This window comes from Caloenas nicobarica, chromosome 1 (genome assembly GCF_036013445.1).
Source record: "Caloenas nicobarica isolate bCalNic1 chromosome 1, bCalNic1.hap1, whole genome shotgun sequence".
Lineage (NCBI taxonomy): Eukaryota > Metazoa > Chordata > Aves > Columbiformes > Columbidae > Caloenas > Caloenas nicobarica.
This window is the reverse complement of record NC_088245.1, coordinates 103,789,548-104,366,263: the sequence shown is the minus strand read 5'-3', so window position 1 is coordinate 104,366,263 and position 576,716 is coordinate 103,789,548. Positions and strand designations below refer to the sequence as shown.

At 41.2% G+C, this 576,716-nt stretch overlaps 3 protein-coding genes across 6 annotated transcripts; 1 reads left to right on the top strand and 2 right to left on the bottom strand.

Moving 5' to 3' along the window:
• Positions 1–52,465: 52,465 nt before the first annotated feature.
• On the bottom strand, positions 52,466–75,776 carry MSL3 (MSL complex subunit 3). Of its 2 annotated transcripts, XM_065658428.1 has the most exons (14): positions 75,643–75,776; positions 73,312–73,394; positions 72,633–72,728; positions 71,991–72,091; positions 70,963–71,054; positions 70,046–70,168; positions 69,417–69,577; positions 67,266–67,424; positions 66,545–66,807; positions 66,064–66,173; positions 65,774–65,873; positions 65,258–65,342; positions 61,595–61,672; positions 52,466–56,331 (listed from the first exon to the last, which is right to left on the bottom strand). In XM_065658428.1, the coding sequence occupies exons 1-14, from the start codon at positions 75,739–75,741 to the stop codon at positions 56,232–56,234; spliced, it is 1,650 nt and encodes a 549-aa protein (XP_065514500.1). In that variant the 5' UTR covers positions 75,742–75,776; the 3' UTR covers positions 52,466–56,231. The 2 variants fall into 2 exon arrangements, with proteins under 2 accessions (XP_065514500.1, XP_065514501.1); XM_065658429.1 differs by lacking the exon at positions 61,595–61,672.
• A 30,521-nt stretch (positions 75,777–106,297) lies between these two features.
• LOC135992924 (uncharacterized) lies at positions 106,298–111,092 on the bottom strand. Its single transcript, XM_065642407.1, has 3 exons — positions 110,033–111,092; positions 107,421–107,468; positions 106,298–107,334 (listed from the first exon to the last, which is right to left on the bottom strand). Exons 1-2 carry the CDS (start codon positions 111,089–111,091, stop codon positions 107,460–107,462), a joined length of 1,068 nt encoding a protein of 355 aa, XP_065498479.1. The 5' UTR covers position 111,092; the 3' UTR covers positions 106,298–107,334; positions 107,421–107,459.
• Positions 111,093–118,661: 7,569 nt separating this feature from the next.
• Positions 118,662–459,510, top strand: ARHGAP6 (Rho GTPase activating protein 6). 3 transcript variants are annotated; one of them, XM_065639447.1, is made up of 13 exons: positions 118,662–119,190; positions 396,981–397,140; positions 418,196–418,267; positions 427,920–428,176; positions 432,981–433,176; positions 436,373–436,428; positions 440,135–440,285; positions 441,423–441,571; positions 444,607–444,786; positions 449,468–449,565; positions 455,714–455,976; positions 457,520–457,600; positions 458,436–459,510. In XM_065639447.1, the coding sequence occupies exons 1-13, from the start codon at positions 118,690–118,692 to the stop codon at positions 459,134–459,136; spliced, it is 2,865 nt and encodes a 954-aa protein (XP_065495519.1). In that variant the 5' UTR covers positions 118,662–118,689; the 3' UTR covers positions 459,137–459,510. The 3 variants fall into 3 exon arrangements, with proteins under 3 accessions (XP_065495519.1, XP_065495525.1, XP_065495535.1); XM_065639453.1 differs by lacking the exon at positions 118,662–119,190 and adding an exon at positions 291,628–291,859; XM_065639463.1 differs by lacking the exon at positions 118,662–119,190 and adding an exon at positions 349,088–349,136.
• Positions 459,511–576,716: the final 117,206 nt, after the last annotated feature.

Below are 576,716 nucleotides of genomic sequence, written 5' to 3'. Positions count from 1 at the left end.
CACAAAAGAAAAACAACACCTCCTTATTCTTTTGAGAAAGAGCTGTCCCAGCTGCTTTGGAAGCTAACTCCAGGAGAGGACTCACAGGTGTGGAGGCATCTCTACTTACCCCAAAATAACCCTGACTGTGGAGGGAAACGTAGCTAAAGCTCTGTATTTCTCTAGTGCTAGTTGCTTCCCAGGTAACTCTTGTTTTGGCCTTTATGGGTTCTGTTCTTTGGTTTTAATTCTTCTTACACATTGTGGGAAGAGAAGACATACCTCCTAAAGGAAACTCCTATTGGATGAAAGAACACCTTGTACATCCTCCTTGTGAACGTAGACTGAACTATTTAATACTATTCAGGCATATAGAGTACATCCAAATATAGAACTTTAGTGTTCTCCCCTCGCTTCTGCAAAGTCCTAGCAAGATCCCACATTAAACCCACTGATCATGTTTCTTAAGGAAATGACACCTTTGCTAATTTGCAAGTCAATTTTCTACTTTTTTTCCTCTTCCTTCACCTTATGGCCTTAGCAACATTACTAACTTGGAAGAGCGCATGCCTAATATAGCAATTTTGTAAGCTTCCAGTGCAGCTGCTAACTAGAGCGCCACTTCATGTCCACAGTTGAGCATCCCAGAGAGTGGCAGGAACTCGTGAATAATATGAGCATGGGCAGGAAAAGTCAGCCTGAAGCACTGAGGAAGATTTCCCAATCAGAGGAGGAGAGAAAGCTCTGCATGGAGCAGGACGAGGGGAACTTCTCTAGAAGCAGTGGAGCAAAGAAGGAAACCCTTTGGCCCAGGACCAGCCTAGAAGTGAGTAATGGAAAGTTCATTCTAGCTGCACTGCAACACTTGTTAAAAAAAATTTAAATAGCAAGGATCCCTTAAACTCTTCAATCTTTTACTTAGCCCTTCTTCTGTGATCCTAAGGGAAGCAGGACTCGAAAGACCAGCAAATATAAGGCTCAATCTTGCCTTTCTATTGAACTCTCAGCTCCTGTTGACAGCTATTTTGGTCTCCAGGGAATGAGGATTTGGTCAGTTGCTCTTCCATGCTCTCTTTCTTGGAAACTTTAAACAAAAATGAGCAAAAACTCATTAAGAAAGTCTACTAATCAAGGCAAGGCAGAGGAAAAGCTCCATCAAATTGTGCTAGATTGAGGACAGCTGTATTTGCATGAATATTCATAACAAATTCTTCTGCTACCTGAGCCTGACAACCTCTTATTCAAAAGCAAAGTTACAAGCCACTACATAAGCTAATCAAAGTACTTGCTCTATAGCTTTGTCACATATTGTTCATGAACTTGGACATTTACTCTATTCCCTTGAGTCATTTCACACTGAAATGGAGTTCTAGCCTAGCATTTCATTAGGTTCATAAGCAATATAGGCTGAAGTAAATGAATAAAGGCAGAAAGGTATTGAATTTTTTGCAGGAAACTTTCCAATTGGAATGTTTTTCATTTCTGTTGAGAATTCAAATGTTGCTCATGTTTTACCAATCCAAAATGTGAATCTACACACATTTTTATCCATTTCATGGAGTAATGACTCTAGAAAGTTGCCTATATACATAAGATGACATAAGGTAATAAAGGGAAAGTGTCATAGTCACTCTTAATTTCACAGAGATACTCTAGAAGCAGGAAATGCAGTTACCAGCAAATAACACCGTGGCCTGAAGGTGAGCATATGGTATTCGTCATACTACTCAGTTGTGAAACTCGCCAATATGGCCACAGGAGAGGGGGACAAAAAACTCAACAACAACAAAATAAACAAACAAACAGCAAAAAAACCCACACTATTTCATTTCAGTGGAGTGTATTGCTGGTTTGATGTAAGTAAACCCTGTTATCAAAGGCTGGAAGTTAAATTAGAAGACAAGTGCAGAAGATTCTGAAACATTTAAAATTAAAAAATTATCTCACTATATTTCAGGAGACCATGTGACCTCTCACTGTAATAAATTGAAATAATTGAAATTCAGAATGTTTAATTATACCCCATTTCAGCAAATAATAATTTTTACCTCATGGTACTCATATGAAGGATAGTGTGGGCGAGCATATGGATCTTAAAGATGATAAAATTAGTGAATAATTTACTGCAAAAAGAGAAGAAAACAGACATAAATAAAAGTTGGGGAAAAAAGTCTTTTCTCTTACAGATAGCACGTGACTAAAAATAGAGCATACACAAAATTTAATATTTCAGATGAACATAGTAAGGCTCATATTTAAGATATAATATTACCTCACATCTTAGCACAAGTGATACTTGATTAAATAAGGATGGTGGATCTTGGCTCTTATGCTAATGAGGTCTATGGCTAACAGATCAGTGGCTGTGCTTGGAAGTAATTTTTTCAACTTACTGTGAGACTTTGGATGGGTCAGCTGCCCTCTCTGATCTTCAGGGACAATACCATAGATGTAATAATGCACCTTTCTTGCAAGGAAGGAATTTGCCTTTTCAGAACACATAAAAGCTGCTATGACCAAAACACTGAAGATGTGCCAAAAATTAGTGTCCAAAAGCCTTGTTTAGGTGGGTAAACAAAAGATCAAGTTTTCCAAAGTGCTCAGCTGGCACTAATTTCCCTTCCAGAGACAGCAGATGAGACCTCAGCACTTTCATAAACAGGTTACTTATTTAAGTATGCATGTTGGAAAGTTTGCCTCAAGTGCAGGGGATTGCGAAGATGAAGCTGTCTTGTTTCCTTAAACCGAAGTCAGCGTGAAAGTAAAGCTGACTGAAATGATGGTTAGCTGATTAATCTGTATAATTTGCTGCCACAAGACCTTATTTAGGCTAAGAGCCGAGTTATGACGTGCTGTACATGTAAAGTTGTCTTTGTTAAAAAACGCCTAATGATTGTCATAGGTTGATGGGATAATTCAAGCTGTGAGGAATCTCAGGAGGCCTCCAGTTCAACTCCCTGCCCAAAACAGGGCCAGCTCTGGGGACAGACCAGGCTGCTCAGGGTTTGGACCAGTCAGGGCTTGAAGTCCTCCAAGGAAGGAAATGTCATGGCTTCTCAGGAAGACAGTTCCTCCCTTGAATCTCTCTCATTTTGACTTCAGCCCATTGCTTCTTGCCCTCCCACCCTGCAATGCTGTGAGGAGCCCGGGTCCACTTCCTCCCTGACCTCCTTGTAGGTACTGGGAGATGGCTGTTGCGTTTCCCCAAAGCCATCTTCAGTTCTCAAAGTGGGTCTCAAAGTGGCTGTGGCAGAAGTGGTCTGAGAGCCTGCTCAAGCTCCTGACAAGCTGGGAGACAGGGGCCTGCATCCCTGCGGAATGTGAATGTCCCTCTGTCATCCTCTGCCACTTCCTCCTGCTGCTGCCATGGGTCTGGGGTGCCTCCCCAGGCATGGCTTTCTGCCCCTGCCTGCTGTGGGGCACCCATCCTTCTTGCAGGCCTGCAGGTGGAGGGACAGCCCCCTGCCATTGTCAGGAGTCAGAAACTTCCAGCCATCCCTGCCACGGGACACCCCATGTCCCCCACAGCCTCCACCTGGCCTTTGTCTCTGCTGTAGCTCATGGAGGACCCTCTCAACCTCTCCTTCAACTCCCCCTGGGGCCCCTACCCAGTGGCAGGCAGAGCCATCATCCAGGTCATCTCTGCCCCGGGGGACATGTCAGAGGCAATGAGCAGCTGGGCAGAGGTGGCTGGGCCATGACCAGCGGTGTCTCCTCGCCCCCAGCATCGCCCTCCTCCCTGGCGGCCTCACAGCACGACTCGCTTTGTCGGTGCCATCCTCACAGCAAAATTTTAAACTGGTTTGGTTAACCCCACTAATTTTAGGTATGAACTCTAGTAAACTGGTTTAAATTCAGCTTGCGGTGACTCAGCTGGCATTCATAAGCACTAGCATAACAAAACCACTAATTTTAAATCTGTTGTCTTGTATACAGTTGCATCAGTTTAACCAGAGTGGCTTGCAGGCAGTTTTAAGCTAAGTTGTGGCTGCTTGGTTGCAGAAGAGGTCTGTAAAAGCTGACGTGCTGATAGGAGTAAAACCATTGGTTGCAATTATAAAATGCTTCAGCTTGGGTATCTTCCTGCTGCAGGGTATAAACTAATCATCCTCTGCCATACTGAACAGGTCTTTCTTCCTTCAGGTGCTCTTAGTGGAGTGAATGAACATCTCCCACCAAAACACTTGCTGTTGTCTGGGACCTCCAAAAGGCTTGTGAGCTGGACAGTCTGCTACCCACTTCCATAAAATAATTAAAATTGTAGAGTAAAACACAGTGATGTTATCATTAAATTGGGACCAAATCCAAGGTAATAGAGAGCACGGAACAAGCAGTCCCCTTCCGCCGGATCAGATGCCTTTCTTGGCATTAATTGGGAGTGCGTCAGCAGGAGAGGTAACTCTGTTAGCTAAATGAATAACGTTACTGAAGTTTCTCAGGTTGTCTCTGCCAAATCTGTGTTTAATCGGCCTCACTTGGAAAGGCTATAAAGGATCATTTTATTAATCTCTAAGGTCAGGATTTTAGCAAGAATTTTGAATTATTAAAGAAACTGGCTGATAATTGGGGCAGGAGACAGAGTCACGCTCAGCTTTGAAATCACAGCATCAGCAAAACTTTCTTGAGACCTATTACTGGATTCAAAGGGGCTGAGACATGCATTCATACACAAGAACTGAATTTTCTGTTGAATGATTTAAAATATAGCAGTAAAATCCATCTGGATCAAACATGTTTTAGGATTTGCTGAACTAAATTGTCCATGTTACTCTCCTTGCTTAAGAGACTCAGGTACACCACTCTAACCGGAGATTTAATGTTTCCTGACTCCGTTAAATGAAAATCATCAAACATGAAGACGTACCAACTTGAACATTTGTACTGAGCTATAAAACACAACGTTGAGAGTTTGGCCTGAGAACACCTCAGGTGCGCAGGTATAGAAGCAATAGTGGATGTGCTCTCCTGTTGAGACTACCTCTCGGTGGCATGAGTGACCTTCTTTCTGCATTGCTGTGAGCTTCTGCCCTTGAGGATGGACCATCTATCCTGTACTTGGTTCTTCTGGGCAGAAGGCAAGCCACAAGACCCCTTTACCTTTTTTCAGTAGCTGCTAGCCTCATCTCTTTGTGTCTCTTTTGTAAGCTGAATGATTAACAAGAGTCCAGGCAGTCTCTATCCTGAGCAACATAACCACTGTGAGTTTTCACTCTATTTCCACTTCTCTAAGGAGCAGAAGTTGACTCCTCCATCCAACTCTGAACAGATGGGAAGATGTGGATCCTACACCACTGATGCAACAGAGTGATAAAAGGAAGCAACACTCCTAGAAGATCTGATCTAGCACTCAGACTGGTCGGGGTAACATTTCTATGGTTTAAAGCAGATTTTAGTGACATGTTATTGTTGTGAACTAAATTCTGCTGTATGGAAACATAGGTTGGTTTAGCTCAGTGTGTTAATAGGGAAAGGGATTTACTGAAGCTCTGCTCACTGCAGCAGTGCAGCTATGGTTACACTGGACTTCTCTCAGTGTAATAACCCTGGCATTTAACTAAAACATTGTAACATCAGTCACCTATTGTCCCTAAAATCCAGGATCATTTGAGGAGATGAAATGGGTAACAACTGAAGTGGTGTAATATTTCTTTCCTTCCCTCTATTCTGCACCCCCCATAGTTGAAATTGCATCCAATTGTACAGAAGGGGAAAAAAAAAATATATATATATATATATTCCTATAGTACTTGCTGACCTAAGGTCAGTGTTATCTTATTGGAAGTGAAAGTGTGCATCCAGAATTCGTTTTCTTTTAATAAGAGTGTAACACTTGGCTAGCTACTTTATTCTATTCAAGATTTATATTGCACAGAAGGGATATATATACCTTAATAAACTCTTTTTCCATTTTTCCATTGCCTTTACTTTCTCACTATCAGCCTTTGAAAAACACTTTAATAGCTCTCCGAATGAGGATAGTCTTTTTTTTCATTGCTTTGAGCTCTTTCCTGTGTATAATTGAGATGTTTGGAAAGGCAATATGCTTTCAGAGTATTAGAAAATAGTTATGTTATTGTTTTTGCAAAGACTAGCAGCCACAAGATGTTATTAAATGTATTTCTGAATATATTTAATATTCAACTACAATGCAGGAGAGAAGACTCAAAACAAATCTCAGGATGGGCAGACTCCTTTGGGAAATGCCATCTCCAAACTGAAGATTTTTAGCCATGAGGGCAATAAGCCATTGGAATATGATCCCAAAGGACATGAGCAGCCTTCTATTGTCCGGAGACTCTAAATCTAAATTGGAAACAAAACCCTAGCCACTCACTTCAGCAGGGATAGTATTTCACTCTTCATATTTTCTGAACACAGTATCTAACTAATGTGCTTGAACTCGTTGTGGTTTTCATGAAAAGACTGAGTGATGTTTTAGGAACTGTTTTGTGCAGATTGGGGTAGATGTTCCTAATGGATAGAGCAGAGGATTTAAAACCTCTAAAGGGTTCTATGAGTATTTCAATCTAATGTTCTAAAATATTTGTACTTTCTATATGGGGAGCACAGTGTGCTTTCCATCTATTGATGAACTGCATTTTAGCAGTCCTGCGAGATCAGTATCCACATGCTTGCTACAGATGCAGAAATTGAGTCACGCGACATTGAAGTAACTTTCCATGAGCCAAGGAAAGGAAGAAAAATATCATCGTCCTGTGCTCCCTCTGCACCACTTCCAGCCTGACGTGACACCTGCCTCTCAGAAGTGACACCCACCTTTCAGACCACCGGTGAGGTACCCCTCTGTGAGATGATACACATGAGGAAGATCAAGCTATGGCAAGATGCGAGGAAGGGGATACCATGCTTTGGCTGACAAGCAGTCTTCTGCTCACTGCTCTCCAGGTTACCAAGCCATTATTAGGCCAAAAGGTTGCAAAAAAGGATAAAATCACATCAGAAGAAATACTTTGAAAATTAGAGGCTAAGTGAGAATAGGCTGGAAAGGACAATATTTGACAATAGTCTTTGAACAAGATTTCCCACTTCTAGCAAGGCAATAATACAGTAATGTGATTATGTGAGAAAGACCGACATGGTGTCATTTTCCATCCCACGGAGTTGAGAGAAAAAAAAAGACAGCAGGCACTTTGACAAGAAACCGGTGGAAATTATTTTGTTGATTTATGTCTGATGATTTCTGGTCACTAATATTTTAGAATAGCAAAAACATAAGACATGATTAGTCTGATTTTTTTTTTCATCGTCACTTAGATTTCCAGTGAAAAGTAATTTCCTAGCAATACACTTGACCTGAAGTTCAATGATCATAAACAGGGTTTACTCAGCAGCTGACCTGTATAATCTCCTTGCTGAGGAATTACAGGGTGGAATGATATCCTGAGCTGTTGTTTTTCATTACGTCCCTGACCGTGGCTCTGAAAGGTTTTAAAAATTCATTTACAATTCAACAATGAGTCACAGTAGTCCTTCATTATATATGGAGGAAAAAAGTCTAATGACTTCCACTGGGATGATACTGCATTCCAGTAGAAGTACTGTAAAATCTATTTCTCCTTATGGCACTTCTGTTTTTTAACTCCTTCCTCTGACTTTCTTACTTTGAAGAACACAAAAACATCCTGAGAGGCACTTAAGCATTTTTTTTATCTATAACAACCATAGGAAATCCATTTTTTCAAAATACTTTCAGGGAAAAGAATTTTTCAAGCTGTAGGGAGAAAAACAAACAAACAAACAAACAAACAAACAAACAAACAAACACTACGACAACAACAAACTAAAATACAACCCCAAAAAGAGCCAAGCAACATCCAGATTATCTATGAAAATGAAAAAAGCATCAAACAAACATTTCTGCTAAATTCATGTAATAAACACACATAAATCTTAAGCTAATTGTTTGCAGGTATTTGTGGATATGATAGTATGAAACTGACAACCACATATGTTTACACATTCAGCATTACTGTACTGTAATATTCACTGATGTTACCTACAACTTATATAGCAATAGTTAATGTAACCTGTTATTTTATAAGTGATGTTATTTATTGCTAGATATATACTAGTTAGAAATATATCAAAATCTACTCATGGTAACTGTTGGTAACTATTAACTCTATCATCTATATTTGATTTGCATCCTGGTGCTTTTACTTACCTGGTTTCATAAATGTTAACATGTGTTTTCAGTGGTTCCATCACTTTCTTAGTTACTTTACCTATGTACTCGTGTCCTTCTTACACAAATAAATGCGTGCTTTGGAAAAAGGGGACAAAAAAGGTAGAGAAAGAATAAGGCACACAGTTCTTGTTCAGTCTAACTGCTTTCCTTTCAGCATGTATTCAGTTATTATTTAGTACATATTCAGTTGTGCGACAAATCTGGCTTCATCTCTCAGACTTCATTACTGTTTCTGTGCCAGGGTTCTCTGTCCTGGTCTCGGGTATGTAAATGGTAGGTATTTCAGGGACAGAAATCTTTCATGACTAAGGAAGTGGTTGCTGGTGTTCTGATGACCTGCAAGGTATAAGGGCTCATTTGGTAAAGAAACTGAAAATCTGGCATAGTGCTCTCATGAGTTTGCCAGTCCCTGCAGTTAAGGAGGTTGGTCACTCACAAGAACTTTGACATGAAAAGGATGTATGTATTTCCGTGCTAAAACTTATGCATGTATTTCCAGTTATTCTTCATGTAACAGGAATAAAGGAAATTCAAATTCATTTTTAAGTGAGGAGACACAACGTATTACCTGGAAAGAGGTTTTTTATTGATGAAATTATTGCATAGCAGGACATGTATACAAAAGACTAAGAAAAGAAGCAGAGAAGACAATTCTGTTCTTTCAAATTTTGGCATTGGACAAAAAGTACTGTATTTGAAAGAATGGATGAACAGATTGCTCAAAAATTGGTAGCATGCTTCCAGGGACTGGATTCACACATGTGCTTAAAACAACAGGGAATAAGGCCATTATCTCTACATGTAGCCATTTCTCCTGTGTGTAGGGCAGAGCAATGTAACCAGGCCAAGTGCATGTAACCTAGAACTAATTCCCAAGGCAAGAAAGTCTGATATTCAAGCAATCACAATCAGAAGGAATAGCTTGAGCTACTTAATAACAGTGGTTGTACAATACATGTATTTTTTCTACATTTAGCAAGGGGAGGAATAAATTAAATCAATTCAAGAAGGAATTAGACAGTATTTTGCATGAATAATTCAAGCAAACTCTGCCTAAGCCTTGTTAGGTAACTTTAAGTTTCTGGACATCTAAAACTAGGCAGGCAAAGCAGAAAATCTAGCCAGGGAGATGAAACCTTGTTTGAGCTGTATACTTCTACAGGTAATACATAATGCTTCTAGAAACAAGGGAGTATAATGAAGTATGAGGGTTCTAGGGCAGGTGGAAATGGAATAATGAATGTGCCTCTTCCCCTAGAGAGAGGTGATGGGAGAATGGGACTGTTGTCACTAACTGTGTGTCCTCGATGCTGCTGTCATACCCTCTAAAGCAAGAGGAAATCTCTGAAATGATCTATGTTCATTTCACTGAAAGGATATGTCTAATTCTGGACTTCAAACAGCTGTCTCAGAAGGCCCTTTGATTTATTCTGGGACAAACTGAGGAACTTTACTTGGCAAATACTTCTGGTTTCTGTCCAAGTTAGCTTCTGCTTATCCTTCAGTATTTATTACTAGTTAGCGGATCAAGCTCCAGCTGTATCAAATAAGAAACTTCATCTACCCACTACCACAACAGCTACATTTACCTTGTACAGTGGTACAGACAAGAATGGGGACAGAGCAATTTCAGCTGAAGGATTTGGTTATTTAACAACCTCATGGAACAATCAATTTACTGAAATGCTGTAACAGCTTGCCCTTTCAGGAGGCGTTTCTGTCACAGACAACCCTCACAACTGCACATTTCTTTCACTTCCAAATGTTCTTACTGACATTTGGTTCCTTTCTGTCTCTCCCCTCTCTCCAAAACCAAAGCAAAACAAACCAACCTTTAAGCCTTGAAAAGGGTGAAAAACTAATGTTGCTTGAAGGTTGCAGTATATATTCCTACTAATGGCATATGGAGGGTTTAAAGATACTACAGAGAACTGCTGGCCCTAAAACAGACTGTTTTAAAATATATCCTACCTTGATTGCTACCTGTGGTGCAGCAGAAAGCTGCAATCTGACCAATTCAGGTAGGTCTATTCATTTTTCTGTATATAGGCCCAGCAAATTAAGCATCTGCTCACTCACTTCCTAGCCCGGCAGTCTGACCTCAATACCCTGAGCTGTCAGTCTGGTGGCACCCAAAGTCACTCATTGCTTTGACATGTACGGAAGTGTTTATATTGAATAATATGGACTGATCCACTGGGGCTTCAAAGTTCAGTTGGCCAGAGTTTCCCTGCCAGCCTCTCTCCTTCCCCAATGCCATCCCAGGTGTCCCTCACATGACAAAATTAGGAAGGTAAAGGACTGTGTGGTGCTTGGTTTACAGAGAGGGGCTTCTTGTGAAGACAGGCAGACTGTTCGTCACCGAGAGAGAGCTGAATAAGCTAGAGCAGGGAAGGTGAAGGCAGCGCTGGAGTGATTTAGTGGGATAAAAAGTGAACTATGCATCCCCCTGCAAGCTCCCCACTGCCCTCCCCCAGCTCTGGCCAGTGATCCCTCCTGCAGAGCAAAGCACAGCCCCCTTCCTCACGTTACTTCTCTCTCCCCCTCCCAGTGCAAATGGCTTTGCCACCGTGCAAAACTGCCTCCCCCCACCATAGACAAGGACAGGGTAGGGATTTCACTTCTGTTCTTTGACCGTTAAAATTCATTTTGGCTCGTCTGTGTCTCTGCTTTGAGCTGGCTCAGAGTTAAGTCATGGCTTAACAGCACGCATCGCATTAATGTCGGGGGTGGAGAAGTGATCAGCAAAGGGAGAAAAGGCTCACCACTCATTCTTAATGACATTTTACACAATCAACCAAGGTTATGTCAGCCTAGTGATCAGAGCAAGGAAAATTACAACTGGGGCTCCTTAGTTCTGCACTTTACTTTTTTGCTAGTTTTTTGCTTGGGCTTCCTTGTTATAGGCAGGTGTGATAATAATCCTCCAAATAAGCAGCCTTACATCATCCTTTACATGAATGTGCTTTCTTTTGTTAGAGCCAAGTTTCTATTTGCACTGGCTCACTGCTGTCGTTTTAGGCAGCTAAACCCCAGCATATGTGTGAAGGACAACTTCAAGGGGCCCTATGGCACAGGGCTACCGTGTGTCATGGATACGGGCACTGAGATGGGAAGCAGGGAGCTTTGCCTATATTTGCTGTATTTTGGCAACTACCAGCTTGTCTCATGGCACCATGTGCAAATGAAGCAAGACATATTTGAGGCCAGAGGCCAGGGATGGTTGCAAGTGTAAGTAATACCGAAGAGCGTGAGGAGTCTGGGAGAAAGAGAGATAGAGGTACCAAGATGAGAGGAGGGGAGGTTGGTACTAGGTCAGGAACTGGGACAGCAGAATGGGAGAAGGCAAGGGACAAGGATGGCACCTCAGTGGTAGAGGGGAACATCAGTGTGACAGCCAACTGGGAGCAAAGGTGTGAGTGCACTGGGACCAGGGTGCTGGGTATGGGGTGGAATGCATCCTAGCTGGGTGAGGAGGCTAGAATCAGACCAAAGAGCCAGGAGCTGGTGGTGATGGTTGCAGATGAGGAAAAAGAAACAAGAGTGACACAAAGGCAGGAGGGGGATTTTCTTCTCCGCACTGAAAATATTTCCTAACTATATATATACAGTTTCCCGCAGAAAAATTCAGTGTCTCACGAAGTTTTCTATGTTTTGACCAGACTCCAGATCCTACTCAACTGGAGTCCAAGGCCTGAGCATATGATTTCCATCGCCTATTGCTGTTTTCCATCGCTCCAAATCTAGCAAGAAGGTGACACCTGTGTCTGCAGAGTAGGGCAAGGGCTCACAAAATCCCACCTCTGGCTGCCTGTCTGCCACACCTCTGTGATGGAAGAAGCAGGTATCTCCTTTACTTGGTTCTCAGACTTATGTGCTTATCCTGGTTTGTATGAAAGAGATGCCACGACAGTTAAGAGACACAGAACTTTGAGACTCATAGGTAGACAGAGCTTAAAATATTTGATATTAAGGTGTGTGCAAGTATTAGGTACAGTTTGCTTCGGTGAAAGAGTGCCTTCTGAATATAGGATAAATACCCGGGTGGAAAAAAGAAACATCAAATAAACAGACGATGTTTAAAAGGCTGCAATAGGCAGGAGATGGAACAGTAGAAGAATAAATGGGGTTTTTTGACCAGTGCTCTTTTTAGTGATAGGGATCAAAGCCAGATTCCTTTTCAATGCCAAATACATCTGTTGAAGTCCAAGCAACAGACTTAATTGCAGCAGGAAATTGCTGTTTTAAAAACCATGTCTGTAAAGAATGGGAGAATGCATATGGCACATATGTGCCTCGACAGTTTTGCTAAATAAACCATGAATTTTGACAAGTGTGTATCTGTAAGTTTGCCATGGAAATAGGATTGTATAACATCACAGCTGAAACAAAAGTTCAGCCTCTGAAAACTGTAGAGGCGTGCTGCTGAAATGTTTGCTTCGAATGTTAGCTGACTAGTTACGTAACTCCCATGCATCTAGTTAATGCTCTATTAGACAATACATGGAAAGGGTGGATGCCAGGACTGTACAGTAAAAGCATTAAAATTGTTATATCTAATGGTCAGAGCCCAATTCCAGTGTTTCAGAAAGCGACAGTAGTTTCTTGTGTTAGAAAATTTAAGAGATGAGATTTCCCAGCTTGTTTATACAAGTGGAGGTGCAGAAAAATATTTGGTTCTCTGTTTAATGAGGAAATTACACTGTAGGAGTATTAATATCATTTGGGGGAACTGGTTAGTTCAGGAAACCAATGAGGAATGGGCTGTAAAGGCTTTCTCTTTCAGATTGTTAATACAGAGCCATTCCCCTGATGCCAAGAGCAGGAATTACAGTGAAGAGGAGCAGTTACTGTTAATGATCCTGTGATTCTGCTCAGGAGTCTCATGCACATCTCAGCAAACATGTTCTCACTTCATAAACCACTGGCATGTTCGGCAAAGTGTCAGCTGTCCCATCAAGCAAGACCAAGAACTAAGTAGTTGACAAAGCACATCCCCACAAGGCTCCTAGAAGTGGTAATTCTGGCACGGGTTTGGTATGCTGATGGCTTCATGGGAGAAGCAGACTGCCATCAACCATAAGGTAAGCATGGACACCTCTATCTAGAAGATAAACAGTGGGATGAGGGTTCAAGCAGCTTTTGTTGCACTGAACACTCAAAGTCACACTGCACTGGCTTTACAGATCAGTCATTCCTGGTCAGCCCATCTTGGCCTGTGTGCAGGGCATGCAAAACCTAAAGTAACAAAATGAAGTTTTCCAAATTTGACCTGAATTTCAAAATCACTGGGAGCATTCTTAGTCTTCACTGAAGGTCTGTTTTGTAATTCACACAAACCGGCTCATCCTGATTCCCCAAGGGGGAAACCACAAAAGGGGAGCTGACTGGGGTGGGGGAAAGGGAGATGGGGTACATGTGCATGCACCTGTGCATACAGGTATGTGCATGCACACATGTGCACATCTGTTGGGAGACAGGTTCTTTAAAGTGCAGCCCTGGAGGAAACACGTTGCTGAAGTACCCAAGGTGTCCATTTCTCCTATTCAGTAGCCACAAAATGTCCCAGGCACTGTACAAGGCCTGCCTTACCAATTATTTCTAAGGTTGGCATGATTTCCCCAGGCAAAATAGTCCAGCTGTTGCTGTGGCATCTTTTGTTGTTCATAAGCAAATTGGTTTTTAGGACTGGATTAATGCTAGTGTCCCCTATAATAAAAAACAGGAAACACATAAGACACAGGTCTACATCTCAATTCAATCTCTAGACAGTGCACCTTCCAAAATGTTATCCTGGAATTCCTTGGTTTATACAGAGCTGATGACCTGATTCTGCTTTTATTTTGTGCCCAACAGATTTTGTCTGGCATATGCATGTGTCACAAGTCCAGACTAACACGCTACACATGACTGAAGTCAGGCACATGAATGGCCAAGGTATGCACAAAAGCATTTTTGGCAGAGACACAGATCAGTGTTTCATGGCTTTTAGAGGTGTCCTCTCCCTCCATCACATGAAACATCTGTTGGGCCACATGCAGCGTACAGCTGCCAGGCAAGGGCGTGCCACGGAGAGCTGAAACATGGGATGAACTTAACTCCTTCTGCTCTCTGGTCTCATGGACTAGTTGGAGATAAAACTAAATCGGAGTCTCATCGGCACAAAGCTTTGAAAAACCCTTGAAGTTTGTCTCTGACTACACCCCTTACATGGTTGTACTCTCCAGCAAGGTAATGTCATTTGCAAGACCAGGGCAGCAGAGGCATATAGCAAATGTGGAGAATCTTGGTAGGAAATTTTAAATTCGTCAAATGGCAAAGATCCTGTTACAACAGTTTGTCTCCCCCATGGCCAAGACACTTGATCTATTAAATCACAAAAATCACAAACTCTGCAGCTCAGTGCACTGGGAGGATTGTATTAAACCCAGTCAGCAATTATTGGTAATATGGGATAAAAATCTTTACTCTGAAAGTAAGCTTTAAAAGGTCATAATGTAATTGCTGTCACTGATGGTCTCTGCAGTGGCTGTTAGTCTGATTGCAAAGCAACAGAGAAGAAATGCAGATGCATAAGTTGAATGCAAACCCCAAGCTACTATTTCTGTCGCAGCGTTATTGGCAAAATTATAGACACAGAACACATCAGCTTTCTCCACACTTGCTAGCCTTAATAAATTTACCTTTATTCTTCACCAAATTTCCTCTTTATTGTTGTTCTGTGAATGCTCATTATAAGCAAGCAGAGAAATGCCAAATGAGACAGGGAAAGTGGGAACCATGCCAAGGAGTCAGTGGGAGATTCAGACAAGTTTTCCAGGCCCTTTGCATTACTCACTGAAAATATAATACATGAATTAAAGCTGCACTGCCAGACCAGATCTGGATCTGGACATGGTGGCACCTGCCACTGCAATGAGATGTGGAATGAAGATGTTTGAAGCCTCATTTGGGTGTTGGGAATTTGCACCATGGCAGGTGTTACGAGCTTCCAGCTTGCATCAGTGCTGGCAGTCCCCAGCTCCTTCGCACCCACAAGTTCAACAGCGGAGGCATTTCTTGGTGCTACTCCTTCATCTGGAGGGCTCTCCCCGCTTAGTCACATCTGTAATTCCCTTTTCAAGGGGGCCCCACATCCCGTGTGGCATAGCACATCCCTAAGGCAACTGGCAGAACAGATTTCAGCTGTCCCTTGGCTGCTTCCAGAATCCCACTCACATTCCACAGCCTGGTTATGCACAGCAGTCAGCAGAACTAATACAAATCCATTTTTAAGGCAGTGCAGGTAAACTTCATTAAATTATCTCGCAGATGCTCTCTCATACAGAATTAGAAAAAGGTCTTAGAGTGATTTAGTGCTTGGACAAGTTTTGAGGTAACATGTTATTGCATGCCAGCTCCTACATAAGCACTGATGTGTGCTCTCTGCCCTAGCACCACTCTAGCTTGAATGACTTCACATTTGCTATATATTAAGAATCATTGACAATTACTGCAGATCCCTCATACATAATAATTCGCAACCTAATAGCTTGCTGCCTCTACTACACCACTTAGTTTATATCACTTTGAAAATAATTTCTTCTTAATTGAGTTAAGGTCAACTCTTATTGAGAGTGCTGGCACAGTGACTAAATGCAGTTCAGCTTATTTACTCTTAAGTCATATTTCAACATTCCTGAATGTTAATGTACAAGAAGCAGATTTTTCATACAGGAAACAAATAATTAGGAACATCCTGAGCAGCACAGCTGTTTAGCTTCACTGTACGTTGTGATGCTACACCCTTGACTATATTCGATCCTACTGAAACTGAAATAGTCTGCTCTTCCTGGCAAATTGACTTCTTATTGTAAAATCTTTCAGTAAGTTACTTCTAACAGTGGCTTTACAAATGCCTCATGTGCTGCTTGAATGGCTCTAATTTGCTTAATAAAAGGACAATTTTTAGTTAATCAAAAGCTTCTCAGTGGATTCTGAATTAACAGTTGGCTTGCTGACAGGTAAAATTAATTAGAATTTTTTTTCTCCTGCTAAAAGAGTAAAATAATCTCTTTCTCAAACACCTTTGCGATAGAAGCTACCAGAAGGCATCTCAGGCATCTATTTTCTGAAAAGCTAATAATATCCAACTTAGTAAAAAATAATAAGTAATGAATACCAGGGTATGTGTACAGCTATCTTTGCTATTAAACAGATTTTAAACAATACAAGTTTGCAGTCTTAAAGCTGCTTCTCCTTCTCTGTTTCATCTTAGTCCTAACTACCATAGCAACCTACCTGGCCCTAGGAAAGGCTGCCAGGTCCTGTTTCTGCCATCTTTCCACAGCACCCTGCCTGCCTCACACAAACCCACAAGCACTCTCTTCTTTTTTTTTTTCTTAAAAAAAAAAGGTATTACTGCGTGTGACTGAAGTGGGCATCAGCACCAGAACCCAAATGCCACACGTTTCTGAGCAACAGTCATTCCGATGCAGCTTCCAAACCAGGTTCAATATCACTGCAGCACAAGCTGGGGCTTGTAGCGAAGTGCAGCCTCTCAGAAAAAACCTCAGCTGGTTAATGTAACCACCAATGCTCTAAGGAAAGATGAGACAATTCCTGTATTGACCCAAACCTCAAGCAAGCCTGAATCTAAGGTGACCTTCAGCTTCTGAAGAGCAGAAGTTTCAGAGTGACATACTGTGCATCAAACATCCCATACTGCCTCTCAGCCTTCTTCCCTCCTGTCTCAGGCACAGCGGAGCCAAAATTTCTCTCTTTCCTCCATGAGCCCCTGCCTGAGCCCCAGACACCCTTCCTGCCATCACAGAACCAGCCACACAGCCCCTTGGAGGGGCACAGGCCACCTCACCACAAGACCACATCTCTCCCACCCTGCTTTCCAGATCTCTTGTTGCCCATCAGCCCAGGGCACCTGCCCCCCTAATTCAAAGGCCTTACACAATTACACAAGTAACACTGCTTCAACCCAGCTGTGAAGTAGCTAATTAGTGCTGAAAGGTGAGGAACCATTACTGGAAGGGTTCAGGAATGCACGTTCTGCCTCCCCAAATAAAATGGTGCTCATCCTGCAGCTGCAATCGCATGTCCTGTTATATTGTGGTAGAACATCCAAAGGTGAAGCCCTTTTTGCTTTAGGCATTTTATAATATCAGCCCCAAAGTCAGATAGGAAATGGTCAGATGAGCTTTAGAAGATACTTATTGCCAAGTGCAAGTCTGCACATCATATAAAGTACAGCTGGGGTCACTACAGTTCTGAAGTGTTTAATCAAGGAGGGAGCTTGTTTTTTCTCCCTCAGATTAACTTATAATAGCTATGACAGCATCTGCCTCAGTTCTGGAGAAAGTTGCAGATGCAAAACCCTGGCCAGACCCTGAAAGGTGCAGAGTAACACTGAATTTATGTGTAATTTTGTAGGAATTGAAGGTATGTAGCACTTCTTAGAGCATGACCTGGACACACCACACTCCTCCCCTCTGAAAAGTAGCAACGTAAAATGCTGAAACTGAAAGTAATCAGTCTTAGAGATATCTGTACATATCTACTATGGTTTCCTCATAAGTCTTATCTAGCATTGCTATCTAGATGTCTACCTGACATTCCGAACAGCTTGTGAAGCTGCTGGTCAATTTCAAGGAAACTCGACAGAGCAGCAAGAGAATGAAGGATGTTTGATTTGAACATGATTCATGGAAAGAGGAAGCGAGGCAGAGAAATGACAGCCACCCAAGCTGAACCAGTGTCCGCATGGTGGCTCAGCCTCAAGAGACAAATCTTCAGGGAACCAAAACATAAGGCTGGCTCCACTGCTCACTGAACTGCTTCTCCACCATCCTGAAATCCATCAAAAACATTTTTTGGAAGCTTCACTGCAAGTGGAGTAGGAGTCTCAGTGAGCCGCAGGTTTCACAGGTGGCTAACAAATCGTAAATACCTCCTAATGTGAAAGTCATTCAGCTTCTGTGTTTCTATTCACATATGAAATTAATAATAATTACCCCAGAACTGAAAGAGAAAAAACAAGCCATGTCTCTGCCGGAGTTCATCCTACCAGCAGTGAGGGTTAGATAAATTCATTTAAAAATACTAAATTCAGCTAAAAAAAAAAAAAGTGGAACATTAAAGTCACTTCAGCATCTTAAGATGCTTTATTGTGAAAGGTGTAGGCCCTGCAGAACAGGAGTCAAAACCAACTCTATTTGGTGGTATTTCAATGTGATATAAATGTTCATGAAAGAGTTATGAAAATAGTTGGTAAAGCCTACTGAACCCTCTCTACCTTCACCTCCCATGCCTATTCTTCACTGGACTTCAAAACGAAGTGGAGCTGACCTCTTCTGGTAGGATATCCACAACGATTGCAAAAGAAAATTGCATTTGTACCAATAGCTTATTACATATCGTATTAGGGCTTACTCTTTTCAAACACTAGTAACCATTTGAATGGACCTCGCATGTTATGTTACAGAGGAAAGGTGGAAACATGCCATATGTGCAAGTATAAATGCATACTTCAAGATTTATTTTAGCTGAGGCTAAACTGATAACACGAATAAAGACAGACTATTATGATAAGAAATGGACACTGTTAATGGTTACGAAGATTTGTATCCACACTTCTCTTACTTGTTGTCTTTCTTTATATGGTGCCCTTTACAGGTTTTTTTTTTGCTCTTTATGGTGGCAGGAGAAGTGTAATTTTTCTTGCGAGACGTCGATGTTGTTTGTGCTGTCTCATTCCTTTTCCCATTGCTTCCTAAGGTAGATGAAAGAACAGTCTGTATGGCAGCAAAATTAATTTCTTTTTTTTTCTCAAATACGGCTTCTTTGTGTGAAATGGCCAGAAGCAGAGTGCGACCCTCAGTCTGGGGTGGCTGCCGTGGCAGCTGTCCCGCGTGCCCACAGGGAAGCCTGGGCCCTGGCGCCAGCAGGTGCTGCAGCGCAGGCCTCAAGCCTCCCGTTCCCACCAGCCTCACCAGAGGGGCTGGTTAATGGGCCAGTTTATCCTGAATCTAAGCTGGGATGTATCCTGAGATATATGTCTGCCCTGCAGGGCTGCGCGATAGGAAAGGAGGTTGCGACCAGTGCCCTTGCAATGTCCGGGGTACCTGCTCATCTGGAGCCCCTAACAAACTTCTGGTGCAGTTTACAACCCTTGGGCTGGTCTCTGTTACCCCTGGGGGACAAAGACACATTTCATGTCACCCAAACAAAGCAAGCATAGGATGCCTTACAAGCAGAGAGGCAGGGGTCCAAGTGCATCTGCCAAGCCCAAGTATATGATAGTAAAGGTCTTTTCCAACCTAAATGATTCCGTAATTCTGTGATTCTACGATCTTGACTCAGAGGAATACCTTGGATGAGAGAAAAGGATTCAATTCTCCCCATTCCCTTGGTTCCCAGTGAAAAGAGAAACAGTAAAATTGTTTTGCAGTTAATACAGTCATAGCTGAAAGACCAAGGGTTTCACCAGCTGTACAGCAGAGTATCAACACACCGTCCTCTAGAAGCACACAGAGAAGTCCTCCCCGCTTCCCTCCCCAGACACAGAACTTCCTCCCCATAAAATCCTTTTTAACCTACAAAGATGAAGGGAATAAAGAGCAGGTGGAGCCAGCGCAGCTTTGTCTCATACCCCAGCTCCCACCAGGGATGAGGGAAGCCTGGTCAGGCAAAAAGATATTAGAGGTCATTAAGTCTTGTGAGAGACAGGATTTCACCTTACAGCTGCTGCATCAGAAGAACATCCTTTCCACTTAAAAAATCTGATTGTTAATATGCCCATACTATTGATTGCAAAGAACATCTGAATATCCTTGTGTACTGTTAAGCAATTCTAAAGATTTTGCTGGAGTTTGGTGTCTGTACGATGATCAAAAGAGACACACCCAATTAGTATTGAAATTCAGCCAGCACTGCTTATCAAAGATTAAAACTGAAGCAAAATTTGACTTTGTCACTACATTAGCCTAAAACGCTGTCAACATTTTTTTCTTTGTGCCAATCCTTCTCTTACCCCTCCAAACCCATTCTCCTTGCTGCAGTTTTCGCAGCTGCATATTCCTGGTTTTCAACATCAAAAGACAAACTATCTAGGTAGAAACAAGTCCTCTCTGCTCCCTTATACTGGAGGGGACTTCTGACCTTTTAAGAGAAGAAAGAAACAGACTTTCCTACAATCATTTAAAAAATTAAATGTGTACTAGCATAAGAGTTAGCCTGGAGTTGTCTTCTCTATCTGCCCTTTCAGGACTGCTTCTAGCTTGATTTTTCTTTCTCTTTCAATTGCTTGCAAAAACTTCATAGCCCCCTGCAACGCTACATGTGCACAAGGTGTGTCGGCACCACAGTTGTTCTCTGCTGAGGTCACCCTCTGAGGTGGCTGGCTGCTGCGTGGACACCCTAGCACAGTGAGGGACACACGGACCTCACTCTGTCCCCGTGTAATGTGGGGGCAGTTCTCAATGCCGCAGCTCGCCTGCACTGTGAATCCCCTGCCGGCACAGAAAGCAATTACCAAATTAAGTGTTATTACTCACGGGCAAAGCTGCTCCTCTTCCCCTTCATCCGTGATGCTAGTGATGTCCCAGGGAATGCAAAGGGTTTGCTTTTTCCCGTCGCCAAAGTTCCTCTCCATGATGGAGATGGGAATAAATCACCAATCCTGCCCTTGGAAGGCGCAAGGGGCGCATGAAGCCACTCTGTGCCTGCTGCCCCTCAGCTGGAAAAAGCTGGTGCCCGCTGGGCTTACCCTGTCAGAGCAACTTGGGGGAAGGAAAATCGCATGGAGAAGAGGAGAGGGGAGAGTGGTAGCGAGTGCGTGGAGCCCAATCTCCTTTCATCATTTTGTGAGCTGGAAACAAGATACGGTTAAGAGGTCATGTGCCCTGAGTGATTTACAAATGCAATGGCTGCACGGGAAGCCACATGAGGTTTTCTTTTCAACAGAAGCAGGAAGTTTTATTGATATTTTGTCCAATATCAAGGCTTAGAGATTGTCCATCACTCTTAAAAATATATTAAAACAGTTTTAAAACCCACATGGTTGGGGGATGGTGTCTCCTCCAACGACTTAGCAGAAGTGTAGGATTTAGCACTTTCAGTAGCAGACAGAAAACCTCTCCAAGGCAGCAAGTGGAGCCTTGGATGCCAAGCCTAACACTCATATTCGATAAATAGCCTCTTTTTCTGAGCCAGGGCAATTTGCTATGAGGATAAGATGACACCGTGAGCGTGGCTCTGTGTTTATCCACATTCCCCTATAAGTGAAAAAAGAAGAAAACAGCAGCAGTCTTCTACTCAGTATTGAATCAAACCAGGATGCTAAAAGGGGAGTCTTACACAGCACAGTGAATAAACTGCATACTTTTCCTCGTGTATCTCTCTCTGGAAGGGACTAAACATATAATGCTAGTAGAAACAAGGAGAGAGTCTTTGCTTACAGGAGAATATTGTGAACTCACATTCGAAGTGTTTAAAGTCCACCTGAAGGGAACTTTAAATGTAGCATGATGAGAGAGGAAGAGAAAGCTGTCAGGTACTTAGGAGCAAGAAAAGAAAATAAAAAGATGCTGAGCAGAGGGGAGCAGGCTGAATGTCTCTGGAAGTCTTACCTCCATTTATGGAATACACAGAATGATTTAAAGATATACTGTAAATTCAAATTCAATGTTTTAAATAATTTATAGGTAGAATTTAACTCCCTTGCACAGTCTATCCCTACACTGATTTGGTTTCTTTCATCTGCTTAATATATTTCACACCTCTCCTCTAGCACAAACTGAATTTAAAGAGGCTAGGGCTTTTCTTTGGGAAAGCAAGCTCAAGTTTGGTAAAAAATGGGGGAAACATTTTTCACACACACACAAAAAGGTCTCTTTGTCAGAGGAAGCTCTTTTAAAAACTTGCAGTGGGCTGACTATGTGCTGAAGACCATTCCATGGCTTGAGGGACTCTCAGTCATCAGTTGTGCTCTGGTCCAAAAGGGGAAAATGTGCAGAATCTGTGCACACCAGCCCTATCAGGCAGGCAAAATGCTGCTAGACAAACCTGCAGTGATGCAAGAAGAGTTCGTGGCTGGACAATCCCTGTACACTATGCCTAATGAAGTAGGGCTACACGGCATCCTAGGTAGAAAAGGCAGAGCAAGGGGAGCACTGCAGATAGGAAGAAGGCAGAGATCCCAGGAAACGAAGAACATCTGTCTCTTGGCCACAGCCTTGGGGTGCCTGGAGAACTGAAGCCTGAGGTTGGGAGTTCTCTGCTTGCTACTTCTGCAAGGTGACCAGATATTTCGCATATTTTGTAAGTAAGCTGTGCTGGAAATCACTGTCAGCTTCGTCAGGGGCAGCCAGCTCACTGCAGTACCTTTGGGGTTTATACCCAGGAGTGAGGGGCTTCCCACTGCACTCAGACTATGGCAGAACTTACAGTGCTAGCCCAGCTGGGCACTGCCGGCTTCTGCCTGTCCACCTCCTCCTGGCTGTCTCTTGGTGTATATAAAAACTGTAAGCTTGGAAATGGGACTTTCTATTTTGGTTCAATCACCATTCAGTACCGTGAGTCCATGACACAAAGCCAAGGCGCTGAGGTACAACTGCGGCGTGAAGAGCAATTGTAGAATCATAGAATGATAGAATCATAGAATAGTTCGGCTTGGAAGGGACCTTCAAAGGCCATCTAGCCCAACCCCCTGCAATGAGCAGGGACATCTGCAACTAGATCAGGTTGCTCAGAGCCCCGTCCAGCCTGTCCTGGAATGTCTCCAGGGATGAAGAGAGTGAGCAAGGTCTGAACTGGGGCACTGCTGCCCTGCACGAGAGGCATTACAGAAGCTCAGGGACAATACAGTGTTACATGACACAGCGGTCCCTGGACTGCTACAAATTACCTTGGAAGTAGTTCTTATTCCAAGCCCCCAAACCACAGATTTGAACTCATGATATAAAGCTACCTCTTGCTTCTGGCTAGTTCCTCTTTCCTAAGGTTCCTAAGGTACTTCTAGCAGTGTGGAAGATCTTGGACAGCATCATTTTAATCATACACCATTTCTGTTTCCCTCTCTAGCTGGACTGTGCTTGTTGTTCTCTCTTCCTCCCACATCTAAAATAAAGAGACTGCAGACATTTTGACAATTCTCATACTGAAATTCCAAATGATTGTGAGTGCATTGCAGAAAACACTTTAAGGGACTGTGGTTCTTTGATTATTTATGGCAATATTATATATCCAGATTTACTTTAACATAAATAGTATCAAACAGGAGCAGAAAGAAAATAAAACATTCAAGCCTATTTTTGAGACATCTAAGATGCCACGGATCTCCACACCCGCCCTCCAAGATCTGTTCATTCCACTCACTTCTGCAGCAGAGCGTGTGCTGGTAATCCTGCCAGAGAAAACCCTCCCTGCAGCAAATCATACAGTCTGCAAGGTACTTTGAAATTTTTACTGAAGATATCAACTCCTCTGGGTTTTTTTTTTTCACTTAATGAAAGCTCAGGATGTTTTTTAATTCATGTTTAATTTCTTGTCTGAAAATCTTTGCATGGCTGGCATCAGTGCAAATGTCTTTTGTCACACTAGGGCACAGATGAATTTGTAGGTGGCCAGTGGGAGACCAGATGGCTTCTCTGAGCCCTGGGTGTGCAGCCCCCCCCATTCCCAGTTAAGATACTCTTCCAGACTTGTTACTGCTGCTTCATTTTCCATGTATCCAAAAGAGCCATCAGTGGAGATTTAGGAGCTCTTCATTGCATAAAATGCACACTGCATTAGTATTTGGAGCAGATGAGTGGTGAATCCCAGAGTCTGGATAATATACCTATACTTGCCTACATGTATTATGAAGTTAGGAAACCCCAGAATACACTCAAACCTCCTTGGGTGTTGCTGGCACAGCCACCACTCACTCCTCTGCTTAAAGCTCTGTGGCTTTAAGCAACTTCTTGCAGGTAAGACTGCGTAAGACTGCAACAGTGGGGAAACAAACACCAAAATGTTCTCTCTGATACTTATTTTCTAAAAGTAAATGTCAGTCCAGAAGTACACTACTGCCTCTGTCCCAGAAAGCTAGTTTACACTGACACTTACAGGAAATACCTTACCTGCACAGGTGCCCTCCTGGGATGGTTCTACCCAGTCCAGGCACAGCCACGGTCCCTCACTAATTCTATCAGCATCAGAGCTAGCTTTGTTCCTCTGTCACCACCCAGAAACAGAGGTGATATCTTTCGATGGTTTAGGGGAAGATATTCAGAAATGAAAGGAAGAAAATGTACCTTCTTACATCTTAGACATCTGAAAATACGCCTTTCCTTAGGTATATGACTGTGTTGCAGTAATTTTCATAATTTGGTCATGACAATAAAGGAAAATTAAACACAGCTCAAGGAGATGCGTTCGTATTCTTAATTTGAGATCCAAGAGCGATTCCATGGAAACTCATGGGACTACTCATATGAAGAGAGTTACAAAGATATACAAGCTTTTGTGGCAATGGATGCGTCTATATCCCAGTGAATTTTATAGACCTGCATCTTTGCTGGTCAGTGCTCTTTCTTTGGAAATTTCTTCTGCAGCCAGGTTTGCAAAAGGGAGTATGGTGTACAACGGAGTCACACAGGCAGGCTATGTGTGTTGATGAGTCACACGCTGCACAGTCAGTCATCAAAGAATTGTAAGCAAACCTTATTATCTTAAACCCAGTTGATAGTTAAAGAAAGAAAGGATAGTTAAAGGAAGGAAAAGAGAAAAGACAAAGACAGCTTGCCTGTTGTTGAGAGCCTTTAAAAGAACACCTCATAAAAATCCAATTCAGTCTTCACTTTACCATTGAAAAAGAAAAAAACATCCAACCCAAAGGCATTTTAAAAAGCTTCATCTGCCCTCAGCATGCTGTGGTACACTGTCCCCTTCCTAGACCTTGTGAAAATAAAATGCCCTGAAGAATACCTTACAGCAGATTCTCTGTAGCTCTACCACACTGACTGGGGTGCCTCTGCTGGTTGCAAACTCACATGTGCAGTCCAGGGAGGAGAATTACTGGGGAAAAAATTATACTCCTATGCTTTTTGCAGCCTGATCCTACCCTTTTCCAGTGGGAGGCGGGGAGCAGATAGTGTTACACGTTGCTCACCATGCAGTGGTAATCAGTTGTATTTGGGCTCCATTTACAGCCCCACACCTTCAGACTGATACCCATGAACAGACAATTCACTGAGTGGTTAGGGACACCTGCCATACATCCCTTACCCCTGCTATTATATTCAATATAAGCACAGAGAAACCAAAGTGAGGTTTCATTTTCAGCAAATCTAGGACACAACTGAAGGACCAATGTCAATAGATGAAATTCAATGGGATATTGGCCTCAGATCACCCATTAATCACAGGCAACACTAGTCTAAGTGCACTGACTGTGTCAGCCATCGTGTGCTTTCCAACCTCAAAGACACTCTTAAATGAGAGACAGGGGGAGGGATGAGAGAGCCGCGGGGAAGGATACTCACACAAGGAGATAAACATTGCACATTTATTACTAGGAAACATTCAAACATTAAGGAAAGGAGATAGAAATGACAAGCAATAAGTAAACCTAAACGGCATGGAGATTTCCCTTTAATTTTAAGAAAATTAGCATTCGTGCCTGTGCATGCAATCTTCGGAAGAATAAAGCAGAAATTACGTGAGCTACAATATCCATTATCTTCTTTCTCATCTATGTTTCCATTACCTTTCATAGAAAAAGAAAGTTTATGAATGAAGAAGGGAAACAAAAGGTGATGGGTATCAGGTATATCAGAATAACTGTTAATTTTCATACTGTGTAACAAGGTAGAACAAAAACATAGAAAGAAACATTATCTTTTCTCACAGATAAGAAGAAAATGAGATATATATGTAATTATTCAAATTGGCTTTGCACTTCTTTTCAGAACATAAATCGAATTAGAAATATTTTAAAGAAATTATTTGCATGCAGTGCAAGGCTTTTCAGAGGATGTTCAGGATCTAAGGTCACCATGAACTTAACGAGCTTTTCGGTCACAGGTAGCCTTCAAAAATACATTTTAATTGACATAAGGAACTTTAAGAAGTTGTATTGTGTCTGGCTTTTTAAGACAGGAAGATACAATAGCTTCTTGTTCTTTTAAAATTAGATAGAAAAGTACTTTTGAGGTGCTACATGCTAGTGCTCAGCATCAGCCTGTGGTGGTCCCTCGGGCACCAGCAAAGGTGCCGTATGATTTGCAAGTTGAACGCTGGCCATGTCAGGGGTATGAGAGGCGCAGGGTGTCGTGCCTGGAGGTGAGGATTCATGGGCTCAGAGTGCCTCCTGCAGGCCCTGACAGGCTCCTCTGGATGGCACCTTTCTGTGAGGTCCCTGCTGACTATAGGCTGTGTTTTTACCCAAAAAGTGTCACCAGTGCAACAGCAGGTCCTGATGCCGATTCAGAGGACTCCTTTGCAGCTCCTACAGGCTCACAGTTGTAACCCTTGTAACCCAGTCGGTATCAAAGAGGAGAAGATTGGTCACTGCTTATTGAGTTGTCTTTCTGTTTGCGTTTGAACCACAATGCTGGAATTGAGATTCCCCTAAGCTGGACATTGAAGAACAGTAAGAGGTAGTCAATAACCACAAAAGATTGCAATCTGGGTAGATGGCAGACAGAAAGAGAAATAAGACAGGGAGAGACAAATTTTTTCCAAAGCCATACAATAGCAAAGAGCAAGTCAGCATCCTACAGACAGAACTGGATTTTACCTTTCAATCAGAACCGTACCTCATTTTTTTTTTTATCATTTATATCATTTAACTGCCAATATCAACTGAAAACTCCATAAAAGCAAACCAGTTCTCCCACTTGAAACACTTTCTGGGTTCCTCATTATCTCTGGTAAGAGAAACCTAATAGAGAAAAGCCAGGAGTCAAGGACTAAGTCATTAGTATCGTTGCTTTTATTATTAGCATAGCTGCACATCAGCTCTCCACAAATTTTACACACAGCTGTAGTGAAACTGAGCTTTTATTTGTTTCATTGAACTATATAAGTAAAATTATATCAGGTCTCATTACTGCTTTTTAATCCTCCCCGTGTTTTGAGGCTTGTTAGCTGGGGAGGAGGCAAGAGAAAACACAGTTGACTTTAATGATAAAAACCCAACAACTGTCAGTAAAAACCATCAGGCATAACTTGTCTGCACCATGTTTGAACTCAGCCTCAGTGCTGCCAGAACACGTGTGTGCTGGTGAACAGAAGCCGACCGTGCAAATGGTGGGCCAGGGATATCAGCTGCTCCAGGGACAGCCAGCGCCGCGCTGCATCTCCATGCTGCTGTGGTTCTCGTTGGCCCCATGTGGGCTGCCCCTCTCACAGGTTACAGGTTGGGGGAAAGAGCAGCACCAGGAACGTTGCTTTTCTTTTTCCCTCCAAGCAGATTTGTCCTGCAAGTGGGCACTATCTGAATCTATAATAGGGCTGTGCTGTGGAGAGGAGAATTTGCACAGAGAAATTCCCCCTTTTCCAAGCCCCTTGTCCCAAAATAGAGAGAGAGAAACCACATGGACACAACAATGTGCCTCTGTACCCCTTGTAAAGCTGGTGGAAGGAGAATAAATGGGAATGATAAACGCAGGACCTGCAGCATGAGTGCCATCCCACCAGCTCAGTGGCCGGCTTGCCGCCATCCCCTGAGCCCACTATACCTTGTGGACAGAGCAGGGCTCTCCCAAGGTGAGCTCAACCCATGTCTCTTAGAAGTTCCCAACTCAATTCTGTTCTGAAGGATTGCTAGGAAACCTGATTGTGCATATTTTGTAAGCCAGTGGTCTCTTGCCAAGTCATTATCTCATTAGATGGGCTCCTTTATATCTCTGAAAAACAGAGCGAGCCCTCTAAGCTTCCTGGATGGTAACAAGACAGCAATGGGTGAGATTACACTGTGATGTCCATCAACACGCTGAATTTTATGTACCTTTTTGAACCCAAATAATAAATGCAACATTTTCCACAGAACTAGGTGGTTGTTTCAGTGTTTACCAGGCACTCGCTTTTCACATAATACTGCATTTTGCTGCTAGGCAATAATTCTGTCATATATACACAGCTGACTTCAAGTGAGATAACAGAAGATTCCTAAACAACAAAATTATTGTTTTCACAAAAGTATCCTTACAGAGGACAGCCTTGCTTACCTGTGTTTATTTTGAGTAATCTTTTTCCGTTCTCAGCGGATGAGTGAGCAGGAAGGTGGGCAGAATTTGGCAGGTGGAAAGCAGCTCTCCTTTCTCTAAGCCTTCCCCTCCTCCAAGCCAAAGAGATGTATCTGGAGTTGGAGTCCTAAACAAAGTTTAAGAAAGCTGGTTTTATCAGACATCACAGGTTCTTTCAAGCTCTTCATCAGTTCATGATGAAATGAGCTCAAAGATGAGATGAGTTGATCAAGTCAGTCTCATCAACAGAAAATGAAAAGATATAAAAAAGAAGGTAATAAACACATTTCAGCTTCTAATTAATCTATCAAAAGCTTTGCTTTCCTTTTAGTCTAAAATAAAAGAGAGATTACTAAGATTTTTTTCAAAGAACAGTTGTATGATTATTGTACTTTTTTCTTTTATTGACATTGCTTTTAACCTTTCCTTGTAAGAACACATTTTTTGAAAAACCTTTATGTAAGGAACATTATTAAGCAGCTTTTTCTCTTTTTTAACATCTACATGTGTGAATGGCAGACAAATTAGTACTGAAGTGTTGAAGGAACCTCAAAACACATTGCATCTGACAGTGCTAACAACCAATAGATGGAGGATACAATGGTTTAACCCACAATTTCCCAAACTGTTTCTCTCCTCCTCTAAGCATCTGTCTTTCCCGTAGCACAGCAAGAAATATTAAAAGCATATAAAACATATTTTACTCTCCATAAATTATACAAAGAATTAAATTTAAAAAGCAGACCCACCCAGACATGCTAGTTCTCCTGCTCCATCACCTAAGGGCAGAAGAAGGAGACCTCTGGTATAGACTGCTTGCACTCATGTTCCCTCTGTACACACGATGTTTCATTTGTGTAGGCAAGACCACAGCACCAGCCTGGATAGGATTGCTAAATGTTTTGACAGTTTGAGAAAAACCCAATAACGCAGCTCATTCTCATATTGTAAGTCTAACAGGTTGCATAAAAATTCAGAGAGACACTGCTGGGGAATGCTTTAATTAGACTGTAAAATCTCATTGCATTGCAGAAACAGCACAATCAATAAGCCTTTCCTACAGTTGCTTAGAAATGGAAGTCATTTACTAACAATAATAGATGACAAAACCAGTTTAAACCATTGCTGTACTAAAGGCCTTGTTACTACTTTGCATCCTGTGTCGTAAACCTACAGACATAGGGTGGACTTTTTCTTTTTTGGCTCAGATCTGTCAAAGCTGATGAGAATGGGAACAACACTGTGCAGAGGTCTGAAAACCTGAGCACTATACATTAAATATAAGAATTTCAAATAACACGACTCTGTTTTCCAAACTTAACAACAGCAACAGTTACTGTCAGCTGCATAAAGGATCTGAAATGTAATGTGATTTCATAAAAAGGGTAGATGTTATTAAGAAGACAGCTAATCAATCAACTACCAAGACACTCAGCTTCTCACCGAATCTGGTGTCGTGTTTAAAACATGTTGAGATCCTTGACTGGAATGAGATGCAATAGAAAGGCGAGAAGTGATTGTGGGCAATCACACCCCGGTGATGAAGTGCCAAGGAAATGTCAATAGCAGTCAAATGGTAATTTTCCTGATTACAACACGCAATCTAGGCTCCCACTTCCTCAGGGCTGATGCAGAGTTGTAGATCAACTGCTTCAGACAACTGAGTTACAAGCTGTGGCTGGGTTAAAAAAAGCACATATTGAAGTCTAAACATATACCTTGGTAATGTCCTTAGCCCAACATAAGCACATCCTTAGTTTTACAAATGTGTTTAAGTACCCTCTTGATGGGAACGTTCTGTTAACGAGGCTTGTTACAGTAATTGTATTGGAGCCATTACAGACCAGCATCACAGTATGTTTGGCACAGTGCAAAAAATTGAGTATCCAATGTGAATTATAGACTCAAAGTACAAGAGAGAGAAACAACTGGCTGTCAGAAAGAGACGGGAAGCAGCGGGAATGTACAGAGAAATGGGACAGTGGAAAATAACGAGGTAAACAGTGGTCACTGCAGTCAGAGAATGGCATTCATCTCATTGAACTTCAGATTTTACAGTTTAAATTTGTGTATCTGAGTTTGTTGCCCAAAACTCCCTACATCTGATCCATTCAGCTGACTCACTTTTTTTACCTCTTCATCCCTAAGCACTGCAGTGAAGCCCAGAGTGACTAGCTCAGATGCAGCCATTGTATAGAGCCACTGCCCATAAAAAGTAATAAAAGAAAAAGGATGGATAATAATGATGATTATTATTATACAATAATGCCACCCTCAGTAACTTTAGCTGGAGGCTGGACATCAACAGTGTGATATTAAGGAAAAAAATCTAGAATTTCATTTGAGACAGAAGCAACCATGCCAAGAGCAGACATATGTTTGCACAACAGTAGCATGGTGAAGACAGCTACTAGTCACTCTGAATGAATTAACCCAAAGAATGTCTATGGAGGAAGATTAAGAGATTGACACCTATAGATCTTTTCTTGTATTTTCATTCATATTATATATATAAGAGCTTTACAAATCTTTGGGTACCAACTGATGCTGAAGTCTCAACTCTTTCTGTATTCATCCAATTCAATTGTAAGTTAGACAGGAACTCTTGGGAAACCCTGGAGCTAGGTCAGAGAAAGTTTGCTCCTGCACGATCTGTGATGTTTGTCCAAGCAGCCCCCTGCTTGGTGTTTGTAGGGAACCCTTTGCCTGAGTCCTCTGCAGCCCCTGTGGGGTGAATCCTGGTCAGTCAGAAGGTCCCTCTGTCAGAGTTTTGCCCTTTCTGGTGGTGGGTTGCTTGGTAAGACTGATGGGGAGCTGCCATCTGCATCCATTTCTGTGAAAGCCTGTGGGTCTTACAGCTGTACGTTGCTTCCTGCCACACTGACACTTGTCCTTGAGCTTATTTTACCCCACTACAGGCTAGTGGGTGGTTTTACTGCAACCTTATCAACATCTTAGGTGACAGATTTGATCTGGAGTATGTGGTACTGCATGTGCCTACCATCTGACTGTGTACGTGTCTGAGACTGTGCTGAAGTTAGTCCATAAGTGTGCATACGATCCACATCTGAAAGCAACATTTTATTTTATTTATTTTTGACCATCAGATGGCATACCTATCTCCTACCCACATCCTTTCCCATGTAGATCAAACGGGTAGACCTTCTTGCTTCTTGACACCATCTTGGATGGATGAGGGTGCCCAGTTCCAGATTGATTACAGGTATCTTTCAAAAGCACCCAGCATTATGACCCACAGAAGCAGATGAGATGTCTAAGATTTAACTGACCGCAGAGCAAAGCTGCCAGGAACAGCAGTTCTAGGGTTGATACATGAAATATGGAGCCAGGAGCACCCCCTTGTTTTGCTTGTTCTCTGGGTTGTACTCCAAGTGGGTGGCTCTGGACCAGAAACTGCTTTTGCTAGGTACTGCAAAAAAAGAAAAATCATGAAGATGGCCCTTAGATTTGAAAACTTACATGATAAAAGAGAGCAAATGGAAAGATAGACCAGGTGTCACCACTGTGGTCATCTTGCAGTCTCATTATGCTTGTTTCACAGTTTCATTTGCACTCTTGCTCTACCAAGACATTTTGTCTCCTTCTCTGGAGACATTCAAAACCTGCCTGGACGCCTTCCTGTGTAACCTCACCTAGGTGTTCCTGCCCTGGCAGGGGGATTGGACTAGATGATCTTTTGAGGTCCCTTCCAATCCCTAACATTCTGTGATTCTGTGATTCTGTGATTTCTGAAGAAGGCATTAGCTTTGCTATGAAGAATTAATTCCTCCCTAAAGCACACTGCAAATTATGTCACATACTTTTTGAAAAACTTGTGATATTCAGTATGCCATACTACAAATAGATTTTTAAAACATCAATGACTCCTAAATAATTGCCAACGCATCCATGCAAATGAAATGCTAGTAGAAACAACTAAGTTCTATTGTTTTCTAGATGTGTTTGCTGTTTTGGATAATCTTTTATAGTGCTGCAAAAGGGCTTTCATATTCATTAGTTGCCTCTTGTTTGTTGGAAGCAGTTGATTTACTAAATATCTTGCTTATTAGTGTGGAGACATAGAACAGAAGGCAATACTTCATGATTGCATTTTAATAAACAATGTTGAATACTATATTTTTAGTAAGTAGTTGGCAGGAGTTAGGCTACCAGTTTTTGTTTGTGAATGATTCAGCTGATAGAATCTGATGTTTCCTTTAAGTTGACCATGTCATTTTCTGTCATCTTCCTTCTAACACCATTCTGCCAACCATTTGGTCCAAAAATCTTGCCTGTGATAGCTCAATAGATTAAATAGTTGAGGTTGCAACAGATAACAGCACCCATCACTGACTCATTTTGCAACCTTGAGCTAATCATGTCTCCTACTGTTATAGAAAGTGTGTGAAATTGATTCTGCCATGGTTTTACCCCAGCTGGCAGCTCAGCCCCACACAGCCACTCACTGACTCCCACACCATTGGGGATAGGGAGGAGAAGCAGAAGGGTTAATGTGCAAAAACTCATCGGTTGAGAGAAAGACAGTTTAATAGCTAAAGCAAAAGCTGCGTGTACGAGCAAAGCAAAACAGGGAATTCATTCACTAATTCCCATGGACAGGGAGGTGTTCAGCAATCTCCAGGAAAGCTGGGCTCCATCCCATGTAACAGTTACGTGGGAAGACAAATGACATCATGCCAAATGTCACCCCTCCTTCTCCACACAGGTTTTATTGCCGAGCCACGACAACATATGACAGGGGATATCCCCTTGGTCAGCTGGGGTCAGCTGTCCCAGCTGTGTCCCCTCCAGCTTCTTGTGCACCCCCAGACCACTTGTTGGTGGAATGAGAAGTAGAAAAGGCCTTGAGGCTGTGCAAGCACTGCTCAGCAATAATAAAAACATGCCTCTGTTACCAGCACTGTTCTCATCACAAATCCAAAACTTAGCACCACACAAGTTACTATGAAGAGAATTAACTCTATCCCAGTAAAAAAAAAGTGCAGACTCATTGCGTACAGGTACTGCATTTTGAAGATGTAATAACTGGTTAAGTATCACCTGCTGCCATGGGGTAATGACTGGAACAATACCCGTCTTTAGGGTTGATGTACCCATCTATCTCAAGCCCTGACCAGTGTGAGGATCAACATCCTTGGATATCTTTAATGAATCTTGCCTCACTTTGAAGCTTTGGTCATATAAAAATAGAGGTGTTATTTATGAGAAAATTAACCAAAAATCAGTTTGAGGAAATCAAGGAATATATTGAAATGATAAGCAGAACACTCCTCCCAATAACTTTAGCAACAGCTAATTAATGTTATTCTTCATTCATCAGTATAAACATCAAATTACCAGTTGTGTTTTTACTTTGTTTCTTTTCTTTCTTCTTACAATAAAGCCTGTGCCTCATATTGGAGATGCATAATACATATATACGTGTGTGTGTATATATATACATATATGCTATTCCATCCCTACCTTAATGGCCCTGCTGGATTTCAGTATGCTTAGGATTTTGCCCCAGGACATGTTTGTACATCTGTGTATGTGGCAGAAGGCACAGAGAAGGGATTATTTTTCATTCTTGACAGCATGAGGGATTTGAGTACCGATGTTAGATACACTGAATCTCCTCGCCAAAGTGAAATGAAATCTGCTCTAAAGAAGAAGTGGCACGGCAGAGACTGTCTCAGATGAATGCTTTGAGAATATCACTAAAGTCATGCAATAAAAGGTGCTAAACAAAAAGGAACTGTGCCTTCTCTGATTAGTCCAACCAAAGATCACAGAAACCCAGTTACATTCAACCTGAGGCTTTAATCACTAACCTTTTAGTCACCTCTGTATTTTCTGCACACAAAAAATGAAACAGCATGAAGCACGGGCTTATTTGCACTTCTTGTTATTATGCTTATTAAATAGGCAAAGGGGTTTAGGGGAGACTGAGGGAGAATGAGACTTGAGAAAGGTGAAATGGGATTTGGATGTGAGAGAATGTTTTCTATGTGCAGCCAGGCTAATCCAGATCTCCAGTGAGTCCCTAATTCACAGACCCCTGGGACAACAGAAGGACTGCACTGACTCAACAGGCTTTGCAGTCCACCACCTAAATGCCCAAATTACATTAAGATTTTCTGAAATCCAAATAATTTCAGACCAGAAAATGTTACATCACTGTGAGCACTACCAATTCTTTCCTGCCCACACTTGTTCCAGTACGCTTCATTTGATTTTAAATTTATGCTTTTTTTTTTCTTAAGGGATAAAGACTGCTGAGATTTCAACCTTGTTATGATTTTGTGATGCCAAGCATTCCTGGATTACGCCAACTCTTGTTATACTTTGCTAACCGTTACCTTAGTGCATGGGGAACAGAAAATCAAAAGAATTGGTAAGTTTTCCTTGTTCAATCTGGACAAAGCATTAGAAAATATCCTTCTGAAAAAGATGTAACTGGGGTTATTCACCATTTTTACAGTATTCCTGGAAAACAAGTAGTGATAGTTTTCCAATAAGATTTTTGATCTGGAAGTGACCATGTGGTCTACTTGCAGGCATAAGCAAATGAAACACACACACAAAACCTGATCAAACAATATAGTCAAACCATGTGGCACCCCACACTAACTGAAGACATCCCCAGATATGCCTGCATGGTTTTCCAGGGAGAACTCACAGTGTAAACAGTAACTGGGCCAAGAAACTATCTTGGCAGCCCTAATCCTGTCTCCAGACAAAATCAATTGTCAGATGAACTGTAGCAATCCAAAGGTATCCATCCATTCTGCCCAGATTGCTACACACCAGGCAAGTATCACATCCAAAAATTTGTCTCCCCTGATGGCCAGAACACATTCCAAGGATCTTTCCGAAGCACAGAGCATGAAAGCTGTGTGACTAATCTCAATAACATCTACTGCTGGGGAAGCCATTGGTCCAGAATAATCCATGGTAAACCTTGGCACACGGATCGAGTCACCGCAAGGTGCCAACCTCCGTGGCAGTTCTGCTCTGCAGCATCCTTCCAAACGGGTGGTCACAAATTTTGAGGAACATGCTGGTCTTTCCTCCATAACTCTGCATGATCCCAGCCTATTCATAAGCTTTTGAAGTGCATATATTGCCTTCTGAAGGCTGTGATTATTAAATGCTGGTGTTTGCTACTACTTTTCTCTCCAGAGGATGAGTGAGAAACAGAAATTAAATCGCTATATTAACACCGAATCAGGAGAAAGAAGTTACAACAGGTTCCCCAAAAGACAGATGATTCATATATTTCATAAAAATTGTACCACAAGTGTTAGCTATCGTTCTCAGATAACATTATTGTTGTAGGCATTGTTGCACCTAAGTACCTCATTTATCTAAATTGAAGCTTTACACTTCTGCTCACTCTGCAGGTCTCAGCCCTGCTATGATGGAGCTACTGTAGCAATGTATTATAGTGTCAAATTAACTCACACTTTTGTATTTTTAACTAAAGAAGGTCAAAACAACAAATGCAGCCAAGGAACAAACAACTGCTATCATATGCAGCTATGCTTATGTAGCAGTTTAATTCCTCTGCTTCTTTGAGGATGGTTCCAGAGTTCCTGTAGAAGCGTAGAATGATATTATGGAAGGCAAGTTGTGATTTTAAGAACCTGTTTTCAGATGTCCATGCTGATATCCTTTACAAAGGACTGATTTTTGTTAAAAAAAAGTATTCAGCACTTCTGACAAATGGGGCAGTTCTGGTCTCTCATTTAGATACTCTCAAACAATAGTATGAAGAATTGCTTGTTGCTTTTGAAAATGTTGCAAATTAATTAGGAAAAATTTTTCAGGTCCTAAAGCAAAATATTCTACTCCATGAAGTGCGATTTTCCCATTTTCTACTAGAATCAAAACATGAAAGCTGGGGTTTTTTTTGTTTCTAGAAATTAAGAGTTCTTGAATAACAACAATAAAAATGAGAGAATAGGTTATTATTGACAACCTGTAAAGTTTGAAATAAAAGACTTGTCTTTTATTAATGCAAATATTTATTTCTACTAGATGAAACTTCATTAATTTTCTCCTCTACTACTTTTCTGGCCCTAAATGTTCAGTGGCTTCCCAATCACAGCATATGTTTCTGCTTGGTCTTCAAGGGTTTGGGGTTTGCCTCATCCTCTCATTGCAATGCGTACAGCCTATCACTTAACCACCTTCCTTGTGAATAAGGGTGGTTTCTCTCCCACTCTAATGGGTTCCTGCCCACAGCAAGAGTGGTGGGAACATTGCTGGCATTTGTTGGAATTGCCTTACCTTCTCAAACCTCATCTCTTCAATCTGCTCATATGATATTTGTGAAGGTGACACTGGCTTTTTGGTAGATCGAAATTGTAATGTCAACCTGCTTCAGCCCCAAGGTCGAGTCTGTATCATTATCGAGTGCAAATAAGGAGTAGGAACATGGGGGTCAATCATCTCACAGTTCTGATACCAGGCAGGCAAGACAAAACTAGATCGAGGCATATGGAAACCAAACATATTTTTAGTAAACAACCCTGTGCACAAAACTACTTGGCAACTGTAAGAAGTCACCTATTCACCTATTCTGTGAGTAGGAGGGAATCTGCTGGAAGACTGGCACGATGCCAGTTGTAAAATGATCATTGTCACAAACCTGAGTTGACTCTGCTGGCAGGCTTTCACATTTAAGATTTCCAGCTGTAATTAATGAGCCATTGTCCATTGTTCTTTCTGAGGAAGCCAGTCACTGTAACCAGCACAACCTGCCTGTCCTCCAGAAATGAGCTTGCATTTGTTGACTCTTTTTTGCGTTCCCGTAAGTGCTTGGAGAATTGCACCTCTCTTCCAGCCTTGCTGTATTCTGGTAGCATAAGACTGAGTTTCCTCAACTTCTCCCAACATCTAAAGGCAAAACTAAGATGGTACAACTGCCACTATTAAGAATTGGCTGGGAAAATTTTACTTTTACATTATCACTTTCACAAGTTCTACCAAAAGTGGCAATTGCCAGAGCATTCACATTGCTGAAAGTACAGTTTTCTCCTCACTGATACATCGTCCAAATTCAATTCAAGCCCATGCTGGTGATCCAGCTGTAAGAATGCCCGTGACCAGGGTATATGAGACTGCCAGAGCCACACTGCCATAACGGAAAAGTGGGAGGTGGACAGAACACATATGTCAACCGTAGGCTGGCTGAAACTAGGAGGGTTTGGTTTTTGTTGTTTGGGTTGGGTTTTGGTTTGGTTTATTCTCTTGGTTTTGTTTTGTTGTGCTTGGTTTGGGTTTGGTTTGTTCATTTGGTTTGGGGTTTTTTTGCTTAGGATGAAAACAGACAGAGAATTTTTATCAATGGCTCTAAGTCATAAAAAACCCCAAACAAATAAATTCAGAATCCCACCAAAATAAAACCTCAATTTCTTGGTTAGTTAAGAATTTAATTGTAGAGCATCGTCTTTGGAAATGTGGAAAAGAATCAAGTGGAGACTAAAAAGTAAAACCAAAAAAATCCCCTCTCTTCTCCTAAAAATCAGAAGTAGTATCTTAATTTAATGGTGAAGTAGATTTTTAGCTTTTATTTTCCAGTTGTCTGTTTTCTGAGGTACAGGAAATGTAGAAATAGAAAGTGGAATGACAACAAGATGTGAAAGGCATAGGAAGTTACGTAAATATCTCTAAAACAAAGAGCTTCACTTGCCTTGAGACATGTCAAAGTGCATACATTAACTTAATTTCACTTACAAATAAAACTGTCTTTCTTGCAGCTAAGTTAAACTTCAGCCAATGCTTCATTACACTTTGCATAAAGGGGAGGATGCCAAGACAATATTGCAGGCATGCAAATGTGTAAGCCCAGAAATCTCAAGGAGTACTGCTTAGGAATGTCTCCACAGTACCTTATGAAAAACCACGTACATGTAATACTGAGCACTTTTGCAGTGGGAGGAAGGGCACTCCCAAATCCTTTTCAAAGAAAGGGCAAAGAGGGCACTAAATAGCTGCTCTTTCTTTCTCTCACAGTTCTAGTTTTTATTTGTTCTGAGACTTTTCACTGAACAGGCCAATCAATTCCCATTTTTCAAATCAATTTTTTCTTTCCTTGAATATCTTGTGCTGATAAAGCACTTTCAGGTATGACTTTGAGTTTATCTTTTTGTTCTGTATTTATTATTATTGGAAAGTAGAACTCTGTAATTGCTATTAGGGCATTTTTTTTCTCCACAGCATTCTTTGGAATAAAAAATTACTTCAGGAATGATGACCCTTTCTGATGCTCCTCTACATTCAGCAGCATTTCAAAAAGCAAACATTTAAAGATCAGTCCTGCCAGTGCCAGTCTGCTGGTTCTTCTGGTCAGTCTTTTGTAACTCACTCAATAAAGCAACATTTATATTTGTGTACAACTGCAGAGTCCCAGACGGAGTGTCACTGAAGGAAGCACAGACAGTGCTTCCCGGCACATTTAAATTACTGAAAAGTTGGACCACTTCTCCTTTGCAATCTTTGAACTTGTCTTAAACAAATCAACCAAACGAACCCAAAAAAACCCAGCAAACAAAATTGTATTTATATCATTATCTTAGGAACATCTCTGTGGTGGCATTCTAGATCACTCTACTTTACTCAGCTGAGTTAATATATTTGTGATGCTGAGCAAGCATTATAAGCCCCAAATATAGCACTTGATACTGAAAACAAAAGTTGAAAAGACTTAATCTTCGTAACAAACACCTTTGATTTCCAGTGGTAAAATCAGTTATCTTTCACTTATCTGATGCTTCTTAGAGACCATGTCTTTAGAGTTCAGAACTAGAAATATCAAACTACTGTAGCCTATGATGTTTCAGCAGGGCTGGAGATCATCTAGCAGACCAAACAAAAAACCCAAAACCACAAACAAAAAACCAACAAACCAAAAAAAAAAAAAAAAAAAGGAAACAAAAACCCCCCAAAAAACCCCAAACGAACAAAAAACCAAACCAAACAAAAACCCCAAACAAACAAACAAACCCCCACCAAAACACGAAACATTATCTGTAATTTCTAGACTGAAAATAAATGCTTTTGTGAACCTGAGATTTCAGACACTGACACAGCATGAAACCTTTTGAAAATTTTCTCTCAATCCCAACCATCACCAACAGAAAGGGGAAAGCTATCATTGTTTGATGGTGTTTCTGCAGTGGGATGAATTACCATTCCTCAGCCCATCCGACTACATGCTTGCTCTTGGTTCTCAGCAGGCATGAGGTAAGAAATTGTAGGTTGTGTTTCAGTGAATGAGACTTAACAAGAGAAAGTGGAAGATCAATAATTTATGAAGCAGAAAATAGTGGTAATTAACAAGCATGATAATTATAACCATCTAGCTATTTTGACAGGACATCTTGGACTGTACTTAATCCAAAAGAGAAAAGCTAAAAGTATGCTGCAAAGCCTTCATGCTGCTGGAACTTAACCATTAAGCTGAGGAAGGTCAGACCACATTCTCATCTTATATTTTCTTCTGCAAACTATTAATATTTCCATTCTGATAACTCTACACACTTTGCAAGAGATTCCAGCAAGATACTAAGAAAAGAAGACAATTTTTCTGAAACAAGAGGAGCATATGGTCCTATGTCAGGGTGCTTACGGTTGTAACTCTAAAAATATAGACAGCTTTTATATGGAGATCAATTAAAATAGTGATGCACTTAGACTGAAAGGCAGTGACTTCATAAAAACCAGAAAGCCCTATAACAACACAATCCAGTAGTTATGGTGAGATGATAGTGTTGGCAGGAATGCATCATTTCAAAACAAGCACTATGTCTCTGAAGAATACAGATTAACTCAGAGGATGCATCAAATGAAGCATGACTAGCAGGTCAAGGGAGGTGATTCTGCCCCTCTACTCCATACTTACAAGACCCCACTTGGAGTTCTGTGTCCAGCTCTGGGACCTCCAAGATAAGGAGGACACGGACCTGTTAGAGAGGGTCAAGGGGAGGGTCACGAAGATGATCAGAGGGCTGGAACACCTCTCCTATGAAAACAGGCTGAGTTGGGGTTGTTCAGCCTGGAGAAGACTCTGAGAAGACTTTATTGCAGCCTTCCAGTACCTAAAGGAGGCCTACAGGAAAGCTGGAGAGGGACTTCTTACAAGGGCATGTAGTCACAAGACATGGAGTAATGGTTTTGAACTGAAAGAGGGTAGATTTAGATAGAAGGAAGAAATTCTTCACCATGAGGGTGGTGAGGCACTGGAACAGGCTGCCCAGAGAAGCTGTGGGTGCCCCATCCCTGGAAGTGTTCAAGACCAGGTTGGATGGGCCTTTGTGCAACCTGGTCTTGTGGAAGGTGTCCCTGCCTGTGGCAGGGGGGTTGGAACCAGATGATCTTTAATGTTCCTTCCAACCTAAGCTATTATACTACTCGCTGCTCAATACTGCCAAATGCTATTTTATAAAAAGCAGCCAATATACTGAGAAAACATTTCAGTAAGCATAAAATACATTTCAAGTTCCTGTAAAATTATTGAAACCTTCTAGGGTTTGCTTAATTATGCAACACGGTTAACCGCTAAGTCAGTGACTTAAAACTTAGGTTAAATATATGAGAAAAGCTTGTCATTTCATTTGAAATTAATGAGATTTTTTTCAGAGTAAGCATTTGAATTAATATTTTTCATACTGGAAAACTCCTATATGTTATGAAATTATGTTTCCCTGCCAAGATAAGATGCTTTAATTAAATTTAAAGCAGAAAGACTTGCTACAATTGCCAGAGAAAAACAAAATATGAAAAATGAAGGTGCAATGAAGATATCTTCCTTGAATTGTTTTATCAAACTGGTGATTTTGTAGTCTATTAACAGCTACAGGCCCAAAAAGCATGTGAAATCATTCAGGCTGACAGATCCAGAGGTCCTTAATCGCTAGAGGTAAAACTATAATTTCAACAACAGATCAGCCATTATACTGAAAAACTGTACTGCCTACAGCTAACCATTGCTCAAACTCCTTCTATAACACATTATAGAATTAATTTATAGAATTATAGTTATTATAGAATTAAGTACATTTCAAAATGCACAACAAAACATTTATGAGAGGTTTGCAGAAATAAGGTTCATCACGCAGCAGCTCATGCTGTGCAGAAGCAAGCCACACTGAGTACCTACACAAAATCTGTGTTTACGACCTCCTAAAACACTGCGATCAACTGGAGGTCTTACATCAGCCATTTTCAGAAAACATACAAAAGAGTCACATTCATAACCTCTGCCTCAAAAATGCAGGGTGCTGGCTGATGAGAAGTTTTGTCGGGCCACATCCATCCTACCAGCCCCACTCCTCTGCGGCTCTTCTGCAGCCTGTGTTCCATCCCCGCCATCAGGAGGGAGCTGAGCATGGGTGTGCATCCCACATGCAATGTGGCACAGTCCACACAGCACCCAGGTGACGTGGATCAAACCTGGTGTTTGAGGAGTATAAAAAAGTATTTGCGCTGGAAAAGGTGGCACCTCTGGAACGGGGGAACTTTCCATCCCACTCAACAGATGTCACACTGCTACGAAGATAACAAGAAAGAGTAAAATGCAAGTGGATAGAGGTCAGTTATTGTCACCTCCCTTCTGTTACTGTATCACGTGAGTAATTTGCTGATTTTTTACACAATGCTTGTACAGCATTATCTGCTCTGTAAGTCAGAAACTGGAGGGTAAGATATGTTAAGGCACTCAGGTTTTGCAGCAGTGAGCATTGCAGTATCTGCCTTCTTGGTGCCTGGCTGCCAAGTGTCACCTCCACTGGAAGGCGAGGCACCACAACAGCCCAGGCATCGAGAGACTGAGTTTTCAACAGGTATAGCTGGAATGCACCAGGGCTCACCAAGAGATTCTGCAGAGGCACCCACCTGACAGCCAAACCCTCGCATGACCACACCAGCCCAAGGCACAGTTATAACATTAGCCTCAAGTTGTGCCAGAGGAGGTTCAAATTGGATGTTAGGAAAAATTTCTTCACTGAAGGAGTTGTCAGGCGTTGGAACAGGCTGCCCAGGGAAGAGGTGGAGTCACCAGCCCTACAGGTATCCAAAAGACATGTAGATGTGGTGCTTAGGGGCATGGTTTAGTGGTGGACCTGCAAGTGTTAGGCTAGTGGTTGGACTCCATGATCTTAAAGGTTTTTTCCAACCTAAATGATTCTATGATTAGGATGGGATTGGGATTTCTTGCGTGGCATCCTCTCCTGAACTGCAGCTGTACATTGTACTGGGCCCTGTGTAACACAGAGAAAAGTCGTTACATGTGTGATGGGGAAGGGGGATGTTTCCATTTTAACAAAATTAGTTCGTACAGAACTCACCCATTATCCCAACCACCCTGTCTCAGCTTTTATGGTCAGGATGTTCCTCTCCCCTCCTGTTGCAGTCGTTCTCCTGGGCAAAACAAAATTAAAGATTCAGTTGACTAGAGACAACCTGCTACATCTTGTTACTAGTTGTTGCTGTTTAGCCCTGAGCAGCAGCTAAAACAGTAACCAGCTGCACTCTCTCTCTGGCCTTTCCTTCTGCAGGGAGAAGGAAAGGAAAAGGAAAGACTCACTGGTTAAAATGAAACCAGATTTAATAAAACAATAATAAAAGAAGAGTTAATAATAACATCAATATCATAAAATATACTAAGCTGTTCAAATATACAGAGCAGTACTTAGCTGCTGGAACATGAGATCCCAGCGCTGAAAGCCAGAGGGTCAACAGTGCGAGCACAGCAAAAACACAGCAAAAACACAGAGATGGGAACAGGCGTTGGGAACAGGAATAGGAGCAGGAGCTCTCCTGGACAGTGGCCATCAAGGAAAGAGGGCGAATTCCAGCAACTTCCCACTTATATATGGAGCATGATGATCATGGTATGGAATACTCCTGTTGGCCAGCTTATGTCACCTGTCCTGGGTTTGCTCCTTCCCAGTGCTATCTTGCACCTGTAGCTGGACAGTTGAAAAGCCCTTTGTCCTCTTGGCAACAGTTAAGATGCCAGGAAGTTCTTACATTTTATTCATACCAAATACCAAACACTAGAAAGCTACTGGAAGAAAACACTAACTTTATGCCAGAGTACTATCTTATTATTCTCAAATTAAATCCAAAAGACCATGCTAGCTACCAAGAAAAAAAAATCACTTTGATTCAGTCAGAGCAGCACACTACTGACGGGGAAACGTGATCAAAAATGTATAGGCTTGGCTTCAACTGCTGCTCCAGCAGCTGGTTTTAAGTGTGCACAGAAAAAAAATATTAAATACTCAGTGAACGTAAGTAAGAAAACCTGCCTATCTAAAGAATTAGCTTCGGGAGTGGGGAGTAAGGATCAAAATTTCGGTTTTAAGATGCTCCTTCCCATTTAGGAGACCTCAATCCTTTATGAATTTAAGCCAATAATGAACATGACAGGAATGGCAGACTTGAAGCACAGGCTCTCCAGACTCAGCCACCAGACTTGCCTTCCCTTCCACCAGCTGCTCCCACTGCCCTGCAGATAACAGTGATTCATATGCAAAGACATATTCATTCTTGCAACCACATTGCTTTGACTATTTGTCAGTTACAACAAAAATAAGTTCTTCCTAATTAACTGCCCAGCTTCATATAGCAGCTATAAGGACTACCCATAGCCTTAGACATTATCTTGGCACACCCTTACCAGGTAAGATGACAACAATCTCAGACCATGAGCAGCTTCATTTTGCAGCCTGCTTTCTTCTGTATTCCCACCAAAATACTTTCCAAGTTTCTGATACATGCATCTGCCTTTGCAGATACATTGGTTTATTGTTTAATTTTTGAGGGATCCATCAAAAGAGAAGCACAAGAAAAGGACAAAAAAACAACACACCACAAAAAAAACCCTCTTGGCCCTGCAGCGGAGTTAGGTCTGTCTTTCTCTGATAATCAAAGAAAGACTGCTTGTAAAAAAAAAAAGGCTTTTGCCTTGTTACATGTACTGGTCCTCTTCTCTAGGCAATCTCCTTCATTAGCCAGGACTAAGTTGGGTCAGCTACTTCTTGGCTACCTGCTCATCTGGCAGAGTATTATTTGCTTGTCCTTTACCCAGGGATAACAAATTCATACAGATTTGTAGCCCTCTGCTAAATACAACAGCTTTTTCAAGCTGCCATAGGTGTGCCAAATTAAAACAAGGAGGTTATGTTGTACATACAAAAGCAAACAACACACACAGGTGGACAAAGATACATTCAGCCACGTACCAACCTGCCATATCACTGATGGAGCAAAGTCAGTAAGTTTCATAGGTGCACTGCTTTTGTTAAAGCTTTTACTAAAGTCTACTGCTACTGGCAAAATGACAGTCAAACTTTATTACTTTAAAACACAGGCATTGATGAAACTGGGAATAACAGATTCAAAAAGTTTTGCTTGCTTTCCAACAGATCAGGAAAAGGAAAAAAAAATTCCTGAAGTCTCTGTGTGGTGAAACAAAATGTTACAGATGCCTCTCCCTCAGGCACAGAGTGCAAGAGACCGAAGACTGTTGTTAAAAAACAATTTTAAATATTTGCCCCTGGTTACACAATGCGAGGCATGGTTATATAAGATTGTCTGTATCTCCTGATGAAATTGCTGTCCATGGGCTTCTGCAAATACATTTGCATTTTTAGCTTTCTCCCAATCCACAAAAGAACCTTACAAGTATCAAAGTTGCATCTTGTCATTGAATCATAGAATGGTTCAGGTTGGAAGGGACCTTAAAGATCATCTTGTCCAACCCCCCTGACATGGGCAGGGACATCTTCAACTAGACCAGGTTGCTCAAAGCCCCGTCCAGCCTGGCCTTGAACACTTCCAGGGATGGGGCACCCACAGCTTCTCTGGGCAGCCTGTTCCAGTGCCCCACCACCCTCATGGTGAAGAATTTCTTCCTTCTATCTAATCTAAATCTACCCTCTTTCAGTTTAAAGCCATTACCCCTTGTCCTAACTATTGGTTAGCGACTACTTTTTGCTTTCGCTCCTTTGCTGTACTGCTCATCATCTGACTCTGCTGTGCCAGGGAACATTTTGATAACAGCAATGGTGTTGCATCTGGGCAGGCAGATGGCCAGATCATTGCTGCTGTTTCTGTGCTGCTGTACTGGACAGGCTGGAACTCCAGCATGAACTCAAGTGGAAGGTACTGCGACCTATGGATGAGTCCACGCTAGAACAGGACACCCCAAAGCGCCTGTACCATGAATATGTCCATAACAAAGCAGGTATATCTCAAAGTGTCCGTGCCACAGAAGTGACATGTACTGATAAGGATGATGGCTGAAACATTATGGCAAAAACAGTTCATGCAGCCACAGGAGATGATACATTCAGTATAGGGTGAATTGCAGTTTACATATCAACAACAAGCTAACAAGCCACAGACCAGGCCGGCTGGCCAATACAGGAGGTGGGGGATATGCCGGAGGGCACATAACTCCAACTTCTGTAACGCCCAGCATGGCACAAAGGGAAAAGCTGAGACCCTTCAACATGGCCCAAGACTTGTCGATCTTTTGCAATCACCCCCCCTCCCCCCAGACTTTTCTCTCTTTCACAATAACACCCCCACAAAAGACCAGAAGTTATGCAAGCAGGCAACCCAGAGGGCTATAAAGGCCTGCCTTGTGCAAGCACTGGCGGCACCCACCCACCATCCTGAGGACCACTCTGCCCACCAGTCTCACCACATGAGCTGAACAAGACACCAGACAATGCTGCACATCACTGGACCTGAGACTGCGAATTCCATCACACACAAAGCGGAGCCATAAGGATGGTGAAATCTTTCTCTCTCTATTCTTTCTTCCCCATACTTCTACCTTTTTGCTTTCCTTCTTATATCTAACATAGTAACATAAGATTTACAGCCCCGCATATGCTGCAAACTTTTAATGTTTACCAATCAAATCTACAATAACATAAGTCCTTCTGCCACTGAATCATATAGCATTTAGGCCAAGCTACAAAATAAAAGTCTCTTGTTTGCGGACCTTAAGTACTGCATGTACTATTTTCCAACCAAAGGGGACCCACGAACCTGAGTCACTTCTCCCCCCGACTCAAACCTGAGGGCCGGGTGTGACAAGCAGGTATACCTCTGAAGGTATAGTGACCCAAGAATAGGTCCACACTGGAGAAGGTACACCTTGAAGCATCCGTGGCTGTGGAGAAGTCCATGCTGCAACAGGTACAACTTGAAGCATCAGTGCCTGTGCATGAGGTCCTGCTGAAGCACCTCAAAGCATGTGGCCATGGATAAGCCCATGACAGAGCAGGTACACCCCTGGAGGGACTGCAGCCATGGGTAAGGTCGTGTTGGAGCAGGTTCACTCCTGAAAGGACTGTGGCCCATGGAGAAGGCCGCGCTGGAACAGGTGCACTTCAAAGCAACTGTGGCTGTGGGTAAGTCTATGCCACAGGTGGTATGGCCCTGGAGAGACTGTCCTCAAACCCTTTCCTAGAACCATATGGACCACACTCCCACCTCATACACCAGCTGTTCACCCAAATCCACACACGGCCTCACAATAAGCCACCAGCCTGTAGGCAATTCCCTCCAAGCCAGGCAGAGATAGGCAGGGGCAGCCTCACAGCCAGGCAGTTTGTGTGCTGCTACCAAACCCTAAGGTATCACTGACTACTTAAATCCCCATACGCGGCTTCAGCCCACACAGTACAAAAAGCATGGCTGCTTTCTCACTGATGCAACAGGCAAGGTGAGAACAGTGGCAAAACCAGACCTAGGCTGCATCTTCTACTGGTTTTACATCACAGGCTCCTGAACAGAAAAAAAGCGATTGAGGTGAACATTTAAAAAAATGTGATTGGTACAGCACCAGAGAAGAACACAGTCCTACAATGAGAAGGATGCTTGGGCTGGCATTTATTTCTCCCCAAGCAGCATTAGCTTTCTCGGTGCTTTAGCAAGAACTGCTGCAGCGTGTACTGCACAGGATCTCTGCTCTAGGATCCGCAAAAGCACAGGTTTCACTGACTGGCTGTCAGTCATCATGACACCAGCAACCACAGCCTAAATGTTGCAGGAGGGCCAGGCAAACACATAGTGTTGATCCTACCTACTCCATGCTTTTTATTTGCCTGCTTTCAACTGCACATTGTGTACACATTAACCAGTTGCCAGCTCTCTCCCTCCACAGTTAAGTCTTCACATTTTCTGTGTTGGTTTTTTTTTTTTTTTTTTTCCAAGCTTCCACCTTTCCTCTTGTGTCATGGGTTTCTGAACGCTCTTGCAACAATAACCAGGCAGAATAACAACTAACCTCTGCTGGGCTTCGAGCAAGAGTGGTTTATATTTACAAAAATCCCCTAAATAAAAGGGAACAAAACCATTAATTAAGAGCTCTACAATGCCTCGAATCAGTTTGAATTTATACAGATAGTACCAGGAGGGATCATCTCACGTAAATGTATGCACATGCATCTGTGTCAAGCTCTTGATTCTAGATTCTCTCTCTAAGCAACAATGGCATTGTTGTGGTTCAATAGTCTATGTTCTATACCTGCTTCAGGCCAAGATCAGTCACATCATGGAAGTGTTTCTTCTGCTCAAGGAATATAGGGGAAGTTCAGATGTGGATATCTCAGCTGCTATCCTATATATTTGTTGGGCTGAATCCTATCCTACCTGCTTGAGCAGCAACAGAAAGAACAAGGTTTGGGTTTTTTGTGTTCTTCACCAGAAGAAACTGAAAGTTCAGATTTGTAGCTCACAAGCTGGGCCCAGTACTCTGCAGATAAATTACTTCAGTATCTCCTAGCAGAATGATGGCAAGGCTGTTCTCTCTTGTTGAAGGTACAAGGTGTGAAAAAAACAAAAACAAAAACAAGAACTATATGGGGAAATCAGAACAAGCAGGTGGAAATATTACTCTATTACTCTCCAGCTCAAGGAGGAAGAAAATTCTTCTTCCCAGGTCTGTGGCTCTCACTGCCCGTTCTGTGCAGTGAGATGGTGTTATTACACAAGCAACGTAGAAGGTGGCCTCGCACAGCAAGGTCTGTAAAGTGCACGGCAAAACCTCTCAGGTTGAGCAGTCATCAAACCCAGATCTCCCACTTCCTAATCATCAGTTAAAGCAGTGTATCAAAGGGACTTGCCACTGTGTTTTCAGCCTGCTCCTCCTCCCAACTTCTGTTACAGTGGCTACATTTCCTGTAACATGGCTTGCACTGCCATTGGCAAGATCCATGCATCCTCCAGCAGATGCAAGTGCAAAGATCAATTATCAATCTGTACATCTCAAATGGCCTTGCAAACCTGACAGGGGTGCTAAAAGCTCAGCTTACCTTTTAATATTTAAAGAACTTCACTGGAAAACCTTAGGCAACTACAGCCATACATTTGGAAAGAGAAAGGATGTGTGGGTTGCTCCCTTCGGCTCACACAGATCTCACCTCCATCCAGATTCTTCTTTAGACACCTACTGTCTTTGACAGAGTTGGGCCTAAGGCAACAGTGACAACTTGTCGTCTCTCTCATCACAATCAGAGACTAATTTCAACAAACGGGTCTAACACCACAAACAACATATTAGTCTTGCACGCACAGTGTAGAAACAGTGGAGTTGTCATCTTGCTTCCTGTTTTCTTCCAGTGCATGATTTCATCAACTTCATCATCATGCACAGGGTAATTCTGTTACTATGGTAAACAATTTCTCTCTCACTTTATTAATAGTAATTCCAAACGAGTGAAAAAAAATAAATTGAATCTACAAATTTAGATTTATATGCCTTTGGCAAAGGCTGACTGTTTTGTAGATTAGCAGATATAACCGCCCTACTCAGAAAACCTTGCTATCCAAGGCTTGTGTTATGTCCACACAGATGTTCACAAATAAATTCAGCCTCTGATTATTTTCAGATTAATGGCATCCTGCTCTATTAGAGTATTGCCAAATCACCATTTTATTGCCAGTATGGCAAGGTTTTGTACTTTATTTTTTTTTCTGAAGTTCTAAGTCTAAGAGATACGTGATTAGCCAATAAACTCAGTTTTCCTTTCTAAAGTCTCAAGCGAGCCTTGTCGTAAGCTTGACTCATGTTACCCTAGGGCCCCAAAGAACAGGAGTTAGTCTTCACATTTTCTTAATCACTCTCAAGACTTATAAGGGTCTGACTCATGATTTCTAATGCCTACAGTTGGCAATACTGCATATACATTATATGTGTCATATCATCCATCTGCTAGTAAGAAAAATCTTTATGAAATGTCCAATTAGTTACTACTCATACTATTTTAATTGATTATTTAAAAAAAAATAAAGCACAAATCCCTGATGCCAAAGAAGGTATATCACTGCAGTAGTCACTGACAGGAAGAGAAAATAAATTCCTCATTTATCTAATTAAAAACAATTAGTAAAAATCTACCTCCTACTCAGTCATGCATGTGAAACCTAAACAGAGCTATTTTAGATTTCTTAACACTGCAGCCTACAAAACAGAAGGTTGTAAAGCCATGAAAACTTAGTAAACATCAATTATGGAAGCATTCACTGTACTGCTGTCACTAAAACAAGTGTAAGAGGCAGCTTGTGGAGGTTCATTCCATCTGAGGAGTCTCTCATGGAATGCTTGGTGATGGCCCCAGCGCACCATGAGCACCTCCTGTGCAGGCTGAAGGCACTTGGTGAAGAGCTGCAGGTGACCTCCATCGTCCCACCGAGACCGACACCTTGGGCAGGCCAGCTGTGTGGCAGCAAATTTGTCATATACTGTATTTCTAAGAAGCTTCTGCAAAAAGAAGGGCAGAATGTTTCTTTGCTCGTAACACTGGAGGGTAGCAACTCACATGTTTAAATTCAACTTGATGGCAAAATTTGATGTTTTGATTACTCATGTTGACATTTAATTAACTTTACACTTTAGAGAAAGGCCCTAATTTACAATACAAGACAAATCAGAGAGCTACATTTAAAATACAAAACACAGAAATACATACAGCAGAACTCATTTCAGGCATATTTAAATTATCCGATAACTTGGCTAGGTATTTGCACCATGTGATTCACTTGACTCTTTCATTTTGGCTCTATGAATACAATTCTAATTATATTTAACACATATTTCGTGATTATACATCAAAATGAATCTGAAACATCTAAACACTTAAGAAAACTATGTGCAACATGCTTAGTCTGAGTCAGAACCATTCTTCTCCTCTCCATGAATCTAATAAGCACATTTTTGTAATTTTCTAGACTACTAGAAAAGTACAAGCAATAAAAGAAGACAGTCAAGTAAGAAAGTACTTGGGAGATTATATTTGTTTCAAGGACTCTGAAGATTAATAACTTAATAATTACCAATCTAATAATTAATAGTTTATAATTAAAGACTATTAAAAGTTTAATAAATTGAACATCTACTCAACATCCAGAGATATTAGAGGTCCAACCATTACACTACTGCTGTGATGGAAACGTCTGCTGTTCATTTTGCCATGAACTAAACACATTTATCTCTACATTTCTAGCTATATAAACACATTTTGTTTTCTGGCATCGCACTGAAATATCCCCATTAAGATATTGTATGATTCAATGCTTTAACACCTGGGTTGCTTTCCCCAGAAGTCGAGGCAATATCTTGTATTGGTAAGAGAAAAAGTCATTCTCAGTCAAAATCTTCCACAATTTTTAGCAAAGAAATGGCAGAGAAATTACTCCTTTCCTTAGCAAACACTTTCAAAGGTTTGTATTAGTGTCAGGATTTATCAATCTGCATATCAGCAGTTTGTTTATTGTCTTTATGATGACTCTATCTACTTCACATGATGTGAGTGACCACTCCTAAGTGACACAGGAGGAACAAAATCTGCTTTTTCTGCACCACCCCCCCTTCTTTTAACAGATTTCTCCTTTTTATTTTTGAGCACATTTATACTTCACAGATTTTATTCCGCTTGCTATAATCCTTAGCGTTAATGCAAAGAAGTCATCTGCTATATGAATTAGAAAGGGAAAATACATAATGCATGCAACAGGGAGGACGCATTGAGTTAGATCTTAGTAAGCATCTACATCTGCCACTCAGTCATTGCTGATAGCATTTTCCCGAGGCGATATATATTCCAAACTTTGTTTTGGGAGTTGGGGCGGGGGGGGAAGGGTGTAAGGGGGTGCTGGGTTGTTGTTCTTGAAGTAAAAAACACCAAAAAATGAGGCAGAAACATGCATTGGTACCTCTGACTGTCGAAGTATAGTACCTGTATTCACTAATTTCCTACAGAAAACCAAATGCAGCTATACAAAAACTTTACAGTCCCTCCAAATTCTTTGTTTCATAAGCAAGTAAAAAAATTGACTATGTAAACACATCAAGGTTGTACTAATTATGGTCAAACACCTTATGAAAATAATATACCACCCAGAAACTCATTACAGGGAACCTCACTACACCAAGATGTATTTACATAGAAAAATAAATAGGTAACTTGACCTGTTAATGCAATTAAATGTAATCACCTCATACCACAAAGATTCCACAGTACACAGGACAAAAATATATTTCTTGATGCATTTGGCCTAAGTATGCTTGTGTAGCAGCTATTTGGCATATTCTCCTGAATTCAGAGAGTAGAGTTCAAGCGCTCTGAAGCACAAGCTTGCTTTCTAGCTCTGTTAATAGGTCAATGAGTTAAAAGCGATTAAATGTGCACCAGGCCAGAAGTTAAGATGTGGCCATCTGTCCAAGAGCTGCCAGCATTGTCCTTTTGTACAGCTGACTGCCACAATAAAGGCTTGACTTGACACTCAAGTAAGGATCACACATGTTGCCTCCTTCCCCCTCCCTTCCCTGAAAAGCTTATTCCCACCCCAGTATACATACTTTTGGGAGACATGCTTAAGACTGCAGAGTGGAAAATGTATAATTTTCAAGAAGTGAAGGATTTAATATATACATATATATCTTAACTCTAATAACAATCTCCCCAGTGTACTTGCCAAATGTCTTCATAATACTTCTTACGATGCAAACATCAAAAGCAGCAGCTTTTTATTTCCAATCAGCTTTTTATTTCCTCTTTGACTGCAGACATTCCTGCCACCATAATCCGGAGCAAGGTCATCCCACACAACTGTTTAACAAGTTCCCACTAAACATCTCTGACACGGCAGCTGACCACACACACGCTGTTGGCTCACATCAAATGCCACGGGAAACCCTAACACTTGCATAAGCTGGGTTTCAGAACAGGATGTGGAACATACTTTAAGTTAGCACTTGGTCACATCTGCCTCGGTCACCCCAGTGGAAGATGGCACCATGCGAAAGCCTGAGCTTCCAAACAGGAGCTTGAAAAACATAGCAACACAGTAGCAAAACGAAAGGCAATGCAGTAACTCTAGATAGTGCACATGAAAGAACAGTGTGATTTTTTTCGAAGCAGCACAGGTACAAAGTAAAGAGTAAAATTAGGAATAAAACAAAAAAACATTATATTCTGTTAACATATCCTTCTTTGGTAATATTTACAATCTATGTAAAGAACTTTACATACAGTCAGTTTCATACTCCTGTGGCACAGTGTCATGTTACTCAGGTACCTTCACGCTGACAAAGTTGGAGCAGGCACTGAAATCAGTAGTTACTTGTGCAGCCTGAGCATCTCTGGTACTTACGCAGCGGCAGGCTTTATGCACCACATCAGCTGCATTACCCACTTCTAACTCCAGGCTGCAATTGCTCTCCTCTGCCTTCTCCCAGGAATGGGCACATCCAAAACCCTACACCACTCCTCATGTTGGAGCAGCCCGCTCTTGACGGCAAGTGCAAGGACTCTCCTTCGAGAGACTGACAAGTATACACTATAATTACCCTGGTATAATTTCCTTGAATATATAAACAGAAAACTCATAATTTGGAACCAGAGCATATGCAAGTTATGCAAAGAGCTGTGCCAGCGTGAACTGTTACTGCTCGTTCACCTGTTCAGCTCCTCCTCTGCAGGAGGCTGTCTCTGATGTCTGCTGGCAGACTGGCTCAGGTGAGCACTCCCTAGCCTGCTTCAGTCAGCTTTTCACATTACTTCAGCTAACCTAAGCCACTTTGACTGAATCAGGTTGGAAAACATTGGTATGAGTAGCTCTACAAACAATGACCAGGGAAATGAAAAACAGCTAAGTGCAGAAACCTCTCTCATCAGTTCAGAAGGACATAAATTCCATCAAAAAAATCTCACCAGTCAAAAACATGCAAAGAATTACAGATTCACACCAGCAGTACAGCTATACCACTAAGTTTCTGCTAGCCACACCAGTCCTTGAATATTCCATTCAAAGTGAATTTGGGCAACCACACTGGTCTCTAGATATTTTAAGTCTAGTAAAAATTATCCTCATATGCAACCTGGTTCAAGTTTTTGCAAGTTTCTTGCACTGCTTCAGCTTAAAAATAAGGTATAAAAATAGGAAAGCAGTAAAAGAAGAGTGACAGTAGAGAAGGGGGATGTCAAAGATGCACATTACTGTAATTGAATATATAAACCTAAACTTTTAAGATTCAAAGAAATCACATCTGGGGAAGTCATGTCAATTAAACGCTTCAAAAAGCACCAAAGGGTGCTACTTTTGAGGAAGATTTTTTGGTTGTTATGAGAGCAAGATACTTTGTAATACAATATCCAACAGCAGCTTCAATTTTACAAAAAAGTCTGTTCACATAAAGACTACACTAACTGGACCTTCAGAACTTCTCCCCCACCCCCTCCGTCTTTTGAGAATCATCAAAATGTATCAATGGAGCAGTACCAACAGTATGAATAACCCTCACAGGCAGAAATTATCATTTTAACAATTAAACACAGTCACACAATAAGGTTTAAACTCTGTTCATAACTTGCCTTATATTCACAAATACCAACAGTGGAACAAAACCAGATTTGCCATATTATACACACTCTAACACTTCTGAAATAGAAAGGATTAAGGATAGGGTTTCAGGCAGTATTCCAAGATTATATCTCTTGCTACATAGTCATTAGTATTTTGTTGAATTGTCTTTTTTTAGACAGACAGGGTTGAAGCCTAAAATGAAACAAGTTTGCAAAATGGATTTTGAGGTACTTGGATTCTGCTAGCGATTCAAAACTTCTGTGAGGAAGACTAAAGCTTACCTTTCTTTTTTGGTACAACAGAAACAAATTTTAAGAGTACTACCGCATAGCAACCTTTAGAAATGATGATCAGGGAATCTGCCTGCATCCATGCCAAATATTCATTTAACAATCATTATGTTTAACAGACTTTTTATAGACGTTTTCCTAAAAAGCAGAACCTGAATTGCTAAAACCAAGGTAATCCTCATCTTTCCAGTTCAAAAGCTTTAACACACCAGTACACTCTGAAAAGTGAGTGACAATGAATGTCAACAGTGGATTTCAGATTTCCTTTGGCTTCTTAGTCTAAACTTACCATTTACATTTGAAAGATGATTCCTTCTAACTATCAGTTTCTGCAAATCTCGGAGGAATGTGTTGAGTTTTGCATTACAGGTAAGTGTTCTAATGGAAGTTTTCTTAATTAGGAAGGATTACAGAGTGATTAATGCAGTAGTCTATGAGCCTTGAGTCCTGTTTTCTCCCAGTGCTTTCAAAATCTCTGTCTGTCTTGACAGGGCAGAGGATTCTGAAGGCCAGAGTTCTAAGTCACGGATGAGGTTTTGATGACAATCAAGACAATAATTATATTTCAATTAATTTCTACTGAATGTGTTGTCAGATTTCTAGGAACTCAGCTCTCATTGAGTTCCTATTTCCAGAGCTCAAGTGTTTAAAACTGTCTAAAGAGAAATCCTTCAAGTCTGTAGAGGAAAACCTAATGATACAGAAAGGGCTTCCCTCCCTGTGTTGTCAATGGTTCCATCTCTCATTTATGTGTGCACTTAGCAATCTCAAAAATACTAATCAAGCACAAACAAGACATTTTAGACAGTCAAAGCCACACATTTACACAGCATCCACTGTGAACTTTATTAAAAAAATAAGTGTTTGCCAGTTAAACTGCCATCACTTTATTGACTTCTCTGCTTACTTATAGAAAATCAGTTCTTTCATAATGGCCCTGGAAATCATTTCTTGCTAGGTAAATGTTGAATCGCTGGCAACACCTGTTCTCCTTGGAACTCCAGCAGCCTTACCATGAAAAGAGCTGTATGCAACTTTGCAAGACTTAAAGCAAGCAACATGTCTTTCACCCAAGCAACCAAGTCATTCTTGAGGCAGACGTCACGCTAGCCAAACAGCAAAAACACCTTTACTTTAAGCAATCTTTTCTATCATGACAGTTCCACGAAATGAAGTGCAACTTGTGAGGAAAAAAAAAAATCCGCAAGATACTGCTTATGCATTCTCTTCATGCAACTGTGTAGTCAAGTCTTATTTCTCAGGCTGGAGAGGTCGAGCTAAAGTGAAACACACCATGGTGATCTACCTTCAAGAAAATGTCCTGTTGCTAATGCATCTGCTTTTGCCTCCTTTCCTCTTTAACAGGCCTATGCAGTCCTATGCATTAGAAGTCAGAAAATTCATCTGGAGTCGGAGTCATATTCAATCCTTTAAGCAACTCACAATGCAGTCTATACACATCTCTGAAAAGAAGTTCTCCAGTCCTAAGTAATCCGACCATCACAGAAGATATTTCCCTATTTCTTCTACTCCAGAAGTTGTTTTAATACATTTTTCATCTTCATCTTGTAGCCATGTGGCAAAATAGTATTATCATAGGCTATGTACAGTAGGATTTAATGTTTATTAATAGCTTCAGTAGATTGCTCGAGGATTTTTAGTACTGTAGTAGGCTTCACATGCAGCTACGTAAGCAGATTCTGGGAAGAAATCATCATGGTATTCTGCTAAAAACCTGAGAAGAAAGCATACCAAAAAAAGAACAGAACATGAAACATTTAAGAGATAACCTGTTTTCAAATTAATTTTTAAGCTCAGCAAAACCACTGCCTGGAAATTCAGATTACACTTTGAAATTTGGCATACAAGGGGCTTGCCCTATTTTTTACAAGTTTTACATAGTGAGATACAGTCTTCCCCTATCATTCTCAAATCCAAATAGCATTAAAAAAATGCTCAAGATAAATTAAAAAAGAAAAAAAGTTGAAGCTGCACTCAGAACAGAATGCAAAGAACTACCACAGAAGAAAAAAAGAAAAGAGATCTTTCTGCAACTTCTGTCAGTCATCCGCTCCACATACTATTTTGCTTTATGTCAAAACCAGGATTTTCAGCCATCAGTATGTCAGTATCTTACACAAATATCCAGTAACATTAAAGTCAAACCGTATCTTTTAAGGTAAGTAAAGCTAATATTTGTTCTTTCATGCACCTGTGCATTTAGGGTCTACACCCCTCGTGAGTATCTAAGTACAGGTCTCAAAGACAAAAATGCATCTTTTGCAAATCCAGTTCCCTAAATTCAGATTTCTCTGAGTTGGTCTTCAAATATTATTCAAACAGCCAAGCACTCAATATTTTATCATGTCCTCCTGCTCTGCCAACACACAACTCTTTCTTTGGTTTAGGACTGCAAACAAAAATAAGCAGTGCTGCTACTAACATTAGTAACAAATAGCTAAAATGACTATGACAAAACAGTTCTCAAACTCTGAAGTACATGATCAAGTTATACTTCAGAAAAACAAACAACACAACACAACACACAAACACCTAACACAGACATTCAAAAATACCTGGATATTAAAATCAGCATCAATAAACATGGCAAAATGTTAGCTACAAGTTCTCTGTTTGAGTTAGAGTAAGAAGCAATGGAAACAACTGGAAACAACAATGTCATTACCAGAATCCAGTTCCTCTCAAGAACTACTGGCTAGGGAGATGCCCTCACATTGGACACTAAAAATATCAGTTTTGCATAACCAATACTCTGGACACAGAACGTCCAAATTTAAAAAAAAAAAAAAAAGGTACAGGTGAATGCAATTAAAACCATGGTATTTTTCCAACATCACAGCTACACTGCCTCAACAAGGCATGTCCTTTGATCTTAAAAAAGCCGAAGCATCAAATAATATGAACAAGATCTTCCACATAAGGCAATTTAAATTTAATCAGGAATATATTAATTGCTGAGAGCTCACACAGAAAGGTTACAGCACAAAAACACAGGTAAATGAAAAAAGGTTGATTTTTCCCCACACACAATCCTTGTACTTAAACATGGGCATCGAACAAGTGCTAAACTGGAGGAATAACTGGTTAAATCCTACTAATTCCAGGAAAAGCAGTGAGGAATATGAGCTTTTTTAAGAATAAATCAATCCTTCAATGTGTCACCATTTATCTAGAAGGCGCTTTGTAAACTTCCTCCCTACTTGCTTATTTCATAGGAGTTCTGTAATTAACACTATAGAGCGACCTAGGCTGGTTTCTGATGTAAATGATCCAGGGTTAAGACATGCAAGTGGACAGGCTGGACAACCAACACACTTCCAGAAGATCAAATGGCAGCTTGTTTTTGTTTTTAAACATTACCTAATGAACTGAGCAGAAAAGGCTCCGTTAGGTGACCCGTAACAGTGCCTAATCGAGCACATAATTTCTGGCAATATTCAGCCAGGGCAGGTACTGCACAAAGGGAGAAAGATCTCTCTTGTGTTTAAAGCAAGGATCCAACTGGCTCTGCCACAAACTGACACCACATAAGCTATCATAATAAATGTTTACAAGCTAAGGAAATTTAAAGTTCCACACTGTCTTCATTCGCACAATTCTCAGTGCATCAAATACTTTAGTATACTGTTTATAAGTATTCATACTATGCCAGTTTCTCATTAGGTCCAACAGCAGCTTCCAATTTTATTAAATAGCACAAAACAAAAAGGATTAAATAATTGAGATAATTTAAAAAATGAAAACTATTTTGCTAAATCAAAAATATTGCATTTTAAATTATAGCATGTTACAGCTGCGTTATATCAATTTCCTATTCACAGAAATAAAGGCATTTAAGTAGATGAAATAAAAACATTAGTGAAATACAATATTTTTCCCTGAAAGAACAAAATGCAATGAACAGTGAATCCAAATTAGTTAAACTTCGGCAAAACAATGAGAAAAAAAAAGTTGTATTATTTTCTTGAACTAAATAAACAGGATAAATCTAGATTAAAGCCAGCAATATTTGATTAATACACTGTCTGAATCACATGACTTAGTGATTTACTATCCCTTATCATTAAAACCATTCACCACCTACTTATCTAGGCTTACAAAGCCACAAATTGCTCTAATGCCTTACAAAATGCCTTTTTTCCCCGCCATGTGCTAGAGATACCCCTTAGAAAATAATTAAAAGAAACATTAAAAAAAATTCACACAATCAGATCCTCCTAGTCACATGTCATTCATCTGCACTACACACACACACACCTTACTCTAGGGAAACCACTACACATTATAGCAACTGAGAAGCTAATAAAATACCTGAGTCATCAACTGCTATGACCTCTGACTGTAGTTAGCTACAAATCACTTTCTGGGATATGCAGGGTTGGTATGAAGTGAGTGTGGTAAGGCCTAGAACATAAGATACTCAAGTCTAACTTAGTTAGATTGCACAAGATTAAGATGAGCCACAAATGGAATTTTATTAATAATTCTTCATGAACATGCATTAATGACTTCAAGAGATAAACAGTGAGTACAAACTACAGGGGCCAATCAAATGCTTAGTGGCATTGGCTAACATTCCATAAAACACAGTACTGCATGCTAGATCATACAAGGCAGAATGTCTCAAAAAAACCCCCCATCAATGAAACAAAGGAACCTGTAGAGGACATTGGGTAGCTGACAGTTCCAAGAATTTTAAGGGCAAGTAATGGGAAGCATGTCCATTTTCTCTTACAAATTTCCTGAGTTCTGCTTAAGACCAGTCATAAATGTCAGTTCGGTGCAAGCTAAAGTGACAGCTGGTAAAGACGAGAAATTTTAGCTGAGATGCTTGTAGCACAGCTACGACCCCTCCCCCCCACAAAAAAGGTAGGCAGAATGCATGCAGTCAAATGAACATCTCTCTGTTCTTAATGTAAGAGTTATGAAAAACAAAATACCTGAGAGCAAGCAGATACACATTACTTTCTGCAGAGAAGTAGGAGGAAACAGGCAAAAGAACACAAGGTCAGCTTGTGTCCCAATCCCTTGTATATTTGCATACAAAGAGCAGCGGTCCTTCTAAAGCTGCTTTCTATTCAAACTACATCCCAGTGCAGAAAGCAGGCACAGAAACATTAGGAGTCTCATAAGACTCCATGCTACTGGATACTTCACTAATGCTTTGCTCTTAGAAAAGGTGACATAGCACAAAGACCAATATCACTGGCACCTGCAAGTCACAAGCCAAGATTTAAAAACAGAGGGAGCTGTACTTAGCAAGTAGAGCCAATGTTCAGCTATAGATCAGAAAGCACATTGCTATTTAGTTATTCAGAAATTGTTTAAATACTTTAAACTTACAAATCTAATAAATTCAGTCACCTGTTGCATTATTGCCTTTTCATTTTTAGAATTTTTACAGAGTTCATATGCAGACACCTACACAGTGAAACTGCTTACGAGTAACTGAGTTTTGAGTTGCAGTCCACACAAACACCCTGATGTAAGACTGCACACTTTTTTTTCTCATTATGAGCATCGCAAAAAAGAATACCTCTGCTTTATACTCCTGCCCAGAACATAGAGGTAACAGGACACAATGCAGCTATTTCCCTCTCTACCACAGGTTTCTAGAAGAGCAACATTTCAGAAAGGACTAGAGGGGATGGAGACAAGGGAAACAGACACATAGGCAACCTGGCTTGACGAATTCCTAATGTTCTGATCTTCACCTGTAGCAGTCCGTAAGCAAGCTTACCTCAGGTGACTCCAAGCAATAATGTCAAAATATACTACCATCTGGCTGAGAGTTATGCAAGCAGATCTACCAAAAAGAGGCACAGAACTAGCGTTATCCACATTAAAAGGCCACTTGACATATCCACATCAGGAATGTTTTCCAGAGTCACTGAATTAGTATGAGTTTTAAAAGCATCATCTGGTAGCTAAAATGTCCTTGACTCTGCATAAAGAGAAACACTCTTCTAAACATCAGCTACCACCACATGAGTAAAGTCAGGGATGGCCTGAAAAGTGTGAAAACTATGAAGGACAACCTCAGCCATAAAGGTATAAGAATACAGAGTTAAAAGGAAAAGTTTCCAGGAAGGTGACATCTTACACACTCTCGCTACAGCTCTGAGTTCTAGAAGGTAAGCAGATGCTTTGATGAGATTAGTGGCCTGGGCTAGATGCTGTTTGAAAGGCAAATGTAATGATCTATCTAACAGAATCTGTTTAAAGAGCATGATGGGTCTTAACTCTTTGAATTACCTCATCAAAAGACATGTCACTTGCAGATTAATAAGTGAAAAGTTTCAGATGTTTATTCTGATATCCAGTGTCTCAAGAACCACATCAAAAGAATTCACCTAAATGAAGATGTTTTCTGTTCCATTCACCATGTGCAATACTTTATCTTTTAATTCTCAGAAAGCCACTAATAACCTCTCATTAATTGCACATCAGCACAGACTAGTGGTCATAATTCACTACTGCAATTACATATAATAAAATTACTACACTCAAAAAATGTTGTACTATCAAAACCAGAGATCTATTTCTTAAGGTTACTTCAACCAACTCCTCATCTTCCTATATACACGTTTTATTATCACAGCTCTCTAATTTGGTCACATTCTGTTTTGGTTTTCTTCTCATAAAATACTTAACAGTATTAAAATACTTTTCCACTCATGGAGCAGAGGCACAATAGATACAAGCAGGTTGTAAAACATCAAGGGGGGGGAAAAAAAAAGATCTAAAATGAAAGAGACAACTTACAGGATGTGGCAAGTTTGAAATATCAGCAGGTTTAAAAAACAAACAAAAAAACCAAAACCGCACACACAAAAAGGTAAAAAAAAAACCCAAAACAACGAAGCCTTTGACCATTAATAAGTTCTCCAAGATCTGAAATATCACACATCAGCCTCATCTGGAAAAGTGTATTAGAAATTTTAGTAGCATTATTTTAGAAGTATTTCATCACTTACTCATTCTTCTGTATTTCGTGAAAGTCAAAATATGTATGGCTTTCTGAAGAGCTGTACCATTTTGTTTTGCTTTTTTTCCTAAAATGCAAATGACATTTACTGAAAAGATGGGTCTTGCTATTCTAAAACCAGACATGTTATATTCTCTTCATCATTAAGTATCTCATACTGGTCAACAGTCCTAAGAAGTGACCCCTCTGATCCCAAACCAGTTTTCCAAGTCTAAGTTGTGTTCAAATCAATGGCAAAACAAGATACACAAGCAGGTGCCAGTTTATTTCTCATCACTCATGCAGCCTCTGGAGGCACACTAGGCATCTCACAATACAGAGAAGTCATAAAATACAGCACATAGAGCATTTTATTAAAAATACGGCTGAAACGATGGAACTGGTTAAGAGGCAATAAGTTATCTCAAAAACTATTCACAGGCAGGGATTTAATCAGGGGTCCTTTCCTAGTAAGATTACCAGTTAGTAGGCACTAGTTACCATGTTGGCTTCCACTGCTTGCTCCTGAAGACTAAACTCAAACTGTAAGCGAAATTCAGTGAAACCAAGTGGCAAGTTTGTCACATCTACTTCAGAGTGTTATTCTTCTGTAAGTATTATGTATTAGTCTTCACTTTGAACTATTTAGCTCTGAAATAAGAATTTTCTTCTTTATTTGAGAAACTAATTTTCTTCTGCAAATTCTATAATTGAGAAATCAACTTTCATGTTCTCCATGAAGAAATTTTCATTATGCATAGTTGTAGAAAGCTGCACTAAGCACAGAGAGTACAGCTTCTACTTAATGTAAAACTCAAAAAGATGTATTTCATATATCCCTTAAAAATACATGTTGTCTGAGAAACTGAGATCAATCTAGCCTAGCAGCCGCCTGGAGGCATGACCGGAAAATATTACCCATGTAGCATCTCAAAGTGAATTTAATGCATCTATCAAGTAATGGGTAAACTGAATAAAACAAGCTTCTAGACAAAGTGTTATATTAAATAAGTCTCAGTTTCTCAGCCCACATTAGATTAATAATACAAATATTAAATCAAACTCTAAATTTTACCCATAAAATTATAATATAAAATCAAACCAGTATCTATGCCAGAACTAAATCAGTTGTGTACTACATGAAAGTTTTATTTTAAAATACATAAAATACTTATGCTTGGACTACTCCACCAAGAATTCAAAAAAGATTCAGAAACAGCTTCAATTCCTTGTCTGCTATTAGAAAAATAAAGAAAAGGAGAGTGCTTCAGCTTGTCACTCCAGAGCAATTCACTAAAAGAAATTAGGCAGTCTTAAGTAAACTGGTTGCTATCATCTAATGCATACAGACTATGTACGACAGTTCTTACCTTCCAAAAGGTAAGACAGAACAGAACTGACAGAAAATACTTTTATTAAAACATCTATTAATCCTTTTGTTCCCAAAAAGGTAAGGACAGAGTGTGAAAACTGAAGAACTAGTACAAGATGTCACCTCAGCCTCAATTTTCTCGTGTGATGAGAAACAGATAATGCAGAAGTATTTCTGTGATAAAAATCAAGTCTGGACAAGTTTCTAGAAAATGTAATTGTTCGACCACTTTCAATGACATATGGGAAGAGAAATGCCCAAATGAAAGACATCCTTAAGCCCCATGAATATATGTTGAAAACACACCAACCAACCTATAATTTGCATTGAATATGCAGTAGCATATCTGTTAAGGAAACTAGTCTAAGAAGAATATTTATGATGAAGCTACCTAAGATTGAACGCTTCTTACAGCAGTAACTGTAACTTGGAATCCTTTTCAGGAAGGCTCTCAATTTGACCAGTTCTGACAAAACCATAGAAATCATTATTTCAGCATAGAAAAGAAACCTTGAGAACAGCAAAACATACATGATGCTGGCTTAGAAAATTACTTGAAAAAAATACACAGCCCTTGAATATTTGTTGTTCCAGATATGCAATATCCACACTATGCTTCCCTTGGGGGGCTCATTTTGGTTTAGTTGTAGCCCGGTCTTGAGGACTGAATCCCCCCTAGTACTAAAGCACATTTCTGGTTAAGTGTTTTCCAAAAGGAATCCAGGGTGTGTACTCAGAGCACTCTGCAATGCAACACAAAGCATGGCAAGTGGGAACTGACAAATTTGCTTCAAAACCACAGTTCTATCCCACCTAAAAACGCTGATGTGGAAACACCTTCTGCTTTTTAAAAATTTCTATTTATAGATGACTACACATTTCAACAAGATAGTGAGAAGGAAAAATAAGACACATATGGATATCACCACTAGAACTATCAGTTTTATCACCTCCCTGCTTGTATGGGGGGTGGGGGACATGTTTCCTCCTTCCCTCTATTCCACTCCACCACAGCTCATCTGTAGAATAGATATGAAAAAACTGCATCTAAGATGCTAAAGAGTAGAGACCTGTTCTGACCAACACAGAAGAATCTGAGCAGGCAGAGGTCTGGTAAAAACTGATTTGATCCACAGTGAGTTAAGCACCCCAAATACTACTCACTCCAAGCAAATATAGGTTTCCCACAGTAAGCACTAATTCTGTCCTATTTAACTTTGGATGCTAACAAGGATCTGACAAAATAGAGATGTAAATGGAACCAATAAAACTTAAAAATTAAACACTTCTAGAGAAAAATTTTGTATCGTAGAAACTTTGACATTTGAGACATCTTTTATTTTCAACAAACAATTAAAGTAAAAGCATTTTAAAGCTTTTGTCTCCCTGCTCTCTAACAGGTGCCACATTATGTTACTTTTCAGTATGTGGCTACTTAAGAGTCTTTGACCAAAATTAAGAGTTCCACGTTTGTTCCAGATGTTTACCACTTACACCACTTCTCCTATAAGTTTTCCTTGGCAAATTCATTTTCCACTGTATTGGTGCTGCACAATACAGTGCCACACTAGATATCTATCTACCACTACAATGTCATGCAAAGATATTAACTAGAGTACCTGACAAAGAAAGCCAACCATGGCACAGGTATGACCATACTGACACCAGCCAGGGAGCTACCATGGCCAGGAAGCCACTGCACTGCATAACAGAGAAACCTTCCAGTTTAAAGCTCCACTAGGACAGACTTTTCTTAAAAAAAAAACCAGAAAAACCAAAAAAACCCCCACACAAACAAACAAAACCCCAAAAAAACCCACAACAAAACAAAAAACCACAACAAAAACACACACAACCACAAAAAACCACAACAACACGCTACCATAATTAAAAATGTGTTTTAAGTTTCTACCTCTGCTAATACCAATGCAACATCAAAATTCTCAGATTATGCTCTCAAAAACAACAGAGTCTGTATTTCTTCATAAAACATGCTTCTCGACCAAGTCAGACTTGTCATTCTCTACATACTAGCAAATAAACTTTCATACTTCAGTTCCTTAGCACTGTGTTTATCAAAACTTTAAGTAGGGAGTTCAGGTTCCCTTCAATTTGAATTACAGAATCAAAAATCTTGTATTAATCTTCATTCAAATTACTATTAAAATCTTATATTAATTGTTACCATATTCTTGTAATTATAGAAAATTAACATCTTATTTTTAAAACCCTTTATCATTCCAGGACACTTAGATCTATGTAACAATGCAAACAATCCTGTGGTACATTGTGTCACATTACCTCAGAAACATTTCGAAGTGTTTTACTAAAGCCTTTAGGTTTTTGTCAGGAAAGCACATCTTCCCCAGTATTTCTGGTAGCTTTACTGTAAATAAGAGAAATAATGTTTACACCTGTTCTTTTAAAAGCATATTCTAACTATTTTTATCCACTACACAGAAAAAAAAAATAGAATAATGTCTTCTCCCTGCAGCCTCCACTTTTCTTTGCAAGTTACTCAGTGATCTTCCAAAACCTTACTAAAAAGAAACATGCTGAGAAAGTAAATGCTTCGTTTAGTGATGTTTGGTTGTGTATTGGAAGTAATTTTTGTTTATTTTTGTTAAATAAAGGCCTGAAAAGCCAGTAGGAGATAAGCAAGTTTATGAACAGCCTAAGTTTTAAACAGACTAAAATTTACACTTCTCCAGTATAAAACTAAATGAGATAAAGCAAATAGAAAATCACATGGATATGGTCCCAAGGGGGTGAGGGGGAAGAAAAATTTTGATTCAGCACAGTTTTGCATCAGTTTACCAAACATCCGTAGCAGATGTTGAGATCCATAGATATATGAGGGAGGTGGTGGTTGATCACTTGGTGGATAATTCTCTGGCATCAATTTCCAGGACAAAACCTAAACATAAGACATGAAAAAATTGGTTATTAAATTTTTATAACACCATAAATAATTTAGTCTGTGCAGAACTTCAAAATCAAAGACGAAATAAGTAATAAACTAAAACCTTCTCTTACATAGCCCTACTCTGAGGTCAACAAAACCTTTACATCATTGAATCTAGGACAGTAACATAAAAATCTGTTACCTCATTCAATTCATTGTTTCTTCTACCCTCAAAGCCAGTAAAAACTGCACTCCCCTCTTTGCTAGGAGTCAAAGTTATAGGTGAAGATGATCCACTATGGACAGGGGTTTCTTCAAAAGGGAAGGAAAAACAAAAGAAATCCGAAATCAATTTTATTATCTGTTTTATGAAACTATAAGCCATTAAACACAACCAAGGTCTGCTGCCAAAATGTTTCAAGTCTTAAACACTGGAATTCAATAAATGCTATCCGAAAGCAGATGAACAGAAAAGCAACTCCTCCAATTCTGTTGAGAGATACAGTACCAAAGTACTGAGAATATTGCTTTGTATTTCTCCCTTTGGTATAAGCTTCGGAGATAAATAATTGATACCAAAAGTCATGAACTCCTACTTCAATCATTCAGTTCACAGTCCAGATGACTTAAAGAACAAGACTTAAAATCTTGTTTAGAGCAATAATTTAAGGAGTAAAACCTACTTTTTTCCAGGTGCAAGAAGAGCTTTGGCATAGAAGCTGGAGTCTCAAGATGCCGTCGTTTAGGTTGCGGGGAAGCACTGCTTTCCGACAACCTGTCGCAGTTCGAGCTATGGCGTGTAGAACGTCTCAGCGACTGCAGAATTTCAGGTTCAGCCTTCCGTCTCTTTGGTGTGGCTGGCTCCCCTGTTGTGGGCTGGCTGTCGGTTGACTGAGGCGTTGGCGGATTCAACAGAGGAGGACTTGGGGAAAGTTCCTCCTGGTTTCTAGGAAATAAAGGTAGCTTTACAGAAGTGATCAGGACTCTTCCTCCAAAAGAGATCCTTCTCGTTTCACAGACCTTCTTAAATATAATACTTATTCAAGTTAGTCTCCTCCCAATACCTAGCGAAGTGATGAGGCCTTCTTTCAAATACTATTTTCTGGAAGTGTATTTATTTTCAAATTCAAAAGTTAACGAACACAAATTTACATTTCAATGTATTTTTTCCCCCCCACAAAGTTGCAGCATAACTCCACACCAATCAGTACAAACCCCTTTTGAAGTTAACCAGATACAAATTCATAACTCTGAATTCAGGCAACAAATTAACAGAAAAGTTTAACATTTTATCACAACAATCTTAAAGTCTGTGAGAAATCATCCTATTCTGAACACATAACCACATTCTATTGCATTTTCCCCAGGAGATAAGCACTATTGGACTCCATATACCCAACCTACCTGTTAGTATTTGTTGAGTTTTCTTTGATAGGAAGAAAGAATTTTGAGGAAGTCACCTTCTTAAACTGAGCTTGTTCATAAGGATAGAGCAAAATTAATGGAAGTGTGAAGTCAAAGGTTATTCTCAGCCCATCCACCATCTCTTTACATAGCTCAACACTGGAGGAAAAAAGATTATGAATTTCAAAGTTGCAATGTCAAAATTTTTCAGTGTAGTTGTATGAAATTTCCTTTTAATACAGATCATTAATGTCTTAACTATGATATGCTAAGTTTGTCACTAAATAATGATGAATGACTAAAAGCATACTTGAAGACACAGTGACTGCTGTTGGTAACTTCAGACAAATACAAATTTTAAAAGTCTGCTTAATAAGGTTAAACAATATCATACAATTGTTCTGTTGTATGACTGTTCACTGGATTCATAAAATCTACAGTAAATGAAGTTAGTTTGTCACGTAAGCATTATTTTGTTTTCGCAAGTTTACTTGGCTCAAAGGAGACACACCTGCCAGAAAAAGTAAGTACTCAATAGATTGCATCTCTGTCTAAAAGGTATGTGCAGAATTTGATTTATAGCCATGAAGATGCAGTTAAGGCTGTGCTTAAGAGATATCCAGTGAACCAACAACGACAGATATGTCTGCATTGGAGATCAGTTTCCAATGGCCTGCTCCTGATAACCAAAGCACTACACTGAGAGGCTACTAGGAATTTCAGTTTTGGACTTGTGTAAAAGACTCACAGTGCTAGGTGGTGAGTAGACATACAAGGAGAACCATAAAGTCTGAGTTCAGTCCACCTCCAACACCTCTCACCTCTATGAAGGTATTCATCTCTCATGTCTCAAGTGCATATATGTGTACAGTAACAGTAATTCAACTGTGCCACAATGACCCACATTAGAAATTCCATACCTTCTACTACCATTCCATACCACCGGCTAAAACTACTGCCCTTTTTTTTTTTTTTTTTAACACTATATAAATCGAGTCAGGGGACCATCCTGTGCAGAAATTCTATGACATCCCAGAAGGTCAGTTACCTTCTATGTCAGAGTAGTAAAGGCAGTACAAGAAAGTTGCCAGCTGAATCTCTCCTACTTCACGGATCACTGAAGTTACACACATTTTCCATATTAAAGCACCTTCTTTATTGAGGAAGTCACTCAAACATACACCTTTAAAAATAGTAATGTGCATGCAGCCTTCTATTCCTATTTCTCATGTCTCATCTAACTTCTTGTTTGGAAGATTATATTACTAAGAAAGAAAGTATCATTGATCTGTCAAATAATGAATGACATCAGTATAAACCAAGACACTCACATACACCAAAATATTGCAAGGAATAGCAAAACTACACACCATCGAAACAGAACATGGTAACGTAAGTCAAGATTTCTCTTTGATAAAATACAAGATTTCCCCCCAGTGTAGACTTGAATAAATATGCAGTCTCATCTAATATTGAGAATATTTAACATGAGAGGAAAAAAAAAACCACACCACACAACAAACCACACCACAAAAAAACCCCACCATGCTGCAAACATGCAGGGTTGACACACTGCATCTGTAGCATGGTAGAAGAATATACAGATCAGCTGAGAAAACAGCCACTAAGATGCAATCAATTTTAATAAGCAGGACTGGTGTTACTACACACATTGTTTCCCTACATACTGACTCTGATTTAAGATGATATGTCAATTGAAAAAAAAAAAATATCACCTGCACTTGGAGTTCTCTATAGGTGTATAATTTTTTTATCCTTCACAAAATTGAACATGTTCAGTTTTATTTAAGTGGGGAATTCTCATATCAGATACTCTCTCAGTGCTCAAAAAATTCTCACGTAGACAATAGCAACACATTCTTCCAAAATGGGTCACAATATTCACAAGAACTTATGTGATGAAAGGCAATACTGATGCTTTGCATAATGACTTTCCAGATTATAGGGACTCCCTCACTGATAAACAAATCGTCAGTGTTACTACACTACAAGCATCTGTCAAATACTTGAAGCCCCATAAACAGACATACATCACAGTATAAGCTCACAGAAGTGAACAGCCTTGAAACAGAACACGGAACGCAAGGTTATTTTTCTTGTGACAATAGCACTGGACTAAAGATTACTTACTTCTTCTCTGGTGGCACATAATGAAGGTTCATATTAGCATGTGGAGTCATTTGATGGTGGCGAGATCTTTCGTTGGCTGAAAAAGCAGCATTAATAGCAAAATGTTTTACATATGACTCCAGGATGGTTATTATATTTGTCTGACAAGGAAGCTTCACTAGCTGAAAAAGAAACAATAAATTAATGTCTTACAAAAACAATTAGTATACCAAGCTAAAACAGGAGCTTGTAATGTACTGACTAGCTTAATAAGTCTCTATTGCATGAAGTTATTTCAGGAGTGATTAATTTAAACCCTTAAACTGCATTTTTGATCAATCCTTTATAAACATCTGGAGAAATAAAAATACGGTCAGGTTAACAAGCTTACTACATTTCCAGCTTTAAAAAACAATCTGCGCTCTAAACCACAATTGGGTATTGGAATATTACATTCTTAAATATAATGACAAGTCACTGTTTTAGCTATAGAGAAGTCTGCTGCCTACAGTCTTTTTATTCTTCCTTATACTGTCTAAGCTCACCTTTACAATAAAGTTTAAAAAACCAGGAGTTATTCTATGCAAGAACTTTTGGATGCCCTCCCCATCCACTCTGTGCACATTCATTTCATAGCTTTTATTTCATACCCGTTTTCTTCTATTAATATAGTAACAGTCTTCCTCAAGCTTCTTTTTCAAGACTTCAGGAATTTCTATGCTTATTGCTCTTTCTTCCATGTCCCTTTTTGTGTGAGTGTCTTGTTCTTCTTTCTACAACAGACCAGTGCAAGAAACAATATATTGGTTGTGCTTACGAATATTAGCGAAAAAGAACTTCAGTAGTCAAGCTACAGTATAGCCATCAAGTTTTGCCATGTAAAAATAACATATAGTAAATATTTAAGTGGATAGTAGCCTCACTGTAAGCAACTCAACAATACTACTTTGAAGTCACCTGTGTGGTTTTTTTTTTTTTAATTTAGCATTCACTGAAGTATCTAACACAAAAGAATGAACTGAAATTTGTTAGGTTTTGCTGCTTCAGATCACACACACTGCAGCAGTTAGATTCCATAGACCTTCAGAACAACTGTTTACACTGTACTTTCTTTTCAATAATGTAGACAAAATAATTTTTTTTTCTTGAAGCCAGTCTTTTACATTTTAGTTTAAGACCAGAGTTGACATGCCCATTTCACAGTAAAATACAGGAGCCAAGAAGATTCTACTGCAATACCAGGATTTGCCCAACCTGCATAGAACAGTAAAATTTTACAGCTCTCACAAATCTAGGTAATCTAGTTTGCTATGTTTTCTCCACATAAGCCTTACATGTAGGAAGAGAGGAAAAGAAATAAAAGTGTATATGTAGATTAATGAAGAATTCTACAAGAATACGACATCTTCTATAATTTTCAAAAACTCAATGACAGTGAGCACGAGGAGTAAGAAAATTATACTTTTAATTCTAGCTAAATAACCAGTTGTAGCCTATATTTCAACTACTTCAATTTTTCCAGTTTCAAATACACATTTAAATTCTATCAAGGAGCTCATGAATATACCATTTCTGTCCTCTCTTCTATGTCACTTTCTTCACTTTTTATTTCTTCATCTGTTCCTTCATCACTGTCATCAGAAGAAGAACTACTTATAGCTGTGTAAAAGAGATTTCACATATTCATCTCACATTATTACATTGCAGAGGTTAAGAACAATTTCAGGCCTCTATGCAAAAAAAACCCCAACCAAACCCAAAACAAAAAACAACAACACAGCCACAACTAGCTTGTCATATCTAATGAGGATTAATAACTCTAATTTAATTAAACACACAGGTATTATTTATAGCACACTACAAACTTTTTAAGTATGTAAGACAAGAAGTTTACAGGAAGTGTTCTTGCACCCTCTCTAATTGAAAAACACTCACTTTAAAAAGCCCCCTTCGTATCTTAACACTCACAGATCTTTTCAATTTATATTGGACTTCAGTTCTGAACAGGGGATTAACATATTAATCATTCAATCAGATGGTCTGGATCTGTGCAGCAACAGTTGCCAGAACATCAGTTACGTGCCAGACAGTGTTCCTGCTGTTTTTAAAGCTACAAAGAAAAATGCTATTAAAGAGCTGGCTCGAGAGTGAAGTCAGCCAGTGAGCTGACAAGAAACAGACCATGGTGCGAGGTAGACTGGGGAAAAAGAAAATTTTATTGCCCTCAAAAATAGGTGGAAACACAGGCAGGAAAAGTGTCTTGCTCCCTAGCATCAAACAAAGAAAACTGAGGGCTTCTTGCACTATTAACTTTACACTAAATGAAGCAACATTAAGCTCTGAAATAATTGATTAGAACAGTTGAGTGGAAGTGACACAAGCAAAAGTCTCTGGAACACAAGAAGAAAGGAGATAACTTAATAGCTGCCTGGCATGAAACATAGTGCTCACTCTTCATATGACTGCCTCTATATATTTCAAATAGGACTGTGATACTCCCGTGTCACCCCAATAGGAAGTTACAGCATGCACTGTACCCCCAGCTCAAAAAGTTAAAGGCATCATGCCAGTTATGAAGAATGAAAACAAGCTCACAGTTTTCACTACTCTCATCATTTTCTTCAGCAGGAAGGCTTTTTAATACAGAGTCAACACCAGGCAACCTGCAACGTCTCTTCTTTCTTCCCTTTCTTCTCCTACAGAACACAAAATGGTTCACTGAAATTTGGCTAATATTATTTGGTTATTCTACATAATTACATTACATGCAAATGCACAGGAAAGGTATGTTTGAGTTATTTTCATTAACTGATGTTGACATAATTTGGACAATGCTTATTTGAGAGTGGATACCTTCATGTCCATACATTACACCATATTTGTGTTCTCAAGCAGATCCTCAAGCCATGGCAAACCAATATTAGAGTATTGCCTATGGCTGAAAAATACTTCAGGTTTTCCTAAGTTATTTGTCAAGTGCATTTATTTGGGAAGATGTAGATCCAATACACAGGCATTTCATAGCAACAGTTAAGAATGCCTTTAAGTGTTAGTCATGTAGATTGTTGTTTAATAACAATATGTAGGCATCTACCTTAGAATGCACTGACTGTACTGGGTAGATATCTACCACCTACAGCACGAGCTTAGAGGTCAAGCTCACTTGTAGAACCTGGATGTATCTGTTTGAATCTGAAAATTAATCTAATTCATTCTGAGACCAAAAGGATTTCTTACATGCGAGCCACAGCCTTCCGTGCCAATTTACGCTGTAATCTGCGGTTTTCGTCTGTATCACGAAGAACATGATCTTCAGCTGCCCATCTATCCCAGCTAAGAATTGGTCAACAGAAAATTATTAACAGCCGTAAATATATGCCACTCATAAATACTAATGAAGTAATATACATTAAGTCTAAAAAACACTCTCTTAATATCATTCAGAAGCAATATCTATATCAAAAGGTTTGCATCTGTTTGTATTCACATGGCTTCAATTCTTGTGTTGCCGTTTAAAATCTCTCAAACCTTGACATGCAATAAATGTTTGGAAGCACCAACACATGCTGTAGATCACTGTCAGAGACTGCACTCATGTACTGGCCTTGAAAACCAAGCAATCCAGGTCTAGATTTAACAAAGTATAAACTCCTTTTATTAATTGAAACCTAGCAGCCACAAGTATATGGTAAAGACAGATAGCCCATAAAGGTTAAACTCATGGCTGTCAAACTGATCCACTGAAATTTATGTATACATACCAATGTGTCAACATGAGCAAGAATATTAAAGACATTCACAAAACCAAAAATATTCATGCAAACGTCACAGGCCTTTGATATTCTGTGCAATGCTTTTATTTGCAGAATAAAATAGAAGAAATGGAAGAACTGAAACCGTGCATACAGGCTCTCACCTTCTGTTCCAACCGTTAAAATGGATCAGATATTCTGGAATCTTCCTGCCTTTCTCATCTTTTCCAACAACAATATCAACAATCTGAAACAAAATTGAATAGCATGTATTAAAAAGCTTGAGAAAAAGTGAGCTTTAGAGTACTCAGGGAACTTACTCGCAAATTTTTAAAAATATATTTATGTATGGAAATGAAACATACCTATAATTTTGCCAGTGAATATTGATATGAGCAGAAGATATAGATTATTCTAAGTGGTCAGAAAAACTAGCTTTTTTGTTGAGTGCTTTTAAGGTTAGGGACTGCTAACCATCTTAGTCCTGTCCTCAAATGTCCCATGCTTTCAAGACAGACAAGAGGAAATGCAAAACAATGCAGTACCACAATACAGATATCCAGATATACATCTGGACTACTAATGTTTTCTCCAATGTGCTGTCTCTTCATGCCCTCAAAGCAGGAGACAACATAGTTCTAATACAGGGGTGTCAAACTCATTTTCACCAATGAAAATTCACATGAATGTAATTTCAGGACACATAAGTTCTTGTGAATTTTCATCCTATAAATGTAGGAGTAGTTACGTTTATACAGTCCTGAAATTACATTCGGCCCTTTGAAGGCAACCGCAAGGCTGATGTGGCCCCTGGTGAAAATGAGTTTGACACCCCCGTTCTAATATATAAACCTCAGAAATGCTGTTCTATCTTGAACAACACAGAATCTTAGTCACAAAACATTAAAAGGCTTTGTGGATATCTGAGCCTTTGTTTTCTTCCTTTCTTTCACATACATAAAATGGGCCAGTCTGAAAGGGCCTGCACCTCACAACAAAAAGCCATTTCGGGTGGATAATTAAGGAGAGCATCGGGACTAGTAATAACAAAGGAATCATTCTGCCTGCAACTGAATCACTCTGATAGACCATATATGTGCCCAGCAGTTAGGCTACCGTAATGTTTTAATTTGGGAGGCCAGATTTTCAGAACTATTGATGGTGCAAATGACAGTTACGCTGGAGTCTGGGGTATTTGAAAGTAAAGAAGAAAGTACGCTATTATTTTTTGCACTCAAGTTACCTCTAGGGCTGGCAATTAAAGCCATTGGGGTGGTCAGAACATAGGAATACACGTACAAACAAAAAGGCAGGCCAAAATATTACAGGAGGGTGGAGCTCCTGGTTAAAGATGTTTGACAAACACTAGCAAACTACACAACCAGAAAACTTGCAGCAAAAAGTATTGAATTTGGTCAGGAATCCAGCTGCAGCACCCCTTTTCACCCTTCTCTGTAACAAAACAAAACAGAACTCTGTTTCCAAGCTAGGTACAGATAACTCAGCATTAAAAAATTATTTCATGTCCCACTGACACCCCAAAACAATATTAACATCAAGCTCCACAATTACTATCACTATTCTTAAGGCCAGACCCAGGTGAGTCAGTCACCTCCTACTGCAACACCTATGGTCCATCACTCACTGCTTGCTATCATATTTCTCTATATTCTCCTGTACCACTGGTACCATTCAAACCCTTCTGAAAGGCAGAAGGACGGGCTGTAAGGGTTGGAGAGCAGGGAGGGGGAATAAATCACGCTACACTACCAAAATGCAGGGATTAAAATAAGACTTCAGAATTACTTTGCAGGTGTTCAGCCGAGAACGGAAGGCGGGAACCGGCTCCAACCTTTCCAGAGTCCCTCGGCAGCTCCGCTCTCTACCTGAGGTGAGAGCAAGGCCCCGACGGCCTGGGCTGCACCGCCTCTTCAGTCACCCGGGCAGCAGGACGCCTCTGCCCCGCTGGGGGAAGGCCCAGAGGCTCGTACGCAGCTGCTACACGCACCCCCGACTCTCGCAGCGGAGGGGCCGGTGTGTGTAGGGGAAGAGAGCCAAGCCCCGCCGGGGGGCCGGGCTGAAGCGCACGGGTGGGGGCGATGACAGCGGCACAAGGACTGGAGGCGGAGGGAAAAAAGAGGCCCGGCAGCGATAGGCACCGCCTCGCTTTGTCTCCCAGCGCCGCGGTCTCTTCGCTTGCCCCGCCGTGGTCCGGCACGCCCCTTTCCCAAAACAAGTGCCCGTAGCGGAGCTGCCCCCGCCTCTTCAGCTGGGCCCGCGGCCGCCCCACCGCGCGCGCGCAGTGCCCAGCGGTGAGCGTTAACGGCAGCAACGGCGGCGGGCCGGGCTCCGCGCCGGCCCCGCCCCTCCGCGCTCCCTCCTGCCCGGTCGGCGGGGCGAAGTTGGGGGGGGGGGGGGGTGAAGGGGGGTGTGAGTGGGAGGGAGCGCAGGGTCGCGCGAGGGTGGGGGGGGGAAGAAGGGGTGGGGTGTGTCACCTTGGCATCATAGAGCACTTTGGCCTTGGTGGGGTCGGGCTCGAAGCAGAGAACTCTCTCCCCCCGGTGGAACTTAAATTTCATTCCCCGCGAGGTCATTTGTTCATCATGGCGCAAAGGAGAGGAGCCCCGCCCCCTCCCGCGGGGGGGAGGTGCCGCGCCCGGCCCCGCCCCGCCCCCTCGCGGCCCGCGGCTCTTCGGGCGGAGGCGGGCGGGCAGGAGGGAGGGAGACGGGGCGGTGAGCTGGGCTTCCCGTCCCCGGGTGTGCGGCGTCCGGCTGCGGCCGCTGCGGAGCCGGGCTGCCCTCCTGCGCCCGCCCCGCCGCTGGTCACGCGGGGTGCGTGGCACGGGTGCTGGGAACCGGCGGCGGGAGGAGCGGTGGCGAGGGGACACGTTCCTCCAGGCGGGCGGGTGCCTGCCCTGGGCTAGGGGAGCCTGGGCTGCGCAAGGCTGAGAGCTCTGAGCCTTGCCGAGTCACCTGGCTTTGCTGCCCGTGCTGGCGGTGCCCCACCGCCCCGTGAGTGTGGGGCTGCACCGGTGTGTGCCCACCTGCAGAGCGGTGTGCTGGAGAGCCTAAGCACGGCCTGAGAACAACAGCCGTGCTCTCCCTTAATGCTTGCCCTAAACATCACAGGATCACAGAATGGTTGGGGTTGGAAGGGACCTCTGGAGATCATCTAGTCCAACCCACCTGCTAAAGCAGGTTCACCCAGAGTAGATTGTACAGGAATGTGTCCAGGTGGGTTTGAATGTCTCCAGAGAAGGAGACTCCACAACCTCTCTGGGCAGCCTGTTCCAGGCTCTGGAACCCTCAGAGTAAAGAAGTTTCTCCTCATGTTTAGATGGAACCTCCTGTGCTTCAGTCTGTGCCCGTTGCCCCTCATCTTGTCCTTGGGCATCACTGAAAGGAGTCTGGTCCCATCCTCTTGACACCCACCCTTGAGATATTTATAAACATTGATGAGATCCCCTGTGAGCCTTCTCTGCTCCAGGCTGAACAGACCCAGCTCTCCCAGTCTCTCCTCATAAGATGCTCCAGACCCTAAACATCACCATACAGTTCCCATTTGTTACCCTGTTTCTTGTGTTCACTGCTAAGCAAAGAACCCCTTGTACTCCCAAGATGGCTATTTATACATTGTAACCTTGCTCAAGGTTTGATTTCCTCTCTATTGTTCTTTCAGCCTTCCTGCAAGAAAATAAACTAGAAATAAAGAGGGTGTTGGACTAGAAACTCAATTACCTAGAGTTTGATTTATCTTTTTGATGTTCAATTTCAAATTCTTCAAGGCTCAAATAGGATGCAAATAGTGGAAATAATAAAAATCAATTCATATTTTTCTTGCCCATGTACTTGATGTACTTGACTGATGCTTGGAAGGGCCTGGGCTTCAGTCAGTGGAATACTGCAATTTCCCACACAATGTTATTAGATGCTCCTTCAGGCCACCACAGTTTTGATGCCAGTTCTGCGTTTCTGATTTACATGAGACTATGACAGAGCCAGGAGGCTTGGGCTTAGCCAGCCTTGTAGAAAGACCAGTTAATTTGTGATTATTTAACATTTCTGAAGTTGGACAACTCTAAACAGAGAAAGGCAACTGTAGAACTGAGCATACACTAGTCCAGTGCTAATGGGAAGAGAGGTTTAAATCCTCCTTTCTTCCAGTGTTGCAGGGGAGTAATTCAGGGTTCTGCTTACTGCAGAACAATGTTTAGATCTCTCAAAGAGAAGTGTGACTTAAAAGAGTTTGGTGGTGGGTTTACTCTATTATTTACTGCACGGGGGAGATATGCCAAGCTGAATGGTGCTTACCTTCTCTCCCGGTGCCTGTACCCGTTCACAAAGCAAACTTTCAGGATTCTTCTCCCCCTGATAACCGTTCGCTCTGGAATCTGTATTTAGAGCTCCAAAGGCAAACTTTCAGGGGAGGCCTATACCCATCCGCAAAAGCAAACTTTCAGGCATTCCATCCCTGATAACCATTCACTCTGGAGTCTATATTTTAGAACTCCAGAGGCAAACTTTCAGGCAAGACCTGATAACCATATGCAGCGCAGACTTTCAGGAAACAAATTCTCAGGAAAAAAAGAAAAAAAAATAATGGAGTAGAATAGCAGGAGGGCTGGCTCAAGCTGAGTACCTGCACAGAGGTTCCACCTGACCAGAGAAAACGGTAGACTTTTATATCTCTACAGACCATTTATACCATGATTCAGTCCAATAGCAATATTTTACTTTGGCGTCTTCTTGCTTCTCATTGGATCCTTTTCACTGATCTCATGTGCCTTGTGCCTTTGTTTTGTTCAGTTGTAGGCATTGTTTATAGTCCATAGCCTTGTAGGTGCTGTTTTGTCTGAATAAATCCTTTTCTTCTCAGCGAAGTGCAAAACAGGCCTTATCTTGCAAGTGTTCAGTGTAGTTCGTAGTTGCTTTTGGTAAATATGAGCAGAACTTTACAGCTTAAGATTTCAGCAAACCTAGCTTACTAAGTAACATGAAGCAGAGAGTATATTAAAAATCACACAACTTTATACATCTAGATGATTCATTATATTCAGTATGCATTTACTTCAGCTAAATTATTGATATGAAACTTAAATTGGACTCATCCTGTGAGTAGTAAAACCATTGCCATGCAACCAGCTTATTTAGCAGAGAGACCTCAAAGTGGGCTCACGCAGGCTGTCATGTTTATAGAATAAAGTGGTTGACTCGTAGTCAAATTGCATACAGTGGGAAGGGTCTGCCTGAGACTCCCTGCACCCACAACTCATCAGCATTCAGTGTGATGTTCTGCTTCCTTGTGGGTTTCCCAAAAGGAGTTCTTGGTCTGGCTACAGCTCAGGCCTTTACCTCCTCTAGAACCTGGACCAAACTGTTGCTGCTTTGGCTGGGGGTTGAGCGCACCCACCACATCCAGTCTCTGGGGCTGATAGCAGAACTGGAAACTGGCAGGAATGCCATGGGGAAGAACAGGGAGCTGCTAGTGTATTACCGGAAGGTTTCTGAAGGGAAAAAGTGATAGGGGATACCCAGAAAACAAGATTCTGAGAGGATGACTGCTCCGTGGGATAGGATGGACCAAGTGCTCTTTTTTTTAATACAAAACTTACTGATTTTTTACAGTAGAGTGGTAGGGAAAATATGCGAATGTGCTCCTAAGATAAGGTGAAGTAAGAGAAGCCAATTGATGGAAGAGAAAGTGTGTGAAAAACTAAGGAAGAGCTCCTGAAATTGTTCAGAGCTCACTGCTGCTTAAGAAACAGGCTCCAAAAATGTACAGATGCAATGTCAATTGCACAAGGCGTTACTAAAGTTCCTCTTTTTTTTAACAAAAATGAAATGGTGCTGGACACTTGGAGAACAAAGCTGTTTCCACAGGACTACCATGCTTTAAAAATGGAGAAAAAAAAAAAAAAGGCAGGGGAATGAGAACAACAAACTTGTGCTTGTGTCCCTGCCTCCAACCTGGTGTTAAGAGTACTCACACAAGAGGAGCCTCCCACCATTTCTGCACAAACAGCCTTATGTATTTCCACACTGTCTCCCAGATTCTCCCTTTCCCCCTCACCTCACTGTTCCTCACTTGCAAACTCTGCTTCTCGTTCACCTTGTCCCAGCCTGCGCTACTTTATTCCAGCCCACTTTCATGGCTCCCACCCAAGCTACTCCTCAAGCCTTTTTGGCTCAAATTTCTTCTCACTTGCATTTCCTAACACATATATACAGCTCTCTGCCATAGCATTTGAGGTACAGTTGTTGCCCTGTCTCCCCTCTCCCTGCTCCCACACTCAGATACATGCATATGAGCATCTGCCCTTATCTCCCTGAGCCACCTTGCTGTATCTGATCCTTGCCAGCAGAACCCTGGCCTTGCCAGATCTCCCATCAAGGCTCCTGCTCTAGCAGGTTTTTTAAAAACCTGTATGTGGGCTGTGCTTAACTGAGATCCACCCAGAGGGAGCCCCGAGAGCGGAAAGGCTGGCACGTTTATGAAAAACCGGCCCTGTGATAGTGCTACCCAGGCAATGCCTAGGTCTACCAGGAGATTAAATGCAGAAAACAGATTTTTCAAAGGTACTGAGTTCTCTATAGGGAGGACTGCCAAATGGCAATGTAAAATAAAAAAAAATAATACAAAAAAGGGGCAATGGCCACTTCAAAAATGGTGGTTGTGTGTATGCATGTACATACTGCCTGTGCAATGCCTGTGATGAGTAGTACCTTCCATGCATAGCACATAAAAAAGCTCTAGCAAAGCTTGAAATATAAATCCTCACTTGTATCTAGCAAGTCCATTACAAACATAAACCAAAGGCAGCAGGGCTCTGTCAGGCGGAGCGTCTTTGGGGTTCAACATCCCAAATGCCGAGGAACGGGGAGAGGGGATGAGGGGGTGGGAGTGACCAGCAGCAGGGCTTGCTCAGCATCACTGAACCGGGGAGCAAGCTGACCCGATGCATATTTTGAAGAGATTCCCAGGACACTGTGTCGCTTCCAGAAATGAAAAGCGTTTTTACAGTTCCCTTGGGAGACAGAGCCACCCTGGAGAGGAGACCCCAGCGTGCTGTCAAGCACGCCCTGCCAAAACACACCCCCACCAGACCATGAGGGCTAAGGGTTTCTCTAGGAAGTATTTCAACTGCCTGCCTTACTGCAGGCTCAGAAAACACACTGCAGACAGCCCCGCCATCACGCACTTTTTATTTAAACAACGCCAACCCCCGGCCTTTGTTGTGGGGGGAAAAGAGCGGGCCGCCTCCGCCGCCACAAGATGGAGACGCCGCGGGGCACGCTGGGAGTTGTAGTTCGGCGGCGGGGCCGCCCGGGCCGGGGGGCGGCCCTGTCCCGCGGGGCGGCCCTGTCCCGCGGGGCAGAGCTGCGAGGTCCTGGCAAAGAGGAGTGTTTGGGGAGGGGTTCCTGCCCCGTCCCTTTCCGCGCAGCGGTTTGCCTACAAACTGCTCTGTGCGGAGCTTTTGCTGCCACAGTGCCGGTAACCTTCGTTTTACCCCCGTGTATGCTGGTATTAGGCGTCCAGTTATACCAGTAACTTCTTGTTTTCCACAGCAGCAGGCAAAAAGGGGAAAAAAAAAAAAAAAAAAAAAGTGCCAGCACCTTAAAATACATCTTAATATCTGGATACATTTGTGGTGTGAAAACCACACAGATTGATTTTCAATCGGTCAATATTAAAAGATGAAAAGAGTCAATCCAGTTTGTTCCTGTTGCCACTGAAGAGTTTCCAAGGTGGTGCCGTTCAAGTTGACTATTAAGGATGTAGTGAAAGTCTTGTACATCTAGAGCATAAATAGCAAAAGTGAATTTCCATAAGCAACATTCCATAGCGCACACATTGCTTACAGTTACAGTAAATTATGCGGTAACTATCGGTTGGTCTAAATCACATTAAACCATAGGATGTAGCTGTATCTCTGAGAAAATTATAAAGGTGCTTCTCAAACACTAGCAGGTCACCAGCCAAAATAAACATATTTGCAAGACACATTGGCTGAGGGGTTCACTAGCTATTTAATCAATGTTTTCTTTTTGTCTGGAGGAAAGAGCACTACGTAAGACATGAGTGAGCCTTATGAATATGATTACATCACAAATGAAGAAGTCTAGAGGGAGCCTCTCCAGCAAAGTCCTGGCTGAAACGACACCTAAAGCAGTGATCAAAGATGAAATCTTCTGCCGTGTTTGAAATGTGGTATTTAATTAAAAGAAACAGCTTTGCCTCCAAGCAAGACCAGTTTCTCCTAAAGTGAACAAATGGCATTATCCTAAATACTGACTAACTGCTTGGATCAAAAAGAGGCAGGACACTTAGTGGAAGTCTGTTATATATGGATATTTTTAATTGTTGAACTTGTAATATCCTAAAGACATACCCAGTTACTTTGACAAGATGTAATATACATAGCTGTGTTAGTTGCTATTGTTTGAATCTTCCTCAATTTTCATTATTTTGCCTGTGGTCCATGTTAGGATGGCAGGTATGTAGTCACCTGGGTCATCTGAATTGGTCCAGTACTTAGCCCACACACATTGAGTGCAAAGACACATCAGCTGAGGGCAGTAGAGGCAAGTGGTGTTTGTATAAACATCCACGGTGTTAGTATGCTTTTATAAATGCTGGTGGAACTTCAATTATACTTGAGCAATCAATATTTTTTTATCCCTGCAATGAGGTTTTCTTTAAAATTCCTCCTTCATTCTTTCAGGCTGGAAACTGCAAGCAGAAATGTTTAAGCATTCTGAGGGTATTTTGGCTTAATGAGGCTCTCATCACATTGCCCAGATTGGAATCCCTTAAGATCGTGTAGCTTTCTTCCTAAACATTTGTTTAACAGCCGTCACCTGCACAGGTCCTCTTGTATGTTTTGTTTGTTAGAAAACAAAATTATTTGTTTTGGAGTTAATTAGGGGAAGAAAATACATTATTTTTGGCAGAGGGACATTCTTCCTTTCTGCCCACTCATTTTTCACAAGTAATTATAGCCAGTAGTTTTAGTATTAGCATCATGAAAATTTTTCCATTAATATTACAGGACACTCAGAGGAAGCAGAGGACATCTACAGTGAGTGGAGGAGGCAGTTAGAATCAAAGTACAGCTCACAAGAAATAGACAATAATCCTTTGAGGATATTTTACTGTATAACAATCTTATTGGATTGCAGTGCAGAGAATACAATTTCAATGTGTGTCTGCACATTTAATGAAGTAATAGCCCCATTGTCCTCTCCCTAAATTTAACAAAAATTAGCTTGAACACTGACATAATGCTATCCATGGTTCTTTGAGGTAATCCTCAAAAAGCTCAACTGGTAAACGTTTAATAAGGGGAACATACTTCTCCGGTATCTCTAAACTATATATAGAGATACATGGAAATACTAAACTATTTGCTTCATTTTATTAAGGCAAACCCTGTTCCTTTCAAATGTCATAAAGTTAATCCCTGGTGTTTACACTAATTTCTACTGTTTACATTGGCTTCATAAACCTTCAGCCCGAACAGAGAAAAAGAAGGAAAGATTCTTCCCATGAAACAGCTCAAGAGAGAAATCCTGACATCACTTAAATGAAGTGTACATCCTGCTTCAACGTAATTAAATTCCAAGATCTTAAAAACAAAGCAAAAGAAACCAACCCCATCCTAATTTACTGTACTGCTACAGACATCTCTGGGATAAAAATGGGCTTTGCTTCCATATGCTACAGTTGGGGAGGTTATCTTTACTTATGAAGGACATTCCTCCTGATGTTCTTGTTTGGGTATCTGTTTCAAACTGAGCAGTTTCAGCGAAAGCGGTTGTTGCATCAAAGGACAAAGCTCACATTTATTGTGCACAAGGGAAAAAAAAATCTTTGCTGGTTCTAAGGCCCTCAAGGATTTCAGCAGGATGGTGGCCTTGGTGTCACAAATGTGCCTTCTGCCATCTCTGTGAAGGTAAAACCAGATTCTTGCAACTGGGCTATGTTTATAATGCCAAATAAAACAAGTGAAGGACAGCAATCCAGCCAAGTGCCCAGACCTGGCCACGTCCACCTTACAAAGAAATCACTTCCCTTCTGTGGACCTGAGACACAACCACTAGTACATTTGTGCTTTTGTTCTTGGCTGTTTTCCTGAAAAAAAAAAAAAAAAAAGGCTTATTGGAGTGATGTTTTCATAGTATGAAGCTGAGAACATGTACGCCATGCCCTGGAGAGTCTGAGGGTGGTAAAAAAACGATGATGCTGGGCAGGGGAAGGGGAGAGGAAGGAGGCTGACATGGTGTTTGCTGCCCACTGGAAGGGGCTGCACACATGCATCTCTTGGTCTGGATACTGGCTGGGACCTTTTCCAGGACACATGCTTGCAGTTGAGCATAATGGGCAATTAGCAGTCCAGTGCTTAAGCTCATTTCCAGGCTCAGTTTTTTCTAGGGCTGTAGACATAGCTTGCAAGTTCCTTGGACAAAAAAAACACTATACTGCACGTGATCAGTATAGATGTCTTTAATTTTAGAAGGTCTCAGGCCAGGGTTCCCTGAAGCTGCTTAAGAAGTTTCTGCTGCTGGCTGTTTTCTCCTCCACCACCATCAGCTGTCCTGGCACAGCTGTGTCCATAGCAAGAAGGCTGATCTGAGGATGGGTTGAGACCTTTTATAGCTGTAGCAAATTGAGCTGAAGCTTGGGCTGAAATACAAACAACATATAGTTACAAATATTCTTAAAATTAAAAAAAATCAAGACAAATAACAGGTGGACATCCCGATTACATTTGGCTTCAATGCTTTTGTCTTTGTTTCTGTCTTGTAAAATGGTAAGAATACTTCAAGCCAGCAGGGAACTAAAGCTAAAACTTTCTCTCCCTTCTGGTTTAAATGGACCTTGCAGCAATTAAGGAGTGTGAAATGGTACTGGCATCAAGGCATGAAGCCTGCAGGTGTCCAGGCAGCAGCAGGCTTGGGCCTTCAATTGTATTTGCAGTTTTATTTTCAGATTTGCCCTTTGCTGGCCCAAGGCTCTTACGAGACTCTGAGCACACTTATTCTGAGAGAAGCTTGATTATGGTAGCAGGGTGGGGTCTATGAAACTGCAGAAGTATTTGGGGGAAAAAAAAAAAAAGAAGGGTGAAATATTAATAACCACAGTTAATTCAGTTGTTCATTGAGGCTTTACAATTGCTCAATACTATCCATATAGGATAAATCTAAGGAAAATATACAAAACTTTGCTGTTTTCTTGCAAGGGTCCACCATTATTTTGCATTGCTATTAAAGGGGAAGAAGTAGAAATAATGTATTTCTACACACCACATACTGTGGAAATGAATTGTCTGTGGTATAAAATGCACTCTTTCTGGGCATTAGGATTGTGCATACTTTTCCTGGGAAAAAATGGCTCTCTTGGAATGCAAACCTCCCTTATTTCTGGCCTTAGCACTCTGGCATCATAAATAATGCAGTTAGCTGCTTCCCCAGAGTCAGAAGCTTGGAAAGGAAAAAGCAAATACAGACCCTGTAGCTGCCTTGGTGTCCAGAGACGTGCTGAACAAGGTGGGGTGTCAGAGGGCATGTGCAATTCCAGTGGGGAGGGAACAACTCCCATCGCTGCGAGGTGAATTTTGTGGCTGAGCAGAAGCAGCCTGTGCCAGAGGGAGCAGAGAGGACCCCACGCTCCCAAACGGAGGGCAGAGGCAGCTGTTCCCTGGACACGTGCAGCACGGCTGGGCTGTGCACCAGCACGCCGACCCCGGCTGCGGGAGCAGGTTGCCCAGGGTGTGAGGAGCACTGCCTCAGAAGTCAGCCTTTTCCATTCTGCAGCTCCCACAGCACGGAAGAGCAGGGTTTGGGGTTCCTTCTTTGTAAAGCCGCTTCCAGGGTACTGGTGCTTGCAGGGAGTCAGTCCCATGATGTGGTCTGCAGACAAGTCCTAGAGGTCAGGCACCTGCAAGGACTGAGATGAAATCCTTGACTTTTGGAGGGGACCTTGGGATGCACACGTGGCTCTTGTTTTCCTCCTTACTGTGAGCTCTGCAACCCCAGCAATTCTTTTCTTCCCTACCAACTGAGCACGTGCACGGGGTCAAGATTTTTCCTCATGTAGCTTTAAGAGTATAAATTGGCAATTCATTAAAGTAAATGGTGGCTGATACAAAAAACTTGACCCCGTGAACTTGTTTAAAGAGTCAGAAAAGTCGATGTGAAGTATAGGTAAGCGACTTGCACCTTCCCCTCTTGAACTATGAAATTACCTTTTGCAAAGAGAGGCTTGTACTCATGCCACCAAACATACTGCATGCCTTCAGTTGATATGCTGATACAGTAAAGTCTTTCTTTTTGTATGTCCATTCTTCTGCTAAGCTCTATTTTTCATGGTCATCTTATTCCAAAGTATAAAGGAGAGACTTTAAAAAGAAATACCTAGGATACCACGGTACAATATGGTCTTTTATTCTTTAAGGTCACTCAGGCAGCAGCTTCTGTCCCTCCCTTTCCTTCTGTACCTGTACCTTGAATGAGTCAAAGCAAAGTTTCCAAAGTCATGGTACAGAGTGTCATTGAAATATGATTTAGCATTCTTGAAAGGTTTACCTGTCTCTAGTACAACAGGATCTGGACTATGCAATTTGTGGAACATCAATGTAAAAAGTTACCAAGGTAACCCTTGGAAGACACAAATAACAGTGCCTGCTATAACCAAAATGTATTTCCATGGAGCATTCTTGACAATTTTTCATCTGACACAACCAGAGTACTTCTGAATTATTTCTAAATGAACTGACATGGCAAAATCCATATTGAAGAAATTGTTTCTTAACTTAATCTACTTTTATTCTTTTCATTAAAGAAATAATGTTGGAGGTAAGGCTGATTTTAAAGATTTAAATTCACATTTTCACATTTATTATTTGTCAAGTAGTTTGATATTTTTCATGCCTTTTTTGACCCATATGATTTAAGTAACTCTTTTATCATTCACAAATGTGTTTTAGACATCTCCTGAGTTATTTAGACCCTGAACATAAATTTCTGCAGTTAAAACATTTTGAAGATGTGTATATTCTTGCTTGCTTGGATAACCCCAAAATAACTTCAGCTTGAAACTTGGCATATAGTTACTTTGGAACAGAAAGTCATTTTTCCGAGTGCTCAGAAAGACAATTCTCTCTGAAACAGTGAAGACCTCCACACTCTTCCCCATGTGATGTGTATTTGCAAAGGAGTCCATCAGTTTGGCGTGGCGGTCATGGCTTCATGGGAAATAACGATGAATGGCCTTCGCTATCCTCAGAGCGAGGATCTGGCTAATGGCTGTTGGAAAAATAAAGAGTAAGAAGGGGTGGAGTTCTGGGAGCAGTTGTGTGTCTTCCCACATTCTCTTCCTCTCTTCCCAAGCTGAGACAAATTATTGTGGACAAACAACAGCCCTGGCTACGATTCTGAAGTGAAGGATATTTGGCATGAAGTAGAGGTCAGAGGTGGGCTTATGAGTTTAGGTCTAAGAGTGGTGAACCACAGATGGTGTGGGAAAGAATTTGTGGAGTGGGATCGATCTCTGTGAATTATGCCTGTGCAGTGTGTTACCCCAGCCTCCCAGTCCTTCCTCTGCTTCCAGGCTCTGAGCGACTTGGAAACCAGTTCAGAAATATAATGCACAAGTTCCTCATCCCTTCTGCATACTCAGTCCATCCTAGCTAGTTACAAGGAAGGCTACACAAACCAGTCTGAAAATGGGAGTGAAAAAATAAAGCTTTTTTTTTTCCCCACTCTCTCATTGCCAGAGACTTTCTCCCATTTCTTAGAATACCACACAACGTTCAGTTCACAAAGTAGTCCACAATAAGCTTCCCTCAGACTTCTCTCAATATTGTTTCACTCGGTATAAATATTACTGTAAAAAAAGACTAAGTGATGAGGAATGACTGTGTAGGCTGGTGGCTGCATCCTTCCCCCAGGAGGCAGGACCTGGCTCTACCCCTGCTCCAGTCAATGTTTAATTATTCACAGAGAATGAAAAGTGTCAAGAGGGTAAACTGTCAGTCTAGCCTAGTCTAGCAGCTGGTGACCACAGTAGTTCTTCAGATAGTGGGAGAGCTGGATTCAGATGTCTAAGGTAGAGAAACTACCATAGCCCAGATCTACCCCACCTTAAATGAGTTCTCTTCAATAAACTGGGAATAACAACTCTATTCCTCAAATAGTTCTGTGATTGTTTTTCTCTAATCAAACCTATCTAAAAATCTAATATTTAAATTAATATCGGTACAACTGAAATTATTTTCCCGGTTAATGGGATTTTTTTTTTGCTTTCTTTTCTTTTGTTCAGTTTTAGATATAAGCTTTTTTATTAAAAATCTAATAATATAAATGTTCCCACTATGTTTTATTAGTAAAATTCAGGGAATTGTTTATGCTGAATTAAAGCAATTACTTCCTCTTGTCTATTACTCCAGCTGCTATCACTGGTACACAGAGAACTAAATATGTATTTTCATATTCTTTCAAGCCTTGAGTAATTCCTTTCTTAACAAATTCATTTTGTGCTAAGTGAATCTGTCTTTGTTCTTTCTTGTCTCTTCTGCCTTCTGGTATTAATCAGTGTGCTCTGGACTAATCAGCCTTTCCCAGGAAAGACTGGTTCATTTAAAGTATGCACAGTGCAATGTGTTTCTTTTGCCATTTGCAAATACAACTAAACAGAGGTAGTGTACCCTGAAACGAGAAAGCCGGAAAGCTTCTCAGATGGTGGGCTTGCCTATGTTCTTTGGTTGTTTTGCTGGAGGCTGAAAATTCAGCAAAACACATTATTAGCCCATGTTTGAAATTCTCTGTTTTGTTGGAAATTAAGGACAAACTAAAATCAGTTCCTATTCAGCAAAGAGTATTAACACATGCTGAAATATTAGTACCTACTTCAGTGTTTGGCTTAAACTGTGCCTAAATCTTTAAGGTTAAGACAACTCTTTTAGAAAGAGAAAGCCTATTAGCTGTCCTTCTTGTCATTATATCTGTGTGCATAATTTGGATAAATTTGAGAACAAGCTGGAAAATGGTAAATGCAGATGCCCTGGTTAATTTAGATTTACTGGTACACTTTGATATAGATCCATTTAATGGACTAGTTAGACTAAAGGCAGCAGGGGATCCTCCTGGAACCAAGGGAAAGAATAAAAAACTTGGCTACAGGACAAAACAAAATACAGAGGGGATAAATGGATTTTTGCCTAATATGGAGAAAGACTGAATTATTTTCTGTAAAGCCTCTTGTTATTACCTGTCTTTTAAATAGTGATTAGATCTTGAGAGAGAAAAGTGAGCTACATGCGCTAAAGCTGTAGTGATCTAGAGCCCCCTGTACTTGCAGGCAAGTGAATGGGCCAGTATAAACTGATATTCTGTGAAGTTTTGAGGCAACAGCACTTTAAATCATGTTTTTATCTGCAGGCATGGCTTTTGCATTTGACTTCAAAATGGTGCAGATACCTAAATGCCCAACTCAGCAACATAGTTTGCTGTCATCTGCTTGAAAAATAAGTGAGCTGATAAGATATGGTAAAAGTACTCAAGAAATGACTGCCTGGAGTTGTACTACTAACTGATGGGTGGTAACAATGAAATGCTTAATTTATCTTTAGCAAAAGCAAGATCTTTTCCATCGGTTCTTTGCCGTAAGCCCTGAGTACAGAGCTCTTCGCACCATCCTCTGGGTGATGCCCTTCTGACGAGCAAACAGCCAGTTCCAGCAGCATCTTCCACAGACAGCACACATCACTATGGTTGCTGTAGGAATAACAGGACCTGGCTTTCAAGAGAGGCCAAAACAAAAGCTGAGGGAAATAATGGAAGCCTTGGGACCACCAGCGTGACAACACTGAAGGTGCCTGCTTTATCACATCCGAAGTCAAGAGGTGAACATCATCCCTTAATATTTTGCAGTTTCTTCAGGGAGCCTCTGGGGCTCTTCGGGGCAAGAGAAGAGAAATGAGGATGATGCCTAGACTGTAGGGGACAGGGGAGTGACAGTGCTTTGGGAGGTTCTTGGTATTCTGCTGCTTTCAGCCACAGGCATCTCAAGGCACCCAGGGGTCAGAACAAACAGCCATGCTAACAGGCACAGGAGGCAGATTGGTAGCTCTTCTGCTCATTTTGCTGATTGTTTTTTGAGGTTTTTTTTTGGTGTTGTGGGTTTTTTTTTTTTTCTGTTTGGTTTGTGTTTTGGTAGTGATAGTGGTGGGGGTTTTTTTGTAGATCTTGTGGGCTTTACTGTAAGGAAGGTTGGTGTTACCTGCTCCATCTTGTGCTTGGCCTGCCTGGGGGATTCAGTCCCTCACACTCCTGCCAAGTCCAGGCGCGGGCATGCAAATCTACACCTCCCTCACCTGCCCCATTGTGTCGGCTGTGTCCTGGTGCCCTCAGCAAGCCACCACACACCTCACATGGCAACAATTTTAAGAAGGCACATGCAGGCACAGGTATGACCACTGCTTTTTTATTGGGTAGGTATCCGGGTCTGCACTTGTTTTCGTAATTTCTTATTAAAAAAACAATTTTATGTAGTAAAGTGAACATAGGAAGGGCCATTTTTTTCTCTCTGGCAAGTGCTTATCAGTCCTTCTTTGATCCATAGATAGTGTACTAGAGGCTGTAAAACCAAACAGAAGGTGTTAAAAGTATCCACTGACATCTAATGGTCCTGTATAGGTTGCTGTCTCTTGTCCATAAGTTGAAGTACCCCTGGATACCCTGGAGTTTACCCCTTCAACAAAGCTATATTTAATAGATGCCTTACTAATGAAGGGGGGAAAGGAGAAGTAAAGTCAGTAGCCACTTTGGGGAGCCCAAGGCCAGGATGAAACTTGTCAAAAACGGTAGGCCTAAGCCTGGAGAAATGTGAAAATCTTTGTTGATGATCTTCTTGACAGCCTGCTAGAAAAAAAACCAAACAAACAAACAAAAAACCCCAAAAAAACAAAGAGAAGAGATATCTTGCATATCAGGTGTATAAGATGTGTTATTCCTGTTTTCCTTCCTGTGTCAGTTAAGAGTGTCTAAAGGTTGCCAGCAAACCAGAGGCCTTCAAGTTCCCAGAGGAGGACAGATCCTAACTCCTGATCCAGGTCTGCTCTTATGATGCCCTGAGGGGGCTACAGGATTCTCCTTCATCAAGCATCACTTGGAAGTGTGTGACAAAACCTGCAAATCCAGGAGCGCTGGTGTTGGCCAGAATCTCCTCAGGTCAGGAGTGGGGACTAAGATGAGTTTTGAGGTCTTCTCAGATTGTGAGTGACATAGGAGGAGAGCTGAGAAAGGCTGAATAATGTGTGAAAAAATAATTTCCAACAGCTTAGAAGATTGCTCTTTCCAGTGCTGACACTGGAAAGACAGGATGTTGGGATTATAGAGATGCTCGTTGGAGTAAGTGGCTCATTCCCATCCCATATTAATACATTATTTGGCATCCAAAGGATGACATTTTGCACTTAGATTCCTGTGTAAACTAAATCACTTTACATGACACTGTTGTTTTTATATTTCTACTTAATTTATTTATTGAAGGCAATTGTTTATATCAGACTACTCATGCAACGTTCGAACTTCTTCGATTCGTGTATACTAAGCTGTTAAGCAGAATAGCCTTGGCTACTGAAGGCGGCATAGATTTATATCCTGTACATATCTGAGAATACCAAGGACTAGAAAAAAGTTCCAGAAAAATTTTTAAAGTACCTTTTGAAACAGAGATACATGAAAACTGACTTATACCTGTAGAGCATCCCATAGACAGAGCATAATATATAAGAAACATATGGTTTGTATGTAGAGCATGAACTTAAAAATGAAGACTAAAAAACATTTTACTGATTAAGTTCCAGAAAAACTAACAGATGGGAAAAGACATGGTTATTTAAAGACTGAGAAATGAGCACAAATACTATTAGACTGTCTGTATCTCAGTGAATAAACAAATGTAGTCCTTACTCCACCGTAATATAACGTGCCATTCCAAAGCTAAACACAGTCCAAGGTAAGGAAAATGCGTCATCTGGTTGCTTTACGGTCATCTCCTACATTTTAATGACACATTGAAGTGAAATCGAAGTGCAGGCAAGGAAAAAAAAAGGAAAGTACAGCCTATTTGCAATTTGAAAGAGGCTATGATTTGTTACAGGTTACTTCCAGGGAGGTACTTAAGCCCATTCATCTCCTAACAGGTAAGCTGAGGGTACTCTGGTTTTGGCAGCCCCTGGGGATGCTGTCAGCAGCTGTGGGCACCGTGGCTCTACCCAACCTTCCCAGCAAGAAGCCACCACCGAGCCCTCTCCTCATGCAGGGAAATGGGACCTGATGGGTAACCATAGCTTTCTGGGACTTCTCTGCAGTGCTGTTGATTTTTTTTTTCTCTTGTACAGTACTTAGTTTTCTTCATTACAGGAAAGTTCTGTGTACTATTGACATGAATGTGGCAACGTGTATGAAAATGTCGTCACTCCAGCTGGGCATTGCCTTGCCACAGCTTGGGTGCCAGGAGTTAAACAATGTTCTGCTCTAAGTTGGGTTCATACAGATTATTTCAGGGTAAAGGCACAGCACTAAACTGATTATCAGGTTACATTTTATTTGTTAAATATTTACCGCCAACAGCTTACAGCCTCTCTGGAAACATATAATTGCATTTTCGACCCTATTATGAAAATAAATCTCTCTTCCTCAGGATGCATTTTCTGTTTAAGCAAATTTAAATACACTTTTTTAAAAAGACTTACTGTGGTTAAATCACTGCCATATATTTCCTTTAGTGGTGATCTCAAATGAGTTTGGGAAGATAATAAAGCTTTCTCTAACACAACGATTAGTCCTCTCAATTAATAGGGCTGAAAATAGCCAGAAATACAGTTTCCAAAATACTCAGCCTCAGCCCAACACAGTTCTTTGTTGCTTCAGGTGTCATTTGAGCATGCCGTAATATTCCCAGGAACTCCAATTGCCTTTTCGCAAATGGTGTTGTTATAAATAGGACAGCATCTTCCAAAGAGATGATTTCTGGTGCAAACAATTTGCAAAGGTGTCTTTGATTTTTGTGGAGGCATATGCAGGTATTCTTCCTGGTATTTGACTGCTTCTGTTAAAGAGCCAAGAAAGGGAATGAACAGCACTTCATATTTTAATGTCAGGAAAACACTCTTCTAGGATGTGCCCTTTTCATATTTTCTGGTGCATCTCTGGTACTGCTGAGAATCTCTGGACCTCTTGGTACATGAACCTGTTGAGAAACTCTGCTGCAGGGGTTGCATAAACATGTTACACCACCAGTGTTTGGATCCCACTATGCAGAAAACTTCATCTTGTTTAATATTTCCAGCTAAGGGTGGAAAGATATCCTTCCCACCTTGAATGATTTCTAGGGTATTGGCTAAACATTGCCAGGTTTATGGCCAAAGTAAAATGTGGAAATAAAGGATTAATGCCCCTATTGTGCAACTTCTCAGCTAATTACTCAACTCTGAGCACATAAGGGTTTCCCCTGACCAGGTGTGTGTTTTCAGAGGAGACTTCAGCTGCATGACTGTGCTTGTAAGATTGAGACTTTGTATGGAATAGCTTGTTTCATTACGTGCTTAGGCTGTGGCTTGACAAGATGATTTAGGGTGTCTCCTACCATATCTAACAGGCACAAATTGCAAAGTACTGGACAAACTCACTCTGCTGGTTTCACACACATTCAAAAAATGTAGGTAGGAGGCACGTCTTGTCCTAGAGACTTGCATAGTCTGTCTGAATTGTTATTACATAATACAAGCTATATGTAAGGTATTACATAAAGTATTGGAACACCTTTTGGCTGAGGTTTTGTTTGTCCTCCTGCAGCTGGCACAAAACCAACATACATAACATATTTCGCACTCTGATTCAGCATAAAGCAGAGGTGTTCACATCTGAATCATCAGATTTGTGCTGCCAGGTGATCCAGTAGTACAGCTTCTGTATCTATTACCATGACTTATGTCACTTTTTACAGGAGAATCTAATCCAAAAGTCAGCAAAACTCCCTCTTAAGTTCAGGAGGCTTTGGATCAAGTCAGTCTCTTATTTGCTTTGCTACCTCCCATGCTGAAACAGACTGGGTAACTTAATTGGTTTTATAAGAGTGCTTCATTTCTTAAGAGAATGGTTTTGACTTAATCTCATTCAGTGAAATGTTGTAAAAGTAACTTTCCCACAAAAAAAGGAGCAGTACATTAGCTTTTAAGATAAAGTGGTTTATATTTAACAGCACCATTTTTAAACTATTTTTTAAAATTGATGTGTCTATGGTATTTTTTTTTAAGAAATCTTCAGTGTAGTTACTGGTTTGTTCATGTATTAGCCCTGAGGAGAACAGGGAGGAATGTTTGATGTGATGAGATACCTGTCACGAAATCACCCTGGCTCCAAGATGTACTCAGCCTAAGGCAGATAACTAAAGCATCTAACAGTAGTATCCGCTTAAGATACAAAACTTACACATAGTTTGGGATTTCAAAGGCTTCAAAATATGGGAGTGTTTCAATCTGGTTTTAGTTTTCACCTGGCTTAATTGCAATGCTCTATTAGCACAGTCTGCTGCTGGTTTCTTTATCCTAGCAGCAAATCTGAACGCACTCCTAATTCTCTTCACTATGATCCCTTTCCCAAAGTCAGACCCATGATAAGGCTTGTGACTGAGGAAAAAAATAAAAGCTGCTCACAGAGCTGTCTCTTGGACCTTTTCAGACCTGTAGTTTGATTCCTGAGATATGTTTCTCTGCTTTGTCTTTCAAAAGGTGTGATCCTGCCAGCCAGAGTGGGGCAGCCTTATCAAGATGGTCAGGGAGGCCAGGAGGTTTCACATCAGAGGTGAAACCACATTACCTCATCTTTCCAGGTAATCATTCGCCTGCTTACACACATGCTTCTGGCTACAGACTCACAGCATGAGACATGCTGAAGTCACCAAAAAAAAAGCTGTAGGTTGCTGTGGGAATAGTTAATGTTGGGGAAAAAAAAGTGTCAGCAGCTGTCTGCAGCATTTCATATGGGTTCCTACAGTCTCTGCTTCTCTGGGACTCGATGCAGCCCCAGCACTCTGCATCAGTAGATTGTGAGATTGCAGCGGGGATGAGTTGTTGTTTTGGTTGGATTTTTTTTCTATCCTATATCTGCTCCTGTTATGAGGCCGCAGGATGTACTGGGCTAGAGCATACAGCAGCAACTAAGCAAGAGCCATCATATACTGACTGCAGGAGGACTAATTATGTCAGTCAAGTTAACCTGAAGATGTTTTTTCTCTCTTTACAGGATGTGCTACAACAGCACAGAACTACTTGGAGTTCAGTGTTTGCTCAAGTCAGTCTTAAGCAGTGGTTTTGTTAGCAGTATTTGGGAGCAGACTTGAGAGCAACAGTACATAGTGCCTTTTGCTTGGGGAGAGAGGCTACAGCTAATTGACTTTCAGGTACGTGAAACAAAAAGGCCTGCTTGCAGAGGAAGGGGAATTACAGCTTGTCTAGCAGAAGTTACAATGATTGAGCAAAAGCAATGGGTTCAAAAGAGAGTTTCTAGTTTCATTTCTTGAGCACAGGAGCCAGGGAGATAGAGATCTGAGGGCTGGGAAGTAGAAAGGGAAAAATTAAGCCAGTTTAGGTAGTGTTACAGGCCTATGAGACATGCTGGAAAAGGAGATTATTGAGTGAAGGCACTACCAAACAGCAAAAAAAAATTGGCTGCAAAACTGAGTATCATTTGCTTCAATTGTCCTTACTCCCACAGTGTATCACCTTACCTTTGAGAGTTATATGAGACCAAGAGTATTTCCACCTTTTCTTTCCTGATTAGAGCCACAGAGTGCCTTAAAGATGAGTTTATTTATTTATTGCAAAAACCATACCCTGGTTTTAACCAGGTCCCAAGCTGCTGAGTAAGGAGTGTCAGTGGGTGAGAAGGAAAACAAAACCGCAGCACAAGCGGAAAAATCTCCTAGTTTGAGGGCTAAGTTGGGAGAGGAGCTCTGGAGCAGAGTAGTGGTGGGTGGCAGGGATGCCAGGATGGGGGTTTGGGATGGGGACCTGGGGAGACACCACGGTGGCGACGAGCGTGAGGACCAACTGAGAACAAGAAGCACATTCATGGCACTCAAAGGTGTGGTGAGGTAAGAGCAGGTGGGAGGACACGCAGAACATCGGGCGAAGGGAGAGAGGGGAAGATGCTGCTGTGGGGAGAAGGAGTGTAGAGAGGCTCTGGCACACAACGTGAGGAGACAGTCTGGGAAACCGGGTGCATGGTGAAGGCCCCAGCTGTCAGACAAGGAGAATAAAGTTCACAGGGATGCTTTTAATAAAACTCACAGTAAAAAGAATTTTTAAAAATAAAAGCATGGATTAACAACAGAGGGAGAAAGAAATAAAAAGTGTAGGGACTGCATGTAAAGAATAGAAAGCTCAGAAGAAACTTTAGAAGAGGTATACTTCAGATTCAATAAATAATCCTGCATTGTAGGCCTGTGTTGACAAGGAGCAAATACTGTCCCTGCAAGGCGCCTTCTCAAATGATGTCTGTTCCTTATCAGTAAGAAATAGGGCTAGGTCTAGTAACCACCTCCAGTTTTCTCTAAAAATGTTTTGGTTAATCTGGAAAAAAAAAACAAACACTTTTTTTTTTTTTCTGAAGAACAGAAAGTCAGCTCAAACAGACTGAGAGTGGTCTTTTCTTTTAATCTTTTGCTTTGTCTAAGGAGCTGAAAAATCAGCCCAATGCTCAGCCAGAGCAGCTGCAGGTACTTTGCAAGCTGCACAAGTTCCCCCCTCTCCCAGGGCACGATAAAACACATCTCTCTGCACAGGGCAGAGCAGGAGCTCGCACAGAGTCACTGCCCAGCACCACATTTCCAGCGCTGCACCATTAAGTCACTGACACGGCTTGGCAACGTGCCTTATTCGCATTGCTGGGCTTGGGGTTCCTTCATCACGTCCCAAAGAGAACAACGAAGCAGCTCCTCACCCAGGGGCTGCTGCCAAGCTGGTCCTGAGGGATGGCTCTGAACCGTGCTGCTTTGCAGCAGGGACCCTGATGCCAGCGACAGGCACATTTCAGCGGTGCACTACCCCTGACCTCGGGCTTTCAGTGAGCACGTCTCTGACGTTGGCAGGAGCCCAGGCAAGCCCCAGAGCCAGCTTTGCCCCGCACAGAGCCAGCTTTGCAGACTCACATTAGCCGTACGTCCTCCCGTGCCGGTGAAATCCTCAGCTGGCTCGTGAAAAACGCAAAGGAGGATGGATCCATCCCTAATGCTCTAACTCAGAACTCCTCAGCCTAGTTTTTATGATGTTGTGCTTAGACTTATCAGTTCTTGGTGAGCTGCAGGATGGGTGTATACGGTTAAAAGCAAACAGCAGAGCCTCCGCATTTGTAAGTTTTCAACTTGAAAGCACAGTGAGTATCTAAATGTAAGAAAAGTAAGCATCTAAATGTAAAAAAAAAAATTAGAATTAACAATATATTAAATTATCATTGTATCAAATTAACCATTTCAAGATATTGTCTGTCGGTTGGCCAGGACTCATTACAGTATTCCTGTTTACACTGAAAATGCAAACATTATCTGGATGTGAGCATGCAGGCAGCTAATGGAAAAAAGTGGATGGACTCTCTGTGCTCTTTCTCTTGATTTAAGAGAACAAACTACCCCACATGCATGCGAAGAAATACACTTGAATTCTGCTTTCCCCTTTAGGCAGCTACTAACTCATCATTTCCATTCCAAATGTTTATTTATTTTGTTTATCTCTTCCCATCTTTTTTCCCAGGACACATGGTTCTCTTCAGAATGAATTCTTCCCCTTAAAGCTCCACAATGTGTTAGAACTCATTTCTCCAGCCAGAAGGACAATCTGTGTAATAATTTCTGTGTTATGAAAACATACCATCTACTAAAACTTGGTAAAAATCAAAGTACTCATTTGTTATTTGCTCCGTAGTCTGCTGGGAGATCCAAAAGCAATAAATGAAAAGACTGTCAGTGCCTCAAGTGGATAATGAGAACTTCTATTGCCCAGGAAAGAAAAGTTTATATAGAAGCTTAGTGGATACCCATTCTGTGCACGTGAAGATGCATCCTGGTTTAAAACAAAAATATTTTTCTGATGCTGGGAAATTTTCCTGGCATACAAGAATGATGTGCACCAAGAGAGCAATCAAAAGACATTGTGTCTTACCGACTGTTTGTGATCTGGTTTTCTGTCCTCATCCCATTTACCCACGTTGGTCCAACAAGAGGTCCCTTGAATTTATGTGACAAGGTTTGTGGTGCACTGGTGAGGTAACAGGTGCTCCTGCCCCAAATTTCAGACAGGGGCTGCTGTTGCAGTCAGTGGACACAACATATCCACAGCTACTAGCAGCACAGCACCCGAGGCGGATGGCTTCTGGACAAAAGATACCCTCTCTGTTTGAGAGCTGGGAAAAAGCCTGCTGGCTCCAAGAGACAATTCTGAATTGCAAATGTGGCTTTGAATAAAACAGACACACGCCACCATTTATTCGTTTGTTTGTGCTTAGACCATTGACATTCATTTAAGTCTTGAAAATTAAACTAACTTTATATTTACATATGTGGGGCTTATGTATTTTTATCAACTTAGCTTTGTATTTTGGGAGAAGAAGAATAAGGTAGCCTGGCCTTTGGCATCCTGAACAGCAGCTGTCAGCATCACACGCAGGTCTAATCATTGCCACAATCTGGACTGGTGTGACTTGGAGCCAGTGCTCATGTACGCTTAGACTGCTTTGTGAGTAGAGTCCTGGCTCTGTAGCTCACCCCACAGAGGTGGACATCTGCCTTGTCCAAAAGTGACAGATGAGCAGCAGTTCACCTCCTTCATCTTTCTGGCTCCCTGGAGGCACTGTTTATAGGGAGCAGCCTAGTACCACTCAGAGACTTGGACTCAACAGCCCGACATCACTGGGACGCTGCTGCAGCTCTGCGGTACCCAATGCCAGGACCAGCTCAGCTGCCTCTTCCCTGAGCATCTCCCTTCCTCCCACAGTCACAGGAAAGCTGCAGGGACTCTGCCAGCCTAGTGCCATGGCTTCAGCTTTCTCTCCTTGGCTTCTTGTCTGCAGCCCTGGGGATTTTTCAGGTGTTTCTCTTTGTGTCAGTATTGGGAAGGCTTGGTATTATTTTGCTTAAAAGCCTGGATGAGAGTGCAGCATTACGGAGGCACAGTGTAGTCTAGCTACACCAAATGCCTCTCTAGAGGTGGAGTGCTGCGATTGTGAGATGGCTGGTACCAGTTATGTCTTGAGAAGGGCCAGAACAGTGTCTGAAGGAAAAATCCCACCATCTGGAATCACTTGTATGAGAGCCCATCATTTCTAAATCCCTAAGTGCCAGATCCTACATTCTGTACACACCCAAAAATAAAACTAACATTGACAGGGGAAATGGCTGCATCAAACAAACTTGAAATGAGAGTTTCTTCCTGTTAAATACAGATGAAGTTCCAAGTTCAAAGCAGCAATCAAGCTTTTTAATTGCTCCTTTCAGCTGTGTTTTTTTAAGCAGTAGAAAATAACTACACGAGCATTGGTTAATTTAGAAAAGTCTGCTCTGGAGGGAGATTTTCCACAATGTTAGGAATAATAAAGCAGAGCCATTTTTACATTGTGCCAGAAAAACTCCAAGTTAACAAAAAAAAAAAAAAAAAAAAAAAGTCTGGCTCCAAGCCGGACCACCAAAATAGATACTAAATAGAAACTAAAGATAGTGCTACAAATATAGCCCCAGAAATTGGTTCAAATTGGTTCACATCAATTTGATTATAATCTAAGTAAAAGGAAAAAAAAAAAAAAGAGGAATGACTTAAAATTTCTGATTTAATAATCCTTTTAAAAATCCTATTTGTATTGCAGGCCACCTCCATTAATGTAGAAGACAGGACTAATTTTTTTTGTTAGCACACACACCCTTATGCATTAACAAGTTGCCCAGCAGGACGATTATAGTGTACTTCCAAGGCTTTGCAGTAAATTAAGAGAGATTTCTGTGCAAATTCCTAGATTAATCCATTTTCCTTTCATGGAGTAAAAAGGAGCAAAAATATCTTAAAATAATTAGAGACAGAAAAGGTACTGAAAACCTGTTTAATGGAAATTGCTGACTTTCTGAGAAAACAAAACAGAATGACATTTCTGACATTGCAACTTGTTAAAATAACATCTTCAATGAAAACACTTATTGGAAATACTTTTATAAATAAAATCTAATAATAAATGTACACAGGTGTGCTGCTGAACATGAGGGTTCGACCTACTGAGAAAAATTTGAGTAATTTTTATACAGTTGCAGTAGTAGTGGCTTGACCTCTTTTGTTTAAAGAGGTTTAGAGATATTTTGTTGGCATAATGCTAAATCTAAGGTCAGGTGTCTAAGCTTTGTTTTAGAAACATAAAAAGTAGAATCTTCTACTGTAAAGAACAGCACGATGTCTCAGAGGACAAGGGACCCAACAGGAACAAACTAAACTCGAGGACACAGAAGTTGAGCTTCTTATACCTGCTACCTAGCAGAGAGATGTTGAAAGCACCTGCATCCAGAAGAAATCAGAAGGAATGCTTGGATATCTTAAAATTATGCAGGCTGAGTAGTCCATCTTTAAAGGAAATTGCTGAGAGATTGCAGGGGGGATGGTAACTGTTGGACTACACAGAACAACGGTAGGTAAAATCCAGCATATATAAAAGCAAAGTAGTACACATGTACACCTTTCGAGTATATCTCAGAAGGCTCTTAACAGTTTCTACTCAGGACATCGCCACTGACTGCCCCCTGGGAACTCCTAGTCCAAAAAAAAACAAAAAAGAAGAAAAAAAGTAATTCCAGGACAAAGACTGGAGTAGAAACTGCAACAGGAAATATCACAATGAAGGAATATTCATATGCCACACTCAACAATTTGACTCATATAATGCATCTTTATAGTTTCTGACCTCTCAGTATTGATTTTCAGGATGACATGCAGCAATGCCTGACAGACTTTGCTATTTCCTTACTCCTTGAAAAAGGCTTCCAAGCAAAGAGTATTTCCCATAGTTTACTGTTGACTGTGATTTCTCCAGCCTCCCATAGCTCTGTAGCCACAATTACCAATGCTTATACACGAATTTGTAAAACTCGGCTTTTCTAGAAAACAACTAAATTCCTGTTTCTCCCATTCCAGGTGCCACTGGGGTGGTGAACTGGCCCCCTTCCACCTGCCAAAGCCTCGGCAGCTGGCATGGCAGAGAAGGAAGAAAAGCAGGGAATCTATCATAGAATCATGGAATAGTTTGGGTTGGAAGGGACCTTCAAAGCTCATCTAGTCCACCCTCGGCAATGAGCAGGGACATCTGCAACTAGATCAGGTTGCTCAGAGCCCCGTCCAGCCTGGCCTGGAATGTCTCCAGGGATGGGGCATCCACCACCTCTCTGGGCAACCTGGGCCAGTGTCTCACCACCCTCATTGTGAAAAATTTCTTCCTCATGTCTTGCCTGAATCTCCCCTCCTTAGTTTAAAACCATTACCCCTTGTCCTATCATAACAGGCCCCACTAAAAAGTCTGTCCCCATCTTTCCTATAGGCCCCTTTTAAGTACTGAAAGGCCGCAATAAGGTCTCTCTGGAGTCTTCTCCAGGCTGAACAACCCCAACTCTCTCAGCCAGCCCCAAACTTCACCCCTTTTCTAGAGAACTGTGCAGCTACTAGTGCATAGTGTGTGTGCAGATGTGTTTCCTACTTCCCCTGAATCCTTAAAATGGGTATCGTAGGTGAAGGTCATTAACTGAATATTAAGACAACTCGCCCATTCTTAGCTGTCTCAAATGGCTCCGTTGTCTTCGCCTGCCCACCAGGGTACTGCTGCCCCCTTGACTCTGGTCCTGACTGTTTTCAAAGGGTGCAGCAATAGAGAGGGGAGGATTAGGTACATGGCACTCTCTACAGTTTCCTAAATAACTCTAGCCTTCACTTTGATGTCTGACATTGTTCTCCTTTTCACAATGGCATTTCTCCCAGAAAGAACAGGCCCTTTGCTTGTTGTTCATAAAGTAATTAATCAATAACACCACTGGAAATCTGGTGGAACTTCACAGGCATTAAAGCATCAATACAGAAGTTAATTTAATTGCCAGTAGTTCTGAGCAGAGAAAACTAACAGACAAAGCTATACAACACAACCTATAGCAATAAGCAGGTTTATCTTTTCTGGTCCTCCACTGCTGTGAGATACAAATTAAGCTATAACCAGCATTTCCCAGACTAAGTTTAGTAGCATTTATTGCACATTTCTTACACTCATGAGGACACGCCTCTACCAGTCCTCCTCACCTTTCTGTTGCTTGGCGATTCCCTCTCACAGCAGCTTCACAGAACAAGCCGTCAAGACTAAAGCTGCAGAAACACCAGAAAAAAGACAAAACCCAAGAGTTTCTTTGATTCCATGCTCTGCAGAAACTGTGCATTCAGAGACTGTGGGCTGGAGAGATCAAGAGAAGCAGAAAGGTACCACGTAACTCAGAGGGCAGTTGTTCAGTTGCTGTGAAGTAGTGGGAAAACAGGTGACCCAAGGTCTTGTTCTCAGCTTCTCCACTTTGGGAAGTACTCCACATTAACAGCCTCCTCATACAAGAGGCAGGTAAAGGAAACGCTTGTCCATTCCTCTCCCTTCTGATGGAGAACAATCAAGATGACTTAGACTTCTGCGCGGTACAGGCCCACAAGCAACTTGTGTTGCTCTCCACAGTGTTGTAACATGATGGAAGTTTGTGTTTTCAGTGTTTTGAACAGTGACAAAAAACCCCTATGTTTTTAAGTGCTTGCTAGCAAAGCCACTGAATGTTTTAAGTAATCTTATCACAGTAGTAAATTGTATTGTTCTCTACCTTATGTATATTGAAAGATGCATTTTTATTGCTTTTTGTTCGTATGCAATCAAAATGTTTAAAATAGAAAATGCATGTTTTAGGAAATGGTGCATACCAGATACCACCCACCCTCCTCTCAGAAAGCATTTGCAACTGTTGCTTATGTGTTTTTACAATGTGTTGCACATTCCAGTTATACAATGAAAGTACTTTTTGTGCCCTGCCCCTTTCCTTTTTTTTTTTTTTTTTTTCCCAAAGAATACTAAGGCACAAAAAAAAGGCTGATCTTTCAAGCTCCCTCTTTGAGCTGCACAGTTCTGTAACCAGTTCCAAGAAGTGTCCTCCTGCTTAGTGGGTCAGCATCACCAGCAGCCTGGCCAGCTTCCCCTGCTGGCCAGGGCTCCTTTTTCTGCTCACGTGTTGGTCTACAAAGCCCCTGAAGCAGTAATGATGTGCACGTTGACTTTCTGGTACCAAATCTCACCGAGATACTCTGCCCATAGCTTTTCCACTGGCCAATACCACATTAAGCTGGGTACATGAATCTTCTTTTCCTAAATGGGAAAGCAAAGAACAAATCGGGTCCCCTGAAGTCACTCTTTTTGCCCTTCAACACCACCCAATTTATTGTGCTGCTTCTGGAAAACCTCCATGATCTTGCAGATGTAAACTCACTCATTTCTCCCAACAGTCCAATGTAATGGCAGTAAGATTTCCCCTGTTACCCACCAGTACTTGATCATGAAGTCACATATCTGGCTTGGGGACTGTTGGTAAGGGAGGAAAGACAAAGAAAAATGACGAGAAAAGAAGGAAAATGAAACGCTTCTCCTCCCAACCCACAGCACTTTGCGAAGCCCACTGCTTCAGGTCCATCACTAGCTGCACAGTGACATGAAGCACAGCAAGATACACATCTGCAGGCCCTGAGCAAAAGCACTCCTAGAGGTTTCCTCAGCTCAAAGTGTTCATTATTTTATCCTCAAGAATACGGAGTTGCCAACATTTGCAATCCCGACACCTCTGTTAAGTACTTGTATAAGCTTCATTCCCCAGCTTTAATGGGAGAAAAATACTTTTGCTTAGCACTGCATGGCTCATTCCTGTGAGACATGTATATGGTATGGAATCATCTGCATGCACTGGTGGTTTTTCTTCCTTCCAAACACCGTCATAAATGACATTTGACTGTTATGGAGTGAAAAACACAACAGAGGAGACGAGGGAGATACAGTGGAAGATAAATGCCAGAACAACCAAGTGGAGGGTGGAAAGTTTAGGCAGAGGTGCAACCTCTTGGCCTGTGCTATACATTTCAAGGAGCTGTTGATGCCGGGGACATCTATAGGGGAACATGTGGTCCAGGTCCTCTGCTGCCACCTTGCCTTGCAGCTTTTCAGCTCAGCAGCCCCACCAGCCAAGCCCAGCACACCCAGACCTTCCCCTGCCCACGACAGCCTCTGCACAACTGGCCACATGCAGTCACAGCCTGAGATGTCATATAGCCTCCTAATTTCATATACCCTCGTAATTTGGGATAATATAGGGCATTTATGGACACTGTGAACATCAGCAATGCACATGATGCTTTAAACAGCCACTCCTGACTTCAGATTGTTGGGACTGCCATTTTAACTGGCAAGTGGCATTTTCTGCACCCGCTGGTGTAGGTACAGATGCAATGCTCATATTACATGGTTCAGAAAATAATAATAAAAAAAACCCTAAAGCCTGAATGTGGTCTTAGTTTCAGAGTTTGCACAGAACCAGAAACATTAAGATAAACAGTGACTGAGTTTTGTGGAAATGACTTTATGGACACAAATGTTTGCAATTAAAAAATTCAAAGAAAACACTTTTTTTTTTTTTAATGTAAACATCCCCCTGCTGCCCTTCAAATACTAACACAGCAACGCTGCACTGAGACATTGGGAAGAACAAAGTGTTCTTTAAAGTAAAGAGCAACAACATCAAGAAAAGGTAAAAGCACTTCTTGAAATATTTCAGGTTCACAAATATGTAAGATATTGAAAACATGTATCCTGCTTTTTAAATGCTGGCTGCCATTTAGCTTATGGCCCAGTAAACTGCCAAACTGCAAAGATGCCAACTGGTTTTGACGAGAATTCCCAGGGGAAAAAAAAAAGGCAAATAAAAAAAACCAGAGTGCTGGACCCCGAAGATTATATAGATAAAAATTTAAGTGCTGTATTGGGCTGGACTAATGCACACTGAACTGCATATCAGTCCAGAACATTGAAAAACACACCTGTCTTGCTAGAAATCCCTAACTATAAACTCAACCGAAATTACCCCCGAAGTACACACTACTCAATTCTAGTCAATTGACTGAACAAACTCTTTTTCTGTAAGATGCTGGTCCTCTCAAACAAATCAATTCCCACACATTTTCCAAGTATTCCCAACTGGAAATTCCATTAGTCTTAGTGAAAAGCTTTGCTGCACCTTTGTACAAATGCTCAAGATTTTTTAATTTGAAAAAAAGTGTGTGAAAACACAGCAACACTGAAAAGAGAACACCCCCTCCATACTAAGTAATAGGACTTACAGAAATAGTATAAAAGAAAATTCCTGTGTATCATTGATTTCCTCTGCAGATCATCAGTTACGGAACAAATAACAGCATCATGTTTCATTTCCACACCAAGCCTCTCCCCGACCGTGTGCTCCATCTTCACGCATCACTTAGTTAAAGGGTTATCCTCAATATCTGATTTCAGACAGCAGGCATCGTCAGCATCTCCGTGCTGCCTGCCATACCATGTAAATGACAGCAAGTTTAGCTTATAATTACCAGAACAAATCTACTCATAAACCAGCAATGAACAGAGGATAGGCAATTCTGCACCATCCTTTCAAAACAGCCAGCACGCTGGCTCAACAGGGAAAAGAGGATATCAGGAGCTGTAAAGGTAACATTGACCTGGTGTCAATGACACATGGAAACTGTTGGAATTTGAAGAAACCCATTGAAGTCCTGCACTTTTACTGATAAACTAAAGAACAAGGAAATTTCATGCAGAAGCTTAAAGGTCAGCAATGAGGAGGGAAAGCACATGTGCAACAATAAACCCCAAAGCAAGAATGCACAAGTACCACAGTGAAATTACTGGGTGGCTCAAAGACAGTGCTGAAGGCCAAGTTTATGAAGAACGAAAAGAAAAGCGGGGGAGGGGGGAGGTGTCCCACATGTCATAAAAACATCACTGCTAATAATTTGAAAGGCACGTTTCTTTATGAAAGCAGACAGCAATTTTAAAGCAGCCACAGACAATGGAGAGCAATGCAGAGCTCTGGCAATTGTCTACAGCAGACACAGAAGACAGGGTGGTCCAACCCCAGCATCAGTAGCAACCAGGAAACTGGGAGGTGACAGAATACCAGGAAGGGCACCAGACTGCATGAAGGCTGGAGAGAGTAACAAACAAACCCAACAAATTATTGGCAGAAGGACTCAGCAAAGAACATTAGGAAGCGTTTCAGACTCCAGCTGGGTATGCTGCTCCCAAATAGGGCAAGAAAAACAAAACTGTGGCTGCTTGTCTGCTCTGACTCAGTAGGTTAAGACCCACACTTGTGCATTTCAAGTGTGGCACTTCCTCAGGAGGAGATGCCTGCAGTGGTTCATGGGTAGCAACGATGGTGAAGAAACACAGCATGGACCAGTGAGTAACCAAGTTGTGATTTCTAATGAAAACAGGACAAGGGAAAAATGGCACAGGTGATCTGATCATTGAGCTTAAGCCCCTTCTCAAAAATAAAAGGTATTTTTTTATAACTTGTAATTCCACCTGTAAAAGCACTCTCTATTCTACTGTATTGAATGCAGATATCTCAGCATTCACTAGATTGGAGTCCCAGTTTGGAGGCCATTAAAATCCTGGCATTTCAGTGCAGTGGCTAGTTCATTTTCAGACAGATCAAGGCCTGATACCTATTGTTGTCTCAACAACTGGCAAAGATGAATACACTACGACAACTACAGTTACAACATTATCAAGCCTTTGTGAAACATATTGAAGGCAAATTTCAAAGGCTGATTTGTTTTCTGTCAATAGTTAAGATTCGGTTGTGCTTTAATAACTGAAAACGAGAAATTTTATAAAAGATCAGGTGATGGAAAAAAGTGATTACAAAAGGAGAAGTGGCAACATAAGGACAAGGGAGGAAAAAAAAGGGCTAAAATTAAGAACAGTTTTTTTATATAAAATTTATTTAGGTGAAGTCACAAACAGTTTAATGTCAATTTACAAATACTTCATGTTATGCATATTATTGAAACTATCAAGAAAGGTAAAGGAGAGCAGATAATGGCAGTTTTATCCTGAAACAACTAAAGGCATACCCTTACCATCATGCGCGTTACTGGATCATAGTATTACCTTGATCATACTCCCTAGTATGCAAGGGAAAAGGAAAAGAAAACAAAACACTGAGATGTAGAATAATTAAACAGTGAACCAGTGAACATGATTTTCATGAACACCAGACTACAAAGGTCTAGTCTAATGCTCAGGATCTTCAGTATTCTAAGAGGATAAAAACTGAATAATAATTTAGGTCAATTATTATACTTCATCAAGAATTTTGTAATGCACACTTGGGCTATAACTGGTTTCTGGCAATGACAGCAATGGTTAATGCATTTTTCAGAGAAAAATGAAGAGGCGATATTGAGCCTCACAGAATAATTCTGTTGACAACCTGAGTTATTATACCAAGTGTATGATACTGTTTTAAGTCAAATATACATTTATGTTGCAGATATTCTCAATGAAATGGTAAAAGTAACAGCTGTAACAAGACAAATTATGATTTATTTTTTTTTTTAAACAAATATAGTACATAGATTTTTGAAGTGTCCGGCTGTGATCTGCAAAGATCCAGGATTGCACACAAGTTTGCTCAAATGAGAAGGGTTAATCTGCGCACTAAATTGGTTTATACTTTCAAGTAGTATTTTAGGGCAGGCTTCTCCTCCGGGAGACTGTTCCTGACCTCATTCAACCAATGTTCAATTTGTTCACCTTCCTGAATCTTTGCCCTCTTTGGATAGTCTGTGACAAGTGCTGCGCTGCAGGAATTCCTGTTTTCCAGCAAACTGGCTTGCTTTGCAGGTTTGTAGTCCATTGTTACAATTGCTGGTTGGGTAAAATGAATTTCCTACGTCTTCTCTAGCACAGCTTGCAACGCAACAGAAGCAGAGGTAAAAGAATGCACTAGAATACCAGAGCTCCACTTAAACACCAACGGAGTCAGGCTGTTGGCACCAATAAGAAATTCTGTATTTAACAAATCTGCAAACATTTAAAATCCCAAGTTAGTCAGTTTTATATATAAACTCACCCACTTAGTCTGACTGCCATCCCAACTGGCCTTCTGTTTTCATGGAGTCTGGAAAAAAAAAATTGAGAAGTGTCTGAAGTTAACACAAACATAAATTTGCAGGAATCAATCTCAGCTATCCTACATATGTGCCAGTTATCGCACTCACACTAAAACTAGGGTTTCTTACTTTGTTCTTTCTGTGTAAAGCAAAGTTACAGTTCCCCATTGTTGCCTTAGAAAGGACAGCTAGCCTCAAACACGACACTTTGTTTTCCTTGACTTTGTTTTTACTGGTTAACCTTCTGTGGAACTGCAGAACCAGAGATACAGGCACTACCTCAAGCTGAAATTTAAGGAGCCTGTAACTGAAATAGGAAATGAAATTCAGCCAGGCTGCCTAATGCTATCCCTTGAATTAATGAAAACAAAACCAGTTCAAACAAACAATCTGGAAGAAAGGGTCTTTGTAATAGACCTCTTCCTCTTGACAGCACAAATGTGGATAAGCTTAGGTTCTGGCCAAAGCTGCTGTCTATTCCCTCCCATTTTCATTCTCTGATTCTTTTGCCCAAATGTGAAATCACATCTTATTTCTCTGAAGTAGTTTTAATCAACATAATGTGACCTTGCAAGGAGCTGGGGTAGCCCACAGGTCACCTCCAAGAGAGCAACATTTTCTTGCTGCTACCTTGCCAATTATAAACTCATGCTTAATCTTAGGGCTCATCTATATTAACAGCTGCTCAAACCATTGTTTCAGTTAAGGATATTTTCCCCTTTTAAACAGTTATAAGAGACTATGCACTAACAATTAAAAACTGCTCTAATAATAGAAAGGCAGTTGAACCTAAACTGAACAATTGCACAACTTTCACTTTTGCTTTTCACTGTGCTGCTAAAGCACTATTGTTTTTACAAACACTAACTTACAAGATACCAGAAGTTTATTTAATTAAAATGAACATGTGTCATTTTTCTTTAAACAATTTCGGGGGGATGGAGGGAGAGGAAAGGGAAATATCAATGCCAATGCTAAAAATCAAGTGGGAAATTTCCATGGGATCAAGACCTCTAGTGCCTCAGGAGCCAGCAGTGCAAAGCTCTGCACTGACTGACAGGCTGCTGCTGAAGAAGTTATTATACAAATCTGGTTAACATGACAAGCTGAAAATCCAGTCTCAGATGAGATGATATCTATGACCCATTGCTCATCTGGTGCTCAGATAAGATCCGTAGCAAAACAAGAACTGAGCCGTCACTCTTGAGAATGGAGAAATCTAAACAGAGATACCAGAAAAAGTTGCACAAATCTAGAGGATGAACCACAGAAAACACCAAGCTCACAAGGCCTGCACCAGGACCTGTTCATCTATATTACTGTGTGATGTTTGCTCCCTTTATTTGTCGCAGGTTGGACCAGAGAAGTCACTTCCGAAAGGTACCAAAGTCAGGACCTGGTGTGGCACACCAAAAACTTCCAAATGCCCTGAAAAAGGGTCCTCCCTTTCCAGATCAGACTAACAGAGTCGAACACTTCAGCCACACCTCTGTGCTGGCAGTCCTCAGGAAGCACAGCATCTGATGAGCTAGCAAAAACCCTTCAAGAACGCAAAAGTTCTTCCTATGGTCCTAAAAAAAAATGCTTAGAAATAAATATAGCCAATATAACAGAATCTCCCTACCATCATTCAGCTGGCATCAAACTCAGCATTCAGCATTGCTGGAGATTTGAGAGATGACAGCCGGCAGGACAAGAGAAGCAGCACATCCCTGAATACGGGCGGGCAGCCTTTTGTATCCGTGGAGCTCGCTGTCAGAGCTCAGCCAGTGAAAAAGGAAGATCTGCCCCTGCACATCAGGGGTTATGCCAATTCACTGACAATCAATGCCTATACTGAAGGCAAAACCTTAATGTACACAAAAATCTTCCCTAATTCCCCTAATCACACCCACCATCTTTTCCCACAGAACAGGCCACAACTTGTGGATTAAATCTGCTGAGTTCCAAAACAGCTTAAATCTCCAAATCACAGTGAATTTGCAAGCTGTGCCCATTCATCTTGAAGTATATCTTTATTCACATCAATTTTTCCAGCTTCCCACACAGCCTGCAACTACCACATGCTCCCATAGTAACAGGAGAGTTTGTACTTTTTGTCTTACATGCAGCTAACTGTATTACTGAGAAAGTTAGTTTTTTTAAAGACAACTCAGAGGAAGCAAAACAAAAAAAAAAAAGAAAAAAAAGAAAAAACACCCCCCCACGACAAAGCAGCTTTCTTGTAGAGTCTGAACGAAAATGCCATTATATACCAGGAGAGGAAATCTGTGGGGTTCCTAATTTCTGGTGACTACAGTAATAAATGCTACAATTATTTGCTGAGTGTGCTTTTTTCTCCAGCTATGCCCACACCTCCCACGGTGGCCAGCTGGACACCCATGTGACCCCACACCTCGCCAGCTGACACCATGGCCCTATGGTTAGCGCAAGCAAGGGGTCAGCATTGTGACACGGGAGCTGACAATCAACTCAAGGACACCCCAGCTGCCCCCTTCTCCTCTTCCCCTCTGAGGGGGCACTGTGCCTGGCCAGGGGAGCGGGGAAACGCGTGGCTGCCAGCCCGTCACACCTGGCTTTTCTCCTCCTTCGTGGGGCTCTGGGTCCCAGGCGGTGGCGGCTGTGGTGGGACCAGCGAGGCCTTCTTCTCGCCCTCAGCACGCGGGCGCCTGGTGATGAGCGACTTGAGGGGCGCCATCCACTTCATCCAGAGGTCCAGGTCGACATCACCCCAAGGCAGGGTGGGGTCCTTGGCCGCCCGCCTCCGAAAGTCCTCATCATAGCTCATCCACGACGTGCCCCCGTAGGTGGCATGCAGCTTGCGGATGGTGTCCAGGTACTTGAACATGGCTCCGCAGCGCGCCGGGTGCTTCTCGCACAGCACGCTGGCGTACACCAGGAAGGCCGAGACCCACTGGTCCAGCGTGTCCCCCGGGCGCCGGCCGTGCTCGGTGGCCAGCTCTGTGTGGAGCAAGGAAAAGAGGTCAATGAACTCCCCCCGCCAGATGCGCTCCTTGGTGGCCTTGGCCAGCTGGTAGCCCAGCGGCCGCCGCAGCCCCACGTAGGGGGTGGCCGCCGCCTCCGCCGCCTCGCCCTGCCCCGCCGCCGCGGCCGCCGGGGCCCCGGCCGCTCCGCTCGCCGCCGCCGCCGCCTCGGCGCAGGGGCTGGCCGCCGCCGCCGCCCCCAGCGCGGCCTGCCGCTCCAGCCAGCGCGGGTTCACGTAGACGGTCCGCAGGCGCGGCGCGGCCCCCGCCGCCGCCCGCGCCGAGCCCTCGGCGCCGGGCTGCAGGCGCAGCACGGCCAGGGCGGCCGGTGCGCCGGCGGGCAGGTCGCTGCCCTCCCGCCGCGGGGCCGGCTGGGCCGCCGCCGGCACCTGGAGCAGCGAGGGCGCCGCCCAGGGCGGGGAGCCGCCTCTAGGCCCCGCCGCCGCCGCCAGCGCCTCTAGGCCCGGGAGGCCGAGCCGCGAGCCGGGCGCAACGGCGCCGAGCACCCATCGGGTCTCGGCGATCCCGCTGCGGTCCCGGGGGCTCCGCGACCTCCCCTCCTCTCGCCGCCCGGCGAGGACCGTCTCCAGCGTCAGGGGGGCCGCGGTTCCGGCCCGGCGCCGACGGCGGCGCCTCCCACGTGGCATCGGCGCGGCGGCTGCGGGCGGCGCGCGCGGCGTGGGGCGGGGGCTACGGCCCTGGGGGCGGGGCCTGCCGCCGAGGGGCGGGGCCTGCCGCCGAGGGGCGGGGCTGGCTCTGCGTCCTCCGCCGCGGTCCGGCCCCGGCCGCAGTCCCGGTCCCGGTCCCGGTCCCGGCCTCGCACGGCTCCGCCCCGAGTGGCATGAGCCGGGGTGACAGCCCGCTGCTGTGCCCAGGCGCGCTGTGCCCGCGCATCCCTCCGGGCGGCCCCGCGGCGAGCGAGGGGGTTGAGCGGCGCCCGGGATGTCGCACGGGTTTGTGCTGCTGGGCTTGGAGCATGTAACATACGTACGCTCTCTCTGAAATATATATATGACTACATAGTGTGTATATATGTGTACTATATACACACGCTATATATATATATTTATATATACACACTACGTATCGATAGTTATATATATACTATGTAGTGTACACATACACACACTCTATACAACTATATATGCACTACTGTATAGCAGGTATACACCAGCGGTCACTGTTGTCATCATTATTGTTTCAGCACAGCAAACGGTTGGAGGAGTAATGACATTTCATCACTTCTCCCTTTCAGTATAAATATTTTTATAGATTTCTTCTTTTTTTTTTTTTTTTTTAAGAGTGCTATCACAAAGATGCAGCTGTCTCAGCTAAGCACTGAATAGCCAATTTGGGCAAACACTTGCCAAGACTCCTTGGGGGGTCTCAGTGACTGACCTGCAGAGTCCCTGTTCCAGGTAAGAAGCAGGGGAATGTGATGACTTTATAGGAGATGCCACCCTACAGGCGCCTTCCCTTCTAGTCAAATCAAAACACTTTCTATGGCACAGCCATACACTTCTTACCAAGGTCACTGCCAAACAACACCGTGGCCTCTGCAGAAACAGGACCAGGCCGTCGCAGTCCTTGGTCACCACCAAGGTGAAGGTCAAACACCACGGGAGCCAAGCTTGGGTGCTGGCTCCTTGTATGGGCTTTGGTTATGCACCCCCTCCCCAGCTGCTTCCACAAATGCTTCTGTAGCACTTTCTCCTCTGGAGGAGCAGCTTTGAATGCTGAAAAGGCTGTGGATCACTTCCACTCTAATGTAGGCAAAAGTTCGGTAAAAAACATGACAGCTCTTCCATCTTCACAGAAAAACTTGAAGTGCTAAATATTAGAAATAAGCCTTTTTGTCCAAAAAAAAATCAAAACCCAGGAATTACAACATTAGGAGTTCTTCTGTAAGAAAAATATAAGGTAAAAGAGTGGCTTGCCTTTTATTATTCTTAACAAATTCTAAAGAAATAATAAGACTAGCAAAACGCTCCTATTTTCTAATTCACACTTACTTTCAGAGATTTGTTCAGAAGCCTGAACAAAATAGACCTTGCTTAATTCTCGAGATGAATATACTAATATTTTGATAAACAATTTTTTTTTTAAATGCTACCAAACCAGGTTCAACTGTGATGAGCTTTTAAATGTTTTTATTTTAAATTCTGTCTGGTATCTCCTTCTAATTCCAGATCAATGGGGCATTAATAACATCAGAGATTGTTAAAATAACAATAACAGCATAATTTCTCTAAAACTTGCCCATGCAGCAGGCTTGCTAGTAAGTCAGGTGATATGCATTTATATAAAATCTCTGAAAATTTTCTGAAGGTTGAGTTTTTCTTGACTTTAACCCAAAATCCATAATTGGTTAGAACCACAGAGTCATGCAAGTTGGAGGGAACCTCAAGAGGTCTCTCATCCAACCTCCTGCTCAAAGCAGGGTAAGAACTAAACTAAGAAAATGTTGCTCGGTGCATTGTCCAGTCAGGTCTTGAAAACCACTAATGATGGGGATTCCACAGCCTGTTCCAGTGCTTAATAATCCTCAGTGATTTTTTTTTTCTTGGACACAGTCCCGTTTCAGTTTATGACCACTGTCTGTCTTCTACTCACTTTGTACTTCAGTATAGAGCCTGGATCCACTTTTTGGATAATCCCCTTGCAGGTAGTGGAAGGTTGCTATTAGGTTTCCCTCCCCCAGGCTGAACAACTCCAGCTTTCCTGGCATCTCCTCACAGGGGAAATGTTCCAGCTCCCAACTGTGTTGGTGGCCCTCCAAGGGACTTGCTGAAGTTTATCAAGGTCCTCCTTAATTGGAGGCACCCAAATTAAGCACAGTGTTCCAGACGACGTCTGTTGAATGCTGTGTAAAAGGCAATAATCACTTCCCTTGCTCAATTGAATATGACTCTGTTGATACAGCCCAGGACGCTGACAGCCTTCATCCCTGCCAGGGCTCCCTGCTGGATCATGTTTAGCCTATTGGCCACTGGGGCACCCAGGTCCTTCCCATCAGAGCTGCTCCCCAGCCTCTCCGTGTGTAGCCCATAAAAATGCAGGAGGCTAGTCACACCAAGTGGATTTATCGTTGCTGACTTTCATGAGATCCCTGTTTTCCCATTCATTTGGCCTATTGAGGCCTCTCTGAATGGCCGTCCCGTCCTGGGATGTGTAGCCTTAGTGTGCTATTGTCCACAAACTGGATGAGAGTGCAATCTACGTCCTCCTCCAGGCTACTGATATGGATATTAAAGAGGATAGGTCTCAAGACAGACTTCTGAAGAACTTCACTTGTAACCAGCTTCCAGGTAGAGTATGAACCATCCATCACTATGATCCAATCAATTTTTCTCTCATCTAATTGTCTCAACAAGGAAGGTGTGGAAGACTGTGTCAAAAGCCTCCTATCCACTGGTCTCCCATCATCCATGGATCAAGGCAGGTGATTAGATTGATTAGGCATGATTTACCCTTGGTAAATCCGTGCTGCATATTTCCAGTCACCTTTTTCTCCTCTGCATGCCCAGAAATGGCTTCCAAGAGAACTCGCTTTGGTGATTTTCCCAAAGTGAAGCCCACCAGCCTGTAGCTTCTTGGATTGTCCTTGCTCTTTCTGAAGATAGGTGCAATATTTAGACTTTTTCAGCCATTAAGTACCTCTCCAAATCTCCAAGACCTTTCAAACATAAGAAGTGGCCTTGCAGTGACATCAGCCAGCTCTCTGAGCACCTTCAGATACATCCCAGCTGGTTCCCCAGACTTCCATGTGCTGGGACTCCTCAAGAGAAGATCTCTGACTGTGTCCTTTTCCAGTCAGGACAGATTCTTTTCTCCTTGAGGCAGAAAGGGCTGGGAAACTTTGTGTGTGAAGATTATTGCAAAGGCGGCATTAAGTAGAATTGTAGAATCATTTAGGTTGGGAAAGAGCCTTAAGATCATCAAGTCCAACTGTAAACCTAACGCTGCCAACACCACCACAAAACCATGTCCCTAAGTGCCACATCTCTGTGTCTTTCAAACACCTCCAGGCATGGTGATTCAACAGCTTCCCTAGGCAGCCTGTTCCAATGCCTGACAACCCTTTTCATGAAGAAATTTTTCCCGATATTGAACCTAAACCTCCCCTGGTGCAACTTGAGGCTGTTTCCTCTTGTCCTGTCACTTGTTACTTGGGAGAAGAGGCCAACACCCTCCATGCCACAACCTCCTTTCAGGTAGTTGCAGACAGCGATCAGGTCTCCCCTCAGCCTCCTTTTCTCCAGGCTGAACAGCCCCAGTTCCCTCAGCCACTCCTCATCAGACTTGTGCTCCAGACCCTCAGCCTTGTCTGCGTCTGTTTTCTCTAAGTCACTAAGTCACCTACTGCTTTCAGCAGAGGTCCTATATCTTCCTTGTTTATTCTTTCACATCTGCTGTGGCTGTAGAAGCTGCTTTTGTTGTCCTTGACATCCTTTGCTGGTTTCACCAACAGCTAAGCTTTGGCTTCCCAAGCACCATGACTGTATGCCCAGGGAATGCTTTTATACTCCTGCTCTGTGTGCTAAGACTGAAGATATTTCAGAATAAAACCAATGACTGGAAAGTCATAACTGTCAAATACTCTCATCTCTCCAAATATTTCTGAATTCTTTTTGCATTATAGATCCATATCACTCTTGCTTACTTTCAGAAACAGAGACCTGAAAAGCTGAGGAAGGATCTTTCACTTTGCAGTAAGTCGGCTGACTACTGCATAAGGTGGTGATGAGCAGTCAGACAGAACAAACATCCTCACTGGGTTAAGCTTTCGCTGTAAAAACATGTGACCATGCAAACTTTTAGGAAAGCCTTTCTGGCTCCAGAAGTCAGCACAACCACTGTCTGTATTGCTACTCCCAGCTCCGGGAAGGTTTGCCCAATTCCTTGACTGCTATTGCAACCTTATGGGCAGCAGTTACACAAACAGCTTTGCTTCAGAAGAGAAGGGCTGATGACCAATATCAGATCAACTAGTATTGTCTCACTATTCTTCTGCATATATGGCTGCACAGCTGATATCTTGTGGCTGGGGGTTACTGCTAAGGTTTGGGGGCTAGGATTGTCTTTTTGTTCTGTGCTTGTATGGTGCCCACCAGAGCCCCAGAGCCTAGCTTCATGGATGGTGCTGCCAGGTCTCACAACAATGCAGTTCATAGTGATAATAAGCAGCAACTTAAAAAATAATCAGTGCTTATATTGCTGTTGCCTCTGAAAGATAGCAGACAGCAGCTAAGACAAATAGTGAAGTTGTCTACATAAAGCATTTCTGTATTGACTCACTGAATTGCAGCTGTGATTCTCCAGGTCTCTGTCTCATGAAAGCTATACTCCAGCTTTTCATGAGGGCTCTCATGGAGAAAACCAGCTGGGCAATAGTAATACCTGGATTGAAGCAGGTGGAAATAAGAATGCTTTGCTCCCACTTCATTTAAAGTAGTTACTTGGAAGCTGACATACGCTCCTATCATTGCTCTTATCTGATTGTTTACGTCTCCTTTCACAGGTTGTGTGTGCAGTGTGTAAGAATCTGAGTCTGCACTTGGAGATTTGCCTGCTGGCATCTGGCTGTGCTCTTCAGAGTGGCCAATGCATCTTACTGAGAATGGCAGGATCTGTTTCCAGTGGATTTTGGAAGCAGGTGTGATTGTCCTCTCTGCTCCTCATGTGATGAACTCCTTACAGCTCTGAATTTCCTCTTCTGCCTTTTTACTCATGTCCTCCTGTCCCTTTACGGTCCCACGATATGTTTGCAGAGGACTAAAAAAGTGAATACTTGGAGCCACACATCTGTATAGCTGTATTGCAGATGTGTCTCTCTCAACTGAATTGCACGCTTAGGCACAGAACTGCAGGAACAAATTCAGATAATTGTTTTGTGCTTCAGACCTTCTTTTTAGTTTCCAGCGTGAGACCTTATTGAAGGCATTAATGAGGAGGCAAAATGAAGGTTTAAACAGAAACAGCTGCAACCTTAGCTGTGGAGGAACTAGCAGGCTTTGGAATTAGGCAATAGAACAGTTTATTAAAATAAGGGGGGAAACTAATTTTCAGACAATTAAAAATGGAGGAAAAATCCCATTTGGAAACATTACATAGAACCAAAACACCTTCCTTAGAAGGTGGATGGGCTAGTGTGCTGTTTCTCGTTATGAACCTTAAATAATGCCACAAAGGAAAGAACTGTCTGCTCCCTGTGTTGATTAAACTAGAAAATGCTGCCACAGAGCACTTACCTGCACAGGCTCCAGGACACCTGGGAGGACAACATAACCCTGCACTAGGGTTTGAGAAGAAAATGCAGCATGAAGAGAAAAAAACCCCTTGTGTTGTGCTCGAGCAGGTTTTTTGTTTGTTTCAAAATAGCCAGTCTTTTTCTAAGGAATTTTAAGAGTTTACTGCAATACTTTCAGAGATAGTGTGGACCTGATGGTTTCTCTGGTCAAAAGAAGGATGCTGACATTGACACTCCATGGAATCAGCAGTCTAATGGTGATCTCATCTGAGACAGAAGACTGAAGACTTGCACTGGAGCTCTTAGCTAATCTCTCCTTAGGCGTCATCCACTCCCTCCATAAATAGAAGTATAGGTCTGGAAGCAAACCAGTGTTTTAGTTTGTGTGTTTTGCTTTTCATCTCAAAAAATGCCATGGCTGTATTCTTCACTGACAAAAGCACAACGGATCTGAACTCACCCATGAAGCTAATGGTTAACTGCAGCTTAATAACGTTGAAATACTAAGTAAACGATAGTGTGGGGCTTCCAGAAAGAACCTGACAAGCGTTGCTGTTGAACTGCTTCCAGTGAGGGGAGGACTCTAATGTACTCAGCTGGGAGAGAGGCAGGAGTCAGATCCTGCGGGTGTAGGATTGTTTTCTCCACTTCAGGTGAGGAAGGAACTGGCTGCTGGCTGCTAACCTTTGTAGGGCTGTGCGGTATTCTCCCTCTGCATGCATTCTGTTCCTGCATTTCTTTATAGTTTTGGCTTTCTCAAGTTTGTTGCTTTCTCCTGACAAAGATTTCCCTGCCTCCACTTGGAGCGAGAGCAGACAAAGTCTCTGTGGAGAGTCCTGAGGAGGCTTAGCTTCATCGGCCCTTTTTTTCTGCTGCCGTGATGTACCCAGAAGAACAGTTGCAGGTTTTGGGTGACCCATGCTGACTGTGTGACTCACGTTTATGTGCCTCGGCATGGGGTTGTTCCGCACAAGCTATCAGACAGAAGTGGCAGAGTGTGCCCCCAAAGTAGCTGTTTATTGTGGTTAAGTATTCAAGACCATCTTCTCAAATTGGCACGGGACGGACAGAGAGACTTGGGCCAGAACCTAATTGCTGGTCGAGCTCTATTGAAGACCCGATCGCGGCAGCCTTGCAGACGTGTGCTGTATCCTGTGAGCACCCCTCCTATTGCCGTAAGATTTACCTGAAGACACTAGCTCTCCCTGACATGACCGGGAAGGATCCCGGGGTCCCACAACCAGCAGCTCAGCGTGGCCCCGCCGCTTACCAGCGGACGCCGGCGGGACGTGGATGCGGCGCTGGAAAGAGGCAGGATCAAGCCGGACCTTTCCCCGGCTGCGCCTCCGGAACGATCGCTCCAAAAAACCCCCTGTCCTTCGCTGCTCGATCCCTTCCCAAAACACAGCCGCACAGTGCCCGTGCGGCCGCAGCGCCCCGTCGGAGTCGCCCGGTAGCCGCAGCCCCGTTGCCCACACAGCCCGGCAGGGCTGCCCGTCGCCGCGCCCTCGACGTGGGTGCCCCGGGGTGCGGGCAACACCGGGACCGGCTCTCCTCTCTCGGGAGGGGGGGACAGGCGAGCCCTGCCACCCGGGGACCCGACGGGGTGGAGCGGGCGGCGAGCGGCTCCCCTGTGCATCGCGGCCGAGGGGGGAGTGACTCTGGCAGGCTGCGGCGAGCCGAGATAAAAGCTCCGCTGCTGCCTCCTTCCCTCCCCTTTTCTCTCGTAACTTTTTTTTTTTTTTCTTCCCCTCCCTCTCCTTCCCAGCGAAGTGACCGCGGCGGCGGCAGCCCCGGAGCAGCCCCAACGCCGGACACCGCCATGAGCCCCCCGGTGCCGCCGTCGGGCTGCGCCGCCGGGGCCTGAGCCCCGGCGCGGGGGACACCCCGGGATCCGCGCCGTTCCGCGCCGCGGCGGCGGGACGCGGAGGCACAGGAAGCGAGAGCCCGGGACCCCCGGCCGTCCCCGCTGTGCCCGGGGCAGCGGCCACCGCGATGTCGGCGCAGAGCCTGCTGAACAGCGTCTTCTCCTGCTCCTCCCCGGCCGCCGCCGCCGCCCCCGCCAAGAGCCTCTCCAAGCGGAGGCTCCGCCAGACGCGCAGCCTCGACCCCGCCATCATCGGCGGCGGCCGGGAGCACGGCGAGGGCGGGGGACGGGCACCGCGGGCGCGCACCGCCGGCAGCCCCACGGGGGAGCGCCGCCGTCCTCGGGGGGCTCCGCCGCTCCCCGGCGCCTCCTTCTCCACCCCCAGCACTCCGCTGGAGCGGTCGCCGCCGGGCAGCGCCCTCTTCGACGAGGAGAGCCCCCGCGGGAAGCGGAGCCCCGGCTGGGAGCTGCCTTTCCTAACGCGCACCCCCTCGGCCTCGGCGCTGAGCGGCCCCCCCGGCCCCGCCAACAGTATCTTCTCCTCGCCTCGGCGCTGGCTGCAGCAGAGGAAGGGGCAGCCCTCGCCGTCCGGGCCTCGCCCCGCCGCCTACGTCGTGTGGAAATCCGAGGTAGGCGCGCCCGCCCACCCCCCCCGGACGGGCACCCGCCGCGCCGCCCTCGCTCCCGGTCTGCGCCGCCGGCGGCCGCCCGTTCGCCCTAGCGGGGCGGCCGCTCGGTGAACCGCAGCCGCCGGTCGCTGGGACGGGGCGGCCCCGCTGGGTCGCTGCCTGCGGCACCCCTCGGCGGTGGGCGAGTGTCCGCGGGGAGGCCGGGCATCGTCCCGCGTTGCGGTTGCGGTGCCGTCGAGGCCGCCGTGGGAAACGGGCACGGGTGTTAGCGCCGGGTGCAGGGATCCGCGGCGTTGGAGGAGTGCATGGCGGCATTTGTTGTTCTCTCGACGGGCTCCATGTATAGTTGTCCCGGGCGTGTAAAAACCTTCTCCTCCCAGTTTCACACCTCGTAAACTGAAGTATGCGATGGCTTCTAACAAGATAGACAAATTATTTTTAATGTGCACACCCAGTGAGCTATGATTTATTTGACAACGCACATGTGTCAAAACCACATGAGGAGAGATCGTATTCCAAGACAAATCAAACTTTGCAATGCAAATATTTATTCGTTTAACTTGGATGTCATGGATCTTGGGCTGCAGATATCATACCATGTGGATGAATGTATTCAAAGAATGTGGCATTGTTTCTTGATAGTGATTGCTCTGCAAGCTGGTTATGCACAACCCTTTGTAGTGGGAGAATAAGAAATTTTTTGTTTGAAGAAATTCTCCATTCTGTTTATCGTAATGAGGTTTCCCACTTAACTGTTTAGTAGTGCCTCCTGGAGCTTTTGGGTTGGGGTTAGAGGGCAGCCTTTTCCTTTTCATTTATTATAAATACCCAATACTAACTAGATCTGTCAACAAACCAACCCCATTGTTTCAGTGGGATGCAGAAGTCCTTGAAAAATCATTACCTTACACAGTTATCTGGCATCCAAAGCCAAACTAAGCACCATCGCAGTACAAGATTACCAAAAGTAGTTTTTCAGGGCAAAGGCTGCTTCTCACCTCAAATGAGCCCCTGCATCCTCCTGTTAGTTTGGGATATAAAAGTTGTCAACATCTGCCAGGTGGGATGGAGTGTCAGTGCTTGCTTGGTGGGTTCAGGTGTGATGTTGGCTAACGTTGAAAGAGGCAGTGAAGATTTTTAGCAGTTTTCATAAAAGGATTATTATTAAGTCTTGCAATCGGAAGTTCCTCTTAGCAATATTTCATCTTGATGCTGGAATTTTAAGGTAGTTAAAAATTCATGATTTCAAAGATCTTTGTGGGAGTTGCAGTGTCACTGACAAAAAGCCTCCAGTGAGACAGCGGGTAATGACCTTTAGATGCTCACACTAATTAAGGCTAAGTTGGCTGCTTATCCACTTACAATTTGATAAGGAACATCAAAAAATATAAGATATGTAAGATTTCCTATGCAGAGTTTCCTGATAGAGTCCAAGACTCAGAGCGTGATCTCTGATCTGCAGATCTAAATGGGTTGTCCTGTTTTCACTGAATCCACACAAAGGTGTCAGACACTTGGGGCATTTTTTTCAGATCTATATGTTGTCAAGCCATGTAGCATAGCGCATCTTCAGACTGCAAATTCAAAAGTATGACTTTTTTCCTCATTTGGTGTGTATCTAGCATTTTAAAACAGTCAAACCTTTTTTTTTTGTGGATGGGGAGGTGCATTATATTACTAATAACATGATTGCAGTATAGTGGTGCAATTTATAGTTAAATTTGATTCAGTGCAGTTTAGTGTGATGTTACAGCACTGTACTCTGACAAATTGTTGTTCACTTATTTGAACCTGGATAAGTATCTTTCGTAGATTTAAGAAATGGGCGTTTACACTAATGAAGTGTGGTCTTGTATTTTGGAGGTATCTTTCCTGTTGGTGAGGCCTGATTTTTAGAGTAACTGAGATGTGTGTGAGTGCCGTTAAAAAAAAATCACCTTTGCGTTAGGGGGAAAAAAAAAAAAAGAAAGCAAACCAAACAACCAATGTATGATTTTGCTGTAAGAGAAGAATTTTGGGAATGTCTGATCCCAGTGCTGTCAGGACAAGTATCAGCATCTCTGTGCTGGGTTCCCCTGTCTGGGCTGAGTAAGTGGCTGGGTCACCCCTCTCCATGAGCCCTCAGTTGGGCACAAGTGCTATCACAATCGTCGTCCCAGAAGTCATGGTGGAGCTGCAATGTAGGAGCAGGTTGTGCTGCACCTGAAGTTGTGCTGCTGCAGCAGGTCGGCATCATCACTGTGAAGTGAATTTGTGGCATTTTATGTCAGTTGACATACATCCCGATGCCTGCTGGGTTTAGAGTTTCTCCTTTCAAAGTGTTATACAAATATTAACTTACTTATAACTACCAGCAATGACATGTATAAATGATTTCAATCTATATTTTAAATGAAACTGCACATACACAATTTTAATCATATTCTCCCTCTTTTTGCAAGCATGCATCCTAATGATGGGTGTAATCCAAGGGGAAACGGTAAGTGACCTGCTACACCACTTAGATATGAACAAGTCTATGTGCACCAGATGGGATCCACCCAATGGTTCTGAGAGAGCTGGTGGAAGTGCTCACCAAGCCACTTTCAGTTATTTATCAGCAGTCCTGGCTTTCTGAGGAGGTCTCAGTTGACTGGAAGTTGGCAAATGTGACAACCATCTATAAGAAGGTCCGGAAGGAAGATCCGGGGAATTACAGACCTGTCAGTCTGACCTCAGTGCTGGGGAAGATTATAGAGCATCCTGAGTGCCATCACACAGCACATACAGGGCAACTAAGTGATCAGGCCCAGTCAGCATAGGTTCATGAAAAGCAGGTCCTCTTGACCAACCTGATCTCCTTCTGTGATAAGGTGACCCACTTAGTGGATGAGGCAAAGGCTGTGTATGTTATCTGCCCAGACTTTATCAAAGTCTTTGACACCATTTCCCACAGCATTCCCAACCAGGAGGAACTGGTTGCTCATGACTTGGACAGGTGTGCTCTTTGCTGGGTAAAGAACTGGCTGGATGGCCAGACCCAAAGAGTTGTGGTGAATGGAGTCAAATCCAGTTCGCGGCTGGTCACGAGTGGTGTTCCCCAGGGCTCAGTATTGGGGCCAGTTCTGTTTAATCTCTTTATCAATGAGCCAGCAGTGTGCCCAGGTGGCCACAAAGGCCAACAGCACCCTGGCTTGTATCAGCAATAGTGTGGCCAGCAGGACTAGGGAACTGATCGTCCCCCTGTACTGGGCACTGGTGAGGCCCCACCTCGAATGCTTTGTTCAGTTTTGGGCCCCTCACTACAGGAAAGACATTGAGGTGCTGGAGAGAGTTCAGAGAAGGGCAACGAAGCTGATGAGGGGTCTGGAGCACAAGTATGATGAGGAGCGGCTGAGGGAACTGGGGCTGTTCAGCCTGGAGAAGAGGAGGCTGAGGGGAGACCTGATCGCTGTCTGCAACTACCTGACAGGAGGTTGTAGCATGGAGAGGGTTGGTCTCTTCTCCCAAGTAGCAAGTGACAGGACAAGAGGAAATGGCCTCAAGTTGTGCCAGGGAAGGTTCAGATTGGATATTAGGGAAAATTTCTTTTTTGAAGCATTGTGTTGTGGTTGCGAAGCAACAACATGGGTTGCGAAGCATTGGAACAGGCTGCCCAGGGCAGTGGTGGAGTCACCATCCCTGGAGGTGTTTAAAAGACGCGTAGATGAGATTCTTAGGGACACGGTTTAGTGCCAGTGTTGGGGTTCATGGTTGGACTCAATGATTTTGAGGGTCTCTTCTAACCAAATGATTCTGTGATTCTATGATTCTCTAAATCAGGATTGTTCATAAAGGGTGTAGTTGCTTGCTTCCTATTTATTCTTTACTGAAAAATGACTTGTTCAGTTTTTAGAAAGTGAAGGATTTTTCTGTCTCTGTGGCAAAGCAAGTGTGCTTGAGAAGGTGATAAAAACACAATTTATTGGGTGGAAAAGAAATAACTTTTTATAATATTGTAACTTTAAAAGGTCCCATTATACAAATTATTGCATTCTCAACAGGAAATCTGTAGTTCCGTTTTTTTCGACTTAAAAACGAAATACATCACAATGATGATTTTGCTCAAGTGTAAAAGACGACTGAATAGATGACTGCAAGCTGGCAATAAGCATGGAAGGTTTTGGTGTGAGTATTTAAAAACTCTCATCCTATTATCTGGGGAATAAAGGAAGTGTCCATTACAAAACCTGTTTATTTACCTTCATTCCTGCCTTTTAGCAGCCCAGTGCTGCAGGGCTGCAGGGGTAAGAGCACCTGGCCCAGCTCTATTCAGATTTTAAAGGCTGCACCAAGCACTCCCTTGCCAGCTGATCTGTGATTTCTGTATATGATGCCAAAATATCCATAATAGCTTGGGTATGAGGCCAGGAGAAGGATGGATTGCTTGATTTACCTTTTGTTGTTGTCGTTGTTGTAATTCTTTGACTTCAGCATTTTGTACCACAACCTTGTCTGCTGGCCTAGGGAGGGAAAGGTTGCTGCTCAGTTCACACGGCTGTTCATAAATAATTTTTAATGCAATACCAGAGCACACAGGAGATTTCCAGTTTCAGCAGCAGGTCACACGTAAAGGCTTTATGCAAAGAAAGTGTTAGGCCTATATACTTGGATCCACTGAGTTTTGGATGTGAAGCATAATTTGACAGATGTGTCTCTGGTGAGTGACCTGGCTCTTTTTTTATCGACATGCAATTTTATTCACAAGTATATTTTACAATTTTAAAGATTATTTTTAGTAGAGCTTTACTTTCCTGACAAGCATTCTTTCTCCTTTCTGTTAGCTGCTCATGTATAAGCTGCTTAAATAAAAAACCTGTTCCTGGGTCTGTGGAAATCAGTGACAACGTTTCCAGTGGTTTCAGCAGGGCAAATCCAAGGGGGATTTTTAACAAGGGAAAAAAAGCATTCATCCTCAGTTCCCGTCAGATCTCAGCTATCCCTTTAAGCCATTTTCCTAAAAGAAAATTCACTTTCTCTTACAAAATTAAGGATGTTAAGACTATTATGCTTTCATTAAGTGTTTTCATAAAGTTAAGTGACTCTCTAAGTAAACTAAATATCATGGAAAAAGGTGGTAAAATTGTGTAGGGATACCTTAATGCCTTGATTCTGCCAACATTAAGTCATACATTTATGCTTAAGGATATGAATAGTCCTATACAAGTTAAGGATGAGAAGGTTTTACAGTGACTGACTGGAAAACGTATGCTGGGTGAAAAGTCCAAAATAGCTCAAAATGAATAGATCTGTGTGAAGTCTCAAGTCGTGCTAATTCTTCTGCTTATTTTTCTGTCCTGAAGACGGCAATGTAAAGCTGCAGCATGTATATAACAAATATGAAAAATCATGTGCATGTATCTGAGTAATCGCCCCTAGGGTGAAATCGTTGTACTCGGCTCGCTCCCTGAAATGCCTGTGCACCAACGCACACAGCATGGGGAATAAGCAGGAGGAGTTAGAAACCTGCGTTCGGTCAGGAGATTATGATCTGGTGGCATTAACAGAGACATGGTGGGACAGCTCACATGACTGGAATGTGGTCATGGATGGCTGTGTCCTTTTCAGGAAAGACAGGCCGGCCAGGCGTGGTGGTGGAGTTGCTCTTTACGTGAGAGAGCAACTACAATGTATAGAGTACTGTCCAGGCACGGATGAGGAGCAAGTTGAGAGTCTGTGGGTGAGAACTAAGGGGCAGCTGGCAGGGGTGACACTGTTGTGGGAGTCTATTACAGGCCTCCAGATCAGAGTGAGGATGTTGATGAGGCCTTCTACAGGCAGCTGAGAGCGGCCTCACAGTCACAGGCTCTGGTTGTTATGGGGGATTTTAACTACCCTGATGTTTGCTGGAAGGACCACTCAGCCAGCCAGCCTCAGTCTAGGAGGTTCCTCCAGTGCATTGACGATAACTTTCTGATGCAAATGGTGGAGGAGCCGACTAGGAGAGGTGCGCTGCTGGATCTCGTCCTCGCTAACAAGGAGGGTCTGGTTGAAGCAGTAAAGGTGGAGGGCTGCCTTGGTTGCAGTGACCATGGGATGGTGGAGTTCAGAATCTCCTGTGGTGGGAGCAGAATACCGAGCAGAATTGCAACCCTGGACTTCAGCAGGGCCGACTTTGGCCTTTTCAAACTATTGCTGGAGAAAATCCCATGGGCAAGGCTGCTTGAAGGTAAAGGGGCCCAAGATAGTTGGTTAACATTCAGGGACTGCTTCTACCAAGCTCAAGATCAGAGCATCCCGACACGTAGGAAGTCAAGGAAGGGAGCCAGGAGACCTGCGTGGTTAAACAGGGAACTGCTGGGCAAACTCAAGTGGAAGAGGAGAGTTTACAAATCATGGAAGGAGGGGCTGGCCACTTGGGAAGAATATAAGGCTGTTGTCAGAGGATGTAGGGAGGCAACTAGGAAAGCTAAGGCCTCCTTAGAGTTAAACCTGGCGAGAGGGGTCAAGGACAACAGGAAGAGCTTCTTCAAATACATGGCAGATAAAACTAACACCAGAGGCAATGCAGGCCCACTGATGAATGGGGTGGGTCCCTGGTGACAGAAGATACAGAGAAGGCAGAATTACTGAATGCCTTCTTTGTCTCTGTCTACTCTGCCGGAGGCTCCTGAGGAGCCCCGTACCCCTGAGGCCCCAGAGGAAGGCAGGACAATGGAGGAGTTTGCCTCAGTTGATGAGGACTGGGTTAGGGACCAGTTAAGCAATCTGGACATCCATAAATCCATGGGTCCAGATGGGATGCACCCGCGGGTGCTGAGGGAGCTGGCTGAAGTCATTGCGGGACCGCTCTCCATCATCCTTGCCAAGTCTTGGGAAACGGGAGAGGTGCCTGAGGACTGGAGGAAAGCAAATGTCACTCCGGTCTTCAAAAAGGGCAAGAAGGAGGACCCGGGCAACTATGGACCCGTCAGCCTCACCTCCATCCCTGGAAAGGTGATGGAACACCTTATCCTTGGTGCCATCTTAAGACATATCAAGGATAAGAGGGTCATCAGGGACAGTCAACATGGCTTCACCAAGGGGAAGTCGTGTTTGACCAACCTCATAGCCTTTTATGAAGACGTAACAAGGTGGATTGATGATGGCAGAGCAGTGGATGTGGTCTACCTTGACTTCAGTAAAGCATTTGACACTGTCTCCCACAGCATCCTCACAGCAAAACTGAGGAAGTGTGGACTGGACGATCAGGTAGTGAGGTGGACTGTGAACTGGCTGAAGGAGAGAAGCCAGAGAGTCGTGGTCAATGGGGCGGAGTCTGGCTGGAGGCCTGTATCTAGTGGAGTGCCTCAAGGGTCAGTTCTGGGACCAATACTGTTCAATATATTCATCAATGACTTGGATGAGGGAATTGAGTGTACTATCAGCAAGTTTGCTGATGACACCAAGCTGGGAGGAGTGGCTGACACGCCAGAGGGCTGTGCTGCCATCCAGCGAGATCTGGACAGGCTAGAGAGTTGGGCGGGGAAAAATTTAATGAAATATAACAAGGGAAAATGTAGAGTCTTGCACCTGGGCAGGAACAACCCCAGGTTCCAGTATAGGTTAGGGAATGACCTATTAGAGAGCAGTGTAGGGGAAAGGGACCTGGGGGTCCTGGTGGACAGCAGGATGACCATGAGCCAGCACTGTGCCCTTGCAGCCAAGAAGGCCAATGGCATCCTGGGGTGTATTAGAAGGGGGGTGGTTAGTAGGTCCAGAGAGGTTCTCCTTCCCCTCTACTCTGCCCTGGTGAGACCTCATCTGGAATATTGTGTCCAGTTCTGGGCCCCTCAGTTCAAGAAGGACAGGGAACTGCTGGAGAGAGTCCAGCGCAGGGCCACGAAGATGATGAAGGGAGTGGAGCATCTCCCTTATGAGGAAAGGCTGAGGGAGCTGGGTCTCTTTAGCTTGGAGAAGAGGAGACTGAGGGGTGACCTCATCAATGTTTATAAATATATAAAGGGTGGGTGTCATGAGGATGGAGCCAGGCTCTTCTCGGTGACAACCAACAGTAAGACAAGGGGTAATGGGTTCAAGCTGGAACACAAGAGGTTCCACTTAAATTTGAGAAGAAACTTCTTCTCAGTGAGGGTGACGGAACACTGGAACAGGCTGCCCAGGGAGGTTGTGGATTCTCCTTCTCTGGAGACATTCAAAACCCGCCTGGATGCCTTCCTGTGTAACCTCACCTAGGTGTTCCTGCCCTGGCAGGGGGATTGGACTAGATGATCTTTCGAGGTCCCTTCCAATCCCTAACATTCTGTGATTCTGTGATTCTGTAATCTCTTTGTTATGATAAACCGAATCTACACACTTACTTATGTGGCCTGATTATTTTGCTGTCATTCTCTGTGTGTTGCTGACTAATTAAACTTTAACATCTCCAGCTAATATGCTGTTTTGGGGGAGAGGTGTTCTTAAAATAACGATAGCATCCACAGCCTGCCTGCTGGCGTGCCTAGCTGCTGGGAAGTGGGAGGCACCATCGTGAGTTTGCAACTTGTTGCTCAGCGCCGTGGGGTTGCTGCGGGCGGTAGGAGCAGCCCTTTTTTGCTTCTTCCTCCTGCTGGCACAGCCTGCGATCCACCTGCTCACTTGCCCACGGAGGCTTTTTGTTGAGCACAATGGGGCGAGGGGTTTCCTCTGGTGTGGGAGGGAAGGTTGCCCTGGTTCCTCACCAGGTAGGGGAGGAGCCAGGAGGCATCCTAGTGTCTCCTGTGCTGCCACCTGGCCAAGCTGTGGCAAACCGCAAGGACGTTGGTGTTGCCTGTCTGCAAAATTAGAACAACTTTAGTTTAGCTAAATTAATTTATAACTTCTACTTGAGGCATATGGAATGATAATTTAGGGCATGGCTGTTGGAAGTAGTGAATGCTCACAAAACCAGTTTCAACTGATAGGTGCCTTGGGAGGTTGGCTTTTGTAAATTCACTTGCTTGATACCTTAAGAGTTTAAATCCATTGGGAAGATGATCTCAGATTTCCTCTTTCTGTATCTCCTTGCTTGCCAAAGTTTCCCCCTGAGCATGACTGGGTTTTGAAAATTAATTTTAATCCCATTTTTCCAAGGTATTGTGAGTGTCTAGCTTACTTCTTTTTGCTTTTTTACAGCCTTACTGCTTGCTTCAAAACTATGCTGATGGAAGGACATGCATGAAAAATACTTTCAGAGAAAAAGGGCAATGCAAAATTCTTAGAAACCGGGCAAACCAAGTGGTCACGTTTCCATACAGATATGTATCTTTGGGTGCTTTAAGTGAGTATTTTTCTTTGAGATTAGCGAGACAAGTTGTTCCAGAGAGAGAAAGGAAGGGGTGATCTCATGGTCAAGTTTGTGGGAGCAGAACCTGTTCATTGTAAATTTAGAGGAGGGAGAGCTTTTGTTTATTTTTCCTTCCCCTGTTCAATTTGTAAGCAGTGATGGATGCATATTCTGAAACTTGTAAGTTACCTACAGAAAAGAGAGAAATAAGGCAGTTTTCTCCTATTCATTAGGATGCGTGAAGAAAACGTGAAAGAGAAGTATATGTGCTGCATCACTTTCAAAAGATCTAGGGTGAGATATGTAAGTGAAGACACCCTTTCCCCAGTTTTCACTAGACATTGCACTTAGAGTGGTGTTGATGTGACAGTGGGTTTGTCAGACTAGGGCTTAAGCCGAAGCCTTCCAGGTGTAAAAGCAAAGCTGCTGCATTTGGAACTGGTGCTAAGACTCTACCACTGAAGGTTGCAATAGCTCACATTGTCTAGAGGTCAGTGCTCTCCAATAAACTCATTTAATACTATACATGCAGATATTTTAATGGAACACCTCTTCAACATTTAACTTTTGTGACAATATCATATTAATTATTCTCCAGTTGCCATAGTCTTATGGGCTTTACCTTTGCTGTGCTCATGGCCTCATGTTTTTAAGTTTGTTGCTTCTGCATGTGCCTGTGCCTCTTGTGTGGCTTGTCATGATGAAATGCTCTAAAATGGTTTCCCCATTGGTTGGAAAATTTGTCTGGTTTTGGGAAGGAATGTATTAAATTGCTGTCAGCACTAGATGATCTTTTTGCCATAGTAATCTTTGAAGAGTGATGTGTAGCTGAAGTGTGAGCTCCATGTCTATTATCCTTAAGCACCTTGGTACCTAGTCGAGACATTTCTCTATATGGATGGAAGACAGGTTTAAATAAATTCCTGTGTAGAGCCCCGATTACCTATCCAAGGAGCATATTTAGATGGCTTTTTATCACCTTGGTTTTTTGATCTTTCTCCAAACATTTAAAAAACTGGACACTTCCCTAGCCCCAAAATTGCTACCTTGCATTTTTGCCTTCGAGAGGGACTTTATAATGAGATATGAGAGAACTGTATTTTGGAAGGTTTTTGGTTTTTAAATTAAAAAACTTTGTGTGCTGGTATTTACTGCTGAGCTGTTCTGCTTTATTTTCTTCCAAACAACACCCTAAAGCACTAGATGCACAGATTAGTTTCAGACTAAGTCCGTCCCAGTCAATGCTGTAGGAGTTCTATAAATGCAAGATTTGGTGGGCAGAAATGTTGTGGATCTTGTATGGAGAGGAATGCCATTCAGAGTAACTAAATATATTCAACATTTCTGAATTTGGCAAATGCACTCTTCCCATTCCTAACTAAATTATGTCTGAAGACATTTGGTGGAAATATGGGAGTTGACAGCTAGGACAGATAGAATTCTCCCCAAGTGTGCATTGCTTAAGTAATGGGAAAGGAACTTGTGAAAATAATAGAAATGAGACTGAAAAGTAATTTTGAGCAGCCTTTAAATACCAACAAACCAGACTGCTGTCTTGACTTCATGATGGATCTGTGGCACGTTTAGCTTTGCAGCTTCTCTTTTATGACAAGAACTGCAGCTGAGACAATTTGCAGGTGGAGAACTTCTCAAGAGTTCTGTCTTCACTCTTCTGCGGTGTTGTGGTGGTATAAGCCTGTATGTATTAAGCATTTTGTTGTTGTTGGGTTTTGTTTTGTTTTGTTTTTTCCGGATGTAAACATCATAATGGAAACCAGGAGGAAGTTCTGAGCAAGCAGGACTAGATCTTATCTAGTAGTAACTAGATCTTATCAGTGTCAGAGGTGCAGTTGAAATTTTAATGTAAAAAGGTAATAGAAATTAAGGTTATAATGGCAATATTCTATTAGTCTTCATTAAACATGATATAATGCTGCTCATATTTGCTTTTCTGGCTATGCAGCATAGTATTTGAGAATGTAAGGGTCAATGGAATTAAACTGATGTATTATAACATAGATTTTGTACACCCTAGGTTAAACTGGTTTTTAACAGAACCAGGTGTCTGGAGGGTGGGAGAAGAGGCCAAGTATTCCATTCAGTTTATGGAAACTGGAAGGGGGGCAATAATGAGGTAAGGGCAAAATTCAGACCTCATTGGAATTTAGCATTGTGACTCATCATCCAATTTTACAAGGTATTGAGCTCTCACACTTCAATCTGACAGGGTTCTCAAGTGTGTGGTTTACTTTTGGTGGGTGAATCCTGCTAGTCAAAACAGAGTATCAGGTAGGAAGCAAAACCTTTAGTTATCATTCAGTCCTAGAAATTCTACTTACTTCACCTCTCTTTAAAACTTGGGTGTCTGTTGTTTTGCGCAGATTTTTAAGCAGTATTTATTCAAAATAGTTTCTATTATTTTTTTATCTATTCCTATCCTGGAGCAATAACACATATCAATGGAAACATATGTGCAGGCTTTCTGTTTGAGTTTCAGCTTTTCCTACATGTGTACAGACTTGCTATTTCAAGTTACATGTCTGTTCCACTCTGGTTGTCAGCAAGGAGTTATTAAATCCCTGGGAGAATTAAGAATGTTTTTGAAGGATTTGATGAGCTTCCAGTGTTTCACGCTCACCACATTGTCAGACTGGAACCAGATGTTGGGTCCCACATGTTCTTGTTTTTGGAGCTAAGTCAGTTAGGTACTGTGTCTGTGGCCCGTAAATACAGTTTCCCACCCTAAAGCCCTCATCCCCGGGTCATCATCCTCACAGTCCTGGCTATGGGAACAGCTTGCGTCAGCCTCCCAAATTGTGAAACCAGAACTGTCTTTTCTGGATCTTACTCTTTGCTCTGTCCGTATCCTCTCAGAGCAAAGACCTTCTCATTTACATTATTTCTCCATGAGGATTCTTCAACTTACGCTCAAAAGAGAGATTTTTGAGCATTGCACTTAGAGAGGATGCAGAGGAACCCTCAGTCCCATGCAGAAACTCTCACTGTGGGTACTGACAACCTGCTGGGACATTCGGTAGATCTTGCTTTTCTCTTTTCTCCCTTGTTCATTTATGAGTTCCTGTTCCATGCACTCGAACCTTTTCAGGTTGTGTTTGTCTTTTATCCATTTCTAGTTGTTCTTGTTATGCATGTCTTCAGTTATCCTCTGTGCCAAACATTAAAAAGGAAGATAATGTGTCTTTATCTTGCTTTCATCATCTGAAGTTCATACTAAAAAACCCCTGCTTTACTGTAACTGTAGCCTATTTGAATTGGCTGAGTCAAATGTTAATGAGTCGTTTTGTTCTCATAAATGGACAAAATGATTTTCAAAGTGCAGAGTATGATACAGACTTTAACAACAAATTGAATATGTTTTTTTTTTTTTTTAGAGAGTGATTAAGGTTACTTTTGCACTGCCTCAGAGCCATGCTTCTCCAAAGGGCTAGCTTCCTGGATTTGATTTTCAGTGATGGGACTGTACCTCCGCTGAACATCTATAACTGATTTCATAAGAGGAAGACTAATACAGTTTTTCCATTGCTATTTTCAGGTTTTATTTGTTTTATCCCTTTGTTTTCTGCCATGTTGCAATAGGGCAAGATGTTTTTTGAGAGCTTTTTCTTTTTTTCTCTAAAGGGTAATTTCAGTTGAGTTGCACCCTGCTGAGAGTAATGCGGTGAGAAACCAGTTGGCAGTGCTCTGTTCAGTTTCATTTGCCTCTCTCTCTAAAAGTCTAAAAATATTCCTCCTACAGGAAATGTTTTTCATTCTATTATGTCTCTTGCTTCCCGTAGGAGGTACTTCTTTTAATTTAATGAATAAACCTTTCTGAATTTTATTCCCATAGGAGTTTGGGCACAATAGAGTCTTTGGGCAAACTGTCCAAGAGATCTCACCATCTTCTGTTTTTAGAAGATATGCAATTGTTCCTTTATACAGTGCCATAAAGCTCTGAGACAAACTGACAGCTATGTGAAATGGGAGAATTTGAAGCTAAAGAACGCGGATAAACACATCTGCTATGTCTTCTAAAATTTTGTTATTTTGATCGTACATATCATAGTTATCCTTCTTAAATCATAAAGAAATCCCTCTTTTCCCTGCTCTCGATTTTAAAAGGATTCTGAGCAATATTTTGATCTCAGTCTCATTACCACAATTTCTTTTGTAAGTGTATGTGTACATAGGAAGGCTAAATACTCGTAACATCCTGGTTGGAAGTCAACTATGTTTAGCTGTTAATTTAATGTGGATGACAGGGCAGGCAGTTATTTGAAAGGGGTGGTGGGGAAAGAGAGACTGGGATAGATTACATTTTCATACTCCAAAATAAGACCCTATCTACTCTATCCTAAATTAGAACAATGTGATTGAGTTTTCTTGTGGCTATTTCGTATCATGCCTGCTGACAAAATATGGTGTGCCTTTTGCTCGTCGCTTCACTACCGTTTCTCAAGCATGTGTTCATGTCTCTGCACCTAGTGACAGCTCTGTAGCAGCGCGCCATGGGGACACATCTCAGACATCTTTAGAAGGGGACAGTGTATTTGCAGACGATATACGAAGTAGACTGTGCTAGAGAGCAGGTAGCAAACCATAGCCAGTTGTGAGAATTAGATGGCCAAATTACTTAGATAAACACAATGGCAAGTTTTACTTCTTTTCAGGGATACCGTGCCTTAATTCCATATTCGCTAAAGGCATGTGATGTATTTAGCAGTCAACCTGTGTGGAGGGGTTTAAACCTACTTTTTAGTAGAATGATTAGTAAGATTTATACTGCTACATTTGCATATTTGAAAAATCTCTAGTACAGGGTCCAAAATGCTTCTTGCCCCTTTTCTCTGCTTCAGGTCAGAGTACGTGCCATTTCCACACTCCATCAAGGCTCAGGTAAAGACCTTTCTGTTTCATAAACCTCTTGTCAAGGGAGGCAGAGTGAGTGTAACAGATGAGCGTACTTTTATTTCTTGAACGATGTAACAGAGCTTCCCACCTGTTTTTTAGCCCAAATGCAGCCATATCATGTGGATCAGAGGAAAACCAGTTAGATAAGTTGGTGAGTGGTGGAAGGTATGTAATGTGGAGAACAAGATGCCTGCATACTGCGTTGTACGAGCAAGAAGGTAACTGGCGGGCCAAGGGAAGCAAGCCCTTGTGAGTCCACATCTTTTACAAAGAAGATGACAACATACTGGAGCAAGTGGAGTGGAGGGCCATCAAGACAGGGGATGAGTGTGCTCGATGCGCAAGGAAAGGCTGAGATTTGTTTCAGCATGGAGAAGAATAAGAGGGAATGTAATTCCACTTTTACTACCTAGATAGGGTTTAAGGAGAAGATGGAGCTGGGTGTTCTCAGAGTTGCACAATGACAGTCACAAGTTGCAGCAAGAGGAAATTTGACGAGATCTAAGGAAAAAAAAATCATTCATAGCAGGAGTGGTTAAGTACTAAAATGGGTTGCCCAGAGAGGTTCTGGAATCTCTATCCATGGAAATTTTCAACCCTTGACAGGGCAGGGCCACAAGGAACCCAGTCAGACTTTTAAGCTGTCCCTGCTTTGAGCAGGAATTTGGACCAGATCACCTCCAGAGGTCCCTTCTGACCTATTTTTTTCTGTCGTTCTGTGACTTTTTGAGTATTATTTCTTTCCACATTGGAATGAAAACTCTTATATCTTCCCTTTCCTTCAACATACCTTCGACTAAACAGAAATTGATGGGTTACTGCTGAAAGTATGATGCTCTCCAGTGTCAAGACTGAAGCAGGCTTACAAAAAGATTGATTTCTCTCGTTGCATCATTCTTCAAAGTTCTTGCTGTGCTACTATAGTGTGAGGCATACCCTACCATTACACTGCATCTACATACCTGGTGTCTCACAAATGCAAAGAAAGCCAGGGTGATTTTTTTAAAGATGTCAATAAAATTTCAAAAAAGCCCCCACCAAACACTTCTCAAAACACAAGTGTTTTGCAGAGGCAGCTTGATAGTGCTCTAGCAGAATGTGAGCAGAGATTTGGCAGGGAAGTTTCAGTAACTACTTGCTGGGTAGGTTTCCTACTAGCTCATTTAACCAAGCCTGACTATGTATTCTAGCATTTAGGGAGCCCGGGGCTTACAAGGATGATGTGCTGTTGGGACAGACACGTGCTGAAGTTGAGGTCCGTCTGCTTTTATGGGTTATTTCACTTTAGGTTTAAAAATATTGAACATTTGGGAAAACACCGTTATCTTTTCCTGCCCCATTTCATGGTAGTTCAGTGTGCTCATGATAGGCTTTATGATGTGCTGCCTAAACCACTTAAATTCAATGCCTGAACTAGAATGATAGTACAGAAGCATTCCTTTCGATTTAGCTTTTTTAACTTTCATTTTTGGCCTTTTCCTGAGTATATTATAAAAGTAAAAATAATCTGGAAGAGAAATGGAGAAAGAAAAAAAAAATGAAGAGGTATACAAGAAGGAAAGGAAATCTCCTGCTGGGCTTTGAGCTGGGAATTACATCAGATACAAGCAAAATAGGTGTGGCAGTAGGACAGCTGAGGCTTTGCCTGTATTGTCTTACACAGCAACAGTCTAACCTGCTATTGACCTTATAACTTACGAGCTTAAGGGTGCAGTTATGTAACTGGGATCAGTCAAAGCTAAACTAAACTGGAATAGGCAAATGGGGCCACACGGCCCGGAAAAAGCTGGTACCAAATTGGCTTGCTGAACTAAAGGCTTCCACACTGCTATTTAAGAAGAGCACAGGGCATAATTTGCTGCTGTTTACAATGCAGTGGTGGGTGTTTTTGAGCTTCTGGAGTATGTTGGTCAACATCTGATCTCCTGTGTCTCTTCTCCTTGCTCTTGGGAAATGATTTTGGCAAGTCTGCATTTAGCTGGCAGAGGTTTTGTCAAGCAGGTGTGGCCTCCAGCATCAAGTATGAAATTGGGCTGCCAGAAGGATCTTGTCCACAGTGAAATGAAGCCTTGATGGCTTAGTGTCATAACCTTTTGCTGTCTCAATAAGTACTTTTTTCCTTGAATGAGCAAGAAAATAAAAAGAGAAGAAAGGTGACTGTGGATTACGGCTACTTGGTTCAAGTAAAAGGAGATAAGGAAGAGGAGAAGACTGAAACAACATAAGAAATGAGTAGCAAAGTAAAACATCATTAGGACTGGAAAACAGGGTTGCCACTGAGGTGTCACCACTGCTGGAAGAGGAGAGCTTTGACTCCTGCTTGCACGTCCCTGTCCTGTCCCACTCGTAGTGTGACATCTTGGTTTCCTTCTGGGAGCATCGCACCACACGTGCTGTCCTGGGTCTGCTCTGCGCTTAGGACTGCGCCCGCTGCACCACCTGGCCCTCGGGGGAGCTCCCACCTCTGGTACAGTTCGGTAAGATGAAAGGTCGGTGTTGGACCAGTGGTGAGTGGTCAAAGAATCATAGATTCATAATGACAGAATCATAGAAACCGGGTTGGAAGAGAGCTTGAGGATCATCTGGTCCAGCCTTTCTTGGCAAAAGCACGTCCTTACTGGCTGCTGTGATGTGTTGTGCTCCCTGGATATTTCTCACCATTGTCTCTAGTGATGAGATTTTAAGATGAACCTCGAGTTCCTAGATCGTTTAGATAGTTTTTGAAATCTTATTCTATATCTTTTATATCCTTTTTGTTACAGTTATGAGAACCTCCTTCCTTTTTTCTTCCTTGCCAGAGGAAGTTGTCTGTAATGATGGGATCTTCCACACAACTGAATACCACTTTTTAGTAGTAAAGGAGTCTTATTTCTAGTCTATATGTCTTCTTGAGCTGTTTCTTATTTCAGTAATGGTTTCAAATTGTCTCTGTAAATATTGTTTATGTTTTGTTTGTGCGTGCTTTATGGTGATTACTATGTGCTTTAGCACAATTTGCTGTACTATATTTGCCTTCTACTATCATTTGTTATTTTCAGCTTGTGACAGTGTATCTGCTTCTTTTTTAGAAACATGTCTTGAGACTGTATCAGTGTATTATTAAAATCCAAATATATGCACTTTATTTCTTTAATCCAGTAGCATCCAGTTTATGCAGCCTGATGGTAAATGGAAATTGTGATTGCCGTAGAGTGCAGGATCTGGCATAAGTGCCAGAATTAAAAAGAGAAGATCTGCTGTTCTTTGGCAACTCCTTCTGTCCCTGTGATAGCCAGCTTGGAGGGGTCACTTGGAAGGCTATGTTGCAGAGCTGTATTTTTCAAACAGAGTTTCCTCTCTGGGAGTCTTTTGAAAACAAAGCTCCCTTATGTTTAGATGCTGGGTTTGAGGGCTTGTTTGTTTGGGAATCTCTCTGACAAATGGGCTGGAAGCTGGATATTGTCTTGCTTTCTATGGAGGAAATCCTTCCTGTATCCCTAAGGCTGCTAAAGGCTGCAGCCCCAGCAGAGCCAGCGAGGTGCCACTGCAGGGGAAGTGGGTGGTGATGAAGGAGCTGATACTGCATGTTCCGTGTTGCCCAAGCTCCACAAACACCAGCTTTTACATGTGTCTTCTGAATCTAGATGACTGGTGTAGGGAACAGAGCAGGCACTCATTGCTGGGCAGGTTGAAGAGCTGTTGCACCCTGGAAATAGAGACATTGCAACAGCGATGTAGTATGGCCATACTACAGTTGCGGTGGCTACACACTCTCTTATGGTCTCAAGTGACAGGACACCTTTCCTAAGTGCTTTGAGCTCCTGGAGACCTTTCTTCTGTACCAAGTCCAGCTACTTGGACTTAGCATTCAGAGTGAGATTTAGCCATATACCTTTTTTGGAGCTGAAGACAGCAGACTTAAGATGTCACTTGAATTACAGTTGAAAAGAATGAGATTCTTGTGGTGAATTATTTATTTCTGGCTTCCTTACAGTTTTTTGAAATACGCTCCTTTGGTTGAGATAAAGGCAGTTAATAACCATATTGCTGTGCTAGAGGGTTACTGACCCGTTTAATTAAAACAGGACAAAAGCATTTATAGGAAACCAGGAGCTCTTCTTGTGCTGGATCTAAGTCAGACGGATGGAGTGGAAGCCAAAGGGAAAGGAGAAATATGGTTGGCAACATCTGGGGCAAATCAAAGCAAAGCTGGAAGGGAACAATTAGTTGGGATATTCCCAAGGAGAGTGTGGAAGATTCCTGTAGAAGATAGATAGCATGGGGAGCTACAGAGGGGCTTGCTTGCTGACCTGTCTTTAAAGAAGATCCAAGGCTATGGGAGGCTGAAAGCAGAAAAGCAACGAAAGTGTTTGCTTGTCATGTTCCCTGGAGCCAGAGATAAAGGGCCAGAGAAGCAAGGAAAGGGATCTCCTTCCAGGCTTGAGGGCTGCGGGTGATAGTGCAGCAGAAGCAGCTGTTGCACTGTCGAGGGCACAGAACAAGCAGCATGCGGGGAGCGTAATGGGACCTCCCATCACATCCAAAGGTTACGTTTTTAGTTATTTTAGTTATTGTATGACCTAGCCTTTGCAAGCAGAGAGGCTGAGAAGTTCTGCTGGGAAGGGTAGGAAAGATGTGGGGAGGGAGGACTGGGATGGTTGAACAGAGATCCGGTGACCAGCGAGCACAGATGAAGATGGAAATGGAGTAGCCATTGTGTTGATGTGCTCAAAGTACCACGTATATTTTGGGATAAGTGGTTGAGTTGGTGGGGCTTGTCTTCTTTTGTGCAGTGGTGAAGTGCTCTAATTTGCTTTGCAAACCTTAATGAAGCCTGGAATTTAATGTCTGAGGAGGGAAATTGTGAATTGCATCTCTATATTACCACACATTCTGTGAGGGGTAGTTGCCCAGGAGAGCCAGACTCCAAGCAGTTGATGAGAGGAAAGGGAAGAGTTTAGGAGCACAATAAGGGAAAAGGAAACCAGGGGTGCTTTGGAATGGTTGGTGTTATGAACTGCTGGGGAATTATTTAATTTTTGTGGTGACATCTTTTTGCCTGTAAAAAAATATATGTGTAATACATATATTGGTTCTTTCTTTCTAAACTTGCAAATAATATTTGATTTTTTTTTTTTCATGGAAAATGTTCTTTATTTATACATCTTCCTCTTCCATGAAGCACTACCACATGGAAAAATGTTAGTTTAACCATTTCACAATGATCTAAATATATCTGGACTCCAAGTTACTAAAAGTCTGTATGTTACTTATACAAAATTTCAATGTACAATGCCCAGAGAAAGAAAAATCATGTTAAAATGTATCATTTCTTAGTAAGATATATCTCTCTTAATAGTAAGTTAAGGTTTTATTGTCTTAGTTCTGTGGTTTCCTAGAGATGAGGCACTGCAAAGCAGGCTGGGTGGAGTTTGTAGCGGGTAGAGCTGAGGTTCCTCAGACATGTGTTTGTATGCTCAGTGTGGTGAGTCAGTGGAATATCGCTTTGTATTCCAGCACAGGAACTCCACAGTTGCATATGTCACTGTACCAGGGACCACCATGCTCTATTCAGATGGCATTAGGTGTCCCTACCCAGCTCTCCCAGATGCCTTTTACTGAGGAGCTTTCAGAAGAAGGAGGAATGTAAGCAGTTGTGAGATCAAATAGTTGGAGGTCACTTGTCTTCAGAGAGAACTGGAGGGCTTCTGCCTTTATTTCAGAGTAGGAATTGGTGATTTATGCTCATCTGGCACAACATCAATGTGTAGAAAGGGATCTAACATACTGAATTTGGAAGAAATGAAGAATTATTTTTTTTTTCCATGCTTTTTATTAGGATAACTCTGGAAATACTGTTTCTGGTTTTGCTTTTGTTCTTCCCAGCTTTTTAGGAAATATTTGAACCAAAATAGTTCAGGCAGTGCTCAGTACCATTGAGGCAGAAATTAATTTACCCAACTTGGAAGAAGATCAGCTGCAGATTTTACCGCAGGGATTAAGAAAGTTTTTGCCCTTGCCTTCTTCCTCCCCTCGCACTATGGAGTGGGGCCATATCCACTCTGTAAGAATATGTTTTATTTATAGTGTGCATAGCTTTGATGCTTCTTAGAGTATCTTTTGACTTCCGAAGGGCGGGACAGAAGCAATGAGCAGGTGATCTCTTAGTATTTAGAGGCTGTCTGGGAGTGGCTCATTGAAGCACCGGGAAGGGACAAGCCTTGAAAAAATAGAGCTGCAGATGAGCCTGTGCATTTGGTGCCTAATCCATGCAGGAGCATGGGAAGCGTCTGCTGAGAGGACTAGGTCTCTGTGTCACCTGGCCCTACCGAGTAGGGCAGTGGGGTGGGGTGGGACTTGGCAAGTGCTGCTGGTTGTTTCCCTGATGAGGGGGATGAGGATGCAGCATTAGTTATTTTTGGAAACTACACAGCCTACAGAAATTATATTTAGCTGTTAGATAACTGCTTTAAACTGGGATTATGCCCAAATTAGGGATGAGACAGTAAAGCTGAGTGATAAGAGTATCCGTTGTTTCTTCCCTGACTGTAGAGGGTTGAGAGACAGAAATGGGCATCCAACAGCCTGCAAATCTGCACAGAATCCAAAGGATTCCTGTGGGCATCCCTGCACGATGCTGGCCTTGTGTTGCAGAAGTGATTTTTACATTACCATAGTGTCTTAGTACCGTATTTGTGGGTTAGGACATCACTATAGAAGATGTTATATAAACACAAGAGACCTTTTTTTTTCCTCCTGGAAATGTTACAGAAGAGACAACAGACAGACACAGTTGCAGCAGGAATTTTGCAGAGACTGTTTTGTGATATTTAGTGGCCTCAGCGAACAAATGTTTTGTTCTTGCTAAGTTTTAGAGAGTGTTAAACCATGGAAATAAAGGTTAGTAATACAGATATTTAGAAGTAATTTCATCAAGAATGAGGGGAGGAGGAGTGAAGTTCCCAGTGCACAAAACTGGGTAACAGAGACCTGTCATGGTGGAATGAATGTGGGCAGTAGCTAAGGACGATGGAGAGGATGTGACTCTGGTCCAAGCTGGGAACCAATGTAATGCAGGGCTGGTGTACTGGGCCTGCTTGAGTCCCAAAGTAGTGCATGGTGCCATGGTCTTTACAGTGACTAAGTGAAGAACTCTAATAAAATCTAATAATCTCTTGAGGAGAGGATGCCTGGTACTGGGAAACTATAGTAATAATAAATCAAAAGTAAATGAATTTAAGTGTCAGTCTGCTTGTATCTCTACAATATCTAAGTTTGTTGCATTAGCACATGCTATACATTGCTGGGGTATTGAATCATGCTTGTACTGTAAAAGGAGTTTGACACCTTATATGAGCGAGATGACCTGGAGATGAAGCATAAAACCAAGTTCAGTATTGCCCCTGTAGTGGCATCTCACCACCCAGCTTGTCTCCTGTCCCAGTTGGAACCTGGCTGGCTCTCTGACAGCCCCTTGCCTGGGGCAGTGTTACTCCCCTTCCCAAGAGGCATCTTATGATCTTCCTTTGTGATCCCCATGAGCAGTGTTGTTATTACTCCATTGGTCTTCTGAGAACGTGGAGATGGTGCGCCTTATGAACCAGGTACCAGGAAGCCACGGTAACTGTGATCGTACCAGCCCTTGGGTTGGGTACTGAATCCTGGTGGCTGGACAAGAGCAGGATGCTGCCTTTTCAGCTGGCCAAGGCAGAGGCATCATCATCAGAAAGGAGGAGGTTTTGTGTGTGGTTTTAAGGACACAAATCTAAACTCTAGGCAGAAACACTTGTTGTTGTTTTTAAAGTAGCAAAAGGAAAGGCTTGGTGAACAATACTGATAGGCTAAGCAATTCCTTTTGTTTGAAAGTTATTTAGTTTATTCCAAGGACCTTTTGCAATGTTTTCTTCGCACATTAAATGCCTTAATGAAAAGCTGGCGTCTTGCTGTGAATTATTAACACTTACCTGACACGTGTTTACATATGTTTGCCTTGAAACTTAGCTCTGTAATACTATTTCAAAACACTGAGTTTTCGAGCCTGTGCTTTAATAAAGGTACAGATGAGGTAGGAGAAAGTGGTTGCCAGTTGTTTATACATAACAGTTGTGCTGAGCCTCTGTGTTGCAAACTATGCACATGTGAGTTTCTTACCTGTTTGTTAGGACCACTTAACTATTCCTGAACTGTTACTCTGTCAGCAGAAGTAGTTGTAAGCCTCTTCTCTAAATACCTTTCTTATTATTTCTCTATGAGAAGAGCAAACCAGCCTTCATCCATATGCAGTGCTCTGAGGTGCTTCGTTGCCTGGCACCTCATTCCTGCCCATACCCAGTACTGGACCGCAGCAGCCTGTGGGGCACAGACCAGGGCACAGCTTTTGTCTTCTTTGGCACCTCAGCCCCCTGACGACGGGAGGTGCACCCCAAAGCATGACACTGTTTTTCATTTGGACGTCTTCATGCTCTCTGTTCAATAACTTTTTGGAGACAGACTGTCAAGTTTCCACCTTGTATAGTGGTTAATAACATCTCACAAGGAAGTTGCTGGGTATTATAGCCAAGGTTGCATGGTACAATTCTTGGTCCTGATCCTGGTGACCTCTAGAACTGTGTCATCCTCAGTAATCCAGGGATTACTTCTGTGAGAACTTGCTTTGATGGGAGGGAAACTTACTTCAGTAGAAATTGGTTTTGCGGTGGCCACTTTTGAGTACTGGGAAAAAAAGAGAAAAAGGCACAACAAAACCACCAGAAACCGAAGACCCATTCTCCATTTAAGAGGTCATATATGTTACTTGGAAATGCAAGTTCAAGAATTTGACTTCAATTATTGGTGACCTTGTCACTTGGGAAGATGAATTAATTATCTTTTGTCCTGGAAGTCTTTTTGTGCCTTGATTAGATCTTTGTATGGAAAGTTTAGAGTGGAACAGACAACTTCTGATCCAGGGTTCAATATTTCAGCCTTGTTAGGGAACCTATGGCTGTCACAGAAGTCCTTGCCCTCGTAGTTAGCCATTACCAAGAGGGATCTAATGATTTACCTTTACCTGAACAAACATCTAATAAAACGACAGCGCAAAGGACCAAGCAGCAGATGCAGTGAAGCCTGCCCTGACAGCTCTAAATTTGTTGCGTTAGAGGTAAATACACAGAAATCTTCCTAATGTGGCAGTTGCAGCTCATGGGCCAGTTCTGCAGTCCCAGGCTGAGCCACTACAAGGTTGCTCTGCAGTGTTGAGACAGCTGAACATGCCTAGCTGTCCTAGGGTACGTGTCCCCCTGAGCTTTGGGATGTGACCCATGGGCTCTCTGAAGGGCCTGCATGCACTGCCTGTGATGTCTCACCTAAGGGACCTGTTCAAAGCTTGAAAATCTCTTGATTTGGGGCAGGTATGAGTAAGGTACTTGGTACACTGCTCCTCCACCTTTTTCCCCAGAAGAGTTATCGTAGAATCATAGAATGTCCAGAGTTGGAAGGGACCCACAAGGGTCATCGAGTCCAACTCCTGTTGCTGCACAGGACAACCCCACAGTTCACCATGTGTCTGAGGCCTTGTCCAGTCTCTGCTTGAACACTGCCAGGCTTGGGGCCGTGACACTTCCCTGGGGAGCCTGTTCCAGTGTCCACCACCCTCTGGGGGAAGAACCTTTTCCTCATGTCCAACCTAAACCTCCCCTGGCACATCTTCCTGCCATTCGCTTGGGTCCTGTCATTGGTCACCAGACAGAAGAGATCAGCGCCTGCCCCTCCTCCCCTACTTGTGAGTTGTAAAGGTGAGCTTCAAGGTGTGTTAAAATCAGGAGGAGGTGGCTGAGCTTTGCTTCTTAACCAGCTTGTTTCACTGAAAGTATAAAAGTGATGGAGTTCTTGACATCCAGCAAAATGTTAGGTTTGAAATTATGGAAATGGGAATACACTTTAAGCATTAAGACATGTAAAAGAACTTTTCATTCCTCTTCTCTTAAATACTTATAAATAGAAAAATTATACTCTTCAGTGAATATTTAACACATAAGATTTTCTATCTTTTCTTTTAAAATCTTTTCATGTTAAATGGCAGTTACCAAGGTGAATCTTAGAATTAACTCAAATATGTATTTCATCTTAACTGATGAATCTCTTTAAGCTACTTGAAAGAAACAAGAATTTCAACTTTAAAGGAATAGAGTCATCTCTCCTTAAAGGCTTGTCTATCAGCTTTCAGTTGTTTTCTGATCCTGGGCTTGAAGTCTGCTTATAGACATAGTAGGAGAGAACTGCTCACATGCAGAATTAATATTTATGGTGCCTTTATCATGCTAGAATGTGGTGGACTTCCAAGTGCCATGCTTTGATTCTTTTGCAAAAAAATGCAAGGCACTAGTCTGTAGGAGAAATACTTCTAGCCGGAAAATCAGACACTTTTGTAGTAAGTTCTGCTATTTACTTTTTTTTTAAACTAGGGAGACTGATATGGCCAATGAACATGAAGCTTTATCAAGCAGCATGCTGATTTGAATTGGCATGATTTCTTTATCAGTGGTGGTCTTATTTGAAACATGGCTTAACTTCTTATGGAATCAATTAAATATTACTTTTCAAATGGTATGGTGTTTCAACAGATGTGTAAACACCATGCTCTTCCTAACAGGAAGAGGTCACAAATAAGTCAGCTTTAAAATTAGGGTTGGTCATATAATGGTCATGAAAGAAATGTGGTCTTTTATACTGAAAAAATAGAGGGTATCCTGGTTCCTATTTTGGGACTGAAGCAATACAATTTTTTGTCAGGGAATCACAACACATGGTCCATTTTTAATACATGTGTTTATTTGAATAAAATGAAAACTAATATTCAATCGAAAAAGCTATAGTGTGATGCTGTCAGTCAGGACTCTGTTGTGGTCTCAGCTTGACAGTATTTATTTCTGTCTGTGATTTGGGTTTGTTTTTTCAGTTAATTTGCCTTCCCACAGTAGAGAGACTGTATTTATTAGATCTTACCGTGCCTAATCTAACATGAACACCTGCTGGGAAGCTGTAATACAGTGTCAACTGCAGTGGTGAGATAAGGACCCGATTTGTTTTTACTTGACACTCTTTCATATTTACCGTATTTCTTTAAAAAAACATTTTGGAAATTTGGGCTTGGTATGAATATTTGTTTAAGCTGTCACATCAATCACTGCTATGTTTTACTTCCATAGGCAATGCCGTGTCTGACTCCAGTATGTCCCTGCACGAGTCTCTTGGTAATCTTTTGTGTAAGATGCGATCTGCCTCCTTCCAGACTTCCTACATCCACAGGCTTGTTTAATTTTGAGACTTCTTTCACTTCACTGTTCTTTAGATGACTTAGTACTTAGTGGCTTAGACAGATCTTCTTAGAGAGACTCATTCATCTAGTGAGAGGAGTAAGAGTAAGTGATATTCGTTTAGGCAGTGTATTGCTCCTATGACTTAATCCAATATACTGAATGGGAAAGAAATGATTATTGGCACATCTGTTGTGCTGTTTGCAACTGGTGAATTAGCACATTAATATGTTTATAAGATAGTATTAATGACAAAATATTTTTAGTCATCTTTGTATGGTGTACGGCATTTCTTTGCTTAGATGCCTTACCACACACCTTGGAAGCAGACAGCTGACATTCATGCTAGAAGTAGCATTGAACAGGATATTAATTACTGTCTTTACCTATACAAGCAATATTATATTCTATCCTCCCCTATTCCTGGAAGAAGGATAAAAAAAGGATAAAATTAATATAAAAGGTATATATTCTATACATATCCAGAATGACAGAATGAATTGGTGAGCTGAGGATCTCTAGGGCAACACAAATTGAAGAGTGGATTTTATCTCTAAGTGCTGGGCATTTATATTGATGCTATATAATCAGATTTATGTGGATGTATGTTTTTAAGCATCCCTTGAATTGAAGGACGTCACTCATTTTTATGTTTCCATGTAAATATAATTTCATATGTATATGCTGACATCAGAAAAAAAAATACAAGTGAAAAGATTTAAAAGAACTACCACCATGTCACATTGCAAATATATTTCTTGCACATAAAATCATAGAATAATTTTGGTTGGAAAACACCTTTAAGATCATCAAGTCCAACAAGCATATGTTCCCATATAGTTTCATGCGTGAATAATTTGTGTATGTTCGAAATAAAGGACAAAATGTTTCCCACATTTGGCTTTGGCAGGCTGAATGGTATATGTGAAGACTGGACAAAAACAAAGATTCATTATTTGCCTCACATCTGAGGAGGCTCTAGAGTATAATATTTTCCTCCAAAGTGCTCGTCAAGCTTGTGTTTAGTAAATTAGCTTCAGGTCTTCCTATCCAGTGCTGTTCTAGCAGAGGAGGAGGAGCCTTGCCTCACCAAATACTGACCGGCCAACTGAGACATGCGCATGGTGTGTCTTGACATAAGTGCCACTTTTGGACAGGGATGTGCTGGGGACCTGATCCCCATCTGCGAAGATAAAGGAGCCATGTGAATAAGTTGAATCTCGGTTCCCTTGTGCATATCTCTTTTCTCTTCATGTAGAAGTGGAGAGGCAAGGGAGTGGGAGCACCAGGTCTGGTGCAAACCCAAGTCCTGCCCCTGGGTAGGGACAAGAACCAGCTGGACCCAAGGGTGCAGAGGAGCTCCTGAATCTGTCGCTGAAGAAGTACTCCACAGAGCTGATTTAGCTGAAGATTTAGATTGGCTCTCTGTCTTAAATCCTTAGGCCTCTCCTTTGTATTACAAGGAAAGCTCCAGATAACTGGTTTTATGATGTGACTTTCACAGGTGCTTTTGATTTTTGCATGTGATTGTGTATCCACTGCTTGTTCCAGCAACAACATTAATGTGTTTAGAGTTATAGAAAAAATGGGTAGAGCATCATGCTAGAGAAATTGTGTGACTGTATAATTAGTGACTACTTCCCACTTGACTTTTAGACTCAAAGTTATACAAGCAATTTTATCATCAAAAGTTTCCAGTTTTGAATACTTACATTTGCTAGTTTTGTTTTCTTGTTAGGTGGCCTCTCCTATGGGATTATATTTACCAACTGCCAAAATGCTAAGGCTGAAAGAGAAGGATGGGGTTTTTTTGTTTGCTTTTTTTGCCAGTCCATCTGGATCAGAATTCTGGGAATACTCAAACAATACCAGTTACTTTGTTACATTTCTATACATATGTGGAAATGTGGAGTTGTTGCACTTGCTTTTCTTGTTGTTTTGTTTGGCTTTGTTAATGGTGAGCTGCAAATGAAATGATTAAAATTCCACCCACTTCAGCACAGTCTGTAAAAACACGGGCCTTCAGAAGGCCAGGGCTCTTTTTAGTTTTAATCTGACAAAAATTTCAATCTCTGTTGAATGTCTTTGACACCTTGTTTCCACGCTGCTTGACAGTACGTGGGTCTGCTCCATTACGATGGTTCGAAACGGTTCATGCTTCCCTAGCTCATGATAGTGGTTGGTGAGGTGTCGTCTCCTGTTCCCCATCCTCAGTTTCCCTGAAGTCCCCAGTTGTCTTTCAGAGCTCACTTGAATTTTGGCCCAGCTATTTTTGTGAAAATGCGTTCACTCTTCAAAATGGGTTTCATTTCTTTAGGATAATATAGCTGGGTTGCAAACAGCCTTCAGGAGTAAGGAACAGACTCCCAGAGAAAACGTAGCTAGCTTGAAGTGATTTGGGGGCTCTTAGCAAGAAGGTTTTGCAAAGCTATTTTACCTGTAATCGCTTCATGATGTTGCTAAAATGTACCTAGCTGCAGACATGTGCTATGGGTATTCAAAGAGGAGCAAAATTGCCTTTAACGAAGGTAAAGAGGAGAAAAGAGGTCACTGGGACCAGTATCACCAAGCCTGTAAAATTTATCTGTAAATACAGACAAAGATGTGGATAGCACCCATAATTTCATTAAGAATAAATTACAGTAAATTAGAAATAAATAATACATTCAGTTGTGTTTTGTCCTCAGATACCTTTGGCTTTCTCAAAGTTTGTAGTTTATTTTTTTGGGGGAATTTTCCAGGTGCTAAGGATGACCAATGCTGTCTATAGCTGAGTTGTAACTGCTTGTCTGCTTCTTGTCTGGGTCTTCAATTACATTTTTATTAGTGGTCTTTAAAAGATGTTTAGGTTTGGTTAGCTGAAGTGATTTTAATAATTGGCTTCAAACATGTACTTAATTAGTAAGTGAGGGATTTGATTTAAAACTTTTTGGATTGTATTTCGTAGTTATTTTTCAAAATTGGTTTGTATTGATTGATAGCTGTTTCATGTGTTGAGTGTCAATGGCAATATAATCTGTTTCTTAATTTGGTACTTCTTTTGCTATTCAGACTGACAAACTGCGTACACACTCTTGTTATAAATGGTGAATGATGTATGTAGCATGTGATCATATTTTACTTGTGGTGATGTCTTCTTGGAATTCAGTTCATAAGTCAGAAAATCGGTGTTATAAAGTTGTTTAAATAATACAGAATTCCATACATGAGAAGACCTAAAAAGTGTCTAAACCATGTTTTTCTGTTGAAACTAAGGGAATTATCAGACAATGAGTTAAACAACTCTATATGTGCATTAAAATTGCCACTTTAATTTGGATCAGGAGTGTGTGTTTTGAAACAGCTCTGTTGATCATCTGCACTGGCTGAACTTGGGTTCACATCCTAGAGCAGCCTTGGAGCCTGTGAACGGAATTGCTCTTACATGAAATTAGACTACAAAATGCACTAGTGCGTATTCAGCCTACATCAGGTATGCTGGACATTTGAAAAAGCAATCTGTGCTTTTCCTCTACAGCTAAGGGAATAATTAACTTGTCAGAAATACTGGGCAGTATGTGTAGGCAGGACTACTTAGATGTCTGAATGGACCGTTCTGTTCTTGGTTCCCATTTCTTTCAGATTCTGGAGATCTGAGGTATCAGCCTTTTCTGCCAAATTTTTATAGGTTTGGAGTGGAAAAAAATCCTTTCTTCCAATCAATTCCTCCTTTAAATGAACTAATTCTTGAACTGGGCCGGACTGAAGAAAATGCTCTTTATTATCAGCAAAATAGTTTGTGATTGAGCATACCACTTTGATTTATCACTTAGATGCATCCTACAGGTCCTTAGGCAGTTTATTCTCCAGTTCAGTGGTTTATCTTCTTCGTAAACATCAGCAGCAGATATGTGCTGTTTGAATTTAATCTCAATTATTTTAATACAATGAGAAAACTTAAGATTATAGTGAATAAGATTTTGACATTCTAAAAGTTCGTTGTTTATTCTTTTGGGGAAGTTTTCTGGGTGCTAAGGGTGTCATACATTGTCTGTAGCTGAATTATAACCACTTGTCTTCTTGTCGAAATAGAATCTATTTAGAAAGAAAACAAGTAAAAGCTATAGTTGTCCATCTTGTCAGTCACTTATAACTCCGTTGTTCAGAACTCTTAGATGCAAACCATACCTGGCCCCCATTATTTCTGCTCATTCTCATCTTCAGCTATCAACAGTGTATTTTGGGAAAGACTTAAGTATGGGTGTTATTTTGCAAACATAATTTCACTATAAAGATGAAACGCAAAAGATGCAAATAAATCATGCAACTTTTGTGTATTTTCTTTATCCTTGTGCCCTCCCTTCCACTCCATGTCTTGCTTTCTTTTATTCTAAAATGTGACACAACCATGAGTTTCTCTTTCAGCCCATGGCTAGGATCACCACAGGCTAAGATCTGATCTTGGAGTAAGTGAGCTACTTCTGTGCTCATATCCGAGTCAGCCGTGAAATAAGCAAGGCAGTGGGATGAGAAATCATGCTGTGCTGCATCCTGGGGATCACTGGTGTGAATGTGGGTGTCCTGTATGCTCAGAGTTGTTGGTGTCCCCTAAGTGCTTCTGAGACAGCTGGTATTGGGCTGGGGAGGGCATCACTCTCTCCCATGTCTCAAAAATAAAGCTAAGCAACAGGACATCTGTGTGCTGGGGAGTAAGAAGCATTTCTGTGGCAATGGCTCACTGGTCTGCCCTTAGTGCATTTCTGAAACTGGCCCTGTGGGCTAGTGGGAACTTCAGGGAGAAGTGAGGAGCTCTGTTTTGGGCTCATGACTTAGCACTGTGTGTCGCAGAGTGTGAGCCCCAGGCTGGACCTGGCCAAGCAGGCAGTGTAGATACAACTTTCGTCTAGACGTCCCAGAGACCACAGCCTGTGTGCTCAGGAGGATGTAAGTCGATGAACTCACCATTCTTGTGCTCACCTACCAAGAAGTCACAGTTGTCTGTATATGTAACAACTAAAAAGGAAGGAAAAATTGCACTTGTTGCTTTTGGACTGTCTAGAGCCAAGGTAAGCACTGATACTGAAAATAAAGGAAGGCTTTTCTTTGTTTTAAATGAGGTCTTTGCACAATCTGTGCTTTTGGCTACTAAGGAAAGAGTATTTCATTCTTCTAGATAATGAGTGTACTTGAACAATGTGTTAAGCATCACAGCCCTTCTGAGTAGGGAGTACTCTCAACTCTTGGCTTCTTTTCTCATAGAGGCTGGTCCCCAGTTTGGCTACAGCAGCACAATTTCACAGGATGTGCATGGAGTTTTATATCCATTTTGACAAAGTTTTTCTTTGGCACATTATGTGCTGTCATTCGATACTACAATTTTATATTCTTCCCTTCCCCTCCTCCCCTGCCCCTACTGTGGTTTTGACATCTATCAAAGTTGCTCTATGGCTGTTTGCAGTTATTTACCTTTTTCACAAGTCTCGGTCAGTATGGTTTATGTTTTCTTCCAGATTGTTGTGTTATGCTTTCAGGTCATTAATCTCTACATTCCCTTCCCAGGGAGGTCGTGGAGGATCAGACCTCAGAGGTCTCGTGGAATTTTCTTTAGCAGAGTCCAAGGTCATGAGTTTGAATGCATTGCTTGAATATTCATCCAGCAAGACCTTTGGATATGCAGTGACTGAACTCAGCTGAGCACGGCTGCTTGCAGCAGTTGTGATCAGTCTTTGTTTATTTAACCCAGGCTGTACTTTAAAGAGGTTTTGGTTACAGGCATATTTGGAATCCTGTATAGATTGCAAAGGCTCCGACGTCCTTGTATTATCTCTGAGTATCTTTAGTGCTGCTGAGCAAAAAGGGAGGCTCTTTTCTTTTCACATAGTTATATAATTAATGAGTTATTCTAACAGCTTTTAGATATTATTTGGAGAGATTTTGAGTGAAGTTACACAGGGTCAACATTTCAGAAAGAAGTGAGACTACATTTTATAGCTGAGAGAGTAAGATATATGCATTACCAGTTCTGGTAGAAGTTAAGTTTAGATAAAAACGTCTGTAGTTCTTTTGATTTCAGGAGGAGCTCTCTCCCACATGTGCTGGGCTAAAAACTGTTTTCCAGATTCTGCTGTTAGACAACTCTGGGACTTGCCAGCGCGTGAACTTTGTCAAACTGCAGACAACTGATCCTGATAACGCTGCGGGCGGTTTCCCTGTGGCTATTTTGATCCTTGTGACAGAAAGGAAAATGGTAAAAATCACATATGTTTCCACTTAAATTTCTTCTGGGATGACATGAACAGTTATAAAAGCTAGTTCACAAATATTCATTGGGAAGGAGAAATAGAAACAATAAAAAACTGGACTGGAGGCACAGGGGTAGGATAGGTTCATCCTAAACCCAGTCCCTGCAGAGACCTTGGTGTGGAACGTGGAACCATCTAGCAGAAGAGAGGGAGGCAGATTTTGGATGTCTCCTGGGAGATTTATTGTAGGACATATTGGGAGTGGTCATTCTACTTTTCATACACATTAAAAGTTTGTTTCTTTAAAAACTACACATAAATGGAAGAAATCTGCCAGATCTGCACTGTTCGGCACTGCAGTCTCTCAGGAGCTTTTGAGAGGTAGATGCTCAGAGCTGGCTTGGTGCGTACCTGTAGGTCTGTAGGGTGCAGGGTCTTTGGGTGTAAACGCAGGATGCTTTGGGATATCAGACAAAAAAGTAGAGTTTTGTGGCTCACTTGTGATCACGTTGTCTCTCCAGCTTGCCGTGATGGAGAAGTCCCTGTCCCAGCTGCTCATTGGTCGCTCCCACCAGTGCGGCACCGCTCCAGGCGGCTGGCAGAGCCGCTTCTGGGACCCGCGTTTTGTTAAGTCTCAGCCAGCCAGGTTATCTCCCAGTATTGTGCTCTCTTAATGTGGCTATTTCTGCTGAAAAGGTGCCGGAATACTCCCGGGAGCAGCCGCGCCAGCAGCCCAGGGCAGGCGCTAATCTCCAGTGACAGGGAGATGACAGGCAGCCGGGGCAGGCCAGGGGCAGTAACCTTTGCCGCCAGCACAGCTGGCATTGCAGAGCGACAAATACCTCAGTGTCGGGAAGGCATTTAATATCCACTGTGCTTTTATTTCTCATTATGTGTAACAAATATGTTATCTTTAATTTATGCAGTGAGAAATTTTTGGGCTGGAGATGAAACTCATGTTATTACAGTTCAGTTTTGCAATATCTATAAATTCTACATGGGGTATCTCTCTGCAGTGGGAATACTTGCAATATAATTGTAGACTCCGTTGCAGCCATTTGAGGCATTTTGATAGGTGTGGCAAAAAGTGTTAAGAAATGCAGTATTTGGACGTCACTAGAAGGTAGTGCATGCTGCTCAAGAAGCTCTGCACTAGTCAGACCGTGAGCCGCGGAGTCAGTCATTTTGGCCCTGGCTGTAGCTAATGCTCAGTGCTGTAGAAGAAGATGAAAAATTCATAATGCAAGTGTGTGGGCCTGTGTGAATACAATTACAGAAGGAATTAACACATAGTAACTTCAAAGGGCACTCTCCAGCAAGCAGAAAATTACAGTTTAGCCCATGGAGTCTTTTGTCCCAAGACATTTGTCCATGTTGCCTTACAGATCACAGTCTGTTTTTTCCAGAGTACGCTGTCTAAATGGTGCAACCCCAATTTCAGTTACTCAGCTAGCCGTGACACACAGCCCTGAGAAAGACTCATTATTCTTTGGCTTCACTCTTCTTTTTACTTCTTATTTATTCAAACAGATTACATTCCCATTTGGATGGGATTAGCTGTGGTTTGAAAGTATTGCTGTGGTTTGTCCTGTGAAAATGAGTGTAGTATTTAGCTGAGCGATGTCTGTTTCATGACCTGAAACATCTTGGATAGAGCACACCAGAGTGTCAACATGTGTATCTAACTAGATTTCCTGTCCTATAAAGACATGAGGCACATTTGGGTACTTCTCACGAACTTTCCCATGAGGAGAACACAGAATCTGGGGTTTTCTTTATAGCTTTTCTAGGAAACAGAAGTGGTTTTTTCTCCCTTGCTGTTGAGCTTCTGATTAACATTAATGAATGTATCCAGAACAGTCTAAAACAGTAGTGCTCAACGTTTTGCTGTTATGGGGCACATGAGAGCATCCTGTGGAGTGACCTGCCTGCATGTGCGTGTCCCCAGTGTGCCCCCATCCCGTGCCACTGCTTATGCAGCCCAGTGAAACCCATACACAGCTGTTTTTCCAACGGTCAGCAACGTGACTTTGCCTTCAAACAATTTAACTTTGCATTTTTAGGATTAAAAATAACCAGATAAGTGAAACAGATGTGATTAATATTTAATGCTTATTTGTGCCATTTAGTATGGCAAATCCAAGTTTTCTTAAAGAGACATGATGATGCAGCTTGGCTTCCAAATTCATTTTTCAAAACGCGAAACAGAGCATTTAAGCCGCTGTGAATAGCTCTGTTGCTGCTATGAACATGAACTATTTTTCCTAATTTCATTTAACGGTTTTATTTTGGATACAAGTGATTTTGTTAGTGTTGGAAACCCGTGCACAATAACATAGCTCTGGACATTGAAGGACTGAAACTCTAATTGACTGCCCATGTCTCTCTGAAGACAAAGTGCAATGTAAACAAGAAAACACAAACCGTAAATGGTGAAAAAGTTACTTTTGAATTTTAACCTCCTGAGCTAGACTACTGAAAATTTGTACTGTAACCAACCTCAGCATGAATGCACACCAGTATTTTTGTAGGAAACAAACAAATTTTTATCTTCTGTAGTGGAGGTATTGTTAAAACACTGTGTAACTGCTTTATGCTATGTATATGTTCCTTAGCACAAATTAAATTGTTCCTTGACTCAAATGAAAGTAAAATAAATATCTGCTGATATTCAAATGGACAAAGTTAAAAAATAGGGTGAAAATGACACTAAGCTATTCTTTGCTCATTCACCTTTTGGGAAGCCCCATTCCACCTCCCCAGGGGAAACCCGTGCCCATCTGAGACCACCCCTTTGCTAAGGAGGATTTTAGGAAGAATAGGAGGCCTTGTTGCCACTTCTGTTTCTTGAATACTGAGCAGCAACCATACAACTAGATGGCAGGTTGTAAGCCTGGGTTGCAGGTGTATGTCTTCAGGCATGTGAACTCAGGTAATCTTGGCAATTTGCCAACTCTGTTTCTTTGAGTTAGATATTTAAGGTATGGCTTACACTTAGTTTCATAATACCGAGTATCTACAGCCTTAAATGGTAAATGTCTGTTCCTGTTTACAGTGCTTTATACTGTGCGTTAGAATAATAAAAGGGCTGCCTCTAGTAATCTGTGGTATTTTTGACGTCCCGATTCAGCCTACATCTCTCATCTAAGAGTTTTAATTCACAGATCCTGAAGAAACTTGTGGCTGGGATTGAGTACAATGACCAGTGCAGAATTCAGCAGCAGAAATGTGAAAAACCTTGTTTGGTGTCTCTCTGTATTTCTGTGCATTCTGGCCTTTCTGCCGGGAGCAGAATATCCTTTGCTACCTTCAGGGACTTGCTTGTGACGGAGACTGCTCTCATCGGTTGTATCCCATCAGTTCCTGGAGTTCCTGCTCTGTAGATAGAAGTCATGTTGCATGGTCCTGTGGACCAGACGTAATGCGATCAGTAGTCAGAGAGAAACGTCAGTGAACTTTGTGTCAAACCCTTTCTCAGGAGCTGGACCTACACCAAAGAGCCCTCATTCCCACAAGAAAACAGCACGATCTCAAAACTCTCCATGTTCGCAGCTGACTCCAGCTCCCATGGTATAGTTTATCTCATCCATGGTAAACACTGAGAACCAAAGCTTACTACTTCTTCAAGCTGAACCTAACAGAGGAGAATTTGTTCCTTTTTTCTATTTTGAGGCCTTCTATTTTTATACTGGAATGAAAAGCAGTACCTACTACTTAACAGCAAACCTCTGAATTCTAAATGCAGTTCACTCTCAGGATCAAGGAACTGAGAACTGGTTCTTCATATTGATTTTTCCTAGACTTTTCCAGTCCCTTTGAGCCAGTGAATAAATTGCCCCGGTGTTTTCTTGCCTATAATACGTCCTTATCATACTCCACAGCTGAAGTGGTTTCTCAGAGAGCAGGAAACAGTTTTCCCAAATGTGTATTTGTAGTATTTTCTTGATAAGGATGGACCCACTGGCTTTTTGTGTTTCAAACTGCTGTGTAAAGACATTTAAAGCCTCCTGTAGTTATTAGATTCCTCAGCTGGATCCAGGGATGTCACACAGAGCTGCAAAAACGATTTTATGATTAAGGCTGCTATCTGGTGATGCAGCCTTCAGAAGAACTGTTTGATGCTTTCCAACAACTCTTTACATTTTAAGCTATATCAATGATTTTTAAAAACATTCCGAAGGTCTGGTAGCATTTCAAGAGAGTCCACAGGGCAAGGGGGTGCATAATGAAACAGCCAAACAGAGGCGAGGCTGCTGTGGCCCCGTGTACCCAGGTCCACCATGATATTCCCACTAGACACACAGGTGCACTATATATATGTGTGTGTGTGTATGTGTACATGCTTATATATACACATGGATCAACACAGACAGAGGACACACAGCAGTCACACAAACATGAGTGGCATAGGTGACCTGCTCCTGTTTCTCCTCTCCAGCAGCTTAAGATGAAAGTAAAATATAGACATCTATATAGCACATCTGTATAGACATATATAAGCATATGTATTCACACACATGTTCTCAGTCTAGGCTGTAGCTGCCCCTGGATCCCAGTCTCCCCATTTGGTGGCACCTGGGTGTGTAAGCCCCTGAGGCGCAGCCCCACTGCAGTTGCTGGCACCCCAGCCACATGGACCTCTCTGCCCCTGGTCCAGCTCCAGCTGCTGCACTCACACACATGCAAACAGAAAAGGCTGCCCGTGGGGACGATCCCCTCCCATGATGGCTTGGAGAGTGGTGAATGGGCCTCCCTTGTGCCTGTGGTAATCAGTCCTTAATCAGCCACTCTAACAAGGAGGCTCTGTGCTCAGGCTGCACATCTCAACTGAGATGTTCCCCTCATTTTTCTCTCCAAACTGGTGGGACAGGCACCAAACCACTTCTACACAGGTGAGGTGATACCTGTAGTTTAGGTGTACAGTGTGCTCATTTCCTTAAAAACCCTGTTGAATATTTGTTATAACATTGTTTATCTTTTTTTTTTTTTTTTTTTTTTCCTGGAAAGCTGAGTGTAAATACCATTTCTTTTGATGCTCGAGTGCTGGGATTTTCTCCCACTGTCTTCATGCTGCTCAGAGAGGCTTGGCTGCATAGGCAGATAGCTTTTGAAAAGCTACAGCTAAAACCTCACACCCCTGCAGCAGATTGCTGGAAGGCTTTCAGAAAAGCTTTGAGCTATTCAGTGGGAAACAAAGAGAGTGAGTGACCTGTTGGCCCTGGAAAGATGACCTGGTACCCTGGAAAGAAGGAGGTCTTGGTGTGTGTCATATTACCCTGAGTCAGCTTTATTACTGAGAAGATTTAATGATAAAAGCATGTTTACTCAAAACACAGATTTACAGGAATGGGATGAAATCACTAAAAAAGTTAAAATCACAAAAACATATTACTAAGGGTACACTTAAAGCAAATTCTTCTTTCCTACTTCAGCATTTCAGGTCACTTGTAAGGCTAGTTAGCTCCTTTGCAGCCTGGTCTGCAAAGTAGTCAGAATTAAGTGATGAATTTTAAGTGTCTGGCTTCTGGGTGGTTCCCAGAGAGAGCTGCTTTGGGTGATCCTCTCCGTCGCTGTCTCAAGAGGGAAGGAGCTCCTGCCTCTCTCCTCCTGTGTCGCTGGCCTTGTTCCCTGTGGTGGGCCATCGGTCAGCAGCACATGATGGTGGTGGACCAAAGTCAATCACACCCACCATCTCACCAGCGTGGCTTGATGAGCATTGCACGTACCAGTGTGTTAAGTAGGCATTAAACTGCTTTTGTCAGGTTTTGGTACTCTTAATATAGCGTGAATTAAAAGTTTTGTTTAATGAGAAATAAGAATAATGGACTTTCTTTTTTCTTTCCCCAAATTGTTTGTACTTGCTATATGCTTTGCAGAGAAGCTACCCCAGATATAAACATGAGGAAAGGGGAACAGCATGCCTAGGCACTGTGATCTTTTACTATCTAATAGATGAAGGGTAACATCTCCTAGGACCCTGCCAGAGTCAAGTCTGGTTTCTTACTGAGTTTGTTTTATTTCGCTGCACTGAAAACGATCTCTTATGGAGTGAAAATATTGAAGAGGGAAACCTTAAAGAAAAGCAAGTAAGCTTATTAGAAATTTTGAGCTTAGGATCTGTTTTTAGAACTTGAAGTATTCAACACTTGATTCAAATTAAAGCACAAGCCCCTAGGCTTGACTAAAACTGAAGGAAAGGATAAAAGGTAGACTGACTTTCAGATATTAAAAACCATGGTTCTTTCTGCATTTAGGGGGAAATTAGAAAGGCCTCCTGTCCAAAATTGAGTGAAATTAGTTGATCCAAGGTGACCTGTTCAGTTCATTGCATTGGTTGGGTATCCTGTAGGATGAAACAGCTCTGGGCCAGAATCGTGGGGATAACACCATCAGAAAGATGTATTCATTCATGCTTAGTAAGATTGTCCTGAGTTGTGAGCCATTAAACTGCTAGCGTTTCAAATATCAACGTTTAGTCTGAAACAGTGAGCCAGTCTTAAAATTAGAATAGAATCATAGAATTGTTTCAATTGGAAGAGACCACCAGGATCATCGAGTCCAACCATAACCTAAGTCTGGCACTAAACTATGTTCCTAAGAACCTCATCTAAATGCCTTTTAAACACCTCCAGGGATGGTGACTCCACCACTTCCCTGGGCAGCCTGTTCCAGTGCCTGACAACCCTTTCTGTGAAGAATTTTTTCCTAATATCCAGTCTAAACCTCCCCTGGTGCAACTTGAGGCCATTTCCTCTCATCCTATCACTTGCTACTTGGGAGAAGAGACCAACCCCCTCCATGCGACAGTCTCCTTTCAGGTAGTTGTAGAGAGCGATAAGGTCTCCCCTCAGCCTCCTTTTCTTCAGGCTAAACAGCCCCAGTTCCCTCAGCCGTTCCTCATCAGACTTGTGCTCCAGACCCCTCACCAGCCTCATCACGCTCCTCTGCACTCTCTCCAGCACCTCAGTGTCTTTCTTATGATGAGGGGCCCAAAACTGAACACAGGATTCAAGGTGGGGCCTCACCAGTGCTGAGTACAGTGGCATGATCACTTCTCTGGTCCTGCTGGCCACACTACTGCTGATACAAGCCAGGATGCTGTTGGCCTTTTTGACCACCTGGGCACACTGCTGGCTCATATTCAGCCGGCTGTCAATCAACATCTGCAGATCCCTTTCCACCAGGCAGCTTTCCAGCCACTCTTCCCTGAGCCTGTAGTGCTGCCTGGGGTTGTTGTGACTCAAAATAGTTTTCATTATGTAATGACGGGAGTGCTTGCAGGTATTTGCAATGTCAACCAGCTGCGGCAACATCATCTGTAGTCCTCAGATTTGACCTACCTGAATAATTTCTGCAGCCTACATGTGTGAGGCCAGAATTATAGATACTGAAGACTGGCTGAGTTGTGATAGCTGCTGATGTGCATGGTCTTGCTCCATGGAAGTATAATCATTTAAGTAGTTTGTTCCATCTGCCAGGTCTTGCTGCAGGTGTAGGCTGGAAGCAATGCTGTTAGAGAGAGGAGAATTAGTCTCGAGGCTTCAGTGCTTGCTTGGTTGACTTCTTCTCAACATTTTTTTTCCTTGTCTTTGAGAACCGTCTTATATGAACCTCAGCTGAACTGCTGAAAGCTCTGATGTCCTTTGTAGGACTGTCAGGCCTCTTCAGTTTTTCTTTTAAAATGCAAGGAGGTTTCCCAGTGACTACTATGTTGATAGCATTTTCTGAAAACCCTGTAAGGATTCATTTATTTTTTACCATAGAAAACACTGGATTGAAATGAAGAAGCAGGAACTTGACCTTTATTAAAGGCCAAATAGTGATTTTTTTCCCATATTCATAAATGGGCTTTAGCAGTTGGTAATCAATATTTATGACCTTTTGTATATTTGTGGGATGCTTCACCAGATGCAGAGCAACTAATTGTTTCTAGCAGCACTACTTGCTTAATCAGTTTTGATGGTGACTGGAGAGGAATATGGATGTTCTCCTGGGCAATGATTAGGCTTCATGGATCTTTCAAATCTGGTGCAACTCCAAAAACGTGTAAAAACTCTGTTTTGTAAATTAAGATCAAAAACTATTATTAGCTTTTGTTTGTAGTTCAAGCATGATGTCATATTTGGCACAGTGCTACAGAAAAACTCCCAGCTCATGGCTCTGATCTGTTCTTTCTCAACTCGGTCTCTTCAGTGCCTGCTCTTGAGGCTGCCTGTCTCTCCTAATGAGGAATGGTTCATGTGATACCAGCTTTTAAGGGGCTGATTCTGTGTTATCACCCTCATGGGAAAAGGGACAGGAGGCTTTGCTTGGAGTTGGTCATTACTGACTGATTTCCAGACACCTTATCCTTACATAAAACTGGATTGAACAGCTTTAACTTTTTAAGCTGGCATAAAGTCCTCTGAGGCCATTCCCGCTAGACAGCCCCGGGCTTCGTGAGAGAGGCGCACAGAACTTGCTCCGGCATATTTTAATGTTTTTTCCCATCCTTCTATTTATACTGCTGAATAACTGTAGTAATTTAGGGTTAAAAAATGCTTGAGGAAGCATAATATCACAACAAAAACATATGTTTGGAACTGTGAAGTATTGCAGGAAACAATGTTCTTCCAAGTTTCATGAAGTTGCAATATGTTAATGGCTCTTTTCTAAAGTCTTTTCCAGTTTTGCCTTTTAAGACAGGATGGGGACTGATGAATTTTGGAGTAACTACATTAAGTAAAAGTCACTATAATTGTGGAGAAATAATTTGGTCTTTTGTAAGTCTCTTCAGTTATTTGACATTTTCCTGAATATTTATCTGAATAAATTTTTGACTCTTATCAAAAGCATGAAAGCTTCCTGTATATTGTGACTATTTGAATTTAATTTAGTTTTGCTACAATCAGATATAACCAAAATCTATTCATTGGAAAGGCAAGTATAAGTTAAGGGGAATACTACATACATTTAAAAAAGGATCCTTTCAAACCAGAAACTTCATCAGTTCATGAGGACAATCTTACTAATTTTATTAAATTATTATTTCCCTTGTTTCTGAGTTCTTCGGCCAAGTATGTGTAAGTGCTTGATGAGAATACTATAGGGTTTGCAGTTAAAAGTAAAATAAATCTTTGTCAGATGACCTTTTTTTTTAATATTCTGTTTGCTGGCTGAAACATCCTCCTTACTGTTTGTCCACAGAAATGTTTTCTTCCAAATGTGGAGTTCTATTCTTGTACAAGGTTGAAAAGGATGCAGTAGCTTGGGGGGCAGGCCAGCCAATATACAGTATTGGAATAACAGCAGATTTAAAGCCTGGTAACTTGTGAATTAATATGACTATAAAAGAAAACCTCATAACACTAAAAAACAAGCACTCCCCCATTCCCAAAAGAGTTGTACAATGTGTTTATAGACCTGAATGTATCCTGAGAGAAGGCATTTCACACCATTATTCTATTATGGACAGCAGAAGAAATATTAAAGAAGTTGACATGTAACAGATAAGTAGAAGGGTAAATATTACAGAGGTGTAATTTATATTTACACCTGCCTACTCTCTACATTAAAACCAGATTTTATCAGCAAAGATGCATAGCTTTATAGGTGAATGGATAGAAAAGGCAGCCCAATGAACTGTCCCCTTACCTTCATTAGAGCAATGAGGGGCCAAGACATTGTCCATATGTAGACAATACGGCTGGTGCTATTGTGTCTCAACCTTTGCTCCTGCAAGACCGACCTGCCATCCCTCACGTGTGCTTTGCGAGATTCCCAGCTGGAGAAGCACCACGCCAAGAACTTGGACCAACCCTTGGGGCTGCAGAAGTTATGTGTGGACCTTCATCGTGCTGTTGCCCACTGCAGGTCGGATGTTCTCCTGGCTGGAGATCTGACTGCAGAGATTAATACAAACCTTCCCTGAACAGTATGGCTTACAGAGAACACTTGACAGCCTAGTTTTGTGGAAGGCTTTTATTGACATTCGCTTAAGATAAACAACATAATTCCTTTGTGGTTTTGCAACTCATGAGTAATGACACAATGTTGGACTATTCTGTTTAAAGCCTTTAGACATAATGGCAGTGTGCGTGTTGTGTAAGTAATGTTGTTTTGCGTGGGTTTGTCAAAACTCTAACAGGTGTCTTAAAGGCAGTAACATGTCCAGAGCATTTTCCCCCTTTTTTGGAAATCATTACTGTATTGTAGTGTGCCGTAAATAATGGAAGTGAAGCAAATGTTCATCTCCTGAGTGCCTATAAGAGTACTGCCTAGAATGTTCAGATTAGCCTGGCAAATAGTCCTTACGTGACCTGTCTCTTTTGCGATACTTTTTACTTTTTTGAACTTCAAGTGAAGCTCTTGTTTAACTCTTTCTGTGAAATGTAATCTAATATTACAATGTCCAGTTTTCAGGGCTCTGCAGACTGTAAGTGCACATGAATCTTACTCAACCTCTCAGCATCAGTAGTTCTAGCCTGGATGGTGAGAATCAAAGCAGCAACACAAGACAGCTAACAAATGTCACCACTTCATGTGCACAAATATATTTTATAAATAAATAAGCAGTTTTGAAGGGTACACTAGTTGTTACTTAAACAACCAACCAACTACCCCTCCTCCCAAAAAAACCCTAGCAAAACCCCCCACAACAACAAAAAAACCACAAACAAAACCCCCCACAACTTTTCCTGGGAAAACTTTTAAAGCTAAACGCTCAGAGAGATGTAAAATGTTCTCTGTAGACTTGTGCTCACGCTAACATTATGGTGTTTTAGAGATGGCTTTCCAAATAGAGCATCTGTTTTCTTTTTTTTTGTGTGTGTGTGTGTGTAAATGGTCTTTGTTTTTAAATAATGTAGATACTTCAGTAGAGGAAATGAAATAATAAGACTGTAATGCAGATATTTTTAATCTCAAAAGTATGTTGCTCCTACTATCAAATATACATACATAGATATATATGGATTTCTGAATGTGCTGGCAGGTGCTATAGGCTAATGTTTCCTGGTATAAGAGTGAGACAGAGGAGCTGGCAGCTTTCTGAGCCTGTTCAGTGCTCTACTTCCTGTCCTTCCAGATCAGAAGGCATCAGAATTTATTTTGCTTTGCCTACCCCAGGCATTTGCAACCTCATCAGGCAGCAAAGAAAGGACAGAAAGTGACAACGCTCAAGGACACGCGGGCAGTAGTTCATCTAAATTCCTGCAGTAATTAATTTATCTACAGGGCATTCATCACATTTCTCAGTATTAAATAAACCCAGACATTTACGGTTGACGTTAAGAAACCATTTGTCTTAGGATCCAGAAGTAGTTTTGTTTTGTGGCTCTCCTACCAAATAGCCAGTAAGGCAGGGGCGTCTCCTACACTTATACAGTCCTAAAATTCCATTGGACCCTTTGAAGGTCACCGCGAGGCTGATGTGGCCCCCAGTGAAAATGAATTTGACACCCCTGCAGTAAGAAAATCAAGAAAATGGTTCCTGGATCTTTGCTGACTTTCTATTTAATCGTATTGCTCTTCGTAATAGTTGGGAGCAGCTTTGTGTCTGTTACTGATACATGCTTAGTCCAAAATAATTGTGAAAAACAATAGCCTATGGAGCATATTGCCAGCTTTAAAAGACAACTGCCCCACTCCCAGGTTGAATGTGTACAGAAGGCATTCTGTGAAATTCACTCTTAGCTTCTTCTTAAACTGTCTTCTAAAGGAGCCCCAAATATGCCAAGTTGTTATAGGATGCTTGCCAGTCTGACAAGGCTTTGAATTTTGCCAGCTTCCCAACAGAATACTATACCGGAAATATATCTTTTTTCCTTTCCCTTTTTTTTTTCCCCTTTCTTTCTCCTGAAGTGCAGTGGCTTTATTTGGAGTAGAGGATGCCTAAGACTCTTTCATAGTGCTAAAGGCAAGTAATCGTGTAGTCCAAGTTTCAGCAGTTTATAGTAAATAATTAAAGAAAAAATCTAGAAATGTATTGCCTGTGGGTTAATTTTTCTCCTTAACTGCGCTTCTTACATGCTTATGATGGTGGATTTGTATAATAAAGTACTTCCAAAAAGGACAGTAGCATGTCCTTACCTTACTCCTGGTACATCTGTTCCCAGTAGTATCTGCTGATCTTTGCTATTGAAGGCACTTTATGCTGCCCTCTTTTTTTTGTGTGTGTGTGTGTGTGCGCTTGCCAGCATTGCAGAATCGGCTGGTATAAAACAGGGATTTAAATTTATTTTATGGCTAACACAATGGTGAACTGAAGTTTTTGTAGGTTGCCTTATTTTTCACAGTGTTCAGTCTCTGTTCTCATTTTCTAAAAACTCTTGAATGGCTATACTTCACTGCCATTTCATGAAACATATCATGAGACAGAAGAGGTTCATTTTCCTGCTCCACTGCCTACCAGGGTATTGTTCACAAATCACGAAGAGGAAGGTTGCATATGAAGGGCTGTCCAAGTGCCAGAGATGTCCTCACTGGACTACAGACTCTGTAACTGCATTACCTAAAAAGCACTTTTGACTTTCTAAAATTCAGGATGGATTTAACTGAACTTGAGATTTCTTTGGTTAATTGAATACGTGATAGAGAAAACCTGTAGTAATTATTGCATGGTGGATGCCAGGGAAATTGTTTTTATATTTATGTTAGGTGAGAGTGGTTAATTTGATGAAATGCAATCTTCATTGCCACCCTTCTCTCACCATGTCTGCTAAATCTGAACACATATCCCATTGTTAAGGTTTTGGTTCTCTGAGTCTTTCAGCATTGGAACTAGGGGGTCAGGAAATCCAGCTGAGGCACTGTTATTTTTGTTCATCGTACAGAGTTTATATTTTAAAAAATAAATAAAGGTATTTTTATAAAAAGGGCAATATCATGTGAACATAACATAGAAAAATCACAGAGAACACATTAAATCCTTATATGTTAAATGATCTGCTTTACAAATTAGAAGAGTTACGGCCATTCCCATCCTGTCACCTTTCTACAGTGGGACTTTTGAAGACTAAAATGTGTGTTTCACAGTAGACCAGCAATAGCCAACAGTATATATATATCTGCTTTAGCTTTTTCTTTGAATGTAAATACAGGAAGAGACTTTCGTTGTGTGTTCTTCAGATTCATTTTTGCTCTGTTCCAGAATAATGTATTAGACCTTCAGGAAAGAACAGAACGTGATGATCCAGGCTGACCTCTGGTGAGGCCAACTGTCCCTGTATCTACCCCAGCATCTAGCGGCTGAAAAAACTCCAACTTGTGATTCTTATTACTTTTTTAACTACAAAATTAAAAGGAAATGCATTAAAAGGAAACAAACACCTGCACAATTTTTTATTAGATACATTGGCTCCAGATGTCAGATACATAACCTGTTTGAAAATTTAATTCCTTTTTTTGGCTTCTCTTCCTGTTTTTCATACTGAATAGAAAATGTATTATTGTGGACTGGATGAAACCTTACTAAATGTTTGATTTATTTATAGTAAAAGTAAGAAGGGCCTTATAAAGACAGCTGAAAGCCCGAGAACCTCTGCTCCTCAAAATCCTGTCCTTTGGCTGGCATAGTGGTTTAATTTTGAGGCAGAAGAGGTATTCCTTGTCATCTGATAACCATTCCTGGGATGGCAAGTCAGTATGCTGAAAACATGAGTGGTCAAGGGAGAAGCATTAGGAAACAAGCACAAAATCAGAACAAGCACTAGGAACAAGATCAGTGGAGAAAAAATTGTGGCTGAGGGGTTTTTCAGGCTAAGTGTTGGCAGGATAGGGCTGGGAATTGTTACCAAAGAAACTATCTTTTCTTTGATTGTATTGTGTAGAAGGGAAAAGGATGTTGCATGCTTTTTGTAAGAGGGTTGGGCTTTATCAGGCAAATGCTCGACTCCATTGTAGTTTGTTTTTCTGACAAAAGTAACCTGCAAAAGCAGAGTTTGGACTTCACGGGTCAGAAATACATAAATGCTTATATGCACTATATGCACACCTGTGAGCATGTGTGTAATTTACATTTATGATACAGCAAATTAACTAGACAAAGTAGTGAAGGTCAAAATCTAATAAGGTTATCTGCTTTGGCATAATGTATTTCATTTCAGTACTAAAATGGTAAAGCAGGGCTAGGCATCTAAGCCAACAGACATGAAAAAATAATGAATACATTTTGTACTGATTGGCCAAGTTCATCTTGCTTAAGCTGCCTTGGCTCCTAAAATAAAATCGTTATTGATCTAGTTTTAAAAATATACAGGATCAGGTAATATCTTAATTCCGATTTCTGCTGTTCAGGCTTTGAAACACTATCGCTTGTAGCTGGCAAATACACACTGGTAGGGAACAGTGCCATCATGAAATGCTACAGACTGAAAAAAATCACCTGCTTGTCCTGGGCTGAGGGCCATCGCTGTCTGACGGAAATGTCAGGCTAGTCTCTCAGCCTCCGAGTGGGGTGCAGGTGTTTCCAATGGGAGAAGAATTTACCTATATAGCATAGGGGATGATGCAGCAAGAGGTGACACTTAGTATTTTGCATGTGACTTCTTGTGTCGGAACATAGAAATTTTTTTTTCAGTTTCTTTGAAGGCAGATGCACAATCTGGTAAATATTAGAAGATTGCTCATGTACTGGAAGAGATTCAGGGCAGCTGTTTGTTTTGGCTGATTCAATTTAAAAATAAATATTTTTAACAAAATAATAGAAAAATATATGTATAATATTGTACCTTTCTTTGGCATTTATGGTACAGTGCACTAAGTTCTCATTAAAGTTATCATCATCGTTTTTACATAGTGGTTGGGCATCTAGTCAAAACGATGTATGCTCACAAATAACTAGGTCTGGGCCTGGAATATTCAAGAAATATATGACATTGGCTTTCCTTATTGCCCTTGCTTTGTTCCTTTTTTTTTTTTTTCTTTTCCTCTTCTCACTTAAGTATTAGGTTTGTGAGCTGGGTCCAATGTTTGAATCCAATTATTGGATTACTTCTTTGCCAGTTATTCCCCCCAGTCCTTTCCGCACAACTCTTTGATATCTATATTGAAATGGGGCTATGGTTAATCTTCCAGGGTGGACTTACTGAAAAGGGAAATTGAGCAGATTGATGCCTTCCCATTTTCAGTATTTATGTCTGTTTTGATCCCAGCTTGAAGGTGAGAGAGCAAAAGCAAAGTACACATCTGTTGATAATAAGCATGGTCCTCACGCAATACTGCAACCTGCAGATCAGGGGTAAAGGTGTTAACACCAATTTACTGCCTTTGCCCTGCTTCAGGAAGCTGCTACCAATAGCCAATTTTTTCTGTAGGACATTGCTGGATGCAATGATCTTAAAGGTCTTTTCCAACCTAAATGATTCTGATTTTATGCTTTTTATTCCCTCTGTTGACAATTGGTTTCCATCCTTCATGGATGTGGGAAGGTTTATGGGCCCTGTCACCTGGCCACCCCTTTGAACTTGAATCCTAGGATGAAATCTGGACCTTCTCATAGACATCATTCTTTGCATATTTGTTTAATTTCATGCTGAATTGACTGTGTTCCTGCTCTGGGCTTTGCTTTGATGTCACCACATTTTGTTTCCATTATTTGAAGTTGCAGAAAACCCATTTCCTGTTTCCTTGTGATTCCTTAATTTAGTACATTTTAATGTAACTGTCCATGTTTCTTTCCTGTGTATATAATGTCAAATAGAGAACAAAATCCAGGATGGTATAAAAAAAAAGCTTTATCAGCATTAGCATGGGGATAGCTCTGTTATTTCTGGGCAAAAGCCATAAATGAGTTATTCAAGACATGGTAAATTAAGGGGACACTCTTGTAAGAAACTTCTCTGTCATGCATAACCCACATAAATCACTGGATATGGGCAGAGGAATACTTTTGAGAATTTTTAATTCTTGTGACCAGAATGAATTCAAAATATAAATGCTAGTTTATTAGAACAATCAAACTGATTTACCAAATTGATGGTTTTTAGAGCAGTTTAGGTGTGATGAAGCCTTACCAAAGCAAGGTGAGCTCTGAGAGATGCTTGACTAGATGAGGTTGCTGGCCAACTCCTTTGAGCACCACATCTCCATCTCCGGTACAGTTTCTCTGTAAAGAAACTCCGTAAACTCCAGACTCCTCAGGCCTGAGGCAGGAGGTGGTCTAACCCCTGAAGTCAGGGGTTTCTGGCCCCTTTGTCACCTATCTTTTCATTCTCCACTTTTGTTTTAACACCCTTACTGCAAACAGATAGGCATACTGTCCTTGCATCTATAGTGGCAGTGTTTATTTCTTTGTCTTTTTTGGTCATTGGACCTTACCAGGAGCAGTGTATTTGTTGCATTCCTTTCTGAATATAAGAAGGAGGAACATCCATCCTGTTGCTAATATAGTCCACATCCCATATTAAGCACAAGCTTACCTCTCTCATAATAACCGGCTTTACTGATGCTGTTAGTGAAGGCCTGGGAATGGGATCCCCTGGCCAAGCTGTGCTCCAAGGCTATCCATCCTTGAAATTTTCCCTTTGTAACCTATTAATCTCAGAGAGTTTTCTGCCTCCTGGTGATACTCCATCTTAATTCATTCTATGCAGCTTAACTTGAAGACAGTGTCATAGCTAATTGCCACCATCTGCTTGCAAACCACAGCAGTTTTGTCTACCACGTGTCACAGCAGCAGCTAAACTCTGGCTACTTGAAATCTGTCCAAGAGCAGACACCTAACTCAGATCCTCTGAGTTACTCTCTGGCAGTCCCTACCTCTCTTTGCCAACTCCACATGCTACTTAGAATCACAGAATTGTTTGGGTTGTAAGGGACCTTCAAAGCTCACCTAGTCCATTCCCCCTGCCATGCGCAAGGACATCACTAGACCAGGTTGCTCAAAGCCCCATCCAGCCTGATCTTGAATGTTTCTAATGATGGAGCATCCACAACTTCTCTGGCTGACCTGTTCCAGTGTTTCACAACCCTCATCATAAAAAAATATATTCCTTGTATTCAGCCTATATCTACCTTCTTTCAGGTTGAAACCATTGCCTCTTGTCCTGTCACTACAGGCTCTGATAAGAAGTCTCTCTCCATCTTTCTTATAGGCCCCTTTTAAGTACTGAAAGGCCACAATAAGGTCTCCTTGGAGCCTTCTCCAGGCTGAATAACCCCAACTCTCTCAGCCTGTCCTCACATGACAGGTGGTCCAGCCCTCTGATCATTTTTGTGGCCCCCTCTGGCCCACCTCCAGCAGGTCCATGTCTTTCCTGTGCTGAGGACTCCAGAGCTGGACACAGAATTCCAGGTGGGGTCTCATTAGAGTGGAGTAGACGGGGAATAGTGGAGTAGAGGATGAAACTTAGGCACTTAACTTTTAGTGACCTGTTTATGTGAGTCTCAACTAGCCTGGAGTGGAGGAAGCTTACCCACCTTATATTGTGGGGCCACAACATTTACCTCCTGGGCCACAAACTCATCTGAAGTGCCTGGAGGGCAATCCTTGGGGACAGTTAATAATGGGAGCAGTTAGATTTCTTGATGCCTGACAGCCATTCAGTTGGAGACACCTTTTTGGTGCAATGGCCAAACCACATGCCATGAAGCTGAAGGAAGAGGGTCATTAGCAGCAGGAGATGGGCAGCTGTTTGAAGTAAAGGGAGATAGGTAGAGACACATAGAATATTTGGGTAGCCCTGGTTGCTCCAGTAATCAAATAAGTGGACGTTTTAACACAGGACACTATGCAGAAATAAAGAAAGACTCAAAGAGGACTTAGGCTCCATGCTTCTTACTCAGACAGTCTCTCTTTCTCATCCACGTATCCTAATGAATTGCCTGCAATGGCCCTGTCTCCATGAGCAGTGAAGTTTTTGCAGGTGCCAGTCCTGTTCATCTCAAGGTCATAGACCCTGGTCCACTGGTGCATCAAACTTGGGTTTTTTATGTAAAAGTGTTGGATTTCCAGATGAACACCAATGATTAGCAACTAGCGCGTGTATGTCTGTGTAGAAGGAAGGATGCTGGTTGGGTGGTGAGCTCTCACTTCTCTCCCTCTCTCCCTTCTCTCTCTTCACTTCCCCCCTTTATGTTCAGTCTTTGGCTCTAGTCCCTGGAACCAGCTGTCATCAGAGTGTGGAAGATCTTCTTCTGATGCCAGCAGCAGCATCTGGATGCCTGGCACAGCTCATTGAACAGTTATCTTGATTTTTTTTGCGGTCAGCATGCAGCTGGAATTTTTTATCCTGCCTGGATGCCTTTTCTCTTTGGCTCACCTCGAATTATTTGGAACTTATCTGTTTCCATTCCATGGGGGAAGCAGGGCTCTTTGCAGTTACTTCTCAGTACTTGTGAAGAGGATCCTTGAAGCTGAAATATGGGGAGAATTCCCTTCTGCTGTTGTGTTTGGATGCACTTCTTGTAGGAGAAGCACACTAAAACTTACTCTCATCCTGAAGCTGTTGCACACTTGCAGAGTTAATGCTGGCTGGGACTGTGAGTACAAAAGGAGAAGCTTTTGTAGAGGTGGTTGCAAATTTTTTAAAATTTGTTTTGTATCAGAAAATTCTAATTTATCCAGGCAGAAGCTTTTTGCAAAGTGTATTTTTTTAAATGGAGTTTCAGCAAGGATTTTTCTTGGGTCTAAGGTAGGATTCCTGCCAGCAAATACAGATATGAAAGCAAAAAAAACCCCATGAATTACTAGCAATGGACCTCTCCCTACCCTTCACCTGGGTATGAGTGAGCCAGGTTCAAGTTCCTGCTTTACCTGATGTAGTGCTGTGAGACAAGGAGCTACAACTGAGTCCAGGGCTTCCCTCAACCAAGGGCTGGATTCTGGAGATGGAGGAGAAAGAAGTGTCTGTCCCAAAAGTGTTAGAAAGAACTACATTTTGTCGCTCTGTGGGGCAAAACTAGGTATCACTGCTGTATTTTTTTTGAAGGATCTTGGTTGTGATTTGGGCTGTACCTAACTGCTCGTTCTCTTTTCCTGCTTGCTTACTCTTTTACTGTGTGGGGGTCCAAAACATCTGGGGTGCAGGTTTCATCGTCTTAGGAATACACCTCTGCTGCCTTTTGCTGCGCTGAGACAGCTCCTTGCCTGACAGCGGTTTCCTCGGGCTGTGAGCAAACACGCACCCCACAGAAGGAGAAGCCAGAGGATTGCTACCAAATTAGGAGACGGGGTTGCTGGCTAGGTCAGCAGAGATACTGCAGAAATGTAAAAGACAGCTTTCAGATCCACCAGCTGCTCTGAAGAAGCCTAAAGTAGTTTCTGGAGCAACAGCTATTTTCAGGGATGCAGGGAAAGCGAGGGAATATTTTGGGGTTGGCTGGGGCTTCCTTTACTTAGGGCTAGGTGGTCATCACTTTTTGACCCTTGGACAATTTTCTTTAGGAGGGAAATCTGCATTTCATTGTGTCTGATAATGTGGTCCCAGAACTGCATCAGGAGAGACCTTTACAGGGGAGCAGCGTGTTGGCACATGTGCTGCGGCCACTGACAGGCTTGCAGCTCTGGCTGCAGTGTGTTTGGGGCCTGGCAGCTGCTACCCCTGCCCTGCTGCACCAGATGGAAGGGAGGAAGAAGGGATTTAGGCCTCCTCAGACTCTTGCTTCTTTATGTACGTGGCCAAAAGAGCCAAGTGGAGCTATTCTTGCCCAGGGAAATGGTGGCTTTGTGTTCTCATCACTGTGAGTTGTTTGTGGCAGGAGAAGGAAAGTAGAAGTTGAGAGTGAGCAGCCAGGGACAGCTGATGGTCCTGGCTCCCACTGAGGATGGACAGGTTGGGGACTGCTTTCACTTGTCCCCATCTGTCACCTGATGTCCATCCCAAGCAGCAGTGATCCCCCTGCATCCCCGTGGCTGTGTTCGTGGGGGGCTGGGAGGAAGAAGTAGGGGAGAGCTGGACCCTCCTGGGTGATTTTGGGGTGCAGAGTGAAATAGGGTAGAAGTCTTGTCAGCAGGTATTTGTTATAGCTCTGACCTCTTCAAAATAACAGGCTTTATTTGGCTTTTGAACCAAAAAGATTGTGACACCTTTAGTTTATTTACTGCTAACAGCAAGTCAGCAGCTTTATTCCCAGGACTTCATGTGATCTTTCCTACCTGCGCTAGCTCAGTGTTCTCCTTGCTTGGCAGATACGTTAACTGGAATAACAAGGGAAGATGTGACTGCGGTTACACACGAGGCTTGGCAAGGACTCTTTGTCCTGTACATTAGCCACAGATTTATCCTTCTGCTATGTGTACCGTCAGTTTTTCATTTCCTCCCTTTATTCTGTATTCCAATTTTCCTTCTTTTTTCTTCATCCTCTTTGCCTTTGCCCAGCTTTGTTTCTCCCTATGGTTCAGTGACTGCCATCTTTTACCTTGGATCTTTCCCTTAGTGTCAGCAAGAGAAGGGATCAGACATCTCCTAAACACACACGTGCATTGGAATCCCTGCCTATGTGGGCATGTGCACATGCCCAAGTATGTCTGATTGGTTTTGCACCAGTAATTTAACCTAAGCCAACTATCTTTTATTAAATCCACAACCGTCAAATAGGGCATAGGCAAGAACCGCAAACCATATGTTTCTTGTGTTTCACCACGTGCTGTTCTGACTGCATCTTATAAGTAATATGCATATGCCCCCTAGTGAAGTTACGGCAAGGTGGGGTGTTTACTAGAAGACAGTCTTTGAATTTGTAGTTTGGACTACAAAAAACCATCTGTAAATCTGTTCTATGTATTTCAGTTATCATTACTACAGGTTTTTTCTTTTAGCAGAGGAGGAGTAATTTTTGAATGCTTTGTAATACATTGCTCAAAACTTAAAGGCACGGTATCTGAAACCTGTGTAGCTGTGGTCTAATTCCAGCTCTGTCCTCGAAAATACACATTTAGTCAAAGAGGGGACTTTAGATTCTTGGATGTTATCCAGAGTTCAGTCCAATGATATTTTAAACACAGGCAAGGAATAGAAAAATTTCAGTCCTTCTTCTCTCTTACTGGCAGGCTGAGAAAATATGGAAGGTTCTCTGTTATTTTCATGGACAATTTGCTTTGCACCATACTTAATTGTCTGTGCTGAAGACACATAGCTAATGTAAAAAAACCCTTAATTTATTAACTGTTTACTTTGGAGAATATCCTTCTCCAAAATTGTGCTGCTTTTTTTAGCTCTGTTAGTGTTCATATATGAAGGATGACTAACAAGAACTAAATGTTAGTGGCAACCTTAGGCTGCTGCATTTAATAGTAATTCCCACCTAAAACATCCTTGAAAACAAGACATTTGAGGACTCAGTAACATGTTAAAAATGGTGTGTTAAAGAGCCTTATGCCCCACTCTGACATTTGTTGGAAAGAAAGATCAGACTGGAACAGTTCGCTTTATAGGAAAAGTGGAGGAAACTGTTTTGCCTCCCACAGACCTGAATGAGCACACAAAGAGGGCGAATGGCTGTGGCAAGTCGTCCCCGTTCCTCCCACTTGTTGGTGAAATCTTCATTTCCTTAATTCTGCGTATTTCTAGATTCTAATTTCAGTTTATTTTCTGACTCAGCAGTTCTGATCTCGTGATGTATCTAAAAAGTACAGTCTGGACTAGTTATGGCAAACACAGACAGTATATTGAACACTTCAGTAACTTTTCCAAAGGCAAGAACACTCCTTGTTTAACAAGGTTTTTCTTTTTCTAATTGAGTTGCTGTTGCAAGATTTGTTTTCCTCATACTAAATGCAAAGTCCATCACAAATCCATCTAACTGGTCCTGGTTTTCAGATCAGAAATACTGTGGCCACATGGTGCAAAGCACTCATCCAATGTTGGCTTCTCCTGCTCTTTCAAAATTTGGGGGTTAAACTTGTGCCAACAAGACTTTTGCGAGTTGGGTGTTGTTCTGGCCTTCTGCAACCTGTGTAAACCCTAATGATATGGCTCATTTAACAAAAATATAATTTTGTGTCTCTTCCTGCTCTAGATGAAATTTTTATCGCTGGCTTATCCAGCAGTGAGAAGGATGGGTATCACAGAATATGGAACCACGACTGAAGGCTCTTCCTGGTGTATTGTGCTAGTCTTTTTCGTGACTGGATTAGGAATGACAGGGTCCATATTGAAAAGCAGATCATCACTAGCAAATTTCAGAGTATATCTGTTAAAATCTACGGTATTCATACTTCCATGAGTACTTAGTGTGCAGGCTCAGGCAGGCAACACTGCATCTCTGACACTTCAACGATAAACCCTTTGTATCTGCTTGGCCTAGAAAGACTTGACATTTCACGCCATGTGAGCTGACTGTGTGGTGCACTTCTGTGTTTGACAGATATTTTCAGGTACCACAAACAGAATTTAAGAGAAAATACTGATGATCTCAGCGTATCATCTCACTTTATTGCAAGTGAGAAATGGAAAAGTAATATTGTTTTCATAGTAATTCAGACGTACTTCCTGACCACTGTGTTACTACTTTATTGTGAATGGCGTTGTTTAGGAATTTCAAAGGGAAAATACAATAAAATGAGTACATGAAGAGTTTTTAAAGTATTTATCTTGCTGTATCACTTTAGCCCAGAGTACTGAGCAATGTTGTATTTTAAACTAACGTTTTTGCTTTCAGTGGTGCTATGTAACTGAGCTGCCAGTCTACCTCATTTTACTTCCTTCATACTTTTGTCACTGCTTCTACAGAAGCAGCATAAAATATTCCTTTTCCCTGCTGTGATTAACATTCATTATCTCACAAAGATTTCATTTTTCATTCCTTTCACACTTCTATGGTAAAGCAGTGACCGATCAAAATCAAGTCATTGTATACCAGCTAAAAAGGTTTAAATTGATAAAAAAAGAATCAGTCCTAAAAGAGAAGACAGCTTTGCCATAACATCTGTTTCTTTGAGGGAAGGAATAGTTTCATTTGGGATGGAAAATATGTATTTATGGATATGAAATTGTTCTTTTGCAGTGCTTTGGTGCATTTGCTACATTCCAGCACTTCATTTTATGTTAGTAAAGACAGTTTAATGCCATAAAAGATCTGCTTGTGCTAGCTGGTAGATGATTAACCTTCATAATGTATTTCATACCCCTAAGAATTTCTCACTCTAGTATATTGCCACACTAATCCCTTTTTTGTTACTTGAACACCTGTGTCATGCAAAATGGGTGGACAGAAGGTTGCTTTAAGCATTAAATTCATGGGGAAAAGCTCCGCAAAGGGGAAAGGTCAAATAACTTTTGTCCAGGATCTGGGAAGCTTTGACAAATGGTTTTGGAAAATGCTGATGAAATTGTGGGATTGTTACAGCCACAAAACAATCTTCTCAAGAGGAGAGGTGGCTATGAAAATAGCTGAGGACTGGTTTTGAGAAGATAAGACTATTAGCGGTTGGACCGTCATGGAGGACTTGAGAGGACTGCTAAGTCAAGCATGGCAAGTTTGGTGGGTGTAAGCTCCACAATGCTGATTGACAGTGTTGCTTTGGGTCTAAGCATGTGTTGATGCCCATGGATGAGATACAGTATGGTCAGAACAGGCCAGATGAGAGGACAGAGGCAGAAGATCAGACACAACTGCACTGTTAGTTTGTTGAGCTGGCCAGCGCCCAGGAGAACAGTGAAGCAGAGGAGCCACGTTAGCACCTCCATTGAGACTTTCTTTCAAGTGAAGCATGTAACTTTTCCAGAAATTGTGTATTGCCAGTGGGAGGCTGAAGTACATATGTTTATTTAAAAGACCTGGCTGTGCTCAGTTTTTGATGCATTGATCTTTTTTTCTTCTTTCCACTGTTTCTATTTATCTAAAAATACCTTCCTGGGTGGTAAACTCAAGCAAAAGAGCTCTCAAGTCATATAATTACTGATAATGTGGCAGCTAGAGAAGGATTTACGCTGTTCTTGCTGGAATGATCTTAACTGAAAGGCAGCAAACTCTGAACATAGGCAGATCAACAAAAAAAGGAAAATTTATTACACTTGGCTGCATTTGTTGTTGTAGTGAGTGGGTGTGAGAGAAATATTTTCATGATTAGCCTCAGATTGAGGGCACAGCATTGGATCAGATGGTTAGTAATAATGTCTATCTTGTCTCCAGTTACTATGCTTACAACATCGGTTGACTGCAATTAATAACTTGTTCCAGGGCATAAAACTTCAGTGTTTCCATTTCCATTTTGTTTTGAGTCCTCACTTCATCATGATCAGGTCACTCGTGGCAGAACTCCAACAAGGAGCTGGGACTGCGTGTCTGTGGGTTTTGTGTGCTGGATCGACGGAGAGGGACAACCCGCTCTTCCTGTGGAGAAGTCCCCGTGGACACCAGCAGGATGGTCAGGGCCATCATGGGGAGCAGAAGGGCTATGAAGAAGGGAGGAGGGAGACACCCATCTCCTGTCCTGCTCTGCTGCCATGTCTCAGATACCTGGCGGCACCTGCCAGCTACCTGTTTTCAACACTGTCCCCTCTCCTTGGAAACTCTGGGTCTCCTCTGTGGATATCTTCTTAAGTACTGAAGCCTTCTGGGTGGTGAAAATTGGCACGAAGGCATTAGGTTGCAGGAAGGGCTGTGTTGTGGCTCAGTTTTGCACTCTGGTGATGACATGGGATTAACCAAGAATCCCATCCATTTTCAGGAGGAGAGACTGTCACCTCTTGTAAGTTAAGGAGAAGAATTGTGCTGGAGGGAAAAAAAGTCAGAGGCGATCTCCAGTAGAGTCACTTGCCTTTTTTTTTTTTTCTCTTGTAAAAGATTAGTGAAACAAAAATATATTTGTGAGAAGATACCTCTAGGATTTTGTAGCATACTTCTGTAAAGCTCAGGAAAATGGTTAATGGTATGCAGCACACATACATCATCCACTCTTAAAAAGATTGAAGAAAAATCTCGGTATTATTGTAATGACAGAAACTTAATGTCCTGACTCTATCATGCAAAGATATGTGGAGAAAGCCTATTCAAGAGATTATAGGAATTTGTCAAGCACAAACAACTGTGAAGGCAGGCTTAAATTTTGAGACTGACGGAATTTTTGCAATACAGAACATTCTAATTACCTAATCTAAATGCTGGTGCTTTTCTGTCAGCAAGCCGACTTTTGCACTGGTGTCACAGTGTTTGAAAATACTGCATCATATATGGATGTAGCAATTGCCCATGCACACCCACTGTAAAATGCCCTTGGTGGGCCAGAACATTTCCGTTGTTTATCACATACAACAGCATTATGACAAGCTGGCTAAATACAGTAAAACAGGCAAAGAAGAATGTGGGTCCACAGCCTTCATTTTTCTGAATTGCATAACTGCTTTGTAAAACTAATCTCTTTAAGGACAGAGGATCAAATTCTCATCTCTTAATGTAGCTGGAGTTACCACAGCAAATCTGGAATGGCTCAGGAGACTCTCAATCCCTCAAAGCCTCGATCTTTGCGTAAGATCGGCTTTTCTCATTAATTTTCTTGTCTTTTTATTCTTTCTACCATTTAGCTGGATATGTATTATAAATTATATATATTGCAACATATACGTGGCCCAGCAGTGAACCTCCTTAAACATTTATGTCAAGCTGAACTAGGTAACTATTTCTGATTGGATCTATTTTGACTAAACCACAAGCGAAAATATCTGATAAGGAAATTGTACATACTGATAAGAATCAGTAGCAACAAGAAGATAAAAACAGATAAGGGGAACCATTAACATCAGAGAGGAAAATCTCTCCAACGGAGTCACAGTACCTGCTCTGTCCTTGCCCTCTTTCCACACAAAGGACCAGAGCTTGTCTTGGCTGACAGGAGGCACAAACCCAGCAAGTGGTCTTAATGGTGCTTGCAGACTCTGCAGGACCAAGGTGCTTGTGACTGGGTTTGTGGTCATCATCTCATGCACAAAACCCTTGTCTGAATAGCCTGTGTGTTGCTGGAGCAGGAGGGAGACCTTTGCCCTGGGCCAGGCCCTTCGAGATGCACGCTTGGCTCTAGTCCATGGGATGTGGGACACCAGTAAAGCTGCGGGCATGACTTTTGCCAGGTGCCAGTTAAACATGTGTGCTAATTGACACTCTTTGTCTTGGCTTGAAATGCCATCTAGGATGCCTGACAGCCTGCCTTGTATTTTGCCTATAAATTAGCCTTCATGAATTATGTCCATCCTAAAAATGACCTGTTTCCTTGGACAGAGAGTTCCTGCATAAGCTTGTTAAAGAAGTCATTTTACTAGTCTGCTTCACCCTCTTTTAGTGAAGTCCTTGAAAGTCTATACTTTTCTTTCAAAGGGAGGAAGCAAGCAGTGTTATTCTACATTTTGCCTTAGCTCATGATACATTTTATGAGCAGGTGGGTCATTTGCACTGTAATGACTTTCTTCCAGGAACATTCATTTTATTATGTTCAGATCAATTTTTATAATGGAATTGTTTTTCATGTAGCTTTCAGTAATGCTCATTTATGAAACTTCCACCTGCATGTAAGTCAAATTGTGTAAATGTTATTACAGTATTCCTATAAATGACTTACTAACTGAAGAAAATTTACAATGGAGAAATATTTCACTATTAAAACTTTTCCAAACAGCAAGCTTTGAGTAGTATTTTTCTTGCCCCACAGTGCTGAACACTGATACTTGAGGCTTCATATCTGCGTGTACTAATGCTTAAAATGTATTGAAGGTGATAAAAGCCATTTTTGCTGGCTATTTTTAAATATCTCAAACAAATAGCGATCCATATTTTTTAATGCCAGATTTTTCTTTTCTTCATCTGGTTATTCCAGTGTTGATCTTGCATCTTCCAGTACTACTGAATAAGAAATACAGAATTTTACTGCCAATTTGATAAAAAATCATTGCTTCTGAGATTTGAAAAAAAAAATTCTTGGCTTCCAGTTTCACTGATGTGTGTTACAGCTGCTTGCCTTGTAACTTGCCCTTGATTCAGCACAGCAACTTCGATGTGATTATTAATTAGATAGTAAGACATGACTGAAAAAAAAAAAAGTGTCCTTGAAAGAGAGCTTATAGTAAACAACGTATTTTTCCATTTCTTGTCTACATAATAACAGTGCCTCAAAAAACCACCAGTACTTTCTAGGCTTGTTGTGGCACTTTAGCTTTCATCTATTTTGTGAGTAGAACTAAAGTAGGTTTTAAAGTAGGGTCAGCGGCACACTCTTGGTGGGCTACTGCTATGGTAAAGTGTTTTTGGCCACCTGTGCCCAGCATGGAGCTACGCTCGGTCTCCACTTGGGAGAGCTTTTTGAGAGCTTGTTGGACAGCTTGTTGGCCTGGCCTCGCAGGTTACTGCTATGCACGCTAACTGCAGTGGCATTTTTTGAAAAACAAATAATTCAGTTGGTAAGGAGACAATCATAAGATTATAAAATCATGGACTGGTTGTCGCGGCTGAGATGGACAAACGACATAGACCAAGTTCTTCCAGGATGAAAGTAGTAGATGCCATTTATTGCCACAAGTGCATTTTTATACAGTTTTACCAATTCATGTGTCTCTTCACTATTGGTTACAAGTTACAGCAGTAACATCTCATTGGCTAATTTTGCTATCATCAGTATTACTCTTCTACTCCTTTCTCTCTCATGGGTACATCACTCCTCTCTCATGGGTACACCTTAATATCTCCGGATACTCCTTTACTCCCGTCTTTCTCATGAGTAGGCCTTAATATCTTCAAGGCTGATCTCTGTTCCCATGCTCTCTGTCAGGGAATCCACGGACCCACTGTAGTCCCCCACAAATGGTTTGGGTTGGAAGGGAGCTTGAAAGATCATCTAGTCCAAGCCCCCTGCCATGGACAGGGACATCAAGGATCCACTGCCAAGATACTAGTCAAGGTTGAATCATATGTTTGAGGACTGCACCACTAACCTGCTGAAGTGCATAAAAAACCCAGTAAATTTTTATGTCAGCCAGACCTGTGGAGGCCTTTGATGGCCCTTGTAGTGTTGCTGTGATGTTGTCTTTTCACCCTTTGGTTTTTGATATTTGCTTCTCGTTCCCCAGTTGCAGCTTAGCAGCCTGCATTTCAGTTGCAGCTGGAGAATCCAACATATCAAATTTTGTCTATTGCTTCTGTTCCTCAAGGTGTGATCTAGCCACTCCCCCTACTCCCCGAAATACTGGTATGTGAAGTGGTTTTTTCCCATATGTCATTTTTAGCTCTTTCCCATTTATTAATGACTGAAATAGTGGAAAAGGCAATCGTCACCACCATTTCTCTTGATTCTGATTTTTCTTTCTCTTCATAATGTCCTTTTCAGATTTTTTTTTTTTGAGCAATAATGTTTTATTAGACCTGGAAACGATCCCAGGGACCTCGTGGGCATGGAGGTTCCTACTGCTGTTTATGTGGCGTGTGTTTTTGCCTTTGCCTTCAACATAACCCTCATCTCTGAGCTGGTATGCACTGTGTAGCCCACACTCCCCTCCAGGCTGTCTTTGCTCCAGACAAACTACAGGGGATAGTCTGGAGGAGCCTGGTATCTCAGCATGGTGATTGAAGACGGTGAAGCTACTTCGATTTAAAATATGCTTTTTGTGCATGAATGGGAGGAATAAATAACCAAAACAATATTCCATGGCTTGGAACATCAGTTCTAGGGCTGTCTGAGGTCATGTGAACCATTTATAACCTGAGGAGGTTTAGGTCCTTTGGCGTCTTTCCTATACATTTCTGTAGCAATGCTCGATATTTTGCTTTTGAGTTTACACTTGAATTTGATTTTTTTATGGGCAATAGTACTTGTTTCAGAGGAAACTAAAATGTGCTGCTTATGTTTCTAGTCACAACTTACTTATAATGAATAAATTGTCTTGATTAGTATCTTAACATAATCTAAATTCTATTTTAATGTAGCATTTAGCTAGAAAATTTACTGTGGTATTTTCCAGGAATAGTTCAGATTTAAGCAATTCAGAAATATGAATAGCTTCTATTGTGCCATGGGAAAAGAAAAAGAAAGCAACAAATATTAATGTGCCTGAGTCAGACTGTCTTCTCTATCATATATAGAATATATGATATCATATAAAAGGAATATCCTTTTAATGGAAAAAGAAAAATAATAAACCCCTAGCCCCTGTGAAGCAACTCTTTTTCTTTCAAGCTTCCTGTCTAGACTTGTAGTCAGAAAAAAGCTCTAGGAACATCCGTCGCTGTCTCTAGTTCAGGATCCCGCTTGCTCGGGCTGGGCGATACGCAGCTCCAGTCAGTCTGTTCAGCAGCATCTCCTGCCTCCATGTGAAGACTCCCAGGAAAATATCACAATTTTTAATCAGATGTCCACAGGATCCCTGGGGAAAAGATATGTTTCCTGTCTCTGGAGATGTCCCTATAGTGTTTACATGGCTGAAGAAGAAAAGCGGGAGGTGACAGTTGGTCGTAACGAAGACGTTGCAATGGTATGTGGGCATCTGATGACCCCTACATGAAGATCCCCAAAGGGCTTCTCATTATGTTGTTTGGTGGCTATGTTTTTTTCATTTTATTTATGTGGATTGTTGGGGTTTTTTTGCTTAAAATATCAAGGGTGAAATCCTGGCACCCTGCTGCAATCGGTGGGAAGTTTGCCAATGAGTTCAGTGGAATTCTGTAAATTTAAAAAGGTTTTCTTCCAAAATGTCACGCTTTATGTTTGCTTTTAAAAGAAGACCTCCTGCTAGTGAAGCTTTGTTCAGTGGCTCAGGCTTTGGCAATGACCCCCAGACCGCCAGGGCTGCCCGAGGGGCGTGCCAGCCAACTCCATTCCTGTTCTGCTCAGCCCTGGCTTTCCAGGCCAGCTGGGCTGGGCTGGGCTGGGCTGGGCTGGGCTGGCTTCTGCACTAGCTGCTGGCCAGATCTGGTGTAAGGGAGGGTGGTTCTGGCAAGAGTCATATTGTGCCACTAGCTAGAGAGCTGGATGGGTTCTACAGCTTGGTGACAACTCTGTGAGCAAGCAGGGCCACTGGCTGACAAATGTAAGTAAGAGCTGGGAAAGCCAAAGAGGTTGGCATAGCTCCTGCCGGCGCTTCCAGGTTGTTTGGCTCCCCAGTATCCAGTAATCACTGCTTAAACAGCAAGGGTCAGAGTAACATAGCGGCTAAACCCATAAATAACTCAGGTTTTTGCCTTAAGAAGAACTCGACCATTCATTTTACGTCCCAATTTCCTTCACATATGTACTTCAGGAAACAGCAGAAGGTACTGCTGTTATTCCCTGCGTCATAGAGACCATTACTGTGACTGAGTCTAACCCTGTGGGTCATTACTTGTTTGAGCTCAGCTGCCGATCTTTGGCCCCAGACATAATTAGGAAACACTGCCCTCCTCCCTTTGCAGCTCCTGATGGAGGCTGAGGTGTTGGCTGCTCTCAGGGAGGTGTGGATGCTCCCCCAGCTCTCTCCTGGACAGACTGAAGTGCACTGCTGTCTTGAGGAGAGGATGTTGGGATTTGCAGGCAATGGTAATGCTTAGGGAGGCAGAGCTTTTAAGTTCTCATTTTTGTGGCATGCGGCTGATGGAATGGATTTTGGTAAGTTGTTTTGATGTCATAGCAGAGCAAGGAAGCAAGTAGCTGATTTTCTTTTCCCCTTTCCAAAGCCCTGGAAAGAAAATATCAGAAGTTTGTAGTGGAATAGGGCAGGCTTTTATCTGCTTCAGATGGGCAAGTGAGACACCATGTCAGGTGTTAAAGTGCAGTGAGTGGGGTTTAATCCAGATATAAGTCCATTGGGACTGGAAATACCCCAGCAAACTGGGCTTCTGCTATACAGCCCAGTTAGTTTCTTGCATCCCAAATCTGATTTGATGGTATATTAGCCTGTGTTGTAATAGTTTGGTATTTCTCTAATTCTTTGCAGAGACAACATGAAGAAACACGGTGCTTCTGTAATATTCAAGTGCTCAGTGTCAGGGGGTGCAGTATTTTTGAAGGCCATACCCCAGCAGCATCCCTAGGGAGAAGCCGTAACACATGAGACAATGATTGGAGTTAATCTGTAAAAAGAAATCTGAGATAGCATAGGCAGGCAAAAGAGACAGGAAAAAGTGTTCGTGAGCTCCTTGGGATAACAACAAAACAAAAGAAAGGAGAAAAAGAGAGCTTAAAAAAAAAAAAAAGGTGATTAGAGTACAGTGAGGCAATGCAAGAGCTCAATGGGAAGAAAGTGAGTTTGTGTCCAAATGTGCATATGCAGTGATTTTTCTTCCTTCATGTGTTTTGCTTCAGAGCTTTTATTTGTGTGCCATGTACTTGTCTCTAATAGCCTATCCTGCTTTTGGAAGGAGATGAAGGAGGATTTGATCAGCAACAGCTGATAGTTGTTACTAAACTATTGTTGAGCTTACATGAGAGAGGGCACACTGGAAATTAGAGGCTATTGTGAAGGGGAGAATTATAGCCATGTCTTTGTGTAGTGCATTAATGCTGACACAGATGACTATGAAGTTCACAGATTTGGTGTTTATGGTAGTAAGGGTATGAAAATATTTCATGCCTGAATTTCCCATCAAGGCCAACTGGGGAAGATAATTCTTCCACATGTCTTGTAAATGCAGATTTGTTACTTTTCATAATAATACTGTTACAATGTGATCACAGAAAATCAAGGCAAAGCTACAGTTCCTGGTAAAAAGAGATTTAAAGCAGACTTCTGAGAAAAACTGATTGCATACTCTCTGTAGCTTTCGCGTGTGGCTTCCATCATTGCAGTTGCTTGCCTAAGTCTTGCACACACTTGTTTTGGTTTTTTTTACTACAATGTTTATTTCCCCAAAAATTCCTTTTGGCTTTTTTCACATCAGGCTTTGCTTCTGACCCAAGGCTGTCACAGACTGACTCCTTATAGCCCAAGTCCTGTTTTGGTGGTATTTGCTATGGGGAAATATTTCTGGGAACCTGGAGAGCTCTTGACTCCTGCAAGCTGCAGGATACAGGGAAAGCAAAGTGTTCAATCCATCCTAATATGATAGTAGTGTATTCGGAACATCTGTTTTGGGCTCAGCATCCCGTTTCACACACAGTTTCCTTTCTTTACTCTTCTGAGGAGGAAAGCAGCGGGGTTGTCTGCTGGCATTCCTGGGAGCTGGCCAAATCAGGAGGCATGGCCACAGGCAGGATGGAGGCAGGGGAGATACCTGCCTTGGGTAAGGCCAGGAAACCAACACGATTCAATTTTTTTAAAATAGAGAGAAGGCTAATAGGAAGAAGGCTGAGGTGAATTTATAGGAAAAGGGCTAAATCGTAAACTCTCCCCCTCTGGAAAGCTACAGGATATTGAGGTTGCAACCTGACACATGATCCCGGAGAGGATTTAACTCAAGATGTGTGGGGTTTTTTGTGTTGTGTTTGTTGTTTGTTTCTCTCCTCCTTGTGAGGTCCTGAACGCTTATTATGAAGAGCAAACATAGATTTCTTGACTAAGAAATCACGTGGTCATTCTGGGGCTTCCCAAGAAGTTGGTCTTATTTAATTTGGTCCTAGTTGAAAATGTTGGAGATGCTGTGCAGAAGGTCTAAGAGCTCTTGTAGCTGCTGAAAGCCTGATTGTGTTGTTCCCAGACTGAAGTGGGATGAATTTTGGCTATTATTTCCAGTGTCCTCTTGACTTCCTGAGTGAGAAGGGGGCTTGGAGCAGTGCCCTGATTTTGCTTAGGGTTGGGAAGCCTTGTCTGCCTACATGGTAGACACCATGGTGTCAGCCTGTCCTTCCAGCAGTGATTCCTGCCTGGGTAGCTGGGACATATTCCCTGAGCATTAATGGTGCAGATGGTAATAATGGCAGAGCGCCTATGGCTGTACTATGCTCGTGTGGCTTTCTATGGGGAATGTGAGGGGCAACGGGATTTGCACCAGCTGATGTTTGGCTGAGGGATGTTGCGCAGTTGCTAGGTGCCCTGTGGAAACTGGTGCCCCTTGCTGCCAAGACATACATGCTGCTGGGATGTATGTGATGCTCTCAGTGCATCCCGGTGGGGCTGGACCCGGCCACCACCGTGGCAGCTCCCAGAGGGGCAGGCTGTATGGTTATGGATGAGCATCATGGAGCTATTGATGTCTGGTCTCTGCTTGCCTGTCTCTGGTGCTTTCTCCTTCCTGTCTCTTGTAGGTAAAAATCAACCACAGCTGCTGAACGGTGCCCTAGTAGGCTTTTTCTCAGACTTTCCACTTTTCAGATGCATGATTATGTTTTTCAAATGGTGGAGGTGTGTTCCGCTCTTTCCTCCTTTGTGCAGCCTAGCTGCTTTCTTGGTCTTCATGGAAGGTGTGGATTTCAGGCAAGGCAGCAGAGTTCGTGATTTCCCTTCTCCCATGGCTTTTCTTTCATGTCAGGCATTTTATCTTATAGGACATTGAGGTCAGCATTACTATTATTAGAACATTTTCCAAGATCTTGTTTAACAAATCTTCAAAATTGGACAAATAAAGGATATGTAATAGGTCAATCAGGCCATCGTGAAAAGCTTGGTAAATGGGCAATAGCCCAGTACGATCAAGCAGGAGCTCAAGGAAATGCTGTTTCTCTGCACAGACATATTTCCAGATGATGTTTCAAAAAGAGGTGTGTTTTTTCCCTTGGAATTTTTTTTTTTTTTATTTTTTAGTGTGAGGACCAGGAGGATCCTGAGCTGAAATCTGTTCAAACCCCATAAAAATACTTGTCTGTACACGTAATGAATTTGTCTCTGCTTTCAGCCTTCCATTTTGTTTATATTTCGTAATTATTTGTGGTCCAGCTGTTATTGCTCTGTATAAATAAGAAACTAGTGAAATATAATGGAGTTTCTCATCGGATACCCTCCAGAATGTGTTTGGTTATTATTGCATGTGCCATCTGTTTTTAACAAGAAGAGCTTGGATTAATCAACCATAACAACTGGTTTAGCAATATTATACTTTCTAAATAGATCAGTATGATTATATTTGGCTTGAAAAACTGGTAGATCTTATTCCTGTATATGTAGCTGCTGCCTTTTTTTTTTTTTTTCCCCCAAAGAGGGGCAATATTTTTTCCTTTGTAGAATGTCACTAGCACTGCAGAAACATACTAAGGGGTTGAATCATGTTTTGTCAGGCATCCTAAAAATCTCAGACTCCCTGTCAAGGTGACTCCATGCCATTTCTGAAAGAGTTTTTAGAGCTGTCCTGTCTCATAATTAATATACAAATTATCACACAATTGTTTCCATATCTTTAGAGTTTCTAGTTGTAAGTTGCTCTTTTCCAGTATTTCGTGTTTTATTATAGCTCCTCTTTAGCTTTCAAAGATTATGTTAATTTATTTATGCTCTTCCTAAACGCAGCTTGAAGCAGATGAGACCCATATGTGAGCTAATATAGCTAGATATAGGCCGTGGAAGAGGTCTGAACACTTGTTTCCCTTGTCTCATTCTCCTGCAAACCCACATTGAATATCTTTGCAGGATTCACCATATTAGATAAAATAACCAATTCACTAAGAAGCAGTTAATTTGTGCTAGAGAATTTGGTTGAACATGAAATAAAAATGAGGTACACCTTCAGTGAATTATGCCAGCTGGAAAAACAAGGAGACACGTTATTAAAAAGTCTAAGCATTTGGCATCTTAGAAATAAAACATCCTCTTATTCATTTCAGAACATACACACAAAAAAACCCCCACTTGACACTGAATATAAATATGCTTTTGTTTTAAAAACGGTTAAATGTAGCCCCTAACCTCCTACATGAAGGAAAGGGGACGTATAAGTTGATGAACTGTTTAATTTATAGTGATATTGATGCTGGGCAGTCCTCTCAGGAAGAAAACTGAAAGTTTCTGTACAAGAAAATTGTCTTTTCTGCATTTTTTTAGTTTTCACATTGATATGGTATGATATAACAACATACCTTGTCTCTCAGTTCCATCAGGTATCAGAATCATATTGTTCTTATCACTTTAAGTATATATGTATAATAATAACTAATATATATGTAGACAGAAACTGTTTAATGTGCTGAATACTTGTGCTTTTTTATTGTTCAGTGTAAGACAGTGTCTATCTCTTCCCTAAGCTAGGACACGGGGCACAGCCTCTCAGAGGCTTGCTTGCCTTTACACACAGACACAGTTACATTTTGCGGGCACATTTCCACCTGCAATATGTGATGGTAACGGAATATGCAATTTTTTAATACATCTGCTATGCATTCATGATAATTACATTGCTGTTCCTGCCTGTGATTTCTGAGGACTGATGAAGGGTTTTGTGAGATCGTTCTGATTTGTTAAACACTGTTGAAAGTTTAAAAATAATGTTACAGCAGGTATTGACATAATTATGGAAACCAATGTGTTTAAAGTTGGCTGAATACATCTATGTTAAAAGATATTTCAATTTAGCAGTATTTTGTTCTATAATAGCATTTCATTATTATGGCTTCTAATTGTCTCCTTTTGGAAGTGAATTGTAGCACAAATACTTAAGTCAGCTGTGAATGTTCTGGAGTTTGAGGTCCTGTTTAAATCTAGGCAGAGTTTAGTAGTTTTACTGTACAGGTGAAATGAAAAGCACGTGGTTTCAGACTTCAGTGATCTGCGTATCCGCAGTCAGTATGGCTTCATGGATGTGCTGTTTGCAGGATACACTCCACATACTGAAATATGGAAGTGCTGGGAAAAATGGTGTTTATACAGAACAGAAATAGAAAAGGAGCGTATTCATAGCTTCTGCTGGAGAAAGAAAACAAACCATTTGTGTACTGGTAAAAGGACTAGATTGTATGAGTCACATTTTGGAGGGGAAAAAAATCAGGTAACAAACAGTAATTTCTGTTTTAAATCTCATTGCACCCAAAATGTACACTGGTTAATTTTCTCTTAACGTGTAACGTATGATTATTTTTTTTAAAGGATGGAAAAACATTACCCTAGTCTTACCACAGCAAATCAGCATACTGTATATATATATGCTCCCCATATATAAATACATATATACACACACTCAACCTTACAAAATATTTGAAATCCTATTGAAGTTAATGCTTCTGACTACTAAGGTAGCCTAGAAACAGCATTATTCTGATACTTCATTATTAGAGAAGCAGTATGGGATCATTCAAAACCCATCTGCAGACTTCTACTGCAATTGAGAAAGGGATTACAGTTAGGAGTGTGTAAGTAATTCGTTCTCACTTTATGATTTCCATATTGTTGATTGCTTTCTTTTGCAACCTTAAATTTCGCTTCTTAGGGTTTTTTCAAAGAGAAATAAAAGCAAGTATTAAAACAAAATCTTTAATCCATGTGGTAAGATTTAAATCCAAATGATAAAATTCAGAGCCTCTGTACCATATTCATTTTAATGCTTCAGCATTTCTGACAAGCTATGATGAAATTAACCTTTGCAGGTTACCGGTTGTTATTAAAAGCTATTCTGTATTAGAAGTGCATGGTCAGTATTTTAAAAACTACAAATCATATGCAGTATGAAAAGCAAGATTTTTCACCTTTATCCTTTTCTCATACTTGCTAGGGCTTTTCAGAGATACAGCAGCCAAAAATCAATTTGTGAGAGGGGAAAATTTATCTTCTCATCGGCTACTTCTGAAACATGACTAATTGTTCCCCCTCTAAAAAGATCCAGCAGCAGCCCTAGAGGGAGGGGGACTGAACTGTATGTCAGAAGCTGTGCTGCTCGCTGAAACAAGGAGTTCACATCAGAAGCCTCGGGGCCAGGACGTGCAGCTGTTTCTCAGATGGAGGTTCACTTTTTGCTGGCAACAGCTCAGCGCGGGGTGATGCCGTATGCCGGTGTCGTTTCCATCCCAGCCCCAGGGCCACCTGCCTGTGCCTGGAGTGGTGTGGCTTTTGGATGGAAGAAGTGAAGATTTATGATGCTCGCTTGGTCATCTTTTTGTGTGCATCATTATACTGAGCTCCCATTAACAGATCTGGTTTGTCCCACTCCGGGTCTGAGGTGGGTATGTGTCTTCCAGATGGGTTTAAAGGTGAATCTTCACTCCAGTGCGTCTTCTGGTTCTTTTTCTGTATTTCCTAGGAGCCAGTACATGCTGCCTGTTACACTTGTTTGCCTGTTTTGGTGGAGCTAATGCCCTTCTGTTATGGCCTCTGCGGTGCTTCGGGCAAGGCAGAGTTGAAGTGATTTCTCCCTCAGGCCTCGCTGGCAGAGGGCATTTAGGTGTGTATGAAGGGGCTGCAAGCCCCTCTTGCTCCCCTCCCTGCCGGCCAAGGGGCAAATCAGGGGGACTCTCTATCACAGGCTGCTTACACCTGCATTTTGACTCTGAGCCTTATAGAGTTTGAAGCAAGATTTTCTAAAGTCAGTCACCTGAGTGTTTTGATGATGCTCATCTCTATTGCATTCAGTTTAACGTCACGAGGATGGTATAAAGTGGGTGAGATGACTTCTTCCAATATGTACAAGGGAAGCTAGTAAAGAAACAAAAACACCACTTGTGTTTCTCTCGAGGAGCCAGCATGCTGACAGAAAAGGAGCATTTCATAGTCTGCTTGGCATTCATTACTTCTGTATTCCTAAACACTTGCTTTTATTAATTTACATGTTAATGTTTTACTTTGCTACTGATTATGCTCTATTTTTGGTTCCTACTTCTCTTTTTAAAGTCAGTTCTTGCCCTTAAATATGTTTGACAGATGATTATCTTTTTTCAAATAAAAGTTCCCATTGCTGTCCCAAAAGGAAATGTGTTGGCCGTGTAGTTCAGGGAGACTCATGGGTGAATAACTGAAGATCAAAGATCCTCACATATCTGGCGATTTTTACAGCAAATTAAGTGTTTCTTGGAGATTATGCTATTTTAGGTTAGTGTCAGGCATCAGCCTGTTAATATCATGCTCTATTTACAGAGACTCGTCTTTCCTTCTCTGTACAAAAGCAACTTCCTTCCTGTCGCATCTGTTTCCACCATCACTGTCTCTGGGATGGAAATGAATTTCAGTGAGACTGAATAATGAGGAGATGAGTAAGTAAACCACTGAGAGAAAATACAGAGAAGAGCACCAAGCAGCCTCATCCTTCTGCTCTGGTGGGGTTGGGTGGTGGAGGAGAAGGGCTGGGGAGAAAGTGACAGCAGATGTGGCACCATGAGGTACCACTACTAATGGAGCAGCCCTTTCCACCTCCACAGGCACCAAACTCAGCTGCTAATAGGGCATGTGTTCATTTCTCGCCGTGTCATTTATGGGGCTGTAACAGGAGTTAATGTATGGGTACAGGCACGGGCGATGTGGCTGTGAGATGTTAATGTGGGCAGCAGGCTCCCTGTCCAAATGTAAAACATGACCCTCAGGGCTCTCCAGCCCACGCTTAGCACCAGCAGGTCCTTTGCCATCATCCGAGGGCTTCCCCTCCCAGTGGGACATTTGTGACCTACTTTAGAGGAAAAAAAATGAAAATATCTAGACTCTCACACCTTTTGCAGTAACATATTTAAACCTCTGAAGCTGTTCTTTGCATAAATTAGAAAACATTCAGTTAGAGGCCATGTGAGCTGGTCCCACAAGTTGCAATGGTTTATAAATCGCCATTTGAGGAGATGAGCTTTTCTCAGCCAAAACAAAATTGTCTGTTCCCCAGGAAGAGTGCAGCTCAGGGGACACTTGCTCTTCTTGATGTGCCTCTCAGTTCAGCTTCCAAAGAAGAGCCAGCACAGGCAGGGCCAGTATCTGTGAACAACAGGGCAGCAACGCATATTCTAGGCTTCCAAAATTTGCCTAGCTTCCTGGGTAGAAAAGTGTTCATGACTGGTCTTGCACACTGACTGGTATCTTGAACTGAGTAGCTTCACAGAAGCCAGTGGCAAGTCAAAAAAACCCTGATGCTTCTCTGCTCAGTCTTCGAAGGATTTAGGGCTGCCACTGGACTGCTGCTTTTTTGCTCAGACACACATGCACTGCACATGTCCTCCTGGTTTGCTGGGCAGTCCCATGTGATGAAAAATGGAGTATTAGCAGCCTGGATTAGTACTGTTCTTCTACAAGAACTGGCTGCCTTGAAATTAGGGACTGTAGTTGAGTACAGACACACTCACTTTGTGATGCTCAGTCTCCAGATGTGCTGTCTTGTAATGACGCTCTAAACGGCAATAATTTACACTGGAAGAAGGATGCAGAAAAATGTTTTCTAAAGAGTGTTTCAAATTTTGGAGGCAGTGCTCCCACAGGACGAATTTTAAATAATTACAGTGGTGGCATATATCAAGTTTTAAATAGAAATCAGTGGGGCTCCTTAGGCTGTCATGAGATCTAAGAGCCTGGCTTTTGGTCTCCCATGTGCACAGCCAGCCCACCAGCCTAGGAGCTGTCAAGGAGGTAAGAAGGGCTTGGGAAAACAGGCTGATTTCTTCTGAAATGGAATAGGTCTGCCAATTTCTGGTGGAATTTTTCATGCTCAAATAATTGTTGTGGTCCAAGAGGAAGACGTTTTGCCCAATTAAGTTTTTAGCAATGGTGGTGGTGGTGTTTTTGAGTTTGTTTTATTGTTTGTTTTTTACTACATGTGGGTTAGCAAAACATAGGTGAAAAGATAGCTAAGAATACGAGGTACCATTGCTTTATTGTGCTATTTTTTCCCTTGTTTCTCTGACAGTGTTCAAAGACTGTAACATATAAGGGGTATAACGTTTTAGTTTCTTCCCTACCAAGTGAAAGTTTAGGGCTAGGTTATGTTTGTGGACTATGCAAAGTGCCTGCAATGCCCTTGTGAATTTGGCTGACAGGCTTAATGGTGCCTGCATACCACAGGGACAGATGCACCAGAACAACCTGGGGAGATGTATGTGTGTGCCAGCAGCACCTGCCCTGCAGTTACAGTGTATGGAGATGGGCAGCTTGTTTTCTGTTGCATTTACTCAGTTGCTTTTTCGTCATCTTACCTCATTTTACAACTTTCAAGTTTTAAAAACCACTGTGAAGAAGACAAGTTAGGAAAATCTGGCTCGATTCAGAGGAAAAGGTATTCAACAGGTGATTGACTTTACTGAACCATGACCTTGTCTCTGTCTGCCCCTTCCTTCTTTCTTGTCTTCAGTTGATGATAAATTCAGAGAGATTACACCATCCAGACCTCTGTAGTATTTCAGTGGTGCTGCGATCCTGCTGCACTGGGTTATTTTTCAAATCTATTTTAAGTTCCCATTTCTCTCGGTGTGTCCTGGCACTCTCTTCATTTTTCTGCCATTGTGCATACTGAACAGTGACCTTCACACTAAGTCATGCTTCATTTTCGTTAAACTAAGTACACCAAAACAAGAAAATGAAGCCATTTATTTTCACATGCAGGTTTCCCCAAACATGGTATTTATGAGGAAAAATAAGCACCTTTGCAACTGAGAAAAAGATGAGAATAAGAAAGTGCTATTTTGTATTTATATACAACTTTTGGCTGCTGTCGTAACATAGCACAATAGTAAATGGTTGAGAAAGTAGTACATCAAGCAGAAAGTATTCAATCAGTACATCAGTCTATGTTAATAGTTTCTAGGTTTGCCTGCTAAAGCTTTCATGTTGTTTTAGTCATTACGCTCTGTCACGTTTATTTATTGCATGTTGCTTTCATGGTATATAGTAGCGATTTTTTTACATCTGTGTATAGCTCATTTTTGCTTACTTTATTTGTATGCAAACCTACTCTTTGAACTTGGATAAAATCAGCTGCTCCACATGCCTTGGCATCTTAGGTGAGAATTTGCTTCTTATTGCTATGCAGTAGAAAGCTTTAGGACTTTAATTTATTCATAAATTTTTTCTAAGGTTTTCTCTCTCCTTGTTATCTGTTTGGTTTACATAGATAAAATGAAACATTTGGCTTTTGTGAGAATAGTGGCTCATTTGTAAATCCTCTGGAGAGAGACTGACTTCCCATGGATGTGGAAGTACGCTGAGGGCTCCTGCCCGACATCTCTCTCTGGCTCTGTGGGTACAGCTGCAAGTAAAACTCCTGAAGTGCAGTGAGGTGAACACAGTGAAGAGAGAGAGAGGGTTTGGCCTGTCAGATAGTTTTCTCGACCACACAGGACAGAGGAAAGCTGTTGCTGAGTGAGTGTTGTGCTGTGAAGCAGATACCCAGGAGGTTTTTGCTTTGTAGGAAAAATAACGCGTTCTAGATTGGTACTTTATGAGCTGAAACAGTAGAGGGATGTTGTCTGCTGATAAGAGACAAGGCCTGGCAGGTTGGGTGGCGAGCTTGTGGCACTGCAGGTGTGGAGGAGTCAGCCAACACTTTACTTTAATGAGCGAATCCAGCCCACCGCCCTGGGCGGCCGTCTGTCTCTGTGGCTCACGGGCACACACAGCCACGCTCTTACTGCCATGCGTCTAGTGAGACTGGACGTCACTGGTGCCAGCACCGTGCTCCTCGGGGGTGCATACGTGTGCCCACACCCACGTGCTTTTAATAGCCATGATTTTGTTTCTTAATTGGCTGTTTACAGATTGCTGAGCTGTCGGCGTGAAGAATAAAAGAGCAGGAATTTGCTCTACTATACATATACACATTATTTACATATAATAAACTACCAGGATGTTCCATGATGAAAAGAACTAACAAAGTCTGTACTTCTCAGTCTCCCTCTCTTCGTTCTCCTCAGCTGCTTCACTTGGTCCCTTGACTATTCTGGTAGGACGTCTCCCCTCCTCCCCTGTGCAGGTACTGTACTGCTGGCGTCGTCCTTTGCCAGGGGGCGAAGGGGCAATATACCCCACAGGTCCTCATTTGATCACCTGGCTGGCACACATATGGTGATGGGCAGCTCAGCGAGCGGCATGGACTCATGCTGCCCTTGTTCTCTGGGTTTTCCCTCTGTGTTTTTTTTCCCTTTGGGCTTTGGCTTGCCAGCCAGGGACGTTAGAGAATCTGCAGGAATGCAACGCATCCTTTGTCAGACCTGTCTTCTTCTGTGGGATGTGGCTGATGCTGACCCAAACACTGCTGTGGGAAGACTGACAGACAGGAAAAAGGGCATCAGCCTTGTTCCCTTAGAAAACTGGCCTGAAAATGAGAGAATCTGTGGTGAATCCCCTTTTCCCAGTATTTTGTGTGGACCCTGCCTCAGTTGAAGCTATAAATGCTTCAGGGCCAAGAGCTCTGCATGTGTGAAAAGCATAGAAGCATTTGGGGTTTGTTGTCACATTGACTGTACTAGCAATGATGACAGGGGTGCATGAACAGCGAGCAAGGTTGGCTTTCTGTATGGTCATTTTAAAGGCAAACCTATAATTACAGGTGTGGGAGTTTAGAAATTTTTGTGATTCTGTCCAATTAAAACATTTAAAATACCCATCCCAGCAAGTAGGGTTTCTTTAGCAGGAAAGACCTAGCAGCACACATTGACTAACACAATCCATGTCACTGCTGCAGAGAGATCCAAGTTTCATGCGAAGCCTTATTCCAGAATAACATGGATCCTTTCTTTTTTTCAAATCTTTAAAAATAATGGCACGCCAGTGTGCTTGAAAGTATACCATTTTGATGAGAATTTACAGAGAAAGACTTTTTTTTCCTATTGCTTTTCAATTCTTGGCACAGCCTCTAAAGGAAACTAAAAGTAACCATATTTGCTTGATTTAGGGAGAGGGCAGAGGTGGAAGAGAAAGCTTGGGTCACAAGTAGTATGTCTTGCCACGTTAATCATTTAAGATTTTCTCACTTGAAAATGAGGCATCTCGATGTTATTCTAAACATAGTGTTTTAAACATACCCAGTGGTAGGGACAAATGGATGTGTTTATGTACATCTATCAAACATATGTGTTACGTGACCTTGCTTCAGCAAAATATTTTGCTGCTTCTTTGTGTTGAAGGAAAAAGAAATGGTTTGGAACTGCAGCCTGAAAATTGTCAAGTGCTGCAGATCCGAATGTAATTCTGTGGTTTTGTTCACAAAGCTTATTTTTAGATTGGCTTGTCTTCTCCTCGCTGGAGAAATAAATCACAAGTCATTTACAAACAGCAAATAAAGAATTGCAAAACTTTGGGCTGGATGCCCCGAGCACAGACTGGTGGACTGATTCTCCTGAAAATACTATAAACTCTCTTGATTTTCGCTGAGGAATGGAGAATCTGGCTTTGACTGCAAATACATTCATCTTGCAATATGTTGGTTTCAGCTTAATATTTTTTTTCCTTGCCTTTTCAACTAGTTCTTAATTTATTTTTTTCTCCCCTTCTTTGGGGCTGACACCTCTTAAATTCTACACAGGTGCTTCTCTGAGGTTTGTGTGTGTGGTTTTTTTTTGGGGGGGGGCTGTTCGTTTGGTGTTTTTTTGTTTGTTTTGGTTTTGTTGTTGTTGTTGGTTTGGGTGGTTTTTTTTAGTTTGTTTTGGTTTTTTCAGATGAAGAGGTTCATATGCCTCAGCCATTCATTCCTATACATTCAGATTTGAAGCTTTGCAGTGTAGGTGTCACTCGGGCTGGTGGTGTCAGCCTTGTGTTAGTGGTGGGGTGGCACCAGGACATGGAGATGGAGCACGTGGAGGTCCTGCAGGCCCCAGGTGGGCTGGTGCTCAGGGAGGCTTGCAGAAAATGTATCGAAAGCAAAGGACAAGTATAAACTACGTGAAGGTATTTATTTGTAGCTTGTTTTGCTGCGCAGCTCTCATATGATTATTCTGCCTCCTGTGAATAACTTCTGATTTTGTGCAAGTCTGCCAGGCTTGGTAGAGAGGGAGAAGTTCCCACTGGTTTTGTAGAAATCAACCTCCGGTAGAAGAGCTGTGTGAATGAGCGCAGCCATGTGGGTGCCAGCTCCCCCCCTGCTCCCAGAGCACCTCAACAGTCAGCTGCCGGCAGCCCTGCCATTCCTCAAGGACCTCATCACTTCTTGTCAAGGTTTTGAGGTTCTAAGCCATGTTTTGGAGTACTTTGGTTTGGCAGCACTCCACGTACCGAGAGAGACAGCCCAAATGCACCCTGGCTGGAAGTGTCCCCAGGCTGGTGTCCTGCCTGGCAGTGTGAGGCATGAAGGACATGAGGGGCTCAGCCCATCTGGGATGCTGAAGGGGTTCCTGACTGGGAACCTTTTTAGCAGCTGGGAGCTTATCAGAGATGGGATGCAACAGTTGTCTCTGTTGGGCCACATCACTTCCTGGATCCTGTTTTCAAACTCGGAAGAGTCACTGAATGATCGGTGTAATCTCAAAATGAAGTTGTAAATTATACAATGAAAAAAAACCACTTCCCCATCTTCTTCCCCCCTCCACTGATGGTCCTCATTAAGGGATGTCACTTTCCTGTAAACCAAGTGACATCCAGGACAATCTCAGAGTGGATCCAGTTACTAAGCAGACGTTTGGCATTGCGAGGCTGGCTTTTGCATGCTTTGCGAGTTTTACTGAATATATTTAGTAACTCCAATTGTTTCTGGTGGTGCCTTTCTGTAAGCACCATTGGGAATGCTTGTAAGTGTAGCTGCGCTGTTTTTAACATCCCAGCGTCTCTATTTCACGGTGACGGCAATGGAAATCAATAGTTTGAATGTGAACCTGGGGTCTTACTGGTTTGTCAGCATGTCCAGAGACTCATAAAATTCCTTTGGGGTCAAGTCCACAACATTATTTCAGTGAATCCTGAATGATAATTAACAAGCACGTTTATTTTCAAGGGTTTTTATGGCATTTTTGCCTTTCAAGTTTGTTTGTTTTTGTTTGGGTTTTTTTTTTTGCCCTTTATGCAAAGAACATTTTGAAACTAAAGCATTGAGTTGAGGAAGCAGAGTATTTAATTTTGGAGATTTTGGAGCACATCAGCTATTTTTGAACTGCTTGTGAATTGACACAACGTTTCAGTGGTACAAAAATAGACAGGCAAAACATTTTGATGCCATGATTACATTTGTGCAAGTGTGACATGCACTGGCAAGTCTTGAGGGAGCAGTTTTTCTTCTTGTACCCAAGCCTGGTCCCCCAGGTTTGGAAGTCCAGCCTCGCATGCCTCCCGAGTGAGAAGCTGCTGCCTTAGGGGGTGTTGATTGTGGGAAAAGTCCCAGGGTGGCAAGGGTAGGTAGGTAGCCTGCATCTCAAAGGGTCCTGATTCCCACATCAGGAGCTGAAGAACAAGGTAGTCAAGCATTAATTCTCTTCTGAAGAGGCACCCAGTGCTCCTGGTGCAGAGACCTTGGCTAAAAAAAGGGTGTTTGGTCTCTCGTGACAGCACAGAGCTGCTTTTAGCCTCCCACAGGGACATCATCACATGGAGAGTGAGGCTTCTGCTACCTGTGACTTTGTTGAGCAGCATGGGTCTTCTCAAATAAACCCAGACCAGAATTAGAGAGAGTTTTTGGCTTCTTGATAACAAATTAATAGGTGTTGCCTCATGCTGCTCCGTACCTTGTCAAGGGAATATCAGTTAGCTGACTTCAGCAGAAATGCATCTGCTCGAGTTTTCTTAAGGGAAATGTCACATTGTGTGTCAAGAAAATGGTGGTGGGAATTGTGGAAAATACAAGTTGAAAAAGAGAGTGGCATCAGCCTCCCCCTGGAGGCGCAGTGTAGCCTGCCCCTCTCCCTGCCCTTCACCACCCAGGGGAGCATTAAAATCAGAGAAAGCCAATGCCAGTGTGGACAATCACTGCTATAGTCTGGAAGCATCGGTGTGGAGGAACTGCTCCATTTCATCTACATCTGTCCACTTCACTTGTTATTTTTTTCCTGTTCCTCAGACTGCTTCCTTTGGTGTCTTAGTTGCTCTGGAAAAGGTCACTTTGGATGTTATTTAAGAAAAGAATTTAATCTGACACAGGCCAGGACTGAGTAAATGAAGTTTCTGTTTGAAAATGTCTGTTAGCGCTGTTTCCTGTAGGCTTCATTTTATCCCCTACTACTTATTGGTAGAAAACACAGCATAAGATGCACTTCTTACAAAATTCAACTAGTGCATTTGCTTTTTGTTCATTACTATAAGTAAATCTGTAACACTGCAGTCAATTTATTGTTTTACTCTTTACATTTGATTTCTTAACAGAAAGTTACCATTGAACTGTTGACACATGTGCACAGCTCATACTTAAAATGATTCATGTAGTAACAGTGGCGGGCCGGTCAGTGCCATGCACAGTGGCATTGGGGGTGGGAGACTTGCTTAAAGCCAGGTATCCATAGACCTTAGCTTTGAGTTTAATCATTAACAGCAGCATCAGCTGCCAGTTAATGGGCTCAAAAGCTCAGTGGCAGAGCAAGCTGCAGTGAGCATCTCCTTCCAGATGAGCCAGGAGCAGCAGCTGTCCTCGCTCTTCAGAAGAGCCCTGTCCTTCAGGATGCCACCATCTTACTGAACAGCTTCATAATGATGCTTATAGGTAAACTTTAACTCATAGGGTATTTCTCCACCAGCTGCTGTTTGCTAAAAGGCTGCAAGTTTAGACTTACCGTGGGTGGGTTTTTGTTCTTAGAATGCCCTTTCCAGTTTGGTAGAGAAAAAAGCATATTTATCTTCTGGGAATTCAAATTAATTCAATGGGTGACCCTGCCACTGAGAGAGACAGCTGGGGTGCATAGGTGTTTGGTGTCAGTTGAGGTGACCTTGGCTGTCCCACCTGTCAGCTGTCTGGCACAGGGCCTGTGTCACTCTACTGGCTCCCCAGGAAGTCTCAGATATCCTAAAATGCATTTGAAGTGGCACTAGATGGTTATGCTTAGGCCCCTGGGTCCCTCCCAAAATCTATGCACGCTCCCCAATGAGCTGAGTGTTTAACTGCTTCTGAGATCACCCTGTTACTAGGGAGGAAGGTTAAAGATAGGATTATTCTAGAAGATTTAGGTTCTCAATTACAAAAGCAGAAGCATGCCCACTGCACAAGAAAGCTGAATTCACTTCTGAATGATATTTGACTGTAAGGCTCATCAACAGTTGCTCTGATCCTTGGCTGGCATAGAGCACTGCCTCACCCTACCTCAGAGACCTTTGTGAAATTATCATGTCTCCATTCTTCTGGTACAGATGGAGATCCCACCTGCTCTCCAGAGACACTGTACTCTCCTCTTGATCAAGATGAAAGCTGCTCTCTTTAATTCTTATCACACTGCTTTTCCTGCCTCTTTCCTGCCCTGCTCCCTCTGGATTCACGTCATTGTCTGTTCCCTGTTGCTTGGAGCTGGTTTCCAAAGCCACAAGATAAGGACAACTTCTAGGGTTTCAGTCTAAAGTGAAAATGGCAGAAGAGGGAAGACTTAAAAAAAATCCTCTCTTATGACATTCCCTGCTTTCAAAAGTGTCTGCTTTAGATTGTGCTATTTAGTATCATTCTAAATCTGCAAACTAAACAGCAAGAATACCCACTCTAAGCTGCACGCAGCCAGGATGGTGTGCCCTACCCATAGGAAGTTTAACCTTAGCTGTTGTAGCCTATAGATTAGGGAGACCCTTGGGCAATCCGGTCCAGCTTCCCTCTTCTGCTGGCATTCATAAAGATGGTTGGTCTGGTGGGCTCTGGGCATATCTACCACATGGCACAGGGTGGAGAGTTGTTTTCAGCACTCAAGAGCAAATTGAAGAGTTTTAGTATTTGCGATCTTGAGGCTTGAACAGTACAAATTAAATGTAGGTCTGAGGCTGTGCTTTCTCTGGAAAAAAGAAAAGCTTCGATTTGCTTGTATTGAAGTTATCGATACCATTATTGTGTCCAGTTCTGGGCCCCTCAGTTCAAGAAGGACAGGGAACTGCTGGAGAGAGTCCAGCGCAGGGCCACGAAGATGATGAAGGGAGTGGAGCATCTCCCTTATGAGGAAAGGCTGAGGGAGCTGGGGCTCTTTAGTTTGGAGAAGAGGAGACTGAGAGGTGACCTCATTAATGTTTATAAATATGTAAAGGGTGAGTGTCACGAGGATGGAGCCAGGCTCTTCTCAGTGACAACCAATGATAGGACAAGGGGTAATGGGTTCAAGCTGGAACACAAGAGGTTCCGCTTAATTTTGAGAAGAAACTTCTTCTCAGTGAGGGTGCCAGAGCACTGGAACAGGCTGCCCAGGGGGGTTGTGGAGTCTCCTTCTCTGGAGACATTCAAAACCCGCCTGGACGCCTTCCTGTGTAACCTCATCTGGGTGTTCCTGCTCCGGCAGGGGGATTGCACTAGATGATCTTTCGAGGTCCCTTCCAATCCCTAACATTCTGTGATTCTGTGACCTCTGTGTGGAAGGGTGAAGAGGGCTTTTGCAGGTTGAGGGCTTCCCGTGCAAGAGAATATCTGTGCAACAGCAGTGTGTCCCATAGAGACTCCTCAGAGCCTCACAGAAATGCGGGTTGACATGCAGAAAGCACACTGCCAGCTTATGTGAGCTTTGGCAGGAGCGGTGTGCCCTGAATTGGGCCTGGCAGGTGGGGGATGGCCTCTCGAGCTGCATTGGGAGGGCAAGTGGTGGGCCCTGTGGGGTTAGGATCTGGTTGGACATGTCCCCTTGGCATGACGGGCTATGCCGCCAGTCTCCAGCCTGGACCCCAGCAGCATCCTCTTGCAGTAAACGAGGGGATTTCAGCCGCAAAGAACTTTTTTTGTCTGTTAGGGGAGCGCTTGCAATGAAGGGTGGATCAAAGGACTTGAGTAGCTCCAGGTGAATTGCCACACACCTCGTTAATCAGCTAATAAAATGCAATGAATATCCTGCACTTGGAAAGCCAAGTGAGAGGCCTCACAATCCCTTATACTGTGAATTTCCCACATTGTCCTCATTTAACCTTGCTGTGCAGTGGCTTTTCTAATTTTTTTTGTTACATTATTTATAGCGTGAATATTAGTGTAATTCTTTCTTCTTCAGCAGTTGGTAGCATCCTCAGAAACAACAATCAAGTGCAAATCTAAAAAACAGAGACCCATATATTTTTTTTTGTATTTATTTTACAAACCTATTTGTAATGGCCAGAGAAGAAAACACAATTAATAAGGAAGTAAGGAGTGGAAGCTGTGTTCTTTTATCTGAATATTTATTTTGGCAGTGTTCTGGAGTTCTCTGAAACACTGGCTTAATTGTCTCTTGAGTTTGCCAACTGTAATTTTCTCTCCTATTATTAGAAATAAGAGCATTTTTTGGTTCACTTGGAGATTTATTTTCATAGCAAATGCATTATGTGGATCCTGTTAATGTAAAAATCTAACTTTTTGTTAACATCTTGCATTTAAGTTTATTTTATAGCCTCAAGCTTTGAGATTTAAGTGTAAGGAGCATTAATGCATCCTGAATCAGAGCATGTGTGAGGGGCTGCTTCTTGCCAAATGATCCCCTCATACACGATCTCATCAGTGTGTAGGGCTTGAAAGGAAGGAAGCGTAGTCAGACCCTTCTGAGCATGAACATTGTTCTCTGATGGAGCAAAAGCTACATCTCTTACATGGGTAATCTCTGTATCCAATAATAAACTCCTGGCTCAAAGTATGTAAGTGTCTGGGCTTAATTTCTTAGCAGGCTTGTGTCCTTTGCAGTTGTGCATTAGACTTTTAAAAGTGAACTCTAAAAGCAAGGAAGGAAAGCATTTATTTTGCTTTTTATATGGAACCAATAGCTTTTATATATATATATATATTTTCTCTAGAGTAGCTGACATTTTTTTTTTTCCATAATAGCATGTTCACATAACTCCTGATACTAAGACTACAACCAATTAAGACTAGAACACCAACTATTGCCTGAGTAGTGATAAAATTACGAATGCTAGTGAGATGGTTGCCTTTGCAGAAAGATTTCCTGTGAGTAGTAGCTCTACTGGCAAAGTTTCATGTAGAACGTGAAATAAGAAACCTGCAGTGCCTGCCAGAGAGGACAACTTGGATGTACAGTTTGGAGTCTTGGGAAGCTGAAGGAGTCATTAGAACTGGCAAAGTATTTAAGTTTGTGTACAAATATTCACAAGTGAACAAAAAAAAAAAAAATCCAACACCAAAACCAAACATCCCTGTGTGTTTTATCCAGTCTGTTTCGAGATGCTTCAAAGGAGAAGACTTCCTCTGTCCCTTAAGACCTGTTCTGCTTTTGACTGCCCTGCTAAAGTGTATGGGTGGGCTGTTTCTTATAAATGTTCCTTATCCATCAGAAAATAAAACACTCAACTTTGTAACGGGGTAGAGAATCCAGTCTTTAAAAATCATCTTTCAATTTATACTGTTTGTTTTTCTGGCAATTCCCTATGACCATTTTGCTTTAATAATTTCAACATGTTCTCTTTTTCATTCCATCTTTTCCTGTATTGTTACCTGCCTAGAAGCAAAATTTAAACCCTCCTTAGTGTTTGGTTGGTTGGTTGTTGTGTGTTGTGTTGTGGGGTTTTTTTTGTTTTAGTGTTGGTGTGTTTTGGTTTTGTTTTTTTTTTTTCCCTCCACATGGAGGTATTCGCAAGACTGAAGTTAGAGTAACTGGTATCTTTTGCAAGACTAGCATTCTCCCTAAAAATAGGATATGAATCAAATTAGCAATTAGCAGTTTTTGTCATGATTTGGTTGGTTTAAGTTTTAAACAGCTCTTTGCAATGTGATTTCTGTATTTATAGTCATCTTGCTAAGTGAAAATTTTCCTGTAGACTTTGTAATTGTACGCTTTGTAACACTAAATGTTCTTCCTTAACAGCAAAGGACAAATGTTGTTAAACTCCAGTGAAACTTTGTATTATATATCAGTAATGTGGTGAGGGAAGAGAAATAATTTACAAGAGCATTATGGCTTTTCAAAATTGTATTTACACTCTGGAAAAGCAATTAAAATTTAATGAAACGATGAGTTTGGGAGTGTTGCAATGGCTAGGTTGGGTGTCAGTTACAATCATATTACTACTGTGTAGTAGTATCCTGTTTTTTAGTAAAGAAGTTGTTTCTAATAGTCTGTGCATATGCTCCTCATCTGTGGCAAATACTAAGTAATTCAATTGAGTTTAGATTTCAGTGAAAGTATGAGAATTTAAGTCATATTACATTGCACTTATCTATGTCTAAGCGTATGTATGAAGAGGTTACTGCACATCAGCAGATGCGGTAATTTGTGAATGCTTGTTATGAACCATGTGCTCAAGCCCTTAATTCCATCTAGGAAGGGAATCACTAAAAAAAAAATTCAAAACCTTTAAATATGTTAAATTCATTGGTCATTTTGTTTCATCTTAGCAAGGCACAGAATACCTTACATTTAATCTGAAAGTGGGTTTTGTGGACTTATAACGTTCTTTGTGGATCCCTGTAAACCACCAAAAATGTACTTTTCAGTTTATAGAGGCTATTGAAGTCAGCCATTCCAGCTCTTCATTAAGAACAGAGTTGAACCTTTTTTGGAAAACAGTTTGCCAAAAAAAAGAAGTGGTTTCTGTCATCCTGAAACTATTTGGAAGTTGGGGGTGATTGGCTGAATAGGTTTGGAAGAAAAAAGATTTCAGGCTAACACAGTAATTGTTCTGCTTTTACTTGTTACTGTGTGGTGAGGGTGCTCACAGATGATAATGAAGAATAGATTCGAGGCCAAGAGGACTCAAAGCTACATCAATCATCTCTTAAGAGAGTAATGTGATCTGCAAAATAAAGGCTATTTTGGGGTATATTACTCCTTATCGCTTCTTTCAATCTTGTTCCTTTAAAACAACAAAATAAAAGACTTACAAGTTTGTTGAGCTTGAGGAATAAAGGGTGAGACTGCCAGTGTGCTGGTGGTTAGGGCACTTGCCCTGGATCCAGACCAGGCCCACATGGTTATGTATGTACCTATAACAGCTTAGAACCTTGCTACTGCCACAGCTGCTGCCTTCCCTTTCCTGTGTTGTTAGAAAAAGGGGAAAAGATATTTCAGTGCAAATTTAAATATTTTATTTGAGTTACAGTAAAAATATAGGTTGCTTTCTTTTTTTAACTTCACTGAGAAAAGTTTTCAGTATTTTTATTAAAAAATCAGCCTAAATTTTATTTTCATCCTGTTGAATTGCTAAAATAAAAGGCAGGCAAGCAGTTGTATGGTTGGAGTTCAGATCCATTATGCCACGGAAGCAGATATCCCCAGATGGGTCCAGTTCTCTGTAGCTTTGACACAAGTGGGGTCATCTCTTTCATCTGAAATGTAAGGTGACCTTGCTGTTCTTGCATGACACCGCTTGCTGCTCACTTTGGATGGATAGACTGCTTAACTGGGACAGTAAATTCTAGAGAGTTGGAGGAATAAAACAGAAATATTGATGGCAATGTGGACACTCCACTCCGTGTCCATTTCCCACCTCTGCTTCATGTTATCTCCCTGTTTGTGTGCTTAGTCTGGCCAGTAAGAGACTGAACCCACTGCCGTGATTGCATCTTTGCATGTGGTTGGAGAGGAGATCTCTGCTAGACCTTGACTTTTCACTTGCCTGAAACAAAAAAAGTATAATGAATTCATTTACCAGAAGCTGGAAAACTTTTTACAAGGGGTAGGGAGCAAATTTTCAGTGAGAATATGTATGTTTCAATGTCCTATGAAAGGATATGGTGGGATGCCTACAACTTGTGTTTAAAGCTAAGTTGCCTTTCCAGCTGCCAAAAAATTGAACACTGCTTTCTGTAGCACTTCTTTTCCTTTAACTGATATGAAAATTTAAAATTCAAAATTTCAAGAGAAAATATGTTTTAAACTGTGTTTTATTTTGATGAAATTAAACCATTTTGATTCAGGCAATCCGTAATAATTTTTCAGTTTTTAATTAATTACTGTGTAATTGTGGAACATTTTTATTTATCAGATAATCTCTGTCTAATAGGCAAACTTTCCAGTGAAAATACATTATCTGTTCATGGGAATGTGCTCCCATAGTACCCGTATCCCAGAAACAGGGTAGATGAATGTTATGAACCTATTAGAATTCAAAACCTCTGATGAGAAGTTTTTTTCAAATAATTAATTTTTGTAGAACTAAGTTTTCAAAGTATGAGTTCCAGAAGGATAAAATGGTTTTCATTGTTCAGCATTGGTATATGGCATTAAAAGAATGCATGACATTTTAAAGAGAACAACAGGTTCCTTTTAAAAATAGTATTTAATTCAGGAATAACATTGCCCAGTGAAAGATCACGAGAACAGTAGCAAGGCGCATACTAATGCTGACTTGAATTTATAGACTGTGTATTTTATTCTCCTTCCTAATAAACACGGAATGCACTGAGAAAAGATACTGGATGTATTTTGTTTTGTGGACTCTGAGATTACAAGACACTGTATAGAAAATAATTTTTTAAAAAAAGAATATCTCACTAAAATCAGGGCATATTTGTAGCATAAGGCAACCTGTAGTAACCTTTACTCATGCCTGTCATCAGTGTGAAGTGTGGCTTTCTGAATAGCAAAGAGGACTTTAAAAGGAGCTCTTGGAGAAAGTCAGCCTCCTGCTTTTTTTTTTTTTTTTTTTTCATTCCCTATCCCATGGGGAAGCCAAAGCCCTGCACAGTTCAGTTAGGGGCAGTCACAACCTGGGAAGCAAAAGAGAAATCTGTAAACATCTGTCAAAATGAAAACATTTTTGAAAAAAAATTGAAGTACATATTTTAAAGTCTTGCTCAGTTTAGGAACATCACCTCTTTTCTGGACTACACGGTATCTGAACTGCCTTTAGTTTTGTCTTTTGTTGGAGGAAAAGGTGACGCTGCTGCTTACCATTTGTCACAGATCTAGAAAGGTGTTTGTGTGGTGGGAGGGAAAAGGTCACCATCTCCAGCCATCTCCATGCTCTGAGGTGTCCCCTTGGAGGGGAGCGTCATGTTGGGGACCATCACTACTACCGGGAACCTTCTGCTGCATGCCGCAGGGCACTGGGAAAAGTTCTTGAGAAAATCAAGGCATTTTTTCAAAAAAAATGAGGATTTTTTTTCTGAGCTTTTCCATTTGCAAAAACCTATGCTATTGGGCTAATGCAACTAGTCTTTTGGAGGTTTTGTTTTGGAGATGCCTTGGGAGGGCTCAGCCCCGCTGCAGCCGTGCAGGCTGCCAGCCCGGCCTCGCTGCCCTGCCAGGTGTCTCTGCCGTGGGACTGGGAGCAATTACATGAGTTGTTTGAGTGTTTAAAGCAGTTAAAAATAAACACACTGGGAAAAAAATAAATACACTTCCAAAAGACCACAATTAGAAAGACCTTCCCACTCCTCTTTGCTTTCCTGTTTAAGTGCTGATAGGTTATCTGTCTGGGGGGTGGAAGAAGAAAAGCAAGGGTGAGGAGTGAACAAAGAAAATTACTCCTAAGTTCAAGACTTAAAAGAAATCTAAGCTTCTTATGCTATCTTCTTTCCTCCCAGAAAAATACCAGGACTATAAAAAAAAAATAATAAAAAAAAAAGCGTTGTCAACAAGAACTGTATTTTGTTAGAAGGACATAAAGCAGAGCAAGGCAAATTACTTGCAACATATTTTTCATCAGTGTTTCTTCTTTTGCAAAATGAACTGCAGAGCTGAAGCTTTCGCTTTTAGTTTTTAGAAAGGAGTTTCTTACTGGCCCTGTGCACGGTTTTGCCTTTACTTCAGTGTTGCTTTATTTTGTTCTGGAATTCTGGTGAAAAATATTGACATGCACGTAACTTTTTTTTTTTTTCTTTTTTTTAAACTTTGTATTAGTCCTTACAAAAGCTGCCTTTGGTTAGTCTGGTGGGTTCCTGAACCTCTTTGGTGTAATCAGGATGGATGGTGAATGCCTTCTGGTCTGCCTGTCTCCTTGGCAGACTACTACAAAGTTGAGTGGGAAAAATTAAGTTGCTAATGTTATTTGGGGGAAGTAGGAAGCCGAGTTTGGGGTTCAGCGTGTTTTGGTTTTGCATTTTTGTTACTATGGCTCAAAGCTGCATCCGTACCACAGAGGTTCATGTAACCACGCTCTCATTGGCCGCTGCTGCCACCGTGGCATTTGACACCGTGGCATTCAGCAGTGGTGTGATGGGTAGCAGTGGCTCTTGTGTGGGCAGTGAGATGGGTTTCCAAGCAGTTCTGAGTCCCACAGATATCTGTCTTTCCTTCGCCATCAGGCTTGGTGGTGCTTGGAGCGTTTGCTGGGGTTTTGGTTGGAGAGCAGTAAGTTACTCCCTGGCATGCTGTAGCTGGTGTAGCTACTACTTCTGCCTTTCACATTGTGACTATGACTTGCTCAGCTGGATCTCCTGTTGCCTCTGTGCATTCGGGCTGGAGCCAGAGGACCCTCATGGGCACACAAAGCCAGCCTCTCTCCAGTCACACCCATCTGGCACCGAATCTCAACACCACCCATCCTTCAGCTTGCTGTCACCATCACTGGTCCACTTGGTTTGTGCTGCTTATGTCATATCTGATAAACTTAGGACTTTTGTATTTTGCTTTCTGTATGTGTGTGTGCATCAGCGTGCATGTGTATTTAAGCTAGCTGTTATATTCTGTCCGCTCTTAAAATGCTTTACTTTGTAGTACGTTTGTGCTCTTAGAAATATGGGGCTGAATGTCACTGTTTTAAACTGGGCATTATACAATTTTGCTGTTTCTAATTTAATTATCGAAATCCTCGCTGGAATGAAACCAGCTGTCTCACTCTTAGAACATATGTACCATGAACTTCAGATAGATGTGTGAATGAGAGCAGTCCTGTTACTTTTGGAGGGAAAAATGAGGATCACCAAAGAACACTTGCCTACCTGTTTGTAGGATCAGTGCTGTGAGGCACCTGCTACACTAAAGGCAAGTGACAGCCAAGCCTTTTATTGAGAATTTCCTGAGACTTACTGCTTAAATTGTCATTTTTATTCTGAGAATTAAAAGCTAAAATGATGCAAAGCTTCTCACTTGAAGCTTTTAATCATCAGAGCTGTTCAGGAAGGTCAGTATGATGTGGTGCATCTCTTCAGATTCGTTGCTTGGAGCTGTACATGTTGCTACCCAAGGAAGCAGAGATACTGGTTTAGCTGGGTGTAAATGCTAATGGGCACCAAGCCACAAAATCTGTCCTCCTAAGAAAACTTGATCTTAATCATTCTACAATTCTCTCTTAATTTCATCCCTGTCGTTCTTCACACTCCCCAGAGCTGGTTGTCTATTTAAAAGGGGTCTTCCAGAAGCAGCTTTCCATCCATCGAAGAGGGCAGAGGTGCAAACTCATGGGGAGCGGCTACCAGATTTTTGCCATCTGCAGGAGCATGGCCACCAGCACCTCTCAGACCATTGGGTACCCCACCAAGCAGAGCAGAAGTTGGAAGGCCTGGAGACCTTAGGCAGCCACGCTGTTAGTGGGCTGTTAGTATGTCTTACAGATGATAATATATATGATTTGGGTGCAATACAGTGGCATATAAATACTGCAGTCCTAAATAAAGCTAATCCTTCCGAGTCTTATATATGTAGGTGAAGGACCTCTCTAGACTTAGCAGTTCCCTTCTTCATATTTTGATGGACTTTTGATTTTTCCTCATGGGTTCAGAAGAGTTATGTTATTCTGTACCTGTCAGAAGAAAAGCCAGGGGAGGCTCTCTGGAGTGCCACAAGGGACACTTCACAGCACTGCAGAGATTGCTAAAATGAGTTGAAATATGAATACAGTCCATGGAAAGTGGAGTCCATGGAAATTCTTATCCATGGAAAGTGGGTGAATTTTGTCTTGAGCAAAAACCCGAAGTCGTCTTTAGAGGCAGGACTGAGGTGCTTCAGGTGGACCTCCAACATGCAGTCTGATCTCCCTGCAATAAACTTGTGGGGATGCTCTGCCACTCCAGTAGACTTTCAGAACTTGCTGCAGCAAAATAATGAGGAAATGTTGTCTTTGACTCAAGCAGCAGCAGCATAGAGGATTTTAGGAAGGCTGCCTCACCTTGATCAATATCTGAAGTATTTCTGTCTGTTGTGAGATATATGTATCTAATGCGTATTATACTGTTAGAAAGTTATTAAATAATACATTTGACAAATATTGAATGCATTGAGGAAAGGGTCTGAATCCACCTTGTATGCTGTAATAATGCTCATTAAAAGTGAAAAAAATATGCTCTTGCTGGCACTGTTGTAAATACAGGCTAACTGTGCCAATTTGTTACAGCTGTGCAAAAGTCAAATGGCTTGTTTATGTATGGTCGCATTCCTGTACCAGTTCTTACTAAAATCATACCACATCTTATGCCCTACATACTTTCCTTCTTTGTGGCTACAGCAGTGTCTCTCATGCAGGAAAATGAAAAATCATCTTACTTTGCAGTGTTTTGTACATTAAAGAGCAGAAGTTACTGAGAAGGCTCAGAACTTGTTTAACAATGGCATTAAGCTTTGGCCTTTTTCCTCCCCACAAGCTCTTGGTACTTAAGGTGAGTCACTGTTTTTCACTTCATTACATCTGTGGGTTTTTTATTATCTGTCATTTTTGGATCTCATCAACACTAATGGTAAACAGGAGGATAAACTGGATGTGTTACCTTATTAGTGCTTAGAAATTTTAAATTGACTATTATCAACTTTCTGAAGCAGACAATAAAATATTTCTCATGTGCATTGCATTTTAATAACAGGAAGAAAGAATGATGAGCTTGAGCTTAGCTGTATTGCTGAATGCTTTGTTTCAGCTGCTTAGAACTGTGGCGGCTCTTTTATTTAGTTCTATAGTAATTAAAATGCTGTGATTGGTGTGGTTTTCTTTTTTTTTTCTTTTTTCCCTAAAAGAGAGGGAGCCTGTTTTAGAAGTGTGTAACATATGCCTTTGAGATTCCATTTTCATTAGGATGCTGAACAGTCCTAGATTAACATCTCTCTTTGCAGATTGCAATTATCTCTTTATAGTGATTCTTTTGTATTAAAGAAAAAAAATGCAAATCTTCCAGTACCATTAAAATGTTTCTAATCTTCCTTAATTTGTAAGAAGATAGCAGCAGAAACCAGTGAAGGGCAAGAGGAAAAAAATGGAGTATCCAGATAAGCTTTCCTGGCTAAAGAAATGCATAAAAAGATAGAGTTTTTCACCGCCCAAATATAGAAAGGACCAGAGGATATTCATTCTTGGTAATAGGAGTGTAGCACACCAATAATAGTCATTTATGGTCCTCTAAAAGCAACTGAAGTCAAGAAGATTTGCTTGAAAGTGGCAGATATTTAGGCTCTGCAATATGAGAAGTGTGCTTTTTCATTAGGGGGTTGATATTGCAAACAGTACACTGGCTTGTGTCTTACAGAATGGGGACTGTCATTTCACTTCGTATTTGTTTAATGCTGCACAGGTTTTATTTTATTTATTTTATTAAGTTATTGGAGAGGGGGAAAGAGATTCGTTTCTTTGACATCGGAGCTTTTACCCTTTGGTGCTGCCACCCTGCAGGTCACTCTCCACTGAGAACAGGCGGACACTAGTTCCTCTCTTGATTCTTAGGCTCCTCTAGAAACCAAAATAATCACTTACTTGATAGGACAAATCTTGAGAGGTGAGCTAGAAAGTGAAGGCTGGAGAACAGGAATATTGCATGGAAATTTTTTGTTACCAGTAAAGTTTAATGTCATTCTGTCTCCAGCAGTGAAAGGTGATTGATTGATTGATTGATTTAGGAGCTGGTTAATCCTAAATGTAACTGTAAAACTACCTCACCAGTAAAAAAAGGTAGCAGTATCTGTTGTTTGTACTGCAGAAGCAGGGCAGAGCCAAAGTCGACTGGGTACAGCCTCTCTTTACTCTTGCCTGCACTGCCATAAGGAAGGTGAAAAGAAGGGCAGCAGAGAGAGGGTTGCTTGGAAGGATTCAAAGTGTGTAATGTGCTTATGGTTTCTCCACCCGTGGCCTTCTGGAAGGGTCTGCCCAGGTGTGTGGCATGGATGATGGAGCTGGTTTGGGTCAGTATTTCTTAATGTGCTATTTCCTTTGCCAGTCTCAGCAGTGAGGACTCCTTGTGCAATGATTTCAAGTACTTCCCCAAGGACAGCTTAAGGGAAGAAAGTGGGGAAAGTTTATACCTTCCAAAATTCAGTATCTTAGGTGTAAAATATTTTTTTCTCTTTAATTTTATATTTTTGGATTCAACTTCATTTCACAGATACTCCTTAATTTTAATTTCATTCAATGACATGGTCTTAAATAATCTCCCAATCTCTATTTCCTTCTGTTTTCAAACCTTTAGTGTTAGAAATTCTTAAAATATAATCAAAGTATTATTTTGGGGTTCTTTTATGTTATCCGGGTTTTGGTCAACGATAATAATAAGTAGTCATTTGATTGAATTGAATTTATCATTCCTTGCATAAGTTAATAAAAATGACCATGCTAGATTTATCATGTCAAATACACAGCTTGAAATAAGGAACTAGCAAGAACATTATGCAAAAACACTCATCTTGCTAGAGAGATGCTGATGTTACATTTTATTATTCTGCTTCCTTTTTTTTCCTGCCATGTGATGAACCCGGGTTGTCCTGAGCTTCAAAATCTTTCTAGCATCCAACAGAAACACGAAGATGTTGATTTGTTTGGCTTCTCAAGCCCTTTTTAGGAAAACAAAATATTTGACCCAGGCAACAGATAAGTACTGTCACTGTGTGTTTAGAATACTGCATATTCAGAATTGGGTAACATGGTAATTCTAAGATCTTTGGTAGGATGAGGGCGATAAGAGTTGTGGTTTTTTTAAAACGGTATCTGCTAATATTTTCCTGTAGGTAATTGTAAGGACAATCACATCTTGGTTTTGTCTTAAATTTTGAATAGTTCTTATTGCTGTCTGGAGAGCTGGTGGTGCATTGTGGTTTTCTGCATTGTGTCAGGATAGGTACTGGCATTTTCACAGCTGAACTGTGATGAGTTGTAGCAGTGTACGGAAGAGGGCAAGCTGCAGAGCTTTGCCTCATTGCCAGTTTTCTTGTGTACTTCTCGTTATGATTAAATGCCTGTAAAAATAAGCCAGTAATTGAATCCAGTTCTTAATTTGAAAGGGACGAAATGGAACTGTGAGTAGGAAATGTCACGCCTGAATCCCTTATCACTAAAAATCAAAGCTTTTGATGGTGTCCCTGGCTGAACGTCTTCTCCATACTGGAGGCCGGTGTCTTTAAGATAAGGTTGTAGGGAGACCTTTCGGAGTAACCTGCTCAGAGAGTCAAAGCAAAATCTTTTGTTTCCATGGAAGAGGGCAAAGTGTTCTGCCACATGGGAGAGGCCAGCCAATACTTGGGCTCTTGGTGGGAATAAAGCGCTAATTTTAGCACAGCCAAACGAAACCAGTGTTGCTATAATGTCACGGGCTGGAGGTGGCCACCATGGTGGTGTGTCTGCCACTTGGTTTCCAGCTGGATATATTGGATTCATTGTGGGAACAGCCACACAAGTCTGTGCCTCCGAAAGCAGCTCATCCCCAGGGCTCACTCTGCAGTATGAGCTGTTGCTACCTGTCTTGTCCCAAACCCTTCTTTTTTCCCTTCTCCTTGACATAGGTGAGTAGAGATTCATTTGGTCTAACTCTAGAAACTTGCAATGTAAATGTCTACATAAGAGGTATCCACCCTGGAGTCTCTTTGCAATTAATCCAGTGGAGAAGCAGTACTTTATATACCTGTTAAAGGATGAGATGAGTAGGACCCTGGAAGTGCCACCTCTGCCTATAAAAAGCATCTCGATGAGCAGTTCAGATTTGCTAGGTCAAATCCTACCATGTGTCAGCCCTCTGAAGAGGACCTATTGAAAATGGCAGTTAATTCAAATGAATTATTTGATTTGGGCTTTTTCACCTGGATGCGTATTCCAGCAATACTTTATTTACATAACACGTTTCACATTTGGTTGTTGCCAGTAGTGGATGGAAGTGAAGAAGGCCCAATGAATGAAATCTGCTGGGAAGACCCCATGCTTTCTGTCATCTCTCAGAAGAGGCTTCTGGTTGACCTATACATTGGTCTAAGAAAACATTTCCGTTTCAGGGACTGTCTTTATATGCCTTATAGTCTAGGAAACGATCATGCTTTCCCTTCAAGCAAGTATTACAGCTCTTTTTCATTCTTTAATTCAGAAATCCTTTATGCCTTTTTGTTGTCATAACTGAGCGTGCACTTCTTATTAAATGAGAAGATCTGTATAGACAGTAGCTGTGACATTTGCTTGAATATTAAAGACCTAATTACAGATTTGTGAGGTCTCATTTGTTTTGGCTGTCTCTTGCTCAACAGCCCACATCCCATCATCACCTGCCACAATGTCAGTGCTTCTGGCTGCAGCATGAGTTGAGCTGCCAGTGTGTTTTTTTTCCATGAAGGAATTTATTCTGTAGTCCCAGCATTTTATAAAGGGAAATGAGATATGGTACTATCATCCCGTATCCTCTTTTTTTTTTCCTATGGAGCTATGTCCCAGAAAACTTCAGGACACCTGGCAGGAAAGGAGTTAATGCACTGAAAAGAGGCCATAGCAGACTTGGTGGGTTTGTTTTTCCCCCCTTTAATCTTTGGTATTGCATAAACCTCTCTCCTTGATTTAGAAACTTCAAGCTAGTCCCATGGCTTTAGGATAATAAAACAAACTCTTCCTGGAGAGTGGCAAAAATAAATAAAGTGTGTCCCTTGCTTTTGGAATATGTACAGAACAGTCACTTTTTGTCAAGAAAATATCAACAAAGCCAGTCCACAGTCTGGCCAGGATTAATACTAATATCAGTTTTACCTCTGGCAGGGTCAGGTTGTGCTCTGGCCCTTGGATTTTGGCCTGGTGCTTTCAATCTTCTCCATGCCTCTTCAGAGAGATGCTGGTCTTTCCTCAGATGACTGTTGTGTTACAACCTTGCTTTCATGGGTTTTTAGGGGTCCCGCTCTGAGGGCTATTCTTCCAGGCTGGGCCCCATAGGAAGCTGGTGCTAAGGCAAGGCAACAACATCTTTTGTCCTCTTTGAGAAAATGATTAGACCCTGAGTTAATCTTGGTGTTTGGCAGTGGTATTTCAGCTCCACTAGAAACAATGGTAAATGAGCACAGAATGACAGATAACACTGTGACTTTGGGGACTCTCTAAGGGGTTTTCTCTGCTCTAAATTTTCTTAAAAACAACAGAAAAAGGGCAATCAGATCCTATCCTTGTATTTTTAGGAAGCAAAAAGTGGACTGGCTCAAGAGCAGCTCTTTCATCGTGGTATATTTTAGTTCAGTCATGAGAAGGATTTGTGTGTCATTAAACAGATATTGCTGTTAATGATGGCAGGATGCTGGCAGGAAAATTACCAGACATTAAATTCATGAGCTAAATGTGATTAAATCTCCTTGATCCTTTGAGGAGGTCTCGTTTAGATTACTGGTAAGTGCTTTTACTCGTTAGGATGGAAGTAGATCTTTTGTGTGTATGTGTGGGTGGTTTTGTTAAATTGAGACACTGAAAGGATACGAGAGGGACACGCTTGGAAATCTTCCAGGCCTAGACTCATCCTCTTCTTTTTGCAGAGATTATTCACGAGACTTGAAAGCACACATTTATCATATAATCACACTAGAAAATAATTCAAGACCTCTTGCTATCACCCCTTTTATTTACCTTGTTATCTTCTAGAACTTACTCTGAAGAAGCTCTGGTTCTAATTTTAACTTTGAATTCTGATGACAAAGAAATTAGTGTTAAAACTACTCTTTGTAGCAGTTTTCTGTTTATCCCTCATATTTGCAGGTGAGCTATTGTGACAGTCCCTGAGTTTCTGAAACCAATGAAAATGTTTTCTCACACAGTATTTCTCACATTTTAAAATCTTGCAGCTTTCTACGAAATGGGCTGCCATCAAGAAGAGAGAGCTGAAGCTTGCATGTAAACACTGATTTGCTCATGGAAAGTATAAAAGCATTTGAGGTCATTTGGGAAAAGAATTAACCACAAAATGATCCCATACTAGAAGGACCCATCTGTTAAGTTCAAGCTTGGTTCCATGCTGGAAACATTGCATAAGAAACAGATGCACTTTTTTAACAGATTATCTATCATAGTTTCCATCGTACATATGATTCCAGTGGGAATTGTGAGCCGAACATCAAAGGGTAAATTGCTTAAAAGTTTATTGCCCCAATAAATAATTTTTGAATATGAGATGTGTACCAAGGCACCTTTAGGTGTCGCAGCAATACTAGTTTCTCCCAGTTGTGAGGGTCATGGTGTTTTATTTGGGAATTGACTGTGCCTGTACGGATCAGCCTGCAAGTGGCCTGTTACCTCAGGAAGAAACCCCTCTTCAGATAGCTGACATGACAGCTCTTCCTGTGTTCTTGCACGAATCAAATGCCATGCATCGAGGGAACGTGGTGCGTCTTCAGGCATCTCATCTTCCCTTTAGCCTCACCACAAGCTGGCTTCTTTGTATTATTTTCAGAATGCCTGTGGGGCTTGCACATGAACAGGAGGTGTTGAAAGGAGCGCACTCTTCAGCAAGCTCTGTGGACAAGGGAACTCCTGGTTAAGCATCGTTGTTGGCATTTATTGAATTCCTTCCACTCAAGAGAGGGAGTGGCCACAACGGCCAGTCGTGTTTGGTGGATGGCATCTTGTCTGCGATCTAATGTGGAACCTTGAGGTCTTGTTTTACATGCTGAAGGGACCAAGCTCTTGTTAATGAGGAGACTGCGATTTCCTCTCAGATCAATAAAAGACTTTGTAAATAATTTTATCTGTGGGCAAATGTAGCTGTAGGAGACTTACTGCCCTGAGAACAAGAGGTAGCTCGGTATCCACTACTCAGGGGAGGCAATGGGAACACGAAATACCTGTAATCCACAAGCCTGTATTTTTTCAGACTTCAGTTTCTGGTGCTGATCAGTGAAACATTTTACTTGTTCAGTCTGAAGCGCCTAAAAGTCTTTTTGGTTATTCACAACTTCCAAGGGCAACTGCATAGTAAAACATGTAATAAAAAGTGAATTTACAGCTCTTGCTGTATAGAATAAAGATAGTAAATATTAGGCATCTGAGAAGAAAACTTTCAGTGATGCAGGTCAAAAAGCATGATAAGGGAGTGTACTGTATATATCCTGCAGATAACATCTAGCTTAATTTAGGAAAGTGCAAAGAGGAAAATCTTGCTTTGAAAGAGCTGCAAAATCCATCTTTATAAAATGATGTCAAGAACTGGCCTCTGAGTAGGAAGCGAATGTTTTCTTGAAACAGATACTTTATAAGATAAAGCTTCACAAGAGGGTGATTTAATACTGAAGAGTCACAGATCTCAGGGGTATTCTTCTGTGTTTTCGTATCTGTTTCACAAAATCACATGATGAAGGGATTGATATAAAAGCAAGACTTTGTATAGAGTTCTTTATTTCTTGAAAATCATCACTGGTGGATAATTTCTAAAAACAGTATTAGAAGCTACTGAAATGCTACATCCGTTCAACAAAAAAGCCTGAGAAAAGAAAAATGATGCTTAAAAAAATCAGTTGCAAACTCAACCCTTATAGTGCTTGAATCCTTGAAAAATGTAGTTCACTTTTAAATAAGAATATCCTAAAATGTGTATTATTGACAAAGGATCCTACTGCTGAGGGGCAGACAATAAGTGCTCCCACTGTCATCGTTCTCTGGGTCAGTGGTTTGTAAATCCAGAATCCCCAGCCTCTGAGATTTTTTTGGTAATTTTTGTTAGCATTTAATATGACTTCATGGTTTTTTTCTGCCACCCAAACACTTGGTTCCTATGGCACCTGTTGGGGGAAGTCACTTAGAATGTGTTTGATGTGATTTGCTTTTAATGGGACTGTCTTTGAAAGCTTTCCTCGTGCTGGGATCCCTTTGGGTAGGGTACTGAACGTGGCGTGTGTCTAGTAGGACACACTCTTTGGAAAAGTCACTGAGCAGCACAGAAGACCAAACTGATGTGGCCAGTGTTACGGAGCATCTCTCCAGCCACGCTCAGTGAATTTGTGGACTGACTTATGTTGCCATTTGCTGGTGAGAACTGTCCTGACTGCTGAGTGCAGGTGGTGGGAGCTTTTCCTGCCGGCTGGAGATGAAAGGGTTGATGTAAAGGCAAGGTCACAGAAACACTGCTTATGTCTTTGCTTGGGATGCTGCTTCTTCGTGTCATTTTTTCTCACTTAGAAAATGAGGATGACATGAGCCAGAAAGGTTAGAGCAGTCAGCTGTCATCCTGAAATGACTATTTTTGTTTTGTACTTTTTTTACAGAGATATTCAGAAATTACTCTTAGGGTAAGAAGACATTCTGAGGGTAAAAGAACCAATATTAATACTAATTTCTCCTTTGATTTTGTCACTGGTGGGGCACTGTCTTATTTCCTCGGCCACGTTTGAGCGAGGCAGTAGGCAGAATGCTGTTTGTGCGGATTTTCAAGGAAAAATGTTTGTGTATTGTCTGAAAGGTAAGGCAGAAAAGCCACTAAGTGAGGGAGCAAAAGGGCACTTAGGCTTGCACAACTTCATGGAGATGAGCCCAGGGAGAGTCTTCACTCTCTCAGTCCTAGTGCCAGAAAGTCCCTGTGGCTGGTGCCATTCATTGGGCATTACCAGGTTGCTGGCACCTATCATCACAGCAGATACAGAGGGAGGAAGAAGTGATTTTTAGATATTCCTAAATGTAAAAGCCTGTCACCGAATAACCAATGAACCTGCTAATGCTGTTATAGGTGAAGTTTGGTGAACAGTGTTAATATTACAGAGGAACTGGAAGTGGTATTTCAAACTGAGGAGCAGCCTACTCAGTCTATCAAAGAAAGATTTTTTTTTTTTGTCATGGTTAGAAGCAGGCAGTGACTTTATCCACAAAGAACAGAAAAACAGAAGAAAAAAGCATCAATGAAGAAATGTTTACAAGTCAGAAACACAGACCCATTAAAAAAAAACCACCACAACTTCTTAGTTACTGTAAAAGAAAGGTGGCAATAGCAGAAGTTCTTCAGCTATTTATAAAATAAGGGATTGCATTTGCTCTGCAGATATGGCAGAGAACCAAAATGGTCAAATGAAAAATGTGCTTAAGCTTTCATGGATGTCCACTGAAGGAAAGAGGACTAATGGAAAGGAGGCTTGGAAGTGGAAAACAGCACAACCAAGAGGAGTGCAACTCAGCTGAGTGATTCAGAGAGTATTTCTCTCATTATTGCCAGGTTCTTGAAGTAAATGGAACTGTAAGTCTGTCAAAAAGGATTTTTAATGAATATCAAGTCAGCCAAGTTGGTGACTGTCCCTAAAGGAACACAGGGCAGGAAATGTAGTACTTAAATTTGAGAACAGGTAGAAAATGTGATCTAGGCCATACAGATACATTAACTGAGTTTCTGTATGACCTGAGGGCTTTGAACATGTATTGAAGGAAAAACTAATTAAAAACATGGAAGGAAATGGAAAATAACAACGCTTTTCTTTTAAAGGAGCTCATCTTCAAGAAAGGGAAATGTATTAGTTCTGATCTTTATTTCAATATTGCCTCAAAAATTCTAGGAATTGTTGGAGATGGTATGCTGTATCTTCATAACCACAGTAAACTGTCTGTCTGCAGGCATTAATGGGAATTATATACTGAGCAAGAGGCCAATCCTGTATACTGAGCCAGATTTCTGTCATGGTCCAAAATGAATTAACATTTTTTATTAATGACTTGGAAAGTGGAGTAGAGACTAAGTTTATTCACTGTGCAGCCAATGCCAAACTGAGAGAGGATCTGCTCTGCAAACATTTAAGGATGGCCTTAAAATTAGTTTTGGTCATCTAGGTCTGAAATAAGATACAAGTGCAAAATACTGTATTTATTTATCAGCAATCAAGAGCACAGCCCCATGATAGGGGATGAATTGTTTGTTAGGCAACAGGTCTGCAGAGGAAGATGCAATGATTATGGTTGCCTTGCATTTAATCTGTGGTTCAGAGTGACATGTGTTGTAAGGGAAGCAAACACCATACCAGCATGTATAAACAAGACTGCTGCATGCAAGACTTGCAAAGTAATCTGCCTACTCTACTTAGCCCTGCTGAGGCTTTAGCAAAAAAGTACCATGTCCATTTTTGGGCATCCCTCATGAAGAATGATGTGGGCCATCTTGAAGTAATTCTGATCTACCAAAAGTTTACAGACTGCTATATATATTAAAAAAAAAAAAAAAGTCTGAAGGAACTGGGACTGTTTAAGGAAAAAAAGATGAGTGGGAGAGACACTCCAAATTTCTTAAACGTAACCACAGGCAAAGAGGAAATATAATTCTGTGTGCCCACAGCAAATAAGACCCCAAAAATAAAGTGAGACATGTCAACATCAGTATTTTGCTGATGATACAGATAGTGAAGCACCACAATAGATTGCTTAATCTAACCTGTACTTACCTTCCAGGGACAGCGATTTCACAGCTTTGTTGGGTAGACATGTCCCGGAATAGCTCAGCTGTAGCAGATCCTGGCTGTCAGGACTTTCGAACTATACCTTCAGTGACTCTTATCTACAGCTGAGCACGAGTGTCTGTACGTTGATAAGAAACAACTAGAGAAGGTGACAATATGTTCTAGAAAGAGGAAGAGCATGTAGATGGACAATGCTTAGAGAGTTTGTTGGTCATGAATTCTACTGTAAGTGGGATGCGTCTCCTGTACTTTTTAAATCACCTAAAAATGCATGACAGAATTTGCCATAAACTGCCAAAAGAAAGAATCAAAAGACTGTATGAAGTCCTCTATTGCCAGTCTACCTAATTTAGAAAATGTAGTGATTAATAGCAGTGCAAATTCTCTGGTGTATACGTAGTCCGTATACCCAGAGACCTAAGAGAACTCTAGGATTATTTGCAGATCCCTCATCTGAGGAAAAAGGCAGCTCAAAACTGCTGACCTGAGTGCATCTTGGAGATGACAAGAAGTTTGTTTCTTGGGCAAAGCAGCGCAGCTGCAATTGCACATGAATTAGTCTGTCTGGCTGTTGTAGCAAGACATTTTTTCTGCTCACTAATTCGTACATGTTATGGCACATGGAGCTGAAAATTGGTCATTCTGTATACTTGTTAAAATAATGAGCAAAATCTTTGCAAGCATGATGAGTAGTCTCGTTTGCATCAGTATTACCAGAAAAGCAATTGTGCCAGACAGCACTGGCTTCCGGCAGCACAGCCCCCCAGCAGGTCTCTAGCCCATGCTGCTGAGAGTGAGAAAGAAGGAGGAGAAACCTTCTCCACATTATCTGGATGGATACAGACAAGTTCTTTAGTTGACACTACTTCTTTGATGTGGCTGATCTGGTAAGAAGCAGGATGACATGTTGCGTTGGCCAAACCAATGCCCAAATACACAAATGGAGATGAACGTATAGAAAGTATCTTCATAAGGCCTGATCCAAACCCCATCTGAGTAAAAGAGGTTCTTCTGTTGGTGACCGATGTGGCATATATGGATGCCGTTTTCACTTTCTTGTTCTTCCAAATTTGTGAAATAAACTTTTTTAAATGGATTGCGAAAAGTGTATGTGTGGAGAACAGTTGGTATTAGATTTTCTTCCTTGTTTTCCTCTTCCCCTCTGCCTTTTTTTTTTTTTTCTTCATAATTTGGATCACTTGACAAAGCTGGGTTAAGATAGGACTGGATGAACAGTTACATTAGCAGAACAGAGAAGATGGTAACTTTAGGCAGGAAGGGGTGTATGAACTGTTGGAAATAGTAAGCGGATAAACCAGATTTGGCAATAATAGGGTATGTCTTGTATTCTTATAGTCACTTTTGAATAACCATTAATCACATTATAAAAATAACTGTGTTCTTGATGATGTAAAGAAAATTTGTAACTTGATGTTATTGAAAGGAACAATCATTGAAAAAACTTCCATTCCTCCTATTTCAGCCTCCTGTTAGAGGACAAAGACCACAAATTATAGAAGCTAGTCCGCAGATGAATAGGAACAAAAATCATAAAGTCTGTGGAAGCAACAAAATTAGGTTAAATGTGGCTGCTGAAAGGGCACAAAAGGAGAAGGAGGAATTCCACCCTTGTTTCTGTGTGGAGGTTTTAAATGCAAATCTCTCAGGGAAAGACAAATTTGGCTCTTTCATCAAGTTCTTGCCCAAAATCTACGTGCTTGTAGAGAGAACACCAGACAGAAGGAAGTAGTGGGCAGAGAGCCTCATGCCATGAACTCATTCTACAGAGAAGAATCTCTTTTTCCAAATGTTTACATTAATTCAGCAGTGTAGAACCCCAGTGTGCATTGTGTCTTGAGCTTCCCTTTGCGCGGGCATGGGGGTGAGCGTGGGCAGCCCTGCCCACTGTGCAGGCCAAGGAGGGGCTGGACAGGAATGTGCGGCTGCCCCTCTTTGTGTGGGACCCAGCTTGGGCACACTTGGGCCTCTTGGTCTGAACTGTGAATTCTTTCGGATGGATTTTGCTGCAATAAAAAGCAAGGTACTGAGTAACATCAGAGGCCTGAGCCTTAGGAAGGATGGATGGAGGTTTTATTCGCATTACCTGTAGAAGGCACTGCTGAAGACATGAGACAGTTTCTACTCTATGGGGTTTTTATTTTGGAGGAGTGTGTGTAGAAATACAAAGTTTTGGGCTTTGTTTTTGTTTTTCTAGAAGGCTCAGTTGAAGCAGGTTCTTCTGTGCTGATTCTCCCAACCATGAAGATGCTTGGGCTGAGGGAAGACCTGGGACAAAAAGTGAGAGTAACACGAGAACAGAACGTTGCAGTAAAATATGCAAAAAATGCAAGGTTCCCTGTACTACTGTGTGTGCTAGTCCTTCAAGGTTGAATGCCTGATGTGTGTTAGGTTTGGTATGTGCAGACAGAGACAGTCTATTTAAGAGATTAACAACAGTGTTTCTCATTGAAAGGAGTGGAGAAAGTGGGTTGAGAAGGACAGGGTAACCAACCAAACAGAACTCGGGGATCGTGTTCTAAGACTTATAATCAAACCAGATTAAAATGAAACTCTTAACAACCTCAAAAAATCTTGATAGTTTGTTATCCTGTAATCTAACCCTCTACCTGTTAGGTATATGTGGATTCTTGTATACTCTGATTAATGTTTTAATTTCTAACCTCCTATTTTTTAACTTTGTGAAAGAGGACAAAGGAGAGCTTGCCAAGAGTTGTTCCTTCCCCCCATGCATTTCCTAGTCATACTGAATTGCTGTCTAAACCGTGACCCAAACCATTTGCCAGCCCAGCATCAGTGTGTGCACACCACTTACATCCTTCCTGCCCATTGAGATGGAACTTGGGTTTATAGCCTCTTGCCTCACTCCCTGCACTTTGGCTTTACTGGAAGAAAATGGGCAGAGCAGTCACAGTACGTGGATGGGGAAAGAAGGGGCAATTTGGTAGTGGGATTTGTTGGGATGCCTTCCAGAGCCCAGTTGTCTTGTTCATGTGCAGCAGACAGAATAAAATCCACTCTCTTGCTGTTCTGCTGACATCTCCAGCACACTTCATTGAGGCAGTAAGCACATGCCTCCCTTCATGGGGACTGCTTAGGTGCTTGAACATTTGATTTTTGCTAGAACTTAAATGCTCTTTGAAGCTGTCAGTTATTTTATATCTAATTTTATTCTGTATTTCTTTCTGTTTCACAAATAGCGACCATGTGTTTTTACTGTATTAATCCTTCCCTTTGAATTTCCTTTTTGTGGAGAGGTATATGTGATTCAACGTCACCAAAACCAATAGTATGAATTAAATTAAGCTGAAAGATCCAATTATTTTACAGCAGTCTTCATTCTGAAACTATCAGACAAGGCTAAATGGCAGATTTACATGCCAACAGACTAGTATAGATGGCTGTCTCAGGAAACTGGTTTAATTCTGTAGTTTCAGATCGGTAAGGTGTGCATGACATTTACTTCAACGTAACAATTTCCTTCAGTCAAATACTAGAGCTTTAGGTGGTAATGCCACCTAGTGGAGAAAATGAATATGGTTATCTTCAGAGACAAAAAATGCAAATAAGAATTGCTTACTAGTAAAATTGTAAAAACACCCATTTTGAGAAGAAATTAAAATTTTTGTCCCTTTTCTATAATCAGGAATTCTCTTTCTATTTTTTCTAACTTTTTACAAAGATATCTGAATTTTTATCTTTTTTTTTTTTTTTGCTAGTTTTGATTAAACTGATATCTGTATTTTAAAATGACACAAAAATTGTGATGAAAATTGAGTTAGTATGATGTATGGGATTCCCTTATTTCAAAATGTTGCTTTTCCTTTGAATTATAATAAAGCTTAAGATATTTCAATCTTTTATAAAGGAAATTGTTGAAAAAATATTAAGATTAATCAAAATGTTTTGTCTTAGATTGAGATGGTTTTTATATACTTCATGATTTCTTTTATTAAAAAAAAAGGAGTTGAAATATGTTGAAAAGTTTTAATTTAATTTTACTATTAATAATATATTTTTGCCGGGATAAAAAGCTTGATTCCTACATACTTAAACTCAAGAAATTGTTTTCTGGTTTAAAACTAGAAAAATTTGTGGGGATGTTTTTCCTTGTGGTTCATAAATACCATTTTTGAGATCTTGAAATCTTATCAGGAATGAATTTGTTCTAAAATGATTGATACAATTTAATTAGGAACTTGCAGTCAGATAACATTTCTTTATGCATAGTCACATAATATTCTGTCAGTCCTGAAATTCTTGGGAAACCTGGGGTTAACAACGTTCACAAAGGAAGAAGTTTGGTGAGTTGCAGCTCACAGAGGTGTAAAGCCCTCTGCATGTTGCCTGCCAGTTTACTAACTGTTGTTACCCAACAGTACTTGGTATTACTCGCTATTATGAAGGTCGATGGGGCTCCTGCAGTGTAAGTGTTTTGCTGCACACTGGTCGTAGAATCATAGAATGTCCTGAGTTGGAAAGGACCCACAAGGTCCAACTCCTGTCCATGCACGGGACAACCCCACAGTTCACACCATGTGTCTGAGGGATTGTCCAGTCTCTGCTTGAACACTGCCAGGCTTGGGGCCGTGACACCTCCCTGGGGAGCCTGTTCCAGTGGCCACCACCCTCTGGGGGAAGAACCTTTTCCTCATGTCCAACCTAAACCTCCCCTGGCACATCTTCCTGGCATTCCCTCGGGTTCTGTCATTGGTCACCAGAGAGAAGAGATCAGTGCCTACCCTTCCTCCTCCCCTTGTGGGGAAGTTGTAGACCACGATGAGGTCTCCCCTCAGTCTTCTCTTCACCAGAGTGCTGAAGGCAGTGAAGGAACCAGAGAAGGAGCACGGGTGGGTTGAAGTTAGCAGTTCGGTTCATTAACTTTGGTTCATTTTTCACTGTTGCCTTCATCTGAAAGGGTGAGATTTCATAGAATCACAGAATCATAGAATGTCCTGAGTTGGAAGGGACCCACAAGGATCATCGAGTCAAATTCCTGTCCCTGCACAGGACAACCCCACAGTTCACACCGTGTGTCTGAGGCCTTGTCCAGTCTCTGCTTGAACACTGCCAGGCTTGGGGCCGTGACACCTCCCTGGGGAGCCTGTTCCAGTGTCCACTGCCCTCTGGGGGAAGAACCTTTTCCTCATGTCCAACCTAAACCTCCCCTGGCACATCTTCCTGCCATTCGCTTGGGTCCTGTCATTGGTCACCAGAGAGAAGAGATCAGCGCCTGCCCCTCCTCCCCTACTTTTGAGTTGTAAAGGTGAGCTTCATGGTGTGTTAAAATCAGGAGGAGGCGGCTGAGCTTTGCACATCTTCCATTGTCATCTGTCTGTCTGTCATTGCCATCTGTCATTGGTCACTAAAGAGACGAGCTCAGCGCCTGCCCCTCCTCCTCCCCTTGTGAGGAAGCTGGAGCCGCCATGAGATCTCCCCTCAGTCTCCTCTTCTCCAGGCTGAAGAAGCCCAGTGACTTTAGCCACTCCTCATACGGCTTCCTCTCCAAACCCTTCACCAACTTCGTAGCCCTCTGCTGGACACTCTGCAGTAGCTTAATATCTTTTTTTATCCTGTGGCGCCCAGGACTGCACACAGAGCTCCAGGTGAGGCCGCACCAGTGCAGAGCAGAGCGGGACAATCACCTCCCTGCCCGGCTGGCCGTGCTGTGCTGGATGCACCCAGGACACGGGTGGCCCTCTTGGCTGACAGGGCACACTGCTGGCTCATGTTCAACTTGTCATCAACCAGAAGCCCCAGCTTGGTATAGTGGTGCCTGTCTGGTTTACTACTGAAGTTGCTTAAGCTGTGAGCCCTGGTTGAAACCAAGTAGAGCATCCCAGCCTGACATCATTACCGTGTCATCATTATTGTCCCATCTCGAAGTGCTGCCTGTGTCCACTGTCTGGTCTCATGGTGAGAATTTGTTCAGATCTGCTCACGAGCTGCTGCAAAACAGGTTAATTTTTCAAGTAATCGATTGCTTGGCAGGTGAAAAGAGATGAAATTACTTTCATTTAATGTTTCTTGGCACTCTTACTGTTTCTGTTATGTTGCGAGGGAGACAGCATCCATCACGGCTCACAGCCGTACTGTTAGTCATATGCTGGCCTGGATCAATGCTGCCCAGATTTTGGAAAACTGAATCCTCACAGGGAAACTGCAGCCTTTGCCAACCTGATCAACTGATACTGAGGGGCCACTCGACTCGATGGTTGTATATATTTGGCTTGTTTTGAGCTGTAGTTGCAGGCACGTGTAATACCACCCCACAGCACATGAACTTTTTGCTGGTCCCTCTGCAACAATTTGGATTTTTCCATCACTGTTTTCCCATATCCCAGGCTTGATGTCTTCAGCCACACTGCAAGTTTGTGGTGGCCCTGTGCGTGATGGGGTGAGCTCAGGGCTGGGATAGCGGGAGGTGGCCCTGCCACCAGGAGCCAGGCACTGTTATGGCCAGAAGAAAGTAGGCATGGACTTGAGTGGGATATCTCTTGCCTTGTAGCTGTGGTTTCAGCTAGAAAACCAGTTCCTGGCCAAACCCTAGGCCTAATGATTTTTTTGGGGGTCCTGTACTCAAAAAGTTTTTCACCTTTTTTTTGAGGTCCTTTGGTGCTGTTGCTCATTTTTTCATATTGCCTGTGACCTCAGAGTCATGCTATACCATGAGCGTTGCTTTTAAAGCTGCTTACCTGAAGTTAGTAGGTACACGTGAAGGTTTTTCAAACAAAAAAAGCTATAATTTGTTATCTAATTGGGCTTTTTGTGTTGGTTGGTGTTTGGTTTTTTTTTTTTTTTTTACATATGGGAATAGGGAGAGAAGTGATGACTGAGAGTTAGAAAAACACTGCTTTCCTCTGAAGGTTGTTGCTGACTGTTCTTTGTGGTAGAATAATGACTAATTTTTCAAAAATGATTCATTAAGGGCTCTGCTGGGTGATTTTTCTTATTTCCTGCAGGCTTGTACATGGCATTTTGCTGTGACTCTGAATGGAACAGCGAGACATGATTAGAGTACATACCAATAGAGACGTATTAATGTCAAATGACCAAAAATCCGAGGTCTGTGCGTCAAGAAGTGTGTCTTTTACAGCATGTTTGCTGCTAACGTAGGGATCATCTGTTGGAAAATGTTTTGTTTCATCAGTATTGAAGTTGAGGTTTTCAAGAAAGCCTATGATAACAGATTTTAACCTTATTGGACTCAGATTAGAGGAATGTATGCATGCAGCTTTGTAAAATAACAGGAAACGTCATTCTTGTTTATGTACAAGCGTACACAAGTTTATGCGTCTTTAACTATAGTAGTTACTCCGGGTGCTGCACAGGACATCTGTGATGCAATGAGTGTTCAGTGATTCACTGACACAGGACATGAGGACGCGTGTGATGACTCACTTTTTCCTTCCCACTTTCTTTTCCCATTAGTCTGAAGAAAATCCTAACAACTTTTACCAGAATTTAAGGAAAGATACAGGCTCTAATAATTTGACAGTGAGATGTATTTGATTGTAAATTAAGTTTCTGTTAAGGGAAATAACATTCCCCTGTTTCCCTAGACAAAGAAAAATGAACTAGACAAAACACTTGAGGATTGCTACAGGGATTAAGCTTGCAGCAATGCCAATTTCTGATACCTAACTACAGCAAAGCTTGCTAGTTTTTGGGTAAGAAAAAGATAAAAGGAATACGAAGAAAGTTGTGCTCTTCCATTTACAAATATAAACAGATTTTTCTATTTGAATACCTCAGAGTTTCCCCATAACAATTGAAATAAATAAAAATATTATTTTAGAAGGAAAAAAAATATGTTGGAAGCCACATCTGGAGAGGAAAAAGCTGGGCACCTGTGGTGCTGGTTAATGGTGTCTGGTTTCAGTAACTGTTTTTGACAGGCTAGTCCCTCTACAAGGGTTTCGATTTCCCTGTTATTATTTTCCCATGCCCCTTGTTTGTGGCTAGAAACGATTGATTTTTGCTTAGTTTTGCTATTTAATGGCGATTCCGATGCAGCTTTTCAGAAAGGAAGAACTGTGTTTCACAGACCACATGAGGGAGTGGTGTTCTGTGCATCTGGCTGTGGGCAGCTGTCTTGCTACTATGGGCACTTCAGTTTCTGGGTTGAACCCCGTTAAAGGAAAACATTTTTGTCAGCAGATCTCAACTTTTTCCAGGCTGAAATAGTTTCTCAACAACCCAAAGCTTTTTTTTTTTTTTTTTTTTTCAATGGATAGTATTCGGAATTTATTGCTTAATAATGGCAGATCTTGAGTGCTGGCTCCACAGCTGACACTGGCTTTCCACCCTGCGCACCAGCCATGCTCTGAGTGTGGGCTTGGTGGGGGGGCGAGTAGGGGGAAAGTAGACAAGGCTGGTTCATGTGCTTTCTGTTTTCTTCTTTTCCTTCCTGTAGAAGCATAAGCTCAGTTAGATCTTACCTGCAAGGAGTGCTTTTATCTCACTACTTTTAGTTCACATTACAGCGTCTTCAATGTTGGAAATGTTTGTCAAACCCCATTTGTTTTGCACTTTAGATTTGAGTAAGTAATCTTCTCAGAGCTTTACCCTTTCTGCTTTACGGATGGGTTGTTTGCTTTAAGGCTCGCGTAGACAAAATCTTTGCAGTTGCATTGTTGGCAGGTCTCAAACTGGCATCCTACATGAACTCAATCTAGGTGCTTGGTAGCTGCATGCCCACAAGTTGCTTGATTCTTTTCTAGTGCTTAAGGCAGCCAGGGTGGCCCTTCCCCTTGCAAGTATCAAGCAGCACGGTCTCGAGTCCTGTGACACGAAGTCAGGACTGGAGCTGATGGCCCAGTTCGCATGTCCCATAGGACACATATCTGCTGGACTCTGACAGGGCTCAGAACTGTTGAAGTATTAAAACCAAGTCTTCTGGGATAGGTCCACCCTGAGCAGGACTTTGGGCAATTCATCCAATATCTGTTTTTCCCTTGAGGAGCTGGAACCGTTTTTTTTTTGAGGAAATGCCACCACACATGGGAGGAGAAATGTGAAAAGCCCCATAGGGGCTTCCGTGGGGAGGAACATTTTCCATGAGTGATGTTACAGGAGTCCCCTGAGTGGACAATCCCTTTGAAAGAACTGTTTTGTGAGTCTCTCCAGTAGTGTGACCTTTCCCTACAGTGTAATTAAACAGGTGCATTTCAGCTACTTTTCCTAGCTACAGATGGCCTAACACTTTGTTGGATAAAGTACACCCCTAGTTGTGTGGCATTTAGTTCCATGCTGCCAGCTCTTCCCAAGTTGCCTCTGTGCCAGAGATTTCTTACAGTATCTTGTCCATGCATTCCTCTTCCATGAAACTTCAGAGGTCATGATTCAAAGGCTTCAAGGGAGGCTGCAGGGAGTTCAAAATCCTTATGTACTTAGGACACTATCATGTGTGGTGATCATACAGAAATCTGTCAGTTTGGCAATGAACCTTAGTTTGGTTTGTGGGAGTTAAGGCAAAGAACGTATTCTGTTTGACAGGAGTAGTAAATGATCAAGCAACTCTCTCAGCACTCTCTAAATAGCTCAAAGTAGTTCCACGAAACATTTGGTTCATCTCAACCAAGAGATGTGAAATCAGGCTTGTGGACAATTAGCTTCTTGGAGCAGTCTCTGTGGAGCAAATGATAACACGTGGCTTTGTATAGTGATAGGATTAAAACCTTCAGAGGAACACAGCTGCTGGGTTGCGCTTCTTATAATAAGATCAAGCACTATACTCCAGTGTCCTACAAAACTGAGTGAGCACTCCACACTGGAATATCCATTTCAGTCAGCCAGCTTGCAGATTGTTTCCACCATGCTCAGTCCCACAGGAGATAAAGATTTCCTTGCCATGACTTGCTTCTCTTCTTCCCAAGTTTAAAAATTTCCAGTTTTTGTGGAACAAATGCTTATGTTTTCTGAAATGAACAAGTGCATTTTTAACTGTTTGTCCAAAAAACTTTACATAGCTCTGGTCAATCTGCAAATGACAACATGCCAGCTTTTGCCATTCTTTATAAATAACTTCTCCTTTTCCATTTTTCTCCTCTTTTTCCCCATACAATATTGTATTTCCTATCTAGCAAAGTCTTTCCTAGCCACAACTGCCCTTGCCATTGAAGTGGCAATACTAATGTATCTATGACCTATTTCCTTGACAAATTGTGCTTTTTCTGCCAGAGCTGGCCTCTACAACTGCCCAAAATTTCCAAAAGTCTCTTCAGTTCCTGCTCTTGCATATTATCCAGGAGTTTGCTAATTAGATGCTGGACAAACTGCAGTAGCCAGTTTGCCTCTGAGAAAAAGCTGGGAAGCATGGCTATGCCATCTAACTGATGATCTTCCAAGAACACACAGTGGTACAACTTCTCTGTATTCAGTCACATCTGTTCGTTCTGTTGGCCAAGCTTTCAGCAGGAGGCTCCATAAACCAGGAAGACTGAGTGTAAGTTAGGCCTCTGGTTATAAGAACGATTTTAACCTTCTTATCAACACCACCTGGATAGCTGCTGGTTGTAGGGATAGATCCCTTGCAGCTAGGGCTCATGACATCATTCTTATGCTGTGGGCTGCTCCCAGTTTAGATTTCTGCCAATGTGTTGGTGTGAGCCCCAGAGAGACTTGTAGGAGTATTGTCTTTGTCACCCTCCAGCCAAAGTCCTGGCCTGGTACCTCAGTTCTTTTGTCACAAACCATATTATAGCACAAAATGCTGTATGTACATGTATATATTTCTGGAAATTTTTGAGTGAGTCTTGTAATGACACCTGCTGGTTCACAGTAATTTCTGTGGATTTCTGCCATTTCTGTGAGAGTGTATTTTTCTTATATTGTGTATGTTGGGTAAAAGTTACTGTTCTAGTGCTGGATGGGATATGCAAGAATATTGGGCAGCTAATTTTATTATGAATGAAAGAAATACTTTTTCTTTTTTTTTTTTTTTTTAAGAGTACATGATTCAATTCCTTCAGGATATTAGGAGTATAAATGAGTTAAAAGTGGATTAGATAAAAACCAAAATGCTTTGAGTATAGCTTGTGGTAGTCTTTATACTATGCATTGCTGTAATGAAGGGGAAAGCCAGTGTAAGGATAACTTCATACTTGCGCACTGCTTATATGGTCTTGTTAAACATGTAGTACTGTGATGGAGGAGCTGGCTGAGGTCAAGCCAACCTTTTCTCTGACACACCAGGCCTCAGAGAGGCCTGTTCATAGGATAACAAAGTTATTTTTTAATGCTATAGTCCTCCTAAAGGTATCTTTGGACTTTGAGGTATTGGTGCATTTGTGTAGCTTTCTCAATGCCACAGATGCTCTAAAACAGTTTTAGCATAGGAAGAATTGTAAAGATTTCTGAGGGACGTGTTGGAAGATGAGTTGCCTTACTGTAGGGATATTTGGAAAACAGGTTAAAAATTGAAACTACTTTTAAATTTCACAGTAGGTGCACAAATACTTGTCCGTAGTATTTCCCTTCTCAGCATATTTCAGTGTTATCAGTATTGTCATTTCATATCTCCACCCTCACAAGCAGGTTAGGCATCAATATCTTGGAAACACCTAGAGATATGTAGGTTGGTCTCATGCATTAGAAGCAAAAGGAAAATTATTCTACAAATAAGCATTGCCACAATCATCTTTATTGTTTGTATTGTAGTGAATGTGAGCTAAGACACATTCATATGTCATTAAGCTGTTTCTTTTAATGAGATATAATTTGCCTGCTCATACTTTCTTCTACATGGTTAGATATAGAGTATTATGAAAAGCAACATTTTCCTTTTCAGAAGATTAAACAAAGGATGGGAAATAATTGTTTATGTAGGTAATTGTGACCTTTGTTTTTCTCATGGAATGGTTATAGCTTCTCAGAAGGAAACTTAAAATGATGGAACAGGAGTGTAACAGAATGGCAGAGAGAAGATTTCTTGTTTATGGTGTGAACGATAACTATGAAACTTTTGGAAAAAAAAAGTTGACCAAAAAAATTACTCTCATACACTAATGACTAATAACAGCTGTAGTTTGAATTTGATTTATTGGGAGGGTCTTCACCTAGAAATCCAGTACTTGTATACTGCAGCATCAGATGCATTTACAACAATACTTGAGTTTGATTAATGGAATTTTTACCCTAATGTTGAGTTAAAGAGAGGAAGGGCTGCCATAAATGAAAGAATAAGACCCAGTTCTGTCCGTGACTTACAACACAAGCCCTAGCATGCCTTTGCTCATAATTAACATCTACATTGTAGCGTTATGATGAGACTTAATTTTGCAAACACTGTAAGATCTTTGGAAAACTATTAATTTGCATGTGTCTGTATAGTTTTATTTGAAAAAGAGTTACTCCACTGTACAAAGCATAACTAAGACTATGTAGAATTTTGGTCATCCATATCCAAGTACAATGACCTACGGCTGGAGTAGATCCAAGTAAGCGCTGCTAAAATCAGGGAGGAGTAAGATCAAAAGATTTTAGATTGCTTAGCCTCACAAAAGAAGGACATTGAGAAGGCAGTAGGATTATCCTTTCTTAGTAGGGACCAATTACTAGGAATGAAGTGGGAGACCACAGCTATTTAAGCCGAAGATTTAAAGGGCTATAATATGGCTCTGAATAACCTTAGGACAGAAATTGGAAGATGGTTTCCAGCCATCAAAACAGTGAGGCTCTGGAACTCTTCAAAATGAAAGTAGTGGGAGTAAAGGCAACAGGTTTACGAAGAGACTTCTCTGCTCAGAAAGCTTGTGACCGTGGCCTGACCAATTACTGCAATAGTTGCTAATACCCAAGACTCTCATCTCAGAGGCACCTTCCAGGCCCTGTACACAGGTTTTGTAGTTATAGTCTAGGTAGTCTAAGCCTGTTTTACTTACAGGCATACTTTTTTTTTTTTTTCCCCTCCACACAGCGTCAGTAACAGATATCCATAAAAGCCACTGGCCACAAACAGCATGCACTCCTAATATATGCCTCAAGCAGGCTGAAAGGATTTCAGGATCTGTGGCTTTGACTTTGAAGGCTGAAGCATCATCATGGGATGCTCTGTAGCAGCACCACCAGGTGCAAGGGTGCAAGACTCTGCTTCTGACTGTCTTGACCATGAATGGCAACTTTACAGGAAGCAAGGGCAGTTGAGTGTGTGGTGGTGTTAGGGGTAGAGCTTGGGAGTCCCTAGGTAAGTGTTTACTGGAGCTTTGAACTCTATTTTAGAATAGTACTCTTTCAAAAAGATTGCATGGTCAGTGTGCTTTGAGAGGCCTGCAGAGGAAGGGCTTGCCTAAGGCAGACGTTGAGTCTTGCTGCCGTGAGTTAGGAGAAAAAAGGTGTGTATGGTTACCTGGCACTGGTAAAAATGGTACAAAACCAGCACATAGTTGTTCTGTTGGGTTTTCTCTTCCAATTTTTTTTTTTTTTTTTAAATTTAAGTGCCAATTAGCACCTTTAGTTATTCTGGTTTGTTTTGTTTTGTTTTTCTTAAAGCTTCCTCTTCTTGATTCTTGACTTTGATTATTGAAAACTACTGATGTAGGAAATCAATGGTTTTGGTAGAAAGGTAACACATTATTGTGACTGTGAACTACTGTTTTAGTATGATTAGCTAACATTGAACAAAGAAACAAAGGAGGTAAGTGAACAACAGAGCAAATGTAGCCCTAGAGAGTGTCAGAGATTGTAAGGAGACTCTCATAAGCCAGTCTCCATGGTACACCGCATACATTTCCATGGCCTTGTTTATACAAAGAAGTATTGAGTAGGCAGCTTAGCTGTTCTCCTTCCTCTCTCTAGGCAGTCTTACATTAGAGGATTTTAGTAATGCAATTACCATTGTAGCTGTTTAGCACACCTACAGATTACCTTGTGTTCCCCCACCTCTTCCCCAACACAGAGGCATACAGCAGAGCGATTCTGGAGAAGAGGAGGGACCGCTGTTCAGAGATTTCCCCTCTTTCCTGCTCCACACAACAAGAACAAGGCTGACGCCATTTTGAGGGAGACGAGATGCTCTAAGGGCAGGAAGGGGAGTCAGGGAAAGACAAGACTGTTTGCAGGACAGGTACGATCTTGCAGAAGAGCCTGGGTGGGAGAGGGATTGGGAGAGAGGAAGCTGGTCCCAGGGAAGCAGTGGGAACGGAAAGGCCTCTTCAGCCTCACTCCCTCCAACTCCTCTTACTCATGCTTTCCAGTATGGACATCTCTGATGCCAGGATGGACAGAGGAGGCAAGAGATGCAGCTGGATTTAGCCACCCTCCTTCTGCATGGCCTCATGATATCACTGCCTGTTTTAGGGGAACAGCTGTTACAGGCCAGGGCAGTGACTGGTATGTTGTGTTTCACCACCTGGAGCTAAGGGTCAGCCTGAGAACATTGCCAGGCCTTTCAGCAGGTCTGGGGTGTCCCGTTACTTCATGCACCATCATGTCCTGACCCAGCAAGAAGCAGCATGTACTAGTTAAAACCAAACTTGAATACAGCTTTTAAAATAGATTACTTTTTGGGAAAGGGGAGGGGTGACTTAAGGAGCTGTCAAAAGTAAAAATCAACAGCATGTCGCATATACTTAGTAACAGTTCTGTAACTGGGGTCTCGTGGAGCTGGTAGGACCCAAGTCAGATGTGTAGATAAGCCCCTTCTTCCACAGCCATGAGGGAATATGCACCAGAAGGCTGTGCCAGGAACAGAGACGCCTAATCTGAAGGCCTTGAAGTGTTTGTGAGAAGGGTCATGTGAATCTCAAAGTTGGTGGCAAATATCCTGCCCATGGGACTTGCACTCGCTGAGACATGTTTATGTAGATGGAAGTTGTTTGTCCAGATGGCACTCAAACAGCTTTGCTCTCCATTTCCTTGTAGCAGTAAAAGAGCTGCACATGGATCACATTCAGGAAGTTGGCCCTCTTAATTTTTTAGAAGCCTAAATATTTACACTTTTCTTTCTGGGTGAAAGAAAACCAGGTGAAATTGCATGAAAGTCCATCTATCAAGAGGAATTAAATGAGTTTACTCATCCTGTTGATGGAGAGGCTAGCCCTGTGGTTGCAAACCAAGGCTGAGGCCAGCTCTGTGCTCCAGCCCTCTGCCAAGGCAGCTGGGTCACATCTGGGGTGTGAAGCTGTGCAAGCCTGCATACCCGTGGCTTTTCCTGGCAGGAACTCTTCATGTGCAGGTAGTCCCTCTGCCAAAGCTGCACACAACCTGCTGGGTGTTTCTCTTGTGGGCTGGAGGTTTCCTACACAGCCAAATGTGGTGCCGCTGGAGCGAGGGTGTCCCAGCCAGAGGCAGGTTTAACAGATCAACCTTCCCATGTGAGTGAAACACTTGGGAGCCTCGGGATAGGGAAGTCTAGAGATCTGACTTGGCAGATTTCCTATATATTCAGAAGTAGATTGTAACAGGGCTCTTCGGCGGATGGAATGGCTTTCCTCTCAGCTCGCTTTTATACCCATGTCCCCCTTGATACTTTACTGCTGTGTGATAGGGCTGCAGCACCCAAAACCTCAGTTTGTCAATGAAAAATTGCATTTGTTTTCAAGCATCCCAAGGCATTAAAGAATGGTCTTAGGTGATTTTGTTTGCCCAGCTTGAAGCACCTTTAAAAAGGCATACATTACTGCATGCCTTCCAGAAAAGGTGGTCTGCAACAAATCACCTCATTTAAAATCCTTCCAGTTGTTCTAAAGGGACTAGCAATTTTTGATGTCTAATTTAGGCCAGCAATCTTAAGAGAGAAAGCGCTATAAAAATGCCAACACTTTTAATGTTGTCTGCCACTGGACTGGGCACAGGAGGGTTTATATGCTGTGGCAGATGAAGCAGAATTAGCATTTTATAGTGTTAAACCATGGCTCTTTTCAATGCGACTATTCTGTGTGTTTCCTTCTTCTTGCCTCCAACGAAAATATTGTAAACTGTGGCTTGTGAGGGCAGGGAATACTAAAAATGCTATGAATGCTTTTTCACACTGTTTGAAAGAGAATTGGCTTGAAAACTTAAGGCACAGAATAGTATCTTGCTGAATACTGGTTAAAGTGGTATAGGTTTAGTGTTTGGGGAACACATCTTCAAAATACTTTTGTGAGGTAAAGGATGATGGCAGAAGCCATTGAGAGTTCAAAACCAGAGGACTTTTGGAAGCCAGATTTAAAATCCAGAAATTACATGTAGTGCTAAAGTCAAACACATGGCAGAGATATACCATGTATTAATCATGTACTGAAAAATCAGTATTTTGCCTGTGAATTTGAAAGGTATGAGACAAACCAAAATATAAACACACTGGTTTAAAATAACTACTAAGGTAATATTAGCTTTACATAACTAGGGTATTTTTTCGAATTTCAACTGTATTTCGCTCTTACTTGTTTTCTCATTTCTCCTGGAAGAAGAGTATTTTATTTGTCTGCCCATACACTTAAGGAAATGCCTCTTGAAATGCATTGGATACACCAAAAAATTGTCTCAAAATGGTTGTCTACCAGTCTTCATCTTCAGTTCTGTACCCATAGTAGCAAGTAGTCTTTGACCCATCCCTGGGTCCTTTCTCTCCTGTCTCATACTGCCCAGTTGTCGATGCCTCTGCACAGATCCCCGTTGAGTGGAAGTGTGAGATGAAAATCTTCTTTCTGAGAGCTCTTCCCAGCTGATTTCACAACACATTGCTCATCATCTCCTCTAGGTTTAGGATGAGAAGCCAGATCTATTTTGCTTCCTCCAGCTGGGGAAGCAGAGATGTCACAGAAAATAAAGGCACAGGTTGAAATCAGTCCCATTCCAGCTACACCGATTCCTGCTATATTACCAGGGGCAATTCTGACTAAGCTGAAATCATGCATGGTCACAATTTTCTCATTAGGTTTACAGCCATGCATAAAATAATAGGCCTTATATAAATACAGTGATATGTATTCTAAGACTACTGCAAGAGCAAAATAGAGGTGTCCGATAAATACCAGGATGCCGAATGAATGATAGTATCCTTTACATTCCAGTAAACATCTGAAGTACTGGTAGAAAAAGTTTTGAATGAGAAAATTAAAAGTGTGTAGCAATCTGATTTTTAATTTACTCAGGAAGCATCCATTTTTTTTTTCAAAATCAGTGAGAGTCCCATACTTACTTTGCATCTTTTATTCTTGGTATAGGTACTGCTTTTTTGGCCAAGGAGAGCCATCTTCTAAGGTCAGTTATATCTCCTTAACCAGTGAGAGATAAGAGAGAGGGGAAGTAATGAGTTAACGTGGGCAGTTGTATCATTTTGGAAAGAAATTAGTTTCTCATTAGGCAGCAGGCCAGCCTGGTATCATGATCTCTCACTCCAAGCACTGGACATTCTTCAATGTTTCATTGTTCCATAACCTTGTGTGGAAGAATGGTGTTAAAAAGTTCCTAGTGGAGTTCAATCAAAAAAAAAAAAAGTGTGGAACTGAAGACATTGGCACCAATGTGATCTTTCCTAAGGGAACATGTCCAGTAGCAAGCTGTGAAGGACATGATATTTGGAATAGCAATTTTCTCTGCAGGACTAGAAAGCCACTCTGACATACTCACAAAGATGCACATCTATATCACTGGGAAGGAGGCCTTTAAAATTGATGGTCTCTCCCATTTTAGACTGAAGACACTTCACTGTCCGAAGACTATAACATAGTTGTCTGTTTTCACTGTTCTCTGTCTCCTTAAGTGTTTGTGTGGAAATTTAAGAGTTTGCAATATTTTCTTTATCCACTTGTTCCTCCCTGGTCCCAAGTGCTTCCATAGGAGTTGCAACATGCTAGTTTAGGTCACAGTCTTTCAAATGCTTACATACCCCTAAATTTAAATTTAACGCATATGGATAATTGCAGTGAGATCAATTAAACTAGTTCAGTATGTAGAAATCAGCATATGTACATTTGTTGAAGAATTATGTTGGCTAACTTTTCTGAATACAACAGTTTTGCATCCCAAAAAGTGGTGGTGTGGGTTGGTTTGGTGGGTTTTGTTTGTTTGGTTTTGGTGTTTTGTGTTGTTGTTTTTTTGGTTTTTTTTTTAATCTACAATAGAAAATGACAGATGCAGTAAAACCTCCAACTGGTGTTCAGTGTGCTCCAGTAGTTTTGTGGTTGTTTTTGTCATGTAGACTTAATGATAGCTAAAAAGCACATCACTATGAAAATGGCACTGAATTGTTTGCACTTATCATAGTAATTTTCTGGAAATACTTTTTCCAGTTTCTTGCCAGAGATTAGGATCTTATGAGGAAAATAGAGTTATTACTCTGCTTGTCAAATTCGCACAGAAATGCACTTGCCATGATGCAACACTGAATCACTTTTTAAGCTTGGCACAAGTGAATAAAGCTCAGAGAAAGCGGCATCTTAAATGTGAGTTAAGTGTGGGTCTGCAAAAATCCTTAACTAAGGACTGCTCTTGGCTCACAGTACTCTTAAGTCACCTAATGAGTGGGTCAGACTGAGACCTCACCTCTGCCGGAAGGGACAGGCTCACTCTTTCCTCACTTGATCTTCCTAATTGCATCGTCTTCCCCCTCCCATTGAGTCTTGGCATTTCTTTATGGTGAACCAGTTCATCCCTCGAATGTAGCCAAAAAAGAAAAAAAAGCAGACTTCATTTTTTTTAACCTGGGTTGTTATTCTAGTGTTTTAGAGAGAAGGTAGCAGAAATAGAGTTGACTGGAAATTCCTCATTTTGCCCATGAGGAAATTAAGTTGTCTCGGACCTCATCATAAAATTGCAGCATTCAAGCTTGTTCTACCAGACAAGGTAGAGTGAGATGTGAGTTAAGAAGTAGCTGTTCCTGGGTAGTTTTCTGCATGAGTGTTTGAGCTAGCTTATACATAATTATTGAAGAATAATGCGCCATATAGACTGATCTGTGCCACTGATAAGTCATTAAATTAAAAGAAACCAACTCATATTGCTGATTTCAGGCAGGCTTTGCAAGGCTAGGATAAACAGCTACTTAACCCAAAGTGAACAAGACTGAATTTGGGTATCAGATTATTAATTCCTACTGAACCCTGAGGTATCAATTTTAGTTATTTTTCAGTCAGAATGGTCTGGAAAGCTCCAAGCTACCCCTTGGGTATTTCAAAAACTGTGACTTCTTACTGCACTTTCAGAGCCTGAAAACTTTCAGTGCTGAACAGTTTCAGTATAAGGGACAGGAACCCCTTTGAGAATCCAAATTACTGGAACCAAACCTAGTTATCAGCGAGAACAAGGAAGTTCAGCCTTGATGTGCCCTTGAGGCCCCGATGTGCATCAGTCACATACAAACTTTGTTTTGTTGAGAGTCTGGGATTCTCATATTAGTCATCAAGGCTAAGCTCATGGGGAAAGCGAAGAGCTAAAGTCTGTCTTTCCCAGTGGAATTTGCAGATTACTCATCTTTTTCTCCTTGTGGCAAGGGAGAACACTGTATTTGGCTAACCACAGTGTTATGAACCATGAGAGTGTTGTGATGAGTGTCCAGGTGGACAGGTCACCACGTAGGAGGAACGGCTGTGCACTGCGGTGGCTCTGACTCGATGTCGCTGCTTTTCACCCACCAGCAGGCTGACAGATCATACCCCTTGTGACACATCAAGAGGCCATGCGATGAGCTGGGTCACCCTGAGCTACCTTCTTGGTTAAAATGGAGCCAGGACAAACCCAGACTAACATTTTAAATTTAGGTCAGTGTGTTGGTCTGCTTCAGTAGCTACACCTGGGACTGCCTAGGAAAGGCTTTCATGGATGTATTTACTGCTTCCCTGTCGTCAGTATGGTGGCACAGTGATTCAGATAAACTCAAGGATAAAGAAAGGATCTGACCTGCCCTCCGGGGTGGCCTGTTATGGTCTGTGCAACCAGAAATCAAGCTCAGCATCAGGGCTGGGGCCAGAAATGCCCCCATGCCTTATCATGAGCCTCTTCCTGCAATTTTAGAAACATGATGGATCTATCAAAAAAGTAAGATAGCTTTCCTCTGTCCTAATGAGCTATGGCTCACTGAACAGCCCAATGAGCACTGATGCCCGTGCAAGAAGAGCAGAGAGGAGTGAAGGCACAGCACCACCTGGTCCTGGTGGAGGAGGGAAGAAGCCCCTCATTTTCTGTCAGCGAGCCTTCGGGTTGGATCAGTGCCCCCTTAGCAAGTCCTTTACCATGGAGAACCAGTGGTAGACACTTGTCATAAAACAGCAGATGAGGACATAGTCTGACAGAGTCTGGGGAGAAAAAAAAAGACCAGTGTTAATAACCAGTCACACTAACAACAGAAGCATCAGAAAATGTCATCAGAGAGGGTGTTCTGGTTTAGAGTAGGTTAGGGAGCAGGGTATATTAGTCAACTACAAGCCCGGCGAGCAATGCCTCAGTTTCGGTAGTGCATGGGACCCCAGAGGATGCAGGAGGATGTGTGCGGAGGGGGCTGGGAGGCTTGCCTGGGTGTGCTCTGGACCCCTCTCCTGCTCCTGACAAACCCCTCTGGCTCAAAGGAGTTGGTGCCTCACATGGGGTCCCTTCGGTTTCTGTGGCACGTCTTGGCTGTTGAGCCATTGCTTGCTAACATAACGGCATTTGTTTTTGACATTCCAGTTCAGCACGGAGGTATAAGACTATCGGAAAGCAGAGAAGCCACATGCCTCAATTTTATGGTCTCTTAAGGGTGGAGGGACAGAGATTGCTCCCAGTCTCAGGCAGGCCTCCAAGTTTTGTGTCACCTGGTTATCCAGAGGCCAGTCTAAAGATAACACTACTCTCAGGAGACTGAGGAAAACAAGAGGAGACATTTGTGGGTATTGTTATAATTAAAATTGGTAAGGAGCTACAATCACACCTTCTTTGTTACAATTTAATATTCTAAGTCTGAACTCACCAGAGTCCTTCCTAACTTCAGCTGTTGTAACCCTAATTATTTGGGTCATATTTTGAGTGACAAGGTTAGTGTTCAGGGAACGGGGGACCTGACATTAACTCAATGGTCCACTGGTGCAGGCGATAATTGTGCAAGCACCTCAGTATTATGCCCTGTTGGTGCTTGGTGCTGTTTCCATTTGAGCACAGCATCTTCAGAAGTATAAACTGGTTTGCTAGGAGGCATTTCTGGCATGGGAAACAAATGGTTTTTAACTCATGCTCTTCCTTCTGTTTCCTCTTGCTGTAGAGGCTGCTGGGCAGGTCTGTGTTCACAAATGGTGTCACCCGCATATTGCAGCAAGTGGTCAGGAGCAAGAGAGGCTTAAACCAGACCCACTGCTGACAGGGTTCTACTCCTGCTCTAGTTCTTAGTCCTGAATGCCAGAGCCCTGTGGGGCCGGGACCATGGCAGGTGTCATGGTGGGTGACGGCAGGGCCTGGCAGCCAGGGCCCATCCCAGCCTGGACCAGGGAAGCCAGGGGCCCATCAGGGCAGCCCCCGCCCTGGGCATTGGGCACCTCCTTGAGGATAGGGACAAGCCGAGTCCGGGACAGGACGTGGGCCTGTCTCAGGGGGCCCATGACAGGGCAGGGCTGTGGGGAGCTGGAGACCAGTCCTGCCGCCATGTCACTGGGGCAGGGGCTGACAGCCCTGGGGGGCTGAGATGGGGTCCTGGTCCCTGGGCAGGGTGGGGAGAGCTCTGGGTACTGGATGGTGTCCCCTCACAGGATACAGTCTTCCTGCTGAGAAAAACACATCACATTTGACTTCTTGTGGAGGCAGCGCCTCCTTGTCTTTGGCACAAGGCCAGGCACAAATAGGTCTCTTGAATGCTTCTGTGAATTGTTTCACTTGTAGGTTTTGTACCTTTTTGATATAAGCTTAGTTTTTGGATGTTTGTAATTTTACTACCATTGTCGCGTCATTCAATGTGAGCTAAATTAGAGAGAAGCAAAATTTAACATCAGGTAGAATTGTGTGGCTAGATTTAATGCCAGAAATTTAATGTTAATAATGGTGTCTGCCACACCCTACAGGATTAGGGAACGATGAACCTTACAGAAACCCGTTTCTCAATGTACAAATAATAAAAACACAAAAGAAAGTTGCAAAAATATCAGAGCCAACCATTCCTTGAAATGAAAGTATGATGATATCTGAGTAATTAATGCTGCACAAAAGCAAAACATCTGCAAAAGGGTCTGGCTTCCTTGCTTCTCACAGGCCATCGACCTTGCTTTTTTTTTGGAGGGAATGTTATATCATGACTTTCAGACAACAATAACTGCTTTTTGTGCTCCTCCTTTGTACAGCACTAGTAATACAATGTGACATGGACACCCTTAACTTAATTCTGAAGGGAACCTCAGGTCCCATCAGACTGCTGTAGTGTCCCTGCAGGTGAAGGTTACAGCGTGGCATCACTCCCTCAGCTGGGCTGATACTCTGAGCCCTGGGGACCCACATACAATAGAACTTTCAGCCACTGTTTTGGTATTTTAAAATTAGATCTGGTTAGGTTGCAATTTCATGTTTTAAGGCAGTAGGTGTTCCTTCTGCTTTCTCTGTGGCAGTGCCCAGTAAAGACACAGCTGCATAGCGAGTGGCTGGATCAGAGAACTGACCCAGCTGAAAACTCATCTTTTGCTCCTTTTTTTTCTGCTGAGTGAATTTTCAGCAAGTCATTTCCTTTATCACACAGTCACAGAATTTTTAGCACTACAATGAGGAGGAGACTGGGAGCATGAAGATAGAAGCGATGGGAAGGTGTGACCAGCACTTTAGGAAGCAATTACACTAAAATTGGCTTAAACACATTGGGAAAACATCTTCATTTGCAGCTGGCATTGATGTGTCTCTCAGTGGGAGACAGGCAAACCTGTGCACAGAGGTATTCTTTCCCATAGCCAAGCAGACATGCCTGTGTAAGCAACCTCTTGTGAAAGGATTGCATTTTGTACACTGACCTCATACTGCTCGGGGAAGGGAAGATAATTGAGAAATACTGCCTCCAAGTACGCAGCTGGAGAGGTGGAGGAACAGAGCGGTAAGAGCACTCAGTGACATGTTTTGGTGACTGCTTTTCTAGCAGTGCATGCCTGCATGTAATTTCAATTGCGTGACCTGCAAAAGGACTGCCGGCACCATTTCACTTGACAGGACAGTTATGCAAAGGGTTAATGAAGCATGAAGACGTGTGTTTTAGGCAGCCAAGAGAGGAGCCTTTCTCTGGTGTGTCCCTTATGCCCTCCCTGTTTCCACTCCACCTCTGAGCACAAGTGTTGGCAAGGGAACCTAAGAGCCTTTTCATCAACGGGGAAAGAACTGTGAAGTGTCTAAATTGGAGTAAATCACAGTGCTGCAAACAACATGATTATCATGACTATCATCCTCTTATACTGAAGAATGACTGAGACCCATGGTCGCTGCTAGTTCTGTCTCACCTCTGCAAATATCTGAGTTTTCTGTGATCTCTATTTCATATCTGTATTTTGGCATGTGGGATGGAGGCATCCCAAGGCGCTGGCAATCAGACAGGAGCACACCTGCAAGGTGACAAGGGTCAAGTAATGGCGTTGGAGGTGACATGGCAGAGGAGGATAGGGGATGCATAGCCATATTCTGCAAAGGGCTTCTCACAGGGCTTTGCTAGCCAAAGGCGTTCCTGTTGCCGTGGAGCAGCATGCTCTCTGCACTGGTAGGAGCTGCCTAATGAAGCGAAGTTAGTTGCCTTCAACCATGATGCACCAGGCTGAGCAGGTGACATGTCCCACAAGCAGCACTGCACTGTGTTGCTTATCTGTGAGACATCACAGCAGTGAGGAAGTAGGAGATGGAAGTTAAACATGAATATCATGTTCAACAGTCCATATCCATCGTTATGTGCCAGCATTGACCAGTGGCAGGGTTTCAAAGCCTCCTGACAGCAGTGGATAAATTTCTGGTTATTTGAGTGTGGTTAGAAGGCAGTCCTAAAGCAGGAGTAGAACGTAGCTCCCATTTTGTTACCGGGAGGTGGTATGGAATACTCTTTGAGGAATGTATGCAACATAGTTATTTGTATTCTGGGGCATCAAGCCTGTTTGAGCCTTGTAAAACAATGAATAAAAGTAAACAGAGGTCTGTCTGCTTGCCCTTGCAGCTACAGAACAGTTACTGGTGTTGTACATTCCTTGTAATGTTATGTGTTTAATTTCATATCAGTTATTAATTTTGTCATGTGTACCAAAACTATTTTTGTTTACCCCTTGAATCATCAGCTTTTAAAGTTTTTCTCTCTGATATTCCAATATGTTACTTCCTCAGGATATGATATTTATCTATCCTGGACTGTGCTTCTTTTCAGGAAACATCTCATTCCAAACTTCTATGCTCAGTTTTTTGTGACATTCCTGTTGCAAATGAGCTGTGGTACAAATGCAGTTGGACCAGCAAGTGCTTAATTTTTCATTGCTAAACTACTTCAGGAGTTTGGTTGGTTGATCTCTTCTTAGCCAGATACTTTCAAACTGATGTGTCTCTGCAGTTAGGAGGTTGAGGATCACCTTTGAGGACAATAGTCTCTCAAGTAAATGGCAGTCCCTGAGTGTTACTACTCAAGAGTTAGGGAGAAAGTGGGGTAAGATTCCCCTTGACAAAGCAGCAAGCACTCGCTTGGGAGGAGAAACCTGGTTTCTAGTGCCAGCTTTGTTCCCTTGTCCTCTCAATGACTTCTCAATGCTAAATCTGTCAGCAGTCTTGACAACAATGGTGGGAACTCAGATATCTGCCAGCTGAGGATTCACTATGAAGAAGAATAAGATGATGTGAGCCCCATTGCCTTCGAGTATTGCCTGCCATGGTGTATTCTCATACATCAGAGCTGTGTGGTCCCTCCAGTCATGTAATGGCTCTTTCCACTCCTCCTGCCCTTCTCCAGAAAAAAATAAAGAAAAAAAAGTGCTTATTTCTTGGACTAATTGACTGTGATGCTCACTCATTGTCATAACTTCTGGTCTATTTTCCAAACCTCATGTTCTGACCACCGCTGTGTTTTTTAAGGAAAAAAACAAAAACAAAAACCCAAAACAAACAAACAAACAAAAAACCCAAACAAACCAGAGAACTAGTTGCTTGCCCTTAAAGAGAGGACTTCTCAGGAGCTCATTTAGCCTAGGGAACATCAGTCTTAATTGTCACTGAACTCTTGGAGAAGAACATTTAGCCATTAGTTGAATAGAAATTGTCTAGCTGGGCATCTTGCCTTATGACTACTGTTGTCAATGAGGTAATATTTTTATTCAGTATTAGGAAGCCCAATTGCATGGTAACTCATGGAATTCAATTTCAAAGCGTCATGATTTAATTAAACAAAAGGATTCCCCTCTCTTTTATAAACTTGGTAAGATGGAGAAATTACATTAGAGAGGTAGAGCTGCTTAACCAATAATGTGTGGTGCAGGAATGACAGCACCATCTCTTAGCAGTTTTATGTGGTGGTGCTTTAATGATGCCTCAGGTATTGAGCTCCTGTGCTAGTAAGCAGTAAGCATTACTTGCTGTGTACAAGCCAGTCCCTTCCTTCCTCTGATCAGCAGGTCAGTTTAGTCTTTTGCAATCTTTTGAGTATTTGGAAAGAAATGCATCTAGAGTTTTAGGTTGGCAGTAACTAAGCTTTGAAGGTCTGAAAATCTAGACATGTCCAGAAGATGAAATGCTTATTATTTTTTTTCATTTTTTTAATGGAAAAAATGTAATGAAAATCCATGCCATCGTGGAGGATTTTATGATCTTACACTCTTCAAAAGTAAGCCGTCAGAAAACCAGTCTTTCTTGTGGTATCTTATTAAACCAAATCAGTGCTGAGGCATGTAGAACCAGAGAAGCAAACCTTACCTTACACAAAACATTAAGTTCATTATGCTTATTTGACTCTCTCATCAATCTTGAGTTCTCTTTACATTTTGTAAATGAGTTAAACTTGCTTTAATTTCTCTTCACTGTTTTATCTGTTACTGCTTGTTAGCTGGACTACTATGCAATAATATTTTTACTTAGCTTTTTTAAAGTTTATCTTTCAGCTGAAGTGGAGTTCTTCTGCCCCTTACTGTTATGGACAGTGTGCTGAAATTTGAAGTTTCAGACGTGAGCTTTGTGTTATCTGAAGTTACAAGCGTGTCTTCCTACCAGGATATTTTCCAGCTGAAGTCACTCTTGGTGAGGCTGGATGGTCCAGAACATAGAAGATGATATGTTGTATAAAACAAAATCTTATTCTATACACCATCTACAGCATCTCATTTTTTTCGCAGTTGTCCCTAGCACTAATATGAGAAAATTGATTGAGATCAGTTTTTACTTAGAAATCATTTACCACAGGAAATTATAATGTTTATATCACACATTTTTGCACAAGTTTAGTATATATATTATTTATACAAAAATAAAGCCAGTGAATTAATAGCCAAACTTGTGGGGAAAAACAATGAAAGATGAATGAGAAAAAATCAGGGACCAACAGCTCAGCTTCTTGGGAAATATTTTTAGGTTTTGTATTCTGGGATGGAGTTGGTGGAGAGCAAAATGAAGGTGGTATTTCTGAGCGCTTCTGAATGTGGGAGAGGGAAACAGAATCCTCACTTTTTACGTTGGATTTTTCCCTCCTTTCTCCTACACTTTCTAGCCATAGGGGTTTGAGAGCAGATTAGGCCTGTAAATGGTGCTGACACAGAGTTTTCTGAATAAGTATCCAAACTTAGGCTATCCTCTAGCACTGGCTTCCTCTTCCCTGCCCCGGTGCTCCAAGTTGCCACTCTCTCTGCTGTGCCCACAGCTGCCGGTGGCATCACTGGGCGCTAAGCAGTGCTGCAGAACGACCTGTTTCACAATGCAATCCTGCAAGCAGGTGCATCGGTGCCATGGGGCTGATTGCGCTCAGCCTCAAGCAGAGGAGGGAATGGGGCATCAGGGAGCTAGGGACCAAAATTCCTTTTGACAGTGTTGCTGCCAAGGGATTCGTTTTGTGGAGGTTTGGCTGCACAGGTCTGCAGGGTCAGTCCATTTAGCCATCCCTGGTAATAAGTCTTCTTTTGACAGCCTTCCATGTTGCTTTAACTCAGGACTTTGGGTATAGATTTAGCCCATGGAAAGAGGGACCTAGCTCTTATTTGTCCAAGTATAGGATATGGGAAGTGGAAGGTGCCATGGCCCAATCCTCTGATAGATGTCATGAGACCGACCTTCCTAAGGTGCACGAGGAACACACTGCTTGCGTGTTGTTAGCTTTGCTGTATATATGCCTCCAAGCCTACATCTGTATTTAGTTCAAAGATGAAATAAGCCAAGATGTGCCCCTCAGGCTAACTGGCATGTAGTGCCTGGATTCACCACACCACTTAGCACTTGACCCTGCATCTCCTCTCGCCTTTGGACATTGAACTTAAGAAGGAAAAAACCAAACCAAACCAAAACACAACAACACAAAGACAAATAATAACAAAACGTATTAAAAAAAAAAAAAAAGAGGTGATTATGTCACAGCCATCCAGAATATGTTTTTCTAGCATAAAACCAAGAGTATGTGTGGCATGAAGGCATGTAGAGAATGCAAAGTTTGTGGAGGTACTGCTGGAGGACTGCACTGGGTCCACCATGTACTATGTGTGTTGAATGTGGCAATTTGTTCTAGCAGTTTATATTCATACAAAAGCTTTGATGTGATTAAGAGATTTCTGATTTCCATTTTCATATGTAGTTCTAGCCTGAATTCATAGTGTTTTTGTAGCTGCTCAGCGATACAATCCAGGTGACTTTTTTGTATTTTAGAGGAGCGTGATTCATCTCAGATGATGAGCAGGAATACATGTGAGTGGGATTTACAGTACTGAATATTATTTGGAGATGGATTTGGAAAGACTTTAAGAGGAGTTTCCTGATTGTAAATAATGTACACCAAGTACATAAACATGACCTTCTCCACCTTCACCCTTTTACATTAAAACGAAACTGCCCTTCAAACAATGTATACTGGGAGATTATTGCACTTCTTGGGTGTCTCAAATCAGACACGTAGAATAAGTGATATGGCAAGACTTCCTAACGTTCCTAACAGCATTCATAATTTTGTCACCAGAAATCTTCAGAAGGAAGGACATGAATTAAAAACGTTACCATATGTCATTTGAAATTACATCCTGTGTGAGAAAAACTTACTTTCAACTTCAAACCGACTGCCTAGAGTATTTGTGGGCTTTTAAAGTTCTGCTAGGAAACAGGAAATATTTTCATTCCTAACGTAGATTTTTTTCATGCTGACGGTTCAATAATTTTAGTCTCCCAAACCATTTTCATATTTCTGGTGCATTATCTTAGGCAACACAAGGTCATATGCTGCAAAAGTTTTGTCACTGTACAAAGGAAATGGTGGCTGCATGTCTAATCATCCCAGCCCAGACCCTCCAGCAGATGACCCTGCTGCATTTTGCTGGCACGACTTTAGAAGTAAGATGCTGCTGCTCAGCCAGCCCTGTCTCCTGCCAGGCCATCTGAGCAGAAACGCATCCCATTTTGTTACAGGGAAGATAGTGTATGGCAAAAGGACAAGTTAGACAGCTGGGGATAGGAGCGCCCAACCATGATGTGGGCCCTCAGGCTTCATTTATGCCAAAAAAGTTGCATGACTTCTATTTAAGCCTGTTTTAAAGTTGGTTTTGCGGGCAGCACAACTGCCTGATGGGTACGCTTATTTCAGTGAAGTTTTAAACTGCTTCACTGGCACCAGTGCTCCCGGCAAACTGGTCGAGAGGCACAACCTTCTGAAAAAAATGAAGTGATAGTTTTTTTCTGTGTGAATTCCTAATATCATGTCACTGTAAGCTCTGGCAGGAGCTGGTGCTAGCAGTGGTGGGCTGAACAGGGGCACGCTGCAGCTCTTGGTGGCACTCCATCATTACCTGTAACGCAGAACCGCACCCTTGGCTGGCTTTAATTCGCTGCACCTCAGCACTTGGGTAGATCAGTTTAAAATACAGTCTCTAGCATGTTGTAGAAGATGCTCTGGTAAACCCTGCTCCAGCAGTCTAAGAAGTTACTGGTCCCTCCCATCCTACTCCATCTCTCAAAAGGAGATGGCTGCCCTCACAGCAATCGGAGCAGAAGAAAAGGTTTGTTGGTTGGATGGAAACTGTCAAATGTGGCATAAAACTACCTTCATTGGCAGTTCTAGCTGGGCAGTCAACCTCCTTCCAAATCAGCTTTGGCACAAGTGCTCCTGCAATGGAAATAGCCACAGCTGAGGTTATAGCCTTGCTCACGCTCACTTACTGTGCGCCAGCTAGGAGGAGGAGGAGAAAAGGGGGCCAAATAGTCCCATTGGAGGACAGGCCAGTTAGCAGATGTTTTACTCTGTGATAGCCCTGGTTGTTTTGGAAGATGACTTAATTAAGTGTTTGCTTGAGCTTTTCCTTTAATAAGATACTTTTTGATGTATAGTTCTTTAATTGACCTTAATGTTTTTATTACGTGGATAATTGTTATATACAATGAGTCAGGGTAATAGGAGAAAAATCTGAGATGAGTAAGGAATTGGCTAATGGGGATAACAATTAGTGCTGAAAGCAGAAATATTGGCTGGAGGGAAGTTACTAGAGAAATTCCTGTTGGTTTTGGGACTAATTTAGTATAATAGATCTTTGGAATAGAAGAACTAATGAAATATGCTGATGACTCAAAGCTTGCAGTTGTAATCAATAGAAAGGAGGATTAAGAGATCCCTTTCTTAAGGGGAAGGAAGGAGCTGGATTATCTTGAGAATCAGATAAATGGTGTGGTATGAGAAACAGAGTGCCTTTCTAAGGAGGTGAGATTAAGGGTTTGGCTGTTTGGTTTAGAAAAACAAATCCTGAGAGGATTTGATTACTACCTGTCTAGAGGATAAAAATCAGGGAATGCTTAACACTGTTTCAGTTAAAGGGCTGTCTTCGTATATAAACAGATAATCTGAAGGAGGACACATTTAGACTAGAAATTAGAAAACAATTTCAACCATCAGAGGAGCAAAATTCTGCAACAGCTTCCCAATGAGAGAAGTGGAGATGCTTACCTAGTTCTGTGTGCTTCAGTAATTTACAGGAGGTTTCATGTGATGTGGATGTTTGTGACAGTAGGACACTGGGCTTGAGATGCAGAATTCAATATTCTTTTTCCTGGCTGGGAATATCCGGGAAAAAAAAAAAACCCGTTGACATTATCGTAAGTTCTATTCATAAGCTACTCAAGCTGCTTACTTCAGAGCATGATCTTCCCTCTTACTTCTGGTAATTTCATCAGGTTGCCAACAAAGCTGACGTTCATTTATTGCGGGCTTTCAAAATTAACAGCCTGTTGCTCCAAACTGAGAAAGGTCACACTTCTCTCGGCTGTTGTTGCAGGCTGTCTGCGGAGCTAGTTCAAACACCGTGCCACTGGTACACGGTGAGTCAGAGTTTGCAAGTGCCCTTTGTGGCTGGGGATTTACCCAAGTGTCTATCAGTAATCTCGTACTTACGAGACAAAAAATTCCCATTGCAGGGAAATGTGCCAGGTATCAGAGTATTGCGCACCTGGGCTAAGCGGGAGGCTGCTGGCACCATCCCACTTGAGATGTCTTGACCCCTCTTCCTCTAAGGTGGAGCTACAAAGGTTTGTGAGCTTCAAGCAGAGGCCTTGGATGTAGCAGGGTACAGCCAACTGCAATGACAGTAGAGAACAGCCAGTTAAAAGAATACGTGGATTAGGCTTGATCAGGCAAACAGCATGTTTGTTCTGTGTGATTTCCAGGACTGCTCACCAGAGAAGTTGCAAGATCCTGTGTCTGCCTGTGAGCACAATGGTTCAAAGAGGGGATAACACAGCTTTGCTTATTTAAGAGCAAATTCTATTAGTCTTAGCTTTGCTCCTGAATCGATTTTGTAATTTACTGACATCATAAGCTGAGGCCTTTAGCCTTCCAGCTGTAGCTGGAACTGTATCTCTGGGAACTCTGGTGAACCACTGGTTTCCTATGCAGCCCTCACCTGCCTTCCATTCTACATCTATAGGCCTCCTGTTGTATAGGTAAAAAAAGTCTACAAGGGTGGTCTGTGTTTTTTTCCAAAGCTTTTCCATACTTTCAATTAGATGATGTGCTCTGACAGTGTTCTCATCCTAAAGATGACCCCCTTGGCTTTCTGGTTTTATCATCATTTCCCCACACCTCACACAGATAATTTCAAGAGGATTTTGCTTCATCTTCATCAGACAACTGTGCTCTCTCACTCATACCAAACATCATCTCTGTGTGTGCACATGTGTGCATATGTGCTGACCACAATGTTCAAGAGAGCATTTGGTCGAGGAAATCTCGTATGTTGGAATCAAAATATCCCTAGAGATGTATGCAATTCTGTTGCAATTCTTGATGAAGTTGAAGCCTGCTCTTTCCTCCTACCCTTCCAAGTGCAGTAGGTAGGCTATGAACAAGGCAGCTGCTTGATATGCTGAGTGACAGCTATCCAGGGAGGTGGCATGACAACCTGTTATTTCTCAGAAATGTCTATTCAGTGGAATATGTCACATTTCCATCCTTTCACTCCATTTTAAAATGGAAAAAACAGACAGAAATACAGATTTTTTTTTCATAAGATGGATGCTTATAATTCATGCACACCTCTAATTCCTGAGATTTTTCTAAGTATAACGTGAAAATTAAAGTATTGTATTAGAAAATATTTTGTTGACTGAAGAAAATCAAACATTCTTAATACTCAGTGAGCTCTGTTACCTGCTACCTGTGCAGCTCCATATCTATATTCACCTCAATGTGAATGACACTGTTGAAACTGTATACGGTGATGCACCTTAAAGAACAAAAAATGAAATACCTTTTAAGTGATTTAAGTAAATGGAATTTTTTTTTTGTAATTGATTTGGAACTGTAAACTAATAAACCATCTGTAAATTATATGATTTCAAATTAAAATTGTGCATAGAATAGAAAGATGAGCACATTGAGAAATGATTAATTTTTGTTTAAAACCTGCATTTAGGATTATTTCAGGGGGCAGTGGTGTTCAAAAATGTCATTTTCTGTTCAAGCCAACTGCCCAATCACTCTGGCAGTTTGGTTCTCCAGATATTTCTGGTTACCTGCAGTCCTGGGCAAAGCCAAATTCCAACTTCCCTACGTAAGCTCAAGGTCATTCTGCTTCTGGTTTTCTCTAGATGTATACTGCTTCCTGCCTGGGAATTTTGTCAGAGTAACTGTTGTTGGTTTTTCTATAACTCTTAAGTGTCTCACTGCCTGAATGGAACTGCCATGGAACTGAATAGCACCAGATTCAGTGTTTCCCCTGAGCCTCAGTCTCAGTGCCATAGTTGCGCATAAATGCAGATAAACTCCACATATCTGCGTCTCTGTTTACCAACGAACTTCTATACTGGTGACTTTACTCAGTTTTTAATTTACCACTCCAAAACTTGCTGGGAAGCTCACATAGCCGCAGTGGGTCTGATGCTTTCAGGAAATGCCGGATTTATTAATATCTACTCTAAGCAGAGGGTATACACATATACCCAGAAAGTCCTGGCTTGTGCAATAACGTTCTTCACAGTTTTTTCTTGGTACAAGTGGGCTCATTTTGGGTAAGACTCTTGTGTGCAATTTCTTGGAAATTCTTAAACTTTGTGAGACACTTCACCACCTGGTAGTTACTGGACAAGTTACTTTATCGAGGTAAAACCAAATGATGTACCCAGTCTGTTGCAAAAGCAGTCAGCACTCAGGCTTCACATGCGCTTCCAGCTGCACAGTCACCTTTACTATTGCCTCTTCCTCTGGGCTGTAAAGGAAACGTGTTCATACTCATCACCGCATCTGACGTGTTAAGTAAACGAAGCAGCAGCAAAGAGTACATGGAAGGGAGATACCATAGCTTAGAAGACTTTAGCTTCAGCATTTTAGGAGTCATCACTGACATCACCATTGCTGGGGCGAGGGTTTCTGCATGCACACATATGATGTAGTGATTAGTGGGTTATTAGCAAAGAAGGATTTTGCTCCAAATGCTCCCTTTAGCATTACTGTAAATGCATTCTGTTCTAAGCAAAGAAAGGAAGGACCCGATAAGGCAGACTGAGCTTTGCCGTGCAACCTTAACAACTGTTTTATAGCTAGCAGCTTTATTAAGTTGCTCTGAATTTCTCTGGTTTGTTTTTTTTTTTTCTCTGTATGAGCTGGTGATGGCTATCTTAGAATAACTGAAGTGATTTGGCTGTGTAAAGATACTTATTTGCTGTGGGAGAGGCAGAGAGATTCTGTTGCAACAAAACTGTGTAAGACCCAGTACATCGTGACCTGGGTCCTGCTCAGCAGTGCTCAGTGCTGCTAGTATGTGAGTGATTAATTAATGCTTAATAAGAAACTAGCAAAGAACATGCATGATAAGAAACAGCCCTGAGGCTGAGGTTACAGTTTTACAAAGCAGCAAAAAGTATTAAGTTTATTCTGCATGCAGATGGGTGCCTGAAATGTCGTTGTAGCTGTCACTCTTCATTCCTGCTCTGACAGGTGTAGGTTCAAGATAAATAAATACAAAGTTTATGCTTGAAGGGTAAGGAGAATTAACGAAGGATGACAAAGGGTTTGGGGATGATTTACTGTGAGGAGAAGCACAGGATGAGACCAGACGCAGATCTGTTCTATCCAGCACTGAGAGCCCCCCATGGTGCTGTCAGACACCTTAGCAGGCAGGTGTGGGTTAGTGATTTGTACTGTATCTGTCTGCTCAGTGGTAGATTTGGTTAAACCCTAGAGCATTATATCTAATATCGCTTCCAATTCTTTTGAGTATTCTTTATGGTAATGCTGGGCATGTGTGTTACATGTTCGGTCCTTTTTCTTATTTTGTTGTTTGCCTCAATGACTTAGTGTGGAAGTGGGCCATAGAGTCTAGGTAATTAGGCACAGTGTTTTCCTTCCAATTCACATATTTAATTTTGTAATCCGTTGCAATTCAGGTCAACCTTCCCATCCTCCCCCTCCCCCCCCCAAAAAGAGACCAAAACGCCAAACCAAACAAGCAGCTAACCAAAACTCAACCAACCAAATAAACAAAACAAGAGGAAATGATTGCAAATCCAACTCTTGCTAGTCTAATAATAGCAGACACAATGATGCTATACAATACTTTACCTCAAAGCATCTCTGTAGGAAACAGTGCTGCAGCATTGTACCAACAGTGTAGCAAAGCTCAATGCAGTGCCTTAGCAACCTCATTTTTTTTATAATGAAATAGTTTCACTTACTCTTCCTCTCACACTCATGAGCACCAATGTGCACGTGTCCAGGTGTGTGCATCTGGCTAGTGTTCAGGCATGAAGACATGTGCATCCAGGTGGCCCTGTCAGGTTTCCTTGCCGTGATACATAGATTGTGTCTTGGGTTCTTCATAGCTTGATGGCCATGTGCTGGTTTTTGTAGTGTCTTTTGTACATATGGGAGGCTGACAAGAATTATTCTCTATTCTTCTCCTCCTCTCTTGAGTCTCCAGGATCTACTCACTGTCCTTTGTCTCCCAATCTGGGAGCCCTGCCTGCGAAGTGAATGTCTTGAAGATGTGCAGGGACCTTGGTGATGGGCTAGCCGAGGTGGCACCACCACTTGCCATTCCCACAGCCCTTCCTCTGCTGCTCCTTGCAACCATACATTCCCTTCCATTCTTAACTTACCTATTACAGTTCTGTATGCCTCAGAATACCAGCCTGTCTGCAGTAAGGTGTCCAGCAGTGAGGGATGCTGTCGTTCTGTGCAGTTTTGCTATTGCAAAGCAGTGACACAGTCAAGGTGTATTGAGACTGAGACAGGACAGCACAGTCCTCTTGCCATGCTGGTGCAAACAGTCAGTATGAAGGACACAAACTCTTGATGCTACATTTGTGTCAGCACAATGGTGTGCAACACATAGGGCAGTCAAGCCCAGGCTTTGATTATACATTTCATCTTAGCTTTCCCGTTGTTCACCTTTCTCACTCATCAGTGTTCATTTCCAACCTGTACATGCAACCTCAGTGTTATCCTGTTTTCTGTATTCAGTGCCATTGTTTCATTGCTATTGTTTTTGCAGAAGTTGCTGTTGTGTTTGTGAGGGTGCACAACCGGAGTTGCTCAGAGCACATGCTCCCAGCTTTACTGCTGGCAGCACAGGTAGTGATGCATATATAGACCCTGTTGTACTTCTCCAGCTGCTGTTGCAATATGTGAAACACGGCATGAAATGGATTCTTTTTCCTCAAGAAAAGATTAGGTTCCCTTGTATACAACATGGCATCTGGAGGGCTTATTTGTAACACACAAAACTGAAAAGACCTTTCATTTTGCATATAAAACCACCACACATTTACTTCATTTATACCTGTATGATAATAGCACCTCGGTGATGCTCAGAAAAATCAAGGTCATACCATGGCAAATGATGCAACATTGCAGAAATAAAAACAAGCTAATGCAGCAGACCTCTATTGGAGGGGAAGATAGTTTTATTTCAAAACAAAACAAATTTCACACACTTTCACCTGCTCTCTTGTACCCACATACTCAGAAGCACCAAGACCATGTCTCCAAGCAGTTTGTCTGGCATTCAGTCACGAAGTCCAAGTGATCCAGCCAGAATTACAAATGTCAAGGAATGTGAGTCCTCATCACCTCTCTTAGGTCCTTAATGGTTGTGACCATTCTCTGGTTTTGGATGTGACATTTGTAGCTTGTAGGAGCTGACGGGGATTGTGAGGTTTTGTCTCATCCTACCCCACCTCTGTGAGTCATCAGTAACACTGCTGATTTACTTTTGTCTCCTTGTGTGGATGTCTTATGTCTCCAACTCTGGTCTCCATATCTTCCCACCCTGAGCAACCCACCCTCGTGGACTGAAGGCAGTATTGTCTTGACAATGTTAGACTGAAAGAAGGGCAGCCCAAACCATCATAAAAACCACTTAAACAGTAAAATCCAGTGACTTAACTGCTCCTTATTTGTAGTTATGTATACATAGTTCTTAATAAGACCTAGCAATACTGATTAAATATCCTTTAAAGTACTAGGCCTAGTAGTACCTTAATGAGATGCAGATGTTATTTACCTTGCATTACAGAAGAGGAAGAGGAGCCGCTATGCCAGACTAGGGGTACCAAAGTCTTGCACCCTTGTTTTATGAGACTCAGCCTACCATGACACCCAAAACTAAACAGCGTTTAGCATGAGGGTTTCTTGCTTAAGCAGTAGCATCAGGAACGTCACTGGAGAGTTCGTGGTGTCTCTTACTTTGGTGGGATTAGGAAATAAAATTCTGCTTAATTTTTTTTTAAGACTAGATTGTGTATTTTAGTTATGTTAATAGGTCAAACACTGTAGGCTGACTGTTTTTTACTGGACTATATTTAGAAAGAGTGTTTTGACACACCTGGTGTGAATGCATTAACCTCTAACTTCTAGAAATAGTCACATCCATCCAGAAACTGCGTGCACAGGCCAGTCCTCAGGCAGTATCTTTCCAATTATAATTTGAAGCACTTGTGTATCTGTGTACTATATCAGTATCTTCAGAAAGTTTTTTTCCTGAGGATTGAGTGCACAGTGTTTTTGAGGCAATTATCACTGTGCTATTGCTACAGAAATGTCAGACTGATACGCTGTCATTTAGAAAGGAAAGAATTATTTTAATTTGCTAGTGATAAAGCCATCACTTTTCTCGAAGAGAGTCATGTCCTCTGTGAAAGTGCAAGTGCTGGTTCCCTTGACCCCTTTCTCCTCAGCACCCTTATTCTGTCCTCTCCTGACTACATGTTCATTGTCCCTGCCCTCTTCTGATCACTTCATCCATCGGATCCTACGCGCAGCAGTTTTCCTTTGGGGCCCAGCTCCTTCTGTGAGTCCACAGACAGAATGGCACAGACTTTATTTGGTCTTGCCATGGAGGAACAAGTTGCTGAGGGTTTTCCTGGACATGCTCGCAGCTGTATTATTAGTGTATAACTTTTTAAAATGGTCAACCTTAAATGTGCATAATATCTTTTACAACTATGGTTACACTCTGATCTTTCAAGAAATCTACTGTACATCCTTTCGCTTTGTGCAGGGCCTTTCATTTCCGTGCATGGGAGCACCGCACATGGATATAATTTGGACCCAGTCCAGCATCTGCTGCTTCTCTTGTTCATAGTCTCTGAGCAGGGAGATTATATGAAAAGTCTGAAATGTTTTCTTCTCTGTGTTGGTCATTGGCCAAGTACATATCAAAGTAGTCTTTTGGAAAGGCTGGAAAAATCTGTATGCCCACTGACTGTTCCTAGTGGTCTAAGTTAAATCTTCTCAACGTCTGAATAAGAGTTTTCCGTGGAAAGTTCACTGTGATCTGGCCTTTAGGTTTGGCTGGTATAACTTTAGCATGTTAGCCTGCATTTCTGAAGCAAACAAACATGGTATTTATATGTTGAAGTAACTGACACAAATCTCCCCAAGAAGCAAGTGTATTGAGAAAAAACTTTGTAAGACCCAGTTTGTATTCAGAATTCCAAGACTGTGCCATGTTAGGAATCCTACTTTTGTTAGGTTAACATGTTTGTGTAATCAATGTGAATTTGGAAACCCTTGCAGGAGAGCTGATGGAACTAGAAGGCCACATGATGAACTGCTGTACAAACACTGCTCTTCTGGAAGCAGCTTTTCACTGCACCTTTAAGCACTGCTTGCTTTGGGAAGGTGGCTGTGTCCAAATTACACTTAACACCTCTGCTTTCTGTATTTTGCGCTCACTGGTGATGATTCCTTAGCGATTACTTCTTGCCTACTTTAAGCTCTGAAGTATATTGTCACTGCCATTACATCTCTTTGTCTACAGACCTAGTGCGACAACTGGGACGTGTGCTGCGTTCTGTCAGACACGGTCAGCAGGGCTCATCTCGGAGCTTTGTGTGAAGAGACGTTGGAGGATGTTCTCCTTTCAGAGACTATGCAATCCCAGAAGATGGAGTGGTGGTGAAATATGAGTTCAGAAAAATAAAGCCTGGCATTTCAGATCTCTTGTTTAATTTGGGAGCTGGCAGTTAGCAAAAGCACCCATTAGCTTGGAAACTGAATAGATGTGTTATGATAATTAGTGAGAAACAAAGAATATGGGACCCCTGAATACCATTTTAATTAAAATCATTTTTCAGAGAAGAACAGCATTTTAAACTCATGCTATCTTGGCAGCTCTGAGGGGAATACTAGTAGCAATATAAACTAGAAACTCTGACAGTCACCTTTGGAGAAAGAATAGCTCAAACTGCTGTGCAGCATTAGATCTGCCCTTTCCAGATCCATGTGGGGCTGTAATGAAGTTACTGCCGTGCTCCCAGAAGTTACTGATTTCTCAGCTGAGTAATAGAAGACATGAGCACCTACACTTGGCTGTGATAAAACGAGTTTATTTGAATGCCCCAGTGGAGGGGGTGCTGGTTTCCAGCTGAGGTGAGGTATCTAACAGCTGTGGCCAGTAGCTTTTAAACAGCTCTCACTTGATTGCTTATAACTGCCTAATTATAATTTAAGCAATTAAAAAATATGCTTAAACTGTCATTAACTCCTGTTGGAGTTGGGGTTGCTGCCATCAAAATCAACTTTTTATAAAACAAAAAAAACCCCATTCCTTTTGTTTTCAAACACTTCTAAATCTGTTTCCATAAACTGCAATATTGTATGTTACGTCAGAGCAAAAAGTACTATAATGTGGAACCTACTGGCATCCAGAACCACGATCCTAGGGCAGCTTCTCTTTCATTTGGTTCATCAAAAATTGGCAAGTGCATGAAAGAAAATATTTATCTTTGTTGTTTGTGATTCCAAGGGCCCCCTTGTCCACTCCTCCAGACTTTTTCTTCAGTTTTGCTGTCAGTCATCAAGGCTGTGGCTTTATGAGTCTTTGCTGGCTGACTAGTTGCTGGGGTTGTTTTCTTTCTCCTTTCCAGGCGCCCCTGACTCGGGAGCCTTCAGCTTTGAAGCGTCAGTGCTAGTAGGAAGCCTAAACTTAAACAATGTCAGTTTTGTCTTGTCTTTGTCCAAAGGCACCCTGACAGCTCAGAGGATTCTCTCCTCATTTGCTACATACTGACCTGCCCTAAAACCTAGATGTTTGGTTTATGTCAGCATTGGTAAAATAAATCCATGCATGTTTATCCAACATAATCTTGTTATACTTTCATAATAATTTCTGCTTTCCCAGTGTTCTTAAGACTGTTGATACTGTGCAAAGTCACTCATATGACGTGGCAAGGTGGTAAGAATTACGCTGTGAGAAAACTCTGTAAACATATAAAAACTGTCATTTGTGTATGAAAACACACAAACTTCATATCCATTGCCTTTTGTTAGATGACGTCTTGGGTTGTGCAGTTATACTCCTTGAAGAATATTTGCGTCATTGTTTAAATACATACACATACGTGTACGTATATATTTGTGTGTATAAACCCAACCTTTTGACTTGGAGCGTACTTTGAGATGGCAACAGCTACGAAGGTTTAAAAACTGCATAAACTGTACCATTCAATTCTTTTGTAATCATGAATTCAGATTGCACCTCAGAAATGCTGTTAGCTCATGGCTGCTGAGAAGCTGTGGATGAAACACTGCTGTCAGCAGCAGAGCAGTCCAGGTTGAGGAGGTTTTCTGTTTCTGTTGCCCTCATGGCAGGCGTAGATGTGGGAGCAAGGAGAAAGAGCAGCTGAGGACCTTGGTGGCTTTCTCTGGGACTAGACAAAGTCTATGATGGGAGAAGAGACCATACTAAGAAAGATATGATTGGTAAGGAGAACAGTGGTACCTGAAATACAAAGACATGTTTAGGTCAGTATTTTGCCTCTGTGGTAAAAACAGGGAGGGTGGAGGTTGCCCCAGAGCTAGACACATCTCCTGAACCCAACAGATTTATTACTGCACTGCATCCCACAATACCTGTCTTTGAAGTAATGCATGTCAAACGGGATAACAATCGAGGGGAAATTACCATTTATGGGTGATGTAACAGATGTGGCATTTGTTACTATGCAGTGAGCAAGGCTGATGTCGTAGCAAATACAAATCTATGGAAAATTGAGTGAATTACTGTAAGTGTTAATGGCTTTCTGAGGAATGTCCTTTACTCCTGCTAAGAACCTTTCTTTTATTAGTTTGAGATCTTCAGAGCAGTTTATCTGCCTTGTGGGGGTTATTGACCTATGCCAAGAACATCAAGATAATATCAGGAACCCAGAATGAGAAATAATAATTTAGGGACTGAAAGGTAATGACCTCAGGGGAATATGTGGACTGGTGACTGGATAGAATGGTAAACCAAATATTACTGGGGGTTTTCTTTCCAACTATGTCACAAATGGCTTTGCGGCCAAGAACCCCATTTAACTTCCCTGTGCACGAGTCTATAATGAAGGTATTCATGTTTGCCTATATTCAACATATGTGAAATCTTTGTTAGTGAAAGGCTTTGGGATATTACAATGTAAGATGCTGAAGATGTGCAAAGCTTATCATAGTATCTTAGCCACCAATATCTCCATACACAAAAAGCTCGTATGGGGTTGATGCTGTTTCCTGAATGGAGCAGTGCTTAATTTTGTTAGCATGTTGACCTTCTTTCATTCTGAAAGATTTTTGCTTACCAAAAGAGTGCTTTTATGAAATGGATATTTATGAATGAATGTCTTAAATTATATTTATTCCATTCCACCAACATCATAGTAAAATGAGGATCTGGCAGAAAACATCTGTATTGCTTCGGTCTATGTCATTCATTTGAACAGCAGCATTTTTTCAACAGGTAATATCCCTGACTATGTGCACACCAAATGTATTTCTTGAGCTCTTCTTGTGTTGCTTTGGTACAGTAACCACGTGGAGGATCAAAACAAAGGGATTACAGGAAGAGAGGGATTTGAAGGTTGATGTCCTATCTATTCACACATGTATATATAGCTTGCATTACTGCTAAATTCTTGGGGCTATTTTTGCAGATAAATACAGCTTCTAGCAAGAAGAAAAATTGAGTGTAACTGCAGTTTTAACTGCAATGGATTGATATACATTAGTTTCCTTTATACTATAGCAAAAAATGGCATCTGAGAGCAGTTAAGGAAACAAAGTAAATTGAATAGACAGACATAATAAAAAAGAAGACTAATCTCTTCACATTTGACGGAAATTTTTTAAAATTACAATGGAAGCATTTAGTGAAAGGGCATAGTATTAGTGTGATCTTAAGTGCACTGACTAGGACAGGCTGACATAGTTGTAATTAAACTTCAGTTTAAAAGCTGCTTGTTTTTGCAACTATCTGTGAAAAAACACAGTGCAGGGAAGGAAATCATGTCTGGACCACCTTCTGTAGGTGTGTATGTGGGTTTTCTTTCTATACATGAAGCAGTTGGGAACAGAGGATTCATCACTTCTGTCTTCTCCATCAAAGTTTGTCCTGTTATAAGTGTGTAAATTAAGAGATAACAAAAAAAAGATACTAAAGATTGCTTAAGGTACTAAAAATTGCTTAACCAGTCCAGAAATGAAATATTTAAATTGTACATTTTCCACTGAGTTTTGGAAGACACTGCAAAAAAAAATTTAAAACATCCTATGCCTGTCCCACAGAAAATGTGGAAGCCAACTCCATTTTTGCCGCTGCATTGACATAAAAATAACCCCATGTTTCAATAATAGGTCATGACAGTAAAACTGTTGTCATGGAGGCCAGATAGAGTTTTTGAGAAGAATTTAGGATTCCTGTTGACTTCCCTTGTTTGAAAGCTGAGTATTGATTTCCACTTACTCTGTCTCACGAGAAAGCACAACAAACTTCCAAATTCACTAGTCAGCTGAAAAATAAGAACGTATTTCTAGATATGCTTTTAAAATTCCCTATTATTTTATTTACTGACATTGTAAGAGTGTTGCTATTTCTGTCCTGATATTTGGGGTTGTGCTCTCAATACCAATATGACAAAATCCAGCTGAATATATATGGATGGATACCTGATAGAAGTGAAGAGCTGAAGAATCTTTATTTAAGAATCTGTTGCCTCCACCATTCTGAATGTCTTTCACCAATCTTTTTATTCAAAAGTTGGAAATTCAAAGCCTTTGGTAAGGTGTATGCTGTTAGCTAAATGAAGCGTAGGGTTGGCTGAAGATACCTCCTTGGCTCTTGTTCCCTCTCCTGGTCCCTTACAGTGTCCACCCGCTGCTGAAAACCAGAGCTTTTAGTTTCTGAGTTATGTTTTTGCCCTTCTCTACCCTGCTGGGGCAGTTTGGAAATGTAATTTAAAGTAAGGAGTCACAAGCTCAGTTTCATCACGTGAAGGTCAGGCAAAACCAGCCATCAATTGTGCCAAGGGATTTTGTCCCATCCATCTCTCCAGCTCCCTACCTTGTTTCTCTGTTTCAGTCAGGGTAAGTCACCTTACACCAAAGATCTAGAAGCAACATTTGGGCATGGCTAATTCCTGTGTTGTCTTCATAATAGGCCTGCTCGGTGCTTACATTTACAATAAATTTGCAGATGTCAGCTGAGCTGTGCACATCTCTGCTGCGGCTGTTGGATGGTATTTACGGGGTGCAGGCTCGAGCTGCAGGTCCCTCCAAAGGAGCTGCTTGTGCTTTGGTGGAGCTATTAATCCTGTGCCAGTAGAGAAGTGTGGGGTCCTCCTCACTATCAAATAGGATCCCAGTGCATTATTGCAGGATGGCCCAGAGGAGAGGAGGTGTTGGTATACTGTTGGAGTCAGCATGGTGAAAACAGCAAAGAGGGGTCATGGAACACATCTGGGACCTGCAAGTGTCTTGTTTTCATTACTCATTTCAGAAACACAAATTAATAACTGGGGGTTTTTTGCATTGCTTAAGAGAGAAGTGATATAACCTTTCTCTGTAATTGTGAATCTCCAAGTGTGGCCTAGGTTATACAAGCTAAATGGCCTTCTTAAGGTCAACATCCTTGACAATGTCCTTGCAGTGCTGCTGTTCTTTTATGCTCTCGTGTTTGTCCTGGTTTACAAATGCAAATATTTTCTCAGGTATTTAAAAAGCCACATCCCTGTTCTAGGTAATAAGTATCCATCCCTCACCCTTCTAATTGCACAGAATAAATCCATTCAAAAATTTCAGCTTGAACGGAGCAGCAAACAATAAATATATCACATATCCAATAATATATCCAGCGAAGAGACTATTAATTGAATAAATACATCTGTAACATTTTTACAGAACGTTGCCACATCAAACCCCTCACTTGTACTCTGCTTCTTCTCCGCCTTCGCACAAAATTTAGTAAGATGTCAATAGACAAATTCTTTGTATTTGGGAAATGATACTGACAAAATTAATGGACACCAAGAAAATGACCATGAGTGTGTGCGAGTGTGATCACAAGCCCCAGAATTGTCCTGTTCTCTAGAAGGTGTCTGTCATGGCACAGGTTCCTGAGCAGGAGCCTGCAGTACCGTAGATCTTCCCTGGAATGCTGAGTGGTTGGTGCAAACAAGTGCCATGTTGTCTGCATGCAATGGTGAAGAAGGTATTCAAGCCACATAACAGACTGCTGCGGATGCTTTTCAATTGCTGCAATTAAGATGAACGGGCCAAATCAATGTAACATATATGGAGATGGCGGCATGTTGCTCTAAAAATAATATCTGTAGCTTTTAAATATAAATTATACTGTACAATGTGAATTGCACATGCCAAGTCTTATTTAAAAGGCACAGCTTGAAAACACAGCAGCAAGAAAGAAATGAGAATGTCCTCATTCATCTTAGCTTTGAATGAGCTTTTTATTGATTTCCTACAGAAACACTGGAATATCCAGCAAATGGTTTTATTCCACTTTATCTGGAAATGCTGATATTTGCCCAATTAACTGATCTGTGTGTGCATAAGTCTAAGCCAGTGGTATGAACAAAAAATAATCACAAAGTCATAAAATCATTCTAGGGCAACGCTGGCCATGTTCTGTTTCATTTTCTGAGAATACATGCAAGAAATTTATGAGTTTACTAACCAAACATTTCACCTTTGCAATCAGCTTAACAACAACAACAAAAAAGCCAACGTATCATCTTGACTGAAAAAAATAGCACATGGTCTAATTATCTTTCCCTTCAACTCCTCCGAATTCTCCCTTTCTCCTCTTTACATCACAGCCATGCCAATAAGGATGTAAGTGCCGTGCCCCTATTTCCTAGACAAGGGGTGTCAAACTCATTTTCACCGGGGGCCACACATCAGCCTGGCGGTTGCCTTCAGAGGGCTGAATGTAATTTCAGGACTGTAGAAATGTAGGAGTGGTTACACTGATACAGTCCTAAAATTCCATTCAGCCCTCTGAAGGCAACCGCCAGGCTGATGTGTGGCCCCCGGTGAAAATGAGTTTGACACCCCTTGTCTAGGAAATGGGAGGCAGAGATTCTGTTCCCTGTGTTGCCTCCAGATGCTGTTAGGGTTTGGCACTTTGGGAGGAGGCTGGACTGCTTTGGAGGTGCAAGACACGACTTCCACACCATCAGCCACTGCATCACATAAATGTACCTGCTTAGATGTGCACTGGTTTGGGTGTGAACATGGCATTGTGCAGCTTTGTGTGGCACACAGTGAAGCACGCACACTCTCCTGCTCTCTGTTCATGTCTTCTGCCCCTGGGACCATGCCTGGGGCCACCATGGCCACCTTGCAGAGGGGGCAGGGGCAGGTGGGAGTGCACAGAGGCAATTCTGATTGCTTCCACCTCCTGCCCTTTCCCTGCTCCACAGATACCCGTGAACTTTGGACCCGTTGTAGCAGGTCTGCTGGGTGCCTGCTGTCTGGGGTGAAGCTGGATGCAGCAGGTAGCAGGATGCATTTTCCCCTTGCAAGGGAGGGGAAAGCATCTGTGAGGAGGAGGTGTTTTTCCCCATGAGGTCCTTCTTCTTGTGCTGTTTTTGCTTTGTGTCATGGGAAGGCAGCTTGTGGCATGCCAGGGGCTGCCAGGCCACTTCACATGCTCTCAGCCTGCTGGCCAAAACCCTATGCTATGCTCAGTGCCTTATCAGACATGGTGCTTCAGGTCCCTTGCGACAGGGGTGTTGTACGGCTGGGTACATGTTTGGAGAGGGCCCACCAGAATGAGGTCCTCATCTTGACTAAACCTCTGGTGTCAGCATGATGCCACCATCCCACCCACTGCCAGGGATTTATTGAGGGAGATGAGGCGGAGTGACAGCTTTTGGGGTGGTGCAGCCCCGCTGCTCCTGTCACGGCATCCCTCTTCTCCCAGTGCTGACTGGGCTCTGCCAGTCTTCAGTGGGGAGAAACACCCATGTCAGTGTGCCCTTGTTTCTTTCTCCCCAGTTTAACAAGCTCGTTATCCCTAACAAAGATGGTGCTATTGTAATGGGTACATTTTTGCAGTGGCACATGTAGCTTTTGGCAGCAGGTGGGCCAGTACAGTTGTGCATAATGGAGTATCAGACACATCTGCTTTCTCCTGTTGTGCTCCATTAGGATAAAAAGAAAGAAAACAAAACAAAAACCAAAGAGCAACTTTGATAATTCCTATGTAAAAGCAGATACCTACAGTTGGTAGCTCATGAGTCTAAATTAACTCTGTGGTAAGAGGTGATTGTTCTGAGAAGGGGGCTGGGGGAGGCCGATAGGAACGTCTCCTTTAGAAATGCTGTCAGTGCTGCAGCGCTGCGACCCGGTGCCAGCACCGGCTGATAAACACATCAGCCTCTGGCAGGGGAGCGACAGCAGGGGTACGGTTTGAACCACAGACTAGTTTTAACAAAAATGCATATTTTTTTTCTTTCTCCTACTCTTTGTACTCTTTGTACTGTGGTATTGCCATTACGTGAAATGAGATTTTTGACCTTTGATATACTTGCCAGGCCTCAATTCAGTAAAAAGGAACAAATTAAGCGGATGTGACCACAACTTCTGTGCAGCTGAGGCCAAATGCAGCATGGCCAGGAGTCTCATACACCTGCAGTGAAAGAACAAAATTTAGCAAAACATTTTAGAGCACTAGTAGAAATCTGCAGTAACAGTGCAGCATTCTGACAGTCAGACTCTTGAAAAGTCAATAGCAAGGTATGCACTCTTTTATTTTTTTTTTTTTGACAGAGAATGTTAACATTTTGTAACAGCAACAAAATTAGCATTAAAAGCTGGCTTCACACAGACGTTTATATGCTGGCATGAGTCATGAACTTGAAAAGGAGTCTGCCTAGGTAATTAATTTTCTCTGCATTACTGCGGATCTTATTATTTGCTCATGTATTTTTTTAAAGGATATGTTTAAAATTTATTTTAACCATAAGCCTTGGAGCTGAATTTAATCTTAATAGTACTCTTCAGCATGACTTCCAGTACAGGAGATGGTAGAAATTCAGTTTTAAATTCACAAGAGTCTTGTGCTTTAAGTACTTGGCTGGCATTGAGTGGATCTGCCACAGAAGACCGACCCATGTGTGTGATCTTTTGTAAGTTGTTCCCTGCATCAGCTGCCATCTTTAAAATGAGGCTAATTATATTCATTGTAGAAATTGTCCCAGGAGGTGAAAGTCTTTGTGAAAAGGCCTGATATCATAACAGCAGAGATTCCCTGAGCAGTGATCTGAAGTCTCGCATGTTACAAAGCTGCAATCTTGCAGGGACAGTGGAAATGCCATTATACACGTGTGGAGAGAGCTGAGTCATTTACCTCCTTCTTCTCAGGCTGTGGCAGTGAGGAAAACAAGCACAGACTGGTACCAGTGCTAACTCTCATAGCAACCACCTATTTGCTTCAGACTGACATCCCTCTGGAAATCTCAGCTAGAGACACTCCTTAGGTGCCGGGAGATGCCCTGAATCTAAGACAGAGCTGCCAAGCCCTTTTCTTTCCACCCTCATTATCACTTCTCTTGCCGATACTGACACGTAGATGAGATGAGGTTCAAAATGCAGGGCAGAATTGATTGGACCTCACAAGCACCATCTCATCAAGTGGTGTCCAGTTGATGCTGGAGGTCAACTGAATGCTGCTGACAGGCCAATACATAAACACAGTCTGTGCACATGAGGCAAATAAGAAGTCAGATTGCATCCCTGCAAATCTCCCTTTCTGACCTGTGTTTTGATGCAGGAAAGGTACCTTCCTAGATTTGATTCTCACTAACAGAGAGGGTCTTGTGGGAGAAGTGGCGACTGGTGGCTCCCTTGGCCACAGTGACCACTAAGCAGTCAGGTTCAAAATCTTTGCTAATGGGAGGAAAATTTCCAGCAAGACCTTAACACTAGATATGAGGAGAGCAGACTTCAGGCTGCTCAGAGAACTACTTAGTAAGATTCCCTGGGAAGAAGATTTTGAAGGCATTGGGGTCCATCACTGTTGGTCATTTTTTAAGTACTACCTACTAAGACCACAGGACCAGGCAATTCCAAAATGCCAAAAATCTAGCAGGCAAGGCAAGAAGCCAGCTTGGTTGAGCAGGGATCTTCTTGAAATACAGCGAAAAAAATTATGTGGTCAGTGGAAGTAATGTCAGGCAACATGGGAGGACTACAGAGATGCTGCTCGCCATTGTAGGGAGGAAATTTGCACTGCCAGAACTCAATTAGAATTGAAGCTGGCCAGTACTGTGAAGGACAATAACAAAGGCTTTTAAAAATATATTAATGGCAAAAGGCAAACTAGAAATAACACTGGCCCATTAACTGATGAGCATGGTCACCTTATTAACAGGGACATAGACAAAGGCAAGACATTTAATGCTTTCTTTGCTTTGGTCTTCAACTCTGATGATGGACTTGGGGGCCCCCATAACCCTGGGCTGGAAAACCATGGCTGCAAGAACGATAAACACCCAGTCAATCCAGAACTTGTACAGGATTTCCTGTTCCAGCTAGATCTCTACAAATCGATGGGGCCTGATGGGATTCATCCAAGGGTGCTTAAAGAGCTGGCCGACATCATAGCAAGACCTCTCTCTGTGATTTTTCAATGCTCCTAGGTATCTGGAGAGGTCCCGGATGACTGGAAGCTGGCAAATGTTATACCAATCTACAAGAAGGGTAACAGGGATGACCCTGGCAACTATAGGCCTGTCAACCTCACTTCTGTTCCTGGCAAAATCATGGAGAAGATTGTTCCGGGAGTTATGGAAAAACATGTGAATGACAACGCAGTCATTGGTCCCAGCTACCACGTGTTCATGAGGGGAAAGTCTTGTTTGACAAATTTAATTTTGTCCTACAACAAGGTTACCCACCTAGCTGATCAAGGCAAGCCTGTTGATGTGATCTTTGTGGATTTCAGTAAAGCCTTTGATACTGTCTCTCACAGTATCCTCCTGGACAAGATTGCCAGCGTACAGCTGGATAAACATACAATACAGTAGATGAGCAACTGGCTGACGGGCCAGGTTCAAAGGGTTCTATTAAATGGGGTTTTGTAGGGCTGGCAACCAGTCACTAGCAGGGTTCCTCAAGGGATCCATCTTAGGGCCAGCACTCTTCAATGGCTTTATAAATGATTTAGACTCAGGACCTGAGGGATTGCTTAGTAAGTTTGCTGATGACACAAAATTGGGAAGAGATGTCGACACTTTTGAAGGCAGAGGGGCCCTGCAGAGGGATCTGGACAAACTGGGGAACTGAGCAATCACCAACTGTTTAACAAGGGCAAGTGTCGGATTTTGCACCTGGGACATGGCAACCCTGGCTGTACATACAGACTGGAGGATGAAATGCTGGAAAGCAGCTCTGCAGAGAAGAATCTGGGGCTTCTGGTTGATGGCAAGTTGAACATGAGCCAGCAGTGTGCCCTGGCAGCCAAGAGGGCCACCCGTGTCCTGGGTGCATCCAGCACAGCATCGCCAGCCGGGCAGGGAGGGGATTGTCCCGCTCTGCTCTGCACTTGTGCGGCCTCACCTGGAGCTCTGTGTGCAGTCCTGGGCGCCACAGGATAAAAAAGATATTAAGCTACTGGAGAGTGTCCAGCAGAGGGCTACGACATTGGTGAAGAGTTTGGAGAGGAAGCCATATGAGGAGTGGCTAAAGTCACTGGGCTTCTTCAGCCTGGAGAAGAGGAGACTGAGGGGAGACCTCATGGCGGCTCCAGCTTCCTCACAAGGGGAGGAGGAGAAGCAGGCGCTGAGCTCTTCTCTTTAGTGACCAATGACAGAACCCGAGGGAATGTCAGGAAGATGTGCCAGGAGAGGTTTAGGTTGGACATGAGGAAAAGGTTCTTCCCCCAGAGGGTGGTGGACACTGGAACAGGCTCCCCAGGGAGGTGTCACGGCCCCAAGCCTGGCAGTGTTCAAGAAGAGACTGGACAAGGCCCTCAGACACATGGTGTGAACTGTGGGGTTGTCCCGTGCAGGGACAGGAGTTGGACTTCGTGATCCTTGTGGGTCCTTTCCAACTCAGGACATTCTACAAATCTATGATTCTACACACCCATCTAATTGTGCTGGTGTAAAGCTTCTGAAGGCTTTCAGTGGCACTACCTTCTCACTACAGGTGCAAAACAGCATCTGCAAATAGGCAGCAGATTAAAAAACGTGCTTTGTGCTTCTGAGCATGTCATTGATGTACTTACCATGTTGAGACTCAAGAGTACAATACTGAATTTTTGGGATATAAGAAACGCATAATGCTAGATATATGGATTCTCCTGCAAACTGTGGTGCCAGTGAATAAAAATCAAAACACATCTACAATAAAAATTAGCAAATCCATCCTTATAAAAATACATGCTTTGGGTCCTAGAAGTTGCTTGCTTGGGAAAGAACTTTTTATTAAATGTATTTTTTAATGCTTGGATGCATATTTTAATCACATATTTTGTACACCATGTATTTATCTCTTCGGGAAAAAAGTTATTTTTCTAGCTTACTGAACTCTTGAGTAATCAATTGGTTGCTATCCATAGATAAATGCTTTCTAAAACTACGATTAGTCCAGTTTACAAGTGTTACTGTGAGAGTTCAGAACATCTTGAATACTTAATGGGATAAGAAACTGTGATCAGTTGCATGATAAGTTTGTGCTGTATAACTTTTATGGAACTCACTTTCCTTCAGGAAAAAAACAGGTAGTTCATGTCTGATATTGCTTTTGCAACAAGAAGACATCAAACTAATCAAACCCCAAATCCAATCAAAGTTGGATTTGTTAGCACCAAGCCCTGTTTTACACAAGCAAAGGGTTTGTTTTTTGAGGGATTTATGGAAAAATCTAAGCAACAGAAGCATCAAAAGTCATCAATGCTATAAGGCATGTGTTTCTCCCACCTGCACTGCTTCTAGAGCAGACCCATCCCATTTGACCATGTGTTGTGGACATCAAAGGCACAGGAGTTCCCCAGCTCCTCGATGTCCCAGACAAGCACCCAAATCATTATAAGCAAATTTGCTTTCCAGCCTCGTGTGCTTCTGAAGGCATTGCTGCTTTAAAAGGCCTCTGGGTGAGTGGCTTGAGTTGTTAAGGAGCACCATCTTGGAAGCAATATGCTCAGAAAAAGGCCTAGGAAAAAACTCAGCCAATATTTTGCCCAGATACCAAAGTATGCTGCATATCCAAGTTAAATAAACTCTGTATTTGTTTCTACTGCTGACTGATAGCTGCTCGCTAGGTATGATGATGATGTTGTCCTCCTTGGATTTACTCTGTTCCATTTTTGAAAACCCATTTTTCCACATCATCTTTCTTCATCTTAAAAGTAACAGGTGTCTAAAGAGAAGACTGTGATGTTCCTTACTTTCCTGGGTGTCTAGTTGTTGAAGAAATGCAGACTTGAGAAATCACCTTGTGAATCTTCCTGGGCAAGAGCCAGACTTCTGTCTGGTCTCACCTGTGGTTACTGTCCTCCTCACAGGCTTAGCATAAGAAAATGGTCTTTGTTGTCTCCATATTAGGTTAAGTACCTGATAGAGATGAACATGCAGGAAAACAGCAGGGTGACTAAATGTTCCCTGTAGGGTGTTGCCAGTGGGCTGCCTTTGATGATGTCCACATCTGTATTCTACTAGATACTCCTTCAGGGAAAATATTGTGTGGTCTCTAGCTGTAAAGGCCTAGTGCTGAACCAGAGAACCTGCTTGCAATCACAAATCCTCTTTCATCTTGGAAATCAAACTGGTAGCATTTTTTTTTTAGTGTGTTCCTTTTTTTTTTTTTTTCATCCAAGGGTAGAGCCTGTTTCTCCAAAGCCAAGGGTGAAAACAGGCACTAGTAGAAGGCTGAGAAAAATTCTCACTGTTTAAAACAATGCTTAAATGTTCTTTTAGGACAGGAGAAATTAACTACATTTTGTTAAAACATCTTAAACCTGCTGGGAATACAGTCTCTGATTCCTGGCAGCTGTGCTTCTCTCTCTCAAGCTATCATTTTTAGAGGCTCACCCTTTTTATGAAATACTTTCTAGGCTAGACACTAATTCCTTTGCTGACTTCTGTTTATCTACCACACATTTATTTTCCCTTCCTTTGCTCTGGAGGAAGGGAGTGTTCATTTCAGGTTCTGGTTGCTTTTTCAGTAAACAATTAATTGATGCTGTTTTTGCAGCACCTGGCAGAGAGAGGTCTCTGCTCGCGCCTGGGACTCTCCAGTAGCACAGCAATGCTAAAGGAATGGTGCTGCTCTGGGAATATCACCCGTGCAAGGCGGTCGAGGAGGCCAGTGGTTTAATGGGTTTTCAGGTTTCTCTGGCTTCCAAGGCAGTGTTGGGGAAGTGATCCCGATCTGGTCATTCTCCATTGCAAGAGGGGAGGAGGAGGCGCTGAGAGGGGTGAGCTCCCCTGGGAGGACTGGGGAGAGGTGGGAGTGGGCCTTGGGGGGGACCAACAGACATCTCCCACCTAGTGTGGGCTCCAGGTCCCTCTTACATTAAACAAAATCAGTGTTCAGGAGGCCATCTCTTGGTATGCAGCCACTTTTGTGTCAGCCTGCTTGGTAAATTGTTTTGGGATAGCTTGAATATGGGAAGTGTGAAGAGAAAATTCCTTTTACTATACTATAATTTAAGGAAAGCCAGACTGATTTTCAGAGGTAGTCTGGCAGGGAAAGAACTGATAATGCAGAAAAATTTGTTTCTGGCTTAGAGGAGAAATTTGCATCACCCTGTCTTCCTTTTCCATATAGATATAATATGGTAATTATTTGCTTTTGTGATAAAAAGGTTTTGTTTGTTCAACATGCTTTGCTGTCTAAACAACAACTTTCATTTTAACAACAGAATCATTCTAAGATGTGCACCGAAGTTTTGGTCATTTTTGATCAGCTATACAAATTACAGTCTCAGTTATTCATGCCGCAGAAAGACAGGCTGTCTTCCTGCCTCCTGTGTGTGCCTAGAACCATTCATGGCATCAGTTTGGAAAGAAGAAGTTCTGTCCGAGGAGCCATTTTGACACCACTGAGCTTTTTACATCTGGGTAATTTTTTGTCTCCGAGTACAGCAGTTTAACTTGCAGTTCTGCAGCACATCCATCCTTCTCCATGGGTACTCACTAGAGGAGAAAGTGTAAAAATTTCGGTTTAATACAGTTTTGCAGAGCAACCTTTGATGGATGACCGCATTGAAGGGAAAGGACAGAAACAAAATGTTGTGAATAATATGGCCAGGTTTTAGCTAGCTCTGAGGTGGATCGTCTTGTTTGGTCTCACTTCTCAACTCCATACTTCTCTTCTTTGCAAGTTGTATTAAAAACCCCTCACCTTCCTGCACTTTCTCTCTCCTCAAAAGGCTATGTGAAGAACTCTGCATGACGCCAAAAGCAATATTAGTTCTTAGAATCAGCTTTCAGGATGTGCTGAAAGTTGTGTAATCAGCACCTTACCTCTCAGAAGGACTGGATGCTTAACTCTCCTAGATCTCACAGACATGTGGGGCATGGGAAAGTTGGTTTTTGCGGATACTTGGAGACCTGACTAGAGAATTAAATGGTCTGGAGGCGTATCAAAAGTTTCTCCGCCCTGGGTTCAAAGCTGAGCCCATCTTGACATCAGACTCTTTCTCCAGGCAATAAAAATATTTTGTGGAAGAAAATAAAGAGTCAAATGAAACTTTAAAAACATCATAGTAGCTAGAAGAATACAGCAGAAAAGTGCTAAATAAGGTTATGATTTTTGTTAAAACATAAGGGAAAAGCAGTAATAGCACAGTGATAAGCACAGAAAAAGAAACATATGTGAGCAAGGGATTGAGATGTTGGCAGTACTGCATTGTCCACAGGAGAGCTGTGATTCAGGATTGTGGCTTCCAGGAAATCAGAAGCATTGACTGGTGCCCTCGGCTTCAAAACTGTGTTCCCTCTAGAGACTACAACACTGCTATCCTAAAATGAATGTGCATTTGGGCAGCCCCTTAACACTACTTAGTCATGTTTTTACCTGCATTTGATGAACTGAAACAGGAGTTACTATAATGCCCTGCCTGAGAGCATATGGTAATGCGATTTTAATTTACTCTAAAGTACTGAGCAGAAACTGTAGTGGCCCAGAAGCTGCTTCAGATGTTGTTCAGCTTTCTTTTCTGACAGTGCTGCACCCTGTGCCTGAGCAGCAAATGGGTGGTGGATGTCAGTACGAACTTCATCACTTTGGTGCATGGGAACTGGAGCTCTGACTCTCAGAGATGTGGTTTCTTTTTAGATGGTTTAAATAATATTTGGGTTTAGAAGATATTTATGAGCATCCTGAAGTCTGTATAAGACAGGTCATTCAGGACTAATTGTGTGTAAACAACTTGTCTCTCCTTTTCAGCAGCTGCCTAAGCAAGTTTTGTGATTAAACGTTGCATATTTTGGACTGCGGTTCCCCAGCGCAAATGGTTTGGCAGTCGTGATGGATGAACAAGTTCCCACCCCTGGCACTGCACTTATGGTGGTGTAAACTGGTGTAGAAGTGGGGTTTGCCTTTGATACTGCTGAGAGCCCGTTCTTGGGTGTCAAGAAGTCCTTAACCCTGACATTTCCACCAGCCCACGAATTGCTGAACGCATTTTATAATGCGATATGCATAGCTGAATAATTACTGAGTGGCCAAAGGTGACTTGAAAACAGCTTTCTGTTCAGGCAAGAACACTTCTCTCATTGCATGGTCACTCAGAAAAGGCTAGTGGGGCTGGGACACTGGTCCACACTCCCCAGGAAATGAGCTGGGACTTGGTGGGACAAGCAGGAAAAAAGTGCTGGTGCTGAGAGACACCCAGCTGGAACCATTCCCCGCTCCCAGCTCCTGGAGCTCACACCAAGCCAATGTTTGTGCAGGGCTCTCATGAGGAAAAGCAGTGCATTGTTCATTACTCATAATAACAAACTCCTGTGTCTCCAGAGAAGCAAAAGACTTCAAAATAAGCTAGACCTGGAGATTTGGAGTGTTCTGGGAGGAGAAGTAGAGCCATTCAGATGATACGATAAGGGGAAATACCGGCATGTATTTCTGATGAGATCTTCTTTTTGTAAATGGTTAAGTAAACAACTCAGGGAGCTGCTGGCCAGTTGGTCTCACTTCAGTATCTAGCATAGTGAAAAGCAAATAAAGAGATGATTTTGTAAACATTCAGATGGTAGCAGGTTGATATACTGTGGGCAACATGGATTTTTAGAGAACAGCAAACTTAGAAAAGCTTGTAGGAAGCTAAAGGAATCACAAGCTTTTTAAATAAGATAGTTGATTTGAAATTTAGTGTTGATATCATCAAATTGAAACTGAGTTTAGGAATTAATGAAGACGTTTGTGCAAATATTTTTGTGTCAAGGATAAATTTGTATTTAATTTTGTTTGTATTTTGCTTTCATGAATGATCTGGAATTTTAAACTGGATGATTATTGACATTTGTGGAAGGTTACAGTTTTGGAGCACTGAAACTGTCAAATGTCATGGAGAATTCTAGCAAAACCTGCAACTTCCAAGAGGAAATTCAACTTCATAAAGTTATGTCGATGAGAGGAAAAAAATCCCAAGCCAAGCTTTTATCATGCAAAACACTGAGAAAAAAATGGTTATGTAGCAACAGTGAGGAAGAGGATCTGGACATTAATAGATAACAAATTAAATGCACCACAGTGTAATTTGCAAAAAGGCAAAGAGTGTTCTGGGCAAGGTTCCTAATGTTTCTACTACATCTGATCCAGGATTACCTCCAGTTCTTTCCTACAGAGGCTTACTTAGTTTTATATTCTCCTCATTGTTTTACATCATGCTTTCAGAATCATGAAGTACAGTTCCCAGATAATGTGTGTTAAAGTAATGGCATGTTATAGTTTCAAGTCGTAGGTGTTGGGGGGGTGGGTATGTGTGCACCCTGGACATGTATTTGGATTGTTACAGTTCATAGTGATGGTTCTGCATTATGTTTATCCTTTGTTTTCCTTTTAAATCCTCAGAGTGATCATTTCTCTCTGAACAACACAGGCAGGACTGGGAATAAACCATGGAATAACAGAGAACAAATAAAAAAAACCTCTTCAGTGAACAAAGGACAGGGATAGCCCCAAAAGTTAGGAAAATAACTTGAGGTGTAAGGCCAGCTTTCATGAGAAGGCAGGTGGAGTTGGAAATACACAGTGTAAGAGGAGGGCCAGAAATACTTCACAATTATTTTGAAATGTAATGTTGGTATTTTTATAAGTAGTAACAGAAAGAAAATAATTACTGCAGGTGACCAAAGAAATACGCCATCAGAAAAAGGGTAAATCAAACTATGGTATTAAGGAAAATATATAAAACCAGTCATGAAAAAGGAAAGATTTGCATCACTCATGGAGTCTGGTGTGCTCAAAACAAGCTGCACTCAAAGTGCATCTAAAGAAACTTTATTTTATATGGAAAACCTGGAATTTGGTAATATGGTCTCAAAAGTGCTTGCCATCCTCAAAAACTAACTTTTTCTCAGGAGTTTCCCTTAAATTTAAAAAAAAATACAAATTGGTGTGATTTTCTACTGATAATTTACCCTAGGGGCAGCAACAGAAGCAAAATTTTGTGCGAAGGTAAAGGTTTTTCCAGCCAGCTCCGTCTCTTGCTTTGCTTGGGTGAGCAAGGTGTTGCTTGTGTCATGGTGCTAAGCCTCGGTGAGATGGAGCCCACAGCCGTACAGGCCTGTCAGGCATCCGAGAGGGCAGAACACCTCACCCTCTGAGCTTCCATCCTCGTCTCCTGCTGCTGGGATGCCTGAGGCCAAACAGCAATGTGAAAGCCTCCCCAGCCACAGCAGCAAGAGGGAGCAGGACAACCAGCCCTTGTCCCTGTAGAGTGGCTCTGTTCTTTTCCGGAAAGCATCTTCCTTGCAGCTCTGACATGTGTGGAGGGAAAGTGGTCTCCATCCCCTATGGCTCTTTGAAACCGCTCCCCGCAGAAAAGGGAAACTTCTGCGGTTTTCTGCCTTCCCTTCTGCTGTGGGCTCGCGGGAAGGGTGGAAATGGACAACAAGGAGGAAAGCTGTGGTGTGCGTTGTACCATTTTTCTGAATCCTTAGCGTTTAGGCAGAGCAAAAATAGCTTTAAAGAGAAACAGGCAGGTTTGAGTTCAGGTCCATATGTTCAGCAGAGTGCACAATTATCTGACTTGCAAACTCTACAGTGTAATGGGTTAAGGAAATTCCCTTTTACTTCTGGAAAACCAGCCTGAATAATCTAAGTTTGGTGGTCAAATATAAAATTGCTAAACAATTAGGTTTCCTTCCTAATCCACGCTCATGAATGGCGGCGGCCAAGATGTGCATGGGTGTTGCACATCAGAGCAGCAGTAAACAAGCGGGGCTCCCCGGGAGGGTGAGCGCAAGCTTCTGTGACAAGCCCGAGCCCTTGGCAGGAGAGGGAGCGGAGAAGGTGGTGACAGCGGGAGAATGCAGGGATTGCCGGTGGCCTCCATGGAAGGGCATGAGGAAGGGATGAGGCTGTTGCCTTGTGTTAACTTTTCAGAGCAGCAAGCATTTCTCAGGAGACCCTATCTGCTTTTTTTTGCTAAATGTAGGACTGCCTTTCTCCTTCCCCGTCGGTAAGTGTGCTCTGTGGGCTGTGGGTGCTAAACCTGTCTGCAGACTCTACCCTTTCTTTTCCTCCTGCTCTCCTCGTGTCTTTTGTAACCAGCTTTGCAACGCACTTGTAAAAGCTTTGTTGCTCTTAATGTGCCTTCTGCCATTCCAGGCGTGGAGCTTGCTCCAGGGAAGGGCAGGGGCCACCCCAGGGAGCTGGGAAGGTGTCCGGCTCCATCACAGGGCTCAGGTGGGATTTGCAGGCAGTGGGTGATATTTCTGACGGGCGGGAGTGTCTGTCAAACAATGCTCTGCCCAGCTTTACTTCTTTGTAATTATCACCAATAAATTCAAATGAAAGTCAGAAGAGCCGTCCTGCAGAAGGTTGTGTTCTCCTCACAGTAGTCTATACATCAATGGACCATGTTTCCTGTTTATGCATTTAACGTAGATATTTCTGAGCTGAGTCCACACTAATCCTATGGCCCCAAGTTCAGGAAAGCATCCTTCTTCAAGAGGACTCTTGAGAACCTGCTTTAATCTGTGGATCTGTTTATTACAACATTCTGGTTTCTAGAGTGGAAGGCAGGTTAATGTCCTGTGGAATCGTGGCTCAGGTGAACAGCAGAACCAAAACCTGTGCCTACATCCCTTCCAGCTTAGTGAGACCTAAAGGCTGCTTCTGTAGAGAAACGTGATCCATCTTAATCTGAATCGTCGTGCAAAAGCTTAAGCTAATATATCAGGTGCAGTTTAAATCAAGTCTGAAATTCAAAATGTATTAATTTAAAAATTATTTCCTTTCAATATTTATTCCTGTTTATTGAGTAAAAAATGCCATTTTTACTGATTTCATTTTGCTCTTTGGTCCAAAAGCAACTGTCTTAGCAGCTGTTGTATTTTTCTGCTCTGTATTTCATTTTGGAGACATCCAGCTTCATGGATCTTTTTTTCTCCACTTTTCAGCCTTTATTTTGTGAGCAACTGTTTATAGACAAGTTCAAAATAAGATCTTCCCTAGTGATGTGATGATAATGCTAGATAGTGCTGTGTTTTCCTCTAAGAGGCTCATTGATTACAGATAAGGGCCAAATTCCTGTGAGATGTAGGTACAGCTGATATAAGAACTGGCATACTGGGGGAGACCAACAGAGTCCCTAACACTGTAAGGTTGTTTTCGATGGCAGGCAGGAAAGACTATAAAAGAAACAGTAGAAAAATCAAGAAGTTAAGTATAAGTTGTAAGGAATGTTTCCCCATTCCAGATAGTTAACGATTTAGGATCTTCTTGAACTAGACAATAATCGGAGTGATTTTGTTTAATAGCCACTGATAGCTGAGAACTTGCTATCTGGGTTTTGAACTAGTTTTCACTCCTAGCCCTCCCAACCGAATTCCATAGGAGAGTTATATATTGCCCAGAACAATACTTCCTAATGCTGATAGGGCCTATCCTTTTGTAGAAATGGAAAATAACAGGTAATGTAACCTTTATGAGGAGTAATAAGCCCCAAATATGCAGGGTTTTAGGAGAGCAAACGTACGGTTGCACAAAATGTTTAATTACTCCAGTTTAATTGCAGGTCACTTGCGAAAGGCAACCTGTAATCATCCATTCCTCCTGCTTCCCTTGCACCAGGTAGAGCAGTTGAACAACCGCAGGGGGAGTTGATCTGAGAGAAAAATTAATCTACCAGGTGGCTACTAATTTTCCTTCGGGGTAGCAGCCTCACCACACAGCCACTAAAGAAGGAGCGTGTGGATGGACAGGAGGAAGGCAGAGGAGGCAGAACCACTCCTCTGGTGGCAGCCCACTGCTGGATGGCTTAAGCCCATGATGAGTCTGCACAGGGTCTCAGTGGCAGGAACATTTGAGAAGTGTAGAGCAGTAGGACGGTATATGGCATATACTGTTTGTCTAACTTATCATCTAGATACCATAGCACTTCAGGGGTTTCTCATTAAGTGAGAAACCTGGTGTGGTTTTTTTTGTTTGTTTTTGGTTTTGGTTTTTTTGTTATCTACTAGGAGAAATTCCACCTCAGTCACATGGGAACAACGGCCACCTAAGTTTGAACAGAACATAGTTTATTAACTGCAAGGAGAACGATGGGCTTGTTCCTTTTGTGCTTGAGCAGGAGGAGCCTCGTAAATGTATTTCTCCGCTGTGTTTCCTTGACCTCACTTGGAAAAAAATCCCACCAACTATGCTACAAACGGTAGCTACAAGCTTTCCTCCTCTCTGTTATTCTCTTCAGAACTTAAATCAAGATTTTCCATTACAACATGAGGCATTAATGTTCTGCTGTTTTGTACGATGCACACTGCTTATCCACATATTGGCAGCACCTTTCTGTTCCAGTGCTGTAGGAAAGAAGTAAGAATTTATTTGTCAATGAAGCAACAGCTTCTGTCAAGTTCACTTGGGTATTTGGATTTAACTTCTGAATTTAAATCAAAAGAGCATTGATTTGCTTAATTTCCTTTCCTTTGTACATATCTCATATTATTTAATTAAAATAATACCAATTTTGCCATAATGGTATTGATCATTTAATAATAGTCAACTGAAAGTAAACGTGACAGTTAAAACATGAAAAGATCTCGAGTCAGCTAAAAAAGCCCCAAAGTTCAGACCTTGAAGGACTAGCAGATTCTAAGAGAAATATATTTCTTACATCTATTTACAAAACTTAGTCTGATTTTTTAAAACTGAGGGATGGGAGCATCTGAGTCTCCCTTCCCCCCCTTAAAAATTTGTGCTGGCTTGACTGAAAATGAGTTAATTTTCTTCATGCAGTTAGAAACCTTTCTTTTTCATAGCTATCACGGTCATTATTTGGACTTAGTTTGAGAACAAGAGATAACACCTTGAGACAGAGTTAATGTTTTTAATTGCTCTGGTGTGAGAGCCAAGGACGTTCTGAGCGCTCTGCCCACAGGTGTGAGGCGTCGAGGAAGCGGGGCATGGATGGGGCAGAGCTTGACTGACATCCAGACTGATCGATACGAGTATTCCATCCCATTAGTGTCATGCTTCATATTTAAGGAGAATCGGGGTCTTCTGCTCTCTCTCTTCTCTTGGCTCTCGGAGACCTGTTCAGGAGAATTCTGTTCAGGCCTTTGCCATCCTGCCATTTGCAAAGGCCTCTGGGCCTTTCTGCCTTTTTCTTCTTTTCTCTCTCAGGGATCAGCTGTCAGGACCAGGTGCTGTTTCCTGGGACTGGCTCCTCGGCATGGATGGAATTCATGAGGAATTGCATTGAATATATTTTATTTTTATATTCTATTTCTATTTTATATATATATTTTTACTGGTAGTGTATTTTGTTATTTTATTTAACTGTGTTTATCTCAATCCAAGTTTCTCCCTTCCCTTTTGATTCTCTCCTCTATTTGGGGGGTGGGGAGGGAGGTGATTGAGCGGCTATCGTGGTTATATTGCTAGCTCAGGTTAAACCACAACAAAAGTCCACAAGGCTTTGTTAAGAAAATGTACAGAAAAGGCTCCAAGCCAACACATGTGCTCCGGGGGGATGCTATGGTCCCTGAAGCTGAAGCTGAGGGGTATTGGTGGCTCCAGTTGTTTGTCTGCTGCAGACACAGTGCTCTCCTCCCTTCTGCTGGGAGTCCCCCCACATTTGTTTTGGTTGGATTCCCACTGAAAATCATAGAGTGAAGGTCTCTGTGTCATGACGGCCCTTCAGCAGCAGAACTGCCATATTGTTCTTAGCTTCCATCAAGTGGGCACCATGGCTTGTGCTCTGGTACCTCCTGCAGCATTTGTTGTACTGCACCTGTGGATTTCACACCCCACACTGCAAAGTGAAACACTCTGCTTGTTGAATGGTATTTTGGAGGTGAATTCAGAGGAACTAAGGAAAGGTCACAGCAGAGGGACAGAGGAGGGATGTGGAAGGTTTTACTGCATTAAGTTCTCTCACAGGTTTTTGTCCAGTTGAAATAATATGCCGAGACCCTTCACTGGACCTGAGGTCACCCAGAGGCATCAGATATGGCTTAGAGAACCCAGAGGTGCATAGCTTTCTCTGCCTTTGGTTCAGGAGTTCCACAAAAGAGCAAGAATAATTTCATAGTCGTCATTTCCTGGGGTCACAGCAGGACTCACCACACTGCCCTAAGGCTTTGTAAAGAATCACAGGGGGAAAAAAAAAAATCAAGACTTAGATTTAGACAAACATATAAGCATGTACAAACCTTTAAAAGTATGAACAGTCTACAGACTACAAATATACTCAAAGCTATGTGAGTAGTTAGCTGTTAACTTGAATCTCAGCCATTGTCAGCAGCCCGTGATTACATAAAGACCAAGAGAGAGATTCGTGTTGCACTTCGGATGTTTCACGATGGTTTGGAATTAAAGTAACACAATACCAACAGCATTCGTTCGCAATTCAGTAGAGTAACTACAGCAGCCTAAAATCTTCCCATTTATCGGAATAATCCAGATGGCAGACAGACGTATACAAGCATCATCTTCTGGATCCCTCTAGGCCAATGGAACAGGTCACCACAACCATCTGTTCATCACTGTAGTGTGCTGTTAGGTCTCAGAGGTACCAACAGACCAGCATGTGTGACAGCTGTTGGCTTATGGTTCAAGCAAGAAATCAGTCAAATCTTCTCCGAGTGTCAGTGTAAACCATTGAAGCTAGCCAAGTTGCTTTTGCTTAAAATAAAATGTGGAGCAGCGTATTTTTTTTTTTCTCTCTGTGGACCCATGGCATCAGTAATTTCTGTTAGGACAGTGATAATTCACCCAGGATCACAAGAGAACTTCTTGTCCTGGTATGGCTGGGAGCCTGAGGGAGCAGGCGAGTCTGTCATGAGCAGTTTTCATCCATGACTTTGTTGGTTCGTGCCTGCTGTTAGAGTGTTCATCTGTAGAACAACATCAGGCCTGGGCACCATCAGCAGCAAAATACTTCTGCCTGCCTCCTCACACCTACCAACAAAAAGTGAAAACCTGTATTTCCATCTCAGACAACCTGCCTCGGTCTCTGCTCACATGAACATTGCTCGCCTTTTCCTTGGAGTCTCTCATGGGCTTGTAGTCAGCCTCTCCAGCCTTTGTGGGACAGTTCAAGTGCCATAATTTCATCGTAAGGCCAGCAGCAAAGTTGTGGTGACACAGGAACTGATCCGCATCCTTGATTGTGAGTAGAGCTAAGCCAGCAGTTGTATTGCCATATCAATGTCTTCATTCTTTATTTGCCAACACTATCTTTTCACACATTCTTTGTCATGGAAAGATTTAGCAAATTTATTAACAAACCTTTACCTATCGTGAATATACTACATAATAATTTAGTGGAAAAAAACCTGAATTGCTTTGTAAATTTCAGCTTGGTACCAATGGTGGATGGAGAGGTGTTATAGATGAAGCCAGGGGAGGCATATTTTCCCATCTCACTGCCAGGCACATGTGAAGGGGAAGCTACAGATCCTTTGATTCCTGACTTTGAGATCTGTCTTTGAGTACTTCAGTCTGAGTTTTATCAGTAAACTTTTACATGACATTTCATTGAAAGATCATCATTAGATTGAGATATTAAATCAGAGGTATCACTTGGGCTATCGAGTTTACAAACTACAGTTTTATGTACACTGATAATTGTAGAACCTTGTTATTACAGGCAGAGTGATATTCTTATAAAGCTGTCAGAGATGGCCATAGCAATTTTGAATGGACAAGGAAATAAAACATATCCATTTGATCCCTGTAATTGCATCCATATCAGGACTTCAGCTACATGAGTAAAAACTTACAATTCTAATTGATTTTTGCAATACTGGTCCAGCTTTCTATGAGATTTGAGTTAAAGTAGACACGTAGGAAGGGGGAGGCATGAGAGCTTCTGGTTGAGAAGGAAATACCTGAAACCCCTGTTTCCTTTTCTCCAGCTGTGCCATCGAGCTGTTTCTAGCTTAGAGACCGGAGCAGCAGACTGTGAAGCACAGTGGTGAAAGAAGTTGAAGAGTTAAAGTGAGTTCGAGAGAAGCAGGGGCAGTGTAGATCTGTGGAAGGAAAATGCTTCCCAAAATGGATCAAAAATAACAAATACAAAATGTACTGAATGAACTTTTGGTTTTGCTTAAGATTAACTTAAATTTTTTAGAAGAGAAAAAACCACTTTCTCTAACAACACGAACCCTGTGTATATTTACCTGGGGCTTATAGGAATAGCTCATATGACAAGTCTGGCTCCATAAACTCCGCCTAAGAAGCCTGGATCAGCAAAATTCAATCTGGAAGCTGTCTATAAATTTATGAAACCTGTCTGAGGTTTCTGAATTAACTAATAAAGTAATCTTTTGTTTGTAAAAAGATATAACAGTTTTATAAATCAATACTGAAGTCCATAGAAATAAATGTTCAGCATTCAGTGCTTTAGCTAACTTTTGTTTTAATTATACCGATGAAGAAATGCTAACTCGATACCAAACTTATAAAGTAAGGGCTATTTGTAAATATGTTTAATTATATTCTTGGTATCTTTTTGTGGTTTTTTTACTCACTGGAGACTTTCAGCAGTTTCATGCTTCAAATAAATCTTAAGGAAGAAGTTAAAGCAAGCAGTCGGCTGCTCTAAGGCCGATCAAATAGTGCTTTTCTGCATGTTTTACTAACAGATGAACAAGCGATCCCATTTATAGAGCATACTACATGTTGACAGGGCGCATTACTTCATTTTGCCATATTGGCAATTCGAGATCTTAACAAAACAATGCTGAGGTCGCTCTCATTCTGTATTGCCATCCTTGGAATGCGGCTTGGGTTTTCATTAACTCTGTCGCTACAAGGTACCGCAGATGGAGGCAGATTTTATAGGAGGGGAGTAATAAACATAAGAGAGCAGAAAGTTGTAAACAGCTTAAATTCTTTGTCCTGTGTGGATGAATTCCTTTGCCTTAACTCACTCTGGCTTTCTCAGCATCTTGTGGACACTTGGTGTAATTGGAGGTGAATGGGTGGATGGCTCGCAAGGGCTTTGATACCTCCCAGCTGTTGTGTGGGGAGAAGTGGTCTCAAACTTCTGCAGCCATAAGCTTCAATATAAACAGTAAAAGTTTGGAGATTCAGCTCAGCGCTTGGCTCGCAGCATTCTGGCTCTGCTTAGGAGCACAGATCGCATACAGGACCTCTTCCAAGATTTCCCCTTAACTTTTCAGTCAAGGGAGAAGGACAAAAAGGGGGGAAAAAGACCACGGCTCTGCTTCATTGCTGCATTATTGCCACTTTCCCCTACACTGGCTTCATTGAAATCACCGGTATTATCTCAGTTTCAAGCTAGAGTAAAACTGCGGTGAAGCTTTCCAAGGCCTTTTCTGTATGTACATTTTTGTGAGTCTTAGCAGGACAGTTAAAGCAATACAAGTCACTTGAGAAGAATTTAACTACAAAGGAACCGGGCGTCCTTATTGCAGAAGGAGAACAGGCTCACGGAGGATTCTTCAGGAATAGCTGCAGCGCTTTCAATTCATAGCTTACCTTTTTCCAAAACAATTGCCTGAGAATAGGCCAGCATTTTTATATGACCCAGCCTTTCCCAAGCTATTTTGCCCAGAGCGATCTTCCCCTCCCCGATTAGCACAAGAGTGTCATTGCTCAGCGCTGTGGCCATACCAGCTCTGGAGCTGGGAGGCTACGGGCTGTGCCTTGCTTTCACCTTCCTCCCATTCCTGCAAAGGCAATAGCCCCAGTTTGGGATATACTGGAATAACTGCATCCAAGCTACAAGGGATTCGGTATACTTGCGTCAGTAAAGGATCCTGCAGCTGAAAACAATACAGCTCTGCAAGCTGAGAAACTGCGCTTGGATGACGGTGCCTGTCTTGCATGAGTCGTGCTTTCACATTCCTGCTGCTTTTTTAAAATCACTTTCTCAACAGCGCTTGCACTCAGGGCTGCAGTTTCCAGGTAACAGGGAGCACCAGACGCCCAAGCGCTGGGTGATTTAGCCTTTCACTGAATGCAACTGGGACGCAGTTGTGAGCGCTAACATATTATAACCCTTCAGTTAAACGCAGATCTTCTGGGGTGAGGACTAATTTGTGAGAGATGCCATCTCTATGGCACAGCAGTCACGTCTGACAGAGCTGTCGTCACGACTGCTGCAGGAGACAACAAAAGTGCAATAAATACACCTTTTGCTGTATGTTTACTGGGCTGTGTTTTCAGCAATGTGCACTGCTCGGTACTGAGTTAGTCCATGAATCTTCTTGGGTAAGGCAGTAATCCGTTTTGCCTGGACATATAAGACAGGCCTTCTTGCAAATCCCCTCCCCAAGCTCCAACCTTTGTGCATTTTGGTTTATATTTTGGGAACATGTGAAGTTGAAACAGGCTGTCCAGCCAGCTGGACAATTTGTAGTTAACACAGTCATTCTTTGCATAGCACAGCTTGTTGTAGGGCTCTGTACATGCAATGTGCCTGCAATGGCAGCTTCTACAGTGGGCACACGCCGTCAGCATCCTCAGTTGGGTCTGGAAATGTATGCAGCACATCAAATGTGGTGTCTGCTTCAGCCCACCATGTCCCAAACTCTTTCGACTCTATTGTCCTTATAGAGTAGATCTTCAGTCACTATAATGGGGACCAAATCACCTAACTCATGGATAGGCAATGGCATGTAGCTGTCTGTATCTGAAGGTGAATCCCACCTGACACACTTGCACATAGTGGTGGTTTTGTTGTTGTTGTTGTTGTTTTCTCCCCACTATCTACTTTACAATTGCTTAGGGTAAGAATCATCCAGAGTGTGTTAAGATGCTACATTTCCCCATCTCTCCTTTGACTGCTGAAGTTCGTTCCCTTGTATTCTCTCTCACTTTTCATGACAGGTCAGGGGAACTTCTATGCCTGAATCATTGGTGGTTGAAGTTTCTTACTAAAGAGCAAATATGCTTTGATGCTTCTGCAGCCTTGAGGTGAAAACAACGATGGACTTAGAACCAGGGAAAAGGATTCTTGAATAAAACTCATTACTGCTTGAAGCCCTCAGAACTCCATACAGTGAAACTGTAACCATACAGTGAAATTGTAAACCATACCTGATTTTCAGAGCAAAAACTGATTGTGATGTAAATTGCTAGAGCACACTGTAAAAATACTCCTCGCTAACTTGGTGGACAGCTAGATATACAAGTTTAAAATACCGCATGAAGAACTCATACTGTGAGGTTATTGCAAGGGATTCCATTTTATAAATACAAAAAAAGAGACTTTTCAAAAGCCATTAATCACATTAATGGGTAGAAGTTTGCTGCAGAGGGAAAAGCCAGTTTGCTGGCCCTTGAATATTTCGTGTGCCACTCCTTGAATCCACTCCTAATCAATCCAAGAAAACTATCCCTGGGTTACAAGCAGGCTGCATGGAGACTCTGGGTTTATGACTGTGAGAAAATCCTTCTGGGCTGTCCCAAAGCCCAGGCCCTGGGACTGACTCAGAGTGTATATTTTTGGTTAAGTCCATCCAGTGATCCAGACCAAGAGGCAGTGATCCTGAAAATTCGGGGTTCCTATTTGTAATGCAGGCTGCCTGGCATAGCTGCTCCGCAGCGGGCTCCCCGGCCGTAGGGCTGGCTGCCTGCCAGGGCTTGGCACCACCAGTGGTGGCACTTGACAGTGCCAAGACCTCAGGGCATCACACGTCTGTGGCAAATCCTAACTCCGTAGCAATTCCCAGGCCAGCTTTCTGGCTTCCCAGGCTCCCTGCCCTGGTGCTGAGATGGACTGGAATCCCTCCCAGGGACTGTCGCTCCCAGGGCAGTTTGCATGAGCGCTCCCCCAGGGCTCCGAGGAAAGGGGAGTTTTTTGACAGACTCATTGCTGAAAAAGCAGCGGTAGTACCCAAGTAGACTGCTTCCTGATTTGTCTTTTTCTGGCTCAAAACAAGGGTAAGAATTTACAGTTCACAAGAAGTTTTAAAATGTTGGCTTTAGACTCAGTGGGATGAAAGTCAAACTTTAAAAAGCAAAGTTCCTTCTCAACTGGAAAACTAGCTTTTCAACCAGCTCCAGTGAATACTATGAATAATGATACCCTGACCCTTAATTTAGAGTTGAAATCCGGAACACAAGGTCCATCTGCTTATGTGATCCCCAAATTATTGACAACTATTATACAAAACCATGATGTTTGTAACCACTTCACATATAGCCTGAAACCTATTAAACAATGACTTCATTTGAAGAGGTTTGTTAACATTATGAATATTATTATTGTTGGTCACAAGAGGCTTGGTCTTGTTCCAGTCTTGAAATAATTACTTTTACACTGCAAAACTGGTTTATGAATTACAACATTAAATCAAAATGTACAGTAGTCACATTACTTCTTTTTTTATTGTGTAGTTACTCCTCTGCATGGATTTTAATAATCTTATACTATCCACAAAACAATTTTGAATAAACTGTAGATTTGGGGAAAAGAACCTTCCCCCTGCTAAATTCTTGTCAAATATCCAGATGGTAAATTTAGATAGAAGCCTGTGCTTCTATCTGTTGTTGGTAAGATTCCTCTTTCAGAGAGAGTAAATCATGTATCGGTAGCTGATTTGTTTCAAGTTAGTGAGTTTTCTATTTTTCTTATGTATCCGCATTTTTTATAAAAGTCATATGTAATGAAAGAAAATTGTGCTTTTCTCCTTCTCCAGTTCTCGGAAGACATTTTAGGGAGAAAGATAATTGCTAGTGAGAGCTCAGCCCAGTAATGCAGTTTACAATGAACGTGAGCCGCAAGGAGATAAACAAGGGAAGAAATACATGGAGATCTACCCACTTTCAGGAAATACATGAAGATCTACCCACTTTCAGGAACTAGAAAAATCTTCCAGTGGATTATTGTTTTCCCAGATGTGTATAATTTGCAGAGATGAGACTTCACTGAGATTTTTGGCTTGTATGCTTAAGACCCTTAGGCTGTTTTGAAACTCTAAACCTGGAAATTATGTTTGCTTTCATTTTTTTGTGTTCATCTTCTCCGCTGCCTTCATTTTTTTCACCTTATTCCTGACTGCCTTTTTAGTGTGTTCCATCAGCAAGGAAAACCAAACATCAAAAAGAAAACCCCAAAAAACTGAAACTATGTCATTTATCTTCAGGCAAAGCAGTGAGTGGTCCCATTTATTTAAATTGCAGCCTTTGAGGAGAGAAAAAGATGGCAGGATAACTGGTAGTTTCTTCTGCAGCTTTGAAACCTGAATGAACTCTAGTGACCCACAGGGTAAATGCAAATTTTTGTTGAAAACCTATTTTATGTTACTTGATAGACTCATATTTTTTGATTTACAAGTTAGTAGTTTGGGGTTTTAGTTTAAAGATATTCTAGTGAATTTTCACTGATGCTGGATATAGATGTGCAAACCCAGAATGTGAAGTGATTGAACCTTCTTCTAATATACAAGTCTTTTAGATTATTTGCCAAACTACTGATAACTGATAGCACAGTAATGTGCACAGTCACATATAGAGTCACATACAGAGGCCTAGAAATTGAATGGTGTAGTGATTTATGGGATGAAAAACCGATGAATGTGGGAACTAACATGAAACACCTGAATGAAATTCTGGTGACACACCAGTGCTAATACACTCCTGGATGTGTGTTAACACACTTTCTTTAGGGAGGTTTCCCTTGTGATTGCTCTGTGAGTTGTCCATTTCTTATACCCAGTGCTTACCAGAAGAGCTGGTTTTGGCCCTGGGGCACGTTGGCTTGAGTCTCACCTTTCCCTGGGGCTAATTTTGCATCAATGCTGCTTGGTCCCAGGTGGTGCCCCATCAGTAGCAGCAGCTCCAGCAGATCCTGCTGACCACAGGCAAAGTGGGGAAGGGTGGAGGGGAGGGTCCTCCTCTAGATGTTCACTGATGCCATGCCTAAGAAAACCTGCTCCTTCTGCCCCTCCCCACAGCACAGGTTACGGGTTTGAGTTAGGAATCTGCAGTCTGGTTTCCTCTCTTGGGCTTCAGAGAGAAGGACAGTGCAGGAGTGTGAGGTGGGTGTGCAGTGGGGTACAGCTCCTCTCAGCTTGCACCACCCAGTGCAAGCACAAGATGGGGATTTGTTTTGGGGGAACACAAGCTGCCCAAGGAATAAACCCAGAACTTCCTCACTGTTGGTATGAGCAACACTCAGACAACTGCGCTTCTTGAGTGAGAGTGTCATTCTCTTCTAGTGCGTTAGACCTCACATAGGGGAGGTTTCAGACATCTAGGAAATTACAGTGGATTTCTTTTAAAATAGGATTTCTTTTGTCTAAGCAGATTTATGTCACTGTTGCGAAAAAGCATTTCCACAAGTGAGATGGCACTTAATTCTTCATGGGCATTAAGTACTATTTTCCTTAATTCTGTTACAAACTGGTGAGAAACTGTCAACATATTTTGATAGGTAGCAAATAAATTTAATTTTTTAAAAATTTAGTTCTGAACAAAGGATTTTTGCAGTGCATTATCCCTAAATTCTGATTCCTTAGTTTCTATTTTTTGTTTTTAGAGCTTTACGTATTTGATTTACTTGTCTGTCGTGTTTTCTCTCACTTCTTTTTGGGAAATAGACTTAAACAGTAACTTGTAATGACCAAATGAACATTTGTCCAGAATAAGAAAAGTGCTAATTCCCTGAGGAAGAAGTGTGCTGCCAGTATCACTCTTGGCCCTGATTCAGCAGCCACAGAGGCAAGTCTTTTCCAGATTTGGAGTTAGCTCTGTGTGGAAGCTGCATTCATGTGTTATTAGAAAGGTCAAACAAAACAAGACCTTCATGCTTGCTGGAGGCTTTTTCACCTGGAGATGTCGACTGTTTTTTTTCACCTGGTAGCCCCTGCTTTCCACAATGAAAAGAATCAAGACACTGAGACTATTAAGGACTTTTCTGAAAGTCAGAGTCAGATTTAAAGTCTGATCCCATAGCTCGGTTCCCAGGTGGGCTGCCCCTCGCTTAGCTGTGGACTAGGGGAGCCTAGGGTGATAAAGCTGAGATGTAGATTGTAGATGTTTAAATACAGGTGAGACAAATCCTTTACTGCCAGAAGGATCAAGCTGGCTTTGCTCCCATAACAGAGTGGATTTGGACATTTTTTCCTACCTCATCTGATGTGACATCAGACAGCTTGAGTCACTGGTTCCAGGAGTCATGGCGGAGAAGTAGAGAAGTCACTTCTCCCCAGTTTCATAATTGTGTGCTGTCTGCAACTGTATAGCTAGTTTCCTTTGTTAAAGAGCAATTAGTGTTGAGAAAGCATTCTGTTCATAGAGTAATACTGGAAAAACAAAACCTGGCTTCATTAATGACCAGCACAGTAAAATTCAATTACGTACTCATTTCCCAGCTGCTGTGTTGTAAGTAACTAAATTTTAGCAGAAACTCTGTTAATTCTTCTTTGCCGTTGTCAACAGCAAATGATAAATAGGAGAGAAGGAGCAAAAGTTCTACTGTAATCAACATTTGCAGGTGTAAAGCATACATTACAGCCTCTTGAAGCAGCATAAGGAACAACCACAATGGGAATCACAAAAAGCATTAAAAAAATGCAAGGAAACAGTACCTCATACAATAGAAATAATTTTAAATGAATTACTGAAATTATTCCAGTTTATATTGTTTTTTCTTGATTGAGTAGCCTTGGAATGAATATGCAGGAAATCAATGTATGCTTTGTATCATCTATTAAGAGAAACTGACCTAGAAAGTTTACACTTTCCAAAGTGAGCTGCATGCATTGCTTGGGTACCCATTCTCAGGTAAATAAAGGAGGAAGGAAATTTGGAAGGAGAACCAGGAAGGAATCATAAATTAATTTGAATAAGGAAGGAATGTGAAAGGGAAAAAGGTAGGCAGAACTGCTCTGAAAGATCTGTAAATTAATCCCAGTTGCTGAGTGGCTTAAAAGAGGGACGGATGAGCGCAAGCAACTGCGTTGCACCGCTCAGTCAGTTACTGGTCATTGCAGACCAGGGATGTGCTCCAAATCCAGTGCAATTTGAAGTCAGATAGATTCCTTGGCCCCCATAAACACAGTATAAGTGACCTTACTAGTCATAGCCACCATAACTTGCTTTCAAAATCCAGAAAACTTTTGTTTTAAGCTCTGGCCTTTGAAAACACCTTCTGTGATTAGCAATTAGTTTTAAATGTTGTTACTAGGTACACAAAACTCTTGAACCGTACTAGTAAATTTCTGATAGCTGCAATTTACCAAATCCTTTAAGATTTTATAAATGAAGATACTTAAAAATTATTTTCTCCCTATTTTTCATATTGTGTGGACAGAAAAAAACATGTCTAGTAAACTTGCATTTTTCTGGGTTGGCACCAACTGCCCTGAACTGTTAAGTTTTTGGCCATAACTCTTTCCTTGTCATCATAAAAAGTTCTACCACTTTCTCTGCTTGCATATTTTTAAATTTTCAATCTTAACTATGCCAGTGTAAAGATCTGCCACTATCACAAAGGTACTTCCATGCACACTCCTTTTCTGCCTCCGGTATCCCGCTCCCAACTTGACAACCTCCCGCTTCCCTTTGTGCCACCTCTGGCACTCATATCCTCCCTCGGAGAGCTGATTCACCTGCTCAACACGAAGAAAACTGAGTGCTCCATTTACTGTATTGGTTTGTGACAAGCAGGGAGGCAGATGCGGCCGTGTGGCTGGGAGTGGAGGATGAAGAGGGTTGCAGGAGCTGGATTGTCCTTTCAGCTGGCAATGAATTGCTAGGTCAGACAAGTTCAACCTGCAAAACCTCACCTTTCATCCTTTCCCTCTCTGGCTTCTCCCTCTGGGGCATTCTTTACTTTCCTGGCTTTATGGTTTTCTCCCTTTTCCAAAACTACTCTGTTTCCTTTAAGTTTCGCATCTTTCCCTTTGCTAGTCTTTTTCTTCTCTACCTTCCAGTTGGAGTTTTCTGGTGCCCTCCATACTATTCTTTTCACTTTAGGGTGTTTATTGAAACATGGTTCCCGCCCCCGCCCCATGTTTTAATCCTGACACTTTGCATTTCCTTTTGCATTGACCATTTTCAGAAGACATGGCTAAAAAAGGTGGTGATGCTGCAGAGCTTGAGAGTAGAAATCCTGAACACCTTTCCCCAGTCTTGTTTGCTTGCTTTTTGTTGCTTTCTGTGGTCAAATGCCATATATCAGCAAAGCAGGGGGAAAATGATGTTTGGAGTCAGAGCATATGCAGGGTTCTCAGGTTAAAACCATCACCTTGACATGATTTGAAATGGTGGATATGTACAGGTTTTTTTCGGTTGGGTACTGCCTTCTCATGCATTCTCTGCAACTGCTGAAGTATCTACCCTGCCTTGTTTTCCAGGAAGAGGAGTAACACAGATTGTTCACTCGGGAGACAAAAATGGACTTTATGGGCAAATGCAGATAAAATATTATTTGTTTGCGCCAAGTTAACTGAAAATTACCTCCCTGTCCATGAGAACACTTAAAGGTGATTTCCTCTGCAATAGGAATTAAGGCCGTTGAGGAGACATAACTGGAAGTTTCTTGAGTACAATACATCATCATCGGAGCTCAAACCATTTAGCTTTCCAGCATGTATTTTGTGTTACTGTACTTTTTTTTTCTTTTTCCCAAATACCTTTTCTTTTTCTCCAGAAGAACTGTTACCTTTGTTTATAGAGAATGCAATGTGGTGGTAACACATTTGCCTAGATTATGGGTCAGAAACAGTGAAACTCATTAATTTCATATATGTTACGCAGCACTAGAATAAGGCCACTTCCTCAGAGACCAACTGAGAGTAACTGGGGGAGCTACTGTGCTAAGAAAGATTTGGGCAAAGCACTGAAAAATGATTTAAAAGATGGAAGGGGGCTAAGGAAATCATCTAGCCGGTCCCTAGCCTCACTCTGCTGGGGTCATGCCTAACTGAGGGAAGTTTATGTATTTTTGAACACTTCAATTGATGGAGATGCCGTAGTCTCCCTAGGCAAGTCACACAAAAATCACTACTAATTATAACAGAGCAGAATGCAATTTTCCTTCAGAATTTGTTTTGTCTTCTAGAGTTTTGTGTAAATACACATTTATAAAATAACGAAGAGGTCATGAAATAGTGTTTCATTTTTCAAACCCTACGTGTTCAAGGATCATGAGCTAGCCCTCCCAAATCACGCATTTATAAAAACGTGAATTAGAAAGTTAGTTTTATTTGTCCCTCGCTCTTTAACCTTTAGGTCCCTCGCTTGCAGGACCGGGGCCGCCCCGCCAAGCTTCAGGTGCTCCGAGGTGCCGACGCGGGCTGCTCGGATGCTTTGCCCGGGGGAGGGTGAGGAACGGGACGGCTGGAGCCGCCGCTCCAGGGCGGTCGGGGACTTGGGGCAGCGCCTCCACGGGGCACCTCGCCCGGAACCCTCCAGCGGGCCGTGAGCAGGCGTCGGGGAGGGCCCAAGCCGGGCACAGAGCCGCCCCCCCCACACCCCCGGCGCTGCCTTCTCCTCCCGTCGGCGCTCCGGGAGCCCCATCCCGCGGGGAGGGCTCCCTCGCCGCCCCGCCCCGCACAGCGGGCCGGTCCGCAGGTGCGGCCGGGCTGATCGCAGCGCAGGGAGGCGGGCGGGAGAGCGGCCCCGCCGCGGGGGTGTCACCGGCGCTGGGCGGGAGGACTGAAACCGCTGCCCCTCCAGTGTGCGCGGCGGAACCTCGTCGTCTTTCTCCCGCGGCTCCGCCGAGGGGCTGCCGGCTCCCGCGGCAGGGCGGAGGCTGAAGTTGCGAGGAGCGGCGCCGGGGGACGCGGCCGGAGGCTGCCGGGCGGGAGCCCCGCGTCTGCCGCCGTCCGAGGGCAGAGCAGCGCCCAGCGCCGCTGCAGCCGCCGCCGCTGCCGTGCGGAAGGAGCGGCCCCTCCGCCCGCGCCCATGGGGGACTCGGTGTTCAGCGAAAAGCCGGCGCTGCGCTACGCGGTGAGTGCGGGAAGGGGCTCCGCGGCCGCGGAGCTGCCTGGGACGGGGGCTCGGGGGACGGTGCGACCACGTGTGCTGCGGGCTGGGTGCGTCCGTCAGTCTGTCTGTGTGCGCGGAAGGCGCCCCACGGCATCGCCGGGCGTGAGCAGCGGGTCTGGGGGAGGCCGGTGTCCGTCCTGCCGTGGTGGGCACCCCGCGCCCCGCTGAGCCAGCGGCTTCCTTCCTTCCCCTCCCTCCCTTTCCCATGTGGGAGTTTTCGCGCTTCGCTGGAACTGACATGAAAATACCTTTTAAATATTAATTAAAAAAAGGAGCGCGGTGAGATCCTAGCCGTGGGATCCAACAGAAGCTGCGGCGGTGCCGCTCCTCCCCGGGAGGCGGCTGGAGGAGCTGGGGCGCTTTGGAGGAGTCCCGGGAGCCTCGTCCAGCGCCGCCCCGCACGTTTGGCCTTCTGCTCTCAAGCGGGCTGACGGGGTGAGCCCCCGGCACCAGAAGTGCTCTCGGTTACTGGTTCCGGCACCGCTCCCGCCGCATTTGGGATGATAACACCATTATTTTATTATTTCCTTCACAAGAGGTTGTGCTGTTGAGAAGCCACTTCCTTTCGACCAGCCTTATTAGGAGCATTTTCTCGGTTGCTCGGGCAGAAAAAAAAAAAAACCAAAACAACAAACAAAACCGCATTAAAACAACCAGCTGCCTCCTCTTCTGAAGTCATAAAGAAATGTTAGCATGAGTAGTAGCATGCAAGGCCTGATGCTGCTCTCGTTTACACTCATGTAAATAGTGAATAATTTTATTACTGTCGATGAAGTTAGGTGGGAGTTGTTGGTCAGAGCAGGCTTTGCTTTTCTGGTCCTGGTGAGTGCAGGTGCCAGCACTGCAAGGGAGGGTTAATAAGTGTATCGCCTATGGAATACACTGCAATGTGCTTTTCTCACTCAGTTCGCTTTGATTCCTTCAGTATTGCCCATTAAATTCTATGCCTTTAAAAAAATATATTTTGTGAACAGTTTAGAGTAGAAGAAGCTGTTTGGTTTTTTGGGGGATAATGTCTGTCTTTGTAAATACTTCCATACCCACTCAACTGCAGGTATTAGTACACTCAGCTACTATAGGAACACTTTACCTTTTAGAGGCAATGGCACATTGTCTAAGACCCTCATATAGAAGCAAATAATTTTTGTATCATATATGAGTAGCGATAGTGATTTCTCCAGAAAATTAATTATCGTGCATCAAAAGAATTGGAATCTCTTGTTTTAGTAGGGTAATTGCCCAGTTCATATTTAGACACGTAGGAGACCAGTGACAGTCACGTCACATGTTGGCTCCATGAAACTTTTATTACTTCCTGTGATAGTGCTTGTCAGTGTACCATTAACTGCTAATTACAAACACGTTATTGTTTCTGTCAGTTGGGTATCAGTCCATTTTCTTGCCCACAGCCAGCAGCAGAGTTTGGATTAAGTTCAGGTCAGCAGGCATGCAAAGAAAAATGCAGACTGGCCAGCCAGCACAGATGACCAGTACCAGTATTGCAAAACCACTGTTCTTTGATTGCTGTATATTGCAGCAAAGGGGAAATTATGCACTTAAATCATAGTACTTTAAAATAATTTGTGGCTATTTTTAGATCTATTTCAACAACAATGTAACAACACATAGTTATATCTAGGAGGTGACTTTTGCAGGTGATGTTACTGGTTTGTTTAGAGAATATGGATCTGGATGCTGTGCCTTATCCATGCAAATGCTTAATGTGAAGACTATGAATAGCCTATCTGAAAACGAATGCTTGTTGACCTGAAGGTAAGCTAAGACTTTAGAGCTTTGTTGGATTGAGGCCTTAGTAATTACTGCTTAGATGGAACTTAGTACCATTCTGGTTAACTTTGAATAATTCTGTGGTGGAAATACAAATCAAGTTCTTAGATTGTTTTGATAACTATGAGCTCAAAATTGTACAGTGGTATTGTATTTAATAGCAATTAATTTATTGGCAGAAGAAATTATAGTGATTTCTGTGGTAGGTTTTTCTGCTTTTCAGGACTGATAATTAAAGTTTCATGATTTTCGTAGAAGTGCATAAGGAAGCACCTTGGTTCAGGTCAGTACTGTGGTGGAATCTCCTGACATCCCCCACTCGTGTGGCTTGGTTCATGTCTCTGAGTAGTCCTGGAGCATGGGAACTGGTGTTTGTGTGGGTGATGCTGAACTGGGGAATGTGCTTCTGGTGCTGCCCAGTGCCTGGAGGGCATTTGGGCCTCAGGACCAAGGTAGAGTAAACTTGAGTGTAAATGTCTGAAATTCATATGGTTTGGATATTGGGTCTTCTGTACCAGCTCCTTCCCTTGGCAATGTGCTACTGCTGGTGCAACGTGACAATGTAGCCATAAATACACACAGATGCCATTGCAATTCTGAAGCTTCACAGTGTATTTGCAAGCATACCTTATACGAACAAAGACTTCAATTTGAGTGTAATGTCTGTGGGAATGATCACATAACCTATAGCGCATTTGATCCAGAATATAGTAAGTGTGAGTGGGACGACTGGTAGTTATGTCACAATTACACTTTGAACTGAGCATTGGTGCTGACTAACCAAAAAGTTCCAGTAGACAGAGAGGTAATTTTAACCAGCTGAAACATTTTTCTTCAGTGAGAAATAAGTTAAAAAAATCAGCTAGCTGAAAATGAATAAAAATAGCTTACTAAATGGGAGTAGGTAAAACAAAAAAGAAAAAAAAAAAGGAAAAAAGAGGGTTACACTTGCACTGAGTCACAGAGACACTTTTTTTTTTTGGTATTGATATCTTTCCACCAGCTCAGAGACCTCTTCTCCCTTTCTGATATTTATATCTATATAGTACTTTTATGAAAACCTGTAGAAACGTAAGTAATATCCTCTTTGTCTGTTGCCTGGCCAAGCTGTACCCTTTAATTTCTAGTCGTAGGTTAGTTTCACCTGCCCACTAATCATCCTGCTGAATTCACTCTGATTTACAAGCTATTTTTGGTATTGTGATGTTTATAGCTGATACTAAGATCTCCAAATGTTCCAGGAACATTTTTCAAATGATTTCATTAAGAGGGATGGTCACCTTCCTGACTTGGGATTTCTTTCTGTTGGTTCCTAATTGGTTTGTTTTGTTTTGTTTTGTTTAGTGTTTTTTTTAATCTTAGCAGCAGTAACAGGGGGAGTTAAAAGCTGCTTCATGTATTTTTGGCTAAAACATCAGAAAGCAATATAATACTTATTTTACTTTAAGAGATCATTTGGTAACTGGAAATGTAGGTTTTTTACACATGTATTAAGAAAAGACTCAAAATAGCCTCAGGTGCTGCATAACCAACCGACCCCTCAGTGGTCCAAAGCAGGAAGCTTGAAGGATGATCTGGATTGGATTCAACCCTTTTAATCTTGGTGTAACATTTTTAATCTTGTTCTGTCTTGAAACATTTACCAGAAGGGATTTCCCTGAAGGGAAAGGATGTTTTCCTTGATGAGGAAACTCTGGCTCTCTTTAACCAGGGAATAGGAAAAATCGTGAGGAGCTCGGATTTGGAAGTGGCTGCCATGACCCGATGGCCATGAAGATGTGAGACTCTTCCTTTGGGCCAAAAACTGGGAGTTCTGGCAGCTGGAGTGGAGGGGATATGTGGGTCCTTGGAGGACACAACTATGAGTTTGTTTTAGCTTCTGAATCTGTCACTGGTACTGAGGTCATGTCCAATTCAGATGTCAGAGAGTATTTTGGGAAAAGAAGGGTGTTTTTTCCCTGCTTCCAGCAGTATTTGGGACGTTGTCTTGTGCGTTGGCTCAGCCTATGTCCAGCTGATGCTTTGCTGGTGGGGTGAGCAGACGTGGTGCTCACTCTTACCATCTTAAATCCTTCAGTGTGCGGGGAAGGATGAAGGAAACAAAAGAAACAGTTTGCAAGGGCAGCTAGGACACTGGTGAACCGCAGAATGCCTTCTGGAGCACAGAGGGAATTAAAAAGAGGATAGTGGACATTTTCCCCCAGTATTCCAGTTGTAGTAATGCTAATTGTTACTCTTAACAAAATTAGATTACAGAATAATTCGAAATTGAATAGCTAGATTGGTGGTGACACTGTAAAACTGTAAGCTAGGACTGTAAAAATCTCTTTTTGAGGACCCAAGCACTGACATCCTCCTGTGGGCTTGCTTGCGTTTTGCAAGAATCCACTTTTGAAGAGTTGTTTGCCTTTCCGATTTCAAGACGTGCTGCCTGATGACTTGAACCTTCAGCCTCTCACGGATTTTTAACAACAAAATTAATCTGCTGCAGGCAGTCTGCATTTATTATAGCGACTGTAGTAAATCCTACAAGTAATTTATCTTGCAGGAGTAATAACTATATGGCTTTCACCTAGACTGTTTTTCTGGTTTCTCTCTCTTCCCGAGGCACTTGCCAGGAAGAAGCAGCGCAGGAGCAGAGCAGACTGGTGCATATCCAGGTCAACCATAATGTACATTTGCATCAGGTTTGATGAGATGGAGGACGGGTTGTGGGATTCAGGCAGTGCTTGACATGAGCATAAGTTTTTGCCCACTGGGCTCTGTAAATTGAACATCTCTGCTCTGTAGGAGACAGCTGCATATTTTCTCATGTGCCAAGTACTCAAAGGCAGAGTGAGTTAACTAGTTCAAAAAAATTAAATCACTCTGTAGGTGTTGTTTTCTAATTAGAAAATTGTGAAGAATACTTCCAACTTGATCAGATAAGCAAGTTACAGGAGAAACAGTTAGCAGTAGAGGAATGATTAAATGTCAAATTTCTGGCATCCGACTCTTGGATTTTATTCATCAGAGGCTTACGCTGACCTCATGTGTGTTGGACGTTTTGCTAAAGGAATATGATTTCTGATCGCTGTTGAGCCGAATCCTTAATTTTTCATTTCGGTGAAATTCCCAGTGCTGGCGATGATTCATGCTTACACTTTTGCAACATTCGAAAGTGCTGTTATTGCTAATCTCTAAAGAGCATATATAAATATAGGAAACGAGCACGATTTGTCGCTCAATAGTGAACACCAAGGCCAAGCTTTGATTGGTATTGATGGAATCTGAAGTGTGTCCAGCCGGCTTTTATCCCCTGTGCAAAGAGGCCGTGGGTTAACGCCACAAAGCCAGGATGAGGGGAAGAGAGGAAGCAAAGAGCTCTTGCGTGTGTCACAGGGTTTTAAAAAGTTGCAGGAAGTAGATTTCAATTCAGATCAGGTCATATTTCTTACATCGCTTGAACTCTTAATGTATTCCTGGGGCTCTCCACACACACGCAGGTCTTAATGTCCTTTCTCTCGCGTACAGAAGAAAAGATGGGGACAGATGCAGGTTGGGTTTGGCAAGGCTTGCTAGGCGCAGAGTCACGCTGATGTGGTCGTGTTAGTCTGCCCCCAGATATTGGCCAGGAATAGATATGGCCTAAAGTATGGAGAAAGTGGCTGCCATGTGTATAGACAGCAGGAGGTAAATCTTCCTTTCAATTTGATTTCTTTGCCTGTCTTTACATAGTATAATATATCGCTGCAGTGCAATTACAGTTCTTGTAACAGTACTTACAAAGATGCTGTTTAATAAAACTCCATGTGAGTGGAGCTTCAGGGGTATTATTCAGAGGCCACAGCCACTCAGCTCTGAAATGAGGTGTGCTTCCCTGGTACAATTTATGTTGACTGTGTTTCTCCAAGAGGGGTTTTAATCAAGCAGCAATAGTCCTTCGTAAAGCTGCTGGATGGATGAGGTTTTGTGCTCACGGTGCTGAGGCGTCCGCCTGAGCGGCAATGTCACGCGTGGCCGGAGTCAGCAATCTGTGCCCAGAAGGAGGGCCAGCCATGCAGATGGAGGGCAAGATGAGAACTGAGGATTTTGGTCTCGGTCATGTCCTTTTTTGTTGATATCTTTTTTTTGAGCAGAGCACTTGTTGGGTCTTTTAAAAATTAGTTATTTTTCTGCATAAATGCCTATGTTCCTAAAGAACTGGCATGTGGAAACACATGCTAACCTTTAGAAGATGTTCAGATGTGAAGGTGGTGTGATACAGAACTACCCTTAAGGAAAAATGTTGGTCTCCATGTGGTCGATATATACAAACCATCAGCCTGTGAGGGGAATAATTTCTGTTTCCCAGAAGCTTTTTTGGAATTTCAGCCTGAATAGTGAAGCCATGTAAATGGAAGATGATTGAGGTCACAGATATATTTAGGTAGTTGGTTCTACTTTCATTTGTCTTCAGTTGCTAATCTGTTATCTTTTATACCTCACTGTCTTTGCATGGTACTGTGAAGAAGGAGGTTACTTGCTTGTGATACTTGTTTCTGTTGACATAAAACTACTGTTTTTGCTGGCCGCAGCTCTTCAAAACTTATTTATTCATAATTGAAATTCCAAATAAAAGTAAAACCTAATGAACAGTCTCTATTACGTGACATGCTTACAGAGTGCTTTGAACACTTTTGAACTTCTTTCATCTTTTTAAGTGCCTCTGTCGTTCACCGAGTAGTACACCTATGCAAGGGCTGTTTGTGGATCTCGTTCTAATGGAATACCTGTATCTGCAGCAAAAATAGACCTGAACTCTCAGTCGCTTGGGAAAGATGTATTTAGATTCCAAATTTTGCACTATTCCTGCCTCTCTATATTTGAGAATATAGAAAGCCATTTCATTCTGTGCAGTGAAATGTTTTTTTCTTGTCTAGGGAATAAAGGAGGCGTGCATGCATTGTACTGCTTAGAAAAGGTATCTGACAACCTTTCTGTAGCAAGCCTTGGCTAATGAATCCACATGGTTCACATTCGGTTTATCTGAAGGGATGTCAGATCTTAATGCTCTCTTGGGAGATGCCTGAGTCTTATCGGGCATGGCTGACTCAAAAAGAAAAGTAAGTAATGTTTTTCTTTCTAATGAGTGCTATCTAAGTGTTATCAACAGTGCACAGTTAAAAGGATTTCCTGAATATATCTTCTAGTAAATAAAAAACTGTTAGGAATTGCTAATGGGGAACTGAATATTATGGCAGTACTTAAATAGACGGCAGTAGTGTTCAGTTGCTAAAGGAAATGTAAGTGAAGTTTGAGTTTATTCAGGCTACAGTGCCCTCAGATATAAGTGCTGATCATAAGTGTCTGTATGAAAGTCAGCTGTTATTTCATTCTTGAATGCTTTACATTTTTGAAGCAGGTCAATGAATCTTTGGAAATTATACTGAACGTTTGATATTTCATCATACAATTGAGTTGTTTATTTTCCAATAGCATATATATATCTTTGTGCCTTACTTTATCTGAATCTGATTATCAATCACCTTTGCTATGCTGCCATGAAGGCAGATGATCCTATGATTTTATAACTGCTACTGTGCTGTGTAATTCCACTAGATCATAGCCAGTCTTCACCGTTCTTGTTTACTGTAGATGATCAAGTTTTTTGAAATCAAGCATCTCGAATGACTAAGTGTATCTATAGGTATGTGGTGTGTAGTACCCAAACTTTGGCCTGAGTGTCTGTATGTCTTGCAACTTGCAGTTATTTTCTTGAGGTGTTGATAAGGGTGTAATATTTGCAAAGGTTTACATATTTAGAAAGTTGGTTGCATTGTCTGGGATGTCAAGTTTGATTTAGAAACCTGAATTAAGTGGTGTTTAATGTTGACTATTTTTCCCTTTTGCCTGTTCATTTGTAAAAGCTCCTGTTATGCTCATCTGTACGTGACTTGGCATATGGATTCAGTATACTGGCAGGCTGAAATTCTCATTTGAGCAGATTACTGTATTTTTTCCAGTCTGGTCCTATTAGTAAATATTCTGAGGCTTGCAAAGCACGTTGTTTAAACACAAGCTGTGGAAAAGAATCTGAAGATCATTGATAGATGAATTTAAGCTTGCTTAAAAACTTGGAAATACGTTTATACTTTCCAGGTGGGGTCTTCAATGAGCATAGTATATAGTGCTATCTTTATGAAAACCAAACCCAACCCCATAAACAAATTGTGTAGGAAGGAAACCATAGGTACTTGCAGCCTGGTCCTGTTCTTGCTGAAATACATCCCGGCTCTTGAAGCAGATGCAGAGTCCAGCTTTGTGCAGAGGCCACACCCTCTGTTTCTCTTGGCAAATTGTCTCGCGTTCCAGTGACCCTTTGGGCAAAACATCCTTTAATTGGTACTGTGGCCTTAAATGTTTCCTTTTTTTCCTCTGTGGTAAATTGTTCATGTGTTATATCATTGCAGGCTGTCATTAATATTTGCATACTGTGATTATCTACCCCTTCAATGTCAGCTTTTGCAGCCGCATGTATTGAATGTTGGAAATATTCTCCATTTCCATTAAGTTATCTTAGATAAAAGCAACTGAGTAATTTATTTTGGTGCAGAGTATGGTACTGAGGAACTTGTGGCAGAATGTTGGAGATTTTGTTGGTTTGCAAGCAGAGAGATCTCTGAGTAATTTGGGAAACCCCTGATTAGCTGGTTGCTTCCTCTCCCAGATGCCTATTTCTGTGATCTTGCCTTGTAAGTGCTTTTGTACTTGGGTTCAGAGCCCGTTCCAGCATCTGAACGCATCTGGACAAATGGTAGAAACAGGTGGTAGGAGAGAAAGAGCATCACTTGGCTTTTTACTGGAGGGTGGATGTCTTTCAGAGTCGCAGCTGCTGAATCTTTTACTACTTGTGCTGCCTGCAGTGTCTTGCAAAGGTAGGAGTAGGAGCAATGACCAGAGGGGTTTTGTTTCGACCTGTATGAGGAGTGTGAACCTCAGGAGCTATCCTTCTAGTGAGGGATGTGAGATGTTCAGGTCTTGAGAAGATATATGTATCTCAATGGCATGTTTTAACTGGAGCTATGTCTGACATACACCTGTGTAGCTGTCAGCATCATTGGGTGACAGGAAGTGCATCTTAACGCTTCTGTTCAGCTTGGGAATCGGAGGTGATCCTTTCTAGTAGGGAGCTGCTGACCTGTGCCCTTGTCACCCCACAGCTGAATTGCTGTGGTGCTGCACATCTGGGGCATGCTGGAAGGACACTGGGGGTGGCTGATAGCAGAGGTGTAGCACCACATCACAGCTGAGTATGGCATCCCTTGCTTCTCCTTGCATGGGATGTACCAGAAACCTAAACCATCCAGGGGCAAACAGCAAAAGGTTTCACCTGCTCCCATGCAACATCATGTAAGGCCATGGGTCAGTCTGCTTCTCAGCATGGCCTGGCAGTTTGGGATTTAAAACCATCGGGTTTTCCAGAGAGGGTTCGTAATCCCTCTTTTTCAGCAGAAAGTGAACTCCTGCTCAGTTTTTTGAGCCTCAGGGTACATAGTTTTTTCTTCCAGGCAGGGATTTTGCTCGATGCATTATTCTGTGCTGCTTTGTTTTGATGTGGATGGTGAGCCTACAGTTGGATGTTCTGGTTGCAAGAAATTAAGTTGCTAGTGATGAGCTTTGTTTTCAGAGTTAATGAGGAGCATCAATATGAGTTCCTCTATAAATATTTATGGATTCTATTTTTTGCATGTCCTTGTCCCGAAATGTATTCAAGAGGTCTGATTTAGATTGATGTAAATCTGAAATTCAGTCTAAGGCCACAGGAAAACAGACTAATTAAATACGAAGTTGAGAAATTTATTGCCACTGTACCTGTCTGCTTCCAGAATGCATCTGCATTTTAGCCAGGATTTTCCATGCATGACTGCACAGCCTGTATGAAGTAATGTTGAATTCTGTATTTATGGGAATTTAAGATGATGTAAATGTTGCAACAAGGCAGAGTTAATCTCCATCAGAATCACAGAGGAGAAAAAGGGTAAAAAAAGAGCCAACTATGCAGTCCTCTCCACAGTTGTACATTACTCTGTCAAATGTTTTTGTTACTAAATTTAATAAGGAGAATGTGAGTTGCTTACGTTTATTTGCAGAAAAGATGCTGATTCATGGCCTCAGAAGTGGTCCTTGCAATTCTTTAATTATTTGATAGTGCTGTAGTTGTTCAAAGCATTCCTTGATATGAGATATTTGGGAGTCTCCATTTATGGAGTTTTTTTGCATGAATTTGGAGGGTGTGTTTGTTGCCAGTGGTGCTGAACAGAACTGTTTTTTTTTTTTCTATTTATGAAGTTGTAGTAGTGTGCCTACTAGACTGTAAGTTAGACTGAACAGAAGACAAGATTGTGGCCATTCCTGCAGTGGGATGAATTTGGGTTTTCCCATAGTCTGTGTCACATCCTTTCATGTCACTTTTCGTTTATGTGCTTCTGTCAGCTGCTTAAAGTCATTTGCATGAGTGCAGGCTTTCTCAAGACCAGGTAAGCAAGACCTATTTTTGTGCCTCTAAATATGTCATAGTGGAATTCATACATCTTCTGTGAAGTGATGGGAACAGAATGACACTTGATTCTCAAATCAATTATCTTTCAGTGACTTATAGGTCTGCACAGGTGAATTTGAAAAGATGCCTTTGCTAGGAACCAGTCCTGTGCATTTAGCACGCTAAAGCCCTGGGCTGTGGGTTTTGTATGGGAGGTTTTTTTGGTTTTGTGGGTTTTTTTGTTGTCGTTGCTTGGGTGTGGTTTTTAATTCTTTCTCATGTGGTGTTGCCAGTACAAAATACTCAGTAATTGTTACTGTGCAGCAAAACTCTTTTAATGCAATTGCAAACCTTTTTGTCCCTGCAGGGCTGAAAAAGGTGAAGGGCAGTGTTTCTGTCCCTGTAGCAAATAGAGAGTAATTGAAATGCATATAAAGAGCAGAATATCTGGTCAGTAGAAAGCTGCTGTGTTATGGTGTGGGGTTTTGTTTGTTCGTTGTTGTGGTGTTGTTGTTGTTTTGTAGGGTTTTTTTTTTCCCTTCTGTCTCTGAGCATAACCCGGAGGTGTTTGGCAAGAAATGTTACTGCCAGGAAGCCCTTACAGTTATCATCAATGACTATAAATACAGTACCTGTTACCTTAACTGTCACGTAACATTAACCAGAGTTGATTTATATCTTTCTTTTGTCTTGTTTTGTACCAGTTGTTTAAATCACTTGCCCTTTATGTAGAATTCATGCCTGAAAAAGGAATTCCAACTGAAGAAGAAACATTGAACTCCTTTCTTTTAGTAACATGTTTCTGAGGACAGGTTTTTTGTTTATTGTGTTTTTTTAAAAGAATTCTCTTAAATTCTGTCTCTTGCAAGAAAATGAGAAAATGACCCATTGTGGAATATAGATGCTCTGTAGGTCATATGCAATGATTTCATAAAAACTCTGTGCAGAGCGCGCTATCAGTGCAACTGATCCTGTATTGTTTCTGGTGGACTATTTACACTTTTGAGTCAGTTTTCTAGTCTTCACAACATCTTCACATTATATTTATTTTAACACCAATTTGCTATTGGTAATTATTTACTTTAGTGTGTGAGGTTTTGCTCACATTGAGGTCTGGGGCAAAACAGACTTCATCTTCACTGAAAGCAGGTTTCAGTCATTTCGGTCCCAACATTCATGTGACTCCTTGGCAAGGGTGAGGATGGTTTCAGTGTTTCCAGAATTATTTACTTGATCATTGTTTAAAATAAGTTTTTATCCTTTTCTTCTCTACGTTTGCATTTATACATGGCCTCTTTTCTGCTGCATCATTCAGTGTGTGTAGCCCCATGTGCCCCCACTCTGCTCACCAGCACAAAAAAACCCCAAACTAAAACCAAAGTGGTATCTCTTTCATCCGTGCAGGCATCTGAATCGTCTTTGGGTTATTGTTGGGTTAACTTGTACCTCTGAGGTTTGTTTTAGATTCTGTGGAAGCTCAAGGGATTTTTGAATCCGTGTTTTATGTTTTGGTGTTGTGGTGGTTTTGTTTGTTTGTTTGTTTTTTCCCCAAGTAGTCCAGCAAATAACTTATACCTCATAATGAAAACTCAAATTGTGGAATAATTGGTCTTTTTCCTGCCCTTGAGTACCTTGTATACTGTTGTTATGTCCTATGTGATTATTGCAGATGAAAACATCGGATTTGTCAAACAGGTCTTATCAGTATTTTTAGTTTTTAGGAATTCAGTAATTCTCATGTGATCAGAAAAAAAAATGAATCCTTTCCCTGTTCTTGATTTCATTAAAGCAGCATGTCCTATACATTTCCTTTAAAATAATTGGCAATGTGTACTGCAAAACTTTGGAGTTCTTTTTGTATGAAATGATACATTGGTGTATTCTGTACTAGAGACGCTAGCATTAGAAATATGTGTTTCTTGCTTTAAAAGACACATTACAAACGTGGTGTTGAACATCTGAAAGCAAAGTGTTGATCTGAAACATATCTTGTAATCTTAGAACTGTTTTAGTTAGCTACGAATCAGAAACAGAATGTACCCCTTTTTGAGCACCCATGCCAGATCCATAGGGTAACCTTTATGTTGCCCCTTTACTTTTCTGAGCATGTAAATTCCATAGTGTTAATGAAATCAAATTTATAAACTGATAGGTGCAGAGCTAGGTAGCTTGTTCTGTAAAGTGTTTAATGCATTTTGGTGCATTCAGAGGTAATAGTGTTGGGAGTGTGTATGTATGTCCTTGGTTTTTGCAAATAACCTTGTCATGTTCTTGGTGTTTCACCTTGCTTTTTTTCTTCTGAGTGATAATACTATGCATTTTTTTTCTCTTAACTCAGTAGAATTGATATTTTTTAAGAATGCAAAAGCAAGGGGGAAAATAGGTGGTCACATTTATTCTGGGATAAGTATCTGCAGTTAATGAAGTTACCTTGAGGAATTAATGTCTTGCTATTCATATTGTTTAATTCTACTTGACCTGGCCTCTAGCTATCTTTGTGGATCCATTTTAAAGCAAGCTTGAATGCAACTTAAACAGGGTGACTGGAGTAAGGCAACAATATATACATACTCTTGACTCATCACAGTGCGTATTTAGGTATTCAGACAGACATTTAACTCTGAGTGTGATTTCTCAATCTGGCTCCAAGTAAGTAGATAAAGAAACAGGCCTTTTTGATTGCATTGATCAGGCAAACAAGATGCTTTTACATGAGCTTTCTTTGAATCTCCTAAGGGCTTCTCTGCTGAAAGCAGAAGTGGGAAAACAAATGGCTGTGTGTTCCCTGTTACCCATCACAGTTATGCCTTATGATGAGGTTGCTTTGTGTTTGAGGTTGTTGTCTTTGTTCGCGTTGTACTGCACGCAGTTCAGATGGTTACAGCCCTATGGGTGGTGCTGTCAACCTCAATGATGGTTATAAATATGCAAATCTAGTGAACACTGAAGGTCAGGACCATTCCTGCCCTCCTGCATTGACCTGTTGTGAGCAACAATAAGCTATAGGAATGTCCTCATTTGTTTCAAAAGAGGAAAGTAACAGGGTATTTGAGTGGGCAATATAGATGTGGTCTTACTGATGGCTTAGCTGGGTGTCTTCCTGAGCTCTGTCCTTTCCAGTCATGGCAAGACCCTGGCCTCTTGGACCCATCAGTCTTTGTTGCATGCTCTGAATGTAATAAAAGAGTTCTTTGTATAGAAATTGTGCTGAAACTCAAAAAAGGGCTGGAAAAAACAAACATCCTCTTGTGTTTGATGAATCCTGAGTCTTCTCAACTAATTACCAGTGGGTGGATTTTCATTAGTCCTGGAGATTGTCAGCTCCCAAACACTTTGACTGCAGCTTTGCTCAACATTACTGAAGAGCAACACTTGGAGATTGGGTTACATGTTTATGTAGATTTTTCTGGCTTATAAATGACCCCGCTGACACACCCGGGTAAGTGAAGGCCAAACCAGGGCACAGACCTACCTTCCCAGCTTGTTAGCGAGGAGCAATGCTCAAAAGAAGATGTTTCTTTATGGAAAGAGACCCTTGTAATCACAAGCGTGTCTGCTTTACATCTTTCTCTTGTGTATATTTATTACAATGTATCGGTTACATATTTGTGTGCATTTTAATGCTATGTTTGTATACACTGCTCTTGTATTTCTTCTCTGCTGGAAGTATTTCACTTGAGGTTATCCACAGGATTACCCAATCACCACATTATGATTGGTCTTTAACAAGTGTCATAGGCATTGCCACCGCATGAGAGAGCGAGCAGGCCTTGCTGGCCAGCCTCTGGAGGGTGTCACAGAAAACGCTTTCTCTCTCGCTAGAAGATGCTTAAGTTACGTTGCTGAGACCACGTTCAATTACCTATTTTGAAATGTTTTCTCTGCGATTACAGGCGTTTTCTTGTATTCTTTAAAAAAGAGAGCAGCATGCCATGTTCTGATGCAGGGTTAGATTTGCTGGTGTAATACCTAGTTGTGACTATGGAGTGTTGTGGGATTTTCAGTGTTGGTGGTACTAAGACCTCATCTGTGAGTTTTGGACAATTACTTCTCTGAAATACTTTTCCTTAAAAACCCTCTCTTTTCAGTGGTAGCTTTTGTGTTTCAACAAAAATAATTTTAATTAGAAGGAAGGAAAAAAGAGAAAGTTGAGTTTTGACAGCAGCAGAAGTGATTGCATTAGTTTGAGGAATGAAAAGTATACCAACTTGGAGTAAAAATCAAGGGCCAAAATATATGTATAGGTAAAGGTGAATGTATAGGTGAACTTATAGTATTAACATGCACTTGATGCACTTGACTTTTACTCACAGCTGTGCTTGCAGAAGGCTGCCTCTTCTACAGCATATAGGCTGGATCTAATGCATAAAACAAACAAAAACTTACCCAGAAGTTTTTCAGGTTGTATAATTGTTTTGACGGCTTGCTTTCTGTTGCCTTCTTGTGATGCTTGTGTACCTTTTCTCTACTTTAGGGTCAGAACAGTGTCTGCTCTTTGATTTTGTGCTAGGGGGAGATTGTGGTGATCCTACAGGCTACTTCTTAGTCTTGTGGTTTTATACTTGTGTCAGCAGCCTTTGATAGTTTCCTGGCTCCCTTACACCTCCCGTAGGTTTTTACCCTCTTAAATGTATTTAAATTACTTCCTAAATGACCTCTGAAACAAGTACTTCTAGTCCTAGTAAATCTATGTAGGTGTAACTTGAGTACCAAGGAAAATTGTACAATGAAAAAAAAAAAAAGAGAGAAAGAAAAGCTATTCTTGAGCTCCTTTAAATGTCCACATGCCCCTCATTGCTTTGGTACACATCATCCTCCCATTTGTATTAGGCTTAGATTGTTTTTAGCACTCGCACTTTACTCTATTTCCTGGAGACTGATGTGATTTTGCACTGCAGAGCGACTGGAGGAAATGGTCTCTTGACTGAGTCTATTAATTATTGTTCCCCTGAGAATGTGTTTCTTCTTCAGAAAGAATGGCAATAGCAAACAGAAGAAGCACTCTGGAAACAAGCTATTGCAATTATCACTCACGTGCCTGGCAAATTAGGGGACTGATTTTTTTCCCGAAGGTTTCAAAGAAGCATGTCTGTTCCGTTTTGATGTAACCTTCTATAAGAAAATCAGTCTTTGAGCCTGTAATTCGTCATACTTGCTTGAAGCTTGGAAGTGATTTATTTGGAAGGAAAACATTTGGAAAGTTTAGCAAAATTCCACTTGGCCAATATCTAGGAATGTAAGACATGGGAGACCTCCTGGGCCGTGGATCCCTGCCCCTTTCTCTGGTATGCAGCTACGTGTAATCCCCTACATCAGGAGTATTTACGTTTATACAGTCCTAAAATTACATCCAGCCCTTTGAAGGCAACTGAGAAGCTGATGTGGCCCACAGTGAAAATGAGTTTGACACCCCTGCCCTACATAAACATGGCAGTCTTGGTGTCTCAGAATTATTTTTTTCTTCAGTTCAGTTGTTTAGCTTCCAGAGCTCCATGACTGATAGCCATCTTTTTCATATTGGCCTAAATTTATTCTTAGGGCAACATGAGCTTTTAGCTTAAACTGCGCTTTTGCTGCCCTGGTATTTTTCCAGGTTTTTCCCCCTTCATTTTATTTTGGCTAAGGAAGGGGAGCTGGCTCTTTGCTGTGATGGATAACTTTATTCTGTGCCTATACCTAGAAACTCTCCTTTGCCCTTGGTGCTTTCTTCAGGCGTGAACTTCATGTGCAGTGGAAACAAATGGCTGCCTGGGAGAGCAGGGTGACAGGAGCTCATATCATGGCCTGCAGTCAAAGAGAAAATGTCCTCTGTCCCAATCTCGCCTCCACCCCAACTATAAATGGAGCTGGGGCTTAGCAGTTGACTTCAACATTGCAGCGTTCTTCATTTAGATGAATACTGCCCTTGGTGACCTTTTCAACTCATGGCTTTTTTTCTTTTTTTAATTTCCCATCTTTTAAATAGATGCCCTAATCAGCTTTATTCTGCAGTTCCTCAGAAGCAGCATCCCCTCAGAGACTGGGATCTGCTGCCTTCACAGGCAGAGGAGGAGAGGGAAGCTCAGCACATACCTCATCTCCCTGCTGGACTTTCTCTTGAAGAGTGTTTTGCATGGCTTCTGGTTTTGGGGACAGAAGAGACAGAGGTGGAGTTGGGCGACAGCAAACCATAGATAAGTGGGATGAGAAAGGAAGGAAAATTACAAAGTATTGATGAGAGAGAAGGGTATAGCTGAGGAGACCCCACTGCCGTTGTATTTGGAAGCCAGTCTGCAGCCCACCACTTAACCTTGCAGCCTTTGCAGCTCCCTGCCCTTGCACCAGTACCCCTGGCACAGCCCAAGGGCTATAAAAACTCCTGGCTCTGGGAGCAGCAATTGTGGAAAAAGCTCCTAGGTGCCTCCCTGCCACATTAAACCATAGTGAGTGAAGCAGATGTTTATTACTGGGGGGGAAACCTTTTGCTCATCTGGACAAATTCCTTTTGGTTGCACCACTACTACTGTGACAATAATTGTTTTTTGTATGGACAGCTTAATTTGAAGGAAGCCTCCAACTTTTATGTTTACCGTAGTTATGGATACCTTGTCAATGGGAAAATCGCACTTCTGCCTGGAACTAACATCCATATTTGACAAAGATGACTGCAGCTTACAAGAAATAATGTGACCTTCAGTCTCCTTTCTCCCCCTAATTCATTCACTTTGCCAGTGCTATTCTTTCTGTTTCGTTAACTTGAGAAAACAGAAAATATAAGATTAAAAAGACACAGAACAGTACATACTGTTTAAAGAAAATCTGTTGCGAACTGAGTTACTTTAAAAATTACATACACTTTCCATTCATGTTGGCTTTATTCTTCTCTTACATGGCCGCACTTAAGATTTAAAATCATTATCTTTGTGCTAAGCGGTGGCCCTTAGTGCTGTGTGTGCTAACCAAGGATACGTTACGTTTTCTGAGTGAAATGTAATTTGTACTTGTAAAATTTTAAGGATTACATTATGTAAGTAAAGGGGGGTTTATTCAATTATTTATTTATTTTAGTTAGTTTTCTGTCATTAATCTGAATGGGGAAGAAGATGAACAGATCTGTGTATGCCTCATTGTTTAAAGTGTAAGTGTGCCAGCGCTCTCCTACATCTTTTTCCCCAGAGCTGCAAAGTTTTAGTAGCACTTAGCAAAATGTTCAGAGGAAATACATGTCAATATGATTTTCAGGACAGCATAAGGCATTTTGAAGTAGTGACTCATGTGAAGTCTTAGTAAATACAACTGCACTCAAATTACTTAAAGCTGCCTTTGTTACACTACAAAGGTGAGAGGTGCTTCTGAAATGCCAAATCAAGACTAAATCTTCAAACTTGTCCATCTGTAAACATCTGTCTGATGTAGATCAAAATCTTCTGTTAGGTCAGATTGGCTGATTCTCTGCTGTTTTTTGGGCAGGAGAGGTCCACACACAAAACTAAAAAGTTTTAAAAAGCTTGGTGAAGTTTATGAAGTTTTCAATTTTTCTGTTAGTAGAAGTACTTTAAAAATGGATTCTGAGTGAGTTTTGAATGAAATAAGCAACAATGTTAGCTGTTCTTCCTGTCTTGTTCATGCAGTGCCAGAATTAACTGGAGGTGGTGAGGTTATTCCGGTTTTTGGTGGCCCGGAAGCCTCCTGGTTGATGGGGTGGAACAAAGACCCATTCACTCCTCCTTGTCCTGCTTGGCGTCTCCTGAGTAGGTTTAAGATGTGAGGTGCAGTGGGATGGTTGGTGTTTGGAATCTGCTGTAGTTACCAAGTTCAGCTTTGGTCTGGAAGTCCTTGATGTTGCTAGAGAAAGAAATGCTACTGGGAGATAAATGTCTATGGGAAACTTTTATTTCTTGGCAAAGATACTGTTAATAGTGAGAGGAAGGATATTTCTGGATGTAGTAGTCAACATATTTCTTCTCCTAATGGTTATTGAATGAAAAGATCACTTTGTTGCAGGCTTAGCTTTGGTATCTATGAATGACTTTGTGGAAGAGCTGACTATTAAAACAGTCATGGAACAAGTGCTTACCACTTAATCAATTTCAAATAAGAAGCTGAATGAAATACAATCAGAAATTAAAGGAATTAACTGAACTAAAGAGATCAGGGGAGACATAACTTTTAAAAACAAACAAATAAACCAACGAAGTTCCCAAGCTGTCTGAACCACACAACATGTTTTACTGGAAATGCAAACGTAGCATTAACTGCTTCAGAATAAAGGGTAAACAGAGATCCTGCAAAGAAAGCTGTGGCTTGGAGGTTAAAGGCTTTTGTGAAAATTGTCAAAAATCAAGCTGAGTTTTTTTACAGAGGAAACTGATGCAAATGAAAGATGTTCTTCAGACATAAGAACAAGGACTGAAATGAAGCCACAGTGCACTGAAGGTAGAGTATAGCTTAAACATAATCTAGATACCATACTCAAAACTAGATTTTTTTTTTTTACCACTACTCAGTAACAGTGATTAAATTGGAGGTGCTGTATTACAACCAAGATAACTTGTGAAAGTGAGGGTCTGAAAAAGAAAATCTCTTATTTATGAGTAAAACCTAAGTGTCTGATCTTCCTGGATCTTGAGAACTGTATAGTAGCATCCCTAAATGACCATAAGAATGCCACAAGGTCAAAAATCCTGTGTATGTTTTCTTCCCTCTGGCTATATTCTTGTAAAATATGTTACTCTCTCTGCAAGTGTTGCATTGGCTGTGTCGTCATCTCAAAATATTGTAGGGGACTGACACATGAAATTTAAAATCTGATCTCAAACATTTTTGATAGATGAGCCATTTCAGAGCTGCTCAGGTATGACTGGAGAATAACAAATATATTTCTTGCTGTCAAGAAGAAAAATGTGACTTAGGCATCTACAGAATGATTATTCTGATGTTGATTGTGTGAGGGGCTTTAAAACAAGGAAGTTATTATAAGAGACAAGGACTAATGGTGAATGGAAGATGCAAGAAAAATGAAGCATAATTTTATCATAGCCAGATTGTGCCAGAGTAATTTGCTGATTCTCTTTGATAGCTGTTGCATTTCTGAAAAGTGTGTGTTGTCTTTTTAGTTTTCGAAACACAAGCCTTGTAGAATAATGTATCAGGTGTTAGATTTTTGGTAAAGGGAAGTGTTTTTACCATTACAAAGAGCACTGATACAGTTTCACTGGGAATCTGATTACATTGCCAGTGCTCCATGTTCAAGGAAAAAGAAATTAATGTCTGGAGGAATTGTAAGGAAACATTCAAGGAAATAGAGGTACTGTTGTCTTGAGGACTGAAGGAGAATAACTTTGCTTAGTCTAGCAAAAGGGAAGATGAGAAACGTATGATTATTCTCAATGACTGTCTTTTCTGTTTATTCCCTTGAGAAAGATAATTCCTTCCATTAAAGCACAGCAATGACAGCAAGTGCCTCATAAACTCGGTCTAAATAAAGTCGGATTAAGAATTAGGAGGCTTCTGCTATGGAAGCAGGGTGTTTCTCGAACAACCTCTCAATCAGATAATGCTCACCTTCCTCTCCTCATGTTCTCTCATCAGAAGCGTTGTCTGGAATAGGAAATACATGTCCTGACCAGGACTTGTGGAGTCCACAAGAAGTACTGGTTTTCACAGAAGAACTATTTTAGATTAAAAAGATTTGCATTAAGGAATTTGTGGTATTTTCTGTGTGTAAGGACTGTTAGCATTGTGTGTATCTGTTCAAAGGCTCATATTCCACTCTGAATAAATGAAAAATAGAGCCTTGAGTATCCATGGAGACAAAATGTGCTGGAGGACTTAAAACCTGGAAAAGTTATAAGATATTTTCATCTCTAGACTTTTTTATTGACTGGAATGTATTTACTATGGGGGCAGATCACTTTATAAGACATAAAATCCGATGTACCAATTGGTCTTCTGGGCTTTAAAGTACATTAATATCATGAAGGCAGGAAATACAGAGCTTAGGCAAACAAAGATTGGTAGTCAAGTGCATTAGGAAAATGAAGATTGGGCTTTAGTGTCCCTGGGGCAAAAAAATAGCTTGTAGTTTTAGTACAATGGTTTAATCCAATGCCATTTGTCCTGCTTTCATTTTTCCCCATTTGTAGGGTACTTTAAAATTAATTTTTATTTATTTATGTATTTTAAGGTTTCTGCTGAGTGGAAGAAGTGTCACTCGGGCATCCCTTCCCCTCTTGTGAGGAATGAGATGGCATTTTTGTCCCCATGTGTATGGAAACAGAGAATGGTTTGATTCTCATAGAGGGATAGAGAAGAGCCCTGGGAAGCTCTAGCAACCCAGTCCAGTAAATATGTGTGTGAGGGTTAGGTTTTTTTTTCTTTTTTTTTTTTTTCCTTAAAGACAGAAGCTATGCAGCCTTAAAAGGACTTGTTTAAATTTTTGTGTGTGTGTGCGCTGAATATGTCAAGTTTGTAAGGAGCCAGTGATTATCGTATCCTTTTAAAGTGAAAATTATAGAATACTTCATGTACTGTTTCTCACCAAAATGCAGATTCTATCTCTTGCTGCAAGTAGAATCATAAAACTGAATTTAGTGAGAAACAGCGTGTGGACTGTTTTCATAATTCGCTATTTAAAAATGGGTCGGGAGGCCGGGATCTGCTGGCTTCCAACGACCTTGACATAGTGCACTGAGAAGGAACCCCCTCTCCTCCCCCTTACCCTGCAAACCTAAACAAGTCCTTTTAAGGCTATATGAGAAGGATAGCTGAGAGTTAAGGATATAGGTGCTATATAAATCATTAAATAAGTGAATTAAATAATATCAGAGAGACTGGAGTGAAACAGAAACCAGAAATATCAGCAGAAATGCAGAGCTCCATAGAAAGTAGCTAGAGGTTTGATATATTTCATGGCTTCTTTTGTTTTAACATTGGTTCATATTGTTGGATAATGTATAATATATTCCTGTTGTGAAAGCATTAGTGAACTGAGGTCTCAAAGGAGGATATGCAGAGTGCTTTATGAACTCTTGGTAACCGGCCTCCGTGAATTGCTAAATAATGTGGTGATGGAGGCTTTTTGGATTTTGGTGTACATGGTTTGCTAAGGGGGAACTGAGTGGTAGAATGCTCTTTTGCCTGTCACTTTTCAAAATGCTTCCTTAGCGTATGGTTATTTTGTAGCAGGCAAATCCCGTGAGCCTTTGAACAAAGTGAGATGCAGTTGGCGCTTTGGGACAACTTCATTCTTTCCTGCATGTGTTATATGTCTGGCTTTTCCCATTTTGACCTCTTGAGATTAGTTTGCACACTACTTCTAACTGTCCTCCCACCAGGCACCGTGCTTCACGAACTGTTGTGGGATCACACAGAATCACAGAAAGTTAGAGATAGGAAGGGACCTCGAAAGATCATCTAGTCCAATCCCCCCGCTGGAGCATTTAATACCATTTCTCCTCAGTGTGGCTTTATTATGAAATGTATTTTGGGTTAATAGGCACGAGGTGCTTGGCTTTGCGAGCTGATAGAGCAATCTAGTTTTCTTTTTCCTATTCTAAACTTTATTCATTTAGGTATTAGCATGGGTCAAATGCAGTACCACTTAGATTAGCAAAACATTAAAATCATTCCTGTAAGTCAAATCCCTTAATGCATCTTCTCATCTGTGAAACTCCTCTGGAATGGCCTTGGCTTAGCCAAGGCTGCTTTCTAGCATTGGTAACAGGCTGTGAGCTGTGATCTGGCTATGAATAAATGTGATGCAGTAAAGTCTATCCTGATCAAGTTATTTGCATTATTCCTATTATACGTGGAACTTTTAAAGCATATTTGATTTCTGTATGGCTTGTGGTGTACCTCTTTCAGCAGGACTCTGACTCTAATCCCTTTAACATGAACAGGAGTTGTTTCTTCTCTCATTGGAAACAGCTGACAAAGTCTGCAGTCTCTTCTTCCTCCCAGTCCTCCCAAATATTGCTGGTATGTCAGGCACTCCAGCACTGCTTAAGCATTTTCAGGTGTCTGTCTCATTTTACCACTGGAAATGGCTTTATGACCGGACTTTGAACAGTGGCTCTTGAGCTATGCATTGACTTCATTTGTAATCATGACAAGGAGGGCAGAACACCCTTTGCTACTTTATAGAACTCCTCAGTATTTTATTAGTAATAATTAATAACATGCCATGCCACTGTACAGGATGCAACTAAATCCAGTTGTGGATGAATGCTTGCCAAATGTGACAAGTTGATCCTTTTTGCCTCTGTTAGTACAGGACACTAGGCTGGTGGAAGGCATAAAGAGCCATGCCGTCTTTTCATATTCTCTCTTTAACATTGAGTAAACTCCAATAGTTGATGCTGTTTTGATATTGGTGGAAGTCATGTGTCACATTTGTCACAAGATAGGCAGTTAACCGGTTCTGCACGTTTGAGTCCCTCTCTGTGGGTAAATGTGCACAAGAGACACTGAGTTGGGACAGAGTTTTTGTAAAAAAGCATCCTGGCGAGAGGGCAAGGGAAGAGACCTGATTAGGGCAGCACTGCTCCTGGTTGGGTCTCAGGATCGAATAGATGCCAATATTAGTGGGTTTTGATTGGAGCTGCCCATCAATAGCCTTGACTCCAAAGGGAAGATACTACTACATTCTGGAGGAATTTAAAGGCGGTGAGATGAAGGTAAGCTCCTCATAAGAAGAAATGGTCTTGCCTATCTTTATTGTTTTGTGACTTCAGAAAATGTCAGGTTTTATTTTGAGAATTGCTTTCTTTGATTTGCAGTAAAAGACCAGACTGTTTCCTTGGATTTCTTCCCTAGCTGCACAGTTTTGGGCAACTTCATACTCAGATTTGAATCTAAATTCTTTTAGTCAGCCCCATCATTGGCATGAAATAGTAAAATAAAATCTAAGTATGATGGATTTCTTTTAAACAGGTTTATTAGCTTATTAATTTATTTGGTAGTTTGCTAATGAGTTACTCAGGCAAATGTTTTTATTACATTCTTTCTTACTTCATTTTTTGTTTGTCCCCTAAAGAGCAGCTCTCGCTTTTGGCAGCAATTTTTATTGGGTACATTTAGGAGGAGTACAAGTGTGCAGCCAGCACACTTTCTTATATTCCATAATGAAAAAGTGTGTGCTATCATTTTGAATTATGAAGAAATTTATTTTCATAATAGCTCGAATGTTCTGTGAGATATACTTACTTATCACAATACGTACTTTTTATTTCGACAGTGTACTGATTAGCATGTTAATACTCCTTAAAAATCTATGACTGACAGTGAAGGTTTGGGGAAAATAGCATGATGTACTAATTTGTTTTACTAGATTATATTTTGCCACTTATTTTCTCAGCTGGTCAGTAAACTACTGTAGATAAAAGTTTCTGTTTATCTGACAGAAGAAGTCTCATGAGTTTAAAATAGTTTTTGCTTCCTCTGGGAAGAGTGTAGAATGAAAGTAATAATTCGCTTGAGTCTACTGATAAACTTGAATGAATGGCACTGTCAGCTTACAAACCATATTTGTCTATATGCATTCCTGCTAGTTTTACAAGTACTGTCTAATATGACTTGTACCAGGGAGAGATTAGAAGTTCTTTTTTTCTTTCTCTTTATTTCTTACAGAATCGGAGAACAGTTGAGATTGGAAGGGCACCTCTGGAGAACATTTGGTCCAATCCGTTGCTCAGGGCAGGGTCAGCTACAGCAGGTTGATCAGGGCTATGTCTGGTTGTGGTTTGGGTATCTTCAGAGATGGAGACCGTGCAAGCTGTTCCAGTGTTTGACCACGCTCACAGTAAAAAGTTTTTTTCTCATGTTTAAGTGAGATTTCAGTCTGTGCCGACTGTTTCTTGTTCTGAGAAGAATCTGTACTTGCCCCCATCAGGTATTTCTACGTGTCCATAAGCCCCACCCTGAGGCTTCTCATCTCTAGCTCTCTCAGCCTCCCCCTTTTATGAGAGATGCACCTGTCCCTTAATCATTTTTGTGGCACTTTGCTGGAGGACTTGCTCCAGTAAGTCCCTGTCTGTTGTACTGGGGAGCCCAGAGCTGCACCCCACATCCAGGCATGTCTCCCCCAGGCTGCATAGAGGGGAAGGATCCTCTCCCTTGACCTGCTGGTGACACTTTGCTTAATGCAGCTTATGCAGCTTAGGAAGCTGTTGGCCTTCTTTGCCGTGAAGGCTTATTGATGGCTCACGTTCAGCTCGTTGTCCACCAGAAGCAGGACCTTTTCTGGAAAGTTGCTTTCCAGCCTGTTGCCCCTGCTATGTTTGACTTGTATGCTGGACAGTTCTTGCATTATACCCAAGTGTCCCTATGGAGGTCTAGTAGTTCCACCACGACGTGGGCCTAGCAAGGAACCTTGTCATTAAGTTTGTGTACCTTTGCGCAGCGTGCCTGTGCTGTCACGCAGGCAGCATGGGCAGTCTGCGTGCCCATTAACTCCTGCAGCATTTGACATCTGCAGCTGGCATGTGGAATTTATGATGGCTATTTGACAATTGCAATTATCTCCTAGGATGCATGGTCCCCAGATCAATACTGTGTGCTCTGTTTGTGCACACAGTGTAGATAAGAATACACGAGCTTGGTTGCGTACTAAGCATTCTCTATCGTGGGTACCTCAGTGTCTTACAACAGAGATTGATCTAGTATCCAGAAGGTTTTGACAGAAAGGGAATAGGTCGTTTTCTCAAAATTCAGTGTAGATCTGTTGTTGTTATATAACCACTTTCCCCAAGTACTTTATAGATGCAAGTCTTCTCTCTTTTTAGTGTGGATCTCTCACTCATATTAAGGAAAAAAACCCCACAAACCTGGTTGTAAACCAACAAAAAAATAGTAATATTCTGGGGCAGACGTGGTACCTGTAACTACTCTTGAGTTCCTATTTAAGTTGTGCTGGATTGCAGCTAATACTCTTTGTGTGTTCATGTTTATGAAATAAAGGAAGCTGGAAAGCTTTATGAATGTTTCAGGGCCAAGAAATCCTGCATGTGGACACAAAAGACAGCTTGTGAAATCTTTATCAAATGGGAATAGTGTTCTGAAACACAGGCAAGGAAATCAAAGATGCTCTCTAACATTTTCTTTGCAACTTTACACCACAATGCTTTTAAAAAGGCATTAAATATTTATTTCTGTCAGATGCAAAGTTGCAATCCTACCTTTCTAAATGCAGAAGACTATCAAAATAATAAGCCTGGTTTTATAGTCAATACTTTTCTTCCTCTAAATAAGGAAAACTTGTATTATCCATATAATGCTAATATATGACAGAATTGCTTTAATAGGCAAACACTGAAAGTACTGAAGCCTTGAAACCTGGCCTTGAAATGAAAGTGAGATGTCAAAAGAAATTTTTTCTTTTTTTTTTAATTTTATAACCTTGTATCAGTGGTGAAAACAGCTGATGTTGCCACTGTATTTGGAGCCAAAGTAAATAAATGGATATGAAAGTCCTATGTAAAACTTTTTTCTTCTCCTGATTGGCTGCCAGCAGAAATTTTTATCTCACAGATGTTGAGCATTTAAAAGGTTTCGTCATTTTTAGACTCATAGTGGTGTTGTAGTCCTGAAAAAATGCACGTTGCCCTGAGTTAGGTGGATGAAAACTACCAAGTAGTTACTTATATTGCTTCAAATATTCACCAGAATAATGAAGAATTCATAGAATGGCTTGGTTGGAAGGGACCTTAAAGATGACCTAGTTCCAACCACCCTGCCATGGGCAGGGACACCTTCCACTTGACCAGGTTGCTCAAAGCCCCGTCCAACCCGGCCTTGAACACTTCCAGGGACGGGGCATCCACAGCTTCTCTGGGCAGCCTGTTCCAGTGCCTCACCACCCTCGTGGTCAAAGAATTTCTTCCTTCTATCTAATCTAAATCTACCCTCTTTCAGTTTAAAGCCATTACCCCTTGTCCTGTTACTACAGGCCCTTGTAAAATTAAACTTGCCTGTAGCTGTTCATTGATAGGCAGTCTTACACAGTAGCAACTAGGTAAGGAATAGAAAAAAGAAATGCCTGAGTCTATATACTAACAATTATAACTATTCAGTAACTCTTCTGGAACACAAAAGTTTGGTCCAAAAAGCAGATGGACTTTGAAATGAAAGTTAAAAAGTATTTACATTGTTAGTAAGATCCCATGGAAGATTGTTAATGTCTTCCAGCCACAGGCTGTTGTTTGACGAGCCATACGTACCTGCAGTGAAGAAAAGCACAGCTATTGCAAGAGAATGAATTGGTTCTGAAGTCCTGAAGTAGCTGAGATAAAACCAACTGTACCAACCTTCTCCGCTCTGGGGAAGGAAAAGAGCAGAGTGCTGAGCTCTTTAGCAGAAAAGGGGGAGCACCTTTTCTCTCATCTTGCATGCTCCTCAGGACCAGCTGGTTAGCTAAATATTTCTGTTGTATAGACTGAGGTGTTTTGTTATCTCTTCATAGATAGCATGTTCTGGGCTGTCAGTATATGCTCTCGGGGGTGCACAAGAACAATCAGTGTGCCAGGACTATATATGCTGATGTAGAAATGATTAATGATTTAGGAGACTGCTCTTGTGATGGTGGCTGTTTCTACTTAGACTGAGCAGTTTTCTTCTTATGCAGTGTTCATGGGGTTGTTGGACTGAACTGCTAGTACTTGTCTGTACTCCACAGAGGAATCTCCACAAGAACTGGACTGAGCTAAGTACCTGTGTGTGAAGCCTGGTCATAAATATATACAGATATGTGAAATGACATAAGGACATGTTGGAGGACAAGAGTTTAATTCCTATTCCCTTTTATAAAGGTTCCTGCTCCCATTGAAAGACTTCCTCATTGCTGTCCCATGTGCGAAGGACAGTTGGTTCTAATAAGCAGGTTTCAGATTTCTCATTACTGTTAAAATACGAGGCCTGTGGATACCTCTCCTCTTCTTCTTTACGGTCTGGCACCTTAGCTCCACAGGGGCTCATTACAACTTTTGCCAACTCTGGCTTCTTGCAAGACTCCTTGGTAAAGTGCAGAGATGTTCCTTGTAAGGGAGGCAATAGCCTTTGTATCTTAAGTGTTCTCTTAAGCTCACTCTTATTACTTAGTGTTTACTGAGCCTGCAGAAAATCTTTCAGGAAGTTGTCTTCTGCTTGTGGGACAGATACGTGGTCCTCTGCATGTTAATCTGACCTGTCCTTTCATTTTTAGGAGCTAGGACTTAGTGTAACTCTTCCCATCTGTGAAAGAATGAGTTTCTGTTTGACTGTCAGTAGCTAGCAGTGTCCCATTGTTAGTTTTAGGAGAGCATTAATGTTTTGTTATATTGCTAAACACATTCCCATGGGATATTTGGAAGTTCACAGAGACTGATTTGTTGCAGTACTGCTGTCCTCTTGGAATTTAAAATGAGAAAGCTCTGTGATCAGTCTCTTGTGGGACTGTTCCCTGGAGTCTGTGGCTGTGTTCCCAAGTCCATCAGAGAATCTCTTCATGAGTATAATAAAATTAATATTCAAGATAACCTATTAACTCTACCACTCTATCTTTAAGAAGGACTTTATACCTTACCTTTTTTTCCTTTTTTTTTTTTTTTTTTCCTTCCCCCAGCTGTTCCATCTGTCTCAGTCAAGGTGACCAAGACTGATTGCCATGCATGCAAAATCCTCTTTACTTTGGCAGTGTCTGTGATTATCCTTATGTTGAATGTATTTATAACCAACAAGACCAGGCTCAATGTATCATTATGTGAAAGAAAGGCTGTTCTGGCATACATCGGTTAAATCATCCAGGTGCTAGAAGCTACTACTTCTGTGGTGTGATGTTTGTTGTTGCTTTTTTTTTTTTTTTTAATTTTTTAGATTTTGCTTTAGGAATTGCCTCTTCGCTGGTAATACTGAGAAGACTGATGTGGGACCTTTTGAGGGGTAACAGTTGGCGTGTGCTTGGTGTGTGATAAAGGGCCAAGTGTGTGCTGTTACGCACCACACTAAGCGTGGGAGGGGTGACTTCTTAATGAGATGTTTTTGAGGTGGCAACCTGGCACAAGAGGAGCCCCTTGTGAGTCCATGATGGCAATATACATTTTCGCTAGTGTAACTAACGGCATGTTTTGAGGTGGGGTGTTGAAAAGGCAGAATACTTTCTGCTTGTGACTTGTCACATTGGGTAAAGAGATTGGCCCCATCTGTTGTTAAGATGATCGTTATTTGTTCTTCAGGCAGCATGATGTTTTCTGTCAGGTGGTATTATGATGTCTGCTTTTGACTCTTTATTACTTAAAATATTCTTAGAAGCAACAAACCAACTCTTCTCACACACCCATATTTTCTTTGGTAGTGCTGTTGGAGCCCAGTCCTTTGTCCTCTTCACATTTAGCTTTGCGAAGACATCGCTGGCAACAGTCATGTTAGGGAAGAGAATGAGGGAGATTTTGATCATTAAAAATATCTGAAGGATCCTTGTCATACAGAAGTTTTACATGTAATAAGAATGTCTCTTTTGATATTTACCTGGCCAAGCACCATGGTGGTGTCCAGCAAGAATCTGCCTTTGGTGTCCTGCACCATGCCTGACCAGTTGGTGGGCCAGGAGGGTTGTTCCCTCCTGGTAAGAAGAGGGTCGGTGTGACAGCGGTGTGTCACACAGAGGAGATGCTAATGGAGGACATGTGCATGCAATCCCACGACACATTAGGCTGTTGAAGTAATCGGTTTACACTGAGAGAAAAACTTTTAGTACAGTCTAGTAGGATGGCAAACCACAATCAAAACAGTTACATTCGTACACGATGTGAAGAAGCTAATTTAATCCTCAGGCAAGTTTCAGAGGTCAGGTCCTTTCATCCCATTGCCTCGTCTTGGCAGAGGCCCAGCGCCAAGGGTGAGCCCTGTCCTCGCTCTGTAATTCCTCCTCCAGACAGCTTCCCCAGCCAGAAGAGACTCTGTTTCTCTCAGCTGTGTTATCTCCCTGGACCTGGTAGATGCATGCGCAGAGCAGATATGCTGGAAATGTGTGTTGCTTAACCATCGGTTAAAGCAGTTCTCAAGCCCTGGTTCCCTTCATGCCCCTTGATCTCCTCTCATCTTAACTGGGGCTGTGTACGTGCAAGGGTTTTGGCAGCTGGGGTGTGTGGAGGATGCTATGGTTGGCAAGAGATGAGGGGAGAGATGTCGAGGTTTCCAAATAGGTATAAGGAGGTGGCACCTCACACAGGCAGGAGGTGAGGGCTGATCTACTGGTATATGGGATTTAGAGGGAAAAGGAGAGCTAGTAGGCCAGGAAAATGGCAGACTATGGTAAAGGCAAATGTGAAGCAGGACTTGAGAGAGAAGGGCAGAAGCCTGCGGTCTGTCTGAATCTGCTCCACTTGCTCAAGAGAGACACAGGTGACCTTCTTTGGTTCAGTCTGGGAAAAGCTGAGGGATGACCACAAGCTTATTTAGGACAGTGCTGTCAGAAATGCTTGTAAATTGTTTGTCTTCTGCCTGATTTTTAGGACACTGTACATGCATCTTGCTCTGCAACTTGAAAAATGAGAGGAAACACTGTGAAAATTTGACTGCATGGGTTTTTCATGAGCAGGAAAGCAGAAAGCATTGGCTCTAATAAAACCCGCATCTTCTCAGGGTAGCTTCCATTATGGTGGCGCTCCCAACTGCCCACCTAGATTCCTCCTGAATACGACATTCGAAATATTTACACGAGCTGCTGCCTTGGAATGTCTCACTTATCCTTGGGGTGGTGGGGACTAGCAGCTGTGGTGGCCTCTGCCTTCTTGCTGCCAGGTGGGGTGGCTGCAGGGAGTCTCCATCTCATCCTGAACTTTGCTCTTTGCTTTCCAAATTTATTTAATGCTTGTCCATTATTTTTGACGTTCAAGCCAGCTTTTACAGGAGAATCACATTAATTCATGCAAAGTGAACTGTAGGCGTATATGGCTTAAAAGATAGCAAGAACTGTGTGTATTGAAAAGGTAAAGATTTATTCAAAGACAGGACACTGCTTTCATTTCCCAGAATACACAGTCAAGGAGACAGGATTACATTGAATGAGTTGGCACCAAGAAACAAAAAGCTCTTAGGCTTGGTCTTGAGAGATATGGAAAGTTCTTGTTAAGCATTAAGCATTCAGGGAACCTCTCACCTTTCAGGTACTTAGACCTTTGCAGGGTTGAATATTTGGAGATGTTTTTAAATTTTGTTTCATTCACATCTAGTTGCCAAGTTGTCTAGCACCTCCTCAACAGAGAGAAGTGAGCTACTTAGCATGTATGGAAAGACGTATTTGAAAATAAACAATAGTTTTATTGTTAAATGTTCTTTTAGGTCTTGTAGCTTTTTTTAAGAAAATGACTAAGAATGTGGCAGTGGCAGATTTCTGTGCTTCCGTCAGAATATTCCCATCAGTGCATTGTATTTGCTGACATGCTGTGTAACTTTTGAAACCTCAGATTAATGGAGAATCGTAGAAGAAAAGTGATGAGACATCCTTACTTGCTCTGAAGTATCTACAGTGTGGTTCTGTTGCATTATTTATGAGATTGCATTATTTAATTTTTAGTCTCCTTGGTAAAAACTAAACAAACAAATAAAACTTCCCCCCTCCTTCCCCCAACCAAGAAAGATTATGCAAGGTTAAAATAAATAACAGAAACAAAGCTTTTTTAGAGTTTTGATGGACTCTGTCTCAAATGGAAGATTATTTTCTCATATGGATATGTTCTGCTGCATTTTCCATTACATATGATGTAAGTGGTTTGGTTGTCCCTTGCAATAACATTCCTTTACAGTTCTCTGACTGTGTAAAGCAGCTAATAGTGGTAGAAAACGTATACTCTGAAGATCCCCTATGTTAGTGACAGTGAGACCTAAACCAGCTTTCCTGAAGAGTTCACATTTTTGAAATGTGAGTTCCATAAAATAAAGTCAAATGTTAGTTTGCTGCCTATCAGCTATTAAGTAGTTTCTGTCCATTACAAATGCTCCTACTCCATGATATGTGAAAAGTGGCTTGTTCTTTTGTCACTTTAAGGTGACCTAATTGATATTTGTTATGGGGTTGCAGTGTGAGCACAGACTTCTCGCCTGTAATCCCACCCCAGAATTTACCCAGGAGCAGCAGCTGCTCATGTTTCAAGTGAAGAAGAAATCAAACAGCTACTAATGAATGCTCTTTGAATAAGAAGAGTAGAGCAGAGGAAGCAGTGTAACAGTTGAGAGGTTAACGTGTGTGTTTTCAAAGTAATTGTCGTTTTTTGTTAATACGTTGCTATCATAGAATCACAGAATGTCCTGAGTTGGAAGGGACTCTCAAAGATCATTGAGTCCAACTCCTGCTATGATCTAGTATGGACATAAGGTAGTGAGGAAGACGACTCATTGAAGAGAATCAGAAAGTTTAAGAGGAGGAAATGGGGAAAGGAGAATGTTGAGCCTGCCCAGACAGATTAGATGGAATAGAAGAAAAGTATTTCAGGGAAATGGACAAGACCAACGAGGAGTAGGTCACATGACTCAGAAGGTTCCCGAATAAGCAGTGGAGCAAGTGGGTCATATTTTGATAAGTGACCAGGAGATTTTGCAGATCAAGAAGTCAATCTTTATTGAATGGAAGAGGTGAGTAATAGTTAACTACGGTGATAAAGGATGTGGGTTATATTGTTCATCTTTATCTATTGTGAAAGTAGTAACGTGGGCAGTTCTGGTGTATCAGCACTGAAGATTAAGATAAAATCCTGTGTGACTGAACTCTGTGTGTGTAGTCCCACTGACTTCAGTAGAATATTTCTGCTCTTTTCAATATCTTACTAACTAAACTGACAGCATGAAAGGTACTTGAAGGGCTCTTTTTAGAAGTTCGCATTTTAAGATCTGGAGCTATATAAGGATTGCTTCTTTAACATTTACAGTTCTAAGCATTCTAGTTAACTGTTTAAAATAGGGATCAAAGAAACTCCAGGTTTTAATTTTCTATGGAGAATAATGGTATTATGACAAATCTTAAATTATAGCTGTCCTAACTGACAGTCTGGACTTCAAGTTGAGGTGGAATCTCCCATCCTGGGGCCAATGTAATGCATCAGGAGAACTCTTTTACTCCTTTACTGACTTTTTGTGGCACATTACTTCTCAGTGGTTTGAGTTTCCCTTTTTTTTTTTTTTTTTCTATTGAGTCAGAGAATGTCTGGCATTATTACTTTATTACTTATTTCAATTATGAAAGATCAACAGCTTGCTTTATTACTGTTTTTCTAGACGATGCATGCGAGTGACTTTGAGAGATGCCTTTCTAATATGGCTGAGATGCTCTAAAGCACGAGAACAGCAGTCACTCCAAACTAAACAAACATCTACCATTTCTGCCCAGCTGGGTTAAGTTTAACTAGGTTTAAGATTCCTGTTGTTGGGTAATATCTTTCCAGCGAAATCTTTTAGTGAAGCTGTCAGGCATATTAATGAAGGGAATACATTTCTTAATGAAGTTTTCTATAATCCTCCAGTTCAACTCAATATGCTTTATATTTATAAAGGGTGCTTATGAAAAGTTAGTAAATATGCATATTAGCATGTATGCAGATTAAGGTAATTAGTGGGCTATGGATGAAAGAAAAAAATGAATGGCAGATGAATAAGCCTGAATGCGGATTTGATCCTCCTTTTTAGTGGAAACCTTCCTGTGTTGTATTCTCTCTTGTAATAACTGTTATAGTCTTTAATTTACATTTGTATCATTTAAAGTCTATACTACATGTATTTTTCAAAAGCTATAATTTTTGAAATCCCCTTGGAAACTCATCAGTCTAATTAATGTAGTTGACACATTATAATTCTTTCTCTTTACACTGTCTCACTTCAATCTTGTTGGTTTTTTTCTTTAACCTGTTGGCAGATTAAAATAAACACCTAGATAGTACAAGCCTTTATTTTATGTTTTCATATAAAAGCTTCTAATGGGTCATGGCTTGGAGACACTTTGTCCTTGTCTGTGCCAAACTCAGCAGCAACCAAAAAAACCTTAAAACAACGAAAAACCCAAACATGATTAAGGATTTTGTAAACCACAGTGAGATACTGGAGATAGGCGGGACAATCTGTTAATAACTTAAATTCTATCTTTTTGTCTTACATCATTTACTGTAGTGTGAGAAGTGGGAAAACTCCTTGAGTTTCTTTGAAACAGCAAAGAATTCTATATTTTGTGGTATCTTCAAGCTTATTTTGCCTTTACTTTTTTGTTACAGCTTTTCAGCTGGGCTGTGAAGTGGGGCAACTGACTTAATGTGCAGGATATGGAGACAGGGGGAAAACACTTAAAGAATATTTTATATCCTTGTACAACATTTCCGTTCCAGTAGAATATAATATTTAATAAAGTGGAAGAAAGTTGGAAATAAAATTCATAATAGGAACAGTTTGCTTTAAAACCTTGAAATATTTGCTCTTTATAATTTGCCTTCCTTGGTTGCCAATATGATTATTTTCAATAATCTTAGTCCTTTCTCAATCCATTATGTTGTGAAAAAGCAATTACTGAAAGACCTAAGCTGGTACAGAAGAACTATTCAGACCAAACTGGTAATTTTCATTCAGGAGAACAGTAAAAAAATCACATTTGAATTGTAAATGGTTCCCAGGTGTATAAATAAAAATAGAGAAAAATCAATCTGAATTCAGCTTTAATGTCACATTAATAAAAAGCAAAACAGAAGCTCAGCTGAGTAGCTGTATTGGGAAATACTTTTAAGGTGAATAAATTGCAATCTGTTGCTTACTGTAAGTGTTCTATATAGTTCAGTTGTTTCATATTGATTCTTTGTTTTGCGAGTGGTTAAGCTTTGAGGTTTTTTACCTGCTTCTACAGGAGGCATTTTTGAGTCTTCTGCCCTGCTGTCTTGAATGCGTTTTATGAAGATGGTGGTAAATTAACTTCCAGTGCTCAGTTGCTTGTCCTCTCCATCCCATCTTCAAATCCACCTGGAGTCTCCTGTGTGACCCCTCTGGGCAGGCACCCTGAACACCTGGCTCTGGTGTAACCAGCCTCCTGCACCCTCTTCTACGTGTAACATGTCCATGTTGGCACTCCTGTCCTGAGGAGGGAGAGTGGTTGGAGAGCTGGCTGGAGACACCAGCCTCTCCTGGATGAGGAGGGTGGTCATTCAGCATCCCGAAGTAGCGAAGAGTGAAGCATCAGGAATGACTGTCCGTTTTGCAAACCTGACCCTTGAAGCGTGTTTTTTCCCAGTTTGTAACTACATTGGCTTTTACTGAGGTGGATGAGAGCCGGGTGCTCCCCACGGATGTCGGTGTTCACTGAAAAAAGGAGCTGATGGACTCAGGCACAAGAAACGGTGGGGGTTCAGGTGCCGCAGATGGCCTGCTGACCTCTCACTCCTCCACCTCACCAAGGGTATTTCCTGCTCTTCATTCTCAAATGGACTTTAAATATGCTTTTCACCATGTAAAGTATATATTTATAGTTTGTGAATGCGTTAACACATATTGCAGTGGAGTTAGAAGCTTCTCCTCTGCTTTGCTGCCACTTGTCATTGTAGGTGCTTTTACCAGGGACTGTCATAATAAATTAGAAATTGTTACGTAATTGTTTAGGAATGCTCTGACTTGAGCTTATTATACAAGTGAGGGCTAGTTTAATTTTTGTTGGTAAGTGGAAACTATTTTCCATTGCAGTTTGAGACTCTGAACAGCTGAAGGGTCTGTAAACAGATTCATCAGGGTGAAAGTAATAAAACCAGCGCTGCTCGGGCTCCTCTCCTCCATGTGGGAAATGTGACATTTTCTAACCAGATAGTGGGAATGTGTTTTTTTCTGCAGGCCTGAGTCACTTGTGAGGAATGCTAAGATTAATGCACAAGATTAATTTTCTCACTGCCGCCTCTCCATTGCAAAAATGGAAGTTTACCTTTTGAGCTTTGCTCTCGTTTCCAGCAAAACTTCAGGTACTATGAGCATTTTTACTATAGGTTCAAACCAAATTTTTCTCAGTAAAATCTATCCTTGCCTTTTAGTGGCTGTGAGCGCAGAAGTCAGTGCATGTCTCTTTCAGACTTAGCTTTTTTAGAGTACAGCAATTAATCTTTCTGTTTACTCCGGTGTGTTTAGTGTGCTGCTGCAATACAGAAAACCTTCTGTTCTCACAGAGCTGTGAACAGGAGTGTTTAATTTAGAGTTCCCTAGATATACAATATCAATTTAATTCAATTTTGTCCATTTTCAATATAATATTAATTATACCTAATCTTTAACAACATCTGTTTTGAAGTAGCATTTATATTTAGTACTGGATTCTCTAAAAGAGATTATGCCCACTGCCTTCTTTCTTAATTAAGCATTAAGAATTATTGAAAGAATTAGTCTTAAGTACTGAAATTAAAATAAGAGATAAAGGATGCCTTCCCAGGTTCCTCCAGAGTAAGCACTAGTGTCTACATATTGAATCTCATCAAATGCTCACGGCTGACATTGGGCCAGTTTTTAATGCACATTACTTCGCTGTGGCGCATATTGCACAAGTTTCCACTGAATTTGAGCAAAAAGACTTAAGACTCTGTCTGAAATGAATAAACTACCTGTTGAAATAATTTTAGCAAAAGCAGTAATACAAAAATGAGCTAACGTTCCCATGGCAAATGTAACTTAATTTATATATTTTTTTAAGATTTAACACCTGTAGTTGAAAGCTGATGTAAGTGAAAAGAGCGCAAATGGCTTTTTCCTTGTAGCTTGTCAATAACAATGTGCTCCATGTCCTATCCCTAAAGGAGCAGCGGCAAAGCTTCGGGCATCTTTCTTCACGCTTTAGTCCAGGCATTTGTTTCCAGCATGAACGGTACCAGCTCTGTCCTGCTGGAACCACTGCTGCTGCTTTTGGGTCTACTGGGGAAATGCCTGCCTTTCCTCCTGCCCTCCCTGTGTCCCAGTGCTGCTGCTCAGAGGGGAGAGAAAGGAGGTAACATAGAGGTGACAATGCTGGCACTGGGACGAACGGTGTCTTTCTGTCCCTTATTTGATTAAAAGGAAATCAGTCGGGAGGAAATGGAGATGTCAGATGAGTATGTGTGTACCTGCGTATGGTCGTGTGCAGCTACCACTGCTGTGCATCGTGTGGCCGTGTGCCTGCTAATGCCTCTTTGATGCTCATATGGTTGGGGAAGTAATTATTCCAATTAAGACTACAAAAATAAAAAAAAGCGAACACTGAAACAGCCAACCAAAGAGAAAAACAAACAAACAAAAAATAAATAATAGAAAAACCTCAAACAAAGCCCCCCAAACCCCAAACAAAACAACAACAAAACCAACAAAAAACAGCTTCAGTTTTAGATGGGTTGCTTTCTCAGCAAGGCTTATTTGTCATGAACACATGTAAAAATCCTACTCCACTGATGTCATTAAAATTTCTGCCGTGTTCTTCATTCAGGATAGATGTTTACTCAGGGTTCCTGTGGTATTAAGGGGCAGAGATTATCTTGCAGCAAATGTCCTGTTCTGTTCTTTGATGGGATTCTGGTTCTCCAGTGTGATGAACAGTTCATAGGGGGAAAAAAAAAAAACACCAGTAACATTTAAACTCTTGAAAGTTTGTCATTTCATTGAATCAATGAGAAGGCCTAATTAGTAATTGAAAAGATAATTAAGTTTGACAGGCTGGTAAGTTTTGTATATCACGTTGTCATTCTTTTTCAATAGTACATTATATTTTTAAATTATTCGTGACTCTTATTGGCCTTATTTTCTTTTCTGTCTTCCTACATCTGATTGCTGATTTCAGTTCTCCTCATTTTCTAATGCCTTGTTTTTTCTATGTGGTTGACACCATATTTCATTCTTTGGTCTCCTTGTTTACATTTTCTGCTTTTGCTCCATGGGTCTCATACCTGACTCAGTTGCTTTTCTACTCCCATGTTGGGTACTCATTAACTTCCCATGAATTGTTCCCTTCAGGCATTCAACACTTCCTTCTACAATTCTTCATGATGCTGCTTTTGTTTCTTTCATGTTATACTAGCATCAAGACTGGTCATTACTCCTATTTGCCTATGTAATTTTCTGAGACTCTCGTACTGTTAAGTCGAAACAAAGGCAAGCATGTATTTTGGTGTGCATTGTAAGTGCGAATTACAAGTGTGAAAGAAAATCTTCCTCTTGACCCCAGGAGACCTGGATTTCATTTGAGTTCTCTATTGAGATAACCTTCTTATTTTGATTATCTGTATTCAGGTAATCTCCTTTCAATTTTCCCTGTATTAATACATTATCAATTTAAGACTTTTTCTCTGAGTAATGAAAAAGTCCAGGTAACATGGATGAAAACTCCCATTCAGTCTAAATGTGAGGGAAATTGGTCTTAGTAAGACTAATTGAAAATATCTGAAGCACCACACAGATCTTAGCAAACCAACATGTCAGATGAAACTTGAGAGGAAACAGATTCAGCCACAAACTGCAAAGGACTTCCTGAGCATGTGAGGCCTTCTTCAAAGACATTGGTTTTATTTATAGTGTATGATACCTCATTATGTTTCTAAACAGACAGGAAAGAGGAATTAGATTCATAAGATTGCAGAAAGGTGCTTGAAACTTAGCATAAAAATCTTCATGCTGCTGTCCAGCCTGTGTCACAACAATTGCTGTAAAGTATTAGGAGAAGAGAAAGGATTAAGCCCTGAGTCTGGAATGATGCATTCGCACCTGGGCGGGGAATAGCAGGGTATGGTCTGCATCTGAGGTGGGTGGTGGACCATATTCCCACCTCTGAGTGTTTCCTTTCTGACTTTAAACAGTTTCCTTGTGGCTAAATGAAAATAAGGAGGCAAATGTCAAGGTCCAAAGTCGTAACAGACTTTTGGTATACTTGGCTTTTTCTGAAGGGGAAACTATAGCCTTGAGCATTTGCCTAAGCTCACTATGCAACGGGAAGGAAGAAGCAGGTGCGATAAAACAGACCTTCCAGTGTGCTGGACAGGGCTGCAGAAGACCCAGCAAACTCAGGTTCAGTGTTTGCCAGTGTGGCCTGGCAGGAGGTTCAAACTCTAGTTTCTTGGAAAAGCTACAAGCCAGTAGGTTAGAGAATAGCCTAAGATCAGACGTCTCCTTTTTTGACTTATATCTGAAGTGGTTGGTAATGTGTGTGGTGGTGGGTTTTTTTGTTTTTTGGGTTTTTTTTTTGGTGGGTGGGTGGTGTTGGTTCTTTTTTGGGGTGGTTTTGTTTTCTTTTTCCAGAAATATATTCCCACATCTGCTCAGTGTTCTGAGGCTCTTCTGTAAAAGAAGAGCTCATTTTCATGTTTTTGAATGAAAGCCATGGTCATCACACTGTCCTTTAAGCACATGGCCTTTTAGGTGTACTTCTGGGAGACCATCTGCTGAACTTTCCCTCTTTTGAGTCGCTGCTGTGTAGACCTCATGGTGTTATGGCAGAGCTGAGGTCTGGAGGATTGACTAGCCTGAGATTTCATTGATCATGCCAGAAGGGCTGCAGATGCCCGGGCAACTTCCCAGGCCTAAATTTAAACACCTATGTACAGTCTCTGTTAAGCATGTAACACAAACCTTTCATCTTGGTTTTCCCACGTGTAAATTGAAGCGATTATTGAGAGCTAGAGATTTCAGATGAATGTGAATTGGTCCCGTCTGCTGCTCTGTGGATTCAGTATGCTGTATATGTTGCGACAAACTTAACTTACAAACTAACCATAGTTGATCTGTTCTTAACAGTCACAAATTGCAAATGATGTGAGGTATTATTCCCACTTAATATTCAGCAGAGAAGAGAGCAGAGATGTTAGTTTTTAAAATAAAACCAAGCAAAGTAATTCTTTATGCTCTCAAAATCTAGTAAGAAATGAAGATTTACCTGCTGATTTTCTTTTTATAGGATCTTATTTAACAACCAGACTGATATTCTTTAGACTGAATTTTCTACATTATTAATATGACTTTTTGAGCTCTTGCACTCATTTATACGCTAAACTACAATAACATGGCATTTGGTCCATCAGTAGCAATTGGGACCACTTTGTCACCAGTCTTCCGTGTTATTTACTATGTAAAATCTTTACCCAGAGAATGTGGACTTATTCTTCAGGGACAACTACAACTTACGATGTCTCTAACCCTTTCTATGGAGTGCTTCTTTTTGAATGTGTCATGAGACTGTTAAAAATACTGCAAAAAAGCCTAGTCACCAAAAATCACAAAATTTCTGCCTTTCTTGCTCTAGTAAGTACTGACTGCAAAATAAATACCTTCAGGAACCACATGAGAGGTTGTCAATCTGAGTCTGGGCTTTGTTTAGCTCTCGTGGGCAGGCTTTCCTTCCATCAAGCCTTTTTGCCAGTTAAGATATTAGTAGAAAAACTTTGATAAACATGGTGTGAAAGCAGAACAAATGAATATGGTCCTGCTCCTGCAAACATTTGCTGAAGGCTTGATGTGAGCTTCTTTTAGGGCAAGATTGTCTCCTATGCATCTACAGCAGGGAGAAAAGGTGTAGGGTCTATACTAGGGTGCTGTAGCAGCTCAGTCCTGCTGAGTAGCTCCCACTTAACTCTTTTTTTCTCACCAGGTAAATTAAATTAATTTACTGACATCACTAGGGACCCTTTAAATGTGGCATCATGGCCAGTTTGGGATTCTACTTTCTGGTGTATGGTTTTGGTTTTTTGTGTTTGTAGGGGTTTTTTTGTGTGTGTGTGTTTGTGGTTGGTTGTTGTTTTGTGTGTGTGGGGTTTTTGTTTGGTGTTTTGGTTTTTTTTTTTGTTTTGTTTTTTATTTATTTTTTTATTCTTGAATATTGTACAGGCAGACCCAAGTGTTTCAGAAGTGAATACTGGTTTGGGGTACCTCAATTTTTGGATGACCAACTCAAGACACTGATTTTTGATTTTTTATTTCCCCCCCCCCACCCCCACCCCGAAGGATGGGGGCTCATTAGTGTTTCACTTCAATTGCTTCAAAACGGGAATGACTGTAACCTAATTCAGAGGCAGAACATTTGTACAGAAAGCCATACTCCATGTCACAAAGAGCAAAATTATCACTTGGTTCATTCCTGGAGGCTTAATCACTGTTAAGATTTGGGAGGGGGAACACCAGAAACAGCACACGCCGTCTATCCAAAACAGCAAGCTCTTTTGTTGTATGAGGAGCTAGAGAAGACTGAAGCTTTGAAGTCATGCAAATATTTCCTGTAGAGATGTAGAAATATGTGAAGTATAGCAGATCCCAATTTTTGAGTAGGACTCTTATATTTACAAATGTACCTGGAAGGAAATCTGAAATCTGCCTGATTTGCTCTTATGTTTGCAAAACATATGTAGGATATACATAAGTATTTTTATTATTTAAAGTAGTAGCTATAATTTATGTGTTGGGTCCTCTTTACCAGTGAGGAGCCAAATTTACTTCCTTGGCCAGTTTCGTGTATCATACATCGATACATATTGAAACTGTGTGTCAGATGAGTGATTTGAACAGAACAAGTCTCTTGCTCAGAGTGGCCCTGCTCATGCTAAAGCTGTGCCTTAGCTTCAGGAAACACACTATAATTAAATGCCAATAGAAATTGTTAACTTGGCAATAGCTCAAGTGCTTTATTGCAGTGAGGCCTTGATTTCTTTAATGCCAAGGTAATGTTAGAGCAATACTTGATTTATCCTGAATTTACAGGACCACAACAGATTATAATCTAGTTCCTGGGCATTAGAATACTTCCTTGAAAAACAGGAGGAGTGTAGTTCACTTTTTATAATTATATTCTTGGTTTTATGGCTAACAGAATATTCTTCATATGTAATTCTGAATATAGTCCTCTGGGAGCTGGATAGTTAATACTAGGCAAAGTTAAAAACACCAGAAGGCAAAAAGCCTGAGTCCACTTTATGAAGAACGTAGAACAGTGTTGCATACATAGTACAAATGGGAAAATTCCCTGCTTTGTAGATTCAGTAGGATGTATATATTTCCAAATGTGACTTTGTCTTTTTTTCATTCTGAAGCTACATTTTGGAGATGGTGGGATTCTTCTGAAATATTATTTTTCTCTTTTTCTTCAAGCCCCCTTTGCCCCCAACGTTTAGCTGTAGTCTCGAATCCTAAACAGCGCCCTTTGGATTTTTGTACTTGGATTTAGTATTATTGAATAAAACCTCACAATATTCCCAGTGAGAAGCAAGCAGAAGCTGCAGTATTTCAAGATGCAGTGTAATTTGGTTACTGAAGATTTTGATGTGCATCTTCTTGGTTAAGCAATAAGGATGTTTATTCTAATGCATAAACCAGGAAGTAAGTGAAGGGAATATTTTACATACAAAAATCTTTACATTGCTACTTATTTCAGAATAAAGGAGGTTGCACATTACTCAGCTGGCTGTACTTCCAAAGGATGCAACAGCATTTCTCTATAAGAGTTCAGTGCTAGAAACAATAAATTTATGTTCATCAGCTCTATTGTGCGAGATTGTACCGATATGGCAATTAAAGTAATATAGTAGTTCTGAGCAATTTGCTTCTCATTTGCTTAACTGAGGAGGGGATTCAGTCTTCATGTTGTGAGTGCCTTTCAGTCTGATGTAGATGTGATTAATGTTGGTGAGTCACTTCTGATGGGAATTTTAGCTTTTTGTCACTTGAGATAGGGAGACTTTCTGCCCCTCCCACCACCAGTTTAAAAGCACTGTGGAAGACAGAAAGGAGGAGGTAATTTTTCAGGCTTTCAGAGTTGTACCCTATTAAAGGAAGCCAGGAGATAGCCAGTGCATTGCCAATTGCTGCACAGATGTCTGCAAGCCAACTAGGGCAGCTGAGATTGGGATAAAAGTGTAAGTAGATTGTTACTCGCTTGAGAAACCATTCATTCTTGCTGTTCATTTAAAGTCAGAACTTAGCTGGGAAGACTAGTCCAGAAGAAGGAGGAAGGAAGATTTGGGGAGGAAATAATTCCGAAGGTGCAGAAAGGCAAATCATGAAGTGAATCCTGTAGGCGTTCATCGTAGGAAGTACTGGAGCTCTGGAGACCTGTTTATCCCTGCCAGAAGTGAGCTGGGGAGAATATATTTTATGTACACAGGTTAGCTTAAAAGCTTGCTCTTGCAGCGTGTGAAATAATGTAGGCATGCCTACAGAAGTCTCCCTGTGATTTTAGAAAATGTTTTTCTCTGTTTATGTATGTGTGTCTCTGCATAAAGAATATAATCTATAGTTTGATTATGAGATTCAGTTTCCGCAAAATTCATCTAATGTGGTAGAATGGTTTCAGTGTTGAGGAAGTTTAAAGGGCTCCAGTTCATGTGTACCTAGAGGCCTTGGAAATGCCCAGGCCCAGAAATGCATGAGGAGTCCTCAGTGGCATTTCACAGTGTTTAAGCAGACTGCTGAGTTAATAACTACTGATCACAACAGGGCTTAAGCAACTGACTTGCTTCTGTTTTAGAAAGTCCTGCTAGATCTCTGTGTGCAATTTTAGGCTTCTAAATAATGTTAAAATATGGTCTCACATTTAAATGTGTAAGCTTCACCTAAAATTTGAAGTCTACCCCACATCGCTTGTGACACTGAGTTAGTGCCTTGTTTTTAGATTCTATGTCCGTATTGTCTGTCATCTTAAGCTGCAGCTGTAAGATAGGACAGGTTGAGATCACTTGAGGCTTACCTATGCTACTGCAGGCAACTGTATCATATGATTCTTTTCATTATGATAGTGACATTTACTATAAATAGCATGACTGACTATTGGACGACCTCTACAAATTGTCTTGTATCTTCTGTCTAATACTTTTTACACTGGCATGTATCTCAAAACTGACTCAGCAGAAAGCATATGGCTACAATGAGTATAAATCCCAATTATCATGACATTAGTAATGCTGCTCCTGGATTGGGTTCACATTGTTGTTAGACTTGTATGTGTAATTCATTCTGTTGCAGAGAAAAAATAACATTCAGCTTGTATTACTAGCATGTTGCAAAGAAATTAACCCTTGGAGGGGGAAAAAAAAGGTATTGTCTAAAGCCTGCAGAACCAGCTTTTTAAAAGGTGACTTCCATCAAAACAAAAAAGATTGCAGAATGGTTCTGTGATTTATTGTATCAGAGATTGACTCCTTCCCTTTTCCCCTCCTCTGTTCCTCACAGCTCTTAGAGCTCTGTTTCCTTTTTAGAAGTATAACGACATGCTCTGAGTGGGTGAAGAAGCTTATTTCCTCCCTAGGCTGAGAGCAGAAAGAGGATGAATGTTTGGTAGTGTACTGCTAATGTGCTGATCTGAACACCAAGAGAGAAAACCAGTCTTTACAATGATATAAAATAAAAAGATTTTATAACCTCTTCATTACTTCTAATGTTTACTCTTAGTATTCTCTGTAGTTGTTTTTTCTTTTCTGAAGACATCTACAGCTTCTTCATAAATTGCTTTGCCCTGTTGGTTTTCATAATTCATTGTTCATTGAAAATCTCATAATATAGACAGAAAATATTCAGATCAAGTTCCTGGCTGCATACTAAGCATACATGCTGGTGGGTATTTTCACTTATCCATAAAGCAAGGATAAACTGTTAGCAACTCTGCAAAGAATTGCTAAATATTCTGTAAGGCTGCCATCTCTGATTTCATACAGTACATACAGCATGGCTCTTTGAATAGTTTTAAAAAAGGCAAGACCAGAGAAAAAGTTAGGAGTGGATAAAGAAAAGCAGAGCTGTGTATGTGTAGGTGAGAAGGAGAGTGTTTCTCATGTACTCTGGCTTGTTCCCTTCTCTGCATGGCCTTTTCTCCATTTCCCACACATCTCTGTCACTCAAGGTTTGAAGCGACCCTCCTGTTGGTCTCAGCTGCTCTATGTGGAATACTATTTGAATCAGGAGGGATCAGTTGGCAATGACACTTACCAGGGATCAGCCAGCACTGGGCCAGCTCTGGACTAGGTTTGCACCATGGGATACCATTGCTGGGTTCACAAACCTTGCCATGCAGCCTGCAGAAGGACGTCTACCTGATTGCTCCCTGACAGCATCTTAAGCTCAAGATTCCCCCAGTGCATTTTTGCATCCATTCAAACAGAATGGCACCTGGAAAAATCATAGAATCATTTTGGTTGGAAGAGACCCTCAAGATCATTGAGTCCAACCATAACCTAACTCTGGTACTAAACCATGTCCCTCAGAACCACATCCACACCTCTTTTAAATACCTCTAGGGATGGTGACTCCACCACTGCCCTGGGCAGCCTGTTCCAATGCCTGACAACCCTTTCTGTGAAGAAATTTTCCCTAATATCCAATCTGAACCTTCCCTGGTGCAACTTGAGGCCATTTCCTCTCATCCTATCACTTGCTACTTGGGAGAAGAGCCCAACCCCCTCCATGCTACAACCTCCTTTTGGGTAGTTGTAGAGAACGATAAGGTCTCCCCTCAGCCTCCTTTTCTCCAGGCTAAACAGCCCCAGTTCCCTCAACCGCTCTTCATCAGACTTGTGCTCCAGACCCCTCACCAGCTCCGTCGCTCTTCTCTGAACTCTCTCCAGCACCTCAATGTCTTTCCTGTAGTGAGGGACCCAAAACTTAACACAGGGTTTGAGTTGCGGTCTCACCAGTGCCGAATGCAGGGGGACGATCACTTCCCTAGTCCTGCTGGCCACAATATTGCTGATACAAGCCGGGATGCTGTCGGCCTTTTTGGCCACCTGGGCACACTGCTGGCTCATGTTCAGTCGGCTGTTGGCCAACAGCCCCAGATCTCTCTCTGCCAAGCAGCTTTCCAGCCACTCTTCCCTGAGCCTGTAGCGCTGCCTGGGGTCGTCGTGACCCAAGTGCAGGACACAGCACTTGGCCTTGTTGAACCTCATACAACTGGCCTCAGCCCAATGATCCAGCTGGTCCAGATCCCTCACAAACAACAGGTCCAGTGGGTGCCTGCCCTAGTTGGCTCACTAACCAGCTATGTCAGGAAGTTGTCTTCCATACACTCCAGGAGCTTCCTAGGCTGCTTCCTCTCTGCTGTGTTGTATTTCTAGCAGACATTTGGTAGGTTGACGTACCCCATGAGAACAAGGGCCTGTGATTCTGAGACTTTTCTCAGCTGCCTGCAAAATATTTCATCTGCCTCTTCGTCCTGGTTGGGTGGTCTGTAATAGACCCCCACTAGGATGTCCTCCGTGTTGTCCTTCCCCTTGATTCTTACCCATAAACACTCAACCCTATTGTCACCCTCGTCAAGTTCAAGATAGGCAAAACACTCCCTAACATACATGGCTACCGCACCTCCTCTCCTTCCTCGCCTATCCCTTCTGAAGAGTTTATAGCTATCCAATGCAGCACACCCTTCTTGATCACGAACTCTTTCTGTAACACCCACAAACTACTGTGACAGCCACTTGCTAAATACCCTGAGTAGAACATAATGGTTTTGTTATTCTTCTGAAAAGGGATCAGAAAAATGACTTGGTACATTGCTTCTCTGAATTCCTATTTTCTGTACAGGAGTTTGAGCCTGTGTGCAGATGCCTTTGTTTTTTATAGTTTACGTTTTCAAATCTTTACATCATCTGAATACACACAGGATATGTCTTTCTGCGTTGTTTTCACATCACCCTATGTATTATATATGGTGAAAGAAATTACAAAAAGAAGATTGAATACCAGATGTTGTTTTGCAGCCACTTGAAAAGCTTAGAGCCAGGTCTCTTTTCATGCTGGCTGTTATTTCCCGTGTGATGCTGAATGGGCATGATGAGCTTTTATTGCATTCACCATTTTTCTTATCTCTGATTTGTTAAATGGGCAGCTCTTCTAATAGCAGTACAAAATATTTTGTGAATTTGTGCCTGATGGTGTGATGTAGCTCCAAAGTGATCCCAGTGGGAATAGATGAGGAAAAGAGTCTATAAATTACCACTAAGCTGTAGTCACATCTGCCAGGTTTCTGAAAGCTAGCCATTACTCTTGCTGATCTGGTGAAGATGTGGATGCCTTCAGCTGATGGCTTGTAGGTGGGCTCACTTGGGGGTTCCGAAGTATCTGGTGAATCAAAGCAGGGCAGCCACAGCTGTGGGAAACTGTGACCTCTTTTAAGATGCCTATATGAAACTCCATACAGAGCAAGGCAACCAGATAGGTGAAATGGTGATATCTTCTTTTTTCTTTTTTGAAATGTCACTTTTCTATCCTGTTCATAGAGCTCCATTTACTTGTCTTCAAAAATGGATTATGCTGCATAGTAAATGGTCATTGTACAGCAGTTTAGAATAACTAAGTGATGCCATCTGCTGTCTTAAAATCTTATTTATTACTACATTTGATGACTGAATTGTTATCCTAAGAAGAAATGGAAATGGCCTACACTTAGCATGTCACAGCTCTGATATCGTACTATGTGATTTGTATCAAAGTTTTGCAATATAAATATTGATTATTATTAAATACAGTAGAGAATGTCAGAAGGAAATGTGATGCTAGTGTCAATCCAAAATAATTCCTCAGGGAATGTACTTGGCCAATAACTAGAGATTTTTTTCAGACTGCTTTGGTTTTTTTATACTTCTGAGAGGAAGGCGTAAAACGCTGTGGAATAGAGAGTAGTAGCCTGGAAGAACACGGCACACCATCTCTTTAAGGTGCATGTTTTTAAAAATTTATTTGTTATGCAGTGACATCTTCACATTATGGCTATATTTAGTACAATGTGTTATCCACAGTGACTTGACTTTAGGTGCTTTGTGGAAAGTTAACCTGACCATGGACTTGAAAGAAGTTGAGAACCACATTTGTGTAAGATGCATTATTCAAAGAGAATTCATCCATCATCTCAAAATGTAGAACAGATCATAACATTTAACAGTTGAATGTATACAGTAAACTAAATTTGAAGTGGACTATGGACTACAGTGCTCAGCTCATTCAGAGAATATTGAATGGTTATTTCATGTATGTATACACATTGCTAGGTTGGTTGGGGTTTTGCCAGCAAGAGTTAGGGATGTATTTTCTTCAAATGCTCCTATGCCAGATTGCAGTTCACAGGTTGCCACTTAATGAAACAGTGAAATATGGTAGACATCTTAGCAGGTGTAAATGAGTGCTGAGCCAAAGGCAGGATTTGTGTTTAGCATTTAACCCTTTCTCGCTTTGTTCTTTGTTTCTTTTTGTAATGATCTGTAAAGCAGTGAGATCATCTAAGTTTCTGGTACTTTATTTCCCCTTTAGTGAAAATAATCTGAACTCTATGAAGTAGGCTATAAATTCCAGTATTGCAGTGACTTGTAACTTCTTTTCCTGAATGCATATGCCTTATTTAGTGTGGCATGAATAAGGATATGCTTGGATATTAATGTATGTAGAACCACAATCTGATACTGAAATGTTTCATTTCTTGTGGTTGTCGTGTAGGTGTGTGTTGTGTGGTGTGGCTCTTCCCCCTCCGCATCCTCCCCCCCCACCCCAGTATCAATACTGCAGTAACATGTATTTCTGCCCGTATGTTAAAACATACACAGTCTGTGCTTTCTTGTGCTTTTATGTAGTTTAATTTTCATGGAAAAATTTATCCAATACGCAAACATCAATTTTCAGATGTAGTACACCAGAACTCTCCCATTCAAACACTAAATATGACAGAAGTCTTTCGGTAGCTTCCTCCCTCATTACTTGGGACCATATCTACAAGATTCACAAGTGACCAAAACACCAGCAGATTAATTCCACAACTAATGATCCCTAGAGAAGTCTTACTTTCTAGCTACCTTTTAAATCAGAAGCTCTACAAATGAGCGTAGCACAGTCCATGCTTTGACAGAGAAGCAGCCATGCCTGTATTTACGTTCTTCTTGTAGCTTGCCATAGCTGCTTCTTTTAAATTTCTGCAAAATTTCTTCCTCTGCAGCCAGACTGTCCAATCTAGAGCATCCAGAAATCATGAGATGGCTTGAAAAATACGGAGATAGATTTAAAAAATTTGTACCTGTTGATTCATTTTTATTTTTGTTTTCTAAACTTTCACAGATTTCCAAACTTTTCTGCACAACTCCGAGGGCTCAAACCTTGCTTTCAGAGGCAAAATAAAATCTTAAATTGAGATTTCCATGTTATCATGGCTTGGTCTTAAAAACACAGTTCACTGCAAAACAGAAAGTGTCCTTCAGCCAAAGCTGTGACAGTATGGAATTGTGATGCATTTACTTACGTGCAAATCTGCTGCTGTTAATGTAGCTATGAGTGAGCATTAACTGTAAACTGTGTGGGAGGCCTTAATTGGCATAGTCTTTACACAGGCGTGTGGGGAGCAAGGACCTAATTTGGATAATATACCATCAGTGAGTTCTTATATTTCCAGGGCAAATGCTACACTCATAATTAGAGCATCAGTAACCGTGTGAGGAATTGTTATGCCCATGGCTGTAGCAAACCTTACCTGAAGGCAACAGTAGATTTAAAGCTCTTGTTGGAAAAAGCAGGAGGAGATTTTATTCCTCATGAAAACTCAAGGAGCTCTTGAGGTGATGTTTTAAAGAAGCTGTGAAAATGTACTCGTTTTCTAATTAGCACATCCATCTCAGGGAACAATGGCTGGCTGTTAGCAAAGTTTTTCTGGAAATGTCTAGGCTTTTGGATAACGTGTGCCTTCCACCACTCCAGACTGGCTGTGTGTAAAACTGAAGTGCCTCTTATCTCCAGGATAACACAGTGTCAAGATGGCCAGAGTGCTTGTAATTCTGTAAGGTTATGTGGAAAGTGGAATATGGAGTAAAAATAGAGATGATGGGAAGGAATGGCTAAGAGATAGGGAAGATGGTAGAATGAAAGAATAAAAGGAAAACCAGGATGTGAAAATTAGCTTCTTTCCAGTCTGCCCACCAAGATTTTCTTATGCTACACTAATCTTAACAGTAACAAAGTGCTTCATAAATTCAAAATGTAAACACAAAGGATTTCTTTCTCTTCCCTGGTACCGTTTTTACTTCGATGACTCTTATTCTTTTCCAGCTGAGTGCTATTTCCAGGGAAGCCAATTCATGTGTTTTAGACACGAGCAGTGCTTCGGGAACTCTCAGATCTGACTCAAAAAATACAAAACCTGAAGTACTGACGTGAAGACCTAGAAATGCGAGGAACTGCACATATGATCAGTATTCATCTTCATTCCTGCTATTCGTGTTACAGGAACAGAAGCACTTCCATACCTCATCTGCTTTTTACTTTTGATGTTGAATTGCCAGAGGTGTCTGATTCTGAGTGTAAACTTCAGATTATCCAAAGGTCCTCCAAGGCTTTGAAGTGCCATTCTGAGCACTGTATCGTGGGAGGGGATTGCTTCGTCTTGCTGCAAACCTCACGTCTGTCTGCCACACGTCGTCAGGGCTGACGTGCTGCAGTCTAGCACCTGGCGGGAAGATGATTGAGTTGAATGTGGTTGCAAATCATGATTTCTTATCTTTGAGCGGTAATGCTCATCGTGGAATTTTGATACCTGAAACAGAAAAGATTATCTGTTACAAACCTATGTACTAGATGGCAAAATGCAATTTCTCTGGTTAGCAACAAAAGTGCAGCAGTAGTATTGAGGATGCTTAGATTATGTACTTTGCTGAATAAATAGCTGGTCAGGATCATCGGAAAGATTGCTGGTTCCAAATATTTTTTTTTTCTGTTTTCTTTGTCAGTGTGATACCAGAATGTTTAATTTTACACAAAATGTTTATGTGCAACCTGAGATTTGGATGATGAATACCAGCTTTTCAAGGAAGTCTGGTGCTTATGGGGTAGGTTGCAAGTCTGGTGTAAGATTTATTGTCTTAGAAAGATTTTTTTTTTTTTTGACCATTTAGCATTACCCAGTTTTATTACCTCAGGTTATTTCTATAAGCCTGTTTTGTGAAAATTCTGTAGCACCGGGTTTCCTTATATGTCGCAACAATTTAAATACAGTGGTGTGATACCTCAATCTATACTTGAGGCGATTTGCAGTTTAAAAATGAAGTTACACGTGCAATTTTTTGTCAGTTTGGAAAATAATAAGAATTATTTCCACTCACTAGGCCAGGCAGATAGAAGTATTAGGCCAAAAAGCCGTGTTTGTTTATTTTTTAAGTATAAATCTTGCATTAAGAGAATGTTTTGTGCTTGCTAGAGCAAAACTCAGGGACCTCTAATTTTTAAATAAAGTTAGATATTCTTCTGAGGAACAAGAATACTTTTCCAAGTTCAATAACTTTTTATTGTTTCCTTTCCTTTTGCTTCTTGCTTGGATTTCATCACAGAGTGAAATGCTAGCTTCTCTGAATTAAGCAAATATACATATAGGCACTTGTATTTCCTTACACTCTTAAAATAGATGTAGTAAAAAGAGGAAGATTGGCTAAGTGTACCGTTCTTTCCTCCCCAGCAGCATTGCAAAATATATCAGCAGTTCAGCAGCGTGTTCATGGGTGCTTCTAAGGAGGTAGGGGAGATCACCTTTGGCTGCAGCACAAATTTAGTTCATCTGGTTTGTATGTGCAATGCTTTATAGGAACCATGAACAGTAGCTCTTTGGAGGGTGAAAATTACAAGAAACTGGGTACTTATAAAGTTTCAGAAAATGTTCCTCAATGAATGTGCATTGTAAGGTATTTCTTAATGTGTTTAGGTAGTTGCTGTCATTTGTTAAATTACCAAGCATTTAATTGTAGTCTGTATCATCAGATCTAGACTCCATCCATCTTTGACATTTCCCATTTGTAATGCTTTTGCATTTAGAGACTTGCATGGATGCTGTGGGAGCTGAAGGCCAGAGGTTGACAGTAGATGTGCTGGTGTGCCTTGGGGAAGAAGTTAGCTGATGTATACCATCAAATCAAGGGAAAGAAAAGAAGGTAGTTAGAAACCAAACAAAAAACCTACCCCGTTAAATTTAGACTCACTTTCTCTGTTTCTAGTTGCACTGATGTTTTCAAGCATAATCTCTTTTTGTCTTCTGTATAGTGACTTTTGTTCACTATTTAGCTACTGGTCAGATTTACAACATTCCACAACACTGGGAGAGGAGCAGTTAAACAGCATGTTGGCTGTGACAGGACAGATGTGTCAAGTAGATCCAGGTTGTGGCAGTTTCGGCTTTTAGCAGCTTGATAGCTTTATCAGTATCGACTTGCAGATCTGTCTTCATATCTACAGTATCATAACTTAAAACATTTGGAAGAGGATAAAAAGCAATTCATTTTTTTTTTCTCTCCTTAGTACAAACTTTCTAATGGCATTTTTATAACTGCAAATAAGAGTAGAGTGGAGCTAGTTTTCACAGACTTGAAGAAGTTTGGTGGTGTTAAGCATATAGTAATTTGTAATTCAATATTATAAATTCAAATTGATCCAGCTGTGATATGATCTGAGGGCCATAGCCTTAGTTTATTACATGATACAATGTGTGTATGCAGCATTAAGGGAGTGGAGCATCTCTCTTATGAGGAAAGGCTGAGGGAGCTGGGTCTCTTTAGCTTGGAGAAGAAGAGACTGAGGGGTGACCTCATTAATGTTTATAAATATATAAAGGGTGGGTGTCACGAGGATGGAGCCAGGCTCTTCTCGGTGACAACCAACAGTAAGACAAGGGGTAATGGGTTCAAGCTGGAACACAAGAGGTTCCACTTAAATTTGAGAAGAAACTTCTTCATGGTGAGGGTGACGGAACACTGGAACAGGCTGCCCAGGGAGGTTGTGGAGTCTCCTTCTCTGGAGACATTCAAAACCCGCCTGGACGCCTTCCTGTGTAACCTCATCTGGGTGTTCCTGCTCCGGCAGGGGGATTGGACTAGATGATCTTTCGAGGTGCCTTTGAATCCCTAACATTCTGTGATTAGCACTCTGCTTAGAGAACTTGAGTCTTTAACATCCCAGATCATTGCATGATAAATCTTCCTGTAGTGACCCTTGCTGTCTCTGAACTCTCTCTAGTTTCAGTCACTTCAGGTTTCTGAAGGCTCACTGGCAGAGTGGAGTATCTGTAAACTTGGCCACAGAGAGAAAATGACCACATCCATTAAAACGTGAGATAATGGATCTCCCATCCACTGGAGGAAAAAAAAAAACAGGCAAAAGCAGACTATCTGAAAGCATTATCTACTATGTCTAAAAACGGCACTTTGTGTGTTTCTATTTTAAGATTATTTAGTGTAAATTGATGTTATCTAGCTCCACATGTCTCCACTGAGGGAATGTCATCCTGAGTGCACAGAACATGCACATCAACTTGAAAGAATAAACAACTCTTATTTGCAGGGAAGGGAGTACGTGATTTTCCCTTGCTACCTTTTAACTCCTTCCGCAAGTTGAGCATGTGCCATAAGCAAGCAAACAAGCAAAAAGTGGTTTGTGTTGGTTCGTTGGGGTTTTTTGTTGTTTTTTGTTTGTTTTTTGGTGTGTGGGTGTGTTTTTTGTTGTTGTTTGTTTTTTGTTGTTTGTTTTTTAATTGGAACAAACAAGGGGGAAAGGATGAGCTAAAGCCCTGAAGACATCTCAGCTTCTGACACCTCTTGCCACTTTGCATCACAAATACTCCTATGTTTGGGACTTTGCACTGCATGAAGGCCACCTGGGAACCTGTCAATGGTACTTCTCAGTTAAGCCTTGGGATGAAGTGGACTTCTTTGGGAGCTGCATGGGTATGAATCTCCTTGCTGAAATCCAGAAGGTTGAGGGTGGATAAAAAATACAGTCAAAAAAATACCCTGGTTTTAGTAAGCACCATGGTTCCTAATTTTCCAGTTTCCCTTGTACCTGGCAAGGGCACAGAAACTATTTTTGAACTGTCTAGACTATTCTTTTAAAAAGAATCTCTCTTTCTTTTTCCTCTTCTTGTTATTGGTCATCAAGATAAGGGAGTTAGCAAGTCTATTTGTGAATTTGTCTGCATGCTGAGCCCACATGAATGTTTTACAAGGCATGCTTATACAACTGTTATAAGAGCACTGTCTTCCAAGAGTTATGCATTTATAAAACTGACTTGTTTGTAGTTTAATCAGTCCAGAAGGACAACTACCGAAACAAATTTTTACATGACATTTTGCATTGAGGTAAAATCCGGCACCGTGCCCCGCCTCCAATTTCTGTTTAGAAAGTTAATACATGGACACAAAGATAAAATGTGAATGTGCAGCCAAGTCTTTTAAAGTTCACATTTCTGAAAATTGCTTATCGGAACTATTATTATTGGTTATTCTGATGACTGACTGTTTCTCCTATGGGTACAGTTTGTTTGCTCTGTTGTCTTCCTGACTGAAAATCTTGCTACTGCTGCTTTTTCTTCTGAAGATGCATTTCCTTACTGTTGGCTTTTCCTCTTCTTTTTTTCCACTTTTCTCTTTCTATAGAATAGTTCTAGATTGGTTATGTGAGAGCACGTGTTCATACGTTCTGCGCTATGAAAGGTTGGTTATGAAATGCAATAGATTTTTAGATAATCTGATATAGCAAAAAAGAGAACCCTTCTCACAAATATCCCCCTGTTGTAATCTGAGACCATCATAGCTTTTCATTAAATGGGGTTGCTTCATCAAAGCTAACGGGTTGGAAGTCACTGTGGATTGCTGCTTTCTGAGTACTCAGAAACCTCTTGGAGTTGATTTTGTGCTAGCGTGGAAAATCTAACTAAAATGGCAGTAATCATCCAGTTCTGAGCAGAACAGGAAAGCAATAGTAGATGGTGTTGGCTGGGGACACGATAAGTGAAACACTTTATTTTCCCCCTAAGCTTTGCCTGTCATGCTGACCGGTATAGCCTCACTCTTTTCCTCTGCTCTCCCATCTGCTCAGCTGTGTCCAGCTGCTGCTGCTTTTCTTGTTCCTATTCTGGTGGGGAGTTTACAAGCAGACCAGACTCTGCTCCGCTGTCTCTGCTGATAAGTCTGTCTGACAGAATTGGTCGTGTTTAGACAGGACATTTAGCTCAAATAAAATGTTGGGCTAGTGGGGCTCTGAGCTCGCCTGCTTCATGACTTCTGAGATGAGTGTGTTTTGCATAGAAACTCATGCCAGGTATCCATCCAGATGCAAAAAATGCTTTAAAATGTTATTGCTTGCAGCAGAGACTGTAATTAGTATTATTACTACTACTATTATTGTTAAGCATTTGGATAGCCCACTTGTAATGACCTGATCCATGACAGTAATGCAAATGGTAACTATAAAAAGCACTTGCCAAAAGCAGCTAAGAGTCCCAAGAGGAACAGGGAATGACCAGAAAAATATTGCCCCTTTAAACGTTTGCAGATGTATTTTGTATAACATGCTACGTATATATATATGTACACACAGACATAGTTTAACAAAACCTAATTTTTATAAAGATCATGATAACTGTCAGTTAAGTCACCTCAAACTGATATTGGATGGATTACAGAAGAGGAACTAAAATAGCCATTTTGTTTAAGTTTTATAAACAATATTTCTGGAAATCAGCTTGTTTCTCATTTCTCACAAGCTGCTATTTTTCTGATGCTCTGGTGCTTTATTTGTGTGTGTGTTGGCAAGACAGAGTGATACACATGGATCTAACTGGTTTCTATTTTATTTACAACATACTACTTCTGAGGCTTGCTTTTAAGAAAAGGCAGGACTTTTATGCGTCATATCTAGTTTCACAGTGAATTTAAGACTGCTGGAGTCATGCTTAGTAAGGGAATTTGAAGAAGTTGTTTCCTTTCTGAACTCTAGAAGATTTCTGCCCAATACAAAGCTCAGGATAACTTACATTTTTTGATTGCTTATACAAGTAGGACTGTACATCTTGACAACACAAGTGACATCACAGCTTGATACTAATTATACGTTAGTATAGTGATGGTGCTATTTCACCATACTTTCTCTTTTCATGTTTAAAAAATGCTAATCATACTTGAATATCTCAATATTACTTGTCAGTTATTCATTTCTAATTGCTCACATTGATACTTTCTGAATGCAGAATTTGACCAATGTAGATAACCAGGTGACAGTGTTAATTACTGAGTAACATTCTGATAGCTAAATTCTGCAAAAGATAGTGAGAGATTTTGCATTTTTTTAAGCTGTATTTTCCTTTTAGTGAAATGCATTGTGAGTCAAACCTAGTTCAGAAATGTCTTGAAGATCAATCCTCCTCCTTCTCTTCCAAGCCTACTACTTCTCCTCATAGGATCATTTTGATTGGAGGAGACCCTTAAGATCGAGTTCAACCATAACCTAAACCTGGCACTAAGCCATGTCCCTAAGTCTCATCTATGTGTCTTTTAAACACCTCCAGGGATGGTGACTCCACCACTTCCCTGGGCAACCTCTTCCAGTGCTTCACAACCCTTTCCATGAAGAAATGTTTCCTAATATCCAATCTGAACCTTCCCTCATAACTATCAAGCTATTTACCACCAGATTCAGGCTCTGTAACTCAGTTGTGCTCAATCTTTCATCTTTCCAAGGCTTGTTATATGGTTTTCTGTTGCATGACCAGCAGTGTTTCCATCACAGTAGCAAAGTATAGGCATTTCTCCATGGGTAAATACCTAGCGATTCGGTGGAGAACACCAACGTTTTGGTGATGGGATGGGAACATGCCTAGCGGTGGGTTGGAATGGATGCTGAGGCAGCCCTTACTTTGTGACCCAGTGGTCACAGGCACTCCCGTGCTCTCACCTGAGCACATGCGCCCTACAGACTCGATGGGGTGGAAGCTGGAACTTTGTCATCTAAGAGGTGTCCTTCCAGTCCTGTGGCTGGGAAGGGGCTGTCAAGCCTCCAGAAGACAGAGCAGCAGAGGAAAAAAAGGGGGCAAATAATCCAGACAAATGTTTGGGCAGGCCAGATCCGAGCTGCTTTTATGTGCCATATGACAAACACAGGCAGATCCATACACAGATGTCATGGTATAATGGAAGCTATAGGCAGCCTTCCATCTTCTCACAGTACCAAATTAAATTTGACTGGGGAAATTCTCTGATTAAGACTGTTTCGGGAACTGATAGTTATGTCCTAGACATAGCTCAGAGTGGGCTTCCTTCCTCTAAAGAGAAAGAATTGGCTTGTTTCACCATTACTGTTCTTTAGTTCTTCAAACATTCTCCTTCTCTGGAGACATTCAAACCCACCTGGACACATTCCTGTGCGATCTGCTCTGGATGAACCTGCTTTAACAGGTGGGTTGGACTGGATGATCTCCAGAGGTCCCTTCCAACCCCAACCATTCCGTGATTCTGTGAAGACCTTGAAGTACCATAGTACATCATAATGTTGACTTTATTATTAAAATGTGATTATACTGCACTTTGTTAAATTACACTCTTTTTTTAAATTCTGGAATTTCCCTACAAGCACTTATTGATTGTAACGATATAGTCAATATATGCGTGAGGATGTCTGTCAGATTTCACATGCATGCTGCTCTCCTTGCAGCTACAAAAACACTTTCTTTGGATCCAAATTATATTTTTACTATATAAATTTTTATGCTAGTAAGGGGTTTTTTGTTTGTTTTTGTTTTACAAACTGAGTCTGAAGGAGATGGCATAGAAGCTATTTGTGCAATTGCAGTGCATCACCTTTAAGGAGCAGCAGCTCCTCATATAAATGGAGAGAGAGAAAATCTGAAGAATTGAAAGAAAAACAAAATCCTTCTTTCTCAAGAAATTGACTGCCTTTGCTTTTTTGGTACCATTACAAGTGGTCATATCGGAAAGATCCTCCTAGTTTAAGCTTTCTTACGTTTCTTTTTGTTATCCTGAAGCTGTTTACTCCTCTTTAGTGCTGTAAAACTTATTATTTAGAAACTTAAAGAGAAAAAAATACAAAAAAAAATAACCTAAAGGCTTGTGCTATAGTGTGTGACTCATCATGCTTTTTTTGGGAGGAGGAACTTGCTGTATCCTGGTGTGTATTCAGAAGTAGCCAAGCTACTAAGCTCAGACGTTTGAGGGGTTTTTTTCCTTCTTCTATCAGGCCAAATGCACTCAAGCTTCCTGTCTCAGGAAATGGGTATGAACTTCTTTTTCTCTCCCTTAGTCCCTGCATTTTTCAGCTGAAGGGAGCTGAGTTTCAGCTCTAGGAGTGGGATATGTGGGATAAGAGGTCCTTTTTGGTCCGTAGCTAAAGCAGAACTTGGCAGAAAATCTTATGAAATTTTGCCTGTTCTAAAGAACAGGTTTACTTTATTATTTATAGGCAGACTAAGATAATATCTCACCAATTAAAAAGCCGAAGTTACAAAAAGTGTTAAAGAAATATTTTAAAATCTCTGTAGCCAGGTTAGATAGTTCCTCTTCCACCTTCTATAACTTCTGTTTTTGAAGTGTCGCCTTGTTTATATATGGATAAAACTTGGCTTGAACATGTGTCCCTTTACAATAACTTTTAGTAAAATACTGTTAATATTTAGTGAAGCAGAGCAACTTGTACATTATAATTCTAAAATGAATTCAGATTAAATAGGCATAGTACCAAAAGTGAGATAAGTTTACAACAGAAAATACTATTTGAGCAGCCAAAATGGGTGAAAAAACTCCATGTAACATGAAACAATAAGCTGTAAATAATAAAGGAAGTATTGAAGGGAATATTAAGAAGCCTCTTGCTTGGTGGCTGATCCTGTCAGATGGCTATCAAATTTAAAATGCTATATTTGAAGAGATTTGTTTAATCTGGGCAATTTTGTGTAGGGATAAAAAAAAAAAAGAAGTTAAAATGACTGTAATACTAGCTATGTGTCACTTTTTTTTTTTTTTTTTTTTTTTTTTTTTTTTTTTGCATGTGCTGGAGTCCCAGACGCATTCATTACTGTCTAGGCATGAGCTAGAGGTATAACCCACTGCAAGAATTGTCACTCAGGGCAGCTTAAGTAACACTCAAATGCTCATATCACGTGCAATATCCCACTCTTGAGGTCAAGCCTTAATAATTGGCAGAAGGTGCTGAAGACTGATGAGCAAAGACCTTTCCCATTTTGTATAGCTGTGGCAAGGTGAACACATCTTCCTTTAATCCTTGGGTTTAGGCGAATTTTGACAAACTACCTCTATGTAGCATGTGTAATTTGCAATTTGCGGTTGTGCCTCTTGCAAGTGTACAGCACATGTAAGCTTCTGTCAGAGATGAAACTTGAATATATGTGCAAGTAGCCAATGAGCAACACTCTGAAAATTACTTCTCCCACACATGTGCAAGATGAGTCACAGGTGAGTGAAGATGGAAGGTGAATACAAAGGCAGAAGAGATTCAGGCCATATAAGCCCAAATATCACTCTAGCACAGAAGGTGCATGTTTGCACATTCTGCTGGAACAGTTGAATATCTGCCTACAGCTGTATGACCTGTGCTTTATGGCTGTCATAGACAACACACCATAATGCATACTGTGAATGCTTCCGTATCTCTTTTAATGTAGGTCAATGAGGTGACTTGAATCAACGGAAGAACCAAGCGTAGATGTTAAATAACAGCTAGGTCAACTATGATTTGCCAGCTGTAAAGTGGTAATGAATTTCTAGGGTCAGTAACTTCTCAGTCCAGTCCGCCCACGTCTGTGAAAGCGTGCCTGCGTTTGGCTTTATGACAGCATGGATATTTTTCATGTTTAGGATGAAGATTCCTGGCGAGATTCCTGACTGATCCTAGCTGGCGAATTGACAGGATGGAATCGCTTGCTTTGTTTTATAGTTAAGCACACTGTAGTTAAATGAGGACCTACTCTGTCGCACCTTTTTTGGATGTTTGGGAACCCTAATGCAAATTACAGCAGCCCTTGTTTATAGCTCTGGAGTTCTTTGTTTCAGCCCTAAATCTGGCATTCAGAATGTTGCGAGGTGGCCTCGAGCTGCTGGCTGCGGTGTGTTTCTCCATTCTATGCAGAAAATCTACACATGTAAGTGGTTGTAAAAAGCAAATGGTACCTTGCACTTCATTTGGGGGCGTTCATTAGTGTAGCAGCCTGAGTCCTTGTCATGCAAGTGCATGAGTCTGGGGAAATTACAGAGCACCGTAGTGTTGTGGTTTAACCTAGCAGGCAGCTGAACACCACACAGCTATTTGTTTGCTACCCCCCCAGCAGGATGGGGGGAAGAATCAGAAAAAAAAAGTAATATTTGTGGGTTAAGATAAAGACAGTTTAAAGGGACAGAAAGTGAAAATCATTTAATACTGATAGAAGAATATACAAAAACAAGTGGTGCACAATGAAATTGCTCACCACCCATCAACTGATGCCCAGCCTGTTTCTGAGCAGTGGTCCCTTGGCTAACTTTCCCTCTAGTTTGTATACTGAGCATGACATCATATGGTATGGAATATCCCTTTGGTCACTTGGGGTCAGCTGTTGCAGCTGTGTCCCCTCCCAGCTTCTTGTGCATCCCCAGCTTCCTTGCTGGCAGGCCCATATGAGAAGCTGAAAAGTCCTTGACTGCTTAGCAACGACTAAAACATCAATGTGTTATCAACATTATTCTTGTACTAAATGGAAAACACAGCACTTTAATAGCTACTAGGAGTAAAATTAACTCTATCCCAGCTGAAACCAGCATGCACAAAATTAGGCGATGAGATGAAAGAGAGGCAATATCAGTAGAAGCGTGAAAGGAAGACTGGGCACAGGAGAGCAAAGCTGATTAGCACGTCTGCTCAGACACAAGATGCAAAAGAGAGAGACCAGGAAAAAAACTAGGGTATGGGAACAGTCCAGCAATCTCTGAGGGGCAGCAAAGAAATGTCAGCTGTTTTGGGATTTCTACTAGGAAGATCAGCCACCGAGACCTACTTTCAGCTTCTGCTCTTGGTGGGCAGAGCTGGGAGCAGTGAGGACACCCCTCAGCCCTCCTCACCTCATCGCAGGGAGTAATTGCTGTTAGCTCTGGGAACAGATGGGTTCAGCACTTGCAGTTCAAACTGGTGGCTGTGTGTCACTGCTCCCAGCAGTCAAGTGACCTTGTTTATGCTGTGTAACTGGGCCAGTATGCAGCTATTTCCATTGTAAACACTCACAGAAAGCTGGTTTTGGGGTATGCTTGTGCATATTACTTTGCAATTAATTTTGTATGGACACACACGCTGACCCGTCTTCCCGTAGCTGCCGAAGCGCTTTCTGCTGGTGTAGCCAGAACAAGTCCATTGTACGTTTTCAGTTCATTTTTGCCCTGTCAGAGAAACAAGTGGGCTGGTAGAAAGGAGTGAAGGGGGTACTTATGGCACTGAAGAAATGAGCTGCAAGGTGAAGTGGCTGGGTAGCTTGGATCCTTCTAGAACAAACAAAAATAACTTTATGTAGAACCATTAATCTGCCAGTTTACAAGACACTTCAAAGGATAACAGAGATAATAAAACTACTATGAAAGGAAAAGGTAAGCATATTTAAGTTTGAAATTGTTTTGAAAGAGTAGAGTTTGTATATATTCCTGAATACTGTTTGTGCAATACTACATTGCTCTCTTTTCTAGGCAGCAATTAAAAATAATCATCCCATTAGGTAAGAAAACAGATTAATTTGAATTAAATGGTTTTGGTTTTGGGGAAGTATTAGGCATGAAAATATTTTAAGTGTCAAATTTAGTTAGAAATGGAATGGATCTCCTGGGGATTGAGGAAGGTAAGAAGGTGGTAAGGACCTCTCTGTTGCTGTACAAACATCCTACCCTGGGTTGTGTCCTTGAACATGTAAGAGTTTCCCAGGGATCTTTGCTTATCATTAATATTGGCATGCTGCACAAAGGGGAGGAATATATTTTCACTTTCTCATGAGTTTTTCTTCAGTAGTGTGTAATTTGTGCTGTTTCTGACAGAGCTTTCTCAAGGGCTCCCTTTATGCCAATGGTGTGTGTGTTTGTTTGTGTGGTGGTGGTGGTGGTTGTTGTTTTGTAGCCTATTCAAATCTGTCCAGTGGACGAGAATTTCAGTCAGTTGAGAGAAGGCTTGTTCACCTTAGTGACAGAGTAGGGGTTCCTTAGGAATGACTGAGAAAAGGTGCTTGTGGAGAGGGGTTGTCCCTTCAAGTGTTAGGTAGGAGACCTGTATTTGCCTTTCGTGACCTAGAGATGTTGCATTGTGTGTTATGTGATGTTGTCCCCATTGCATGCCCCCTTTCCCATGAGGGAAAGAACAGGAGAGAGGGTGACATCTGACAGATGTATAGGCGTTTTGTTTAATGCTGGAAGATGTAGTGATGAAATAAGCTGCATGGACTAATGTTCTCTATAATGCAGAGAAAGAAGGGGAAAGAGGAAGAGGGGGGAAAAAAAAAGGTAGAGGCAGGGGGAGAAAAAAGGAATTTTAAAGATTTCAGGTAACTGTCTCTACAGAAGCATACCTTGAGGCAAAAGCCCTGCAAAGGATTTCTCAGCTCCTTGGAGAGCCTCTTTTCAAACAACACGAAAGTGCCAGAAACCATGTCCTTCAGCTGGGGAAGGACTGTGGTGTATGTGAGTGTTTTGGAGAAGTTCTGTATCTTGGAGGAAGAGGAACCCGAGTGTGGTTTGACAGTTGCTACAGCAACTAACGTTTTTTTAATGGAAGGCAAGGATAAGTGATGGTATAAAGTCTTGTGTAACTTACGTACCTTCCCCTGCTTCCTGCCAATTTTCCAGTATACTAAAACAATAAGTAATTTATGAGTTCAGCTGAGAAACGGCTCCTCGTTTGCCTAGCTTAGCCACATTTGTGAGACTGCGTGATCTTTATGGAGACAGCAAAGAAACTACGCACCGGAAAGCAAGGATTCAAGCACCTCTGAAAAGTATACTTTGCGAGGAAAAAATGCATTCCTTGTTCTCCCTGAAGAAATTCTGTTAGATGTGGGTGTCGCTGGACTGAATCTTCGTTGTCTCCTAGCTTCCTTTCTTCTCATCCTCTCTGTTCCCCTTGCTGTGATTATTTTTTGCAAAGCTTTTTAAACTCTTTGGTTACCATGGAGTAATTTTTTTTTTAATGTAGGAAAGAGCAAGCGAAACATGATGAAAACTTGTGGCGGGAGGGGAATTCTTCTGGCCTTCCCCACTGCAGTGTTGCAGAACCAGCCCTACCATAGACATGCTTCAATAGCTGCTGTCCAGGGACAGAATTTAACCCTTGTAATTTTTTTCGTTTTAGGACCTAGTTGGCTGCTAACACCTGGGAGGAATGATGCTAGAGCAGAAACCACACATCACATCCCAGAGTATACAGATGCTCACTTTAAGATACAAAAAGGTATCTCAATGTGAGCTTTAATTCGCCAATTCAGGTTACATATTTAAATTTAATGGTGGTTTCAGTTTTACTAGTGAAATTTGGGGGCATTTTACTGCTGAATTTTAGGGCAAAACAGTTTGGCTAATATTTTGTGGTTCTTTTTTTGAAATCTCACTGAAAGTCTTAGGCTGCATAGGGCAACTCATATAGCAGTTTGCCTCCCCCTTGGGTTCTGTGTGTAAGATCAGAATTTATTAAAGGTAGAGTTAAGGTTGCTGATTTTAACTAAAGAGTAAGGATTAAATCATTAAGCATCTTTATAAAATAAATATGAACAATTATGGAATCTGAAGGTTACACAACTTTTATACCACTATTAAATTCCTGTTTTCTTGAACCAAATGTGTTTGCCTAGCTATTTAGATGCAAGATCTATATTACAGATGTCCTTGCTAATATTTTGAGTATTAACAGCTCGTAACCAGAGCTCCTAGTTTTGCAGGTTTGAATCCTGTGTTTCATCTTGCAGTTTTATTTTTTTTTAAGTTATCTTCAATACAATTAATGACGATTTTGTACTATGCACTTAATAAAATTATGACTGAGCTAAGAACGGTCTTTCAAGTGAATGACACTGAGGTATTTAACTGGAAGAAGTTCAGTGTTCTTGAGTTGCCAAGAAGTGGTGCATGAAGCATGCACATTTTTTTGCACAGATGAGAAAGTAATAAACATTTGCTACCAATTTTAGGCATTTTTAAACTCAGTAGAGGACTAGTTACTACCTTCTTGCCATCCAGTAAGCCATTTTGTGGATTCGATTCATGAGAGATAAGAGACAGAACTGAAATATTTGAAATAAAGGGAAGATGGGCAGAAAGCTGTCTTTTTAGATACTGGTGTGCTCGTGACTATTTTTTACTCCAAGAAAAATTTGCAAAGTTTGAAATCTGTGACATGAATGTTTTCCTCTCTGTAGAGTCCTGTCCTTCCCTTCCTCCTACAGCCCTCTCTTCCTGCATCCTTCCCCAGATGTTGACATGGCACGTATTGTTTATTTCTCTAACTTTTCCGCTTGCCCTGGTGACACATCCCTATCTCTGAATCCCTTTTACGCTCACTCCTTCAGGCTCCCTTTGGGTCACCCTGCTATAAGATTCTCCTTTACACCTCACCATCCTTCCCTTAGTGACACAAACCTGCTTTCACTTCTCTCATCTTATGCAGCACGTTATACTCTTGATTCTCTGTGCTATTGCAGCTGCTGCCTGTCTCCTTTCTTGTTTTCATGTCGCAGTCATTGATTCAGCTACTCAGGGTTATTTTTCTTCAGTTCTGTCTGGACTTCTTCCAGACTGGCTCTCATCTCTTCCACTGCATCTGACTGCCCTCGTCCAGCATCCCATGACTGCCAACTAGCAGTGCATTAGTAGAGGAACACCAGCAAAACTTCTTGTACTTGATTGATGTGCATTGTTTCTGCTCTTTAAGTCACCCAAAATAGAAATCTTTCAGCGTTGTTGAATTGTTACTGTGTAGGTGAAGGGAAGATACTTGATTTCCTAGGAAACAGATAAGGGCACTTGTGGCATGAAGAATGATATGTAACACAAAGTGCTAACGTATTTTTGCTTATATTGTTTTGAAATAGGCAAAAATTTGTTGAAGCAATGCGTTGGTCAGGGAGTGATTGCAAACACAGTATGCAAACCTCTCATACCTTTGAAGGTAATGGTATCTCTCCTCAGCTGTATTTAACTCTGTTTAAGATAAGCCTCCTGCTTAATACTGTGGGTTATGCTCTGACATGGGAGACCATGTAGAAATTTTTTTTTTTCACAAAACTGAGTATGCTGCTTCTTTCTTATACAATTATTGGGCTTCTGATTACTGCTAATGAACATGCTAATGCTGATGGCAGCTGTTGGCATGCAGCACACATTTGTAAATGGTCTGAACAACTCAGCTTTCAGATTTGCTGAGTGATTAGAGTATTACAGTGTCTCATTTAGCCAACCACTTCAGACTTTTCTTTAGGTAAACGGAAGTTTCTCATCTGAAGAAATGTTGGTATAACTTGAAAGCAAAAGGAAGTTACTTGCAGTTCATCAGACTAATCAGTCATCACTGGCATCAGTAAAAATAGAAGATTGAGGCAAAATATATATCATCAGATCTAAGGATCTTCAGATAGGTCTAATAGAGGTTAATTTAGTGACCTAAGGTAGCGTTAATTAAAAACCTTTTTGGCGTGGATATTACACATGCATTTTGTTTTAGAAAACAGGTTTTTTTTTTTCTCCAGATCAGACAAGAAGTTATTTGCAGTTGTCTTAAAAGTGAATTCCTACTAAATGGTTAGAAATGGCTACTATGGAGTATTTTCAAAGTAGTACTAAACCAAAGATTTTTCTGTCTTCATACTGATGGAATTACAGACCAAATGAATTGAACTGAATCTCGGTTTGTATGGTTAATGATAATATTTTATTGTCAAAAAATATCGCTCTTTTTTTCAACATTATCGAAGGAAGAAAACTGTCATTTGGGAAATTAGACAAAATAGGTTATGGTCCATGTTTTCCAGTGAATGGTTCTCTATGGTTATTCAATGAAAGCAGGTGCTCAGCTGTAATGATAGGAAGCTCCATATACAAAAGTGCCCATAAGCTTTAAATTCCATGGGCAAAATTTTTCCTTTGGAAGGAAAGCTGTCCTGGCTGTGATCCAGCTCATGATAGGATAGGTTTTTTTCTTGAATGTTTTGAAGTGCATGGTAGCACTTATCTTTCTGTAAGGTAGGTGCATGAGGTTACTTGGGGCACCACTCCATTTTATAAGGTAGAAGGAAAATATGATTTAGTTTGTACTGGTTTACTCCATTAACAAGTTCATGTGATTCCTCTGGGGAAATGTATAAAACCGTAGGCATGACTGGATTTCTGTGCTGTAGATTAGTGTTAATACATCCCTAAATGCACAGATTTAAATTGAAGGGTAAAAAAAGTTGTTACAGTTTAAAAGAAAAAAAAAGCAAAAGCAGTGGGAGTATGTGCAGGCTGTAGGAGCCAGCTCCACAGCAGTGAACGTAACAACACCAACTGGGAGAGAGGTCTCCCGGCTGTCTCCATGCAGGCTACCCTGTTCCAAGGCTGAGCCTAACATCAAAGAGAAATGCTAAAAGCTCAGCAGGCAGGAGAGGGAGGGAGCTGAGTGATGGTCAGGCAAGCGATGCTTGAGGTGTCAGTGCAAACACTGATGGGCCAGGAAGGCTCAGGGAGACGCGGAGGGCGTGCTCTGCAGACCCTGCCGGTGGCTTCTGCTGGGTGGACACCAGTGAGTACGACCCCCTTCCTAAACCAGCTCCCTTACCTAAGGAGCGAGGCTTCTTGCAGTGGGCTGCTTACCTTGTGGCAAGCGGAGAGGTCACGCCATGAGGCCGTGGCGAGGATATGCCCTCCCCAAGAACTCCCTTGAGCATCCCTTGATCACATCCCACGAAGAAACACCCCCTTGGCAGCGTTGGGGTCACGCCGTGGCCACCCTCCGGTGTGGGGGCTCCCAACAGAGATGCCCGAGGCGCGCCTGGTATGTGGGAATGTGGCGTGGGATGCCGGAGCACAGGGCTGTATCACCAGAGCCTCTGGAGGAATCTCCTCTGTAGCGTGTGAAACCTGGCGAGTCAATGAGTAAGCTGTAGCCTTACGTAAGAGTGTAGTTAAAGAGTTAGCTGCAGATAAGGGGTGACTGAGATATGTTGACTTCTGCTATTGAATATTTGATGCTCTGCTAAAAGGAGTTGGTTTTGAATTTGTTGAATCAGCTGTGGTCATAGCCAGAGAGTGAGACTTTTGACAGCTCCAGCCCTTTTTGGACCACTTGCTGTAGGTCTTGTTATCCAGGACCCGGTCCAGTGTATGGAGAGTTATGGAGTGTTATCTCTGTTGCCTAATGTCTGCGTATGATAACTTTTGGTGATGTGAGACCGCCAAAAAAAGACGGAAAGTTCTGGTAGCTTTCTAAGAAAGGCATTCACCTCTTTAGAGGAACAAGCTCTCTTTGATATATGATATCCTGGAGTGTTAAATGCGAGTCCAGCCTTGCAGCACAAAGGGCTGCAATATTTCTTAACCCAAAGACATTTGGAGAGTTTTCAGTGAGGCCTGGCTTTCGTTTCTAGGTATTTATATGATCTACATTGCCAGCAATAATTGATCACTACATGCAGTTTTACAAGGAGGTGTATTTAGCATTTAATGTAACAACAGCACTTGGGTAGGGGCTGTTACTTCTTTACAGCAGTGCTCATTTACATTTATGGGTCTGACAAGCCTTTCATCCTGTTTACCTTCCTGCTGTTCCCCATGTGTCGTGGCTGAGCAGTGGGTTTCTCACTGTCACCTTGCCTGTGCTGCGGTGGGGAGATGTCTGCACTGTGTGCTTGTGAAGTTGGAGTGAAAAAATTTCCATAGCTCTCACTGCCATGTATGCTGCCTAGGTGGTTACATATCTGTCTATCTATCGATTTTTGAATATATAACATCTCTGCTAGGAGAATCTTGTGTTTACTCTCACTCGCTGGGAATTCTATTAGCAAAACCAGACAGACCAAGATAAGGAGAGGACCATCAACAACTATACTTTTAAAGCTCACTGATCAACAAACCCAGCTTCCGCCACCTAAATTTTTAAGTGCAAAGCTCCTACCACAAGATATGGAAAAACAGCTGCAATTTTTTTACCCATTCCTAGATGTATTTCCCACAGAGCATCTGCATTAGCAATGCCAAATTCTGACGCGTTGTCAAAATATTCATTTTTTCAGAAAAAATTATTTTTACTGTATCACATTGTTGAGGACTCACATGGTTGATTTGAAAATCAAGCTGGGCTGTAACAGAGCACATTGGCTCTCAGCTTTTGAGGGTTTCTCTACTGCCAGGGTGTTGGCCTTTCTGCAGAAGCAAGGGGCAGCATGGAAAAGCCTTTGCTGCGTGCAATGAGATTACTCTCCTCAGAGGTGTGGGTGAAAGCTAATTCAAGGCTGTCCCCTTTCTGAAGCTGGAAAGTTGCACTGTTGAGAGTGTAGGTTCTCTTAGCAAGCAACTGTCTTCCTGGGCTGGAGGAAGGAAAACTAGGAGGTATGGTGATCAAAGACTTGCTGTCTCTTCCCAGCACATACAACACAGAGCACCTCCACCTGGGAATGAAAGCGATTTGGGGGATGTTGTTGTAGCAAGATGCCTGGGTCTGTGTAGTTGTCATTGTTTTCTTCCGAAGGGTAAAAGCATATATTTCGTGGTGATGGCCATCCTACCTAACTACTTTAAGCTTAATCTGTAGACTGAATTAAACTGTACCATTTGTTGATGGTTAAACTCTGCTAATGGGTATATTACATAGAGATCAATTCAGAGCAGAAGCTGGTGGTTTTGGTGGTATTGTGGTGTGGTTTGGTTTTTTTTTTGTTGGTAATTGAGTCTGCAGGAGCTTTCACTGACTAAGATTTTACAGCTAGATAATCATCTCATGCAGTTGCCTTGCTGTTACGAAAATGCTGCTTAGCAGTGAAGTGGCCCATTTGTTCAGACTGGACCTCAGAAACAGGCAGGCAAGTTGTGGCTGGAAACAGAGAATGGCTGTGGCAGACTGCTGAACCGAAAAACTGTCAGTTACTGGTATTATGAAGAAAACCTTGATTTTCTATGCATGTTGTCAATCTAGAAGCTTGTTAATGTGGTCTCAGCATGGTTTAAGACTTTGGTCACTTGTGGATTATCCGTCTCATTCTGTAGATGTGTTCAGGGGAATGTAATAGCAGGAACTGTTTACCCATAGATTTATACTGCTGCAATGCCTGTATGTGTTATCTTTCAAGATCTATCAGACAGATTATCAGGTTTGCAAAATGATAAAAAATCTGGCATGTTGGCTAAGGTGCTAATGGACCTTCTCGGCTTGACAGCCTGAACATGCAGGATGGTGGATGGCTTGGGAGGGGAGCACTTGGGTGCACTCCGCTGGTCTCCACTCTTCCTCTGGGCACTTGCAAGGTGCTCTAGTGCAGAATAAATCTGAAGCGCCACCATCACAGAGTTGCCTCAAATGTGCTTTGTGTACCAAAGTTTGTTTTTCTAATTTAGCGTGCTATTCCTTGAAATGTCAGCCACCTCCAGCGTTATCCCGCCTAAGTTGTAAAGTTTTCCCTCTCCCTTTGCTTGGCTCAGGAGGCGGGGAGGTTTTGGGGCCATTCCAGGCTTTTCTGAAGCGTCTTTTTCCACTGTCAGGCAGGGTCTGGCGCCGAGTCAGACGCTGCTTCCTGGTTCTCACCCTTCCCTCGCAGGCAGAAGGATGACCTGCCTTAAGGGAGCAACCTTTCTTGGAGGGTGAAATCAGGCACGTAAATTAAACGCTCACCATAAACATTAGCTGCCTACGCACCTATCAACATATTAATCCTACGTTAACACTCTCTGGAGCAGTGTCCATTGATTAGTTAGTGTTTATGCAGTGCTTTGAAAATGACAGTGATATGTAGGTTTCTGTTATCATTATAGATTAGTATATTGCACCAAGCCAGAAACATTACTGAGATAATTTATCTGTATTCTAGTGAGAGAGGTGTGTGTTTATTAGGAGAGCTCTGTGAAGCACAGAACACATCTATTACAGATCAGAAGAGGCAAAATTTGATAACCAAGTGGGAGTCTTATTAGACACATCTTGCCCTGCACTGAGGAGGAATGAAGATATTAATTGATCTGTCTCCCTCTGTTTGTGGGTTGTAATGTCAACTCACTTTTCCTCCTTCTCCATTTCTTCTCTGGAAGTCTTCTCTCTCATTTTGTGTGAGTGCTTGAGTGCCACCAGTGCCTGAGTATCCATGGAAGGATAAAGGAAGACACCCTTTGAGTAGCTGAGTCCATTCGGGCCTGCTCAGGAAAGGAACAAATACCTTATCTATCTCTGCAAAACATGATTTAGGGGAGCTTGACCTGCACCCCTTGGCATTCACCAGGGCTGAGAGAATTCCACCTGTAGGTGTGAGTTTCCCACTCCTCCTTCTTCCTTACTCTTCATGTTTCTGATCTCTTCTGCCCACTCCATTTAGTCTTTACCACTAAAATTGTTTTTCCCTGGTGCCATGCTTAACTTGATCTGAGTTCTTGCTTTGCATAAGTAGATGTGAGAGAAAATGCACTCCGATAATAATAGCGGGCATGCTTTTTGGTCATGGTATGTGCATATCCATTGACTTAAGGAGAAGCTTGCTTGGGCCTGAAATAACACTCATTGCACAGACATAAGAGTCATGTGAAATAAAAGCCTGTGTCTAGAAATCTCCATGCTCCCAACCTTACCAATGATTCTCTTCGTAGAGATGTTGCATTTACGTGGACCATCGCTGAATTCTGGGCTGCCCACATGGTTGGGGAAAGTTGGAGAAGGTTTGGGAGGGGACCCCATACAACAGGAGAAACCAGGAGGGTGGCTGACCTTGCAGTCAAGGTCTATTAATTGCTTCTTTCAAAGCAGAACATTCCGGTTGGGCTCTTAGTGTTGGCTGGAACTCTGGCCCACTCTCTTTCTCAGCTGCAGGGGAGTGATTCGTTCCTTAGAAGCCTTCAAAATCATTCCTCTCCCTTCATTAATCAAGGCCTTAGTTTACAGGGATCTAAGTGGACTTCAAGCCCTAGGTTTTCTGTAGAAATTTTTGACTCTTTTAACACAGGATGACATGCAGATTCATTTAAGTTAATGGTGTGGTACTTCACTTGGGAGATAATTTTCTGATTGATCTTATTGCAGGTAACTCTATCTATGGACAGCTAGTATCTGATGGGATCCCTTTGCTCCCTCTCGGCAAAGAGATGAAGCCTCCCAGCGCGGCTGCATTCCATAAACATCTCTGAGTTGCTGGAAATCCCTGTGGGGCCCAAGAAAACTCTTAACTCGGTTGTTTTTCAGAGAATGTTTTTCAGTCGCTTGACACGGCTTTGATGGTAGAATAGAAGTGATGGAAAAAAAATACCTGAGCCACTTCATGCTGTTCTTTTTCATCATGTTATGATATTTGAAACGCACCAATTTGGTTGATTTTTAGCTGTCAGGAAGAGAAAATTCCCATGGTTGCTTTAGACTTGAGAATACTTTGCTGGAATTTTTAGGCAACAATAATAAATAGTCCTTGCATGTGAACTTGTATCAAGAGAAACAGAGATATTAATCCCTTAGGGGAAATCATAGCTGTTCTGCTTTTTAGATGAATTTCAATTAATTTCATATGGTCTCACACTGATTTTATTTTCATCTTCTTTTTGTAAGCTCTCCATCTGTCTTTTATTCTTTGCTCCACATGTGTCCCTTTGCTTTCCCCAAAGTTTCATCTACCTTTTTCTCTTGTTTCTGGTGGGATATTTGGTACTTCTCACTGTTTCTACCTGCCTCGATTCTGTATCTTAGGAAACTCCTCCATCTTCTCTCAGGTTGCAGGTTGCTAGTGTGATACCCCCTGCAATCTGCTGGAAGCTTCCCCTAATTTTTTCTTGCCATTCTGTCTCCTCTGTGCTTTCTTGTCCAGTCTGTCCCTTCCAGTCTCTTAGAGGATTTATTCCAGTTAACAGTCTCCTGCAGAAGCCAATTGGCTGTGGCTAAAGAAAACAAGGTCTTTTCAGGCATTGCTTATCACTGCCTTGATTTCCAGCAGTGCCCTATGCCAAATATGTTGTGTATTTATAGAGGTTACCTTTTTCTCCAGCAGTAAGTCAGTAGCTGCAGGAGAAAGAAGGAGCTCAGCAAGATGCAGGTGATTTTCTTGACTTCCTCAAGTTGTCTGTTCCATGCAAATGTGTTATGCCTGTGTGTTTCCTCCCTCTGTGACAGGCTGTAGAGCAAAGGTAGAGGTGAGGGAATAGGACTTAAATCTAAGTATGTAATTTTCTATCTGAGAAAGGAACACGAAGCTAAGAGGGTATGTTGCTTGATGGTAAGTTGAGCTTGTGTTTTATTTTTCCTTAGTTATGTATGTTAGGAAGTGAGGGAATCATTCTGTGTCAGGCAGGAGCTTGTGAAGTGGAAAATACTGCTTTCAAAATTGAAAAATGGTAAATACATGAGGGGAGGACTTCTGGAACAAGTGGCATTAGAATAGTGGGCTGCATTTCTATAGAATTGGACTATGTGTGAAGGAAAAAGATTGTTTGATCTCATCATTCTCTGAATTTTCCACTTCATGTCTTTTGTCAGGGTAATCATAAAAAGGGATGTTTCGGAAATCACGAACGGCGGCTATAAATCATTGCAAGGTGGTGACAAACAGGCATCTAACTGATAGTTGATTTGCTTTAAGAAAATGTCCATCTTAGGGGACAGGTTTTCAGAAATGTAGATTGAGAGGGATGTATTTCTTGTACTTGCAAGCAGTTAATGAACCTAATGCTTCCTAGTTGGCTGTGGCTCTGAATTGCCCTTTGTGGCCTTGGAAATCTTCTCCTAGTGAGCCAACAGGTAAGGAGATGCAGTGACCCCTCAAAACATTGATATGAGAGATTTTGATTGCCCTTCAGGTTCACTGGCCTACATGCAGATGACTGTTGCCTTAGTCTTTTTTCTAGTCTTATTCAAATTAACTGGTTTTACGTCTTCCTTTTTCTTATGTTAAGTTCCTCGTTCTTATTTCTCTAGAAGCCTCACTTTGGTTCTCAGTAGCAACTGAAGGCAGTTAGATTGATCTCAATTTGTGAATTGCCTTTAAGAATGAATTAAGCTGATGATTTTTCCACTTGAATTTGGAGTTCTTGCTTCTACTTGTGCTTAAGGGTTAGTAACTTTTTAATTAGTATTCAAAGTTTTGTATATCCAATACTTTTTTTTTTTCCCTTATACTTTTCTCTTCCTTTTTTAATTGTCTTCCTTCATCTTTTCCTTCTTTTATTTTTTCTCTGCTTTGCTCAGTTTCCTTCATGGAACTGAACTTGATCTACGTGAAGTTGGCATTCCGCGGGCACTGCCCCATGTGCTCTGTCCCAGCAGAGGGAAGGCTGCACTGTGCTGCTCCAGGGCTGCTCTGCTCCACAAGAGACCAAGCATCAAGCTGGCAGTGCTGTTTTTCTTGCAGGACTCGAGTGGGCAACTCAACATAGCGTTGTGCCAGGCCATGTGGACAGATGAAGTCCATTTGAGGTAGCTTGACTACCTCACAGTGGCTTTGGACAGTGCACAGGGAAAGCCTGAGTGATCTCTTGTGGAAAGGAGACTTTGCTTCCCCCGTTGCGGCTGCATTTTTCCTCATGTGAACTGTGTCTCCTGCGTTTTGCGTGTAGACGTTCATTGCTGTAAGCTGTTCTTTGAGGTCCAGGGTCAAATACGGGACCAATTGAAGGGAGGCAAGCAGAGGTTTAAACTCTTCTGTTGGTATCATGCTAAGTAATGGAGCACTCCTGCATGGTAGAGTTGCAGATGGAGGAATGTGCATGATCCCCAGTGCTGCGACAGCTCCTTTCCAGTTCTCCATATTTCTTCTCTGTGGCACTTTGAGACCAGCTGTGTGTAGCTTCCTATAGCTGGAGTGGACATTTAGAAGCTGTCTAATAACATGGCTCTGTAAAATGTCCAGTGTGATGAGTAAAATATTTTCTTTCTAAACAGCAGCACTTACCATACAGTTACTTTGAAATGTTCAATACCATTTACTCTTTTTCCAGTGGATGCATTCGTGCAGAAGGACATTCACAATATGCAGAAGAAAAATCTCAGCATATGGGCAGCATAATATAAAGGTTGGGGTTTGCCCTGATTTAAAAAGCAAATGATTGGTTGATTTGGGGTCAATTAAAGCTTTTTTTTTTTTCGTTCTCTTTCTAGTTGTTTATTATTATTAAATTTATTTGGTTTTTAAAACAGAGAAAAGGGTAAAATTAGGGGGGTTTTTTTGGTCATGCATTCTAAAAATACAGAATATTTCGGATGAACAGATAAGTTGGTTTGACAGTAGAATTCTGACTTTTTGTTGGCTTCAGTAGATGCTGCCTTGACCATTAAGCTAAGAAGAGCTAATCTCTAGTAGGTATAGCAACATGCATACAGGAGATGAGGACAGAAAAAATTATGCCTTGGAGAGAAGGGTTTTGTCAGTGATGCTGAAGAGGGCCAAGGCCCGGTGTCTAGACCTAAAGGCAGGCAATATAGGTATCTCATATTGATGCCACTGACAGCATTGCCTCTGCAACACATTTGTCATGGAGACAGCTAGTTCAGGGGAACCCTGCTCACTTCTGGGTGTTTTTGTTCCTGTTGAATGAAGCAAAACGAAAGCATAGAGAGATCCTTCAGGGACCGAGTACAGTCTCTGCAAGTCTCAGTCCAGAGGGACATCTCCGTAGCACAGTGGAGGTGCGGGTGGGTGCCCAGTGAGCACAGCCCCTGCCAGCACTGGAGCCGGCAACCGTGTGCCTGGGCCATCCCCAGCCCAGGTTCTGGGACCTGTTTTGGGGATGTCTAGGAGGGCAGTGCTTGCTGCTGGTGGCCAAATCGCTGCTTTGCTATCACCAGCTCAGTTGCCTTTCTGGGAGGGAGCTCTGGCGGTGCATTTGCTGTCAAAGCGGGCTGACAGGCAGCATCGTGCTGGCTTCCCCGAGTCAGTCTGGGCAGCAGATTTTTTTTTTTTCTTTTTTTTTTTTTTTTTCCTGAAAGAATTGAAGCCTCTTTCTTTGCTTTCCCGACTCTTTGGCAAAATGAATTCTTACAAGTGTGGCATAAATCCTTCCCCAGCGTGCCAGCTCAGTGACAGTCCTACCTGCATTGGTAGCAAGTACCTCTCTCTCACCTTTCCCTCAGGTACGTCTGTATGCTGGTGTAGCATGTGATCTGGCACTATGCCCTTAAAAGAGGTAACTTTTACGGTATAAGCCTGTCAAATTTAATTTAAGGATGTTATAGCTAATACCTCCCTGTGTGAATGTGCCTTTTAACGGGAACATAAATGGTTTAGACTTTTGTGACACGGAGTGAGTGAAGCCAGTGATTTTAATAAAATATTTTTATTAAGTTCTCAGTTTGCTCCAAAAAAACCCCTTATTCTTTCTTATCTCATTAGTAAGGGAAGGAGTAAGGTATGGCCATGTGTTCTCAGATCATTTGTAAAAACAAAACTAGAAACACTTCATGGAGATTTAATTCTCTATGTTTTTACTAGAAGCGCAGGGTACTTTATGGTAGTGTCATGTTCTCACTGTCTGAAGTCAAATTCAGTCATAGTATAAGTTCATGGTGTGTATTAGATATGTCTCTATTTTAAGTATTTTTTTGTCAAGTTATAAAGAATATCTTATAATTTGGTATACCATATCTTTTCAAACCACAATGTGACCATTTCTTGGGACAGCATGTTTATTCTGCTTGATCACTGTGCTATTTTGGGTACAAAGTGTGACACCTCCAGCTCATATTTTAAATCCTACGCTCAACAAAAGCTTGCTTGTTTTTTTCTTTTTTTAAAAAAAGTATTTTTATTCTCTGCTAGTTACATCCTTTTGTTTTTCCAGTTAGAGTGCTCACTGAGAGGGAGGGTTAATGGAGGCATGCACCGCTGACTACAGGAGATGGATTGATTTTTGAAAGCAAGTGAAAATGCCTAAAATACTTCAGCTTTTTTTTTTTTCCTGATTTCCTGGTGTCTTTAATCCCAAAAGAGAAGGAAAAGAATGAAATTAAAACCAGTCTTACAAAGACCTCTCGTGCGGTGGTTATGGGGTTTGTGTTTTGTCTCTTTTCCAGTGCTGATAAGAGTTCTAAGATACAGAAAGAATGAGATTTGCGGCTTTTTCCCAAGTAAAAAAGCCTTAGTGAGATTTAAGTATAAAATGGGGAGAAAAGCAATGAGCTAAAAAATGTGGAAGCTTGTTGTCCTGTTAAAAGAAGCCGTTGTAATCTTCCTGCCTTCTGAATCGTATAGTGATTCTGTAAGCACGTACTGTATTGCGTGCTTGGTTTCTTTCAAAGATAAAAGGGCATGTTATTAACTCTATCTGTTTCAAAGGCCATGATGTTAGTATGTTTACATTTTCCTGCAGGATGCAAGGTCCTGCAAATTGTAGTCTTCCCTTTGTACAGCATTATACACTTTGTTAATGTAAATTTCTTCCTCTGAAATTCCATGTAACTTCATGAAGCTTTGACAGGACAAAACTGTATTGATATGATAGATCTGATCTGGCAGTCATCTGCCTGGTTTAATTACAAATTTGTTTAAAGTTTGATCTTTTGCTCCACTCTGACAGAAGCTAAACTGGTATAAGTGAATTCCAACCTGACGACAGTGTGGCTGCACAGAGAGATACATAGTTTTAACTAACACAAACTGTTTGTAATAGCCAAGGGGTGAGGGGAAAAAAAGAAAAAGATTTTTCATCATTTCCTCTTGGACGGCTGGTAATGTTGGGTGGTGATATAGCCAGCTCCTATTGAATCATGGATGAATGCACAGATGGAGAAAGCCACCTGCTTTGTTATTCAACATGTGTACTGTAGTGGCACATAGAGGTTCTCAGAGATGGCCCCGTTATGCTATCCAGACCATATAATAAAAGCTCTTGGACCAAAGTTCGTTCTTCCTGTGGTTTGATGGTCTGCATCTTTTCAAACTGCAAAAGAACGCTATTATATTCTCCAAAATATGGAGTGTATTCTTTTATTATATACCTCCTTCCCCAAGCGGGAAGATAATAGAAGCCTAACAGAAGAAATGTGCAAAATATTTACTCATGTGGGATATTTAAGGGAAAATTGTCTGTACACCACAGTACAGTGCCTTGTCTGTCCACACAGAGTATTGCCTCATATGTTGTCCTCCCTTGTGTTTGAATTCCAGCTATGGACCGTGCAAGGAAGAGTTTCTGTTGCTTCCTCCTAACTTATGTCCCTATGAGGGTACTCGAGTGTTTTGCTTTCCAGGTACCTTGATGCAGCACTTTTAAATGCTTGGCATTTGGGTGGTGTTGTAACAAATGTAAGTGCTAGCGCAGGTGTCACATGCCTCTATATACATATTCACAGGCAGTCGGTATCTATGCCACTCTGTCAGCGATGGAGATTTTGAGGATTGCTTATACAGAGAAAAGCAAAGGAAAATTGAAATGGGATGCTTGGGGTCTCATCCGGCCCTGGTGCTGTTCCAAAGGTGTTAGTACCTTCCTAAGAAGGTATTCCTTCCTCCAAGGAAAAGGAGGAGACAACAATAATCCATAGGCATGTCAGCTTAGCGTATTTCCTTTCCTAAGAACAGATGACAAAGCCAAGCTTGACTTTTTGTGCTTTTACACTCTGAGTCATTTGTAATACCTATCATTTTCTAGAAGTGGTTTTCAATATCTTTTACTTGCTGAGCAGTATGCAGCAGTACAGTTTATGTAATTTATGGTGAATCAAATATGCTGATCTTAAAACCACAGAGTCTACTAGGTTGTCTTTCAGGTGAGCCGAAAGTCTGGAAGCCCTGAAGATTCTGGTCTAAAATTGCCTACATGGAGAAGCTGTCCCAAAATCACAAATTTTGTGAAGTCCTGAATTTGCTAAGTGAAACTAAGGCAGACAGAGGCATTCTGGTAGATGTTTTTTTCCATCTTTTCCTAGCCCAGAAGCTCCTGCTGTAACGCATTTTGAAAGTTTTTCTCTGGACCTGATTTGAGCTGAAACTACATTTTAAAACCATTACTATTTAATGAGTATGAAAATCTCTGTGTTTCCAGTTCTGTTCCAACTTTGCTGCTGCAGTCCACAAGGTTAAAACCTAAAGCCATCTGGTCTTAGAGGAATGGGAAATATTTTTGTACTAGCTGAAACAGTAAGGCAGGAAAAAAAACAGATATCATAGTTTCCAAAATCTGTGATTCTCTTTTCCTAATATAACGATCAAGTTTTCTCTTACGCAGATAACCTTTTCCAAATATTCAACATTTCTGAACTTTCTGATTAGGTACAGGCAAAAAGTACTCCCTAAAACTAGACAAGTTTGTTTGTTTGTTTGTTTTTCTTCCCCCTTCCTCCCCCCTTAATTTAAAGGGTATCATGGGCTTTTATGATTGTGGGGTTGCCTGAATGCCAGTGCATGAACATCTCTCATTTTTAGGCAGATTCCTCTGTTTTACAGTACAGCAAAACCAGAATTTAATATACTGCATTAACTTCCAGGTTCAGAAGAACTTTCTAGACTGATAAACCAGAACTGGCACTTGAAGGTATTCCACATAGTCAATGTGGTTTTATCTTCTGAACTTGCTTTGAAATGAGTCTTCTCTGTCTGAAGACCCAGTGGGTCAGGTCCACTTTGCAGGGCTCTGGTTTTACATCATTGGGAGCTGCTTGACACTGATGTAACTCAGTAGTGAGTCAGTTTCTTCCTGCAACCAGGCATGTTAAAGTGAATATGTCAAAAAGATGAAAATATTTTACCTCCTAGCTGAAGCTGATAAAACCAGGATGTGTTGGATGGGGCGTAGCTGGAAAAGGAAACTGTAAGATTTATTTTGTTTACCTTGGTGTTACAAAGTAAAATTACTCCCAAGTAACATTAGTGCTTGGCCTGGGTTTTGCTCATAGTCTTGGAGTTCATGTAACGAATATAGTGGTGACAGATTTGTCTCACTGCATTGCTGGTAAGCCATTATGGGTAGGATTTTTTGAGCATGAGCTTTCTCATGTACCCGTTAAACATATAAGGCAATTGTCTCGTACCTCACTGTAGTTGACAGAAAGAGCGAGCACCTCTTTAGGTCAAAGCATTCTCTTCTAGGAAGCAGGGATGGGTGGGATGAGTTGCTAAATAGCTCAAGTTCGTCTGTACAAAACCCAGCCTACATCTATGATTCAAGAGAATAGTTGCACACAATAGATAGCAAAACTTCTTAAACTAAGCATGTACTTAAAGGTTTTGCTGACTGCCAGATTCGCCTTCAGTCTGAAGTCATTAGGAGCTTATTTTTACATGAAGCATTAGCAGTCAAAACAGTGTTGCTATCTCTACTTCATTCCTATGGAAAGATTAATAAGATTGGAGGAGTTTGGAAAAGAAATCCTGCCCTTTGGCCTGGGGTGGCTGCCAACTCCAGTGTATCACGCCATGGCACACTAAATAGTATTCCAGGCCTCAGGAGGGTGAATGTTCATCTACAATACTGATCTTCTCCCTGCGCTCTTCATGAAAGCAGGATAGTCTTCAGAAAGCAATAACGGCACAGAGCTGTCAAATGTGTTAACTGAGACTAAGATGGGCGACTCTTTGCTAAACGCACTTGACACGTGCTGGACGTCTCTGCACGGCACTGCGCTGTGGAGGCTCCCCTGGTGAACCCTGTGGAAGGGAACTCTAGTGTGGAGTTTAGGGGAGTCCCTGTGCTGAAGGGGGTCCTCCCTCCTGGAGGACAGTTCCTGGCGGTAAGGCTCCTTCCTCAGCCAGTCTCTATCTTGTGGATCTTGTGGATCAGGCAAGGCATTCCCATAAGGTCTGCTAAAATTAAGCCCGGCCAGAGTGTTTAGTGTACAGACCAGCTAAATCTTCATTCTCTCCTCTCGAGTTTTCACTTTATAGCTCTGTATATATATGGTTGATGTTGCATCTCGAAGTAAGAAGTGTATTTACTGTCAAGCTTAAAAAAGCTGAGGACTAAATTGCTGTTTTACTCACAGCATGACTGTGATACTCACTGGTGTAGCAAACGTTGCATCTAGGGGGCATCTGGTCAAGATCCAGTCCTCCATCTTTCTCAAATTATAGTTTCTGCTCCAAGAGGAAAAAAATACTGCTTTAGCTGTCACTATATCGAAAAAAAACCAATGCTCATATATTAGCATCTGAATCTGAATTAAAATAATCAATCTGTAGATATCAAGAACAAATATTCTGCAGTCTGGAAAGCTGGATCATTCATTGTTAAATATTTGTTGAGAACAGCAAATTGGTGATAAAATTCCTTCAGATTTTGGAATTTATCTTGACACAGAATGGAAATGTTTAGACTGGTTTTGGTTTTGGTCTCCATTGTTTCTGCAATCTCCGAGGGCAGTTCCCTTTAATTTGGAAGTCCAGTTCATGAGTACCAAGAGCAAAAGGACTAAATGTCATTTAGAAGTAATGTAGCAATACTTGCCAACAGCACAGCTTTAGTAGATTCTGAGAGAGGAATGTGGGAGCAGTCATAGCCTTAAAAAAACAACAATAGGTTTTAGCAACTGGAGAATCTGTAAAAATATTTGAGAACTGTGTGTGATTCCTTCTTACTGAGTTGAGTTTTTGCTCTCATGGTTGTGGTTTTGTGTGGTGTGGGGGGTTGGTTGGTTGGTTGGGGGTTTTTTGTGTGTGTGTTTTTTGTTGTTTTTTTTGTTGGGGTTTTTTTGTGGTGTTGTTGGTTTGGTGGGTTTTTGGGGTTTTTTTGTTTTGTTTTGTTTTGTTTTTTTTGAGAAACCTCACGGGAGACTTTAAAGAAAAAAAATTGATAAAAATATTTATTTAAGAATTGACTTGAAAAGCACTCTCTCGCCAGAGTTATAATTTTCTTTTCTGCTTTTCCTGGCTGTTTTATCTATCTTAATGTAAGTTTGTTCACAGAATATAGAATTTTGTGCCAAATTTACAATTCACATATAATTTGTTATTATAAAGGTGTGGTGCGTTTGTCTTGCTAAAAGTATTATCTGAGGTGACCTCTCTGCAAAAGTACATGTCAGAGTTAAGGAGGTCGTGCTTTCAAAGTGCTGCCCTGAGCAGAGTTAAGAAACTGGGAGGGGTTGATATTTCCACTGCAGGAACAGATCCTGTTCTCATCACATTGAGAAATAATAGGTTTCCAGTGAAAAGATTTCTCAGAGTCAAAATTCAGTATTGGAGGAGGAGGATTATTATCCATTTGCACACAGTTTTAATCACAGGACTGTCACCCGTGCCTTACCCAGTGAGCAAGCACCTAGATCTCCGTACTGGGGACATCCTTGCTTGCCCCAGTGAAGAGAAGGAGCAGAGTGGATGGGTGAATTCCTGCATTTGGATCATGTTCTGAAAGCCTTTTTGTTTCCTGGCACTTAATGTCTTCACGCTTTTAAAAATAAGGCCCTGAGGTCTTCCATCATTTGTATCATCACAGTGGGGAGTTGAAGAAAAGTAAGGTATTTTGCTTTTCTTGCAATAAGCCAATTTAGGCCATGTCCTGTGCTAGAAGTACTATGTCAGGTCATGAAAACAAGCATAACTGTGTGGTTTGGTAATATTCAGGAGTAATTTCAGAAAACAAAATTGTATGACTATAATTTCAGTTTTGATGTATAAAGCTCTTTGCTTGTGAAGTTTTTAGGTATGCGTTTTGCCAGCTAGACTTGGTGTTTCTGCTCTCTTGGTATGAAGTTTCAGGACAAAAGAATCCAAGGTTTTAATGGTAATAGAAGTTAAGGTAATGCACTAATTTTTAAGTGATGTTTTCAATGTTATTACCACTAACCTTATTAAAGTCTCTGTAAGGAAGACCACTGCTGAAATGTTGAGTAAGACATAGTAAGTTACAATTGTTTTTTCATACCATAAAAAATAAAATGCAATAGTAGTGTAAATGAACCCAAACATTTTCTGTGGCTTATAATTTCAATTTTCTGTGAGCATTCTTTAATTAGAAGCTGGCGTTAATGTTCTGCATTAAGTAGGAGAAGGAAAAGATGAACAGTGGTTTGGTTGGGCAGTAGTTAGTTGGGGTAAGAGCACGGAATGAAAAATGCTCATCTACATTAACTGACAAAAAAAAAATCACAACTACTTTTTTTTCATTGGCACAACTAAACTGTAAAGAAAATCCTTATGCATCCCAAACTTCCCACTCGGCTGTGCTTACACAGACCCAGTTTTAAACACTTTTTGATCCCTTTTTCCTTGTGGAGTTAAGTGAGAATATCCTTTCTGCTGTTGGTTCTCAAGGAGTAATGGAATCACCTTCTCTATCCTGCAAAGGAGTGGGGGGAATAGCTCTTCCCCAAAAAGATCATTTTCTCTGGGCTAAAGGAAAAGAGTAAATAAGTAGCAACAGCTCCTTCTTATGCTTCTGAAAGTAGGAAAATAAATCAGGTAGATCACAGGCCTGCTAATTTCCTTTCCCTTTCAGAAGCTGAGGGAAATGTCAAAAGTGTTCTCTCGTCCCAGGAGAACAAGAGAGAGGGGCTCAGAGACGGCGGTATCTCCTCTTAGGAAGTGGGAAACTGTAACCATCAGGGACCCCATCTTGTCAGATCAAGTCCTGTTTTGTTTGTTTGTTTTTGTTCTGGTATCAGAAGAATTGTGCAGGCATAGAAACAGAAAAAAAATATATACTGAGCTGAAAAATCTGGTTCGAAATGTGCAACAAGGAGGGTGCTGCTACCATGCTCTTGCAGAGCTAAGGGCTGCCAGCAGTCAAATTTGTTGCAAGTCGTACACAACAGGGCGGCCAAAGAAGAGATATCCTTTGTGTTTTGAGAGATTTACTGATTTGGCTGTCATCAAATAGCATATGTCATCTTGTGCGTCACTGCTTGGACATAAAGTCCCACTGACTGCAGTGCGGGTTGGCGAGTAAGTGAAAGAATTACTTACCACTGTCTGTAAATACTTGTAGCTTTAACTGTCTCTCTTAACTTAGAGTGTGGAACTTTCTAGGTAATTTTAGAGAGGCAAACCCACTGTTTGCTTTATAATAAAACAGCATCAGATGATAACAAATGTATAAATCAGCTCTGTAGAACTAGACTTGCCTGACTTGGGATATATTGAGTCTTCTGTCATTTGACCTTAATCTACATGAAGGTCAGGTGAAGCTTGTTGTCAGTTTTAAGAGTAGTGTTGACCCAGTCAATAAGGCTGCGGGTACCTTGGAAAGCCTTGCTTAACACAGGTAAATGTTAATTAATGGTATAACACCGATATGAATGATAAATATTAGTTATTTTTTGTCTTTGTTTAAAACTTCACTGCTACATGGTATACACACAAGTTCACTCTTACAGAAATATTTCGCATAGCTTGGGCAGGAAAAATAAAACACAGTCTAATACTACCTTTTTTGTGCAAGTTTGAAGAAGTGACCTGATCAAAGATGGGCGAGAGTCTCTTTAATTTGTATTCCCGAGATCAGCCAGTAGGCAGCACAGGTCCAGCGTAACTACGGAAACAAAAAGGAAGACAAAGGTGCAGCTTCATGTCTTCTCTCACAGCATATTGCAGAGTGTGAGTAACTTCCTTTGAGATACACAAATGCCGTGTATCTGCCTTTCTGCCTCCTGCTCTGCTGTCTTTGGCCATGTCTGCACAGATTGAACCATGTCAGAGAGCATCTTCTGCTGCTGGGGCTCCATCACCTGTGCTGTCAGGTTATCACCAATGTCTCTGATGTAGCTTAGGTCCAGACTAACTCTCCGAAACAGATCCTGAGCACCAAGTTAGCACAGGCTGGGGATTATTCCTGACAGACCATTTAGACTTGGCCACTTTGGAGAGGGAGGCAGTTCAGCAGTGTAGATTAAGGCCCTTCCCTGCCAGCTGGGTTGCTGCCAGGGCATGAGCCCAGGCACGTGTAGTTTGTGAATATAGACTTAAGCCTCTGGTTCTGGGCTTGTGATTTTTCTCCATCCTGAACTGAAATCGCGCAACTCCTCAGCTCTCAGTCTGAGCCCTGAGCGACAGTACTTACAGTCTTGGTCAACTGTCCTTTCCAACAGTGATAAGCCGCAATATCGGGAACATCACAGGGCTGCTGAAGTTTAGCAGATGGCTGAGCTAAGGTAGCTAACCCTGTGTGGCAAAATACTGCGTAAATTTATTAATTTAAAATGTTATCATGCTCATAAGCTAGCACATGGTGTCTTTAGCTAAGTGTAAGTTATAGTGCTAACACAGAAAGTAATTGCATGGCTGTTGATGTGTCTTCACTTGTTGAGCTGCATAAGCTTGATTACACACGTGCTCCTTGACTCCGAAAATGTACATCTTCTCCCTTTGCGTGTCTGCTTGCTGCTGTACCACCAGACCAAGGTCATGTCTCAGTTCCCAGGCCCAGACCATGCGTGGGTCCTGGCTTCACACCGGCCCTTTCCCTGCAAGGAAACCCAGGTGGATCGGTCAGATAGGAGCCTTGGTAGGACTCAGCATCAGCTCTCTCTGGAGCAAGGCAGGTGCTGTGGTGTTTCCCCGATAGTGTAGGGACAGCCTTACATAAAATATAAGAAAAATATTTGTAAAATGAGGTATGTGAAGCTGTGCTTGGTCTTGAGTCAGGACTGACACCTCCTTTGGGAACAGTGGAGTCTGTCTCCACCAGCACTTTACATGCCTTCCTAAAGTCTGCAGGGAGCAGTGCCATGCAAACAAGAACAGTGGAGGATATTTGCTATCACAGTAGTACTAGCAAGGTGAGGTTTGCTGTTAACCCACTGGAAAACCGTCCACCTTGTAAAACACCACATAACTATATCCTACATGGCTGTCTTTATGCTCGAGCTGGTTGACACCTTTCTGTGGAAACTTGTTAAATATGTAGCAAATAAAACAGGTAACAACTTGTGATGAATTTCAGTAGGTGTTTCTTTTGTTTGCTAATGCATTAGCAGAGTACAGCAGCAATTTTACAGACTGTCCAAGACCACGTAGGGGCATATAGTAACAGCCTGGGTGGGAAGTGGGGGAGACAGGAGAAAGTTGTGAGGTCTTCTTCCTTGTAATAGTCTTTTTTTCCTGATTCTCAACTTGCAGCAACCGAGTATTCTCATTCTGATAATACTGTTTTGATAATTAACTGTTTTAAATGTATGGTATTTTTCTCTTAAACTGCTGTTGCATTGCAAACATCAATATGCATGCTAACACACACTGCTTCCAAATTTTATATTGATTTCCCTGCTGGCAAAAAATCCTTACAGCTTCTGCAGAGCCCCAGCTGTATTTGTGTGCTGCGCTAGTTTCCCCGGGTTGTTTTACTGGGGAGGCAAGAGTCCAAGATTTAGAAAACAGGTCTAGATCCAGCACAGCACAAAACCCACAAGATGGCTTAGATGAATGTTTCTTGGCTTGTGGAGTTTGGAAATCTATGGTGACTGTCAGCAGAACCAATAAATTCTCCATCCTTGGCTTGAGATAGTAACACAATGCTATTGGCCAGGTAAATGTCTGCTCTCTGGAGTCTACCTTCTATACAGAAGATATGTATTTATACATGGAGGTACCTTCTATACGAAGAAAAGTCTATGAGAAGGTCTGTAGTGTCACGGAGAGTGAAGGAGCAGATTCTGGCTGTCTTTACATGAGGACAAATACTAAGTGATTTAGTAGCCTTATTAATTCAAACTGGAATGAGCAAATCTGATGGTAAGGTCAGTAGGAAACAAACACTCAGTGTAATTTTTTTTACATTCAAAAATCTGTGTCCTAAATTATGAAACAAGATGCTCAAATGAAAGCATGTGGTAACATCCTGATTAATAATGTGTTTTCTTGAACAGCAGTGTACTACAAGCTGACCTTTCAAGCATTTTGTTATAAAATTTTTCCTGTATTTATTTCAAGTATAATTGTGCTGATTTTATGCCAGCATAATGTAAACCTAAGCAGCTCCAGGTACACAGATCAGTGGACTATAAAAAGCTTTTTGTGCATCTTGTGTTAGTAAGGGCAAAGATTTTGTTTGGTGGGGTTTTTTTTTGTTGTTGTTGTTTTGGGGGTTTTTTTTGGGGGGGCGGGGTGGGTTGCAAAGGCAATTGGTGGTGTTGTCTAGAACAGGTCTGTATGACCAGCCCAGGGTTACATTACACAGCAGAACAGTTGTCTGCTGAGGAGTCGTGCTATTTGATGACAGAAGTGACAGAGTCATCCCTTGGGGCACAGCCTGGCCAGTGGGATACAGCTTGGACAGCTATTTTCTGGGATAGCCTTAAGTAATTCACCACAGCTTAGATGATTCATGGGTTAAAAGGGAACATACAGTTTATGAGGGGCAATCATCTTTAAAATCATACTGCTTTTAAAATACTGTATTTGCTGTAATACAGAAGAGATATTAAGCAGAAGATAAATTACAGTCCTTTTCCCTCCTCATCCCTCTGATTAATTGTTGTAGTCTTTTGTGATGTTAATAGTTGTTTAGTTTCTCCTTTGCCTTTGTACAGCAGTTGTTTTCCTTCTGTGGGAGTGCTGCAGGGCTGAGGGGTAGAAGGGGGAGTAGTGACCCTAAAGCACTAGGACTAGAGAAAAATATTGAAGAGAAATAGGAGGGTGTGGTTAGAAACGTAAAAACTGGTGTCAGCTGAGGTTGGTTGTATGCCTTCATGATTTTTCCCCTCAGCTCGCTCCTGAGTCCCAAGGATGGAAGATGAGCACCTTGGTGGGGGAGGACACTGGGCTAAGCTGAAGGCCGCGGCTGCAGACCCATGGCTGTCAGCTCTCCCTCTGGAGAGGAGCTGTTTGTCTTCTGTCTCTTTAGCCTTCTAGAGGGACGGTGACAATGTGGTGGGATGGGTGGTTAACTCATTGCTGAGTTCAGTAGCGTTTATCACATTTAGTTCCTATTGCAAAACGCAAGGCAGACTTAAAATCAGTTGTGTGAGGTCATACGGTTGAAACTATTAGCTACTCTGGAACATATCCTGGCTCTCTTCTCCAGTGAGATAAATGAGCTGGGTCAGTGCCTCTTCCCTCTCCTTTCCCCTTCTTTCTGCTCCCTCCTGCCCTTTCTCTCTCTCCTAAGTGTCTGAGAAGTTTTTATCTGGGTAATCCAAAGTTTTAAAAAATGTTTATCTTGCACAGTCTGAAATGCTTCATATCCCTCTCACCCATGGTACAGTGAAAAAACAAGTAGGCACATTTTGTAAAGACATCTTTAACAGGAGACATGATGAATGACTCGTAGAATTACTTCTGTAGCTATCAGAAGAATTGAAAATAAATGAGAACTTGAGACATTCGGTCACGCTCCAATGGTTGACATGTAGTCTTTTACCTTAGAGCTTAAAGCTTGGGTACCGGAATTGAGTCCTCTCTTTGTTATGTAACTATTTGTATAAAACAACTAATTGAAGTAGAATTTGTTGATTCTCAGCAGCAGCAATGCTAGGAAACAACATTAAAAAAAAAAAAAAAGACTTTCTAGGTTGTAAGAAAATCTTTATTGGTTTGGAATACTGTCCCATAAACTTTTTCCTCACAGACAGACATTTTGGATATTACAAATTAACGTTTCAATGTGCTTTTAAAGACTGCGTATTGTTTTATTGTGTGCTTTTCTTCACATCCATAAAAGACTATATGGGAAGGAAAGAGTGAAACTAATTTCCAGAGAGAAGTGTTTCAGGATACTGGGCATTTTTCCACTGAACATCTCTGTGGAAATCTGGAAAAAGTGTTATTTCAGTTCTCCACAAGAAAGTAATGCTCTAACTCTACTTCTCTTTCCCACCATCAATAAACTTGAGAAAATTCTTCTGTAATTATTAACTACCGGAAAAAAAATGAGCTTATTTTGGAAAGAGCGATTTAGGAGATTATTTGCTTTTAAACAGAGTACTCTTGGAAGTGTGAACTGTGGATGGTATTTGTACTATTGTCTTCTGGTTTGCTTTCAGATAGAAGGCAGTTTTAGCCTTTTGGAAAAAATGGGGGAGGAGGACAGCGTTAACTATATCGTTGCAATCCATGGATGCTCTCTGCGTATCTCTATTGCATGTGTCTCTGTGTAGTCTGCTGTAGCCTGAATACCTTCTGTATAGGACAGACTGGCAATAACCAGGACTAGAAAGAGCTCTGGCTCTTTTTGTGTTACCGCAAATCTGCCATTCATTTTTGTGGGAGTTCATGTCCTTGCTAAGATAACTCATTGCGACCATTTTCAGGCTAAATTTTTGTAGTGCTGGAAATGGTTCTTGTAGAGATTGGTACCAAATTAGTTGAAAACCAGTAGTAGTGTAATTAAAAATTGTGACCGACTGTTGTTTGTTTCGTAATAGCACAGCATGTGCCCAGTTCCTTGGGGAAAAGACTCTCGCAGCGGCTGAAGAATGCAGCCTGTGATCTCCTCCTTCCCAGCGACACTCCACCCAGCCCCATCGCTATAAAAGGCAATTGGACTTCAGGGAGTTACAGCAGGCAATGAACTAAGCAAAGGCAGGTTCCTCCGCAGCTGACATTTTCACTGCTAAGCATGACATTAATGAAATAAACAGTGATTTTTAGCAATTTTCTGAACGTTGCAAGGGCCTCGGCTTCATTTGGGACAGGGGCTGGGCTCTGTAAGGGTGGGCTGGTGCAGATGAGGTTGGTTGCTTGGTTGCAGCCACTTGATTTAGGGGGCCATGTGAAGGGCTACAGCTGAATGAATGCTCAGCCTTGGGAAACTTGTTGGCAAGTTTGCCACAAAACCCCGTGTTTTATCAAGCAGCTGAGGAGATGGCTGCTGATAAGCATGTTCATCATGTTCCTGCTGCCTTGCTAGCAAAGATCAGAGCTCGGAGGAAACTTAGTCGTGCTCAGCAGTGAGGGAAAATGGTACTTAAGAGGAATTCAGCTCATCTCACTACATGTCTGCAATTTGACTACAGTATAGGCATACACCTCTGAGCTGGCCACCATACACTCCCTCCCTGCATGGGAGAAGTGGGGAAAAAGGCATTTCTGGAGTTTCATTCTTATCTATGTAACCCAAATGAAACGAGTTGCTTTGCCAAAAGTTCCTATTGATCACCACTGGTTGAAAGTGGTATTTGAAGTATCTAGTTAGGTAGAGATGTCTATATTTTGAAAGCAATCCCACTCTAGATCTGGTCTTAGTCCATAGCTGATCTGCCAGCATTTGAAACATCCGTAGTTACTCTTCACTTATGCCATTGTTGGCTTTACTCTTGTCAAATGGAAAGGTTAAAACTTCACAAACTCTAAGGGATTCCTCAAGGATAAACTAATTCATTCTGTAATTAATGATGTATAGGTAATAATAATAAAAGTAATGACACTACTAACATACTCTTTCATTAATTCTGTGCTGTGTGAAAAGTCACAGAGGAAAAACATGTTTAATGTTTATTCAGGGAGGGTTTGAATGGAGAAGTGTAAGGGAAGTAGCCTTCTATGCAATAATAAACATAAAATCATACATTTAACAGATGCTTCATTCTTTACTATTCCCTCAGTTTCCGTCTGCAAGCATTATTGAGTATTTTTATTCATCTTTACCAAAATAACTCTTGTATCCAGTGTATATAATTTATTCAGCCAAGGTCATGTATTTCGTTGTGTCAGTCGTGTAAGATACTGGTTGCTTCTGTATGACCAAGAGCTGTATTAGAAAATACTACTAAGGCAAATTTCAGCTTGCATTGTGTGGATAACTAGGGACTGAAATACAGAAGTTCAGACGGGGGTGAGAGCAACCGTGATGGTGCAGCCCTAGATATCTGCCAGCAGCAGAAATGTGCCAGCTCTGTTCTGCCACAGCCCCGCTACCCATGGGGAAGGAGCAGCTCGGGGAGCTGCCCGTGGTTTTCCTAACACCAGGAATTCAGCTGCATGCTTCAAAGGAAGAACCACTCGGGCCTGAGAAAAGTGGAGTGATGAAAATGGCTTTAAAATCATCAGCAGGAATTAACGAGTGCATCTGAGTTCTGGTTCTCAGGGTCTCACTTTCTAGAAGTGCAGAGAGCACACCTGCAGGTTTCTCTCTGCGATGGCTTGGCTGAAGCTTTACATATTGCTTATGTATTCCTTACATAAATACATACACTGAGATGCACGTATACTTTCGTGTACTTCCTGGAGATAAAGCTCTAAAGCAACTACCAAATTATCACAAAGTTAACTTGTAAAAATACTGTGAAATGTAAGAATGTTACAAATGCCTTTGAAATTGATGTCTTCTTTTAGAAATGTATCCAGTTTTCAACTTGGCCCCTGGAAAGTCATTCTTGTAGCTGAGAATATTTATTCTGTTCCATTTTTTGAATGGGATGCAGCTGTTGAATTCTTCAGACCTGAGTAAAGGCTCTTAAAGAGCTTTATTTATATCAGGTTTTTTTCTGTCCTCCTCTGGTTCTGAACAAATAGCCACAACTTCAGCTAACAGAAATTGTTATACTGCAGCAAAGCTTATAAAGTCCTGCTGCTTTGCTGGGGTGACTTTTCTGAAGAGCTGGACTCTTACATGAAAACATATGTCTAAATATATTAACATGTATAACTTCCAAAACAGACATGGTAGACCCTGTAGGAGATCCCTGGGGATCTGGAGAACAAAGAGTATGTCTAAGGCAATCAACTAAAATTCATCTGCAGCCCGTTTGAAGCACATTGCAGTGATACTTAAGTGTATAATCCCTCTTATTTCAAAATACAGGCTTACGGTGTGAGTTTCCCTTGAATAAACTTCGTGATTATTAAGGAGCTGTATCAAATAATCTCCTTTAGGTCGTTAAAGGGCATAATGCAGTTAAGAACTCTTTAGATCCCGTAAACCTCAAAATGAATTTGCTCTCTAGACCTCTATGTTACCAGAAATCTTTGACAGTAAGCTGAAATGCTGTCATATTTTGATGTTAGTAGAGTTTGACAGAAGTTCAAAAGCAATACGCTGTGCTGCTACGTGTCTGTGGGATGGGGAGCTCTTCATACAGCAATAGTGTGAGACCCAGCAGCAAACTGAACCTGGCAAGCAATTGTTGATTTTACAAGGATATTACAGTGAAAGCTCTGTAACTTCCTGTGTCTGCGTGCCTTTTTTTTTTTTTAGCAGGAGCTTCAGACTGGCTCTTAAGACCCTTACTCTTGGTTCTCTCTTTTTTTAATAAACACTTTCCCCAATCAGTAATGGAAAAGTAAAATTTGAAGAGGTTTGTGTGGATCTTTCTCTGACTAATGTATATTTTAATTACAGTATTAATAATGTTGATAAGAGGCAGTGGACAGCTGCTGTGGCTACTTAACACAGACAGATTAAAATAATTGCATTGGGCACGTCTGCTAGATTGCCATTAAAAATTTTAAATAGAAGCAGAGAGTGTTTGGCAGTTACCGACAAAAGCATATGCGGGAGAAGGGAAGGGAAGAGAAGAGAAGAAATAGAAGAGGAGGGTAAGAAGAGTACATTGGAAAGATTTCATGCTCTTCATTCATCTAAAAATAGGTTTTCAGTCTGCCTCTGAGTTTGTTTATGTCTTTCGTTTGGAGACTGTGGATGGAGATGTGTCTTTTCAAATGCTTTGAGAGCAGGGTCTGCACTCTTTGAGCTTTAATTTTTCAGAAACAGGCCCTGGAGCTTTACGCATACACGCAGGGAGCTGCTGAGGGCTTCTCCCTGGCCCCGCTACTCCCTTCGGGAACTGGACAAAGTCCTTGCTGCACCCTCTTCTCACCAAATTCTCTTCTAAAATCTCATGCATAATATTCTAAAACATGGCATAAATCTGTAGTTCTGTGTATGTGCTGCTTCCTGCTGACAGGAAATCTAAAGGCGGCCTAAGATGGGAGTTGGCCCTGGTGATTGAACCATTGATAAGGTGTGGGCTATACATGGTGCTGCTCCACACACCTGGATTTTAGAACTTCAGTAAAGGGAAAAACCATCATACAGCATTTATTATAGCCAAAGCTGTAAAGCAGGGTTTTCATGATATTGCAATAACTCAGAATATATGTCTGACTGCTTTCAAAAGTCTCAGAGAAAAGGTACAGCATACTCTTCTGCTGTTATTCAGAGATTAAAGCAGTACTAGCACGTCTGAGCAAACTCAGCTTTGGTTCCTCCAGGACTGGGAGTGCTTCTCTTTCAGCTCTCTGTCGGCTTGCTCAAGTCTCTGCAACTCCTTTTGAGGTTTTCCTTTTCTAGAAACACGGGCGATGCTGCACATTCTCTCTTAATCTGTCTCACTGTATGGGGTTTTATTAGAGCCCAATATAACTTGTCGGAATACTTATGTCATCTCTTTTGGAGTCATCAGTCTCTTCTAATAGGTAACAGTTAAAATCATGAGATAAATAACCCAAGTTAAATATATTTAATTGTTTTTTATTTGCTTTCTGCTTTTTAGAGTCTGTGAGATGCAGCAGACAGTCTCTGGAGCAAATGAGGTGTTTTGTGGTTACTGGACCAGAAAGCTCAAATATAATTAAAGTAACTTTTTTGCATATGCAACTTGCTACTGCTTCTGTGCTTTCACAGGTCATAAGATCACATCAAGTATAAACCTGATCAAGGTTGTTGCACTTCTCTATTTTTATTTTTGGGTTAACTGTGTCGCCCAATCTTAATGTGTATAAGCTTACATGACTGTGATGCCCAGTTTCTCTCTGGGCTCCCCAGTATAGTTCAAAAGGAATCCAGGAAATGCTAAAGTAGTCAGTATTTTTCAGTTACTTTTCACGGAAATACAAAAATGGAATGTGTTTTTATTCAAAATAGCCCTGCAATGTCTCCTCAAAGCGATTCTGCAGAGGTTTTTTTATACCCGAGGTTCTTTTTAATGAGCTGTAATAGACTTTTCACGGTGCAATGCCATCCCTGGAGGTGAAGGAAGGAGTCTGTCACAGTAACCCTCGCTCAAGAGAGAAAAGGTAGCCAAGCGTGCAATGCACTTGAATCGCAGCTCCCATAAGGCATACCAGAGAATTTTGGACTGAAAATATCTTCTTTCTTAGCTGCAGACTTTTTTGAACTTTTTGACCGAGTCATCATTTTTTTATTTTCCACAGAAAACATCTTTTTCATTAGTACTGTTTAAGAGAAAACTAATTTTTTCCACTGAAAAAATGAGATTTTAGGTCAATTCTATTTCTGAAGCTATTTTTGACAGTCCCATGAGGCTTTTGTGGCCAGCATTGGTCATTGGTATAACAAAAGATCAGCTAGAGGAATTCTCAGCTGCCTGCTAATTTGGCTCTCCTAATTCTGCACCCCTCTGGAATGAGAGTCAAGTCTTTGGAATTTTGCATAATCAATAAACAAATTAAAAGTCCTATACTGCTTATCTGTAAATGATGAGGTTACAATATCAGAATCATGTAAGCAGTTTATCAGTGAGAGTTTGCACCAATCTCATTTTGAAATATGAAAATTAATATTTTTGAGTGCTGTGGGAAGAAATGAATCCAAAGTAGACAACAGGGGTTGATAATATTCTCGCATTTCTTGCTGATAGGGTATATTTTACATGATCTCTCTATAAACTGTGAACATTTGATATTTATGACATTCCATCCTGAATAGCATTTATTTTAAATATAAAGCTGTGTGTTACTGAAAAAAGTAGTTTGAAATGGGGAAGAAAAAACATTCCCCATTAGAGGGAACTCAAATAATAATGGCACAAGGGCTGAAGAAACTTATTTTTCAAGAAAGATTGAAAGAACTACAAATGTACAGCATAATTATGAGATGACTAGCAGGACACTGATTCCTGGCGACAGCATTTTCACAGGATGAGATAAATCTAACTTCAGTGCCCTGGGTTTGTGTTGAGTTGTAAGCACAATCACTGACAGTACTTTTCTGAGAAGGTTATTCAGCTCTCCTTGCAACTAAGACGGGTTTTTCCTTGGAAATCTCGTATGGTATGATGCTTAGTGTGCAACGTGCTGACTGTCCTTGGCACTGTTCAGCCCTGGGTAGTGGTGCGGAAGGAGACTGGAAACGGAGATGAGCTGCATGATTTGAGGTTTCGATGTCTGCTCTAAGAGGCACTGAAAATGGTGAAGCCTGTGCATCGATTTCCCTGGGCTTTGGATAAGGCTTTGAAGTTAGGGTTGTCCGATGTCCATGTCTGCTGCTACCAGGCAGGCACTGGTGGCCAAGGTGTCGAGCTGGGAAGGCCTGCATGTGCTTTTGAGCTGCGAGCACTGGTTCTCATACCCCAGTAGGTGGGAGGCTATTCAGCCTACCTTGATTTAGAGGTGCTCAAAGCATCTGGGTGAATATATGAAAAAAATACTTACATAATCTCCCTTGCGGTTGCCCTGAACTCTAGCCCGTGGTTTCTCCTCTTCTGTGAGCAATCTGATGAAGCGCTAAGTTGTGCCAGCCGAGAAACCAAGTTGTCGCTCTGATGACTTGGTGAAATGCCACGTAGGGCAGAGCTGCCATCAAAATCATTGGTGATTCACTGTTTGTTTTTCACAGATTTCTTACACTCCCTGCCCACACACTGTAGATGACAGCATTGTGTATGGGGACTGTGAACGTGACAGACATTATTTATGAAGCGGTGCCTTCACCAGGGATTTTTTTTTTTTTTTTTCTTCAGCAATCTGCGTAAAATGTTCAGGCTCTCTGTTGTTGTTGTCAGAACTGAGTTCTAAATATAGCTGGCCTGCCTGTTCGAGCAGAAAGTTTTCAAAGGTGTTTTAAAGGGCTGCAAACTAACTGTGTGAGAAGGCCAGGCAGAAACCGCCAAGTGCTCCTCGCTGTTCTCCAAAGAGCCATGGCAGCTGCATCCACCACTCTTTTGGCTACTCCTAATAGGGATAGTTTGAGCAGGTACAGTCAGTTTTGAGCTTGCATTGCCATGGGGGAGAGGGATTTTTTTGAGGGGAGACCTGCCCCTTCCTCACCACTCCTTGCACTGCCTCGGGACATCCCCTCTGGAGTAAGAAGTGAGGAACCTGGTCACGACTTGGTTGTGTGACTGGGCTTTTCCCTGCACTGGGCTCTCAGTTTACTTCAAAGTGAAGAAATGATCATTTTTTTCCCCCCTAAGATTCATGACATCTGGCATCAAAAGGTGTCCTGGGAGTCACAGCTTCTCCAGCTGGGGTCTCTTAGACACTCAGTACACAGCTTTAGGACAATGACATTATTCTTACCTTATTCTCATTTTATGAAATGGTGTAGTTAAATTTAAGTTCTTAATTCAAATCTGGTTTGATCAAATATAATACTAAAGGACACTGAAGAGGCAAGGGAACATAGTTAATGGGTAAGGAAACAGAATAATATTGTATATAGTGTGGTAGAGCATGATGGTGTGCTGAGTGTGGTACTTATGGTGACATCGGGTTTAATTTTTTTTGTGCTTTAGCTATGTTTGAAGAAAACAGTACAGCTTTGACTCAGTGGGGGGAAAAAAATGATGTTACCATCCTGGTTCTGGAAAACCATCAATAAACTGAGAGCCTTCAAATACTGTTTGTTTTCAGACCACTTTCATGATATTGCCTGTTTTCATAGTTGGACTGAATGAAACTGTGGAATGAGAAGTGGCATTAACATTTTGAAACCAAACTGTATAATTAGGCCGATTTATATCTGAGTGGCTTTATCAGGTGGTGTGCTTTGAAGTCGGCAGTGACACGTGTATCCTTTTCTGTCAGATCTGTGCACGATGCGCCTATAACCCAGGCAGTTGTGAGCAAAATATGCTGAGGATAAAGGCTTCTTGAAGGCTGATGGCATGACAGCTGCAGCTGCACAGGTTCAGTTTGGCAAATAACAGTTTCTGTAAGCATCGGGTTTTATGGCCATGACTCTGTTCTTGCTGTGTTTTTCAATTTGGGTTAGCTGTGTAGAAGAAAGTAGACTTCAGAGCTGTTCCTCTTCCAGCTTGGTCTACAAGGGGCTTGTAACTCTAGCAATTGTTTCTATTTTTCATAACAGTGGGAACTTTACGGGCTATTTTTCCCTTTCTCTGTCCAAAGTAAATGTGCTGCTTAAAAACAAAGAAGTTGCGGACTGTCTGGCAGGCACACAGGTTGCACTTGGGGTGCCTCAGGTTGGAGGGGTACAAAATGTATCTTTCTCCTGAAAATTGATGTTGCAGCACAGTATTATTTATGTGGATCCATTTTACATTTCTTGCTTTGAAATGCCGCATTTTTTAATGAACCTTTATGTGAATAGGCAATGATGAGCATCAGTGTGCTCTTTAGTGGTCTTCCCAGGTATGTACACTGATCCATCAATCTAACCTATAGCTATATATCCATTCAGAGCAGTTTGTATAGTTCCACTGTAGCTGAGGAGGTTTCTTAAAAATATTTAAACTGTTGTTTGCTATTTAACTTAATGGCAAATCAGCAGATTCATGTGTGCAAACAGCATTTTTTTTTTTATAAGAAATGCTGAAGTAGTGCTTCTTAGTAAGCCGAAGTATTGACCTTTGCTGTGCATTGCAAGAAGAAAGCATGCTCTGCTTCAATACATAAAAACAAAGGAAAAGTAATTACATAGATTAATGACAATGCTGTTGAATGCAAAGCCACTTACTTGTGCTTATAGCATTTTCATAATTATTAGACTTTCTAAATTTTCTCTAATTTCTGAACTTTTCCATTATCTGCGCAAAGTCTTTAGGAGAGCGACAGAGTCGTCAAAACAGCTGCAAATGTGGATGGAATTTGGTATCTCAGATGTATTTAAAACAAAAGCGGGGGGGGGTGCAAAACCACCATGAAACAAACAAAGCGAGAAACACAATCCCAATAAACCAGAGTAGATTGGCAGGGCACTGAAACTCACTTAGTGGTACAGACTTCTCCTCAGCTGCCTGACATTAGTGTGTAGGACAGAGTAATGTTTGCATGTGTGAACATAGTGTGACAGTGATAAAACCAAAATGAAAGTGAGGAGTGCCTATGTAGCAAATGAAGTGAAAACTCCTAGTCCCTAAAAACTAACTGTTTTCTGCCTGTTGGAAATGTGTCTGTCCCCGCGTCCAAGAGGCATGTGTACTCGTGTTGCTAACATCTGCAACACTGCTGGCTGGTGATACAAACTCATGACTCAGAGAAAACATCCTTAAATAAGAAAAAGGCTCCCACAACACCTTTATTTCAGGCCAGGTTGTGAAAGAGAGAATGTGCATGAGAGCGCACATGCAGTCACACTATGGGGTAAGTGGGCGGTCACCAGTGGAGGTGTCCAAGTCGGCTCTGAGAGTAGCCATTCATGTAATGAGTTTGCAGGTTGTTCTGGAGTGGGCCTACAGGCTCCACCAAGGCTCAGTGTAGTTGTGGGGGTAGATGTTAGTCAGTAGCCTCCTGATTAGGGCACTTCCTTGGATTGGGGTAAAGCCTGGTTCAAGCTCTTGCTCTAGTAGTACAGACCTCTTCCCAAGTACTCTATGTCTTGGCTGAGTAACCAAGAGGTCTTGCTTTGCTTCCAAATGTAAATATGTGGACATGTCTTGCATTTTGTTCCTATCAACTAAATCACACCCATCCCCACTCCCCCCAAAAAAGAAGGAAAAAACCACTGCAATTGTTTTCCAAGCAGACGTGGCATGTAGGCAGTCAGAATGGCTATTTTCCACATCCGTGACAGATCTTATTTTCCTTAGACCCCCAAAACCTTTCTGTAAGTAATATCAGTTTATAGAAAATACTGGTTTGAGCCACTTGAAACAGTAAGAATAGGGGGTCGTATTGAGTTGAAAGCTTTACTATGAGTCAAATCCCTGTTCTTGGAGTCATTGAATTAATTATGTTAGTTTTACATCATGATGAGATTCTGATGGTATGCTCAAGTCAGATAGTGTAATCTACGTGTTTCTTAAAAGCTCAAAATCCAAGAGGTAAGGCGAAGTACTCAAATATATATTTTAGCCTTGTACACAATACTCAGGCTGATAGTTTTTTTGCATGCTTGGAAATGACCGTGTGTGGTCTCACATGCATTCCCTCTTTGAAATAGTAGATCATTTACTTATCTTTAAAATGTTACATTTTTTTTTCTTTTATACTTTCTTTTGTAATAGAAACAGATTCCACTCCTAACTGCTTAAAGCATTGGCTGCAGTCACACGAATACTTATTATCTGATGCAGAAATGGTTAAGTTCTGTGCTATCAGACATCCTTATTGTTTCACTGGTTATTATGTAATACTTCAGGACCAGTAAAGCAACAAATAGGACATATTGATTATATTTGTTTAATCCAAATCATTTAAATGCATTTTGGATGTAATCTCGGCCTTATGTTTTCATATGCTTAACATTAATTTCATTAGGCTTAGGAGAAAAATCACTATTTCATATTCAAAATCTCATTGGAAATCTTTACATTTAGTAAGAGCGTAACAGGAGTGGATGGCTTGAATGGATACTGCAACCTGTAGTATCGAGCAAAGGTTGTCCTCAGGATGGAGCCCACCTTTTCCATGACTTGGGGCACAGGAAAACTCAGAGATGACATGAGAGGACATGTTATTCCTTGGTGCATCATGGGCTCTGGTTCCGTCTTCAGCTTTACAGGCAGTTGAACTGAGGGCTGTTGGGAGCATGTTTGTGTTGGTTGCAGAAGCTGGAGTGGGGTCTGTTTAAGGCAGCTTTGCCACTGAGGATAGTAGTCGTGCAGCTATTGTATTTGATTTTTGGGTCTACTGCCATTAGCTTGCAGAGTTCACATTATTCCTGCTGAAGCAGGAAACTGGTTTAATGCTTGCGAAAAACATAGCACCAACTTCTCAAAATACACAGTATATGAACTGATAAAAGGCATAGGAATTCTCCTAATCAACCTAGACTATCCAAGATCTCTTGTGTAGAGATTGATGAAACCTCCGGCTTTTGTAGTGTAGCCCATTATTGTGGTCACAGAGGGTTTAATTACTGCAGTTCAGCTCGTTAGTGCCTGCAGTTGTGGTTATGACAGCTGTGCATGTACTCTCAACCTGCAGCAAAATTCAGGGTTACAATATGACTTAATTCTCTTTTACTGACAAAAATATACAAAAATCTGTTTACGTGAAGACCTAGGAAACTTCTACTGTAATCTTACAGTTGCATCTAGGCTTTTTAAGGTGTTCTGTCTACAATTTATCACCTCCGAAAAAGTACTTACCCCCTTCTGGCTCTAATCATGGTGCTTCTAGACAAACTCCTCCGAAAATATTGATATCTTCTGAAGTGAGAAATGCAGAAAATCTGAACACATATTTTGATGCATTTTAATGAGCTTTCTCATTTCTGGAGGTTGTTTTTTGGGATTTATAAAAAGTTCAATACAGAGTATGTTAGAGATGAATATTTTGCTGGGCTAATACCTTTGTACATCATTCATGTTTATTAATGTCAGAAAAGGAATGAAATACATCTCCATTACAAATCAGGTTTTTTAAGAGAATGCTTTTTAAATATTCTAAACATGAAATGCTATCCTGAGGCATTCGGAAAACTTGGAGAGGTTGATCACAGAAGAACAGGAAATATTTTCCCCTTTATTTTAGCTATTTTGATACAGGCTCATTCTTCTGCTCCCTGTTTACCCTTAGAACAAAGTTAGAAGGTCTGCTTTTTTCCACCACCCTCCCCCACCCCAACTCTGGTAAGTGGAAATCACCATTGTAATATTCTGAAGCGTGAAGCCTGGATACGAGTTCATACTGGCTTGCTAGATTAAATATTTCTTCTGCGGGTGTGAATTCTGCCTCCCCTGTGGGGAATACTGGCTTTCAGTGTCCCACAAGGGTTGTCTCGCAGTACAGATCCCGAGTACACGCATTTCCAACCTTGGAAACAAGATGGGGTGCTAGCTAGGAGTGAGGAGGTGTCTGTCTTTGGCAACTCCATGGTTATATTAATTGCCATTAAATAGTTTTGATATCTGAACTGCTGTTTTTAAAGTGTGATCTTTTTGACAAAACTAATAGCTTTTTGTCTATGTGCTTTATTTAATATAGATAAGTACAGTATATAGCATGAGATAATGAAACTTTGATGCAAGGCTCCAAACTATAACACAGGATCATCTGAACTGAACTTACTCTCTTCCTAATGGAGACATTATATTAATAATCTTGCCACTGACGTCAAGAGGAACAGGATGTCACCCTAGATAACAACCTTAATGAAGTCAGTCTTTCTTAATGAAGATTAATTGTTGGGGCCCCATGTTTTGTGCATCCATGTTCAGATATCTTCCTCTGAATGCTTTGGTGTCACGTGGCAAGCCTTGTGCTTCTTTGTTTTCAGTATTTAGATGCCATTTCATTAATCTGAAGGGCTTGGTGGGTTTTTTGTTTTTTTGTTTTTTTGTTTTTTTTTTATTGGTGGTCCTAGCAGTCCCTTGGGAGCAGCTGTTTGACACGTGTTGTGCTTGGAGATGCCAGAGCATCCCAGGGTTTGCAGTAGTTTGTAGCTACCACTCCAGCTGCGCTGGCTATGGGAGAGCATCTGGAAATAGTGTGGCAGAGAGAGTCAGGCCAGAGCACACTCATACCAACTGGTTGTTTCTTACCTCTTAGTTAATCTGCAAGTTGTTATCTAGGACGGCATTTGTAAAGGACTGGACATATGGTCCTTAACTGCATGTAATGCTAAAATGGGTACTTAATGTAGTTTATTTCCCCCTTCTTAATTCTCATCCTGTCCAGAAACAGTGTTTTGTACACTGATTTCATATGTAAGGTATCTAGCTGTACTACAGTGGCCAGCTTTCACTTCAGAGCTGGTTTTAGTTCAGCAACACTAGGGAAGTGAGGAAGAGAGGGATTATCTGTGCCGACAGTCAAATTGGGAGAGTTCATGCCTGAGGAGTCTGGAAATACTTTTTAAAGAGAGTTCAAATAGATGACTGAGGAAAGTGAAAGGTTTATAAAGCAGCAATGATATGCAGTTTCTTGAAGCCTAATGAAGTAATTAAGCAAACAGAATTAAGACATTGTAATACTATATTTGCTATGTTATTTGCAATATAATATTTTCATGTGCAAAAATACTGATTTATTTTACCGTGGAGACCTATCTAAATACAAGCACAATAGCTAAGTGTTGTTCAGGCTGGAGAAAAACAAATAGACATAATTGGTTTTGATCATAGTGGTTTCAATGGATTTGAGCAAAAGACTAATGAAAAGTAGACAGCTAATCTGATAATGGCATTTACCTAAATGAGTACAGACTAAAGTCATTAACAATAATAATAATGCAGTAAGATAAAAACTGCTTTCTCCATCTTGCATTAAAATTTGTGTTATCTAAAATGTGTGTGAGTTCTTGTTTGCCACCCTGTGCATGATTCACATTACTTACTAAGGCTTAAAACTCCGCAGAGGTCAATCAGCACCGGTACATTTGCATCTACATTCAGAATTCTTTGCAGTGATTGTCACCCAGTTTCTGTATTATACGAAGTACAGAAGAATGAGATTTCCCTAGAAGTCATCTGAGAGTCTGTGTGTTGGAGGCTCAGGAGAAAGAGGTCAGGTACACAAGAATAGCCTACACATGCTTAAGAGTAATTTAAGTGCGTAGTGTTACTTAAGTCAGGATGTACCACTTGACATTTATTTTGGAGCCACTGGACCTCCAACCCATTAAAAAAAATCTTGAAAGAATATTATTAAAACTTCAGTCTGCATCTTATTAAAAATATTCTTATGACTGTGGACAAGAAAAACAGGAAAAGTGGACAGATTGTTCAAAGGCAGAAGATGCAGTTAACCAGTCATCTCCTTTGCTGAGTCATCTGATCTGGTATTCTAATTTCTTACCCAATAAGTGAACTGCTTGGTTGAGTGGAGGAAAGCTGTTAGATGTTAGTGGGAGGGCCAGAGAGAAAATGCAGCTGAAGCTGGAGACTTGTGAGAAAAAAGAAGTGACTGGTTGGTAGAAGAAACCGGAGAAGGCTTTTAGTCTAGTTTAAGGTTTCGTGAAAGTTGTGAAAGCATCCTGGCAGTTTGCGGTTTGTGTCCTGTCAGGCTGATCACTTTATTCCAAAGCAATAGAGTAATATTTCTGTTGGCACTCTTCTCCATTTGTTCTTGTGGTGTGGGTGTTGGTGTGGTATGTGGGGTCTTTTTGTTTGTTTTGTTGTGGTTTTGTTTGTTTGGTTTTGTGTTTGTTTGTTTTGTGATGAAGGAGCCACTTGCAGGTCATGTTCTGGCTTACAATCCCATGATCTAAATAAATACCAAAAAACATGTGTGTCTGTATATGTCTGAACACGTATGCAGGGCGTGATCTTCAAAAACCCAGTCGCTCTGACTTGGTGGTTAAAGATCTTCTCATAAGCTTGTGCAAGGAGCTGTGTCAGGACGATGTTGAAGTAGGCTGGTGAAATATTCCTCCTCATATGGAGAAGCAGAAGATATTTTCTATGTCTGTCCTGCCCTTTCCCCCTTTGGTTGCCCCACAATGGAGAATAGCTTTTAGGCAGATGTGACTGATGTAATTGCACCAGCACCCATTCTGCAAGGGAGCTGCTCTTCCCTGGAATTCTCCCAAGCCTGGTTGATTTTGCAGTAATTTACAGGCTGTACATAAAATTGTACAGTGCTTTAGAAGGAAGATGAGGCTTTTAATTTACCTTGTGTCACATAAAGTATAGGAGTCTCTGAATAGATTAAGTTATGAAATACCGTGTTTTGGCTCATAGAAGACAGTGATGTTTATTTGCCAAATAAAACAGGCTTTTTCAAGGAAACGTTTTTTGAGGCTCTCGCTTTAGCTGATTAGGAGATTCCACTGGCCCTAACACATGATCTTCCAAAATATTTTAGTTAATTAGTCATGCGTTCCATTACCAAGTAAAAACCTATGTTAATTTGACCTAGCAGAGATTTTGTCAAGCCCATCGAGTGTCAAAGAGGAATGTCTTCTCAGCAACTGGACAGAGTGATTCTTTATCAGTTCTCAACCCATCCTGGTGTTGGAAGGTGCAGAACTTGTATCCCATCATTTTTAGCCAGGCAGGGCCAACCCAGTTAGTGCCAGGGATATACTGGGAATTGTAGACTGCCAGAAAACAAACAAACAAACAAACAAACCCAAACAAACAAACCAAACAAAAAAACCCACACCACCACATCAAACACACACAACAACAAAAACCCACCAAAAAAAACCCAAACCAAACAAACAAAACCCCAAAAACAAAACAACAAAAAACCAGCCCTCATAATCTTGTTGAGGGCTTTCTTCTTTGCTTGGTCTTAAACCCTTGACCTCCTATAAAAAAATAAGGTGGGGCGCTCCTTATGAAGGTAAAATTAGCCTGGCTGCTGAGGCAGCGCTGGTCGTCTAAAGCAGCATGGCTCTGTGCCAAGAGGCTCACTGGGGTCCCCAAAGCAGTGTATTTATTAATGCAGGGCTATAGCAGAGCTAGCAAGCCTTGTCTCTCTGAGTTTGTTTGGCAGGACTGATGTGTGAGCTGGGCACTGCAGTAGTACAGCTCATTGCTTGTGGTTACAGACCCAATTTGGGTATAAGACAAAGGATGCAGAGTTACCTGCAGAGTTACATTTGCCCTTGGTAATTTTTATCTGAAAAAGTGCAATAATGCATGTGTCGATGCAAAATTCAGTTAAGGAATATTTATTTAATCTGTGGTAATTTCTAAAAGCCTCATGCACCCCTTGTTTTTGGTGCTCTACGGGAAATGGGACGTGTCCTAAACAGCAGAAATATTGTTACCTCAACGTTTTCTAATGGGTATCCTTTTTGCATCCCATTCCTCTTTCAAAATTAAACATCCTGGTTAGAATTTTTTTATGGTAGACATATCAATGATATTTTTGCTTATGAAAATGCTCATCTCAGAGAAATAGATAAGATAAAATCTTCCCCAGTCTGTACCATAAAGACCTGTATTTCTCTCTTTGTGCCAGTTTGACTGTAGAACATTTTTTACATTATGTTCATGAGGACTGAATTGCGTGCTTCTGTACTCGTAAAGTTTCTTTTGCATTATCAGGGTTGGAAAGGAACTAGTTTCTTAGTATACATTGTCTGGTTGTGGATTCTGTTCTCAATCACTTTCATCTATAAATGACAACAGCTATTTAAAAAAATGTAAATGTTTACTGGCAGTTTTGCAAATAAGGTTTATGTGACTCTTTGGTTTTGCTTGTGTTAAGCTAGTTAGCTCAGCTTGTGTTACTGTGCCAACCTTTAGTTTGATATGACTAAATTTAGCTAATCAGGAGTAAGGCACTGGAAGAACAAGGGATGAAGAGGAAAAAAAACGAAGGAATAAATTCCAGCAGTCAAATACTAGGCTAGCACAGAAGCTTGCATATGTGGCCCATGTATATATAAATATCATAAAGATATTGAGCATAGTACATGCACGGAGCATACAAATATGCAGTTGTTCACATTGAAGTAACAGCTTTATCTGTTATGGTTGCCTAATGACTTACAAAAAACGTTCTGAAAAAAATCTTCCTTGATGAACTCAAACATATTTTCAACACCATTTCTTATGATGCACAGTGTGTAGTTCTTTTGATCTGTATTGCTAGATGGTGCTGCCTATTTGTGGATTATTTTTGTCTCATATGTATCTGTGGATATACACAAGCAGTCATGGGTATGCATATATAGGTACGTGTGTGTGTGTATACACAAATGTATATACAGGTTGTATGTTTGCACATATATATACATACACATATGTAGGCAAAATATGTGGAAACCTGTGCATAAAGATGTTCACATACAACAGGATGCATAACTACTAAGACAAATTTTACTGATTTTTGTAATAAGGAGTTTCAGCCAATGTCTTTCCTAGTCAATGGGCATCCTTTGACTGTGGATGTGTGTGCAGAACAGATGAATTGTAAGTGAATGGCGGAAAAAATGAGCATGCAGTAAAGGTACAGATGTGGAAATTTAAACTGAAAATGGACACTTGAGAGCGAAGTTTGTTGATTGTAAGTCTGCCATGTTGTGAAGGGCAGGTTGGTGGATTTGTCTTTACAGCTCATCTGATGTACACCAGAGTTTTTCCATTATCTACAGCTGCATCAGGTTGTACCTACTGATAAGTTTGATGTTTAGTTTTCAACACAGAATGAAAAACAAATTCTTCTTTCTTTCCCTGTAGTGCTAAAATGCACTGTTTGATGATGCTTGGATGAATTCTGAAATTCTTACTTGAAGATAATTGTTAGCCTTTAAGCTTGTCTATGTGCTTGTACTTCTCTTTCACTGATGATTACTTCTCTCACCCAAGTTAAATACTAGCTAAGAGAATAGCTTTTTGTATGTGTTATCACAGGTGGGAGATAGAACAGCTGAAGCTTTTGATTTGCTTTCCAAGCATAATTGGTACTTTACAGAGATGCAGCATATCTTATGTTGTTTTCCTGTATAAATTTTAACACATACGTTGTTATTATGGCTTTTCAAAAACGTGAAACAGCTTGTCCTTCAGTCGATCTTGGTCTAAACACAGTATCGTCATAAGGAGGGGATGGGACGTGTCAGAAAAGAGAAGGGGCTCTGCCTGTGTACTCTCTGAGCAGCTAAACAGCCGGGTGGAGTGGGGTGAGCAGGTGGAGGGAGATGGGATGTGTGTTGTCCACACACCCCAGGAGGTCTGCATGTCTGACTGACCGCGTGGGGAAAGCAATGAAGTGACGACCGATTACTGTACAAAGAAAGCAAACCGGGAAAAGCAGACAGGGGCGCTTTTTTCCCCGCCCACTTTGTGCTTTTGGTTACTGGCATCCTAATGTTTTTGCAACAATACTTGGTTAAATGGTTTCAGACAGAATTGACTTTTTGTTTTGCATATCTGTAGGCCTTTTAAGGAATGCTGCTCCTAGGAAAACAAAGATATTTGCAAGGTTAGAGATATCCAAGAAAACAGCCTTTTAGAAAAGAGGACCTATGTTGTTTTGCCTAGCAGTAAAAGAGATGGTTCTGTTTATTAAACTGCGCATACCATATGATGCTTCATATTTTTCCATTTGATTTCCTGTAGGGTGATTTCACTTGGAACAGCATGTCAGGACGCAGCGTTCGGCTGAAGTCAGTTCCCGTCCAAAGCCTCTCAGAGCTGGAGCGTGCTCGGCTGCAGGAAGTGGCTTTTTATCAGTTGCAGCAGGACTGTGACCTGGGCTGTCAGATTACTATCCCCAAAGGTAAGGGCTTGATAAACCCTCTCTGTTTAGACTGCTAAGCCACTGACTGACTTCATATCACAGCAGCGAAAGGGAGAAAACACTAGATTGTTAACTCCACAGACATTGTCTTCTATTTAATTTTTCTTTAAAGATAGTAACTACATAAAAACAACTAGTCATGTTTGTCTACTGTGTCCAACGCAGGCCACCTGGGGTGGGATGAGCTGGTCAAGGAAAGATGTCAACAGGATAGATAGTCTAAATCAGACCTGTTCATTGCCAGGATCTCTTGATACTCAGTTGAGAGAAAAAGGCTTCTCCTACACTTCCTGACATCCAAAAGTATACATCTATGTGGGTCAGAAACATCATACCACAGAAGTGGCTTTTCTCCTCTGTCTTGTCTTGGCTCTGAAGGAAGCCAAGTGTCACTAGTCAGACAGACAGCCAAGACATCTGCATCAAATAATTTTTCCTAAAGACAGTGGTGATTATTTCCTAAAAAAACAAGGTAATTTTTGCTGTGAAGCATTGAACTCCTAAGGAGTCCTAAGGAGGAACTGAAAAGGAGAAGGTCAGCTATCAGAATCCTTATGCAGGATACATGCCTGTAGTAGACCTGTACTTACATTACTGTGGAAGAGATCGAAACCTCACTAAAACTAATGTGAATGTTTCCATTGTTTCCTGTAGGCTGGAGATCAAAGCAAAGACAGCCATTGTGCTATGATATAAGCACCTGCAAATCTGTCTTTCCTGTTGTTCCTTTCCAGTTGTTGTGTACTTATTTAAGGAATAACAAGGGACCACTGAATTCTCACTTTTGGCTGTAAGCAGAGGTACTGTGTGGCAGCACATGCACAGTGATGCCCAGGACCAGTTTTTGAATGAATCAAAGTTAAGCAGAAAAAAGTTGTCTAGTCAGTGAAAGTAATGGTGTGGAGAAGAACAAATGTGAAAGACATCGGCTTGGGCATTCATCACCTTTTTAGGATTTGCACAAAACTCCTGCCAAAACCAACAAGTCCAACTTACCAGTTACAGCAGGGCATCAGTTTGTAGTGATATGGATGTGATCAACTTCAAGCCCTGTTACAGCTTCCTTGGTCCCTCAAAAATGTTCAGTCAATATGAAAACATTTTTACAGGACATTCATGTCAGAAACTGGCTCGCTAAAGGCAGTGCAATATTTTCTGGTAGTCTGAACTGTCCCTGGCAGTTCCGGTGGGAGATGAATATACATATAGGGAGGTAAGCGCTGCCCAATGATAGTAGGACGGGCAATGGACACAGACTAAAGCAGAGGAGGTTCCATCTAAACATGAGGAGAAATTTCTTCACCTTGAGGGTGCCAGAGCCCTGGAACAAGCTGCCCAGAGAGGCTGTGGAGTCTCCTTCTCTGGAGACATTCAAACCCACCTGGACACATTCCTGTGCGATCTGCTCTGGGTGAACGTGCTTTAGCAGGTGGGTTGGACTGGATGATCTCCAGAGGTCCCTTTCAGCTCCATTCTATGTGATTCTGTGTAATACCATCCAAGACAACAGAGTATACATATTCATATTAAAAAACTTTGAGCTTCAGAGAATGAGTACTGTTTGGTGTTCTCCTTGCTGTTTCCTGCTGAGACTGCCATGAAAGGCCAAGCATCTGGGAAAGCCGGGGTCTCTTCCCAGTCAACCCGCCCTTCCTCTGCAAGATCCTTTGAGGTCACGGGCAACTTGGCACAGTGCTGCCAGGGCTTGCAGACTAGCAAATGCTGAATCTTTCAGGTTCAGATCACACACAGGAATAGTTTTTATTTTCACAGCACATACATATGTGTGTGCTTACATAATCGATAATTAATTTTAGATCTATTGAGTGTGAAAAGTATAAATTTTAAGCATAAAAACTAAATAAGAATAATATAAATTCTGGTGAAGCAACTTAAAATAAAAGATACTTCATGAAGTCAGGAACCCAGGCTCCCGATTAATCTCTACTGCTGGCCCAATCATTTATTGTATCTTTTGTTTCAGTTTGGCTGAGAAATAAATTAGCTACTCAGTTCTGCCATACACGTTAGGTTTACCAGTGAGATTATTGATGAGGCAAATAATTTCACATCTGCATACTTGCTCTGAATGACCAGATCATGAATTTTTCTGTGTTCTAAGGTATGCAAGGTGAATGAATAGCCAGTGCGATTGAGTTTGAAAATGTTGTAGTACCATCTGCTGAAGGAAGTGAAGGTAATAACTAGAATTAAGGTAAAAGAAGTATTTAACTGTCCATCATGTTTCTAAATCTGGCACCAATTTTGGTGTATCACAGTAGGTATAAATAATAATCATTCTGTCACTCCATTACACTACATCTGTGCTGTCGTTTTGATAGGAGAAAAAGAATCTGCAATATTCTGAAATTACTACAAGTTGGTTTAGACCCTTTGTAGAGACACTTTGAAGTCCACTTGACGTTCCCATCACTCTTGAATGGTGTGGAATGAAAACACACGGTAAAAGGGTACAGGTAGCAATCCAGTTGATTTGCTAACATCACAGTACTTTGTAAATGGAGAATTTCAAGTTTTAGCAATGTGAAACTGGCTCAGGCACTTCAGGTATAGAAGAATACATTTGTGCCTCCAGTTAAAAACAAACTGAAGGCTGTTAGACATTTTTTGTTTAGGAAAAAAAGTGATGCGTAAAGTTACATGTAGAACTACTACTGTCTTTTTGGGAGAGCTGGGGGAGCTCTCTAGGTTTGGAGAGATACGGGCATAGAAAGATGTGCTCTACAGCTATCTTCCACTCAGAGTCTGCCACGTGAAAACATTCAGGAGCAGACATTAGTGTGATAATCTATGTGTTAGAAAATATAGAAAGCTTTTTTAAAAGTTGGGTTTCTTTGTAGTTCTTTAACTGTTCTTCAGAACTCGTTAGTGAATTACATTTGAACATGCTTATGCCTGCTGGGCATTAATTTGCTTCCTGCAGGCATTTGAGTAATTACATTTACTGGCACAGGTATTATGGAAGGTAAAAATTCATTGTTCTTGAGTAACAAGTGTTTGTGCCGAACATGCTTACATGGAAGTTATCGTTATGATCACAGTCATGCCACTATTGGTTGCTTCTTTATAACGTTTCTGTCCTCCCATGCTCAGAAGCCCCCTTTGTCACAGCAAGTGCAGTTAGTTGGCACTTTCAGGGCACATCTAGCTATTCTCCCACACTTACAGATGAATGCATAGAATATAATACCTCATATGTAATCCCTCTCCTCTGCTGTATTGCAGCCATTACCATTAACAAAACTCATTACTGGCATGTCTTGGTTAAATATCCTGTGGTCACAGAGAGGGGACCACCTCCCACAAGAATTGACGAGCATGTAATTTAAAATATGCTACAATTGCACTGCAGCAGGCAATTAGAATGAATTCGAATTGATCAAGAGTTCTTATTTTTATATGTACGACAGAGATGCTTCAGGTTTGTTTCTTGTTCTCTTCTTTTTCTGCCTCATCTATCTTTCAGATTCTGTAATCAACATCTTTTTCAGCTCCCATGTCATTCCACATCTGCTACCAGAAACTAGACCGAGAATCATTTGCCCTCTCTCTGGGTTATTGTGTTATATTGCGAGAGGCGATCATTTCTGAGCAGAGCATTACAGTTTCTCTACCAATGCAGTTACTCTACGGAAGATTTTTAATTTGCTGTCTGGCATTCTGACTGGTACAACAGTACAACTGTGGTGACACTTCTTTACAGTTGCTGTTTAGAATATACTGTGTTTTTTCTTGTTTCAGAGAAGGCAATCTTGTCTTCATAATAGAAAAAAAAAACCTAAAAAAACAACTGTCATGAAATTAACTTTAGGTATGCTTACATTTTGGAGATTTTCCAATTGTGTGTGTCCTTGTATGAAAGTACTGAAAAAAGCGCACCTTTTCTGCATGTCTTCACCAAAAAAAAAAAAAGTTAAGTCAGGTAGCTTTTTTCAAAGTAAAACTGGGATCAGAGCAGGAGAGGAACTAATTTTCTTCTGTTCACAGGCTCCAGGTATCTCTATCTCAGAGAAGGCATTAAATGAGGTTGGATCAGTTTCCTAAATACCTCATGGTTAATACTGTTTTCATTCACAGTCCTGTCCCACTTCTCTGAACCTGTGTTTGGGAGCACTGATAGACAGTTCTAGGGCTCTTACCAGTTACAGCAAGTGAGAACTTGGGGCTCTAACCCTAACTCAGCTCCTCAAGCATCTGCCTGAGTTTTAAGGTACAATGTGAACCTGTTGGTAGAGACTCAAAAAGGATTTGGGAGTCAGAGGTCACAGTAGCAGTTTTCACCTCTCTTTACTCAAGAAGAGACCATGACTGCTCACCTTCTCACCAGCCCCCCACCAGGATGCGTTCCCATCTTCCCAGCTTTGCAACAGGTTTGGAGGAGTTGTGGAGAGAAAGAATAACTGAAGGGGAAGGGAAAAAAAAGCTCAATACTCATTCTGAATGTCGCTTAGGTAGGTGTGCATTTACCAGGGGGACATGCAAACATAAATGGCTGGGCTGTTTTTTGTGGTCACTTGTTAAGAATAGATAAATAAAGGAGAGATATGTGGCTAATTAGGAAGTAATGACGCTTGTATAAATACTGCCATGGAAAAACAGAAGATGAGCGAGGATCACTAGAAAATAAAATACTATCTGCAAAATCTGCAAATGGTTGAATCTACGTGGCCAATGTTCTGAGGCATCTATAGGCACTGACTTTGTTGTTGTGAAAATTGGGGAAATGTCTATCACTGAAGTGTGAAGAATGTGTAGGTACTACCAGTATTTGGACAACTAGACATGCTGTAGCCGAATTGTTACAGAAAGCTTGACCACCTCATGGAAGTCCTCAAAAGCATTATTTGAAATTGGCTTAGAAGTGATATAGCATGTGATTAAGCTCTTCAGACTGTAAGCTGACTGAAGGCTTGTAAACAGTGGTAAATGCTCAATGGCAGTAAGCCTTAGTGAAAATAAGGGCCAAACAGGATACTTGGCAGATATTTAGAAGTCTTTAATTCTGTTTGCTGTTTTTTTCCTTTAACCTGGCTAGTTGTACAGATTGAACTATTGGGCCTGGATTTCTCATATACTGGTTTCTCATTTCTTCTTCGAAACCTCATGTGTTGGAAGGGAAGGACAATGCAGGGATGTGGATGCAGGAATAATAGGTAGAACCTGCACATCTTTCCCACCCAGTTCCTTCCAGTGCTGTGTGTCCTGGGGCTGCCGTGTGCCACAGAAACAGCCTCTCCTCACCTCTGTGATGGAAGTCTCTCTGCTGTCATTAAAATGGTGCAATAACCACTGTCTACTGGGTCCAGCTACCTGTGTTGTTCCTGTAGGTTGGGTGAAGTCCTGACGTTTCATATGAGTTTTGTCCTCTTCTGTTCATGATAGATACTGCACTCCTGAGGAACTTTTGTTGATCTCAGTAGTGCAGAAGCATAGGAGCCAAGGTATGACATTTGCTTACCTGTACAATGACAGGCAGAAATTGAACCAGTATCTCCAGTAACTCACTTAGAAGTGGCATCTTTGCTTCTTGACAAGTTTTTGACTTCTGATCTACCTTTTGATATAGAAATGGCCACATTCAAATCCCCATATATCAATGAAGTTTTGGGTTTTATGGATTTTCTTATTTGTTGTTTCTTTGTCCCTTGTGACAGCAGATGTGGGACATGTTTTCTTCATAGTGTCAACAAAGAATAATGGGGAACAGCTGATGTTTTCACAAATCTTATAGATCCAGAAGTTGCTCATTTATATTTATCACTGATAATACTGTCCCATGCTATAGCCACACAGGCAACATTGCTGCACAGTAAGCATCTTGGTATGATTAGGTAAATTGCATTATTACTGCAATAATAGTCCATCTGCCTGCATTGTCCTGGAATGCAAAAGAAGCATCTCACTTATGTGTCTGTGCAGCAAAAGAGAAAACTAATGTGCTGGTATCACACCCTGAGTGTAATCTCCAAAGCTCCATGGAAGGGTTGTGGCTAGCAGAGGATTTAGAGTTCTGTGGGCTAGGAATTTCCCCCAGGGAGTTTCCATCCCCCTTTGTCTTGCCTCTTACATAGTCAAATAGAGTTGAGCTTCTTGATGAAGAACTAGTGCCTGAAGTTGGGTCTGGGAAAACAATTTAGCAGCTGCTGTTGACTACTCAAAAGTGTATCATTCAGAGGCTTGGGCTCACTCAGTTTAGAAGTTCTACTAGGCAAGAACCCTAGAAGTATTTATTTTTCATATGTAATTCTTATAATTAATAGTAATGAATCCCAGTATTAACCCATTCTTCAGCAGAGTATTACAGATATTCTATCAAACTTCATTTTTTTTCATAGGAAGACTCTTGGCACAAGAATTCAGGCCCATAACTTCAAATTGACTTGTTGAAATATCATTGTTCCAATCTCACTTCAAAATACAAGATGGATGTATTGAACACTGGATGTTGAGGTTATTTGTTAGTCCAGTACTCTTAACAGATCAGATGCAACAGATTGCAATACATGCACTAGTTTGGGCTGAGTCCAGGGACATCCATCTCTGATGAATTATCTTGCTTTTGTTGGCTTGGGTCACAACCTTAATGCTACCTTGATGTAGTGCTTTGGTTTTAACATGCATCACATACCAAAGTATATTTACATTTTGGTACAAGTGGTGCATACCTTTACTTTGTACCTTTGGGTTTATTTTAATGATTCTCAAATATTTTGGAAAGAAAATCCAAAGGTCAGCCTCAGAATTTATCCTCACTTTCCAGAACTGACAATAAACATGTTACCCAGCTATTTTAGCAAGTGAACCAAACGTAATAAAAGAGATTAACTGCCTTTACTAAGACAACTGTTTACTGTGTTGATGCCACCTATGACAAGAATGCATATCCACAGTTACTTATTGTTAACAGCAACTAGGTCATATACAGTAGATTCAGTAATTACAGCAAGTGTTCCCCTTTCTGAGGGAATTGATTTTTTCAGAGTTATTGGGATATTTGGAGAGATAGGAGTTAATTCTTAATTTTACTGCCAAATCTAGTTTGTTCGATTAGTTGTAATGAATATGATCTAAGGCCGGGTTTAATAACCTAAATGCAGTTGAGTAGTTTAAGGGAAGATCTTGCTTATGCTGCTTGAACGTGTGCTGTTGTACATTTTTACATGCAAGTTTTGTAGCCATTTCCACCAGATGTGTGCAGCTGAGCATCTGCTCACATGAAGTGGGCATTTGTCTCCTGTATGATCTGCTTTAGTGAGGTGAAGTTCAAGGAGCAGGCCTGGATAAGTGTGTGATTGCAGACAGAGGATTGAGACAGCCTCATCTCTGAAATGGAACAAAACATACGTAATTGGGCTTTCTGAATTTTTTGTGTTCATTGTTGCACTTTGCCCCCAGTACATTCCAGTTAAGCTCTCAATAAAAATGGGAATTCAGAGTTACATGTTCTCTGCTTCTTGTTTATTTTGGCATGGAGTAGTTTTTTGGATCTGTTTTTTGCTTACATTACTCATCGTTGTATTTCATTATCCATTTTCCTTAACACTGATAGTGACTATGATTTTTATCTGGACTTGTGTTTTTGCGAGGGCTTCAGGCTGCTCATTGTTTTTACTCACTGGCCATGTTATATGTTTTACAGACTGTTCTAACCGTGGAAAGCATCTAAGTAAACTGTATCCTATACTTTGTGGAGCTATGGGATTACCAGCCGAATGCTTTTGAGTTGGCATTGGTATATCTTTTAAGTGAACACGCTTATTACTGACCCTCCTAATGCCAACCTCTGCCAGTTCTTCTCATATAAATACTGTCTCTAACATGATCCTGTGAGTCCATGGATTTTGTTTCAATATAGCAGTGTTCATGAAGATTATATTAAAGGTAAACAAGACCATGAGCTGAATTCTGCACATTTACACTGCATTAGTAAATCTTGGAGATACTGCATCAGGCTTGCTGTATCGAACTTGGTCAGAGGTGAAATTTCTATCTTGCTGATTTTGAGATGGAAGCTTCCCTCCTCTCAAATTCAAATTTTCCATGGAAACATGTGGGGTTTGTTTTGTTGTTTTGGTTTTTTTGGTGTGTGGTGGTGGTGGTGGTTTTTGTGTTTGTGGTTTTGGTGGTTTTTTTGTTGTGTTCGTTTGTTTTTGTGTGTGTTTGGTTTTTTTGTTGTTTGTTTGTTTTTCCTGAAGATTTTCTTTTCCTCCTGGGGGAAAAAAAATAAAAACCTCTCAGTCTGCAAAAAAAGTAGAATAAAATTGACTTAATGTTTTAAGCTAGGAGAAGTCCCAGCTGCTGCAGGGGAGCGGTTGTAAGAGTACGCAGCCTTACACTCTGCTACACAGGAGTCTGTCAAGGTGAAGGTGACAGGAGCTTTTCCAGGCAGGGAGATAAGCAAGCCAAATATATATATTTATTTATTTGCAGAAATTTGAACATTTGTGGTTGCTTGGTTTGGTTTGGTTTGTGGTTTGTTGTTTTTGGTTTCTGTTGGTTTTGTGGGGTTTTTTTTAAATTGACTTTTTGCCACCATTGAGACAAGGAACAGAATGGAAATGCATGAAGCTTGCAAGAACATAATTTTTCCAATGGGAGAACAGGGGCAATAATTTGTTACCTTCAAAACTGAAGAAATTTTTTAGTGAACTATTTCCTTTTTAAAATTTTGCCATGAGGTAGGTTGGGGTTTTTTTTTGTTTGTTTTTGTTTTGGTGTTTTGTTTGTTTTGTTTGGTTGGTTTTTTGTTTGGTTTGGTTTTTTGGGGTTTGTTGTTGGTGGTGGTTTTTGTTTTGGTTTTGTTGTTGTTGTTGGTTTGGTTTGGGTTTTTTTGTTTGTTTTAATAAAAGACTCTGTGTAATGCTCAGCAAATTGATTTCCAAGGCTTTCTTGTATCACATAGCAGGTTTTACATGTCCATTTACATCAGGAAAACTTTATTCAGCATATCTATTCCATTAATTAGAAACAAGCTAACATTTAAAAAAAAAAGTTTTTACTCACTACAAAACACTACAAACAGCAAAAAAGTTTATCTTTTTAATAATTAGTTTGTACTTCGGTAAATAGCTAGAAGCTTTGATTGAGAAGCAGCATGCGTTTTCTTCAGTGCTATATGAGTACATAACAGAAATAGAAAATGCTGGGCTTCTTGGCAAAATCAATGGGCACCATTAATGTGAACATGGAAAAGTTAGTGTTTAATGCAACACCTTCAAAAGAAAGATTTGTGTAACTTCCAAGAATCTGCTTGTTGTGGAGATGTGTTTTGTGGAGGTGGAGGAAGGGCCTGGGGGCAGGGCTGGACGCTGAAGGAAGACTTTGCTGCAGAGCTCATGGGGCAGGAGTGCTGAAGGGCAGGACTCTTTCGGTGGGTATCATAATAAAGGGAGGAGATCTTGCTGAAACTCCAAAGATAAATAAGGAAACACTATGATGCACATTTCCATATTGACATGCCGTGTTACTGGAGATGGGACCATGACCAGAGGCCTTCATTATTAGGGCAGTTGCTTACTTAGATGCTGACTGTTGTGGGTTTTGGGTACTGCTCTTATAAATCCAGATTCAGAGATGACTGAATGCATATATTTGATGTGAAGTCCCATTGAACTTAGAAATTACTTCTGAGAAATAAAAAAATTCCTATCTAATGTAATTTCCTGAACTACACTTGAAATAGCTATTGACTATAGGTACGTATAAATGCATCCAGTATTTTGTCTCTATTAGTGTACCACACAGAAATCTCAGCTTCTGTTTTAAAATGTTACTTATGACCACTGGCCGTATTGAAAAGTTCAGACACACGGCCTGAGTGAACAAGTGTTTTGCAAAATTAGGTGTATTTGATTCTTTTCATTTGCTTTTAAAATCTTTGTGAGGACACTAGTGTTAAACAGAGGTGTTCTCGATTGTGTTCTGCCCAATCTGTCTTCAGTACTTGACGTAGTTTCGAATACTTTGGTTTCGAATACTCAACTAGGCTGTCCTGTGCTTTGCAAATAATCCATGTAAACATGTGGTGATTCTATAGTGACTTAAGATTTTATGCTTTATTACAATTCAAAGCCGAAGAATAAATACCAATAAAAATATCCCACGTGAGAAGCTTTTGAACCTTTATTAAGAATATTGACATTGCAGCCTACTAATTTCTCTGTTCTACTTGCCTTTGGTGGAGCTTTGCTTTAACGTGTGTGTTCTTCTGGTATACATATTTTAAAAAAATTCAGTTGAAAGTCAAATTTATTTCTATTATCTTACATGTATTGCTCCTTTCAAAAGTGCATTAGGGAAGTATTTCTGATGAGGATTTCTTCTTGTGTTAGGTAGAAGAGTTAGTTTCTAAAGTTTCTTCAAATGCATGGTTTCAGTGGAGGAGTTCTGTTTGGTTCCAGAAGTGTAAGATATATCTCTAAACACTAGTTAGGAAAGACTACAGATAGATTTATTTTAACAGATCTGTGGTACTATATATATCTTTGTATTAGGCTTTTACACTGAAAAGGCTACCTAGGGTTTTAATGGAGACCTAATCTCCTGCTGAAGGTTTTTAAGAATAGATTAGACAAATGTCTACGTGACTCTATTTCTGTGCAGGAAGTCAACTCAAGCCTTCTGCAGAGCTCATCGTGCCTTTTGTCTGTGTGGTTTACATTTTCAACACCTGTTCCTGTTAATTAATAAAAAAGTATGTAAGCCGTATGATCGATTGATACAAAGGACAGATAATTATTACAATGAAACATTATTAGAAAGAAGGTCTGTTGGTCATTTTTCAAAGGGATGGCATCTCAGTTATTGGGGCCACCAGCCTGTCCCACAAGAGACTTTCTGCACCGGGATTTCACTTCCTTGCACTAAAGACTCCTCTCCTCATTTCATTTCTTCATCAAGGCTCTGTCAGGAATATTATGAACTAGTTTAATTAGCCCTGGAGGGAGCAAGCTATGAAGGCCATTTTATTTTTCTTGCACAGCTCTTTCTTTAAGGTGAAAGGCCAAGGAAAGGCTTGTATGAAGGGTTCAAAACAACAAGGCAATGGTCAGAAAACAGGGGAGACCTGGATGCCTCAAACCACATCTGTGACCACCAGCACGTCCCCTGAATTCCAGAGAACTGGGGGAATTTCCTTTTTGTTTGAAGAGCTCAACCTGTGCTCACGCCTAAAGCAACCTGTGGGAAAGCTCTAAGGGAGATGCAAAGAAACTCGGTTGCTGCTTCACCTGCCACGACAGGCGTGCAAGCCAGCTTATCAATACAGAAGAAGTTCAATGCCAGCTGAATGCTAGCAATTTAATCTGGTCTGCCCCTAGCCCATGCTGTACTGTGGGGATTAAAGGGAATTTTCCTTCTTATCAAATCAAAAGCCATTTTGACGAGGAATGGCATCAAGCAACTCTCCTCCCCTCCAAACTATAAAATGACATTTTGTTTAGGTAACTGATGCCAGGACGCAGTCAATTTTTCCCTGCCCCCAGTGGACTGAAGGAAGTTTTAGAGCTGTTATTTGTATTTTTCCTATCTCAAACTACAGCATCAAGGTTCCTGTTTGTTTAGGGTTTGGTGTTTTGATGTTGCTTTTTGTTTGTTTTTCAGTACAGGTAGAATATTGTTTTACTGTAGTTGTTTTGTTGTAGCAGTGTAGACACTTTTTGACCTATTTTACTGTCAGGAAAGTACTCCAAGAAAGGGATGCTGTTCAGTCTTTCTCAAAGCTTTTAAACCTCTGTCTGTTATCATGGTTTGTGAATGTCTTCCATGTAGAGTGAAGGGCAGCAGCAAAGTCCCTGATGTACCACAGTCTGTTTAGTTAGGAACTTACCGTCTTTTGAGTTTGAGGAAGCTCCTGCCACACTACAGATACTGCTACAATGGGAAAAAATACAGTGTTTGTGTTTTGTCTTTCACCTGCTAGTTCACATTGCTGTTTCATGAATCCTGTTGTCAGTCTCAGCATAGCAAATGCTGCCCTGAAGTACAGAAGTTGTTCCCGCTAATTTCAGTGTATCCAGAGACATTTTTTACATGCCTTATTGACACAAGACATGTGCTCCATCAAAAGACCTTCCCGGAGGAAAATGTCTAGTAAGTTACCCTTTGGCCCTCTCTCTCTCTGTGTTTGTTTTGGTTTTGGTTTGTGTTTGTTTGTGAGGTTTTTTAAATTATTATTAATTAATTATTTATTTTAATTTTTATTTTATTAGAGTACCACGATTTGGGACTTCTTATGGCCCAGGAAATCCTGCACTAATGTAGGCAATGAAGCAAGCAAAGCTTTATATTAATTGAGAATCTGACTCAGTCTGTCCACACAGAAGTCAGACCTGCATCTTTATCTATTTTCCCTTTCTAGGAATTCACCTACTTTTTGCTGCTCTCCAGTGAGAGCCACAGAACGGCATACAAGGGCATTTCACCCTTCCTTTGTAATCCTCTAAAAGCTGCCAGGTAGCTTCGCAGGCTTGTTTGAGTAAGTTATTTCCATTGTCCCTTCTATATATGGCAGCAGCAGCAGTTTCCCTCATCCTAGCGTAAAAAAGGGTTTGAGGAACTGTGTTTTTTCATGTCAAAATGAGTTGGTTTCCTTAGGTCCAGCTAAAGGTTTAACAAATACCAATAAGCTCCACAACAATTTTAGTGTTCTGATTTTTCATTTCCTCTATTAAAACTCACTCTATATCTTGTTCTTCAGAGTTCATGTAATACAGCCATTTTAAATGGGTTTGTAAGTATTTAAATGAATTAAAACTATATATTTTTTCCACTCCAGTAATGCCAAAATCACAGAATCACAGAATGGTTGGGGTTGGAAGGGACCTCTGGAGATCACCTGGTCCAACGCCCCTGCTAAAGCAGGTTCACCCAGAGCAGATCACACAGGAATGTGTCCAGGTGGGTTTGAATGTCTCCAGAGAAGGAGACTCCACAACCTCCCTGGGCAGCCTGTTCCAGGCTCTGGCACCCTCAGAGTAAAGAAGTTTCTCCTTGTGTTTAGATGGAACCACCTGTGCTTCAGTCTGTGATTCTTGTCCCTCATCCTGTCGCATGGCACCGCTGAAGGGAGTCTGGTCCCATCCTCTTGACACCCACCCCTGAGATATTTATAAGCCTATGAAATAGCTGAAGAGATTTTTTTTTTTCAGGTTTTCAAACACAATTATTTCTAGTCAACAGTTTAAAAAAAATCAAATGAAAAGCGAAGACAGGGAAGTTTATTCTTGGTTTTGGTGTGATGGTTTGAAAAATTCTGAAATAATTAATAATTCTGATCTTTTAAGGATATTTATACACAGCATGCACAAACTGAAGGAAGGCATTCTCTTTGTGTTCTCTGAAGGGTTGCTTTTGGTGCAGCTGTGCTTATGTTCATCTGCTAGACCTGCAGCTTCCAGCACCACAGGAACGTGGTGACCAGGAGCAGGACTGGAAAGCGGCTCCATCCCAGCTCTCCCCATTCCTCTGGCTCTGGTTTCTGCAGCCCTGACCTTGCTCCAGAGCCCAAGTCCCATATCCCCTCTGTACTGAGGTTTGGCTCTCACCCTTGGAGAATGTTGCACCTGCATTTGCCCACCAGTTAATCTAGTCCCTCATGACAGAGAATCATCAGAGAACATATTTGAAAATACCGAAGTATTTTCTTCCAACGTATGTACTTGGGGGTTATTTAAAACCTTATATACACTAGGGAGGGTGTAGGCAAGTGAAGGTAAAATGTGGTGTTTTCTTATGATTCCTCTGTCCACGGGAATTCAGCAGTACTTGCTATCTGAATTAGAGCATTACCCAAAGCAAGCTTTTTTTTGGTTTTTTTTTTTGGTCAAGAAGGGTTTGTACCTATCTTGTTACAGTTATAGTCTATATTTGTATCCTTGCTGTTTTCTGACACATACTATTTATTGTTCAGCAAGTTGGGACATGACTCCTTCTGGTCAAAACAGACTTTGAGAATAGGGTTCAATAGAAAGGCTGCATTTTTCACTCTAACGGATTTGATTCTAGTTTCAAACCACTCTTGTTTAGATGTGTTTTCCTAAAAGACAGGACAGGCTACTGATAATATGCTTAGCTGGTATAAATTAGTATGTCACCTTTGCCTTCAGAATAGATGTACAGCATCAAAAATCTATTAATACCTGGCAAGCAAATTATGGAGGGATTTTTTGTTGGTGGTTTTGTTTGTTTGGTTTGTTTTTCAATTTGTATTGAACTCATATAAGGTTACTTTGTAAACAGTTATTTGATTACTAAAATTCAAGTCCCTGTAGGGGTGCAGTTTTCTTTTGAAGCAGTTTTGCCTTCTAGACAGGTTCCATGGCAAATTATGAATAGCTCCTAGATAAATAATTCATATGCCAGTATGACCGAATTCTTAGTGCTCCACAGCAAAGCAATGGTGTATAATGGAGGATTTAAACTTCCAGCAGCTGCACCACCTAAACCTGCATATTTGGACTTTGTAATTCCTCTGTTTTTCACTTTAACAATCATAGAATCATTTTGTTTGGAAAAGACCTTTTAGATCATTGAGTCTAACCGTTAACCTAACACTGCCAAGCCTACCACTAAACCATGTCCCTAAGAACCTCATCTAAACACCTTTTAAACACCTCCAGGGATGGTGACTCCTCCACTTCCCTGGGCAGCCTGTTCCAATGCCTGACAACCCTTTCTGTGAAGAAATTTTTCTTCATATCCAACCTAAATCTCCCCTAGCACAACTTGAGGCCATTTCCTCTCATCCTGTCACTTGTTACCTGGGAGAAGAGACCAACACCACCTCCATGCTACAATCTCCTTTCAAGTAGTTGTAGCAATGCCTTAGCCTAGAGGGATTGAAGCCTATATCCAAAGAAGATGCACTAACCACAGGTTACTGAAAAGTCTGATGGGATGAGGAGGAAGAGAACAGAAAGCACACCTCTCTCTGGTGGTTGTGGGTTTTCTCAAGTGGTGGCAGTTGTACACGCTGTGTGTTGCTGAGAACATCGTTTCCTGCTTTCCCCACGTCTCACTCAGTTTCTCACCATTGCCCTGAGAAGGGTTTGGGTTGGGCAGCACTTGTGCCTTGAGGGCTGCTCCGCTCTGGTCCCCCCTGTGTGCAGCCCATGGGCAGCTGCAGCCCCTCTCCTGGAGAAAGGGCTCTGCCCTTTCCATGCTGTTTCTTCTGCCATAAACACGTTCAGCAGGAGCTTTCTGGAGAGAGAGAGAGAGGCTGAAGCTTGTTTGCTGCATCAGAGAAAGCAGGATGTAAGAGGGAAGCTGCCCCCGGGCAATTCTGTGGTGCCGGTGGCGGTCGGGCAGCCCTAACCTGGCTCCGTGGGCTGAGGTGGGCACCTGTGAGCTGGCTCCCACCTGGAAGGTCATGGCCGCAGCTGAGGGATGCGCTTGAAAAAATATGGCTTTTCTTCCATCAGCTGCAGGCTGGCAAGCATGAAGGAGTGATGATTTAAGACAAACCGAAATAAAGAGGGCAATGGAGGCCATAAGGAGAAGCAATGTGAGAAACAGGGGGATAGTCCAATGCTTCCGAAGCAATACAACAATCTGCATCATTGAAGGAGTTCTTGATGTGTGTGAACTGCCCAGGACAGGTTAAAGGGAACAAGAGAGTGATGGGAAATACCTGTGGGCTCAGCCCTTCCCTTTTCATATCAATTTATGTGCCAAAATCTCCAGCTCCTGCTTCTCTCGTTGAAACTGCTTACCTTCCATTTGGGCTGCAGCTGACAGTGCTTTGGAAGTTACTGGGTGAGGACAGGGCATTTCAACGAGAAGTTAATCTAAATAAATATTTCAAGATGGACATTTATAGTCACAGAAATGGCTAAGTAAAACCATCACCCTCTTCTTCAGCAGAGCAGCTCCAAGTGTGCATTCAGAAGCAAATTTGCTTTGTATCGTGACCCAAAGAAGTGATTGCAACCACAAACACAGTGCAACTGTCAGTGAGTGAAGCGCAATCGCATCTTCATTGTGGTCTGTCAACAGAATTTAGCAGTGTTTTCTGATTGCAGAGTCTCTGTTAATTGCGTAGGGAAGAGAGGCTGCAGCTTGACGTTCGGCTCGCAGGCTGAGTGTGGGAGGCTGGCACTTGGGAAGTGAGTTGCTCTCGATGGCTGAAGTGAACCAAGAAGTCTGCAAGAGAGGTCAAACTTGGTGCTTTGTGGTGCCCTTGGTAGTGATCTTCAAGACAGAATGCACTATACTTTTAGGAAATTAATTCTATTTTTCTTTCTTTGAATGCAATTAGATCCAATTGCTAATGCCTGGTAAAGGAAAAGGGCCGTGAAGGTAACTACTATGAAGAAGTAATTTTAGAAATCTCACAATATAAACTTTTTCATCCATTTCTGTTTCGATAAATGAGCTATGGGTATGACATTAACCTCTCACATAACTCCTCTCTTTATACTGTGTACAAATAACCCTTAATTGTGGAACATGACAAACTTTCTTCCCTAAATGGACAAGAAACACAGCTGTCATAAGCAAAGGAAGTTGCTGATAGATGGAGAGGAGAGTTCTCTTTACTCAGTAAACAACAGAAGGTCTCTTTTGTCATAAACCCATTGAATTAAATAAGTTTAAAGTCTCTGAATTTGTGAATTATGTTTTTGATTAACAAAAAAAGTGTCCTTGCATGTAAGTAACACAAAAGGAACATCCATTCCTATAGATAATCCACAAGCCCATGTATAAGGAAAGTGCTGAAGAATCATACTATCATTACACGTTCACTTTGAGCTATTACCAGAATACCTTCCATGATCTGATGTCTAATACTATAACAGTGTCATAAAAATGACTTTAAAAGCTCAGGTGCTGTTGTACTTTTTACTGCGTAATATATTAATTATGAAAAAGAAAAATAGATTAGGACTTCACAGTATAGTTACTGTTCAGTGACATAATATGAAACTAGTCCCTGAATGTTAAGTCCAGTTGTGCCACTGACTCTGTCATCTTGAACAAATTCCCTGTACCTAATTTGTGATGCTTTTGCTTATGCTGAGCAGCACCTGTACCTACCAAATAGACTTGTTGATTTCCATAACTTTAAGAAGAGTAAAGCAGTACTAGAAGTAAATAACAGTAACAGGATTCAGCCCACGCTCTCTCTCTTTGAGTCATATGTGGTGTTGGTATGTGGTCTTGTGCAAAGCAACAGCACAAGCTGACATTAAAAGACAAAAGTTCTTTCTTTCCTTTTTATAACTCTTAGAGCTGAAATTTATATATCCTTAGCCTGAAAATGGCTTCTTTTAACTTAGTTTGTAGAACAATGGTCTAACTTAGAGTGAAATTTAGGCCCCGAAATGGGCTATATGAAATCTGGGATTTGAGGGTGTAGCTGCTAATTAAATGGTGCTAGTGGTGACACTGCAGGTGAATTTCAACCTTAACCCAAATTTTCAAAAATAATAATCTCAGAAGTCAAACTCCTCAGATTCTTGTCCAAAGTTGGTGTATCGGTGTACTTTTCACTTAAAGAGTCCTAAAAAGATGACCTAATTTTTCAAATAGCAAAGTGTTTTTGGCATTAACTGAACCTGGAAGTGCTCACCACTTTGGAAAAACAGGTCATGTAGCAATTTAATATGCACTCAGGGGTTTGATTCTAAGCTCTTGGTCTTTTAAATATTTATCATACTAGTCTTAATATATAGATGCCTAGAGAGTGATGTATGCATTCTAGTGAAAAATGCAGTGAACAGATAAATTAGTAAGTACTGAATAATCCAAGTTCGTTTCTGCCTGGGCAGGTGATCTTCAGGAAAAAAAAAAAAAAAAGGTTAACAAAGAAAAAAAATGCAGCTTCCTTCACTTCGGCAGTTGTTGTCTTTTGAGAATTTCTCTTGCCTTGCTAATATTCTTCAGTGGAATCTGTTGAAGGAGTCATACTTGTTGATCTACAGAAAGAAGATATTAAGTGATAATTTTATACACAAAAGGCTGGACAAAAGCCCAATGGCATTTGTTACTTCGTGCTTTAAACATTTCCAAAGCATGAGTGAGAATAGCAGGCAATAGTTAATAGCTCTTTGGGCTGATGTAATACTATTTTGCATAAATATCTGCTAATTAATTTTAAAATGTACAGTAGGTATTATGTATGGGTAACAATGCTTTGCCTGTTTCCCAAGAATGCTTTGGATATTAATTATAGTCTCAAAACACACTGCAGATAAATGAACCCAATTAATAATGTTTAGTACTTAACATGTAAAACTGCTAGAGTTGCAGAAATCCGTAAGTGTGCTATGAATATTTCAGCAGTGCTTATGCCTGATATAACTTAAATCAGCAATCATTTCAAAACGTATTTATTTTTACAGAATATAGATTGTAATTAACCACATCTTTTGCTGGGGGAGGAGAAGAACTGGAACTAACCTCTTGGCATATCCCCTAAGCTTTAGCTTTTCACTGAGATTCTTCTTTATTATTTTCATATGCAACTCTCTCCTGCCATGGGGTTAAGTGTAAATGTACATGATTGTAGCCCCACTGCCTTCAGTGGAACTGCACCCATTTACGCAAGTTAAGTGTCTCTTATCTGTCGCTCTGCAATCTCTTTCTTTGCTCAGGAGTGCACAGAGTGGATGCTTTTCTGTGTTTTCTGCTTTGTCCATGTCCAGAACTGCTTCCTGTTCCTTACATTTTGCTGGGCCTGGGCATCGCTCGTATCCAAAATTCAAGGTGTGCAGAGACAAATGTACAAATGTGATCTCAGCCTGTCATTTACTGAGGATTTACTTCACTGTTGGAGTTGAAAGAATCATCCATTAGGAACAAGGTTTAGAAGAAGGCTTTGATAGTTTGGCCCTAGACGCCATTCACATATTTTCCGTGTGGATATGGATGCCATTTGTTCCTGTGTTCAATACTGAACATCATTCATTTTTCCTGTATTTGTGTTGTATTTGACTGTGCAGCACTAAAACACTCCAGAAGTGTCAGTTGTGTAATTATAATAGCAAACCACTATATTTTACACCCAATATCAACTTTTGTTCCATTTTTACATCTTGATAGACTTCAGTGGAATGTCAGAATATCAATAAATGGGTCTTTGGAGAATAAGGCTCCAAGACTCCCCAGAAACATAAGTCGTTTATTGAAAAGTTACCGTGAAGCAGTAATTTGAATTTATAACATGAAAAATAATTTGAAAATAATTTATATATATAAAGCCAGAACACAATGGTAATAGGGAACCCAATAAAAACAAGCAGTACTGTCTCGTGTATGTAAGCAGACTACCAACTATTCATATTGCCAAGAAGTGAAAGAAGAATTTCTATAATAAACTCAGTCTTATCAACTGGAAATGTCAGAAGGTATGAAAAGACTGGGCATATTAATCAATCAAAGTATGATTTTGAGCTATGAACTTGTCATGTGCCCGTGAAAAAGGAAAATCTAATCATAGGCTGTATCAGGCAATGAATTGCCACCATTATATTGCTGAACTCTCAGCCGGAATACCTTATCTGTCCATTCTAGGTAGCCCTGTTTCAGAGAGATGAATTCTCACTGGAGCAGGTGCAGAAAAAGGGGAATTACCATAACCAGCAAATGCCAATGTACCTCAGGAGTCAGGAACCATGTGTCATAGTTCAGTGATTGCTGGGAGCAAATTTCCTCTAAATAAATGCAGAGTGCAACTGCGCAAGTGGGGTTGATCAAATCCCAGATACATAAGGAAAAATAAATGTTACTGTTAAAGTAAAAGGATATTAACTCGCTGTGAAAAAGTCAGAAGTTGTCCAGCTGTCTGTTGAGCAATGTTCTGGGCATGGCATTCAATAGGCGTTGAGGGAAAACTATGGGGAAATGGCTTGTGTTCTCTTGTGGCCACTGATTGCAAAAATGAGAGTTTATCGATGAAGATCTACTTCACTGTGCTGTGCTGCCTACTGTTAAAGACCACTTAAGACACTGGTTTACATAACTAGAAAAACGTGTTGAGGCAGATTATTTGGTGACCTTCTTACTATAAGGGTGAAAAACAGACGCGGTGTGTTCCATTTTGAGGTTTTGCCATATTACAAAACTAGTAAGGAAAAGGTACGTGTTCATTAACCTTTAGCTAGAGTGGTGCCTATGTTAGCATCAGTCTTAGTCCCTATGTTGGGCCCTTTATATTGCTTTGGAACTTAAAAAATTCCAAAGGTACAAGTTAAAGCAGGCCCATGTCTTAATCCCTGGTATTTGTTGAGACCTAATGAATAAAATTCATTTTTGTTGACTTTTCATTATAAAAGATGCTGCTGAAGGAAATAATGATAGCCAGCCTTTTGACATAATTGTTTCAAGAATGAACCTGCCTATGCTGCTGCTTAAAATTTTTGATCCTTAGAACCTTAGTGAAAACTTGGATGATACATAGGGTGTCAGAACAATAATTTCTTTGAAACTTGTAATCCATCTGAACCAATCTGGACATGGTGTACCGAACTGCAGGTTCCCAGTTCAGATCTGATGGGTCATGTGAAGGTGGCCAGCTATCACCCAGCTGGTATGACTGTTGTGCAGAATTTATCCCAGAGGTTAGTAATCTTCCCTCTCCAAATACTACCTTCAGCTCCACACCTGGATCGCAGCCTTGTGACCATGGATGAGGGCTAACCAGTACTTTTAGGTTTATGGGACCTTGCTATCAAGGGCATCCAGCAACAAATCTCCATTGTTAAGTCTTCAAAATTAGCTTTGCATTCTGCTACATGGGCTGTGTGACCACACACATGTAGATGTGCCCACCAGCATGCAGTGGGATACATGTGGGTTCCCCAGTACAACGTCAGCATTTGAGTGAACCAAGCAGAGCTCCTTAGGGCTGAAGGACTGTGACTGTCCCCAGCGTTTGTGAAGTCTACCCCATGCCCTTCCTGACTCCAAGTGCCGCAGCCGTCTCACACTGTGTTCCTGCAGCTTGTGCAGCAGTTTGTTCAGCATTCTTGCACTTACTTGCTTTTTTTTTTCTTTTCTTTTTTTCCTCTTACAGATGGACAAAAGAGGAAGAAATCATTAAGAAAGAAACTGGACTCGTTAGGAAAGGAGAAGAACAGAGACAAAGGTAAAATAAAATGAGCACATATTTACTGATTGGGTCTTAGTGTTGCATGTGTGATTTCTTTGGTCTTAAACATGTACTTTCTGGAGTAGGAGAATGTTACTGAGCTGGTGTACTGCCTAGTTCCAAGTTGAAACATATGCCTTACCATTTCTGTTTGTCATTAGTATAATCCAGATCTCTTCAACCAAAAGCGTATTTCCTGGGAGAAAAGGAAGAGTTAAAGGACTGCATCTTTTTTCCTTGTTCTTTTTCCCCATTTTCACGATCCAGTGCAAAGTACGATTTGGATAACATGATCCAGTTGTTTACCTCCATTTGCACTCTCCTCTTTCAATTTACAAAGCATGTGAACCCAGCCCTGCCCAAGGTAGTCAGTTGATTTGCTTTTCTTTTTTTAGCTCTAGGAAAATAGCTGCTGTTTAAAATATATAAATGCTTCAGTGCTACTGATCTGTTGGGTTTTAATAGATTCCATGTGACATGGATTTACAGATACAGTTGGACTCTTTTATTTGAATGCTAATCTGCTTTATGGGCTGGGTTCTAATCCACTGGACTTGACCTGTGATTTGCAGCTATTTGAGCTAAGTCTAGACATTGAGACCTGAAAAGTGTCTCTGAAGTTACAGTCTTCTGCATGAAGGTCATTCTGCATCTAATTTTGTGTGTGCTCCTGGAAAAATGTTCTGGAAAAGTGATACTCAAACTCAGTATTAACACCCCAGCTTCACAAACACACAAGTTTATCGCAAATGATTTGGTTACTATGTTTTTGCTTGTAATCTTTGGTAGAAGGATAGAACTTTGAAATTCCATTGAAAAAATGAACATTCCCACTTCAAAGATACTTGAAATATTTGTCAGGAAGAAAATGCTTTTTTTTTTTTGCTTTTGTTGTTGTTGTTGATGACTTCATCTATGTGATTATTGTTTTATTGGTTTAAAAATGGCTATGAAAATATTTGCATTAATTCTTCTAAAACTGAAAGTTCCCTGATACATTTGTTTGGATAAATCCAGTTGCCTCCCAGGTTGGGTGGTGAATAACAAATCTTTCATTTGTTCTGAGAATTACTTGATGTAAGACTGAGGCCACATGCAGATTGAGTCTTTTTGAGGAAGAGGTTTAATGATTTTTATTAGCCACCTTTGGTGAAAAAAATCTATCTTGTACTGCTCCTGTCAATGCATTGCATTTGGCTACAGTGTCATTAGTCATTATTTGCTTAGTTTCCTTGGATTTTTTTCCCCATAGCTCTCCATAAAGTTGAAGGTACAAAGCAACATAGTCCTGTGCAAAACCTTCCCTGCATTTGCCAGATATTGATCTTCATAGTGGTCTGCGGAGTGCTTTTCTCCATTGGAAATGGCTAACCACTTTAATTTTTTATGTTCTGTCACACACAAATTTTTGATTCACTAAGAATTTTTATCTTTCCCCCATATGGGTAGCACAACTTCAGTAGTCTTCTTTGAAAGTTTTTATTTAGAAGCTCTTTTCAAAGTTTAAATACAGTTTATCTTTTTATTCTCACATTTTATTTGCAGTAGTAGATTTTAGCAATAAAAAAAATTATTTGATAATTCACCAAAGACCTGATTTTGTTGTGTCACCTAAACATGGTGGATCTTTGCAATTGCACTTCCCAAGATCCTCCAGTGCCTCTGCAGTGCTGTGCATTGGGATGCAGTAGCCTCCTTTGGTCATGCATACAGATGCTTATCCCAGAGTTGCTCTTTATTTCTCTAAATTCTCTGTTGCCGAAATCTTTCCAACAATATTTTTTCTTACATTGCTTTGTACTCTTTTTGACTTCCTTATAGCCTTGTTTTATTTCAGCTGACCTCTGTTTCTGATAATTAAACCATACTGGTTGAGCACTTAAAAATACTAGAATATTGTTTTCTGCTATAACATTTCTGTTTGGGGGTGGAGTTTTTTGGTGCTTCTGCCTTGCATGATAGCATTTACACCCTATTGTGTTAGTAACTTTTGGGATATACTTTCTGTTTTCATTCAGATGGATTTTCTGAGTGCACTTTGCCGTTTAGGGCTCAGTAGTTGCCCACAGCAAAGGTCAGCACTTTATACTTATTTATCCTTGTATATATTTATCTACTTCCTGTTTTTCAGCATTGCTTATATCTTCTAGTTAACTATACCCAAGCATTTTTAAAACTCACTATGCTGATTCTCTTAATTTTAATTCCTTTTTTTTCCCTCCCTTCTTTTAACTGAAGGCATTTCAGACATCTGCACCTCTGCTTTTATCCTCTTTCTTCCATCTTCCACCACCTTATTCTCATTTATAGAGATTTCTTACATGCTTTCTCCATGTATACAATATTATGGGAGCACCTCCCAAGGGAAAATACCCCAGCACTACTCAAACAGCGCAATCTGTATTTCTCTCCTTCCTTCAGGATGTCTGTATTGTCAGGGGTGTTGTGTTGGTCAGTAAGGGTACGAAGGGCCAGGAAATTGGAAGGAGTTAGGTTCCCAACCAGTCTGTGTCAGCAGAGCGAAGAGAAAGCCATCTTGGCACTTACTTGGTGCCAACAGCAAATGTTAGGCAAGAATAGCTCAGATAGCATATGGTGCCCTATTTCTCAGGGTTTCTGTCCGTGTTTGTTTCTGGTGTACTCTTCTCTGCCCTACTGAGTTATTAAAGATCATCTCCCCCATGGATACTCTCTGAGCAGATTCTTAATCCATGACGGCAGAGGGGATGAGCAACCGGGAAGGTGCTGGGTCATGCCATGTGGACCATTAGCTTGGCACAGTTGGTGAAAGGGGGCTGGGTTCCTGTGGGAAGCAGCAGCACCAGCATCTCCCCCAGCTTCAGGAGTTAAGAGGGCCATCATTGCCCAGCTTTCAGGTGACGAGCTGGCTCTGGGAAGAAAAATGTCAAGGCCTCATGCTACTGGTCTCCATTAGGGTGAGCCCATCATGCTCACATCAAGGCCAAGCCCTACCACCTTCCCTGAACAGTGGTATCTGTGTCACCCAAAGTCAGCATTAACTCCCTCAGTGTGTGTGTCACAGCGAGCTGGAAGTATTATCCTGGTCTGTTCCATATTGGTTTTTTTTTTAAAAAAAACGTTTCTACCGTTTGTTTTATAACCAGTCCAAAACAAACACTTTGCACTCTGGATGTGGGTGTGCTCACACAAAAGACCCGGATCATTTACTTACCCACCCGGGCAGGTCCCTAGTCCTCATGCCCAAAAGGAATGCCTTCCTTCTCTTTCTTCGTGGTATTTTGAGGGGTTGTGTTTTGTTTTGTTTCGTTTGTTTGGTTTTGTTTTGGGGGGGTTTATTTGTTTGTTTTGGTTTGGTTTTTTTTCTGGTAACTAGTCCAGCTGCGCTGTCGTGAGGAGGAAACAGCAAGACCAAGCCACAGGACGTTGAAGGAGAAACAGGGAAGCAGATTTCCAGAACACTTTATACAGACGAGTTACATCTGCCTTAATGCAAACAGCATTTTCTTCAACATCACTTTCGTAAGCACAGTTGCAGTTTGAAGAGTATATAATTCAGTCCAAACATTTTTAGTTTGCCGTATCCCAGCCTGGGAGACCCCACATACCAGGACAAGTAACATCTGAGAGGGCCATGTTGTTAGGTCTTGCCTGGAGTACGTGCCACCTGAAAAGTCTGGTTATGGATAGATAGGCTCTTGGAGGTTATTCCTGATGATTATGCAGCACTGTGTGGTCCTATGTGTGGGTTGCAACCGAAGATCACCAAGATGTGCCTGGTATGGGAAGCCACAGAGGCAGAAGAAAGGTCATCATACTGATGACTGGGGGGCATGATGGAGGCCCTGCTGCAGAGCAAACGAGGTGTGAGCCTGGCACGCAGCTTGTAGTGTGTGCAGGCGGCGTTGTGTCTTGGTGTGTGAGCAGCTCCTGAGGAAGAGCAGAGAAGACTTGAGTCCTTGATCTTGGATCTTGCCTGACAGTCCCTCCTCTCCTTTAGCACTAACATGCACTGAACTGCCCCAGGGTGTAGACATCTGGAGTTGCTCTCTCTGGGGAGGTACCACCTCTCTCCAATTTGTGCTCGAGACTGTTCTTCCTCACCCCACCCCACCCCACCTGGTGTCTGTCCAAAAGGCCACAGTCGTCATTTATTCTAGGAGTGTTTGGAAATCTAATCACTTGTATGTTAGGACTCAGGTCAATCTGTGGAGTTTTTGCTCTCCTAACATCACATTTTATTTAGATGGATCAGTCAAGCAACCTGTCTTATCTGTTAAGTGAGAATTTCAGCCAATTGTTATACTTTTGAAGGCAAACAAAGACTCTATAAAGTAGAATTTTATGCACTTTAAATAAGATTCATGTATTTATTTTGTCCTTTTTGACAGGTATCTGTTGCCATCTCATTAAAAAGGGAAATAGTCTAAACCAAGTGTTTTTTCAATTGTTTTTACATCTCTGAGTGACTCACCCGATCAGGATATAGCAAAACTTGCCGGATGTAAACAGATGAAACAGGAGAGCAGCACTCCGCCCAGATATTTAACCAGTGCTTTTAGCTTCCATCATTCAGTCCCTTTGCTTTTGTCTACCCAGCCTCCTTGTTATTAATGGCCATCATGACTCTCAGTTGTGCTGTCTACATACGTCTCCAAACATTTGCTTTAGCTGCTGACAAACTGTACTGAGTCTGAAGGAGCAGTAAAATGTTAGTGCTGCTTGGAATTAAGAAATTCTCGGGATGCTCTGCATGCTGGTGGCCGGGTACTGTTCCCTTACAAACTTACTGCTAGTTTTGACGGCAGCAGAAGTGGAGCCTTTTGTCCATCTCCTGCCAGTGATATGGGGGTCAGCATAAGTGTGATTATTTGGAAAGTACACACAGGCATTCCTGAGAGAGAAGCCTCCCAGAAAGGATTTTTCCTAGATTTTATCAGTAAGCCAGCTTCATTTTGCCTTGGTTCCAGTAAACCCTACAGGTGAACTGAGAGACCTGCTCAGAAATAATCATCACTTGTTACATGATTTGTTAAGCAACTGAGAATCATCCCTTTTGCTGGTGTTTGTGTGGAATGTAAATACTTGACAAGTTCATCTGTGGGGCCTCAGCAGAGCTGCTGTATATGCTGGAGTTTCTGAGAAAAGGCCTTCCTGGTAATTCTGTGGCATTTGCAGATTCAGCAGTAGATGTTTGATTTTTCTTTAGTTCAAAATTCTTGAAAATGTCTGCCATGTTTACTTCCCAGCCACGCTTACTGTTTGCATCTGTTCTTCAGTAATTCAACCTATCAAGATGTTAGAATGCCTTGGCACAGCCTAAGGAGAAGGCTGAATAGATTAAGTTTTTATTACAGTTTATCAGAAATGTGTTTTGCTCAAGCCTTTCCAGCACCCCACTTTTTTAAAAACTTCAAGAATGTTTCTCATGCTCTCTAAGCATATGAAAGGGTTTTTTAAGCAACACTTTGTCTTATTTTCTACTAAAGTCAACTAAAGGACTGAGGATCCTCTGGATTAAACAAACAAACAAACACCAAAAAAACAACAACAAAAAAAGGAAAAACAAAACCAACCAAACAAACAAAAACCAAACCCAAAAAACAACACCTACCTACAGAAAAAAATGAGTATTTGCAAAGGCTTTGTATCACTCCTTGAAGGTCAGTGAGCTCTGAGTACCTGGAGGAGGGGGTTTCTGCCACAGAGCTGATGCTGTGAGAACATTCTCTTACCTCGACTGTTTTGGAATCAGTGCAGTGGTTTGATGAACCTTCAGATGGAGGGAGTTTTGCCATTGCCCTTGTGTATTTAGGTTTCCATTTCCCTTATTTTCTTGCTTGCATCACTCCCTCTATGGATCCGAAGTAATTAATTTCGGTTAACAAAACAGTTACTCAGTCTGGCTAGCTGGGGAGGCTGACTTAAAGACCACTTAAATATCCCTTTTCAAGCATATTCTCTGAGCTGTCTCCCACTCTGTTGCTATTATTTAAATAAAGGTAGCATAAGCACCTCATTAGATCTTGGTCACAAGGTTTTAGCAGCTCAAAACCAGCACTTAAGCTGTACTTAAGAAAAAAAATGCTAAGGACACTATCCAAAGTTGCTGTATTGTATGCTGTTCATTTTATTGACATTGAAAGCCTCAATAGGGTCTAGAGTATAGGCCTTACTCATTCTTAATAGACTTCTATGGTTTGTGGGATGGAAACCACAATTTTCATCAGCTGAAACTTCAGAGAAGTCTTCGAAACTATACTTGGATGGGGTGGCATGAGGCCAAGTAAGCTAACTGTATGGGCCAACATCCCGAATGTCATCATTTGATTAGCAAAGAAAAGGATTTCTGGTCACTGAAACGCTTACTTGATCTGGCTGGGAGTTTATCTGTGACATGGTGCTTTTTGTTAGAAAGCGCTGATACGCCATCACAGGAAGATTGCTTAGGAGCAAACCAAAGTTTTTTTAAGAAACTTTCTTCAGCTGCAAGATGGACTTTCTGGTAAAAGAAATTGTGCACTTCTCCAGAATAGAAAATTGTCTCCTGTGTCAGTAAGCACTAAAAACCAGAATGGTTTAAAAGTCAAGTCCTTCTATGTTGCAGTTCTGGCTAAGGATGAGTCTGCATTTCCACACTGATTGCCCAATCTGCCAGGTAATTTCACATTTTTACATCGCAAAATTTATTTTGAAGCTGCCCATTCTCCTAATTTACTAAGTGATCAAATTTTTGTTGGGTTTACACAGAGTAACCAACTTGGTAGTTTTGACACTCACTTGGTGTATATATACAATAGACCAAAGTTTAAGCCCCTGCTCTAAAGAATGTTTCTTCATACAAATGAAACATCTCCAACAGTGGTGAGCCCCAGCCCACAGCAGAAAATAGGCAGTTGGTACTTTCACCTTGACTGTGAGACCAGAGCCTCAAACCTACACATCTTACATCTGAGTCAGTGCCCTTTCTTCCTCATCAGTGGGTTGCTAAATACTTTGCATGACTTTTCCTTTTTTTCAATGAATCTGCAATGTCAAAAGCACTAGCATTCACTCCAATGGACATGACATTACCTGTCCAACAAATAAATTGTTGGGATTTAATACTTCTGAAGAATGGTGGGCAAAACATGCTCCCCACCACGACCACCACCACCTCCCACGGCACACACACGCTGTTTTTGGTGGGAACTTGAAGCTGTAGCCAGTCTGCAGAGGGTACAATCAGTTCTCTTAATTTCAACAAATGAGCAAAAAGTTACTGGTTTTGCCAATTCTTTAATGTAATTACCACTGCCAGCCAGCATCACTTCCATCCGTATTTAGTCTGAAAATCAGCCAGTTGGTTTTTATCCAGTTCCCCATCTCTGCCAGACATTGAGAAATCGGGGAAGCGGTTCATGTCCTCTGAGAAGGAGGCCTACCGCAAAGCAGCCTGGAGTAGAGGCTTGGTGTCTTTTCACTGCTCCACAGACACGTTGAGCAAAAACAATTAAAAACCTGCCATCCCACACCTGAGAATTTTCAAGGAGGCGCCACACTTACCTCAAAATACCAGCCTTTATATAATGAAGTCAGGTCATTTTAATGAAATTGTTTTAATGAAGCAGTGCTGAGATCTCATCTCCTGCTGATTTTTGTCCCACTTGATCCTAGTGCTGTAGGATCAATGGCATCAGCATGCTTTTGGGGGTCACCAGGCTGCACACTACTGTCCTATCCCCATTTGAAGCACGAGTGGCTGTGAGCCAAAACCAGAGAAATATTTCATGTTGAGGATTTCATTTGGCTCAGTGACTTTTCTGAAGAGATGTCATGGAAGGACAGATAAATAGGGATGCTGGAAGTATAACAAAGTACTCAGCTAGGTAGCCAGAAGGGAAGACATGTTGTGTATGTGTGTTTCAAAGTTTGTGGTCTTAAATGTTCATTGGGAAGATAATTCAGAACAGTAAAAATTTTTAACATTAATACTCTGATCATTTTATAGGCACACACTGCTAGGTACAGGAGGAATGGGTCTAATTCTGGACTCCTAGAAATGGCAATCCCCACATTGCTTGGTACCCATGTGCTGATGTTCTTTCTTGTCCTAAATTAAGTGCAGATGGTTTTAGATGTCATTGGACTCACAGGTCACCTCCAGGCTTGCTTGATATGTGAGGCTCTGCTTCCTTATTTAGTTTTCTCTGGCCACCAAAGTTAGCTCATGTCTTAACATTTCATACTGTTAAAGAGCAGTAATGTTACTCACCAAATCAGAACAACAGCCCTTGTCTCTTTGGTATGATAGGCTAATAGTGTCCTCATTCGAGATTCATAAAATATACTCTGCAATGTCTTACTTTAATCTTAATGTTAATGCAAGCCTAGATAAAATTCAAAAGTGTCATCAAAGATATAGTCAGACTTTAAGTCTCAGGAGGAACTTTGGCCTTTAATCATTTAGATGATTGTGGTGAAAGAGGACAGTATATAAGGATTTTTTGTTTGCTTTTTTTCTTGTTGTTCCTTTTTTCATACTTAAAAACAAACAAACAAAAACCACCAAAACAAACAAACAAAAAACCACCCAGCATGTTGCTTTTGATCTCTGGTGCTCTGTTTATTCTTCATGTGGGCAGGTCTGAAGCTGGAACCTAGATGGATAGAGTCAACAGCTATTTTTTCATTCCATTTGAGCACAAAACAGTTCTAGTTGTCAGTCTGACCCAATGGTTTTGGTTCTATTAATCTCAGACAGGTCTAGATTTGAAACTTAATGAGGAGAACTTCAATGTTAGTTGTTGTTGGCTGATTCACTGTAGAGCATTTTTCTGTTTTGTAAAATATTTGAGCATTTTACTTTGAGACCTGAAGGATATGCTTGTTTTGTACATTATAGTTATATTGATTTGGGATGGGATTATGTTCTTTTTGTTAGTTGAGAGAAACCTATATTCTCCTGTATTTCCATATGCCCATGTATATTTTTGTACTGTTACAAGGACCTTTATACTGATATGCCGCTATTAAACTGGTTTAATCTTACCAGTAAGTTAAAGCAGTGTAGTTCTTGTACATATTTAAAACCATATCCTTGAAGGCTTCGGCCGAATAGTGAATGCACTTACAAGCACCCTGTGCAGGTGGGTTCCTACCCTCCTGACCTTTAATGAGATCCATGCACATGCCTGTACCCCTTGACTTTGGTGCCCTACAGCATTTGTGAGAAAGAAACCCGGTGAAGGGGTCTGCAACACGAGAGAGCTCTGGCATGGTCCAGCCAGGCCCCTTAGTCTCAGGGTTAGGTTACCAGAGCCTCTGATGGCTCTCTACAGCTTCAAGATGTAGCCAAAGGTGCCTGACTTCCAGTTGCTTTCAATGGAAGTGAAGATCTTAATTAGATCTGCTCCCAAGTGATTTTCCAAGATTCTGTGTGGTGTATCTTGCATGATCCAACTGGAAACAGGATTCAGATACCATGGGCTACAATTACCTGGCATGTCTCCACTATTATTTTATTGTTTGAATGTTGTTGTTATTATGCAATCCAGTACCTCATTGGAATTATTATATATTTAAATGGACTTCAGATGGTTTTATTTTTAACAGCTTAATACTTGATTCTTTTTGCACTAAATAAATATCAGATGTTCGGTAAATACTATTTTTGTTGTTGTTGTTGCAGAATTTATTCCCCAGGCTTTTGGAATGCCCTTGTCCCAAGTGATTGCTAATGACCGGGCCTACAAGCTCAAGCAAGACTCTCAGAGAGAAGAGCAAAAAGATGTTTCCGATTTTGTGGCCTTTCTCTTGCCATTCGGAACTAAAAGGCAGAACAAAGAACTTTCAAGCAGTAACTCATCTCTTAGCTCAACCTCAGAAACACCAAACGAATCCACTTCTCCTAACACACCTGAGCCAGCGCCACGAGCAAGGAGGCGTGTAAGTAGACCCATCAGGGTGTGGTGCACGCCAGAAGGTCCAGAGGGTCTAGCTAGAGCAGGAAAAAACCTTGTTCTGTCTGTGGATTGTGGAATATTTCTGCTGTCATGTTCAAACAGTGATTTTTTTTTTTTCAGGTGGAAGCCAGCTTGGTCAATACTAGAAAATTCTAGCTGTAGTGGAAATCTTTCTCTGGTGCTGGTGGGGAAAAATCATATGGACTGTGCAAGTCTGTTACAGATCACAAAGTGACAGACGGATTATTTAGAAGTCTTCCTGTTCACTCCCTTTATCTACCTCCTTTAGTTTTAACAAATTGCACCCATCTTCAACATAATTTTTCCAGTTGGGGAAGATTAAACCGATGTGATTGATATTTGTATGTATGCTTACGTTAATCTAGCTCCACAAACTTGGAAATAAATCTGACTCTTAATCCCTATCCTAATATTAATAAAAATCCTCGTGTCCTAATTCTGATCATGTCCTTGGTGGTAAGTAAGAAGTTGTCAGAGCAAATCTGCACCAGGTTCTTTGAAGGACATTTCTGCATACGGGCTACACAGATGCCTTTGACAGCAGAACAAAGTGAGGTGGTTTGGATTGAATGTTAATCCTGCATATGAAATAGGTATCTGGTAGACCATTTGTTTGCAGGGTTCTGTTCCTTCTAAGAAAATTTTACACTTGGGGCTTTCTAGTTTTCCAGTGCTATAGGTAGTAACAGAAGCAGATTTTTTTGTTTGTTTTGTTGCCATGGAATAGACGTTTTAAAATTACCACTTTTTAATTTCCTTCGCAATGGAGGGAGCAAAACTGCATAAGAAAATACTTTCAGTAAAAGCTCTGTTAAGTAATCTGAGAAAGAATTTGGGGTACAAGAACAGACCCTGGAAAAGAAAATATTTTCTTAGGATACTCACCCTCTTTCATCCCTAGGATAAAACCTACTTTAGATAATTTCTGTGTAAGGCTCTTCAAGCCATGGTGTTGTTGCAGAACTGGAGTAAATTGCAAATTAAAAGAAGATTGAAGAGCCCCGTGACCTGCCTTCTTTCTGTCTAGCTGTCAGCTGAAGCTTGAAGAATCTGCATTGTGTCTGCAAATGGCTGAGCGCATGATATTTGAAGATGTTTGCATTCTTGTATGTGCATAATGCACATCTATTGGCCTGTCCAGACCATACGAACATGCAGTTGTGTTCACATGAAAGTGCAAAGTACACTGGAATATAAGTGTGAACGGAAACCTGCCAGCTTCTTCAGAATTTGGCACAGGCAGTGACAAAAAATAGGAATTTGGCATATACACTCATTGGCTTCAGAACCTGTTTTCATATGAGGGAAAGAAAATTCATGTGACTGGTATGGGTCATCTGCTGTTCCTTTCACCAAATGCGGTCAGATCTCTGATGTGGATTTGACCAGCCAGCAAGCAGAAGGAACCTGGATCCTTTGTTACATCCAAGGGATAGAGCTCCCTCAGGACCAAGTTGCTAGAAGTCTATGGGGATTATGCTTGTTTGGTTTGCAATTTTTTTTGTTAATACCAGGATTGCAGCTTTCAGGGTGTTGAATTTGAGCCTTTAGTCCATAACCAAGGAGATGCAGTAGCACATGGTTTGCCTACAGAGAAGTAAGAGTAGACTAACATGGAGTGAGTTGGCATTTTCTCTCAGTTATCGAGTAATGTATTTCATAAATTGTCAATTATTTAACATTAATATCAACTCATGTCCCATATCTTGTCTGTCTTTGGCTTTTATCCTTCTGTGTACTTTAATCTACTCCCCTGAGGTTTTGTAGGGGATGGTAAGGAAGTCTGCACTTCTGTTTTATCTCTTGGGCAGTGTTGCACTGTTTATTTTCAACTATATTAAGGCAAATGCTTAAAAAAAAAAATCATTAGTACATGCAGCTGATTCAACCAGCTTCTCACACAAATGCTGCACAGACACCTGGAGTGCAGTCCTTTTAAACTTAAATTGGAGGGATCGTTTATCACTGTGACATTCACTTCTTTGCAAGTGTGTAGTTCACTTCTGTGTATTCCAGCAAGTCTTCAAACACTCAGCTCAGGCGTTCAATAAGGGATATAAGGTAATGCTGGCTGCAGAGCTCATGGTATGAGTTCTGTGGTTTATCTCTCCTTCAAGAGCTAGACAGAAACCACTGTTGCTGCATTTTCTGTGTAGGATTTTTGCCCAACAGTTGGGAGTTGAGGCCCTGGTCATCCAACAAGGCACTTTCTGTGTGCTTATTATAAAGAATGCTATAACTCTCTGCTAATACATTATTTTTATATGTATTATGCAGCCAAAATTTATTCAAGTTTCAGGAGCTCAGTCATACTGCTTTACTACTCAAATAGCATAATGTATGGAGTAAAAATGGATCTGCCATGGACGGTACTTGATCCCACGCAGACTCTGTAATATCACTCATTTTTTCAAAAGTGAAAAGCTTTCGATAACCCTCAAAAAGTAAAGAAAAGCTTCATCTGACTTTCATTTTATACCTTTCCCTCTGGCCTTAATTTTCTTTTTACTTTTTCCATCTCCTCTTTAATCTCCACTTTCCTTCATGTTTCTGTGTGCTTAGCTTAAGCCTTGCCCAGTTTATTTAGATTTTGAGCTTGTGGTGGTGGAGCAGAGGCTGGTGCATTATGTGCAAAGGTAACGCCTAGTAGGTGGAACGTGATTTTTCTTCAGTCGATGGACATTGCAGTCCAAGTAGCACCGTGTCTGTGTTAATACTCCTGGAGTAGTGGTCAGCAATGAGCGTGATCTCCTGCATCACCCTTTAGCGGTCATAGGGGTCTGGCTGAGCCCAAATTAGTAGGTCTGGCTGAGTTAGAGCTGGATGCGTGGAGTATATTGGTAGTGTTCTCCTGTGCACTTTGACGTTTAAAATCAGAGCTGGCCTGGACTTGTTTTTGCCAGGCAGTGCCATACTTCAGCCACTGAACTCAAGGTCACTCTTCCTAAAGCCAGCTCTGTGCCCCAGTTAATCCACAACTTTGATAAAATGCCCAAGGATAATGGTGAACTGACTATTACGTCTATTTTAGGGATCTGAATCCGACTTAAGTGACTCTGTGATAATAATGGTTCATGACGCCAGGATGCTTTGCAGACAGGGCAAGACCAGTAAAGGCAGAGTATAAAGGAGGGCACCTGTCATATAGGAGTTGCCTGGGAGTAGTGAGGGTGGTGTTAGAGTTTTCAGTCTCAGTCGACTAATTTTGATGTGTGAAACCCCAAATTCTTAAAAACAAAGTAGAAAAAATGTTCTGTTTGAATTTTACACACATGGATCATAGCCAAAGATTCTTCTTTGGTTTGGTGTGTTTTGTTGGTAAGAAATGGTAAAGGGAATCAAACAGGTGCCTTTCTGAGAGACATCAGAAATCAAGGTCAAAGTTGCATTCTAAAGGGACTAGTAATTGTTTAGAGATGTGGGTCTAAAAAAATCACTGTGTTTTATTTATAAGTCTTCCATGACTTACAAGAAACAGAACTACACCTGATAAGTTAGATGCTTTTATTTTTTAAAAAAAGGGATATTACTAACTAAAAAAATTATTTTAAATCTCAGTGGATGTTGTATGAGTTGCCTATAAGTTAGAAATCATGGTAAAGATCAGTTGTCTAGACTGATGGAAGACAATACTTCTAGAGCTTGAAATTCACTAACAGTTGTACAGTTCTCATTTAATAGACGTAGACATCTCATCAGCAGTCTATGATACCTGTCAGCAGAACAGCATGCTTTTAAGAAATTCAACTTATCATCGAAGTTTTGAATGGGAATTTACATTTTCTTCATTATTTCTTAGGATGACGTGCTAGATCCTTGTACAGTACATTTTATGTTACGGTAAATTATATCCTTTGTTTCAGAAAGAAAGAAAATAATTTGCAGTAGTTATTTGTAATGACAATGAAACCTGATCTTTTTCTTTTTGCTTTACTATTATTTATAAGCCTCGATATCCCCTAAAGTGTTTCCACCTGGTAGGTTTAATAACAACTGAGGGAAATGGTTATTTTAAAGTGACAGTAATCTTGTGGTTTAAAAAAAATAATCTTATTTTTCAAGTGTGATCATTGGAACATGCCATAAACCTCCTGCTGCTTGTGCTACTTTATCCTTTACGGACTGCTTGAACCTCTGTGCCTTGCTGTAATCCAAACATAGTTTTTTAAAGCTTTCCTTGGAATTTTAATGATTTTAAAATACTAAGCTAATTGAAGTGGAATTATCTAAAAAATATTACCCCTCTACTTCCCTGGTGTGTCTTTGTGATAACGTGGGATTATTATCTCTCCCATTGTATGTATTTGTGATATTAGTTAACTGTATGTGGTGTATGGTTGCAAATCTATTTGCATGATTTTCACTGACACAATGGCCCAAATTGCAGAAGTAGGGATTCAGGTTTTAAAGTGTGTATGTATCTCCATGCACATAAATATTCTACTGCTGAGGTGCACACGCAGACCGTGATTCATCCTTGTCCTGCAGTATGTGCAGTCTTATAACAATAAAATTGTGCCGAGTGGAAAGCATTTAGTTTTTTCAGTATCTAATTTCTATTCCTAATAGTATGGTAATAATAGCATTGCTACCATTGTTATTTTCCCACCTGTTACACTGGTATTATAACCTCATTAATTTACAAAAACTGTGCAGGAAATTGTATTTTTATATTTGTTTAAAATGCAGGTCAGCTGTTAGGAAAGGTCCTGTGACTTTTAGATTTCTCCAGCTGTACTAATTGTTCATATGTGTGTATTTTACAGGGCGCGATGTCTGTAGACTCTATTACAGATCTCGATGACAATCAGTCACGATTGTTAGAGGCTCTCCAGCTCTCTTTGCCAGCAGAAGCCCAGAGCAAGAAAGAAAAGGCAAGAGATAAGAAACTAAGCCTGAACCCTATTTACAGGCAGGTTCCCCGGCTTGTAGATAGCTGCTGCCAGCACTTGGAAAAGCATGGTAAGAATATTTTGTTTTCCCGGGAGTGGCAGATATATTTTTACTATAATATAAATAAATGTGTATTTTGAGAAGCAAACATATGCTTCAAATTGCAAGGACAGCTTTGAAAGTCAAGACACTTTCCCTCCTGTTTTGCCTCTTGCTAAAGATACTGTCTCACAATAATTAGTTAAATTATGTCTTCTCAAACTAAGGATCTATCCTAGAAGCTTGCAAACTGGCCCATACAGCATGGGGAAAGAGACATTTCTTGGAGGTCGTTTATCTCATACTGGAGTGCTCAGCTCCTCAGGAACAGCTCTCCACACCTCAAGGGTTTACCCATGCCTTGAGAATGAAAGTCTGAAATGTGCCAGTCAGCCTGGAGTCATTCTTCACAACCAGTGGATCTTAAGGTGTAAGAGCTAAATTAACTCTTTATACTACAGTGCAAGACTTAACTAGAAACAGCATTTGAAGACAGAGGCTCAGAGGATGAAAAAAATCCCATGCTAAATTTTATTAAGCTCCAAGAAGCTTTTTCCTGTTCATTACAAAGCTTGCAGGCTGCCTACTCATTTTGTCCCTGGCTTGAGTCCTCCTGCCCAGCCTCAGGCTCAGACCTGCTCTCTCTGAAGGGAATTCTAAACTCCTGCCAATATTCTTCTCATGTCTTCTTCAGACACAAACCTCCCACCAGCTTTATATAATGCAGAAACAATAGTTAATCAAGATTTCTGTTCAACATCTCTCCTAATGTATCTTAGTCTTGTAAAGATTTTTAATGAGATTTGGAATAACTTGGCCACAGCAAGAGAGAGTTATCACATGACCAGATAATAAACAAAGCATTAAGTAATGATGACTGTGACACCCAATGATGCATTTGATGCCTAATTTGACCAGAAAGAAATCATTTACTGACTCCGAATGAAAGGCTTTTGCAGCTGAGGGACTGCAATTTAAACAACAATGGTAAGCTTTTGCAATATGTAATTGAAAACCATGTTGCTTCCAAAGATGTAAAGGAAAACTATGAAAGAGAATCCTTGCTCGGCTTTTACAGAGATTAGATACCATGGCTGACAAAGAAGTGTGGGGATGATTAAATTTGAGATGAATGACTTCCATCCCTTTAAGCAAGCACGCTGAGTTTGGAGAATATAAAAGTGTCTGAGTCAGGCAAGAAAAGCTATCCAGCTGAGTATCCTTTGAATACTGTGATTTTGTGTCACTTGAACATCTGTGATAAATTTTTTAATCAACTTAACCCACCGTCATAACAAAGATCCTTTTCTATACAACACTCTTTACTAAAATATTTGCTTTATATTAAGGTTTTCTTTTAAAGAAAATGTATGAATTTTTGTGCATTTTCTAAGAGTGCACTGTAGTACCACCACAACACAATGATCTGAGATAATTTCATTTTAATCCACCATCCACAAAACAGTCATCAAGACTGGTGGACTTTGACAAAATTAAAGATTGCAGAAGATGGACACTACTGTTTGCTTGTTGGCTTTAGGGTTAATAGAGGACTTTCTGTCCTGGGAACAATCCTGTAGCAACATCGTTCCAGGCCGTATGCAAGTTTCTGATTCTGAAAATACTCGCCTGTGTGCATAACTCCTTTAGGCCAATCTTCCAACAGTGTATCACCTAGGAGTTTCTCACCAATGCTTTAAAAGATCATTTTGAACATTATATGACAAAAAATTGTTGTTTTCAGCCATAAAAACCCCTGGCCTTGTTCATCTTCCTTGTTTTCCCTGGGATTGTGTCCCAGAGTTGTAGAGGCCTGACTTCTTGCCGACCCACAGTGTAAAACAAATAGCGTATGTTTGGGCAGGAACCGGTAACCTCTAGCTTTTGCCCAATATGAGTATCTCTGTCTCAGATTATTCCCTGCCAATGTTCTTGGGTTTGCTGAATGTAGTTCCATCAATGTTATTTTCTGTTAACCAAAGATAGAAGAATATTTGAAGAGAGGTGTCATGTTGAGACTAAAAACTAAAAGGCAGAGTCCTGTCTGAATTTCTGTGATGCAAATCTGCAACTGTAATCACCACTGCAAAGCTACACATCTCTAGCAAGCAAGTGTAGCCTTATGGCTGTCAAAAGGCATTTGTTTTGCAAGATTATTTTACACACAATCATAGAATGGTTTGGGTTGGAAGAGACCTTAAAGATCATCTCTTGTATGTCAGTAGAGAAAATGAATGTTGCAGAGTAGCTTTTGTTAGACTATGAACTTTTCAAAGCTTATAGATAATTCCATACTTTTTACAAATAATGTCTGTGTAAAATGATGTTATGTACACAGCTGCTTAAGTCTCTAAGGTTTGCACTCACATTCTCATTGCGAAAGACTGTGTCATCTCTAAGGTGACATTTACTCTCAGATTTTTCAGTTTCTGTTACTCGGCAAAGTATATCCATTCAACAACCACGTTAGTGTTTGTTTGATATTCTGGTAGTATCTACAAGGCTAGAAGAAGGTTTAAACTGATTTCTAGTGGAATTACAGGCAACACCCATTTCCGAATCACTTTTAAGTCTAAATGACACAAGAAGCAGACCTTCTGCACTTTGCCTGAAGTACAACAGTACTTCTTTATTGCTTTCTCTTTATATAATATCTGTTCTTATGCTATGAACTTCCCACAGCTCCAAGGTAGAGTTTTTCCCTCTCGTAATCCACCTGACTGCTCTACTCATGTCCCTTTGAAGGAAACTCTCAGCTTTCTCTTGACAGGTGCTATAGACACAGCAGGTAACCCCAGACACCAGCTGCTTCCTGTACCCAAAGACACAGCTCAGTGTCCAAGTACTTAGTTATTTTATTGCCTGTTTCCTTTGATGTCAGTCCTGGAAGTGCCACCTTCAAATGCTGAGCAGTTCCTTACTCTCTGCTTATCTCTGTCCCTCACGGAGTAGCAGGGGCACTGCCAAGATGGCATCACAAGAAATGTCACAGAGATGCCGTTGTGCAGGTAGATGATGTGAGGTCCTTAAAAACTACAGTGAATGGCTTCTTAATCCAAGACAACTGAGTTTTGCCTCAGCATGGTAAGTACAAGTTTGTAGAGAAATACATTGTGGTTTTTTTCATCCTTTCAAGTACACGCATAGCCCAGATTGCTTCGGTTCAATGCAATTTTCAGCAGAAAATTAAACAATAAAACAATTGTCTGATATGCTACACTTGCAGGTCTCCAGACAGTAGGAATATTCAGAGTTGGAAGCTCAAAAAAGAGAGTAAGACAGGTGAGTGGATATGGATATGCTTTTCCCTCATCGGCTATGATACAAACAAACCTGATTCCTTTCTGTTAAGTGATTTCCTCCCCATCCATCACCTGATAAAATACAGGCTTTCTGGGTCAGAGACTTTATTCGTTTTTTGATGGCTCATAACAGGCCATTTCCAGTCATCTTTTACATCTGGTGAAATCTTTGTCAGGTTCTCATGAGGTTAGCGGTCTCTGTATGTTTTGCTCTGCAGAAGTAGTACAGGGTTGGAGATCAAAATAGAGAACAGTGATGAAATTTTCCAAAGGTTACACTGTAGGGAAAAAAAAATCTTGGCTGCTTGTTTCGTTTCAGAAACAGCTGAAGTTCCTAAAGTAAACCCAAACTGTAAATCTTTTTTGGAAAACTCAAAGTATGAGAAAATACATAAATACAGAACAATCTCTTTGACCCTCACATTGCTGCTCCCAAATATCACATTTTACCTCTGTTAAACTTGAAAGTCAGAGTAGACCTATCCAAGTCCTAGTCTCAGCCAAATGTTGAGAGAGCACAGACAGTCTACAGTGGGTTCCAGAGACACAGTAGTGGGTGTTTCCTCAGCCCTAGATAGTTCTTTGTTATTCCCAGAAGCTGGGAGTACAGGTTGAATTAGAGCAGTAGAGAATAGTGCTTAATGTTTGCATGATGCTTAGGGAGGGAATCCCAGAAATAATAGTTATTTGTTGCAAAAGCACAGTATAATGTTTGGTGCTCTGGAAAGTTACCTTGAATAGCTAAACTTAATCCTGGCTGGTAGGACAGTATAACCTGCTGGCTTGTGGCTTATTCTCTAGCACAGGGGTGTCAAACTCATTTTCACTGGGGGCCACATCAGCCTCGCGGTTGCCTTCAAAGGGCCGAATGTAATTTTAGGACTCTATAAATGTAACTACTCCTACAGCAGTTTCTATTGCTGAGTGGTTGGTATAACACAAAGCTAAAAACATTCATGGTCTACAGAGGCACTTGTTACATCAACACTGAACTAGATAAAGTATTGAAAAGTAAGTTGTTTCTCATTTGCATTACAAGCTTCAATATCAAAATATACATTATCATTCTGAGGTGAGTACAATTGCATCATGCCTCTAGGGAAAAAGCAGAGGGCTTGTATCATTTACTAAGACTTACTTCAAACATCAGTGACTTTCACCAGTTTTTGTTTTAGTGTGTTTTCGAACACTGAGGAAAGCAAGAGATTTGGGTGTTTATGTATTCTGTTACATGGACTAATTTATTGAATTAGGTGAACTAATATATTTCATTAAACAACATGGAAGCATCAGCTTGGCCCTTGCAATTGCAATAACAAATGCTGTCAACATGAACACATGGAGAAATCTGGATTCAATTAAAATTCCTCTCATTTTCTGAACCATGGAAAGCCAAACCCAGTACTCAGATTTTGGTGTGCTTTTGCAGCTGTTTGTTAGTTTTTCTTGTGTAGAAAGTAGGCATAGTTTTGTTTCTCTTCCTCCCCCTGTTAGAACATGCCCTATTTTGACTGCAGTTTGGCGTAATAAATACATAAGTAAATGCATGTGCCAGCAGGGTTTTTGTTTGGTGAGCAGGAAGGGAAAATCTAGAACAAATCCGTGTATCACAAACCACCTCCTTCACATTCAGTGGGGTGTAGGACAAAGATTCCTGAGCTAATGTTGACTCAAGGTGGTAGGTCTGGTATATCGGGATTCCGGGTACCAGCTTGTGCCCAGAAACTCTACAGATACTTAAACAGAGCATTGTTGCTGAGCTTAGGGTGGGCAGCCCTCTGTCCTAGGCCTGGTGATTTGGTGGCAGCTCTGGAGGTGAAGCATCTGCCAGAACCTGAGGTTGAAGAGTGACATGGCTGGAGCTCTGCTCTCCCATCCCCTCTCCCAGCATGGATGTCCTCAGCTCTCATGTCTTGAGCTCCAGTGGATGCTGCAGTTCACCAGGTGTATTTTCCCAAAGTCTGAAAGTATTCCCTGTGGATGAAGCCCGAGAGAACTGTAGCTTAAACTTAGAAAGATACAGTTTTTAACAGCCATGATACCTGGGCCTGAAATGTGGCCGTGTTTCACCAGTGATTATCTGATACTGTGCTAATTAGGACATCTCCATAGGCCTCACAAGACATCAGATCAGAAGACTAACAGCAGTTTATGATTTAGACAGTTATTTGTGAAGTCTGAATTCCTGATGCAGTGCTAATCTGTTCCCTCATTTGCTTTTGGGCAGTAAGTGCAGAAAAAACCCCTTCTGGATAGAGGTAATTTATCGTGATCCACAGGGATGTTCCACATTTGCCACCAGTCTGAAGAGCAGAATTGAGCTCGAAATGAAATCCCCAAGTTGGCATTGGAAAATCTTTGACCAGAAATCAGCAGAGGGAAGCATAATAGTAGATAAAGAACCAATTCTGGTCTTCATAGCATACTCATTCATTATAAGTAATGACAGGTATTAATAATGTTAAAAGTAGTCTTAATAAATTAGAAAGGAGGCTGTAGTTTTTATACAATACCTTTCACATCTGTTATGAAAGCACAATTACAACTGAAGATATGGGATTTTCTACATTCTTCCACACTATACACACTCAAGATAGATTTGTCCGTGATAAAGATATGCCACAGATTATCACAGACAGTTTGTTTGTGACTTACCTTCTTTCTTCTTTTTGATATGTCTGTAGTAATCCTGGTGAAGAAAGCTGATACCTCAAATTTCCTCTTGTTTAGTAAGATTTAGGTATCTTCTCTCCGAGAAGATATATGTGAGATCATGATACGTCATAATATTAGCAAAGAAACAAAATTTTCCTAGGAAATAGTTTTAAGACATCTTGACTATTTTCAAAATGTGAAAAGAGAATAGAAGGTGGAGCTTTCAACCCAAAGAAAGTATTCTGCTCTTGGTGCTGGGAAATTTCTCAAGAAAGGCAGGCTTTTATCTTTACATAAAGAGTATTGGATGTGGGAGAGAGATTTCTTCTGCTTCGGGAAGTGTGATGCGTTTGAATTATACAGAAGTTATGTAAGGACTGTAGCTGGGAAAAAATAGCGATACCTCATAATGGTATTAGTTTGCTGTTTCTTAACTCCTTAATAATGATCACTTAGTGAATACAACCAAATTAGGAAGACAAAACAAGATATGTGTGGACAAATGCTATGAAGTCTTAGCGAACCTGTCTGCTTACTGCTTATGCTTAAATACAGCCTTAAATCAAAAGAGAAATCTGAGTATAGAGGATATTGACATTCTCTTATTATTAATGTTTTTGTACAAAAACGTAAATGTTACGAAATGCAATTTTAGCCTTTCTGGTCCTAAAATCTACAAATAATGCAGTAAGGTGGTATAAGAAATCCATTCTTGCAGCTTTTCTTATTCTCCCTTTGATATTAATCTTGCATTTCTGCAAAAATCGTATTTACTTAGGCACATTTTTTCATAAAAGAGTGCCTGGAAAGAAAGAATGCTATTTTATTACAGTCTGGTACAAACCTTAAATTATGTATCATGGAATAATTAGCAATTAGACATGAATTGTATCTTTGACCTTGCCAAAAAGTAGTCATGTCCAATCTGGAAAGTGAAAATTAGTACATATACATCTTAAAGTATTTTCTGTGTTGGGATGTACCAACTGGGACAATAAATGACTGTGGTTTTGTGTCATGATCTTTTTCAGTTACGTGAAGAGTTTGACCGGGGCATAGATGTTGTATTAGACGAAGAGCACAGCATTCATGATGTTGCTGCTTTGTTAAAGGAATTTCTGCGTGACATGCCTGACCCACTTCTCACCAGAGAACTTTATACACCTTTCATCAACACACTCTGTGAGTTCTACAGCATCTTGATTCACCAAGTTTTCAAAAGCTTACCTGTTCAAGTTTGATCTTTACTAACCATATTTTCTTTTCTGTGCATTTAATACTCTAGCCTTGATATGCTCCAAATATTTGTGTAGTATTTGCTGAGGTCTTTCTTTGGTTTTTGTACTGTGTAAGTATAGCCCAGAAAACTAGAACAGCAAAGATTTCACTTATTATACCTATTTTTGCATTTGTAGATAGGATGTGATTCATGTTATCTGTTAAATCCTGGCCCTGTCATTGGTTCAGCAGTAGCAGATGACAGACTCCCATTTGAATCCTGCTTATCTTAGCACCATTAATGCTTTTAATTTCTAGAGCTGATCACTGACCAAAAGTCCAGTCTGACTTCAAAAACCTAGCTTCAAAAGTTCAGATTTCATCATAGTTAATGGTCCTCAAAGCCATCATATTAAGTACTCCCAAATGTGTTCCCTAAGACCTGAGTGCAGACTCTCACAGATTTGGGAAAAAGCAAAGTTGGACCCTTCAAGTGTAAAGCTGCTGCCTGGTATGTGCTCTTATCCTTTCTAGCCCTCACGTCTGAGATCCTCCCTCTGTCCCACCTTTGTCACTGGCTACTGTTATGTTTTAGGTGGTTAAAGTGATGGTGGTTGCAGAAAGTCCCTTTATATGTCTATTTGCTTTTCCTGTTTGCCAGTACCTCTGCAAGATGTGAAATTGTAAGAAAACCCATTTAAAATCGCTAAAGCATAAACCTGACTGGAATGCTTCCCAACAGTGCCCTGAATATATCAGTAGCTATTCCTAAATGAATAATTAGAAAATTAAGCAGAATTTTTGTGTCCAGTGACAGTGATGGAGTGGGCAGCATGGACTTTGCTTTCTTAGAGGCTGGGAAAAGATCCTATGGACCTGTGAGCAAAAACACTGGCCAACCAAGGCAAAAATCCCATAACAGTATTTGTTACAGTTTTGATATTTCCTCGGAGTTTTCTCTTTTTCTTCTGCCATTATAAAGGAAGTGATCCTTAAAGAAAGCTATTCTCACACATTCGTTTGGGCTGGGAACAGTGTATTTGCTCTGCTTTCAGGTTAGTTGGAGTGGTTTTCTTAGAATGTATTTTTTTCTCTTCTTAGTATTAGAGCCAGATGAACAGCTAAGCACCTTACAGCTTCTCATTTATCTTCTACCTCCCTGTAACTGCGATACCCTACACCGGCTGCTGCAGTTCCTCTCCACAGTGGCTGGCCACGCAGAAGACGGCACAGACAAAGACGGCCAAGAGGTAAGTCCTGGTCACTCGTGTCCTTTGACCTTGCTTAATTCATGATCTGAAAAGAGATCTTTAAAGCTGTGAAGCAAACACAATGGTGGCATACCCCTGAAAGATAGGAGAGGTTTCATATTCTTGCCTGCACATTTGCCATTTAGTTGTTTACTATGTTCTTAGTGCTGTGGAAGTTTAATTTTTATATGACTTAATCAGTAAAGCATCTACCGCTTCCTTTGGGAGATTCGCAGCATAATCGTCCTTGTTGCTAAAAATGTCTAATGTTATTCATCCTTTTCCCCCTACTTGTTTTATTCTATTCTGTGGAAAAAATACTTACATAGAAAAGTGTCAGGCATTCAAGAGTATGTTTTTTCATTCTCTTTTCATGTTCTGTTATTGCTTTCTTACACGACCTTTAGACATAGCAGTTTACTTCTTGGTTCCCTTAGCTTCTTTGTGTGCACTGGGTAGTGAAGAGTAAAAAAATAAAGGACAGGAACTCCAGCTGTGTCCTTGCAACTGACAGACCTAAGCACTAGTTGGAGTCAGGGTCCATCTTTGCCTGTTTTCCTTCTGGCGTCCTTACTGTTGCATTCTGGACCAAATTCAGTGGAGAGGTTGGAGTGCACCCACCCCGCAGAGACAAGAACTCCCATAGCCGTGTGGCTGGGCTCTACTGAGCGTTCGCACATCTGCATCTGCACTGTTCACACTAGAGAAGATCTGAAAATCCAGGCTTCCCATTTTCTACCAGGAAAAGGCTTGAACTAGTGGGCTGCAATTTTGTCACTGCTTGACAAAATTCTGCCAGTTTAGCTGCGGGAAGTGCTTCTCTGTCCTCTGAACTGCAGCAGAAACTACTTCTGAGGTTGCTTATAGGACTCTTCTGAAAACCTTTGGACACCTTTTGCAGTTAGCTAGTTTCAACAATCAGCACTTTGAGACTGAGTTTTGCTGCATTTCTCCCTCAAGGCGTAACTTCCAACGTGCTGTATGTGACTTCAAGGCCTATTTCACTTTTAAATCCACTTTAAATGCTAGTATTTTTGTCTTTGGCAAGGAGTTGATTAAAAAAAAAAACACGAAACAAAAAACAACTAGACCACTGTGATGGAAAGCATTTAAAAAGAGCAGCCTGTAACAATTTTACTGTGCTTAAAAACATGTATAAGCCAGCTAAGGCTGTGGTCCACCTGGTCCTGCAAAGAGTTCTCTGTTGGTTCAGGAATGTACCCAAGAGGATCTTATTGCAGGGGTAGACGATGCTGCTTAAGAGAATTAATTTAACCCAACAGTTGCATCTTGTATGTGCAATTGGATCACTTTTATAGATAATACAGTATTCTGCTCACAATGATTTAAGCTAGTCATGAATAATTAAGTGCATAAAGGCATAGAGGGCAAGTGAAAGTATTTTATCAGGCTGTTTGCTGTCACCGAAAAGAAAACAGCCAAGCTTTGGCACACAGGCCCTCTTCACCATTTCTTTCAAAAGCCCTTCTTTCGTGAAGATGGATGACTAACTTAATTAAAATTACTCATTCACTTAGTTCCAATGAATATGCTTACAACATTTTTTAAGGGATGCCCGGAGGCTGCCCTTAAGAAAAGACTCACTGTTTGTACAAGCAGGCTGCACATGCAGATCTGGGCACAGCCCCTGGCACACTCCAGGCACCCCGTGTCTGTGCATCCTTGGTGGCTCAGTGCTCTGGCAGGGTTTAAAAAGCAGGTGATCCGAAAAACAGCCTGGGTGCACGGTGGTACGCAAATTAGGGAGTGTGCTGTACTCACAGTTGTGCTGGGATGTCTCTCTAAACACGTGTTTCTAAGAGCTAACATGTTTGTCCCGACTGCCCATGCACCTACTTAGTGCAGATGGCTTTCCAAGATTACACGGTGGTCCCACCGATAAAAGGAAAAGCTCTTTTTACTGTCATCTCTATACTGTTTAGTTGAGCTCTGTAAAAATTAAACCAGGTGCAGTCGGTGCACAGTTGTAAGTTTGACAGCTACAAAAAAACCCGAAAAACAAACGAAGCAAAAACTCAAAACACCAACACTTTGAAAATACTAATTTTTGGTACCTCTTCCTCTCCTTTTTTAAAATTAATTAGGTCAAATGTAACTGAAACAAATGAAAAATAACTCTCATTATATTTTTTTGTTCTTTAAAAAAACTTGCAAGAAATACTGGGTCAACAGCTGAAATGCACTTACAGTCTTATATAGTCAAACTACTGGCATATTCTTCTGCTTTCCCAGAATAGCAAGCAAGTGGGAGGCACAGAGGGGAAGCACATGACCCCTGCTTTTTGCTTCTTTTAGAACAGGAGGAGAAAAAAGTAGTCTGATCACAGATACGACAATGAAAATTTTGGTTGAATAACCTATATGACATGTTTTTCATATAATTTGTGTCTAGTCTGGCATGTATTCCTGGCCTTCTACTTTCTCCAAAATCAGGTTACTATTGCTTCTTTGAGCCCAGAGTTATAAAAGCAGGAAAAAAGGAAATAATCCACCTAACAAATAAACATTTGGCATGTTCTAGGAAACAATCAAAAAGACAGGAAAATACTAATAAAAATAATAAGCTTGCTCCTTAACTGTCTGAACTGTTTAAACATGAAAAAGTGTGTTTTTTTCTCACTGTATCTGTTTCAAATCATGAGTGCTACTTGAGAAAGCTAACAGTTTTTAGTATTCGGTCCTAAGAGTTCAGAAGAAGTATGCTGCTGCTGAGCTTCTAGGGAATAAGGGCAGGCAGCACTTCTACCTTCTACTCCAGTCCTTGTGAAAATATATCCAGAAAATCCACAGTGCTTGTTGCAGAGATGTTCAAACATGGTGTTTCAATATCTCTAAAAATTATTCATTTTTTATTTGACTAACACTCAGTTTCAATGAATGAAGCATCTGCCAAATCAGGAGATGTATTTGTGTTTATGTGTGTGTGTGGGTGCGTGCATATAGATGTGTGTATATGCATGTCTCTATACATTAGATGCTGGGAAACCCCACCTCATTTATATTTTGTTTTCTAGATTACTGGGAACAAAATGACATCACTGAACCTGGCTACCATCTTTGGCCCTAACTTGTTGCATAAGCAGAAATCTACAGACAAAGAATTCTCCGTTCAGAGCTCAGCTCGAGCTGAAGAGAGTACTGCTATCATAGCTGTCGTACAAAAGATGATTGAAAACTATGAAGCCCTTTTCATGGTAGGTGGATGTCTCTTTGCGTTACTCCTATGCCTTTTTAAGTTAAAGGAGGAAATACCTGGTGGTATTAAAGTAGACTAGATGAAATAAACTATGGAAACTGCATTCAATTAGGGTCAGTTATTATTGGTAGAAAAGGTAGTCTGTCAAGCAGAATGCTTTTCATTAAGCAATAGTATTAAAAGTGTATACTTGCATCTTGTCTGGAACGGTTTCTGTGAAGATAGAAGTATCTTTCTTAGAAGATTTCTGTCTTTGGAAGTCATGGGGTTGGCTATTCAGTTGTATACTAAACAACACACCAGCATTGCTCATTAGTTTTGAAGACCAGATTGATTCAACTGCCCGGTTTTGGAAGTCAGGGAGCCAATTTTTCTGCAGGGATTAAAAGATCCTTGGTTAACTTAAGGAGCAGCCTCCCCTGCCAAAGAGTTTCTTCTTGGTTGGATGCAAAGGAACAACCAGTTGGATAAGAGGAATAAAGCATAAATCTGTGTAGTTTGTGAGTTCCCTTCTGTTCTCTTGCTGAAGCGAGGAAGTTCTTCATGAAAAGGAGAATCACCTTGGACTTGGATGTGTTGTTTACTTAAGATGCAGCTTAGTTACATCACATTCCTCATGCCTACCAGTTACCTAGACAGTTCATTCTGTGGCTTTACCTTTTCCACTTTTTGTCTGCAAAAGTATAGGTCAGCTCGTGCCTGAGAGGACCCTGCTCTGGGGCAGCAGAGGCCAATCAGACCTAGTGGTGGGCACATGTGTCTTAAAGCCAGTAGTCTCAAAAAGGTGAAAATAGCTTTGGTTGTTGTGTCTTGAAACTAAGTGGTACCGTATGTGGCACTGAGGAGATCAGTTCCCAAAGCAAGAGGAAGAACACTCTGGAAATCTCCCTTAGTGCTCCAGCAAAGCTGGGTGCTGGATACCTTGATGGGAGAGGATGGATAAGCCTGGACTGTGGGCAGGCGGACATGATGACCAATGTAAGGGGAAGGCATCTACCAGATTTCAACAGGGAGAAGAGCATGAGGAAGCAGTCACGAGCCCTGCCTGTCTTAGCCTCAGATGAACTTCGTGGTTTTGTCATTTTTGCCTCACACTGTATTGGCTTTCATTATACCCTTTGCTTTATTTTTATTCTTGTTCCAGTGAAACAGTCAATTTTTTTTTTTTTTTTTTTAGTACTTTTCACAGTTTGAGAAAACTTTAGGTGCTATTTTTCCTTCCACAGCGGTAAAGGAAAGTGACAGAACTTCACTCTTGTGCGAAGGTCTGCTGGCCCAGAGTGTGGATGGCACTAGCAAGTTTAAAATAACACTTGAGTAAGAATGCTTGCAATATTTGAAGTTTTCTTACTGTTGTTTCTCTTTAAGAACACTTTAAAAGCACAGCCACATCTCAGTACATGATACTTAGGCACACATCCCAGCTTTTCAGTGTGTAAAGTGTGGGGCTTAGGGTTAGACTAACCTGCATGTGGTCTCTTTTAATTGTGAACGGATTTACTCCTTCTCTTCAGTGCTTGCGTTTTTATCTGAAGGTTAAACACAGTGTAGGGAAAAAAGTGAGTTTTCTTTTGTTTTCCAGAGTAATTTTTCAGATTGTGGAGGGAGATTAGGATTAGATTTCAAAACGAGAGGCTAGCTGGATATGAGAGAAAGGCAAACCTATCTCAGATGCTTTCCTGAAGCTCAAATACATTGATATTAAATTTCTAGAAATGTCTAACAGTGGAGAATCTCTGAGTGCTTTCACTCTTCCCATTGCCATGGCTTAACAGACAGCATGGCAAGTTCTGCCTGTTTTCTGGAGTAATATCTAGACTCACACGTGATACTTGATCTGTAGGATTGTGTCAAATTGCTCATAGTTAGTAATTTAGGAAGCTTCTACCAGGGTTTACTTTCATCTTTTTCATGTTTTCATCAGCAGCACAGAGAGACTTTTTGTATTCCGAAGAGAATTAGCACAGCGCATCATTTGGTAATAGGTGCACTGAAAGGAAAGGACTTGTGCATGTAATTGTAATAAAACTCTGATCCTTTGAAATCAGGCAGCAGCAATTTATTTTCCAAACCCATAGGAGTGCGGCCAAACCAGAACTGTTGCTTATACTTGTCACTATGCTACTTACAAAAAGAAAAACATCTGGACTCAAGCCTTCAGCTGCAGCTGTAACATACAGTGTATTGCTGCTAAGGTGTTCTTGTGTTTGGTTTATTTTTTTTTCTGTTACTTTTGTATATGAGGAGGTTATAAAACTCTGATTGGCTTCAGCATTGAAACAGGAACATTTGTGAAATAAAACCTAGGAAACCAGGATGTGTCGTGGCACCCAGACCACAATATCAGAATGATTCTGATGTATTGGTGGGTCAGGAAGGTTCAATTTTTTAGAACAACCCAGGATACTGGGGACATTGACATCAGTAAATGCAAACGTGTATTTCGTGTAGAAGATAGATTCTGACCTTGCTTCATCGATATTAAGGATGTTAAGGCTGAATGCAGGGAGGCACAACTCAGCCACAGTTTGTCTCATTGGCTTTGACCTGGTATGGAGGATGGAGAAGAGCAGCTTGGTCATGCGTTTTCATCTCTTAGCACCCAAATTCAGCCCTGCTGCAAAGAAGCTCTACACAGTGTCTGAAATGTCATACTTTTACTGTGCCACATCAGCAGAAAGGGACAGCACAAAGGAGACACTTCAGTGGTCTTTCCACCCTTCTGTGCCTCAATAGCCATGACTCTTTTTTAGCACCCAGCCCCAAAATCTCAGAATGTCTCTCACTGTACTGGAGACCTAACAACCCCAGAGCTCTCTGATCTGTCCCAGTATGTGCTTGACAGCTGCAACAGCTGTTATTTCAGCAGTGCCTTGGCTTCCCTTCTGTCCCTGAATTTCAAGTTCTCATCCATATACTCAGCCACAATTGCCAGTTAAACAATTAATTCAATAATAGTTATTGCAGCCTTGTTATGTCTTCCTGAGATACCAATACAGGAATTCTCTTATAAGTGTATGCTTATAATTACATGTATATCATTTCCACACTTACTTACCTAAACTGTAGTAAATTGCTGCACAAGGGGAAACCCGAAACTCAGTAGATATTTAGCAAGGAGACTGACAGTACAAATCCAGTTGAAGGATCATAGATTAATATGCCTTCATTCACTCAGATAAAAGTCCTGTAACTTGATAGAACTGTTAAGTTTGGGGTTTTGCAGATGCTTTCAGTTGGAACTGAACTTCCTCTTGGCACTTTTTCAGATGCATTTTTATGGAACAGAAGACTGATTTGTTATATTTTTAATAATGGAAAATATAATTTTATTTTCCTGACAAAGCCATCTCACATAGATAGATTCTTACAAGTTTATCAACTTGCTATAAAGCTGAATAGTAAGTCACATTACAGAAAGACATGAATTCTACTTTATCCTCAAACTTTATCTGGAGTTTATTCTACTGTATAGAAAGACTGTCTAAACAGAGAAGTTACAGCATAGTAGGTTTCCAAAAATGTATTCTTATGAAGAGAAGATAATTTATTTAAAGGCTAGTGTATCAATGACCATCAGTAAGATATTTTTCCAGCTTAGAGGCTAAATACCATTTTTTAAAAGGAATATGTGGTCACACAAGTTTTTCAAAGAGATTTTGGGTCAGTTCAAATTAAATTATGCATATCTTCATTTATTTTCAAAGAATTTCATTTTTTAAAGAAATATGCCTTTTCTGTAACTTGATTCCCTGAATACCTCCCAAACTGAGGTATTCCCCCAAGTAATCTATCAGTAATTCTATTCCTATTTCCTAGGAAATGTCAGGGAGAACAAATGGCCCGTGCAGTGTGACCTGAAGGTCAAGAGATTCAGGCTCTGACAAATTGCATCCAGAAGCATGTTGCACAGTTGATGACCCCTTGCTGAGATTGTCTTGCCTCCAGCTCCATTCCTCATGAGTGAACCTGGGCTGTTAGTTCAAGTTTCTCAGATGGTTTCATCTGTTCCAGTGCTTTGAAGGTTGAGTTGAATGTTCCACTATATGTGGACAAACTGACTTAAGGATTGATAAAGAGTCATGTAAAACGCAGTTGGTAGCACAAGGTTTACTTGGGCAGGTCTGGAGTGCCATTCATGCGTCTTCCCTGGGAGATGTTGCTATTGTAGCAGCTGAAGCTGTCAAGTGTTTTGAAGGTTCATCTCCATATAAAGTGCACTAGAGAGAGTTGGCAAATCAGAAGGCCAAACTTCGAAGAGGATGACACAAATTCTGACTGAGCCTGTTGCTACTATCCAAAGTCCAGAGTGGCTGGAGATCCGGCAGGACCCACTTGTAAACCTGAGTTATGGACAGATGAATTCTGTAATTATTCAAGTTCTGATTGAGCATAAGTAGTGAGCAATCCCACTGTTGTTATCAGATGTAATACCCAGCTAGATACCAATGGGTTATTCAGCAGTAGTCAGCATTTGTTAATGTACAAAGTGATCTTTAGTCCTACTTCACCTGTTGTGACATGAAGTTTCTCTTTTAAGTGGAAACTTCTGAATATCTATTTTATATACTCTCCGTAAATGTACTTGCACTTGGTCTTTTAGATTGAGCATAGTGCCAGAATTAATGTATGTGAAAGGATATTAATCTCCAACTAAGTATTTTTTATTGTCTTTGTAGGTTTCCCCTGACCTACAGAATGAAGTGCTCATTAGCCTGTTAGAGACGGACCCGGATGTTGTGGACTATTTGTTGAGGAGGAAAGCTTCCCAGTCATCGTGAGTAATCTGGTTTTTCATAATCCCTGTTTCTGCTGGGAATTTCTGTCTCCCACCGGAAGTGTTTGAAAGGTTCTAGTTTTCCACAGCTCTTCTGCACTGTCTACAGTGGAGTAGAAATACCCTTCCCATTACACAGACTCTGCCAAAGAAATTATGACTCTTGTACAGTGTTTTCTAGAGACAAATCTTGTTTCCTGACAGAGGAAAGATTGTGTCCTGCTGCAGGGAACAGAACGACATGTACATAAAAGTATTCAGTGCACTATTATCTGACAGGATGTATTCTAGTGATCTACTGGTTCATGTTTTGGGTTTGTTGTACTTTTCAGTAACAGGAGGCATGTATTACACTATCCTTGAAACACAGCCTTGCGTGCCTTAACACAATCACGGCCAACCTTTTGACCAGTTTGTTGTTCTTTTCCTACTGTACACGCATAGGACATTGTAAACAAGTCAACTGCCACAACAGCAGGTTTATGGAGACTCTTTGGATGTTATTTAATTGTATGCTTTGTGAGAGATCTGAAGCGAAATTAAAATCACACCAGTCACTACAGCAGTTATGATCCATAACATATTCCAACTTTGAGTATGGTGTATATATGCCTAAACCCGTGTGCCTTAATGCTATGAGCTTGTACATTTGGATTAATGGGATTCCTGGCTTTCTTATGGGACACACAGTCATTGCCTTTATTCTAGTGAATCCCAGTACATCAGACCCCAAAATTACGAAATTTGACAAGCTTGCTTTAAGTAATTTTAAGGGGCATCCTAGACTCTAAGCTCTCTGGGACAGGTTGGACTTTGTCTTCCTGTGTGTTTGGAAAGTGCCTAGTGCATTCAGAATATAATTAAAATTGAATTCATACAGTCACTTAACTATGATTTTTTTCTCTCCCTCTGAACATTGTATAGTTGGAGGTAATGTAATAGTGTTCCTGGCTTTAAAGGAAGAGATATAAAAGAAATTGTATAATTAACACATGGAGGAAAAAGCTTTCTTTAATTATAAAAATTAAAACCAAAAATACATGCAGAATATATCATGTGTTGTAAAGGATTTTATTAGTTCGTTGATTTAACCACATGACCACGTAGCATGCAGTAGCAAATTATCACAGATCATCTGATTTGTGGTAGTTGCCTCTGTGTGCTTTCTTGGTGTACCACAGACATGAAATCATTTCAGTTCGTTTATGTCTGGCTGACAAGTAGCTGTGTGTATCTTTAGATCACAATAAATGCAGGATAATTAGAGGCGCCTTAATTATCTTCTACATTTGTTTCACATTTGCCATGATCCAAGACCACAATTAGGAGAGATACTGCAAATCACATGACATATGATGAAGTCTGTAGAGACTTCTTTCTTTAAGCCCCCCGTTTGCAATGATCATGTTATTTCTAACTCAAGCTAATAAAAAGCTTCATGCTGGATTTCACCACCTATATATAATAATATAAAAACATAAAATTGTATCTCGCATGTGGCTACACATCAATTGATCATAAATTTGTCACAAATCATTGTGGATGTAACAGATCATTGTTAGATCCTGTTTCCTTGAAGTTAATTCAGCTTTCCTTGAGCTTCCTTAATTTTCTGCCAGCATGCACACCTACAGGAGAAAAGGGATCTTTTGTGCAAAACTGGTCACAACTGACAAAAGAGGTTTTGTAATAAAAGGTTACAAAACCAAATAGGAACATATAGCTACACTAGTATCAATTTATTGTATTTTCAGTAATGGGCAGATTGAAGTATCACTGAGATAGGGAAAATGTACTGTCTGTCATTTTTATTCTACTCTGCTATCATGTAAGTGATTTGTTCTTAATGAAACATGCTTTCACTGTGATTCCAACTTTTTGGTTAAGATATTCCAGGCAAGTTGCTTAGTGTTATTACTAAGAGTGTGATGCTCTTAAGAGATTAATTTGTTTCAGAACATAATTTCTATCTTGAGGCTACATATTTGATGCTATTTTTCCTGTAAGAAATGTGAGGCAGCAGACGACAAGGATATGTTGGTCTTGATTTGATAAAAATGAGCCTCCAAAATATGTCCTTATTATTCTTGGAAATTTCCTGGTCATGTACTCAAGATCCAAATTTGGATCCGTGTAACAGAAAACTTTACATATTCTTGAGACAATCTGCATCAGAAAAGCTAGTTGGCTGCATAGCATACAGTATGGAATAATTTTCAAGATGTTAGTGTCATATTAGTGGCTCCGAAGGTCCTGCTGCTGCTATTGCCCTCACATCTCTGCTTTCGATGTCATTACGAATGCTTTCTTGGCTCTGACCTAACAGAGAAAACACGATCTCTTTTCCTCCCCAGAGGAGGACAAATCAGATGTTCCTCATCTTTCAGTTCTCTTAAGAGCTGAGCATCACGAATGGTGTGTCAGGGAGTTTATGGAAGTCGTTCGTGGTAAAGCAGTAGTTACTGTTGGCAGCAATTATGAAATGTGCTTTTGTGGATGACTTCCTGACGTTTTGTATGTTGGCTTGATGACAATGGAATTTGGGGGTTCCAGCTGTAAGATGAAGCATCTTTAAACTAACACAAAAAATAAAATCTGTTTCTTATGATTATTTATTGCTTATCATGGATAGTAGTCCTTTCAGAGTGAAGGAGTTTCAAAGTGATAGAATTTTCAAATGTCTTTGGATAGTAGTGATGGGTTTTAATCCATCCTAACCTGTGGCACAAAGGTGAAGCCATGCAAACAGGCCATATAGTGTGTATAAATGCAGTTTTCAAAGCTGCAGAGGCTCCCTGGATCATTGAGTCCTCTACCCTATTACAGTAGCAACCACATCATAAGCCAGTAATAGTCTGTTTTCTTGGTGTCACCTGTGTTGCTCAAATATGTGCGGAAATTACTACTGCGTGCTGCCAAACCATCACACTCTGTATGATTTGCCTTTTGTAAGACATGATAGTTTTCCCACTCAGAAGCTTTAAGGTATAACAGAAAAGGATTTCTGACAAAACCAGGAAGGGATTTCCTGTTCTGATGACCTTGATGCCAGGAGAAAAGTAGGAATATCCCCAGCAGAAGTAATTATTAACATTTTTCCAATTCACCCATGCAAGTAGACTCTGGCGGATAACGTCAGTTCAGAAGGATGCCAGTTAAAAGGAAAAGCCCAAGACTCCTTCATAGTGTAGTTGATTTTTAGTTTGGAATCTGAAATAATATTTTTTGAACACATATGTCATAGGTTTCTTCTGCAGTGTTGAAATCTTCCAGTCCTTACATGTAACCACTTTTTAAGTCTTTTCCTTAACATAGTTCATAACTACAAGAAAATACTTTATCTGCCTTCCCATTTCTCATATTTGATAGTACATAATGTTCTGTTATTCTTTGTGGAGACCGTAATTTACCCTTATTCATAGACTGGATGTAGATGAATGGGTATCTTGCACAGAATTTACATTTGCCTCCCAATTTAGTTTTTACCCAGTATGTGGGTAGAGAATCTCACAGCTATCCAGGGGAAGATGACTTTTGAATTTTAGTAAACATCTGTTTGCTACTGAACTCAAACCATCAAGTAAACAGATGCAAAAGATTTGTTGTAAGGAATATGTGAGAATTCATTCTTTATTTGGAAAGATGCTAGCCAAAGTCTTTTGCAAGTTGTGTTTTATTTTGTTCATGAAGAGCATGGTAAAGCTGCAAATGTACGAGATCAATTTCCAACTTTGAAGCATTAAGTCCATTTTGACGGTTTCTTGCAGTAAGATTGGCAGAGGCCACAGGCATTTTCTTTGATTTTTAAAACTATTTTTTCTAAACAAATTTGAAAGTGATATTTTATATATATATATATGTGTATATATATATAATTGCATGGGCTTACTAGCAGAAACTGTAAATGAATTTAGAAACTTGAACATTTGGATCTTTCCAAAGACTTGACAGTTTCCATTCAAGTAAATTTTTATCAGGAGCTCTGTCTTGAGAAGAGAGAGACTGTAAAAGGTGGTGCTTTTGCCAACAAAGGTTGGACCAGATGATCCTTGTGGTCCCTTCCAACCTGGTATTCTATGATTCAAGGTAAGACATGAAAACAGTGTTTCACAAAGCTCAAGTTTATGTTCCCACATTCTCTCATTTCCATTTCCCTTTCCTCTATTCCTTGTGTTACCTTGCCATGGCTAAGGGTGGTGTCCCTCTCTCTTTTCCCTGTGCAACACAGTCAGGTTTTGATCCTGCAATGATTTACATGTGATAAACCTTATTGGTGTCACCATTAGTACTAAGTACATCTGTATGCTTCCCTTTTCTCGCAGGTCTTTCTGATTCTTCTAAAATTCCCAAGACATTGCTTAAATCTTGTCTTAAATCACACTCACTACAAAAGCTTTTTTAGAACTTAGGAGGGCAGAAAGAAAGGAGTAAGGGACAAAAAAATATTTGTGATGGAATTGTACATATTTTTAAAAACAATGATTCTTCAGTGTGTGGCTGTTTATAGATTAATTTACATTGGACTCATCTTCAGATAAGAAGTTGAGATGGGAAGTTATATCATTGAGGCATGATTTACTTTGTGCTTGTTTTGGTGGTTTGTTTTTTTTTTTTTTTGCTTTTTTTTTAATGACTCCCCAGCATTACTATACCAACCACACTAAGAAGCCCGGGACAGCTCTGCTTTACGAAATGGCAGCTCTAGTTTTTTGAGGTGGCCTCTGTTAAGGTTCAGGATCAGTTCAGTGATGGATTTCTTGTTGGGAGTTACTGAGAAGTAAACTTAGTTAATTCCTTCCCAGCACTTTATGGTTGGTTTTTTACTGAAAAAAAAAAAAATATATAGAATAATATAATAATCGTGATGTAGAGTGTATATATTTTATGTTTTGGAACATGCAATATGTAAATTGGCCAGGGAAAAAAAAATCAACAGCTTGAAAGTGGTGTTAGGTTTCGTGATTATTTCTGTATTGATATTTAGTGTGGTATGGCTAGCCTGCCTTTATTTTCTTTCTTCAGTTTTATTTAATTTGTCTGAAAAGAGGTTATTGTTTCATAACAAGAAATGTACTTTGGCTGCTCTCTCAGTTCAAGCTCTCTTTGTGTTTGACTCTGAGAAGGGCTGACTATTTTCAGTTCACATTTACAAGAATGAGCCTGTGTCACATCACATGCAATTAGAGCAGATATTAATGTGAGGTCACTGAGAGAAGTGTTTGACTCAAGAGAAGCAAAGATAAGCATCTAAGAAACAAAGATCAAGGTGCAGAGAAATGAAAAATGAGGGATAGAAATATAAGTTAGGGACAACCAATACGAAAAAAGTTACGTTTGTTTACAGAGTATTTCTGCATATTATTTGGGAGGTTCAGTAACTCACAAAGTGCCTCCTGTCTGCGTAGTAAAACATAACAGTTCAAGAAATCTCCCTCAGTGTTCCCAACACACTTCAAAAATGAGAGTTGTCTCTCTGAGCCTTGGCTGGACTCTTGTGGTTGTTTTGTTTGCCTTTTTTTTGGTCAAAATTAAATACAGGCCATGCTGTCAATGACATAAAGGTGAAAGGGTAGAAGAAGTTGCAGAAGTTATCAGCAGAACTAGTTGTTTGTTGCTCCCATCAGAAGTACGGTAGATACATCTGCTTGTCCCCTGTAGAATATTTACCTTCTGATGGCTCTAGAAGAGGATCCTTCTCACAGCGTGGGAGGCAAGCTAAGGTTTTGATTCCTCTGACCGTGTAATACCTCAGAATGGAAGAAGTGATTTTAGCATGCTGCTTAGTATCTAACTAATCTTCCCTGTCATGGCCTCAGATTTACTGTTGCAACAAGCTAAATTGTCAAGGTAACATAAGGAATTGATTCACTATTTAATTTCCTGTGGTGAACTGTATGATAATGTCTTTTTTGTTGTTTTCTTTCTTGACAGCAACATCTTTTGATTTTTAGTGGCCTCTGCTGGCCACTTCATGGCGAAGTTTTACTCATGGAAAATTCACCTCTGTACTGCTTCTGAAGTGTTTCATTTCAGCAGCTGCGATCATACTCCTGTGTTTGATTTTATTTGTATGATGTCAAACTGCACCTGTAGTTGTGAACATAAATCATTTTTCATTAACAGAGGTTTGTTTATCAAAATTTCTCAGGAGCCCTGAGATGCTGCGGTCAGAAGGTTCCTACTCCACTGGAGGAAGACATTCTTCCACAGACTCCAACAAAGCCTCAAGTGGAGATGTGTCCCCTTACGACAACAACTCCCCGGTACTGTCTGAGCGCTCGCTGATGGCCATGCAAGAAGAAGTTGCCCGCAGCCCAGATAAGCTGTACAGGGTACCTGAACAGTACACGCTGGTTGGACATTTGCAGCCTAAGACAAAGGAGAATTCTTCTGCATCAGAGGCTGGAAAAGGTACAGTACCTCCTGCTTGGGTTCGTCCTCCTCAGTGACTGATGGGGGTTTCTGAAGTCACTGAAAAATGTTGTTGTGGTATTATCAACTATCGGGGGTTGAGGAGCAATAGTGTAAATAATCTTACAAGAAATGACTGACCAATATCCTTTTTTTGTGTTGACCTCGAAGGGTCTGTGCTGAGTCCTCCTCCTTAGCTCAGCCAGCCAGCAGGGATGTTCTTGGCATGACATTTCTCAAAACCTGGAGCTATTATTTAGGAAAACAGAATTATGTGTATCCTGCTTTTCAGCCTGGCTGTGACAGCATGGCAAAGACTGAGTTCTAGTCCAGCTCCATAGGACTGTAATACCTGCAAGGTTATGGGTCCAGACTTTGGAAAAACCTGAGACTTTAAGATGTCAAGCTACAATTTTTCTCCAATTGAAAAGAATTACCTCAACACCCTCTCAATGGACAGCGCAGCTGAGCTGCACGGCATTACATCTGCTACTGATTACACACCTAGCAATACTAGTGCAGGGATCCATAATTTCCGTAGCTATCTAGGAGTGCACACCTGAATGATTTCTTCTGTAAAGAAATGTGGTTTAAACTGAGAGCTCACCAGCATGTCAAGATGGTTTTCATTTTAAAAAGATATTTTTTTAAAAAAATTATGTTCATAAAATGCATATTTAGTGACCCAAATTTTAGGAACTTTCAGTTTTTAGGGATGCCGATAACTGTTTGGTGGTATTTTTAAAACTGTTACATTTCAGAGGTACTGATTAGGCACTTAATTCCCTTTGGAATTAATAGGATTTAGACTATCTCAAAGCCAGTGGGCATTTATCTTCTGTATTCGGCATCTAAATCTCTGAATTTGTTTCAAAATTTGGTCAGATTTCTAGTCAGTTATGAACAGGAAATTGCATGAAGTTTTATCATATTAACCATCTTTTGGACTTCAATATGCCTCAAACAATACTGGACCACGACAAATTACGAAATTCCATTACTGCAAGATGGAATCAGAAGCAAGTATGAACCAGTTATAATCCAGCACAATGCCTGACTGGGGACATCTAATAAAATCTCTATTCTGTGACAGCGCTCCTGTGTAAGACCCAAGCGATGCTGCAGGTGACAGAACGTGTCTTACAGTGAGCCCTTGGGCTGGGGCTGCATGAGGGAACTTTGCTATTCTTTCCTATTAAAAGCACAAGTACTACCTTCTATTGACCCAATTCTCCTGTTCTTGTGCAAATTCTCCCGCTGACTTCAGTAAGGCTTAAGGGAAATTCTCCTCTTAGCAAACTCAAGGCATCCTGCCCATACAGAGCTTACTGAATCCATTTCAGGATGTGAACCCGAAAGAGCAAGTAACTGTGAACAAATATATTTGAGATGTTTGTGTTAGGTGCATGGTAAGTCAGATGCTAGTAGATGTTAACGACTCTGATACCTTGAGTAAGATTTCACCATTCCAGTTGTATGTTTCTAAATAATGGCTTTAAGAGGATCGATTCATCATCTTCTTTCTCCTCTTACTGCTATCTAGATGTTTCCAAAGATCATTTTGATATCTGGGGCACCTGGCATTCAACGCTGAAAAGTGGCTGCAAAGATCCAGCAATGACAGGTCAGTTATTTCTTAAGTTTTAAGTCCAAATCTAGCAAAGACATAAACAGTTTCTTGCTTTGGGGAAATCTCACTGGAAACGATTAGGAGAATTCACATTGCCCAGAGCTGGGCTTTTGAAAGGTGACCGTTCAATAAAATGCAGAGGAGCACAGCAGTTATACAAATGTGGCAACATTTCAAACCGTCACAAGATAATTTAAAAAGTCATTTTAAAAGTACTCAAAAAAATAGTTTTATATTCTTCTCAAAGTCATTGGAAGGTGGATACCCGATGGGGATTTGAGAACAGCTGCTGTGGTGACACAAGCAGAGGCTGTTGTGAGATTGGCAGCCCTGGGTGCTGACCCTGCCACTGGCCAGTGTGGTCCCAGCAAGACCCTGGCCCATCCTGCCTTTTTTTTTTTTTTCCCCATCTGTACCCACCTCACAGAGGAACTGTGAGAGTATAACATCCCCCCTGATTTTCAAGCATTTGAAAGACGTTAAGTGCTGGAAGGCTTTATGTCAGAGCAAAGTATTAGAGTAACCTGGTAATATATTAGGTTTGGTTCAAGTAGATGCAGGGCTGGCGCTGCGCGTCCTCAGGTTCAGCTGGTGGTGAAGCTGATGCATCTTCAGTCGCATGGCCTGATGATAAAAGCCCCCATCCCTCTTCTACAGTGTGACGCAGGGAAAAAGCAATAATTGCTGAATGCCACGTAAATGATTATGCAGACCAATGTCCCTGCTCGTTGCAGGGGGGTTGGACTAGATGACGTTTGAAGGTCGCTTACAACCCAAACTATTCTATTGTTCTATGATTCTATGTTGTCTTTCTGGCTCTGGCCACCAGGTTCTTACGGGAACATTTACGAAAGCAGCTTGCTGCGACCCGGACAGTGCTCTCTTTCCCAGGGGAACCTCGCCGCATATTCTCCTCGGTGGCAGGGCAGCTCCTCCGAATTGGACACCAGCAGGCAGGTCATGCGAAGGAGCCAGACGACTGCTGCCATTCCCGAGTGTCAGCTCCATCCCGTGGTGTCTCGGGTGTGCAGTAACCCGCATATCGAAGTCGGCAGTAGGAGTTCAGACCTGTCACACTCCAAGAGGCACTTGACTTTAAGCAGTGTGGAGGACCTCAGTGAGCGTGACTCAAACGCGGGTTGTTCGCTAAGCACAGCCAAGCCCTCTTACAGAAAAGAGCGGCCACCACCTCCCTACCCAGGCCCAGCAAAACCAGGCTCTGCGTTGTCACAGCGATCAAGCGTTTCTTCAACGTTGCACTCTCTGTGGAAACCTCAACGCCAAGACAAAAGTTCAGGGACCAGAGCAGCTGGGGGACCACCCGCCAAAGCCCCTGACCAGGCCACCTCCAGGCAGGAGCGGCCGGCCCCGCACACTCAGGCGGGTCACATCTGTTCCACGGCACCTCACAGTCAGAACAGTAAAAATGTTTCTGAGGCAGACTGGCACGATTGGCAAAGGGAGAGGTGGCAAATTTGGGAGCTTTTGTCAGCTGATAACCCCGATGCCCTCCCAGAAACCCTTGTATGATCGGACTCTGCAGAGCTGCTGCTGGTTGAGTTGAAGATGTCCCTGATTAGTGCAGAGGGGTTGGACTAGATGAACTTCGAAGGTCCCTTCCAACCCTTCCAACTGTTCTATGATTATATACCTATGCCTCTGTCTCATAGGAAAACAACGGTGACATTGGAAAATGGGGAGGGCTTGTTTGTTTTATACCAACTGAATTGCATATACTTTTTTTTAAATGTTCACTTTCAATTTCTTAAGAGCACTGTCAAGCAGTCCATTTACAAATACAGTACGTTCCTGTTTTACAGCAAGCTTTTGAGAAAAATCAAGATGAAAATTTTAGTCTAATAACTCTGTATGCATATGCTGTGTATAAAACTGTTGCTTTGATGTTGCTAAAAATTTATTTATATATCTGCAGTTTTGATGATTGTATATTCTGTAATGAGTATTGTATGATAATCATATATTATGTTTTCATATACAGATGTCAACCAATCATGACTGCTTTTTTTTTTTTTAAATCACTGCACTTACATTAGCGTGATATGCATTGGAATTCTATAGAAAGTGCACAAGCTGGTTTCTGTGCTTATATAAAAAAACTGTTAAAGAGGGAAGTTGTCCTTCTTTTCACTGCCTGTTGAAAAACACTAAAATAGTGGAACATGAAAAGCCATATATTTTATGAGAGTAGTAATGAGCTTAGAGGGGAAAATACCAAATATTTTTTTCTTATAAATATATTTGCAAACAAAATTGAAATTTGATACGAGATTGTAAAATATTTTTTTTAGATTCTGGTAGGAAGCAGCTCAGAGAATCAGGTAAGAGCAAGGCTGTGCCTAAACCAAATAAGGACGTAGTGAAAAGGTCTGCCCTCCCATTCTAGAGGAAAACCAATGTTATGTATACAGGATATAATATATATATTTATAAATGTATGATTTCATGTATTGTTCTAAAAGAATAAACTGGAATCGAAATTTTAGAAACCCAAACCCAATAAATTGAGGTGTGTAACAACTGGGAAAGAATATGGCTTTTCCTTTGAAATAACAAAGCTTCAGCGTCATGAAAGTTAGAGAAAGAAGAAAAAATGCAGACAGACAACATGAAAGGGAGTCACACAGAGTTTCAGAAACGAACATGACATTTGGCAAGTTCACAGCTGCATTTCTATAAATATTGTGCCAAATTCTGGGTCAATAGTGCTTCTTCAATAACTGTATGTTGCATTGTTAAATGTTGCTGTTTTATACATGTTCTGGTGATTTTAAATTGCAAAATTGTTTATGGCCAGCAGGTGGCAATGTACTTCAGTATTCTAGAGCGAATTCTTTTTATCACTTGATAAGGGAAAGTGTATCATATCAAAATAATTTTATAAAACATATTAGTCTTAATTTTAATGGAGTTGAAGACTTATTCAGTGATGTTGTCTTTAAGTTCTATCTTGTGCCATAATGATGGAATAAAAAGCTAAGCAAACTAATGAGCATATTTTTTGCTCCTTTTTTTTTTGAACTAAGGTTTATGTGAAAATTGATGTGTTTTTATTACATTCTTGACTATCTTTGTCAAAAACATCTGAAAGGCTTAGGAGCTTAAGGACCACTTTCAAACATGACTTAAATATACACAATCCAAGGTTTTACCTGAGTTTTAGGCTTACAATCCATCCTGTGAAGAGTCTACCCATCATATATCCATTTCCCAAGTGAAGTTATAAATCCCTTTCTAAATATAGAAGCACGTGCACATTTTTAACATTTTTAGTTAAAGATGTGTGATGATTACTTAGCCTCATAAAGAGCTTGCTTTTTGCCAGTACCTCACTCTGTATATATGTGTGTATATGTTTATATTACCTTCTATATGGAGTTTATGCAAAAATTAAGAACAAAAAACAAGACCAATGCTGGAGGACAGCGTTGTCTGCACACATTTCAATATACAATTGATTGGAAGAAAAGACATAAAGAATAAATTCCAAATTAAAGTAGCATTTGCCAAGATTACGTTCTTGCTCTCTGTTATTTTAGTTTGAACAGGACAAAGCAAAATTACCGTGAGCAAGTTAAGGATGTGGTGATTTTTAGTTGTACCTCCTTCCAGGCTGAAATCGGTGGCATAATTTCCTTTGATGTCTTTATTTCAGAAGAAAAGTAGCCTTGAAATGTTGTTTCTAGTTTTATGTTCACTGGTAGATCTGTGTGGACTAGTCCATTTTAGATCTCTGTAATGTTTTTCTTCCTAGGACACATGCTCTTGTACAGCATTAATATTCCTCTTATGGGGAAAGTCCATCATGTGGGTTTATCAAAGCCTTTTCTCTGACTGTTTGCCTTGGGAGCACGAATTGCTGTTGTAGCAAAAGGGTCATGGGCCACTGCTCCAGTGAAGAGTGTAGTAGAGGTCTCCTCTGGAGGTCCTGAGGCCTCAGGGCAAACTCCTGCAGTTCAGTTCCTTCCTATTGCACCACGCTGGTTCATACCTAGGGTTGGAAAAAACCTCTTTCCCCTAACAGTCTGCATTACCTCCTCTCAGGGGGTATCTCCCAGCTGGGAGGAAGAGTGTGCTGCACTCACAGGTGAGCCCAGCAGAAGTGAGATGTGCGTGCTCCAAGGACAGGGTGCCTGTGGGTTGCCCATGGGGCAAGGGTTTCTCTTTCCTCTTCTGTTGCAGAAACAAAAAAATGAGAGGAATCGGTGCAGCTCTAGATACAAGCCAAACGCAATGAGGGGCTGCTGAGCCAAGGGAAAAATGGAAAAGCTTGGCCTTTAAAATAGTACTTTAAAAAATTACTGTTACTTCCGTTTTCTAAAACAAGATATGGTTACATAGTTGACTTGCCCATTCCAAGACCATGCTCCACTGCTGAGGAATAAGTTGTGCCTTCTCCATCTTCCCCAACCACCTGTCCCGTCCCTTACACCAACCCCTGGAGTGGTGGGAGGAATCCTGGGGCTTGTTGCTCTGGCTGAAACTTGCCCTGTACAAGGAACATGTAAAATTCAGGTAGCTCAGTGGTTTTCAGAAGTGGTACACACAGGGGGGAGAGAAGGGACAGGGTTAGAAAAGGGGGAGAGGACAAGGGTGGGACTGCCCCCCCGCCACCCTTGGCAGCAGCCTCTGATTTAAGCTACTCATACAACTGCAGGGCTTGCTGCTCCAGTACGTAGACAAGAGCATGGCCAAGTGCTCAAGAGTGGCTTGTGTTGCAAACCGAAGCCAATCCAGCTGTCAGCTTCAGTGCTTGACATCTCTTAAGTGCTCTGCTGTCTGCATCAGGAGCCTAGGCTGCTACCATGGCATGGATTAATGCCACTCAGAAATTCTCTGCTGGTGAAATGATGTGGTTTAATGGGCTGGAATCTGTGATTGTCTTGTCTGGGGAGGGGGGAAGATCCTGTTTTGTTACTAGTTTTGTTGTTTCACAGTGTCATCATGGTTTAACCCCAGCCAGCAACTAAGCCCCATGCTCTCCTCCCCCTGCAGTGGGATAGGAGATAGAATGAAAAAAAAAAAAAAACAACACAACTCTTGGGTTGAGATAATGACAGTTTAATAGGACAGCAAAAGAAGATAAAACAATAGTAATAACAATGATAAAAGAATGTACAAAATGAGTGATGCACAATGACAATGCCATTGCTCACCACCTGGTGAGTGATGCTCAGCCTGTCCCCAGGCAGCAGGTCCCCCAGTCAGCTTTCCCTAAAATATATAATAAGCATGATGTCATATGGTATAGGATATCCCTCTGGCCAACTGGGGTCAGCTGTCCAGACTATGTCCTCCCAGCTTCTCATGCACCTGGCATGGTGTGAGAAGCTCAAAAGTCCTTGACTACTACTCAGCAACAACTAGAACATCAGTGTGTTGTCAGCATTGTTCTCATTCTAAGGCCAAACACAGCTAGAATACCAGCTAGAAAGAAAGCTCTATTCTAGCCAAAACCAGGACACACAGGCATCACTTGAGGTCAAACTCCTCAATTCCAGCCTTTCTGGAGTACCATCTTGTTCTGTGGTGCTGGTCTGGCAGAGGGTCAGGGGATTCTGTCTCCTCTGGGAAACACATGGGATGTCTGAGCCTCACCTTGCTCCCTCTCCCTGTCTCGCTCTTTCCCTTCTCTTTGTGTTCATCTCTAACACACAAAAAAAAAAAAGAAAAAAAAAGTAGCTCTGTAGCTCCATTTGTGCACATTGTGCAGTGCTGTAGTCTCACAGAACTGCAAAGCAGTGAAAATGATTCTCAGTCACATTAAAGAGTATCTTGACATCAGTGAGCCGTTTTGCAGCATCACTGAGAGCAGCAAACTACTGCCGTTCTACAGTCGCTTTAGGGGAAGGCATCCCAGCATCCAGACAGGGATGCAGAGACCACAAAGCTATTCAAGCCATGTAGATACTCCAAGTGCTAGGTCATAAAGTGTACTGTCTCTGAGAATTTTTCTGAAGTTTAATCATCTCCAAAGGTGGTATTTACATCTGGAAAAGCCTCTCACAGACTCCCTTTTAATTCAGTGGAGAGAGACAGGTATTCTGTGCCACCACCCATAGAGCCTCTCGAGTCTTTCCTTGAAGTATGGTCCCCTTCAAAGGGTTGGTCACTAGAAGAGCCTGCTTCTTTACACTGCCTCTATAAAGGAAGCCTAAATAAGTTGCCCAAATAGAGACCTTTCTACAGTAGCCCTCCAAGTTTGGCTGCATGAATCCCACTCTAAGGAGCTGTTAAAACAGAAAATGGATAGGAATCCCAACAGCAGTAAGAAGGAGCATTTAATAATGCCATTGTCTAATGCCAACAAATTATTACAGCCTAGGGAAAGGCAAACAAGAAGTTCAGCACACCTTTCCAGCTCCTGGGAAAAACAAATCCTATCCAGGGGCCCCAGTGATGTTGTGCTATTCCCTGGTCTCCTGGGTGAACCTGAGGCTGGCAGAGACAGTGCTGCTCCCAGGGTTCTGGGAAGGCGGCTGGCAGGAGATGGCATGCTCAGCTCTGCTGGATGCTGTAAGAAATCTGGGCTTTTTGGAAAGTGAAGGAGAGACACTGTCTGGTGTGGAATAGCAGTTTTTTGGGGGGATTGGTTTTTTGTTTGTTTGTTTGATTGTTTTGGGTTTTGTGGGTTTGTTTGTTTGTTTGTTTGTTGGGGTTTTTTTAAACGGGATTTATCTAGTCACTGAAAATTATATTTCGAACTGATCTGAAAGTGCACATGAATGGGATGAGGATTTAATTAGTTCATTAAACCTATTAAAAAATGAATATGGGCTTTATGAAGGAAACCTGACTTGGGCATTTTAGAAATACAGCAGGGAGGAGGTTTGTGCTGAATCCCAAGAGGTGCTAGCAAATGGAGACGAGCAAATAAAATCTTCCTCGAGAAAGATGGGGATTAATCGTCTTTGCTGCTGAGTAAGCAAATGCCTTTGCCACTGGAGTTTTAGGGTCACAGAGGGAGGGCGGGAAGAAGAGAGCTGTTTTCATCCACTTCTATCCAGAATTACATTTGGGAAGGCGTAAAAGAGCATGTTAGAGGAGGAGTGAGCAATATCTCCAGCTGGGTTGTTGCCTCAGTCCCTTGGTGAGGACTAAAGCCTCAGACTCTGGACACTCTTCTAATGGTTATTTAAACTTTTAAATAAAACAAAACAACTTTTTAACAATGTCTCTGTTAAGCAAAAGTGACATGAGAGTATGCCTCAGATCACCATTTCCTTTTGCTGGGCTTGCTCTTTTCCATGTCTCTATGTCACTTCTGATCATAGCTATGAGCTTTAATTAAAAAAAAAGAAAGAAAGGAAAAACACAAACAAACAAAAAAAACAAACAAAGAAACCTCCAACAACAACAACCAACCACAAAACAAAAAACAACCACCAAACAAAAAAAAAACTGAAAAAGGCCTGGGCAATAAAAATATGTTCTTCAAAATCTGGGGTGCAAAGAAAAAAAGTCAGGGGAAAAAAAACCTGACCCCATTCTACCAAACGACACGCAGCCCCTCTTCTCTTGTGCACATGTGCTGGAGGGGCTGAATGCTGCTTGACAGGAGGGAGTGAGTCCTGATGGCAGCCGAGTGTTCATCCATGGGGCTTCAAACTCAGGGGCCAGGAGGAGCAGAGGATGAGCAGGGGTGTACATAGGCCCACACGGGCACTGGGCAAGGCACTGAGACCAGCCCCAGCTCCCCCTGCCAGGCAGGTGAAGCTCTGCTTGCCACCAGGGCATGGGGACATCCCTGCTGCTCTCACCAGGTGGGACTCTGCAAAGCTGAACCAACTCTGTCCAGACCAGGTGGCTTGTAGACACGGAAACCACAACTTCCAGCCAGTAAACACCGACAGGCTGCTCCCTGCCCATGCACTTTGCCTCCCTGGTCAGGAAAGAAGACTCTTACTGTATCGTCTTAATAAAATTCCAAATTTAGTCTGCCTTGGAAAAGGGTTGCTGTAAATTCAAAGCTTCCTTTAGATTTAGAGGGGAAGAGAAAGAGAGAGAAAGAGAAAAAGAGAAAGAGAAAGAAAGAGAGAGAGAAAGAAAGAGAGCAAGAGAGAGAGAAATAGAGAGAGAAAGAAAGAGAGAAAGGGAGAAAGGAAGGAAGAAAGAAAGGAAAAAAGGAAGAAAGGAGGGAAGAAAGAAAGAAAGAGAAAAAAGAAAGAAAGAAATAAAGAGAAAGAAAGGAAGAAAGGAAGGAAGAAAGGAAGAAAGGAAGGAAGAAAGGAAGGAAGGAAGGAAGAAAGGAAGGAAGGAAGAAAGGAAGGAAGGAAGAAAGAAAGAGAAAGAAAGGAAGAAAGGAAGAAAGAGAAAGAAAGGAAGAAAGGAAGGAAGAAAGAGGAAGAAGGTGTGGATCTTTGGACTGAAAAGCACTTTTTACTTCAGTAACCCTGCTCAGCAGGGTTTCTGCATGAGAAACACACTGTTCACTCGAGGACAAGAATCATATGATCACTTTGGGGAGACTGAGTGTTGAATATGGAAGCAGCATCTGGCTTTTTTCCTAAAAAAAATGTTTAAAAGGGTGAGTAGCTGAACAAACTCTTCCTTACACCCACAGGCTATTTCTGTAGCTCCCAACAGCCAGCTAAAGGTTACCAGATATGCTTTTGCCCAGGGCGGTATTAGCATCATGTAGCTGTGGCCTGATTTCTTCTCATAGCAGGGAGAGATGGAGCCCTAGAAGATTTCAGAGCTCTTCTGAAATCTTCCTAAAAAAAGAAAAACAAAACAAAAAGCAGAAGGCCCCAGCTCCAGTGTTATCAGCCAGTTTGCAGTCTGTGAAAAAGCAATAAGGTTGAAAAAAAATAAAGAAAGGAGAGCTCTGGAATAGCAGCCTTGTCCCACTGGGGTTTTTGGTGGGTGAACATTATTTTAGAAGAGCTATTGCTGGTAACTCCGTGGGCTAACAGTGGGAAATGAGTGGTAGGACCTGGGGAGCTGGAAGACTCCCTTGTAAAAGGAACAAGCTCTCTAATAAAACAAGAAAGAAAGAAAAGAAAGAGAAAGAAAGAAAGAAAGAAAGAAAGAAAGAAAGAAAGAAAGAAAGAAAGAAAGAAAGAAAGAAAGAAAGAAAGAAAGAAAGAAAGAAAGAAAGAAAGAAAGAAAGAAAGAAAGAAAGAAAGAAGAAAGAAAGGAAGGAAGGAAGGAAGGAAGGAAGGAGAAGAAAGAGAAAAAATTTTTCAATGGAAAACTTGTGCTGTTTTCTCATCACTGCCACTGACAGACCAGCTTCTGTACCTTATAGTCATAGAATCATGAATCATTTAGGTTTGAAAAGACCTTTAAGACCATGTAGTCCAACTGTAAACCTAACACTGCCAAATCCACCACTAAACCATGTCCCTAACTGCCATTTCTACACATCTTTTAAATACCCACAGGGATGGTGAAACCTTCAGGCTTTCCCATCCTTGAAGAGTCAAGATTTGCATCTAGAAATTATCCAGGATCTGTGTGGTGGAGCAGAGGGATGTCTGGGAGTGAGAGCACCAGAGGGAACCCAGAAGGTGCACTGAGGCCCTGCTAGCTGATGTTTCTTGTCCTCTGTGGCACTGCAAGTAATTTTGCCTGATCCCTGGGGCTGGTGAGAATGACTGGGTATGAGAATGTGTGTGAGCTTTGCTGCAATGGCATCACTACACAAGTGCTGGGACAGAGTCATACTGCCTTTTGTTCTGCTTTTCTTTCGGCCTTATGGCTCCTGCATTCTTCCTTGTACACTCGCCAAGACTGAAGAAGCGACCTTCATTATGTCCTTCCTTCACAGCATTTTCATGTCATCTGGTGATTTGAACAATACTCCTGGGATATACCAGGTGTATTTAAGCTTAGTGAAGGGGACCAAGGGCAGTACGGGAGCTACACATCACTCATCAAGGGATCACACACAGCTTTCAGGTCCTGCCTTCCTCAGCCCTTTCCCATTTTCTTTCATCTGCCCACCTGGGAATGGGCTGCTCAGGCTGAATCGTGCAGTGGGGGAGGCCTGTGCTGGCAGACTATGCCTGCCCAGGATGTTAAGGGATGGGGTATATCTGGGGCTGCAAGGCTTTGCTCTTGGTAATGGTTTTGCTCCGGCTGCAGTGGCTGGCCTAAGCGACAAGCTTGTTGGGGTTGGCGTTTGCACCTGTGTGGGGCTTGGAGGTTGGGGCAGCCAAAGCCCTGTAGTACCTGGAGGCTGGCTGCTGGACTGATTTCTGCTGGAAGGGTAGGAGGTGTGTGCATGTCTGTCCCACAGAGCTGGACAGCTGAGGTGAGCTGGGAGGCTGGTGCCTTTCCCCTAGGATGGGGAAGCACACTCAGCATCTGTGCTGAAGCCTCCGTGCCCTGGTACCTTTGGACAGTTGCTCAGCGCTGGAGATTAGGTTGTATGAGCTGTTTCGGCTCGTGTTGCACTAAGCCCACAAAGCCCCAAGGGTCAGAGGGTGCGGGTACGGCCCTGCTGGTTTGGGGCACAGGGAACATATGGGAAAGCTTGAGGTATGCTGTGCTAATAACACATTTTGTGCTGGGAGTAAATAGGAAGCCTCAGGCTCTGAGGCTGCCCGTTGGTTACCTTTAGATTCACCTTCAGACACCAAACCAGGGTCTCCTCTGAGACCCAGATGAGCTGAGCCAGAAGCCTTGGGAAGGCAGCAGCGTTACCCCTGGAAAATGAGCCCTTGCTAGCTGGGTGTTTCTGTTACCTTCCTGTTGTTGGAATAATGGGAAAGTGCCATGAAGACAAAGGGAAGGGATTGAAAAGAGAGGAAGGACTCCAGAAAACCACCAGTGTTTGTAAGGGAAATCCCTTGCTCCTGCAGCTGCCCATGAAGAGGTATCTGATCCTCACTGCAGGTAGGTCCTGAGCAATGGAGTTACTCCCTGCTTTGTGCATGCCCCATTTGTGGTTGTTGTGGGGGTCTTGGTTTTATTTAGTCTTTCCCTGCTCTACCCCTTAGTCCCATTGGTATTTATACAAATGTGCACCATTGGATCTGCCTTGTGTACAGAAGAGGGAGCAGAATTCTGTATGCCCCTGTAAGGGGAGCTGTTCAGAAGCTTTTTGGTTTAATATTCATTTTACCCTCAGGCAATTTTCTAATCTGTGTTTTAGGGAGTGGGCAGAGAGAACATGTAGCTGTTCTTTCCTCCGATAACAAAGGATTATCTTAAGCACAGGGATAAGGAACATCGAGGATGCAGATGGCAATGGAAGAACAAAAGTCACCAGAAGAGACTGGGAAGACAGAAAGCCACACTGTCCCTTTTCATAGAAAATATTTTAAAATATTTTCTATGATCATTCTTCCTTCAAACAAGTGAGCAGTAGAAGTGTCACATCTGACTAGTCACCACCCAGTGGAATGGGACAGAACAGAGTGCAGTATAAGGCAAGGAAACAGATTTGGGCACTGAAGACAATAAAGCCCCATTACTAATTTAATGCATCTTTGCAGTCACAAAGTTGTTTGCCATACTCTGCTGTACCGGAACTCATTTCATAATTGTATAAGGTAGATAACTTCTCCCTGGTTACCGAGGTATGCCACAACATACACAGTAAACCACTGGGAACCTGTCAAAGCTAATAGCAGCTAGATAAGATCAGAGTTTTCAGGACATGATTTGTATCTACGGCTTAATAATGGGTTCCATTCCCTCTCTTCTTTCTTTTTTTTTTCTTTTTTTTTTAATATCTTATGTTACTATAAACTCACCTAGGGATGGCAAGCAGGGCGTTTCTTTACAATGCTGCATATTAGAAAAGGGTAGGAGACTCTACCACATCTCCAGTGTAGGGCTAGGCTTGTACTCAGTGTTCAAAGCCAAAAGCTGACACTTATTGATCCTCAGGTTTATGTTCACCTCTGAACAAATAGTAAGAGGTTTCTTTGGTGACAGAAAGATAAAACACTTGATTCACAATCATGATGCTTTTGGTCCTTGATGAATGTCCACTTCTTGTCTTTGTAGGCAGCTTGGTGGATTTGCTATAGTCTCCTCAATAGCCATATAGATAGCCCTCCCTGGCAGCAAGCACCTCTCAAGCATAAGCGCTACCATGAGAAGCACACCTATCTTTCACTCTGATGTCAGCTGTCAATATCAGCCATCAATGTCAGCCATGCAGAGCCATGCACAACAGCAGGATCAATGCTGACTCTCCTGCAGGGCACCAGAGCTCCACACTATCTCCATGCCCTGGGTCTCCATCTCTCCACATCTCCCCTACCCCTCTACAGCACATTCGTCACCACCTGCGAGTTTTGTGCTGGACAGGAGTTTGTATGAGGAGCATCAGGCTCGCAGGGAGGTGAGTGGGCAGAGTATGAGGCCCAGGAGTTTCCCATCCTCAGCCCAGCTCCAGGCAGGATCTCTTTGTGGCCACATTCCCAGCTCTCACTGCCAGCCCACGGGTTTTGCTGTGTAACCGTGTCAGACCCAGTGATTGGAGGAGTCTTTGTAGAGCAGAGATGAGATTATACTGTAAGGATTAGCATCATATATCCAGAACTTCTTAAACTTGTTTCCAGTCACCCAGCAGGAGATGTTGTTTATTTGGCAGTCATATGTAAACACACTAGCAGGGCAACTGAAGCAGACCTTTCCACTTGGAAAGTTTCTGCTCACCACATAGCTGTGTTAATGTAAATCCATTATAAATGGATGAACAAGACCTGTGCTGAATGCCTCGATTCTTCCACCCAGCAAATAGGCTGCTGGGCTGAGTTCCTCATGGCCAGAGCCCAAAACCTGCCAACCTTCTCCCATGTGAAATAGGTGTTCGATGAGGGGGGTGACAGGGAAAAAAGGCTTTTCTTAAATATATCCATATGAGCCTTGCTTTTCAGATTTTTGGTCTAGGTGCATATCTTTTTATTCAATCAACTAAGACACAGTTCATATAGCTAGGCCAGCCGAAAGCTCAACTATCTCTTGCATGTCAAAGCTTGTGGACCTTTTCTTTAAAGTATGAGAGTTTCGGGCAGTGTTCCCACAAAGGGATTAACCAAAGAAAGAGTAGCATTGCCCAGCTCTCTCTGTGAGTCTGGGTGCTAAGCTGCTTTTCATGTTTTGTCAATGTTATACTCTTCTAGATAGAGATACAGCAGGACAGACATAAAACTAGCTTTGTTTGAGTGACCTTTTCTAAGGGTGTTAAGTTCTGCTTCAGTTTTTCTGCTTGTTATGTCACGTGTTTAACACCCGTGCCACTTTGAAGTGAATACTGAATGATCAGGCTGTCAAAGAAAGTCCATTTAGAGATTCATGTTAACAAGTTGGCATTGCAAGCCGGATCATACTCATGTAATATTGACCATTTCATTTGACTGGACACAAGAAACTGTCATTTGGAGAACTGAGATTGTAGCTGTTGGAAGGAAATGCAAAAAGCAAGTGTGTGTGTGCTGTGAAAGAAACAGTATCAAGACCTTTATGTGCGTTTCAGGCAGTGTTTGAAACACTTCATGGGTTTATAAGTACAAGATGTCCCAAGATGTGCCCTCATAGCTCACATCTAACATAAACTGTGTCCATTGGAATTACATTATTTTAAGCATCAGTTCCTGGAGATTTTAGGGGACATGTAAGGATATTGCATGTACTGTTACAGAGCAAAGCCTTGCACAGTCCCAGGTATGGCTGGGATGCCTTACTTGTGCTATGGGATAGTGTCTGGGGACAAGCAGCACCAGAGCCCTCCTTTCAGCTCTCTTCTCACCCCAAGCACAAGGTGGGTCCCTTCCTAATGCCTTTTCTCAGAGGCAGGGACAATTGTAAGATGTTTCTCGGTATTTGCCTTAGTATTGAACGATAGATGCCCAAAGGACTGAATGAAGTGGGCTCAGATGAAGTCCCTGTGATGTGACGAAGTAGTTTAGAAAGGACTTCTTATACCATGGAGTTTCAGGCAGCATGAAACAAAAATTCACAAAATACTCTTTAATCCCCAGCTTTAGTAGCACCCCAGTTCTGCTGCTATCGCTAAGTACAGCATGATATATCGGGCACCACCTAGGGTGGCTCAGTTGCACACTGGCAACTTCTTCTCTTATGGTCTGGGAAGGCCACCATGTCCAGAGCACTGGGGTGAGGGAAGCAGCCAGGTGGTTTCCTAAAACTCTCCTTTGTGAAGGCTTTGGCTGGGAAGGCAGACTTAGCTGCTATTCTTCATTAGTGGTTCCTGAGACTTCCACTATTGCGGGAGACAAGAGCACGTATGGGAGAACATGTGGTAGAGCAGAAATTTCAACTGCAGCCTTGTGCAAGTGATCCCATCACCTTCTCCCTTTTCCAAATAGGATGTTGCCCCATCTGTTTTGTAATGTAAAACATTAAGATGAATATTCCAAAGCAGACCATGAAGCCCTAGAATTTTAAAGAGGATGATGTGCTGCGTCTTTCAGTCAGGCTGTATTTTCATCCAGGTTTTGTACTGGCCAGCAAAAGCACATCAAAAGGTATGAAGCCTTGAAGGCTTTCAAGTGCTCTGTTAGTACTGCTTAGAGAGAATCCAGCAGAAAATGTGAATATTAATCACAGCTAGGTTTCAGCAGGGATAAAGGAAAAGAAATTGCCAGTAAGCAGCTCAAATCCTGGCATTTTCAAGGGGAGTTCCTAGGCAATGTTAAGTCTTCTGCACATACTGGGGGATGAACAGATCTAAACAGCTCTCTGGTAACACCTGAGGTCTGGCTAGGCAGGGCACAGCCTCTGCTGCTTCAGCTGTGCCTTGGATGCATGTGGCTATGCAAGCAGGAGTTTTAGGACTTCTCCTACTTGCAAGTCATTAGTTGACATGCACGCGTGGGAGTCTCCACCCAGAATGGTTATGATGTGTCCACACACAGCTGCTGTGGGGCTGTGGTGATTAGATGAGAGATGCAGTCAGACCTTGCTGGTTTTGCTGTGATCAAAAGGGATAATTGAATGCAATGGAGAACTGAGACAAGACTCACAAGCTAAACAGTTTACCTTGTAGATCAACCAGACACAGCACAACTCTGTGTGGAAATACTAGATCAGGTCCAGCTGGTAACAATTCTGACATACCGTCAGGCATGACGTAAGAAGCTTTGCCTTTTTAATTAGATGATAAAAATCTACTCTACTCATACAATACTACGATGGGGTAGCTACACTGCTTCTAGTTCAACAGTAGACTACAGTGGTTTGGACATTTTTGCATTGAATCCTCTTTTGTGCCATGGGCATACCTACACATCACCTACCTGGACAAATTATCATTTTATTTTCTTTCAGAGGCCATGCCTATCAAATGAATCCTTGCTTGCCCTCTTCCATCCTGTAAACTTTTTCTCTTCACAAGGTCCCTGGGACTCCCACCCAGAAACTAGGTATCAGTGCTTAACATTGTGCAGCAACTGAGGGCCTTATGCATTGTGTTTTCTGGCTTCATCTGGCATGGTTAAATGATAATCCAGTCACCTCTTGCTGCCCTGATTGATGGTGGCAAATGTGTTCATGACAGGAAGTCCCAGCACCCCTCACTGATGTGGCCAGACATAGGAATGATATCCAGACTCTTTGCTGCTGAAGTGCAGTCCTCCAGAAGACTCATTTCAGTACCTGGATGCACAGGAAGCTGCTGGGCAAGCAGTTCAAGTCCTTTGCTCTCATTCTATTGTGCCAAATGTTACACACATCCAGGAGGTGTGTGTAAGTCCTCCTGGGACTGGAGTGACAGGCAGCTGCATCCCTCCCTCCCTCCCTCCATCCCCATGACATTGTACCAAGGACAGTTGCTGCAGCTTTTGTTTCCATCTATCTGTTCTTCTCACAAAACCATTTCTGAGTAATTTCTTGTTTTCTCTGTTCTATATGTTCGGTATGTCTTTATTTTCCTGTTCTGTCCTGTTGTATGCTTCATGCTTTCCACACTTCTTCATTTCTTGGCCATGAACTCCCCAGAAGCTTTCACACTGCTCAGAGTGGAGTTGTCGTTTGGGGCCACCCTGCGCTCAGCACAGTGAAATACAGATGGTGAGATGGAGGGTAAAGCTTTTATCTGAGACAGGAGCTACAGTGGATGTATGTGTCACTGCTGTGTGGGACAGGAATAGAATATGGATGTCCCTTCTGCTCAGGGACCAGGCAGGGACTGCCTTGCTGGAGAGGAGAAGGGGTAGTTCCTCCCACATCCTTCTGTCTCTAGAACTGCTCCTCCCTGAGATCATTGTAAGAAATCCTACCCATAGGGTCTGTATTATCTTCAAAGCCAGGCATTAGATTGACTTGGAAAGATCAGTAACACTCTCAGTCCCAGGATATTAGTTGCAGGTTTGTTTTCTGGAACTGTATAAAAAGTTCTTGTTAAAGATATTAACTATGAATTGTTGTTCTTTATTAGGACTAAGAAATATGTTATTTACTAGATGGAAAACTATTCTGACTCAAGAGATAAATGCTCTTATGGAGTGCTGCTTTTGTATAGACAAGCCTGGAGGGATGGGCTGGCAGATTCTTTATAATTTCTTTGGAAGTGGAGTTGGGGAGAGGGATTACTTTCGTCAAGGAAAAATGCAGATTTGGCATCCTAAAGCTATTTGTCTGAACTTGCTGGGTAGCGTGCACTCTGTTGTTTTACGCTAGATGAATAGAAGGGAGCCAGGCATCTCTGTAACTTAGTCAATAGCCAGTCCAGCAGGAATGTGGAAGACCCGGTTTTGAAAACTTTCTCTTCCTGAGCAGGGTTTTTGTCTCCTTTCCCCCTCATCCCCCTCCCAGCTCCCCTAAGGACAGGGTATGAACTACAAGGCTAAAGGAAGGAAGATCTTCCTCCGGGTGACTTGGTAGTGCTATGCCATCTGTTATTAACATACAAATACTCCTTGGAAAACAGTAGGCAACAGGACACGCGCTGAGAGGTGAGACATGCTGGGAGTGGGAGACACAACTCAATTCCTCCTCAAGGCAAGAGCCCCGTATTTTCCACAAAGCTCTGCAGTGTGAATAAGGGAGTGAGGGAGCCGTGCCTGTCCGACCCTTATCACTTGAAGAGCAAGGCATGTAGAAGGCAGATAATAAAGATTAAACAACCTTTCATAGACAATGGGATTGAACCTAAATTTTCCATGCCTTGGGTAAATGTCCTCACCATTCAGCTGAAGGAGCATGTGTTTGGGGGAGCACCAGTTCTGACTGAAAGGTTTGGTTTAGGTCCTGCCAAGTGTTTGCTTGATTTGGAATGAAATGTGGGATTATTTCCAAGAAAACAAAAACATAAACAGCATTTTCAGTTATCTACTCTTATTTATTTAGGCCAGCTCTTGAACTGAAAACATCCATTCCAAGGCACACAATGGTGCCTAAGAGCAAAGTGCCCATTCAGATGCAAGATGGACAAAAACAGTAGCACAGGTTTTCAGGTTGCCATGCCAGGGTTTCCCAAGTATCTTCAGGAAGACAGAGATGATTTTTATTCCTTGCATGAGAAATCAGTTCTTGCAAATAAAGAAAAAATATCTTCTCTATCTTTTCCTCATCTCAGATGTTTTGAACCACGGTGAAGTAGGGCTTATTCCTATAGGCGTAGCCATCTATTCCAGCAAATTTTAAATTGGTTCCTTGCTAAATAATCTGAAAGTATTCAAGAAAGCAGAAAAGCATAATCATAGCTGAAGGAAGAGCTTATATTCCTCTTGGTCATTCTCATGGTCACTTGCTGCAGATAACAATTCAAAATAGACATCCTTTACTTTGTATGCTTGGTTTACTGCACTCATTTGGATGTCTGAAAGTTTATACATAATATGTTAGAAATCTCACAGGACAATGAAATGTTTTGCTTCTTTGGAGCGGAAACAACTGAACTCCCTCTAGGATTTTTGAATCAAGGCCATATGAAACACTAGGCTTTTATTTGCAAAGTTGGCTGTGTAAACTTGTGCTGAAAGTTAACTGAGACTTTCTTGCAGGTGTGTCTTTAACCAGTCTTTCTATTGTAACATTAAAATCTGGCCCTCACAAGCTTCTTCCAGTATAGCAGCAGAACAGGCCTTAAGCCTGAAAACATACAAGACATTAAATCTGTTCAGTCCTTGCAGTGAACTTGTCTACCTTTAGATATGGCATGCTCTGTGAGCATTATTGTGAATACAATTAAGGGCACCTGCATGTATAGGAAAGTCATATTAAAATTGTTAGCAGGCCTTGAAAATAGATGATTTATTTAATGCAACATTAGCAGAAAAAGAATTGGTCCATCGAGAAGGGGAAACAACTGGCATTTGCAAAAGAAAGGTTTGCAAATGTGATTAATGCAATCATAGTCTAGAGTATATGTGTAAGTAGTTGGGTGGGTAAAGAGTGAGGTAGAATGGAGAGAATCGCCAAAATGTCAGTTCTTTAATCTGAGGACATTCTCTCTTATTCTGTAGCTGTTTCAGCTGATTTAAGTGTTCCTGTCCTGATTTTAAAGCCCTTGGAGACAGGTATGTGTGTGTGTGGTTCTGGAAACCACATAAATATCCTTCCTAACATCAAGGATGAAAAGTTCAGTTTAAATGTCCACCCTCAGTCCCTATCTGCACCAAATGGATGTTAAATATCTCAAAATATATATTTTCAAATTGGGATTTTTGCCTTGGTATCTAGCCTGAGCATCTGCTCTTTCCTTATCTCCAAGTAGTGTGGTGCATGCACTGTTCAAGCCTCTCCTCGCCAGAACAGCAAAGCTTCGAAGTGTGCTTGTATGAACCCTGTCTGCATACACCCTCGGTCATCAGAAAACAAAACAAAACAAAACAAAAACCAAAAACCAAACACAACACACAAACACAAAAAAACCCCAAAGCAAACCAAACCAACCAAACAAAAAAACAACCTAACAAACAAACAAAACGCCCCCCACAAAACTCCTGCTTTGTACCTGGAATAATCAGTACCAGCTATTTAGCTAAGTGAAAGGAGTGGAGGCTGCTCCAGAGCCCTTCATCCTGCCTACCCAGGGACCTCACATCTGCTCAGGGCAGTAGAGAAGAGCATCTGTCAGCGAGGACGTTAAATCCTCCTTCTCTGAGCACCTTCCACCAAGGGTTTCTGGCTTGGTAAAGCCTTTTTTCTCATTTTTCCTCAGCTCATGGTACGGCTAGTTAGAGTGAACCCTGTCTGGCTTTGGCTTATGAGACACAGGAGCCTTAAACAGGTAATATATACTTTACACTGCATTTCCCATAACATATCTTGTTTTATGATTCACTTATACTTTCTAGCGAATAAATTGGTATAACACATAATTTCTAAAATGACTTTAAAGAGATGCGTTGGGGGTTTTTTATAATGCTGTCAGAATACTGTTGCAGTCAGGATTAGGTCCTTTCTCCCACAAGGACTTAAAATGCTTCTAAAGTGTCTCATGTTTTTTCCCCCTCTTAGGTCACTAAGTATAGTCTACAAGAGTTTGCTTTAGTAAAAGGTAAATACAGGAATAATCCAATTTCCTTCTCTTTAGTAACTGACTGGATTTCTAAACTTAAGTGCCTGTAAATGTCCCAGCAAATGAGGATTTGTTCAGTGAACTAGGAAAACACTTTGAACTTCAGGAATACATACATTTAGTGAAGGATCTATTCATTTACCCTCATTCTCTCCTGTCATCAGGGTTTTGGCAGCATGGGCAGAATTTTGAACAGAAAGTGCTTAGCACAGTTCCCCAGAGTTAACCTCTCTGATACTAACAATAACTGTGGATTACTGCTGCCTGTACTGCATGTGCACAAAACAAGCCTTCTCCTCTCCTCCCATCCCTCTGCCACACGTCCCCTCTCCATCCCAAGCCGCAGAGGGAGACCCCTGTAGCCCCAGGCCTCTCGCCATTGCCATGCTCTGCGCCAGAACTCTGACGTGCAGTATTGTCTTCTAAGCCTGACAATTTTGAGGCCAAAATACTTAGAAAGAACCTGAAAAAAACCCCAACAAACCAAAACAAACCAACCAACCAAACCAACCATGGCTTGTTTTCTGCCTGAGGACTTTCTGTAGCAGCCTTCAAGAGCTTGTTGCAGGCTAAGGGAGCAGTTACAATCAGTGTCCGTCAGGATTTTCAAAGAGGTGCCTCTGCTTCCTATGGAAATCACCAGTGAAATTTTGGATTTCAGAGAAGGGTGATCCTACTTATTCCTGCATTCTCCCTTTCTTTGACTGCAAACGCTTCATGCTTCTGAGGGTTTTGAATGAAATATTTTCTAAGTCATCAGAGTATCTCTCCTTTATGCTGTACAGTTGGCTTGGAAAAGACTTCCACCTTCTTCTTCCATCTTTTTTCTTTTTTTTAAGGACAAGCTCAGCACTATGTCATTTGGGCTGCGTGCCAATAACGACGTATACATAGGGAGTAAACAATATTATTGTATGTCACAGCAAGAAAAAGGGTGTTGCTGTAAAGTATAGCACTGAGGAAAACTTTAGGCTCTGTGCTGAGATAATTGAATGAACCCAGAACATAATCCTATTAAGAAATTTATTATGAAAACCTGAACCAAAATTGTGAATGTGGCTCTCTGTATGACATATCTTGTCCCATCTAGATTAAGGACCAGCTGAATCCTACAACCAATTTAGAGAAAAGCAATTGCAAAGCCCTACAGAAGATAACTGCATATTCTATTTGCAGTTTAAATTAAAGATGGAAGCTTAGTTATGCAGACAGACATAAGTAAATTCTTGGAATTGATGGGAGTTATTCTGTTGAATTACTTTATTCGGAGGATTGTGCAGATTATTTGTTCTATGGATTTTTACGCTGGTTTGGCTTTGCCACAATAACAAAGACTTGACTGTTTAATTTTAAGTATCTATATTTCATTTGTTAAGCAAACATAGCATAGCTTCTGCTTGGTAACCCTGGGTGGTTTTATACCTATACATACACACACAGAGATGAAGAAGGCAAACTTACCTTTGGCAACCATGTATGAGGGAACTGCAGTATTTTATTCACAAAATGTGGATCTAAGATCCATTTAATTTCTCTCTCTTTTTTCCATAGACCATTTGCAAGTGGTGATTGTGCCAACTCCTTCCCCTTAGAAACATATTCTTGAATACTCAATCCAGCTGAACCTTTGAATGGCATGAAATGAGGATATAAGTGGTCTGTGTGAGCCTAATTTCCATGCTGAGGATTTAGGAGGAGAAAAGTGGTAGGAAAAAGACCCAAATGAAGCTTAAAGAGTGTGTTTAATTAAACATATTTTTCCTTTTTTTTTTTTTTTTCCTGTGGTGTGCAAGTTTTGTATGCAATGCCATTTGTTCTCTGCTATGTCTTGAAGTTTCTAAAGTTTCCTCAAGTAGGGTCTAGGATGGATATAGCCATCTGTTTTGTTGTTCTGGGACATGTGAACAGTGGGCCAGGTCTTGGAATGTTTATGTAAGTTTAACAACAAAAGTAGAAAGTGAAGCTTTGGATTCATCCAGACACCTCTGTGTGGCCTAAGTCTCACAGGGCTCTATTTGCAGTTTTGGTTCAGGTTTCTGTAATCATTTTCTTAATAAGATTGTCTTTCGGGTTCATTTGGTTATCTAGCCTGGGAGAAGTCGTGGGGGACTCTGAGCATGGAGGACAAGGTCCACTTTAGAGCCTTCACAAACATAAGCTGCTGCTTCTTCCTTCTTGCAGGGAAGCTGCTTGCACTGCAGCATCTGGGGATTATGCACAGAAGTAGGAGATAGAATGTTTTTTCTCTAAAATCTTTTTATCATTTCCAGTTTGCCTCCTCAAGGTGGTGAAGAGATGCAAGGCCTGTGGCAGTGACTTTCAGGGGACTTGTATTATAGAAGAGCCAGAGATGTGTTGCACTAATCTTACAAATCCTGAAAATCTATAGGGAAAATATTAATGCAGGCTTTGGCTGACTATTCCTTCTGTCTTGAGGGGAGCTATTATCCCCTAATCAGAACCACTAACAGGCAAGCATTTCCTTTCTCCAAGCAAAACAAAAAAGCAAGAGATGTCTTTTTTTCAGAGCATCACCAATTTTCTACAACCACGTCAGGATTTAAGTAATGCTTAGAATGATGCAACAGAAGGAACACATTGGTCATCTCTTGCTTTCTTTAGCATCCTTACTGTATATATTTGTACTACAGAGTCCAATTGAGTTTTTGCTGATACATGATAATGATGATGATGATAGAAAGATAGATAGATAGATAGAGAGAGAGAGAGATAGATAGATAGATAGATAGATAGATAGATAGATAGATAGATGGAGATAGATAGATAGATAGATAGATAGATAGATAGATAGATAGATAGATCGGTCTCTGCTCCATACAGATTATATCAAATAATGGGCTGCATTGAAAGAGAATTCTTTTTATTTATAGCATGCAAGAGGGAAGGAAGAAGACAGCAAACATGGTCATATAGAAACCTTAAATAATCCAACTGAAACATGGCATGCTACAGACCATTTGCAACATTAAAAATTTCTACCTTTAAAAAGCTTATATGTTTCAGAGAAAGTTTTAGAAGGAAAAGCTTTAGAATGGCATTTTAGAACAGCTCGCAATACAAAATAATTTACATGTGACTTTTTTCACAGAATCACAGAATGTTAGGGATTGGAAGCGACCTCAAAAGATCATCTAGTCCAATCCCCCCACCGGAGCAGGAACACCTAGGTGAGGTTACACAGGAAGGCGTCCAGGCGGGTTTTGAATGTCTCCAGAGAAGGAGACTCCACAACCTCCCTGGGCAGCCGGTTCCAGTGCTCTGTCACCCTCACTGTGAAGAAGTTTCTTCTCAAATCTAAGTGGAACCTCTTGTGTTCCAGTTTGTATCCATTGCCCCTTGTCATATCATTGGCTGTTAGTGAGAAGAGCCTGGCTCCATCCTCGTGACACTCACCCTTTATATATTTATAAACATTGATGAGGTCACCCCTCAGTCTCCTCTTCTCCAAGCTAAAGAGACCCAGCTCCCTCAGCCTTTCCTCATAAGGGAGATGCTCCACTCCCTTCATCATCTTTGTGGCCCTGCGCTGGACTCTTTCCAGCAGCTCCCTGTCCTTCTTGAACTGAGGGGCCCAGAACTGGACACAATATTCCAGATGCAGGCTCACTTTTTGGTAAAGTGCTTTTATTACTGGATTTCTGTTATGCTTTTATTACTGGGCAGTAACAGATTCTTGAGATTTCTGTAAAATTGGGTCAGTCTCATCAGGCTTCAACAAACTCTTTTGTTCTTTGAACAGAGAAATTCAGCATTACCTAAACTCTTCAGAACATGGGTGTTGTTTTTTTTTTTCCAGTAGGATATGCACACTGATAATGACAATGCAAATGGTATAAAAAATACATGCAATCTTTGCATGGCAATCAAACCTCTGAAATACCCAGGTTCATGACTAAGCCACAGGTGAGTCGGTTAGGTAAAATGAAAACAGCCTCAGGGTTTATAACAGGGTAAAACACCAACTAGAACATGTTAATGATTAAAAATAAATTTTAGAAAAGCATTTGCACTTTAATTCTTCTCTGATACTAAGAATGCAAAGTATCTCTGCAGAGTCTGTTTTCGTTGAGGTTTTAGGCCTAATAAGTGGACTGGTCTGTATTCTGGATAGGGATATAGATTTCTCAAACTGACAAAATTTTTCAGGGATTAACTAGACCTAAAAAAATTCTGAACTGCCTGAGGTTTGCTCATGAGTGAGTTCTCTCCCTTTGACATGGGCTGGGCATAATGCCAGAGAGAAAATAGACATGTGGTCAGTTGTCTAATGATGGAGAGGTCCTGGGGAGAAGGATGACCCACCTGCACAAACCAGGACAGGCAGAAGGAAGCCTGCCTGGCCTCTGTGGAACCGTTCCCTAAGGTGCATCACATTTAATTGCTGTTCCTCATACCTACATGTCTAAGGAAGTACTGGAAATTGTCACTCACTGGTTTTAGCAAAAATGCTGGACTTTTAACATTCTGAGTTTTAGTAACATTATTAGAGAACCTTAAACAACTTAAAGTATTCACTGACTAAGGATAAAATTTTCTCTATAGTTTCAATAGGAAAATATTAATTGCATTGAAGTGCAAAGTCATTTTAAGAAAAAGTGGTGTCTATTTTAACACAAAGCATATGTGAACATTGTCCCCGCTCAGCTCCTTGAGCTCCCTGCAAGTCCAAGTAATTGCAAAATTAGTGTGTACAGCCACTGTCACCTATGTGAGATCTGCACTTGTAGCCACTCTGTTACAGCATACCAGCCTTGGGAAGAAGGAGTGCTGAAAACAATAGCCAAAGATCATATCAAAAATACTTTTGATAGAAAGTGATTTTTTTTTGAAGTGTTAAGCTGTCTTTGAAGCCTGTGGATTGATTTTTTTTTTTTTTTTTTTTTTTTTTGGTAGGAGCATTCTGCTAGAAATAGCACTTTAGGAAAAAATACCTCTGGTAAGCTACTCTCCCCTTAAAGCTGTGAGTTCAGTTTTTTCACTTAATATATGCTACTTTTAGTCACACTTTTTTGGTAAACCAGGCTGGAAGAGAAGAGGGAAGGGAGGGGGAGATCATTGTTTGCTTCTGAGCCCTAGTGTCTGCTAGAAATTGTTAATGTTTGTTTCACAACAGGGTGTGAATTACTTGGTTGCAGTCAACCATTGTTTGGAAACATATTTTGGAATGTTTCCTTTATGAAAGGTTTTTATTCGTTTAGGATTCATGATTCTGTATTTCTTTCAGCTGTTCACATGTTTTGTTGCTACAGTACTGCTCACTTTTATAGTAATGGGTTCAGCTAATAACCAGACATTTATTTCAAACTACATATTGAAGCATGGTGAAAATCTAGTTCCTGAAAGCTATATGAAACCAGGATCTCATACATTGTGCATTCTGCTAACAGTGGTCCTGGGATTTAACTTTTAATAGAAATCTTCCATTATTTCCTGGAAATAATTAAATAAAAAGTGGTCCTAAATTTTTGCAAGTGTGGTGAACATATTTTCAAATGTGATGATTGGGATTGAACTGGTTTGAATCTTTTTAATATGTTGGAAGACAGCAGTTGTTTTTTCCATTTGTCTGACCATACATGAATAGCTGCATAAATGGATCTGAGTTCATTAATGGTGGATGATCTGGAAGACTAAGTCTTACTTTTGGCAGTGGAGGGGGAAGTGGGGTTTTCTTTTAATAACATTGATTAGAACTGGATCACTTCCAGAATGATCAGTTTAATTCAAATATTAGCATCACCACCTCCAATTTGTCGGAAGGACGTATGCGCTGTGGGAAGGACATAAAGGTGGTTGGTCTGGTACAAGCATTGAGGTTGGAGTGCCTTTCTCACACAGTGCCAGGATTTGAGGGACCAAGCTGAATACCAGAATTCAGACTCAAGCTTCTAGTTCAATGTTGCAGTGCTGGGTACCTAGAACCTACTGCTAATGGGACTGTATTTGTGGTTTGGTAAGCACTTCTGAAGATACATTTTGACTTTGGGACTTAATGAATTTTGGCATTCTGGAAAACTAGTATGACGAATGAAAAGTAAACTTTGCTAACCATGTAACTAATTTGACCAAAATTTTGATGTTTCAGGCCCTGCCAACCACTGTCTTCAGGAATTGCCTTACCTTATTTTCTTCTGGATCTACTTTAATTATGTAGATGCAAGTGAAGAGGTCACCTTAGCAGAAAAATCTGGGAGATGGTGTTGTGTGGCCTTTCTGTCACAGTTGCCATCTTTCATTGTGTTTGTTACATGGAGATATGCAGATATGGGTTGGAAAAGGCCTTCTGAATCACCTGGTTCAGCCCACTGCTATCCTAGACAGACATATCATCTACATCTCAGAAATTTGTCTTTACAGACTAGAGTTCTAGTCCCACTAATCTTTTCAAAAGGCTGCTCTGTAGCTTTGCTTTGTAGATAATTAGAGGCCTTTCTCTAATTACGTGTGAACATTCTCAGTCAGAATTGACTTGCAATTGCTTTGCAGTCTGTAGCTTCTTACACCTGTGCAGAAGAGGCTGCTTTTCTGATCTGAAAGCTCTTTATACTCTTTAGCTTCAGTAAAAATACCTGATCCAGACAAGTGCAGATGCAAAATGGCATCTGGATTTGCTTCCTTCTTTCACCATTTTCAGCCACCCGCTTTCTATGTTCTTCCTACAAAAACCAAAAGGAGATAGGGCTGAAATACATAAAGAAGCTATTCCTGTAGAAGAGTTTGGTTTTTTCCTTCATGTTTCTTATTTGTAAATTATTTATCCTAAGTTTATTTTTCATGTTGTTTTTCCTCAGGTTTATCTGGTGTGTTTGTTTTGGATTTTGGAAGGTAAGTGTAGACCTTTGTGTCCACAACGTCAGTAAAGGTTATAGTAGACCACTAGAATACTATAGTAGGAGACCGCAGGAGACCACAGTATTCCATCCCTTGCTGATATCCTGCTTGACAAGCTGGAGGTCTTGCTCTTCTTCCTGCCACCTCTCCACACTCTCTGGCAAAACAGATGAACCGAGGAGTAAGTGGGATGGTTGCATTCCTCTGACTAAACTGTTATTTTAACTATGCTTTAGCAAATACCATCTTGGTTTTGCTTTAGTTATTCTTAAGTTATTCCGTTAATCACTCCATATGAAATTCAGTGTAGAAGATAAGGCAGTCCTAAAATCCCATAAATGCCCCAGGCACTCGGCTCCTCTGTCTGGGCTTCTGCAGTACCATGTCTCACTTTCCCTTCAGCTGCCTGCTCAGGTCCCTTGCCCTCAGGTGCTTGTTTCTTCTCCAGAGAAATACACCTTGATATTATGTTGCATCTCCTGTATGAGATTTTATTTTCTTGCTTTGCTTCCTATTGTGACTTCTGTGGGATGTCCAGAGGTCAAACAGGAGAGTGTCATGTGTCCCTTTTCCTGCCTCCTGTGATGATAATCTCAAATAAAGAGAATTTTTTAGTGGTGCTACTGTGACAGTGCAGGATCAATGGCTTCTTGTTAGAGATGAGCTTAGATTCAGAGTTTACAGTTGTACTTCCAGTTTCTCTTCAGCAAAACCCTGCAAAAATAACTTGTATTTTATAGGAAAATGCCATTCTCAGAAGTACTTTGTTTCTGATCCTGGAACATTTTGCACTGCATATAATTTGGGACTGTTTACACATATGTAAGATTGCCAGGTCTCAGTTGAAAATGATATTTTAGAAGCATGTAGAGAACTGGCAGGCATCAGATACTACAAATCTTACATGTACAGCATTTCTCAGTTTTCTTCAACGGAGAGCGAGCCAAACATTGCTCTGCTGCCTGGTGATACTGCAATTTTATACTAATAACCACCGTGAAATAAATACATTTACGCTTATGCCTGTGGGTTTTAGTGAGTGTATATTTGATAGGCTGTTTTCTGAAAGACCTGATTCTGTTACTTTTGAAGTCAGTTGGGATTTCACAAACACATCCTTTGTGCCCAAGTATACCGCATGCCTAGCTAGTCAGTAGACATGTTACTCTCTGCTCAACTAAGGTGGAGATTTGATGATTTTTTTTTCTCAAGTTGGACATTCCCTAGTCCAGCTTTCTCTGACACTGTAACATAAATTGATACTTTTTCTTCTGAGTTCTTTTGGAAGTAGTATAAAATTAAACAGGAAATTGACTCCATCGATGCTAAGAAAAGCAGAGCTAATCAACACCGTGCATACCCAGCTACTCAGCTGCTATCCTGCTTCCTTGCCAGGCTTTGGGAAGCCTCAGGGTATATCAGATTGGAGCTTAACTTCATTTTTTTCATTCCTCTCCCCCCCCCGCTCCCGTTTATCATCATTTAACAAAGTAATTCTTATGAGCCACCTAGAGCAGTGGGTGAAGGAACCATCATCTGTTGATAGTCTCTTGATTTTCCTGTGCTGGTACAGATGACAGTGTTGCTAAGGCGAAATTAATTGATATTGTTTCCTGCTGGTGTCCCTGGGGGAAAATGGAGCTGGGTGTGCTCTGAAATAATTCCCTTCCCAGCCCCGCTCCTTGCAGGCAATGGTTGGGAAGAAAGGGAGCTCCAGGGCACTGGAGCTATTTCCCATTAGGGGGCAAGCTTAAACAGCAAATTTTGGAATGAAGTGTGTGTTATTTGGATTGCTTGAAGTTGTGAAAGAGGAGAGAGAGACAGCTCGTTGTCACTCCTCTATTTTTTATTTAATGGAATCAGTTTTCAAAGAGGAGAATAGATATGAGTGCCCCAAGTTGTAATCGCTGTATATGAACACTGGCAGGACCCCCAAAACTTCAGTCTCTCTGGATGGTCAGAGGTACAGGTGAGAAGGGAAGACCCATCTTAATATGAGCACTGCGTCTTAGTTTTTATAGTCTTTCTTTCATAAAGCTAAAACTTAGTTATATTCAGTTTGTAAATTAGGACACTTACATTTAAATGTCTAGATGTAGCTGTCCCTATGTGGGCCAAATGTGATCTATTGATGATGTTCAGGAGATCAGTTACAGCTCCACACTTTTAGATGAGCTGATTTGAGCATGGTGGGACCTGAAATACCTAGCTCTCATATAGTTGTATGTAGGTCACTTTAGCTGAATCTTGTTTGTTTGTTTTGTTTGTTTTTGTTGTTTTTCATTTAGGGCAGCAATAGTTACATTCTCTCATCAGAAGGTGAAGAAGACCCCAACGATGCAAAGGAGGCTGGCACCAAATCCTTGCAGCAGCTTGTTCAAAGTCTGTAGTACTGCCCACCTTCCTCTTGCTGTCCTGGCAAAGGCAGATGGATTTTCCACATTCCTCAAAGAACTTGGGCTAGTGGTGCAAACTGGTGGGAGTGGTGGGAGAAAAGCAAAGACTCTGCATCAGCTGCTGCCAAAGCTTAGCACAAGGAAAGCAGAAGGGTAGCTGACACCATCTCTCCAAATAGCCTGACATCCACGCACCTTTATGAAGATAAACTGATTCCTGTGTTTCTAATTATTCAGAAGTAACTGCCTTTAATAATATTCTTTCTCCAGCAAGATTTTGTCTTGGAAAAAATCCTGTAATCTGTAGAGCTGATGTTAATGAACATGCAAGTTTTGGCTCAGTGCTGGTTCCAGCCAAGTGAGATGAACTGAATCAATGTCCATACCAATGAAATTAATCCAGTAACATTTAGATCAGATGTTTTCTCCCTCACTCCCCTTTGCATTCAGGCCATGTTTCATCAGTGTACTGTACTTGGCACCTGAATAAACACTTGCAAATATTTATAATTCCCTACCTTCTCATAGGGGGCTTTCTGAGATCTTTCTCACAACTCTCCCATATAAAACAGTTGAATCTCTCTTCTTTCTTAATATAAACATGGAGGTAATGTGCCCCTTGTCACAGTAGACATCTGTTATATGTATAGTAGTCATTCTGTTGCTCACAGATTAATCATTGTGCTCCGTCTCATTTTGCATTGCAATCTGCAAATTACAATGATTCCTTGAAGAGACAGAAAACAGGTTTGTTCTTTGTATTATTAATAAACTCTAAATCATTCCCATATTTTTAACTGGTTTTATGTGATTTGTTCCATTCTCCAGATGACAAAAATTGGCTGCTAAAGACACTTTACTAATATGAGGTTTGCTAATTGCCATGAATGAAGCTTGAATTGAGCATTAATTAACTATTTCTGTTAAGGGCTCATCACAGCAAAACCTTCTGCACTTGTGTAAATTTATATTTAACTTCCCATGACAAATGCACGCCTTTCAGCAATTGGTTTGCAGCTCTTGACAAATGTTTCTATTTCATTCCATAAGTTATAAGTTCAGCCACTGCATCAAAAATAGCCACAGCTTAGATTTGCATTAAGACAAATTACTCTTGTAGTGCATTTCCAGTCTTTTGGGAGTCAGCATGTGTTCTCTAAAATGAGGATCTTCCTCCCATTTTTCCTGAATGTAAATGTTTTTATATAACAAGAGAACTAAAAATATCCATGAGGGCACTGCAATAATTCATATGCAGGGAGGTGATGCAGTACAGGAACTTGTTCCAAACCAGTGTCTCTTTCTCTGTACTTTTTTTGGATTAGGCTTAAAATTTCCATCACTAGAAAAATAATTGGTTACGCTTGGGATCCGTTCTTGCTTTGCCACCCTTCAAAGCCCTTCAATATGAAGGAGAGCTTGGGGAAACACAGGGTCAGCCCTTTTGGGACCATCTTCATTAGCAATTTTATTCTTTAGGATGCAGTCTCCTACTAGATGTTAAGATTTCAGTTTCCATGTATGCAAGCAAGTGGTTCCTTCTGCAAATATTTGAAAGTGAAGATGAAAGCTGTGGCAAGCACTCCACACAATTTCTGGTATACAACTAAATGATATTTTAGGCTATTTTGATGTTGAATAACTGCTAGGAGGATAATGCATCCATCTAGCAGGAATATGAAAGAACTGAAAATAAAATCATGACTACCCATGAAATAAAATTTTATAGGTGAGTTCTTTGTTTGCTCTTCACAGCACAGCTTTTTTAAAGTCTTGATTTCAGAACAAAGAAGCTTAGCCTGGGAAGAAGAGTTCAAATGTGATTTCCAGGAGATACCTCTAGAGTATTCCTTTAAACATATATATGTATGTTTATTTTTTTTTCTGTAGGCTTTCGTCTGACAATTAATTTCCCTTTGCATTTGGTTTACATTACAAGTGCTCAAGCAATTGTTCTTGGAGAAGAGTTGTGCAAACATATATCGATTTAATCTACCTGTGCTAATAGAAACAATTCTCTATGATTTTCTTGACTCTGTTGAGTTTATGCCATGTACATCCACTTTACTTTCCTCTTTCTAGTATTGTCCATAGTTTATGTTCCTTAGTCTCAGGTTTTATAATTCTTTGTCCTTCATATGGCTTGAATATTGTGCAGAGCCTAGGACTTTATACATTGGGAACTAGTGTGGAGTTCAGGAGAAGTAGGGCTGCTTTTCTTCTCTATGATTTTGAGCCTTTGGGATTCCAGGGAAGTCCTTCACTTTTCACTCTTCCTATGTTCTTTTCTTGTTAGAATCTGAGATCGAGCTCTTCAAGGACTCTGGCTTTGTGACCACACAGTGACTTGAGAAATCTGTCTGTGAGTGTCTAGGTGCCACCATGGTTCCCAAAAGTTGTGTGCTTTAGGAGAAAAGTTTTCATCAGAAACATGAGGGTATATTTTTAGTGCTTTTTCATGACCTGCTATGTCCATATACAGGCTTCTTGTATGGCCACAATTGATTTTGCAACTACCTAGAAGGGAAGAAGCAACCTTCTTCCTGGAACGAGATCCCACATAGACTTCACTTCTTCAGAGTAATTTGTATTCTCTCTTCCCTCACGGATGTATCATTTATTGTCTGTACTGTGTGTTTGTTTGCAAATCTGAATCTTCTTGTATAGATGCAGAGGCTCTGACTCTGACTGATGGATGGAAGAAACCGCAGGCAGCATATTCTGCCTTGGAGTCTGCAGAGAGCCAGGTTAGGGTCAGTCAGCACTGTCTTCAGCAGCTGGATCTTTAAATATGAGCTCACGCTGCCCACTTATTGAAATAACTCTGCAAATCTATAGATTACACTCTCATTATCACTAGACAGTTTAATCCAACACCTTTAACCTTACATGTTAGGCTGACTGAAACTAATGAGTGATCCCTCTACTGAGTTCAGCTCTGGTGTGATGAAAAGGGTAGATTATGTTGGCTGCTCCTTTTCATGCTCTCAAATTATGCATCTGCTCATTAGGTAAAGGTTTGGGGTGCTGTTGCTTGGGTGTCTGGCAGCTGACAAAACTGCCTTGAATGTGCAGTGATTCATAAACACAGGCTGGCAAATGCATTCAGTTAAAATCTAATTCCAGGCTTGTGGCTTACCCTTGAAAAGCTTTTGTCCATCTAGCAGCACCACTGAGCTCTCATATAGACTGAAGCTGAGCCAGTTGTCTGTCTTCCAGGTACTTATCTTCTGAAGTGCTGAAACATCTTGTGGGTTTTGCTGCCTTCTGTGTCATGGGAACCCCAGTAAAAGCAAATGGCTGGAGGAGAGCTTGTCTTTTAGCATTTCCAGGCACAGCAGTGAGACAAATAAATGGAAGAAAACTCCACCCAGGCCTATTAAACATGAAGATGCTGATGCAACTGCTGGCTCAGGAACTCCTAGATTGTGCAGTGCCAGGAACTGGTGGAATATACAAGGGAAATATCTCTGTCTGCTTGCCCTTGTCTCTTACACTGTTCAAAAATATTTGTTACTTTGAAATCAGCTACTGAATTAAATGAATCTTTGGTGTGGTCCTGTAGAGCTGGACTTATGAACTTCTTAGACTGTTTCCCATGTATTTGAAAGCATAGTGTGGTCTCCACAAAAAATTGGCAGATCACAAGCCTGACAAAATGTATGCATTGTATGACATTTAATATGAGTGTTTTAGTAATCTCTAGCGAACCAAAGGAGTAATCTGGAATGAATGGACAGAGTCAGCCAACAGGGCTGACTAAGGAGAGAGGCTTTAAACACTTAACTTGACCAGTCCCGTCAGTGTTCATACTTAAATCACATGTTCCTGGATGGCTGTGTGCAAACTGGTGCTGGAGAAATCTTGCTGAATAGTCAGAAAACCTAAGCTAGACATTGTCAAGGGGCACTTGAATCAGACAGAAAATCTGACTCCAGAATACTGGAGTCAGCTGGGGAGGTAGGAATGGCTCTCTGAATTCAGGGTCCCAAGACCTACAGCAAAGAGAGACAAGAGTTCTTGCAGAGTGGAGCTGAAACAGCCACACAGGAGCTTTCTTAAGTACGTCTGAGGATTTTCCTTGAATTATGATTTACTGATTTATCTTTTATTTCTGTGCTTGTATCTAAAACCCCTTCTTTAAATATTGTGAAGTAGGCAGTCCTGCTAAAAATGCCTATGAATTTGTCATTAAATCTGGTTTGAAGTGAGTGAAGGTCATACTGGTAAGCTTAGGGTACACTGTTCCCATGGAGGTGGGCGATAAGAGTAAAGAAGTATACAAGTAATGTAAAGGGTTCGTTAAAGAAATTCAGGGGTCATAATCTGCTTCTACTGAATCAGCAAAATACGGGCTTAGTTCTGACAGATGCTTCTCCTTCCTTCAAGTAGGGAAGTAGTGGAGCAACTCCAAGACCATCCCAAAGTAAGAGACTTGCCCTGAGGAAAAGAGATACCATTAGCATCTTGCATATGACAGCACTTCTTATATATTCTGGATCATGCCATGCCTTAAGATACAGCACAAGTAACAAATATGGGGCAAAACACTTCTTCTTGGCCCATCGCTATGTGTAATAGGGGAAAGAATGATATCATAAACCAAAGGCAAGTTAGAAAGAAAAATATACTAAAATAAGCTGAGCTGGTCAGAGAAGAATGGCAGTAACAGCAATAGAATTCTTTTAGCTAATTATGGAGGAAAAGGCAAAACTAACATAAGGTTTCATCCTGCTCTTTGGCTCTGAGGCAGAATTCAGTAGTCCTGCTTCACTTCTGGCATCTGAGGCCACACTGATCAACCAGGAGTAATTGATGGTTGTCAAAATGGATAAAATTGATAGTTTATTAATAAAAAGAACAATTTGGTGTTATAATCCTATTCACTATTCCTTGTTTGCTGTTCTTTTCTAAATTAAAAAACAAAACAAAACAAAAAAATCAAAACCCTCATAGATCAGAGAATCACAGAATATTGAGCTTGGCTGCAGAATTGTCTTCAGAGTGTGTAGTGTGCACTCTATACTACAGTGCGTACTTAGTTATAGTACTTGGTAATATATTGTGATAAGAAAAGGAACATTTTTGAGTGCATATTTGAGTTCAGTGCATGGACATGAATTGTTGGATAAATTTCTATTAAATGTGAGTAGCCACTGGACAGAATCTGCCTCTGAGATAATGAGCATTTTCCTTAAGTGGTTGATATTACTGAATGCTTGAGTTGCTTGACAATTCCACTGTATGATAATTTTCATGAATTTCCTGCCTTTGAAATTCCAAATAGGGCAATTCAGTCTCTATAGAGACATTAATATTACATATGCCTTTTTTTTTCCCCCTCAGAACTAATTTTTTTAATTAACATGAAATAAGTAATCTTTACAAAGTGTTATAAACAATAGCCATGAAATCCAGTGGGTAATTGTTTTGAATCTCAGCTGTGCATTTCCTTTTTACATCACTGGGGACAACCTTGTCTGTGCTTTGTCATGTATAACCTCTTCTGCCCATCATTTCTTCTCACATGCACCTCTGTCTTCTCATTCAGACCATTGTGGTTCCAGTCATATAGCAGTCTGTTAGGTCCCGGGCTTTCAAAGCATACAGTAATTTCCTATCAACATCAAAGCAAATTACTCCAATTTAGTTTCTCTTTAGAGAAGGAAGAGTTCCTTTATTTTCACACTGGAACTCATTCATTCTTGCTAAGTGCTGCTGCAGGATATCGTTCCCTTCTTATGTCTTCTTTTTTTGTTTTATTTGTTGTTTTAAAGGAATGTATTCTGTCAGCTCAGCTCTCAGTCTTATGTTCTTCTAATGTAAGTCGAATAAGTTAATTTGGCCACACACAAAATGGTTTTACAAATTAGCTTTGAAAAGTTGAAAGGGCCATGACAGAGTAAACAAATAAATTTATCATTTTGTGGCATTGAGGTTTTGCTTTCATATCAAAATTTACAGCTTTCTGAATACTCATATCAGAGCTTTAAATTAATATCTGGTTTTCTGTGTTTCAGTTGAACTTGTTCAGGTCAAATTTCTCCCTTCATACATTGCTAAACACCAAGTCACAGATGGACTTCAAATGCCAGTAACTAATACACAAAATCAATGTTTGGTTTTTTTTTTAATAAAAAGAAAGAGATCACAAACATATAAAACAAAAGCCCTTCTCCCTCCAGAATTGAGTTGAAAAGTAAGCTTTCTACAAAATTCTGAAATTTCTTTGTGAGATTTCTAGATTACTCTTAAAATAAGAGAGGAAGAGGGTGAAAAATTTGAAGATAAATTGTCAAACTCTTTAGAAATCACCAACAATTTAAAAAATAATTTCCTTCATATAATTATGCATTTTCATCTGTTTTTTTTCCCTCTTACTCAAAATTAGGTTATATTTATGTTTCCAGGACCTCCTTAACTGTATTTCCTCTCTGGGTTTGGAGAGAAGAGGTTTAATGAGGCAAAATGGCTGATGATTTGATGCTAACCACCAGCAGCACCATTTGTTAATCCCAGTTTCATAGTCATTTATGTCAGATTGTGAAAGCTACTCAGCTTGACTGAAAAACTCATTCAAACTATCCTCTTGCACAGTCTGATGGTAATCTGGTAGATTACTGATGCAAAAACTGAGTTCAAAGTGCAGGTTTAGATGCAAACTGATGATTTCCAAAGGTTAGGTCACTGAGGTTTTCTAAGGAGCTGAGAGCAAGACCCAGTGTGGGAACTGTGAATTGGAACTTGCTCTCACTTCAGGTAGGGACTTACCAGACCAAAGGTTTTGCTTGGGCCCAAATCCAGCGAAGATGGGAATAAGAGACCATGAAATGTAACTTTAATCCCGTTCTTCAAAAAAACCCAACCAACCAACCAAACAAAAACCAAAAACCAAAAACTTCATCAGTGTTTCTGCCTTTGGGCTGGAGAGATTCTAATAGATTTGTGTGCAGATGTGTCTTTAGTGTTTTGAACCAATTTTACCTTCCAGTTTACCTTCAGTAAACTCTAAGTGTGAGAGTATTCAGTGTGGTTTTCCTTATACTCTGTTTTAATAAGTAACAATGAAGACTGGGAGGGGATAGAGGGCAGAGGTCTTGGTTTGTTTTTTCTTCATACCTGATGTTGCAGACTGAATATACAAACTACAAAGAGAGAATTTAAGCTCCCAGCATTTTTTGCAGTGTGTATGACTGATTAGTTATTTTTAAAGGTAAAAATAACTCGGGTAGCTTCTTCTATTTAATTTACTGGCCAAATTTTCCAATACAAGTAGGATCTCTACTGCGTTTAATTAATTAGAAAGACTAACAGTAAAGTGTTTCTCAGCTTAATTATTTTGAAATAAAATCTCAAAGCAACAAGTTTTGGCATAATTAGTGAAAAAAAAGAGCATGCTTTTAGCCAGGAATAATACAACGCATGGTGGAAACCAGAATCACACTTCACCTAGGTTTATTTTTTTAACTAACTCACCAGGATATACAGAGTTCTTCCACATTTGCATGCCTGTGCAGCAACCAGCCATGGGGATTTTGCTGGCTCTCCCCAGGCTCACAGAGACAGGCAAGTAGCAGCTCAGGCTGTGTGTGAGAAAGGACACATGGGAAGAATCACAGAATCACAGAATGCTAGGGATTGGAAGGGACCTCAAAAGATCATCTAGTCCAATCCCCCTGCCAGAGCAGGAACACTTAGGTGAGGTTACACAGGAAGGCATCCAGGCGGGTTTTGAATGTCTCCAGAGAAGGAGACTCCACAACTTCCCTGGGCAGCCTGTTCCAGTGTTCTGTTACCCTCACTGTGAAGAAGTTTCTTCTCATATTTAAGTGGAACCTCTTGTGTTCCAGCTTGAACCCATTACCCCTTGTCTTACTGTTGGTTGTCACCAAGAAGAGCCCGGCTCCACCCTCGTGACACCCACCCTTTATATATTTATAAACATTAATGAAGTCACCCCTCAGTCTCCTCTTCTCCAAGCTAAAGAGACCCAGCTCCCTCAGCCTTTCCTCATAAGGGAGATGCTCCACTCCCTTCATCATCTTTGTGGCCCTGCGCTGGACTCTCTCCAGCAGTTCCCTATCCTTCTTGAACTGAGGGGCCCAGAACTGGACAAAATATTCCAGATGAGGTCTCACCAGGGCAGAGTAGGAGTAGAGGGGAAGGAGAACCTCTCTCGACCTACTAACCACCCCCCTTCTAATACACCCCAGGATGCCATTGGCCTTCTTGGCCACAAGGGCACAGTGCTGGCTCATGGTCATCCTGCTGTCCACCAGGACCCCCAGGTCCCTTTCCCCTACACTGGTCTCTAATAGGTCATTCCCCAACCTATACTGGAATCTGGGGTTGTTCCTGCCCAAATGTAAGACTCTACATTTTCCCTTATTATATTTCATTAAATTTTTCCCTGCCCAACTCTCCAGCCTGTCCAGGTCTTGGTGGATGGCAGCACAGCCCTCTGGCATGTCAGCCACTCCTCCCAGTTTGGTGTCATCAGCAAACTTGCTGATAGTACACTCAATTCCCTCATCCAAGTCATTGATGAATATATTGAATAATACTGGCCCCAGTACTGACCCCTGAGGCACTCCACTAGATACAGGCCTCCAACCAGACTCCGCCCCATTGACCACGATTCTCTGGCTTCTTTCCTTCAGCCAGTTTGCAGTCCACCTCACTACCCGATCGTCCAGTCCACACTTCCTCAGTTTAGCTGTGGGGATGCTGTGGGAGACAGTGTCAAATGCTTTACTGAAGTCAAGGTAGACCACCTCCACCACTCTGCCATCATCAAACCACCTTGTTATGTCTTCATAAAAGGCTATGAGGTTGGTCAAGCACGACTTGCCCTTGGTGAAGCCATGTTGACTGTCCCTGATGACCCTCTTATCCTTGATATGCCTTAAGATGGCACCAAGGATAAGGTGTTCCATCACTTTCCCAGGGATGGAGGTGAGACTGACCGGTCTACAGTTGCCCGGATCCTCCTTCTTGACCTTTTTGAAGACCGGAGTGACTTTTGCTTTCCTCCAGTCCTCAGGCACCTCTCCGTTTCAGGACAGCCTCCGGCAGAGTAGACAGAGACAAAGAAGGCATTCAGTAATTCTGCCTTCTCTGTATCTTCTGTCACCAGGGCACCCACCCCGTTCATCAGTGGGCCTACATTGCCTCTGGTGTTAGTTTTATCTGCCATGTATTTGAAGAGGCTCTTTCTGTTGTCCTTGACCCCTCTTGCCAGGTTTAATTCTAAGGAGGCCTTAGCTTTCCTAGTTGCCTCCCTACATTCTTCCACTCGAGCTTACCCAGCAGTTCCCTGTTTAACCACGCAGGTCTCCTGGCTCCCCTCCTTGACTTCCTATGTGTCGGGATGCTCTGATCTTGAGCTTGGTAGAAGCAGTCCCTGAATGTTAACCAACTATCTTGGGCCCCTTTACCTTCAAGCAGCCTTGCCCATGGGATTTCCCCCAGTAATTGTTTGAAAAGGCCAAAGTTGGCCCTGCTGAAGTCCAGGGTTGCAATTCTGCTTGGTATTCTGCTCCCGCCACACGAGATCCTGAACTCCACCATTTCATGGTCGCTGCAGCCCAGGCAGCCCTCAACCTTTACTGCTTCAAGAAGTTAGAACACAAAGTCCTTTATGACCATTTTTTCTAATTTACAACTAAATAGTCAGGTTTGGCTAGTATTAATCTTGACAATGAATAATCTACTGAAGTGCGGTGTGAAAACCAGACAACATTCTGTAGTTCTAAGGGGTTTTTTACTATTACTGTTAGAAGGGTTATACTTACAGAGGGCACAAGGAACTGTTGGAATTTCTTCATATAACTATTACATGATCTGGGATACATCATGTTTTTAAATCTCTGCTCTACAAGGGAAGACCAGAAAATCTAGTCTAGTGGGCCCTAGAAAAGTGTAGAGCAAACCTTCCCTGCCATGGCCCTTCCTTCTGCCGCTCTGACAGTGATTCTCTCTCAGTTATATGAAATCACGGCTCGTATACCAGCTTGCAGTCCAAGCTCAGAGAAGATACCTGAGTTCAGATGATCCCGATCATGTCTTTTCTCCCTTGTTCTTGGGGACAGCCTTCTTGCCTAAGCATAGAAGCAATATTCCTCCTACTGATATGGACTATCCACTCGTGCTGCTTTTATTTTTTTTTCCTGGCTTTATAATTGCTGTGCATCCATGGTTCTATGCTGCAATTTTGTAAAAGGAAAGTAATAACAATTATGCATCGCTGTTTCCTGAAACTCTCTGATGCTTAATTATCTGCTGAAAAGGACTTGAACAACTGTGAGTCACACATGGCTCTGCTTGCATTTTCTGGTGCTGGGAAGGGTCTGACAGCTTAACCTGGTACCCAATGCCAGGGAGTTGGGACTGTAAATGGTTATTAGGGTACATCAATGCTGGAAACCATCCCACCAGACACGGTACCATGGCCATGTGAGTTGGGTTCCCTCTCTTCTCACAGTAAGAGCAGACAAGTTATCCAGAGAACAAGGACTTGAACAGTGCAGTTTATGTGACCAGATGGAGTCACTGTCATAATCTGGTATGAACTTCTAGATAATTTAATAAGAATTGGCAAGAACAGGTGTCAGTTCCTTGATTTTTTTTTTTGATGTGGGGAGAGAGTGATGAGGTGTTAATTAAGAGGGAATTAGGTCTCATTAGCCCTAGATATACAAGTTTGATGATGTGCTTTTCTTTCTTTTTTTCTAGATACAGAGCATTGTATTACTGGCCTTTTGTTTGATAAATATTTGAAAACGAGAAAGCCAGAGGAGGAAAGCAAATGCCAAGGCATCCATGGTAGTGGTGCAGGCAGTCTGTCTAGATTTGCTCACTGGAAAACTTGGTCTTGCTGCCTGACCCCTTGGCAGTGATCGAGTCACAGCTCAACACCACAGAGTGCTGAGGCGCCCGTGTTAGTAAGGCTGGTGTCTTCTATTTTGGATCCTGGTAAAGCAGATAAGGTTTAAATAGGAGGTCATGGTGCAAGTGTCTGGGATATGCTCAGGCTGGCTCTTTTAAATAGATGTCCACAGCTGAAACACAGTGTGAACTTCTCTTACGTCTCTCTTTGGGGCCTGATCATACCCATGACATGTATTCTTCCTTCAGTCAGGGACTGAATATAAACGGAGGGTGTCAGAGTGATGAGAGTTCAAACTGCAGAAAGTGAGGGCAGGCGAAGGTCATTGAGGGTTTGATGCAGATTCCTGAGCTCCTCGTTCAGAGACTTGCTCCAAGAGCAGTGCTGTGCCACTGCGTTGTGGGGACTGCCAGGGAGAGACACTCGAAAGAAGCCGTTTTTCTTCAGGCATTATCAAAAATTATGAGAAAAAAGTAGCAAACGTCTGGAAGAGGAGCAGTCTGAGAATTCACTTCCTTTTAATAAAATTATCTCTTCATTTGTGTATGCATTTTTATGAGACTGTCGTTCCTCTGCAGAGCAGTCAGCTAAATGGACAGCTGAATGCCCGCCTGTTCGCTCAGCACTCACATGCTGAAAAGCAGAGTGGAAGTGTGAAAAGCTTTTCTTTTTAACTACTGAGCTAGCTTAAACTAGTAAAACTCTTCAATATATTTTTTGTTTGGTAAAAAGATCATAAAAATGATCAAAATTACAATAATCAGAAAATTGCAGATAAAGGTCTTTAGGACATGTAACTGCAAAGTGTAGGCAATAGAATTGTAATTTATAGACTGACACACCAGTCCAGCTACAGGCAACTCCAGCAGTTGCTTTCCTACTCATTAAAATAAGTGCACAGCTATCAGACTAAATATAGCATGCAGCTATGTAGAAAACTGAAACCAGACAGTGAGACAGGATACTTTCTGACGGAAGTAGATCCACAGCCCACTGTAGGCTGGAAATCCTTCTGCATTTTAACCTGCTGCCTCCCTAAACATATTTGCAATGCTGTTCATTTTGCTGTTCATTTTGTACAGCTTCTTTCTGTTCTTAACAGAACGTTAACCCCCCCAAAGATGCCATCGTATCTCAAAAGCAGAGCTACTAAAGGTACTTGGGACACAGCAGCTGCTGCTTTTGATTTTTGCTCTTGAAGGATGCAAACTCATCCTTGTGACTCCCACTTTTTATTATTAGAGCACGGATTTCAGCAGCTGCCTGACCATGTGAGGGCAAAAAAATAAAGTATTACTATCTTCTCCCTCATGCCCCCTCATAAATGGAAAGATTGGATCCCATTTCTCATATTTGCTGCTGTGTTAAAGTTGTGATTAGGACCGTGGTAGTGTGTCAAACTGTTTTAGGAGAATAGATAACTTAGATGATCTTGATACCTGCCTGGAAATGTCAGATTTTGTGAAAGGTGACACACTTCTGACTTTTCTTGTAGGCCTGTGGGTTAATTTGTCTGCCTACCTGTCTTCAAGTTCCTGTGAATGGAAGTCAGGTGCTACTGCTCGTTTTAACTATAAAACAACCAACAGTTTTGTCTCAAGACCCTTTTCAATTAAGGAGGCTTAACTTAACTTTTGGGAAAAGTGCTGTATTTCATTGTCTTATGGCAGCCAGTGTGTAGCAGGCAGGCTTGGTGGGCTCTGCTGGAGAAAGGGAGATCCTCAGCTACAGCACTTGCCTCAGCAAGTCACTCCACTCTTCTTCACAGCAGGTTGTACATGTTCTGAGAAAAGAAACAAGTTGGCCTTCAGCTTCCCTCTGTAATGATGGGCTGTGAGTGTTTTCTAGCATGTGCTCACGTCTTGGCTCTTAGTCGAGTACCACACAATCATCTTCACTTCAAGATGCAGGCTGGGCTTGCTAGATTTTGGAGTCTTAACCTGAATTTCACTGCCTTCAGCTACCTCTAAATCATATCTTGATTTGCATATTTTCTTAGAGAAGACATTTCAAAAGATAAACCAGATTTGGCAGCAAAAAAAGAAAAGAGAGAGAAAAACCTAAGATCCTGCATCTGGGAAAAGCTTTCTAATCCATCTTGACACACCTGTTGCTTTAGAAGAAAAAATTGAAAAAGTTCTCCTGGTTGCACTGGGGCCCTGCAGCTACGTGTGTTGGGGGCCTGACTGTGTAATTTGTGGAGCGCAATAATTCTATAATTATATTGCTAATTTTGTGCTACTACTTTTTTTATAATAACAGAGTGAAGTGATTTATAACTTAATAGTTTTACAGGAGTCTAGACAGACTGTTAACTGAAAATGAGCACTTGCAATATAGCTCCTGATAAATGCTATTGTTAAGGGCATGTTATCAAGCTGTGTGAATGTTTGCTGGAAGGGGAGCTTTGTAAAAGTATTTCAAAGTCAAAATCTAAACAGTGCAGTGCCTTTGTGGTCTTGCCTGTAGGTATATGAAAAATAACAAGAGGGAGGATGGGAGAAAGGTTAAAACTAAAAGGAATATAAGCCTAAGCGATACACACTAAAAACTCCAAAAGACTGAAGATGGTAGGAAGAATCTGAATTTCCAAATTGAAGAGGAATTTGTAATGAAACTAGAGGAGCTGGATTTTTGCAAGAGGCTGAAGTACTTTTTGGTTCAGTAATGAGGAAGAATTTGCAGTCTGGGGATTACACAGGACCCTGTCTCTCGATACTAGAAGATCTAGAAGTTCTGAACTCGGTTGCAGAGGCAAGATATTTACCTTCTTTTCATTGATGCTTTAGATTGTTGCCTTGTGTGAGCTAAAATTGTGTTTGGGGAGCCACAGTTGCTTTCTCTGTCTGTGGACATAGTTTAACTGGATGCTGCCAAAGCTGCTTTTCCTTCCCAAGGTTGCTTTACCTTGGCTGGAACAGAAAGTAGTAGCTGCACTGAATTGGTCAGGCAACACATGGTATTGGTGGTTTTTTTCTTCCAAATGTCATAAAATGGAAACCTACAAACATAAAGCATTTTTACAGAAATAAAGAGATGAAAGAAGAAAAATTGAAAAAAAACCTCTCATGCTTAATTACATGGACACTCTACAGTAAAAAGAAGCATAGATTGGTCTTTTTTTTTTTTTTGCCTTCCCCCAAAACCAGAATATTCAACTATCTGATCTCTTGCAAGGCACTGATCTGGTGTAAGGCAGTCATTGACTGCATACTGCTTGCCCTTGGAGTATTTTAATTGTTGGAATACAGGTTACGGTATGAAAAGAACAATTCTTCTTTCAACTCTGGGTATTAAAAGATGAAACACATCCTATATTCTTCCCTCATTACTGCAAGCATTGTTTTATGGCAATGGTTCATTCAGAATTTCAGCCTTTGGAGCTAACGATTTACTACCTTTCACTTAGATTTTTACTGCTTGCAAAGCTGAGTGTATAGGCTTATCATTTCAGTTATAACATGACCTAAGTTATGAGATCATTATGAAAGATTCTTCATTAAAAATCATACAAGATGTGTAGAATTATTTTATTTCAAATGATTTTTTCCCCCTCATTTCTCCCTGGAGAAATTTTTAAGCCAGTTGGTTCTGATTTGATATAACATACATACAATGCTCATTTTGTACTCAAAATTCCTTGATATAAAGATCAGTAGATTAAACAGCATATGCTTTTGGGAGGGAAATATTTGAATTTGGAAACCATATTAAAGTGAATATATGTAAAAAATTAACTTTCGGTATGTGTGTGATTACATGTGTAATTTAAGTGTTTGCAAAATGTGATACTAGACACATTATCTAACTCAATCTGTATGAGTAGTTTTGGCATGTTCAGAATTTGCCTAATAGACCGAAGTCAATAGATAAGTATAACTTGTTCAGCATGTCCAGACAAAGTAGTTATAAAAGAAAGAAGGAGAAGAGAAATTAGAGCAGTGGAAATATTTTAAGTAAAGGGACAGGAACTTGGAATAAGAGAAGCGAAATAGAATTCGTGAATTTAAGTGGCAGTTTGGTATTCATTCTTTTTATTGTTCCAGTTAAAACAGTTCAGGTCTGCTTCTGCTTCTTTCAAAATCTGTGCCAATGTCTCTGTTTTCATTTGTAGGTTATAAACATACAACTTCTAGTATACATGTGCAGCCTATCTTTTTTTTTTTTTTCAGTATGATGAAGCTATTGACTTTGAGTTTTTACTGAAGAGAATTGCATAGTTGGTGACAAACATGTGCCATTACTATTACTAGAGAAGCATGACAGGAAGGTAGGAGATGATTTTCTGCTAAGCATGGATTTTGATTTTGTCATTTTGGTTACTGATCAAAATACTGAGATAGACACAGCCTTTCAGAGCTCTAGTCAAATGAACTGCATTAATTCACAATATTTGCCTTAGTTTCTCATAATATTATCCTGCTAATAATCAAAACTTCCTTTAAAGCTTGTCTCCTGCAATGTTCCCTCGCATAGTTTAGTGTAGAGCTTCCATTCATAATCTTCACTGTTTCGCACTGATTAATCTGCTTTAATATTTGATGTTACTGTATGCTGTTCTGTAGACCTGCAGCTACAAACTGAAGTACACATCTGAGCTGAAAGCCAGGGGAAAGGAAATAAAAGCCTAAGAATACAGGCTGACGCTACTTCCTCCTTGCTCATAATTCTACTTCTACAAGTTACATGAGATGCGTCTGGGGGTAATTTTTTGGTAGATATGTTTCCAAGCAATTTAAGAACCTATTAAGTTGTCTGAACTAAATATGTACTTTTTTTTTTTTTTTTTTTGGTGAGATATGAAATACATTCTATGGCATAGGTTTGTAAAATGCACATCTCATACTATTAGAACTATTTATTCTTGTTGGGTCCTTTTGTTTTATAAGTGTGTATGGATGTCTGCTTGTCAATAAGTGTTTTGTAAAGACAGGTATATAAAAGTGTAAACATTCTCAGTTTGTTTAAAATGTATACTGAAAAAGTATTAATATATTCTGATCCTAGAATACATAAATTTGATATGAGCATTCAAAAGGGACTTGCTGGAGAAAATAATTCCCAAGACATCATAAAAGCATTAAAGAAATTAAATTCCATTTCTTTATTGAGACAAATTCTACAAAAAGACAAAAATACATTTATCAGTATTGAATAGCCACAGCAAACCCACCTGAAACACTGCTATGCATATCCTCTTCCCATGGATTCACACACATCCTGGGCACGTATGGTCCTGCACAAACACCCTCTTCAATGCAGCAAGACATAGGGGTCTTTTGCAAAGACACAAGCCTTCCTTAGCCTAGTCAATAGGCTAGGCTTCCCTAACCTAGGAAGGCTTGTGGCAGCAGCCTCTGCACGGTATCATTCAGTGACATAAACTGAAGTACCTGTTGTGAACAAATGACACTCTTCTTTATCTGCACCTACAGCCAGAGAAAGGATGCAGGACCTCAAGTTAGCTTTGAGGAATAATTCCCATAATTTCGGCCAGATTGCCCTTCATCCACAATGCCCAAGCCTTAAACTCAGGCACCGTAGGTGAAGGCTGACCAGTCTAACTTCACCATACCAATGGTTAACCTTTTCCAGTTGCTGAGGCTTTTACATATGCATATGTCAAGTATCTTCTAGTTCATACCCACATCCTGTGAAAGGTGCTCACTTGAGCAGCACTATGCATGTGTGTGGTGTATGAAGCTGGCATCCTTTGTGCATTATTTAGAATCTGCTGAATTTACACATTTGGACAACTCAGGGATGCTTTGGAGGAAAAGATATGAAAAGTTATTTTCCGTCAGTGTCTGAATGTACAATTTCATTAGCCTTCAAAAACACTTTATGCAGATATCAACCTTGATGACATGGCAGAGCAGAGAGTTGGAGTTTCTAAGCTAATTTTTAGAGGTGTTTTCAAAGTATAAGCCTTCTACAGTGCACAGACCCTTTAAAATCCTTAGTCAGCTGAACTGTAGTTGCCTGTCAGACATGAGGGACATGGGGCTGTTACAACTAACTAGAATTAGCTCCTGTCTTTCTCATCAGTCAGACTTCTAATACTGGTTAATAAGTACATTTTGCAACTTAATAATTTTAAACTGGAAAATATGGCCACAAAACTGGACACTGAATGAATTTAGTCCTTTGGATATGCTCTCTGCACCTAAACAAAATATATCACAGTAAGTTAATAATTACTATTTTTATACTGTGTTATTTTATGGAAAGTATCTCTCACCAGCAGGAAAGTACAAGGACTTCTAGGAATCACTAGGGTATAATGAAAGTTGCCAAAAATGTAAACTAATACAAATTTTCTTATGAACCATGAAAATATTATGTTTGAACTAAAACTGTAACCTCTTGCCTTTGCATGAGAACAGTAAAAAAATACGAACAGGGATTTTAAAAAAAATGTGTGTGTATATAAACATCTGAGGTCTCAGGCCTTGTTTTTCTATTAAACCTCAGATGTCCAGAAAATACGAGCCAACTAAACTAACATCAGAAGATCAATGAATGATCTGTGAGTAAGTGGAAAACTTCTAGGCTGATTAAATCTGCAAAAAGAATCTTAACAGTGGGGTGTCCTCTTTTTGCTTCTCAGTTGCCTTAGTATGCATTTAATTGCAGCAAGATACTTTTTCACCTCCATAAAGGCATTTTTTCAGAGATTTTCCCATTCTACTCTTACTTCCTCAACTTGGTAAGCCAACAGACTTTAGCCAACATACCAGCAATACTCTGAGAAAAAAAGCAAGCAGCACCCAGCAACACAACATCAAGACAAAAGTATTCCTCTCAAAGAGACAAAAATAGTAAGTTCCCAGGATGCTACTTGCTCGGATGTCAGAATTTTGAAATATGTCAGGAGAGCATTTCAACTTCCTAGACTGAAGATAAACTATGGGGGCACATAATCAAACCAGAAAGCCTATGAAGGAAGAAGATCTGAAAAAGAGATGGATCTTTCAAATGAAGTTTTTTGCTCGATGTATTTAGTTGTGGATCAACTGAAACATTTACTGAACTAATCCACACTAATAATTAGTTTTGGCAATAACATGAGAATCAAAATTAGTTTTCCATTCTGAAATGTAACAACAACAACAACAAAAAACCAAACCACAAAAAAACCCCAACCAACAAACCAACAACAACAACCAAAAAACCCACAAAAAACCCCCAAAATAAAACCAAAACCACCTCAAACAACCCATTTTTGAGAATCAGACACAAAATCCAGAACACTTTGTTGAATATCTTAAAGATGGAACGGTGTGACTTCTCTATTGCAAAACTCGTTTACCTTTCAGAATACAATGTGGATTTTTTTTTTCTAAAGGAAATATAAGGGTTAAATAACCTGAAAGAAGGATGAAATTAATGCTCTACCTGACCCCAAGCATTTTTTACAGCTTTGATTCAATAACTCAACTAAAATATCCCTTGTTAACACAATTCTAAGTACAAGGTACCTTAACAACAGTTCCCAGGAGATTTTGTAACACCTTTGTCAAATTCAGTTTAATGTCAAAGTGGCTGAGAACATGTTCATCTTATGAAAAAAGAGGTATTTCAACATTTCCATCCTAATTTTGGAAGAAAACAAATGTTGAAATATTAGAATTTCCCCCAGGGTGAAAATTCTAATATTTTGCTCAGCTCTAGTTTCCAATAACTCTTACACTTTAATTTTGTAATATTTAACTTAATGTTTCCCATGTGAGTATTATAACACTAGTGGGCAAAACTTTAGTCACCTCACAGATTAGGCATGCAAAGGAAAACAGTTCGTGTTTGTAGAGGGACAGATTTCTCCATTCACAAGTCCCTTCCTCTTGTTTCCCCTGCTGATGAGATGTCAGTTTATTACAGACTTGATGAATGGAGTTTCCTTTCTCAGGAAACAGTAGTCAGGCCTATGGAAGCATTTATGTAACTACATATGTTCCCTCCATGGAAGTTTCCTTATTATCCCTTCCCTTGGCTGTGTTGGACTGCAGTCAGGGACAGCCTGAAGGGGAACGGTGGAGTGCGGCTGCTGGGGCATTTGTGGGAAACAAAACTTGGCAGTCCTGGTCTTAAGAGTTGTGAAGCCACAATCGACCCCTGCTTGCACCTCTGTGGTGTGCTGAGTGAGATACCTTCTGTGCAGTTAATCCCTACACGCTCAGAAAGTCTGATGTAACCTGCTTTTCATGCCTGGGTAGGGCAACCTTACGTGCACTGAGCCTGGTTTCATTGCACACATCACATAAAATCTCTCTTTAGGGCATGAGGTTGCTTCCTACCAGGTCAGGTCCCAAACAGCCCAGGTCTGAGGTTGTCTTTGGTACTTGGCACCTCCAAATCGTAAGATAATAGGAGCTTCTCCGTAGCACACACTTTCCTAGAATACAAAATACTTTACAGATTAGTTTGATCTACTCGGTTTTACAGATCAGAAAACTGAGGTGTTGAGACCTACAGTTAACAAGTCACCCATTATATTCTGTAGCAGAATTAGGCCTGTAGCCTGTGACACCAGACTTCAATGTCTTACACTTTGATGTTTGACCATGGTCATCAACAGATATTTCACTGGATGTGTGTTAACAGGTCTTTGTCTTAATTCTATTTTCCTTTCTTAAATACAGCAAATCAGTGTCTGTCTCCTATTGCTGCTGCTGGAACAGCTCTCCACTGCTGCTCGGGTGTCTTTCTTGATAGGTTCTTTCACCATCATTTATAAAAGAGGGTGTCTCTCCAACTTGATATGTAAGAAGGGAAGGGCAGGAAGCAAGGGATGAATCCAGCTATAGGGATAATCCTCTACTGCATGACAGGTTGGACTGGCTCAGTAATAGCAATAACAATAACAGATCTTTTCCTTCCGCTCTTGCAACAGCTGAAGCAGAGGAGAACACCTGGCTTAATCCCTTCAATGTATTAACTCAAAATAGCATATACAATGTTTTCTGCTGGTTGTCATGGTCTTGTCTTGTTACAACTTGGACTTCCTCTTTCCATACTTGGACTTGGTGTTCCATTGAGATTTTCTGATAGAAAGTGCAGTGTCAGGTCAAAATACTGCTGTAGATCAGATGTAGTCAACCTTTTTTAGGGTGTTGTGCTGGCAAATGGTGTGTTAGTTTCTTGTCCTCCATTTCCCAGCAGAACCTAAGGAAATGCCTTATGTTACAGACTGGCGTATTTTCATTTTGGTGGGTTTCAGAATCACAATATCCTTTATTCTGTCCCTCAGCTGGTCACTCACCTCTTCATGAGCTGCTTCTCCCATGGATGGAGTAGAATTCTCCAGTTCTGACTCCGGGTAACCTTGCTGTGAGGTACCGCTCTGACTCCCACTGGTGGTGGTAAAGGAGAAGACCACCACGGACGTTGTTTGTTCGCAAGAGTACAAAATGAGGAGAAATATACTTTATTACTCTTCTTCCACTTGCCTGTCTAACAATCAATTTACTTCCTTATGCCCACCTATCTCCACTTCTTGTCAGTCTTATGGCTGAACTAGCATGAATTACAATGTAGCTTTTTTTGTTACCAGGATCTATTTTTGAAAGTATCCTAAAAAAAAAAAAAATTTAAAAATCTGTCTTTTCTTCATTGGTTAGAATCTCTGAATTTTATTTAAATATGTGGGTTTGTTATTATTAACTTTTTTGATAGAACACACAGCCTTTGCTGAAACCTATGACAGCTGAGCACCTTATATGTTCATGTGTTAGTGACAGCATTGGAAAGAAGCGGAAAAAAAAAAAGTGAAGAGGAAATGTCTTGTACTGATATTATTGTTCTGTTATTGTCTGTTCTTGTTTGGTTTTGAGTGCTTTTTAAAAATGTGTGTGCCGTTCCCAGCTTACTGTCTCAGTGACTCACAGTAAGAATCCTTTTCAGGATCATTCCTGAAAAGTGGCCTCGTGTTTATGATATGTTAAGCCTTACTGATCATCTCACTCTTCCATGCTCAAGCCATCACCTATATGTTGTCAGCTAATTTGTATATGCAAACACTCCAGAATAAACTATCGAAAGGAACAATCATAAGTGACTCCTTTAGTTCATGGACTTTGGTGAATGCTATTCATCTCATTTAATTGGCTTTCTCTGTATTATGGGACTGCTTGGGTGTTTTGAATTAATACATTATTAGATTAAAATATGTAAACGTCTTGTGGAAATGGGATTGGGATCTAAAACTCCTCTCCATCAAAGGTTAATCTCTCTGCTGATGGGCTGCAGGATAATGGTGGGCTCTTGTTGGATCACCCCTTGCCCAATACATGCTTTTTATCTTGGTCCTTGTGAGGGATGGAAAGTAGTTGGTCTGTCTGTCTCCCCAACTAAAGAATGTCTGGTTCTGACTGTCTCTGGCAAAATATGAGGTGTGGCTTAAAACAGCTCAATTGGAGAAATGCACTAACTATATCTTTCAAAGAGGGAGACACCACTACTGCTGATTTTATTACAAAAATGAAAGTATTTTTATATTTTTAAGGGGTAAGACAATCCTCCCGTGCCCACAGGCATGTTCTGGGGGAGCTCAGTCCCTGCTGGGGTTTCAAACTGTGATCCCATATATGCATGTGACTTCTGAAAGTTCAACATTCATAGCATGTTGACTGTATGAATATTGCTTCTGAGCATAATTTTCTTCCTTTTTCCTTAAAGCCTTAAGTATCTAACTCAGCTTCATCAGGTGTATCCCAGGAATCAAAACTACGGATATGGTATGGCCTGAGGTGGCCCTTGTACAGATATGGACCTCAGCTTCCACACAGACTGTTCTTGTACTCCTAGGAACATCCTTTACTGTCACTCTTAATGAGGGGTGTCTTATGAAGCAGTTAGATTAAATACAACTTAAAGGTGAGACTTTTTTTTTTTTCTAAAAAAAAGTTATGATTAGCTTGTTACCTGGAGAAAACTGCTGAAGGTAAGTGTTGAAATATGTACCACACTTTATGCAAACAAATATATTGTGCATGCAAATATATGTTACGTGATAGGATACGACAATAGTGCTAAAATAAAAAGCCTGTAACAGAAAACCTAGAAATACTGTAAAACAATTACAACCAAAATGGAAAATAATGCTATTGTCAGTTAAATTTTCCTTGATTTTCAAATTCTTTTTCCAGTGTATTATGTTTCTTGGCAAATGTAGCCAAAGAGACATATCCAAGAAGTTCAGGTTTCTAACAATATAATAAATGTAGAGCTTTTCCATCCTCTCAGCATTCAGTTCAGAAAATCACTTTTCAGGAAAATATTCCTAGGATGTACACAGCTGGGAATAACTCTAAACTGATGGTGATGAGGCAGAGTGAAGGTTGTTTCCATGCCTTTAATGCACACTTTAAATATTTCAGGTTTATTTTATCTTATCTCAGAACTTTCCATGGGTCCAGTCAATAGCTCTTCAATTCTCACTATTTTTGTTTTTGCTTTCAAAGCTTTTTGTCTACAGGTTCATTACCTGTGCATCATTCATTGTTTTGCTTCTAATACACTTTATCACAATTCATTTCTAAAATATGATTCCTGAAGTATTAAACCATTCCTAAAAATAACTTCATATATTGAAAGTAGGTCTTTTGGTTTTGTTTTCTAAAACACAAATGGAGTTGAGTTGACCTCTAATACAATTCTGTGTGAAAATCAAAACCTTCCACGTATGACCTATGGTAAGAAAAAATAAGTCAAAGCGTAGGGTCAAAAAAGGCAAATGAAACGTTCAAAAGTTCAAATTTCAAAATGAAATCATCATAAAAGGTCATTTTCTTCCTAATGACTTGATGTTAGGGAGTTTTATGAGTGCCTTTGATAAAATCTGAAAAATGTATTTCGAATCTGTTAAGGTACTAAAGTTGCACAAGTCCCTAAAAGAGCTTTTAAAATTATTTTTTCCCCTCTAAAGTTACCCTGTAAAAGTTGAATTCTTTATTTCCCTGTTCCATTGCATGTGACATGTAGCATCATCACAGTCAGTAGAACGATGTCAAGATGCTGGCAGAGGGACTGTCTATGCAAGCTCAGCTGCCATAAGTGAAACAAAACTTGCTTTAAAAGATATTCTGTTTGAAACAAGCCAAGCGTAGCAAGGGAATTCTGAGTTCATTACTTCTAGAACCCAATTAGCTTTGCTTAGCCCATTAAGAACTATAACATCCCATTAGCGAATATGACAATGGGAGCTGAAACTCCTGAATCTTTGACTTTGCTATAGATTTGTTAAAAGCTATAATGAGATGGTTTTTCTGTTTTGCTATCTGTCAAATGCAGAAAGGAAACAGACTATATGTGTTTCTTAAGTGCTAAGTAGTAAATGCTAGGTGATTAAAAATTAATACCACAGCTGTGATAACACAGAACAGTGGTCTACACTGAAAAAAATCTTTGTTCCTTCCTGAGACAAGGAAGACTGGATGAATATATTATGTAAGTCTGGTCAAATTTACCTGACCTGTTCTCAGGAACTACAATGATAAAGATCTCTGATATTCCTTAGGTAATCTTTTACAACTCCTCCAGAGTACCTACTATCTAATCCGAACCTCATTTTCTTCAGTTTAAAACCCTTCACTTCTGGTTCTGCGCATGATGAACTTGCTAAACTGATTTTTTTTTTTTTTTTTAAGATTTCAACAGCCTTTTACAAAGAAGATACTTTTATTTTGTAGATCGATTAGAACTTTCAGACATTGCTAATATTAATTATAGCTCTCACACACCCACCTGTTTTGTCAATTTGAACAAACTTAGGTAAAACAATCTTTGTTAAGTCTTTGTATTTTGTTTCCTCTGTATGATTTATTAATACAGGCTTCAGAATTTTTTTTTCTTATTAAGCTTACTATTGTTAGAATGAAGAGAAATGTTTATGCAAAAAGATTAGTGATTTATTTTGCTTGGGAGGCGATGTGTGTTAAGTGACCAATCCAATGGAAAGGTGTTCATAATCATGGACAAAATTCTGAAATCTCTCTCTTGTTTTCAGTTGAATGCTTCATTTCAGACATTCAGCGTTACACACATTGCAAAATACCGTTGTTCTGAGAGGAGAATTTCTGAGAGGGCCTAACTCACTGATAGCATTCAGGAGCAGGAATTCGATATTGACTCAGTCAATGTGAGTGTGTTCAATTGCTTTACAATCATAAGCAGAAATTCCATCTGTTCCTCCTTTGTGGTAGGAATGATAATATTCAGAATAAAAATATTTCTGTAGTCAGAACTACACTGGTCTCAAAAAAAAAGAGAGAGATAAAATAAAGACACCCCATCTAATTCCCCATTCTAAGGACTGGAGCTTGTGGTTTTTGCTCCGCCTCTTTAGATTCCCAGTGCAGCTCGACAAAGACCTTCTTTGAGTTTTACTGAAAGTACGAGCTGGCTTGTTTACAGCTTAACTCTTTAGGAGGCACAGGGTGGGGGTAAGCAAACAGGGCTGTAGGGATTGACTTAGACAGAGGTTCCTCCAGACGTGCCACCACTTCTTCTTCAGAGATAAAAGCCTAGAGATTACAGACCAACAGTAAACTTCCTTAAGATGAGGCTTGCGGTCTAATGACTCTTCTTGTTTTACAAGGCCCAGAGTGTATTTGGGAAGGGAAGCTATTCAGGCAGTTGAGGTTTGGTGATATATTGTGTTTGGTGCTCATATGGGACAAAGGAATCCTTTGATTCCTGCTCACTTCTGTCCCCCTAGTCACGTTGGAGGGGCCATGCTACGAACTCGTTAAAGGACCAGATGTACTTAAAGCCCTTTGCAAATGGTTTTGTTGTTGTTGTTGTTACTGCTGCATCTTAAAACCTAGGCCAGTTCTGGGGCCCTCAACAGCAGTTTGGCCCAGCTGGGAAGGCTCAGGGGAGAGGTGGCTGGGTGATTAGGGACTCCATGAACTGCTGGGGAAAGGAGCAGGTGGAAGTGAAGCTATAGGGCTCCCTAAATGATGTGATTACCTAAGGCAATGGGTTACAGAAACAAAGGGCAATAAGAAAAGGGTGGCTACCTGTGGTGTTCTTCCAGAAGGATGGCCATTGGAGAAGTATCTGCTCACTGAATGCCTAGTGATGCTCATGCTGCTGCAGAGAGAAGACCCAAGTGAACCAGGTGCTGCTGGAGGGGTGGTCACTGGTGCCCACCTTTGGTAGGGCAGCAAGATCTGTGGGTCTCACCTATGGGATCCTCCTGGCTCTGGCTCACTTCTCACCATGGTACAAGGAGGACTTTGCAGCCAGCCTCTTCCCCAGTTGTGCCAGTGCTGCTGGAAATGCAGGAGTGTAGGAAGGAGTGGCATGAGTAGTGACCAAAAGAAGGAAGGGAGCTGTTACTGAAGGAAGGAAATGCTTTATTTGGTGAGGATGGGCAGGACAGTGTGGAGGCAGAGAATGAGGGAATCAGGATGTCTAATATGTGTGAAAGAGTAAGAACAGGCTAATTATAGCACAAAGGTGTTTCTGGCCATGGTGGGCGGCGGGGTGAGGGCTGTCCCTGTGATGTAGTAAAAAGGAATATTTTGTTGGATGGTTGGGCTGGCAGATACAGGGGAGAGATGGAGGTCTCTGTCCCCACTATTCCCCACTGTTGGCAAACTTCCTTTAACCTTCCGTAGTACCCACTGGTATTGCCCTGGCTCCCATCTTATACAGCCTCATTGGTATTTCTGAAAGCCATTCCGTGACATAGATGCTTGTGAGGACCTTCCAGCAGCTCCAGGCCAGTTGTTCCTCCATCTGTCAGGTTCACACATGTTCAGCTTTGCTGGACAAGTAGAAAACGAAGGAAAAAGCTTCTGAAGGAGCTGTGTGTTTCATCTTGGTCCCCATACTATGGGACTTCCCTTGCAGCAGTTGCCTGCCTTCACACAGGCCTTGGGAGGTGCAACTGGGCAGGAGTGGGGCCAGGTTGGAAGCATCCTTCAGGAGCCTTGGAGGTGGGAGTGCTCCACATTGTCCCTGATGTGGATAGGGGTGCAGCAGCCCCTTCCCACCTCCCCTGTGATCCTCTTGACCTTGTGATCTCCAAGGGCAAGACCTCTCTAACACATCTCGGCTACCTGCCAGGCTCTGCTGAAAGGTGAGGAAACATGCAGCTGTCAGTCTTGTGCCCTCTTCAATGCCTCCACTGAATAAGAAGTTGCTGCAATGGATGCAGCCCATTTATTATCAGTATTGAATTGTCCAGTGTTGATGTCATGCAGAGAAAATCTAGAGGGAAGGATACCTGTGTATTTTGTTTTGATCCCGTGACCTGTATCTCGACCTGCATTATATTCTTGCAGCTTTTTTCATGCTTGGGTGAATTGGGAGGGTTTATTTTTTCAAGAAAATACACAAGTGATCCATGGGCTGAGCACTTGCAGCAGGTGTGTTCAGTGTGTGCCAACACAGTGAGGTGCAGCAATGTTTGCACTAGCATGAAACATCATGGCTTGGGCACTACAAGCAGCAGAGCTATGCTGACAGTTCTCTGGAGTGTAGGTAGCAAATAAAACCAGGTCTGGGAGCGCATGCTAATGCATCCAGACATGGGCTGTCCAGTCCAGAGCCTGCTCAAGTGCATCTTGATAATGCCGTATCATGTTGCGAAAGTAACCCCGCTCTTCCACAAGTAAAAAAGGTGACTTGAAGAAGTACGTTAATAAATGGTAGAACAAAATCTTAAAGAAAAATCTGGGTGAGAATAGAGAAATGGAGACAAAATTGGTAAGCAAATAAGAGAGAAGATACAGAAGAGTTATGCAAATAAAGTATTGAGAACACAGATTAACAGGGAGAGTGAAATGCAGAAAAAGAGGGAAGAGACATATTTTAGATGTGTTAGTAGGTCCTGCAGCTTAGACTAAGTGAAGCAGGATAGGACATCAGTGATTTCTAAAGTAACATGCATATTATGTGGTATCTTGGATTACCAGAATGGTGCTTGTAGCCCAACCGTTGCTGTCTCCTGGGCTCTCTTTGGCCTGTCAGCCCATATTTATGGTTACTTCTGCATATGCTGTCTGTGAACAGGTGGCAGCCTTCATCCTCATGCACCATGCAGACTCAAGTGGATTGAAAGCTATTCCCTCCCTGTAATTTTGATTTTATTCACAAAATTAAAATGAAATGAAACAAGAAATCCAGACCTCTATGCAGCTTATAAAATTCTCTTCCAAATATAACTGAACAGTCCGTTTAGATTAACACTCACTTTCCTATTACTTTTTTCCAAGCAATATGTAACATAGCAAACAAAGTGCAGCATATTAATCAGGGTTATCATGTGCTCTGGTGTTAGGTTTTTGGACAAATGCTTTCAATTAGTGCAATATCATTTAGACAGATACTGCATATAACAATAAAAAATTCCTTGCCGAAAGTGATGGTTACCGTAAACATACAGTATGCCTGACCACCTCTAAGAAGATTTAGCAGTTAGACCAGATGACTGAAAGATGAATAATGATTCAGGAATGCTGAGAAAGAAATCAAAAACATTAATAATCACACTTCCAAGTGCAAAATGATACACTGTGAATGTATGTTTGTCTGATCTTCTGTAGTAATAATAATTTTCAGTCCAGGAATTCTTTCTTTTAAGCATATGATATATCAGGCTTTACTTTCAAACAGCGGAGTCCCCAGTGGAGGGACTGTGTTGCTGTCACAGTACTAATAGAGATATCCAAGACTGAGGAGTATGAGAAAAGATTGTTTGAAATCGCTGGAGAAATACACTGCTAAGCATTGTCAATCATCTTCCTGTCTTTAGTTCTTTGTATAGTGGATATTCTTTCTTTTTAAAAACCACTTCATTATTGAGGTTAGAAATGTGTATTTAACTGTAGAGTTCTGGTAATTATTACTTAGGGTGAAGGTACAAATGAGGTACATTCCATTTCTGTAAGCAGAATTATATGTACTTTAAAAAGTATTCTTCATCTTATGGCTCTTCATCTGAGTTACTTAAGGATATCTGTGAAGAGGTAGCTAAACCAGCCTTATTATGAAAGAATACAGGAACCTTTTTTTCCCCCTTCATTGTTGGAAGCAGAATGAAGTAGTTCACTTAGTTCAGTCTTAGATTTTTTTATTAAAGTTTTACCCTTTTATCTTGCCTAATGATAATTTTCCGCTTATTTTAATCTGGAAGATGAGAAACTGTGGTTGTTTTGGAATAAGCAGGATTTACTTGATTATTTTTTTCTTGATTTTTTTGCAGCCCAGAGGTTTGTGCAGAGCCTGAGGAAAAAGGCTGAGCGGGTAAGGAAAACATAGCTCAACGTTTTGTTTTCCTCATGTGCAAATTAATCACAGTTACAATTAAATATTCAATGACATTTGCAAAGATGTACAGTACAGATTAATTGAACCTAATTCATTCTCAGCAGACTTGTTCTACATGAAATGTAAATACTAAAGGAAAATGAGACTTCTTTTTCTTTCTGGTGCCCCTCAAGACTCCTTGCTAAAGCCTTCCCCAGCATACTATGGGCCTGATCCTGATATGTTTATGTGAAATTGATTATTATGCTCTCTTTGTAAAACGGGACTTAAAATGCAAATGTAAATAACTTACACCAATATTAAGCGATGTTGCGATGCCAAAGCACTGTAGAGAGGCCTCAATGTAAATGAAAATCAGACACTCTGTGTTCATGTGAATTACACATCTGCAAAATATCTAGAATATAGAACATAACAGTTGTTTAATTTTTACCTAATTAGAGAGACTTGAAAACATCTGGTAGTTGACACCAATCCATTTTTTCTATTTTATCGTTTCTTGGTAAGTTGGGAATGGAATACAATATATCCCTTGAGGTGCTCTTTAGTTTATGACAGGTGTGCATTTCCTAGCTGGTCATTGCATGACACTATTTGTTTCCCACAGATACAGCTGGAAATACATTTATTTGGCAGTGAGGAATTGCAAGGGAAAGAAAAACTGGTTTAGGAGGAAACTTACATCAAAGTTGTAGATATATAATTTTTGCACGGAAATCTCAATGTGGCATTTCATAACTTTCACAGGCATTGTTTTGTCAACAAAAATGTCTTAATTTTATTGAAGAGTGTTGGTGCATAATTTCCAATGTTAGTATAAAAAGTAAAATGAAATGTATGTTGTCAAACTATAATCACTCCCCTAGCATACATAACTATTTTTATTTAAGCTATGAGGGGGTTACTCCTGTTGTGCTTTCTGCTGCTTGGAGTAAGGGGAACAGTGAGGCTGGCCAACTGCTGGCCAAGGAGTGGTTTGTGCTACGTGTGGGGGCCATGGCCATGGACCAGGGAAATGAGCTTTCTCCTCCTTCCTCTTCCTAGGAGATGTATGAGCCACTGGGACTGCATGAGAGAGACTGGGGGAAGAGCTTAACGTTACTCAGCATGGAGACTCTCATCTTCTGAATAAAGAAAAAGTCGATCTAGCAGTGTTGCTCACAGAGTGTGCTTTGCCATAGCAATAGCATCAGTCTGGTACTTAGTCTAGACTAGTAAACTCAACAGGGCCAGACTATTACCTGGCCCTGAGGCAAATATATGTGGAGCAGCTCATAGCTATGCTATTAAACTCTTACCCTCCAAAACAGTCACGGAAACCACCTATTAGCAATGGACCCAAGTTAACTTCCAAATTGTGCCTGGAAAAAATTTGAGTGTTCCCTGCAGCATAAGTCAAATCCATACACACACAGCAAAATTATGGTGCCGGGGAACATCCTCTTGTGTCATTTACTGGTATAGGCATAGTCCAAATGTTCCTGTTTTGTTTGTTGTTCTTGACTTGGAGTGACCCTAGAAAAGCATATGAGGACAAATACAAACCTGGGTGAAAATTTATAGTTTACCTAAACTTCATAGCATAAAAAAGGCAATTTCTCTAGTCTTGGACTTTTTTTCTTCTAAGACTTTTTTTTTTTTTTTTTTTAACAAGAGTGCTTCCACAAAGATTTCAGAATGCAAAATGTCACGTAGCCCCATTCCATTGAAAAAGATGTAAGATGTGCGTGTATTTCAATCCCACGAGTGCCTCATGAACCATATGCACTCAGAATGTGGGAGGCGGGATCCTACTGCTGCATAGCCCAGGCTCCCTCCTTGCCCTAAACCAAAGAAAACTACTATGTTTAGGATTTTTCCCCTCAGATGCATGAAGGAAGATGATTGATTTCTGTATTTGATTTGGGGAAAAGAAGAAAAGAAGTCCATCACAGCTGTATAATTAGGAAGGGTGGGTTTTTTTCCACATTTGGAATATGGAAGAACCTTCACTCCTGGTGGAAACAGACCCAATACAAATGTTGCTGGATATAGAGAATAAAGTTACTGTGCAGTTTTTATAATTATTTTTCTCTGAACTGTTCGTGTTTTATCTCACTTCAGATTTTTATTTAAAATTTAAGCTTCTGTCATTCCTCTAAAGTTGTTTCTTGCCCTGACTGAACCCCTCTCCCTGCCCTCAAAAAGCCAGTGTTTAATCTGATGACATTGTCGAAATGGATTTATGGATGTGTTTACTAACCAAGACTCAGAATGGGATGAAACAAGTTTGCCTCTGGGAATGGATATGACTGATGCTGTTTTCTGAGAGCTGATTTTTGTCACAATTTTTTAAAATGGATTGCTAATAGAAAATGATTCGTAAATAATGGAGATTGAGGGTAAAAGGCTATGTTCTTGTATAAGTTCTGAAAATGGCAGCCTGGCATTTCTAAAGCCTAGAGGTGAAATGTAACTGCTCTGTGAAAAACATTTCCTCTTTTGTTTTTGGCATGTTTTCACTTATATCCAGGGTGGTCCGGAGAATTTGTGGGCTCAAAGAGAACAGGAAAGATTTCTCATCAAATATTCCTTTGCCTCTCATTCCATCTCTGTTTCTGGGGTTTTTTTGTTTTGTTTTTGTTTTTGCTTTTTTAAATTTTTCTACTATCTCCTATTGTGACCAGGTCTGAAGAGTGAGGCACAACATGCAACCCTCAGCCCCATCAAAAAATGAACTGTCAGCACGAAATCTCTCATAGTGGTATGTGGGAGCAGCCAGCAGTGGCTCCCTGGGGGCTCACAGCCTTGCCAGGGGGGTTTTGGTGCTGCTGTTCCCCCTTGTGTCCCCTCTGCCTGCCCCAGGGGGAAGGGGCATTTTGCATTATGTTGCTCCTTTCTTCGGGGAGCAGGGAGCCCACGGCAGGGATGAGGCTTCTTTCCCTCTACTACGTTCCTTGCAACTCCACTGATAGCTGGTTGTTTGGGTTATTTTGTTTTGTTGGTTCATTGCTTCTCAGAATTGCACTTACAACTTTAGCTTTAGTGCAATTGCATTTTCAAGTCTCTGACTGAACCTTCTCCCAGCTGCGTTTCTCAATCACTGCAATCTAATATTCCCTGGTTTTTACATTGAAAATTTTAGGCCTTGTTTCTTCCAAAATACACATAGTAATGCTATTAAAACTCCCCATACCTTTAACTCTATTCAGTGACTTCAGAAAATGAAGGTTTTTAACCATTGTGGGAGGAAAAAAAAATCTTGCTACTTCCATTTAATAGTATCACAGCCAAACCCAATGATGTGAGAGAGCACATTGGCATTGGAATAGCCCTTGCTGAGGAGAAGCACATTCCAGAGGAAATTGATTTTCATGTCACCAGCTTACGCATATTTTGAAAATTAGGTTCTGAGCCATGGGGTTCACAGCTTATTATTTTTCTTTATTTTTTGCTAAACTTATTCAAACAAATATTTAATAAACTTAACAAGTTGCCTCTGACATGGGCTGAGGAAGGTTCTTGCAAAAAATGATTAGTGCAACACAGTGTGTAAGTGGAGGTCCAGATAGCCTTGTGAAATGCATAAGAACTGTTGATGTCAGCCCATGACGAAAGTCCAGCGAAAAACTCTGGGATTTGTAAAGCCTAAAGCTGGAAGGTGATAATGTGGTCTGCTCTCTGTATTTCACAAGCTGCTACACTTCATCTTGTTATCCATGTTGAACTCAGTGCTTCCTGTTTAAGTTAAACATGCCTTCCAAAAAGACATCCAGTTTTGATCTGAAATTAAGCAAGGTTTGCTTTGATAGCTTTTTTTCGATGATTGACAATGTCCAAACAAACGATTACTTTTAATTTAGGTGGCATCAGCTTCCAACCACTGAGGATCATGCTCTTCAATTAATGAAGCTGCTGTTTTGCCCCATGACGTATCCACGCTGCAGCCATGTCACCTGGCAGTCTTCTCCTTGGTAAGCTCAGTCTACCTCTTGGAGTTATTTTCCATAGCTCAAATGCTTTCTTTTTTAGCTTTTGTAATTCTTTCAATAGCCTTTTAGAGATGCAAAATGTGGATTGTAGACAGCATCTTAATACGTTACTGTGTGTCTCCTGGTAGTTATGTCAAGAAAATAAACTCTTTGACATAACATATAAAAGCTGAATGCATTCGATGAATAATGTCCATATATGAATCCAGTCAGTTTCAAGTGAAAATTCTAGGTGGTGACAGCTTGCCTTCTGTCACATCAGTATGTATATGGCTGATACTGGTTTTGCAGGATTCTGTAACCATTTTAGCCTATGCCAGAAAGAATTTTTTCATGAAACTGCTACACGCTTTAAATTAAAAATTCCTATTCACCACATACTGTGAAATGTTCTGTTCATTTTCTCATCGGCAGTCATAAGGTGTTTGAAATTCTGCTGGTTCTTTCTTTGAAAATAAGGAGATTCTTCTCATCTAAATTGGGTTTCGTTTGTATTTTCTTTGATAACCTACTTTAGTGAAGGAGTGAGAGAAGAAAAAAGCCTAGGAGAAGGTACAGATAACTCCTTAACTGGTATGGTTGTTTCCCCTCAGACTGGAAACTGGTGATAATGAAGGTGTCATTCCCATGCTGATGACCTTCTCTTAGTTCCGATGATTTCAGCCTTATGGAATTTCCTGCACCTCTTGGCTGCCAGAGGAGATAATACTCCTCACCAAAGAACAACTTTGCTTTGCCTTGCTTTCCTTAGCCGGCACAACTTCGTTTATCTGTACCATTTCACGTAAGAAGTACCATTCATGCGATGTAAACTTGGCAATGGTTTTGAGAATCGCTGTTTGTATTGCACATGGTCAGTGCTTTTCCTTGTCATTACTCGCCTCCTAATTGTGTCTGGAATTCTGCAAATGTGAGGAATTCAGGCTAGACCTGGCCTGGATTTTTCAGGGCGGTTGCACTTTGACCCCTTTTTGGAGATGACTGAAGGAGACTGCTGGAGTTATTAGTTTTCTTTATCCTTCCCCCTCTAAACTATTCAGTGCAAGATGACTGCTTGCACAGTGGAGTTAGTGCTAGGAGAGCATGCTAGTGACTCCGTGAGCAATGTATTCATCCCAGTCATGAAAGAAAACAGACTTTTTGTGAAAGAAACATTGTAGAGATAGGGATAACTAGTGAAGTGTTGCATTTCTTCCATGAGGATGGGGAGGAGAGAGATTTTATTAGTCATTCATGTCTGTCTCCCCACTCCCTCTTGGAGGTTGCTCTTTATTTTTGTCAGCATGTTGTATTCTGCACATGCCAAATTTCTGTTTCTTTGTCGCTTACAGGTGAAGTTCAGTATTCTGGTGATTTGCGTACTGTAGCTCTTGTAGGAATGTTTGTAAAACTAGTTTGCTTGGGTTATAGCTCTTTTTTGTGACTGAAGACATCAACTAGGCGGATGTTCATGACACACATCCCGTGATGTGCTCAGTGACACTACCCGGGGAGTCACAAGGGCAGTGCGTGGCCTGTTTAGAAAAATATGTGCCTGGAAACTAACAAAAGGTGCTCAGAATATTTGTGTCCTAACATCTTGGGTCCATTACTCCTTATGTGATGACTTAGACTGTAAGTTTAGCAATGTTGAAAAAATGAAGTTACTATTTCCATCACGTTTGGGAAGAGGCTTCTAGAAATGTGCTTTAAGTGGCTGAGCAGACCCCAATGTATGACATTCTTGTGTTTTCATCAATACTTAGTTTTAATCTCACTGAACCAATTTGCTGGGGGCTGATGTGTGAAGTGACCCTGATTCTGCAGAGTTTGGAGAAACTCAGGAGATGCTTGGTGCTCCCATTTGCCATTACTTCTGAAGGAGCTTGGTGATTTGGGTTCCCTACCTTTGACCTCATGACTCTCAGTGTAAGAGCTAAAGAAACCTGTTTGTTTACTAAAGTCATATATTAGTCTCACTCTGTAGTTTTCTTCTCTGAAATGTATATTGGAACTAAAATGGTTAAATTAGTACAACCTTGCACTGTCGTCATTTGGTATAGCAGTGATCTGAATGGATTACTTGTAAGTGCTGAGTAATCCTTGCCCCAAACTGTGATAATAGCCAGTAATAAATAGCATCATAAAACTGACATGGCTTAGCCAATGTTTTTCTTTAGACTTAAATCATGATTTGTGTGTTTCAAAGATAGAATTTCTCCTACTAGAAAGTCTGGGAGAAAACACCTGGAAAGTAAACTCACCAACAAGAGCGTATTATGAACCCAGAGTAGTTAAATCATTTAAAAAGACAGAGAAATAGTATAGAAAAAATAAATGTGTAAAACTCCTCTGTCTTGTACATTTTGCAAGCAATAGCCAGAGGGATAGCTTTGACCTTAAAATAAGGTTAACTTATAAAAAGATGGGTTTATCTTCCCTGACAGGTTAAAATTGTTAATATTTATGAAGAGCAAGTTGCTTATCCAGAACATTTGCTTCCTTTCTAAACAAATCATAGTGTAAAAGAGTCAGTCTTTTATTATGCAAAGTGATGGGGTGTTGTTCTGGATACAATACACATTTTTTTCCTGAGCTGAAAAGGAAACATGTATTTTCAGTTTGACTCCAATCTGTTTGCAGTACTGTAGCATTTAAAATCTAAGGCTGGAACCTCCAATTAGAATTTTAAATATTTAATATGGTATTAATTAAACTCAGGTAGCAGGCAGTCACAGATGACTGTACGTAGGTACATAAAGAAGAGTGAAATCACTTTCCCAAATCATAAAGTAATAAGGTTTTGGCAGAACTCAGATGTTTAGAAGTATTATCTAGTCCCCTGCACCTAGACCCAGTTGCTGATTGACTGATGTTATAAATAGATGTCTCTAGAGGAGAATATTCAATGAACTTCCTCTCCGATAGCCAGACTGTGATAGCCGAAAGGGGCTTTCTTTGGTTATGTGTGAAGAAGTGCAAAAATTATTAAAAATACAAGCCACGGAATAGATGTTTCAAGTTTCATGCAGTTCACTGAAACAGCAGAAAACACAACATTGATAAGGGTCTTACTGCTGTGTAGACTCAGGACGGAAAAGCCAAGAACTCCATAACTAGCTCTAATAGTATTCCCTTTCAAGATATTGACTAGTTTATTTATAGTTACTTTGCTTTTCGTAACAGGGTGTATTGGGTTTGCATGGGAAGCTTTTGGTAGTGGGAGGACTACAGGGGTGGCTTCTGTGAGAAGTTGCTAGAAGCTTTCCCCACGCCCAACAGAGCCAATGCCAGCCATCTCCAAGAGGGACCTGCCGCTGGCCAAGGCCGAGCCCATCAGCGACGGTGGTAGTGTCTCTGGGGTAACATAGTTAAGAATGGGAAAAAAGCCCTGAACAACTGCAGTCAAAGAGAGGAGTGAGAATATGTGAGAGAAACAACCCCGCAGACACCAAGGTCAGTGAAGAAGGAGTGGAAGGAGGTGCTCCAGGTGCCAGAGCAGAGATTCCCCTGCAGCCCGTGGTGCAGACCATGGTGAGGCTGGTTGTTCCCCTGCAGCCCATGGAGGTCCACACTGGAGCAGATGTCCACCTGCAGCCTGTGGAGGAGGCCATGCTGGAGCAGGTGGATGCCTGAAGGAGGCTGTGGGCTTGTGGGAAGCCTGTGTTAGAGCAGGTTTGCTGGCAGGATCTGTGGCCCCGTGGAAAGAGCAACCCACTCTGGAGCAGGTTTGTTAGCAGGACTTGTGACTCCATGGTGGACCCAGGCTGGAGCAGTCTGTTCCTGAAGGACTGCACCCCATGGAAGGGATCCACACTGGAGCAGTTCATGAAAAACTGCAGCCTGTGGGAAGGACTCACATTGGAGAACTTCGTGGAGAACTGTCTCCCATGGGAGGGACCCCGTGCTGGAGCAGGGGAAGAGCATGAGGAGTCCTCCCACTGAGGAGGAAGGAATGGGAGAGACAACATGTGATGAACTGAGCACAACCCCCGTTCCCCATCTCCCTGCACCGCTTGGGGGGAGGGCGTAGAGTATTCAGGAGGAAAGATTTGGTTTTATTTCTCATTATCCTACTCTGATTTGATTAGTAATAAGTTAAACTAATTTTCCCAAGTCAAGTCTGATTTGCCAATGACAGTAACTGGTGAGGGATCTCCCTGTCCTTATCTTGACCCACAAGCCTTTTGTTATATTTTCTCTTTCCTGTCCATCTGATGAGGGGAGTGATAGTGCTACTCAGTGGGCACCTGGCTTTCAGCCGAGGTCAAACCACCACACGAGGATGATATCAATGATAAATGAATGTTGTGAGAAAAAACACTGTTTTTAGAACTTTTTTAAAGATAGACTGTTATACTTGGTGTTTAATGTTAGAAATAGCAAGTTGATTCATATGGGGAGAATTTATTTGCATAAACATTTTTAATGTGGGAATGATAAATTGAGGATAAATGTTATTGGATTTGCATCCAGCGTAGAATGAAAACACAGAGAGGAAAAATGTGATGGAAAGGAGGAATGACAGCACAGGAGAAAGGTGAAGAAATGAGAGGAACAACACGAGACAGGATGAGAGACACCCTATTGGGCAGAAAGGGACAAACCTAAATCAACTGGTCAAATATATTTATCTATCTGTTTATTTAGCTGAGAGCTGTACAGTCTTTTCATAGGCACAATATATGTCAGGAAATAAATATGTCATAGGCTATGTGAAATTAATTTGCAGGTCATACCTGGCCCATATACCATTGTTTCCCCATTCTTGACCTAGATTAAAACTTACTTACTAAAGCATCCACATTTCTTAGGGGAGAGAAAGTGAGGTTGTCTTATACCTTCTGCACCATCTGGGCAGCACGCACTCTTCCCCTGTGCTTGGCCTTCTTGCTGTTGGAGATAACACAGGTTTCTCCCTTGCTGGAAAACCGATGTTTGTGTTGGATAGGACTCAAAACAGGGAACTGTGTGTGTAGGCATTAATTATAGGAATCATGTTCATACTCTCCCTGTTAGAAAATTAAACACAGATTTCAACTTTTGCAAAGCTGCTATTTCCTCCACACCTATTTTCTTATTGCAAGAGATTTGTACCAATTTTCTGTGGATTAATAGGTGTCAGCTCACATTTAACAGATATATGATAAGTTAGAGTCTTTCAGGCCTTTTAAAAAGGTCTTTGTTTGTTTCCACAGCTCCAGTGGTTGTTCCTAAAATTCTCTGAAGTGGAAAAGAAACAGCAATATCATCCTGGCATTTCACCGCAACGTTTGCTGATGCTTGTTGAATTAGGGAAGCCTGAACACAGAGACTTTTTTAGGACAGTGGACAAGGTGAGAGAGTTGGGGTTGTTCAGCCTGGAGAAAAGAAGGCTCCAGGGAGACCTTATTGCAGCCTTTCAGTACTTAAAAGGGGCCTGTAAGAAAGATGGGGACAGACTTTCTAGAAGGGTGTGTTATGACAGGACAAGCGGTAATGGTATTAAATTAAATGAGGAGAGATTCAGGTTAGACATGAGGAAGAAATTTTATACAGTGAGGGTGGTGAAACACTGGAACAGACTCCCCAGAGAGGTGGTGGGTGCCCCATCCCTGGAGACATTCCAGGCCAGGCTGGACGGGGCTCTGAGCAACCTGATCTAGTTGAAGATGTCCCTGCTCATTGCAGATGACCTTTGAAGGTGTCTTCCAACCCAAACTATTCTATGATTTTACGAAGTTTCACTGAGTTCCTTCTCAAATGGTGACCAGAGAGCAAGACATGAAGGCAGCAGTGGGAGCCAGGACTTGCACTCCTGCAGAGGACCAGGAGGACTGCAGCCGTATTTGCACAGGGGAGGCTTGACCTGCTGAAGAATGAAGAAGAGGTAATGCTGTGTTTGGCCAGAGGATGAGTTGTCAGTGCATTGCTGGATAGTTCAAGCTTGTGAACAGACGCGTGACATGCAACTTTTGTTGGATTAATAAAGCAAAGGAAGGCAAACACTGGGGACTTTGGCTGAAGCTAGGTAAAACTTTAAAAGGAGTGCTGCTGGCAACCTGTGGTTTACTTTGGAGAACGTCACTAAAAGGAAAAGGCAAAGAGCTTTCATTTCTTAATTCTTCTAGTGTGTAGCAGAGAGGTGGTTGTTAGGGAGTTGCATTTCAGCCAACCATATTAACAGAGGTGCTGCAGTCCCTCTGTGAAGCACGTTGCTGTAGAAGAGTTGATTTGTGAACTGAGGAAACTTCGTTGTTATGCTACTAAGACTAAGCATGTCAGCTCTTGCTTTTACAGTGTAATAGGTAAGTCACTGTAAATAAAGAAATTAAAAAATTGAATTCTTGTCACATAGATGCACAATTCACCTTCCTTTTAATCAAGGGCAAATTGCAAAATGGAAGTCAAGGTATTAGGTTCTTTTCTCAAACTGCTGAGGTGACTAGGTTCCAATTTGGTGTTTTAATCTCCTATCTCAGGAGTTTTACTGTTTTGCCTTAAGAGGAATGCCTTAAGAGAGTTAGCTCTATAGTTCCCTAGTTTCTCACAATGCTATTCACAAGTCTAAATAACCTCAGACACTATGCTGGCTTCCAGCTTGTGCTTTTGACAGCTGTTTATAGGTTATCATATTTCTGCCTTTGAACACTAGCCTGACTGAGATCCAGCCTGAAAAAGCTGTAGCTGCTAATCAGTATTTTGCCTCACGTGAGTGCAGATGACCCATCCATAGTTTGTGGCTTTATGCATAGTGCTGCCCCTGCAGATGGAATCTGGGCTTGGCATGCAGTGCTTGTCATCAGCCTTTTCCAGAGACCCGTTTCTTTTGGTGCCTTCTCAGGGTGTCAGGGTGGCTTCCAGCACTGTCACCTGCAGCATCTTGTGTCTTGTGGCACCCGTACGAGGTATGGTGACTTGTGGCTCCCAAGACAGGTGTTCTCACACTCTCAACTGAGGCATTGTCACCACCTCTCTCCAGTTTGGTAAAGTTTAAAGCTCAGATCCTTCATTTGGGGTGAGCAATTGTTGTAAGCACTTTCCACCACTCCCAAGATCTGGTGTCTTTGTTTGGTTTGTTTCCTGCATTACGTTGTAAAGACTCAAGCTTGCTTTGATGCCTCATCATCAAAGAGAGAAAGCTTATCAGGAGGGCAGCAGTGGTTCCCTTTTCACCACTCACTCAAACCTGTAGCCACCAGTTCGCTGCTTTTTGTGGGGGGCTGTCTGCCAAAAAAGACGCTGGATTTCACAGAGCCCCTGGACCAATGCCAACCCGTTCCCTTCTAGCACCTCGGGAAGGCAGAGAGTGTCTGTCTCGTGGCCTCTAAGTAACTGCTGAGTGTCATCTGGTGCAAATTGTGGAAATAAGGACAACTTCTGAGCCTGGCCACACTGAAACTTGGAGGGAAACTGGGGGTTGCTGATACTGGCCCAGGCAGAAGCACTGCTTAAAGCAAAAAAGGAAACCAATAGAAAGGAACCTTATTTTTTAAATTACTGGTAAAATACTTGATGTATAATGACTTCTCAGTTCATACGAAGGAAACAATATCATGAAACATTGAATGGTGCAAAAAATTTAGCCAAATTGATACCTTTTTAAGTAAAGATCAAAGACCCTGAGAATAGTAGGTAAATTGTTTAAAATGAGGAGTGAGACTACTGCATCTGCAAGAGCTAAATTGAATCCTAGGTAAGAAATGAAGTGGGACTGGAGAAGGCTGTGTCTGGGTTAGCCAGAAAGGTGGTGAACTCATTTGCTGATGTTGCGATGTGATGCCTGCGTTGCACACCCTTTGGAAGTTTTGCTTTGATCTAGCTTTAGTCCAGGTCTTTGGACTGAATGTCTATTAGCACACAGAAGCCACTGCCAGTTTTGTTTCATCTCTGAGGTGTTCACTGTGTATGCTCCCATCATCCAAACAAAATATGGGAAGTGGAGACATTGGGAGAATTGCTGCAGAAGTGCACTGTGTTAGGGTGTAGTTTCAGAGCAGACAGCTTGCTGGGGCTGTAGTGAGAGATAGTGAGTAGTACCTGTCAAGTAAAATAAGTCCCTGTACGCAGTTCATGGGCAGGAGTCTGAGCTGGATCCATAGAACACGTTGGTGGAGTGGAGGAGGCAAGGCATGTGGGGTGCTAGTCTCAGGCTCCACACAAAAACAGTGCAGGTAGCTGCATGTGGTGAAACAATGCAAGCCAAGACAATGCCCAGCATTTGGGAAAAGAAACTAAGACTCCAACAAATCCTGTCATTTTACAAGGTGGTAGGCAAATATACTTTTCTTGGAGAGCAATATTGTACACCTATTAGTAATCTGAGCTCTGGGGAGCATTGCACAAGATGGTAGACACTTTCAGTTCAAGTGCAGAAATCAACACTATGGCAGAAATGGTGATATCAATACTAAAGAGTTCCAGTCCAGTCCATCTTGTTTCCTTCTTCTGTCCCCATCTAAAGCAACGAGAGAGAAGGGTAAGTGTATACAACCAAAGGCTTTCACCTTTTTAGAAAGAGAAGAGAAACTAAAGAGGACATGTTTTGGTCCCAAAACTCCAAGGGAAGTATTTGAGGAAGATTGTTGTGGAAAGATGAAGATGTAATAAACAGTGAAAAAGGACAGCTGCTATATAATTGGTCCACTTTTAAAAATGAAATTTCTCCTAATCTTCCCAAAAAAAAGGGTTAAAAATGGCTATTTTGTCTCATTATTATAGGAAAAGATGGTAACATGCAAGTTTCCTTTATCTCTATCTAACAATTTGGCAGAAAATAAAGTCAAAATTAGTTAGATACTTATGGAAACTACTCTGAAGTTGCAGTTACACTATCAAATGTTACCTGGGAACCATAGTCTCCTGTTGGCTAACTTTTAATTTTTTAAACTAAAACCCAAAATCAAGCATAGCTGTACTGCCTAAAAACTGCTGATAGAACCAGTGGGGACTGTCAGTCATTTAGAAAGAAATGAACTATTGATATCTCCTCATGCCCATACACAGACTAGGTATGTCTAGAGCTTAATATGATGCGGTATCCTTCGAGCTACTGCTCTGGAGTGAAAATGTTGTAGACACGTGTGATAGAAAATAATGAAAAAAGCAGGGTGTTGCAAGAGGTGGTGGTGTTGAGCCCAGATGATGGTGCTAGGGACAACTCTTTTTTCCACACCCCTCTTTTTAGCTGTTTTGCCCAGCTGTTTAGCTGTTTTGCCCATCAAGGTGGTTTCACAGAGCCAGAGCACATTGTGTGCAAGAAGCAATGGGCTCTTACCGTTCCAATGTCTGTAGGGAAACACACAGGTTCCCACAACTCACAGCTGAGTAGTGGGTCTCCTCAGGACTGTAGGATGCCATGGAAGGAAGCCAGCCTCTCTTCCAGAAGCAAAGCGGCCAAATTCACTATAGTGAACTGAGTGTACTGTTTTCAACTTTGGAACAAGCTCAATTGATGCTGCTGGCACATCCTTTAGGTACTGACCCTTTCAGGGTAACTACCGAAACACTGCGCTTAGTCGCTCTGCTGAACATGGACTGAAATAGCAGAGCTAAGGTTAAAGGCAGAGCTCTGTGGGTCCAAGCTGAAATTCACTGAAAGTGCCAAGTCAGAAGTGAACTGAAGCATCAGGATTGAACTGATTGAGCCGATGCTCTGGCAGATTTCTACAGGAGAGCTGCTTAATGGAAAAAAAGAGCATAAGGCCATGTGTGCCAGTTACAAAGGGTCACTGAGCTCTAAGGTATATTGGGTATCTGTCTCATCATGTCTTGTGCGCTTTTTGATGTTAACAAAACTTTTTTAGTGAGGTGTAGATGTGTCTAGACCCAAAGTATGTTGCTGTGTTTGTAAGCGAAGGGAGGAACCACGCACGACACAAGACAAATGCTGTGTACTGGCATGTGTGCTCAGCAAATAGCTAGGAATCCTTAGAGGTTTTAGGAGACACGCAATCCCCTGTGTTTTCAAAAACAGTATGCTAACAAAAGGAAAAAAAAAAGAGAAAGAAGAGGTTTAAAACTGTCACTTACAGACTTGAAAATGTCACCTCATTAAGCAGATTTTCCTGGAAGCCTTCCGTGGTTTTATGTGAATTTCATACTGGCCATACCAAATTAAGCAAAAAGGAAATAAAATTGCAAAGGGAGCCATCTTTCAGTAGTATAGCTGAACGTTCTTCTGAATGGAAAGACTCTTCTTCTCCCTTGTTTTGATTTAGCAGGGGAAAAACTAATATTCCTGCACTTATTCCTGTAAATAAGTGGTGTAGCCTGTAGCTAGAAATCTCCCAACAGAGCTTTAAAGCAAAACAAATTGCTAACCAATGTATCCAGAATATTTGTTCTGGCAATAATGTTGATTTGACTAAAGCTCAGTAAATCTGCCTTAGATTTCTAAGGAAACTGTTCCTAGATTTCTGTTAGTTTTATCCTGATACAGGGAATATGACTTTGAGGTTTTCAACCTCTTGCTCAGCAAAAATAACTTTTTCAGTGATGTTGTTAACGGTGTCTCCGACAAAGTCATTTTCTCTGAGCAGCTATAAATGTGATCAGTGAAAATTCCTTTTGTCCAAATTAGGTACTGAATAATGCATATTTATAAACAATGCATTTACTTAAAGGAAAAATTGAAAACTATTTCAGAAGCCTGTCAAAAAAAGGAGCTTTTTTTTCCTTAATGTGTTGAAGTGAAGTTGAGTAACCTATAACTTGGAATGTTGTAGAGTTACAATGACACAGGATGTAACTAGAAACAAGGAATAAAAAATGAAACAAAACTGCCAACAGAAGCTCTAATTTCTAAATTTTTAGGCATCGTCTCATTTGACGTGCATGCAAAGTAGCCAGTTTGAATGATGATGTTGTTATTTGTTGTGCAGAGCTATACTATTTTCTGCTCATGCTTTTTTAGTAGTTTCACTTTTTTACTTCTATGCTGTTTCCAAGGTTGACAAAAAAGGTGTAGCAACATCCTCAATATTTCAGCATAATGAAATAATATTATGATTTGAAAGTTGAAACTCATGTGGTTTTGAATCCAGAAATCCTGGGGACTCAGAATTGGGCTTTGTGAAGTTGTCTTGTGTGCTATACTGGGTTATTATAAGAGCTTCTATTTTTCTTTAATGTTATATTTCACTAAATGAGAGATTCATTGATACATTAAAGAAGGGGTAAAATTAAATTAGCTTAACTCCCTGAATTTAGGGATGTATCTATCACGATGCCAGTGCTCCAAGTTTTCTAGCTTTCTTTTTCATTGACTAGAAAGTTGACTTCAAAGAACTTTTCAAATGTTGATGGCCAAACCTTTGTGTGAGACTTCTTACTGTGGAGCCCCATTCTGGGCAGCTGATTTTTGTCACAAGCTACTATCGGGGAAACTCACTTTTAACAGGCATTCAGACATTACGAACTGAAGGTGTTTTCTTTAATCAGTCTCTTACTAATCTTTTAAAGCTGCATCTAGACTTTTCCACTGGGGCATACCATTTATGCCTTGGGGCTCTAGTCCATGCACCGCTACAGGTCTTGCCTGACCTGTGTATTTGAGTTTCCTTAATGCAGAAAGCAGGGAATGATGTGTTTTCCGGTTTTGTCCTGATAGAGAATTGGCTGAGGCATGGAGCCAAATGCAAAGCAGGGAAACTTTCTCAAGTCCCCTGATCAGATATAGCCTGAGACCTCAGCTATGAGAGCAAGTATTTATCCCATATATCTACATCTCTTTGAGGTGAGGTCATCAATAAACAGCAGTGGATTATACTGTCTGGCATTTCCATTTGGTTTTGCATTGCTAGAAACCCTGAGATAGTGGTTCCTTTAAATCACCTAAAATTCCCTAAGGTTTTTCATATTTAAGCAACTAACATGGGTGATTAAAGCTTTTGAGGGACTAAGTTACTTGTCTGAAATTAAAGACACTTTCCAAGCTGCTAAATCATGTAGAGTGTCTAACTCATGTATGCTTTTTTAAAAAATGTTCGCAATTTTATTTAAAAAATTATGATGTAAATAGGCTGAATGGAGGCGATGGATTAAATTTTATTGTAAATTCATCCAAGAGGCCAGAATTTCCTGCCTGTGTAAAAGATCTTATCCTTATTGTTATTGCAGCCATTATAAAAGAGTATAGTTTTTGATAGCACCAAGAGCTCTGCTGCCTGTTTTCACTTGCTGGGGATCAAAAGGTCACCTCAGCTTTGTGACCCTCTTAGACCTGGGTGGCAAAGCTGTACTGGATTTTGTGGCCCACTATACATTACGGTTTACAAGACAGTACGGTTTACAGAGAAATGTCATGCCAAGGATCACATGTGGCCCTCTCGACCTCTCAACTTGAATGAGTAAGCTCCCTTTAAAGCAGGATTATTTGGAACAGGCTCTAGCATGAATCTAGAATAAACATTTAATTGCTCTTACTCTGCCGTGAGATGCAAAAACTCTGCCACACTTCTTATAGGAGAGCATATTATGTAATAAAACATTATTTTCATACTTCCATGGAAAAGACCATGACTTTTTACTGTTGACTACAGCTTTTTACTGTGAGCTTTCTCAGTGGGTGAAATACTGTCTGATTTGAAGCTAGTGTAATTTCTCTGTTTAACCTCAACGAATTTTATGTATGGTAGAAATTATTCCTAATGAAAGAATTTAGGCAAATGTATGGGTCACTTGGAATTAAAATATGAGGGTTGTATGTAATGTTAGTTTAGTTTACTTGATATAGAACATGAAAAGGCAACAAGGGTAAAATAATCCTGCTAAGTCCCTAGTAGACAAAGAGGACATCAGACAGTTCATCTGAGTCTGCATACCCAAATTATGATAGATGTGTCATCCCACCATGCCCTTCATACACTCTTTTGACTAATTTACAACTGTTAATTTATACTCTGAACTCTTCATCTTACAATCTCACTATGATATGGATGTAATGCTTGAGAGCCCTGATTCTCTTGCTGCTTGCTAGGTATCTGTCAGCCAACATTTACTGATCTGTGTGGCAAGTTCCTGTTCCTAATGAATTACCTCAGCAAAGCAATTCAAGTGCTTCAATTAAACCAGTAATTCAGGTGTCTCTTGTTCCTGCTTGCCAAGCAGAGCTTGAGCTGAGTTTTGGTGGGTAATGGAAACTGATATTCCACAAAGAATCCTTATCCATTATCTGCCTAACCTAGCTCAGACCCAAATATGTGATGTGCCTTTTCTCTTGCTATCTCACCCTGAGCAACTCAATTAAGTCTTTCATATCTAATTCTGCTTAAAATACACCTGGGAGCCCACAGGTATTTTGGAAAAATCCCCCACTACTGCCACATGGGTGGAGCACCACACAAAAAAGGCAGCTGTAGCCATCTTTTGAACATTTAACTGGCAGGGTGAAGAATGATTATTTTAGCTGGTAGCTGAACTATAGGCCTGGAAAATGAGGGACCTGTGCTTTGGAGTCCTGCCTTTGCTGGGAGGGTATCCCATCTATGGATTCTCTCTCTAGGATAACCTGGCTGTAGACCTACATGGAAAGTCACACGGGCAGGCAGGGAAAGCCAACACTACCTTTGCAGCTGAATGGCCAAGGCAACTTTTTTGGAAGTAAGACAGAAAGTCCTTGCTTAGGACTGTTTCCTTGGGGGCAGAAGAGGGAAGAGAGGCTGACAGGTAAATCATGTGTCTCTCCTGCCTTTGATATTTGGCTTCCACTGTTCAAAAAGATCTTGGCCACTGTGCGTGGCATTCTATAGGCTGTAAGGATAAACTTCATGCCCTGGATGATGCTGGTTCTACAGAAATAATCTTACGGTCATCACTTTTGCTTGTTTATGTATGGGTGACTCCTGATGCAAAATGGCTCATTTTTGGCTCAGCCTCTGAGGTATCCAGTATCCTTGTGTGCCAGGGAGCCTTTAAGGCCAGGGCAGCCTAGGCGCTAACTTTGGACTTTCAATTCCTCACTGGAGATGAAGTCCCTGAATGGTTCAGAGTCTGCAACACCTAACTGGTAGGTGTGAAAGCCAGTTTACTGGATTATGTTCTCTCTTGAAGCCACTCTGTAGCATCCTGATAGATGTTGGTTATGACTGAGCCAGCCTGTTTAGGCTCACTCTATTTCCAGCAGCCAAGGCTATAAGAGCAGGCCCAAGCAAATGAATACTATATTTTTCAGTGATGTAAGTGTGCTACAGGGTGGCCAAATATCATGTCTCCAAACCAGTCTTAACAGAGTTTCAGCAGAGGTACCTGAAAAATCTTGCCAACAAATATCTTAAATGTAAATATTTCATTTAAAAATTGAGTGCATCTTGGTTCCTTTTATTTCAGTTTTAAGTGATGGTTAGGTACACAAGATTAATTTGTTTGACTAATTTTCCTGTAACAATAGTGGAATCTAATCCAGGTAAAGACACACAACTGTTCAAAGATTTTAAAATTTGCTTTCAATGTTAACTCTCCAGCTGTGGTTACAAAAATAATTCTTTCAGAAATCTGATCTGCATTTCTTCCTTTTGTAGTGCTTTTGGCTTCTTTTGGCTTTCTTCCAAACCTGCGGTGATGGAGTTCCTCTGCTATTCATATTTGCTTTCACAAATCCTAGCTAAAGAATGCAGAAAAAGAAAGCAAGCTCTCTTCTAAATCAGCAGTGACTTGAACTGAATGGAGCAAAAATACCATTCTGCTACATTCTTTCATGAAGTGCTTTCACTTAGCTCTTGTTAATTAAGACCATCAAACTTCTGAAATTGTACTAATGTTGAAATTGTAGTTCTCTTTCACTAAATATTATTAGGAATAACTGCCAGGGATAAGGAAAAAATAAAATAAAGCTTTCAAAGTGTCATGGTTTACTTTGTTTAACACAGGAAGATGGCAGTTGTAGTATTTTGCTTGATATAATTTTGTAAAGGAAATATTTTTCAGTCAAAACCACTTTTATACTATCCTAAGGCAAATACCGTAACACTAATAACCTACTCTTGCACATTATTTCAAAAAGTTTAAACAGGATAGAACAGTGCATTAAATGCATCACAGCTGTTACATATACTTTTGAGTTTCGATTTACTTCTGTTACAGTAAAAACAGCTTTTTATAGATGGATGTTTCATGCTTTCCATTCTAATGTATGACATGCAGTGAGATTCACATTTCCCTTAAATAAGGGGTTTGCCACTGTGAATCCTTATGACAGCTGTTGAACAGTGGCTCCAGAGCAGATAATTTCAGCAAAGACAGTATAAAATCCATGAGAGCTTCATATTCAAATTGAATCCTTGTTCGGAGGCTCCTAAAATAAAGACTTCCAAATTTTTCATCATGAAATACAGTACTTTGGTGTTCTAAATTACACCTACAAGTGATAAATGTCAAGACAAAAGGGGTCTGGGAAGAGGATGCCTTAAAATGATGTTACTGTGCGTAACTGCTGCTTAAGAGAGAAAAATAAAGTGCAAGCTGCAAGGCTTGCTGATTTGCTCTAAAATAAATAAACCAAATGAATTTAGGAAAAGATGACATTAAGTACACTTCAATAAAATGTGGATGACAGAATGTCTAATGTTTGCCTAGTATTGCATAGTCTCTATTAGACATACTGGTTCATTGTCCTCACCTTCAGGGGTTTTTTTGTTGCCCCAGGTTAATAAATCAAAAAATGTCCTTAGAGATCTTTTTGGAAAACTCTTGATTTAAATTCTTTCTTCCCTTTTCTTACTTCTTGGTTAATTTTAATATTTTAATTAGAAAAACAATATACTCCTTTAGTAAAGCTCTGGAATAGGTCCAAATCAAAAGCTTAAGAATAGCACAGCTAAGACTTCTATGGCTTTCAGGAATTTTAATTAGGCAAAACAAAAATGCTTTCTGGTTAGATTAATTTTTTAATGGTGGTTGTCTGGTTTATTTTTTTCTCTTTTTTATTATGGTCTTGTAAAAACAGAAAACAAACAAACAAGCAAAAACCAAAAAACCCCTCCAAAACCCAAAAACCAACAAGTTGTATTTAGTCTTTTTATATTTTTGGAAAATGGTGAAATTTGAAAGTCAGCAAAATATTTAAAAAACATGTCTTTTGTTAAATGTCAGGAAGTTTTATTTGCCCCAGTTGAAATTCTCTTTTCTGATAGATTGTAAGGTTTAAAATTATATATATATATGTATAAGTAGGTACTTGAAAATATTGATGTGTATAATAAAAGTCTGATTTTGTTATGTTTATTTGCATATTGAGGAGTAGGCTTTCTTCCATGTCTTGTTCTGCTGATGCCAGATGGAACTTGTTGAAGGGTGGAATATTATTCAGCAGAACCAAGCATTTGAGAGTCAGTGAAAAACAATTTAAAAGCCTTAAACCAGAAATACTCTCTCAACATCCTAGAAGAAAGAAATGCCACAGGTTTATGCTCACCAAGTAGATAAGCTAGAGAGACATTTTACTGAAATTATCTTCTTATAAGTACAATTTCTCCATGCCTTTCATTTCTTTTTTTTTTATTCTAAAGCACAGAAGCTTCTGTCAATTCCAGCATTACACTTTAACATATTAATTTAGAAAATTTTTTTCCCTAGTATCTCCTCATATGGCTATATTACTAAGGAGAAGTATCTGGCTATGAAAACTGTATAGAAGAGATGCAGGCTGTAATCCTACAAAGACTGTGTGCATGAAGACAATGTGACCACTGATGAATAGAAAGTTAAACATGCATTTAATATTTTGCAGTAATACCTTTAAAGGAAAATATTTGCATGGAAGGCATGCTATTGTAGCAGCTAATATCAGAAGAATTTTTTTTTCATTGCTTCTGAAGCCCACTGTTGTGCAATAACGTGTACGTCAGCAGGAAGCAGAATGTGTGCAGCAGAACGCACTCCAGAAGAGAAGAAAATCACACAAGATCCAATGTTTTGCAATGTGTAAAATGCATAGGCTGCTTGCTCTTTTTTGCTTCTTTCAGAAAGTGAGGTAGCTTATTTTCTGCTCTAGGATATGTGCCAATCTACCACCTCAAGTGACTAGGCATTTCTTGTGTGTCCCAAGGCTAAGCGCTGGGATGAGTGTTATGAAAGAAGCAGTGGAGTAATATCTCGATGCCTTTGAAACTGAAAAGAGCAGGATTTTGCACAAGATTTTAAAAGGCTTACAGTACTTAGTGCTATTGTGATTAATATCTCCATTGTATCTCAAATAATATACCAGATCAAAGTACCATTGTTACAGGTCATTCAAATTTACAGGGTGAGGGATTCTGAGAAGAGTTGAGACAAGATGAAAACAGAAATGAAGTCATGTGGGTATAGTTATTCTGGCAAGTACCTGAGGAATACAGAAGAGAAGTAGTTCACATACAAACTTTTAAAACTAGAAATGTACCTTAAAAGTTATTTTGTGAGAGTGCGAACTTGTAAGTGAAAATGAAATCTTAGAGAGTTGCTTTAAAAGTTCTAATATTTTAAAATAAATATGTTAAAAATATACATTTAGTTTGTCCACCAGTAGCTGTGTCTTGATAAAGGAAGCTTTCATAAATATTATGAAAACTTTGGAAAGATAACTGAAAAAAAAATTTTTTTGAAAAAAGAAAACTTTATAGTTCATGATAATATGTTTTCACTAATCGCTGGATGTTTAACTTAGTTGACCTTTTGGATCTAAACAGCTCAAAAGCCTGAAAGCCAAATCTAGATCTGATAGACATAGGTGTAACTGTGAGAATTTTTTCCTTGAAACTTACAGGAGAATGTATAAAAATATGTAAAGAAGTGCACTGGGTTAGAAGTGCATAATAAATCCACTAGTCCTACACTTCCTTATGCTATCATTATAGAAATCAATTCATTTATTAGAGACTCCTACTGCAGTAGAACATTTTTCTTTCCAGTTGCAAATCCTGAAGTGTTTGTTCTGGGACTTTATTTCCATGCTGTCCACATGTAACAAAAAAGGCCTTCCAGAATAACCATCCCTCTCTGGTATTTCACGTGACAGGAGGGAAAGAAAGACTTTCTATACAATGTTGAGCTTAAAAATAAACTTTTCATGTTTGTGAATAAGTGAAAGCACAATGTGATCCTGTGTTTCAGTCTTGGGTGTATGTTCATCATGGATGCTTAATTACGATGCACAGAACTGAAGCCGAGCTGTGTACCCCTGGTTACAGGACCCAGGAGATGACTGGATTTGCTGTTTGGTAACTTGTTCCTCAGGGGCCAATTAAAAGCACGCTGGGTAAAGTTAAATAAAAAAACATATAACTCCTGTATGCTGTGGATTTTACTAATTCCTGCAAACTGGCATCAAAAGAACCTTGGTAAACTGACCTTTTTATTACCTACTTTATATGAAACATTTAGTAATACCTGTACATTCTAATTTATATCACCATTTATTGTCAGAAATCTAACTGGAGGAAATTTTTTAATGCATATTTCTTCTACTTTCCTTGTGAAAGTAGAAGAGGTATGATTTTAGCTGAGAAACTCTCTGTACTCTTGCAGCCTCTACAAGAAAATATTCCACTTCTTTCTCTGCTGATGTTCATGTAGAGCACCATATGAAGGAATTTCAGTTTTTGTTTATGCCAGTAATTTAATCTTAAAGTCATAAGAGCGTGTTTATTTTAGGTCTGCCAGTGATAAATTCTTTCTGCTTTCAGATAAATCACAGTTAAGAGAGTTGTTGAATAATTCATCAATATAATTTTGAACATTTTACTGTATCAGGTCTGAGAAAATATACCCAGAAAACGAACAGGAAAAACATAAAGCACCTGTAATGTATTGCAAATGTATATGCATGAAGAATATGGTCTTTGTTTCTTTTTTCATTTTTATCTAGTATTATGCTGGTGTGGTTGCTTAAGTTTAATAGGGGTAGCCCAGTTTGCAATGGTGCAAATGGTAAAAGAGACGGGAATATGATCTGATATGCATGGATGAAATGGAACACCGGAGCAGATATACATATTACAGCAATGTATTGGCTCATGTTTAAACATAAATGACTGTATCAACAAGCAAACCGCCATTAATAAGCAGCTGCTAACGCTGTTGGAGATTTTGTCATATGTATGAGTACTTTTTGCTAATGAGAAAATGCCTCATTTATCAAAGCAATGTTGGTTTCATAGAGATGTAATTCCAAGACTCTTGTGTTGTACTGGAAATACCAAAGGAAGTGAAGAATGAATTAATTTATATTAGTATACTTGAACAGATTTAGAAAAAACTGTGAAGAAGTCTGCAATCTAATAAGACTGGAAAAGTCTTAGCTTAGAAACATTGAGGGTTTGCTAACAAATTTGTGGAAAAAAGGCCAATAAATATTCAGGGGGACAAAAAGGGCATGAACACTGATTATGTGGAAAACACTATCATTTGCACTTTCAGTCAACAAGAATAGTCTGAACTACTCACTTAAGCACACTCTGTAGGTAATCGGGGAAAATGAGCATTTCCAAAAGGGTATACATCCTGTCTGGAACATAGATGTTTAATGTACATGAGATGAATTACTGTCTGCAAGTTCTCCTGTGTCTCTGGTGGATAGGAGACTTGTTACTTCCATGAGGGTCCCGCATCCCTGCAGCACACACATATATTTGCTATTCGTTAACATCAAATAATTTACTGTGCTACTGTACAAAGCACACAAAAGACAAGTAACAAAGAATATGAAAGTGATGACTAAATTAATTAGCAGATAGCAAAATTAAATTGAAATTAAATGACCTTCCAACAGTCCGAGTCTGCAAATATTAAGTAGTGTTTGTTGTTGCATATAAAACAACAGAACAAAGCAGCTTTATATGAATATTGTTTCCCTTTTTAAATCTGATGCCCTGAGACATCTGGATACTCATGAAAATTCCTAGGCTTAGAAACTGGGAAGATCAGGCTGAAAACTTATCCCCTGATACTATGTCAAATTTGGAAACAACAAAGTAAGCAGTTAATTTTTAAATGGTTTGGTTTGATGTTTCTTTTTTTTTTCCTTTTTTTTAAACTGTTAATCCAGCTTGTTGGCAGAACTCTATGCCTAAAAATTGGAAAACAAAAAGGGATATAGAAACTATTAACTAGCCTTTGTGTTTATAGCAAAATTGAAAATATGTGAAGAATATGTGATTATGTGAAGACTTGAAATGATCTTAAGGGAGTCAGTAGTTGTAATTCCATAATTCTTTGTTACAGCCTGCAGCTGGCATTTTGCTATGTTCGTTATATTTATTCTTAATTTATTGAAGTCAGCCAACTCTAAACCTTTTAAAATAGGTGTTAAGTTTGGAAAGAGTCTTTATGAATAAAAGTTTCATCAAGGTCTTATAGAAGCTTGTGGAATCATGAACTAATGAGAGCTGATCTTTGCAAAAGTCAGACAAGCTTGGGCTAGAAATACAGGACAATTATGTTCTCTACCAAATCACAATGACTGTTGAGGATACCCATTAAACTGCATGTAATTGCCCATCTTAAAATATTTTTATCATGTGTAAAGGTACAATAGTGCTTTTATATGGCCTATAAATACTGAGTGTGGAAATCCCTGCTAAATGTGGCTCATACTCAGAGCAGTGGAGAAAAAGATAGGAATGTGGCTCATGAGCAGACTGAACAGAACAGTAGTTTGACAAACGTAATAGAAACTTGACCATGCTAATTGTTTTATCAGCTACATTTACCTAAGGATTCTAATATTCAGGTAATGATCCCAAGACTGTGGTCCCGTGACCACCATTTGCAAGGCAGTCGGAAATGACCTGCACAGTGAATCACATAAAATATTAACATTTATACCATCTTTATAGTTTCTAACCAAGGGTGTAAAGGTGGCAGGTGAAATTCTTTAGGCTGATGATTTACTAATTTGGGGATGTGCTAAAAGAGATATTCCTGACCGGCAGCAGGACTGGAGTGCTTTCGTTGGAATGACGTCCTGCTCCATGTGTTTCCCCGACCCTGTGAGGTGGGAGCACCCATGTAATGTGCCGGCTCCACATTGTCACTATAGTTTGGTGCACCTGGACAGAGGAAAAAGGCAAAAGGGTGCAGATGGGAAAAGGAGCAGCACAAGAGGAGAATATGTAGCATTGGCCTTATGCATTGCACTTCTGCTCCATCTGGACTTCAATGCTTCCTCCCTCAGCTTCTGCACAGCTGCTGGACACACTGGTTATATCTTCTCCATAAACACAAAACTACACACAAAAAAGCAGTTTCTGTAAGACGCCTTTACCAGAATTTTTTTTGTAGAATTTGCTGACAGCACAGTCTCTTGTTTCTGCTTCATCGACAGCATAACCAAACAGTGCCTTTTCTGCTGGGGTGGGGTATAGATGTTGGTATCTGAAAAGAACGAAACATAAATTAACACTTTGCTTCATATTGATTGCCACTTTTCATTAAAGAGTGGTGTTATCTGGTATGTCAATTCCAAAGAAGCCTTAGCGTGAAACATTTCATTCTTTTTGGTTTTGTGCTACTTACTGAACTACTACATAGCATCATAGGAAATGTTATTAGACAAAGAAAGGTTTAAATATAAGAAAGCAGTACCTCTTCCTAGAAGGGCTGCCGTTCTGTCTGAGCTGGTTTAAACATCACCATCTTGGGAAAAAAATATGTAGAATAGTAGGTCATTTATGATAAGACTTATTATTTAGTTCCCTATTAGCTGTTAACAGCTAAATTCTCTCTGAAGCATCTCGTATGATCCTACTGTGAATTTAGACCAAACATGAAATGTTGGAAAAGGCTTTTTTTTTACCACAAAGAAGATTTTATGTGACATATGGAAAAAATTGTAGTTCATGTTGTCAACCATACAAGCATAAGAATGTAGACTTCAATGCTTCTCTAGCACATACCTAAAAATGAGTTTCATTGATGTAACTGATATGAAATACCGAACATTTGCAGAACTCTTGTCAATAATACAGGAATATAGAAATATAGTGGTATTTGTTATATTTTACACATTAGTTAACAACATTGCTAAAATTGCTGCTTTCCTGAAAGCATTGACATCTACATGTTACTTGCTTTAGGATGATAATTTCACTTTACTGTTGCATGGCATAATTTTTGCCAGCATTTCAGTGACAGGAGAGGCAACCACCATAAGCTGGAACATGGGAAATCCTGATTATGAGGATGCTAATTTTTATCCTGAGAGTGGTTGGACACTCTTGAAGAGGCTGCCCAGAGACCGTGAAAACTCCATTCCTGGGGTTATTCATTGACTGAACAAAGCCTTAAGCAAGCTGGTCAGGTTGGACCAGCTTTGTGCAGGGGTGTTCAAACATATGGGACTGAAACCTCCAAATATGACAGCTGCCAGGAAATACTTGTCAGATGAACTATGAAAAAAGGCTGCTCACAGCTGCCTTGTCAATACTGATACGATCTTGCTAATGATAACAAAATTCAACTGGGGAGATGACATATTTATCACTACATGAGCTTTCCTAATGAAGAGAAATCATTAAAGGGGTAAACCTGGTTCCATGATTTTTGGAAAACAAAATTATTTACTGAGATAGCATGACAATACTGGATACAAGCAATCAATTTAGGCATAATTAATTGTTGTGCACATTAGAGTATCCCATGGAGCATCCTAATGTATCCACATCCCTGTGCAGTTGAGAGATATTATACAGTATATATGGGACTATGGGAGATCCTTGCACTTTTGGGTAGCAGTTGAAAGCTGGGATACCCTAGTGTATATCCCCATCACAGATGGCACTTGATACATTAGGATTAACTGAGCCAAGCTGTTGGCAATCTTAATTCAGACCATAATTCAGACCATTGCCAGGTAGTGCTGGTCAGAAAGAGTACTTTGTACTTTGTACTAATACAATGCAAAATAATGAATTTGAAACATCACAGGCTTCCAGGGGCAATTGTAACCCACCTTCCCAGCAAACTAGCTCTGGAAAATTGCTTCTTTTGCATTATCTTGGCATGCTCACACAGTGGGCCTGTCTTGGAGATGTAAACTAATCCCTCTGGCTTGTGTGGCACCTGGTCATTGCTCTTGGTGAGACATCCTGGTATGAAGCCAGTGGCTGAAGAAGGCAGCCAGTGGGAGGTCCCCAGCCAGTGCTTCCAAGATACCAGTCTCCAAAGGAGAAACCTGGAAGTCCTGTTATTAACTTGGATTCAGCTTCCAGCCCTGCCTAAAAGCCTTGAAAATCCTGGCTAGAGACAGATGAGAGTTTTTGAGGCTCTGTCCCCGCTCCCCACCCCCCGTTATAGGCTGGGGACTGGGAACCTGGACATGCTGAAATTGATTTCAGAAAGCTGGAACAATCCCACTGGTGCTGTTTTACTCTCAGGAAGCTGCAAATTCTGTCATCTTCAGAAGCTGCTGAGGGAACCTAGACAATTTAGGCTTTTTCAGATTTAACAAGAAAGCCAGTTTCACAGAGCAGCTGTGCAGAATATTAAAGTCTAGATAGCTTCTGAAATGACATGTTTCACTGTTCCAGATGTGAAAATTTGTATAAAATTCTGATTCAAAGTAAACCTTAATTTTTTGTTCTTTTGGTTTGGGGGTTGATTCAGGTGGAAACAATGTTATTATTAATATTATTTTCAAGAAGGAAACTGTTTTCTGATTAGCTCTGTCTCTAGGTAATCTTCGATTTCATTTTCTAAAGTCATGCTCTATCCCAGTTCTTTCAGGCTAGTCCTGAGACATAAAAATTACTTTGCCAAAAAAAAAAAGACTAGAAGTGTCTGTCTAAAGGAAGTGTAACAAGTTGCTTAAGTCTTCTAGAGTCTCTCCCTTTGGAAAATCACCATCTTAAATTGCCTTTGGGGTTTTGTTCCTATTTTACTAAATGAGTGTTTTCTTTATATATGAAAATACCTGGTTCTGACTGTTGTGCTCATCTCAGAATCTTCAGAGGTTTGGTAAATGGGGTTGATTTTTTGTCTCCCCTCTCAACAGGGAATAGAAACAAAACCTTGTCACCAAGCATGACTTTGGCTAGATAAGTCAAGTTTTCATCAGTCCCTGGCTTAGTACAAAACATATATTAAGTATAATTTTAGAAGCACCATGATGTTAGAAAAGTGCCGATGTTTGAATGTAGCACTGGTAATACTCGAAAGAGGTAATGAGAGAAGGTGGAAGCCTATGGGAAGGACGATATGCTTTGGAAAATCAGCAAACAGATGGCTATTCTTTGGAAGAGTTTGAGGATGTTGAAGAGGATGAAAATAATTGAGAATAAGCCAAATATTAATTTAAAAATAGTAAGGAACTATGAAGTTCATGTCTGTTGAGTGCACAGCTTTATATTGTTTAAGGCCTGCTCTCCATGCCTGAGTCCCAGCCTCATGGCCATGGTGTGTATGCTTTGAAGATGTGTGTAAGCACTTCAGAGCAGGGAAAAAGACTTGTCCTTAAAGAGGAGCACTGCCTATATGGCTCCATATAATAACTATATGGCTTTAAACACTGTTTCTGCGATCCATGGTTGAACAGCCTGAGTCTTTTATCCTGCAAGAAGTCTCCATAAAGGAAAATTGTGCAGGCTGCAAGTGGAGTCTTTCTGAGAGCCTTACTTATAGCAGGTGATCCCAACTTCACAGCCAGTTTAATCTTTTCCCAGTATGCAGATAAACCGCGGATTTTTTACTTTTAATTGTCATTGCTCTTTCTTCTTATTTAACTCTATCAGGCTATTATATTTGCTTCTAATGCAAGCTATTGGCAAGCCACAACAGATCATCAGCCAAAGCCTTAACATCTAGTCTAACTACTGTCTGTGATTTAAAGCTGCATTTTACTTATTAAGGAAGAATTTGCTGAATATCAGCCTATTATTCAGATGCTATCTAGAATAAGTGTGAATGACCATTCCAATATAAAAGTGAACTAAGTGAAATTTAGTAAAACTTAACTAATTAACAGCATTGTCTCTGTGTATGTGAACCATGACCATTATCTATTAAGCATATGTTTTCTGCACATGCTCTACATTTGACCTACATGTGGGGTTCTATACTGCTGCAAAACTGCTGCCTCCTACATTCTAACGCATGGCTCTGGAAGCTGAATTCTACTGAGCAATGCAAACCTGAATTTCTGTTTAGGGTTATGTAACCGCTTTTTTCCATTATCAATGAGTTTTACACTCTGTTTTGGTAATATAGTCCATGATGGTCCAAAGGCACAGGAACCACACAAAACAAAAGGCATTACTGAAGTGGCCTTTAAGGTGAGTGTTACTCTTAAAGAAGCTCTTGGTCTTGGACTCTATACTGAGGGCAACAAGCTGTAAAAGGTTTCCTGCTGGATGAGCTGAAGCAAGTTAGAAGTATGTTAAAGCAATAGGTATGCTTCTTTGTCAAAACAGTCATGGAGCAATTCCATCTCCCAGTTCTTGTTTTGAGTCAGCTGGCAGATGCTGTTGCAAATATCCCGGTATTTCCACTGTATGTAGCTGCTGTCAGGCAGGTCAGCTACTGAACGAACAAGAGAAAAAAAATCCTGCCTGCACTATTTAACTTGAAGCGTTAGCACAAAGGTAACAGCAGATCTTTAATTTTTTGTTATTTTTTCTCATCTCTCTTTGTAGCCTCCACATGACATAGTCTCTGCTTCGCTTCATGCTGGAATGCTCAGGAATGTTTATTGTTTTGTTGGTCAGGTCTGAGTTAGGATTAACAAAGGCTAACACTAGACTAACAGAAAAATGGCTAGAAATATTTTCCAGAAGTGTAGATTTCATTCCTTCATAAAAATGAAAAAATTCTGCCAGACATTGTTAATTTTGAAATTAGAGGTTTCTAGACGCAATCTTTTTCTTTCTGTTCATAGAAGGGCTTCTAGCCATTGTTTAGACTTTAAATCTGTATTTTTTTTCTCTTTTGATAATGCCTATGAAGATCTGGGTTCTGCTTGGTTTTTGTTGAATTCTGGTTGACATAATGTTGCTCTTCCTGTGAAGAAATAAACATCTATTTGCCCTAAAAGCAACATCTATAACTTATGTACTTACAACAAATTGTTTGAGTTAATTTTCCCAATTTTTTGAATCGGATACAAAGTTAACAGCAACTGTTTATAGCAGGTGACTATTAAAATTCAGCCTGAGGTCTGCTGTTAGTTCACAGGTCCCTGTAAAGTCACAGCTAGTCACAGTACTAGAAATATGCCTGTTATTTAATGCTGTGCAGATGGTGGTGAGGTATGTCAGCCAGCTCCATGACCTTTATGAAATTTAGCCTTATGACAGGCTTCATTTCTCTTCTTAATCCCCAAGTGGTCCATTTGCACCTTTCTACAATCTTCTCCACTCTGCGGTAGCTGAGTGTGGGTAGATTCCTTTCATAGCACCACTGAAAAAAAGTATACGTAAGCATCCTATTTAAAATAGAATTGCAACTCTGTCTAATACTGACAAAGGCAAGGAAATTTGAAGCAGGGGCTACCTTGTTCTTTGCTAGTGTACAGGTGCTGGCATGGCATGCTAGAAACAGTTAGCTTCTGTGTGAAGACGAGGCTTTCAGGTTGGAGGAGTATCCTTTAGAAACTGCAATATAGCATCAGTGATAGTACCAAAGCCACAATCACAAAAAAACCCCACCACAACTCCATAAACCACAAGAAACAAACCCACCCCCCAAACAAACAATCAAACAAACAAACCCCACACAAACAACAAACAAAAACAGCAAAAGAAAAATCAAATTTGCTGAAACACAGGGGTTTTTTTAATCCAAAGTGCGTATATACACTAAATGTTTTCAGATGAATGGCTGAGTTGGCGCTCAGCTCACATCATCCAGATCTTGTGCTATTCTAGCAATACTCCTTATGTAATTACACATTTGACATGTGAAAACTGCCAATGTGGTTTGACACTGCTTAACAATGTGTAATCTTTCATGCTACAATCTGTAATTTTCTTAGCTGTACGAGAGACTATATGCTGTCAACTCTGTGCAGTCTGAGTTCATTGGAACTGACAGGCTACATATTTGTTAGCTTATTTTTGCTTACTCAACACGGAACTGTATATTGAATTCAGATTCTGATTACATGAACTTGAGAGGCAATTTCAACAGTTAGAATACTGTTAATTCACTCTTGCTGTTGTAAATCTTCAGAATAGATGGACTGGGATTACTGTTGCATATGGAAGACAGCCTACTGGTCTCTGATTTTCCATCAAAAGCAGATTACCATTTCCAATTTTAGATATCTGTTCTTCAGATGATTTCCTCATAAATAATAAAGAAATGTTGTAAGCATTATAAAATAGAGGGAGCTTTGAATCACAGAATCACAGAATCACAGAATGTTAGGGATTGGAAGGGACCTCAAAAGATCATCTAGTCCAATCCCCCTGCCAGAGCAGGAAAACTTAGGTGAGGTTACACAGGAAGGCGTCCAGGCGGGTTTTGAATGTCTCCAGAGAAGGAGAATCCACAACCCCCCTGGGCAGCCTGTTCCAGTGTTCTGTCACCCTCACTGAGAAGAAGTTTCTTCTCACATTTAAGTGGAACCTCTTGTGTTCCAGCTTGAACCCATTACCCCTTGTCTTACTGTTGGTTGTCACCGAGAAGAGCCTAGCTCCATCCTCGTGACACCCACCCTTTATATATTTATAAACATTAATGAGGTCACCCCTCAGTCTCCTCTTCTCCAAGCTAAAGAGACCCAGCTCCCTCAGCCTTTCCTCATAAGGGAGATGCTCCACTCCCTTAATCATCTTTGTGGCCCTGCGCTGGACTCTCTCCAGAAGTTCCCTGTCCTTCTTGAACTGAGGGGCCCAGAACTGGACACAATATTCCAGATGAGGTCTCACCAGGGCAGAGTAGAGGGGAAGGAGAACCTCTCTGGACCTACTAACCACCCCCCTTCTAATACACCCCAGGATGCCATTGGCCTTCTTGGCCACAAGGGCACAGTGCTGGCTCATGGTCATCCTGCTGTCCACCAGGACCCCCAGGTCTCTTTCCCCTACACTGCTCTCTAATAGGTCATTCCCCAACCTGTACTGGAACCTGGGGTTGTTCCTGCCCAGATGCAAGACTCTACATTTCCCCTTGTTATATTTCATTAAATTTTTCCCCGCCCAACTCTCTAGCCTGTCCAGATCTCGCTGGATGGCAGCACAGCCTTCTGGCGTGTCAGCCACTCCTCCCAGCTTGGTGTCATCAGCAAACTTGCTGATAGTACACTCAATTCCCTCATCCAAGTCATTGATGAATATATTGAACAGTATTGGTCCCAGAACTGACCCTTGAGGCACTCCACTAGATACAGGCCTCCAACCAGACTCCGCCCCATTGATCACAACTCTCTGGCTTCTCTCCTTCAGCCAGTTTGCAGTCCACCTCACTACCCGATCATCCAGTCCACACTTCCTCAGTTTTGCCGTGAGGATGCTGTGGGAGACGGTGTCAAATGCTTTGCTGAAGTCAAGGTAGACCACATCCACTGCTCTGCCATCGTCAATCCACCTTGTTACGTCTTCATAAAAGGCTATGAGGTTGGTCAAACACGACTTCCCCTTGGTGAAGCCATGCTGACTGTCCCTGATGACCCTCTTATCCTTGATATGTCTTAAGATGGCACCAAGGATAAGGTGTTCCATCACTTTCCCAGGGATGGAGGTGAGGCTGACCGGTCTATAGTTGCCTGGGTCCTCCTTCTTGCCCTTTTTGAAGACCGGAGTGACATTTGCTTTCCTCCAGTCCTCAGGCACCTCTCCCGTTTCCCAAGACTTGGCAAAGATGATGGAGAGCGGTCCAGCAATGACTTCAGCCAGCTCCCTCAGCACCCGCGGGTGCATCCCATCTGGACCCATGGATTTATGGATGTCCAGATTGCTTAATTGCTCCCTAACCCAGTCCTCATCAACTGAGGCAGACTCCTCCATTGCCCTGCCTTCCTCTGGGGCCTCAGGGGTACGGGGCTCCTCAGGACAGCCTCCGGCAGAGTAGACAGAGACAAAGAAGGCATTAAGTAATTCTGCCTTCTCTGTATCTTCTGTCACCAGGGCACCCACCCCGTTCATCAGTGGGCCTACATTGCCTCTGGTGTTAGTTTTATCTGCCATGTATTTGAAGAACCTCTTGAAGAACCAGAGACAATTTCAGAATGTCTGACTCTCTGTATTAATTGAAGAATTATATATGGGAATTTCCAGAGTCAGAATCCACTTTGCTATAATTTGTACATAGTATTATGAATGAGAGAGAGACTACAGGCCTTTGAGATATGAATTCAGTTCTCTTTAATCCTTTCCTCATGTATGGAAGTGTAATCATCTGACTAAAATAGCAACACAGGCTCTCGAATGCTAGGAGAGGAAAGCATTTAAGATCATACAACATAGTGTGATTGGTCCATTATGGAAATTGTTTTCAAAGGTTTGTAGACAGCTCTTGTATTTAGAAGACAAAAAAGTAGTGCCTTAAGATCAAATGGATACAATGAACATACGTTAAGAGTCATTTGATCAAATACAATCATTATCTTACCTTACTGCTTACTACTTCCCGTGACGAGTCATTACAATGGGCAACTTTCTGTACAAAATGTATTCTTGTTTTTTAACATATTTTGGGGGGTAAGTTCTTCTAGAAACAGAAGAGATCATATCTCTTCTGAATCATCATAATAATTAGATGGAAACCCTGAACGTACGTCTTTTAGGCTGCAAATTCTAACCACAGAACAGTTTGTTTTGCTGATGACTTTTTAAAGCTTTTGCGAAACATACTCTTCTGCTAGTTTTTTGTTTCTACTCCTATGAGTACACCTCTGAAACACTCTTTTTGTGTACTCATTTTATATACTTATTTTTTCAGTATCTGGCATATTGCGTTTGTAAGTCAGCTGCTTGTTTCATGAGGCTGACAAATAATGGTGAATAATCTGTGTCTCTGTGACAGGTAGACGATACAGACATTGTTTGATACATGCATGTAATTGTTATATGAATTGAAAAATTCTCCACTAATCCATCCAGGTTCGAAAATTATTTTCATTTAAAAATAAGCCTCTTTAGAGAAATTAATATGTTGTAATGAGTAAAAGACTGGTTGGAAAAGTGTCAAATCATTGGCAAAGCTTTCCTGGAAATAAGAGGATTTAAGTGAAGAAGAAAACTAAAATAAGAAAATTAAGTTAGAGCTCCAAGTTCCACAAAGGTTCAACAGTTGTCCATTTTTTTTAACTTTACTTTCTTCCTCCTATTTAATGTCCTACTACACACTTTGCTGTTTTTTCTCTTCACATATTCCGTTGTTTTCAGAAGGTTAAAAGAAAAGGGAAATAAGTACTGCAGTTTCATACAGCATTTAAGCTATTCCCTTGGGAATACATTTCAGGATGGGATCTGAGTTCTTGGATTTTTTTTCCCTATGCATTGTTTTTTTACTCTATTACTTTGTGTTTTCTGTATGGTTTATATTTTATGTGAGCACTGAAATCTTCCTCTAATACTATATTATAAATTTTTCCACCAACTAATTGTATGAATGAACTATTGCACTTTCATTCCAAGTTTATTGAAATTAGGGGAATTCTTTTGGATTGGTCCTGGATGCAGTGACCACAGTGTGAAGTCCCTCATGAACAAATATTCACAGCCTAACTCTCCAACATTTCCTTGTATTGAAGCAAAATTATTGTAGAAATTAATACTGTAGCACAGACAAGGCCACTTGGGTTGTGTTATTAGTTGTATCAGATATTTAAGCTTCCTACAAAGCCCTTCAGTCTGGAGAAATGACACTTTGGTACTGACATCAAATTATAGTACTAAATTACTTTATTGTCATGTCTCCACTGAAATGCCATCATGCTTCTTACAGTCCTGGCATCTCTGTGTTTGAAAAGCACTGGTTCAAGAGAAATAATTAGAGAGGTGGAGGATGATTGAGTGACATCTATACTATATGTACCCACACGCATACATCATTTCCTGGCTCTTGGAGCAGCAGCGGAAAATGTAATGTTCGAACAGCATGTCGCTATGGCTGACTGGTTCTTTGCCAAAGACGGATCTAGTTGCATGGATTTCAAACATGCTGCCACTTTTGGGTTGGAAATAAAGCCCTAAAAATCAATAATTGGGCTTCAATATTAAGTTGCGTACAATAATTTCATTGTGGTTTTATTAGATCAGTAAAATACCTGCTGTGGGACAGTATCACAAGGAACTAATTCATGTACCAAGCTTCAAGTCTAATATATGCCTAAGAGTTTAGAGAAAGGGATTTGAAAGAGGTGAAGGAGCTATATAGAGGTTTTAGTGTTTGAAAGAGTTTTCTAATGAGAAACGAGTAACAAGAAACTAAAGCCTAATAAAGCAGATATTGTAAGATTTGAAGTTTCAGATTACCTGCATTTGCTTTGTAAATTGCTAAGGAAACAAGCTCCTGGGATGCTTTCTCCAATATACCCCTCGTCAGCCTGTGTCTCTTTCCTCTCATCCACACTGTACATACAGAACTGAACAATTAATTGAGAATTCTTAAACTTATTTCAATTCAATTCAAACCATCGATTGACTAAAACATCTGTGATTGTGTTTGTTTTAAATGTTATCTTATGTCTGCCACCTTTGCTCATGCTGAGTAAACTCTCCCTGAAATTTGTGAGCTTTTGAACAAGTGAATCTTCATGGTGCTCTCTCGTAAACAGTTCAGATCCTGCTCTCATTTTTGTTTGAATGCAATCTACCAAGTGACTTTCCTCTGTAGCCATGGGATTTGGAATTATTATAGTATTTGATATTTTACTGGATTTGTATTGCTGTGGTTGGAAATCAGAACTGGAGCCTCAATCAGGAAATGAAACTCTTAGCCAAAAGTTGTTCCCACATACCAGAATTCTTTCAGAATAATAATCATGTTGGTCAAAGATGTGCAGAAGTAAGTTGTATCACTGGCGTAGCTGGGTTGGCAGAAGTCCTTAATGCACTCACAGCTATGCCAGGAACACAGTAGTTTTTTCTTATTGTGTGAGAGAAGGAGAAGATTTATTTATATTGCCACAATTTGGAGCTTTGCCTTATAACACGATCTTTTGAGGTCCCTTCCAATCCCTAACATTCTGTGATTCTGTGAAAATGCAGTTGTATATTGCATCTGAAAGGAACAGCTCTACAGCAATAAAGCAAAGAAAACTGAAAGAACACAGAATCACAGAATCACAGAATCACAGAATGTTAGGGATTGGAAGGGACCTCAAAAGATCATCTAGTCCAATCCCCCTGCCAGAGCAGGAAAACTTAGGTGAGGTTACACAGGAAGGCGTCCAGGCGGGTTTTGAATGTCTCCAGAGAAGGAGAATCCACAACCCCCCTGGGCAGCCTGTTCCAGTGCTCTGTCACCCTCACTGAGAAGAAGTTTCTTCTCACATTTAAGTGGAACCTCTTGTGTTCCAGCTTGAACTCATTACCCCTTGTCTTACTGTTGGTTGTCACTGAGAAGAGCCTAGCTCCATCCTCGTGACACCCACCCTTTATATATTTATAAACATTAATGAGGTCACCCCTCAGTCTCCTCTTCTGCAAGCTAAAGAGACCCAGCTCCCTCAGCCTTTCCTCATAAGGGAGATGCTCCACTCCCTTAATCATCTTTGTGGCCCTGCGCTGGACTCTCTCCAGCAGTTCCCTGTCCTTCTTGAACTGAGGGGCCCAGAACTGGACACAATATTCCAGATGAGGTCTCACCAGGGCAGAGTAGAGGGGAAGGAGAACCTCTCTGGACCTACTAACCACCCCCCTTCTAATACACCCCAGGATGCCATTGGCCTTCTTGGCCACAAGGGCACAGTGCTGGCTCATGGTCATCCTGCTGTCCACCAGGACCCCCAGGTCTCTTTCCCCTACACTGCTCTCTAATAGGTCATTCCCCAACCTGTACTGGAACCTGGGGTTGTTCCTGCCCAGATGCAAGACTCTACATTTCCCCTTGTTATATTTCATTAAATTTTTCCCCGCCCAACTCTCTAGCCTGTCCAGATCTCGCTGGATGGCAGCACAGCCTTCTGGCGTGTCAGCCACTCCTCCCAGCTTGGTGTCATCAGCAAACTTGCTGATAGTACACTCAATTCCCTCATCCAAGTCATTGATGAATATATTGAACAGTATTGGTCCCAGAACTGACCCTTGAGGCACTCCACTAGATACAGGCCTCCAACCAGACTCCGCCCCATTGATCACAACTCTCTGGCTTCTCTCCTTCAGCCAGTTTGCAGTCCACCTCACTACCCGATCATCCAGTCCACACTTCCTCAGTTTTGCCGTGAGGATGCTGTGGGAGACGGTGTCAAATGCTTTGCTGAAGTCAAGGTAGACCACATCCACTGCTCTGCCATCGTCAATCCACCTTGTTATGTCTTCATAAAAGGCTATGAGGTTGGTCAAACACGACTTCCCCTTGGTGAAGCCATGCTGACTGTCCCTGATGACCCTCTTATCCTTGATATGTCTTAAGATGGCACCAAGGATAAGGTGTTCCATCACTTTCCCAGGGATGGAGGTGAGGCTGACCGGTCTATAGTTGCCCGGGTCCTCCTTCTTGCCCTTTTTGAAGACCGGAGTGACATTTGCTTTCCTCCAGTCCTCAGGCACCTCTCCCGTTTCCCAAGACTTGGCAAAGATGATGGAGAGCGGTCCAGCAATGACTTCAGCCAGCTCCCTCAGCACCCGCGGGTGCATCCCATCTGGACCCATGGATTTATGGATGTCCAGATTGCTTAATTGCTCCCTAACCCAGTCCTCATCAACTGAGGCAGACTCCTCCATTGCCCTGCCTTCCTCTGGGGCCTCAGGGGTACGGGGCTCCTCAGGACAGCCTCCGGCAGAGTAGACAGAGACAAAGAAGGCATTCAGTAATTCTGCCTTCTCTGTATCTTCTGTCACCAGGGCACCCACCCCGTTCATCAGTGGGCCTACATTGCCTCTGGTGTTAGTTTTATCTGCCATGTATTTGAAGAACCTCTTCCTGTTGTCCTTGACCCCTCTCGCCAGGTTTAACTCTAAGGAGGCCTTAGCTTTCCTAGTTGCCTCCCTACATCCTCTGACAACAGCCTTATATTCTTCCCAAGTGGCCAGCCCCTCCTTCCATGATTTGTAAACCCTCCTCTTCCACTTGAGTTTGCCCAGCAGTTCCCTGTTTAACCACGCAGGTCTCCTGGCTCCCCTCCTTGACTTCCTGCGCGTCGGGATGCACTGATCTTGAGCTTGGTAGAAGCAGTCCCTGAAAGTTAACCAACTATCTTGGGCGCCTTTACCTTCAAGCAGCCTTGCCCACGGGATTCCCTCCAGCAACTGTTTGAAAAGGCCAAAGTCGGCCCTGCTGAAGTCCAGGGTTGCAATTCTGCTCGGTATTCTGCTCCCACCACAGGAGATTCTGAACTCCACCATCTCATGGTCACTGCAACCAAGGCAGCCCCCCACCTTTACTGCTTCGACCAGACCCTCCTTGTTAGCGAGGACGAGATCCAGCAGCGCACCTCTTCTAGTCGGCTCCTCCACCAAACACATTACTACTAATCATTGCCAGATGAAATAGATGACGTATCAGGGCTTTTACAGTGCGATAGCAATGATAACACCCAACACGGAATCTGAGGACCAAGCAGAAGGAAGCAATAACACTGCCTTTAGTTTACATTCATCTATCGAAAGAGTTCATCAAAATGGAAAGAAATTTAACTCTAAATTCTAACAATTATTTGAAAAGTGGCATAAGAGACTGTGAAGATTATTTGTGAGCAGTTTCACAGTCCGATGTATTTCATCGTAAACATTTGACAATTCACAGAGTTGAGTTAAAAATGACATAAGATTAATTACTAATTTTCCACTAAACTTCCCTCTGCTTTTTCTGTTACTTCTTTTGTGTTCACAACCAAAAGATACAGAAAGACCAACAAATTCTGGTGACAGTGAAATGCAAATTTGTGACATGAAGTATGTGACTATAGTGCAACACGTGAGGGGAGTCTTGAACCCCAGAACAACATAGGTAACATTGCTTTGACAAAAATCATGATATGATAGAATTGCTGTTCACTTTCTGTATAGTCACACACTTCTATGTTTCTGTATGTTACGAACTTCCTATAATAATTATGTATACAGAAAAATAAATCATTGAAGACAAATATGCAAATAGCTGTGGAAGCACTATCAGCACATTCCAGATACAGTCTTAGATATTCATAATTTGTTTTCAATACCTTTTTCATTGCTAGAAAAATCCACAGGGCTTGCTTTTGTCTGTGCCAGATGCTTCTCAGACATGAGGAGGCAGTTGCCAAATTGCTCACCATGCAGTAGAAATGGCAACTGAAAGCGATTATACTCAACATATGGTCTAAAGGCAGACATTTTTGACAAAGATTAGGGATACTGTGACAGATTTTCAGTTGTTCTAATGAGCCAAATAATCTTCAACATAAATCCATTAGAATAAATGCGAGTAGCCATCAACGGATTTTGCATCAGACCTGCCTCCTTCTGCCTCGCTCCATGCACTCTTATGCTTTGCCAGGTTGGGTGTGCAATGATATCATGGGAGATGTGGTTGTATTTGCCAGAAATATTTCATAAAACCATTTTAATTAGTTACAGAGTAGTAAGAATAGTGCTTCAGTGAAAAGGTGAACTTAACAGTTTAATGGAACACAGTAAAACCTTAAGGTGGGTGCCTGGCGACTGTAAGTAATATGCAGGAAGGACAAAGGTAAGCCCATCATTTCTCGTGCCTGGAGATTATATATGTTCTTTGTCCCTGTTCAGTTTCGTCATTGGAGAGGCAGCACTCTTTCATGTACTTTAGCAGTGTGGTTTCCTTAATTGCTAAGGGAGCAGTGAAGCCCACTTACAGTTACAGACAAGGATTCAGGGCCACGGATTCTAGATGGAAAGAGCTCAAAGTTAAGTACCTACATGATAGATGTCTATTTCAGTCCATCACGAGTTGCCAAACTTATTAAATGCTGGATAACCAGGCACCTAAGTTGTAAGCAGAGAGGCGTGTGGTACTGCAACACCTCATGGAACAAGAATGGCAAAATGTGGGTCTTGGAGGATGGAGTGGCTCGAAGTGGCATAGGGGAGGGGTGAGGGCTGGTCACTGAGGACCTCACTACTGACAGGAAGATCTGAGAGTGAATGCCAGGGAAAGGGAAGTGGCTTTGAAAGCTGTATGTGCATTTTGGGGGGTGAAAGTTTTAAGCTAAGGGCAAGAGTAGTAGTAGCTGGAGATCGGGAGGCAAGAAGAGGAAAGTAAAAAACAAAAACCTTGTGGGTGAGGGTAGTGATGAAACAAGATGGTATTGATCACATCGATCACACCAAAGGAACCTGGTGAGAGGTAAAATTTGGGCAAGGAGGTATGTTAAGTAGGCTGGTTAGCAGTGCTTGCTGAGCACTGAAAATGGTGCTGTAGCATAATCTCACTTTGAAATAGATATCTACTTTTGAGACCCTCAGCAAAATTAGGAAGAAACTTGAGGTAGAGGGAAGCTGTGAAGCTGTGGTATTATCAGTCCTTTGGAGAAGGAAGAATATGAAGAAATGCTACACTTTGTCAAAACAGTGCACCTACACTGATACACAGTCTGTTTTCTAAGACTGTTGATGGACTATCTTCTAGAGTCTTTATTTTCAAGTAGAAAATTATCTTTACACCAGATCATTTTGATGATAATATACTTCATGCTTTTTTTCACATACTTAGAGAGAACAAATCAGTTGGTTAAGAAAGTCTATGTACCATGTTGAAACATGAGGGATGGTACTAAAACACCAAGTATATGTGACGTGTGTGATGTGTATACAAATCCATGAGGTGTATGTATGTAAATTGATATTGTGCTACATATGCAGGCTAAATTTGTATATCTACCTATATCTAGGCATAACTATGGATACTACAGTATCTACAGTGACTACATCAGTGGACAAAGGAAGAGCTATGGAAGTCATCTATCCAGACTTCTGTGAGGTCTTTGACATGGTCCTCTCCAACATCTTTCTCTCTAAATTGGAGGAATATGCATTTGGTGGACATACTGTTCGGTCCATTGGAATTAGTTGTATGGTTCGATCCAGAGGGTAGTGGTCAATGGCACAATGTCTGGATGGACACCAGTGACAAGTTGTGTCCCTCAGGGGTCTGTATTTGGACAAGTACATTTTAGTATCTTCGTCAATGACATAGACAGTGGGATTGAGTGCATCCTCATCAGGTTTGCAGATGAGAACATGCTGAGTGTTGCAGCTGACATGCCAGAGGGATGAGATGCCATCCAGAGGGATCTGGACAATCTCAAGAAGTGGGCCCATGTGAACCTCATGAGGTCCAACAAGGCCAAGTGGAAGGTCCTGCACATGAGTTGGGGAAACCCCTGGTATCAATACAGGCTGGGGGGCAAGGGGATTGAGAGCAGCCCTGTGGAGAAGGACTTGCAGGTGCTGGTGGATAAAAATCTGGACATGAGCTGGCAACATGTGCTCACAGGCCAGAGCGCCAACCGTATCCTGGGCCGCATCAAAAGGACCATGGCCAGCAGGTCAAGGGAGGTAATTCTGCCCCTCTACTCAGCTCTGGTGAGACCCCACCTGGAGTGCTGCATCCACCTCGGGAACCTTCAGTGCAGGAAAGCATGGACCTGTTGGAGAGGTCCAGAGGAGGCCCACCAAAATGATCAGAGGGCTGGAACACCTCTCCTATGAGGACAGGGTGAGAGAGTTGGGGTTGTTCAACCCGGAGAAGAGAAGGCTCTGGGGAGACCTCATTGCAGCCTTTCAGTGCTTAAAGGAGGTTTACAAGAAAGATGGGGACTGACTTTTTAGTAGTGCCTGTTGTGATAGAAGGGGTAATGATTTTAAACTAAAAGAGAGTAGATTCAGACTAGATATAAGGAAGACATTTTCTATGATAAGCATGGTGAAATAGTGGAACAAGTTACCCATAGGGGTGGTAGATGCTCCATCCCTGGGGCATTCAAGGTCAAGTTGGACAGGGGTCTGAGCAACCTGATCTAGTTGAAGATGTCCCTGCTCATTGCAGGAGGGTTGGACTAGATGACCCTTAAAGGTCCCTTCCAACCCAAACTACTCTGTGATTCTATGATTCTATGATACTGATATGGCTGTGTACGTATTCATTTATAACTGAAATATATGCGGCTTTATTAGACTTCCTCTTGTTTTTAGGAGAATGTTCTGAAGTGTCCCCAGGTGAACAGCAGAGTTCAGGTCCTCTCCAGCATTGTGAGAAAGGAATCTCCATTATGCAAGCCATTTGTGCTGAGTCTCTGGAGTGTTACTTGATACATTTTCAATATAGTTTGTAAAGTATGATGGAAGTCTTCCAGGAAAGAGGTGCAACATTAAATACAAGATTATTAACATCATTCCTTTTGGCTAGACAGGTAGAAGGTGTACACACTTTCTAACTTTTCAGGCATTTAAAATAACCTATCTATAGGGTTTTAAATGTAAATAATTTAAAGTTTCGACTTACTTAAGAGAGGTAGGGGGGAGTTCCTGATTATTTATTGGCTTTCTACATATTCTTTTTGATCTCATAATCTAAGGAGGAGACTAAGTACCATAAAATTTGTTCAAATTAAGATGTTTCACTGAATTTGGAATCTGAGAAGAAGTTGCTTAACCCATCTACTATACAACAAAAAGTTACAGATGCCTGAGCAATGGTTAAAATTTTGCTGGTTGACTTATGCAAGATATAGATTTCCTTGTAGCTGCAAAAATCAATGTGTGAGATTGTTTAGATATTAACATTCCAGAAGTTGACATGTCATGTTCTGTCTTTTGATTGGAGATTATTGTCCAGGCATCCAGTCTAGACGTGACACTTCGTTGTTCTCCTCATGTAAAGTGGTAGCACAATGGAATTTAGACTTCTCTGGAGTCAGAATCACCTATCCTAGTTTCAAGTTGCCAAGTATCTGGGTGTATGCCAGCTTATGGATTTTTTTTTCCAAGTGTAACAATAAAAGTGGACACTTCTGCTTGACAAACACTTAAACAGTTTGTACTTGTGCTTGGTCTCCTGTACAAAATTAGAAGTTAATTTTCCTTGGTATGCTTGTTCAGATGGCTGCTGGGTTCTGATTGGATACTTAAGCCAGGAGTTAAACTGAGATGAGAGTCTTTAATCCACAATTTGCCTGCATTTGTGTGTTCTGGCAGATTGTATAAAGGAGCATCTTCAAGATATTTCAGTGTACAGAACCTTTGCATTTTTTTCCTGTTTCTGTTCAAGCTTAAAAATAAACAACACAGTACAGTGTTTTGAGCACCCTTTAGAATATTAAATAAGAAAAGCTGAGGCATTGAAGGAAGCTGAGTGGGTGAGAGCTGACCTCAGTATATCTCCAGAATTAGTCTGGGGTTTGGTTGTTTCATTTGGTTAAACATAGTCTATATATTCTGCTGAAATTCCCCAATTGCCTTCTTCATCCATCTGTGAGGTTGTCTTTTGTTTGTACTATTCTTATATGAAAGAAAATAACTTAGTAAACAAAGAAAAATCTAATCATATATGCAGTATCGTATCATATGTAATGTATATGTATCATTTCCCTGCAAGCGTATGAATTGCAATGGGAGGTGGTGACAAACAAGGGCGTTACACATCCTTTGGGTACCTCGTCATTTGTTGTTGCAATTGACTTATTTTCAAATAATTTGAAGACACATTTCTACTTGTAAATTGTTCTCCTAAAATGCATTCATGATTCAATGTCTTAAATTAGGCCTTAATGGAAAAATGAATGAAGCATTAGATAATTTTTTCCTCCCCTCGTCATACAAATAAAGTCAATAAGTACTGTCTTCCAGCCTTTCTTTTTTCTGTTTACTTTAAGCTGCTAATTAGTTGCAGCAATCAGAATTGTATTCTTTTGAGTATAATAAATGGTACTCCAATAAGGAAGACTGAAGCTGTCCTAAAAATAAACTGTGCTCTAGTAACTTTCAACCAGTGTATGGAGTGTTCAAGCTGTTTGCAAAGGGATGTTTGCAGCACTTCAGTGGTTTTGTATCATTCTATAGCTGACATAGGGAAACAGGATAGCTTTGGTACCATAATTGTAAAAGGTGAGACCAGGGCTACCTAGATAGAGCCTGTGTAATAAATAGGAAGCTTTTAAAAGTAGGTTGTGATGAAGAATACTTATAACTTCATAAAGTGTTAAAAAAGTAAATCTTTTAAATGCATTATAAAGCAAGCTGTGAGTAAAAGTTAAAGCATTATCTCTTGTGTCATTTAGACTGTCAAACAACGTAGCCAGATACTGTATTTAGATACTCATATTTGTAAGAAAGAAATTGGCTGATTCAGGAATCCTACTCTGCTCTCCTGCTGAGCTTTAGTACAGAGCAAATAGCACTCTCCACCAAAACAGTTAATGGAGTATGTACTCCATGAAGTTTACAGAAACTGGTGAATAACAAACTTGGAATAATTACTGTTGACACGTTCAAGGACATATGTCACCTTTCTGTCTTAGTAAGGCTTTATTTCTACTGCATTTTTTGCAATGTGTTTAAAAAAATCGCTAATAACACTGTGGCTCTACTGCAAATGTCAACAGTGGAGTCCACAGCGTACATTTAATGTAGAGACTCGTATGCTATGATAATGTTATGGGTACCTTCATCAAATTATTAATGGTAAAAAAGCCACAGAAATGAGTTAATATATCTACTAAGACTTCTATAAGTTGTATAGCTAGGTAGTTCTAGCATGTTTTGCACTTGGTTTCTCCAAATCACCATTTTCCCTACAGGTCTCATTCATTTCTTCTTCTCACTAGTAGTGACATTGTGACCTACTTTAGCATAATTACCACAAGCATGACAAAAGTTGATGGGTTTGCTTGGTCAGTTCAATCCTTTACAATCTTTTTTTTTGGATTCTAATTAATGTTGTCTGGCATCTGGAAAAAAAAGTAGTATAATGAAGTTTTGGTGTATTGACACCTGTGAAGAGATCTAGAAACAGGTCAAATAGGAGCTCTTAATAGGTATGCAGTTCTTTAACTGACTTTTTTCCATGAATTTCAGCTAAGTGCTTTTAACATTTGGCAATATCATGTTATTGATGAAGTACATGTCTGAGTGTTATGCTGTGTAACTCTAAGACATGAAAGGCTACTTTCAAACTGTTCATTTAATGAGCTCAAGAAGTGCCATTCCTGGAGCTGAGACAAGATTGATTGGATGAAGCTTCTGCAGAGTATAACTGAATCTCTCCATTTTGTGGTGCCTACTTTCCTTCTGACTTCTGAGATGAATTATGCCCTGCACCTTGGAAAGACCATGAACCGAGCAGTCACACAGCTGGGGTAACTGCATACACAGCCACTCTGCTGGACTTTCAAGACACAGAGAGAAGCTGATCTAATTATATTAGATAGTTTATGTTGAATATTTGGAAATTCTATTTTGCAGTCCTAAAACTACAGTTAAGTTCAAGAGGATTTATAAAAAAGTATACTTGAAATACAACCAAGCACTTCAAGCAGTTATGCAGAAATACAAAGTACACAAAACAGGCATGTAGAAACAGCCCCACTCCATAGCCTAACACGCACATTTTGATGAATTTATTGCCATTACTCCAACCATTGAACCCAACACCCTAGAGAAAAGTACTGCTATGGATGACTCTTCTTTTCCAGAAATGAAGGATAGGAAGGCCTCAAATGAGTCCAAAGAGGCAACCGAGGTTGTGACTTTTATGCTCACTGCATAAAAACTCTTGATACATCTATTCAGTGAGTTATTATTTAAGGATTTACATTTAAAAATAGAACAGTGAATTTGTCTACTTGTGAACAACATGGCCATCATGAATGGATCAACATCTGCCAGCATAAAAATCAAAGACAAGGCTCTTTTCAGGAATATTAATTGTATGACTTTGTGCATGGAAAAGACTATTGATAAAGGGAAGTCTCTTGCTTCTTTGATTTTCCGTTTCATTTTGTCTTCTATTTGTTTGGATTCTCTTCACAGAGAAACTTTCAAATGCTTTCGGCAGGGGATTTCCTAATAGAAAAAATGAAGCCATTGTGGTTTGGTCCTTTCTTTCCTATCACTGCTGTCGTGGAGGGAGGAAGGAGGCAGGAGATAAGGGACTGCCTGTTGGTTAGTCAACTGACACTTACTTCAGAAGCTTATCAGTGGTTGCGTGGCTCCTTTGGAGAAACCCTTATTACTGTTGAATCTGTCATGTTAGATGATAGAGAAAACTTTGCTGGTCCACCTACGTTTTTGCTAATCTTGTTGCTGATCCTCCCATTCACAGACATGTTGTAGTTGACAAGGTCTTGCAGTCCTCTGGTCATATCAATAATGGTGAGCGCCACCTCTCTTTTCCACTCTGGGGCCTTCAAAAGCCATATCATTGATGTGGCATATCCAGCTTGACAGATATTACAGAACAGCAGCTGTCAAAAGAGGGTCTGATATGTGTTTTGAATTAGCCACATTAAAAAGGCTTGTACTTAAAAAAAAAAAAAAAAAGTGAGAGATGTGAGGATGATGATATCTCTTTCTCATGTGATTAAGCTTCCTACTCATTTTTGATGTGGAATTGGACTGGCCAGTTATGGTTACTTGTGAAAGGCTGGCATACCAAAATGATAAAGGTTACAAAGTGTGGCCTTGTCATGAAGAAAAGAGAGGATTTGATTTCTCTCTCACACACACAAAAAATACATATATATATATACACAACTTCCCATTGGTTATCAACAGAGGAGTCTGAGGGTATATCTACTGTGCACAGCAGAAGCAGAATGGAAGAACAGATGCACGCCATCAGTGCTGCAGGGAAACTCTGAGATGGAGGAACTGCTGCAGGCATGGAAACACTGTGGCACACGGAACTTACAGACACATTAAAAGCTCAGGAAATTTTTGGAAGAGCAGCAGTCTGAGAACTGCTGCCTTTCGAGGATGGTGTTAACAGGTTGCAGCATTGACCAGTTGTTGGTGCCAGCTCAGTGATTCCATCTGACTTCTAACCAGGCCTTGCCAATGTTGTGTGCAGGATCAGGCAATGAGGATGTTAGCTTGTGTAGGATAATGTACAGCTTGAGGAAGTTTCAGGCATGCTTTCATTGCCTCTTGCAACAGAGGTTCCTTTCCAAATGTGTTGTGATGCATCATACCACACAGTTTCTCCATTCTGTTACTGTAACTTACTGACCAGTTAGGTCACGGATGTGTTAGAGCAGCTCAGGGAACCGAGTCAGTCAGGGAGGTTGTCCTCTTGGTTTGGCTTGTCACATGCACAAGAAGAAATAAATAAAAAATAAAATAAAATAAAATAAAATAGGAAAACTGCACAAGAAGACATAGAAAAAAGAGAGGAAAAATGATGGGAATCCCAGGTGGCAAATGTTATTGTTGTTGAGGTAGCCAGTTTGAAGGCTTGGTTTGGGGATCGCTTTTAATTCTTTAAAGTTGCGTCACAGTTTGCACTCCGATTTTCCAGGTATTGGACAAAAAATTGTTAAAGGTGAATTTTTATTGGAATTCAGGGAGTCTGACTGAAGTTTTCTGCTGTTCCTTTTGTGGATTTACTAAAATTCTCTGTTTAAACGTTCAATTCATTACAGCTGAGCAAACACCCAGAGCTGTAACTAGACATTTTATTGAAGCATAACAAAACCAAAAGCAACCTGTGGAAGCCAATAAAACGAAACCTGTTTGCTAACCCCAAACTAGCTAGAAAATAAAGTTAAATATTAATTTGTTAAGTAAACTCTTACAAAGTTCAATCTACAAAAGTGATAAGACCCAATATGGCCAACAGGAATTAGCAGTCCCCTCACCACAGAAATAATAATTAAAAAAAGTCATTCTAAAACTCTATACTATGGTACTAGTATAACATGACCCACAGTATTTTACAGTCTTGGGTGGGGGGAAAGCCCTTCTGTATTAGCACTTGATTACTCATCAGATTCTCAGGTGGTTATTTATTCGTGTCTTCTGTCTCTAGATGCTTAGAAGAGCACTTAAAATTTTTGTAACATGACTAATAGATCATTGTCTGTGCAGGCTTTACTTTTCATAAAATTGCTTACTTTTAGCATGCAGATGTTATGGGAGGTGCCGCAATCCAGCTATATGTTGTTGGCAGTATTGGCATCCCAATAGTGGTTATGGTGTCAATGTCTTTCTTCCCATTTTCTGAATATGCACAGCCTACCATTTTGAAGCCAGCAGGATGTAACCAGAGGTTTTGTTTGATTCCATGTTGTCTGCATGCATCTTCATGAATTGTGACAAAGAAGTGCTTGGAGAAATACAGGATAAAATGGTGGAGTTGGGAAAGGAGTTAACTATGTTTTGCCTATGTCTCCTGGTACCTTTAACTAACAACAGTGGCAATGGCTACTTCCTTTATGGCTTTTTTGTTGTTGAAGCAGTACAAATATCCTCAAGTTCTTGCTTGCCAATCTGCAGTTTCTGTGTGCTTGAGACATAAGAAAATTGCTATCTTCCTGACACGTGATGCCTGTCACTCAGCCTCCCTCAGTTTGGAGTCAGCATGTCTGCTGACATTAAGCAGATTAATTCAGCCACTCTGTCCTCATCTTCTGCTGCATTTCCTTTGGTGGAAATAGGCTAAAAAGCTCAAACACTGACAACCATTGGTGATTTTTCTTTTATGTCCCATGCCTGAATCAGATTCCCTGCCATGTATAGTAAGTTTTGTCTCATGGTTTCTCTTCCATATGTGGATAAAGAAGGGAAAATATTATGAAACCATGGATACTACCTATGTATATATAGTTATGCTTTAAAAAATGAAAGTGTCATATATTAGTGCATAAATGGAATGATAACTTGTCTATCTCACGCCTAGTAGGCACAGCATAGGGAATGGTATGACAAGATTCCTCTCTACAGACCAATTTAATTCATCTCCTTCCTGAAAGAATCAATACTGTGTGTGAAAGGACAGTTTAGTCTTCATAACTCTTTTAGTATGTTACATACTTTAGATTGCTGACGATAATTTTCTTATTTGGGAGTTCTTGTGACATAGAAAGTACAAAGACAACTAACTTCACTGTACTAAAACAATGTGATTTGATAACATTTATGCATCCTCAGTAAGTCAAAATTGAATTCAATGGGGAAGACAGAGTGCTGCGACCCTTTTCAGACAACTGAAGTGAGTAATTCCTTCATATGATTTTAAAATGTCTAATGAGGTTTCCCTTTTTTCTCAAGTTTGTGTAACAGTAGGTAAGCACTATTATACATGAAATGTTTTTGGTTTTGTTTTCTGAGAGAATGAAATTTGCTAGCTTTATTTGGGAAAGATGTGCCTTCATATTTCTCTCAAAATAATATGCTACGGGTATTGCTGTCTCATATTACAGATATTTCAGATTTACTTACTTGGAAAAAAGTATACTTATAGAGTCTGCTTAAAAACATAGGATAATAAGTTACATCAAATACATGCACAGTACCCTACACAAGCCTCTTTCAAGAGCTGCTGAAAATCTTTAAAGTTATGTTTTAAGGAAAGGCACAGATCTCCTGTTAAATTAATGGGGAGGAAAGCATGTAAACTAAAGAAAACAATATCTTGACTCAAATGCCTATGAAAAAATCAGTGACTTCTATTAAGAGCATAAATTCTGCATTCATCTTTGCAAGTTCTGAGGAAGAGCAGCATTTATCATGAAATTAGGGCCCCCAGTAAATGTGAATCAGAGAATCAGAGAATCATGGAATGGTTTCGGTTGGAAGAGACCTTAAAGTTCATCTAGTTCCAGTTCCCCTGCCATGGGCAGGGACACCTTCCACTAGAGCAGGTTGCTCAAAGGCCCATCCAACCTGGTCTTGCACACTCCCAGGGATGGGGCATCCACAGCTTCTCTGGGCAGCCTGTTCCCGTGCCCCACCACCCTAATGGGGAAGAATTTCTTCCTTCTATCTAATCTAAATCTACCCTCTTTCAGTTTAAAGCCATTACCCCTTGTCCTGTCACTACACGCCCTTGAAAAAGTCCCTCTCCAGCTTTCTTGTAGCTCCCCTTTATGTACTGGAAGGCTGCTATAAGAAGAAACAACGTTTTAGAAGTCCTACTGTTAACACCGTTTCTGCTTTTTAACGCTCGCATATTTTGATTCTCTTCAAATGCTTAATTTGGAGTCAGCAACTGAAACAATGTGCTAAACTAGAGCACAGTAAGTTTCTTGGTTTCTTGGCTGTATTGCTGGAGCTTGCCTACGAAGGCGCCAGAAGGACTGTACTCAACCAGTATGGCTGAAGGGAGACTTAAAGGACGAAAGGTGAATAGAGTATACATACTCTTGAAATGCAGTTCTGCGAGTATGAAGATACATGCCAGAGCATAACCTAAAGTCAAAGGGCCTGTTGCCTTTCAATTGAGTCTGGTTCTCTTAATCCTACATCCAGTCTGCTGATGCATACAGGACTGTAAGTGGCTTCAGGGTATGGGAGGGATAAGAAGAAGGAGATGCGTTCAGATAGCTAGGGCAGTAGTTTGGATTATATTTTGTTACACCTTATCAATGCTTACTTCAGATACACTGATTAAGATGCTCTTAAAATGCTGGTATAAAATGAACGATCCCCTTGGCTTTTGCAGGCTGTCTGCATCCCAAATGCACACTTCCTCCTCCACCACCACCATCTTGTAGCATATGCCATTTTCCTTCCGCAGTGTTTCTTGATGTGGTCACCTCCATAAGGGGCCCCTCTGTCAAATGCTGTAGCTGTTTGGAATGATCTTTTGGACATATGGGAAATTCAAGACTGTTAAGGATTGGTTTTTAATTGACCAAACAAATCAAAGGCTTATCTGCAAATGGCCCAGACCTGTACTTTGTCCCAAGAGCTATAAAAATAAGTACCTAAGTCACAAGGAAATATACATGAAAATCTGTTTTCTTCCTTAGACTTTTAGTTGTTGCTGTCCATTTTGATGCCTCTAAGCCATAATAGGACTGCAATAATTGATTGTGAGTAAATATTATTTAGTTTCTATAGGAACAGATCGCATGACTCAGCAAGAAGCAGATCAAAAATTCAAAATCAGACCAAAAATCTCTGGTCAGTCTAGGGCAAAGCGGAATGGCCCAAAAGCGTAAAGCCAAGTTAAGATGGAGTGTAACCATTGTCTTATCCTTTCTGTATGAAATTCATTTTTGTGGAGTAATATCAAAATGTTAAAGAGTAATCAGAACGATATTTTGTAATGCAGTACTCCTACAAGGCTCTGTGTACCAATAGGATTCAGATTGTGACAAGAAATTTACTCTGTCTATTGTCCCCAAATACTTACACAGTTTCTTTAAAATACATGTTAGCTGTTAGATTATTCAGTTTAAGAATTGGAAAAGGAGCTTAAGGGGCTGTTTCCATGGTTTACAATGACACATCCTATAAACAGATTTTCCTACTGCAAAAGCCTATGTCAATTAATTCCTCCAATTAAGCTTCAATAACATACTCCATAAGAATTTGCATTTGTGCATTGTGCATGGAAATTACACATAGTAATTTCATGAACTATAATAGCTTTCAGTCTACCCTGGGATCAAAGTTGTGTCTTTTCCTTTCCCTGTGTTTATTGGTGGCTTTTGATTCCATCAGTCACACTGAGACAATGTCAACTTTGAAGAGGCACTGCTGGGTTACCATGAGTATTATTTCGGCATGTTTGGACTAGTCTTAGGCAGAGCTCTATGATAGTTATTTTGGTTGCTCTTTTTTTTTTTCTCTTCTCATAGCTCTTCAGGGTTCTGTCTTCAGACCTTATTAGTCTTTTGTTGTTTTTTAAATGCTGGTATCTAGGTTACAGTAGCCTTTTAAAATATCAGATGTACCATGCACATGAAAACACTTCCTTTCTGAGCTGTCCCTTCCAACTTGATTTGGTTCCTGCAGTTTCTGAGCTGCCCTGAAGACTTGTTTCTGAATTCGTGCCAAAACCTGGACAATATTTTGCTGCAGTGAGTTTTTTGACAAAACATAAGCTTTATGTGTGGGACCCACTATCATGCTGGACCTTCGCAGTCCCTTTGAGGATAATTTTTCCATTTCCTGTCACTACAGATTGCACTCTTGGAGGCAGTTTTAAATCACTAACATCTTTGATGTTTTTCTTTTACTATGCCAGGAACATTCCCAGAGTGACACTGATGCTCTCCCAGGCTGTCCAAATGTGTATTCATGGCAGGCTTCCGCTAAGCTGCTGTAACACTCTCCCGCTCTGTTTGCTAGTTTGCCAGATGTGAATAAGCTCCAGTTAATTGAAAATACCAGATTTTGAATAGGTTGCAGTTTATTCAAAATGCTATGGCCAGACTGTATATGTGTCTAAACCTTATGTTGCTAAACTTTAACCATTGCATCACTGTCTGTGAAAACCAGATGACAGAAATGTTTCTCAGATGTTTCTCAGAAATGTTTCTCGGGCTTTCAGTGCCCTTAAAGAAAAATTTTCAGTGGATAATTCCAAAGCAAGCTGAATGCATCTGACATAACTGGAGGTCAGGTAGACTAAATGGACAAGTAGGTTTTAAATGACAGCTGAAAATGAGGTGCTAACATCCTGAATTATTTTCTGTCACTGCTGTGGAATTGCATACCTACAGATGGGAGGAATTAATTTTCTGTCTGTCACTATGAGCTTCTTTTCTTTTACTTGTGACCTCCAGCATGTTAAGCTTGAATTTAGACTTTTTGCTCCACAGAACTTTTCTGGTTATGGCAAAAACAACTAAGTAAAGATATCTAGTTTTGTTGTCATTGCTTGTACATCACATACTTCACAGTATTTCTGTTCCATCCATTTTGAAGTTGAATGAGGATGATTGTGAAAACCAGATATGACTATTCATTACACATTCTCCAAGGTGTCCTAGTCCCTTGAGTAACTCCATTACTCAGGGTTGTTGTAATCAAAACAACAGGTTACAAAAGGGGAGAAAGCTTCAGGTCAACACTAAGAAACAACAACAACAAAATCCTATTCGTCTTGAGTTACAGCTGCTGGATGTGGCGACTTGCTAATTCAGAAATGACATAATACTAGGAAATGGCAAAATACTAGGAAACATAATATTCTTGTTATAGAAATTGATCTTTTTCTGCGTCTAGGTATTAATTATGAATCTTTTCCTGTGTCCGTATCTTTAGAACCTGCCTGCATTGTTTCTTTTCTCTCCTGAAAGACATGTGATGGAATGGCAGAACTGGCTTTGTGATCTATTGTAGAGAAACAGGCAGTAGGGATGTCTTCACTGTTTATTTTTCATTCTTACTCTTCCTTCATAACAATTCTCTTATATATACAATCTTCACAACTCTTAAGCAGTGTAGTCATAGTAGCTAGCCAATGTTTAAGAGACAGAGATTATAACAAGAAAGAAACAAGAAACTTTTTGGGTAAGAAACTTGAAGAATGGCCCAACAAGAGCTCATAGGTTTACAAAATCATAAGTCTCCCATGTCACTGCTGATGTTTTAGAAAGAGAATTTTCCAAGCACTATGACTTATAAAACTGCAAATACCGGGCTCTTCTGGATCTTCAGCAAAAGTTTTCTGTGTCTAGGATTTTGGATATTCATGCTATGTCGGGATGTCTGCATATGCTAAAATTATAGCATTTTCTGCCTTCCATGATGCTATTTGAATTAATGACACAGCTATAAATATTCAGGAAAGGATGTTATTAAGAATTTGGAAAAGCCTGTGCCTTTTAATATAACTAGATGAAACTGTTCATATCATATGATTCAGAGAGAAAACGTGAATTACCTATCTGACAGCAAGAAAGCTCCAGGCAGGCGGGTATGCACTAAGTCCATACAAGTAGCTGGAAATGGCAGGTGGAGTGACTGAAACTATTAGACCAACCAGGACATTAGTCCTAGACAGAAGGGTGAAAGTCAGAATGCTGATATGAGATTTAATTATTTAAAATGTAAAAGGTGAGAATATGAGCCAAGCAGCTTTTATGGCATGAGGGTCTGGTTTCATTCTTCTGATGAGATAAGTTTGGTTCATTAAAGCAATTGTTTACATACCACAGAAGCTGCCTTTTGTAAAACACAGAACTGCATTTATTGTGATTAAGAAGTCAACACTATCTGATATTGATTAAGTGCAAATTAAATGGATTTAGGCACTTGGTAGCTGGTATATATCAAAGTGGCATCATGGAAGATTTATCATGGAATAGAAGTATTTCAAATGTGATTTTGCAGAGATCAGTTAAAGGTCAGCCTTATTAAATACTGGTTGATAAATTACTGGAAAAGTAAATATAAAAGCAGTGTGAATAAAATTTATGGATGATATAAAGTGTGTCAAAATATTGAGAATAGAGCAGCCAAACTAAGCAATCTGGATTTCATAAACTGGTAGAAGGCAAGCAAAAGCTAACTTTAGATGTCAGGGCTTGGAAAGAGTCTTGCATGAGAAGCTGCACCAGCTGGGGATGCAGCGCTGCTTCTATGCCACACAGTCCTCTTCTTTGGCACGCTAGTTTGTCTGAGCAGAATGACACTCTGACATTGCTTCTGGGACCTGAGTCAGTCAGCATCCCTCCCTGGCTGGTGCTATATACTGTGTCGGGTCTCTCTAGTTACACAGTTCTCCTCTGAGTCTGGTTACAGACCAGTAGAAGAGGGTGCCATGAGAAAGGCTGAGCTTAGCTGTTGGTTTCAGAACCCTTTCTATTAGCAGAGTATGAAAGTAATATTTTAGGGTCTTAATTTAGGCCTTCGTTGTTAGTTGTAATTTATTTACCAGCACTAATCCCCAAGAAAAGCAAGAGAACACAGAGGGTTCCTATAATGTAAAATTCATTATGGGAAACTATGTCTTCAGAGATTATAGTAGTTGCACAAAGTAAGTGGGAGAAAAAAGAATTTTGAGCTGAAGGGTGATACTCTAGTTTCCAGGATTGGTATAAACTGAGAATGAACTCTTATAAAATTAAGATATTTGGGATTGCTGGGGTCTATAATGTTAATATAATTTTGTGTGTGTATATACATAATTATATGTGTATGTCTATCTGCCTGATCTCCCTCTGTCACACAACTGGTATCAAATTTTGCAAAGAACAGAAGGAATTTCAGAGACTTCAAGCCAATTACTGGCTTGCACAGTCATTTACGCTAGGATAAATCCACACAGCTACCGAAAGGAAGGCCTGCACATCTTGTTTCTGCTACATCTTTTGTGTTAGCACCAGCTCATCTACTGTTCCATGGAAAGGACAGGGCAAGGAATTGTTCTTTCTAAAGCAAATTCAACCACAAAAGGTATCTTGCAGCTCAATCACTTCCCTGACCCATTCCGTTATGAGGCCATTTGGGCTCTAGTTCTGGTGCCAGGTAAGCACAAGGGAGGCACTGCCTCTTCATGGCAAAGCTGCAGAGTTGCGTTAGACCAGGGCCTTGAGTAACCTCATCAGATACTTGAATTTGGTTTTGTAATTCTCCCTGTCATTGTCATAATTTGATCCTTCTCTCCTTCCTTACATATGGGATTTCCAAACTTGTGGGTTACTTACTCATCCAATCCTTTTTTGCACGCTTGTTCTTCTTGAGGTTGATAGTTTTATTTCCCCAGTGGAAAGTTGCTTCCAAGGGACCAAGCTGTCGTAGACATTGTTAAGGATGGCATAAAAGTGTTGCAGACAAAACCAGAGTAGTTACTGAATCTGTTTTTATGCCATGGATGAAATGTTCCAGCTTAACACAAAGTGAGAGTAAGCCAGAAATGGATCATCTGTTTTTCTTTCAGGCTAGATATACACTTTTGAGTTCTACTTGTCACATCTGGCAAACCACTCAGTCAAAAGGACAAGAGTGAAAAATGCATGGTTTGACTTCCCAAAGCAAATGTATTCTAAGTGATTTATTATATGGTACACAGTTGTACACAGCACAAAGGTATCGGATAAAAATTCCCAAAAACTTGTGAAACAAACGCCAACTTACTTTAAACATACATTTTAAGAGATGGCCCTGAGGAAAGCCTGACTAGCACTACAGCTGACCTCTCCTTATGTACAGGAAGGTTTTTCAATCACATTTGTCGAAAGATTTAATCCAGAATTACTAACATCCAATGGTGGTGCTGTACATCAGAGGGCTTGTGAACAACATGTAATAATGCCCTGAAAAAGTAACCGAGAAAGTATTGAAACAAGCATAACCAGAGTGATGTTTATAAGCTCCAAAATTGTCAGAAATGAAGCTCTGAAAATGCCAGTGAGAACCATATACTCCAAGTGAAAAGAAGCACATGGTCTGCAGGGAGATGATGTTGCAAGGCCAGAGACATTCCTGTTAGCATCTCTAAGATTCATTAGAAGTGAGTTCTCCAGGAAAACAAACCAAAATATTTAACAGCAATATAGTTGTTTTGCTTGCCAAACTGTTGCATGGCACATTTCTTTTTCCTTTTTGGAATAAAATGTTGATCCTCCTGAAACACTTCAGAAAAATTTGAGTAATGGCCCCACAGAGACATGAGCAAGGCAAATATCAGGCATATATCTTATATTTGATGTGTGGGGGCAGCTTGGAGAACCTGTCTCCTCCCTCATGAGAACCAAAAAGGGGAAGGGCAGTAGCTGTGGAAGAGGAACAGGATTTCACATCAGCCAGTCCCTGCTCTAACTGCTACCTGGGGCCTCACCTGTGGCTTTTGAAGGCTTGGTTATTTTCTGCTGCCCTGTTATTTTCTCCTACCTGTAACAGTGCTGACATCCTCCCCAAGAAGCCAAACATCACACAGGCTGTGACTGACAGCGCAGAGCTTTCCCAGGCAGCCAAGGGGGTGGAAGACAAACAGGTGCAAGAGACATGGTTGCTGCTGCTGCAGGTGGTGGAAAATAAACGTTTGAGCCTCAGAGAAAGGTCTTTTCTTCAGCCACTTACAATATTGAATGGGGTGGGGCAAATTTAAATCTAATAATCTGGTTGTAGCATTTCTCCTTCCTGGTGCAAAGAGGTGATTTAAGTGGAAAAATAAACTAAAAGAAGAAGAGAAAGCTGAGAAAAATCAGGAAAGAGCAGGTTGATTGCAGTGTGGAGTGAGCATAAATACGTGGCTTCTCCCAGCCTCCCCAGACGTGCTTTCCACCGAGGTGTAAATCACAGTAACAGATGTGTAGCCTGTGAAGTAATTCGGGGGAGAAATTAAAGTACTCACAAATGGACAGTTAGGAAGTACTACTATTAACAAGTTTAAAGACCTGTAACTAGCACTACCTGACGGGCAATTGGGAGAGCTGCTGGGGTGCTGGCTGAGCCAACAGCAGGATTTAGCTCTCGGCACACTGGGGAGCTTTCAGACCCACAGCTCCCACTGTCAGAGCTGCTCATCTGCCCCATAGGTGGTGGGCACAGGGAGTTGTGGTGGCTGGCACTAAGCTGATGACCCAGCTTGTCTCAACTGTCTTGTTAGATCTTCAGTGGCTTTGACCAAGTTGTTCTTTATTTCTATAGTGAGATAACTGGTTCTGTATGTGCATCCGATAGACACCAGTGGCCGTGTTCACACATAGCATGTGACTGGTTTATGCACTGTGGTCTGGAAAGATGTCTGCTCTATTTTAAGAGATGTCTTTACTGGACTTGAAGGTGGTGGGGCAGTGGGCAAGGGGCTGCAGTGAAGGAGGTGCACCAGCACTTTGATGATAGAAACAACTTCTTCCAGTGGCATCTGAATGATAGTGGCTGCTCTGCCTATTGCATAGTGTGCTGAAATGACTCTTCTATTTCATGGTAAAATGCAGTTTTTCTCCTCATGTGTCTTGAGAGATGTAGGGTTTTTTATTTCTTGTATATGAGTTCCACACTCTTCTTGTCACTCTACAAGCATTATTGGTGTTCTTGTTTACACAAAGAGATTTTTCCAACATTTAGTGTACAGTGAACCGCTCAGGAATTGCATTATATTTTTTATCATGTAGCCCTGCAGTCTTTCCATAAAATCCAACCACAGCATGGAGATGTGTGTAGTAAATTTTAAACTCTATAAAGTTTTCCATATGTAAAACAAATTAAGCTCTAGTATTGCATCCCAAGCTATTGTACTTGTGGGAGACCAGGATTCTGTTGTTGCACTCAATGGGAATGTTGCTGCCTGTTGGAGGGGACATGTAGGATGATGATGTGTTGTAAACCTGACATACGTTTGAATCTGTGACCCATGAAGTATCAGGGCAATAAAAAATGTGATATTTCAGAGGATAGGCTGGTGGCAGTGTGTATTGAAGGCAAAATGATGACAGCTCATCGTTTTGAGCTGCCTCAGCAAGAATAACTAGCTAGCCTAGGTGCAGATTCAAGAGCATTATGACATTATCAAACTCAACATGGATTGATAAATCCACCAAAAAAGCTGATAACTGGGCAGCTCAGCTTGCTGTTGTTTGATGCACACCTTGCACACCTGAGCTGGCTTGGTTAAAGGTCAACATCCCCAAGAGAGCACATCTGCTTCATGTGTACTTTAATGTGTCAACTCATGGGACTAAAACTGGAGTACCTCAAACATCAATCATGAGAATTAAATCCTAATCCAGAGATTGCAGTAGCTGGTGCCAAGGACTAGCTCAGCACTCCGCCCATTCTAATGAGATCTGTGACTACTCGTCTGTAATTCTAAAATACAGAAATGATGCTTCTGCACTTGAACATCACTCAAAACACTTTTTTCCGCTGTGGACAGGTTTCGCTTGAATGTTAGTGGTTCATATAGATATTTTCCTGGTTGAATATGTCCTGTCAGGAAACAGCTTCATAAGTGTACACACACTTTCTGAAAGCAAAAGGTTTGTTAGAAACAGCTGAGGCTTCCTTTCTCTTCCTCCACCACCCAATAAGTTGTTTCATTACTGTCACATTACGGCTCCAACTATTCTCTTATTTTAGGGAGAGAACATAAAGAAAATTTGACCCTCTCTTGCCCCCTCTATTTTATGGAAAAAAGACTTTGGAATAGATTTTCAAGGACCTGACCTTCTTTCTCTTTTACTTTTTATGTTATGTTTTCAATTTTTCTTTTAGTGCCTTATCCACTCACATCCTTACATGTTAGGCTGTGCATTTAATAGCACAATTCACACTGAAAATAACATACATTTAGGAAATGCATGTCCTATGTTTGTAATCAAAAGGTAGTAGCTGTTTTTTCGCTGGCCTGACGTTGTTAAATCATGAAATCTTTTCTTTCCATCTTTCTCTTCCAATCAGTTAGCCTTTTTAAACAGAAGCCAAAAAGGCACACATGGACCCAGTGTTTAGTCTGAGACTGTGAAAGCTACATCTCTTCTCTTCCTAGTTCACAGTAGAGTGCAATCTCTATTTTTGTAAAAAAAATCCAAGAAATTTCACAATATTCATTATCCTTGTTTTTTTAATGTAAATTTCTATATGATAAACTTAAAAGAGGTATTACAAAATCTTGAGTCTTTTTCGAAGAACTCAATGCAGCTTAAATAATTGAATAATGATGCTTTATTTGTGCATGTATATTTGAATATAACGCCAGTGTAAAACTGAAATAATCTGATGCTCAGATGACCTTCCTATTTCAATATGAAAATGGGAAACAGCACTTCAGTGCACTTTTATCATCACATAAAAATATAGTGAATGGTATTTTGTCTGTTGTAATCTTTGGAAAATTTTTTACTTGTAGTTAGGGTAGCCTGGTTATGAATTTAGTAGAGAGCTCAAATCTAGAATTTCCATAATTTACGCCTTATCCAGCACAGTACCAGTTTTTCTGCAGGCTTTTCATATCTGACAGAACCCAAGGCTGGGTCTGAGGTTCCCACATCCAACCCTTGGAGAAATGTATGTGTCTGATCATGCAAGTGATGCGCACTCACATGAGAGGCCATGCTGTGGAAGCTCCTCGCTGAGTTTAGTCATATAGTGACATATCCCACAGAGTCCCACGGCTGGTCCGGCCCTGCACTTCTGCTCTGGCTGCTCTGCTCTGTGCTGGACACCCCAGGAGGTGTCAAATTTGTGCTGCTGCTTGCCAACAGATTCCTCTTCAGAGGACTGTGAGATGGGCATAACATGGACACAAACTTGACAGGTCTGTATCCCCTACCCAGCAGCTGGCTTTTTCATTTGATAGAGGAGTCTGTCTGGAGCCTGGTAAACACCTTCCAATAAAATTTTTATTTCAGTGGAATTTTTTGGGTTTTGAGAAATAGACATGTTCCCACTTCCAAAGAAGCAGAAAAAAAATTCCCCAGCTAGCTCTAGTTGCTCCCAGCACTGAGACTGAACATCCCTTATGATCCCATCATGTCAGACAAAAATCCATTATACCCTACAACCATATCAGATTTCTGTAATCGCCATGTCTCACAGATGGGTTATACATTATGTCCACCTGGTCCGTGGGGTAAGGCTTATTGCGGATACACTAGGAAATGAATGTCCCACTGTAAAGCGACTAAGCAGAGAAGACCCCATTTTCTCAGAGAAGCAGCTAGAAAGCCAGTCAGTCCCCACCATGGGGATATCCACACCGCTCATCTTGGGCAGGTGTTCCTGGCACAAGCAAACCCGCTGCTACAGCTGGCAGGCGGCTGCAATGACTCTCGGCAGAGAAACCAGGTGGTGAATGACCACGGGGTCTGCACCCCTCCTTGCCTCTCAGCAGCCAGGCTAGCGTGTTGTGTTGTAGACTGACGGGTTTGGCACTTTCACTGCTTACAGAAAAACAAAAAAGAATCTGCTCCTGTCTGTTTTTCAAGTATCTCTTACTATTTGCCTTTTAGGACCTGTAGTGCAGTCCAGGGAACAGTTGTATATGTTAGAAGTATGAAGGGAATAACATGGCAAACACAGAAAAATGCTCTTTCACTCTTTCAGTGTCCTCCGTGCTTTGCCGGATCTGTCCGTCTCTCCAGCAGGAAACATAACTGTAACTCAGACAGGGTTTCAATTATCTTCTTGTTTCCTGGAAATAAAAAGAAACCTCAAGCTGACATATTTCTGAAGAAGAACCCCAAGGGACACATACTTCATACCACAGAAACCAGAAAGAAGAAGAGAAAAAAAGAATAATTCCTAACCATCTCCAAAGCTTTCACTGGCCAAAACCAAAGGGGAACAGAACATGAGCAGCTTTGTTATCTATTTATTAGAGTCTTACTGTCACCCATGTCTCCAAACCTTAGTATCGTACATGCTAGGGTACACCACTGTCATGCGAATGAGTTGGCCTGTCATATCTTAAGGGGCCCAAGAAGGAAAAAATCAGAAACCAAGTTTGTAAATATATGTAAAACCTTCTGCAGGAACACGTGGGCCTCAGGGAATTGAGAACCGCAGATGATTACAGAGGTCACAGGCTACCACCTGAACAGTCTCCATTGGGTTTTAATAAGGGAAGTACATCTCACTAGTTGTCAACACTACATGAGTAACTACGGAAGAGTATATAGAACTCTTCCTATTCCTGCATGTTAGCACCACCATTCTCTAAAAGCAAAGGAAGTTCTGCCTTCTCCCAGCCTTCCTGAAGGCACTGCCCAGGGATAAACCTTGAGGCTAAACAGTCCTAAAAACTGTTTGTTGCTTCTACACTTTGGGAGCAAATATGACAAGATGGGTCAAGTCAAGCAACCATTTAATATGTAAATAAGATTAACATTGGAAAGAGTGTTCCATGTATTCCAAATAACTTTGAAAAGAAGCCGTTGTACAGTCTGTTATTCTAGTGCAGACTTTCCCCGTTGCTGCTGCTATTCATATGTTGTAGACAGCAAAAAAGTGCTCCCCCCCAATTTTTTCACTCATAGAGATGTTTTCTTCAGGCTGTACAGGAAGGCATAATGTAGGGTATGTGTGTCACCAGAGCGCTGCAGAGGTGAAGCGAATGTCAGCAGTATCACCTCTTTTCCAAACAGTTCAGTAACCTGTCAACAAACAAACACCCGGGGTCACCCCAGCTACCAGCACTCCAGCCCGGAGTTAATGGGTGATTGATTGTTCCTGTTGCAGGCAAACCATAAATATATTGCAGATCTCTAAAAAGATAAGGGTGAGTAGCTGCATTTTGGTCTTGTATCAATAAGCAGCGTAAACCTATACAAATATCCCCACCCACCTGTGCAGATGAACAGCAGCTCCAGGTGATGGTGCAGCACAAGACCGCTTAGTTACTGACACCATTTAGGCTGTTGTACTGAGGTTGCTCA

What these genes read in the sequence shown, in the direction of transcription:
- MSL3 (XM_065658428.1), bottom strand. Translation starts at nt 75,741, where the DNA reads ATGACCTCGCGGGGAATGAAATTTAAGTTCCACCGGGGGGAGAGAGTT. An exon ending in TGATGAGAGTAGTGAAAACT is followed by an intron (nt 71,055 to 71,990) that starts GTGAGCTTGTTT and finishes TCTTTTACACAG; the next exon opens with CTATAAGTAGTTCTTCTTCT. An exon ending in GAAACAATGAATTGAATGAG is followed by an intron (nt 65,874 to 66,063) that starts GTAACAGATTTT and finishes TCTTATGTTTAG; the next exon opens with GTTTTGTCCTGGAAATTGAT.
- LOC135992924 (XM_065642407.1), bottom strand. Translation starts at nt 111,091, where the DNA reads ATGCCACGTGGGAGGCGCCGCCGTCGGCGCCGGGCCGGAACCGCGGCC.
- ARHGAP6 (XM_065639447.1), top strand. Translation starts at nt 118,690, where the DNA reads ATGTCGGCGCAGAGCCTGCTGAACAGCGTCTTCTCCTGCTCCTCCCCG. An exon ending in CGCCACGAGCAAGGAGGCGT is followed by an intron (nt 428,177 to 432,980) that starts GTAAGTAGACCC and finishes TGTATTTTACAG; the next exon opens with GGCGCGATGTCTGTAGACTC. An exon ending in CCAGCACTTGGAAAAGCATG is followed by an intron (nt 433,177 to 436,372) that starts GTAAGAATATTT and finishes CTACACTTGCAG; the next exon opens with GTCTCCAGACAGTAGGAATA.